This window comes from Vipera ursinii (genome assembly GCF_947247035.1).
Source record: "Vipera ursinii genome assembly, chromosome: 1".
In the NCBI taxonomy this organism is placed as follows: domain Eukaryota; kingdom Metazoa; phylum Chordata; class Lepidosauria; order Squamata; family Viperidae; genus Vipera; species Vipera ursinii.
The window spans coordinates 317,652,085-318,155,174 of record NC_139512.1 but is presented as its reverse complement, the minus strand read 5'-3'; the positions used below and the strand labels follow the sequence as shown (position 1 = coordinate 318,155,174).

The 503,090-nt window shown below is 40.2% G+C and overlaps 6 protein-coding genes across 20 annotated transcripts; 3 read left to right on the top strand and 3 right to left on the bottom strand.

Moving 5' to 3' along the window:
* Positions 1-31,919: 31,919 nt before the first annotated feature.
* Positions 31,920-33,491, bottom strand: LOC310632062 (transmembrane protein 121-like; the record flags this gene model as incomplete). The annotated part of the gene is made up of 1 exon (XM_083348950.1): positions 31,920-33,491. The coding sequence occupies one exon, from the start codon at positions 33,489-33,491 to the stop codon at positions 32,544-32,546; it is 948 nt and encodes a 315-aa protein (XP_083205076.1). The 3' UTR covers positions 31,920-32,543.
* Positions 33,492-68,606: 35,115 nt separating this feature from the next.
* On the top strand, positions 68,607-359,149 carry LOC310646835 (phosphofurin acidic cluster sorting protein 2-like). Of its 3 annotated transcripts, none has more exons than XR_014493775.1 (25): positions 68,607-68,856; positions 186,030-186,117; positions 201,662-201,751; positions 202,350-202,475; positions 202,661-202,823; positions 203,563-203,654; positions 204,571-204,651; positions 206,122-206,181; positions 209,683-209,834; positions 212,983-213,076; positions 213,589-213,660; positions 215,908-216,035; positions 216,549-216,681; positions 216,914-217,018; positions 217,504-217,610; positions 217,962-218,116; positions 218,498-218,608; positions 218,734-218,836; positions 224,072-224,114; positions 224,559-224,601; positions 226,963-227,104; positions 229,268-229,491; positions 230,015-230,128; positions 230,483-231,677; positions 359,138-359,149. XR_014493775.1 is itself a non-coding variant. In XM_083373584.1 (25 exons), the coding sequence occupies exons 1-25, from the start codon at positions 68,651-68,653 to the stop codon at positions 230,596-230,598; spliced, it is 2,646 nt and encodes an 881-aa protein (XP_083229710.1). In that variant the 5' UTR covers positions 68,607-68,650; the 3' UTR covers positions 230,599-232,638. The 3 variants fall into 3 exon arrangements, 2 of the variants coding, with proteins under 2 accessions (XP_083229710.1, XP_083229709.1); XM_083373584.1 differs by lacking the exon at positions 359,138-359,149 and having other exon boundaries at positions 229,268-229,304; positions 229,407-229,491; positions 230,483-232,638; XM_083373583.1 differs by lacking the exon at positions 359,138-359,149 and having other exon boundaries at positions 230,483-232,638.
* On the bottom strand, positions 221,671-263,547 carry CUL7 (cullin 7). 2 transcript variants are annotated; one of them, XM_083373476.1, is made up of 28 exons: positions 263,314-263,547; positions 262,401-263,006; positions 260,521-260,675; positions 259,429-259,932; positions 258,948-259,083; positions 255,314-255,498; positions 254,325-254,703; positions 252,352-252,577; positions 251,291-251,396; positions 250,312-250,539; positions 249,688-249,778; positions 249,410-249,611; positions 248,789-248,894; positions 245,210-245,305; positions 244,902-245,077; positions 244,471-244,604; positions 244,193-244,369; positions 243,811-243,926; positions 242,288-242,470; positions 240,504-240,661; positions 239,606-239,837; positions 239,139-239,310; positions 238,308-238,453; positions 237,360-237,468; positions 236,937-237,133; positions 235,564-235,712; positions 225,293-225,368; positions 221,671-221,722 (listed from the first exon to the last, which is right to left on the bottom strand). In XM_083373476.1, exons 1-28 carry the CDS (start codon positions 263,486-263,488, stop codon positions 221,714-221,716), a joined length of 5,229 nt encoding a protein of 1,742 aa, XP_083229602.1. In that variant the 5' UTR covers positions 263,489-263,547; the 3' UTR covers positions 221,671-221,713. The 2 variants fall into 2 exon arrangements, with proteins under 2 accessions (XP_083229602.1, XP_083229601.1); XM_083373475.1 differs by lacking the exons at positions 221,671-221,722; positions 225,293-225,368 and having other exon boundaries at positions 234,959-235,712; positions 249,410-249,581.
* On the bottom strand, positions 275,006-294,755 carry MRPL2 (mitochondrial ribosomal protein L2). 2 transcript variants are annotated; one of them, XM_083352069.1, is made up of 8 exons: positions 294,734-294,755; positions 292,867-292,958; positions 291,647-291,812; positions 288,107-288,248; positions 287,295-287,410; positions 283,829-283,939; positions 283,052-283,125; positions 275,006-275,706 (listed from the first exon to the last, which is right to left on the bottom strand). In XM_083352069.1, the coding sequence occupies exons 2-8, from the start codon at positions 292,933-292,935 to the stop codon at positions 275,494-275,496; spliced, it is 891 nt and encodes a 296-aa protein (XP_083208195.1). In that variant the 5' UTR covers positions 292,936-292,958; positions 294,734-294,755; the 3' UTR covers positions 275,006-275,493. The 2 variants fall into 2 exon arrangements, with proteins under 2 accessions (XP_083208195.1, XP_083208194.1); XM_083352068.1 differs by lacking the exon at positions 294,734-294,755 and adding an exon at positions 293,858-293,960 and having other exon boundaries at positions 275,007-275,706.
* On the top strand, positions 295,212-358,661 carry KLC4 (kinesin light chain 4). Of its 6 annotated transcripts, none has more exons than XM_083348829.1 (17): positions 295,217-295,393; positions 324,031-324,126; positions 325,351-325,615; positions 326,224-326,454; positions 326,741-326,819; positions 327,028-327,253; positions 327,492-327,579; positions 328,360-328,461; positions 328,750-328,923; positions 329,042-329,141; positions 329,603-329,655; positions 335,433-335,500; positions 336,715-336,823; positions 339,104-339,235; positions 355,592-355,716; positions 356,490-356,547; positions 357,845-358,661. In XM_083348829.1, exons 3-17 carry the CDS (start codon positions 325,367-325,369, stop codon positions 357,920-357,922), a joined length of 1,872 nt encoding a protein of 623 aa, XP_083204955.1. In that variant the 5' UTR covers positions 295,217-295,393; positions 324,031-324,126; positions 325,351-325,366; the 3' UTR covers positions 357,923-358,661. The 6 variants fall into 6 exon arrangements, with proteins under 6 accessions (XP_083204956.1, XP_083204955.1, XP_083204951.1 ...); XM_083348825.1 differs by having other exon boundaries at positions 339,104-339,262; XM_083348826.1 differs by lacking the exon at positions 295,217-295,393 and adding an exon at positions 296,601-296,618 and having other exon boundaries at positions 339,104-339,262.
* An 8,847-nt stretch (positions 359,150-367,996) lies between the features above and the next one.
* Positions 367,997-478,534, top strand: PTK7 (protein tyrosine kinase 7 (inactive)). Of its 6 annotated transcripts, none has more exons than XM_083373526.1 (25): positions 367,997-368,018; positions 374,982-375,142; positions 383,497-383,582; positions 384,744-384,885; positions 385,020-385,203; positions 391,370-391,422; positions 448,438-448,731; positions 451,228-451,330; positions 452,337-452,527; positions 453,152-453,302; positions 453,714-453,844; positions 454,090-454,359; positions 455,077-455,210; positions 456,914-457,049; positions 457,611-457,730; positions 458,123-458,272; positions 459,434-459,584; positions 462,705-462,832; positions 463,531-463,734; positions 466,474-466,629; positions 469,138-469,370; positions 470,361-470,441; positions 473,037-473,188; positions 473,282-473,460; positions 475,976-478,534. In XM_083373526.1, the coding sequence occupies exons 2-25, from the start codon at positions 374,998-375,000 to the stop codon at positions 476,134-476,136; spliced, it is 3,735 nt and encodes a 1,244-aa protein (XP_083229652.1). In that variant the 5' UTR covers positions 367,997-368,018; positions 374,982-374,997; the 3' UTR covers positions 476,137-478,534. The 6 variants fall into 6 exon arrangements, with proteins under 6 accessions (XP_083229652.1, XP_083229656.1, XP_083229655.1 ...); XM_083373530.1 differs by having other exon boundaries at positions 367,998-368,018; positions 374,982-375,129; XM_083373529.1 differs by lacking the exon at positions 367,997-368,018 and adding an exon at positions 368,109-368,593 and having other exon boundaries at positions 374,982-375,129.
* The last annotated feature ends 24,556 nt before the right edge of the window (positions 478,535-503,090 follow it).

Genomic DNA, 503,090 nt, shown 5'->3' with positions numbered 1-503,090 from the left:
CTCATGAAAATGAATGACCCAGATATAGCTAAGAAAGTTTATTCAGTGAAAAACATATGTGATTAAAGCAACCATTGGGAACTATAAAAAGCAATGAGAACCTTTGTGCACCAGGAAAAGAGGTAGTTAGGAAAAGAGGGATGAACTAAACCTGGTGCATGTGGCAAGCAAAAAGGAAGCAGTAGTGCAGTAAATTAAATGTAGAGATTCAAACCTGGTTCCATTCTATCTGGGTGCTAAGAAAATCGTTAATAATTTACTCTTTTTTTCTTCCACGTTTGTCAATGACTTTTGAATGGATGCAATTTCAGTCTCTTAAAGGCTTCAAATTGACATTTAAGCAGCCAATAATCTGGAAAGGAGGCAAGTCTTTCTCCATTTGTTACAAAAAGCAACTTCGTAAGTCCTCTGCAAATTGATTTACTTCTTATTTCAAATATTTATTAGTCACTTTACAGATAATAGCTCTCAGGATACCATTCAATTTTTATTAAACAAAACCTGTGGAAATCAAAATACCTTAAAAATCAAAGAAAACAAAAAACAGCAAAGAAAAAAGTTTAAAAATCTTAAAAATCAGAGTTATTTTAAAAAGCATTCATATTTCTCTGAAAAGTACCTTTCAAGCCACATTTCAGTGTTGTTTCTTCTATTATGTCCAAATCCTCCTTGAGTGCTTGAAGAATATGTTAACATATGTTAACATTTAATTTCCCTGGATTTGAACAACTTCCCAGACGTTGCAAGAGGCCTGGTTTTATTCTTTTAACAAAGACAGTCCATTTCTCCCAGATCATTACCAGATTCAAGGTGCTGGTAATGACCTACAAAGCCCTTCATGGCATGGGTCCGGAATACCTCAGGGAGCACCTGCGGCCGGCATCAACTTCCCTCCGCCCAGTGCGCTCCCGCAGAGAGGGCCTCCTCAGGGTGCCACCGGTCAAAGAATGTCGACTGGTGGCCCCCAGGGGGAGGGCGTTCTCTGTGGGCGCGCCAGATTTATGGAACCATCTTCCGGTTGAGCTCCAGATGGCGCCCAACCTTCGCTCCTTCCGGCGCGATCTAAAGACCTACCTGTTCGAACAAGCCAGCCTGGCCTGATGGGTGATGGGTTTGGGTTTTATTGTTTTTTATGTATTTTAACTTATTGTTATAGTTTTGGGGCATCTTGTTTTAACTTTTGTATTCTTGTTTTTTAACATGTATTGCCCTTGTTCACCGCCCTGAGTCCTTCGGGAGAAGGGCGGTATACAAATAAAATTATTATTATTATTATTATTATTATTATTATTATTATTATTATTATTATTATTATTATTATTATTATTATTATTATTATTATTATTATGACCATCCCTCATATAGTTTTGGTGGTTTTATCCATTCTCTAGGGAGCACAAGTGAAAATACCACTAGATCTTTTTCTTCTGTCCGTTGTCTATGTTTCTAAATAATGAAAATATTTTCCTGTGTAAATTAACAGTATGAATTTACAATATAAATAGGAATACTAAAGAAGGGAGAAACAAAACTCCTTTGTGTGAAGGCAAATCATTGGATATCTGGCTCAAATATTTACAAGTGTCCCATTTTATATATTGTAATGGGGTCCATCTGAGGTACTCCGTCAGATTCCCTGTTATTCCTGGGTCACAGGTTGGGAATTATTGCTTTGGGTCCATTGGGCTATAACTTATATCAACTGTGTACAGCAGCAGTTCTGGTTGGAAATGATAGATGTTACAGGGGAACATCCCTACAAGACACCAACCTTTAGGGAGGTTGTGATGGTCCTTGCTTCAGTGAATTTTTACATTTCAGATGAGGGTTGAGGCCCAATGTCTTGGATTACATTGAATGAGCTTTGGGTGAAGCAACTTTAGAAACAAAAGATTTCTGACTAGGTCTAATATTTATCTGGAAAGTTTATGGGGTAAAGGGCAGAGTAAAGCCTATTGAGATTATTGGAGGGTAATCTTAGATGTATGTGGGATTGCAGCTTAAACTATATCCTTTATCTCTTTTCAGAATTTACATGACTGGCTATCTTGTATACTGATCCTAGGCAGCTCATAACAATGAATAAAAACAAGGATAAAAGCAAAACCTCCCTTCCTGCAGGCACCAGACCAAAAGACCTCACAGCTGAATCCCCACCCTAGCCACCCAATGTCTGGGGAACAGCCAGTTTGTTCATGGTCTTCCAAAAGAGCAATAAAGTAGGGATCCTTCAGATTATAGGGACTGCAAAGTTATCCTTTTTTAATAGATAGGACTTCATTGCTGCGGGCAAAGACTTACGTACAGTATTAGCCCCATCCATGCATGTACTAACATACCTCATTTTGGCCAACTAGTAAGATGAAAACAGGAATTGTCTTAACACCTAGAATGTCACAGTACAGTTTTCTTCAACCTGGTGCCCTCCAAATATGTAAGCATATAAAGTTCAGAATTCCTAAGCCAGCCTGGTCATTTTCTGGGAGGTGGGAATTCTGGTACTCCCATTACCTTAAGGTGTGCCAAACTGGGGAAAAGCTGAACTATATACTATGCATCAGTTAGAAAAAATATCTGCTTATTTTTTTCTTAGCTGGAAAAGAAGGTTATTTAAGATTTTAGTCCCAAGAATATAGAGGGCACCAGCTTGGAAATTTCAAGTTCGCTGGCAGAATGTACACTTGCAAAGCTATATAGGCATGTACTTTGTCAGAACTGCATAATTATTGTGGCTTGAGGGTCATGCCATGCTTTGTATACTATATCAAGATCATACTCTAAAAATGGTTAGCCTAGGGCCCTTGGAGGAAAATTTTGAGGAATTTAAGCAATAAAATGAATGCTATAAAACACTCAACTAAACCATTTAAACCCACTGAAAAAACACAAATTAGTGCCTGACTTCACTGGCTCCTAGTCTGGAGACCAGGAAAGGAATAAATGCAAACTATACATTTTACTGTATAAAATAAAAGTGCAAGAGATTTAGCTTGTGATGCTAGAATATACATTTGTGGCCATTAGGATGAGGAACAGGAAGCTATATTTCCATCTGGAAGAGAACTATTTATTTGGTTAAATTCCCAGTCGCATTGACTGAATTTTGTCTATATACAGTATGTGTCTGCTTGGTTATAGTTATACAGAAATGAAAAAATCCTTAAATTGTCAAAAGTCTGCAGTCATATTCCCAAGTTTCAAATTAAGAAGTCTTATTAAAATTAGAAGAACATAGAAATAACAGAAGACAGCATACAAAGAAACTAGAGAAGACCAACCTGTCTCCATCTCTCAACCTTCTTTTTTAACTGAAAGAAAATTATCAAAGTGGCAAACTAAAAGGAAGAGCAATTCTTGACCACTCCATTTTGGGATGTGTTTGTAGCTCTTCCTTTAAGTTTGTTCATCAAAAACACTAATCCCCGGCTTCCGATTTGTACGTGCGGTGCCGGCGGATGTGCGGGAAGGACGCTCTTCCCGCCATCCGGTCTTTCTTCCTTGGAGGACCCTGAAAAGGGTCGAAAGTCGCCCAGGAGGGAGTACCACCGTGAGGAGGCCCTCTCTGTGATTGCAGAAGGGTGGCAGCCCTCCATTTGATTCGGAGCAGCTCCTGTGGCCCGAAGAAGAAGAGATTGGCCATCAACATGGCTGATCTTTAAGCCATTCCCTGCCAAAAGCCAAAATTACCATCAAGCACAACAAAGCAATCTGGAGGATTTGGGTGAGATCTTACCTTTCTTATTTCCCTAATTACTTTCCTGTGGGACTCTTTTGGAAATCTCCTCCCCCTCTCTTTTTTTTTAATCCCATTTATATCCCGCCCTTCTCCGAAGACTCAGGGTGGCTTACAATCTAAACCACAAATCAATGTGCTTAGCAATAGCCTTCATTCTATGTATATGCCTGCTTATTAGGGCTTTCGGGGGCCCCCAAGTGGCATTATTACAAAGTCAGCTTATTGCCCCCAACAATCTGGGTCCTCATTTTACCTACCTCGGAAGGATGGAAGGCTTAGTCAACCTTGAGCCTGGTGGGATGCGAACCTGCACTAATTGCAGGCAGCTGGTCTTGAAACATTGGCGACCGCTTACTTGGGGAACAAAAATTTTAAAGCCTCAAAAGAAATCAAATGACTAAGCTAAATAATTAAGCAACCTTATTTGTACTTTTGAAATTTTTGGGCCACTAAAAAGTTCTTATTTCTGCAGGGACCTACTACCCTATTTACTGCGTAAGCTGTGAAAGAAGGGGAAAAGAAAAAATGGATTAATTGGATAAAAGCCTCATATTAGTCTGGAAAAAGATTTTACATGTTATTTTACATGCTATTGAGGACATCTTGTGGAGAAATCTGGTATAGCAAGTAAACCTTTTCTTTATTGTGAGAGCTGGCTGTAACACAGATTTGTCCTTGACATTATCTTTAAAGATAAGAATTGGGAACACCTGGCACCGAAAACAACCTTTAGGAATAGTGGAGGTGGACATTCACTGACTCTTATCAAAATAGCCGCCACTAAAGACCTATCTTGAAGCTAAAACTCAAATACTTTGGCCACCTAATGAGAAGGAAGAACTCACTGGAGAAGAGCCTAATGCTGGGAAAGATTGAGGGCAATAGAAGAAGGGAACGACAGAGAATGAGGTGGCTGGATGGAGTCACTGAAGCAGTAGGTGTGAGCTTAAATGGACTCCAGAAGATGGTAGAGGACAGGAAGGCCTGGAGGAACGTTGTCCATAGGGTCGCGATGAGTCGGACACGACTTCTCAGCTAACAACAACAAAAGACCTATCTGTAAACATCAAAGAAATAGAGGAATATATTCCACCACTTGACTTATACTTGAAACAATCCTGGCAATAACTGAACAAATGAAAGCCAAACTGAAAGACAAATCTGACAGCATAAACTCACCAAATGAGACTCTGACTTCAACTGATGAATTGACAACCCAAAAACTAACAGAAGAGGAGGAAATCAACAACAAAATAGGGGACTCTAAAGAACCACAAGTACAATCTACTCAGAGCCTTGATGCCCAAACTTTGATTTTAACTATAAAACCTACAATTCAACAAACAACACAAGCTGAAGAAAGCAATACTAAGATGGAGGATGCCAAAGGCCTCCAAATACAGTACATTAAGAATCTAACCAACCAAACAATAACTATAACACCGGACATGACCTCTTACCTAAGCCAGATGGGAGTGGAAGAAGAAGAAGACCAGACTGAATTAATGACAATACTACCCCAAACATGGAGATTTGATTTATTAGAGCGACAATTCAATGACTATAAAGGGGTTGCTCTCTTTGAAAAATTGACAACCGGATGGTCTCCCTGGATTCATACAATGTGTGTAGGAAGAAAGGGAGACACATTTGAGAAGTTAAAAGGCAATGATACAGAAGCCTGCCTGGCACAAAAAGAAAGCTACCGTAGTTTCCGGCGTATAAGACTACTTTTTAACCCATGAAAATCTTCTCAAAAGTCAGGGGTCGTCTTATACGCCGGGTGCTGAAAATTTAGGGACTGGGCTGGCTGGAAAACCTGGAGCGGATCTCCCATTTAGTCTGCGCAGGGAAAGCGGGACCAATTGGAGAAGAAGCTGCAGTCTGTGACTTTTTACAGGCTGGGGTCTGGGCGTCTTTCTTTCTAAAGTTGAAGAGCAGCTGTAGTATATCCCAACTTGAAAGGCAGGTGGGGAAGGCAGCAGCCAGAGCAGCAGCTTAGCTCTAAGGACACATTTGACTCAGGAACTGGGCGGGCTGGCTGGAAAACCTGGAGCGGATCTCCCATTTGGTCTTTTTTTTTTAATCCCATTTATATCCTGCCCTTCTCCGAAGACTCAGGGTGGCTTACAATTTAAAGCACAAATCAATGTGCTTAGCAATAGCCTTCATTCTGTGTATATGCCTGTTTATTAGGGCTTTCACACACACCCCAAGCAGCATTATTACAAAGTCAGCTTATTGCCCCCAACAATCTGGGTCCTCATTTTACCTACCTTGGAAGGATGGAAAGCTGAGTCAACCTTGAGCCTGGTGGGGTGCGAACCTGCATTAATTGCAGGCAGCTGGTTTTACGTAAGGCTCTGCGCAGGGAAAGCTTTAGAGTGAATTAGGAAAAGTGAAAAAGTGAATTAGGAAAATAGGGAACGGTTGCTGGAATTGGGTATGTGTAGTTTAACGAAGAGAAGGGTGAGGGGTGACATGATAGCAGTGATCCAATATCTCAGGGGCTGCCACAAAGCAGAGGGAGCCAAGCTATTCTCCAAAGCACCTGAAAGCAGGACAAGAAGCAATGGATGGAAACTAGTCAAGGAGAGAAGCAACCTAGAACTAAGGAGAAACTTCCTGACAGTTAGAACAATTAACCAGTGGAACAACCTGCCTCCAGAAGTGGTGAATGCTCCAACACTGGAAGTTTTTAAAAAGAGACTGGACAGCCATTTGTCTGAAATGGTATAGGGTTTCCTGCCTTAGCAGGGGGTTGGACTAGATGACCTCCAAGGTCCCCTCCAACTTCTTCTTCTTCTTCTTCTTCTTCTTCTTCTTATTATTATTATTATTATTATTATTATTATTATTATTGTTGTTGTTGTTGTTATTATTATTATTATTATTATTATTATTATTGTTATTATAGTTTAATCCACTTGCACTGTTTTATGTTTACATGTTTGATGACAAACAGCCTTATGTTTATAAGTGACAGTTTTAGTATAGCCCAAACCCTATAATTTAACAGAAAATGTAGGGGGTCGTCTTATACGCCCAGTCGTTTTATACGCCGGAATATACGGTAGTTAGATTTTAAAAATGGGTTTTTTCTTAACGTTGGAATTTGTAATAATATAGCTTAAAATCTCTTTTAATGGGCCAAGGGGAACTGTTAAAAGATATAAACTGATTTTGTATTTAGGACCTAGATTTCTAAGGGAATGAAAATTAGCTACTAGAACATAACTTTGTATTATATTATAGAACTTATAGAATGACACAACAAAAGATAATTTGTTAATCATTGATGAACTACAAAGATGACAAATAGAATATGCTTTTGAAATAAAACATGAATGCACTTAAATGAACAATGTATGTATTTCAGATATGATAATTACTATATAGTAAAATAGGGGAAATGTGGGTTACCCGAAAATTAAAGTTTTTTAGCTCTAATTGACTGTGTTACAACCAGAAATGTATTAATTTGATTTTGATATTGTGACTAAGGGAATTGGAGAGGGAATTTTTGTTGACGTACCCTGAGCTATGTACAAAAAGATTTTGTTATTGGACTTTTGACTATCCAATCACCACATTGCTTCATAAATATTTGGATGTAAAATTAGAAAATTAATAAAACTTGTTTTTTTTAAAAAAAAACACTAATCCCCCAAACCCTGCCCACATACCATCACCATATCAATTCCCCATCCCCTGCAGGCCTACCCTTGGTCTAAATAATTAATACAATTTTGAATCTTAAAGGATCCTAGCTAGATGGCAGCACACACCCATCCTTGCTTGATCTTCAAAAACTGAATGTGGCAAGTCCTCTTCAGTACCTGGATGGGAGCCACCAAAAATACCAAGGCTATAGGCTAGATTGTGAAGTCAAAAATCATCCTGGAAGAAAATAATGACAAACAAATTTTAAGAAGCTGCACAAACATTCCTTGAAGTCATCAGAAGTTGAAGTCAACTTAAAGGGAGTCTTTATGTTATACGAGTAGTCCTTGACTTACAACAGTTTGTTTAGTGAGCATTCAATGTTATACAAGCACTGAAAAAAGTGATTTATGACCGTTTTTCAAAGTTATGACCTTTGCAGCATCCCTATGATCATGTAATCAAAATGTGGATGCTTTGGACTTGATTCATATTTATGACAGTGGCAATGTCCTGGAGTCATGTGATCCCCTTTTATGACCTTCTGACAAAGTCAATGGGGAAACCAGATTCACTTAACAACTGGGTTACTAACGTATCAGCTGCAGTGATTCACTTAACAACTGTGGCAAGAAAGGTCGTAAGCTGGGGCAAAACTCACTTAACAAATGTCTCATTTAACAACAGAAATTTGGAGCTCAGTTGTGGTCATAAATAGAGGACTGCCTGTATTAAATGAAGCATTTGTATTTAAATAATAGACAATCTTTTATAAGGGGAAAATATTCTGTTCATAAAATTAAGGGATAGGGTTGAATGAAGACTTGGATTCTTCAGCCACATCACCCATATAGCTTGTATACGGAATACCTCTTGAGGCGGAATTTTGACATTTAAAACATAGCAGGATCAGAACCTACACAAAACCTTTCAGGGAAGTGGGTCATTGTGGTTCCTAGCAGTCCAGGAAAGGTAGCTATAAGAAGTGCAAACTCTGATGTCTTATTACACATTGACCCTGGGATATGTGAAGTTCTGCCTGTATTTATGGAAGATAGATGACAGACAATATATTTTGTAAGGGGAAATCTAGGCCATTATGCCAGTTATATTAGATAAAAGAGAGGGATTTTATACTCCAATATTTCTCATTTGAATGTTTTTTTTTCTTCACCCCCACTTCTAATTTCCGGCTTTCCTATAAGAAGCATGGCAAAGTTACTGAAAAGGTTTTTCCTCATAATGGTAATTCATATGGAACATAAAAATTAGAGAATATTTTTCAGAATCTGTGTGCCCTCAAGGTTTGTGAAACAACTGTTGGAAATCCCAGGCAGCATGGGCAATGGCTAAAACATTCTGGGTTTTTTATGGTGTCCAGGTAAATTTGTTCTGTTGTGTGGGACTCTGTTCCCCAGCAATCGAACACTGTAGTGTGAATTTTTCCTGCCTGAAGGTCTTGACTCCAGGCAGCAAGCTTGTCTATGTGCATTGCTTCATATTATCCCTCTTGAAGTATATCTCCTTGTATCCTTTGTGCCTGCCAAAATACAGTGGCCCTACTGTCTCTCAAGTTGATATTAAATGTGCATTATTCTCATTTTACACCCCACCCCCCACCCCCCGTTTCTATATTTTTGAGCCTGGGGTCAGACCATTGTGTCATAGCTGTCAGAACTTTTCAGCTTATGCTCCATTTTCTTTCAGCACTTGGTGATGCTCAAATTGTACGATTTTACTTAAAAACAAACATGTTTTTAGATTAAATGCTTACATAACCCTGGCTTCTGAAACATTTACTAAAGCAGCTCTTGCTGGGAGATGCATAATACTGCTCTGAAATAATGCGACCACACTGCTTGGCTTTAGTTTTGCTCTGCTACCAGATAATTCACTGAAATAGTTCATTCTTCCTCACATGTTCCTTCTCCATGTGCAGAAAGGTTCTTTGCATACTCTTAAGATAAGATTTCCCAACCTTGGCCACTTTAAGGTGTGTGGACTTCAATTCCAAGAATTCCCAAGCCAGTATGCCTGCCCTTAAAGATGAAGTGGTTCTACTCTGCCTAGAAGTAGAACCACTGCCACTTGCCTAACATTTTGTGCTCTGTCTACGAGTTCCCCTGTGGGACTGTGTCTTATCTTTGTTACTGAGTCAGTTTGACATTCCAACAAGCCACAATCAGCTTTCATCATTGCCTGATCATCTGCCTGATCCAAGGATTCACCATGGGACTTTCCTTTATGTAGGATACCAAAAGCCACCCTTAATGCCTGATTAGAAAGAATTTATAAACACTGACTCTCTGATCCTTGAACTAGGTCAGGGGTAGGCAACCTTGGCTCTTTTATGACTCATGGACTTCAACTTGCAGAATTCCTGAGCCAGCTATGCTGGCTCAGGAATTCTGGGAGTTGAAGTCCATGAGTCATAAAAGAGCTGAGGTTGCCTACCCCTGAACTAGGTCAACCTTGGGATTCAACCCACAAAGTAGGCTGTAGAGGAAACAGAATCCCAAGACCAGTCAGTCTAAAGGCTAATTGTGTCTCCAATAAATCCCAAGTACTAGGGCTTTATGGGCTGTACCCACTGTTCTGTGATAAGAGATAAGGTCCCTCAGATTATACTTATGCTGCAGAAAGAATATGAACAAGACTCCTAAATGTGCCACCATCTTTCAAGAAAAAGGGAACAATCTTAGTGCAACTAGGAGCCAAAAAATCAGCTTCCTCAATGCCTATTAGGTGGATAGCAGACAGCCTGTGATGGAGGATTTTGTTTTTGTTTTTAATTACATTGCTAGCTGTGGTGATTATGTTACCCAGGCAAAGAGTGCATTCCCTGCTTTGAAACCTCTGGTGGTTCTGCTGACAAGCAAACTGTCAACTCTACAAATGAGCATGGCTGGCAGCCATTTTACTTCTCATTCTAAGTTGCCACATAGAACAGAGGGGGGGGAGGTTGCCCAGGTGCTTCATTAGTCAAAATCTTTTGTCCCATGGGAACCAAGGTTATCGGCTGCTCCTGAGACTAGGGACTGGGAGTTGCATAAAAAGCCCGCCAAATAATCATATTGGGGAATGTAGCTGCTTGCATTGTTTTAGGGGTGGGACATTTAACTTTGTATTGGGAAATTGTTACTTGTGTATTCAGACTTGGTTTCACTCTTGACTGTGCCAATACTTTGTAACTAATAAACATGTTCTTTGAGGAATTTGCAAGCCTTATTGTTCTGCTTTATTCATCTCTGTCTGTCAGAACCATGACACAAACATTACACAGCAGCAGCAAAATGGAGCAGGCAAAACAGATCTTTTTAGCATGACAAGTGAAGTCACAGAGCAAGATGACTTTGAGGCCAAAAAGGCTAAGGCACCTGACCTCCTCAAATTTGTGGTTTGCCAGCTAATACCAACTTCCTTCTACCTTTTCTATGTAAGCTCCCATTGCTGCATATCATCACCTGTGTGCTTTAGCCCCCACTTCAAAGCCAAGCAAAAATAATTGGGGTCAATCAGGAAACCAAGCAAAGGAACACCCAATTGGAACCACTGCAGCCATTACTGGAGATCTATTCTAACAGCTCCTGGAATATATCAAAAAGCACAGAAATACAATACACTTACCTAATGTGTGACTTTTCAGAGTTTCTTGCTGTGAATGTGTAGGATCCCATATCTGCTAAATGGGTGCATGTTTACTTCTTTCATATTGTCTATCATCTCTCTCACCATCATCATCTATTTAATTTAATGTGTAGTTTGATTGTGCTCCCTTGTCAATTCTGCAAACTCTTTAAGGTCCTGCTTTGCACTTAGGACAGATGTAATGCAAATTATACTAGGTGATCTGGTTTGGTTTGATATCATGGTTGAAAAACATAACAGCATCTGGTGGCAGATGTAGAAATGCCTTCTGAAAAAACCATGGTCGCATTATTTGAACAATCAATAATTATACGGTTTCAAATCTGGTTGTAGATTTCCCACATTATTCTATCTTTACAGAAAAATGTTGCTCTACCATAGACCTTGCAAATGCTAACAAGCTAAGATGGAGCAACAATTATGTAGGGATTTGTTCTGAATATACATGATGTAAGCAGGTCTGGTTGGGACACTACCTGAGAATCACATGCCCACCATCAAGTTATCTCAGTGATTTTCAAAACTTGACAATTTAAAAATATGTGGATTTAAAACTCCAAAAAGTTCCCAGTCAGCCTGCTGATTGGGGATTTCTGAGGGTTGAAGTTCATGCATCTTAATATTACTATTTGAAAAACAGTTATACTGTTGAAGAAAGACCAGTGGAATGTACCAATTATGGTAAAAATGGAGGAGCGGATGATATAGAAAAGGCTCAGTAAAATGATAATATTGAAGGCATCCCATCTTCTTTAGAGGCCTTAAAAAGAAACAAGCAATCGTCTGTCAGTTCTACCTAGAAGCTTTTTTCTTTTAATGCCAGAATCTTCTCAGACTAGGTGCTTTTGTCTTGCTGCAAGGCATTTTTTTTACCCAAAGGCTAGTCTTCCTTCAGCTGCAAATGTAACAGCTGGGGTGATTAATAAAGAGCAATTTCAATAACTAACCAAACAGCTATTTTGTGCGCACATGATACGCACAGGGAGAAAGAGACTCCCGCACTGCAAACTGCAGCAAACGGTTTACTGCTGCTTTTTTTCTGCCCTTCCCAGCAACTTGGCAACAATTGTGCGGCTAGGCTGGTCCAGAGAATAGTGATTGACAGGGCTGTGATTAGTGGGGATGGGATTCCTCACTGGCTAATCAGCTTTCTCATTTCTTTGTCAGAGTTTAATGACTAGCTGCCTTGGGAAGGCGGATACCATGCTTTGCATTCTGCTCAGGAGCTGGGAGTAGCATGGAAAGGGTTTGGGGGTTGCTAATTGGCAAGATGAATGAGTCTCACGTGGCTGGGCCCTTTGCACCTGTTGCTCAGCCTTTTCTGTGCTAGTCTTGAGCAGCAATGGCAACTAATGAAAAGGAATTATCCCATAAATCAATCATTTGTGCTACTGTGGCCTCAATCTTGAGGCAGGTCAGATCCTGTTAGAAGATAGGAATCTCCATCCTTTGGGAATAGATGACTATATTTTTAAAAAACCGTTTAGCCTGCAGGCAATGGGATGCCTATGGAAACCCACTGGGAGGTTGTGATTCAAGAATTTTGAAGTAAGAAAAAGGATTTGCAGGCCATTTTTCAAATGCGGTTTGTCAAATATTTATAAGTCTCCCCTCAGCTTGAAAGGCAATTGAAGGTACAGGTTATATTAAACCACAGCTACAGATTCATTCTCAACCAACTGAAATCTACTTACAAGGTTGAATGTGGTTCACAAAAATGCAGGGATATTACTCAGGTACTCAGTGCATGATTGCAAGCTGAAATGTGCAAAACAGTTTCCATTGAAAAATGTGCTGGCACAGTTGTCAAAGTTCTAAACGGTTGCAATTATGTGGTGGGTCCTTCACACACTGAAGATATAAAAGTCACCCTCCTGTGCTACATTGCAGTCCAAAACATGTCCATGTAAACCCATAAAGAGTAGGGTTTCAACCAGGAATGTGACTCGCATATGATTGGGTTTTAGTCAAGATATTTTAGGGATGGAGCATATTTCTATTTGGCAATTAAAGAAGGGTACTAGCTTTAAAATAGACACCCACACCCACACACAGACATTTAATTCTTGCCTTCTCCAGGTATCGCTGAGAAAGAATATTTCTGAACCCCTGTAGTCATTGTAGATGGGATGAGTTAAATGGGCCACTAATGTGCTGAACCGAGCAATGCTCATGCTTCAAAAGGCAATTTTTAATATAGATAAATTGACATGAATTTACTATTTTCCTATCTTGGTTTCAAATAATGATTGGAAAATCTGAAAAGTAGAATGTAAGCTAATTAATAGGCAAATAATGCCTCTTTCTCCCCTCACTTGTCCTGTGATAAATATGTTGGTTCTCACCCAGAACAATCAGAGAACTTGGATACACAACTTCCTTGGGCCAGTTAGCCCTTGATTCAGATCTTCTTAGACTAGGTTAAAGAACTGGAAGAGCCTCATAAAGAATTGTAGAAGTTAATTGCAGACTATATTGTTACTGCGCTGAGTGATTTTTCTCTTTTGTCACCATAAAATGACAATTTGGTGGCAACCTTTAGAAAGGGGCTGGCACCCAAATTTTTGTAACTGCTTAGAGTTCTGCACTCCTTCTTTGGACAAATTACCTTTATACATACTTGAAATCAAGCCAGGGTTCTAGTTTCAGAGCTTGCTTGTCCCATTTTCCTTTTAAGGCTAGTAAAAATTATAATTTTCTACAGGCAGACTTGATAAAGGTAAAGGTAAAGGTTCCCCCGCACATGTGTGCTAGTCGTTTCCAACTCTAGGGGCCGGTGCTCATCTCCGTTTCAAAGCCGAAGAGCCAGCGCTTGTCCGAGGACGTATCCGTGGTCATGTGGCCGGCATGACTGGACACCAAAGGCGCACGGAACGCTGTTACCTTCCCACCGGAGTGGTCCCTATTTTTATACTTGCATTTTTACGTCCTTTCGAACTGCTAGGTTGGCAGAAGCTGGGATGAGTAACAGGCACTCACTCTGCTACACGGCACTCGGGATTCAACCTGCCAAACTGCCGACCTTCTGATCGACAAACTCAGCATCCTAACCCAATGAGCCACCGCGTCCCTTTTGAGCCACCGCTTCCCTTTGCAGACTTGATGGCTGATAGCTAATGGGGCAGTCTTGAATCATGGACATGATGGTGGTGGTGGAGATATTCCACTTGATCACTATTAAGAGCCAGGGTGGCACAGTGCTTAGAATACAGTACTACAGGTTACTTTTGCTGACTCCAGGCTGCCAGCAGTTTGGCAGTTTGATTCTCACCAGCTCAAGGTTGACTCAGCCTTCCATCCTTCCAAGGTCAGTAAAATGAGGACCCAGATTGTTGGGGGCAATATGGTGACTCTGTAAACCACTTAGAGAGGGCTGTAAAGCACTGTGAAGCAGTATATAAGTCTAAGTACCATTGCTATTAAATCCAGAAATTCAACATGCAGATATTTAGAGAACCATTAGTTAAAATTGATTATATCTCAACATGAGCTGAAGTTCATTTTTCCTTAACCACAGCACCTCACTCCTCAGCACCCTGACATAAAGTGATGGAGAGTTGCAGCCAACATCTCTAAGGGACACCAAATTGGAAACAATTGCTCCAAGCTATGGGACTTTTGCAGCAAAAAAGAGCAAACTTCCCAGGAGATGCCAGAAGCTACTAAAGCCACTTATATAAAAACATTCTTACCTGGGCAACTGTGCCCACAGAGAATGTTCTATGGAGTCTAGTTGGTATTGGGCATCAGAAATTTAAATACAGGGAAATTTTACTGTTTTGGGGCTAGAAATAACTGTTGTTTGCAAGCTCCCTGATCCACAAGCTGCTTGGACTGTTTTCTAGTGTAAGCCACCCCACCCATCCCAGAGATAAGCAGTAATGCTGTTGCATTTGAAGCAGATGAGAAAAACTCATCAGTTGGTTATCCATTCCTTGGTGTGTCCTCTGGGCCGGAGCTGGAATACTTAAGGATTGCTAACCCCTTCCCAAATCTTTCATTCTTTAGCTATGGAGATGAATTAATATTGTTTAAACCCATCCAACATTTGGATTGAAAGTGGGATCCTCCTGGTGATTGTTTTGGCATGAGATGTACATGCAGCAGAAGCTCTAGAGAGAAATTCATTGGCAGTGGATGGCAGCAAGAAGACTTAATCCACTCAGAGCAGTAGATGACTGATTTGGTAACAAGATTAAAGGATAGGAATGACATTTGCCTGGCAGCTTTGAATCAACTCAACAAGAACAAAAGATTTCAAATAAACACTGGCATTAAAGCAAGAAATACAGAAGCATCTAAGAAGGCTGCACTCTTCATATTGCTGCTCAACAATTTCCTCTCTGGATGCAATTGACATTTCTGAACCAACAAAATCTAGCTCCTGCTTCTCCTCAACAGCCTGAGATATGAATTAGCAGAAAAATCTAGGACTTAATGTGTTCCTGGAGGTGGGAAGGAGGTAATAATAATAATAATAATAATAATAATAATAATAATAATAATAATAATAATAATAATAAGAAGAAGAAGAAGAAGAAGAAGAAGAAGAAGAAGAAGAAGAAGAAGAAGAAGAAGAAGAAGAAGAAGAAGAAGTAGTTGGAAGGGACCTTGGAGGTCATCTAGTCCAACCCCCTGCTAAGGCAGGAAACCCTATACCATTTCAGACAAATGGCTGTCCAGTCTCTTCTTAAAAACTTCCAGTGTTGGAGCATTCACCACTTCTGGAGGCAGGTTGTTCCACTGATTAATTGTTCTAACTGTCAGGAAATTTCTCCTTAGTTCTAGGTTGCTTCTCTCCTTGACTAGTTTCTATCCATTGCTTCTTGTCCTGCTCTCAGGTGCTCTGGAGAACAGCCTGGCTCCCTCTTCTTTGTGGCAGCCCCTGAGATATTGTATCACTGCTATCATGTCTCCCCTCGTCCTTCTCTTCATTAAACTAGACATACCCAATTCCAGCAACCGTTCCTCGTATGTTTTAGCCTCCAGACCTCTAATCATCTTTGTTGCTCTTCTCTGCACTCTTTCTAGAGTCTCAACATCTTTTTTACATCGTGGTGACCAAAACTGGATGCTGTATTCCAAGTGTGGCCTTACTTGATTATTCAATCATTTGGAAGGGAGTTGGATGCATCCTTGTAATCAATCCAAGCTACACTTAAGTTGACTTTCCTTCTTTTGCAGTTTTCCAAAATTGTCTTTTCAATTAGGAGCTGATTTTTTTGTCCCTCTGCTGTTTAAGCAGTTCCGTTTCTGCTCATATGGAAAAAGCTTGTTTACAACTAGATGCTGTTGGACTGCATCAGCTTCCACACACGAGCTAGTAATCTGAAAGTTAATGGAAGCAGGTAATTGGCCTATAGTTGCCTGGTGCTTCTCCTTTTGTTGGATCTTTAGTTTTTAGTTAGGTTTTGATAGATGTGTAGATCTTCAATTTCATCCTCCTTGCAGAATGTTATTAAACTGCTTGGCAATAAGTGGATGCAGACCAGTTGGACTGTGTTGTAGACTGGAGATAGATGATGTCCGATTCTTCCTCCTCTATTGAGAGAGGGCTGTTCCATGAAAAGGCCATCTACGTTTGAAAGAGGAGTGAAAGAGGCCATCTGTATCAAAATTGAATAGCCCTCTCCCAACAGAGGGGGAGGGATATGACATCATCTATCTCCAGTCTACAACAGGGCTTTTCAATCTCTTCACAGATTGTACCACTTTTAGGACATGACAATATTCAAGTACCACCAGTGCTTAGCAAGGTGTCAAAAACTTGATGACTTAAAAAAAAGGGGGGGGATTTGGGGCTTTATTGGTTAGATTCATTTATTGTTATAGAAATGGCTAGTTTATAATATTATGGAAAAGTAAAAAGTTGAGGTTCAATGTTAATACTTCCTTCCTACTGCAACAGTGGAACTCAGAAGTCAATGCCTTTTCTTTTTCCCTTCCTCCCCTCACTTCTCCCTTTTTCTCTCACCCTTCGCTCTCAACCCCCCCTCACCCTTTGCTAGCAAAAGCCTCTAGCTTGGTCTCATTCAATCACACGTTACTCGCAAAAGCTTCTCTCCTGCTCCATTCACTCACACATTGCTCACAAAAGCCCCTTGCTTGCTCTTTCACTCACCCTTCACTTGCAAAGGCCTCTCGCTCGCTCTCTCCTCAGCGCTTTGGGAACAACAGCCTCTCCTCTCCTCTCTCTTTCTCCATGTTTTTTTTTCTCTCCTGCCAAAACCTGCTCCTTTTATAGCTTCTCCTCCCTCTGCCTCCTCCTCCTCCTTTTCTCTTCTGGGTGTGCCAGAAGCTCTAATCAGCATGCAGCTGTGCGTGGAGATCCTGAGGCTTCTGCCAAGCCCTGCAGCTCCAGCTGATCTCCTCCAGGTCTGTGTGGCGCCGCTTTAGCTGGTTCCCTCCCCCACTACCCTTGGCTAGGGGTCACGTACCACCTGCCAGGTGCTAAACTACCACCAGTGGTATGCGTACCACCCATTGAAAAGCCCTAGTCTACAACACAGTCCTTTCAACAGTTCCAAGAAGGCTTCACACCCATTTGCACTACTCAGGTGACCCTGAAGATACAGATAAGCTTCTAGGTAGCCCTAATGACTCTCTAAAAGAATGCAAATGAACAGCTGTCTGCAAGGAGTATAAATATTTCCATTCCCCACCATCCAGTCAGAGCTGAAGAAGCTTCTTGGATGAGAAGTGAAACATCTTCAAAGTAAAAACCTGGAAGTCCAGTTGCTTCTTGAAAAAGCATCTTTGGGATAATTAGGACCTGGATGACTGACAATCTCCATAGACAACTTTTCTTAAAGTAGATGTGCAGCTGCTGGCCCCAGCTGCTCTGGCAACTGTCCTGAATCCTGTGGCCTACTTACTATCAGATGTCCAGTGTGATCCTTGTTGACTTGGGCAATAACTGATCCAAGAGGTTTCCAAAATTATGTCTCACCACATTGTTTACGATAAAGACATTCTTCATCTGGCTCCTTTGATGAGACCTGTCCAGTATGATTAAACCTTTGGCATAGCTCTCATCTTCCCCAGAGCAGATGCGCCCCACAACCTCATCTAAGTAATACTGCACTAGGGTATGGTGATTATGATGATCTGCAAGCTTATCTCCAGTCAGCAAGTCAAAAAAATGTGGGGATAACTGGGAGATACAGTGCAATGCAGGAGTGTCAGAACAGAAATTAACTCAATAATCTTTAAAACACTGTAAAGTTGGGTAGCATTATTTAAGTCAATGCCATTGTTTTGGAAAATATCTTAAGAACAGTTACAATGCCAAAAAGAATTATGTGCCTTTCAGACCAGTAAGTATACTTTAGGGTGCACATTAGTTCAGCTGAGAGCAGTTAACCTTTCTGGTCTAATTGTGGCTCAGTGGGTTAGGACGCTGAGCTTGTCGATCAGAAGGTCGGCAGTTTGGCGGGTCGAATCCCGAGTGCCGCGTAACAGAGTGAGCGCCTGTTACTCGTCCCAGCTTCTGCCAACCTAGCAGTTCGAAAGCACGTAAAAAATGCAAGTAGGAAAATAGGGACCGCTACGGTGGGAAGGTAACAGCGTTCCGTGCGCCTTTGGCGTCCAGTCATGCCGGCCACATGACCACGGAGACGTCCTCGGACAAGCGCTTTGAAACGGAGATGAGCACCAGCCCCTAGAGTCGGAAACGACTAGCACACATGTGCGGGGGAACCTTTACCTTTACCTTTAAGTACAAGTGGCTCAGAAGTACTTGACAGTAACACATTTGTGGTAGCTGATACTACTTTAAAAGTTCTGCCTGTGCAGGAGTTAAGTATTCTGTGCTGGCCAGAAAGAAACGTACCTTGCAGTTATCCATATAGATGCACATGGGATCTCATAAATAGCTCTGTCTTTGATCTAATAATTCTCACCATCCACTTTTCACCATCTTATTGGCACAGTGAAGACTTTACTTATAAGGAGTTGTCTTCTAGTTATCTTCTAAAAATGAGAAAAAGATTTGGCTTGCACGAACAAGGAATTGTAGAGCTGCAGTCACATATCCATCTCTTATTTTTGTAGATGTGCATATTCTCTCAGAGTATAACACAAGCCATTGAAATTATCTGGCAGATGTTCTTCTAGATTGTAACTGCCTGAGGTTCTGCTGATGTCTGTCTTAGCACCTTATTTGAACATACCCTGAAGAAGATCTATCTTATTCCTTGCAGCCCTGTTGGGAATTTGTCTTTTTAAAGTGATATTGTCACACAGGTTCCACTCCCTCTTTTAGGAAAGTAGGAAAGTAGCCATTCAGATTTACACACACACCCCTCACAAGAGAAGGATACTCTGATTACAGCATTTGGAATTGAGCTTTGATTGGACATATGTGTGTGCAGCTGACAGATTTAACTAGTGAATTTCCCTCTCATTTGTGATGCTGCTTTGTCAACACTAAGCTTTTCTGTTTATTTCTAATATGAAATATAGGCTCTGTTTTTCCTACTGTAAACACATTTCTGTGCCACAAAAGATGGGGGGGAATGGTGGATCTCAATACTGTAGAGTTTAAGTATGTCCTTTCTGGTGCCATTTGTTTAAAGTAGGATCATCAGTCCTTGGTTTCATTTACCCCCTATCCTTCCCATGCAGAGCCCAAACATCTGGATCTCCCAACCAGGGAACCATCAACTCCAATCTTCCTTAGCTTCCCAATTCCAGTACTTCCCTTGGGTCTTGATTTTAAGCTCATTCATCACTCAAAGGTACCAAGTCTACTCCACTGTCTAGAAGGCAGGCCAGGACTCTGCAGAGCCAAAAGGAGCGCCAGAGGCTGTCCTGGGCTGGAGGAACCTGGACTGCATTGGAGTGATCTGTCACCGTGTTTCTGTACAGCCAGTCATTAAAGAAAACTGGTAGCATCAAGCGTCTGCAGTAATTTACTACTGTGCATTAACCCTGGCCATACAAGGGAGAGGCTGCTCCATAAATTGTTTTGCCTGTCAGCTGACTCGTGTCTGCAGGCAGCTCTTTGCCCTGTTCTCTGGAAGGGAGCCAGCAGCGGCTGTACAGCAGTTGATTTCACAGGGATCCCTTTTTGTGCCAATACAACAGGGAGTGGCAAAAGTCTCCTAGGAAGAAGACACAGTATGCAGAATACAGTACATTCTGGGGTAGACCACCAGTGCCATCCTAATACATTCTTTTAGGATCTACATGCCTAGATAGTTAGAATCTCAAACCAGAGACTACTGCTCAACCATTCACAAATTGCCTGCTGTCAAACATCACACTTCACCTTTCATTCCTGTTTACTCTAAATGTCATCCGTCTTCTACTGATTTTCAAAGCCAAGTGCATGTTTTGTTCATTTGATTGATGTCATCCTCCTCCCTGAAAACATCCCTACCACGGTTTATGTAGTGAACATCCAAATATCGCTCAGCTGCTGCAGTGTGAAATGGTCAATTGACAGCTTCTCATGCTCCTGCATTTATAAGCCTGCGTTTTACACGGCAGCGTACAGGAACTGAGGTCCAGCTTCCAGTGCCTCACTTAGAAGTTTCAGATCCTGCAAAAGCGTTAAGATCACTGATAAATGGAAACTGGCCGGCGAAAAGAAGCAAGGCCTCTTTAAGGAAAAGAAGAGTCAGGATCAGAAAAAGGAAAGAAGGCGAGGTTGTCAGAATACAAGTGAATTTGAGGGCTAATCCACATGGAGCCCCATTTCCATCTGTCCTGATTGCCATCGTTCACTCCCTAGAGACTAAAATGAACACTGTGAAATTTGAGCGCGCCACGAACAAGGAGTATACTGTATATCGGAGGTGGTGACCCTTTGAGAGCTGTATGCAACGAAATTTCATTTTGATGTATGCCGACTGGTGTACATTCAAGGTGACAATAAAGTTATCATCATAATAATATTTGAAAATATTAAAATATGAATTGAGGCAATTCTGAAAAGGTGAAGAAGGTTGATAATAATAATTTAAAAACCCACAGAATTTACCTTGAATAAGAGACAGTATGATTGTGAGGCAGGATTTCTTAGCAGGGTAGGAATACTCTCTTTCCTTTCTTTTACACATTCTCTCTGCCATCCCTTTCCCCTTTTCTCCCTTTTCTCTTCCTCCCCACCCAGTAGGTTACTGCAAGCAGGACAAGCCATGATTGCCAGAAGTCCGAACAGATTGTTGCAGAGGACTTTTGAAGTTAGGCCAAGGAATCTGTGAAATTAGGCCAACAGCTCCAGGAGTTCTGTTGCTATAGGCTGCACAGACCACAAAAACGTGTGTATATGTGTTGTATACACAGCAGAAGTTGAAGGGAGAAACAAATACGAGCCATCTGTGCATCTCATGAAAGTGGATGTGCTTTCATTCTGTGATTGTCAAGGATGGAAGCAAAACCCTGACTCCTGGAATTTGCAGCTAGAATTGAAGCCTAACTATGTAATTTCCTACCACCACCATCAAGAAACCCTGGAAATTGAAATTCAGTGAGGCAAGCAAGAAATACTATCAGAAAGCAACAATTAATCCAGTATTAAAAGTGTGTGGTTAGAGTGTAAATGAACTCCAAATCTTTGTGCAGGGGCAAGCCTTCAAGCTGTGCCTTTTTTTCTTATAAAAAAAATCAGTCTGTTCACTGAGGCATTGAATCATTCAATTATCTTTCAATAAAATGGACAAATGATGCCACTTTGTAATACAAAAAGAAACAGGTTTTACAATTTAATTAACAAACGCCTCCACATTCAGATATTAGACATATTTAATGCTTTCATTCTTTGTCAGAGTTAGCATCAAATAACCTTTTCCCTCCAGATCAGCAACTGTGCCCTTATCTTGTCCAGCAATTTATCTTTTAAAAATCCCTATATCCATTACTCAGTGCTTTTTTTGTAAAAGAAAAAGGTGCCGGAACTCCCACATGTCATACAACCCGCCCTGCCTACCCTACAAGGTTCCATCCAAAAAAGGTGCCGGAACTCCGTTCTGAGTGTTCTATGAGAAAAAAAGCCCTGCCATTACTGAAGCTATAGTTAATGAATTTGTCCATTAAAGCTTGCAGCTCTTTATAGGAGATATTGCCTCTTCTTGGAGAGTCAGGAAATCAAGTGGTGGATAGATATTCCAAGATAGTCAAAGATAGCCCTTCGATTAGGAAGCTGTTAGTATTTGTTATGTCTCATTTTTCTAACTTGGACTTTACTTTGTACATTTCTGCAACAGGTTGCCATTTAAAATAATGTGAGAATTTGTATAGATGCTTTCAATGGATGCAATTTTGCAAGCCATTTTCAATTATTTTTGTAAATTCTTATTCATATATTTTTCACAAACTTCCTTCTGACAGTTTTAAAATTATCAGTGCAAATCAAATTAATTTCTTCCTGTCCTTGCTTTTGTTGTTCTTAAATAATATTTCACATAACTAATGGGAGTTAGGCATCCAATACCTGAAAGGTTATTGTAAAATAAAATATTTTAGAACTTGCACTTAGGAACCCACCGTTAATTATCTCCTTTCCAGATTCATCCACGAGCTTTTTATGTTAGTTTTGTGTGTATACACACACACATACATACTTATGCACTCACAGACACACACATACACACAGAGTTGCTAAGTGTGTTTGGAGAGAGCTTCAGTCCCAATAAGCATTGTAAACTGGGTTGGATAAGGAAGAGTTCCATCATGAATAGCCTCAAGTCCATCACACTTTGTAATAGGAAAAGGGAGCAGAAAATAAAATATTGGCTTCTGTGCAGCTCTTGCAAGCACATGATGAGGAAACTGTGAAACAGTCGGTCTCTTAAACAAAGAAGTGTTTCTAAACTGACAAATGGATGTGCCTACACTGAGCTTTCATAATGAAAACAAGCATTCTCCGGGCCATTCTGTCTCCTGCTGTGTTCTAGGAGAACCCAATTCTTCTTTCCCAATGCAAGTATTAGCGAGAGGGGCTGAGCAATCAGAAATTCACTCAGAGATGTCAGTTTACACCAAAGGATATTTCTTTGAGAGTAGGTCTCATGCTTCTATTTTCACCATGTAATTTCCAAGCCAACCCCCTGATTGAATCTATGACCCTTGGCATAACAGATGGCAGATTCGCTTTCTTGCCAGTCTTGAGAAAAATTCAAGTGCTTTGCTGTGTTTTGCAGAATGGTGCCATTGGAGTTTAGGCTTAACAACATCTGACCTTGGGACTTGCAACAGTATGTGGGAAACACCTTGGGAGACCGAGCAGAGACACTGCCAAGTGAATGGTCAGATAACAGACAGCAACTGGACAGTAGGTGGGGCAAGAGACCCTTTTTTCAGGCTGTAAAGGAGGCATAGGGGCAGAATCGTACTTTCATACTTGCAAAATTCTGTCAATGTAGTTTTAAAATAAAGTAGAACTAGCTCATGTATACACTTGTTGGTGGATGCAGCTTGATCCATAGCTCTATTGAAAAAGGCTTAAATTTAAGCTATCTATATTCACTTCACTTCAGCTGCCTGACACTAGTTTAAAGAAATATTACTTGACTTTATTGGGATGAAACATGAGGAGCTACACATCTCTGAATGCAAAGTTTTATTAAAAGGTTGGTGGAATGCTGGCAAGACACATCAGTTTGGATGATCTGTGCAGTGTATGCCTCCCAGCATACACAAAGGACAGCACAGCAGGAGGCTGATAGTGCAGATCAGCAGAGGGGTTGGACAGCTCAGGGCGTTAACTGCTCACTCAGGATAAGCCTAATGAGTTAAGCTGTTGACAGCCCCAGGCAAGGTCAGCCTGGTGGGAAGCCAGGATCTACACCCATTGTCACCTGCACTGGCAGGAGGCCCAGGTTTGAACTGATTGGATGCCATCCACCTGGGCAGGTACAAATAGAAGCCAGGCTCCCCTGTTTCCCCAGTTTGTTCTGTTCAGTATAAACTCATCTTTACCCCAGCTCTGTGTCCGTCTCTATGTGAAGCATGCGACTTTACAATCTGGATGGGATTTGGCAACTTCCTCTTACATTGCTGGTTTGACTAATTAATGCAGGAAGACAGTGAAGACTTGCCTGTAACCTTTGTTGGCTTCAGTGCATTGCTTCTCAGTGGCATCTGCTCACACAGCTAGCAACAGTAATTCAAAATGCAGCCAGTGAATGAAGAGGAGTTCAGATGACAGCATCCCTGACCAGCACAGGATAGTGTTTTTACAATGACAGTTCCTAGAGGTTTATATTCCAGCCACAGAAATGTACACCTTAATTGCCTCATAGCATGATTTCACTTGTCTCCACACATTGGGCTTATCCAGTATCACCTATCTGCATTTTAGTTGTAATATTACATCTCCAGAGTGAGCTGCTTCTCAGTGGCATGCTATCCAGTGCAGCTGTCCACATCCTGGTATTTTTCACATCTGCCACAATTGCCGATAAATTCTGGTGATTGTAGCCCTTTGATCCACGTTGGAGAAGAGTTTGCAGTAGTGACCAGAGTCAGTTCTAGGCCTCTTACTGTCCCCGGCATCTGTATCTTTTTGTGTGCCTCTTCTTAATTTACCTTTAATGCAGTGTGATCCTTAGCTAGCAAGGGAGGATTGAAAAAGGGCATCTGTATAAGAACTGAAATAGAATAGTTGGGGAAACAGGGACTGGAGCAGCCTGTTATGGGGTTCTGTTGAAAAGCTTGGGGTTTGTTTGTTTTTTTGTAAAAGATGGAGGTGAAACTAGTAAAGAAGCAGCTTTTTGGTTCTTTGTCTTGACTACTATTGGTGTCAATAGAAGAGAATATCTGTACCTCAGAGGTGCACTGTTGAGTCTTTGCCGCTGAGCGTGGTTATTTGTCTGCAGACATTTCATTACCCAACTAGATAATGTCATCAGTGCCCTGTGCATGAGTTATTTAGTTGATAATGAAATGTCTGCAAGCAAACCCTCAAACTCCAAGAACACAAGGACTCAATGGTACAGGTATTCCTTTAAAGTTTGCTCCTTGCAAACTGAAACCAGGGGTGTTAAGAGTTTCAGTAGGGTAGGGAGGTCAACCTTTCCTGGCAGCTGATAAGTCTTTAACATCTGGGTCTTAAGTGGGCAGAATAATAATGGGAGATATTTTGTCTATTTTGAGGGGGCACTTTGGGAGAGGTCGAACATATTAAACCTATTTTAAGATTTACAATGGATTCTTGGATAGAAATCATGGTGATAAATTTTCACAAATCTGGAGAAAGGGATTTCAGAAGCCCCCAAATATTTAATAGCCACTTGAGGAGAAGTCTGGATCCTTAGGTTACCAACTTTCGCAGTTTATCATTGAGATCTGTGTGCAAGATTTTCTGACACTGATTAACAAATGTCAGTAACACAACATACACACACCCAAACATCAATGGCACGTGCTCTGGACAAACACAGGTCAGAGAGCTCTGCAAAGTATTGCTGGTGAGAGAATGACTTCTTGACCAATGGAAATGATATATTGCCCTTTGAGCATAGAGGCAATTTGAGGAGCGGAGAGCTGAAACTCCCTCCCAATCCTCCAGAGGGCTGCAGGAGGCCCAGTGGTATCACTAGAAGGGAGAAGGATAATTTTCTGGGCCCCTCTGGTAGGAGAGGGATTCAAGATGGCAGCTATATGGGAACATGAGGGTTTCTTTGAGAGAAGCCAATATGCATGCTGTACTCTGGACTTGTCACGCTGAGATAAACAGGGTGACACAAGTTAGACTTGGGAGCAGAAAGAGACTGAAGAGCAAACCAATAAAAAGAATTATTTCCAGTGAGTGCTCTTAAAATGTTTTGAAAGGAATTGCTACCTTCCGTGTGGGAGATGGGTAGTTTTAAAAATTTGATAAATAAATAAATGTCTTTTTATAATATACACGAGATACATTTAGTATTGGAAAAAAATCATTGACTGAAATGTAAATGTTATACCAGAGGGAAGAGAAGTTAATTTGCATGAATGTTGATTCATGTTTGTGTGTTTACCAGACCAATGAACAGTTAAGCTCTAGCAGCTGTTCACTAAATAGAGCCAATGACAATAAGTTCTAGCTAAAAGTAGACAACTGGATGTCCTCCAGAGGTTTTGGACTTCAGTTCCCATTGACCACAGCAGCAAACAAGAGAGCTGTAGTTTCTGGAGACACCTCGGTTGTCCGGCCATCCCCCCAGCCTTACATTAACTACTAAGATGAGATGACTGGAATGAGTCATATGTAGTTCTATGGAGCATATATTGCATCAAGTGGATATCATTAAGGAATTCTTCTGGAGTCCTAGGAACCTCTGAGTTATACTCTTAGTGTTAACTGCAAAAGGAGAAAGGGGTATGTTAAAGATTAGATTTAGGTTCATTGGCACTAGTTACTGGAAGCAATCCATAAAATTTGGGACTACCTGTCAAATAAAAAGAAATACGAATCTGCATCAATCACTCTATTTTGTTTATTAAATTTACAGTAAACATCCACAGACTAAGCTTATGCAATAGGCTAAGCTAATTGAACCCAGCCTGCAATCCCAATATTATTAGTAGTCCATGAGGATATGTCAGGGGTCCCTGGTGCAGGTGCCAAAATAAAAAACCCAGACTTGTAAGATTGCTAAGTGTGACAAAATTCTGTCACATTCAAATGGAGATGCCAATATTTCATGAGTCTGACAATCTTCTGAGATCTTAGCCATTAAACATTTATAATGCAATTTCTCAGGTTGGAAATTTATACAGTACTTGTATGAATTGTAAAATGCTACATTGTTATGACAAAAGAAGAAAGATTGAGATTAAACAGTTGCAGCAGATATGAACATTTAGTATATCCATGGTCCAACGAGCAGATATTCCAATCATGGTGGAACACCTGCATTTGGGAGCATCTGTCTTTGTTCCCAATCTAAAAAAGAACCTGGCAAACAGGAAATGGGCCTGCAAGAGGTTTTACCTAAGATATGGAGACCCTGTCTCTCATGGCGGAGACCACTGGAAACAATGACACTAACATGACTTTCCCAATCTTCCAAATTAACTAGGAGATATTATTTATTAACATTATATCATTAGCCATTATAACATTAGCCATATGTCATGCTGATTGGAGATAGTGGGATCTGAAAGATATCAAAATAGAGAAATCTGGACCAAAGTTCTGGTTTTGATAAAAATCCACATTTTACTTTCACAAGCTATATTTGACACCCTTCAGAAATCACCCAAAAAGAGTATCTTACTCAAAAAATATGGAAGAACAATTGCCTTAGGAAAAGTAATGTTTTAATATTCAAATGCATTTTCTCAAAATGGGTGTTTCTTGCACAAAAGGGGCCAAAGTACAAGATTCACTTTTCTTTGCAATTGACTCTTACATCCAATAGAAGTCCAATATAAATAGGCAGTGTGCAGCAATAAGTTTTTCATGATCAGGATTTACTAATTCCTCAAAGGCATGAGTCATAAACGCAAAACCATTTTTTTGGTGTGATGTTATGATATCTAACTCAAAAAAAAAAAAACACTGAGGATACTTGCCATTTTCTTAATTACTTTGTTTCCAAAGACCTTGATAGTTTTCTCAAGCTTTCAGGATTAACTTCACAGCAAGGGTTCCAACACGATCCCAAGATTCTTTGCACTCTTACAGTATTTAATTACTCATAACAGAGGTGACCAAGTTCCTGGTTGGGAAAAAATGGATTGTCTTGTAATTCCTCTCTCTTTTTGTGTGTGTGTCTGTGTGTGCGTGTGAAAGAGAGAGGGGGGAAAGGGAGAGGGAGGGAGTTAGAGAGAGGTTGGACATGTGTATGTGAGCCTGGGAAGGAAACCCTGGGGCAGGCTGATGGGCAGAGGGTGATATGGCAGAAATCTGAAATGCGTCAAACTTGGGGACACTGGGCCTGCTGCTGGAAAGCAGTACCATTGTCTAGTCCTTGGTGTCTACCCTCAGAGCCTGATAACTGGATCTTGGTGACCCTTGTTGCTTGGTCTCCCATTGCATCTGTCTGGCCACTTCAATCTTGAAGGGTTGGTATTGGGTTATTTTGATTAAACAATGTCATCCAACATGCCATCTCTGTAGCAGCACCTGCCCTCTGCAACTAGGCTCCCCCTGAGACATGGATGTTCCCCACTCTGCTGTTGTTCAGAAGAGTTGTGAAGATCTGGCTTTTTATCCAGGCTTTTTACCCAGAATGGGACCCTTAGTCTACTTCATTCTGAGTGGTCTGTTTTTCTTAAAATTTTATCAATGTAATTGTGATTTCTTTTGATTGTGAGCCATCCAGCATTGTCAGGCAGATGAACGTTTCATAAATACCTTGACACCTGTTAAGACACTACCTTGACATGGTTAATTATGGTTTTCAACTTTTTTTTTATCTCATGGCATACATCTTACAGGTGGGACATACAGCTGATGAAACAACTGAATACCTGTGGACCTTTTGTGGAACAAAAATGTCTTGTGGCACACTAGTTGACAACTGCTGCTCTAGAAAATTACTAGATGGCAGCAAAGTTTAGTCTCTATTGCAAATTAATAGCTCCATAATCCAGATGATAAATTTACTTTTCACTCTTTTTACTTTACCCATTTTTAAGATGTTACTATTTTTCTTTCTTTCCAATGTAATTTAATTAAAGGCATAAATAATAAAGTTACAATTTATAATATGAATCCAAAAAATGAGGAGAAGAACACTGCAGATTTTGGCTGGCCAGTCCAAAATTTCCTTTGAAGGAAATTTTGTGTGTGGAGACACAAAAAAACTTAATGGAAAAACCTAACAGTTTGGTTTTCATAAGCTAGATCTCCTAGATGCAGTTTTCTAATTAAGTGTTCATTTGTACCTAGGTGTTTACTAAAAACACCAACTTTTTCTCCTGGAGAATATACATATAGTCACTGAATTTTCTTTTTATTTATAATTTCTGGTTTTGGCATGCGACACTGAAAATTGTTCCAAACCAATTAAAAAACTGAGTAAAGATTTGTAATTATAAAGAAAGAGAATGAGCTGTATTCCAGTTAATTAAACTTCTGACTACAAATCCTAAGAGATACATATGTGGGAGTAAATGCCACTGACCCCAGTGGGAGTTTCTTAAGACTAAGCTGCAAGTCACAGAGGGTGTTTCTGAACAGAAAGCCTCTTAGCAGCAGCAAAGTAAGTTTCTCGTGTCTAACTGTAAGCTGCACACGATTTTATAAAAAGTCTGCTGGACTTTTTCTTGAAGAGGAAGGGCTAGACTGCACTAATACTTCCACTGAAGAAATCAAGAAGGATAGATGGTCCTTTAGTTTGCTCTCTCTCTTTATTTAATCCACCTATATTGCAGGTTGACCTTCTAAAATGGTAGCAGTGGAAATACGTGTCCAAATGTTACCTTACAAAAAAAAATCAAGTATCTTTCAATGCTCTCTCCCTTTCTTTTGGCTTAAATGAACAAAAAATAAAGATAATTAGTCCCCTCTTACTTCTTAGTCCAGGGGTTCCTAAAATGTAGGTACTAGAGGGCACCCCTTCCTGGACATTCATGAGATATTTGAGGGGAACTGCATTTGCACCACTCTATCTGGACAAAGGCGGCCTTCATTGGTCTGCTGGTGCTGAGTAGATTGCAGCTGTCTTTCAATGGCGCTTGCACAATGTCTGTCAAATGATACCCCTGATCCTGGAGTGTATTTTAACCATGATTCAGTTTTAGGTCTTAAAGGCTGGCTTGCACACACACCAAAAAGGAGCCTGTCAGAGTAATATTCAGGAGGGCAGATAATAATTAGATAATTCATGATTTTAGAGGAATATAGTGCTATAAAGTTGGAGACCCTATGCCTTACCCCAAATGTTTTTTTCAATGCTTTAATTTAACTTCTCTTGTGGTATATTTAAATCCAGGTAATTAACAACCAACACTGTTCATGTTCTCGCTTTATTTAAGGAAGAGAAAGGTTCTTCCCCAGAGCAGGAAACAGCTGTTGTTCTCAGTCTTTTCTCAGCTTTGTATTATAAAAACAAAAGCAGCTTGACAACTTTAATTTCTGCAGAAAGCCCTCATTTGGCAGAAAGTACACATATCCGAAGGGCTACACAAGTTTTCTGGCAGTCTATTAGTGAGGGAGAGAAATAGTGTGGGGAGAGCTTGGAAGAAGATAAAGATGTGCCCCAGAGAACAGGACAACTCATCATGGTCAACCCGGCGTGGCCATCTTGCCATGGCCTTCTCACCACAGGACAACTTGCTGCAGCCAACATACTGCGGGACAATTCATTGTGGGACAATTCAATGTGGGATAACTCAACATGATAAATATCCGCCACTGTTTCTTCGATATCATTGCCACTGACAAAAATGGAAATAATGTAGAAAAACAGTGGCAGATAACATTTATCACATTGAGTTATCACATGTGGATTGTCCCGTGGTGAGTTGTTCCGCAATGAGTTGGCCATTGTGAGTTGTCTGACAGAGAGTTGGTTGTGGCAAAATGGCCTCAGCAAGGTGGCTGTGCTGGCTTAGTCATGGCAAAATGGCCATGGCGAGTTGGACAGGGTGAGATGGCTGCAGTGAGATGATTGTGGCGAGTTGTCCTAGGCACCACAGAGAAGACGTGAACTCTTTGAGTTTGGACCTGCCTGCTTATCACTGCCGCACTTCCCCCCAGCATGTGACGGGGCCACCACAGAGCATTCTTCCGGGTGTTTAAAGGTTAAAGGTAAAGGTTCCCCCCGCACATGCGTGCTAGTCGTTTCCGACTCTAGGGGCCGGTGCTCATCTCCGTTTCAAAGCCGAAGAGCCAGCGCTTGTCTGAGGACGTCTCCGTGGTCATGTGGCTGGCATGACTAGACGCCAAAGGCACACAAAATGCTGTTACCTTCCCACTGTAGTGATCCCTATTTTTCTACTTGCATTTTTACGTGCTTTCGAACTGCTAGGTTGGCAGAAGCTGGGACGAGTAACAGGCGCTCACTCTGTTACGCGGCACCTGGGATTCGACCCGCCAAACTGCCAACCTTCTGATCAACAAGCTCAGCGTCCTAACCCACTGAGCCACCGCGTCCCTGTTTAGACCTTTGTAAAACAAAAGTTGTCACTAATGGACAAGGTGAGTTCTTAAATCTTTGTGGAACGGTCATTTGAGTGAAGACAGCTCACCTGGTAGACAAGGGAGGAAGGTGCTATCTGTCAACATTCTCTCCTATTGCACAATTAAAAGAATTCCTGGCCTGGAGGCAGGTAGGAAGTTATTAGTAGTCTATAATGGAGAATAAGGCCCGTTATGGATTTTTGTTTTAGTTAATCTATAAAACCCTAAATATTCAGAGAATCTGTCTTGTATGTAAAATTCTATAGGAGCCTGATACAACACAAAAATGAGAAGGTCTGTCATCCACTTCCCCATGGATGCAATAAAGCTGAATACTCTTACATCTGGAAAAGGAGATCACCCTAAAGATTTTATGTTTATTCTTCCTGTCTGACACATCTAAACTCTAGAGCTGTCTCTGCACAATTACCGTCAGGGTGACAATATTGCTTGACAAGTATTGCTGCACCTGCAGCTCCATGATCCAGTAAGAAAATATTTTCAATGCCAATCGCAACAAATTTTCAATGTATACTGTAGTTTGAAACTGTATGTTAGGTGGATTTTAAGAGGAGATTTAACAACATGGGACCTAAGAAACGAAGTGGGTAGTGTTTTGTGTCTTTCTCTCCTCTTGGTTTCCTGCAATTACTTGTAACCTTCTTATCCTTCAAGACAATATCAAGCATAAACATTAACCTGATCACTGAAAGATGTTGCAAGGCACCTGCACAGGGAAATGGGACAAACCTTCAAGCTTGGTCTTCATTTTATTGAAAGAGAAAAATATCTATGAAAAGAAGCATGGGAAAAGGATCATAAGCCAGCATGTTTCCACAGGAAAGAGAACATGGCCCTGGAACCACTACATACCTGAGCATCCCACCCCCAGAAAATTAAATAGGCAGGCGGGCACAGATGCCGAGTCTTTCAACCATCCCAAAAAGGAAGGTCACATTTCAAACGTTATGTGCCCTGTAGGTGAAAAGATACTTTCCTCATATTCACAGATGTATTCTATGCAACAGAGTTGGCCACATGCCCAAACAGCTTTCATTACAGAATGATTGACTATAGGAAAGGCACAGGAGGGAATTAATAACTTGCTGCTGACTCCTGTCCACTGGCAGATTATTGATTCAGTGGTTCATACTTTCCCAGAGATCTGCCCATCAGTTTCTTGCTAGCTTGCTCCTTGGCAGTAGGGCTGGGTTTTGTTTTGGATCATTCCTGAAATGACCTTATTTCAACTGAGGTCATTGTTAGCAGTACATCTGTGTAAGGAAGGAAGGGGTGGGAGCACTCACTGATAAACTTTCAAGGTGGACCAGCACTGGCTTGGTGGGGCCTGATACATTTGGTTCCTCTTTGCTTTTGATCTTAATGATCGTAGACGTAAGATGTTCCTTGCCACAAGGCATGTGGATGCACAGCATGTCATGTATTTCCCTGGGCCAATTCCTCAGGGCAGGGAGTCTGGTTCTGGGGCTTTAGTAGATGCATGACAGGCTGTGGTTGGGAAGAAACATTATGTTGTGGGTCTACTGTGCCATGTCCTGCTGCTGTGTGATACAAATGTTTCTTGTACTGCACAAACATGCAGACCTTAAGAACAATGGCCAGCACGTTCTTCCCCATGAAGATACCAGAGACACGAATGTCCCGGAAGAATAACATATTACTTCCCCTGATGAAGATTGTGGTGATATTGATTGTAAGCATGCTCAGAATTGGGTACAGCATCATGCGGTGCGGCACAATGCTGATTCCTTGCATACTAATTTCACACAGCGAGACACAAGGCAGAATCAAGAGGAGGATGTAGCAGTAGAAGAACATCAGGCCTTCGGCCCAGATAGGTAACCCTTTCTTCTGAGGCTCCCAGAGATTGGCCTGAATGTCCAGCACATCCAGCATGTCGACAATGACCCAGAAGAGACGATTGCGAAGATCCTCCTTTTTCTTGAACGTCCTGACGTACTCCATATGCTCTGTAGCCACCAAAAGCACATAGAGGGCTGGGATGCAGATTGACAGCAGAAGGGTCAATGCTTTGCGGGCCATGAGGTCCAAACTTTTCCTGTCAGCCTTATAGTTCTGATAAATGAAGTAGACTTTGATTTCCAGCACGAAGACATACAGGAACCAAAGGATCATGGCATAGCCTCGCTTAGCAGTCCTCACTTCAGCCCCAACCCAAACAGCGACATACCTGAGCACCACCAGGAAGCAGATGTCTCCAACTGAGATCATGATGCAAATAGCCAATTTCCTCGAACCCTGGTTCTGTTCCACCAGATAAGCATCCATCAGCACCATGCTGCTCATGATGAGTGTAGTGGATAGGCAGACATGGGGTTTGTTAATAGGAGGGGGAGGAACCATTCTGAAACACACAGTACACGTATTATTAGTCCAACAGAATTTCTGTGCAGCCATGGCCCTTCTCTATGCTCATTGTTAGCACTATGTACTCTACAGCTTCAGCATGTGTGGGGTGTCGATTAACTGTATCACTTCATCTAATATCCCTATAGTTGAATAACACACCTTAATATGTGTTCATTTCCCAAAGAAACTGTATAGATATAACATTCAAGCAATAGAAACTGAACATGGACCTTTAATTCAAGGTTTAATGCATGTAGTAAACACACACTCTATGCCAAACTTTCACATATGAACATAGTAGTATTGTGCTTTCAGTACTTAGAAAATATTTATTGTAAGCTTCTTTTTCCCTCTGTGCAATATGGGAAAAATATGGATATCACTGATTTTCCTTCTATCACTGTATTCCCAAAGGCGTCCCATCCATCTGGACAAACTTTGGGAATTCCATGGGGAGAAGCTATCAGTGAAAATGGTCTGATCCCTTTTCTAGCCACCATATAAATTTGAATTTTACTGAGAGATCACTCTCTTCAGTAAAGCCTTGATCGTGATCCAAACCTTTGATTTTAATAAAAACATGTTCTAGTGATGGATGGATCCCTGATTGAGATTACATTTTATGGAGATGTTTTTCAGAATCAATGACGTCCAATTCTCAAGTTGCTAGCACAAATTGTTAATTCTACTGTGGCCTCAGAAACGTGCTTTACAGAACAGATAGTGAATAAAATTCAAGTTCTTATGTTACATGTGCCACCAAATTCAGTTTATTGGCCCTCATTCACACCCTGTCAAGACACACAGATCTTGTAAACCCTCCCCTTGCTTTCTCCAAATGGGTGCAGCGAGAGCAGACAAGATACACACCCCCAGTCAACAGCTGGGAAATAACTAGGGACAAATCCAAATCTGTTTCAACCAAACACTAAGGCAAATCAGGTTCTTTGGAATATACAGAGACCTGGTGAATTTAAAGAAATAGCAAAACTTTACTGGTTACAAGGTACACTCACTCTTTCTCACACTTACATACAACTCATTCATGCTTACCTACATCCTTTTCAACTACGGTAGGCTGCCAGGCATTAGCTAAGAGGGATGGAAACTGCCAAGTTTGATTCCAAAATAATTCTCAAGGAGTCGGTGGGCTTGTGGACCTCTTTTTGTCTCCAAGGATTCTTGCTTTATTGACTAGCTGGAATGGGATGGGGACCCCGTTTCATGTGTTCAGGAACAGCTTCCTTTGTCTGGTTCAGGTGACATTTTTTTTCCTTTGTTCTCTTAACAATTTGATTCCTTCTTATTTACTCCTGTAATGGACCTTGTAGTCAAGATTCCTGGCTTTTTTGTCCTCTCTGCTTACATGCCTGTTTCCTTTTTACAGGTAGTCCTCAACTTACAACAGCTCACTTAACAGTAGTTCAAAGTTACGACTGCCTTATGATCCATCCTCAGAGTTAAGACCATCACACAACCCCTATGGGATTGCAGCTTGGACACTTGGCAACCAGTTTGCATTTACAAGAATTGCAGCATCTGGCAGTCATATGATCATAATTAGCAACCTTCCCAGTCAATTTCTGACCAGGAAAGTCAATTGGGGAAGCTGTGTTTGCTTAATGACCATGGTAAAAATGGTTGTAAAATCAGGTCCAGTCACATGAGTGACTCAGTTACTGACCACATCACTTAGCAACGAAAATTCTGGTCTTAATTATGGTCATGAATCAAAGGCTACCTGTAGTTGTGGCAGCTTCTGACTAATCCCACACATTTCTACTATCGTGTGTGTGAGCACTGTATCCAAATATTGGAAAGAGATTGAAAATGAATTAAAGGCCAGGAAGAAGCCCAACAGGTCTAAACTAGATCAAGCTCAAGAACAGTCTTTCCTAACCAACTGTCCTGCAAAAGGCCTGGGTTAGGTCTTCCAGAATTCCCAGATAGGTTACATGCCCAACATGCAGCTGAGCCATTTCCTTGTTCTTTCTTACTATAGAATGTGCGGTCCTGATTCAGACCGGGTCTATAGTAGGTGCTAAAAATCTTTCCTCTCCTGTACATTTCATTTCCAAAATTCTGGAAAGAACCTCCTGAACCGTGGTGGCTCAGTGGTTAGAATGCAGTATTACAGGCTAACTCTGTTCACACACCAGACCATTGATCCTGACCGGCTCAAGTTGACTCAGCCTTCCATCATCCTTCTGAGGTCGGTAAAATGAGGACCACAGTGTTGGGAGCAATATGCTGACTCTGTAAACCACTTAGAGAGGGCTGTAAAAGCACTGGGAAGTGGTATATAAGTTTAAGTTTGTTCAGTAAATATATCCCTAGGACCACACAGGCAGTATCTGCTTTTCCTGGCCCTCTACCACTCACATGTTTATTGATTTCATATGCTATTGGCAAAGCTGGAACAATTAGGCTAATGCTAAATTAATTTTCAAAAGGCTTACAAGCTTTTGCTGCTTTGAGAGATTCTTGTCAAAGTAACATCAGTAGGAAGAGGGAAAAGCTGAGGCCGTATCATAATGATGATCACCAGAGCAGGGAATGAGACCCACTGAATGAAAAACAGGGGGGATGAAAAAGACCAGGAATTTTGAAATAAAAATGGAACAGAAATGCAGATTTAAAAACAAGGATATCAGATAGCACAGCTTGCAGGATCTTCTATGACCTTGGGTGGCCCTGAGTTTTTCTTCCAATGCAATTGACAAGAAACTGGAAACCCATTATCCTACTTATATCCAACCCACCCTCTGTCCAAGCCGTTCTGCTGATGAGACTCATTACTTACATTCAGAACACTTGTCTTTCTGTCATTTTGCTTTCTTGTTACGGAGAATTCAGCTAATTGTAATACCACACAAAGCTCTAAACTGCACAAACTCTATATAGGCACCCATTTTAGGCCTCAAACCCAAGAATAACACATGGTGGAGTTTTTTATTGTTTCTACACCTACAGACAGAATCTTGCCAGACTATCTGCTCTACTATCTGAACCTACCATATACTCTGAAAACTATTAGGGAGGGATTGTCTTGAACATCTTTCTCCCAACATAAAATATCCAGATTGAGTTGTCTCTTATTCCTCTGGAAGGCACTCCCTTCCTCCTGGGAATCTAGCCTACTTCACTCCATCACACCCCACCTGTTCCTACATGTAATTATTTGCTGGCTAAGATCTAGTAAAGATGCTCTCTTAAGGCTGCTGCATCGGGAATGGGACAACTTGCCACAGCCAACTTGTTGTGGCCAATTCGTCACAGCCAACTCACCACGGCCAACTTGCCGCAGGACAACTTGCCACAGCCAACTTGCCATGGGACAACTCACTGTGGAACAATTTAACAATTCTATTTAATTACTTAAAATAAAGAATTATTTTATTTTTTGTCGATTACCTTTCATTCTGTCCCTTCTTTTGCATCCTTTCTTTAACGATTCTATTCCACCATTTCTTTGTTATTAGTGTAACTTTTGCCTAGCAACGAGTTGTCCTGTGGTGAGTTGGCCGTGGCAAGGTGTCCTGCAGCAAGTTGGCCATGCTAAGTTGGCCAAGGCGAGTTGGCTATGGAGAATTATCATAGACGCGCTGCATCTGCTGGAAATTTGCAGTGTGATGACTCAAATGGAAATGCTCAGAACACAGATGCTCTGGTCATGGAACCCCTCCTTGTTCCATTAGAGTTGGCCACAATACTTTTAATCTTCTGGTTAAACTAATGTCTGGTACTCCTATCTCTCATCCAAGAGTTTTTGAAAGCAATTGAAGATACCTAACATGCTTTTTAGTTTTTTTTCCTTTTAATTATTTTAAACTATTATCATTTAAGAACAATGTTTCTTTTAAGAATCTGTACCCTGTTTATGGATTGTAATGCTACTTAAGTGTAACGTTATTTAAACTTAAACTGAATTAAATTAAATTCAGTACACTTAAATTATTCCTCTCTGTTTAATCGTTTTCTCCTCCTGTCACCTTCAGAATTATATTACTTTTGGAGGAACTCCAGAGCCAGCCCTAGAGATGGGAACGGGCATTGCTCACCTCCAGTGAAAAGAAGAGCGCTCATTCATTCTAATTTAGAGATGGTTGGATTGGGGCTGTGGTGTGATCTGTTTGGCCATTAGACAGCTGCTTTTTAGGCTGAACAGCATCACATTTTAAGCAACATCACTCCATCTCCTTACTGTGAAGTGATTTAGAGTTTGAAGCACATGCCTTGTGCATACTTCCCTACAATTCTAAATTGACATCTTGACTCTATTAGCTCAGTGATACAATATAATTAGATTTGTATAGCTCAATAACGGATAATAATAATAATTTACTGGAATCCATTAATCAGTGTATGAGGACATGAATGGTAAATCAGTAAATACTGGATAAAAATGAATGATCCAACCAGCATTCAGCACTTTTAATAAATCCTGTTTATTTTAAAGGAAAAGATTTATAAGTGTTTCACTGACTAGATTCCATCTACATATAAATAATATATGACAGTAAAAACTGAGGTTGCTGTATCTCTTCTCTAAACAGTTACACAGAGAGACAATTTTAGTGTATATACACATATTATATTAGTATTGTCTTGTGAACATTTTTGCAAAAGGCAAGTTACTCTAGGAAATGTTAGTGCATTCTATTTATACAGTGATTTATGAGTAATTCAAATACCCTTTATTTTATTGTACAAAAAAAAACAGATATTCAGAGTTTCTAATAGATATGTATATATATTGTTCAAAACCAGAACAAAACTGAACCATTTAAATGAAGAACAAAGAAGGCAAAGAAACATTGTAGATATGTTCTGCTTCCCCTAAGGTTAGTTTTGGCTTGGAATGTTTTGTGAATGGAATCAATTACGTTTATAGCTCAGTGTGATATATGAACCCAGCTAATTATGGATTCCTGTGACTTAGTCAGGAAATCAGTTAAGTATGACTTAGGGTTAGGGTTCACAACCTGAGATCTGGGAATTGCATTTCCAACATAGGGAAAGTATGCAGAGATTGCCAAGCATGTTTAGTGTGATGTGTTAAGCCTTGCTTAAGGATATCCTGTGATTTTTTTCCCCAGTAGTTTAGATTAAAAGTCAGTCTCATGCAGTGCAATTTACATATGGTTGGGGAGTTGATTTCCCAGGGGAGATAAGGAATTTTATGTCTGAGTATATAGGCTGAGCCTATTGATTACTAAAGTAGTGCAAGCTCTCAGGACTCATAGTTAGCAATTGGGTTACGGTCTTTGAAGGCAGAATTGAGGATTTGCTCAGTATTGCACTTCAGGAGGTTACTCATGGGATTCAAAACTGCAGATGTGGGAAACTGTGAGAACTACCCAAAAAGAAGAAGAAGAGAAAAAAAACAAGAAAAAAAGCAGCTGAGACTACAGACAATGAAGACAGCCAAGCACATACAAACAGAACTAAGATTGAAGCTGCTAGTAAGCCTGACTGGGGAGGGAAAATGCCAGCAGATAAGCCGGTGAAGAAAGACACGCTTACAATGTGATGCTTTTCTTCCAGGTTTCTGTGCAAGAAAAACGCATGCAAATATGAATATAAATTTTCTTTTCCTAGTCTGCCCACTGATCCTTCCTATGATTAATCCTCGCTGCTGTTTATATAAATCTATGGAGAAAGTTGCCAGAAGCCACAAGTAAAAGCATGAATTTATGCTTCTTTCATGTGTAACTGGTTTTTAAGAGCAACTTGTTAGGCAATACTGTATCACAACATTAAGTAGGAAGTAGTGAAATACTGTCGCAGGCCTTGACCTTATGTAGTTGAACTAATACACTTCTCTAGCTCAGAGACAGGCCCAGGTTAATTAGCTGTAAAGGAAAAATGTAGACTAACATTGCCCCATGTATTTACAAACAGGTTAAGACGGTTTGGAACTGGAATAGAAGCTAGATACTACTAATATTATCCCACAAAAAAGAGCAGTGCTTCACACAGTTGCAGCTGCCCTTTTGCCTTTCTTAAACCCCCTTGGCAGACCTCACTGCTCCGTAGTCTGCTCTACTGGTTGAGTATCTAGGACCAGTTTAGGATTATGTGAAAGAGAATCATTTATTTGGAAGCAATAAGCACCTAAGAAAGTAAAAGAAGCAGAAAAATGTATCATTACACACACACACACACACACACACACACAGAGAGAGAGAGAGAGAGAGAGAGAGAGAGAGAGAGAGAGAGAGAGAGAGAGAGAGAGAGAGAAAGAAAGAGAGAGAGAGATTTTGCTAGGTTGTACAGCATCCACCCACGCTCTGGAAGGACACTCTCATTTACCCTAAAAAGTAAATCCTCTTCTCTGGCTTCACAAAGGCTACTTTAGCACAGGATTCAACACAATGAGGTATATTATAAGCTACAAAACAAGACTTTTGCTTTTTAAAAAAAAATTGACTTCCTTTGATTTAGAAGGAAGTGGCAGCAGAAATCAATTTAAACTTTGGAACCATAATTTATGCCAAGATGGAAAAGAGGCCATGTTAAAAAAGATTGGTCTGAGGCATTAGTCTAGAGAACTCCAGAAGCTCCACAGGTAGTACTTTAATAGGATGAAGACTTTTGATCAAAAACAAGGGACATAATGTTTATAGGTGTCTTAAATCTAATGGCAGACTGTCTGGATTCCATTAAACCAGAGCCAAGAGAAAATTAAGTATCCGACAAAGAAAGATGGGTCCAAGATATAGTATCATCATTTGGCAAAGGCAATACCACTTTTTTCATGTAAAATAATGTTTCTATATCTATGGGTCAAATCCATTGTTCATAATCATTAGATTAATAACATTGGGATTACAAACCCATGCTTATTATACACCACCCAAAGTCATTTTTGTGAGCTAGGCATATAAATTTTGTAGATAAACAAATAAATACATAATATATTGCATGGAATTAAGAATGTGTGTAATATGAATGTAGAACAGCCACTGTAAAAATATTTCTCCCAAAATGTCAGCAGTTCTCTCTTGTCACTGGTAACTTTGAAGCTGCTGAATATAAGCAGCTTCATCGAGTCCATTTCATGGTATATCTAGTTTCTGGATTTATTAAACTAGTTTCTAATTTATTAAAGCAGCATCATTAAAATATGTGTAGCCAGTAAGTAGATTTTTTTCCTTATTTTTAAGCATTTCTTTCCTACACTTAGGCTGGAATATAGGCTTTCATAGTCCACCTGATGGTAAATCTAGTTTCTGGATTTATTAAACTAGTTGTTAATGTATTAAGCAACATGATTAAGAAATGTGCAGCCAGTACGCAGGGTTTCCCCCCCCCTTATTTTTAAGCATTTTTATCAAAAAGTCTTCTTTTGACTATGGTCACCCAACATGCAAAACCATAGTTTGCCTTAACACAATTTATTAAATGAATCATAACTGGTTGAGTCCACAGAACTCAAATTATAAATCACAATTTACAAATGATTATGTCTGGGTTAAACGAACACAACTGCAGAAGAAAAAATCACCCAGAACCTGGGCTGAACATTACATCACTACAGGGATCAATATTTAGAGCCAAATTTCCACCCTCCCATGTGAATGACACACTTGATCAAGTGCCAATCCATGCAGTGAGATCTACTACTAAGCAATATGCTAAGCATAAAAATAAAAATGCCTGGCAGTTTTTCCCTGGCAGGCTACAAATTATTCATTTTAACCTTTAAAGCCCATCAACAATTTAGGACTTGATCTTCTGAGGGATCCCATATTTCAAAATGAACTTGCCTGGGTGTTAGGTGCAGGGGGTCTCACTTTATGAGGTCTGTTTGTTGGGCATATAGGAGAAGAATTTCTTCTATATGGCTCACATCCATGGACATCTGGAAGGGACAAGGGAAAAGTGATATCATACATGGCATAATGGAACTGATATAAATGTTGTCAACATGATATCATGATTGGTACAACTCTTGAGAAAAAGGAAGTAAGTCTTTCTTCTTCAGCTATGCCTTTGTAATCTGAGTTAGCTTTCATACCGGGTTAATTATTTCAATGACATTTTAACTCTAGTTATGTTTTGTGTTGTTAGCTGTCTTGATTGCTCCTTGGGCAGAAAGACAGACTATAATTAAAATAAATCTCTATACACATATTAGTCTAGCTTAACTCACAGGAAACAGAGATGCTTCACAGGACAGGCCTTAAGGCAATGTACTACTTCCTCCTTCAGCTGTATGTCTTATAATTTCATCAAACTAATCAAGGCTTATCAGCTTTCTCTCATCTGATGACTGCCCAGAATTTCCATGCAGGTTGCCCGTCTACCTTCTACCCAACAGAGTAGAAACAAGTTACACTCGCTAGTTCTTATAACCCCATACATATGCTTAATTGTAAACTGGATGGCAAAACTTCAGCCACAGAATGGGATCCACTAAAAAGATTCCAGTGTTGCTTATCCTGAAACATGTCAATAATACTCTAAACAAAGTAAGCACTTCCTCATCTTTTTCAATTTTTTATGTCTTAGGTGCAGTTGAAGGACTTAATTTAGAGCTTTTTTAATTGAGTACATTAGCTGCCAAAAAGGCAATGTTGCAAGCAAAGGACAAATAGTCCATTTTTTCATATAGATCTCACTTCTTCTTTCAGCAGCATGTGCACAACACTCTGTCTGTCTCTCCTCAGTTTTCCATCTAGCAAAACTCATTCATGTCTTTTGTTGAGGCTGAGCTTACCCTTCATATGAATTATGGCTGTCCAGTCTACCTGCTAAGCATGGATCACCTTTTGTTGTTCAATCCTAACTTGAGATTTTGGAGGTTTGGTGGAGCATTTGTGAAAGAGTATAGAAAAAAGGGGAGTATCAGCCTCAGTTTTGCACATGGCAGAGAAACTGTTATCTGTCTATCTGCAGCAGAAAAAAAAGTTAAACAGGTTGGCTGATTTTTGGGTCATGTGCAGAAAGAAGAGGATTGCTGCATTTTTTCACAAGGGGCTTCCTGGCTACAATAAATGGAATTTATAATGTAGCACATCTGGAAAGTGACAGTTTGAGAAAAGTTCTTTACACAACCTATCTTTTTGTGCACTCCGTATTAACCATATTGAGTTTGCATGTGTGAGAGATGCCTATCTACATAGAAATATTATAATTAATGCTTTTCAGGAGTAAAAGATTATGATACAGAAAGTCTCTGCCTGGTTCTTTCATGCTTTCTTATTTTATCCTGGAGAGATGTAAGCTAGACGGCGGAATCAATCTGGCTAGGGAAAGGATATAGAAGGAAAATAGAAGGAAAAAGGCACTTAGCCCCATCCAGATCCTTCTTCCCTGGCAGAGTTGCTGTCTGTTAAATCAATTTTGGTGAAATATCTTATCAATTACAGTTAGACCATAAACATTTTAGTGAATATATTGTATATTGAATAATAATGCTGATTGTCAGTATTCACATGAGAATTTCGGCAATCTCAGGATAATTTTGTCACTCCTTGGAGTCTCTGCAAGCATATAATCATATTTTCCCCACCTCTGGGACACATACAACTACATCTCAGCGATTGCCAACATTCAGAAGAGGTTTTTTTTTCTGTAGGGCAGAACAGGATCGTAAAGCTTCATGAGCAAATGTCACGTTTTCTTAAGGTTCACACTTTCACCCTAACATATTCAGCCACCCGTTCACTGCAGCATCAATTTGTTCTTTGGCTGTTTTCCAAAGAAATCCAAGAGCAAAACCAAAACCAAGGCTGGTTTAACGAAGGATTATTTTAGACAATAATAACCATAATTAATAGTAGTAGCAGTAGTTCAGTATTACCTAGTGCTGGTCTTGAAAGCCCCGGGACTTTTCTCCGGCTGACAACCGGGGGATGGTTTAGTAGTGCCGAAAGACGGAGGGATCTTGAAGCGATCCAGTCAGTTCATCAACTGAGTTAGGAGGACAAGAGCGAGATCCCCGGCAAAGAGCGAGGCCGTCCTTCGCAGCCAATGAATGCTCAGCAAGTTCTGCGCGTGGATTTCAGGCTGGTGAACAGCTCCCAGTCCTGGAGGGGCAGCCGCACCGACGACCGTCCTGCCTTCCACGCCCGGAGCTGCTCAGGCTGACTCTTGCAAGGGAGCCCCCCACACACACACGCACCCCCGCTTGCTAATCGCTACGGTCAGATCCGAATTCTCCCTCCGCACCGCCTCCACCCGCCCTCCGCGTCCCGACCGCCTCGCTCTTCGAGGACCCCCCCACGCCGGTTCCTTCCCGCCGCTCCAGGGGGCTCCCTTCCGGCTGTTGGAGCCTACTGTAGACCGACGCCGGGAGCGCTCCGCGCCGCTCGGTTGGCCGCTTCTTCCCCGCAGATGCCTCCTCTCCGGCAGAGGTGACGTGCAGCCGTTGGCCCGTAGCCCAGCAGCACCGTCCCTCGCAAGGCCACCCGGGCAAGCAAGCCTCTCCTCCTTCCCGCGGGAAGCGAAGGTCGAGAGCGGTTTTTTGCTTTTTTTTTGTTTTTGCAAGCGGCGGTGGCCCACGGGTTTTGCAGTCCCTCCACCCACGAGCGCGGAGCGTTAGGGCAGGGGGCGGGGCTGAGAACTGGGGAAAAAGCGGCACCCGCACACAAACCTACACACACACACACACACACACGCACGCACGCACAAACGCACACCCGCAAAAGTCCTCGAGGTGCCCGAGAAAAGCAGGACTTGGACTCCGCACGGCTGCCCTCCCGCCCGGCCTCCGCCCTTCTCTGGCTCTTGGCCGCCTCGGATCGAGAGCGGGAAAGCGCTCCCCCGACCGGGGCTGGGGTGGGGTGGGGGATCCAGCCGCCCGAGCTGCGGCCGGGGGCGGGAGCTCCTTGCCCCTGGCTGGGCAGCGGGCGGCGGCGCTTTTCTGCAGTCTGGCAAGCGCCCGGCTCGGCTCGGCTGGGAGCGCCGCTGCGATCAAGCGCGCCTCTGCTGAGCTGAGCGAAGCAGTGAATGAAAGTGAGTAAGTCAGGCGGCAGGTTGGCAGCATGGCCGCTCCCTCCAGAGAGCCAGGCGGACGGAGGCAGGCGAGGAGGGAGGAAGGAGCGGACAGCCGAGGGGCAAATGGAGTGTTTGTCTTATTGGAGAGTCTTACCGGAGGAGGTGGAGGAGGAGGAGGCTACGCCGGGACGGTCCCGAGGGATGTGCCGGTGCTTGGTGTTGTGCAAAACAACCCTTCTTTGTTAAATTCCAGATGTTTAATTCCAGACGAGGGCAGCCATCTATGTATATAAATGCGCGTCCGCCCCGGTGCGCTCTTGCTCAAACCGCCTTCCTTCTCATCCCAGAAAGTGCTCCGCATCCCTCAGTCTTCTCCTATGTAAATGCTTCGCCGGCAAAAGCCAGAAAATACGCAGATCAAAGGATGTGCTTGGCTTAATTCCGAAGCTGCTAAATTTTGAGAGAAACATATCTGTAGGCCTTGTATAATTGTCCTCCTTCATGAGCACGTAAGGACCCCCCCCACACACACACACACAAATATAAGCATGTGAAATTTCACTAGCTATAGTTAATATACTTTAAAACTCTTTTCTGCCTTCAAAATTGTTTTAGAAACAGAGATAAAAAAAAAACCCCACTCCGTAACAAGCAAGCTTTTGAGAAAGCTCCAAATTTCCACGATTGGCATTGCAGTCTTTTAACAGCTCTGTTGAGGAGAAAAAGGTGAATGAATGCAGACAGAGAGATAATGCCAAGAAATAGGATTTAATCATTGCTTTCTGATATTGGCTACTGGCGGTTAAGCACTTAGTGACTCTGTGCCCCTAAGAAAAATATCACATCACTAATCCTTTAAGAAAATATTTTTTTCAAAATAAAGATTTAAAAAAACCTTTATTTACCTTTCACACACACACACACACACATATATATATGTATGAAACAAGTATTTCTCTCAGAAAAGCATATAAATATGATATAAAGAAATAGTTTGTATTGTATTATTTTGTATTGTATTATTTTATATTTTAAAATTGAAATACTGCTTCTGTGGAATTTTTGACAAGGGATATAAAAGAAGTAATATGGTATTTTTTTTGGAAAAACAGTGATCTTGCCATTGCTGCTCAAGAATGACAGGTTTATAGGTATCCTATCATCTATCTAGTTCAAATTTAGCTACTATTAAAAGGGAGAAGGTGGAATCCTTTCTATTAATGAGATAGCGTCATCAGTTTCCAAGATAAGCATGAATAGATTCAGCAATACAGTTTGAAAATTGCACTAATCATGGTTGTTAAGCAAGCCACTATTGACTATATTTGTTTATTGTATTCAGCCAAAACTAACCACAATGATGACTTACAGAAATATAGCTAGTTATTTAAATATCAAATTACAAGTATGGGAATATGAACTATTCTATATAAACTCCCTCAAAAGTGATTAGATCCTGGTTGCATAATATAAACATTTTTAGGTTGTTTGTGCATAACAACCATTTGCTCACAATTCAAAATCTATTCTTTGATGTTATCAGATACAGCGACAATAATAGGGTGTTATCTTTAAGCTTGTGCTGTTCATGCTTATTTGTGTGTGTGTGTAAAATTACGCCTGAAATTCCTTCTCAGAATAGCTATTGAAGTGACATCTTCAAATTGCCCTCTAGCTTCCCTGTTCCTGCATGTTATTAAAATTCAGGATTAACTCCAACTAGTGAAATTTATGTCTTATCTAGCTGAAAAGTGACTGCTAATCGTAAACTGTGGCTTCACCTGTTTCTACTATCAGCTTAAGACTAAAGAAACATGGAAATGAGAGATCCTATAGTATCACTAAAAGTCGACACTGAGTTGGTCCATAATCATCATTTCTGCTTGCATATCACTCTTGCATGTGTATCTTGCTATTTGCTTCTCAGTTAGGGAAGGTGACTCTTCTGGGACAGCTTGCAATCCAAATGGATTGCATATGGGCTGTATATGGCTACAAATTTTTCTTTTTAAGTACAGAAAGAGGAAAGTGTCCAAAAATAAAATTGGTAGTGGATTTCAGGTTTCAGGGACCAGATTTCACAAAATTTGGGAATGAACATTGACATTCTAGAATCAGGAGATTGAATATAGTGGATGGCTACAGTCCAATAATTCATTGGAAGTTTTACCAAGGCCACTGTGAAAAGGCAAACGATATAATGAAGTGTTAGAAGACATGATGGAAGCAGTAGGGCAGATAGAGAATAAATTTACTAGTTTGCTTCCTGGTAAATGGATATTTTTGACTGGCCATGTCCTCTAGGATAGCAGTTTTTAAGAGTCCTGTGACATGCTTTTCAGATTCCACAAGTACCCATTGGCCCCTAATAGATTGGTTATTCCTGACATCCGGCATGCAGCTCAGCACGCTGGCTCTAACCCAATATTTCCCTACCCACATTCTCTGAGAAGCTGTGCAAGAGAGCTATTCTGTCATTTATCAGAACATGATAAAATTTCCTGTGTAATGACAGAGTTGTGGGCTGGAGATACCATGTGTCTCCTCCTGGCCAGTACATTTAATGCTAGCAGGGGTGTCAAACTGCCGGCCTGCAGACAGGTTGCATCATGCAGAGGCCGCGCCCACCCCAGTTCCGGCAATGCGAAAAAAGTTGCGATACGTCACGACACATCATGTGACATGGCGAGTTTGACATCTGTGCTATATAGTATTCAGAAAACCTGGGTGAGGTCTAATTTCTAATATAAGTTGCACCAAAGCTGCATTTCAAGGCCATCTATATATACTGCTCAAAAAAATAAAGGGAACACTTAACACAATGTACTGTATTTAATAGTAGGATGTCTTATCTTGTGTTCCCTTTATTTTTTTGAGCAGTATATTTATTCTTCTAACACAGTACAGGTTAGATAAACATCATCACCCTGGCATATCAAAATAATGAAATTATAAATAGTACTAAATATACTAAAGACTCTAGAAAGGGTACAGAGAAGAGCAACAAAGATGATTGGAGGACTGGAGGCTAAAACATATAGGGAACAGTTGCTGGAATTGCGTATGTCTAGTTTAATGAAGAGAAGGGTGAGGGGTGACATGATAGCAGTGTTCCAATATCTCAGGGGTTGCCACAAAGAAGAGGGAGTCAAGCTATTCTCCAAAGCACCTGAAAGCAGGACAAGAAGCAACGGATGGAAACTAGTCAAGGAGAGAAGCAACCTAGAACTAAGGAGAAACTTCCTGACAGTTAGAACAACTAACCAGTGGAACAACCTGCCTCCAGAAGTGGTGAATGCTCCAACACTGGACGTGTTTAAGAAGAGACTGGACAGCCATTTGCCTGAAATGGTATAGGGTTTCCTGCCTGAGCAGGGGGTTGGACTAGATGACCTCCAAGGTCCCTTTCAACTTATTATTATTATTATCTAAGGAAATGTAAGCTCTTATGGTAACATGGATGCTGGGCAGGGGGCTTTGAAAAGGGAGAATCAAAGGAAATTCTTATATGTCTTCTAAATCTGCATGAAGATAATAGCCTGATTTAATATTTGCTGAGGATAACTGTAAGGCGGGAATAAACACCTTTGGACACATTTTCCTTCTGCCCAGTTATTCTCTGTAAATGTCCTTCCAGCCATTGCCTTCATTTCTGGGCTGGGTCTAGCATTACACAGCAGACACAACCTTTACCAGTTACAAAGATGGAGCTGTGTGCATTACCTAAATGAGGCTGCCAGCTGGCCTTAAAATACGCTTTCCTGATGCTGCTCCTTAGCTGTTCATCTAAGATGTAATGGAACAAGAGAAAGGAGACAACATCCTTTATTTCAGTCCCTCTAAATCTTGGGTTGCCAAGAAGGTCACACACAAAAAAAACCTTCAGTGCTGAGAAAACACTTTCCTCTGCAGCCTTTTTGCTTGGCCTGGGCCTTGAAGCAGGCCTACCTTTATGATAAGGTTCATTTGGGAATGTGCATTTTTTTATTAGTGGTCCCATAAAATTCTGCTAAGATTTGGGCCTAGACCAGATCAGTTCCAGAAGGTATGAGCCACCTCTCATATCCATCTCTCCTAATAGGACACAGCAAAGGTGTTAAATACAAGGAGTGCCAAGCGATCATAATGGCCCATATTTAGGACACTGCAACCTCATGCTGGAAAGGCAATTAAGTATAAATAGTGTAAAGGAGCTAAATAGTGTAGAGGAGCTGATATCTGATCAAGGAGGTTGCATGCTGATACTAAGTATAATCCAAAAAACCTTTCCTGGCAAGTCACACAGCTTTCCCTAGACAATACGAGCCTATGCCATGCAGAACAGGACCAGCACCTGAGTCAGCAAATCTAAATAATTCAAATCAGAATTTAAGCGACTGATTTCAAATAGTTAGAAACATCTCTCTTATATGCTTTTCCCCCCAAACCATCTTATTACATCTTGAAGACCAATTGATTTATTTTCTCAGAAGCATTTGGAAACATATGTATATGGCATATTTTGTGGGTGGCTGTATTCTCATAGCATATATTGTCTATGTTTTTGTATCCATTTGAGTTGCAACAGCCTGATGCAGTTATATTTCTGTAAATTACTTTAAAAGTTAGTGATGCATAAAGTAACTGGCAATTTGGCTGCCCTTTAATGACACCTGAAAATTGCTAACGGGAAGCAGGCAGTATCAGTATTGTACAATAGATGATGATAAGGCTAACCCTGTTCTTAATATTAGGAGATGATTCTCTTTGTCATGTCCCCATCCAAATGCAGGCAGTGCTTGTCATAGATTAATAGACAGCCTCAACCAAAGTGGCCACTGGGTGTCACTGAATCTCTACAGACAGGCTGCAGAACTGGGTGTACATGTGTGCAGGAAACTGCAAGTCCTGAAATTCACTCCTTGCCTGGCTTGTGCCCCCATCTGAAAAACTCCCCAAGGAATAGTCATCCATGGACGTCTCCATGACTTCTGGCCTTTCTTTCAAATCTTTACCATGCTATTTTGATAACAAGAATGTTTCTGCTGAGAGAGGAAAAAGAAAAGAGAAGATTGTTGTTCACTTCAACATCTTATCTTATTTGAACATAATCTAATTTATAAAGCTTTCCAGTAAATAAAATGTCATTACTGACATTTGGGAGAGACTGAAAATCCAGGAGTCTTTGCTGACATGCATTATTTTATTTGCTGGAGAAAAATATGGCTCAGAGAGGCTAAGGAAAATATATAACCAGCTCAATTGATTCTTGCTATTTGAGCTGTTGCAATTTTATGAATCAAACATGCACTTTCTCTACTGCTATTTCTATTTTATATACTGCAAGAGCTGTGGAATTCTGATAATCTTTTATTCATACAACTGAAAAAAACTGCCCAAATATTGGTGGTAAAACTGTAGAAAACGTTTCTATTATCTTTAATAGCTGTACAGGAGAGAGAATCTTAAACAAAAAAGCATTATTTTTTCTCCACAGTGCTATACGTTAGCAAGCTATCCAATGCATTGTTAGTTATTTCTTACATATTTCAAGAATTGCATAGTCTGTCTTTCTAGAACATCAAATGTATTGTTCAAGCAATCCATTGAAAGTGGATTTCCCCATGAATTCATTTATTTTGTCCTAAGATTAAAGGGCAGTCATACAAGCGCAATAACATAACACAAAGGAAGCTTTTGGGGAACATATCACGTATGGTGAAGATAGAAGAGAATTTAGACTAGAGATCCCTAGAGGCTCAAGAGGATTAGCTGAGCCCTATAATCCCTCACCTTGCAGGATCAATTTCTGAAAGAATCACAACGTGAGCTAAGATAATTGTATTATTTTGACTTTGTCATTTGGGCCCATGCTTCCTTTCAATTTTAAACTCAGAATATTGGCAAAAGGCAGTACTATATATAATAAAGATAACATCAGGTCAGAGATGGGTAAAAGTCTGGTTGTGGGAGAGATTTTTCCCAGAACAATGCACTGAATTCAATATGTTTATTCTAAGCTATTGGACTTAATATTTCAATTCTAAGTAGGACTGAATCTGGAAACAACCTGATATTGCAAGGATCTGATGATCTTTTGATAATCTACTATTACCTTCCTGAAATGAAATTTAAGCATCTATAGGCCATAACCAATGCAATTATACTGACAAGAAATTTAGGAGGTGGTCCAGCACACTGGGGGAGAATTACGTTAGAACTGGGTAGATTTTGTGATACAGAACAGAACAGAACAGCAGAGTTGGAAGGGACCTTGGAGGTCTTCTAATCCAACCCCCTGTTCAGGCAGGAAACTCTATACCATTTCAGACAAATCCTTGTCCAATTTCTTTAAAACTTCCAGTGTCGGAGCACCCATAACTTATGGAGACAAGTTGTTCCTCTGATAGGTTGATCCCTCTCTTCCTTGTGGCAGTCCCTTAGATCTTAGAAGACTGCTATCATGTCACCCCTAGTCCTTCTTTTCATTAAACTAGACATACCCAGTTCCACCAACCGTTGTTTATATGTTTTAGCCTCTAGTCCCCTGATTGTGTTTATTGCTTTTCTCTGCAAAAACATAAGCTTTTGACATAAATCTCAGACATTACTGATCTCTTAAGATAATGGGAAGCATTCATTTTTATGCTTACAATCCAGATTTTTTCCATTGACTTGAACTACTATTATTATATGATTTTCATTGTTCTACGTAAATTAAACGTAGCTCCAATATTGTGAAGGTTCTCAGACTATCCTTAGTTGGAAAGCTTTCCACTGACTATTGCAGTTCAATAGAGAATAATAGATGTTCCATGAAGGTCTAGATAAGGGCCCCTTTGCCATGGATATCCAGACAATCTCTAATGTTGATTAGACAAATACAATAAGATACTTCTAGCCTTCGGTCCCTGATGAGAAATAGAGATACCTGCTTAGTAATATAACCCAGCGTTTTGCAACTCCAGCAAGTTTAAAATACCGGTATGTGAATTTCAATTCCTAGAATTCCACATGCTCCCTGGGGAATCCTGGGAGTTGAAGTCCACATATTTTCAAGTTCTGATGTTGAGAAAAACTGATGTAACCAATAAAGCATTCCTTTCTAGAGGCAGAAAATGAAGTTATTTCTAATGCTAAGATTAGTGCTTTGGGAGTTCCTTGCCTCGACATATTTTGGGGTGACACATAGAATGGGAACTCTTTATGGACCCATATGCTTCCTCATTTAGAAACAATTTATTTCAGAAAAGACCTGCTTGAACAAATATAATTTCTCATCAGATATGAAAGAACGTGAAAGAGGGGACTGAGAAATTAAACCATATAAAGAATGTCTTTTATGTCAATAAAATATTGACAAATCTGGCAAAAGTCCTGAGCATATAGGATATCTAATATTAAAATAATCGTTATGAGGCCCTGTTTGGAACAAATACTAGAGTCTCAGCTGGTAGTTAGAAAGAACAGGACTATTTTTCTAAGGCACTGTCCTTCAGGAATTCTCTCTCAAGGGAAATCAGGCCAGACATGTCCTTGGGCAGTATGAGATGGCTGCCTCACACAAGGGACACTGGGGTGGGTGGGTGGAGAGGAGGCAGAATCAGGCCATCCTTGGATGTTCCTATTGAATTTTCTTCTGAGGCCCATCTGCTCTCTTGGAGGATTGAGGATCAAGCTCTGCGCCATCTAAGCAAGGCTGCTGCCCTCAGGTCGTGGCCAATTCCTCATCTGGAAGTAAAATTAAGATGGCAGACTGAACAGCTCTGTACTTAGAAAGGGTGGGGAGGTTTCTTGAGGTAATCCTAAATAAATCCTATACGACCTATTTTTTCCACATCTTCATAAGGATACAGTAGTTGAAATTTACACAAAAAATAAATAGGGAAACATTTAGGCTACTTGGATGAATTGTTCCAAACTATTTTGAAAACTGTTGCTACACTGCTTTGTATCCATTAATCATTTCTGGTTGGAATTAATAACTTTAACTGTTAGTGCTTGCATGCCACAAAAGTCCCTTATAAACACTTTCCTTTTTTTTTACTCCCCATCGGCTGCTACTTTTTCCTTCTGCTATCATTCTTCCATCCTCGGGATGTATTTGAGGGTGAAATCTTTCTGGCCATTTGTGGCATTAACTCCCTCATGAAGGAATTTTAAAAAAAAATGCAGCTTACATACACCAGGGCTTTTCAACCTTTTCACCCATTCTACCACTTTTATTTTTATTTATTTTATTTTTATTTTATTACATTTGTATACCACCCTTTCCCTGAGGACTCAGGGCGGGTTACAGGGAATTAAAAATCAAAACATACAAAAGTTAAAAACCAGTTAAAAAATATTAAATTCACCCTGTACACTTAAAAACCCCAGTTAAAATTTTCTCCTCAGCCTGGGCCCGGGAGCTCAAAGGATATGGCAACATCCGAGTACCACCAGTTGCCTAGCAAGGTGTCAAAAACTTGATGACCCCACAAAAAAGGAAAAAAGTGATGAGGTACAGGTAGTCCTTGACTTGCAACAGTTCGCTTTGTGACTGTTCGAAGTTACAATGGCACTGAAAAAAGTGCCCCCCAAACCACCCCCGAGCAAGACACCTGCCTGCCCACCCGGAGGCGCTCTTCCTCCTGTCCGAGGTTTTCACTGTTGTGAGCATTTCTGTTGAGGATTGGCAGCGGGGGTTGGGGGGGGTGTTTGGTTTTTATTTCCCCCCCCCTCTTCTGGGTGGTTGCAGCAGGTTTTGGTCACTTCACATGACCCTGGGACATTGTGACCGTCATAAATATGAATCAGTTGCCAAAGATCTGAATGTAAATCACAAGAGCCTGGAGATGCTGCAACATTCCAGCTGATCGGTGCTTCTTCTGGGCTCAGAAGTGCCAGGATCAGTGCCGAGCTCCAGCTGGAGCCTGGCGCTGATCCTGGTGCTTCCACTGAGCCCTGACAGCCCTGCAGCTCCAGCCGTCTCTCGCTCAGGCTTGTGCGATGCTGCCACTGGTTCAGCTCATTCCCCTCCCCCGCTACCACTTTTCTAGGATGTTTGTGTATCACCTGCCAGATGCCAATGTACCACAGGTGGTACCTGTACCACTGGTTGAAAAACCCTGACAAACACGAATGCTTACACCAAAATTCCAAATCTTTAAATAAATAGGTTAATAATATGGAAGCAGTTTGGCTCTGGTTTTTGCTTGATCCCCCCCCCCCCAATTTCTCAGTTTAGCCAAAAGTCCTGAAATTTTCTGGTGAAACAGAACCACAGTATGATTTATTGTAGTGCTAACAACTATGACAAGGTTAACTTCTGTGCTGGTTTAGTCTCCTATCTATGTTCTTTTATTAGTTTCAAGCACCTGTTTTTCTTTCTTTTTATAGTTCTAATTTTTTTACATTTGGACTTGGACTAGACAGCTTTTCAAAAAGGGCACTCTTCTGTAGTCTACCTCCTTCTATATAAGTTGGAACTACAACTCTCAGAACTCCTTTCTGCCACATTGGCTGGAAATTCTACTACATTAGAAGAAAACTATATTGGGGAAGGCTAAAATAGGATACCTTAAAATAAAATAGGGAACTGTCCTCTGAAAGCCCTTCAAATTGAGGACTCTCAAATAGGACACACAGCCACCCTAGTTAGATGTAGCTATAATATACAAATGAGTAGGCAAAAACACATGGACATTTAAGCATGCTGGAGTGCACTGCCTGGTGTTTCACACTGGTGAGACTTATTCTGAATGATTTCCAATCTGTGTTTAATAGTAACATATGGAGAGGCTTGCTGGCTTACACCAAGTAGTTTGTCAGTGTTCTGTATTTTATTTTGGCCAATCACAGTCAGAATACAGAAGCTATCATTCCAACTACAGCTAGTCCTCAACTTAACGACCAAAATTTCTGTTGTTAAGTGAGACATTTGTTAAGTGAGTTTTGCCCCATTTTATGATCTTTCTTGCCATCGGTGTTAAGTGAATCACTGCAGTTATTAAGTTTGTAACGTTGTTAAGTGAATCAGACTTCCCTGTTGACTTTGCTTGTCAGAAGTTTGCAAAAGGTGATCACATGATCCTGGGACAGTGCAACGGTCATGAATATGAGTCAGTTGCCAAGCACCTGAATTTTGATAATGGGGATGCTACAGCGGTTGTAAATGATAAAATGGTCATAAGTCACTTTTTTCAGTGCCTTTGTAAAGTTGAACAGTCACTAAATGAATGGTTGTAAGTCAAGGACTACCTGTACTGAGATTCCGAGGCAGATAGCTCAGTAAGAAGCTATTAAGTAACCTGTAGTCACCTAGGACAGAATAATACAGGTAGTCCTTGACTTACGACCCTTCATTTAGTAACTGTTCAAAGTTACAATGGCACTAAAAAAAGTGACTTATGATTAGACAGACCTTGCACTTAAGACCTTCCCAGCATCCTCATGGTCAGATGATCAAAATTTTGGTGCTTGACAACCAGCATGATTGCAGCATCTTGCAGTCATATGATCACCATTTGTGACCCTGCTAGCTGACTTCCGACAAACAAAGTCAATGGGGGTAAACTGGATTCGCTTAACAACCGTGTGACTCACTTAATAACTGCAGTGATTTGCTTAACTATTGTGGCAAAAAGGTCCTAAAATATGGCATGACTTACTTAACAACTACCTTGCTTAGCAATGGAAATTCTGGTCCCAATTGTGGTCATAAAACAAGGACCACCTGAATATCTTTAATCCCTCCCCTATATGAATCATGTAAAATATTCATTTTTGTTAAATGCATGACAATTCATGCCGAAAATACAACAGCACATTATACCAGAAGCTAACATTTATTGATTTGTATGGAAGGCTTGTTTTTATGATTTCTTCTTTCAACTGGCCAAAGACTGAATTGACAAGTGTAAAGTCATTTACCTGTATATTAATGAATTTGAAAACAAAGCCACTACTCAATAACAAATTCAATCTCTAAGGTAGAGCAGTTATTTCCCTTCTTGGCTGTACGGAGGGGAAGTCCCTAAAGAATTAATTAGAGTTCCCCTTCTGTGCATCATAATATGCCAGATGTTAATTGCTATTGGAAATTCAGGACCTTATCTGATACAGAGGTTCAGCTGCTCTGCTCTTTTTCAGCTGTCAGAACAGATTATTTGTAATAAGAATCTGCATTTGTTCCCTGGTTAACTGAGCTTTTTTCATTACTTATTTCAAAATTTGTATGTGCAAAAACACATATGTACAATACATATGAAACAATATAAATGTTGTTAATATGTGTTGGTACCTTTATCTTAATGTGTTTTAGAGGTATGGCTGCTATGTAGATTTTAATAGCAAGGAGAAATTCATGAAATGTGTCTTGTTGAGGTGATGGGAGCTATCCCAATCAGCTTTTAAAAGGATTGATGTAATTATGAAAAATCTTGATTTTCTCCTAGTTTTCCTCTGCAGAATCAAACATCAAGGAGAAATAATGAGAAGCTTAGTATATTATAGACAATCCATGACCCTTTGGGTGATTGTTTCAGATGTATTTCCCTACCTAACAGAGTGACCACAGGCAGGCAAAAAATCACTGGAAACAGAAACTTCTGACTTCCCGCTGGCTTCTCCACTGACTTTCCTTGTAGGAAGCCAGCAGGGAGATTGGAAATGATGATCCAGTGACCGTGGGTGGTTTTGGCAGCATGGCGGTATTATAGCACAGCAGCACTGAAGTGTCACAACTTTGTCAAATTTCTATCTGATGGAAATCATGGGTCCTCGATTTTGTATGCATTGTATAAACCCATTTGAGATACATTGATTCAAAAATTGTTGCCTGTGATGAACTGTTTCACCCAACTGAAGGTTACAGACAATCAGAGTTTTAGTAGTATATAGATTTCTAAAATATTGATTTGATATTCAGCTATAAGTCCTTCACTTAGGTTTCAGCTGAAGATTTGATGGTATTTTGACTTTTGTTGCTTTGGAGAGAATTCCTGGAAAAGTAGCAAGTCCACTAACTTTGCATGTACCTTTTTGGATTCACAAAGCTCTCTATATTCCCTTGCTTTTCCTAGGATTTAAACTACGAGCTGGCTCCAAATTGTTTGTTTGATACTCTTTTATAGCTGGAAGGTGCCAAACTGAACAGACATGATTGTTTATTGGTATCTCATTACAGAGAATGGACAGGGATTCTCAACTAAAGGAAAATTATCATTTTATTGTTAAATTCTTACAAGACCAGTTTTTACAACAATCTGACCAAAATCACAGCAAGTATGCCTACCTTATAGGAGACATATGCACATAATGTAGAAAACAATTTGATAGTGCACAAAATGAGGGGAAAAACATATATTATAAGCAGTGCCAAGGGAAACTATTCCAAAGGAAAATGAGGTTATCTAATTAATTGGTTGGTTAATTGGTAGGACTCTACATTTGCTGTTTTTAAAAGTAAGGAGTATTGGAAGCATTTTGAAATATTTTTTTATAATCATTGCATTAAAGCATAAAGCATCACTGCAAAAATAAATATATTAAAATAAGTGTCATTTTCTGTGTAATAATTGGATTACAGTATGTGTGGGGTTGAATTTGCCAACAAACTTAAATCTTCAACAACCTTTCTGCCTTTTCAGCAAATTATTGATGTATGATGTACATAGATTCTATAGGTCACAGAATCTGCTCCTTATTTCATGATAATTGCTTGTTGAACAAGTGCCTGAATACTGGCCTCCAAAGCACTGATCAGCTCTCCTCTAATGCAGTTTAGAAATTATTCCTGTTTAAAGTTTGTATGGGCAATTTGCTATAGGTGCAATATTCCTGCAGTAAGCAAGTATCCTTTTATTGAATTACAACTGATAAGGTAGTTTCATATTTTCAAAAGCTTGCTGCAAGCAATTACTATATGGTAGATCATGCTAGATTTCAGAATGAAAGAACTACCTCTACATTCCACGTCAACTACAGAATCACTGCATGCATAGAAACATTAGCTTAGCAAAGTCTGCAGCAGAAAAAGGAGATCAAGATAAAAACAATACAAAACTCACCAACTTATAAAATCTGGGGGATTTCTGACGGAATCAGATTCAGAATAGAGCTGGAAGGGAGCTTTAAGGTCTTCAAATCCAACCCTCTGCTCAAGCAAGAGACCCTATATTATTTCAGACAAGTGACTTTGCAGTCTTTCTTAAAAACCTCCAGTGATGAAGCACCCCTAACGTCTGACAGCAAGCCATTGCACTGGTTAATTGTCCTCACTATTAGGAAATTTCTCCTTAATTCCAGGTTGCTTTTCTCCTTGATTAGTTTCCATCCATTATTTCTTGTCTTGCCTTCTGGTACTTTGAAAAATAAGTTGACCTCATCCTCTTTGTGGCAGGCTCTCAAATACTGGTATACTGCTATCATGTCCCCCCTTGTTCTTCTTTTCTCTAGACTAGCCAAACCCAAATCCTGTAATTGTTCTTCATATGTTTTTGTCTTCAGGCCTTTAATCATCTTAGTTGCTCTTCTTTGCACTTTTTCCAAAGTCTCAACATCTTTTTTTTTTGGAATGTGGTGACCAAAACTGGATGCAGTATTCCAGGTGTGGCCTTACTAAGGCTTTATAAAACAGTACTAATACTTCAAGTGATTTTGATTCTATGCTCTGTTTATACAACCAAGGATTGTATTAGCTTTTTTGGATGCTGCCGCACACTGTTGGCTCATATTTAAATGATCATCCACTAGGACTCCAAGGTCCCTCTCACAGTTACTGTTTTTCACCTAAATCTGTATTTGTACTTTAGGGTTTTTTTTGCCTATATGTAAAACCTTGCTTTTCTCCACATTAAATTTCATTTTTTGGATAGGGCCCATTGTTCAAATCTGTCAAAATCTTTTTGGGTCCTGAGCTTGTCTTCTGGGGTGTTAGCTATTCCTGCCAGCTTAGTGTCATTTGCAAATTTGATGAATTCCCCTTCTATTCCCTCATCTAAGTTATTGATGAAGATATTGAAGAGTACTGGGCCTAAGACAGAAACTTGTGGTACCCCACTTCTTACTTCTCTCCGTGTAGATGTAGTACCATTAAGATGACTCATTATGGTTTGTCAGCCAGTTACAAATTCATCTGATGGTCATATTGTCTATCCCACATTTTTCTAGTTTAGCAAGAAGTAGGTTGTGGTCCACTTTGTTGAATGCCGTGCTGAAGGCTAAGTCTACTATGCCCACAGCATTTTGCTGGTTTACTAATGTAGTCACTTTGTCAAAGAATGAAATAAGATTGGTTTGGCATGATCTATTTTTAACAAACCCATGCTGGCTTTTAGTTATAATTTTATTTGTTTCTAGATATTCACAGATCTGGTTTTTTTATTATCTTTTCCAGTATCTTCCCAGGTATTGATGTTAGGCTGATTGGTCTGTAGTTGTCTAGGTCTTTTTTTCTCTTTCTTTTTTGAAGATTGGAACCACATCAGCTCTTTTCCAATCCTCAGGTAATTTCTTGGTGTTCCAGGATTTTTGAAAAATATGGTACAATGGTTCTGAGATAACATCTGCCAGTTCCTTCAGAACTCTGGAATGTAATTCATCAGGTCCCATGACTTATATTTGTCAAGATCAGATAGGTGTTCTCTAACCATTTTCTTGCTTATTGTAATTTTTATTTCTAGTCTGTCTTTTACAGTTATGTTTTTGGTAGGTTGGGCTATAGTTTCTTTTTGCATGAAGACTGATGCAAAAAATGGTTTAAGCAGTTCTGATTTCTGTCTGCTGCCTGTTACTTGCTTGCCATCTTCTTTCTTAAGTGGACCTACTTTTTCCTTAACTTTTTTCTTGTGTTGCAAGTCTCTGTTCATTCTGAGCCTTTGCTTTCCTGACTTCATTTTTGCAGATTCAGGCTATCTGCTGATACTTTGCCTTAGTTATGTGTCCCTCTTTCCATTTTTTGTACTTGTCCTTTTTGTCTTTCTGTTTATCAGAGAGAACTTTGTGCAACCATGCTGGTTTCTTCTTGGATTGTTGTTCTTGTTTTTCTTTTTTAATGATATTGTGCTGGACTGGGCTTTTATGATCATATTTTTCAAAGTTGCCCACGCTTCTTGAATTGTTTTCCCTTTTAGGATTTTCATCCATGGAATTTTTCTTAGACTCTCTCTGAGTTTCTTAAAATCAGTTCTTTTGAAGTTTAAGACACTGGCTGGATTATGTTATATTGCTTATGTTTGCGTTATAATGAATTCCAATATGACATGGTCACTCAAAGTTCTGGCAACTTCAATTTCCTCTATCACTTCTCTATTAGTAAGAATTAGGTCCAGCATAGCTTTTCCTCTAGTTCCCTCTTCTAATGTTTGGATGACAAAGTTGTCAGCTAGGTTGATTAGGAATCTGTTTGATCTCCCATTTGCTTCAGAGTTTGTCTCCCAGTTGATATCAGAGTAGTTAAACACTCCAATTACTATTGTGATATGTTTCCTAGATACATTTGTTAATTGTTTAGCAATGTCATTCTTTTTTCCTTTTATATTGATCTATATGGATTCTAGGTTTTCATTCTTGGTTTTGTGGATTTCTGTAGAGATGTAGTTATCTTTTATATATAATGCAACTCCACTTCCTCTTTTGTTAAGTCTCTGCCTTTTGAATAGTTTGTATCTTTCCATTAGTACATTCCAGTCATGAGTTTCATCCCACCATGTTTCACTATTGGCAACAACTGTATATCCTATTTACCTTCATGTACTAGTACTTCAGGTTCACCTTGTTTGTTCCCTAAACTTTGAGCATTTGTGTATAGGCATTGGAGTCTTTTATGTGTCTTGGGCACATTTCTTATATCTCCTACTTTGTATTTGGGTTTTCCATCCTTTCCATCACTCTCTACTTAATCATGTTTTTCCTTTTTTTCTTCTACTTTTTATTTACTCCCTACCTCCCTATATGATTGGTTATCTAGTGGTTTTTGCTTGGAATCAAGTTCTAAAGGTCTTGAAGATTGCTCCCCTCCTCAATTTTAGTTTAAAGCCCTTTTCATAAGATGAGCCAGTTGTTTTCCAAATATATTTTTCCAGTTCTTGTGAGGTTCACTCCCATCCCTTGCCAGTAGCCCTTCATATAGGTAATGCAGGCCATGGTCTAGGAAACCTTTTTCTCTTGACGACACCAGTTTTTAAGTCAGTAGTTCATTTCTAAAATCCTTTGCTCCCTCATTGGATGTTGGCCTTTTGTTAGAAGTATAGATGAAAACACTACCTGAGCTCCTAATTCTTTATCTTTCTTCCCTAGCTGTTCATAATCTCTTGTTATTGTTTTTAGATTCATTGTTGTATCATTGGTCCCCACGTGTAGGAGAAGAAAGGAACAGTAATCCATGTGATTCATTATTTTAGTAAGGTTCTCAGTTACATCTTTGATTTTTGTTCCAGAGAACACAACATAACTCCCTAGATTGACTGTTCAGTCTGCAGACTATAGTTGTTTTGAGGGAGTTTCTGGCTGCTATTACTGATGATCTCATTGAGGTGTTAATGTCACTGCAGAATGTTGAGGCAAGATGCTAGTTGTTTTTGATTCCTATGGACTATATAGATTTTCTATACAAAAATCTATCCCTAATCTTTCTTTCAAGTCTCCTAATGGTGCACTTATCATCATTGTAACTGAATCCACCCACCTTGCTGCTGGTTTTCCTTCTCTTCTCTTTTGAGGCAAGATGCCATCACATCTAATTGTCACCAGTACTCCCTGCTACATTTTAAGAATTAATAAGGTATCTACTTCTAAAAATGCCTCTCCAGGAACCAAAGGTTTTTGGCTGATACAAGTATCCCCTTTTGAGCATGGGAGCAAATAAATAGTAAAAGATACTTTGCTTTAACTTCATGTATTGAGTTTAACAGTGGCAAATTCATTAAAAGTAGCAAGGCTCTTTTAAAAGAGGTGATATATATATATATATATATATATATATATATATATATATATATATATATATATATATATAATTTGTTTAAATTACTAACAAAGAATTTAGGGAGGCTGAAATGCATTTCGGACTCATTAGTCCTCATCAGTCAGTCATACCCTTCTGAGATTCGAACCTGGGCTGCTTTGCACGTTAGGCAGTGTTTTTACTTCTTGAGCCACAGGTTCTGTCTCGCTAAAGAAGTAAAAACACTGCCTAACGTGCAAAGCAGCCCAGGTTCGAATCTCAGAAGGGTATGACTGACTGATGAGGACTGTTGTTGTTGTTAGTTGCGAAGTCGTGTCCGACCCATCGCGACCCTATGGACAATGTTCCTCCAGGCTTTCCTGTCCTCTACCATCTTCTGGAGTCCATTTAAACTCATGCCTACTGCTTCAGTGACTCCATCCAGCCACCTCATTCTCTGTCGTCCCCTTCTTCTATTGCCCTCAATCTTTCCCAGCATTAGGCTCTTCTCCAGTGAGTCCTTCCTCCTCATTAGGTGGCCAAAGTATTTGAGTTTTAGCTTCAGGATCTGGCCTTCTAAAGAGCAGTCAGGGTTGATCTCCTCTAGGACTGACCGGTTTGATCGCCTTGCAGTCCAAGGGACTCGCAGGAGTCTTCTCCAGCACCAGAGTTCAAAGGCCTCAATTCTTTTGCGCTCAGCCTTTCTTATGGTCCAACTTTCACTGCCATACATTGCAACTGGGAAGACCATAGCCTTGACTATACGCACTTTTGTTGACAGGGTGATGTCTCTGCTTTTTAGTGTGCTGTCTAGATTTGCCATGGCTTTCCTCCCGAGGAGCAAGCGTCTTTTAATTTCTTGACTACAGTCCCCATCTGCAGTGATCTTGGAGCCCAGGAAAATAAAATCTGTCACTACCTCCATTTCTTCCCCATCTATTTGCCAGGAATTGAGAGGGCCGGATGCCATGATCTTGGTTTTCTTAATGTTTAGTTTCAACCCAACTTTTGCACTCTCCATCTTCACTCGCAACAAGAGACTCTTCAGTTCCTCTTCACTTTCTGCCATTAGAGTGGTATCATCTGCATATCTTAGGTTGTTGATATTTCTTCCGGCAATCTTAATTCCAACTTTTGATTCATCTAGCCCTGCCTTTCTCATGATGTGTTCTGCATATAAGTTAAATAGGCAAGGCGACAGTATACAGCCTTGCCGGACTCCTTTCCCAATTTGGAACCAATCAGTGGTTCCGTGTCCAGTTCTCACTGTTGCTTCTTGGCCCGCATATAGGTTTCTCAAGAGACAAATAAGATGTTCTGGTACTCCCATCTCTTTAAGAACTTGCCACAGTTTGTTATGATCCACACAATCAAAGGCTTTAGCATAGTCAATGAAGCAGAAGTAGATGTTTTTCTGGAACTCTCTAGCTTTCTCCATGATCCAGCGTATGTTGGCTATTTGATCTCTAGTTCCTCTGCCTCTTCGAAATCCTGCCTGTACTTCTGGTAGTTCTGGTAGATGAGGACTAATGAGTCCGAAATGCATTTCAGCCTCCCTAAATTCTTTGTTAGTAATTTAAACAAATATATGAACTGTCCGGTGTGACTACAGCCTGTTCGATGGCCTTTGAGATAAGGCTGAAAACAGGAAATAAAGATTTGCCCCATGTTTGGGGCCTAGCAAGGTATTCTAAGAGTTAACATATGACATATATATATATATATATATATATATATATATATATATATATATGTATATATATGTATATATATGTATGTATGTATGTATGTATGTATGTATATGTAGATCTTTGGTCATTCGGGTTTTTCCCCGCATAGAATTGGAGGTATCAGGGCAACGTTTCGACGAAATCTCATCCGTCATCCTCAGGCTTCAGCTTCGTTCTTCTGGGAGAAGTGTATGTATATATACATACACTTAGCAAAATGTACCAAAAATAAAGCTAGAAGAAAGGCATACATAATAGTGCTGCATATTTTTGCCTGAATCTTCCACTTAAAAGGTGTAGTGTAATACTTAAAAATGAGGAAAAAATCAGTTTATATCAAAGACTCTACTTCTGTGTTTTTGATAATTCTTCCCATATGTTTTGTTCTAATTATCACTTTGTTTTCCCAGCAGTCCAAATAATTATTTTTAGTTTAGCATCCTTTTTTTCATTCTGCAGCAAACTTTTTTAAAAAACATATTGGCATTTGATGATATGTATTTATACATTACTGGAGTAAAACAGTTTTCAGAAGTGTGACTAATGATGGTATTTACAGTAGTCAGAATCTGTACAATTTTTAGCAGCCAATGAGTAATACTTTGGATATTGATTAACCTGGATATTGATTAAAAGATGGCTTTGAAATTTATTAGTAAATCAGAAAGCAGAAACCTTTTTGGGGGTGGGGGTTAATGGAAAAAGACTTGGGGAAAAAATTGTAACTTTGATCCTATATATGTTGACGGCAGCAAGACTACTGTATGCACAAAAATGGAAGGATATTTCGATCCCCACTATGGATGAATGGCTACAGAATCTGATGGAGTTGGCAGAATTGACTGTTTTGATTAAAGAAAAGAATACAAGTACCTTCGTTTCTATATGGAGACAGCTTCTGGACTTTGTGCTTGAGGTGGAAAAGAATGAAACTTTGATTTTGGATTTCACTGATTAGATTGATTTGTTATTACAGAAATGGCTTGTTTTTACTATTGTGAAAAAGTAAAAAGTTGAGGCTCGAAGTTAATGCTTTATTTTGCTGCACTAGGGGAAGTCAGAAGTCAATCTCTTTTTTTTCTTTTCCCTCCCTTTCCCTCCCTTTCTTCTCCCTTTTTCCTCCCCACTGTGTCCTACTATTACCTTTGTATTTTGTATTTTACTTTACATCTTAATAAAATGTTAAATAAAATAAAATAAAGCCAACCAAGAAAAAAGATTTATTAGTTAAAGTTTTAAAGTTCTTTTGCTAGATCTTTTTTGTTAAGCATCTCAATAAGTAATATCCACTACATTTCTGATATGCGTTGTAATGTACAGTGAAATACATATGCACACATATTGTGCTGTGTTGTACAGAACCACTTCCTTTTCATTAGATGACTGTGTTAAAAAGGTAAAGGTTCCCCCGCACATGCGTGCTAGTTGTTTCCGACTCTAGGGGCCGGTGCTCATCTCCGTTTCAAAGCCGAAGAGCCAGCGTTTGTCTGAGGACGTCTCCGTGGTCATGTGGCCAGCACGACTAGACGCCAAAGGCGCACGGAACGTTGTTACCTTCCCACCGTAGTGGTCCCTATTTTTCTGCTTGCATTTTTACGTGCTTTCGAACTGCTAGGTTGGCAGAAGCTGGGACGAGTAACAGGCGCTCACTCTGTTACGCGGCACTCGGGATTCGACCCACCAAACTGCCGACCTTCTGATCGACAAGCTCAGCGTCCTAACCCACTGAGCCACCGCGTCCCTTAGATGACTGTGTTAGCATACTGTATTTGATGAGCATGTACCCATGGCTATCTTTATCCAGGTATCTCAATGTTTGTGGCATTGTGGAACTCACTGAACCATAAAACATAAAATTATTTCATGTGGATTGAATTTCATAGAATATGCCAGGTTAAAAGTGTGGCTGACTAGTTTGTGGTTCAGCAGGGCACGCACACACAATATAAGGGGATTAAAAATTGACTGGTGGATATTGACTGAACTACTGGGCCTTGAAGATTAGGGGTTTTATTTTCATCACATGCATGTTTTGCAGGTTGGGATGCAGGAAAGAACCATGGTCATACATGTTTTTCTCCAAATCCACTGCTTGGGAAGCAAAGATACAGTGCCAGATGATGGATAATTCAGATTGAATGGAAGAGCTGAACAACTTTGGATGTACTAATATTGTTTGTTATTATTCCTATGCCTTCAAATCAGTCTCGACTCCTAGCAATAACATGACAACGCTATACTACAACAACAACATTTGGCAACGTTTGCAGGATTAATTTGTTATTGTTTCTTCCTAGGCTGAAAGAGTGTGATTTGCTGAAAGTCATCCAGCTGGTTTTGTGTCTCCAGTCTCCTGGTTTCTAGGGCAATATTTTTAATAACTACACCAAATTGACTAATAATGGAGATAGATCATGCAGCTAGTTCAAACCCTTTAGGACCACTAGTAGCTGAGGTTGCAATGCAAGGGTAAAAAAGTCCAAAAATGCAGAGCCTCATGGGGAACATGGAATATAAGAAACATGAACATGGAAAAACTCAGTGTAGCTAAAGATGAATCAACTACATATTAACAGCTCAGGCACCACTGAAATGAAAGGGAATTAATTTGATACTTTCAATCAGAAGAACATACTATTTGCTACTCAGAACATGAAAAAAGAATGTTATTTTCATAGACAGAAAGAATATAGCAAAAGTACTTGGCTATAATGTAGTCGGTGATCAAATAACATCTATTAGACTTTTTGATATAATATGGAGAAAAACTCTAACAGGCTTTCAGGATTATTGTCAGACCTTTAAAGTAGTCAGGGTCAAGCATGGCAGGGATTCCTTCACATATAGTGAAATTCTCTAAAATATGGATATCAACATCCAAGATACCTTAGAAAATAATCCCTACTTACAAGAACCTTTAATATTAGTATATGAAAGCACTCCAGCTATTACCATGTTTGAGGCTAAAGAGATTGATGGACTATCTATACTATACCAAATCTATACTGGACTATCTATTTTCTATTATCTATTTTATCTATCTATTTTCTATTATCTATTCTATAGAAATATGGCAAGCAACAGAAGAAGAATCAGTGAAGTTTCTTTCTAACTATATACTATACCATCAAAGGAGAATAATACACAAGAGCCAATAGACTGGAAGAGGTCAATTTACATACCGAAGAAAGAAGACTTAACACAATATTCCTAATTTCATGCACTAATAAAATAATGCTTAGGCTCATCCAACCATGACCAGAGCCCTATAAGTCAATATGTGGTTCACTGATTAGAGAAAGGCTTTCAGTTATGTCAACCATGTGAAGCTATGGGATATCCTTAGAAAGACGGGAATCCTGGAACATCTCACAGTCCTCATATAAAACTTAATCATGAAGCAACAGTCCAGACAGAATGTTTTACAGATGGAACATAAATAAAAAATAGATAAATTATATCATAAAAATAGTGGAAATATTGAGATACAGAAGGAACATTTTATCAAACATGCTGGTCAATCAAAAACCTCCAAACCCTTGAAAGAAAAAAAATATTAAAAAAATAATGTTTAAATAAAATCCTTGATTTCTACTAGGAATTGTTCCTACAAGAAGAAATCAATAAGAACATTTTTAAAAGATATATACTGATGGTGATGAGGAAAAAATTGGTGCAATATTTTGCTGGCAATATCAATATCTGACAATATTAGACTAGGAAACCACACTTGGGGTACATGTAGCAACAGCAAAATTAATTATGCATTCAGAACATAAACTAGACTAAATTTAAACAAGAATAACTCCCTTATGCATATCATATGTCACATAACAATCCTAACTAGGTTATTGGGTATGTAGTTTTTAATTGACCACAATTAGCAAAAGTTTCAATGTTTATGAAATTATTGAAACAATCACCAGTTTGCTACAATAGGATATTTAAAATTGCATGGTATGCCAATATTGTTTACTGATTATTCCCTTTTTATTTTTTTTTATTTTTCTTTCTTTTTTTAAACCCACCCCACATTTTTTTTCTATTGCATGATTACATGCATGTAGTGCAAATAGTGGGAATATCAATATTAAACTTTAATATAATATAATATAATATATTAATATAATACAGTTTTATGGAAATTTCAAGTTCTTTCCTCAGATAACATAATGATCTTAGTTCTAGTCATTTAATTAATTAATTTATGATACTTGTAAATCTTTTGTTTCTTTACTTTTTATTTAATTATTTTCTTTATGCATAATGTCTCCTTTTTATTTACCTATTTATTCTGGTCCTTTAAATAGTTTAATAAATATATTATAACCAAAAAACCCCACAATAATACTGGGGAAGATGGAAGGAATAAGAAAAAAAGAGAATGCCTAACAGCAAGATGGATGGATTCAGTTACATGAGCGATGGGTGCAGGGCTAGAAGACCTGGAAGACCATGTTGGAACAGACTGTGTAGAAGAAAATCTATGTAGTCACTAAGAATTAAGACCTACTTGATGGCAGTTAACAAAAATACCATTTAAAGATAAAAATATATATATGACCAGCTATCCACACTTATACTGGAAATAAACCTGGGTTTAGCTTACTGTGCATAGGAATGCTTAAACGAAGCTTTTCTCTATACTGGTGGTAGAGTTAAGGGATCTGGGCAATAAAAAACTGGATGACCAGAAGATGGTAGCAAAAGAGAGAGATTTTTGCAGCCCACAGTCAGCATTCTGGGAGTTGAAATCCTCCCATCTTAAGGCAGCTGAGGTTGAGACACAGTGCTTGGATAACCTTCACTGGTACTGGGCCTGCTTTCATTTACCCATTCCCTGGCATTCCCGGAAAGTGTAGAGACCTGCTAAACTACAGAGCCCTAGATTTTATCTGCAGGACCAGCTCCATGTGCTCCGTTGGATACGTGCGGGGTGTGCATGTTTGTCAGCCATTTCTTTAACATTGGGGGATTTTCCTTCACATCTTTGGAGATATGAGCAAATTTTGGTCCAGCCGCAGCTCAATAGCCCTTCCCCTGTACAATTTGTGATCAAGGTTGTTCTGGCCATAGTACCATATTACTTCAGCGTTTGTTTATTGGAAAAAATCCCACAAGCCACAACAATACTATTTTTTTAAAAAAAAAAAATCTAGACAACACAGTCACAACAGAGACAGAAACATGAAGAATGCTTTTATTAGGAGTCTCTTTCTTTATTGGGTAAACTACTTGTCACTCAAGTTCTTTCCAATCCTTAAAGTCTGTTTCCCCTCCGTATTTAAACTCTTCTTTCCCAAGGCCACGCCTCGTCAAGCCTTCCCCTTTTCAAAGCCTGCCCCTCGTGCCAGAATTGGCTGACGCTGTGGAAACAGTTTCTCCCCTCCACGCTGGTTGGTCTACCGGCACGGCAAGGTTGGCCTCCGTCATTCTCGATTGGCTGCCTCGTTGGAGGCTCCGCCCCGTTCGCGCTGTGAGGGAGGGGATCGGGGCTGGGCCGAGGGTCCCGGCCGCCCACCTACCTTCCCTCCCACCGCACCCAGTTTAGGTTCCAGGGTAGCGGCGCGATGGCGGCGGCGGCGGCGGCGGCGACGACAGCGGGCTCGCTGGGGTCCGGGTCAGGCCCCGGGGGGGCGGCCAGTAATGCTTTCCCCCCGATGAGCACTTGCGCGGCGGCATCGGGGGTCTCTGGGGGGCTCGGGCCGGTCCCGGTGCCCATGAACCTCTTCGCCACCTGGGAAATCGATCGCTCAGCGCCCAGCTGCGTGCCCAGGTAAGATGGGCGGGATCCGGCGGGGGGTCCTCGCTTCATGATGAAAGGGTGTAGAGTGCGGGGTCCGGAAAGGGGACGGATGCAGAGGAGAACCCGGGCCGTGGAGGGCTTCACGGGGGGATGACCATGCTACGGAGGCGTGGCGCGGTGCGGCGCTGACATAACGGGGTGCTGGAAAGCGGGTGGAGGGAAATGGGGAGAGCATCGTCTTGGATCTCCGTGGGATAGGTGGGAAGCCTCGATGCAGATGTGGATCGGGTGGGGTGGATTTTAGATGTGAACTCCGGGGGCCCACCTCCGGGGCTTTCTCTTTAAAACACACACACACACACACACACACACACAGACACACAGACACACACAGATACACACTCAAACCCATGCATCGCTGGAAAAAGAACATGCGTGTTGTACCTGCCCAATGGAACGCTGAAGCTTCATTCTGATTTTTTGAGGTTCTTCAGGAAGTTTGGGTATGGATGGGTTTCTGTCTAGGAAGACAGCACCCGGGTTTGTTACCGCCTTCTCTAGAGCTTAGCATCTTTTATACATGCTAGACTCCTCCATCTATAGATAATGGGAAGTGCAGTATAACATACCTGGGAAGAACACCATGTGGGAACTCTAGGTGGGAAGTGAATAGTTTGGGTATTTTTAATCGGTTGTTTTGTCTTGAAGAGAGTTCATGGATTCCTGCCTTGGATTCCAATGAATGTGAGAGAATCCTGACTCTAAATAGACTGAGTGGTGATATTTGACCCAAAATTATTCCAAAGACAAAACAACAGTGTGGCTGAGCAGTTGGGCTTTGTGATAGTCCATTGGATGTTGGCTTATAATTCTCAACTCTTTTTCAGAGCAGTTGTCCAAAAAAGCTGGTAGCAGATAGGGTTAAGGGTTAGTTAGGTTATAAAAACCTTCACTTGAATAGAGAGGCATTTTGAAAATTTCTTTTATATTCAGTATTAACCTTTAATTCCATTCCATTGTTTCCTTATGATTCCCTAATAATCCACTGCTTTAAATTGACTTTTTCTAACTTTTATGCAAGACTACAGTATTAGATATTCTTGTCCAAGAAACACATGCTGCTAATAAACATCAATGTAACTTATGTAGAGTGGGGGGAGATGATATCACTGATGATATTGGTGACTTACCTCCCACCTCCTTGTGCCTCCTTATTGATATGAAGAAAGCCCTGATGTCAATAAAGTTGGCTGCTCACAAGAGAAAATATTTTCATAAATGTTAATTGATTATTCAGTTTGCCAGAAAGAGAAAACATGACATCTATATGTTGGCTTTTTCCAAAGTGGTTTCTGCAGAATGAGGTTTTCCTGAGCATGTTTTAAGGTAAAACACTTTAGACACACCTAAGCCTGCATTAGGGAACAAGGTTGCTTGGCCATTTGCTTGAGAGACAATAACTGTTGTGACTGTTCTAAGATCATCATTCGGATGATTAGCATTATTTGATGATATTAAAGCATACCTACAAGTCTGCTTGAGCTATCCAAAGCTGTACTATATTTGTTGTAAGAGGGTCACAAACTGGATAGAGGAAGCAGCCTGTATACATCTGTTAGAAATGTGGAATCCCTTGTTTCTCTTGGATTGGTATATATAAGTTGGCTATCTTTAATGATACACAGAATAATTTTTTCTTCTTCCATATTGTTTGGTATTAACTAGAAACCTTTTTGGAGGAAACAAGTGACAAAGAATGTTTTGTATGATAATAACAAACTAATTTGCTGAGATGGAGATGGGTGGGAAAGGACCAAGTGGGTAAACAAGTGCTCATGTAAATGCAAAAGAGGGTAGGCTACTAAGGCAAGCTGCTGCTGAAAGGGTTTGTGTATCCATGGGCTCTGTGTCATTCCATGGCAACTGATGGCAACTGTCTCTAAGCAAAAAAAAAATCATGACTTGGAATCCTGCTTGTAATAGCCAAATGAATTGTTATACCCTTGACTTGCTTTTCAGCCAGTGTGTCCTGTTCTGCAGTTTTCTTTTTTTACAAAGGAAATAGATACTTTTTCTTTTTTTATTAATATGTTGTTTGCTATGTTACTGTCTTTGTTAAGAGAATTAGAGTCATGAAAAGTAGAAACCCCCCCCCCAAGAAGATAACCGTGTAAAGCTTAGTTATTCAACACTGTTACAGTTTCTTTAAACTTCTCAAGCTTCTGGGAAGGATGTGAGGGCCTTCATGTAGATCAGACATGTCAAACTCGTGGCGTCACATGATGTCGCGCAACGTATCGGCACAGTTTTGCCATTGCTGGCAATGGGGTGGGTGTGGCTTCCGGATGACGCAACTGGGCCGTGGGCTGGGAGTTTGACACCCCTGATGTAGATTAATTTAATACAGTTTTGGACAGGCAATTTATTTACATGAATGTACTTTAATTTAACACAGTTTTGGACAGGCAATTTGTTTATATGAATGTACTTTATAAATATTTGAATGTTATTTGATCTTGATGTTTATAATTTATGCTTTCATTAAGGGACCTGGAGATTATGTGCTTGAACTGCATTGTTGTAGTTTCAGTGAGTGGTCTATGCTTGGTGAAATGGCTGTCCCCATTTCTACATTAGTTGGCCTGTTTGGCAGATAAACACGTGTCACAACATAAATCTGTATGTTTATTGTCTTGCCCCATTTTTTTGTGGGGGGGACTATAGGAGACTTCCCTAAACTGGTATCCTCCAAATATATCCGGATCACAGGAAACCTAGATATTAGCAGAGAGGGAAGGCAAGCCTGAGAACTGGGTCTGCTTTTGCAGAAGATTGAAGACATTGTTTACCACTAAGCTGATGAATAAGCAGCTGACCTCTTACAATGTGTCCTCTTTCTTGTTGTTTTTGAAAGATACAATGATAAGTTGCTTGGAATTGTACATGGGAATAGATTCCTTTTTATTGTGGTTGATAAATGAGTCTTTTCTTGTTTTGTTGAGCCTTTCTGTCCAATCTTTTGTGATCAAATTATATTAGTTTGTTTTGTTTTATCAGGTGCTATTTCAGTGCTTAAATTAACACAAACTGTGATGTTTGAAATACCCATATATTGGAGCACTTCAGGTTGCTTAGAAACAGGAGAGAAAGAAGATCAAGAAAGAGTAGGGAGTGTCATTTTTTTTCCAGAGAAGGCAGTATTTCCTGCAGTCCAAGTCAAAGCCAATATTAAGTGGCCTGTTGAGATGATCCAAACACCATGGAGGAAGACATCTTTATCCATCCTTGCATAACATGAAAGCATTTCCTTCCACCTTTTCTTTAGTTTCCCCATTTCCTCCTCTCTAAAACTGCTAAGCTTGTAAGCCGCCCTGAGTCTTCGGAGAAGGGCAGGATATAAATGGAATTTTTTTTTAAAAAAAGCTCAGGATTGGAATCATTGTTTAAACCAGGGGTCTTCAAACTTGGCTCTTTTATGACTCGTGGACTTCAACTCCCAGAATTCCTCAGCCAGCTGGCTGAGGAATTCTGGGAATTGAAGTCCACGAGTCATAAAAGGGCCAAGTTTGAAGACCCCTGGTTTAAACTTTTGCAGACAAATTCAGAAGAGGAAAGAGTTATATTGAGAATGAAAATGGAGAGAATACAGATGTAGCCAGAAATCCTCTTTATATTGTGGGATGCATAAGTATGTAGACCAGGGGTGTCAAACTCGCAATGTCACGTGATGTGTATCCCGACTTTTTCCATTGCCGGCAATGGGGTGTGCGCGTTTTTGCCATGACGCATCTGGCCTGCAGGTCGGCAGTTTGACACCCCTGATGTGGGCTAATAAAAATTTGGGAACATGAAGTAAGAGAACTTTTGGGGAAGGATCTATCGTTTTGAGGTTGTCCACAAAGTATGTGACACTATTAATCCAGACTGGCATTATATAGTGCTGTAATTTCCCAGAGTCTTGCTATTCAATCCTTCATCTGAACAGTTTAGAGACTCTCCTTTTATTAAACATGGGCATTTTCTTGTTGCTATGGAATGATGCAGAATTATGGATGGATGGAGCTGGTTATTTGTGATCTATGTGAGCTTTTTATGTCTTCTTTTGTTAGCCCTGTTCCTGTATTAATCTGTGTTTTTTTTTAAAAAAAACTTCTGACAGTTCAAAGACATAAAGCTGAGAACTACAACACATCATTTGGAGAAATGTTGAATTGTTAGGATAATTGTGTTCTATGCATAGTTAGGAATGTGTGGGTTACGTTAATATGCTTTCAAAATGAGGACCTAATTAAATTCAATTTTTCATCTGTAGCTCATATGATACATAGCTGCTCAAAAAGATCATTGGGTGTAAAATAATATTTAATCACTATTACTAGCGAAGGTTCCAAAATATTACGCTAAAGTTTTTTTATAGATAGATGAGCAAGTGCTGAAATTCCAAACTATTTTTTAGCTTAATAAAGAAAGCAATATATATTGTTTGTAGGGATGAGAATAAGTTTGTTCAGCTTTCACTTTAACATAAAAGTTATCCAATCTGTATATCTCCAACCAATGTGTAAGCTATAGCACAATTATCCTTCACTTTTTAGCATATTTCTGCATTTCATGGTACACTTTTCCAGGATAAAAAGTGCAGCAAATCCTCATGGTAAAAGTACCACACATTTGCAAAAGCTATATAAAAATATAATTATTAACAGATATTAGAAAAATTGCATGGGGAAATACTTTATATTATCGTAAATGTGTAAAAACTACAATTTTGTGACCACCAAAGCTAAGGTAATGTTTGAAAAGCATGACTTAATGAATGAAAAGAAAGAAAAGGGATATGTTCTGAGTCTATGAAAATAAGAAAAGGATTAATAGATCTGTGTTCAGATAGTCTGAGTGGAGTTGGTGAATTTATGAAAGGAAGTCAAGATGTATATTTAATTATGAATGAAAAAACTGAAATATATGTTAGAGAGTAAGCATTGATAGATAAATATCTATGAAGATTCTCAGTCATCCAGCTCACAGTTATTTCAAAGGTGCTTTTTCACGAGGCAACTGGACTCTCTTGCTTTCTTGCATTTTGCTTCTCATCCAAGAAGAACTGAATAAGCTTCTTGGATGAGAAGTGATGAGAAGTGCAGCGTCTTCAAAGAAAAACAAGAAAGTCAAGTTGCCTCTTGAAAAAGCACCTTTGGGACATTGATGGATAACCTAAGTTATCTATGCATATGAACCTTGGAAACCAAAAGTGTGTGTTAGCTGCATGTTATGCTAAGGCGAATACTATAATGGAAAAAATAGAGAAGATTCTTTGGGAAAAGCAACCAATATTTTGAGCAAATGGTAGGGGACATGAATAGATGGCTGATAATAAGACAGGAATTGTACAAGGAAAGTGATTGAGCTCTATGAAGACCCAAAAATTGAGAACGAACATTGATGAATATCTGCTTAGAAAAAGGATTCTCTCTTTCAAATATATGGTTTAAACATAGACCTATTAATATGTGCACATGTCAAAGGAATGAATATAAATCCAAATGCATGAATGATTTGATGGTTTAATTATGATAAATTAGAGAATTAGTGAGGAAGCTATACAATATAAAAGCAAGAGTTATTCAGAATGTGAGGCACATTATTTCTTAGTGTCAAGAGTGGATTTTGGGAAAAATGGACATGAAAAAAAGTCAAAAAAATGCCTGGAAAAGGAAAATAATTATGTAGTAGTGTCACAGAGTGTGTTGAGTTATGCTAATTGGAAATATATAAAAGGATGCTTCATGGAGTGATGAAAAAGGCATACAGTTATTGCTGAAGAAAAGATAAAAAAAATAATTGTTGCTTAATATGTGGACAAAACATAGCTTCAAAGAATATAGTCAAAGCAAGGAATAGTTAAGATTAAAACAGGCAGAGAAAACATTAATTTTGATGGAAACAAAAATTGCTTTATGGAAAAAATATTTATTTTGAATGGAAATACTGATTTTGTGGAAACAAAATTGACTGGATAAACAAGGACTCTTGCAGAATGAGTGGAAGCACGAATAAAGATGAATATATAATTTTGGATGAAATTGAAGTGAAGGAATGCTGGAAGGAGTATTGTAGAGATCTGTATTGGAATATTAGTGATATTTCAAAAAGAAGAATTGAAATGAATGCCATGAAGATACTGATTAAAATGCTATGAAAATGGTAATGCTACAGGTGCATGTGGCTTAATTGAATAAATACTAAAACAAGGGTATAGTTTTCCTATAGGGTAGCCATGAAATTTGTTCCATGTGTGAAAACATTGAATCTGTTGAAGTTGAAGAATGCTATTATTATTCCCTGTACAAACTGAAAAGCAGCAATAATGAATGCAATAATTACAGTGGGGTTAGTTTCTTAAGTATGCCTGGGAAGGTGTTCGGCAGGATTCTTGTGGAAAGAGTGTAACAAACGAAATTGGAGAAAACAGTAATTTATTTTTGTTCTTCATATCATTAAGACATCTGTAAGTATAATACATGAGAGTTGGATACATCCAGAGAAATATTAAAGTTAAATGCCATAAGGATGAAATACTTATGTGTCTGTGGTAAAACATGATGTAGTGTTCAGAATGAATGGATGCTGAATTAATGCAAACAGAATGAGAATTGAGAGCGTTATGCTGAATGCACATGATGAAATCCTCAGAATAGACAGGCAGCCATAAATGAAGCAGTGTATGGACATGGTGAAAGAAAAAAAGTACTTTGTCAATACAGAAATGTTGAGGTACAGCGAAAAGTGTATTAAACTAGTTTTAACTATTTTTAAAAAATATTGTGCCTTTGATTTTTTAAAATTAGTATTTCGCCCAGAGTCATTGAGAGCTGAGTGACATACAAGTTTAATTATTATTTATTATTCTTTCTCTGTACTATGCATATTGCTTACCCCAAAAAGGAATGCAATGATACATATTTCAGATTATAGTTCTCATTAGTTTTGATAGAATCTTCTCTTGATTTTCAACACTGAATTGTTTTCTGGTGGCAACAGGTAAGAGAGGTATATCTCCGTCCTGAAGAAGTTTTTTTAAAATAATTATTTTTGTAAAATATGAGCCGCCATGTGATTATAATTGTTTTTCTGATTTTTCTTTGAATCTGGTGCCTTTTTTTTGCTGCTATAACATTCTTGACCTAGATCAGGGGTGTCAAACTCAATTTCATTGAGGGCCGCATCAGCATTGCGATTGCCCTTAGGGGGCCAGGTGGGTATGGCCTGGGTGGGCGTGGCCTACTGGGTGGGCGTGGCTAGAGTGCGTATGGCCTACTGGGTGGGCAGCTCTACATCGTTGGCATCAAGGGTGCCTATGGGGGCCTGGGCAGGAGTGGCACAGATCTGAGGGTCTCTGGCAGAAGGAGGGTCTCTGGGCCAGGGCCAAGGCAGTGGGGGCCGTTCCCTCACTCTTTCCAGGATGGCTTCGCGGGCCACGTGAAACCACTTCGCGGGCCGGATCTGGCCCCCGGGCCTTGTGTTTGACATGTCTGACCTAGATTCAAGTTCAGATAATGTTGCAGATCCTTTGTTTGTAAGCTCTCTTATGATATTTTTAAAAATATAACTCATTCCAAGCTCTGCCTGAGAATAAATCTTGGAGAGCATAAATATTAAGCTCACCTGAACTTCTTAAATATAGAAAGAAGAAAGGCATTTGACCAGAATTTAGCACTGTTTATAGAAAAATAATTCCCATTGCCAAATACTGTTTGGCCCTTATCCGAATGCTTATGTCACTGTTGCCAATTAATGGAGAGAACGTTCAGATGAACTCATTGTAATATTTGATATATTGCAATTTACTGTGTTTTGTTGACTGAGTTCACATGGTGTACTAGACTACAGTGTAGCTTTCATGTTTTTACATGATTGGTCATTAAATAAACTTGCTTTTTAGGGAAGTAATCATACTTTGTTTAAACTTTGATTTGGTGCACAGTACCTAATCCTTTTGTGATCTTCTGGCTTATTCTGCTTTGCTTTTAATATTCTGCCAAAGATGCTGAGGAATTCCAGAATTTCAAAATAAGATCATCTAAACAAAAGAAGGGTAACAAACTAGGAATTGGCAAGGGATCCTTGAACACTTTTGCTTGCCTACAAAACCAACTTAGGGAGGTTTCTAATTTGTTCAAGATGTTCTGATTAAACAAGCCATGCTTAATGTGTTGCTCGGGAAGGAATCAACTGACTTTAATTCATCAACGTTGTTGCGAAACCTTGGCATTTGTCTTTCAAGATCATTCATATGCCTTAAATTAAATGCATCTGATTTTTTCTCAAATAGTTATCTGTGAAGGAAAGGATCAATTTAGCAGCTTACATTTGCTAAGAATATAAGGGGGAAAAAACTATTGAAAATGAAATAATGTGAATTGCAAATGGCTGGTGACATCTTAGGGCAAAGCTTGGATGCCTTTGAAGATTAAGGCAATTATTTAATGCTGCTTGGAAAAGGCTGTTTACCTGGTGAATCTAACTCCTTTTTGTAATGTTTAAGCAGAGCTTCTCCCCCTGCTGCAGCATTTGCTTCCTTTTATTATTCTTTGTTGCTGTTTCTGCTGGAAAGAGGGAGTTAAATGCATGTATTGGTTTACTTGTATGTTTCTGCTGGGTTTTTTTTTTTTTTTGGCTTGAGGCTTCTGGCAGAGAAAAAGTTGCACATGTGGCCCTTACAGTAAGGTAAAGGTAAAGGTTCCCCTGCACATGCGTGCTAGTCGTTTCCAACTCTAGGGGCCGGTGCTCATCTCCGTTTAAAAGCCGAAGAGCCAGCGCTTGTCCGAGGACGTCTCCGTGGTCATGTGGCCGTCATGACTAGACGCCAAAGGCGCACGGAACGCTGTTACCTTCCCACCGTAGTGGTCCCTATTTTTCTACTTGCATTTTTTATGTGCTTTCAAACTGCTAGGTTGGCAGAAGCTGGGACGAGTAACAGGCGCTCACTCTGTTACGCGGCGCTTGGGATTCGACCCGCCAAACTGCCGACCATCTGATCGACAAGCTCAGCGTCCTAACCCACTGAGCCACCTTACAGTACAGGTATTCATATTACTTGAGGGAGGAGGAATTTTCCAGGGCTATTTTCCTCTGTCATTGACAACCAAAATGGACAAATTAAGAAAGCTGCACAGGATTTTTGTCTCCCTGTGTTTTTCTCCCCTTGTACTCCCCCTTTATTTGGGGAGATTTCCTAAATTCTGGGTTCTCTTCTTTCTAGGTAAAAATAATAGTACAGTTGAGTAGTATTATTGGCTGCTATATCAGTTTCACATCCTCTAAATTGCGGTGAAGCTCTCTGCCTGCTCCTCCCCCCATATCCCTTTTTCAGTTCCTATTTCTGGTATTTATTGTTTTTAGTCCTTAATTTTCTTCTCATCTTGTCCAGATTATGAGGAGTGAGTATTAAAGTAAGTATCTGGTGACAGGGAAACTTACTTCAGTTTTAAAGCTTGTTAAAATCCAGTGGTTTTACCTAGGACCACACATTAACACAGGGGTGTCAAACTGCCAGCTCACGGGCCAGATGCATCACGCAGAAGCCATGCCCACCCCATTGCTGACAATGGCAAAACTGTCCTGATACGTTGCATGATGTCACATGATGTCACAAGTTTGACATGTCTGCATGAACATGTCAGGTTTGGATCAGTGATTGATGGATGGATTAAGTATAAATAATATTCAGAGGCAGAGGACTATTAAAAATCTATTGTATTTTAGTTAACTGTCATACTCCATGAGCTGGCACACCCTATATTGAAGAAAATTCATAGGCTAAGAAATATAATTGGTCTTTTTGGAAAATTACGATTCCCATATTTTGTATGGTCATTTTCCAGATGGAGTATCATTAAACATACTGAGGAATGGATATAAGGAACAGCACTGTGATATCTTTCCTTACACCAAAGGATATTATCCTTAATTTCAGGAATTAATCAAAGAACATGAATGCTAGTGTGGTTGTGAACTACTGTAGAGTGGTTGACTTAGATACAATTTTCAATCTTTGGGTAACCCAAAATATTTGCAGCATTATTTTGAAGGGGAAAGGGGGGATTTCATCCTGAGGTTTTTAGAAGTTATTTTTAAAATATTTTAAAATCCACTTGATCTGAGGTTGTCAAAAAAAAATATTGTTGGGAAAGGCAGTTGGAGAAATGCCATCTTTCTCAGACACACTTGTATTCCTCCGTTCTTTTCTCCTCTCCCCCTGCCCTCTCTCATTCAAAGTAGTATGCATGGTAGTTGTAAGTAGATTAGGTTGAGACATTTGTAGAGACGAATCGAACTCTCACTAGACACAAAACTCAACACTCTTAAAAAACTGTGAGATACAGTATTTTAGTACAGAAAGTTATGTCGCAAAAATAAATATTTCAGAAATTAGGAAGTAAAATTGTAAGGATGTACTGTGTCCATAAGCAGAAAGTTCTGCTGACTGTGATGTTAAAAAGCAGAAATTGTCTCTGGTTCCTATTGGGTGGGAGGGAATGTTGGGTGGGAGGGAATGTTGAGGATCAAGCTATCTCATTTAAAAGATGAGGGGGATTACATTAACATGACTTCATTGTTTCATTGAGCTCTATTCTTGTTAAAGACATTAAAAACTTTGTATTCAGAAATGGGCACAAAGGAAGAAGGGAGGGTGGATGCTAGGAAATTATGAATCAGTGTGATTTTTGGTTTTTATCATATGAAACCTCTTCTGTAGAATCCCTCCGGCTTTTTAAAAAATGGACTAAAATTTTGTCTAGCCTTATTCTTTCTATGTCCTTCATCCTGTCTAAGAAGTGCCCATCCAACAAAACTTTCCAGTCTTCCAGGTTAACCTACAAGACTCCAATCTTTTGGGGCCAGTCAACAAATTTGGAGTTTTGGGAAACAACCGAGAGCCATCGCAAAGTGATGCCATGGGATAATGCTAACTTACAAAATAGCATGGTACCTGCAGCAAAATTGCAAAATACCCAATACTCATTTCATGGAAAATCAAGTTAGTAATAGTAGAAAGCATATAATTACTCTGAACAAAGATCCTGAACAAAGAGCAGAACTGGAATCAGATCCAAAACAGAAAGAATGCCTTTGAATCAACATTTCTCTTGCTTATATAAGCAGGGTTGTTGTTGTTTTTTTGCTACACTCTGCGGCACAAAACACTCATGTTAGTTATTTTTTTCCTCCAGAACTGCCATCTTTCTGAACGCTCCCTTCATATCTCCCCCATCCTTTTAAACCAGACATGTCAAACACCAGGCCCGGGGGGCCGGATCCGGCCCGCAAAGTGGTTTCATGCGGCCCGCAAAGCCATCCTGGAAACAGTGAGGGAAGGGCCCCCACTGCCTTGGTCCTGGCCCAGAGACCCTCCTTCTGCCAGAGACCCTCAGATCTGTACCACTCCTGCCCAGGCCCCCATAGGCACCCTTGATGCGAATGATGTAGAGCTGGCCATGCCCACCCAGTAGGCCATACACACTCTAGCCACGCCCACCCAGTAGGGCACACCCACCCTGGCCACACCCACCCGGCCCCTTGAGGGCAACCGCAATGCTGATGCGGCCCTCAATGAAATTGAGTTTGACACCCCTATTTTAAACTATCTTACATAGATCAGGTATTTTAATATTGTCTTCAGCAAAACTGTCCTGGTGCGTATGAAAAAGAACCCTATAAATCTTTTTACTAAGCTAATCAAAAGAAACAAAAAAGAAGCTGACAACTACCATATGCAAGCTTGGTGGTATGTGGAGTTATTTACAGAGAAGTGTTACATTTTAAAGAAAGAATAATGGTTCGGTAAAAAAGTTTGGAAAAATAAATACAAAATGTATCTTCAGTCTAAAGTATGTACCCCATTAGAGCAGGGGTGTCAAACTCAATTTCATTGAGGGCCGCATCAGCATTGCGGTTGCCCTCGGGGCCGGGTGGGTATGGCCAGGGTGGGTGTGGCCTACTGGGTGAGCGTGACTAGAGTGTGTATGGCCTACTGGGTGGGCATGGCCAGCTCTACATCATTCGCATCAAGGGTGCCTATGGGGGCCCGGGCAGGAGTGGGACAGGTCTGAGGGTCTCTGGCAGAAGGAGGGTCTCTGAGCCAGGGCCAAGGCAGTGAGGGCCATTCCCTCACTGTTTCCAGGATGGCTTCGCGGGCCACATGAAACCACTTTGCGGGCTGGATCCGGCCCCCGGGCCTTGTGTTTGACATGTCTGCATTAGAGGATTTACTATTAGAAGAGATGTGTATTTGAAACAACATTTTTTTCTCTTCATTGAATCATATAGCACCAGAAGATCTGAGAATTTGTTCTTGTTCTCTTTTTTCTTCTTCATTCTTCCTCCTCCTCTTCCTCCCCCCCCCCCCCGCAAGTGCAGGGTCCTCTTTTTTTCAGATCAACTAATTGTTGATCCATTGGTTGCAACAAAATTAACTGTCCAGCTTGTCAGCTGAGCCTGATGTCATGGATTGAGGAAAAGTGATTGGCCCAAGTCACCCAGATAAGGCTGGACTAGAGCTTATAGTCTCCTGGTTTCTAGCCTGGTGCCTTAGCCAGTAGACCAAACTGGCTCTTGATCTTTACAATCTGAAAATATTCAAAAGAGCAAGGATTTCACTCCTATTTTGTGTTTTTATTTGTGTAGTGGTAGTTCTTAAGCAAGGGACGCAGTGGCTCAGTGGGTTAGGACGCTGAGCTTGTCGATCAGAAGGTCGGCAGTTTGGCGGGTCGAATCCCGAGTGCCACGTAACAGAGTGAGTGCCTGTTACTCGTCCCAGCTTCTGCCAACCTAGCAGTTCGAAAGCACGTAAAAATGCAAGTAGAAAAATAGGGACCACTACGTTGGGAAGGTAACAGCGTTCTGTGCGCCTTTGGCATCTAGTCATGCCGGCCACATGACCACGGAGACGTCCTCGGACAAGCACTGGCTCTTCGGCTTTGAAATGGAGATGAGCACTGGCCCCTAGAGTCTGAAACGACTAGCATGCATGTGTGGGGGAACCTTTACCTTTACCTATAGTTCTTAAGCTTGTGGGATTGTAAAAGTAAGTTAAAATATGTATTTAGAGTTATTTTACTCCAGCTTTAGGATTTGAAACAAAAGTCCTGGCCTCCCTGGGAGATGTTTTTCATGAGAAGGGAGAAGTACGTGTTTGTTGATTCTCTTAGACCAGGGGTGTCAAACTGGTGGCCTGCGAGCCGGAGGTGTCTTGCACAGGCCACGTCCACCCCTGCTCCGCAAAGGCAAAAAACATTGCGATACATTGCGATAATGTCACGTGATGTGATCAGGTTTGACACCCGTGCCTTAGACCTGTTCAGTAGCTTTCAGTATCATCTGTCAAGGTATTCTTCTGGACCAGTTGTTTGAGTGGGAAGTGAAGAACACAGGTTCATTTAATTTACTGCTTTCATAGGAGGGTGGTGGAAGACGATAACTTCTGCATCGTGGTAGTTGTGTCATAGAATTCCTCAAGATTCATTCTTTTCCATGCTATTTAATATCTGCACGAAACTGTAGTGAGAGAATCATATAGGGACATGTGCTGAGTAATCAACAATATGAGGATGAAATTCAGTTTTATCCATTCTTTTCATTAAATGAAGCAATGGATATCCAAGACTTGAATACATTAGGGTTGCAAATTGAAGAAAAAAATGAAATTGTCCAGATAAATAGTATAATTGAAGAACTACACTTATTTTGAAAGACCTGGAATGTTGTTTAGATATACATCTGTGTCCATCACTGTCATAGGAGACATGAAGCCTTGGTGATTAAGAGTGTATTTTTATCAGCTTGATATCCTAGCAGCAACAGAATATCAGTATATTTCAGAGTATGGATAACTAGACTGATATAGCCTGTTGTAAGTGCTTTAGCAAGTTCTCAATTGCACTACTGCAATCCTTTCATTTGTGGCTACCATACGATATAGTGTAGAAATCAGTTCAGAAGGGAATTGTGAGATTGCCATTATGATAAAATGACCAGTTTGGTTTCTGATTTGATGCTGCTTTTAAATCCATTATCAAGGATTGCTTTTCCACTTATGAACCTTCCCAGACTTTTCTGTCTTCTTCAGATTCTCTTCTCAGAGTGCTTCCCCAAGTGAAATGAAGTGAATGATTTAAAAAGATGTTGGATTTTTTAGTGGTGAGGACCATTTATTAATGTCCTCCACAAAGGAGGCGTATTGTGATTCAACTTTAGGCTGAGACATTTCTCATCTGCTAAGGATTTCTATAATTTTATACCAGGTTTGATTGCAGATGGGATAATAGAGTTTATATATTGTATGTCTTTATATGTTTGTGATGTATGTAATAGCATAGAATTGTTTTCATGAGGGGGATTAAAATGTTTTTAGTAAACTTGTAATTCTCTCAGGGTCATTCAGGTGAAGACAGGAGGAAGCTATTTTCTTATGCATATTACTAAAGTATTAGGTTCATATTTTGCTTTATGCTGTTTTTTGGTGAAGTTTTTGGCCAAATTCATATATAATGTTAAGTCATAAATTATTATTTACATACCACAATAGCAAGTTCATACAACATTTCTAACTAAATAAAAATCATAATATGGCTTAATGTAATGTGAGATCTCTGCTAATGAATATTGGATTATGCACTGTAGCTATGAATATTTTCAAATGTTTCCTTGGCAGCCCAATTTGAATTTGATTCAAGTACCTTTTCACAGCATGTAGGTATTAACACATTATAAAACATTGTTTTGCAAAGACAATTGCTTTTATAGTGTAAAATTTGCCAATAATTCAAAATTAGAATGTTAGCAAATGCAAGGGAGTTCCGTTATAAATCTTAATGGGTTTCTCAGAGTCCTTGTGAACTCAGCTTCTTGCTCACATTGCAGTGTAATCGACAGTTATATATACTTGAATGTGGAATCTGGTTTTGCTAATGGTTTTATCACTTCCCTCAAACTTATTCGCCTTTTTCCCCCCTGGAAAATACATGCATATTTTTAATAATTCATAATCTTAACAATTAGTTTTGGTAATATCTACTTTTTATAATCGCTGATTACATGGGAGGAAGAACCTTTTAAATAACTTAAGGGAGAACAGCCAGTTTATTTTTTTTTTTTGACAGCTAATTTCTCCTTCAAAGTCACAGCTTAGTTTCCTCCAAAGATGCAGCTAGTTCTCACTTTCATTCTGAAGGAGAAAAGTGCATTTGTCTTCAATATGCATAGCTTTAATGTGGCATGAGCCCTTCCAAATTAGTCATGCTCCTCTTCATTTTTTTGCCTCCATCTTCACTTCGAAGAGAAGAAGAAAGCCTCATCCGCTTTTATGCTTGTCCAAATGCTAGATTTTACATTTGTTCCGTCGGACTTCATTTTTTGTGCATGTTGCTTTAAAAGGCAGTGCAGTTCATCCCTGGAGGCCCTGATGAACTGGGAGTTGCCCTGTTGGAAAAGGTCAGTTATCTCATCCATTCCAGGACTGCACAGGGTGTGTATTTGTGAACTAATCATTGTATTTCAGTCATTAAATGTAAGAAGCCTTCGGTTACAAATACAAGTTGTCAAAAAGAGCAGCTTGTCGAATTTTTACTGTGCTTGTAGTTTGAAAGGGCCCTTGCTCTCGCACAGCTGAGTGGGATGAACATCTGTGGGGATTTTTCTCCAACCTTAGTAGACTGACTCAGCCTGGAGAAAATTCTAAACATTCCCAGCCCTTTTTCTGCAGGCAGACAGACTGATTCTCCCATGCTGCAATTCTTTTGTCTTTTTAATGGAAAGCTTAGTTTATTTAATTTTATTTTAAAGCAGAAATGGACAAGTTTATATAATCTTGGACCACATAAAGCTCATGTCGTGTTTAGTTTAGTGTGTGAATAGTTTAAACATTCAGCACAAATGGTAATATTTTTCTCCCCATTTCAGGCTGGTGGATCTCTGGAAGGATGTGATTCTAGCCCCAGTTGTTCTTTACCTCCACCAGCTAAATTACTTCCTGAACCACAGGCAGCATACTTTAAATACCAGCTGCTGAGGAGACCTATTGTCTTCTTGTTCCTATTTATGAGCTTCCCAAATACTATGTGTGGTAAAGAATTCTGGACCAAGTGAGTGTTTGGCTTGATCCCAAAGGAGATCTGATGTTTATTCTGAAAGACACAAAGTACAGATGAAGCCAACATAATTTAATATGCACTTACATTTATTCTGCTATTCAACTTGAAAAACTCTCAAAGTAGCTCTATAGATTAATAAGCATGAACCACCGGACACACAGACTTCCAGTACTCAACACAAGAGGAAAAAGAAGTAGGAAAATGAAACTTGAAGACAAATATTTAATTTTAAGGTTACTATAACTGGCTGAGATATAGAAATTGTCCACAGTCCTGAAACAGGCCCCTGAAAAATAACTTGGCAACCCAGCCTGCCTAAAAACTTGAGATAGAGTTTTTGGCTTTAGAATCATAGAGATTTCAGTTCTTCACCCCTGAGCCTAACTGTCTGCTTTAGGGATGAAAATTAAAGCATACATCTTTAACTGTTTTTTAAAATAGTAAGAAAAAGGAAAAAAAGATGCAGAACACAAAAATACATATATGATAATATATAATTGTACTAGAAATGAATACACACACGTACACATCCATACATACTTGCAAAATGTTTGCATTAAAATTATAGAATTGAAACTGTTTAATGACATTAAGAAAACCAAGATCATGGCATCCGGCCCTCTCAATTCCTGGCAAATAGATGGGGAAGAAATGGAGGTAGTGACAGATTTTATTTTCCTGGGCTCCAAGATCACCGCAGATGGGGACTGCAGCCAAGAAATTAAAAGACGCTTGCTCCTGGGGAGGAAAGCCATGGCAAATCTAGACAGCACACTAAAAAGCAGAGACATCACCCTGTCAACAAAAATATGTATAGTCAAGGCCTTCCCAGTTGCAATGTATGGCTGTGAAAGTTGGACCATAAGAAAGGCTGAGCGCCAAAGAATTGAGGCCTTTGAACTATGGTGCTGGAGAAGACTCCTGCGAGTCCCTTGGACTGCAAGGCGATCAAACCGGTCAGTCGTAGAGGAGATCAACCCTGACTGCTCTTTAGAAGGCCAGATCCTGAAGCTAAAACTCAAATACTTTGGCCACCTAATGAGAAGGAAGGACTCACTGGAGAAGAGCCTAATGCTGGGAAAGGTTAAGGGCAAGAGAAGAAAGGGAAGACAGAGAATGAGGTGGCTGGATGGAGCCACTGAAGCAGTAGGCGTGAGCCTAAATGGACTCCAGAAGATGGTAGAGGACAGGAAGGCCTGGAGGAACGTTGTCCATGGGGTCGCGGTAGGTCAGAAACGACTTCGCAACTAACAACAACAATGACATGTACTTTATATTTTGTTTTTTCTGTTGTACTTTTTGCTTAAAGAACTTGTTATTTTTTATTATGTATGTATTTTTGTATTCTTGAGTTTCCCCCCCCCTTTTTGTGAAAATTAAAGCATGCCTGCCAGACATTTGTCTCCCCTTCAGTTGCATACATCCAGTGAAGGAGAGCATTGAATTAAGTATTGGACTCTTACATTTCATTTTGTTATCTTCAGCCTATTTTCTAACCTGTTAATATCACTGTTTTATGTCAGGTATAAATTAGATATATTTTACTTTCTCTTCATTGTTAATTGAAATGTTGAAGACTGCCGGCAAGGCTTAATGTTTGTCACCCCTCATTGGATACCTCCCTTCAGTTTGATGAAGATCTATGATGAGCACTCCATTGATAAGTACAGTTTTTGAGCCTGCTGTCAGGCGTCAGAAACCAGGAACCAGGATAGAGTTCAAAAGCAGTACAAATTTGCTCCATGCGACCTATACATAAGAATCTGATCTACTAACAATCAGGGCAAATTAGCTCCAGATAAGAGTCAACAGACTTCAAGGGGGATTGGACTTAGGTCTCTTTCTGGAGCATAGGGACTCCAGACTGGCATTGCATTTACGTTTTACGTTTTACGTTTTACGTTTTATTTAATTTATATACCGCCCTTCTCCCTGGGGACTCAGGGCGGTTCACAGGGCATATAAATAAAAATACAATACTATACAAAAGTTAAAACAAAGATTAAATCAATGCCCAATTAAAAAACAATAATACAATCTAAAATGACAATTTAAAACCCAGCTCCCCCATCAGGCCAGACCGGCCAATTCAAACAAATGGGTCTTCAGACCACGATGGAAAGTTCGGAGGTCCGATGCCGTCCGGAGCTCCACCGGCAGTTGGTTCCACAAAGCCGGGGCACCCACAGAGAAGGCTCTCCCCCTGGGGGCCGCCAGTCGGCATTCCCTGACCGGAGGCACCCTGAGGAGGCCCTCTCTGTGGGAACGCACAGGGCGGAGGGGAGTTGAAGCCGGCAGCAGGTGGTCCCCGAGGTACCCCGGACCCATGCCATGTAGGGACTTAAAGATCATAACCAAGACCTTGAACCTCACCCGGAAGACAACTGGTAACCAATGCAGCTCGCGGAGCAAAGGTGTAACATGGGAGTACCGGGAAACTCCCAAGACAACTCTCGCGGCCGCATTCTGTACCAGTTGGAGCCTCCGATTGGTCTTCAAGGGATGCCCCATGTAGAGAGCATTACAGTAGTCAAGGCGAGAGGTCACGAGCGCATGAGTGACCGTGCACAGGGCATCCCGGTCCAGATAGGGCCGCAACTGGCGCACCAGGCGAACCTGGGCAAAAGCCCCCCTAGTCACGGCCACTACATGATCTTCTAGGGTAAGCCGTGAATCTAGGAGGACTCCCAAGTTGCGAGCCCTATCCACGGGGGGTAAGAGCTCACCCCCCATAGAAAGAGATGGAACATTTTGAATGTCCCGGGATGCCGGAATGCACAGCCACTCAGTCTTGTCAGGGTTGAGCTGAAGTCTGTTCCTCCCCATCCAGACCCGAACCGCCTCCAGGCAACGGGACATCACAGCGAGGGCATCACTGGGGTGGTTTGAGGTCGAAAAGAAAAGTTGGGTATCATCGGCATATTGATGATACCCAACTCCAAAACCACGAATGATCTCACCCAGCGGTTTCATGTAGATGTTGAACAGGAGAGGCGAGAGAACCGACCCCTGAGGAACTCCACAAACGAGAGACCTAGGGGCCGATCTCTGCCCCCTTGCCAACACCGACTGCGAACGTCCCAGGAGATAGGAGGAGAACCACCGAAGAACCGTGCCTCCCACTCCCAATCCCCTGAGACGCCGCAGCAAGATACCATGGTCGATGGTATCGAAAGCCGCCGAGAGGTCTAATAGGACTAGGACAGAGGAATATCCCCTGTCCCGAGCCCTCCAGAGATCATTCACCAGAGCGACCAATGCCGTCTCCGTGCTGTACCCGGGCCTGAAACCCGATTGGTAGGGGTCCAGATAATCCGCTTCATCCAGGACCAGAGGGAGCTGATGCGCCACCACACTCTCAACAACCTTCGCAAGAAAGCGAAGGTTGGAGACTGGACGAAAGTTGTTCAATACAGCTGGGTCCAAGGCAGGCTTCTTGAGGAGAGGTCTCACCACCGCCTCCTTCAAGACGGTGGGGAAATAACCCTCACTCAAAGAAGCAGATATAACCGCCTGGAGCCAGCCTCGTGTCCTCTCCCTAGCTGCATAAACCAGCCAGGAAGGGCACGGATCCAACAAACATGTGGAGGAGCTCAGCCTCCCCATAATCCTGTCCACTTCATCAGGGGTCACAGAATCAAACTCTTCCCAGATAACATTGACAAGACCGTCCGTGTCCTGATCGCCTGACTCTGCCCAGCTGGAGTCCAAACCGGTCCGAATCCGAGCGATTTTATCCGACAGATGTTGACTAAATTCCTCGGCACGACCCTGCAAGGGATCCTCCCTCACCTCCTGATTAAGAAGTGAGCGAGTCACCCTAAACAGGGCGGCCGGGCGATTATCTGCGGACGCAATGAGGGTAGAGAAGTAATTACACCTCGCCACCCTCATCGCTGCGAGATAAGACCTAATATAGGTTCTTAACCGCAACCGGTCGGGTTCGGATCGGCTCGACCTCCAACAGCTCTCTAGGCCCCGTTTCCGACGCTTCATCTCCCGGAGCTCCGCGGAGAACCATGGAGCTCGCTGGGATCTGCGCCGGGTCAGGGGCCGCAAGGGTACAACCCGGTCAAGTGCCTCAGTGGCTGCCCTGTCCCAGGTTTCCACTAAGGCATCCGCCGAGCTGTGAGCAATGGAGGCAGGTGGGGACCACAGCGCCGCTTGGAATCTATCAGGATCCATTAAGCGTCTGGGGCGGTACCATCTAATTGGTTCCGTATCCCCACGGCGGGGGGTGGCAAAACGGAAGACCATCCGCAGGAGATGATGATCGGTCCATGACAGGGGCATAATAAATGGAGAGCCCCCACCAAGATCATCCAACCACCGTCTAGATAAAAAAATCAGGTCAAGAGTGTGGCCTCCCTCATGAGTTGGTTCAGAAATTACTTGCGTCAGGTCCATGGCCGTCATGGAAGCCATGAACTCCCGAGCTAGCTCAGATGAGCCTCCCAGGGATGGTAGATTGAAGTCTCCCAAAACTATAAGTTTGGGAAACTCAACCACCAACCCTGAGAGGATATCAAGCAGCTCGGGCAGGGCTGCCGCTGTACGACTAGGCGAAATGTACGTCAGCAGCAAACCCAACTGCGCCCCAGAACCAAATCTCACAAAGAGAGACTCACACCCGACTATCTGAGAAACGGTGGTCTCCCGCGGACATAAGGTCTCCCTAATAATAACCGCCATTCCCCCACCCCTACCTTGAGCTCTTGGCCGGTGCAGCACCCGGAAGCCTGGTGGGCAGAGGTCAACCAAAGGGACCCCACCCTCTGGGCCCAACCAGGTCTCCGTGATGCAGGCCAGGTCCGCATGCTCACCCTCAACTAAATCCCTAACGAGGGGAGCTTTGTTAACCACGGACCTGGCATTCAGATACACCAGCCGGAGCTCAGGAGGCTGCACATCCTCGCTCCTGGAACCTCGGGGAAGAAGCAGAGGGTCGGAGCGCCTCACCGCTTGCAGGTAGCGGAGATGGCCCTCCCGGTAGCGATACGGCCCCCTGTCTATCCGCCTGCTGCCATTCCCCGTCGTGGGAATTGGTAATCCCACGACCCGTTCGTGAGCTCCGGAGACAGCGACACCCCGTTCTCCCGCCGCGTGGTCAGACCCAAGTCCGGCCTGAACCATGGTTGATTGGCCACCCCCCAAGGCCAGACAACCCTTATCACCCACCCCCCTCCCTAACCCTATAAAAAATCTAGATAAAAAAATGATCAGAGGCCTTCTGTTAACTTTATATTGACGGCCCCTGCCCCTGCCTGGCCATCTCTCAGGGTCCCAAAACTCGGGCCCGTCATCGAGGTTGAAAGTGTTTAAAGAGGCGGGTCGCACCCAGGAGAGGGGGGCTCCCCTGAGGGCATACAAATCCGTGCTAGTATATTTCCGCATAAGTCTAGCAAGTCCAGGAAAGGCGTCCCATTAGTGGGAGGATCGAAGCATAAAGACAGATATCTTGGTCCCCACCCAACTTCACTGCCACTCAGTTGGGTGCCCCCAGAGACAGGCCACCCCCCGCCCTCTCACGACGGGTTGCAACTCTGTTCCTGGAGGTGGGCCAGATATCCTCTGGGTAGGCAACCCCATAGAGCTCTCACCTCCATGGGGTCGCAGATGGAAAAAGTCAAGCCACTCTCCCACCGTGGCCGATACCCAGTTATGTCCCAAAATCCAAGGGGAGAGGGGGAAGGTAGGCAGACAAGATGATAAGTATATATGTCCATATGTCCGAGACAAAAAGGGCAAGCAGGCCAGGGTAGTGAAGATGGTCCAAATCGCGAACATCGCTGCAAAAGCAGTCCAAAGGCGGTGGGGGAACCACGTCATCCTAGTACCATTATGATGATCCGCGGTCATCTTCTCCGCCACTGAATGGACTGAAGACGCCGTCGCCGCCAAGATGACTAACAGTCGCCCTTTCCACCGTCGAACGGCCCAAGGGCGACATTGCCGCTAAAGAGCAGCCCAAGGCGAGATAGGACAACGTGGAAATCCCACCGCTGGCGAGAGGGCCAAAAGCCGAAAAAGTGCGAAGGGCCAAAAGCCGAAAAAGCCTGTATCTGTATGTGATATGCTACATAATTGTCATGTTCTCCAGCCCACATTTAATTATCTTGACAATTACAATGTCACAAATAATTTGGTCCATGTGTTATAGAAATCAAGATATATTATGTGTATATCATTTCTATAGTCTGTTAAATAAGTTGTCCAATCAAAAACTAAGATCAGGTTAGTCTGACAAGACTTGTTCTTGTCAAATACATGCTATTTTCTGGTAATCTTGGCATTTTTTCAGAGTTTGATTACTGCATAATCTGCTGCGGAGTGTTTCTAAGTATTGATTTCAGACTGAGTATTCTATAGTGCTGTAGGGCTTCTTTCCCCCCCTTTTAGAAGATGAAGGATATGGCTTGTCTTCCTCTAGTCATTGGGCATTTAATCGGTTCTCAAAGATTTCTAGGAGATGATAAGTTTACTCAAACCATTAGGTAGTGTCTTCAAGATAGTAGGATGCAGTTTGTGTGGCCCTGGAGATTGAAACTTGTTCAAAGTAATTAAATCTTCCCTTACTGCTTGTTAATGTCAGCCCCAAGCTTCATTCCCCCCCTTTGTTTTACATTATTCTGTTCTTCACAACTGTATATATTATTGGAGAAGACTGAGATGAAATGGGAATTAAATTTGCTGTTACAATTGTGTTTTGCATTTGAGCAGCTGGTACATAGCCTCCTTTCATCTTTTATACATATCTGAAGAAGCCCCTTTTTTTTTCTTCTTGTCATGCTAAGCACATTGATTTGTGCTTTAAATTGTAAGCCGCCCTGAGTCTTCGGAGAAGGGCGGGATATAAATGGGATTAAAATAAAATAAATAAATAAAAATTCTGCAGCACTGTGAGTTTTAACATTTCTGATGTTCCCTCTACAGTTCTGGAGGTATATACATACACGCGTGCATGCACACATGCACGTGTGCGCGGGCATCCCACACACTTTTGTGGTAACTCTTTTTTATGGTCTATATGTGAATTTGTTTTCCTACTTTTCTTTTCTTTTCTCAGTAGGTTGTTGGCAATCATGCTTTTAGTTTTTTTCATTTTTTTAGGTACTGTAACCCAGCCTGAGCTCCTTTGCTCATTAGCTTCTCCTGCCTCCATTAGTGGTGTCCTACTTATTGCTCTGAGGATACTAACATCTTTTGAAGCATAAGATTCATATTTGACTCCACTGATCTTTTCCTGAGCATTACGTAAACACTTTCTCCTAGTTTATTTTTTTACTATTTCCATTTTATCTACTAAGTCTTCTCTGGTAGACTGTATTAAGTTAAAGATAAATTATTTTCTGGTGCCTTTCTTCATTCTCTGATGGATAAAAGCATCGGCAAAGCAAATCAGAAATTCCCTGAGAAAACCATGTTTTTCAGAGTTTATTTCATAAATATTGGGTCAGTTAAAGTCTGCATTATTATTATTACAAGCATTGTTTGGTTTTGGAAGGCTTCATATACGGTATCTACCAAGAAGAGAAGGATGAGGGGTGATATTTTTCAATATCTCAGGGGTTGCCACAAAGAAGAGGGAGTCAAGCTATTCTCCAAAGCACCTGAAGGGAGGACAAGAAGCAATGGGTGGAAACTAACCAAAGAGAGAAGCAACCTAGAACTAAGGAGAAATTTCCTGACAGTTAGAACAGTTAGTCAGTGGAACAACCTGCCTCCAGAAGCTGTGAATACTCCAACACTGGAAGTTTTTAAGAAGAGACTGGACAGCGAGTTGTCTGAAATGGTACAGGGTTTCCTGCCTGAACAGCGGGTTGGACTAGATGACCTCCAAGATTGCTTCAACTTGTTGTTGTTGCTGTTGTTGTTGCTGTTGTTGTTGTTATTATTATTATTATTATGTTGGTAATTTTCTATGGCAGCCCATATCCTGTGAAACCGTGGGAGCAGCTCTGTTTTATAATTTTGCTAATTTAAGATATTGCTATATGTTATTTTTCCCCTGTACTTTATCAAATGTTTGATTCTGTTTTCTGGGAATGCAATAGAAATGCAGCAATAGAAAAATGTATTAAATAAAATTAGGGTGTCGACTAAGGCCACAATTTTTCATTGTGTGATTACACAGGCTACATAATAGTAACTCACCTCCTTCCTCACGTAATGAAGAAATATTGGCTACACCATGTATTCCTTTGGGGCCTGCGATTATTTTAGTTTATCAAGTTGTGGGGGCCTACTTTAGGGTGTTCATTTCCAACCTCTATCGATCATGATTGGAGGACTCCCATGTTATACAAATGGTCCATCACTGAGATAACTCAGAACTGCCAAAACATTGTTGGAATTTACTTTCTTCTTACCAATCCGGACATTGCAAATAAAAGGAAAGAGACTACTAGAGATGAAATTAGCACTACCTCCTGAGGAGGTGGTTTTCTTGTTCTTCCTTATAGGGCAACCATATCCTAGTGCACAGCACTGGCAATTATTGATGCATTAATACGGTATTTTATGTTAACTCTGTGAAAAATGACAGGAAAAAAGAAATTTCAAGTGTTAACTTTAAAAATTAAGTTGTAATCATAAAAGTAACTGGCAGAATTGATTGATAATCTGATCTGAGCCCCATGCAATAAACTTGGGTTGTAAAAATTCCTAAATGTCTACATGTTTGCTTTAGAATGAGGAAAGAAAAGACGAACCCTATCTTTAATTATAGACTTGCTATCACACCACCTGTAAAAATACATTACAGCCTTAATTAAAGGCTGTAAAATTTAAATTCTTAGAGTTAGGGATTTCCAGGAGTGGAACTGTGAGGAAATGAGAGAAAACATTGTGAAAGCTACTATTCCTTGGAAGTACTTCAATAGTGATGATTGTAAAGTGCTTGGTGGTTTAATTTAGTAATAAATAAATTATAGGATTCATGAATCTAGGCAAGAAAGCCTGTCCTTAATAGTAGAATTGCTAAGCAAATTATAGGTTAAATACTGAGTTTTTCAATACTGCTCGTTTAGTGAATATAGAAATGCTAAAAAATGCAAGTACATTTTTGATTAGTGAAATTCAGCTTATGCCTTGAGATGTGACTAATTCATAAGTTATATTTGGTATACTGTTTTTCTGGTTGATTGTGTCTTTTTATATGCGTTATTTTCTTTTTATTTATAAGTCAGAGTCATCAAAGAGTTGAGTGACTTCAAAATTTAATAGGTAAAGAAAAATAGGAATACAATATTCTAGTTCAGGATTTGTCTAGATGGGGCAGCTCTTGAAAATCATCTGAAACCTTTGATGTATGTAGCATGCAGCAGTCCAGATAACTAGGGGTATGCCCAGATTAACCTATGTAACACCATAAGAGATTGTATTAACTGTCTGTCTATGTCTAGATACAATTCAGGTGCCAGTTGTCTTCATTAAAGCCATACTTGATTCAGGGCCTGGATATTTTTGAAACTATCTGCTCTGGGATTAGTCTGCCTATTCCAATAAGAGCTGAGATCTGCTAATGATCTCTTCTCTAAAGAAGTGCCATTGACTGGGGCCCCATAGCAGAGCCTTCTCGTGATAGCACCCCTTCCATGAAGCAAGCCTTGATATCCAAACTACTCTATTTCCTGGAGCTTCTGAAGAGCTTTCAAGGTATGACGCTTCAGGAAATCATTTGAAGACAATGAGAATTAATGGGTCACATTTAGGGAATATTTTATGATTAGATCATTATGGTGCTGTTGGTCTCACAGCTGTTGGGAACTAAGCAGTATATAAGCCATAGTAAATAAAAAATAAATTAGGATGTATTTTTATTATTGCAATCTGGGGATGAAACATTTGGGGATGGTTGCCTTCCTTTATGGTCAGTTTTTGAGCATTTCAGAAGCATGCTAGTTGTTGACAGTAACATGCAAGGTTAAATCAACAGTCCTGTACTCATTATCTCCAGTTTATGTACCTACCCTTGTCCAAGGAAGATAACTAAGATAACCTGGTGCCTTCCAGATATTTTGGATATCAGCTCTCAGTGAAAACATCTTAGTCCCAGAAAGCATGGCCAATGACATTAGCTTATGGGAATTGACTCCATAATAGCCTGTTTTGTTTCCTTGTATTAAAAAACAGTAATTTAGTAGAAGACGAAGATAAGGTAGCTGCATGCAGATTCTTTTTGTATTGTTCATAATCATAATCATAATAGTAAAGTTGGAAGGGACCTTGGTGGTCGTCTACTCCAACCCCCTGCTCAGGCAGGAAACCCTATACCATTTCAGAGAAATGGTTGTCCAGTCTCTTCTTAAAAAACCTCCAGCATTCACAGCTTCTGGAGGCAGGTTGTTCCACTGATTAATTGTTCTAACTGTCAGGAAATTTCTCCTTAGTTCTAGGTTGCTTCTCTCCTTGATTAGTTTCCATCCATTGCTTCTTGTCCTGCCTTTGGGTGCTTTGGAGAGTAGCTTTGGAGAGTAGCCTTTGGGTGCTTTGGAGAGTAGCTTTGGAGAGTAGCCTTTGGGTGCTTTGGAGAGTAGCTTCTTTATGGTAGCTCCTGAGATATTGGAACACTGCTATCATGTCACCCCTAGTCCTTCTCTTCATTAAACTAGACATTCCCAATTCCAGCAGCCGTTCCTTATATGTTTTAACCTCCAGTCCCCTAATCATCTTTGTTGCTCTTCTCTGTACTCTTTCCAGAGTCTCAACATCTTTTTTATATCGTGGTGACCAAAACTGGATGCAGTATTCCAAGTGTGGCCTTACCAAGGCATTGTAAAGTGGTATTAATACTTCATGTGATCTTTATTCTATTCCTCTGTTAATGCAGCCTAGCACTGTGTTGGCTTTTTTGGCAGCTGCAGCACACTGCTGGCTCATATTGAAGTGATTGTCTACTAGGACTCCGAGATCCCTCTCACAGTTGCTACTATTGAGCAAGGTACCCCCTATACTATACCTGTACATTTGGTTTTTCCTGCCTAAATGTAGAACCTTACTTTTTTCACAATTGAATTTCATTTTGTTAGATAGTGCCCAGTGTTCAAGTCTGTCCAGATCCTCCTGTATCTTAAGCCTGTCTTCTGGAGTGTTGGCTATTCGTGCCAACTTGGTGTCGTCTGCAAATTTGATGAGTTCCCCATCTATCCCTTTGTCCAAATTGTTGATGAAGATGTTGAAGAGCACTGGGCCCAGAACAGAGCCCTGGGGCACCCCACTACATACTTCCCTCCATGTAGATGTGGTTCCATTGAGGACCACATGCTGAGCACGGCCAGTCAGCCAACTACGAATCCATCTGGTGGTGATGCTGTCTAACCCACATTTTTCTATCTTATCAAGTAGTAGGTTGTGATCTACTTTATCAAATGCCTTACTGAAGCCCAAGTAAATTATATCCACAGCATTTCTCTGGTCCACTAATTTTGTCACTTGGTCAAAGATTGCAATAAGATTTGTCTGGCATGATCTGTTTTTGACAAACCCATGTTGGCTTTTAGTAATGATTTTGTTTGCCTCTAGATGCTCACTGATTCGTTGTTTGATTCTTTTTTCCAGAATCTTCCCAGGTATTAAGGTCAGGCTGATAGGTCTGTAATTTCCTGGATCCATTGTTTTCCCTTTTTTGAAGATGGGAACTACATCAGCTCTTTTCCAGTCCTCTGGTAGTTCCCCAGTGCTCCAGGATGTTTGAAAGATATAGTTCAGTGGTTCTGAGATCACATCCGCCAGTTCCTTGAGAACCTTGGGGTGTAATCCATCTGGTCCTGGTGATTTGAACTCGTCTAGGCTGGACAGGTGCTCACTTACCATTTTCTTGCCTGTCTTAACTTGTGTTTTTATTGTTTTTTATGGCACTATTTTTGATAGGTTGGAGTGTTTTTTCCCTTTGTGTAAAGACAGATGCAAAAAATGAGTTGAAGAGTTCTGCTTTCTCTCTGTTGCTTACCACCTTCTTGCCACTTTCACCCACTAATGGACCAATCATTTCCTTCACTTTTTTCTTGTTTTTTACATGTTGAAAGAAGCTGTTTTTGTTATTTTTGACTTTGGTCGCAAGTGTTAGTTCATTTTGAGGCTTAGCTTTCCTCACTTCATCTTTGCAGGCTCGGGCTATTTGCTGATATTCTGACTTAGTTATGTGCCCCTCTTTCCACTTTCTATACTTGCCTTTTTTATCTTTCAATTTATCAGAGAGTTCTTTATGCAGCCATGCTGGTTTCTTTTGAGAGCTGTTATTTTTCCTCTTCGTTGGTATTGTGCTAGACTGGGCTTTTATTATCTCATTTTTCAAAATTTCCCAAGCTTCTTGAGTTGTTTTCCCCAAGTTTATTGAAATTAGCTCTCTTAAAGTCCAAGACTCTAGTTTGACTGTATTCTATTGCTTGTGCTTCCATAATGTTGACAAAATAGGTCAGTTGTGACCTTTCAAATATTGATAAAACACACAAGCAGCAAATTTGGCCAATGATCTGTCCTTTGGTCATAGAATGGATGTATCATCTTAGTTTCTTATGATTTACAGCCATACCCCTAGATCCGTGGTGGCGAACCTATGGCATGGGTGCCACAGATGGCACACAGAGCCCTCTCTGTGGGCACGTGTGCCGTTGCCCCAGTCCTAGGCCTTCAGCTGGGTTTTATAAAACCTTTTCGCTTTAGGCCTCCGCTGAGTGCAAAAAAAAAGAAAAAAGGTTCAATCAATTTCAACTTCTCACAGGAAAAAAAGTTCTCGCAAAGTTGGAATTGATTGATTGAACTTTTTAGTACCACCCAGTCTACCATTACCACTGCAGCCACACCCACCCAATGGGCCACACCCACCCAATGGGCCACACCCCCTGGCACCCAACGATACATAAGGTCTCTAAAAGGTTCGCCACCACTGCCCTAGATTATAGTGCTGAAATTTGGGCCATTTTGGGGGAGAGAGTTCTAGTGGATTTTTATGGATAGGAAAGGTAGCAGTTTGACTTCCAGAATCCTCTTATTCTCATGCCTGCCCTTTAATGATCTTTTAAAGAATGGGGGCTCAAAAGTGGTCGTCGAGGGCTACCTGTACTTAACTCCAGATAAAAAAAGTTGCAGCTACTGTAGACTTTCTCATCATTTTATTTGCTTTTAAATTAACATTATCAGGCTGCCAGTCTGTTTCCAGACTTAAATCAGAGGTTAGTGATGAATGTCTTTGACTCAGAGTATACTACTTTTACCTGCCCAGGCATTTTGGTTATCTTATGAAGCCATCCTCTTAGTACCCTTTCCATCCTTAGTACCCTTTCCGTAGACATGTGTGCTTAATTATGGAGCTTTATTTATGACATCCTTTCTCCAGCGAGGTTTTTCTAGTACCTTGTGATGTTGTTAAGACATCCTTCCTCCTCCATCATTTTTATGGTAGTATTTATGTTTTTATTCTTGCCTGTACTACTTATACATCTATTCATTGTTTATCATTATTACCTTTACTATTGCTTCTGAATGTTTTTAAAAGCTTTATAATATACTTAGGGAATTATGGCTGCTGAGTGCATTAGAAATACTGCTGCTGCTAATATACTTGTAAGAACATGTCTTGGATGCTTTCAAAAAATGACCACCACAGCTGTCACAACACATTTATTTACCATAGGCATACATGCTCAGAAATACCCACTGGGATCTTACTACATTTTAAAATTATTTGCATTCAGTTTTCTTCTAATGTTAAATGAAGCTCAGTATTATTGTACAAATCCAAAGAAGATATAAGCACGAATATGGAAATAATATTAGTGCCAGAAGAAATAGATCTTATCTGCAGGGTCCACATTTTTAGTTCTAGTTCATAATTTAAACAGGGTTTTACAATTATGGTGCAACTGTTTAATGCAAATATTGCCTATCTAGCTATTGTGTGACTAAGATAGGCCACTTTTTTGGTGCGCTTGACATCAAAAAATGTTAAGCGCACCAAAAAATTAGCCTACATCTTAGTCACCCAACTGTGGCCTTTAATCTCACAACTGAGAGAGGATGACCCAGAAGGGGTAGAGGTAGCAGGCCAAATTGGGAAGAAATGGACCGTAGACAGGGCTTTTTTTCTCATAGAACGCTCAGAACGGAGTTCCGGCACCTTTTTTGGATGGAACCTTGTAGGGTAGGCAAGGCGGGTTGTATGACATGTGTGAGTTCCGGCACCTTTTTCTTTTACAAAAAAAGCACTGACCGTAGATGAAATGTTCTCTGTGTTCCTCTTCAAGGTTGAGGTTTGATGGGTATACTTTACCCTTTTTCCCTAGCAAATTCTAGGAACTAGGGAAGAGTATTACTACTTTTTCTACCTAAAAACAGTGGGAAACTGTCAGTGATCTTTGGAAGCGAAATTAGACAGTGTAGTTAGAGAGACTTCCAGGGGTTTAAAAAACAGTTATGGGGGAAGGTGGATTTGTGGGCTCCATGCTGTCCATGTAGGTCCTGGTGAAGAAGCTACCAAAGGCTGGTTTAAAACTAATTATTGAGAATCAACAGGTTTTTGGAATTCTTTTTGTAGTTGGAAGACAGATGTGTAGTTAAGGCTGATTCCTAGCAAGCTACTGATTACAGAAAGTCAGTTTCATTGATTACCTTAATTATAGATGAAACTGTGAGCAGCCCTTCATCATATTTGCATAACATTTTCTGTTATAAGAATCTTCCCTCATCGTATTCCACATTATTTTTCTGGATGAGTGTTTCTGATGGTTTTTTTAAATATATTGCAGCAGAAAATGGTTCAGATGTTTTTAAAGAATGATTTTAAGGATAAACATTTTTCCCTAGTTTTATATGTAAAATATTGTATTTATATGGGTAATGTCTAAATTATATACTTGGAGTTAGAAAAAAATTAATTGAGGTGAATCTGTTGCTAGATTACAAGCAAAGAGAAGGATTCCAGTCTAATTATGTCTTCCATTTGTCTTGACGAAAGTTCCTAGTGAAATGGTACTTAGGCAGAAATTCAGAAAGTGAGGAAAGATGTACTTATTAAATAGTTTTCTTTTGTAAACTGTGAAAACAGAGTTGTCTTTTGAAATTGTTTATAAGTAAATTTTTCATGTTACCAATCTAGACTGCTATCAGGCACAAATGCAAGAAACAAATCTGTAGCTTTTTGATTGCCCTAACTAGGGAAGAAAATGCCAGAAGCTTTTGAGGACTGTACTGTATGTCAGCTACTTAATGATAATGATCCATCTGACTATATATCGTTTTGCCCCAAAGTTTATATATCATTGTTTAATGAAGTGTACTGGGAATATTAAATATTTGAATTCATAGTGGAACTGTTTAGTGCTCATTCATACATAGTCATAGGGGTTAGAATATATATATGATAGGAGATGTTATGTGACTGACTTGCCCAATTTGGAGAGACCTTTTTCATGGTTTTCAATCTAAATAATGTGTTGTCTTCATAATAAAATTTCTTTTGAACAAGGTTTCTGGGTAAGGACGTATGGCAGGTTAGACATCCTTACAAGCATCTCCATAAGCATAAATAGCACTGCAGCGAAGCTCAATGTTCAGACAAGTTCTGATTGCTGAAATTTTCTATGGAAATGGAGAAATTGGGAGATCATCTAATTGTACCCTGATAGCTGCTTCTCCCCCTTCATGGATTACTGCCTTGTCGTGGCGAAGGGGCTTGCGTAATTCAATGAAGCTATGAGCTATGCCGCGCAGGGCCACCCAAGACGGAAAGGTCATAGCAGAGAGTTCTGACAAAACGTGATCCACTGGAGAAGGAAATGGCAACCCACTCCAGTATCTTTGCCATGAAAACCCTATGGACAGTACCAAAAGGCAAAACGATATGACGCTGGAAGATGAGCCCCTCAGGTCGGAAGGCGTCCAATATGCTACTGGGGAAGAGCAGAGGGCTAGTACTAGTAGCGCCAGAAAGAATGAAGCGACTGGGCCAAAGCCGAAGGGACGCTCAGCTGTGGATATGTCTGGTGGTGAAAGGAAAGTCAGATGCTGTAAAGATTCTTTCTCCATAGGAACCTGGAATGTAAGATCCATGAATCAAGGAAAGCTGGACGTGGTCAAACAAGAGATGACAAGACTAGACATCGACATCTTAGGTATCAGCGAACTAAAATGGACAGGAATGGGTGAATTTAATTCAGATAACCATCAGGTATACTACTGCGAGCAAGAATCCCTCAGAAGAAATGGAGTAGCCTTCATAGTCAATAAAAAAGTAGGAAAAGCAATACTGGGATACAACCCTCAAAATGACAGAATGATCTCAGTTCAAATCCAAGGCAAACCATTCAATATCACAGTAGTCCAAGTCTATGCCCCAACCACCAGTGCTGAAGAGGATGAAATTGACCGGTTCTATGAAGCCCTACAGCACCTTATAGAACTAACACCCAAAAATGATGTCCTTATCATCATGGGAGATTGGAATGCTAAAGTAGGAAGCCAAAAGATAACTGGAATAACAGGCAAGTTTGGCCTTGGAGTACAAAATGAAGCAGGGCACAGGCTGATAGAATTTTGTCAAGAGAATACGATGGTCATAGCAAACACTCTTTTCCAACAACCCAAGAGACGGCTTTACACATGGACATCACCAGACGGTCAACACAGAAATCAGATTGACTATATGCTCTGCAGCCAAAGATGGAGAAGCTCTATACAGTCAGTAAAAACAAGACCAGGAGCTGACTGTGGCTCAGACCATGAGCTTCTTGTTGCAAAGTTTAGGCTTAAATTAAAGAAAGTAGGGAAAAGCGCTAGGCCAGTCAGGTATGAATTAAATCATATCCCTGTTGAATATACAGTAGAGGTGACAAATAGATTTAAGGAATTAGATCTGATAGACAGAGTGCCTGAAGAACTATGGACAGAGGTTCGCAACATTGTACAACAGGTAGCAACCAAAACCATCCCAAAGAAAAAGAAATGCAAGAAAGCAAAATGGCTGTCTGAGGAAGCTTTGCAAATAGCTGAGGAAAGGAGGGAAGCAAAAGGCAAGGGAGAAAAAGAAAGATATGCCCAATTAAATGCAGAATTCCAAAGAATAGCTAGAAGAGATAAGAATGCCTTCTTAAATGAACAATGCAAAGAAATAGAAGAAAACAATAGAATAGGGAGGACCAGAGATCTTTTCAAGAAAATTGGAGAGATGAAGGGAACGTTTCATGCAAAAATGGGCATGATAAAGGACCAAAATGGCAGGGACCTAACAGAGGCAGAAGAGATTAAGAAGAGGTGGCAAAATTACACAGAAGAACTATACAAGAATGAGCTTAACGTCCCTGATAATCACAATGAGGTGGTCACTGACCTCGAGCCAGACATCCTAGAATGTGAAGTGAAGTGGGCCTTAGAAAAGCTGAGCAACAACAAAGCTAGTGGAGGTGACAGTATACCAGCTGAGCTATTCAAAATCTTAAAAGACGATGCAGTAAAAGTGCTACACTCAATTTGCCAGCAAATTTGGAAAACTCAACAGTGGCCACAGGATTGGAAAAGATCAGTTTACATTCCAATTCCAAAGAAAGGCAGTGCCAAAGAATGTTCAAACTATCGCACCATTGCACTCATTTCACATGCTAGAAAAGTTATGCTTAAAATCCTACAAGCTAGACTCCAGCAGTATGTGGATCGAGAACTACCAGAAGTACAGGGAGGATTTCGAAGAGGCAGAGGAACTAGAGATCAAATTGCTAACATACGCTGGATCATGGAGAAAGCTAGAGAGTTCCAGAAAAACATCTACTTCTGCTTCATTGACTATGCTAAAGCCTTTGATTGTGTGGATCATAACAAACTGTGGCAAGTCCTTAAAGAGATGGGCATACCAGACCATCTTATTTGTCTCTTGAGAAACCTATATGTGGGCCAAGAAGCAACAGTGAGAACTGGACACGGAACCACTGATTGGTTCAAAATTGGGAAAGGAGTCCGGCAAGGCTGTATACTGTCGCCTTGCCTATTTAACTTATATGCAGAGCACATCATGAGAAAGGTAGGGTTAGAGGAATCAAAAGTTGGAATTAAGATTGCTGGAAGAAACATCAACAACCTAAGATATGCAGATGATACCACTCTAATGGCAGAAAGTGAAGAGGAATTAAAGAGCCTCTTGTTGCGAGTGAAGAAGGAGAGTGCAAAACTTGGGTTGAAACTAAACATTAAGAAAACCAAGATCATGGCATCTGGCCCTCTCAATTCCTGGCAAATAGATGGGGAAGAAATGGAGGTAGTGACAGATTTTATTTTCCTGGGCTCCAAGATCACTGCAGATGGGGACTGTAGCCAAGAAATTAAAAGACGCTTGCTCCTGGGGAGGAAAGCCATGGCAAATCTAGACAGCACACTAAAAAGCAGAGACATCACCCTGTCAACAAAAGTGCGTATAGTCAAGGCTATGGTCTTCCCAGTTGCAATGTATGGCAGTGAAAGCTGGACCATACGAAAGGCTGAGCGCCAAAGAATTGAGGCCTTTGAACTATGGTGCTGGAGAAGACTCCTGCGAGTCCCTTGGACTGCAAGGCGATCAAACCGGTCAGTCCTAGAGGAGATCAACCCTGACTGCTCTTTAGAAGACCAGATCCTGAAGCTAAAACTCAAATACTTTGGCCACCTAATGAGAAGGAAGGACTCACTGGAGAAGAGCCTAATGCTGGGAAAGATTGAGAGCAATAGAAGAAGGGGACGACAGAGAATGAGGTGGCTGGATGGAGTCACTGAAGCAGTAGGCGTGAGCTTAAATGGACTCCAGAATATGGTAGAGGACAGGAAGGCCTGGAGGAACATTGTCCATAGGGTCGCGATGGGTCGGACACGACTTCGCAACTAACAACAAAGCTGCTTCTCACAAGGAGACTACAGAAAGCAAGTTATTTGTGGTTAATTGTGAATTGAGCAGCTTGGAAGCTAAGGAAATAACACCTCACTCAAAACCTACTGTGTAGCTTTTATGGACACATGATGTGCAAACCCCCATTTCTTAAATACTTTTGTATATAAGTAATGTACAACTTAAGGAAAATTTTCCAAATGGTAGGAAAGAACAAACACACGGTGAGTCACCCTTTCGGAATTAAGAAAAGGAAAAAAACTGTCTTAAAAGATTTTGACTTAAAAGCAAAAAGCTTAACAAGATTGAGATATATGAAAGTTTGAAATGGAGACGGGACATTGATTTTAGAAAACAGAATATTCTCCCCCCCACCTTTTGTGTGTGTGTGTGTGTGTGTGTGTGTGTGTGTGTGTATTGTTGTTGTTAGTTGCAAAGTCATGTCTGACCCATCGCGACCCCATGGACAATGTTCCTCCAGGCCTTCTTGTCCTCTACCATCTTATGGAGTCCATTTAGGCTCCCGTCTACTGCTTCAGTGGCTCCATCCAGCCACCTCATTCTCTGTCGTCCCCTTCTTCTATTGCCCTCAATCTTTCCCAGCATTAGGGTCTTCTTCAGTGAGTCCTTCCTTCTCATTAGATGGCCAAAGTATTTGAGTTTTAGCTTCAGGATCTGGCCTTCTAAAGAGCAGTCAGGGTTGATCTCCTCTAGGACTGACCGGTTTGATCGCCTTGCAGTCCAAGGGACTCGCAGGAGTCTTCTCCAGCACCATAGTTCAAAGGCCTCAATTCTTTGGCGCTCAGCCTTTCTTATGGTCCAACTTTCACAGCCATACATTGCAACTGGGAAGACCATGGCCTTGACTATACGCACTTTTGTAGGCAGGGTGATGTCTCTGCTTTTTAGTGTGCTGTCTAGATTTGCCATGGCTTTCCTCCCCAGGAGCAAGCGTCTTTTAATTTCTTGGCTGCAGTCCCCATCTGCGGTGATCTTGGAGCCCAGGAAAATAAAATCTGTCACTACCTCCATTTTTTCCCATCTATTTGCCAGGAATTGAGAGGGCCGGATGCCATGATCTTAGTTTTCGTAATGTTAAGTTTCAACCCAACTTTTGCACTTTCCTTCACCCGCAACAAGAGGCTCTTTAGTTCCTCTTCACTTTCTGCCATTAGAGTGGTATCATCTGCATATCTTAGGTTGTTGATATTTCTCCCGGCAATCTTAATTCCATCTTTTGATTCATCTAGCCCTGCCTTTCTCATGATGTGCTCTGCGTATAAGTTAAATAGCCAGGGCGACAGTACACAGCCTTGCCAGACTCCCAATTTTGAACCAATCAGTGGTTCCATGTCCAGTTCTCACTATTGTTTTTTGACCCACATATAGGTTTCTCAAGAGACAAATAAGATGGTCTGGTACTCCCATCTCTTTAAGAACTTGCCACAGTTTGTTATGATCCACACAATCAAAGGCTTTAGCATAGTCAATGAAGCAGAAGTAGATGTTTTTCTGGAACTCCCTAGCTTTCTCCATGATGCAGCATATGTTGGCAATTTGATCTCTAGTTCCTCTGCCTCTTCGAAATCCTGCCTGTACTTCTGGTAGTTCTCAATCCACATACTGCTGGAGTCTAGTTTGTAGGATTTTAAGCATAACTTTACTAGCATGTGAAATGAGTGCAATGGTGTGATAGTTTGAACATTCTTTGGCACTGCCTTTCTTTGGAATTGGAATGTAAACTGATCTTTTCCAATCCTGTGGCCACTGTTGTGTTTTCCAAATTTGCTGACAAATTGAGCGTAGCACTTTTACTGCATCATCTTTTAAAATTTTGAATAGCTCAGCTGGAATACTGTCACCTCCAGTAGCTTTGTTGTTGCTCAGTTTTCCTAAGGCCTACTTCACTTCACATTCTAGGATGTCAGTGACCACCTCATCATGGTTATCAGGGACATTAAGCTCATTCTTCTATAGTTCTTCTGTGTAATTTTTAAAAAAAATCCCATTTATATCCCGCCCTTCTCCGAAGACTCAGAGCGGCTTACAATCTAAAACACAAATCAATGTGCTTAGCAATAGCCTTCATTCTATGTATATGCCTGCTTATTAGGGCTTTCGCCCCCCCCCCAAGCGGCATTATTACAAAGTCAGCTTATTGCCCCCAACAATCTGGGTCCTCATTTTACCTACCTCAGAAGGATGGAAGGCTGAGTCAACCTTGAGCTTGGTGGGACTCGAACCTGCACTAATTGCAGGCAGCTGGTGTTACTTAAGGCGGCATTTTGCCACCTCTTCTTAATTTCTTCTGCTTCTGTTAGGTCCCTGCCATTTTGGTCCTTTATTATGCCCATTTTTGCATGAAACGGTCCCTTCACCTCTCCAATTTTCTTGAAGAGATCTCTAGTCCTCCCTATTCTATTGTTTTCTTCTATTTCTTTGCACTGTTCATTTAAGAAGGCATTCTTATCTCTTCTAGCTATTCTCTGGAATTCTGTATTCAATTGGGTGTATCTTTCTTTTTCTCCCTTGCCATGGGTTGCCATTTCCTTCTCCAGTGGATCACGTTTTGTCAGAACTCTCTGCTATGACCTATCCGTCTTGGGTGGCCCTTCGCCACGACAAGGCTGTAATCCATGAAGGGGATATATATGGAGACACACACACACACACACACACACACACACACACACAGAGTGTGCTATAGTGAGCTATAGATAGCTAATTAGGACTAAAGTCTTAGAGAGAAAAATGCAAAATGAGGAAAAAAGAATTGCCTTTTATTTTTATTTTAGCCCTAGTAATTGACATACTTTGACTTTATCATAATGTCAACTATAAGAAAAGTAGCAAAAATAGAAGGAAGGAGAACAATTTACAGATAATGGGCATTACACCAGATTTATTACAGAAAATATTTGAGGAACTTTGTAAGAAGATGACTGCAATAATTGCCAAGAGTCTGAATGCTTTTAAAAAGGAAATGGTAGACTTCCGGTGGCGATGCGACGCCGAAGACAGCCATTTTCAGGCTGCCCACTCCGCAGCTGTGTTTTTCCATCGTAAACAGCGCCGATCAGCTGTTTAGATGGATTTGAAGCCCCCTCCTCAGGAGAAGAGGAGGGGGTGAGGCCCCAGGTAGGGGTTGAGCTCTCCGGGGCCGCCTGAGCTGAGAGCTTGGGCGGCTGAAGGATGAGCCCCCCCGAAGCCTGGGTTGCTCCGAGCTGCGCAGCGCCTCTGCTCTGGGATTATTGGAGCAGAGCCAGGCGTTAGCAACCACCCCTGCCAAAAGGAAATACTTTTGATTATCAAGATGCAGGCAGAGCGGTACAGGAGGTCAAGGTGAAGTGGACTCTTTATTTTTACTCTCTAGCTCAATGGATTTTATAGCTTTAAAGTGAAAGTGCGTAATAAGTGAAAGTGGGGGAAGATGGCGGCTAAAACTTCTAAAGCTCTTCGGAATGCGGGGTCTTCCCTGGTGCAAGAGACCTCATTGCAAGCTTTGCTTCCTCCTGCATCTCCCCTGGTATTGACGCTTAAGGATTTACAAGACGCTGTTGGAAAGCATGCACAATTGATGTCTGATATGATGGATGAAAAGTTGAAAAAGCTGGAAGAGAAAATGGAGGAGAAATTGGAGAAATTGGAGAAGAAGATGGAAGAGAAGCTGAGAGCAATGAGGGTGGACATCTTGTCTATGGTTGAATCCGTAGCTGAATGTGTGCTACAGCTGGAGATAAAAGTGGAGGATCTCAGTCAAAAGAACTCTATATTAGAAGCAAAGGTATTAGAAAATGAAAATATAAGGGATAAAATGGACGAAGAATTGAGCCTTGTTCAGTATAATCAGATGCAGTATGCTATTAGAATTAGAGGTTTAAAGGAGAATGGTAAAGAAGATTTAAAGCAGCTGATTTCTGAGGCTCTGGAAGGGGTACTGGGCCAGCCAGCATCTGAAATTGAGGGAAATATGGACAAAATTTTTCGTGTAAATTCATGGATTGCAAGACAGAGGAAGTTACCCAGAGATGTGGTGGTCTATTTTACAAAGAGAGTAATTAGAGATGAAGTCATTCAAGCTGCTTATGATACTAATTTGGTAGTGGCCGAGCAAGAAGTTTTGGTTTTAAAAGAGATCCCTCCGAAGATCCTAAGGAGAAGGAAAGATTTTGCATTTCTAGTACAGGAACTTAAGAAACGTGATATTAAGTTTAGATGGGAGATTCCAGTTGGATTGGTGGCGACGCACGAAGGTAAAAGACATTGTTTGGTTACTGTGGCTCAGGCACGTGATTTTTATAGTAATGTGTTAAAAGCAACCCCCCTATCATTTTTGGAAGCTGCAAAAGGATACGGAGTGGGAAAGCTTCAAGATGTTGCATATAGACAGACAGAGGACAATGGTGTTGGAGGGGATCAAGTCACAGTCTCATCGGTTGCTGCAGGAGGCCAGAAGATGACGCGTGCCGCCCTAAGAAGAGCGAGACGAGAGCAAGAGCAAGACCAGCACAAAGCTATGGAATTTTCAAAGTGTGCTTACAGTGAAGATGTGGGAGGAGAGCGGTCTAAAGAAGTTTTGGGGGTCATGACAGAGGTGCTCCAAAAGTTTTGGGGCATTAAGATTGCTGATTAAATTTTAAGATTAGAATGTCAATGGAGTAAAATTATTATAGAGGAGAAAGAAAGTTTTTTTTTAAATATTTTACATAATTTAAGATTGATGTTATTTGCTTGCTAGAAAAGTATATTAGGGTTATGGACTTAAAGTATGTGTTGAACTAAGAATGGGTATGTAAGCTCTTAATTAACAACAAGTTGTCTTAGAGATTGCTTAAATCTTTTTTTATATGCTCTTTTTATTTGAACTTTTATTTGAACGTAAGGATGATTTGGAACTGCGAGACATTTGGTGTGATACATGCAAGAACTATTTTTGATCATAGTTTAGTTGGTCGGAGATTATTAAGATTAACAGAGATAGGCGCTTTTGGCGTGTAACTGAGAATTTGTTTGGAAATTAGAGAAAGGTGGGAGAATGTAAATAGCAGGTGAAAGTTTTTTTTTTCTTTTCTTTTCTTTTTTTTTTGAAATTAATATGAATAAGGACTGGGATTAAGAAAACTTATTTTGAGTAAAGCTCTTTTTCTGTTTTCTTCTTTTTCTTTTCTACTTTATTTGTAATATTAATATTGTTTGTATTCATTTTATATGAGCTAGAGAGAGATAGAATTTATAGTTTATTGTTGATAACATAGGGGTGTTTATGTTTGTTTTTCGATTTTATGCCCTGTATTTAGCTCTGGGAAGTCGGGGGGGGGGGAGGAGGGAGTGGGGGAGAGGGATAGGGAGGGTTGGATAGGGGTGGGGGAGGGGGGGATTAAAGTCAAAATGTATTGTAAAACTTTTTAAATAAAAAAAAGGAAATGGTAGAAGGATTTACAGGGATAAAACAGTATATGAAAAAAGAAGTTAAGAAAATCAAAAATCTGTAGGACAGTTGGCTGGAGATGTAAAACAAATTAATGACAAAATGAACGTTTTGTAAAATAAGCCAGAAGTTATAAATACAGAAAGGAGAAAGATTTGGATAACTTGGCATTACTGGAACTGAGAGGAAAAAGATTTTTGTTTAAGGTTTAGAGCAATTCCAGAAGACTGGGGGAAGATATCAGAGAAAAAATTGTTAAATCGCTGCCTAACTTTTTCTATTTGGATGAAGTTGACACAAAGATCAATAATGATGAGGTTTATAAGTACAATACACAATTTACAAAACTAAGAAATGTTCCAAGAGATGTCCCTTTATTAGGAAGAAGGTTAGATGTCAAGTTTTTCAGCAGGATTTTAATATTACATTGAGGATTGATAATATAGATGTAATGTTACTTAAAAAAATTCAAATTAGAATACTGCATTAGAGAAAGGAATATTTCTTTCTGACAGACCTAAACAGAAGATGGTTCTATTTAGATGGGATATGTTGGAATGGGTTATTTTTACTTTTAAATGGCAGAAGTTTAAACTGAACTCTGTGAAGCAAGGAAGATATTTCCTGGGAAAATTCAAATAAGAATTGGAGAAAATGCAAATGGAAGTGACAATGAGACATGTGATTAAACAAATTCCATAACAGATACAATGGGATACTGAAGATGCTACCACATTGGGCACTTTAGAATACCAGTTTTTTAAAATCTTGGTCTAATTATGGATTATAAATGCTTAACATGGGATATAAATAAAGTAAATACTCCTCAAAAAAAAACATTGTTGGAAAAAGCTAAAACAAGATGTGATTTGCTTAAAAGAAACACATATTAAGAAAAATATAAAATATTTGAGTAAAAAAAATGTGGGTGAATAATTTATTTCAGCAGGATCAAAAAAAGAAATGGAATTTTTGTATATAAATTGTCAACTATATCCATAATTTATATTGACCAATGACTATGGCAGATAAGTTGGGATGGAAATAATTCTACAAGGATTAGAATATTAACACTGATATTGGGAATTTATCCCCCAAATGAAGATAAAACAGCATTTTATAAAAGACTTATGGATAAACTATTGGATTTTTTTGTATGAAAATTGGGGATTTCTGGGAGATTGGAATAAGATGGTTTCACCACAAAAATATAGAATCTCTAAGAAAAAATATTAAATAATAATAGTATCAAATTAAAATATTTATTTGACACAAGATAAACTACCAAAGTTTTTTTAATTAGTATACAAATTGGAGCTTTGTGATGTGTGAAGATATAAAAATGGTAATTCAAAAGAATATGCTTATTTTTTTTAAAAAAAAAGATTTTTTTTTCAAAAATAGATTTTGCATCTCTAAGATTTTGGTTACTCATACTCATAAAAAGGAATATTACCAATGACTTTCTCAGAGCACAATCCATTGATTTTAACTTTTAAAGGGAAAAATGGCTCTTTTAAATGGAGGTTGAATGAGATGAGATTGAAGGAAACAATTGTGGAGGACTGGAAAAAGAAATTAAAAGGTTTTTTAAAAAATAATCTTCAATAAAGACAGAAGAAAGAATGGTTTTGGATGCAAGCAAAGCTTTTATGAGCTTTTACATTTTGTACAATGTAACAGTGAATTTAAAAAGAAAAGGCAAAGAAACTACAATTAATTTTGGATGAGATTAAAAAAAGGAAGAAGTGTATTACATCTTCATAATAATATTGATAAATTATACCTGCCCCACAGAAATGGAGGCAGAAGTTTACTTCAGGTCAAACAAATTGTTGAAGAAAATCATGCATTGTCTGATTATATAAAAGATGGCCAAGAACAAGCGTTGATGCAAGTTAAAAATTGGAATTTACTGAATATACGGGAAACAAAGCATAAATATCAAAACAGTATAATAAAAACATGAACAGAATGCTGACAAGGAAAAATATTACATGGTCAATTTCAACAAAAGATCAAGGGGAAAGTGGATAAAGATAAAATGGCAATGACTTACAACTAAAATATTAAAAAAAGATTGTTTTAGGTTTTGCAAGGCCAAAATAGAAAAATCATCAAATAATTCAAAGTGCAGATTATGCAAAGAAGCAAAAGAAACAGTAGATTAGTTTATGCAAGAAGATTGCATAAAGTGGTTATAATCAAAGACACAACCCAGTTGCCAAAATGATTCACTAGAATATCTGTAAAAATTATCATGTGCCATTAATGAACATAGGGAACACAGAGTTGAAAAAGTAGTAAAAATTGAGCAGGTTAAAATATTACAGGATTTTCAAATACAAAATGATTAAATCTTATAACATACCAGATTTAACTGTGGTTGAAAAGAAGAAAGTGTGGATAATTGATATGGAAATACTAAGGGTAGAATAGTAGAAAAAATTGGACAAGAAAAAGCATGGAAATCTGAAAATTGAACTTGAAAAATAATGGCATAAACTGGATACAGTAGTCCCATCTGGTTATAAGCAAACAAAAAAAATTTGGATGGCATTTAAAAAATGTGAGCATTGACACAGTTTCCATCTATCAGTTTGAAAAGGCCACACTGCTTGGATTACCACATATATTACGCCAATATGTTATGACATTGAAGGTTCTTGGGAAAAACCTTGATGCGTGTGAAAGCCAAAACCAACTTAAAGGAGTGGCAACTATACTTTTTTTCTGAACATATAATAATAAATATTTGTTTATGATGGTAGTTGTAGACCAACCTATCTGAAAGATAGTAATCATAATCATAATCGTAAAGTTGGAAGGGATCTTGGAGGTCATCTAGTCTAACCCCCTGCTCAGGCAGGAAACCCTATACCAGGGGTGTCAAACTCAATTTCATTGAGGGCCACATCAGCATTGTAGTTGCCCTCGGGGGGCCGGGTGGGTATGGCCAGGGTGGGCATGGCCTACTGGGTGAGCGTGGCTGGAGTGCATATGGCCTACTGGGTGGGCATGGCCAGCTCTACATCATTGGCCTGTACACCGCCCTGAGTCCTTCAGGAGAAGGGCGGTATAGAAATTGAATTAATAAATAAATAAATAAATTGGCATCAAGGGTGCCTATGGGGGCCTGGGCAGGAGTGGGACAGATCTGAGGGTCTCTGGCAGAAGGAGGGTCTCTGGGCCAGGGCCAAGGCAGCGGGAGCCGTTCCCTCACTGTTTCCAGGATGGCTTTGGGGGCCACATGAAACCACTTCACTGGCCGGATCCAGCCCCCGGGCCTTGTGTTTGACATGTCTGCCCTATACCATTTCAGACAAATGGCTGTCCAGTCTCTTCTTAAAAACTTCCAGTGTTGGAGCATTCACAGCTTCTGGAGGCAGGTTGTTCCACTGGTTAATTGTTCTAACTGTCAGGAGGTTTCTCCTTAGTTCTAGGTTGCTTCTCTCCTTGATTAGTTTCCATCCGTTGCTTCTTGTCCTGCCTTTGGGCGCTTTGGAGAATAGCTTGACTTCTTCTTCTTTGTGGCAGCCCCTGAGATATTGGAACACTGCTATCATGCCACCCCTCACCCTTCTCTTCATTAAACTAGACATACCCAATTCCAGCAGCCGTTCCCTATATCTTTTAGCCTCCAGTTGCTCTTCTCTGTACTCTTTCCAGAGTCTCAATATCTTTTTTACGTCGTGGTGACCAAAACTAGATGCAGTATTCCAAGTGTGGCCTTACCAAGGCATTGTAACGTGGTATTAGTAGGTTAGAGCAAGTTAGTGTAAGGAAAATAACAAAGGTGGGATACAAATTAGTAAACAATTTCAAACATTGATGACGGTTTGAAGGGAAATAAAGGTACCATAGGTTAACAAATAGTGTGCTATACAAAATAAATAGGAAAAGATTAACAGAGTTGGTAAGAAGAGAAATCTTATTTATTTTTGATTAACTATTTAACGTGCCATCACTTTTTGGATGGATTTTTTTTTAGTAAGAGACTCTTATTTTTCTTGTTCTATTTAAAAAGTAAATAACCAGAATATGGACATATTGTAACTATTTTGTGATAAGCATTTTAACATATTTTTAGAGGAATTTCTAAAAACAAAACAGAATACTGAGAAACAGCTGTTGTCGCCCCAGAAGCCTTGCTCTTCTTTCAAGATAACTGTAAAGTGGTACAGAGAATTTCAAACATTTGTGCTTCTTGGTCATGTGTTAGCTCATTGGCACATTTTGCTTTGCATATGGAAACAGCGGATGAGTTATTTAGCAAATGGTGCCTCATCACAGCAGGTTAGCCCTCCAAGCTGGCTAACATCACTCTAGGCCGCCCCCATGCAATTGACTATACTGGGGAAAGGGCAAGTTACCTATTGAGTCATGCAAATCTCTGCCAAATAATCAATTTTGCTGAATTTTCCTTTGAAAAGTAAAACCTATGAGGGCATGAGATTTAAAAATAGATAAAGGAGCTGAATGTTAACCTTGTAGGTTTGTGAAAATGAATAATGAATAGCACAGACTGGAGAATGGAGAACTTTAGCCACCACTATCCCCAAAACGTGGAGAGTCCACTTTTCTTCAGAAACAGTTTCTTAGAAAAGCTTTCAATAAAAACATACAGAGACACCAGTCCTTGGGGGGAAAAAAGCTAAGTGTAATCTTTCTCGTGATTGCCAGCCTGCAGTTAGTTCTAATTGGAATCTGCAAGTAATATGCAAATACCTTGGGTTTAAAAGTTTGATGTTCTTAGGGATTTCTCTTTTGGATTCCTGATTGTTTTTAAAAATATGCATTTGTGCTTATGTATATCTTCAGTTGCTGATGTAGAAAGACAAAATTATATCATAATTTTCCTTAGGACAGGGGTGTCAAACTCGCAATGTTACGTGGCGTGATGTATCGCGACTCTTTTGCCATTGCCGGCAATGGGGTGGGTGCGGTTTCGCTATGATGCTTTTGGCCCACGGGCCGACAGTTTGACACCCCTGCCTTAGGAAGTTTTAAGCTGCTTCACATCACTCACAGTAGCTTTTATTCTGAATTAAATGCACATTTTACTTTTAGCATCTGCACTAAACTATTGGTTTAGTGTTGAGTCTCAAGGGAAAATATAATGGAGCATGTTTTTAATTCAGGTGTGGGCAGACTTGAGGTTCCTGCACTATAAGTTTCACTAGCATTCCAAAATATGCTGGCTGGTCCCAAGGAATTTTATTATGTCTCAATGGGGCAGGTCAGTTGTACCACTTAGCATTTTAAAGTGTAAAAAAGGTATCTCTGCAGAAAGGCTTTGCTCAGGAATTTGGTTTTTATTTAAATATTAAGCTTTCAACAATTGTAGTACATTTCCACATCGATTTTCTTTATTTCGCTACCCCAACATTTTCTTTGTTTAGTTACTCAGAGATGTAACTTTTAGAAATTAAGAACATCATCCTACCCTTGAATCCCGTCCTTCCTTTAGCTCACCTTTGCTCCAAGTAAATCTAAAAAAAAATGAAATTAATTTTTATTGAAGAAATTTTTACAGAATAAAAAATACACATTTTAAAAAGAAAAAGTAAAGAAAAGCAGTAAGAAAATAAAGAGAAGAGACAGAAAATAAAAAGAAGAAAATTTTTACAAAGGAGTAGCTTCTGATCTTCTTTACTGCAGTCATAAATGCATTTATATTTTGCTCTCTCTTTAAGGTTACCTCATGGATCCCTTCTTTCCATATTCTAACCTTTCTAATAATCAATAAATCTGCTTATTTAATCTATAAATCGGCTGATTTATCCCATAAATTATAAATTTATTTTTTTCTGTTTTCAGCAGAAAGTGAATAAAGGGCTTCCAATGACTAACTAATGTAATTATTGCCTTTTCCCTAACCAAACAAGTCAATTTTGCCATCTCTGCAGATTCTGAAATCTTTACCAATTATTCTTCCATTCTGCGTATTTCAGAATCTTCCCATCTTCATACGCATAATAATCTCATTGTAGTTACCATGTACAAAAACAGTCTTCCATAAGTCTTTTTTAAATGTCTGTCCCTTAGTCCCAGCAAGAGTAGATAAAAGTATTTCATGCTGAAAATATTTTGTTTCCTGAAGGATAGCCACCATGCTTATAGTAAGCAAAAAGAGAATGGCGGTATCTTAAAAACTATTATACCCTAAGCCATCATGGATGGGAATCTGTCGGTATCTATAGCCACTCTTCTTAAAAACATCAATGGGAGTCTCCAACATGAAATTGCTGAATAAAGCTTATCAGGGTACTAGTGCTATTGCTTATGGCCTAATAATTCAAGGCCATGGGGTTTCATCACACTACAGACTTTAAATAGTTTTGACAGCATTTTATACCATCACATTATCATTTTTGCCTTCTGCATTCTGTCTGTTGATCAATATTGTTTTCCATTATTCCATTCCATTTTAGCAATGGTGACTGTGTGAATTTGGCAACATTGAAACTGCCTATTTTGTGGGATTGAATCAAGATGCCAATCCAGTGCCCAAAGTAGTGTTGTTCCAGGTTTTATTCAGTACAAGATTGGCATAGATATTTGGATTTAGTTTATTCTTTAGGCCATAGCAAAAAAAAGCAATTTGTGTCATACATAAAGATTAGAAAATTTATTATGGAATAAACTTTCTTGTACTTTTGAGATTCAGTTATCTAATTGGTTTTCTACCATATATTGATGTAGGAGAACCTGATTAAGCAATAAGGTTAAACAGCAACTGAATGTATGAAATACAATCTTGTGACAATTCTGTGCAATATTTCAAATTAACAGTGTGACTACAACATTAGTAATAGATGATTATATATTATTGATGTACTTGGAGCTTTTAGACACTGCCCAGTAATAAAATTCTTCTTGTTTGCAGTAATACAATATTAGCATACAAATTAAAGCTATAAAATCAAATATAAAATGTAACAGAAAGCTTGGCAGCTGAATAAAAGCAATATTGTCAGATTGTTAATACTGCAAGAAATAAGCAGAATTTAAATATTTCTAAGAATCTGAATGGGAATATATACTTCAAAAATGTTGGAATATTTTGGGCCCAAAACATTCAGGAAGTTATCACAATGGACACGTGGGAAAAGATTTGGGTGAGGAACGTAAAATTTACTCAAGCTCAAAATCTAAGAGAGAACTTTTATAAAATGTTTTATAGATAGCATTTAGATCCTAAAAAGCTTGCAAGTATGTATCCGAATTATCAGCCTAAATGTTGGAGGTGCGGTGATGAAGATGCAACATATTTTCACATTTGGTGGACATGTAAGAAGGTTAAGGCCTTTTGGATAAAAGTTTGGTGGAATATGCAGAAGATTTTTAAACAGAGGATAAAGTTTTGTCCGCAATTTTTTTTGTTGGGAATAATTGCAGACGCTACAGTTGTGGACACCAAATTGATGTTGAACTTAATTACGGCAGCAAGACTTTTGATAGGCCAATATTGGAAGAAAGAGGAACTGCCGACTATAGAAGAGTGGACTTTAAAGGTTTCCGACCTGGCAGAGATGGCGAAGATTTCGGCCTATCTGAAAGACCATTCGCAAGAACGCTATATTATGGAATGGAGAAAATGGATTGAGTTTATCCAGAACAAGTATAGGGTTAAGAAGTTTTATGTAGCATTTGAATAAGTCTTCTTTCGTTTTTTTTTTCTTTTCTTATTTTAGTTTCTTTTTATACATATTCAATATTACTAAGGTTTGTTTATCCTATATAAGCTAGAGAGTGATGGATTTTAGAGTTTATAGTTTGTTAGTATATGATTGTTTATGATTGCTTATTATATATATACCTTGTATTTAGCTCTGGGAAGTCGGGGGGGGAGGGGGGGAGGTAGGGGGGGAGGAGGGAGGGGGAAGGGGGGATTTTTAAAGGAAAATTGTATTTTAAAACTTTTCAATAAAAAAAATGTTGGAATATTTTTAGAGCCTAGTATACAAATACATCTTCTCTGATGCCAAGTGAATTGTGCACTGATTCTCAAACAGTGATTCATGGACTACTACTAGAGATCCAAAGGGGTCCACCAGGTGGCTTACCCTGCATTCATCAAAGTCTACATTTGAAAATAGTTGTTTGCTGGGGCTATTTTAGCTCAGACCTACAGTAGCTTACATTGACATGCTTTCCATTTGCATTGTTGAATAAACTTCCATGACAGGTGGGAGAATAGGTAAAATTCTCTGTTTCAAACCATTCATTGGTCCATACCTTAGGGATGTATCTGACATGTACCGCTGGAAAGTTTTGGAGATTTCTGAAGTTTTCAAAAACATAACATTCAGAAAGATTGCCTTGCAGTTATATATGGAGCTAGGCAAGGAAGAGGTGTCTAGTGTTCATCTTTGGGTTCATCTGAGGCAAATCTTCAGACTGTAGCTCCAAAAATCAATCAGAAGCTCATGAATACCTTCCTCTGATATAATGTATAGCTGCATTTCTTAAATTTGGGGGCCATACTTTGATATTTGCAATTCACTGTTGCTTCTACTTCATGATAGTGGTCAGCATTCGTGCTCATTCTGATTTGCAAGAGTTATGACAAACTGAGATGGTTGCTGACAAGGAAATAATTTAACACAGAGTATGAGAGGGGATGTGAAAGGCCTGTTACATTTGTTTGATTTTCCAGAGGCACTTTTTACAAGCTGATATTTACTCTTTTAAATTTTCTTGCAAGTGATAAAGTTGCTGCATAGTCAAGGCAATAATGCATAGTGGATGGGTCTGTTTCTTTCCGGGCTTTGTTGGAGTTTACTTTTTACTCTTGAATAGTATAAGGATTAAAAATAACAACCCAAAACTTCTGGTGCCAAGGATAAACAGTAACTTTGTGCAATGAAACCTGCTCAGTGAACAACAGCAGAGCTCATCTAATCAGCTGATTCAAATACCTTGGCAGTTTGAGACCCAAGTGCTGTGAGATGGAGTGAACTACCATCACTTGTCCCAGCTCCTGCCAACCTAGTATTTTGAAAGCATGCAAATGCAAGTAAATGAATGGGTACTGCAGATAAGCAAGTGGGAAAGTAACAGTGTTCTCTGTTTTGCTGGATGCTCTGTGTTGCAGTGTAATGTCATGCCGGCCATATGACCAAGGAGACATCTCCAGACAACACTGACTCTTTGGCTTAAAAGTCAGTCATAACTAGTGGGATTAAACCCACGGGGACACTTTTTTTTTACCTTACTAGATTCAACAGGAGGGGCATATTATGGGTCCCTTTGGTTAAAGAACATGATCCATAGCACCTGCCATTGGAACATGTTAACAGCCCCCCCCCAGCTTCTGATCCTGGATTTGCCACAGGGCATGGAAGTTGGGAGATTAGATGGCCCACTGAGATCTGTGCCTTTTCAGTGGCTGCACCTGCCCTATGGAAGAGCATCCCTCTGGAGATTTAGATGGTCCACCCTTTAGCATTTTGTAAGTCAGTGTCAACCTGCTTGTTTCTGTCTACTGTTTTGTTAGGTTCATCCTTGGTGACAATATTGAATTGTTATGTTTTGCTCATGTTGTTTTTTATTGCTTTAATGTATTGTTGGTTACCATTTACAAGCTCCAACTTACAAGATTGGTGGCCAATAAAGGTGGAAGGACTCAAACAGTGACAATAAGTACACTACTGGAAGACCTGGAAAAAACAGGTTGGGGAAACAAATCTGCATTGTTAGTTCCAATAGAAAAGAATATGTGTAGCTTAAGATTTAGCTATGAAGTCCTTGGTGCTCTCAGAGCTTGATTTTTTGCCTGCAGACAAACTAGTTAACATCTATAGTATTCCTTTTGTAGTTTAGTAGTTCTTGGGGGGGAGTAATTACAACTAAGGGGGCAATTTGGGCATATTCTGGGAGTAATGGAACTATTTTGTGAGTTAAAGATTCAACTTGGAACTGCTGTGCTAAGATGTTTGTGTAAAACAACAGAGTCTGGTGGGGGTTACAGGGGTAATGATTTTTTTTTGGGGAGGGTGAAGCACTCCAACAAATCAGCCATCAACAGGCACATAGAGATAAACAATATTTACATAGCATTCAATAAAGAGAATAAAAAAATAAAAGGAAGAAAAAAAACAGAAGTAAGCACATCCTCACCAGCATGCAACACCCAAATAAACAGGGATTAACAACAGGATTAACACCAAACACTCAAGCAGTAAACAGTACCCTAATCAAGAAACCACCAACATCAAGCAGTAGACAACACCCTAATCAAGGAACTGCCAAACAGAAAACAACCCTCCAACAATACTGAACAGGGCAAGTTACTCTATATAAACAGAGACTAATTGCCACTCCCTTCCATCTTTGAAGATGTTACCTAATGTCCTAATTGGATAACAAAATGTTTGTAAGCAAACTACCAAGTCTTTGGTACTTAGTCAGCATCAAGGACTTCACTGATATCTTCAGTTCTCTGAATGTATTGGACTTCAAACCGCATTTTCCCTTACCAAAATATTAGAGTTGGGAAAGCTATTTGACAGTATAGGCCCAGTTTAATAAGGCCTACATACCTTTTACAATCTGAGCTTATCTGGTTAGTCTTACCAGGTTAAACCTATGAGTCAAATAATTTGTTTGCTTTGTACATATTAGCTTACATTATTGAAATCACTTCCTTAGATATAGCTAGGTAAGCCTAAGCCAAATAGAATCAATGTGACCAAGACTTTTGCATTTGCAAAAGCTCATAAAATTATACTTGGGCCCAGTCCTTTGATTAGATTTCTAAATTGTTACCATCATGCTTGACCTGCAAATGGTGCCATTTGTGCAACAAAGAGAGCAGATTTGGTAGAAGAACAATGGATTTTTAGAATCTACATTAATGTCAAAGAAGCTTCGAAACAGCTGAAAGTACACTAGTAAGGGGATGGTAGAAGCAAATGGGAAGAGGAATGAAATGTGTACTGCAGTATTTTTTTTAAATAGGCAAGTTTAAGATGGTAAGATGCTGCCTGGCGAATTCTGAGAGTTGAGGTCCACACATCAAAGTTGCCATGTTTGAAAAAACAGTGATATAGTGGGAAAGAGGGGTATATATAATTGATTGAATTCTATTGTTTACATTCCATACATATGTACATATAGAGAGAGGCAGCCATAGATTCACGAAGTTAAAATAAGATACTAGTTTTTTCCAGCCATTCCATCCTTAGTTTGTCAAAAAGATAAAATCTGACTTTATGGATGTCATTTCTTTGATTAAATCCAGCATTTTTATTTTTCTATATTTATATATATATTTGGGCAATTGAGTTAGTGAGCTCAGTCTTGGTACAACATTTTTATTGAACACTTGCTATATTGAACCTGCTGGGTTCTATTTTCTTCAGTTTTACTCTTTGCTTTCTTCCTTGGCCAAATAACTTTCCAAGTCAGTGCATTTGAATCATCAAGTAATTCTTCCTCTGTTTTTGTATATATATTGTTTGGAATGAGGAAGAGAATTTGAAGTATTTTTGGAAGAACGCTCAACCCATTTATATTCATTAAACAGCATCCATCCTTCTCCTTCAGTTTTTTTTTCCATTTCTGGTTTGTCAATATTCAGCATTTCTCCTAAAAGCTTTATCATCCGTTTGATCAGCTCTTCTTCCTTATCCTCATATATGTTCTGATATCTTGACATTTTTTCAATTTCTGGTGTTATCGCTGCATCTTCTAGTTTTTCATTTGTCTGTTAATTCCTTCCTTTAGGTCTTCCATCTTTGGATCCATTTCTTCTAGTTTTCCTTCTGTTTTGGTGACTAGTTCTTTCTTTGTAGTCATTGTCTGAATTTGTAAGTTTAGATTAGAAAATTGTTATTTTATCTCATTTGCGTTAGTTTTCGTCTCATCATTATCTCTTGGGTTGATTTCAACACAGAAAGAATTTCTTTCTGAGCTTCATTAACATTTTCTTGTTGGTATATCAAGCTGGGGGCTTCAGAGACAAGTGTTAAAGATTTTTTTTTAACCATTTAAGGCTAAATATGGAACACCCATTTTGTTTTTGTATGTAGTCTTTATAGTCCAATAGGGTCCCCAACACAGCTAAGCAACCAAGAGTTTTTTTCCCTTTTCCCAGATGCAGTCTGCAAAAGTGAAAGTTTCCAGGAACAAGAAGTCTGGGCTTCAAGCCAAGTTTCTTTAAGCATATTAAATTGTAGTGCCGTGATTCGCCACTAAATGTCATTGACACTGTCTTCCAGCTTTCCAAATCCAAGCCTATTTTACAGACTTTCAAATATCTTTTCTAAGAAAGAGTCTCAAATGTACTTTTAGTCAACAGCTACTGACTGGCCACACGAATGTAGCCAGTCTTTCCCCCGCCGGTTTGGAGGGCTTCCTTGAATCCAGCAGAAGGGCTGCTGCCCCTCTGCAATCAACGAGGATCCCCTCCGTCACCTCTCCGGGGCGACTTTTGATGCTTTTTAGGGTCCCCAGCGGGGCAAAATTGAACGTAGAAGATGGAGCCTGCATCCATCACGCCGCGATGCCTAAGCAGAAGTCTCTGCTCAGGTCTTTCTTTTCAACACTTACTCTGCTTTTCATCAGTGAATGTAATGACTGTAAGAAGCTTCCTCCTTTTCAATACATAGCTAATTATTTCAGCAGAAAAAGCAGATGCCATGAGTTCCATTGTGCCATGATGTGCTCTATACAATATCTGGGGATTTTGTGTGAATGCTGAGAGATACTAATGAGATTGGGACAGAATGTTTGACCTTTCTAACACAGTCAGCAGTACCTTGCCTTCCAGGGTGGACTGCATTTAATGGGAAACAGGAACATGTGATTCCTTTTTTATGTTCAATACTTAAACTGCCTGGAATTTGCTTTGTAAAAAGCAGTTGCTCGGCAACTGTGACTGTGCATAAAGGGTACCTTACCTGGGGAATCAAAATATCTACGCTATATGGCTTAAAACAGTCCAAGCAATGAGAAGCAAGATTATTTAAAGATCAGTTATGCTGAGATAGAAAATGATTGCAGAGAGAATCTGTTGAAGTTGATTGGCTACTTTGGAGCACCAACAACTTAAACTATGATGTAATCTTGCAGTCAGTCCTCTGCTTGTTAAGGAAAAAGTTTCTCCAACAATACTAATCACACATCTATTATGTTAAATAAAAGTGCACATGAAAAAAGCAGGAAGAGTGGTGGGGAGAACCGAAGAAACATTTCTAGGCCTGCAAACTCCAGCCTGCTGTAACGTTAGCTGCAGGTATGAGCAGCATTTGGAGGAGCCACTCTTCACTTCTAAATAGAGAATCCATGTGGTCTCTTCCTTAGGCAAGCAGGATCCTTGGAGATCTTTCCTGCTGACAGTCTCCGCAGTCATGTAGTGCCCTGAACAGGATGCCCCAGTTTGTGTGTAAACATTAGATATACCGGTATACCCTTTGAGCCTTTCAACCTTTCAGAAGCTAGGAGTTGAATTGCAAAGTTGGAAGATTGGCAAACTGATCAAGGGCACCTTGGTGTGAAAACTGGGTAGAATAGCTTTCTTCCCTCCCCGCCACCCCCCCAGATCCCTCCTACAATTTTGGCAAGAGATGTGGATGGGTGGATGGATCAGAATTTGGGAGAGGCTGGAGAAGTGAGTGGAATGCTGATGAAGCTTACACTGATTTTCCAAACCACGTGCATGCATCTGCTCCTGACACAGCAAAATGAAAGGCTTAAAACACTGAATGTCTAAGCTCTATTTCCTTTTAGTCTTGTTCTGTGCTGAGACCAATTTATTCTCCTCCCCCCCTTTCTACCACATGACACTCTCACCAAGGAATCTTGCGTAACTTTGGATTCTTTATTCTGGTATTTTGTTCTGCTTCTCCTTTATTTTGGCTATTTTAAACTGTTTTCTCTGTGTCAGTGATATTTTTATGGATAAGCAGTGTGTTATTTTGATCAGTGCCAGCAAAATTACTTCAGCCTACATAACTGGTCTGGTAACCTTTCTTCACCTTGGAAAGGGTAAGAACAGCTTTGCCAAAAAAAAAAAAAAAAGGACGGGGAGTTTCTTTCATCTGTGGACTGTTGACCAGGATGGATGCTCAGTTACTTGATAAATATATGCATACTATTTTAATGCACCTGCAGAATCTGTAGCTATAATTATCTGTACATTTATAATAACCTATTTGGAAAGGTAGTTCTGTGTAGCTGTGCAAAATGAATTTTTTGCTATCCCAAAAGCTGGAGAAAAACAAACGAAACAGTGCCTCGGATGAGCTTCTGAAATGCGATTTAGGGTTGAGGGCAGCATTTAATCAATCACTCTTGGCAGCTTTCCTTCTCCTACACAAGGACTTTCTTTACTTCCTTCCTTCCTCAGTGAAATAGAGGAGGAAACTCAGTTGTCCTGTTGTTGTTAGTTGCGAAGTGTGTCCGACCCATTGCGACCCCATGGACAACGTTCCTCCAGGCCTTCCTGTCCTCTACCATCTTCTGAAGTCCACTTAGGCTCACACCTACTGTATTGTATGTAATTATCAATACTGTCAAAATAAGAAACGCGTGTCAGCTCCCTTTGACAGCTGACAGCCGCACACGCGGTCTCCGTTGACAGCTCCACACACGGCTACAGTTGACAGCTGAGTTTGACAGCTGCACACATGGTCCGTGCAGATTGGAAGGAGCCGAAATGGCGGGAAGTGTTCTAAGACAGGGATTGGCTAGCCCCCGCTGGCATCCCTATATAAGGGGAGATTGTCCCCTACTTGTTCGTTCCTGTGAGGCAAAATAAAAACAGTTGTTGTGTTAAGCCAGCTGTCGTCCTTCTTACCGGGAACCCGCCGCGAACACTACACCTACTGCTTCAGTGGCTCCATCCAGCCACCTCATTCTCTGTCGTCCCCTTCTTCTTTTGCCCTCAATCTTTCCCAGCATTAGGCTCTTCTCCAGTGAGTCCTTCCTTCTCATTAGGTGGCCAAAGTTGTCCTTCCCCTTCCTAATTAATTTTTGAAAGAAAAAAATGGATTTTTTCCTCTAAATCTCTTCCGGGTAACATCTTCTTTATTTTCTGGCTCTTGCTCAAGGCTGTCAGTGAATTCATGCAAAAAGTTACTTAGGTTTAAATCACCTTGATTTAAGGTAAGTGGATGGTTGCCAGGCAAGACAAGAAGGAACAGCTATGCTCAGATGATTGAGGAGATATAAGAGAGGTGCCATACCTTTTATGACCAAATACTGAGAAACAGAGAATGCTTTTTGGTGGAGATGGAAAATAGGAGAGCATGTGATTGGAAAAGGTGAAGAAAACTTGCTAAGAAGTTCTGCTGCTTTGAATCTGCCAATGAGGAGAATAAGGCAGAAGGAGAGACGAGATGCCACACAAAGGCTACCTGAGAGACTCTAGAAACATCAGAAATAAAGCACATTGAATTCCTTCTGGTGAAGTAAGTGGCAGAAACTGAGATAGTTTCCATGGATCAAAAGAGTAAACTCTAGCCGTAGAGTAGCCCTCTTTTGGATAACATAAAACTGTGTTGTGTATGTGTTCACAGTTTACAATTACTTCCCATTCATGATGTTATACCAACTGTTTGTTTAGTGCCTTTGAGTCAATGTTGATTCCCAGTGACTGCTTAGACAGGTCAGTTTTCTTGGCAAGATTTGGGGAGTGGTGTGCCATTGCCCTTTTCCTACGGCAGAGACAGTGTGACTGGCCCAAAGTCACTGAGCTGGATATGTGCCTAAGGCAGAACTTGAACTCACAATCTCCAGGTTTCTGGCTTGATGCCTTATCCATTACACCAAACTGGCTCATACTGGGACAATACAAAACAACAAATGATACCAGCTCCTCTTAGAAAATGCTAGAGCTTCACTTATCTAGTTTTAAAAAAAATTCTTTTATAGCTGCAGCACTACACCTTGGCATATAATTCAGTGTTATATTCATTCACAAGTGCCATTCAGAAATTGCATTGTCAGATATCGGTGAGGAGCAATGATATCTCTTGTTTCAGAGGCAAGGCCCATAGTGTATACTATGTTCATTGTTTTGCTTCCTGACATAGTTTACTTACTAGTACCTCAGTAGCCTATTATAATCGATTTACGAAAGGTTAAAGGTAAAATCGGGACGCGGTGGTGGCTCAGTGGGTTAGGACGCTGAGCTTGTCGATCAGAAGGTCGGCAGTTTGGCGGGTCGAATCCCGAGTGCTGCGTAACAGAGTGAGCGCCTGTTACTCATCCCAGCTTCTGCCAACCTAGCAGTTCGAAAGCACGGAAAAAATGCAAGTAGAAAAATAGGGACCACTACGGTGGGAAGGTAACAGCGTTCCGTGAGCCTTTGGCGTCTAGTCATGCTGGCCACATGACCACGGAGACGTCCTCGGACAAGCGCTGGCTCTTCGGCTTTGAAACGGAGATGAGCAACAGCCCCTAGAGTCGGAAACGACTAGCACGCATGTGCGGGGGAACCTTTACCTTTACCTTAAAGGTAAAATCAGTCAGATTCAAGTTAGATGCTATAATTATTAAGTTTATGGGAATGCCATTTGAATAGAATTTACAGTTCTTTGGTTATGATTAGTTACTCAGCAATCATTCAAAGTTATAATGACACTGAACAAGTGGTATTTAACAGCCGTTCCTTGAGCTTGGATCATTGCAGCATCCCTGCAGTCACATGATTGTGATTTGGGTGCTTGGTAACCAGCTTGCACTTATGATGGTTGCAAGATTTAAGGTGCTGGACCGTCTGCTGCCGGGAACGACTTCCCATCGCCCAGTGCGCTCACACAGAGAGGGCCTCCTCAGGGTGCCGTCGGCTAGACAATGTCGGCTGGCGACCCCCAGGGGGAGGGCCTTCTCTGTGGGAGCGCCAGCCCTGTGGAACCAACTCCCCCTTGAGCTCCGGATGGCCCCGGATCTCCGGTCCTTTTGCCGCGGCCTTAAAACTTTCCTTTTTCATCAGGCTGACCTGGACTGACGACAGGGTTTTTTAAAATGTTTTTTAATTTTTAATTGTTTAGTTTAACTTATTTATTGGGGCTGTTTATTTAATTTCTTTTAACTTTTGTATTGTTGTTTTTATTGTTGTTAGCCGCCCTGAGTCCTTCGGGAGATAGGGTGGCATATAAGTCCCAGAAATAAATAAATAAATAATAAATAAAGGTCCTGAATTCATGTAATTGCCATTTGTAACCTATAAGCAAAGTAATGAGGAAGCTGGCAGGAATGGCCACAGGTCACTCCTGCAAATCACTCCTACTGCTTTTTCTTCCAAGAAGCCCCACTTGTCTTGATTTTGCTAATCTAGTTAAGTTTTGTAGCATTTCTATTGGTGAAATCATCGTCTCTTTTGTCTAAGGCAATGCAAAATGTTTTAGAATGGTCCTATCAAGGAATGAATCTAAAGGTTAGGTAAATATTGTGCCCATACACACTTAAGGTACCTGCAAATTCCTCTCTTGGGGCTTATCAAGATTATGTTCACTGGACTTGAATTGTCTTCTTGGGTTCTTTTTTTTTTTTTAAAGATGATTATGTAGAGAGGGAAAGGAAAACTAACATGCTATTGTGCAGCCCAATGGTTTCTGACACCCTCTTTATAAAGATACATCTGGGGCCCATATAAATCCTGCAAATATTCTTAAAATATATTAAGATATATTTTAAGCAAATGGCTTCAGCCAGAGGAGCTTGAGTAGATGAGGAAAGGACTGTCCTTATTGATTTGTCTTCCAATAAATGGGTAGTTTGTGATTTGGCAGTTGACCCTATGGCAACTTTTTTGTGAGAGTGTCTAAAATATATTTTCAACATTTCAGTTGCACCCCCAATTCCTCTCAAATCGTCTTTTCTTTCAAAGGGTCAGACGAGTATAAATTTATTGTAGTGTAACTGGCAGTAACTCCTAGAACTTTCCCATTCCTACCACAGCATTTTTCCAGAGAGTTTATCTGATTTCTTTTTAGCTAAAGTTTTTCAATAATTGTATGCTGAGATTTTCTGCATTCAGTGCTGTTGCTAACCAAAGATTAGCTAACTGTTCAGCCAACAATTGTTTTGTTTGGTATGCAGGTTTTGGAATTTGATTGCAGTGTTGCTTTTGGCCTGCAAATGAAAAACATACTATCTTCATCTTCATTCAGATTTTATTCAAAATAAAGAATACATAGGGGCATCTTAAGACATTATACGATTTTTTTTAAGGATGTAGAGCTTGCTGGTGAACCACTTGGAATAATGCTGCCTTCCTACCTGTGACCCACTGGTAAAAACGATTAGGGTTTTATGAGTTAGGGTTTTGGAGGATTAATTATTTAGTTATTTTTATGTGCAGTACACTGAAAGCTGGACCGTAAATGCAGAAGAGATTATTTCTATCTTTTAGAACACGGGGGTCAAACTCGCTGCATCATGTGATGGTTTGTGAGGTGTTGCGACTTTTTTTGCATTGCCGGAGCTGGGGTGGGTGCGACCTCTATGATGCATCCGGCCTGCAGGCCAGCAGTTTGACACCCCTGTTTTAGAACATAGTGAATTTCTGTATGAACAGTAATTATGTAGATATGCAATATATTATTTCAGCCATGCTGAGAAATGATTCGGAACATGTACAGATATTCCCATTTGATCATTATTATGCATAACATAAATGTTTATATGTTTTTAAAGCATTTTTATGTCATCCTTGCCCTATGAATCCTGATTGCCCTTAGATGCCATAGATCTGATAACTAGAGCAACTACACCTAGTTGTACAAAAAATAAAGTAAAAATGAATCTTCCTGCATGTATTCTGAAATCGATTTTAGATGAGTTGGTTTTTGAAAAATAAGTGAAAAAAATCATACTGTTTCCATATCAACTGGCCTAGCTGCCTATCTCAAGTCTTCCACAATTAGAAGAAAATTATTCCCAACTCAGGGCACAATTATTTGTTCTACATACCAAATATTTTGCAGCCATTTTTTAAATTTGAGAATCCATTATACTACCTTCAGCATGTTTAAAACGTGTTTTGTATTAACATGTAGAAAATGTTTTTTTGTGTCCATGTCTGTCTGTAGCATGAGACTCTGCCTTTTCACTTATGCTGGTGTGAATTTTAATGGGAAATTATGAATAGGCACGGAAACAAACAAAGGGATCACATAAGGAATAAATCAAGAGCTCTCACCTGAGTCACAAATGACCAGGTTCAAATTATCATATTTTGGGTACATTATACTAAGACTCAGCTCCCTTGAAAAATCCTTAATGCTAGGGACGGTGGAAGGGATTGAAGAAGACGATGACCAGCAGCAGGGCAGATAGACCAGTTATATTGGTGATGGACTACACCATTAGAAATCCTGAAAGACCAGGCTGAGGATGGATCATTTTAAAAAAAAGTGTCTGGTTGCTAAGAATCAACGCCAACTTGAAGGTATAATCAAAATGCACCAAATGGAAAAGTAATTGAGTAACAGTGTTGGAGAGTTTCCTGCCATCACAAATGTCTATTGACATGGTACTGTTTAGAAATTTGAAGAGATGCTGATTATTGCCTGCTAAAGTGCGTATAGTCAAGCAGCCCATGGTTTTCCCAGTTGCAATGTATGGCTGTGAAAGTTGGACCATAATAAAGGCTGAGCGCCAAAGAATTGAGGCCTTTGAACTATGGTGCTGGAGAAGATTCCTGCGAGTCCCTTGGACTGCAAGGCGTTCAAATTGGTCAGTCGTAGAGGAGATCAACCCTGACTGCTGTTTAGATGGCTAGATCCTGAAGTTGAAACTCAAATACTGTGGCCACCTAATGAGAAGGAAGGACTCAATGGAGAAGAGCCTAATGCTGGGAAAGATTGAGGGCAATAGAAGAAGGGGATGATAGAGAATGAGGTGGCTGGATGGAGTCACTGAAGCAGTAGGCGTGAGCCTAAATGGACTCCAGAAGATGGTAGAGGACAGGAAGGCCTGGAGAAACATTGTCCATGGGGTTGCGATGGGTCGGACACGACTTCGCAACTAACAACAACAACAAAGGCCTGAAACACATATATACCCAATGTAGAATTGTGACTATAGAATACTCTTCTAGGGCAACTGAGTGACTATTACATTGGTTTAGGTCAGGGGTAGGCAACCTCGGCTCTTTTATGACTCATGGACTTCAACTCCCAGATTTCCTGAGCCAGCTGGCTCAGGAAATCTGGGAGTTGAAGTCCATGAGTCATAAAAGAGCCGAGGTTGCCTACCCCTGGTTTACGTATATGTTGGCCTTACAAGTATTTTTTTACAGACAGTTAGATTGTGATTTAGTTTTTCTCTACAGCTTCTTGACTGTTTTGTAAAATACAGATATTGAGGAATTTTATCTTTTACTAGGGCCATGATTATTAAAAGTTGTGGGTAGATTGGAAAAATCTTAAGCAGTGGTGTCTCTGAACTTGAAGTTTGGAACATGAAATGGGTATAATCTCCTGAAGTCTTTGTACATCTTTCTTCTCCTCCAGACTTCCTACTTCCCTCTGCCGCCAAGCAGGAAATGCTATATTATTCTAGCCACACTGATTGAAAAATACATCACTAGTGTATTTGTATCTTTCTATGAACTGAGATCACATACTGCAGACCTCTTTCAGTTGCTTTTGTCCTCTGAGGTAAAAATTCTCCCCCCATCTCTGTACTGGTAAACCCATCTCAATGACTTACATAGGGGAATCCTGAATTTGCCCTATAACTTGTAGGCCAGTGGTCGCGAACCTTTTAGAGACCGAGTGCTCAAACTGCAACCCAAAACTCACTTATGTATTGTTGGGTGCCAGGTAGGCGTGGCCCACTGGGTGGGCATGGCTACAGTGGTCACGTCAGACTGGGTGGGCATGGCCAGGGTGGGCGTGGCCACCTCGATGTTGCTTCTGGGGAGGGATGCCTGTGGGGGCTGGGCAGGGTTGGAGGAGATCCAGGGGGTGTCTGGCGGGTTGGGTGGTGGGCAGGAGACTCTTCCTGCAGGCTGAGCTGAGGCAAGGGAGGGGGCAGGGCGGGGGTTAGGGTTAGGCCGCTGCTGCTTTTCCCCCAGGCAGAGCACCCCGCCGCTGCTCGCACCCAGTGGTGAAGGTGGAGTTTGGGAGGCAGCGGCAGGGCATAGTCCAGGTGTGACCCAGCAGTAGCAGCAAAGCTCATCCTCCCCACTCAAGTGGGCACCAGTGGCTCCTTGGCTCCAACCGAATTGAAGAAAGTGGAGGCGCGGCAGTGGGATTGCTCTCACGGTGGGCGCACACGAGCAAGCAATGTACCCAGCTCTTATTGTTTGAGAGCAATCCCGCTGCTGCACCTCCACTTTCAACTTGGATGGAGCCGAGGTACCCAAGCCGCATCACTGCATGCCTCCCCCTCCCCCCTGTGCCTCGGGGTAGCGCCACCAGCAACTTGCTCAGGTCCATTAAACTGCCACCATTGAGGAGAAAAGTGGTGAGGTTTTGTGCCAGCTGGCTGGCCAGGCAAGGAGTAGATGCTGGCTGGCTGGCTGGGGAGGGGGAATTATGGCTGCTTGGGGGGGGGGAAATCTGCCAAGCCTCAGGGCAGTGGCATTGGCAGCTCCCCCCACCCGGTCCATTTCCCTGGTTCTGTTACCAGTGGTAGCTCCCTCAGCAAGTGCCCCATGGCCCTCACCAACAAGTTTTCATTGCACAAGCTTCCTGGAGCTGAGGAGAAGTGCAGTTACTATACCACCATGCAGGTCTGGTGGGCAGCATTACTTTCTGCTCCCAAGGCACGGGGGAGGGGGATTTTCGCTGCCAGACTCTTTAACTTCTTAAAAGTTTACTTGATGCAGAATGCATATCCTTCCCTTTCTGCATCAAGTTAAACAGTCTGGTAGCAAAATCCAATGGGGAAAAAATCCCAGTCTCATGCACGAGGAATCTGCACCACCTGCCTCCCCCTCCCCCCCCGTGCCTCAGGTCGGTGCCACCAGCAGCTCACACAGGTCCATTAGCAATTAGCAACTAGCAAGACGGAGCTGTCTGACATCATGGGAAGGTAACTGGAATTCAAGTTGGGCAGGATCCGCACATCCCACAGAAAGAACTCATCCTGGGAGGCAGCATTCAGAACTTTAAGCACTGTCATGTGCTTCCTGGATATGTTCAGCTGCTGTCACTTCAGCTCTGGCGGGGACAGCACAGTCTACATGGTGTTCACTTGCGCCTTGAAGGCTCCCTGCTCTTCGTGGAAGATCTGGGAAGGGGCCTGATCCTGCAAGTTGCTGAGATAGCCACACTCCTGGACCTTGCCTCTCTCTTGGTCACAACGATTTTGGCTTTGACGGAGCTGGGGGGCAGCCTGTCCAGAGAAATGGTCAGCGGAAAGATGACTTCGTCGTTGGACATGATAGGCTCCTCAGGGGGGACAGCCACTGCAGTCATTCCCGGGGTGCCGTGGCTGTGGGTCAGGAGCTCCCGGCACTTCCATTGGTGGCTGCATCTCCGGCTCCAGCTGTGCCCTCCTTTGCTGCTTCACCAAGGAGGGCCTCATCTCCAATGCTGTTGCTGCCGCCAGCTGGGTGACGCTGGCCAGGGCTGAGAGCGAGTCTGCCAGTTGCCCCCAGGGCAGCTGCAAAGTGCTGCTGGCTCCTGAGCAACACCACAGGACCAGCAGGAAGTGAGCCATCTCACCCAGATAGAGATGGTGCCTCTGGGGCAAGGCCCGGTACTGGCCAGGCTCCCCCAGGAGCACTTAATGGGCCAGGAAGGGCACAGCCAGGAAATACATGAATTAGTCGCACTGGGACTCCATGCCGGCTGGTGGGCTGGACGGTGAGCGAGCTCCCAGCCAGGTCTCAAGAGGCGGCTGCTCCTGCTGCGCTGGTGGCAATGGCTGCTGGCGGGGCGCGTGGTGGCGGGACCGGGACGGCACGGCATGAGCAGCTGAGGTCCCCCTGGTTGGGTGGGTGCGGAAGGAGAGGAGCACAAGGCAAGGCACATGAGAGGCAGATTCGGGCTGGGATCCACAGGTCCATTAGGCTGCTCCTGCCACCCGGACGCCTGGTCCACCCAGCACAAAGGAGGCAAAATGGCCAGCTAGCAAACCCCGTGGAGGTGGTAGAGCATGCCCATACCCAGCAAGCCAAAGGCCACCCTGAGCAGGGCAAGCTGGATTCCTATTGGTGCTATGGCCCCCCAGTCCCAGCCAGGATTGAATGCCTCTCCCCCCGGGTCTCTGCAGGGCCTGGGTGGCCATGAATGATGGGCATCCGGCTTTCCCCACTTGGGGTGGCATTTTGCCTGCTGGGTGTGGGCTTGCACCTCTACGCGGGGCATGCTAACTGGCTACCTTGCCTCCTTTGTGCTGGGTGGGGTTGCTGCTCTGAGTGGCGGCAGCCTAATGGACCTGTGTGAGCTGCTGGCAGCAGCAGCTGCACGCGTGCCCACAGAAATGGCTCTGCGTGCTGCCTGTGGCATACGTGCCATAGGTTCGCCACTACGGTGCTAGGCTTTTGATCTGCAGAGCTGCAGGAACTGAAATAGAAATTTATATTATTGTCATTGTTGTGAATGTTTACTTTGTATTTTACTGTTTTGAAATGTATTTTAAAGTAATTATATTTAATACTATGGTAGTAGAAAAATTATATAGCAAAAATGGCACATTTTCTAAAACATTTGTGTATGTGGTTTGGGGTGGAAAGAGGGGTAGGCTTGCTTGCATATAGTGCACCCCTGTTTGAAATAAACCTGAGTTTCTTAATTCAACATGAAGGCACCTCCGGCAGCTGTTTCATGTTTCTGTTCACTGAAATCTCAGATGATTTTCAATGGTAATCCTTAGTGTTATTGGGCCAAACACACTGCATAGTTTTTCCATATTTTCCCCTCAACAGATGTTCTCTGCTAAGGGGGTAGGGAAAGAGGAAGAATTGGTATGAAAGCACCGGATTGTTCGAAATGAAAGTTGATACCAAGCCTGGACAACCTGTAAAATTCCACGAATGGGATAGAATAATAAAGGCTTACCTGGAAATCTCTAGAATGTTTGCATACATGCTCATGTGTTGGTAATGAAATAGATTTAGTAATAACAGTTGTTGTGACTGAGAGCCTGAAGACATATTCAATAATTTTGAGACATGTTTATGTGGTTTGGCCTATTCAGCTACACTGCATATTTCAGATTACATTATATCTCTACAATCATGTGAAAAAGTAAATATACCCTGTTGAAAATGTTGATGTTTTCAGCATATTGATATTTGATATTCGTCTCAACAATATTAATGGAGAAAAGGGATATGATAAACATCATGCACCACTTACATTTTGTAGTCCTTTGTGTAATTTAAATATATAAATGCAAATTTTGCATGTGGAAAAAATAAGTACAGTCTTACATTTATCACTACCTCAGATTCCTAAAATTAGAATCAGGTGCACCAGAACAGGTATAAATGATTAGAACATCATTAGAGAGGTTCAGGGAAAAATCTATTTTATTGAAACCTCAGGCATTTAGTTTGATTTGTTTTTTGTTGTCGAAGTGTGCGATATTACCATCTTCAGAAAGAGGGCTTCCGAAAGAAAGCTATCAATAACTATGAGTCTGAAAGGGATTTGAAAACAGTCATTCCACTGTTTAGAAGTTTTCAAACAACTGCCAAATTGCTCAGACCAGGCCATTCTAGCACGTTCAGCCCAAGAGCAGAATGCAAGATGTTGAAAGAAGTCTCTACGAATCTCAGAATTCCATCATGATACCTACAGGTAGCTCCAGTGGTGGGATTCAGCCAGTTCTCGCCTGCTAAGCAGAACCGGTAGCTAAATTTTGTTGAGTTTGGAGAACTGGCTGAATACACACTGCTTCCAGAAGTCCATTTTAGGCTTCGGAGGCCTGGAGGAGGCCTCCCAGGCCTAGAAGGGCCTGCCGGAAATGCGTGGATGCCACTTCCAGAAGTCAAGTTCTAGGCCTCGAAGGCTTGGAGGAGGCCGCCCAGGCCTAGAAGGTCCCGCTGGAAGTGCGTGGATGCCACTTCCAGAAGTCTATTCTAGGCCTTGGAGGCCCAGACCTGCATCCATGCAGAGAACCGGTTGTACTGGTATTTGAATCCCACCACTGGGTAGCTCTCACTACTATTGATATCATGTTATATGGGTTAACCATTAGAAAGAAGCTGCACAAATTAGATCTACGTGGCAGGTTACCAGGAAAAAAAAATCTGCTGTGCAAAACAAAAGTCAGGACATGATTAACATTTGCTCATGAATATCTAGGCAAAGACCACGGGTTCTGGAACAGTTTGTTCTGGGCAAACAAGGCAAATGTAGAATTATGGTCACAGTACCAGAAGCCATGTTGGGCCAAAACTCAAGACTACATTTTACCAGAAGAACCTGATACCAACTGTAAAGCAGAGTGGTGGAAATGTCATCTTTTGGGACTGTTTTGCTGAATCGGGGTCTGGGCAGTTTATCATCATAGAACCCACTTTGAATTCTTCATTGTACCAGAAAGTTCTTGAGGAAATTGTGAACCAACTGTTGGAAGATTGAAGCTCAGTTTAAAGTGGACATTGCAGCAGATTCTGGAATAGCCAAGTCAAAGATCAGATCTAAATCACATTGAGATGGTGTAGGGTAGTTTGAAATGGATTGTACATGCAAGAAACCCCTCAAACTTCACACAGCTGGAAAAAAATTCTGCACGGAGGCATAGGGAAAAATTCCTCCCAATTGCTCTTAGAGGCTTGTAGACAGTTATAAGAAACACTTACTTGTCGGCCACAAGGGACAATACCAGTTATTAGAGCCAAAGGGGTACTTACTTTTTCCACAGAAGGAAATAACATCATTTATTACGTTTTTGTTGAATAAATGACTGTAAAGACAATTTTAGGGGTTTTTTTATTCAGCTTTTTCCATTCAGTTGTATTCTGTTTGAACAAAATAAAATACTGGGGTGTACTTACATGACTGTATTTGGGAAAAGTTAGCTTGTTACACTTGCTGTATCTCTTGCTGAATTCAATAAAATACAGCTATGTTCCTTACCCAATTATTACTACCTGTAACAGTTCCTCAAGATTGAACTATGGCCTGTGGTTGACATGTTTTTTCCTTTTACTACATTTGTTACAATTACTTCAATGGAATTTTACTTGAATCTATTCTACCTGTTGTTTATTCCCTAGGTAACTTTGTGTGTACAATTATTTTTTGTTGACTGAATTTTATTTTAATGATTCTGCTTTGTAAAATCTGAGGAGGCTACTTCACATACTTTTTCTTTTTTCTTTTCCTGTTCCTTTGACTAATAGAGGAAGCATAATTGTTTTTCCCCCCCTATATCTGTTCTCTCCTTAGTTTTGGACCACGACAAGATACTGATGTCTTTTCCATTTCATAATCTTTTATTATGTTTCATCCAACATAACTTAGGTGTCCTAAAAGTGCTTTTTCATGAGCTGAAGACGCTTCTTGAATGAGAAGTGAAATGTCTTCAAATAAAAAACAAGAAAGTCCAGTTGCCTCGTGAAAAAGCACTTTTGGGATAACTATGACCTGGATGACTGAAAATCTGCATAGACATATGCCGATTTGTAGAGGTTTGGAATATTACCATCTTCCGTGGATATGTTAGTGCAGGGTTATGCGAATTGTAGTCTAGTGCAATTTGTAGATCCATATTGAGAAAGGATGCATTAGATCAGGGGTGTCAAACTGCCGGCCCGCGGGCTGGACCCATCACAACGAAACCACGCCCACCCCATTGCCGGCAATGGGGAAAAAGCTCCGATACGTCGCGTGACGTCACATGACGTCACGTGTTTGACATGTCTGCATTAAGATGGTCACTTGTTCAGTCTTTCTCATTTAATTCATCCTGATTTTATGGAAATATCTCTATATAATAGAAACCTTCATTTACAGACTATTTATAATCAAGTATTTATTAGATCACGATCTAGCTGAGTAGCCATTATATACATGCAAAACCCAGAATACATTGGCCCCATTTCATAAAATTCTGTAGTGAAGCAGTAGTGAAGCAGGTACTTTAGTGCCACATAGTTACTGTTATTTTGGGCTTGTGCATAAATTTAATCTGTGCCATGTTTTGTTAATGCATACTGTTCAAGGAAGTTTGGTTGTAACTCCTTGGTGCTGCTTGATTGCAAACAATATTTGATAGGAAACCTGAGGTTCACTTGTATGTGTAGAAAGGACATTTCTTAGCAAGTGCTTGCTAAGCTTTTCTGAAGAGTTAGAACTACAAACGCCCTGTAGTATTGATGTCCTTTCATTCTTGCAGAACCATATGGATGGTTTTAATTTGTTTGAAAATTAATATATAACAGTTGTAATATATAACTCTTAGGGTCATCTGAGGTTATATTCTGTATTTGTTATTTGGTCTACTACTCTCAGTAGAAAGCTGAAGGCTGAGGTTTTGTGCAATATTTTATAAAGTACATAATTTATTTATTGTCATGTTTTGCTACTGGTGAAGTGCCAGCCCAGGTGACATAGAAGTTTCCCTTACCCAAGAAATGACTGCAGATAAAGAATTAAGCCATCTCTTGGCTGAGTTAGCATACTACGATCATTATAATTCTCTGGGTTAGAAAAGGAGAGTTTTTTGTATTAAATGTTCTCAACTGATATTTATTGACTTGTCTGTCTGCGATGGTTTTTTTAATGTATTGTTTTATGTTGGTTTCTTGAACTACTGACACTAATCTGCTACTAATGTTAACTGCAGGGCAAACAAAAAGTGAACTTGACAATGGAGAGCTGCTCTTTGACAAGAGTTGTTGCACTAATTTGCAGGAGGCCATGCTGAACACAAGTGTGAGCCATTGCAGTGTTGGTGTATTCTGTCAACTAGAAATAACCACAGAGGCAGCAGCTTTTTACCCAAACTCTGACAGGAGCACATGTTTCAGTGAGAGAAAGAGTGGTGACAGATGTCAAAAGATTGCAGTGGAGGTATTTGTTTTCTGGGGCTCTGGTGTGATTCCATGAAGAAATGATAGTATATTGAGAGGGCAAACGTGCCATAAACTATAGCATCTTGAGATGGAATGCTGCTTTTACCCAGTCATTCTAGCATAATAGAATAGTGTCTTTTAGACAGTTTCTGAGAATCATAAATCACCTGAATTGTTAGAAATGTGTCTTCTTATGGAGTAGCATTCTGTTTTCTTGATATATCTTGGACATGCTCCTATATTGCCTACTTGCCGCATTTTAAAACAACAGGGATAATAGAATTGAAAAAAGATCTATTGTTCTTTGCCTTAGATCAGGGGTGTCAAACTCACAACATCACGTGATGTATTGCGATGTATTGCGACTTTTTTTTTCCATTGCTGGCAGTGAGGTGGGCACAGTTTCAGCATGATGCATCCGGCCCGTGGGCCAGCAGTTTGACACCCCTGTTTTAGGTCCTGGAGATTCACTGCTATATTAGGTAATGTTGAACTATGTGGATTGTTATTTTCTTTTGGAATCTCTCTTGTCATATTCAAATTTTGGGAAGTCTCCTGTATCTTTTTGGTGTTCATATTAAATATTACAGCCACCTGAGTTATTTTCTAACACTTTATAATATAACAGTAGCATTGCTGAAAGGGCCCCAAATCCTTTCATCTCAGGGCAGGTTATAAATTACTGAAATAATACATATATACATATTGTCACGGGGAACAGTTCCTTTTGGAGATGTCAGATTTAAAGATATCTGTCCAGAGTCTGTTTCTGAAGTCCTGTCTGAAAAACTTTAAAACTGAATTCTCCATGTTTAGATATGATATAAAGCCCTAAATGGCATGGGTCCGGGTTACTTACGGGAGCATCTGCTGCCGGCATCAACTTCCCTTCGTCCAGTGTGCTCCCACAGAGAGGGCCTCCTTAGGGTGCCATTGGTCAAAGAGTGTCGACTGGTGGCCCCCAGGGGGAGGGCATTCTCTGTGGGTGCGCCAGACCTTTGGAACCGTTTACTGGTGGAGCTCCGGATGGCTCCCGACCTCCGCTCCTTCCGACGTGACCTAAAAACATATTTATTTGAACAAGCCGGCCTGGTCTGATGGGTTTAGGGGTATTTTAACATTTTGTATTAATTTATTTAATTGGGCTATTGTATTTAATATTTCTTTTAATTTTTATATATTGTATTTTATTGTATTGCCTTGTACACCGCCCTGAGTCCTTCGGGAGAAGGGCGGTATAAAAATTAAATTATTATTATTATTATTATTATTATTATTATTATTATTATTATTATTATTATTATTATTATTATTATTATTATTATCCCTAGGGATATGGCGTGGCATTTTGCATAGCAATGTATGCTCTTGCTTCTGCCTTCTAAAATCAGTCTGGCTTGTTTAGCAGTTCTCTCTGCTTTTGGATACAATTCCAAGTGCTAGTATTGACTTACAAAAAATGTAAGTGGATTATAGTCAGGGTGCTATAAGGATAATCTCCTCCCATTAGTTTACTGAGTATCCTAAGATGATCTTTAACTGCCCCCATTTTCAAAAGTGAGACAGAGGCTTACTTCTTGGTGATAGCTCCACAATGTAAAAATAATTATCCTAATTCTTGTATCCATTCTTTCTTGTTTCTAAAATCACTGTATTTGAAAGAGCTCTTAATAACTAGAAGCTAAAATAAAAATTAAAAAACTAGTAAATAAAGCTAAAATTGTTGCATTTGGAAAAAAAATTAATAAGAGATGCCTGAGGTTCTGTTACAAATTTTGGGATTTAGCCGTGTGTCTTTATGTGCACGAAAGGAAGAAATGAAGAAAGAAGATATTTTTGTAAGCTTTTTAAAAGTTTGCAATACAATGATTCTTTTGGATTTATAAACAGATTATAGATTAACAGCACTGAAATCTTTCCTGATTTGGAGTTATCACACAATCTCAGCTGTTTTTAAAATGATGGTTACTACTGTCAGGTGTATTTCAATTTGCCAATGCCTGAAACATCAGAATGAAATTGATTCATTTAATCTTTCACTGTGTTGAGCTTTCCCATGTTCATGTCTGAACATTTCACGTTCCTGCTATAATTCTGTCTTTACAGCTCCAGATGTTCTTTTCCTGTACTGTAACAACCGCAATTGACTGTCCTGAAATCTTTAATCTAGCTACGTCATAAACACCATTCGTGTTCTGAAAGATCTTCTGCTCTTCCTTAGCAGCATATTAAGTGCCGCCCATTGAGGGGCCCATCATTTGGCATTATATCATCAATCACTTTATATTGTGTACCCATGTGGTTTTCCTGGTAAAATGTAGAAGTGATTTAACATTGCCGCCTTCTATACAATATCAGTTGCTGTTGTCACTAAAGCAACCATTTGCCTTAGCATCTTCTGTGGTGTTAGTGTTCTTCATGCTTTACTTTAGCTGATTAGCTCAGGGGTCGGCAACCTCGGCTCTTTTATGACTCGTGGACTATGCTGGCTCAGGAATTCTGGGAGTTGAAGTCCACGAGTCATAAAAGAGCCGAGGTTGCCGACCCCTGGATTAGCTGAATAACTTTTATACCTGGAGTGACCCTGCTGAGAAAACTGCTTTTAGATTTCATCTCCAAACTGGAATAAAAATGAAATTTTGACTTTGGGCTTTGCTGATTAGTACTTAACTAAATATATAAAAGTAAAAAATTGAGACTGTAATTCTGTTTTGCATGTTACTGCATTTAAAAAAAGTTGGAAGTTGATTTTTTTTCTCCCTTCCGTGTTACCCTACATTTTTCTTTCCTCTTTCTTTTCCTTTCGCATTTCTCTATTGCCTTGTATTTTGTATTTTAATCTCAACAAAATTTATATAATAAAAAGGAGGGAAAGCTGGCTAATAGCTCTGTCTAGGGTCTCAATAATGGTACAAAATCTTTGAACACAAAATCACTATGATATAGATCTATAAATGATAGATGTGTGAAATAAGGTTTTGAATTGCTTATGTATGGTTACATACTGTAATATTGTATAGTATTTTGTTTTGAACAATGGTTTAGGAATAAAGATCTGGATATTCTGGTAGGCAATTTAATGTATCTCATTATTTAGCTGTATATTTCTTGTCACGAGAAAGAGGTAGGAAGAAAATACCTTGCTTTTGTACCTTTATTGACCTTTGCTGGAATCTTCCAAGTGAGTCAACAGGAATCTGCTAAATCTATAATGGCCAGGTTTTTTCTTTCCTCGTTTTGAAAGGGCAAGAAAATGATGAAAACCCAAATAAGCTGTTCTGTGCAGTGGAATTGTTCAAATTAGAGAGAAAGTTAATAGGCATGAGTGTTTAACGCAAGAATGGCATCAAGTTGACAAATTGGGAGCATTTTCTACAATCTGCCATTAACGCAAGAGCAAAGAAACATTAAGTAAAATTAGGAGTTAGTGGATCCCAAGTGAAACAGTAAGACTACACAGTGCCTTCATTAGCGATTTTATTTTTGTGATGAGTTGACACTGATATCAAAGGCTTAATTAGAAAGTCTACGTAGACATTTCAGTTAATGCAAATATGTTTTGGAACTCTATATGTAAGATATCTATAAGATAAAATATAAGAACATTAATCCTGAATTGGGAAGACAACCCTCCTTTCAAATATTTTTCAAAGCTTTACTCGATGTATTAGAACCAGTCATCAGAAAATCTTATTACCGTCACTGTCCAGAATAGGACCAATCTTCATTTCAGTGTCTAATCTCCCTCACAGATTGGTCATGGAAGGAAATAATACAAATATTGAATGTAAAATTACAGGTAGTCCTTGATTTACAACCATTCATTTAGTGACCAAAGTTACAACGGCATCAAAAAAGAACTTGTGATAGGTCCTTTTGATTGTCGCAGCATTCCCACGGTCATGTGATTGATCAAAGTTCAGGTGTCAATGGTGCTAACATTGGATGTTCTTGCTTTGACAACAGATGAAAATGCAGCCATTTTCCTCTATTGCTTTTAAAGTTAGTTGATGCCGGGAGGGGGAATGTGGATGAGAGCCCAGCTAGTCATAACAATAATAACTCAGCCATGGGAACCCAAGGTCATTGGGCCCAGAGTTGATAGAGTTTTGGCAGGCTGGAGAGCTGGGGAGAAAGCCCAGGCTTCAAGCTAATTGGGGAATGTGATTTATGACTGTTTATTGGACGAGGGAATTTTGCTTTGCTACTTTGTACCCAGGGGAGGGGAATTTAGTTTTTGGTTTCAACTATGGAGTGCTGAAGAAAAGATTCTTTAAGGTAAACAATGCCTCAAAGTTCTTTTGAAGAGTTTCATCTGTCGGAACCATGACACTATGTATTTATGGCAATTGTAATGTTTCAGCCACATGATTGCTATTTGCAATTTTCCCAGCCCGCTTTCAATATGTAAAGTAATGGGGGAAGCTGGATTCGCTTAACAACTGCATGGTTCACTTAACAACTCCAGTGATTCACTTAAAAACTGTGACAAAACAGATAAAATTAAGTTTGACTTTAACAATTGCTTTGCTTAGAAACAGAAATTCTGGTCCCAATTGTGATTGTAAGTCAAGGACTACCTGTAAGTATTTGTCAGATTCATACTGTTCTTTCTAATGCTTTCACCTTAGGGGCCTTATTCTACAGTTTACATAGAATCATAGGGCTGGAATGGGCCTTTGGAGGTCTTTCTAGTCCAACCCCCTGCCCAAGGCAGGAATCCTTATAGCAGGCATGTCAAATTTGCGACGTCACATGATGTCGCACAATGTATCATGACTTTTCCCCCATTGCCAGCAATGGGGTGGGCACAGTTTCAGTATTATGCATCCAGCCTGCCTTCTAACATCCTGGACAAATGGTTTTCCAATCTTTTCTTGAAAATCTCTAGCGATAAAGTACCCACAACTCTGGGAGGCAAGCTGTTCCACTGGTTAATCATTCTCACTGTCAGGAAATTCCCTCATATTTCCAGGTTGGATCGCCCTCTAACAAGCTTTCACCCATTGCTTCTTGTTACTTCTAAGTAGTTCTATGGATTATTATAAAACAACCTTTATAAGTATAAGAAGCATCATAAACGTGACTTTATTTGAAGTGTTTGCTTTCTGCTAAAGCAGTTTCAGATACTCAAGAGCTTCCATACAGATCAGATACCTGTTTTCACAAATCTTAACAGGAAGCAACAACACACACATATCCAGTTTTTTTCTTCCAACAAGCTTGCTTTATTTTATGAAGGTTTTTAAGAAGAAATTTGTCCAGAATATTTATGCTCTACTGTTTGGGCAAAGGGTTGGACTAGAAGACCTCTAAAGTCCTTTCCAACTGTGTTATTTTGTTGTTATAATATATCCTGCAATCTATTAACATTTAATTTTTTTACAAGTCATGGAAAGGGAAAAGGATAAGGTACAATATCAAAACTGTGAAAAGCAACATGAAAATAATTACTTTTGGCTACATAAAAGAATAGTCAATAATGCAGATATGTAATAAAATGAGGATCACTGTTGAGAACTGCAAACTATTAAAAGAGAACATGAATTGTTCAAAAGTTTGGCAAATTCTGTGAGATGGAAGTCTTCTGCAAAAAATAGAACTTTCCCTTGCTTACAGATTTTCTGAGTCCTGAGAAGGATCATTCCCTTCTCCTAACTCAGGAGTGTCATACTGCCGGCCCGCAGGCCAGACGCGTCATCTGGAAGCCGCGCTCACCCCATTGCCGGCAATGGCAAAACCATCCCAATACGTCGCGCGACATCACATGACGTTGTGAGTTTAACATGTCTACCCTAACTGGTGGGCTGATTGTATATTTCAAAAGAGAAATGTCTTGCAAAAATCTATAGGATACAAATTCCGTAACAGAACCCCTAGGTTCTATAGCAGGCCATCTCACAGTTAAATGCAACTCTACTTAAGATTTTTATGTGGTATCCCTGCTCTTATTTCTTTGAGATTTGTTTGGATACAAGGAATCCTGGCTTTGTCTGGCCGTCTGTTTCCCTGGATAGATTCAACTAAATTGGAAAAAGATTAATATAGTATCCCGTTGATAGACGGGTGGAGTTGTTTCTAATTGGAGAGTTGCAGCCATAACAGTCTCAGTTCATTATTGTGTATAAATAATACTATGACTAATTTAACAGTGACATTTAATTCCTTCTTCACACTGTCTGGTGATATAACACAGGGCTTTTCAACCAGTGGTACGGGTACCACCTGTGGTACATTGGCACGTGGCAGGTGGTATGCGACCATCCTAGAAAAGTGGTAGCGGGGGAGGGGAATGAGCTGAACCAGTGGCAGCACCGCACAAGCCTGAGTGAGAGACGGCTGGAGCTGCAGGGCTGTCAGGGCTCAGCAGAAGCAGTAGGATCGGTGCTTCTTCGGGGCTGTCAGGGCTCAGAGGAAGCACCAGGATCAGCGCCAGGCTACAGCTGGAGCTCAGCGCTGATCCTGGCGCTTCTGCTGAGCCCAGAAGAAGCGCCGATCAGCTGGAATGTTGCAGTATCCCCAGGGTCTTGTGATTTACATTCAGATGCGTGGCACCTGATTCATATTTATGACGGTCACAGTGTCCCAGGGTCATGTGAAGTGACCAAAACCTGCTGCAACCACCCAGCAGAGGGGGGGAAATAAAAACCAAACACCCTCACCCCACTCCCCACTGCCAATCCTCAACAGAAATGTTCACAACAATGAAAACCTCGGACAGGAGGAAGAGCGCCACCAGGCAGGCAGGTGTCTTGCTCGGCTGTGGCTTGGGGGGCACTTTTCCAGTGCCATTGTAACTTCGAACAGTCACTAAGCGAACTGTTGTAAGTCGAGGACTACCTGTACTTCATCACCTTTTTCCTTTCCTTTTTTTTTTTTTGGTCATTGAAGTTTTTGACACCTTGCTAGGCGACTGGTGGTACTCGGATGTTGCCATATCCTAAAAATGGTACAATGGGTGAAAAGGTTGAAAAGCTCTGATATAACAGAGCTTACCAGCCTTTTGGGCCTAGATGACATATATGGAATTTTGAGAACATAGTTGGGAATCTACATGTCACAGACAGCGTGCGTGTGCGTGTGTGACTCTTTCCAAAATGGCAGCCTCATATAACTTAAAACTTGTTTAATAGAAGACAAACTTCTGAGGTTGCTCCTTGCTACCCATTTCAACATTCCAGATCTCATTTCCTCCTCTAAACCTATTATTGGCTTTTGGCTTTTCTCTGGCAGGAGGGCACATTTCTAAACAGTATGTTATCCAGCATTCATCTAATTTTTTTATGTTCTGAGAATACCTACAGTTCTGCAGGTTTTGCAGCATGTTCACTTACTTTTTTTAATTAAAGGATTGTATTAAAAATTAAAACAAGAGGAGGCAGGGAGCATGCAGATGCCAAGGGTAGAATTTGCAAGTGTGTTGGTGATCAGTTGCACCACATTGGCAACTTCAGCCATATAAAATGACTCCAGGCTATGGTTTAGATTGGGCACTAGGGACCAGGATTAACAAAAAAACAACACCCTGGTTTTACTGCAGGCCTACTTGCAATTGTTATTCAGAGTCTTGGGTTTTAATTATAAACTTTTGAAATCTGCAGTTCCACTTCTGATCTCATGCTGTTTTTTGAAATTGCTATTGTGTATTCTTTACTTACTATGTGACATTTATTAATTGCTGATAATATTTGTAGGAGCTGTGCATGAAAATTGAATTTAGCCAGTATTTTACAGATAGTTATCTATACAGAAATGGGACGCGGTGGCTCAGTGGGTTAGGACGCTGAGCTTGTCGATTGGAAGATCGGCAGTTTGGCAGGTTGAATCCCGAGTGCCGCGTAGCAGAGTGAGCGCCTGTTACTCGTCCCAGCTTCTGCCAACCTAGCAGTTCGAAAGCACGTAAAAATGCAAGTAGAAAAATAGGGACCACTGCGGTGGGAAGGTAACAGTGTTCCGTGCGCCTTTGGCGTCTAGTCATGCCGGCCACATGACCACGGAGACGTCCTCGGACAAGCGCTGGCTCTTCGGCTTTGAAACGGAGATGAGCACCGGCCCCTAGAGTCTGAAACGACTAGCATGCATGTGCGGGGGAACCTTTACCTTTACCTTATCTATACAGATATACAGGTAGTTCTCAACTTACAACCACAATTGAACCCAAGATTTCTGTGGCTAAGTGAGACAGTTGTTAAGTGAATTTTGCCCCACTTTACTACCTTTCTTGCCACAGTTAAGTGAATCACTGTAGTTGTTATGTTAAGTGAATCTGGTGCCCCATTGACTTTTCCTGTCAGTATGTCACAAAAGGTTATCCCATGATCCCGGGACATTGCAACTGTCATAAATATGAACCAATTGCCAAGCATCTGAATTTTGGTCATGTGATCATGAGGATGCTGCAATAGGTTTTATGTGTTGTAATCCAAAGAAAAACCATTTTTTACTCAATTCTACCTATATAAACCAATCAACCTACATTAAATTTAAATGATTCATTTTGGGCTTTCCCTCCTAGAGTGGTCTCCTCACTGCCATCAAGAACTATTCAATCACAGAAATAATCCATTGGGGGTTTCAAATAATGCAATTGATTTATTTAATTGTATTATGTTCTTATATGCATGTAAATAGTAAAATATTAAGTACAAAAAATATTAGAGTGGCTAGGAAGACCATGCTGGATTCTTCTGAAACTCTGGTTCTCCAGGTAGGGATCCACCAATTCATCATGGTTATTGTAGCAAACCTCACAGAAGAGGGCAAAAGAAGATGTGCTGCGTAACTATTTTTATATAATATCCAGCTGCTGGAAAGGTAACACACAGTTGTTCTCCTTGAGCTTTTCTGAGAGTGATTGGCTGAGAAATTCTTTAGAAGTTTGCTAGACATAGAGAGCCCCAACTCATCGTTTCTGTACTCTAGTCTTAAGGGAAATTACTCTTAAGTGTCAACTGTTCTCTGAAGTGGTTTGCCCAGAAATCTTTGAAAGAGTTACCCTGTTCTTTCCTTTTTCTAGAATAGAATAGAGCTGGAAGGGACCTTGGAGGTCTTCTAGTCCAGCCCCCTGCTCAAGCAGGAGGATCTGTACCATCTCAGACATGTGACTGTCTAGCCCAGGGGTACGCAACCTCGGCTCTTTTATGACTCATGGACTTCAACTCCCAGAATTCCTGAGTCAGCAGACTCAGGAATTCTGGAAGTTGAAGTCCATGAGTCATAAAAGAGCCGAGGTTGCCTACCCCTGGTCTAGCCTCTTCTTTAAAATCTCCAGTGATGGAGCGTCCACGATTTCTGGAGGCAAGCAGTTCCACTAGTTAATTGTCCTCACTGTCAGGAAGTTGGCTATATGAGTGCTCTGCCTTGGCTATTCATAGATGCTTGTCTTCTCTAACATGAAATATTGTATCTAAAGTCTTTGGTTGAGTGATTAGGAAAGAATTATGAAACAAAAAAAAGGTACAGTCTTCAATTCCCGAACCCTGGATTAATGATGCACTTTATGAATGGATAATGAAGCTGTATAAATGTAATGAGACTAGGGATCTAACACAAAATCCTCTGAAACTGCATCAAATCCAGTGTCACTATTTGGGATGGGGATAGATAATATAACAGACAGTTAATCCACAGGAAAAACATACTTGATTTCGAAGGCCACGCCTTTAATATTTGGGGGGCTTTAAAGGCTGTAAAAAGAGTGCTGGGGACATCATTAGGTAACCAGAACAGGTGAAATCCAAATTTTGCAGAAGCTGAATTCACCTATTTTCCTTTTGCCCTACATGGGAAAATCAGCCTAATTTTGAGAAAGTTGTGGGCTTTCTCAAGTGAAAATCTGTCTTGAGCTTTTCCATCTGCTTTAATGGATGTAAAATACAACACTAATCATATACTTCAGTTTATCTGTGGGCAGTGAATACTGTTTATTCTATTGTTTAGAGGTGAATGCTTTTTCTGACTTTTGAGATGAATAAAAGCAATTTACAAAGCAGCTCTGAATCGGTTACTGTGCACTGCTACCCATTCTCTTTGATAACTATACCCATCATTTCAAGCCTTCATAATGGTGCTTTGCAACTTGAATGAACAAGCCTTTTAAAACATCCAAATCTAACCAGAGCAGTAGTATGTACATAGCTTAGAAGCCTTTGTCTGTTCTGAATAAACAGCTATCTCAGTGTTTTGGGGTTTTTTCCTATCACAAAAAATTCAAAGAAGTTCCATTTGAAATACATGACTTCTCTTAAACCTGATGATGATTTTGTTCTGCTCACTATGTTAAATAATAAAATCTGCCATTTCCTTTGGGTCTGGGGTCAAGAGACTATAAGTATGGCCTCTGAATATAATATTCCTGGGGGTTGTCCACATATTTACATGCCTATAAATCTCTTTTTAAAAATTCTAAGTTCATTTATGCGCAGACATGCTGTGTAGCTTAAAGTCTCACTGTGGTTAAGCGAATACAAGAGACAGGATTTAACAATTGGCCTCTTTCTTATTGCCTGTTGTAATTTCATTAATGATTATACTTGCTTCACATTTGTTCTGGTGCTAAAGACAATCTGTGAATCAGAATATTATATCCTTGGGCTGTCCTAATGGTACATTTTACATTTTAAAATGTTACTTGTTTTTAAGGGACTGTTCCAACTACTACTTTCTTTAATTCTATTTTTAGTTGATGCTAGAAACATCCAGTGGAAAATGGTCAAAGCCTATATGGTTCTGTATTTATACATTGGGCATTCATGGGGGAGCTGCAAACAACCTACTTCAGTATTTCTGTTTTTATTCCTAACCAGTATTGAGCTGTGTAGGCTCTTCTCCCAGTAGAGGTAGACTATAGGGAAGCTTATTAGAATTCACATGGTGTCGTTTTCTTTTGGCAAAGTAGGTCAGAGAAATAGTCTGCCTGTCAGGAAAACTGGCTAGTGGGGGTGGATTTGATGAAGGTTAGAGCACAGTCAACATATATACTGTCCATTTGTTTGTGAAAGTCACAGATGCTTTAAATACGAATGGCGAGAGCAGGGGGATAAGGTCTACACATTGATACATATTTTCTATCTAGACTTCCCACTTTTGTTCCCTGAGAAGCATGTTGTAGCATGATAATTTTGTTTGATTAGTCGATCAGTTGGTATAATTTAATTTTTACTATCAGCAGCTCTCTAAGGAAAAACACCCTGCTTCCTTAGATTGTGGGAACTCAGTCTGTAAGTGACAGAATGGAAAACAAATGCTGTACCATGGAGCAATTGCTCTTCTTCAAATTAGAATATGTGGACCTGGGTTGTGTATGTCTTTGAAAGCGGCTCTTTTTCCTTTTATAGCATTTTGAAGTATAAGTACAAAAGTTTTAATAGGAAACCTATGGTCCTCTCAAAATTGATGGACTGGAATTCCCATTAATCATTAAATGTAAATCACGATGTTTGTGGCTTTTGATGATAGTTGTACTCCAATAGCATCTGGAGTACTAAAGGTTCTGTAATTCTGATTTACGAATATTCTGAAATAATGTTCTGTGAATATTCTATTTTTTTTTGCCCATCCTTTTATAATAATTTCCACAAAATATTAGAGTATGTGTTTATAGCTTTCAAATCCTTGAGAAACTAATAAACATTTAATTGTGCCAAAGGTAATTATATGGGGTCAAGAAGGAACTGATAGGAATAAAACTCAGTGAGCTGCAGCAAATCTAATTTTCAGACACTACAAGGTTCCAGTAACTCTTAGAGATTAAGTGCAGCTCCCTTGCGACTTGACTGCTGGTTTGAGGAAAGGAACTGCAAACAGTTTGTATTATATATACCATGATTCTGAAATAATGTCCAGTTGCTTTCCTTAGCATCCGCTGGATTGATTTTAGGACCTATTCAAACTTACCTGGCTTTCATTTTTGAAATAGCTCCAGTTTTATGCCAAAGAACATTTTAACAACCTTCTCCCATGCTGTGCAGACATGGCCTTTTGTATTAAATCCATCTTTCAAATAATAAGCAAAAACATCAAGAGATCATAGTGTCCATATTAAAGAAAAGTAGACTGTTAAATATTCAATTTTTGGGTAGTGTATAATAACTTTTGGGCTATCTGAACAAACGTATATTACTTTATCTACTGCATCTGAGTAAAGACATTGGCATGTGAATACATCTATCTGTCTTTCTTTTATGATCATGGAATCTTCCCTGTCAGCTAAGTATATTTTCCTTTCATGCAGGAAAAATATTTATTGGGTGCTTGAATTTATGCTAATGAAAAATATACATCTCTAGGAGAAAATCATAATTAGTTTATATTATTATTTATATATTTGTACTTTGATATGAAGGGCCATATATATCAGAGGACATTGTGCTTCTGATTTTTTAACAAAAATTTATCTTCTAACGCATTGTGCATAGAGAAATAGAAAAATACCAAAATATAAAAAACCCTGGATAATATTGTGTAGTGGTTAAGGTACTAGCCTAGAAACCAGGAGATTTATGACTTCTAAGCCCATTTTATGAATGAAAGCCAGCTGGGTGACTTTGAGCCTGTCACTCTCTTTCAGCTCAATTCACCTTACAGAGTTGTTGCTGTGAGGAAAAGAGAGGAGGAAGGAATATTTTGTACGTTTGCTGCTTTGGCCTATTTATAAAGTAGTAAAGGTGGGATAAAAAATGTAAAAAAAAATATACATGAAAAACTACAAAAATATAGCTAGCCATCTTAAAAAAAAACAAAAACAAAAGGGGGAAACTATGTCACATTTCAATCAAATGTCAGATTTCTGAATCTACCTTAGGAAAAAAAAATGATACTGCAGTATAGCATTACAAAATATAAAATTCTATGCCAGAGAACAAAATATATATTGAGGCATTTTTGAATTAGTAGATAAAATTGCCTTTTCAAAACCAAAATTAAGTTGTACATCTTTTGAATTCAATTCTTAATATCAGGAATATTATTTTTTTCAATTTCTGAAAAGAATTATCTTGGCAACACCGCCAAGCCATAGCAACCATAACTCATTTGGATTGTCTAAAGCACGGGTGTCAAACTTGATCGCGTCACGCAACATATTGTGACATATTGCAACATTTTTGCCTTTACAGAGCCAGGGTGGGCATGGCTTGCGTGTGATGCATCCAACCTGCAGGCCAGTTTGACACCTCTGGTCTAAAGCAGGGCTTTTCAACCAGTGGTACAGGTACCACCTGGCAGGTGGTACGCGACCATCCTAAAAATGTGGTAGCGGGGGAGGGGAATGAGCTGAACCAGTGGCAGCACTGTACAAGCCTGATCAAGTACAAGCCTGACCAAGTACAACCTGTACAAGCCTGACCAAGTCTGGAGCTGCAGGGCTGTCAGGGCTCAGTGGAAGTGCCAGGATCAGCACCAGGCTCCAGCTGGAGTTCGGCACTGATCCTGGCACTTCTGAGCCCAGAAGAAGCGCCGATCAGCTGGAATGTTGCAGCATCTCCAGGGTCTTATGATTTACATTCAGATGTTTGGCAACTGATTCATATTTATGACAGTCACAGTGTCCCAGGGTCATGCGAAGTGACCAAAACCTGCTGCAACCACCCAGCAGATGGGGGAAGTAAAAACCGAACACCCACCACCACCACCACCCCTGCTGCCAATCCTCAACAGAAATGCTCACAACAATGAAAACCTCAGATAGGAGGGCCGCCAGGTGGCCAGGCAGGTGTCTTGCTCAGCTGTGGCTTGGGGGGCACTTTTTTTAGTGCCATTGTAACTTCGAACAGTTACTAAGTGAACTGTTGTAAGTTCAGGACTACCTGTACTTCATCACTTTTTTCCTTTTTTTTTTTGGTCATCAAGTTTTTGACACTTTGCTAGGTGATGACTGGTGGTACTCGGATGTTGCCATATCCTTTTCACAATGGGTGAAAAGGTTGAAAAGACCTGGTCTAAAGGATAAGCTATGCTAGGATATCTAATTATTTCTAACCTTGGCTTTAAAACTGGTAATAGAGACATCTGTCTACAATAACAAAATGACAGAGAATACTTACAACCTGAAACAACTGGGGCGATGACCTAAACTAGTGTTTCTCAAACTTGGCAACCTTAAGATGTGTGAACTTCAACTTCCAGAATTCCCTGCAAGTCATGCTTGTTGGGGTATTCTGGGAGATGGTCCATATGTCTTAAAGTTGTCAGGTTTGAGAAACACTGATCTAAATGCATTTGAAAACTAATCCTGCCTAGGTAGCCTACATCAGCAGATTTTGGTATCAGCCTTGGCTGGAGATCCTGATGCCTGGGATGGTATAAATACTACTACAATATATAACTACTGCTGTGATTAATTATACATTTTTATTGAAATCATATGTTTCATGTTTTCCTACATATTTATATTATGACTAGAACTGTTGCTATCACACACTGCTTGGGATTGGGTTCATGTAACTCATGTGAGTCTCATTAAAAACCCTCATATATGAATCTTATATCCATATATAATAGCCTTAGAATCAGCAGGCACATTGGTCGAAATGTGGTTGAAGAAAAGAATTTGGAGTGGTGAGATTTAAATTTGCAACTTTCCCCCTACTGTGCAACTGATTAGGAAATTGGTGATCTGATCCTGTAATTTTCTCATTTTAAATTACTAGTTGACTGTATTGTTTTTCTTTGTACTCAAGTTGTTTTTTCAGAAGGCAAGAAAAATTCCTGGTCTACAGGATTTCCCTTCATATTTAGTTTCCAATTGGGGAAAGACAAAGGAAGTCTAAGGAAACTGCTTCTTAAGAGCCTTTCAAAAAAAAAATTTGAGGTTGTGACTCCCAACCGCCAGCTTTCTTTCTTTATAATCTTTCTCTGAGGGCAAAGCTTAGGGAAGGAGCTTTCACTGGGGACTTGTATATGCGTTAATGGGAAGACCTGATGGAAAAGCTTAGGGAAGGAGCTTTCACTGTGGCCTTTTGTATGCCTTAATGGTAAGACCTGTTGGAAATTTTCCATCATTCTACGAGGGCAAACCTCGATTCCTGTAAGATTTGGCCCATTTTGTTGGATAAATTGTCCATGGTCAAGAATGTACTGCTTGCTTTCCTGCAGAAATGTGAAAGGAAATATATCTTTTACCTTCTATTTGAGCAATACAGTAGGTTGCATTTGAAGATCCCCATGGGCTTAATGGATAACAGTTGACAACACTGTGGCAAAACACAAAGTATTCCTGAGATATCTGTAGATTAGAGAAGCAGGAGTTCAGAGATTATGAGATTAATTTAAAATCAAATGCAATGCTATATCATTGGAGAATATTTGACCTGGTTTCCCGGAGGAATTGACTGCCTCTCTTATTTTCCTTTTATAAAGCAACCATAGCTTTCACGAATTTCTCTATGTTGTTTGTGTGATGATCAATATCATTAATGTTAATTAAGAGTCACGCTTTGAAACTCAGCCTCCGAATAACGCTTGGTTATCCTTCTTCATTGCTATTTTGAAGGGGATCCAGGAATTTCGTTTTTGATTTTCAGCATTAATGTTTTCTTTTTAGTTTTGTTTTAATTTTATTTGTTAAAATAGTGAAATACAAGAGAAAAGTCCACCTTAAAAAGTTAATACATAGTGAAGGAAAAAAAAACCTTGAATATGTTATAGTGACTAAATGAATTAAATATGTAGCTCCCCCGGGGAAAAAAAATGAAATAGAAAATGCCTACCTAGAACTAATTCATCTTATCATGAAATAAAAGCCAAATAGCAACATACAATAGTGTGCCATTTTTTCATTTTTAAAACATACTTTTCAAAAATAAACAATAAAGCCTTACCCTAGGTCAGGGGTGTCAAACTGCCGGCCCATGGGCCGGACACGTCATCGGGAAGCCACGCCTACCCCATTGCCAGCAATGATAAAAAGCTCCGATACATTGTGCAACGTCATGTGTCATTGCGAGTTTGGCATGTCTGTCCTAGGTCATTCCTTAAATCAAAATAAATAAATTAAAATCAGAAAAATGACTTTGTTTCCAGTTATGTATGCCTAAGAAAACCAGGCTTTATTCCTTCAAATGTGTAACTGATACTTTCATTTCTCATTTTAATACCTTATACCTTATGGTTTTTCTTAAGAGCTGCATCTCTGGAATAAACTAAAATTCCTGATGTCTCAGAGGCTGCTAAAGTATCCAGGCCATTCTGTTTAATATATGTTTCACACCCTATTGGAATGCTTGAGTTAAACATAGCTCAAGTATTCCAGTAGGGGTTTATTTTAGTTGAGGTTTTTAAAAGTGGGAAAACTTAACCATCTTATTATTTTTAGCAATAAAGTTAGTTCTCCCATTTTAGAAAGCAGCAACAATATATAGCTGGGGATGATATATTGTTGAAAACCACCCAGTTGGAATTCAGAACTCCAGATCTAGTGCTTTACCTATGATACACACTGTATGTCTCTGATAATGTAACTATTTAAAACCAGGAACCAGAATCTGGATTTGTAACTTCATCAAGACATTTAAAAGTGTACAAGTCATTATTACTTGGAGTCAAATGTCAGAATTTTTGGATATACTTCCTGGGAGACAGAATTTTTATCCTGTTTTTTTTTCTGCTGCAGAATAACTTTCCTGTTCCTTGAGATATTAACAATTTTTATTAATCCCTCAAATTCTAATGGAGGGTCTCCTGACTAGGTATTCACTCCCCTCTCTCCTGAAATGTCAGATAAGCTTAAACATGGTTTTCCTTCAAATATGATTCTTTCTTCAATTGTCCTAGACAGTTGGCTTCTACTAGTGTAGGTTGGAATCACAATTTTATGAGATTAAGTAGCATTTCATTTTACCTTGCTAGTGGTACAGGAATCGCTCAGGAGATGATTAATCTACATCAGTAGGGCTTAAAAGGAAGGGTTTAAAAGTGAATTTTGTTTTGCTCTGTAGCTAATGTCTGTAATGAAACCATAGCTGAGAGGGTCAAAGCAGGACTGAGCTGATGAAAAAGATTATCATTCTTGATGAATAGCCAGGATTGTGGGTGCACACACCCAAAATGCACAATTGCTTGTAAAGAATCCATTGTAATTGCTTGTAAAGAAAGCAGCCTCTGTCTATTTTCAAACTTTTGCTGGCTATGAAATGGTGGGTTGTAGTGCCCATTTGAGTGGGGGGGGGGCAGAAATATGGATTGGTGCTTTATTTTGTTTTTTCAAGGCATGAAATCAATCCCATTTGATTTTCTAATTGTGGAAATCGTATATGAAGTTCTTTTTTCTTGATTTCTGATTTGCTTGTTAGTTGAGGCAGTATTTCAATAGCAGAAGCAAGACTAGTGAATTCTGGATTCAGCCATAAGGCTTCAAGAGGAAGACTTTGATTTGGAAATCACCTCATGGTGGTAACTTCTCCACTCCAGCTTTTATTTTTAGGCAAATCTGTGTTGTCATTGGTAGATAAGACAAAGGTGATACACTAGTCATCCTCTATTTATTTAATTGGTAGATTTATACCCTACATTTTTAAGATAGCATGCTTTAATCCCTATTTTGTCCTTATGTCCCTTCTGCAATTTAAGTTTAATATAGAAGTGGTATTTCTCCAAGAGAAAAACACCATTATTCAATGGTATAGCTCATGTATTGCATGCAAAAGATGCCAGGTAAATGCTAAATGTAGTTGTAGCTGAGAATGTCTGTTTAGGGAAAGCAGTTATTAGGCTGTGAACTATCAATAACTGTCATCTGACTTAATCAAAATCATATGTTGATTTCATCTGTTGTCCAGCAGACTTTGCTGTGGTTTGAACTTGATATCCTCAGTCTCGAACCTAACATCTCAACCAATAAGCCTATGGGTTTGCCAGACTAGAATTCTGGGAGTTTAAATGCATTTGGTGGACACCTAAATTGGTAAAGAAAAGAGTTTCTTGGGTGTTTCCTTCTGGTAACAAAGTTAATGAGAATAAGATGCTAAGTTGCATATATTGGAGTGAGACCAATATATGCATCAACGCAAGCTTCCATGAGCAGTATTCAGAATAAAATTGAAAATCTTAAGGCACCACATGGCTCTTTTGTTCTGAAAAAAGAATTGGTGGTGGGGTTGGGGGTTTTCTTATAAAAAAACACAAGTATTTTCTAAACTAGTATGGCTGTTTCTGCCTTGCTGTCAAGCTGAACTGTAAGATCTTCTGGGTTGTTATTTTCCTATGGTGATCACTGGTTGGTGCAACCCATGTGTTTTACATGAATGCAGTGTGCATGATGCATGAAAAAGCAGTGGGACTTTGACAATCCACTCACATCCACCATTTTGAAGTCAGTGACCATTACCACAGATGCTCCTGTTTGTTATTTCCATGGTTTCAATAGTTGGAACTGACAACTGCATAAGAATACTGTATCTGTCAATTTCAATGCAAAGTTTGACAAGTCCAAACTTTTTATTCTAACCAGGTTTCAGCTAAAGCTATAACACCATCGTTGTCTCCTTTATCTTGTTTATCTTGTTCATTTCCTGTTCTCTGAGTGTTGTTATATAGACAGTGATGACTGTGAATTTTACAAGGCAATATTTTTTCTGATTTTTCCCCATGTGCTGTATAGATTAAGAGGCTACGTTATAATAACAACCCCATATTCTTCTTTTGTGCAGAATGTTTTATTTGAGGTGCTTCTGGGCTTTTGTCTCCAGTTCCCCATAAGATTCGATTTAAACTACTACTGATTGAATTTGCCATGAATTAATAAAACCCATTTTTACCTGTCCTTATGAAGGGCTACCCATTGTGTGGTATGTAGTAGTCCATTATCCAGATAACTGATCATGGTGCCAGAAACAATATTTCCTTCCTTCCTTCCTTCCTTCCTTCCTTCCTTCCTTCCTTCCTTCCTTCCTTCCTTCCTTCCTTCCTTCCTCCCTCCCTCCCTCCCTCCCTCCCTCCCTCCCTCCCTCCTTCCTTCCTTCCTCCCTCCCTCCCCCCTCCCTCCCTCCCTCCCTCCTTTCTTTCTTTCTTTCTTTCTTTCTTTCTTTCTTTCTTTCTTTCTTTCTTTCTTTCTTTCTTTCTTTCTTTCTTCCCTCCCTCCCTCCCTCCCTCCCTCCTTCCCTTCCTCCCTCCCTCCCTCCCTCCCTCCCTCCCTCCCTTCCTGTTGTATGGCCAATCCATCTCAAATCCATGACTCTGGGCAGCTAATAATGATAAGCTATAGAAGCATTTTAAAAAGAGAATAAAACAAAGCACTCTGAAAAGGCAGCTGGGGTAAAAACAGATCCACCAATCACAAATTAAGAGAACCAGTGTATGGGCTCAGTCCCATCTCCTGACCCTTTTTCGTATCAGCATCATCAGTTATACTTTTAGCATTCTTTTCCTTTTTTTTTTAGTTCTCTCCCATGCATTGCAAGGTTGAATGAAAACACCACTTGAGCTTCTGGTGTTTTGAATTTGATTCTGCAAATCACACTTGGAATTAAGCTTTTTTTAAAAAATCGTCCTATAACATTTTTCACCTTTGAAATTTCTCATTCATAGGCTAGGAGCAAACAAGTTTGAGTTCCAAAGGGCATAATTTTTTTTTAAAAAAAAAAACATTCTTCGATACAGTTGACATTCTCCCAGAGCTATATTTTGAACTATTCTTCATTAAATCCATTTGCTTTTACGTGATTTTACATGGATAGCAGGACTGTAGCTCCGTGCGTTGTTTTGTCCTTATTATTTCTCTGCTTGCTGATAGGCTTCCTAGCCCACTCTACTTCAATTAGCCTTCTGCTGCCCTCCTCCTTCCCCTACAGCACAGGTCTGCAACCCGTGGCTCCGGAGCCGCATGCGGCTCTTTCAGCTGTCTCCTGCGGCTCCCAGTCCTCTGCCATGTGCAGTCAAAAAAAAAAAAAAAAAAACCTGGGACTAAAAACCAATCAATTCAAATATGCAGGGTAGGTGCATATCTCACCTTGGCTCCACTCTTCAGTCAAACCCTGTTCTGCGCATGTGCGCATGTACGCGCATGCGCACACATTTTTTTGCGGCTCCCAGTTTTTCCTTTTGTGAGGGAACCGGTTCCGAGTGGCTCTTTCACTGTTTCAGGTTGCTGACCCCTGCCCTACAGCTTGCTGACTAGTGAGGCTCATTAATATATTCAAGAGTGTTTAAATGTTAGCTTTTGTTACCTTCTAACTATGAAAAGCATGGGGTTGGGCTTATACCCTGCAGCTCAGTTGGATGGTTGTTTGGCTATAAAATGTCTCTGCGAATAGAGTGAAATGAAGATTTTGGATGAGCTTTTAGAACCTAAAAGTTGTATCGGTATAAACAAATACCTTTAGTTCAACATTTGAGATGTTAAGGTTTCCTTAGGGCAGGGGTGGGCAACTATGGCCCCTTTGTGATCTGTTGACTTCAACTCCCAGACTTCCATTTCCAACTCCCATGTTGGCTCAGGAATTCTGGGAGTTGAAGTCCATGGGTTGTAAAGGGGGGCCATAGTTGCCCACCCCTGCCTTTAAGATCATCCCTCTTTCTTGCTCCCCTAGAACATTGATCCTCTGGAACATTTTCCTTGCACCTTCCCTAATTCTTACCAGGCCCAATGTAAGCAGCTTCCTTTGCCTAGCAAAGGAGGCAAAGGTTTCTTGTTTCTTTTTTAAATTTATGGAGAGTGAAAGCAGCTCTATTAGAATTGCTTCCTCAGTGACACTGGTGGCATTATAGAAACAGCAGAATCCCCTTGTGTTTAATACCAGTGTTTTCTTCTAATGCTCTAGATCAGCGTTTCCCAACTTTAGGAACTTGAAGATGCGTGGACTTCAACTCCCAGAATTCCCCAGCCAGCATAGCTGGCTGGGGAATTCTGGGAGTTGAAGTCCACGCATCTTCAAGTTCCTAAGGTTGGGAAACGCTGATCTAGATCAGGGGTGTCAAACTGCCAGCCCATGGGCCAGATGCATCATCCAGAAGCTGCGCCCACCCCATTGCTGGCAGTGGCGAAAAGGCTCCAATATGTTGCATGACGTCACGTGACGTTGCGAGTTTGACATGTCTGCTCTAGATAAGCGCACAAGTAGAGAATAATGAGAAATAAACTTTGTCCTTGAGCACTCAGGTATGAAAAATGGTCAACTTGGGCTTCTGACCAGAAAGGCCTGTGTTCAGTGTGTGCATGTGTGTGTGTGCGTGTGTGTGTGTGTTTGGTAGGTCAAGCTATGACACAAAGTGGTTCCATTAGACTTGGTAAAAGCTGAATCAGCTCCGAGTGCTTATTAGATATGATCATGAAGGCTGCTTAACCAGCAGTCATTTGTATCACTTCAATTCAAAGTTGCTCCCAGTAGGGAGGCTGCCATCTTTAATTTCTGCAAGGGTTCTAGCTAAAACACATTTTCTCCCTGAAGATAATTACCTTGGCTCATGTGGGGACATGACCAAACTTGATGACATGAAATGCTTCTGAAAAGTGAAGCTGTAAGACCTTTATAATAAATAATTTAATTTCTCCCAGTGGACAATATAGAATATTGGCTTTAACACTGATTGTCTTTGCTGCATCTGTACTACCTTTGTAGACTAGTTGGCGCCTTAAGTCCCTCGTGAATTCTGTCATCTTGGACAAAAATTCTCCTTGCCTGAAAATGTTTTTTTTAAGCCAGGAAGCTGGAATATAAAAAAACAATATAATAAATTTGATTAAGGGTAGAAGTTTGTTTGGTTTGCATATGACTAAAAATTAATATTAATATTTTCTAAGTTCAAAGCAAAATATAGTGATCTTTTTTGATCTTTAAATTTGGAGATGCAATCTCCAATCAGATAATATATAAACATTCATAATAATAATAGTAATAATTTATTAAATATGTACACAGGTTGATCCCAGTGACTGTCTATGAAGTGTATATTGGAGGAAATGACTTTGGAAAAATAGTACACAATAAAAAAGCCTACAAATCTTCATGAATAAAATGTATATGAAATTAGATTTTTAATCTTAATCTCTTATAGCAAGGTGAAAGAAATATAATGAAAATTATTGCATTTCTTTCTTGCTTTATCCTTGTCTTCATGTCTTTCCCTTTCCTCTGCTTGCTTTGCATACATTCTTTATATTTATGTCCCGCTAATTTTAGAAAGGCAGTTTAGTAGGATTATTCAGTCAGTTATTTAAAGATGAATGATTTCAGTCATATCTATATAAACCATGTTTTGATATGTTTTTAATTTTTTAAAAAAATCTTTCTCATATGATAATACCTTGAACATTATATGAAAGGAAAATATGAATTTTACATATGAATTAATGTATACATTCTTGCTAGTATTTGATTAGTAATTTTCCTCAATATTGAGGAATATCAATATTCTTCAATATCAATTTTCAAGTGCAATCAAGGCCAACATTGTACATAAGTATTTATTTCAGGTTGGTTCCATTGGGTTCAGTAGGATAGTTTCTCAGTTATCAGTCTTAGGATCAGTTTGTGGATGTGAACATAGTCAAATCATTGTGATTACTTTTAAAAAAGCTCATTAGATTATAAGATTAGGAACAATGATTTTCCACAAGTGATTAAATGAGTTTGATCTGTTCTGTCCTTTGTAGCATAGAGTGATTACAAAAAGGCATTTAATTCCCTGCCACATGATTGCATAATCAAATATCTAGAAATAACAGGAGTTGGTAGAAACATCAGAAGCTTTGTGCAAAAATCAATGGAAGGCATAGTTGCTGGACAGTAGTGATAGACAAGAGAGTTACTATGAAAAGAGGAATTTTCAACAAGACTCACTTCCACCGTTACTGTTTGTCATTGTATTGGTTCCTGTATCAATAATACTGAATAACCTAGCCATGGCTCTCAAACATCAAAAACATCTACCAGATTATCCCACCTCCTTTACACAGATATCTAAAGCTGTATGGAAAAACACCATCTGATATAGAATCATTGCTGGACATGCCCAAGATATTGCAGTGGAGTTGGACTGGACAGATGTACTAAAGGAATCAAGATGCCTTATAGAAATAACATCAAGACTCTGGAAAAAGGCGATTACTAAAAATACCTAGGCATCCTTCAAGCTGACAACATCAAGCACACTGAAGTAAGAAGAAGGCTAGAAGTGAATACATCAAGAGACTGAAGAAGATCTCAAAGTCCAAATTCAGTGAAGGGAATACCATCAAGGCAATTAAACCCTGGGCAATTCCAGTCATTAGATACACAGCTGGAATAATGGACTGGACTCAAGTAGAACTAAGGCCCTGGATAGGAACAAATGCACGGGTATAGTATAGGTGATACCTTGCTCAATAGTAGTAACTGTGAGAGGGATCTCCGAGTCCTAATGGACAATCACTTAAATATGAGCCAGCAGTGTGCTGCAGCTGCCAAAAAAGCCAACACAATGCTAGGCTGCATTAATACAGTAGAGGGATAGAATCAAGATCACGTTAAGTGTTAATACCACTTTAAAATGCCTTGGTAAGGCCACACTTGGAATACTGCATCCAATTTTGGTCACCACAATGTAAAAAGGATGTTGAGACTCTGGAAAGAGTACAGAGAAGAGCAACAAAGATGATCAGGGGATTGGAGGCTAAAACATATAAGGAGCAGTTGCTGGAATTGGGTATGCCTAATTTAATTAAGAGAAGGACGAGGGGTGACATGATAGCAGTGTTCCAATATCTCAAGGGTTGCCACAAAGAAGAGGGAGTCAAGCTATTCTCCAAAGCACCTGAAGGTAGGACAAGAAGCAATGGATGGAAACTAACCAAAGAGAGAAGCAACCTAGAACTAAGGAGAAATTTTCTGACAGTGAGTACAATTAATCAGTGGAACAGCCCACCTCCAGAAACTGTGAATGCTCCAACACTGGAAGTTTTTAAGAAGAGACTGGACAGCCATTTGTCTGAAATGGTATAGAGTTTCCTGCCTGAGCAGGGGGTTGGACTAGATGACCTCCAAGGTCCCTTCCATTATCATCATCATCATCATTATTCATTAAACATGAACCTCAGTCAACTGAATATTCAAAATGACTGGCGCTGATGGTTGACACAGTTGCTGCCAGCATTGTAGGTATCAACCAGGTACCTCCTTAAAATGTAAGATGTTCCAAGTAGCGCAGTTGTTGTTATTATTATTATTATTATTATTATTATTATTATTATTATTATTATTATTGTTGTTGTTGTTGTTGTTGTTGTTGTTGTTATTTGACTCTAGGAGGCTTACAGCATAATAAACGTTAAAAAATCATCAGGTATAAAATGACAGAACAAACAAAATAAAATCATCAACACAAGATGGAGAAGGGGGGAACTGATTATAGAGGGGCAGGAGAGGTGGGATTAGCTTGTAATTAATCGATCACCTCCAGTGTGAAACTCTCTCATTGGGACCCCAAGCCATCTGGCAGAGCCAGGTTTTAAGACTCTTACAAAAAAGTCAGGAAGGTGGAAGCCAATCTCATCTCGGGGGAAGATGTTCCAAGGACCAAAGAAGGCTCTTCTCCTAATCCTGCCAGCGCAAATTCCTTGATCAACAAGATCTGCAGTATGGCCTCTCTCTCGATAAAGAGTCTAGATAGTGGACATGGCAGTACCTGGAGACAGCAGAATAGAAGAGAAAGAACTGGAAAAAAATACCAAAATGCAAATGCAAAGACCTGCAAATGGAAATAAGAATAAATAGAAATAGAAATAGAATGACTGTGGCAAAGGAAAGCAAAGGTAGTACCAATAATAATAAGCACCTTGGGTGCAATCCCAAAAGAGCTTATTTTGGGATATGTTTATTATGCCACTTGAATACCATAGGCACTGTCAAAATCACCATCAATCAATTGCAAAAAGCAGCTTTACTCGGAACAGCTTCCATCCTGCGATGTTTCGATTCCTTTTACATCATCAAACTTCCACATCTTTCTATCCCAGGTCCTTGGAAGGGACTTGATAGGTGAATAAAAATGCCAAATCCAGTCTGAACATCTGGCTGACTGTGCGACAAATCATAATAATTATTTGGTGCTTTGTCAAATGAAGCCATATATCATTAACTCTCTCCAGTCTCAATAACAGATAGCTTCTCTACCACACTAATAATTGACTGGACATTTTTGTTGGGCTTTAAGTTGATATTTTGTATTATCACAAATGTACAGTTGTTATTGCTGTTATCAGAAAAAAAAGCTTACAACTTATGTAAAGCAAGAAATCTTTACAATAGTCAATACTATTCGATACACTCCTTTGTAAATTTTAGTTTAATTGTGTATGAATTTAGCTTTCTTTTTATTCCCGTGTCTTTGGAAATGAGTAATTTTATTACCAGTTGCCAAGCTTGCCTAGCATTTTACAGGAATCAGTTCAAAGTTCAAAGTTTATCCTTCATAAAAAATATATCCCAGAATGGGTATTGCAACAATAATGCTACAGGATAGCATTAAATGTCAGGGGCACTAAATTGTTTTTAAATCCCCAAAGTGCTGGTACTGCATCTTGCTTTTCTTAAAGAACGCTAATCCATTTTATAATGCCATCAAGAGAACACTGATAAAACAATGTATTTCATCTCAGGGTGGGATGACAAATTGAGCTGCACTTCACTTCAGATGCAAAGTGTGGCAGACTTATATTATTAGTAGTAAATTAAATTTTGTCTGTTTTTTTTTCCCAACCAGCCTATGTCATAATCAACCAGGCTTTGTTCTGGCCCAGTCGTCTAATGCAAATCCCTTGAACTAAAGAGCCATCTATTTTACTGTGTTGGCATTTTTGGAAACATTTCCAGGCCATTTTAGACAAGTGTCAATCTTTCTGGATACAAATGCAACTAAGGGACACATGGCTGCTGGGATTCCATTATTATTCAAGTATTTCTCTACGATTGCCACATGGCTCTATTTATAGAAGCAATGTGCATTCTCTAGACTTGGATACAAATGAAGCCAAATATGATTTACGAGGGAAATAATATAAATGTAAGAAAAGGAAAACATGATCTTAAACTGAATTCTTTGGTATCTAATATCAAGAGTTTGTCAGGCTTCTTATTATTTGCCAGCCATAAAATTAATTTTAAAGCACATTTGTCTACGTAGGTCTAGGTGTGTTCTGATTCTTTTTATCTTCCACCTATTCTTTGTGTAAAAATAATCGGTGAAGATATATTTATTTATTTATTTATTTTATTAATGGGATTTATATCCCGCTCTATCTCCCGAAGGACTCAGGGCGGCTAACAACAAAACATATAATAAGTACAGAATTATTATTATTACATATTAATGGAGTTTGAAGTACTTTATTATTCATCCTCTTCTGTAATTATTCAAAAACATCCATTTTTATACATAAATATTTTTATTAACCTGGAGCTGACCAAGTATTGAATTTATCTTCATGATAGCTACATTATTTTTATAGTTCTCCAGTACTCCCAGGGGCATGAATGTGTATTATTTATAAAATCGTTATACTGTAAAAAAATACTGCACCAGCAGCATAAATGCTACAATGATTCTTTGATTCCCAGAATCAAGAAACACATACCTGCAGTTTTGTCTGCAATCATTTTCAATATAGGTTATTTATTGATTACATTTATATGCCATGCATCTCACCATCAGATGAATCTAACCCTATTTTATAAACAGTTTATAAACAATTTGAGAGTGAATAACTGTTAGAGAAAAATACATTGGCTTGGTTTGCTCATAAAGGGAGGCAATGTGAAGACCAAAACATATAGCAGTATTTCAAGAGTGGATGAATCAAATGGAACAACCCAAAAATAAAGGGTTGTATGGAATTAAGGAAATTCGCAAAAAAAAGAAGAGCTCAACAGTTTGAAGAACATAAGGCAATTCAAACTCAGTGTATGGAAATGATAAAAGCAATGACGGTTTGCAAGGACAAAAAGGTACAGTGAATTGTGTTGGTGTATTCTGGGTTTAGTTGATTTCCTTTTCCCTCATTTCCTAACATTAATTACTTTTGCTCCATCTTGTCACTCATATTGTGCACTTTGCATAACCCTCTTCACTCCCAAAAGGAATAATGTGAAGGATATCCATGGTTGGATCATAGTCTGAATGGCTATGATTGGCAAGGCAGGAATTAATAATCCAAAAGTTAGAGGGGCCTTTATATAAAAGCTGCCACCCAAGGGCGTCAAGAGACTGGCCAGGTATTCGTTCAATAACATAGCAATTCATTCATTAATTCATTGATTAATTCAATTTGTATAGCCACCAATCTGACATACATGACTCTGGAGGACTCACATAAAAGTTAAAAACACAAAATACAAATAGAGCTACAAATAAATAACTAAACCAATAACACAAAAACCATTGAAACACATTAAAATATTTTTTAAAAAAACATACAAACTATAAAAACATCGTCAGGAGAGTGCAATCCATCTTATAAACAGTGTGACCATTTTGCAATTTCCACACCACCCCAGATCCCAGGCCAGATGGCAAAGCCAGGTCTTCCGGGCCTTCCAGAAGGTCAGTAGATTTGTGGCCAACCTTACCTCAGTGGGGATGTTGTTCCAAAGGGCAGAAAAGGCTCTCCTGCTCTCAGATGGCGCTCCTTAGTGGATGGGACCTGGAATATGCCCCTCCTGCTGGTCCTGCTGGGAAGGATAGATGTAACCAGGGAAAAGTGTTCCTTAAAATAACCCAAGCTCATGCTGTAAACGGTTTTGTAAATCGTTATTAGCACTTTAAGAATGTCCATTAAATCAGCATGGAAAGAAAAAAGCCTGGAGTTTCAGCTGTGAAGCCAGGTTGTGACAGTTATACCACAGTGGACAGTCAAATTAATGTTTAAAGCTTCATTCTTGTTTGCAGTATAGTCTAACCCAGGGGTAGGCAACCTCGGCTCTTTTATGACTCATGGACTTCAACTCCCAGAATTCCTGAGCCAGCTTGGCTGGCTCAGGAATTCTGGGAGTTGAAGTCCATGAGTCATAAAAGAGCCGAGGTTGCCTACCCCTGGTCTAACCGAATCATGCCTAAGAGTTAAGTCTAACCAAAAGTGAATTAAGTGTTTAGTATCTAGAGAATTGAGATTGATGGTTGAATTCTGGTATAAAACCTGAAAGTGGTATTTCTCCCTCCCCCCCATCTTTTTTTCATCTTCAAGTTGAGAAGCCAAAGATATGTGTCAGTTCTTTTCTATTTGCATGATGCAGACGAGGTCACTAGTTATGAAGTCAGTACCATTTTACTATTTCAGTTATATCTTTTTCACTGTGGTGTATTCTGAAGGTTTTTTTTTTAAAAAAAGTGCAGTCTGCTTCTTAACTTAGCTATTGTTCCTGCTTATCACATTCCATTTATGTTTTGTTACACCAAATCAATCTTTCATGAAAGAATTTTTTAGTAGCTGAACAATATTTCCTGTGCTGCTTGGATACTGTTTTTTAAAGCACTATCTGTACAAATTTGTTACCAAACAACACAAACCACAATTTTGTTTACTTTCTTCCCGGAACCGTGAAAGAGGCAAATGCTACAGATTTATAAAATTATGTACTCTTAGGATAGAGAAGAATCATGTGTGCTTCCTCTTTTAGTATTAGAACAAGAGGTCACCCAAATAAATTGATTGGCAGGGCACAAAATGCATATTTAATTGATGGAACCCTCCGCTATAGTCATTGAAATTATTAATGATCTGAATGTTTTTTTAACAGACAAATTAATGGATGTCTGGCAGTAAACTGGCAGCTTATTGGAAGCTTATTTGTCATGGATGGCTTTATTCAACATGGAAGCAACCAGTTGTTTTGGATTCAGGCCCATTTTCTCTTAACTATTTGAAGATGTGGCCTGATGGATTTGTATGTCTCAGTATCAAGAAAGACCTCTAGGATGGGGAAATGTGTTTTAGTGTTGACCCAGCATTAGGATCTTGTGTTTCTAGGAAGATAAACCTCACAATCACAGATGATTAATATTACATCTACACTCCTTAACTTATTCAGTAAAAAAATATATGTTGCTTCTGGATCAATGCATCCAGTATCCAAATTGTGCAGCAGTTTACGACAAGGGTCTGACTTGATAACTATATTCATTAATTAATGAATGAAGTAAGGAATTTTAATATAATGATAATAATTGTAAATCCATTATTTATTGATTGGTATTATTTTCTTTATGTCTCCTTTTTCTTTTAGATAGCTACTTATTCTGCTCGTTAAATGTTTTAACCAATAAATTATTTTTTTAAAAATATGAAGAGTTCCACTGCTGAAAGTTAATGTTTTAAAAGCTTGTTATCTTTTATATACAGGGAGTGCAGAATTATTAGGCAAATGAGTATTTTGACCACATCATCCTCTTTATGCATGTTGTCTTACTCCAAGCTGTATAGGCTCGAAAGCCTACTACCAATTAAGCATATTAGGTGATGTGCATCTCTGTAATGAGAAGGGGTGTGGTCTAATGACATCAACACCCTGTATCAGGTGTGCATAATTATTAGGCAACTTCCTTTCCTTTGGCAAAATGGGTCAAAAGAAGGACTTGACAGGCTCAGAAAAGTCAAAAATAGTGAGATATCTTGCAAAGGGATGCAGCACTCTTAAAATTGCAAAGCTTCTGAAGCATGATCATCGAACAATCAAGCGTTTCATTCAAAATAGTCAACAGGGTCGCAAGAAGCGTGTGGAGAAACCAAGGCGCAAAATAACTGCCCATGAACTGAGAAAAGTCAAGCGTGCAGCTGCCAAGATGCCACTTGCCACCAGTTTGGCCATATTTCAGAGCTGCAACATCACTGGAGTGCCCAAAAGCACAAGGTGTGCAATACTCAGAGACATGGCCAAGGTAAGAAAGGCTGAAAGACGACCACCACTGAACAAGACACACAAGCTGAAACGTCAAGACTGGGCCAAGAAATATCTCAAGACTGATTTTTCTAAGGTTTTATGGACTGATGAAATGAGAGTGAGTCTTGATGGGCCAGATGGATGGGCCCGTGGCTGGATTGGTAAAGGGCAGAGAGCTCCAGTCCTACTCAGACGCCAGCAAGGTGGAGGTGGAGTACTGGTTTGGGCTGGTATCATCAAAGATGAGCTTGTGGGGCCTTTTCGGGTTGAGGATGGAGTCAAGCTCAACTCCCAGTCCTACTGCCAGTTTCTGGAAGACACCTTCTTCAAGCAGTGGTATAGGAAGAAGTCTGCATCCTTCAAGAAAAACATGATTTTCATGCAGGACAATGCTCCATCACACGCGTCCAAGTACTCCACAGCGTGGCTGGCAAGAAAGGGTATAAAAGAAGGAAATCTAATGACATGGCCTCCTTGTTCACCTGATCTGAACCCCATTGAGAACCTGTGGTCCATCATCAAATGTGAGATTTACAAGGAGGGAAAACAGTACACCTCTCTGAACAGTGTCTGGGAGGCTGTGGTTGCTGCTGCACGCAATGTTGATGGTGAACAGATCAAAACACTGACAGAATCCATGGATGGCAGGCTTTTGAGTGTCCTTGCAAAGAAAGGTGGCTATATTGGTCACTGATTTGTTTTTGTTATGTTTTTGAATGTCAGAAATGTATATTTGTGAATGTTGAGATGTTATATTGGTTTCACTGGTAAAAATAAATAATTGAAATGGGTATATATTTGTTTTTTGTTAAGTTGCCTAATAATTATGCACAGTAATAGTCACCTGCACACACAGATATCCCCCTAAAATAGCTATAACTAAAAACAAACTAAAAACTACTTCCAAAAATATTCAGCTTTGATATTAATGAGTTTTTTGGGTTCATTGAGAACATGGTTGTTGTTCAATAATGAAATTAATCCTCAAAAATACAACTTGCCTAATAATTCTGCACTCCCTGTATAAATGTTATCATCATTTGAATCCTGTTAAACCTCAAATGCACAGTTAACTCTCTAAATGGTGTAAATATTGTGTTCTGCGCTACTAACTTAAGTGTTTTGATATTTCTGGTACATTCCAGTACTGATTAATATGTAATTTAAAAAGCTGGCAATAAAATTAACATGAATTAGAATTTATAGATTCATTGCCTTGTTTAAAAACAGGTAAGCATGCCTGATAACCATTTATTTTCTGAATATTGTACAAAACAATATAAAACAATTTGATATATGCGTGCTACCAAAGAAAATCTGCTTTAACTGTGTGATTTTTTTCATGCAATATAATATTGATCATTATTGTTTTTATTCAGTTTGTACTGTGATAGATTTCACCGATAAATTGTACTCTTTTAAACTTGTCTGAAGAGATAGATTGAGTAGATTATGGAAAATCCAGGTTCTAATATTTTCCATTCTCTTTTTAAAAGCTGCACTTGGTAGAACAGGGGTTCTCTGGTGAAGCTTAATAATGATGCAAAAGGACAGTTAAAAAGAACTGTACATAGAATATATGTTAACTATGTGATTTCATTTTCTTATTACAATATGTAGTAAAGGCCATCCACTCAGCTACTTTAAAAGTGTTGAGAAAAATTGGCCATCCACTCAGCTACTTTAAAAGTGTTGAGAAAAATTTACAAAAAATAATACTTAACACTATTAATGGCCTCTTGTCATGTATTGTTGCTAAGGAACATGAATAGAGAGCTATTGTGCTTTTATGTTCTACTTATGGCTTTCCTGGAGGCCTGTGTAGGACACTAATATAGTCTTGCTCTGATCTAGCAGAGTATCACATAATCTCATTTTAGAAGAACAGAAAAAAAATTATGTTACCTTTTTAATAAAAATCGCCAAGTATCAGGATTCATAATTGTGTTAACAATTTAACTGTCAAGTTCTTATTCCATGTTTCTAAAAAAAGGCCTTGCATTAGGAATTATTTCACATGAATTCTGTTTTTTTATTAGTCCTTCAATGCAGTTTGGAGCACTAAATTAATTCTAAATGTTTTTTGTTGCTTCATTTTTAATATAGGATTGTGGCTAGAAACTTGATTTTTAGGGAACTGTCATAGAGGGGAGAGATAGGCTAAACCTTTTTCTTCGGGGGGGCTTTCTGCAACAGGAGAGTAGGAAAAAGAATTCTTTCAGGCAGATGTATAAGAGGAAAGAAGGAATACAAACGAGAAGTTGCATTTTTGCATTGGTGTATAAAATACTCTTGAAATACTTTCAAGAATGTAGAAGAGAAAAAAGAAAAAGAAAAGCTTGAGAATGTTGGGAGGAGAAAGCAAGAGAGAGAATCTATGGCTCTCCAGATGTTCTTGGACTTTGGCTGCAAATAACTAGTTAATCTACCCAGGAGTCAGAGAGAGTATAATATAAATACATTCAGTTGGCTACTGGTTACTGTCGCTCTATTCCATATTGATTCATATTAAATATACTTTTAGAGAACTAATTTTAACTAACTAATTTTATTAACTTGGTCTTCTTAATGCTGTGAGGAGTTCTGGCAATAAGGGAACGAGTAATATCCAGGCACTGAAGTGCACTTTTGTTTGTATCATTTCCTATCAAAACACTAATATGCTTATACAACTCTTATTTGTTTCTTGGCTACAAGAATCTTTAGCGTATTTTTAGTTTAAAAATTCTCCTGTGTTGAATAGATCATCACCATATTAAAAAAAACAACAATGAAGGTTAGGAGCTGCCATGCTTCCATCTCCTGATTTTCCACACCAGTGTTGGCTTGTATTTTTATTTCAAGTTAGAGAAGTCCAATTTTAATTATTCTTGTCTGGGCAGATGTTCCCTCTCTTGAAGCCTTTCTGTAACCAGATGACATTATGTTCAAATTAAATAAAAAATATAATTGTCAGTCTTAACTCTCTAATTACTTAGCATGTTAGTTTTCAGATTGCTTTCTGGGGAACTCTTTAAGTTTCTTTGCAGCTTATCAGAATTCCTGAAAACCAGTAATAGCAAACAGTTCCAAAGAGCTTATTTATTGCTGTTGACGCACCGCCCATGTTCCAGCCAGAGCAGAACACTGGATTTTGTTCCATGCAGGGGCACATTTTCTCAGAGAGAGGGAGGGATTGCAAATGAGAAACGAGACCCAAAGGAATCTCTATGCTTATGAATCTACCGTAATCGTGTGCAATTGAACATGACTTCCAGATCCTCTGCATTGCACAGAGATTTGGTGACAGATTTGACATACCTCAGCAGAAAACTCCAGTGTTGAAAATAAAGGTTAGAAGTTACTTGAACAAGTTGCGTTCATCAGGTTCCTGCTCTAAGCCTTGCATTATTTTCCCCCTAGCCTGTTTTATCTGTAATGTGTCTAAGGGACACTCTAAATCAGAGATGTGTATTTACAGTTTATCACATCTCATTTGATATTTGAACTGTATATAGCCCTTTCTCCATTTAAGAACATCTGAACAGCCCAAGAGGTTTAGATCAAAGTTATCTTTTACTCAGTATTCGTTTCTCACAATATTGAGTAGCATTATAAATCCATATAATGGTTTTTAGGGCAATAGTCCTGACTAATAACTAATTTTCAAAGGTATACCCTACCATATGCCCATTGCTAATTTTTAACCTGAATTTCTCCACTACCAATTTCCACTGAGCACTGAATGCTTCTGATTGGTGTAAGAGCTAGAGCGAACACATCTATTGCATTTAATTTTATCCAGCATCGCCTTTCATATAAAGGAAAAATTGTGCACACTTTCTGGTAATACAAATATATTTGGTACATTTTACAAGTTGGGAAAAGCACAGGTTTCAGTACAACAGTGTATTATAATTCATGTATTAATTTTGAGTGCTGACTTAAGTTTATGTTGTAGTTGTTGTGATTGAAAGGAAAAATAATATGCAATCTCTAAATAGGCCTCAGGGACATATTGGGAATAATGCCAGGCAAATGCAGAGAGAAGATGAGGGGGAGTATTCAATTATTTAATATTCTGCTTCATGGACTTTCCAAAGATATGTTGGTGAGATAACTAAAGTATATGTTTATTTTGATATTGTAGGGTGCTCATGTCATTAAAGTTTGTGGCTTTAAGCTACACCCCATAAAGAATCTGAAACTCTTTTTCAGGGATAGGGTAAATGTGAGATATTATATACTCAGTTTCTGAGTTCGTTTTTGTAATTTTGGCACTCACTCCAGCCATTCAGGGTGATTGCTGTTCTCTCTCTCTCTCTCTCTCTCTCTCTCTCTCTCTCTCTCTCTCTCTCTCTCTCTCTCTCTCTCTCTCTCTCTCTCTCTCCCTCTCTCTCTCCCTCTCCCTCTCCCTCTCCCTCTCCCTCTCCCTCTCCCTCTCCCTCTCCCTCTCTCTCTCTCTCTCTCTCTCTCTGTGTGTCTGTGTGTCTGTGTGTCTCTCTGTGTGTGTGTCTTCTGGTCTTTGGAAAGTCAAATGCAGAATAACTTGGAAGAGGGAGGAATGTGGAAGCCAATGATGAAGAGGGTCTGAAGAGCAGGGCTGCAATCTTGGAGTCAGGCAGAGCCATTCAGTTCTTGGAAATGCCCAGACAAGCTGACATATGGCTCTAAGGAAATGTAACTGGAGCCATCACTGCCTCAGTCGAACTTTAGGGATGCTTAGAAGCTTAGCTGGTTTCTTTTGTGAGCCTATTTTAAACCTTTCGGTTATTTCCACTAAGGGGAATTCAGGCTGCTGGTGAGAAAGCCGGATGGACTGATTACTTAGGAGATTTTTGTCTTGTGGTTTCGTTTTCTTGCTTGCTTGCTTTCAGGATGGCTAGTCCTGGGAGTACTGCCAGGAAATCTGCTGGTTCCTTAGAATTTAGGTACTTCTAGTATTCTGGAAGTACTTAGCTTGGATTGCAGGAAGCGGGTGTTCTGCACAGTCACAATTAGGGCTATAGTATAGCAGTAAAGAAGGGTGGGGAGAGAGGGCAGAACCTTGGATGCCAGATTCTGTTTAGCTCTATTTAGCAGTCACTTAGGAATGTATTTTTTCACTCTTCCAGGATCTGCTAGACTTTATAGAATTTGTTGCCTTTTTTCCAGATTTTATATTGGTTTACTAGTTATATAACCTGTCTCTTATCAGTAAAAGTGTTTTTGAGAGGGATAGGGCAGTGAAAGACACAGAACACCTCATGCACAGATTTTGAGAAGTGCTGATTCTATTGACTGACAATTCTTTTCTGCCAATTCTTTTCTTCTGTAAGATAGGAAATGGCTAAAGGCAGGAACCTGGTGCCACCTAGAGGACATGTAAGCTATCAAAATGGGGTTGATACTTATTGGAGCTAAACAAAGCCTTGGGGTGATGGAGCCATGGTAGTAGTTAGATCAATGTTTCTCAATTTAGCAACTTTAAGATGTGTAAATTCAGCTCTCAGAATTCCCTAGCTAGCATGCTGGTGGCAGAATTCTAGGTGCTGAAGTCCACACATTTTAAGATTGCAAAGGTTGAGAAACCCTGGATTAGATTGTCACCTGATGGCCACTGGGTATGTTGGGTGGTAGTGGAAACTATCTGGATTAGAGTAAATAGTATCTGAATTAGATGTTCAAATTTGTCACATTTTTATTTTGTCAATAACAGGTCAGTTTCCAACTTAGATTTTCATTATTCAGATTTTATATTTGTACTACCGCATTTCCATATTAATATGCAAAATTTCTTCTTGAAGGTGCATCAGAAATTATGATACGATGTATCGATAATTTGTCTGTGAGATAGGCAGCTATATAAGGAGACTAAATAAATAATAGTTGTAATACCTGTACTACCTCCAGAATCAAAAGTAGCTTGCTTTAAACATTAATTGCTAAGCAACAACACTGAAGGAAGGTTATCACTTTAAATGTCCTGCTAATTTTTTTCAAGAGTTCAAGATGTCTCCCTTCATTTTGTCTTCACAACAACAATCCTACCTAGTATGTAGAGCTGAGAGAAAATAAATCAACCCAAAGTTACCCAACGAGTTTCTGTTTCTGAGGGTGGATTTGAACCTGGAACTCCCCTAACCTAGATCAACATTTTCACTACTACCCCATATTGGTCTCCTAACTCTTCTGAGTGCATTTCATTGATCAGCCTTTGGCGTGTTTTGTAATACAATTTTTGTGCAAAATGTTTTCCTTAGTATGCATTTTATGATCTTTCTCTAAAATGTTAAGTGAGATGGATCAGTGGCCTAAGTCAGGTTCTTATATTTGATGTCAGTTAGAGAAATTTGCATTAAAATACATTCCAGTGCATTTTTTCTTTATTTTACTCTGATATAGATCTACGTTGCATGAAGAATACTGGCAGTAAGGGTTTATAATAATAACATGTTGCTGGGTAGATCTTTAGAGGTTTAAAGGGTGCTAAAAGTATTATGGCATATATTTTTATAGATTCATTTGATCCATAATACCGACAATACCACTAACGTGTCTGCAGTGGGTTCCTGCAGTCCTCACATATCTTGCTAAGTCCAACATTTTTTTTAATCCCATTTAAAAAAAGGCGGCTTACAATCTAAGAAGCACAAATCAATGTGCTTAGCAATAGCCTTCATTCTATGTATATGCCTGCTTATTAGGGCTTTCGCCCCCCCCCCCCAGCAGCATTTTTACAAAGTCAGCTTATTGCCCCCAACAATCTGGGTCCTCATTTTACCTACCTTGGAAGGATGGAAGGCTGAGTCAACCTTGAGCCTGGTAGGACGCGAACCTGCACTAATTACAGGCAGCTGGTGTTACTTAAGGAGGCATTAGCCCACTACTCCACCAAGGCTCTTATTATTTATTTACTCTTGGCATAGCAAGTTGTATGAATGTAACTAATTGTGACCGATTTAAATCATACTTATACAAACCATTGTTTAATGCGATATGCAAACCCATCTTAAGTGTTCTGTAACATGCTATAACATTCAAGCATGAATAGGAATTCTCTATTATCAATACAATATTATGCAACAGATAACTGTGAATACGTATAGCTAGAATGATTATGTCTGTTTGGATTTTATGCATCTCCTAGCATCTCTATATATTAGGATTTATCAAAGAAATCTTCTAAAAACAGTTTTGATTAGCAACTCTGTGTTAATTGTATATTAAAATGGGTGAAAATGTTTTTATTAATTACTTAATTAATTAATTAATTAATTAATTATTGGGACTTATATGTCGCCCTATCTCCTGAAGGACTCAGGGTAGCTAACAACAATAAAATACAATAATACAGAAGTTAAAAGAAAATTAAATTAATGGCCCCTGTAGAATAAATTTAAATTTAAAATTAAAATAAGTTAAAAATTAAAAACATAATTAAAATCCCTGTCAGTCCAGGTCAGCCTGATGGAAAAGAAGTGTTTTGAGGCCGCGGCGAAAGGACCGGAGATCTGGGGCCATCTGAAGCTCAGGGGGGAGCTGGTTCCATTGGGGTTGGCGCTCCCACAGAGAAGGCCCTCCCCCTGGGGGTCGCCAGCCGACATTGTCTAGCCGATGGTGCCCTGAGGAGGCCCTCTCTGTGTGAGCGCACTGGGCGATGGGAAGTCGTTCCCGGCAGCAGATGGTACTGCAAGTATCCCGGTCCTAACCCATGTAGGGCTTTAAAGGTAAGTACCAGCACCTTAAATCTCACCCGGAGGACAACCGGTAACCAATGCAGCTCACGCAGGAGGGGTGTAATACGGGAGTATCGGCGTGCTCCCATCACTACCCGTGCGGCCGCATTCTGCACCAGCTGAAACCTCTGGGTGGTCTTCAAGGGCAGCCCCATGTAGAGAGCATTGCAATAATCTATACGGGAGGTAACGAGTCCAGAACAGGGCACAACTGTTGTACCAGGTGAACCTGGGCAAATGCCCCCCTAGCCACGACTCCAATATGATCTTCAAAACTGAGTCGTGAATCCAGGAGGACGCCTAGATTGTGTGCCCTATCAACGGGAGGTAACATCTCCCATAACCAAAGATGGAACATCTTGGACTAAACGAGATGCCGGTACGTAAAGCCACTCAGTCTTGGCCGGGTTGAGCCGGAGCCTGTTCTTCCCCATCCAAATCCGTACCGCTTCCAGGCAACGGGACATCACATTGAGAGCATCACTGGGTTGGTTCGGGGTGGAGATGAAAAGCTGGGTATCATCAGCATATTGATGATACCTCACCCCGAAGCCACGGATGATCTCACCCAGCGGCTTCATATAGATGTTGAACAGGAGAGGCGAGAGTACCGACCCCTGAGGCACCCCACAAAAAATGGGCCTAGGGGTTGACCTCTGCCCCCCTGCCAACACTGTCTGCAAACGGCCCGAGAGGTAGGAGGAGAACCACTGTAAAACGGTGCCTCCCACTCCCAACCCCTCAAGACTTTGCAGCAAGATACCGTGGTCGATGGTATCAAAAGCTGCTGAGAGATCTAATAGGACCAGGCCAGAGGAATAAACCCCTATCTCGGGCCCGCCAGAGATCATCCACCAGGGCGACCAATGCCGTCTCCCATGCTATACCCAGGCGTGAAACCCGATTGGTACGGATCCAGATACTCAGTTTTCCTCCAGGACCAAAGGGAGCTGCCGTGCCACCACACTCTCAACAACCTTTGCAAGAAAGCGAAGGTTGGAGACAGGACGAAAAGTTATTTAAAATAGCTGGATTCCAGGGCAGGTTTTCTTGAGGAGGGGCCTTACCACCGCCTGTTTCAAGGTGGCAGGGAAGCACCCCTCACTCAGTGAAGCATTGATAACTGCTCGGAGCCAGCCTTGTGTAACCTCCTGAGCCGCATAAACCAGCCAGGAGGGACACGGGTCCAACAGACATGTGGCAGCACTTAATTTCCCCATGATCCTGTCTACTTCATCCAGAGTCACAGGGTCAAACTCTTCCCAAATGTTCTCGGCCAAACCCATCGCTTTCCCCTCGTCAGATACTGCCCAGTCAGAGTCCAGCCCAGCCCGAATCTGAGCAGTTTTGTCCACCAGATATAGATATAGTTACCCCTCAAAAAAGAGAAAGTAACCCAGTATGTAAGCTGTTGAACTGCATTTTCCGAGCTTCACTGCTGAAATTAAAATTTGCTTCCCCTGACAATTGGATGAATAAAAAGCAAAATGCTACTGGCTTATTATGATATGAATGTAGTGAGCCAGCTTTTAAAATTTTGATTTAAATAACTTCAATAAATTATGTTAAGTGGAGACATTAAGAGAAGTTGGCCCATATTTTATTGCATTCCAGTCAGACTTAACAAAACAAAATATGTGCAAAAGTTGCTCATGGGTATATAAGAACAAATAGATGAAATCTATTACAATAATTTTATGCTGAGCATCTGAAAAAAATTAACCCATTGAAGAAATACAATTTTGAAATAGCTACATATTTATATAATATATAATTATATAAGGTATCTTAGTGCTTTATCTAGTGGATGATACTAATATCATTAATATGTATAACCAACTCTTCTTGTTTTTAATGTATAGCTTTTGCTGCTGCACTTTTATTTTATTTTATTTAAGTTTTTATTGATTTTTAATACAATTCAACTGTGCTTATTCAACAAACGTGTTGTCTCAGTTTACTTAGTACTAATTACATTCCTAATCCCTAGTACATTTCTCCAACCATTGATAAAATAAGTCCCAAGTTTGAAAATATTCTGTTTCTTCTTTTTCTTTCAACCTCAGAGTAAGTCTGTCAATTTCTTCATAGTCTAGTATTTTTTTATTATTTCTTCCTCTGATGGTATTTCTTTGTTTTTCCAATATTGTGCGAATATTATCCTTGCTGCTGTTATCACATGCAAAATCATATATACACTTTGTTTATCAAACCTTTCTGGTAATATACCAGATAAAAAAAAGTTCAGATTTAAAATCTACATGTTTTCCCAACATCTTTTCTAGACAAGTATGTATTTTTGTCCAATATCTCTTTGCTTTTACACATGTCCACCACACATGATAATAAGTACCTGGTTTATAATTACATTTCCAACATTTATCTGACATATTTTTAAACATTTTTGCTAATCTTGCTGGTGGCAAGTGCCATCTATAAAACATTTTGTATAGATTTTTTTTGTAAGAGGTTGACATTGTCAGTTTATAATTTCTTTCCCACAGGCTTTGCAATTTCTCTAAATCTATATTGTATCCAAAGTTCTTTGCCTGTGTTATCATTATTTCTTTTACTTGTTCATCTTCCATTTTCAAATTTAACAAAAAAAATACATTTTCTTAATTAGTTTTTCATCAGTAATATCTGATCAAACAGAATCTGCTCTTTATAAAATCCATACACTTTAACATCTTTATTATATCTCACTTGCATTTGTAAATGTGACCACCATGATAGATTAATACCCTGATTTTCCATCTCTTGTATAGATTTTAATTTCCCTTCAGAATTCAGAATATTTTTATATAAAGATAAAGCTCCCCTCATCTGTGATTTGATCGAGGAGGAAGACGCAGACCTGGCATGCATCACGGAAACTTGGTTGGGCTCGGAGGGAGGGGTCCCTCTGATTGATTTATGCCCTTCAGGTTTCCGTGTGCTGCATCAGCCTCGGGCTCACGGTAGGGGCGGTGGGATGGCAGTCGTTATTAGGGAGGCCCTTTGTCCGCGGGAGGCCACTGCCCCTCAGATAGGCGGATGTGAGTCCATCCTTTTAAGGTGGGGCCCTGGTGGTCAGTTGGGCCTGTTGCTCATGTACCTCTCCCAGCTGCGTGGCAACGGCTCTGCCCGGGCTACTCGACGCTCTCTCGGGATTGGCAATTGAGTTTCCCAGACTCTTGATTCTGGGAGATTTTAACCTGCCTTCCCTGGGTGGTGCGTCGGGGGTGGCCTGAGAGTTCATGGCTTCCATGATGGCCATGGACCTGACCCAGATTATTCAGGGTCTGACTCACGAGGGGGGAAACACGCCCGACCTTATTTTCATCTCTGGGCAGTGGCTTAATGGTCTGGGTGGGGTTACTCCAACATCTCAACCCTTTTCATGGACAGACCATTATCTCCTGCGGCTGGGCCTCCGTCATGCCACCTCCCACTGCAGGGAGGCGGAACCGACCAGGTGGTTCCGTCCCAGGTGCCTGATGGACCCAGATAGGTTCCAGACGGCGCTTGGATTGATTCCTACCTCCCTTTCCCACAGCGCAGTCGAGACCTTAGTTGATGCCTGGCAACGGGCTGCTTCGGAGGCTCTCGACCGCGTTGTGCCTTTGCGGCCTCTGACCCAGCGCAGATCCTGGCTCGCTCCTTGGTTCTCTGTGGACCTGTGGCAAATGAAGCGCCGGAGAAGGGGCCTAGAGAGCATTTGGAGATCCAGTCGGTTCAAGTTTGACCGAACACATTTAAGATCCTTTTCTAGATCTTATCTTGTGGCAATGGAGAGGGCAAAGCGTGCTTACTTTGCCACCCTCATTGCCTCCGCAGATAACTGCCCGGCCGCCCTGTTTAGGGTGACCCGCTCCCTTTTAAATCAGGGGACGGGAGAGGACCCCTTGCAGGGATGGGCCAAGGAATTTAGTGAGTATCTGGTGGATAAAATCGCTCAGATTCGGGCTGGTCTGGACTCTGACTGGGCAGTATCTGACGAGGGGGAAGCGATGGGTTTGGCCGATAATATTTGGGAAGAGTTTGATCCTGTGACCCTGGATGAAGTGGACAGGATCATGGGGAAATTAAGTGCCGCCACATGTTTATTGGACCCGTGTCCCTCCTGGCTGGTTTATGCGGCTCGGGAGGTTACACGAGGCTGGCTCCTGGCAGTTATTAATGCTTCCTTGAGTGAGGGGTGCTTCCCTGCCGCCTTGAAAGAGGCGGTGGTAAGGCCCCTCCTCAAGAAACCTGCCCTGGATCCAGCTATTTTAAATAACTTTCGTCCTGTCTCCAACCTTCGCTTTCTTGCGAAGGTTGTTGAGAGCGTGGTGGCACGGCAGCTCCCTTTGGTCCTGGAGGAAACTGATTATCTGGACCCATACCAATCGGGTTTCAGGCCAGGGTACAGCACGGAGACGGCATTGGTCGCGCTTGTGGATGATATCTGGCGGGCCCGAGATAGGGATTATTCCTCTGTTCTGGTCCTATTAGACCTCTCGGCGGCTTTTGATACCATTGACCATGGTATCTTGCTGCGACGTCTTGAGGGGTTGGGAGTGGGAGGCACCGTTTTACAGTGGTTCTCCTCCTACCTCTCGGGCCGTTCGCAGACGGTGTTGGCAGGAGGGCAGAGATCAACCCCTAGGCCCCTTAGTTGTGGGGTGCCTCAGGGGTCAGTACTCTCACCCCTCCTGTTTAACATCTATATGAAGCCTCTGGGTGAGATCATCCATGGTTTCGCGGTGAGGTATCATCAATATGCTGATGATACCCAGGTTTTCATCTCCACCCCAAACCAACCCAGCGATGCCCTCGATGTGATGTCCCATTGCCTGGAAGCGGTACGGATTTGGATGGGGAAGAACAGGCTCCGGCTCAACCCGGCCAAGACTGAGTGGCTTTACGTACCGGCATCTCATTTAGTCCAAGAGGTTCCATCTTTGGTTATGGGAGGAGAGGTGTTACCTCCCGTTGATAGGGCACACAATTTAGGCATCCTCCTGGATTCACGACTCAGTTTTGAAGATCAAATAGGAGTTGTGGCCAGGGGGGGCGTTCGCCTGGTGCGCCAGTTGCGCCCCTATCTGGACCGGGATGCCCTACGTACGGTCACTCACGTACTCGTTACCTCCCGTATAGATTACTGCAATGCTCTCTACATGGGGCTGCCCTTGAAGACCACCCGGAGGCTCCAGCTGGTGCAGAATGCGGCCGCGCGGGTAGTGATGGAAGCATCCCGATACTCCCATATTACACCCCTCCTGCGTGAACTGCATTGGTTACCGGTTGTCCTCCAGGTGAGATTTAAGGTGCTGGTACTTACCTTTAAAGCCCTACATAGCCTAGGCCTGGAATATTTGCAGGACCATCTGCTGCCGGGAACGACTTCCCATCGCCCAGTGCGCTCACACAGAGAGGGCCTCCTCAGGGTGCCATCGGCTAGACAATGTTGGCTGGCGACCCCCAGGGGGAGGGCCTTCTCTGTGGGAGCGCCAGCCCTGTGGAACCAACTCCCCCTTGAGCTCCGAATGGCCCCGGATCTCCGGTCCTTTCACCGCGGCCTTAAAACATTCCTTTTTTATCAGGCTGACCTGGACTGACGACAGGGATTTTTAAAATGTTTTTTAATTTTTAATTTATTAATTTTAATTTATTTTATTGGGGCTGTTAATTTAATTCTTTTTAACTTTTGTATTGCTGTATTTTATTGTTGTTAGCCGCCCTGAGACCTTCGGGAGATAGGGCGGCATATAAGTCCCATAAATAAATAAATAAATAAATATGTCCATATTTTCTCAAGACTGACTAGATTTGGATGTATGAATGGTTCTATTGTAGAAAGCCATCCTGGACTTTTCAAATATATTTTACATTTTATTTTTTCCCATGTTAATAATAATGCATTTCTAATGTAGTGGTTTTGAAAATATTTATGAATTTTATTTTTTCCCATACCATAAGAAAGCATGCCAACCAAGTTGTAAGTCATGTCCCTCCAAATACAACACTCTTTTATTTCTGATGGTTATCCATTCTTTTAATTTAATTTAATTTAATTTAATTTAATTTAATTTAATTTAATTTAATAACATTTATATACCGCCCTTCTCCCTGAGGACTCAGGGCGGTTCACAGGGCAGAATAAAATACCAAATACAAACATTAAAAAGAGATTAAACAGTTGCCCTAGTTAAAACAATAGGAGTACAATTCTAAAAACCCCAAGATAAAATTAAGAGACCAAAAATAAAACAACCCCACCGATCCCCATCAGGCTAGGCCAGCTTGTACAAACAAAAATGTCTTGAGATTGCGACGAAAGGAGCGAAGATCGGGCGCCATCCGGAGCTCTACCGGTAGCTGATTCCACAGCTCCGGAGCGCCCACAGAGAAGGATCTCCCCCTGGGGGCCACCAATCGACATTCTCTGATCGGTGGCACCCTGAGGAGGCCCTCTCTGTGGGAACGCACAGGGTGCAGGGAACTTGATGCCGGCAGCAGATGTTCCCTAAGGTACTCCGGCCCCATGCCATGGAGGGCTTTAAACACCGTTACCAGTACCTTGAATCTCACCCGGAAGACAACTGGTAACCAATGCAGCTCACGGAGCAGAGGTGTAACGTGGGAGTATCGGGAGACTCCCAACACAACTCTCGCGGCTGCATTCTGTACCAGTTGGAGCTTCCGGGTGGTCCTCAAGGGCAGCCCCATGTAGAGAGCGTTGCAGTAGTCCAGACGAGAGGACACGAGCGCATGAGTGACCGTGCACAAATCATCCCGGCTAAGATAGGGCCGCAACTGGCGCACCAGGCGAACCTGGGCGAAGGCCCCCCTAGTCACAGCTCCTATATGGTCTTCCAAAGTGAGCCGTGAATCTAGGAGGACTCCCAAGTTGCGAGCCCTATCTACGGGGGGTAATAGTTCACCCCCCATAGCCAGAGGTGGAATGTCCGAATAGACCCGGGATGAAGGTATGCAAAGCCACTCAGTCTTGTCGGGGTTGAGTTGAAGTCTGTTCCTCCCCATCCAGACCCGAACCGCCTCCAGGCAACGGGACATCACGTTGAGGGCATCACTGGGGTGGTTTGGGGTCGAAAAGAAAAGTTGGGTATCATCATTTTACCCATGTTAGCACTGATGCTTGATAATATAAAACCCACTCTGACAAACCAAAACCTTCGTTTCCCTTAGCTTCTTGTAATATTTTCAGTTTAATTCTAGTTTTCTTTCCTTGCCAAATAAATTTTTGAATTTGGGAATTTAAATCTTCAAAAAATTTCTCTAGTTTTATACATATTGTTTGGAATAAAAACAGTATTTTTGGTAATATATTCATTTTAACTGTAGCAATTCTTCCTAACATCGACAGTTGCAGATGTTTCCATTTTTCCAAATCAAGTTTTATTTGGTTTAGTAGTTTTATGTAGTTATCTTTGCTGCTGCAGTTTTAAATGATGTACATTTCTGTTTTAGGTTCATTGCATTTTTATTTAAATGTGGTTTTTTTGTAAATTTTCCCTTGAACAGAATTTTCTTATGAGCCAATATAAAAATATTGTAATAGAAATGCTATAGAAGATGTTTCTGAGGAATTATCAATGACATGCTTTAATTATAGAAATGGGGTATTAGCTTTTCTACTTCCTGCGATGCCTTTAGTTAGGGGAAATGCATGCTAATAGCTAATGAGTTAAATTGTCCTGGGCTGAATAAAAATAACATATTGATCCAACAAAAAGATATTTTCGTGGGCTTCTCTCTTTCTTCCCTATAGATATCAAGCAGTGGAAAAGGAGCTGGGAGAGTCTTGGGAAGTGATATGTGCAGATGTGTTTGTGTACATTTAGATAACTGTAAATATTGTGACTTCATAGGTAATCAAATTTTCTCTTTAGGGATGTTGCTAGCATCAGGGCTAATTTATTGTGGTGAGTTGGAGATCAGTTAAATTTAATATTCTGTGACAAAGGTATGATGTATGTAAAATAATTTGCTACTGTGTCTCAGCAGATATATATCCTAATTAATGTTTGAGGGGAGATCCCTATTTGCAGATCATACAAGGAATCATAAGAACACCTGCAGCAATTTCTGTAGCACTGAAGACAGTACATAGATATTATATAATGTAAGGCTACCCTTCAGGTTGAGCTCAAGACCTGGTAACTATATGCATGTTTTAGAAGGTATCTAGAGCAGTGTGTGTGTGTGTGTGTGTTTACTTTCTAGTCTGCATCCCTGAAGGTACTAGACATCCCCATCAAATCATTAACCAGGGCTAAAACTGCTTTGCTTCAGAAATTAGCTGTGGTTCAACTAGATGTTGCCACCTGCTTGGTTTTTTTTATCTAGAAGGTGAATGTTTGAAAAATTGTAAATGCATAGAATATGTTGCTGTAGAAAGCCATCTTTAGCAATGAGCCTGCTGAATTCTTGGAATGCTTCAATGGCCAAAATCCTCTAAACCAGGGCTTTTCAACCAGTGGTACGGGTACCACCTGTGGTACATTGGCACCTGGCAGGTGGTACGTGACCATCCTAGAAAAGTAGAGGGAAAGGGGAATGAGCTGAACCGCTGGCAGCACCGCACAAGCCTGAGCGAGAGATAGCTGGAGCTGCAGGGCTGTCAGGGCTCAGCAGAAGCGTCAGGATCAGCAACTGATTCATATTTATGATGGTCACAGTGTCCCAGGGTCATGTGAAGTGACCAAAACCTGCTGCAACCACTCAGCAGAGGGCGGGGGGGGGGAAATAAAAACCAAACACTCCCTAACCCCACCCCCACTGCCAATCCGCAACAGAAATGCTCACAACAATGACAACCTCGGACAGGAGGAAGAGCGCCGCCGGGCAGCAGGCAGGTGTCTTGGGCGGCACTTTTTTCAGTGCCATTGTAACTTCAAACAGTCACTAAGCGAACTCTTGTAAGTTGAGGACTACCTGTACTTCATCACTTTTCCCTTTTTTTGTCATCAAGTTTTTGACACCTTGCTAGGTGACAGGTGGTACTTGGATGTTGCCATATCCTAAAAGTGGTACAATGGGTGAAAAGGTTGAAAGGCTCTGCTCTAAATAATCAAAAGCGTATTAAGTGACTATTCCATCAAGGAGGTTCTAGGAATGAAGTTTTGTTTTCCTTGAAAATTTAGTATGGAAGACCAGATGTTTTTGCTAAATGGTTGCCATTCTGCTGCATAATTAGCCAGCAGGAGAAAACTTTTACTTCCCATTTTTCACATTCTGGGCAGAAGGACACTGTAGCCTTCTTATACGAACAACATCATGATGCAGTTGACTAGTAATGAAAAAATCATCTGAGAACATCTACAGAGTAGAATCAAGCCCAAGCTGCTCGGTTCTAGTATTTAACACCTCAGTCCAAATATGTCCTGGTGGCAGGCCTTGTCAATGCTGACAGTTTGGGGAGACACAAAGGATAAAGAATCCCATATAATCCATAGCAGTACCCCCAGATCCTCCTCAGCAAAGTGTAGGACTGCTTGAAGTAGTTTGCATTCTAAAAACTTGCATGCCTTTTTGGTCAGCTTTTATACCTGCGTAGATAGCTAGCTTTTTTATGATATACTGTACAGTATCTGTCTCTCTCACATACTCCAGCAGCCTCTTTTTAATAGCAGAAAGATGGTAGAAGATTCACAAAGCCACTACAGGAAAATAGTTAATATATGTACTGCCACTGCAACTGGAAAAAATTGATTCAAGGCTGACCCAAATTTTGTACAAAGGTTTGCATGTCGGGAGCTTTATGAATGATGCATACTGCATATGTTTAGAAATGTTTCTGCTGGGCTTGTGAAGGGAGAAAAATAGCAGACTGTACATTCCTTTCTGAGGTCTGCATATAAATCTTTTTGATGAATTATCAGTTGTGTATGATCCTTTTTCTGGGAAAAAAAATCACTTCATAAACTTTGGTCTAAAAGTAAAATGGTATTTGTAGATATTTATATTTATATTTATTAGATTTTTATACCGCCCTTCTCCCGAAGGACTCAGGGCGGTGTACAGGGCAATAAATATTAAAATACAAAGTAGAAAAGTTAAAAAAACAATTAAATAATTCTGCCCAATATATACAATAATTAAAACCATATTAAAACCCAACCCCAAAACCCATCAGACCAGGCCGGCTTGGTCAAATAAATAGGTTTTTAGATCACGCCAGAAGGAGTGAAGGTCGGGGGCCATCCGGAGCTCAACCGGCAAGCAGTTTCACAGATGAAAAAGGTGCTCCATTTTTGTTCCCAAAACAATGATGCTGAAGGAATTTCTTGGAAATAACTATTGTAACCAACTGAATTTGTGGAATTACTTCTGGTATTTGACTGGGTGAGGGTTGGAACCTCATAAAAACATTGTAATGTCTCATTCCTGACTTTATGCAGTGTGGGTGGATCAGGAGAGAACTGGGCCACAAGGAAATGTTTTGTTAATAAAAAAAAACTACAAAACGTTGTAACCAGAATTTTTTACTAGACTGCTTAGAGAATTGGATGTGTTTTCCTGCTGACTGCAAAGGAGCGGAAATGGTCGTCTTCATGGCATGTGGAATGCAAGATTGCAGCCTTTTAGAACACTAATATTAATAGTAAAAAAGCTTCTTCCAACCCCTGTTAATGTCACATAAAACAGACAGACTGATTCATGTTCCTTCCTCCCCATTTCTCTGCTTAGAATTCCTGGTTGAATGAGGAGTAATGGCTGTTTAAACACCAGGCTGGACTCAGTACTAGTAAAGTGATTCAGAAACAAGGCTGGGGGGACCAAATGGGAAGTAATAGGATCCACTGAGTAGGATGATTTGAGTGTTCAGAGATTTAACTCAATCTCATGTATTTACTGTATCTGCTGTTGCACAACTTACACTTTATTTAAGTATTATTTGGGCGTTATTTACTATCTAAGTAGTAAATAAGCAAGGGAAAAATTCCTTTGGGTTACATTCAGGGCAAGATACTGCAATAATTCTAAGGAAAGTTCCCTAATCATTGAAGTGTCTCTGAAGAGAGCTGGCACTGGTTTCCTTTTGGGCAGGGATTTCTCCTCTGTGTGCTTTGCAACTTCCTGTCATAGCATAATCTTCTTAATCCCGCTTGAGCTCTATTAATTTCCCTCCTTTCCTCTTTTTCTGATCCTCTTTCTCTCTGCTGCATGAATTCAGGAGTTCCTGAGCTAGAGGAGCAACTCAGGCCCCGCCGTGGTCCGCAATATCCCAGGCTACCTCCGTAGCATCTTGTATCATGCAGCAGGGTCCCTGGGATGGTGGTGCCTGAATGTATCCCATTCTCTCTGTCTTACAGACTGTGCAGCCTTCGCCTGAAAAAGCTGACGGTGCTGCGGGAACTAGACAAGGAGCTTAGCTCTGTGCTCATTGCTGTGAAGATCCAGGTAAGCTGCTGATCTTCTGTACTGTATTCACCTATCTTTAGGAAGGCCTACTCAGAGATGCTTTACTTCAGTGTACCGTTTTTATGATCTCATTATTGTCACACGTTTGCCTTTTCCACAAACTGCCGTTGTCCCGGGAGAGAGGGACCACCTTTACTGTCTCCGAAAAGCTTCTTGTTCTTTAGAAGAGAGCCATTTGATGCGTAGGAATGTATATTGCTGCATAATAGTAGCATTACACAGGAATAAGACGACATTTATAAACAAGAATGTTCACATCAGATTATAAACTTGCCAAGAGTTTTTACATAATTGCTAAATATATGTGAAAAAGATCTCAGTAAAATCCATGTGTTGTTGTCCTAAATATGAATCTGGAGAAGCAAGAGAAGGAGAAAAGCCCAAGGCCCTTTCCTCATGAGTAATGATCAACCATTCCTAGTAAAGATATGATTTAGGTCACATATTGTATTAGATCATGCTTTCTAACCATGGTTTACTGAAATAACTCTAATTAGTCACATTCTAACATTATACTTTGCCTTTATGTAGTTTGTTTAATTAGAGGTGATCCAGTTTTCTTTCTCAGGCTTCTAACAAATAAGACTAATTATTAAATAAAATATAAACAGGCACATCTGTGTAAACGATATCTGGTTCTGAACTTAGGCTAGGATTCTCCATTCTCACCTCCGTTCTCAGACTACACAAATACCAGCACATTATAGATAGTTTCAAGGAACAACTGGACCAAACCATAATCTCAGAACACACAAAAATGCTAACTACCATCAAGACTAAATCTCTAAGACAAGTTGAAAAGTAGAAAAGAAATACAATATAGACAATGTTAATCAGTTAGAAGTTTTTGCAGCCTTAGAAGCAACATTTAAAACCACAGAGCTTCCCAAGACCCAACAAAATATAAAATGGACGATCATACCCCAGACCAAAACAACATAGAATAAGAACCAATACAAAGCAGCTCTCAAAAAACTGAAGGAGAAACAAACCAGCACCTTACTCTCAGCAGACAAAGGCCAAACCACAGCTGTTGTGGACAGAACACAATACATTCAAAAAGCCAAATAATGACTGAAGGACATCCTAGTAAATGCCAACCCAGTACAGAAACTAGACAATCTGATCAAGAGAACCCATAACTAACCTTGAAAGGTCAAATCACAAAAGAAGAATAATGGCGAGTGATAAGCAATGTTCCTATCCCCCACTTGCTTTTGTGAATATTCAAAAATACACACACACGACATATTTCTTCATCCCACTGTGTCGTTATCAGAGACCCCAACATACAACAGAGCCAAAGAGCACACGGAAAAGTTTGGAAATGTCACAGGGGAACAAATATTCTATCAACTCTTCATTACAGTGCCTCCAGAAAATCAGAGACCTACATCCGAAGATCGATGGTAACAGTACTACCCAACACACCCAACCTAATCAGATATACTAAGATCAAAATACCCAGAAGACATGATGAAAATTCCTTAATCTCACAACACATGTACAGACTCAACCATAGTTTCACCCATGAACTGAGCATCCTAGACCAAGCTAAAGTAAAAAAAAAACTAGGGAATGCTTGGATGATTGGTATTCAGACAAATCAGCCATCAGTAGACAAATTGAGATAAACCACGTTTATATACTATTTAAAAGAGACAACAAAAAGCTAAGAAGGAAATAAAGACCAGAACACATCCTTTCCAGCAGCCACCAGCCAGATAAGCAGGAATTAACACTAGACAGTCAAGCAGAAAACAATACTTTAATCAAGGAATCATCAAAAAGAAAATCATGCCCCCACCAACACTGGCAAGCAAGCTACTGTACATAAACAGTGAGTAAACCCCACACCCACTAGTAATTATGATATTCTCTAACTGAATCATGAAATGTCTGTAAGCAAATACCTAAGTTCAGAGCACCAAGGACTCCATAGTTCAACCGTGATTTACCAATATTTCTTCCACTGGGATTGTCCATTCTGAAATGCAATCTATATGGTTTTCTTGCTGGACCATAAGAATTGAACTTGTCTTTCTGATAACAACTCCAAAATACAGTCACTCTCTTTTGTACTTGCCTCAATAGTATATTAGGGAACCATTACATTGTAAAGATTTTGTCCCATAAATTAAATTGCTGATGATTTTAAATAAAACATTTACCAATTACATGGGAACTTTCAAAAATATTGTCAGGGGCATCCAAAAATTCAGGATTCTATAGTATCCAAATATGCATTTTTCTTTCCTCTGAGAATAATAACATTCTAAGTATTAAAAAAAACCTTGATGCACATTAAAATAATGGTTGAATACAGTTGTGCCACTAAACACCGCATTCCTACCGGTAGTAGTGCATTAGGAGTCTTTGATAGCTTTAAACACAATGGAATAAAAAGAATACTATGGTAATATATCCTTTTTGTAAAAGGCTTTTAATTATAACATGGCCCCAGATCACCGGTCCTTTCGTCATAACCTCAAGACATACCTTTTCCAACAGGCCGACCTGGACTGATGATAAGGGTTTTTAATTATGTTTTTAATGTTTTTATTGGTTTTAGTGGGCCTTTGTGATAGTTTAATAAAAAAAATTAATATTTGTATTTTGTATTTTATTGTTGTTAGCCTCCCTGAGTCCTTCGGGAGATAAGGCGGCATATAAGTCCCATAATAAATAAATAAATAAATTTCTAACTGTGACTATAAAAAAACTGGAACTATTGCATTTAAAATTTAATTGCATGAATGAGCAAATTTTGCTAAAAATGCATGCACCATACAAAAAGCCATCATTGGTTGCCATGTGCTATTGAGTGTTTACAGCAGTGGTTCCCAATCTTTTTTGTACCCCGCACCCGTAGAACGCTTCTGATATATTCTTGCAGCCCTTACAAAAGTTTGAAATAACGGGAATGAATTATGCATATACACTATAATTTTGAAAACCCAAGTTTTCGTACCCCCTGGAATATTGTCTCGCATCCCTGGTTGGGAACCTCTGGTTTATAGTGAGGGGAAAAAGTGTTTGATCCCCTGCTGATTTTGTACGTTTGCCCACTGACAAAGAAACAATCAGTCTATAATTTTAATGGTAGGTTTATTTTAACAGTGAGAGACAGCATAACAACACACCCCCACAAAAAAAGTACATTTCAAAAATGTTATAAATTGATTTGCATTTTAATGACTGAAATAAGTATTTGATCCCCTATCGATCAGCAAGATTTCTGGCTCCCAGGTGTCTTTTATATAGGTAACGACCTAAGATTAGGAGCACTTTCTTAAAGGGAGTGTTCCTAATCTCAGCTTGTTACCTGTATAAAAGATACCTGTTCACAGAACCAATCAATCAATCAGATTCCAAACTCTCCACCATGGCCAAGACCAAAGAGCTGTCCAAGAATGTCAGGGAGAAGATTGTAAACCTACACAAGGCTGGAATGGGCTACAAGACTATCATCAAGCAACTTGGTGAGAAGGTGACAACAGTTGGTGCGATTATTCGCGAATGAAAGAAACACAAAATAATTGTCAATCACCCTCGGTCTGGGGCTCCATGCAAGATCTCACCTCATGGAGTTTTAATGATCATGAGAACGGTGAGGAATCAGCCCAGAACTACATGGTAGGATCTTGTCAATGATCTCAAGGCAGCTGGGACCATAGTCACCAAGAGAACAATTGGTAACACATTACACTGTGAAGGACTGAAATCCTGCAGTGCCCACAAGGTCCCCCTGTTCAAGAAAGCACATGTACAGGCCCATCAGAAGTTTGCCAATGAACATTTGAATGATTCAGAGGAGAACTGGGTGAAAGTGTTGTGGTCAGATGAGACCAAAATCAAGCTCTTTGGCATCAACTCAACTCGCCATGTTTGGAGGAGGAGGAATGCTCCCTGTGACCCCCAAGAACACCATCCCCACTGTCAAACATGGATATGGAAACATTATGCTTTGGGGGTGTTTTTTTGCTAAGGGGACAGGACAATTTCACCGCATCAAAGGGACGATGGACGGGGCCATGTACCATCAAATCTTGGGTGAGAACCTCCTTCCCTCAGGTAGGGCATTGAAAATGGGTCGTGGATGAGTATTCCAGCTTGGCAATGACCCAAAACACAGGCCAAAGCAACAAAGGAGTGGCTCAAGAAGAAGCGCATTAACGTCCTGGAGTAGTCTAGCCGATCTCCAAACCTTAATCCCATAAAAAATCTGTGGAGGGAGCTGAAGGTTCGAGCTACCAAATGTCAGCCCTGAAACCTTAATGACTTGGAGAGCATCTTCAGAGAGGATTGGGAGAAAATCCCTCCTGAGATGTGTGCAAACTGGTGGCCAACTACAAGAAACATCTGACCTCTGTGACTGCCAACAAGACTTTTGCCACCAAGTACTAAGTTGTGTTTTGTGAAGGGGTCAAATACTTATTTCACTCATTAAAATGTAAATCAATTTATAACTTTTTTGAAATGCGTTTTTCTGGATTTTTTGTTGTTTTTATTCTGTCTCTCACTGTTAAAATAAACCTACCATTAAAATTATAGACCAATCATTTCTTTGTCAGTACAAAATCAGCAGGGGATCAAATACTTTTCCTCCTCACTGTAGTTGTTGTCAATATATGAATTGCAGAGTGACTTGAACATCTAACTCATTTGTTTAACAAGTTAACTTCTTGGCTATTATTTGTAGAAAATTATTAGCAGGGCATGGATTTGTCTATAACTGAAGAGCGTTGGGGTAAGGAGTGATGGATTTCATAAAGGGCCTTTCCAGTCTAAAAATTTGTACTGAGAATGGAGGATAGAATTTACTGGTTCCCATGGATAATGATGTATACATATTTTAAATGTCTTTAAAAATCAGAGTAATATTTTGCTTTGGAAAACAATTTTCCTTATACCAGATCAGGCATTTAAAGCATTTGTTTCACTGTGGCTCTCTGGGTTCCCTTGTGGAGAAATATTCAGAAGACAACCTAGAGAGGTATTGCCCTTCCTGTGCCCTGTTCAGCTGTTGGAAAAGCTGCTGATGCCACCAAAAGCAGGCTGGGGAAGAGGCAGAGAGCTTTGCATTCTCTCTAGGCAGCCATTAGGATTTAAATCCGGGATTAAGAATTGAAGCTACTGTTTTTAAAGTTGCTTTTTGAAAGCGTATCAGGGGTAATCTACGCAGTGCAAGATAGACAACATGCAAGATGCACTGAACTATAGCCCATGTGTTTCTCCTAACTTGATGGACAAATATGGTGCCATTCCCTGAGATTCTTTATTATAGTATAGATTCTTGGGAAGCTTTACTTACAGGTAGTCTTCGACTTACAACCATTCATTTAGTGACCACTCGAGATTATAACTGCACTGAAAAAGTGACTTATGAACAGTTCTCATAAGAGAGGGAGGGAGGGAGAGGGGGGGCTTAATTGATGCTAAGAATGAGAAATGGTATTTAAACAATAGGAAGACGGAACCTGCAAATATACTACTTTAATTGTGCAGACCAGAAATGTTTAAATCAAAGGGCAGTCTATTATCTACCACATTAAATTTTGAGATTTTATTTCAGAACAAATCAGCTAATCTCTGAAGTAACTGTTGTAGCTGTGTATTTCTTCGCTTCCATTAACATAGAACGTCCCCCCCCCCATATCCCATTACAACAACTGGGGAAAAAGCCAATGTGACATGTAGCCTTATATGGCTTGGATTCTTGTTTTTTCAAACAAGCAATGGCTTTCTTGTGAAACTCGGAAGGCTCTCATTTTGTTTTGTTTTCATCCCTGGAGTCTGATTTTTCAGTAGTTAAAACCAGGTTTTTATGTGAGTTGCTTATAGCGTTTGCATCATATAGTGCAACAGTTTTGGTGTTGGGTTTACAGCAATCCTTCCAAACCTAAGTTTGGAAGAGGGCAAACTTTAGAGGGCAATATTTTTGCCCTATGAGTTTTATCCAGATGTTTCTGGACTCCAGGGATGAAAAGAAAGCAAAACGAGAGCTTTTTGAATTTCACAATTGATTTTCCAATGAAAGTAATGTAAAATTATATTTTTATTGGTTTCTTAGTCTGGTCTACTTTATAGGGCTGACATTCATTATTTTACGATGATCCTCAGGATTCTGTCTTATTGTGTAAGCTGAAACATATGCTCAAACTACTTGAGGAGATTATTAGGGGCTTTGAAGAGAGAGGTCATCAGTATGTTGATGACACCTAACTCAAACCTCAAGTAAGTGATTAGTATCCTTGAAACTTAAGCTTAATAACAGAAAAATATTCCAATGGTAAGAACCATACAGCAACATGGCAGTTTGCTCAGGAATTGATGGTAAGGAGTTACTTGATAACGGATTCCTGCAATGGACAAAAGATTTAACTAGATCACGGGTGTCAAATTCGCCATGTCACATGATGTCTCATGATGTATCGTGACTTTGTTTGCATTGCTGGAGCTGAGGTGGGCTTGGCCTCCGTATGATGCAACTGCTCTGTGGGCGGGCACTTTGACACCCCTGAACTAGATGATCTCCATGTATCCTTCCAATCCTTGCATTCTGTGATTCTAAGAAAAAGTTAATAATTACAATAATTTATTAAATTTAACAACGGTATTCCGCACTTGGTTACAGTCCATCCCAACTGCTGCAGTATGCCTTATGTGTGATTGTATTTGAAAAGTATCCAGAAATTGTAATTGGCCAGATTGCTGACAAGTGCAAGGAATAGAAACCATTAAAGCCTACGGTATATTGAAATCTCTGCTTACTAACAGTTGCCTTTCAGCCACAGTTTAAGAAGCTGGTGTTGATCTAAACACCAAACAGCTTAAAATCACCTGTCTGTGGGAATACCTCTCTTGCTGTTTGGTTACTTGGATCACTAGGAGAGGCCTTCTTAATTCAAAGATTTAAAGATGCCCCATTGCCAGAAGCTTGACTATGGAATATATAAGAAAAGATTGCCTTCTGTGTAGCACCAATTATGATGTGTGCCCTAAGGATATACATTTAGCTCCCCCTTTCTCAGTAACGAGGAATTATTTCTTATATAGTAATTATAAGATTTTTTTTATGTTGGTTTTTATTTTAAGTGGAACAAATTCATTATGTTTTATAAGCTTGCATTTTAAGCTTTTGAAATATTGAAATAAAGAGAAAGGCAGGATATACATTCAATAAAACAGGAAGGGAAGAAGGAATTCAGCTTTCTTGCATGAGGGGAAATAGCAAAAGAAGATAGCAGAAGCCAAGACTAGTCCAAGCACATTTACCGTTTCCACAGCAAACAACGCTTCCTGACATGAGTAATTATAGAGGCCTTAGAATAAAAACAATTGTTAATTTAATTTGTGGGAGATTTAGGTGTTATAACCAGCTGTTAAAAGGATGAGATAACACTCAGGAAATAAAGGAAGAACTTAAAAAAGGAGGGGGGTGGCAGGAAATTAACATGAGCTCCTTTGCTCAAAAAGGAGTATCTAGTTCATGTTGAGAAACCTGAGATAGCCCATGTTATGTAACAGGACTCATGCAAAAACAGATATTCCAAATGCCAATTAACCCAATCAGATCAGATATATAATGTTGCACGCTGCAAAGCATCATGTACGGTATACATTTCTTACAAACCAGCAAGTATTTATCATAGCTCTGAAAATAACCTAAAATATTTCTGTAACCCTTGATAATGCTTTTTAACATCTTTGGTGGTTTGCAGTGAGGTTTTTTTTTTAGGTTTATAGCAAATCTGTCCTTTACTTCTAAAAGCTAAAACAAAAAAGAATCACTTCTGGGAAGCATTGGCTTTGATTCTAACATAATTAAAACTATGTTATGGATGCTATAAATACATTGCTTTTGAATTTTTATTTGAAGCATGTTTTAAGCTATGAATTTGCAGATTTGACTTTTGATAAGATCATTGTTTGTAGTTAGGTCTGTATCGTTTAATATGTGTATATTATTTGATGTAATGGTTAAGGCATCAGGCTAGAAACTTAAGAGACCAGTGGTGGGATTCAAATATGTGAACAAGCTACTGGTTCTGCCGAACTGGTGCAAATTGGCTGAGACTGCAAGAGGCCATGAGTTCTACTTACTCCTGCCTTAGGCATAGCCAGCTGAATGACCTTGAGCCAGTCACTTTCTTGCAGTCCTAAGAAGGAGGCAATGGTAAACTACACCTGAAAAAAAAAGTTATGTTGAGAAGCTTTTAACTATGAAAAATCAAGAAACCGCCAAAAATGAAAGATAGGTTGGCATTTGACTCACTCCCTAACAGAAATTTTAACAGAACTGTAAACTTCATGGGAATTTTTTTTTATAGTGAAGATTTTCTCCTGAAAGCACACTAAATATTTTGGCAAGGTATTTCAGCCTTTCTGCTGATGTTTGGCAAGGCCAAATTAATGCTTATATATGGTATTTATACATTCACAGACTGGTCTTTTTGAATAATTAGATGTGTCTTTCCTATGATTAATGGAAGCTCCCAAATAGTTCTCTTTATATAGTTAGATTGGTTGTCACCTTTCTGTTTTTTTTTCCCTTTCTGGTCCAGCGTTGCTGAAGTCGGTTACAAAGTGATGCTTCAGAATGTTTGCATTTTGCAGTATTTGGGTTTTTTTTTTTTATTCCTCTTGCCAATGATCTGCTGTTTTTTCTGCCAAAGCTGATTCTCTGGCAGTGCTGCCCCCTGGATTTGTATGGGAGCCCTTAGGAATGACCCAAGATGACTTTTGGACTGCTTCCCTCTGGGAGCAGTCAGAAAGTAATTGAGCAAATCCATCCTCCTGTCAATAGTTCTGTTTTGTAAGCAAGCCTAGGTTTTAACTTTCATCTGAATTTATTGTTTTACTCTGCTTGACCACCTAGTTCAGGGGTAGGCAACCTCGGCTCTTTTATGACTCATGGACTTCAACTCCCAGAATTCCTGAGCCAGCTTGGCTGGCTCAGGAATTCTGGGAGTTGAAGTCCATGAGTCATAAAAGAGCCGAGGTTGCCTACCCCTGACCTAGTTGAATGCTAATTTATTTCAACCCCCTGTTGGACTCTAGCTGTTTTTTTTCCCTTATTCTTTCCCTTTGATTTATGTAATTGTTTTGAATAACCCTCCTTCTCATGTTTCCTGTTTTTGGATGGTGAAGTGCTTTCATTTAATTTATATTATTATTATTATTATTGGACTCTCACCACAGGATTTTTTTGTATTTTTTGTATTTGCAAAATATTGATTTCTTTTGTTTATTTCTTTTCGATTTTTATTGTAATCCTGGATTGAAGTATCCAGAAAATATTTTTCCTGTTTCCTTCTGCTTCAGTGTTCTATCTTCCCCAATGAAGTCTGACAGAGTAACGGCGTACCAGATTACAGACAAAGGTGGTTGAATTCTAAGAAAAGACTTGTTGATAACATGCGGCTTTTAGCTGAAAGCGTTTTTTTTAAAAAAGTTTGATGGGGTGATAATGGCCATGGAAAATATGTAGAGGCATGTAGTTTTGGATAAGTTAGATAGTTAAGGTTTTGAAACCTTAACCTGCTGCTGGGCTTCAGTGGCGGCAAAAGCGACCGGGGATGGTGGTCCGGTCCCACCGCCCATCTGGGAAGTCCCTCCAGCCCTGATCCCTGGGAAAGACTGGAATTGGTGGCTATTTTCTCTTCCTCCCCTGCTCCCTGCGGAGGGAAGCAAAAGAAACCTGCTGAAAATGACAAGGGACTGAGCAGGGTCGAGCAGGGTAGGGATTGAAGACAAGGGGCAGAGTTTTCCATTCCCCAGTGCCCCTCCCTCTTGTTCCTCCAGCCGCTATCGCAATATTGCCTGAGGGATCAGGAGGAGTTGATCCCAAACGAGGCATCTGAGCGGGGCAGGGGGTGGGGACACATCAAATGTGTCAATAAAGGCAGAAGACGTCGCTCATTAACACAGCTAAGTCGTCCATCCATGCTTAAACACACACACACACCCCAGCATTTAGGACAGGGGTGTTCAAACTTGGCCCTTTTATGACTTGTGGACTTCAACTCCCAGAATTCCTCAGCCAGGCCCACTGGCTGAGGAATTCTGGGAGTTGAAGTCCACAAGTCATAAAAGGGCCAGGTTTGAAGACCCCTGATTTAGGAGCTGGAAGAGAATCCAGTCTAGCCGCAAATGGGGGAGTTTTACAGTACTCATCCAATCTAGCCTGCCTGCTGCCTTGCCACTGCCTCTTACGAAGGAGCGCAAGTAGTCGGCTCCGCTCCCCCAGCCACGACTCCTGCTAAACCATTTTTAAACAAAACCAGTGCAAGAAGCGCTTCTGCCAGGCACATTTACCTAAACTTGCCTGTTGTCACTCCAAAAAACTTGTCAATTACAAGAACCTGAAAGAACCTTTCAGGGAGATTTTAAAATGGGGGTGAGGCCATTCGCAGCAAGGACGCAAATCTGCTTCGGCTGCGGCTAGTTGTTTCCCGACTTACTGGCTGGGCAAGTGGCGGCCGAAGCAGCCCTGCCAGCACTACCTTAACTGGGGCTTATCTTGGGGACAGGGCTTATATAATGAGCATCCTGAAAAATCATGCTAGGGCTTATTTTCCGGTTGGGTCTTATTTTTGGGGAAACACGACAGGTCAATAATTTGCAAATTTAAAAATTTGGGGGCCTGTTTCACAAGGGATAGGAACCAATATTATAGTAATGTATTAAGTAGTATTCAGTTAGGGGCTACAACTATATGCATTGTTTTATTTCTTTTCAATGCACTTTTTTAATGTCTTGATTTTTTGTATTTTTTGTTCGTTTTTAATTTTTAATTGTTTTTTGGGAGATTTGTGTTTTAACTTTCTTTTGAATAAAATTAAAAGTAGAAAAAAAGAACGTTGCATTTTCCTTGTTAAGAACAAGTACTTCACTGAAAACCAACACATGATGAAATGTCTATGTTTGCATAACTGTCTGAGGCATGGACAAATTAGTAAAATATTTTTGGGGATTATAATGGTTTTAATCTTTTTGTTATAGATCAAATCATGTAATATTTTTAAAAACCATTATCTAACTTATTCTGGCATGAATTATACCAGGTGTTTTATTAATCCAGATTGTGATCTTAATATTTTGATGTATAGTATTGCAGGAAATTGCATACATTTTCAGAATAAAATTGAGAGAAGGAACCAAATATTGAGAATTGAGAAACTGAAGCATAGATAGTATCTTACTGAATATAGTTCTCTCTCTCCCTCCCTTCCTCCCTCCCTCTTTGTGTTTGTGTGTGTGTGTTTCTATGCGCATGTGCGCGCGCATGTTTTGTCACATTAAGAGGATAAATAATCCATATTTATAATGACAGTCAGCAAGTTATTTTTTACTTTTATCAGTGCTAAATCTGGGGTGATAAATTGCTTTCTGAATTCTTCTTCTCTGCAGGTGTCAGGATAAAAATAAAAGTAATCATTTATCAAGACTCCTAGATCTGTGACAAGTATGTTAGAAGCTTATTGCTACCAAAACATAATGGGACCCTTCAGTTAGATTAATGCCCATTTTCTTCCTGAAATACAGTGCAGTCAACATAAAGAAAACCAAATATTCTTTACATTATTTTTTTCTAAAAGCTGTTTGCAAATATCAGCTTTCACTAGTGTAACTGCTCACATAATGTCAGTCTCCCAATTACTGGCAAAATCTCCAGCAAGAACTTGGTTCAGTGGCCCCTGTCTATATGTTTGTCATTTCCTGCATCTTACTATGATTAGTTTAATGGTTGCTTACTCAACCACTCCAGCCAGGAAGGCTTAAGTTGTTCCTTTCTTAGAAACAAGTAGTTTTCTACCTTATTTGTTGCAGAGGGGAGTGATTTTTTTAAGGTCAAAGAATACCCTCCATGAGATTCGGGGAACAGAAATTGACAGTAAGAAAAAAAACCTCTTTCCCTCCTTCATAAATTCCTTTTTGGAGAATGTATGTAAGTTGGCACTAAAGGAAACTGCAGTCAGCAAAGGTCAGAATTTAAAATAGACTTCAATCTGCAAAATATTACGACATAAATAATGGTAAATTATTTAAAATAACACAACAGTCACCTTTTTCCCTGTCAAAGGAATCTATAATTGACTAAGTCAAGAAGGAATAGAGTTTCATAATTAGTGGGCCTTTTTTAGTGGCAAAGTAACTAAGACATTTCATTTGTATAACAGAATGGCAATAATAATTCTTAAAAATGAAGATCAAAGGATTCATATTCAGAAATGCACATCATCAAACCTATGTCTTCAAGAGGCTGAATTTTATAGTAAATGTCCACACACCACAAGTTAAGGGTTATCAAGATATCAAGTAGTCACATATCCTTCTCATCACTGCTTGGAAGCAGTCTTTGAAATAGCTTATCGGTCTTCCATATGCAAATGGAGAGCTGAGATAGAAGAATGGTTGATTGTGTGAGACTGCTCAGCAGCTTTTTAATAGATTGACTTGACTTTTAAAAATCCTTTCTGGATCTTGATCTAACACTTCAGCCAGACATTTACTGTTATTTACAAGATATGCAGTCATTCACTAGTGTAGGCCGTGTAGCAACATATCTTTCTTTAAGCACTTGCTTGCTTGCCACCCACACACACACACTTTTCATTCATGATTTCTGGCAAGCTGTTTTTTCTGTTTATCTGGTTCATTTACGTCTGTTAGTTCATTTCAGCCCATCCCAAATTAGTCTTGAAGTGAACATCCATTGTTTTTCCTTTTTTCCTTTTTGGCTTAGCTTTTATCTGGATTATACAGAATGTATATCAGAGGGATGCTGCTCATACCATAATTTAAGACCTATATTTCTGCTTTCACACAACGCTCCAGGCTATCAGCTGTGTGTTGTGCAGGCTCCAAATATTCTGAATATACATCTTGGCCTCAGGCTACAGAGATTATGCTAGCTGCATGTAGCCCAAGTCTCCAAAGCTCCCCTTTGAGGAGAGGAAATATTTTATCATTTTAAAAATCCAAATTTCAGAAAGAGAATGAGAGATGATAGGCATCTACAGAAAAGGACAAGTTTAGAACCAAGGCTGAAGAGAACAGTTTCAGAAATTACTGTATACGACTAAAATCCTCAGAGATCATCTGGACAAGGGATCTGGGAATAATTGAGATAGAGGACATTACTTCGGAAAGGATAAATATAAAGGTTTAGCTGGTAATGTTTTATAAGAGTTAATTTTACTTTGGAATATATGCAGTTATTTAAGCTTTATGATATCTGATATATCTTGTCCTGGATATTAATGCAACTTGGTATCTCTTTGCAATAAAGTTGCTTTATATTATTAGAAGATCTATCAGCTTTTATCTTATCTTCTCTATTGCAGTTTTCTGTGAGAGATTTCTTTAAGTTGCTAACTGGTTTTAATAGCACTTTACTCTTATCTCCTTGCCACTGAATGTTTTTACTTAATGCTGAACAGGGATTTTTGCATCTTCTCCTTTTTTAAAATATAGTAATTTCAATTATCATTTGTTAGATGGAGCTGTATTAACACTATAAAAACCAGGAGGCAGCATTGTAGAATTTATTTCATTTGTATCATCTTTTGTTCTTTTGTACTTGCCAGTAAGGCCATGGACTGTGGGATTCTTATCTCTTCTCATGTGCCAAGACTGGGGAAAGCATGCTAGGATTCTCCAGGAGGCTATGTGGAAGCAGCAATATCGTGGGGGGGGAGGGGAGGGAGGGGCTGTCCTTGGTGATCACTGAGATTGTTTTCTTGCAGACCTTTCATTACCCAAGCTATGTGACGTTATCAGTGACTAGAAAACAACCAACCTCAACGAGCACAAAGGACCTCTCATCAACCATGAGCTACAAATATTCTCCTTTATTGGCAGCAATATCTGTCAAGCAATAGCATGGGTGTGTAAACCCAGGAGATTTTGATAGAGAAGGGTTGAGACCTCTAGTATTTCTACCATACAATAGTAGTTATCGAGATTTTTGCAAACTGGGCTTCATCGTTTTAGATTGCTGTTGTATTCATATGTATATTTCTACATGTAAGAAACCTTCCGGAGACAAATTTTATATTATAGGGATCAGGTCTAATTAGATTTTCAGAGTCCAAGTGCACAACTGGCATTTTCTTAAAAGTTTATATAACAATTTAATTATGCCAAAACTACAGTACAGTAGTGCATTGTTGCAACCACCACTTCTTACCAATTTGGGGCTTGCTTTGCTGTGTCATGTGCTCTATATTGGGGCAAAAACCTACTATGTGTGCAGTTTCCCACATCTTTTGTGCTGAATTAGTACTCTCCATGTGCTATGCTGTGTGCTTTATCTGAATATGTTGTTCTAATTCAAAGTGAGCCAAAGCAGTACTAGGATTTTTTGGCAATCAGAAAAAATATATGCTTAGGAGGTGTTAAGGAGAAGATGACATCTCTTTGAGAGAGGACTGCATGGAGTATATCTGGATGGTTGCCCAGAATATTTGAGGTGAAGATTATTCTTCTAGGTTCTTTTAAAGATAGTGAAATGGTTCTTGGGAGCATTTTGTCAGCCAAAGTAGTAGGGTAGTCTATAAGTACCAGGCAAACTTCCCTTTCCCTCTCATGGTCCCCTCTAACTTCCAGATTAAGAGCACAGTTAAAGGATGGCATCAAGAGGCATGAATATATGAATACTGTACCGTAGATTCTATCATTACTACTGGTGAGGGAATGATAGAAGTCGGAGTCCAACAACTTGTAGAGAGCCACACGTTCTCTATCCTTTTTTACGATGTGTTTCTGTGCATCAGCGTCAGAATGTACATGGCAATGGAGGATGAGGAAGATTGGGAACCATGATTATAGGTTAAAAAAATCACATAATAATATTAATAGGGAAAGTAGTTGATCATTAATCTTCACTATTGATCATCACTAGTGATCATTAATATTAATGGAAAGTAGGTGGCAGCAATTATAAAACCAAATAATGTAAAACAATTATAGTCTCTATTCATAAAGCAGTCTTAATAATGTAAACATTATGTCAATAGAAAGCTAATTAATTCCTGAAGTGGAATAAAGGGGAAAGAGGAGGGGAACTGGGGTGTAGGCTGGAGATGGCGTCTGAGAACAGCAAGTTGGGTGAGAAAAACCTAAGCACAGAAATAAGGAAACAAGACTGTGGTTCTCTATTAGGAAAGGAAGCTTCTGAAAAAGAGACAGGAATTAAGGACTTCTAAGCCATGCTTGTGATTTATTGTTTAATTCTCCACCTCCAATTGTTAGCAAGCTACTTACCCTCCCTAGCTTGCTTTTCTGTGAACCGGTCTATTTGTGAGTAATTGCAGCTCCCAATAAGAAACCTGTTAGATTTTATATGTAGTGCATGTTGAATGGGTTGATATGTGTGTGATATGTGTGTGTGTGTATAAAATATAAACAGAGATTTAGAGATAACTGATCTATCTACTGACATGTATGTATATGTGTATTAAATTGGTAACTAAATAAGGTAATGATGCAATGATTGTTCCTGGACTTGTTACAGGGCTCAAAAAGAGTCTTGAGATCCAATGAATATGTTTTACCACCTGGAGGCTTGATGGAGACTGATCTGGAGTTAACATTTTCACTGCAGGTAACTTTAACTTTCTTGGGCAGAAATAAAGAATTGTGTCTCAGTAAAAAGTTTGTCTATTTTGAACAGAATGTATTTAATAATAGCATTTCAAGTAACAACAATAACAATAATAATAACAATATAGTTGGAAGGTACCATGGAGGTCATCTAGTCCAACCCCCTGCTCAGGAAGGAAAACCGGACCTATACCAATGGCTGTCCAGTCTCTTCTTAAAAACTTCCTAGGTTGCTTCTCTCCTTGATTAGTTTTCATCCATTGCTTCTTGTCCTGCCTTCAGGTGCTTATGAATTGTTTACCTTCTATTTGTAGCATATGATAGGTATTCTTAAAGCATAGTCCTTGGTATATTTATTCTGAAATAAGCCCACAGTGTTCAAAGGATCTTATTTTCATAATTAGTTTGTTCTGAGCATAGCCTAAGGCTATTTTCCAATCACATTTGTGTTCTGGTTATAAAATGAAGCATAAACGAAGGAATATGGAGGCTGCTTGAGAGATCCGGTGTATTCCTTCTTTACATCTCTGTGAATGTTTTCACCAGAAGCACTTTGAAAATGGTCTTTCATGTGAATACTTTCCCTTCTTTCTTTACAGTATCCACATTTCCTGAAAAGAGATGGTAACAAGCTCCAGATCATGCTGCAGCGCAGAAAGAGGTACAAGAATCGAACTATTCTGGGCTACAAGACTCTGGCAGTCGGCATCATTAACATGGCTGAGGTAAATGAAACTGCAGAAAGATTGTAATATAGCTGTGCAGGAACTGATGGAGAAGAAGAGATGCTTATTTAAAGTGTAGGTTTAGGATCAGAACATTATCCTGGCTGTCTTGTACCTTTTTCAAGAGAAGCATGGAATGGTAACAGTCTGTGCTAGAGGCTTTTTGTGCTGTATCTTCTACTCAGGTCATGCAGCACCCAACAGATGGAGGGCAACTTTTGGGCCTTCATAGCAACATCAAGGATGTGAGCATCCGGGTGGCTGAAATCAGCATCTACTCACTTTCTAGTCAGCCTATTGATCATGAAGATGGAAATGTTCCCTCTGGTCCCAAAATCAAAGCATCTGGTAAGGTTTTGTTTATAAAGCTTCACCCTGCAGGGTTTAGTTGAAGTGGTTCTCTTTTGCCTCAAATCCTTTGGTCAGGTCTGATTACATTGTTATTTCATCCTGAAGTATTTGCTGCTTCTTCTGTTAATCCACAATAATGTTAGTGATCCTTAGAGAGCCAAACACTACACTGAAAAACTAATAATGTGTAGACTGTATCTCAGATAAAATAAGAACTGTAGAACAGACATTTCAAATGTAGCCCAATTCCACATCTAAAATTGTTTGCTAGAAATGGCTTCCAAATGAAATTAAACTGTAGATCACATTTACTTTTTAGATATGGAGTTATTCTAGACCTCGAGGCCTAATCCCACAGATTAATTCACCATTCACCCATACAGGAGATCAGAGATCTTTTCCATTAAAGAGCATATAAAATCCTTAACAGCTATTATATGTAATGTTAAATATAATGTTAGTTCAGTATGTTTTGAAAAAATGTATGGTTAAAGACGTTTCATAAAAATAACTCAGGTTATAATGGGATTACAACTTTCAAAAATTGTTCCCTTCTGAGATGAACTGGCATTATGTTCTGTTGGGCTTTGTCACTCTTTTCATGAACCTTGCAGTTACATCCTGCCATCAGCTTGTAGCCTTCCATCAGAAAATCTATTGCCTTATTGCTGTGTTTTCTTCCATTCTTCTGTATCAGTTCGTGAGTGGCCACGGTAACCATCTTTTTCCATTTTAGACCGCTCTCCAGATATTGATAACTACTCTGAAGAAGAAGATGACAGCTTTTCCTCTGAGCAGGAAGCCAGTGATGATGCAGTACAGGGCCAGGTACTTATCTACCTGTTTGCCTTTCTACTACCTTTCCTGTAAGGCGTGAGTTCAAAAGCTGGGTATTTTTCAAGTGTGGTTGAATTACAAAAGGCTCAATCCATGAAGATGGTAAGGCTTGGTCAACAATATTGATTATCCACTCTTACTAAAAGAGATTAAGAGAGGGTAGATCTTTTTTGAAGCACCCTTTCAGCTGTCAAGGAAGGAGTATATTTTAGCGTTAAGTACCAAGTACCAATTGCTACTGTGTTTCCTCCCACTTCAACAGCTAATCTGTACTCAGTTTATAGAAGGGCTTAAGGGAGGGGGGGAGAGGGTGAGGGAGAGAGAGAGAAGTGGGGGGAAGGAGAGGGAGAGAATACAGTTGATTAGTAGATGATAAGGTAAGAGAGAGCCCCAACTGAGAATTGAGATGCAATGGATTTTTGTCCTACAATTCAAACAGAGGCATGTAATAAGTGATTACATTTTTTTCTCTCCTTCACTTACCAGAAATAGCAGGGTTTTTTAACTGTGGATGGATGCTTGTGGGAGAGATGAGAGCTATTAAGAGAGAAAAACAGGGTTCTAGCAACAGGAGTGAATTTATTGAGATATTTATCAGAGAACAACCAATATTTCATTTCATTTCATTTTATTACATTTGTATACCGCCCTTCTCCCGAATATATATCTGGAATGATACTGTTATAATAGTTTTAATGAATCATACACATTCCTTTGACCCAGAATAAACTGACTTTTAAAACATACCTTCTAAGAACATCCCCATCTCAACTTTTTACTCATTGATAATCAGCCACGTAATCTCTGTTGGTTGCTCTCTAAAACTCTCTAATACATATCCAAGGAATCACGCTCCCCTCCCCAATCAGATGGTTGCCACAGTGTATTGCCCTCTCTTTCTATTTAGGATTTATATGACGAAGACGATGAAATGAGGAAGCCAAAGAAAGCCAGGCGGAAAATGATCCGAACTACATCAATGACCCGAGTAAAGTCATCCTTTTTTTTTTCTTCTGGGGCTGCATTTCTGTGGATTTTAGCTGGGATCATGAATAAGGGCACTCCAAAATAAACCATAATTGCAAGTCCCACTTCACTTTTCCTCTTTCTTCCCACAAGGGAATCTAGGTGCCATCCATAAATGAATTCAGACAGAGAGAACATTTCATGTAGTCTTCCATCAGCATAGATTGCGGAGTTAGATGTGTTATAGACTTCTTTCTGGATTCGGATTCTTTTTTTTTTTTAAGAATATAGTGATGTTTTCTGGTTTTTGACATGAAAGCTAGTTATATGTCCTTAGGACAGTGATGGCGAACCTTTTAGAGATCAAGTGCCTAAACTGCAACCCAAAACCCACTTATGGATCGTCGGGTGCCGGGTGGGCTTGGCCCATTGGGTGGGTGTGGCCCATTGGATGGGACTAAAAAGTTCAATCAATCAATTCCAACTTTGCGAGATCTTTTTTTTTTCCCCCGCGAGTAGTTGAAATTGATTGATTGATTGAACCTTTTTTTTTTGCACACGGCGGTGGAGGCCTAAAGCGAAAAGGTTTTATAAAACCTAGCTGAAGGCCTAGGACTTTGGCGATGGTGCGCATGCCCACAGAGAGGGCTCTGCGTGCCACCTGTGGCACGCGTGCCACAGGCTCGCCACCACTGCCTTAGGATAGCCACATGCATTTCATCCGGTATTACTTAATAGAAGGCGGGGTTGATTTGTTTCATAATACAGGATAAGAAATAATGGATCTAAATTATGATTTCAGTTGGACATCAGGAAAAATGTCTTAATGGTAAGAGCTATTTAACATGGGAATAGACTGCCTCCAAAAGTGGTAGACTTCAACATTTATGTTAGATGGTAATTTGTCAGGGAAGTAGTTATTGTCAATTCCTATAAAGGATAGAGGTTGGACTAGATGATGAAGGATCCTTCCAACTCTTCAGTTCTGTGATTCCATGAATATTTGCTATATTATAACGTGCATAAGAGCAGTAACTTCTAGATAGGAAGCTGTTGGGATGAAAAGGCTGTAGCTGAGAGGGCATCCACATTCAGCAGATGGGAGCAACAGCTGGAATTCCCCCCTTCCGGCACAGTGACTCCAACTATTGGTCTCTCCTTTTTCATCTTAAGTTCGGCTACTGCTGCTCCTGATTAAATCCATAATTAGGCAAATGAAGGGAGGATGCTGACCATCTCTGCCTCTAGAAAGGGAGAAGCTGCACTGATGCTGCTATTCCCAAGGGATTGCTCATCCTTTCCCTTTGGAAGTTTGGGTCTGGGCTGCTGATAGGTCATTTTGATTCTGTATTTGGGCAATGTTTTAGTTCTGCTGCGGAGAAAATGGCAAGATGGGCCAATTAAAGAATGTGTGGTAGTCCAGGGAGGTAGCAAAAAAAGACTCTGTGCCTATTGCTGAATCTGTTTCCTTTCAACTTCTTTTATATTTTAGCAACCAAACTTCAAGCAGAAATTTGTTGCCTTGCTGAAGAGGTTTAAAGTGACAGATGAGGTAAGGAAATTGGTTTCAGATAGATGCAGAGGCAGATTATTTTCCCTCTTCACTCAATATTTTTTGAACATTTTTACTGAATATTTTAAAAGGAGGAAAAGTCATAAACGAAAGAAGAGGGGAAGGAAAAGCACAACGCAAATAAATAAGAGATTTACATGCATTATAAGATTAATTAAATCGTACTTGATCTTAGCCAGAAGGCTGTGAAGTGAATATTAGTGTCAGTGATGAGCACAATATGAAATATAACTTAAAGTAAAAAAATTATAGTCTAATCCATTACTTAAATGTTAACATTTATGCTAAGAGAAACCCAAATTTTGGATGGAGCACAAACCTGGAAGTAGAATCTAAAAAAAAATGCTTTCCATCTTATATTCAATTCTGTGGCAGATTCATTATTTCCAAGTTTGAGGTTTTTTATTTATTTATTAAATTTCTATACCACCCATCTCACTGAGTGACTCTAGATAAGTTACATCATAAATGTAAAAGGTTATTTTAGACTGACATACCACTACAACATAATTTGTTATCCTACTGAATGAATTGCATATCTGCCTCAGAGCAGAACATTGACTATCTGAGCAGTGGTTAGCATGGACAAAGCTAGTTTGATATACTTTGTAGAAATATAGTTTAGTCATATTTAGTAGACATGACCGTGCAATTTCTTGTAGGTATCTACTGCAGAAACTCTAACTGGCACTCTTGTGACCAAGGTGCGTGTGTGGCCATACCAGGAATGCAGTAGAATCCCACCAAAGAGATCCTTGTATTTGCACGCTCTAATTCAATGTGCTTTCAAATGCAGCAACAAGAGCAGTAGACTGGGAGAAGCCTGTGGCCTTCAGATGCTGCAGGCTGCAACTCCCGTCTTTGATCATGCTGCCTGGTGCTATTACAAGTTGGAATCTGATCAGTTCTGGAGGGGCCACAGATTTCTCCATTCCTTTCTGAATGTACTGTAAAGATTTTTCAGTGCGGTAGTTTCTACTTCATTCTTCATGCACAAGAGGATTGAGCCTCCTCCCGTTACTTCCACTTGTGTTTTTTTCTCCCAGGTTAATAATTTTTTACTGTCTTCATTTAGCATTCACAGCTTGCCGCAATAGTAATAGGTATCAGTGCCATCAACATGCTCTTTTAATGCCTTCTCCTGTAGACCTCCCCCCGCAAATTTGGGTGTGAACCACCCAATAGCCAAAGTGCTACTCCTTATTATATTATTTATTATCCTTTCTGTTTGGTTCCTGTGCTGGCCTCAGGTCATCAAAACCTGAAAGATTTGATTGACTAATATTGCTGACCGCATTTCATTGTTTCATAACAGCTGGCAGCACTGGGTATGAGTTACAACCCAGGAAAGGGAAAGCTTGTAGCTCCTTTGATCCCTGAGCATTAGGAGACACACTTCGTGTACACTATATACGCTATCTCAGGATGGTAGAAAGACATTCTCCCAGAATTATTTGGTTATTGGTGATTCTGTAATTGGGCTTTAATTTGTCGATTGGAAGGTCGGCAGTTTGGCGGGTCGAATCCCGAGTGCCGCGTAACAGAGTGAGCGCCTGTTACTCGTCCCAGCTTCTGCCCACCTAGCAGTTCGAAAGCACATAAAAATGCAAGTAGAAAAATAGGGACCACTACAGTGGGAAGGTAACAGCGTTCCGTGCGCCTTTGGCATCTAGTCATGCTGGCCACATGACCACGGAGACGTCCTTGGACAAGCGCTGGCTCTTCGGCTATGAAACGGAGATGAGCACCGGCCCCTAGAGTCGGAAACGACTAGCACGCATGTGCGGGGGAACCTTTACCTTTACCTTTAACGCTGCAGAGCCTAAAGCAAATCCTTTGCTTTGGTTATCAAGATAAAACTTTGATCCCATTGAACTTAATTTCCAAGTTTTTCAGGAGGAGGGAGCATTCCTTTCCCCCAACTTGATGGCCTGGATTAGGCTTCTGCATGCAATCACTCATTCTCTCTGTGTGTCTCTAGTTTGTAAATACTTCCACGGTGGAGTGTTTGGCAGAGGTGTTGAGCTGGGTAGCCTTGGGGAGGCTTCTTCAGGATCAGAGATGTTTTATTTTGCAGGATAAAGGCTTGTGCTTAACCTCTGTGGGACTGATCAGTAACATTTTCAAAATATAGAGAACGTTAAAGACATTTCTAAGATTAATACACTTAGGGTACAAACTATTTCTTCCTTTTTCTTTCAGAGCCTCTATAGAGCTGTAGTTATGTTAGACTTTTTCAGCAAAACCAACAAAAAATTCTGTGGCACTTTTTAAGATTTTCTCATGAGCTTTTATAAATCATAGTCCACTACATCAGTTGCTCTGCAGAGGCCTGTTCCCATTTCTGTTGTAATTTCCCAAATGTATATATATAAAAAAAGTCTATCCCTTCATAAGTGACTTGTTGTAGCCTCTGAATGATCAAGAAACTAAGTTGTGGTTGTGGCCCACGGTCTTTTAAAAATTGTCCATTCCTGCTTTATGATTATTAATTTGAGTCCAAGTTTTCTCTCTCTCTCTCTCTCTCTCTCTCTCTCTCTCTCATCTCTTTACTATTGTACCCTCAAGTCACACAGGATAATAGAATCATTACATAACCATAAATTCAGGAAGTGTCCAGAAATAACCATTTGTAATGAAGCTGTGTTTGATCCTCTTCATCTGTTAAAAGAGGCACTAATCAGGTAGTACAATTGGTAGAAGAGTTCTTATGATATGGTTTTCCATATTGAGAATTGGGGTAAGATTGAGTTTCATTGGCTTCTGTCACAATTGCCCTTCCTCAGAAACATAAACATATAACATCATAAAGCCCAAAGATGCAATATTATTGCCCTTCCTAATACTATACAGATTCTATTCAGATTTGTGTGGTGTTTGTAACCTATTTTATGAGTTAAAAGTTCTTCTTCAAACAAAAGAATAAGCCTCTGAATGGCATTAACTGTTAGTCTTTGGTTGACAATATAGACCTCTGCTGGTGTTGTTTTTACTGGTCTTTGCTTACTTAATTTCATTCTTAGGAGTGCTTAAATTTATTTTCTTTTTGTAATAAAAAGTAATATGCTGTTTTTTCTCCATGTGTTTCGGAGACACATCAAAGCTACAATGCTGTTATAAAAACCAATTTTAAAAAATGACTTCATAGCAGTCAATTTCAGTGGTTCATATATATGTAGTTCTATTTACCCTAGTGCAGGGGTCGGCAACCTCGGCTCTTTTATGACTCGTGGACTTCAACTCCCAGAATTCCTGAGCCAGCTATGCTGGCTCAGGAATTCTGGGAGTTGAAGTCCACGAGTCATAAAAGAGCCGAGGTTGCCGACCCCTGCCCTAGTGCATCAGCAAGGAGAATTTTAAATTTTGGTATGTTTTTTACATGTAATAAATATAAAAAGTAAATATGAGCTAACTGATAAAATTAGGTACTTTATGTTGCTGTATCATTTTTTTTTCTCCACCTTGGTTTGGGATCTACAGGTTTTGGATTCTGACCCAGTGGATCAGGCCCAAGAAGTGGAGGAAGACCTGGGTCTGCTGTATGACAGCCTTGAGGAATGCAACAATAGTGACAGCGGCCCTGAGATTGAAGATAATGAAAGTGTTCATAGCACTCCTAAACCAACTTTGAGGTAAGAACTCAGATGAAAAGCCACTGAGACTGGCTTGATGAATTGTGACAGGAAACATTTGTCCTGCAAAGATTTCCTTTGGATTTCAGTCTCTCAACATTCCCTCCAAAATGCAAATAACTCCATACTCAGCCAGGAATCCTTTGCATGTCTACTCCAGACCAGGCCCCAGTGAGTTCACTGAGACTCAGTCCCAGAGAGCTGTATTTGGGGTGGCAGCCCTAACTTTCCTTCCCCCTCATGCAGCTGGGCTGATTATTTGCAAGACACAGTTTCTGCATTTGTGATTCATTTGCTGGGAAAGGGGAGACTTCAGATCATAAAGTAATTTGGTGATAGATGGGAATAGCTTGATTCGGACCATAAATGTGACAGGCTAATAAAGAGCCCTGCGTAAGCCACAACAGACCAGCAGGGATTGATGAAGTAGCCAAGTTCCTCTGTGGCAGTTATGCTGAGTCTGCTTTACAAATGATGGGCAAAACAGAGAGAGAATGGTGATGAATTTCGTATTTTGGTATTTGCCTGAGGAAATGATGGACTATCTCTTTTAGTGTTTTCACCTGGTTTTTCTTTCATGAGGACAGGCTTCCAATTTTATTAATCTTTAGGAGGATTTAGCGGTAATCTGAGTGATAGAATAGATCTCTAGTTAATCTGTATCTCTTCGTTCTCCAAATCTCACTATTGGGAAAAGCTCAGTGGACAACCAGAGCATAGATGGAATTGAATGTTGTCTTACTGAAAAGGATAAGCAGACGTTTCTGATCTGGTGTTTTACAGTTGGGTGCAGCTGTAGCTTCTATGATTGAGAGTTGTAGCACACTCAGAGGAACAATGTTCAATTTTTATTTTTACTGGCTGGCTGGTATAAAAAACTTTTGAGGAATATCTGACTGGTTGCTTACAAAGTAGGAAACAGGGGTATTACTTTCTTGGAGCTTCTCCAGCGGTGCCGTGCCTGTTTCTCCCAAGGTAGCAAATATTTTAGAAATGGTTCCCCTCATTCCTGAAGGTCATATCTGCACAACCTCCCATACCTTTGTTTCATTAATAGTGGATAAATAGCTAGGGATGTTCTTATCTGTATCATATTTGAGGCATAGATAACGGAGGTGCATAATGCACATCTCAAATGTCCAGGAAAACGGCCTTGCAAATTAATCCACAAAGAGAGGTTGTATTTGACCTGCAAGTTTGAAAATGTTCTCCAGTTCATCAGTGACCTGAGAAAAGGGGGAGAGTGTCTCCTTCTTTTTCCACTGAGAAAAATTCTCTTATCTATTCAGCGCAGATACTGATACAGTGATGCCTTTTTATAAACCCCTGGATTGGGCTTTTTGGTATTTGAGATGACACTTTTAAGACAATATCCTTGAAATTAGTTCCACCAGAGATCTATTTGCTCAGATGTTTCCATCTTTGAAGAACTGTCAGTTTGATCTGAGTGAGTTACTGTTAGATGGTTAGAAGCATATGGGAATTGCCAGTTGATGGGACTTCTCCTTAGAGCAGACATGTCAAACACAAGGCCCCGGGGCTGGATCCGGCCCGCAAAGTGGTTTCATGCAGCCCACGAAGCCATCCTGGAAACAGTGAGGGAACGGCCCCCACTGCCTTGGCCCTGGCCCAGAGACCCTCCTTCTGCCAGAGACCCTCAGATCTGTCCCACTCCTGCCCAGGCCCCCATAGGCACCCTTGATGCGAACGATATAGAGCTGGCCACGCCCACCCAATAGGCCATATGCACTCTAGCCACGCCCACCCAGTAGGCCACGCCCACCCTGGCCATACCCACCCGGCCCCTTGAGGGCAACCGCAGTGCTGATGCGGCCCTCAATGAAATTGAGTTTGACACCCCTGCCTTAGAGTATAAAGCATTAGCTTTCTTTTGTTTTACACTAAGATCAGTCTCTCAGTAGAGCTTGCTTTGAGGTTATGGGCCTTTGCGGGTATTCCCTGGCATATGCATGGTATTGTAAAGGAGTTATGGGGATATACATGCATAAAACATGCACATCGCAAGTATGTTTACCTATCAGCATTTATTTTTATTTATTATCACATTTTGGAACTGCCATCTCCCTCACAGAGAGACTTGGCAGTTTACAGTAAACTATTAAAAAATAGAAACAATATATAAAGGTTAAAATGTAAAATGAGATAGGTTCCTTGCAAAAGTCTTCGTATGTATAATGTGAAATCTGGAAAAAAAATCTTAGCTTGTTTGGGTGATTCCATCTTGTGTAGGCAGTACCTGTGTTCACCAGATACTTTAAACTGCTCCTTTTCAGATATTGGAAATGCAATATCTTTACAAAGAATCACGTACTCTTGAGTTCTTGCAAATAGATTTGAGTAAACATCCATATCTCCCAACTCTTTCTTCCGATAGAAATAATGCGACTCAATCTTACCTAAACCCAGCAGTATCTTTAATGCTGTGCAATAGCCCTCAGGAGCTAGACCCATCTGCTATGTAGATCTTATCCTTTAGTTGTGCTGTTGGTGCATATTTGTTACAAAATAAAATTGAAAGTTTGAGCCAAAGCAGACTTACTTAGTTTCTCTTCCTATGATTTCTGAGTTAACTTTCAGTTTTGCATTTTATCTTTTTCCCCCCAGTCATTTCAAACCTAACCTGAACAATAGCTGTCCTCTTTCTTCTGCAGATTCAGTTACTTGAAGAGAGAATCTAGTTAGTTGGGGAGAATATACTTGTTCTAGCTGGAAGTAGAAGTGCTTTGCTCTATTGTATTTCCTTCTCTGTTGAAAGTGACACTTTAAAACCCCTTTGCTTACAAGGATCATCCCTCCCTCCCTTCCAACTGTCTTTTTGTGTTGCTGAAAGACTAGGGCAGGGGTAGGCAACCTCGGCTCTTTTGTGACTCATGGACTTCAACTCCCAGAATTCCTGAGTCAGCATAGCTGACTCAGGAATTCTGGGAGTTGAAGTCCATGAGTCATAAAAGAGCCAAGGTTGCCTACCCCTGGACTAGGGCTTTGGTGATGGGTTTGCTTGTGGTGCTCCATGGGGATAGAGAACGGGGTGGAATTCAAGCTTGGGTAATGGTGACTTCACTTCTCCCTCATTTCTCTTTCTGTCTGTCTGTCTGTCTCTCTGTCTGTCTGTCTGTTTCTTCTGCAGGCGCTTCTTTGAGGGCGTCTCTCACTCTGGTTCCCAGACTGAGATCAGCAGTCTGCACAGCCAAAAAGGGCAGGAGCGAGAGTCGGGCAGCCCTGTGAGTTGTTATTCCTTCCTTCCTTTCCTTCCTTCCTTCCTTCCTTCCTTCCTTCCTTCCTTCCTTCCTTCCTTCCTTCCTTCCTTCCTTCCTTCCTTCCTTCCCCCGACTTTCTGGTTTGCCCATCTGTGCTTTAATAACAATTCCCACTACATGCATTTGCTTTTCCTTCTTCTGTCTTTCCTTAATGAGCTTCTTTTTTCCAATTTAGAAGAAGTAGGATAGGAGCAAGCCAACCAAACTTACTGAGCTGGGCCCCCTGGGTTCCTGCAGTGACCAAATGAAAGGGAGGGTGGCTATTTTCCTCTACAACCTCTTCTGTGGCCCATGGGTCTGTTTCCAATATTCTGGACAATGAGAAAGCACAGTGTGTTTTGACGTGTGCCTGTTCTTCCTATGTCTGGAATACCTCTGCTTCTGCTCCTAAGATTTCATGGATGCAAAGTTGTCACTACTCATCCATTTTCTTCTTCCCTCCCCCATGCCTGCTTGCTCTCTGCCCACTCTCCCAGGGAGAAGCAGAGAAGTGGAAAGTGGGTATCCCACGCACCCAAGATGAGGCTGCTGTGGAAAATGCAGCTATGGTGAGTCCTCTCCTTTCCTGGCTGTTTTACGAAGTTTTTGCCACCCCATCTGATCTGGGAGTTTATCCAAATGAGCAAATGGTTTTCTTCATGTTGCTCATCTGATCCCTAGTTGTCAGTGGCCATCAGTCTGACACTTATTCTGGGCAAATGATAGGTATTCCACTGGGAACAGAACAGTCTTTGGGTCCAGATTTCCAAATACTGTACATTTGAGTGTTCCTAAGCTAAAACAAACTTTCCATCTCTCCTGCTGCAGGGATTTTGGGATGGTTGGCCCCTGCTATGCAGATGTGCCCAACCTTTGCTGCTTACTCATGGGACCCTGCCACACCGGGTCATACAGCAGCAGGGTGTTTGTGTTGTTTTTTGCTTTGACCCATCAGAAACTCATTAGCTCACAATAAAGAGACGCTTACTCTGGGTGATTGTTTTTCATGAATAACCCTTCTCCAAACAAAGGAGAATTTTTTAGAGCAGTATAAACTTTATCTTTCATAAACTAAGCATTTGTAAGTGGTTGGTCTGAGCATCTTCCTGCTTCAGTCCGTTCTAATGTCCCTGTGAGCAGCAGCTTTAGAGGTGGTGGGAGAAAATGACTCACGGAGCCCTTGAGATACATTGGCAATCTCTGGGGAGATTCTAGCATTAATCTTTCTGTATCCGTGCTAGATATATACTAGCATTATGCACTAGTCATCCACTCTGTGTATTCTGGCTACTACTCCCCAATACTAATTTACATGAAGAAAAGTACCCTGTGCTTTCTTCTACTCTTATCTACATCCACAGTCTCTGTGGGTACTGAAACATTTAGAGCTCTTGCTGGTATTTCTATATACTGGAGCAGTGGTGGATGGAATGAAGGGAATTTAGGAAACACAATGGTTGTACATAGCTCTGTTTGATTGATACATTCTGCTGGCCATTTCAGTTGTTGATTCATCCCACCACCTCATTGCATAGTGGAATCACATATTCTTTATTTGTACAGGTAGTCCTTGACTTATGACCATTTGCTTAATGATGGTTTGAATTAATGATGGTTTTGGCAAGGGTGCTGTGCAGCCTGTAAAGCACTTCTGACCATTGCAAAATATTGCATTACCACCCTACAGTCTCGTGATCACGATCTGGCTTCTGGGTAACCAGTTTGCACTTTGCCGTTTGCAGTCTTCTCTGCTGGCTTCCCCAGAAAGTCAGTGCAGAGATGCTTGCAAGCCTGCCAAGAGGACTCTTTCTCATCTCTGAGGGTTGGCTGAAAGAGCTCCCTGCCAAAGGATTTCATCTCCATGTCTACTTGGATTGTTGAAATCCACATCCAAATCCAAAGGGAGACCCTAATGAAATCAAAGCAGACAAGGAGCTGCAATCCTTTGGCAGGGAGCTCTTTCAGCCAGCACCCAGGGATGAAGGGGACTGAAATCCAAGTAGGGATTTCAGCTCTGAGCAGAGAGGCAACGTGGTAAGGTAAGGAGCACCGGGTGCCTCAGAGTGGAGAAAGCCTTGAGAGACCTGGTACAGGTCACATGTGAGTGTCTCTCTGCTGAGGGGCTGAAAATCCTGCTTGGATTTTGGCAGGGAGATTTTCAGTTCCTGAGCAGAGAGATACTGAACATGCACCCTGCACCAAGTCTCCCAAGGTCTCCCCCGTCCCCTGAGGCACCCTACGTGCCTTACATGGGATTCCCCTGTTTAATGATCTCTGAGAGTGCTTAACGACCTCATTCAGGAATGCCAGAATTGTGGTCATTGAGTGAAGCAGTCATGTGACATCTCACTTAACAACTGCTTTGCTCAACAACTAAGATTCTGGTTACAATTGTGGTTGTAAGTCAAGGACCACCTGCAGCTTTGCAGGCACAGTCGAGGATTTTCTCCCCACCTTCTAGAATCATGTAAATTAAATTGGGCTCTTTTTTAAAACTATGGAACAACTCATAATTCAACCTTCCTGTTAGCATTCTTTCTGCTTTTGTCTGTTTGACTGGGATGAACTATAGAGATGGCCGTAATGATGTAGCAGTGGGGGTAGAAATGTGCATTAGTGAATTGAGGTGTAGGAAGAGGTTGAAGAAAAAGCATGCAGGGTGGGGCAGAGGCATGCCAATAAAGCCATTCCATTTGACGTTCTTCTGGGGCTCCAAAACAAAACACATCCACAAACAGACTTTCCAATGCTTTCTGTGCATCGTCATTTCTTTGGTTATTGGGCATATTGGAAATATAATAACCACATGATCTCAGGAGCTGGAGGCAAACGATTCCTGTCCAGGAGGAGCAGCTGAGACGGTATTGAAGGAGAGCAGCATGGACAGGCTTGCCCAACTGAGCAATGTAAGCAAGCCGGAGTTCCCAGCCACTGTTTCCCCCAGGTAAGAAAGGCCCCATCTGTAATGGGCAGCTGATCTTGCATAGGTAGCGGCTGTGTTGGCCATGCAGAGGTCCTTCCATCTTGGGGCCAATATTCAGGTAGAAATCCTAAGTCTGCTGTGGCTCAGGCATGGATTCTTGGCCTAAGATTTCTTCAGGTATTTGAATTCTTCAAAAACCTAAGATGTTTGCCCAGATACCCTTTCAACCCCAAACTGGCATAGCATAATAAATACTCAAATCATAGGTGATGGTACACTTGGTTGATTTTTATAGACTTTGACAAACAATATTGTTTTACAATGTCCAGTTAATCCCTGTTGCTAGGGTGCACTTCTTAGCCTCCCTGCCCCTCTTCAGTCTCTTATGTTTGGGTCTCAATAGCTATTGATGACTTAGAAGCTCTGGCCACTGATGGCTTTTGCTCAGTAGCACAGCAGAGACTTTCTTTGGGCATCTGAGGCCTGCCTATCCTCCCCCAACCTGTGCTGATAAACCTGCTGTTTGTCTTTCAGCAAAGCTGAGAACAAGCAGCTTTGGCGACCTCGCAGTATGTCTGTCAAGGATAGACAAAACTCCAAGAGCCACAGTGACCGAACCGGTAGCCTGGACAGTGAGGGCTCCCCAGATTCCCGGCAGAACAGCCAGGTTAGGCTGGGGTGCTGGGGGTGATGCTGTTTGTGGGGTGAGAAAGCCTCTTTCCTGGCACGGAGGGGAGGGGGGAAGAGAAATGCCTTAAATGGGGCGTGGAGAAAGAAAACCAAAGTAGTAGAGACATTTGGAACTTTCCCAAGACAGCCAAAGTCTCTCCTACCTTTATGGTCTTTCCTGATGCAGGGATTGGAACTATCCTGAACATGGCTTTCCTTTGCTGCTGCAGGTGCCCCGGAAATCTGTGTATGATCAGCTCAACCAGATCCTGGTCTCCGACGAGCAGCTGCCTGAGAGCATCATCCTGGTGAACATCTCAGAGTGGCAAGGCCAGGTGAGGAAGCCCTGAAGGCAGCTGATTGCACCAGGGTTGCGTTTAACTAACCCCCCTGCTCTGCTTGTGAAAAGCAGTTCATGATTTTACAGAGTGGATTGGCCAAAAAAAGGGGGAAAAACATTTATAACAATTAAATGTACATTAAAACAATTAAATTTACAGAGGAGTATGCCAGATCAGATGTATAAATAACTCTGCAAATTAATGAATTGTATGGTATCAAATGAGCGTAAAGCAATGTAATAATCCAAACATGCTGAACATTCACATAAATTCAATATGACCTGTTTTGGCATAATTTTGCTCTGAAAAGCATCATACCAGATTTGCATATTAAATCCCAAATAAGTCCTTCTTGTAGCCTGTTAGCTCAGGAATAGATCTCAAACTACAGAGTCAAGAATAGGAGAACTTTGAGACCAAAGATGCTGCACGTCTGTTTTAGCTGCTTTTCTTGTATGTTTCTTGTTTTATATTGGCAGTACCTGTGTGATCAGCTCCAAGAACACAAGCAACCCATGGTCTCCACCTGCTCCATGGCAGATGTCCAGGCTGCCTTCAACACAATTGTTTCTCGCATTCAGAGATAGTGAGTATAGTCAGCCAAGGCCATGGTGAACAGATTCTGACTGGTTTCCCAAGTTAACCATGTGCCTGAGAACTTTGGTACTTGGTTATGTAGACCATGAAGCCACCCTGGTTGTAGCTTCAGAGATGGGAATTCCTTCTTATTTGGTCCAGCTTTCCACAGCCCGTTGCTTTCCTAGGCATTGATGCACAGCTTCCCATTATCTAAAAGACTGTTGGCTAGTTAGGAAGGCTAGGACCGTCTAACGGAGGGTAAAGCAGTGGGGAGTGTTGGCAATAAATAACGGGGCTTTGGTGTTGCTCTCCTCGATCTGTAGCCTTCGAACTTCTCAGAATTTCTCTTCCTCCGCAGCTGTAACTGTAATTCCCACATGCCTCCTCCAGTGAAAGTGGCTGTGGCAGGGGATCAGAGCTATCTGAGCATCGTCCTGCGCTTTTTTGTGGAGCAACTAGCCAGCAAGACTCCTGATTGGCTGAACTACCTCCGTTTTCTTGTGGTGCCCTTGGGTAAGAGTCTTGCCCGCTGGCGCCAGTTCTGAAAAGCTAAACCAGGGGAGCCTTCCTTCCTTTTTTGTTAGCATGCCAAAGCAGCTATGCCAACCAGGAAAAGAAAACATGGGCTAGAGAAATATGGAGGTGAGGCAATTTGCTATTCCTGTATGTTTGCTTAGACCAGGGGTAGGCAACCTCGGCTCTTTTATGACTCATGGACTTCAACTCCCAGAATTCCTGAGTCAGCAGGAAGTCCATGAGTCATAAAAGAGCCGAGGTTGCCTACCCCTGGCTTAGACCTTTGGCTCAACTTTGTAAGGAGAGGATAAGGGAATTATCTTGTTTATATCCTCCACCCTTTCTTCCCTTTGTTTAAATGCTCTGTATCCTTCCCAGGCTCTCACCCCTTGGCCAAATACCTTGGTTCAGTTGATAATAGATACAGCACCCTGTTTCTGGATGCGGCCTGGAGAGAGCTCTTTAGCAGAGTTGACGCCCCTAGTTCAGGTAAGAGCTGGAATTAATTGGCTGTAGCAACAAAGATATCTGGGATATCTGTTCTAAGAAGCTGTTTGCCTCACTGGTGCTCTATTATGTGCCCCCTCCAATCCCCTCTCTCCATCTCTTTCCAGATACTGTGGACATCCCTGGCCGGGTTGCTCAGTTCATTACAGGTGCCAATGTATCTCACCAGCTACCCATTTCAGAGGCCATGTTGACCTACAAACAGAAGAGGTAGGACAACTTGCAGTCTTCCTTCCTTTCACCTCTCCTTCCTTTCACTCTCTTTAAGGCTTCACTAAGTAACAGCGGTGTTAGGGATGCGGTGGCTCAGTGGGTTAGGACGCTGAGCTTGTCGATCAGAAGGTCAGCAGTTTGGTGGGTCGAATCCCGAGTGCCGCGTAACAGAGTGAGCACCTGTTACTCGTCCCAGCTTCTGCCAATCTATCAGTTCGAAAGCACGTAAAAATGCAAGTAGAAAAATAGGGAGCACTATGGTGGGAAGGTAACAGCGTTCCGTGCGCCTTTGGCGTCTAGACATGCCGGTCACATGACCATGGAGACAAGCGCTGGCTCTTTGGCTTTGAAACGGAGATGAGCACCAGCCCCTAGAGTCAGAAACGACTAGCACGCATGTGCGGGGGAATCTCTACCTCTACTTCTAAGTAGCAGAATTACTTATCTGAACCCATCTAACATGGAGCCCATCTCTTTTGGTGCATGGCTGCATCCCCATATTTCTTGGTGTGTGGGAGGGTGCTATGCTGGGCTGGGCAGTGAGGCCTGATAAGAGGAGGGAAACTGTTGTTCATTTTCTGCATTTTGAGATAGGACACACACAAAACATACTGTAGTGAATACTCTAAAGTAGGCCTTAGGAGTTAAAAACAGAACAATCTCTGTGATGCTTCCAAACCAGAAAAAAAACCCTCTATTTGCCTGTGCGTGACACAGCTCTATCTACTTGACATCATTGCTCGTACCCATTATGACCTGATATCTCCCCCACCCCCCAAAAAACCCAAATCATCCTTCTGGGAGCACCAGGCAGTTGTCGCTTCTACTTTACATGATCTCTTTTCCATGTGTTTCCAGGGAACGTGACCAGGTTTTGCTGGTTGATCCTCATATCGCTCTTAAAAGCACAGGGCAGCAGGGAGAAAGCAGAATAGATAAGCAGTTTTTTTTTCTGCATTTGCCCCAGAATAAAGGCTGGTCTGAATAGTCATTTTGGGAATTGCAAGTGCTGTTTCTCTCCTTCCTCCCCCCACGGTCCAGGTGTATATGGGGTACATCAGGCCCCGCTCTTCTCTGCTTTTCCCTGCAGCCAAGAGGGACTGGCAGACAGTATGCACAGCTGGCTTGCTGCACTCAGTAGGGGAGTTTCTGGGCAGGTCGAAAAAGGACTCTGTTTTTTGCCGGAACATTCCTGGGCTGAGGGAAGCTCCGCCCTCCCCAAGCAGACTTGTTATTGAATTGGAGGCATAGCGATATTTTCATTTCTATGAGGTTTATTTCACAGCTGTTTTAAACACTATTAAAAAGAAAGTTGCGTGTCTCAGAGCAAAGCGCCAGCCTTCAAAATCATCTTTATTACCAGGGATGCATTCAGCTTCCACATAGACCCCACATATGTTTTCACAGACTAGCCATACAGGCCTTTATTTTAGATTTGCCCAGCAAAAAAGGCAGATGGTGTCTTGGAGGCTAGAAAGGGTAGCGGCGGGGCAACCTCACCAGTTTGCTTCCTGGTGAAGTGATGTTTTCTGTCTGACAGATTCTCTGCAACAAGTTTTCCCTCAAATAACCCACCAGTCTGCAGATGCTGAGGATACCAGCTCTAAATTAACCTCTGCTGATTTGCCCTGACGAGCAATTCTGTGCTAAAGCCCCACTGATGGGACAGCTTCTGCCAGGAAATGAAACTTTTCCAGTGGCTCTGTGAGAGGATGGGGAGAAGGGCGGGGCAGGGCTGTAGGTCATAAAGAACTGACTTAAGTTATCTGGACACATGACAGTTGTGACGATGTGGCTTTCTGCCCCCATTGCCATGTACAGGACTTGTCTTCTGGTATTGCTTTCTGGGCATTTGAAGTGGTGGCTTCTGCCCAGAACCTGGACTGCATGTAGGTGATGCGTCTTCAGCTAGCTTGCCACCCACACCGGCTGCAACATAACACGCACATGCATTCCCCAAAATGACTGCATTGCTTGCTGTTGTCTAAATAGATCTGTAAATGCCGGTATTAAAAATGGGCTTGGAATTGAGCAAGTTCTTTGCATTGCAGAATCTGCAGTTACTGTGAAGGAGGAAGCCTGCGGGCTAAAAGTGGCCTCCGAACCTCTTTTTGGGGGACTCTTGGGAGATCCCAAAAATGTGTCGTTGAAACTTAGCAATGAGCTGTCAGTTTATACAATATAATTTCTTATTTTGGAAAGCAAAAGAGGTGCTTTAAGCTTCTAGTAGACTTGAATCCACCTATTTTACTTTAAAAAATAAAAATAAAAAAGGTTATTAAAATTCTCTCTGATGCTGTTACTGTACGTCCCCTGTGGCTTTAACTGTCAAAGATGGGAGAAAAAGATGGTGCTGTGTAACTCACTACTCAGATAACTGAAGGCAAAGAAATTAAACTACGGGTAGGAGGGCAAGGCCTACATATGTATTTTTAAAAAATTCTCCATTATTAAAGTACACCGGCATTCAAGTCAAAAGTTAAAATGATGAAATGTTGGCATTTTCTAATACTAAGAGGAGCCTAAAGAGCTTTGAATAAATTGTTCCTACCTCTTTCCCCCCCAAAACTTTCTAAAAAACCAGAATAGAGTCTTGCCAATACCCCAAAACACATAGTAGATGGAGAGAACCTGTCTTTGGCCTTAGTATACCATTCGTACATATGTATTTCTTCTGGTAGTTCTTTGACAACCATTCCTGTGAGAGTGCATGTATTCTGTTAATAAATCTCACCTCATAATGCAGAGCCATAGGGAAACAAGGGGTGTGGCATTGGAAGCGCATTCAGAACCCAGCCAACATCCCAGTTGAGCAGAGAAGGCTCTAGCATCTCTATGGTCAATTGTTTGCGGTGCATGGAGTTCCAGGTCACTTCAGATACCCTGTTGTTGCGAGGAAAAATAATTTAAAATAATTTAATAGCAGTGGCAATGATTTGCAGTTTTTCCATGCTTGGTATCTGAATGGAGAGGACATGAGCATTCATACCAAATGAAGATGGCTAGATCTGTGAGAGCAGCAACACTACAGTTAGGCAAAATGATTAGAGAAGGTCAGTAGTGGAAGTTGACATGTCCATCTCTGGTTGTGGTCTCTGCCAGGGAGGAGATCCATTGTGGATGACAAAAAAGGCCTCTTTTGAGCAGTAAATGCATATTTTTAAAAAGCCATTCTGTTTAATTCAGTGGTAGTAATAGGTTTATTCGATGGAACAGTATGTTTTAAGGGGGTTGGCAGTGAAGACTGCTGCTAGTTTGGTACCCTCACTCTTGTTCCCCAGCAAACTTCCCCCACCCCCTTGCTCTTTCTTTTTCTCTTTTTCTCATTCTCTATTTCTCTGTCTCTCTGTTTCATTTGAATTCTGCCAGCTTTTTCATTCTCTTTGCCTTACGATGGTGGCTTAGAACAACTTATCCAAAGAGAACTTTTTTTTAAAAATCCCATTTATATCCTGCCCTTCTCCGAAGACCCAGGGCGGCTTACAATCTAAGAAGCACACATCAATGTGCTTAGCAATAGCCTTCATTCTATGTATATGCCTGCTTATTAGGGCTTTTGCTCCCCCCAGCGGCATTTTTACAAAGTCAGCTTATTGCCCCCAACAATCTGGGTCCTCATTTTACCTACCTCGGAAGGATGGAAGGCTGAGTCAACCTTGAGCCTGGTGGGATGCGAACCTGCACTAATTGCAGGCAGCTGGTGTTACTTAAGGAGGCATTGGCTTCTGGGCCTCCGGGTTGCTGTCTGGGAAAAGGCAGGCAAATGGGCAGGGGGGCAGGGCAGGTGGTCTACCCAGGCTGATAATAATAATAATAATAATAATAATAATAATAATAATAATAATAATAATAATAATAATAATAATAATAATAATAATAAAGTTGGAAGGGACCTTGGAGGTCATCTAGTCCAACCCCCTGCTAAGGCAGGAAACCCTATACCATTTCAGGCAAATGGCTGTCCAGTCTCTTCTTAAAAACTTCCAGTGTTGGAGCTTTTACCACTTCTGGAGGCAGGTTGTTCCACTGGTTAATTGTTCTAACTGTCAGGAAATTCCTCCTTAGTTCTAGGTTGCTTCTCTCCTTGACTAGTTTCCATCGCTTCTTGTCCTGCTTATGTCCAAGCCTCCCCCAAATGTGGAGTCATTGCTGGCACCACTGTTTTGTAGGACAGCTCTCTCTTTCTTTGAGACAGCTGTGCCATAAATACTGCCAAGTACAGTAACCATGCTAGGTGGGAAGTGGTTCAAAACATTTGAAATGTCGCTGTTCCTCTTCGTGGGATTTGAGCTGTCTTCTGCCGAAAGCTAACCAGGAACCACCTCAGAAGGGTGGCCTTGGGAAGAAATGTCATGTTCTCTAATCACTAATTCAAGGGTCACCAGGAGTTGCAGTGGGTTTCTTCTCTCCCTTCCCCGGTTGAGTACAATGTAACATTGATGGCTCAGCCTTGCCGAGTGAGACGGGCACGGTGTGTTGTCTACCAGCGCCAGAGTCTTAACTGCTTGTATTCCAAGTAGTGCTTATGCCTGTCCCTCTTCTTGGTTTTTGGCATTCAAGGAAAAGAAGCCTCTATTTTGATTTTTATATCAGGTATTGGACTGTGGCTTGCTGCAGTGTTGCCTTTCTCTCCTGTGTCCGTCCGTCTCATCTCTTTGTCTAGGAACAGAATGAGTGCTTCCCCTGCCTGTCTTGCCTGAGGCCAGGCTGCTGGCTGTCCCTGGTTGCATGTGAGACCTCCCGCCTGTGGAAGTCACAGAGAAGGAAGCTGGCCTGTCTTCCTTCCTCTCGAGTCTCTTCTGCATTTGTCCCTTTGCCTTCCCATCTTTCCTGCGCACTGTGATCCTGTGCTCAGCATTGGGGTTGCGCGGGGGGAAGTTTGCTATGCTGTGTGAAAGTGAGGGAACCGTCCCGCTTCCTTCCACCTTCCCGAGAAAGAGACACCATTGCTTGCCTCTGCGATAGCTGCTTGTTTATTACATCAGGCTTTTGCTGGGGTTGCCTGGCCAAATCCTGGAATCTGTCCATTTCTCCCAAAGCTGCCCTTTCTGCTTGTGTCCAACGGCACTGCAAGGGGAGGGGGCAGAGCTATTTGACAGTGGTTGGTAACGTGACCAGCAAAGGATGATGGGAGGCAAAGCTTTGGGTGAGCTCCACTTCACAGGTGGCCTTTGCAGGTGGAGGACTCTGCAGGGACTTGCCATTGTAATTACGTCTGTTCCATTTTTACAGCCCAGATGAGGATTCCTGTCAGAAATTTGTGCCGTTTGTTGGGGTAAGTGCGTTGGAGTGCATCAACCAGTAATTAATTGCTAGAGCAGAGTTTTCCAAGCCTTGTGAACTTTAAAATGTGTGGACTTCAACTTCCAGAATTCCCCAGCCATTTTCTTTGCTTCTTGAGATGCCTACAGAAGAAATTGAATGTGTATGCATTGCATGAAGGGGTCTTGTTGCAAGTTGGTTTTTTGGTGTGAAGCTCTGGGCAGGCCCATCCGGGATATTTGCAGTGTGTGCCCAAAAAGTCAAGATGGCAGTCATGGTGGTGCAATGAAATCTCCACCCATGATGCACATAAAAATCAGGCAGCTTCTGTGACTTTTTGAACTCCACACTGCGGACCTCCTTCCTGCCCCCCCCCCCAGTGCGCCAGGTCTATCAGGGTGGTAGAATATTGCCTGTTACAATTTCTTGATTTTGAGCATTTTTTCCTCCCACACAGGTGGTGAAAGTGGGACTTGTGGAGCAGTCCTTCAGCACTTCAGGTGAGAGATGGGCACAGGTGGCGATAAGAATTGGGTCCTTCAGGCGGCGGTCATGCTCTGTTTTCACTCCTGCCTTGTATCCTGCAGACCAGGGCAAATTTGGGGTAATTATGGGGCAGAGATGCTATGGCAACTTGCCTCATTTATAACCTCTCCTGGTTTTGCACATCACTGAGGCCCAGGCTTTTGAGAACGACAAAAACAGGAGAGGCAAAATGAATCAATGCCTGGTCATACTTCAACAGAATCAGGGCAGTTCTCTCATTTGACTGCACTGAAATTTGGGAAGCTCCTCTTTAAACCCACTTGTCCTTTTCAATCTTTTTCTGATGCCATTAGGGTTTCAAATTGAGGAGAGTTAGGACCTTTTCCCCTCTGTCCTCACATTCTGTCATTCTCACTCCTCAACCACCATCCATTTAGCTGGGGAGTCTGGAGAGGAGTTGTTATGGCTACATCCATTGTTTCATTTGGTTTTTGGATCTGCTGAAAGCTGCAGTCACGTTCAGGTGAATGTGATTACATCTCTCTTTCATTTCTAAACCCATCATATACCATTGAGGAGAGACAAGGAGATTGGGGGAGAAACATGTAGAGAATAGGTTGGTGTTCCTCTGCCTTATTTTTGGTTTTGCTGTCAATTGTTTTATCAGATTGTTTTTACTGAAAATTGTTTTATTATTTTGTATACCTCTCTGAGGTCCGTTGAGATGAAGCGCTTGTTTTGCCAAGTGTCAGGGTTGACCAGGCAATTGGTTCCTTTGGGTCTAGAGACAAGAAGCATACCAATGAATAAAATTAAGCCTTATTATTAACTTAAGCAAACAAATGTAAAAGCATAACATAAAAAGCATATACCATATACCAACAAGATGATACCCAAATGTCTTACAAGCTATTAGGAGTTCCCTTAATGACAGCAGACATCTCCCAAGGTCTGCTCAATTTCCCCAGGACCCAGTGCTAGGCTCTGTGCAGAAGCTTCCAGCTTAAAGGCCAGTATTAGGTTTTCATTAAAATTTGGCGCCATAACTTCATGGCTCTGCTTTAAGGTCATGACACCGCAAGATCTAATTTTAAACAGATGGCACATGACTCTGGGGTGGGCAGTGAAAGTCTGAAACTTTCCCAGATAAGAAAAGCTTTGCAGCTATGTGAAGACCCCTCCTCTCCCCTCCTTTATTCGGCAGGAATGTAACACAAATAGGTTAGCTCAGCATGAGCTGTAAACTTTTCAAGTTTTCTTAATATGAAGGAGGAATCAAAATATGTCACTCAACTCCTCAAAATAGTGTGGTATTCCACATTGCCACTACAGAGAGATGACAGTGGTTCTGTTGTTTTAAAAGAGTTTGTTCTGTGTAAAATGTCGATCAAGAGAAGAGGTGCTATACTACTAGAGAAAAAGTGCTGTTTTGGCATTTGTCTTTGAGAAAACTCAAAAGGGCAAAAGTGTGTATTATTACTGAGTAAAATTAAATATCTCTCCCTGCATTCTCCCTCCCTTCTTTCTGATAAAGGAATAGGAATCAAATAATAACGGTAGTTCTTGTGGCTCTAGGGCAGAGGCGCAGCCAATTTATTTGTGCACCACATTTTTTACCAAGAGATTGTTCAAATATAAATGTCACTATATCAAATGTGTCCAATTACATGAATTCAATTACAGTTCATTTGGAAAATACCAAGTTTAATTAAGCATAAAATAAATCATGTACATTACTCATGTCTAATAATAATCGCATATTCACTAGTTCATATCTAAATAGACCAAATAGAAAAAGTCTGAAAAACGAAGCACAGAAAGTGGAAGAACTTCGGGTTGTTGTTTTTTTTCCCAACCAGGAAGAGATTCATTGAAATCCCATATCCTAAAACCACAGAAGAGGCTTATCTTGGATTTTCCCTTCAATCTAGCTAGGCAGGAGAGCATCAGGAATCTCAAGATGCAATGCTGTTTTGGTTCCAGATGTGGGGGAAAAGCAAACACATGCCAACAGCATGCCGTGGTGTTTTATTTATCTATTTATTTATTTTTGCTGAATTGTCTGGGAACATACCACATACTGTTGTAAAACTGTTTTTCAAACCACAGTGGCTGGGTTGACACAATGGACTAAGCTGAAATCACATTGTGATGTAGCTTGTGTGCAAATCCAGCTGGTGCCTCTATCCTTTCCTTGTTCCTTCCATAGCAGCTACCTTGGTAGGTTTGGTAGGGCAATGCATATGGAAACAACCTAGCTCTGATAGCACATAGAAATCTCATTTGCTCCTCATTCCAGACAGCCAGGTTTTCCCCCCAAGTGCTCTGGGCAAAACAAGAGATATAATCAGGTGCTTTCCCACAATTTTTCCTAGTTGACTCCGATGATGCTACCATCTGCTCCACCTCACTGCTGAGCTCATCATCTCCATCTGGCGGAGGGATCCCTTACACCAAGGAAGCTGTAGGGACCCCTCCGCCCTCTCCCTCCGTCAGCAGTGGGCTCTCAGGAACTGGGTAAGCCCCTTTCAATTTACTTACGGGCGTTTTGTGATGCTATTCACTGGGTAGAGTCCTCTAGTTTAGCATTTTTAGCTTAGCATAATTTCTTTGGCTAGCAGGCGGCACCAGGACTTGTGCAGCTTTACAGGGTTGACACTCCAAAACTGGAATCAGAAACTGATTTTGGACCAGAATCCAATTTTGGTGAGGGCATAAAGAGATGTTAGCCTTTACAATGCCTAAAGCACCATTTCTCTCCTTAATTTTGGGGGGGAGCACCCCTCACCCAGAAAAAATGAAAAAAATAAAATAAATAAAGACAGAGGAGAAGAGCAACTTCAACTCCACCACTCTTAAGGAAGCTCAAGAGATTGCCAAAGTATATCAGCCCACGTTTTGCCCTCCTGGGTTAATTCAGTTCTGCCAAGAAGATTGAATGATTTCAAGGAGACATGACAGAAACAAATGAGCAAAAATATGTAAAGGTAATCCCCGAGTTATGACAGTTCACTTACTGTTAAAGGTTATGACCTAACTCTCCCCCCCCCAAAGTACTTATAACACAGTCCCAAAATTACGAATGTTGCAGCACCACGGCAGTTGTTCACACTTATGAATGACCACAGAGGCTCTGCAACATTCGCCCTGCCTATTCCCCTCCCCCAGGTCTCTACAGGCACTAGGCCTCTGGCTACCCACCTTGCGAAGATCCAGGGAGCCTTCCATTTCTTGGTCTGTTCAGTGCTTCAGGCCATTGGTGCGTTTGCAGAGAATGGAGGCCTAAAGTACCACAAGATCAGTATTGTGAGATTTTGCGCCACGGATCTCGCCTGATCTCTCAGTACTTTAGGCCTCTGTTCTCTGCAAATGGAGACCTGGATGAGATCTGCTTTGCAAATGGAGGGAAGGCCTGAAACACCAAAGCCTTCCTTCCATTTGCAAAGCCTTTTGCCGTATTTACAAAAAGCCTTTGCCACCAAGAACGGAGGCTGGGAGGGGAACACGGTTCCCTCCAGGCCTCCTTTCTTGTCAGCAAAGGCCTCCTCAAGCATTTGCTGACAACAGTGGAGGCCGGGATGGCCGCGTGCATCCCTCCGGGCCTCGTTTCTTGTGAGCAAAGGCCTCTGCCGTTGAGAACGGAGGCCTGGAGGAATGCATGCTCCCCTCTGGAGTTCCCTTTTCATTGACAAAATGCTTGAGAAGACCTTTGCTGATGAGAAAGGAGGCCCAGAGGGATGTATGCACCTCTCAGGGCTCTGTTTTTGTCAGCAAAGGCCTTTGCTGATGAGAATGGAGGTCCGGAGGAATACACACTCCCTTCCGGGGCTTCATTTTCATTGGCAAAGTGCTTGAGGAGTCTTTTGCCGATGAAAAAGGAGGCCTGGCGGGATGCAGGCACCTCTCCAGGCCTCTGTTTTTGCCAGCAAAGTGCTTGAGGAGGCCTTTGCCCATGAGAACGGAGGCCCAGAGGGATGTGCACGCCTCTCTGGGCCTCCATTTTTGTCAGCAAAGTGCTTGAATCAGGGAAGGCCTTGGGTGGTCTGAAGCAGGTGGCCTGTTCCATCACTAGGCCCCCATGGCCTTCCCCATCCTGAAATACCTCATGTGCACTTAACAACCCGTGCATCCGATTAGCGGTCAAGTTATGCAATTCACTCCTACGAATCCTCAAGTTATGAATATAATTGGCAGGCTCCACTACATTCATTAACTTGAGGACTACCTGTATTTATTCATTCAGTTTATTCTTACTGTAGAAATGCTGGAGGTATTGCCAGAATGCTTTGTTTGGGGATCATAACCGTATTGGCACAGGGAATGTGTGGTTCTATGAGAAAAGAAAATCTATCAAGAAAATTCAACTATTGAATGGCTGGAGACCATTAAAGGAATGAGATAATATCAAAGACTGGTTACAGTGACCTTGAGCTATAAAACAACTTGATAAATAAGAGGGCAAGTCATTATATTTATAAACGTACATGAATAGCAGAACTTTTACTCAGAGAAAAAATGCTGTCCAGTAAAAAGCAAAAGCAAACATTAACAGCACACCAGAATTCAGCTAAGTAACAGCATGTTGATCTCTTCTTCTCTTATAGTCTGGAGTGGTACAATGCCATCTACTGCTGAGGGCATAACTTAATTCAGATGGTTTTTCTTTTTCTCTTCTTTCAGGAATTTGAGCCCAGGTGTGGAGGTGATGGGACTGCAGGTAGACTACTGGACAGCTCAGGGGCCAGAGAAGAGAAAAGAGGCTGAGAAGCGGGAAATAGGCATCAAGAACACCCTGAAAAGCAACTTCCGCTCTCTGCAGGTCAGCCGCATCCCTAGTCCAGGAGAGCTCACCCCACCTAACACCATGGCCATGACTGTGGTCACCAAGGAGAAAAACAAAAAAGGTAACCCATCATCTAGCAGGGGTGTCAAACTCAATTTCATTGAGGGCCGCATCAGCATTGCGGTTGCCCTCATGGGGCCTGGTGGGTGTGGCCTGGGTGGGAGTGGCCTACTGGGTAGGCATGGCCAGCACTACATCGTTCGCATCAAGGGTGCCTATGGGGGCCTGGGCAGGAGTGGGACAGATCTGAGGGTCTCTGGCAGAAGGAGGGTCTCTGGGCCAGGGCCAAGGCAGTGGAGGCCGTTCCCTCACTGTTTTCAGGATGGCTTCGGGGGCCACATGAAACCGCTTCGCGGGCCGGATCCGGTCCCCGGGCCTTGTGTTTGACATGTCTGATCTAAGGAGTTTTTTTATTCAGGTTTTCTCACTTGGTTTGCCTGTAGTCATCCTGAGTGGCCTACGGTATAATGTTAACATAATTAATAAAAACTCCTTGTGGTTTGACGTGGAATCTGGAATTCGCTACTTTGCCCATAACTGTAGTTTGGATTTAGCTCTGTTGAGCCGTGATCTTTTCTTGGCAGTGATGTTCCTGAGTAAGAAACCTAAGGAGAAGGATTTGGAACCCAAGAGTCAAGTGATCGAAGGGATTACCCGCCTGATTTGCACAGCCAAGCATCAAAACACCATGTTGCGTGGTAAGTGGATTAGCTCAAAGGTTTCCAGGTTGGGACCTATCATGGCAGAGTTCTCCTCCTGCTTGATAAGGACAGAGTACAGTCTTCATATGGATCTGCCAAGTCTACACTTGCTTTCCTCAATCTGGTGACCTCCAAATGGGTTCCAGTCTCCATGTATCTGAAGGGATATCAGTTTGAGGAACATACTTCACAAAAAAAGCTAGGGTTAAATTTCTTCACCAGCACAATCATGCAGTTTGTTTATATAATATGGCTCTTTTCTCCCTTCACACATGCCCCAGAGCTTGACCTAGATATTTATCCTGCCTTTACCGTTCCTAGAATGGTAATGTTCTGTCATCTTTCTTACAGTTTGTATCGATGGTGTGGAGTGGAATGATGTGAAGTTTTTCCAGCTGGCTGCACAGTGGCCAACACACGTCAAACATTTTCCGATTGGTATCTTTGGCTACTCAAAGAATGTGTGATATGAAACAAGCAGGATAGAAGAATCCGGGCTCTGCCAGATAGACCAGAGGAGGACCATCCGCTTCCTTTGCTTCCGAAGACTGACTGCCCACACAGAGCCGACTCTGGCAAGGGCTCTACTTGCTCCATTTGTTCTGTGCAGGGAGCATCCCTATTTGCTTTATGTCTCACCCATGAGTTTTTTAGTTTAACATGAACTTGGGTTGTAGGAAAGGGAAGGAAGCAGATGCACACACATACAAAAAAAAAAAAACCAAGGGAGAAACGGCTTTTCAACACAGACTCTTGAGACTAGAATACCAGGCCTGTCTTCTCTGTTCATGTGACATCGGGAATGAAAGAGGCTGAGCAGGGTTGAATAGCTTCCCAAGTTGCTTGAGGAAGACGGGACAGAGTTCCTTTCCATGCCTTGTCTAGCTGGCTTGGGCAATAAATGGGAAGGCAGGTCCTCTTTTAACTTGCTGCTACCTTGTAAATCTCTAATGGGGAAAAAATGTGTGTTAACACCCTTTTCCTAGAACTGCTTAGCCAGGCTTGCCCAGAACATTCTGGACCAGTTGACCTCTGCTCACAAGTGCCACCTGGCAGTCCTTTCTTAGAATTCACCGAGGGCTCCTGCATCTTGGCATCTTGTAGTTTCTTTTTTAACATGAAGCCACTTTCCCCTGTCTCTCCTCTTATTTGGAGTGGAGCTGGCATCGTTTGACTTCTCACACAGTTGTGTAGAGCAGAGTATCTAACACAAGTATAAGGGGATGACAACTGAGACCAACATGATTTCTGGATCTGCTCCAGAGGCTGCTTGAGAGGTATATGAGCCATTTTGTGTTATCCTTACCTTGCTCAAACTTTTCTTGAGGAAGCAGCTAGAGGAACCGTTTCCTCCATTCATGAGCTGTGAGCACAACCGAAGGAGATGGCACATAACTGGACTTCAGCAAGGAGAGAAAATGGTCCAGGCTGTGCCATAAACCAGCAGGCAGGAGTACTCTTTTCCAGCAAAGGGAAGAATCATAGAATAGATTCTGAATGAACACTCTCTCAATAAAATAGAGGGGGGGGGAATCTTTCCTAAGCAGTATTGGGGAGGGGAAGGTGGAATGGGGCAGGTAGGCTTAAGCAATCCTTCAGCCTAAGAAAATGTAACTCGAGGGATGGGATTAGGCCATTTTCTCCCCAGAAGTATTTTAGCTATGCGTAAATATTGCATATTTGTTTTCTTTGCCTGTACCACACTGCTGTGCCCTGCTGTATAGGTAAGGTCAAGTACTAATATCTAAAGCTCATGGAAGTGGTGGGGCAAGCTGGGCCCCTCCCACCTCTGCTCAGATGAAGAAAAAGGTGCTCTCATGTGATGGAACCGGCTTCTGAATCAGTACACTCCATTTATTGCCAGCAAGAGTGCTCCCTTCCTCCTTTCCCCAGATCAGCACTTTGCCTGGACAGGTCTCAGGGTAGTTACTACATCCACAAGTTGTATCCAGTTCCACCTTTGCTGTGTTGTAATAGATCTGTGGCACTGACAGACTGATTGAAACTGGCGACTATGAGATCCACTGGCAAGTTCAGGTGCAATGATGTGCCGGGTGGGGGGGAGGGGATAGTCATAGACCTTTAAAATTGCTTAAATTGATCAGGAGGGATTGAACAAACAAATACAGTGTCAGAAGGCAGCTACTAGTGCCTCCTTTCCTTCCCTAGGTGGATTCACAAATGTCCCCATTCATTCTCTTATCCCTAAATCATGCAGGCTCCAAAGGCCAGGACCGCTGCCTTCCTGGAGCTTGTGTCACTAGAACTGCCAAACCAACGTCCCCTGCCTTGAAAGTGTGTCCTACCGAACTTAAGAGACCTAAACTGTGGTATTGCGCCTGCCTGGCGAATGCAGCTGCTCGTGGTTAGGAGAGCAGGGATGGTGGGTAAATCCCATTTTTTACAAGATTCTATTTTTGTTAATGTAAGGTTGCTTTCTGGATTAATTTTAATAAATTAATGCTGGTACCATTGTGACTGATAGCATCAGCTTGATTTTATTCTGTTTGGAATTGCATCTTGTTGTTCTTTGTGATTTAGGGGTGCAAATGACTTCACAAATTAAGGGGTCTTTAGTTTTGAATTTGCCTGAATACTTGAGGCTTTCCACCCTGAAATGCAGTCTAAAAAGTATGAAGAATTTAAGAAACAGACATGAAATGGGAAGGAGGGGGGGTCAACCTAAAGAAAACACCACCATCTGGCAGCTTTAGGTATTTTGTGTACAGTTAAGCAACTCTATATCCATCTACTGTGCTTATGTAGGCATCCCTTCTCATTGGGAATACAACAAAAATATGGCCTGCTCTTCTAGCAGCTTCTGACAGAAGCTTATTGACCCCATTATATCTCCTTGTCTGCTTGTTTATGAATCAGAATGACATACTTTTTTAAGGGCATTTAGTCTTGAACTATATGCCAAGATATTGGCAAGATCAGAATAAGAATTGCACTTGTTATATACAATCAATGTAGCTGCTTCTCATGTTTTAATGAATATTCTCTACCTTTAAAATTGCAATTCAACAGCAGTTTTTGAATGGGCTCTTTAAGAGCTAAAGCAAAGCTTTTTTATGAAGTGGACTCAGACTTACATACCGTTGTGGATCTATAAAACCATCCGGCCTCATTGGGAGTCAGGCAGCACATAACTTCCATGGATAATAATAATCTTAAGTTTTGCACAATAGTGAAAAGTGTAACAAAATTATTGCATCAATAGTGGACAATTCGTGGCTATGGGGTTGTATACAGTCCTTAGCCTCCTTTCATAATTGCACTGTCCTCAAACTGTTGGGAATAGCAGTCTTGTCTCTCTGGGCAGGGAAGAGAGGAAGAGAGAGAGAAAGGGCGTAGCAGGATATTCCAATCTGCTTTTGATTGTACCTGCCTGCATAGGTTTCAGTTCTATTGCCAAATGAATGCAGTTCTCCATGGAGAAAAACACAGCCTATTCCTGCTATCACTATAATTTTGATGTAAAAAATTCGAAGATAATAAAACACATATCTGCTATTTAAATTTCACCCCTTGCACAGAATACAATTTGTGTGGCAAGGGAAGTAGGAACCGTTTTGAAGGAAAGCTGACAGTATTTTTTAAAATCAAATTCTGGAGGATTTTGCACTTCAAATAAAGGCAAATATTGGATATTGTTGCAGGATCCAATCTGGGTTGGTCACCGAGACCAGAGGTTTATATAGTCTTTTACACTAAATCATCATACTCTCCAATTCAATCACTTGTAGTCCCTTTCTGGTTTCCTCTTAAGTCTGATCCTATTCTGTGGTGGAACTGCATATTGCTAAAAACTCTTCGCAAAGGAAGGAAAAGTGTGTCAGGAAAAGTACAACTGAGTAGGAACATATGAAATGAAAAAGGTCTGTTGCTGCACAAGAATTAATCATATCTGAGCAGCTGAAAGTTACTTTTCACAAATGTTAAATATTTACAGTTCTACCATTTAAAGAATTCTCTTTCCATTCTGTGATCGTGGAAAATGGGAATATGGGAATATGGCAAAAGGCTCCTTGGAACATACGAAGCAAAGCAGATCCTATTTGTTGTTTTTAATTTACTGAAGTTGGAAGTGAGCTGTTGGGCTTGTGAGCAAGAATCACTAGCTTATGTTAAATCATGGACAACTGGCTGTAATTCAAAAAGCCGCATTTTGTATATTGCCAAATTTGTCTTTATTTGGAATTTGTTAATTGATGCACTTCCAAGATTTTAGATAACATAGAAAGGAATTGAAGTGGAAGGCAGCTGCACTAGGTTACTAGGTAGCTCAAAACGTAAACCATGGAAATGTCAGCATCAGAAATATTGTTGAGCAGAAACTTCCATCTCTCATGTTTACATCTCAAGCAATCTACCACTGTAGGGAGAAAAAGATAAAGGGCTCCCAACCAATTAGTTCTCATAGTGAAATAAGCAACTACTTGCTCATAATGTGCAAAATGCAAGTAAGTAAATCATCTGAAGTTTTATGCTGCAAATAAAATAATAAAAATAAAAAATGAAATAATTTTCTTAATTTCAAGGTTAAGTAAACGGAACAGGTACCTGATTTTTTTACTTTGATCTAAAGCTTCCTTTCATCCAATCTTTATCAACTATTATTAGGCAGGGATGCAAGGGTCTACATAAGAAACCCAGGAGATAACAGAAATGCTAAAACCATATTCTTTACCAAGGACTAAAGAGTGTTTTTTCTAGATAAATGAACATGAATTACAAAAAAACCACACTCCTTGTTGTAAGGTAGACAACTGTAAATAAATAGAAAAAGTCCACTGTCTTAAGACAAAAGGCATGCATCAAGCGGAAGATGAATATAAGGATATTATATGAGGATCATATAGCAAAATGGGGTTTCATTACATCCTGTGGCAACACGATAGTCTGGAAATAGCAGTTGCACATGGTGGGGGTGCAGAATGGTTTGAACTGTCTGGCTTTAGAATTGAGCCACCTTGCTCAAGATATACAGAAAAAAGCTGTTGAATTATGGCTCAGGTCACGTCCCCCAACTGTGATTAGGCAGTGGAAGAACAATTCTTTTCAGGAAGAAGAAAAAAACTATTACTGGAAAACTGCTCTGTGCATCACATGGTCAGTTCTTCCCAGCTTGTAATGTTGGAGCATTCTGTTCTACTTGTAGAAAAACCAGTAGAAAGGGGGGAAAAACCACAAGAAACTCCCTATTGCCATACTAACCAGAAACTAGTGCTTTTACAAACAGCTTTTAGACTTACCTTCCTAGCTTGTTACACACACATACCAAGAGCCAATTTTATCTAAATGTAGAAAACGTCTGTTTCTTCTCCATACAAGGCATACTGGGCACTTTTTTGATTTGCACAGTCTGAAATACTACTTGAGGCTGATTCTTTGGCAGTACTGGGCTTGGAATATCTACACATACATACTGTAAAAGTTGTGGAAAGTTTTCCTGGCGCTGGACAGAACCCTGATTTAACAAATACAATATACAGGACAGGACATCAGCACTGCTGCAGACGTTTCCCAAGAAGTCTGAAGGTGAGGCACATCTCTGTTTGTGGCAGGCCTCAATTACCTGGGAGAGGCAAAAAGAATGAATGGAATTACAGGTAATCCTTGGGTTATGACGACTTGTTTAGCGACATTCAAAGTTATGATGGTTCTAGGGCATGAACCGGTGCAACTTAGGACAGATCACAAACTGCAGCCATTGCAATGTGCCCTTGGCCATGTGATTGTGAATTACAGTAGGTGCTTGGCAAGCAGGTCACAATTACAACAGTTGCAGCATCCTACGGTCATGTGATCTGCCATTTCCAACTCTCCCTGCTGGCTTCCCACAAGCAAAGTTGAGGTAAAAGCTAGCAGGAGGTTGCAAGTTGCTCTCGCCAGTCTTTTGCCTTCCCACCAGCAATTCATAGTACCTGTTGTGATTCAGGATGAGCCTGTGGGTTCGGCAGTTGGGTCAGACGATTCAGAGGAGGAGGAGGAGGAGGCGGGGTTTGGAGAGCCTGCAGAGGACAGTTCTGAGGCTTCACAGACCTCTCAGCCAGGCCCCTCCCATCTGGTTACTACGCAGACCCAGCTGTGTAAGCCTGACAGCGTGGATGAAGATGACCCACAGCTGGCCCTGTTCAAGGACGCCCGACGCAGGAGGCAGTCAATCAGGAGTAAACAGAGGAAGGCAATGGGGCACCTCGGAAGGAGGCAAAGAGAAGCCACACCTTGAACTGTTTAAAAGGGGAATGTGTGGGAGGGCTGGTTTGGTGAAGGCAAACGTTTGAATAGCTCCTGTTTTAGTGGTCCGTATTTTGTTTTGCTCAGTTTGCTCTGTTTTGGATCTGTTTTGTGTAAATAAATTTGGCAGGCCTACTTCCAGCCTTTTGCCTTTTGTACAGGGGTTGTCCCTGCCTTTTCTGCAGGGCCGGTAGTAGGCTGGAACAGAACAGTACCTACCCTTGGCACATGCCCGGCCTCCTACAGCATCCACCCAGGCTCTTCAGGGCCCTACCTGAAGCAACCTGCACACGGCACATACTCTTCTGCCAGCAGCTCTCACCCTCTTGCCTGGGATTCCTGCCTCTTTCTATGTTGTGATCACATGAGGTCCTCGGTCAACAGCCGGCATGAGTCTGGGGTTACATTGGCACCAGAACTGCCGGCACTGCCATCACTAAGCAATGTCATGTGACACGGCACTTAACAGCCACATCACGTTAGCAATGCAAATTCCAATCTCAGTTGCCGGTTATAGTGTTTCGTTGGGTTACCAGCTGAGCTGAATTCTTGCCATCCATACCTTGAACACCAGGCTGTCAATATGTATCTCTTTCTCCTCCTTCAGGATCTGGTTGAGGAGGCAGCAGATGAAGTTCTTTTTTCTCTCCAAAGCCTGGCATATTTTTTCTTCCGCATTCAGGTACATCGGTTTGGGTAAGAGGCACAGGCGCTGATCAGACACGTGACCCAGTGCCTCCTCATTCAGTCTTAAAATACCTGGCAAAGAAGACTCAGCATTAGAAGGGCAGAAATGTGGGCCTTTCTGAATTCAGCCGCCTCTGTCACACCTAGCCAGAAAGCTCTCTTGTTTCATAACTGAAGCTGGTAAACCAAGTGCTCCATGGGAGCAGCCCAAAGTCAAGATTTCCACCCAACTTGCTAGAGTTAATCTTCCAAAAGGACAAAATCCTCACTCTCTTGCAGAATATTCCTCCCCACTTACTCTGTCTCTGGGTGAGGATCCCATTCTCTTTTATCAAGGGTTTCAGTGCATGACCTAGGAGGACAGGGGAGAGACCTGTGACTTCTAATAGGGTCTCCACAGAAACTTCCTGAAACCAATAGAAGGAAAAAATAGTTGAGTATGCAGAACGAGATAGGAGAATGCTGTGACATGCAGTCTTTAAACCCATTCTGAGAGAGATTGTAAGTGCAATGAAATTCCCACTTCCAAGACTGATTAGTGCAGTAAAGAGGAAAAGATCCTGGGAAAAGGATTCCCAACACAGCACACACAGACTCAATTCAACCTTACCAAGATTTCAAAAAAAATAAATATCCAATCCAGATTAACACTTTTAAACCTCAAACTGCAGATCATGCCGAGATTGTTACGATTGTAGAACATTTCAGGATTCTTAACTGTCTCAGAATAGACAAGCTCTAATTAAAATTGGTTTTGTGAATCTATAAACATTTTCAATTAATTTGGGGAGCAGCTATAAAATAAGACAGAAGCCTGAATCAAGCAAACCATCTGGCTGAATACAAGTTACTTCTCACCATTAGGGACAGAATTTCCTTCACTTATAAAAAGGAGAAATTACATTTATCTGCGTAATACAGAAATTGCCTCAAATTGGAGTACATCCAGAATCAATTTACAATTGTAACCTTTGTGTGTGTAACTCTTGGTGATTGCTTGCACTAGTAGTCCATGCAGTTTTCTTGGCAACATTTGGTTTGCCATTGCCTTCTTCCTACAGCTGAGAGACTGGCCCAAGGTCACCCAGGTGGTTTCAACCTAAGATAGTAATTAGCTTATGTATTTGCAATTTATTTCTATACTCATACTGTGGTGCACAAATTTCTACTAGGATTGGGAAAAGCTGCATAAAACATTTTTCACACACACGCAAAATGAGAAATTAGAGGGAACATTGGCTAGGACCTGAGCACTGTTGAAACACAGAAGAATGTACATTTGCAGGGTGGACACCTGCAGGATGCAGCCTTGGTAATCCAGCTCTGCATGGCCCAACCAAGTCCATTCTAAGTGTGGTGGCTTTGTATGCGCCAACCCAAAGCAGCTCTGACCTGCAAGAGATGGAAAGATCAGTGATCAAGAAACACCAGCAAGATTGCCAGTATCAATCTCCTGCATCCTGAAATGGCTCATCAAGAATAGAAGCCTAACTGTTGTAATCTTTCATCTCAATATTACATTTAAATAGTTTCATAATGGCTGGGCAATTTCATCCACATTTGCAGCTTTCAGGTAATCAAAGAACTAGTTCAGGAGTCCCCAACCTTTTGACTCAACTGGAACATTCGGAATGTTACAAACATTCTCACAACATGAAAAATAAACCACTAAATTGCCAGCCATCCTCCATTTGATCTTCTAAGAATAGCAGACTTATAGTACATGGCTTATTATATTGTATGAGCTAGAGATATAGATTGAAATAAAGGTGTACATGATGTACAAACTTCCATTTTTCTTTAATTAAGAACCTTTTTCAAAAAGAGAGATGAGAGTACAGAATTCAGCAGATTCTAGGCCATTCCCTGCCCTTCATATTAACTGGATATCATAATGCTGGTCCTGGATCCAGACAGAATTAAATCTGATGTTTGCTGGGATCTCTAAAAATCTGTCCCAACTCTGTCATTTCTCTATCATCTTTGGGTAAGATAGTGATTTGCTCGCTATCAATTAAGCTGGAAAGAAATAGAAGGGACCCAACAAAATTTGGACTAGGGGCAGTGCCATACTCACTCTGGATGCAGAAGTCTGCAAACTTGCTCAGGTGCTGACTGAGGGACGAGGGGAAAAACCTGATAGGGTCTTTCAGGTAGCACAGTGGAGGGATGGTCCAGCAGAAGGGGGACAATAGCAATACCTTCACCTCTGCCTCTTCTTCCTGTAAGAATGACGTCTCCTGCATCATCTGGGAGCAAAACATATCTAGTATCAGGTTTATGGCTTCTGAAGGACAGCAGAATATTCTAGAAATTAACAACTGGGCAAAAAGATGTGAGGGGGAAAAAACGCCTTGACTTTGGAGACTTTAGCCCACGGGTGTCAAACTCGCGACGTCACATGACGTGTTGCGACGTATCGCGACTTTTTTCCCGTTGCTGGCAATGGGGTGGGCACGTTTTTGGTGTGACGCATCTGGCCCGCCAGCCGGCAGTTTGACACCCCTGCTTTAGCCCTAGAAGAAGCATTCCTATCCAGCTTACCTCTCCCTCTCCCTCTTCTTTCAGTCTTCCTTGCTGATCAGCTTCCAGGAAATGTTTGTCAAGCTGCTGGAGCTGAAAAAGGTGAAAGTCCTGCTGCTGCTGCTCCAGCTCACTCAAGTTCTTCAGCATCTGCTGAGGGTAGCGGCTGGGGAAGCAGAGTCCAATTTGCTCTACCACAGCAGACTCCAGCCACGTATTGCCCAGAGACAGAAGACGTTCTCCTAGATAGTATCTGAACAGATGAGGAAATTTGGGTGAAATAAAAAACAGAGCTCTCCCATCAGCCTACACTCATTCCCATACCTCCACTGACACCCTGCTTCTGAGATATAAAAGGTAAAGGTTCCCCCGCACATGCGTGCTAGTCGTTTCCAACTCTAGGGGCCGGTGCTCATCTCCGTTTCAAAGCCGAAGAGCCAGCGCTTGTCCGAGGACGTCTCCGTGGTCATGTGGCCGGCATGACTAGATGCCAAAGGCGCACGGAACGCTGTTACCTTCCCACCATAGTGGTCCCTATTTTTCTACTTGCATTTTTATGTGCTTTCGAACTGCTAGGTTGGCAGAAGCTGGGACGAGTAACAGGCGCTCACTCTGTTACGCGGCACTCGGGATTCAACCCGCCAAACTGTCGACCTTCTGATTGACAAGCTCAGCGTCCTAACCCACTGAGCCACCACGTCCCTTTGAGATATAGGCCTATCTAATTATGCAAGAATCAGACTGACCCATGCCCTCCAGCCCCGTTATCCCTCAGAACAAAATCTAGCACCACACTTGAATTTTTGAGGATGGTTTCATGCCGACTAAAGTACTTAACCACTACTGCCCAAGAACTTGCAGCTTGAGATCAGTCTACTTTATTTGCAGGTGCAGCAAACTCTCCTTTCCTTTCCCTCACCGATAGAAATGTTCAAAAATGTTGGCCAATTCCAATTCTGCCAGGAAACTGATGGGCTCAAGGCTCTGTTGCAGATGCTGCACCTTCTCTATGTTAGTTGAGTCTGTCCAGCTGTCTCGAATCCATAGGTCAATGTACTGGGCAAACTTCTCACACACCTGAAGTCATAGAAAAGGAAGTGCCAGGTGTCGGTCGCTATGTGTTGTAGTTGTTAAACAAGTCACACATGACCCAATTTTACAACAATTTTTATCACAGTCATTAAGCAAATCATATGATTGTTAAGTGAATCGTGCGGTTGTTAAGCAATTCTGGCTTGCCCAATTGACTTTACTATTGGAAGCAGACTGGGAAGATAGCAAATTGTGATCATTTGACTGCAAGATGCTGAAACTATCATAAATGTGAAGTTGCCAAGTGCCCAAATTGTGATCATGTGACCACGGGGCTGGTGCAAAAGATGAGTTGTAGGTGACTTTTCCCAAGGCAGACCTAACTTTGTACCATCATTAAATAAACAGTCATAAGTCGAGAACTACCATAGTTTCCTTTGTGTCACATTAAAAGTTACAATTTAATTATGACAAGAAAAGCATCACCTGTATCATTTCATTTGTATGCAAGTATTAGTCAAACCAATCTAGAAAAACATCAAGGAGAAGCATTTTGCCACACAGTTCTTAAAAGCAGCCTCTGACAGCTAATTTTACAGAATGTACCCTACATTTGGGATACTCTGATATCTTATGTCAATGTAACTCAAAGCAAGGAAGACCTATAAAATGTGGTTTGTTAAAAGTACAAAAAAAGTTTGATTCTTAAATAGGCAGGTTCTGAAAAATCACAGCAAGTTGTTAAGGAAGACAGTGAACAGATATTGGGATGTCATTTTCCCTATATAAAATTGTTTCAGAAAAAAATTAAACTGATAAATATTTTTATATAAGAATTTGAGAGAAAATGGTGTTACCTCAAGCTATCTATTCGTAAAGGTTTGTCAAGCATGAGGTATGAACAGTTAATTCATTATGAGATTGGGAAGACTGTAAAATAGAAAGTTTTCTGAAGCTCCCTTGCTTTCCTAAATGAGCAGCTCAACTACTTCTTATTCGTGCGTGATTCAGAGTTACAGTAAATAATTTATATTCCTTATTAAAAAAGAACACTAGTTATATACGAGCATGGTACATTCAAAAGAAACTTTATACATTTCAGGGATTATTTTTCCTGTTTTAACTTATAATAGAATTCTGTTTCAGTCAATCATGCTGTCTCACAGTATATTTTAAAGGTAAGCAGTTGTGTTTAAGGTGACGGAGATACATAGGTGTTCAAGAAGGTTTGACAGTATATTTAAAATCCAAAATATACCCTGTAATTTTTTTCAGGGAGCAGATCTGGCCGTGAGCCTCAGGTTCCCTACCTCCATTCTATGAAGACATCTTAGTTCCCAACCATCCATCCCTTACTTGGTGGAGCAGTGGGCTAATGCCTCCTTAAGTAACACCAGCTGCCTGCAATTAGTGCAGGTTCGAGTCCCACCAGGCTCAAGGTTGACTCAGCCTTCCATCCTTCCGAGGTAGGTAAAATGAGGACCCAGATTGTTGGGGGCAATTAAGCTGACTTTGTAATAATGCCGCTTGGGGTGTGTGTGAAAGCCCTAATAAGCAGGCATATACATAGAATGAAGGCTACTGCTAAGCTTGTAAGCCGCCCTGAGTCTTCAGAGAAGGGCGGGATATAAATGGAATAAAAATAAAAAATAAAAATAAAAAAATACTCACACGGATAGCTGACAAGAAAGGCAGCTGCACCAAGCCTTCAGAAAAGCCATTGCTCAAGGCCAACGAGAAGGACATCTTCTGCCCAAACAACTCCTCCATGGCAGTACGGAGGTGCTGGTAGATGCTACAGTATCGCTCCACAAAGTCGGGGGCCTGCCAAGACGACTTCAAGAACTGTTTCACCTGGAACCGAAACATATGTAGTATTTTAAAATCGTAACCTTTCTATCCAGTTCAGTGGGACCAAACTCAAAGTACCCTTTGCAGTGCCAAATCTTTTTTTTCATGCAAGACTGATTTTTTTTACAGCTGACTGATATTTTGGAATGTTTTGCCAACATGTCTAATTTTCTATCTTTCCATAACCCCAAAGACCTAAGTAATGCACTGGGTTTTCATTTCACAATAAAAATGGACAACAGAGCCTATAGCAGACAGAGACTTTTCCTCTGAGAATTTGGTGTCCAACCAGCCTTTCTTGAAGTCTCTGGATCCTGATGTAAAGTCCTCCTAAGAACGCCTTCCCTTTCAACAGCTCACACATACACATGCACTATAAATAAACATGAAATATACATCAATTGCTTGACTGTATAGATAATGTCAGTGCAAAGCCCAGTTTGCATCAGTAGATGCAAAAGCCCTGTACCATATCACCCTTCTTGATGCATAGAGTCACACTCTATGAGACCACACTTGATAAGACCACACATGGAATACTGCGTTCAGTTTTGGTCGCCACAATCTAAAAAAGATATTGAGACTTTAGAAAGAGTGCAGGGAAGAGCAGCAAAGATAATTAAAGCAGCCTTGGTGGAGCAGTGGGCTAATGCCTCCTTAAGTAGCACCAGCTGCCTGCAATTAGTGCAGGTTCGAGTCCCACCAGGCTCAAGGTTGACTCAGCCTTCCATCCTTCCGAGGTAGGTAAAATGAGGACCCAGATTGTTGGGGGCAATAAGCTGACTTTGTAATAATGCCGCTTGGGGTGTGTGTGAAAGCCCTAATAAGCAGGCATATACATAGAATGAAGGCTACTGCTAAGCTTGTAAGCCGCCCTGAGTCTTTGGAGAAGGGCGGGATATAAATGGAATTTAAAAAAATAATAATTAGGGGACTGGAGACTAAAATGTATAAAGAATGGTTGCAGGAATTGGGTATGTCTAGTTTAATTAAAAGAAGGACTAGGGGTGACATGCCAAAAGAAGAGGGAGTCAAGCTATTCTCCAAAACACCTGAAGGTAGGACAAGAAGCAATGGATGGAAACTTATCAAGGAGAGAAGCAACCTAGAATTAAGGAGAAATTTCCTGACAGATCAATTAATCAGTGGAACAACCTGCCTCCAGAACTTGTGAATGCTCCAACATTGAAAGTTTTTAAGAAGAGATTGGACAACCATATGTCTGAAATGCTTTAAGGCTTCCTGCCTGAGCAGGGGGTTGGACCAGAAGGCCTCCAAGGTCCCTTCCAACTATTATTCTGTTCTGTTCTTGTTGCTGAACATCATCTTTCAGCTACTCTTACCTGTTGTTGCACAACATCTTTCCAGCACTGTGTGATGCCTGTCAAACTGGTGGATTTTTTCATTGTGGCCTTTAGAGTTCCTGATCTCAACTCCTTATTCTTGGCATTCTTCCTATCTGCAAAGGGAAATTTATACAGCATTTAGGAAGGCTTCTGGGATAGAGAAGCAATAGACAGCCAAGTAACACTCTCCAATTTTCTGTGTCCTTTAAAGTTTTCCTCTGATCAAGAATGACTTGCTACTCCTCCATCCCACCACAGTCCTTCTGTAATGACCATACAACATATTCATGGAATTCCCATCACTATTATCCCTCTCTTAGCTTTGTGAGGATCATCTGCCCATTTTATACTTTTATTTGTCCCATGGAAGAGGACTCACTGCATTGAAGAGGAGACTTCAGCTCTTCAGGCTCGGGGCCATTGGGATCCCTATGTACCAGCATATGGCTCAGACGCCGAACACGAGAATTAAAGGTAATATTCTGGCTTGTGGCTGCCGCCAGGTTTTCCAAGTATTGGCTTAGGAGCCAAGACATGGGGCTGGTACCATTGGGACCTTGAAATCCAGAAAGAAAAAAAAGAGAACAATCCACAACATTGCCGAGAAAGAGGAAGAGCAAAGGCTGCCAAGACTTGTGATTGGAGAGGAGCCCATACCTGGAGAAGTGATTCTCTGCACCAAGGGAGTGATCAGAGCTTCCCAACAGGTCTTGCCTAGAACCTGGGCAGCCTCATCATCAGGAAGGAAATGAGTGGCAAATAGTTCCTCATGGCACAAGGCACTGTTCAACCTGCATTCGGAAAGGGGTGCAGACTGAGCTTTTTATTTTGGGGGGGGGAAACAAGAATGAGTACATATAGATTCAGTATAGCAAGTAAATGGGTATGATAGGGAGGACAGGAGTTTGGACAATATGATGGATATTAATAAACAGGATAAGGAGAGGAAAAGATATCCCGAGAATAGTGATGCTCTCCCACTAAGCAGTTGTGATCTAGGAAAGTGCTCTGAGACAGAGTCTTTGCTGACTCCCAGGCCAGCTCCCCACCTCCAAAGGACAAAAGACTTCCATTAGGAAAGGCCTGACCTGTTAAAAAGTTGCAGCAACTGTATCTGATCTGCTGAAATTTCTTGGCACCAAGTGTGTGCTTTGGTAACATAGAAGAGGTGCGTGCGCTGGCACAGCTGCTCCCTGAAGATGGGCCAGAAAGTGGGCTTGGGGCCCATTACTTCGATGCCACGCACACGCGTATCAATGCCACCCTGTGGATAACATACGGTACTGTTCTAAGTCAGACTTCCAACCTGGCATACTCCACGTGCATCATGTCTGCTTCCTTCTCAACTAGAGAGTTGCTCTTCCTGTAGGAACAGAAGGAAAGCACATCTGCCTACCTGCTGGCAACGCTTAATCTTGATCTGTATGATAGGCCAGAAGTGGGTCATGTTCTCCAATAGGATCACTCTGGTAGATAAAGGCGGGACATTTACCTTTGTGGAGAAAAAAAAAAGGATGTCAACTGTGTTAATGAAACTTTGATGATGATATGGTGAAAATTCCTGTTCTTCAGATAGAAAAAAAAAGAGCATGAATCCAATTCCTGACTGAAATGGTATGAACAAAATGTCCATTCACAAAAGCCCTTAACAAACAGGCCTTTCAGAGTAAAAAAACAAGTCAGTTTCTATGACAGAAATTTGAAGAGACCACAAAAATCTGAGGTTGTAGAATGATATGGCATCAGGTGCATTTCTACAAACACAACATTCTGAACATGTCCCAATGTATCTGAACACCCCCAATAGGCTGGTTAAATAAAAAATCAAGGCCATAGAAATGCAAGCTGACTGATCATCAATAAGCAGAATGCTTTCTGTATAGAATTTTAAAGCATCTATATAAATTGTATTTAAATGAATTACATATGAAGTTAAATGAGCAGTGAGGTAGGCATGTTTATTGAAGACAACAAATTATTTTATTGGAAGGAATGGAATTCCAAACTCCATTCTCTTCAAACTTAGAATACAGGTTTTAAAATAGTAAATGTGATTCCTTGTGTCAGACTTCACACTAGGACACAGCAGTGAATCCCAGCTCTTCAAACACAACTCTTAGTCAATGGTTGGTTTATTTTGGTAGAAGATTCTCTGACTGGATTTGATTAAAGAAAAATCTATCCTACAGACTGGAATAAACATTATATACAACATGATTTGCCTTCTGTGGTGCAAGGAAATCAGAGTTTATCTATACAAAAGTGGTTTTTATTTTGAAAAGGCAACTGGATTGATTTTTCTGAGGGGAAAATGATGACCTGGATGACTGAGAATCTTCATAGCTTATCTATATGATTGTGCTCCAGAGTTTAAACTGTAGATGCTTTCCTTGCCCTCAGAAATTAAAGGATATTTGATTGTGGTAGAGCTGGACTTGGGAGACAGCCGAACTGTTTTAAAGACTGATTCTCTGTACCTGGAAATAGTTGGTACTTGCTTTCTCTCATCTTAGCCCTTACATGGTGGGAACAACTGTAGAATGATGGCTGAATATTCTAGACTTGTATAACTACCAATGATATCTGAGTGGTTAATATCCAAAAATGGCATCATGAAATAGAGTGAGCAGTTTAATGCCAACATCAATTCAGCACACATAAAAGCAAATCTTTTGTGCTGGAAATAATTAAAACTATGACTGCCAATATATGTCTCCATATAAATACAGGGACGCGGTGACTCAGTGGGTTAGGACACTGAGCTTGTCGATCAGAAGGTCGGCAGTTTGGTGGGTCGAATCCCGAGTGCCGCATAACAGAGTAAGCGCCTGTTACTCGTCCCAGCTTCTGCCAACCTAGCAGTTCGAAAGCACGTAAAAATGCAAGTAGAAAAATAGGGACCACTACGGTGGGAAGGTAACAGTGTTCCATGCACCTTTGGCGTCTAGTCATGCCGGCCACATGACCACGGAGAAGTCCTCGGACAAGCGCTGGCTCTTCGGCTTTGAAATGGAGATGAGCACCGGCCCCTAGAGTTGGAAATGACTAGCACGCATGTGCGGGGGAACCTTTACCTTTACTTTACCATAAATACACCCTCTAACTACCCTTAAAAACTGGTCTGATTGTATCCCTCCAAAGAGTGTAACACACAAAGAATTAACTAAAATGATAAATGGACTAGGAAGGAAGGGGACAACTTATAAAAAAATAGTAGGTTAAGGACAAAAATGGAGACAACAAACACTATGTATACTCAAATTCAGGATCTTCATTATAAATGATTCAGGACAGATAACAGGAAGGGTTTACATAAGAAATTGCTACTGCACATGATTTTGAAGAGGAATTAGGCAAATCTACAGAGGATAAAGCTATCCACAGTTGCCATTAACAAAGGCAGTGGCAATTTGCTTTTTCACCAGTTGCTGGGAAACATGAACTGAAAGATGCTGGGCTTTCACATCCTGTTTGTTGGCTTTCTCCTGGCAGCCAGTTGGCCATTTGGGACAAGGTAAGTCTATGTCTGATCCAAAGGGACTCTGTTCACACATCCTGCTAATCTCTCAGGGTGTATTTAAAACAACTAAATAGATTCATTATTATTTTTTGCCATTAAGCCTCACTGCCAAAACCAAGGTTCTTTTCCATAAACAACATTGAATAACTCACAGTAATTACTAACTTGAAGAGAAAAAACAAGCTGCCCCATGCAAACCAGCTTTGGGGGGGGGTATGGATGTCCACCTGGAGAAAATAGCAGGAGCCTTTCTCACAGCTTTTTCTGTTCTCCACATACAGAGATAGAGAAATCAACATTTTATACTTGAATAGCCAGAAGAAAATGTATTCTCACTTCACTTACATATATATGTTCTCTTTGCTTCTCTTTCCTCTGGGAAACTTGTATTTCAGGTGAGTTGATACTTTAATAATAGTTTGTTGACCAGGCCTTAATGAATGAATGTACACATTGCATAAAGAATAAATCATGGTTGCCATACTATCTGGAGTTATATAAAAACCAAGGCAAACCTAAGTGAATCATACTGGAGCACAGTATCACAAATGAAGACAGCGCAAGTGTTATAAGTGGTTACACAAGTCTGGTAGTCATTTTGGGGGTTTTAGCATTTTTTAAAAAAATACTAGCTGTGGTCATGAGACAAAGACACTACAAATCTTTTATCTACCCAGGCAATGGTCCTCCATCATCTGCTATTTGTTCCTGTTAAATGGCTGGTAGGTTAGTCCAAGACTGGGAAGATACAGTTTCAGATCTCTGCATTATCTTTAATGGCTGACTTCTGACAAATCATTACTAGTAATTTACACTGTTACAGAGTTATACCTTCCATCTTGGACATTTAGATGCCTGAACACAATTCTGGTGGCGCACAATTTAAGACAAACAACAATATACAAAATGTTTTAAATAAAGTATTCCAAAAAACATCAACCATCCAGACAACACACTCTAAATCCAAAAGCTCATCTAACAAAGTTTTGGTTCTACTCAGGACGCAGAAGAACCACCAGGGTTTTAAAGCGTTTTGGAACACCATGAGAATGGGAGTCACATGAATCTCTGAGAGGATCTCATTCCAGAGCACAGATGCCATGAGAGAGATGGCTTATGCCCTGGGTCCCAATAAATGACATTGTTTAGTTGAAAGTATCTATAGCAGCCAATTCTGCTAGCTCTTACCAGGTAGGTAGAAGTCATGAAGAGATTGGCTGTCCCTCAGAGACTCAGGATATAAAATGATATAATGATAATACAAGCTATATGGGATATCAATGTAATGAATGAGTGACTGAATCAGGGACTTTCTGCAAACATCATGCAAAACTATAGTCTTTCTCCTGAAAAGTATTCCACATAGTGGAATCCTTTCAAGGCTGGCTGAAGAGCTTTGTGCTCTTCCCTCTGGTTGTTGAAGTGTAGGTAATTGAGGAAGTACATAGGACTGACCATATTGAGCTTGGTGTTGATGCTGGAAGTGCTCTCTCCTGCCATAACTATAATCCGGGCTGGCATGTAACTCGAATCCTCGCTGGCCACCAATAGTGACATCTGCCTGTACAAGCCAAGAATAATAGTTTCAGAGTAAGAACCAAGCCCCAACTGAAAAGCCCATCTTTCTCACAATGTAAAGACATACCTTTCTTATTCTATGTGAGCTACCCATTTGCCCAGGTCTGGCTGAACAAGAAAATCATAATTCCATTTGGCATCTGAGCCATCATGATATTTTTGTCTATCCAGGACGTATTAGATATTTCAGTAAGAAAACAATATCTTATTTTTGTGTAATCTTTCCTCTTTTAAGGGACATTATTTCTTCTTCTTCTTCTTCTTCTTCTTCTTCTTCTTCTTCTTCTTCTTCTTCTTCTTCTTCTTCTTCTTCTTCTTCATCATCATCATCATCATCATTATTATTATTATTATTATTATTATTATTATTATTATTATTATTATTATTGAAATGATTTATTATTATGCCCATAAGTTACAGTTCAGGGTCAGAAAAAAACTCTTTGCCCCAAATTTCCTTGTTTTAAAGCCTTCTTCCTGGTTCATGCAAACACTCACTGGATTATGACACCATGATGCATGTAAACATTGATGTAGTGGGAGCCAGTGGTGCCATTTGACTCCCAGTAGGTTTTGACATTTCCATCCACTAATTTGTTGGCCTGTTGAGAATTGGAGGAGACTTCTACTCTCTCCCAACATTTGTCTTCCTTTACTTCAGTGCTGCAGCCTATGTACAAAAGAAAATATTGGAAGAAATCTAGGTGGGACAGAAGCTAGAAGAACTTCTGAAGGAATGAATTATCTAAAAACTCCAACACTAACAATATGCTCACCATGACAAAGATAATGCAGAAATACATCAAAAAGTGGAACTCTGATAGGCTGATGGCTATGCCTGTGTTCTTCTATCTCATTTAGAATCATCTGTAAAGTATGTTAGAGAGGAGACAAAAGAAAAAAAAAGCCAAGGTATAGAGTTGGCCAAACATCACAGAGTTACATTGGAAAAAAGCAAAGCTTTTTTTGTCATAGAATGCCCAGAACAAAGTTCCGGCACCTTTTTTGGATGGAACCTTGTAGGATAGGCAAGGCAGGTTGTATGACATGTATGAGTTCCGGCACCTTTTTTTTTTTTAGAAAAAAAGCACCTGGAAAAAGGAATCCCATATTTAGGCTTAGAGGCGATTCTTTCTGAAATATTGGACTTTCAGAAATATTGGACTTCACATCCCTTCATTCCCAGCCAGCACTGTCAACGACTGCACTGTATAAGAGCAGTAATCTGACTTATGTGAAAAGTTGGATTAGGGTTTCTGAAGGCCTGTGAGATTGCTTTAAATTTCCCTTGGATAGAGGTAAATCTGAACACCATGTTACCAAGAAGCTATGATCCTCAGCCTGCTCCCCGAAGTTAGACATAGAAGAAAAGATTCTTTTCCAAAGAAGAAAAGATTCACCTGGATGCAGCCAGCCAGGATGCTGGCTGTCATCTTCTGATAGAGGCTAGCTGGCTTCTCACAGTTATTCATGAGGTCCCTCAGTTCTGTCACTAGAGAGAGGCTGGAGCTGTGTTTCTCCAAGACTTTGCTCAAGGCTTCCTTGATGCCAGAAGAGCACATTACAACTGCACAGTCTTTGTTGTCAAAGGCCAGACGGTGCAAGAATTTAATGAACTCTTGAACAATCTGCAAACACAAAGCATGAATAGTTTAGTCCCTAAAGGTTTTCTATATGGCTTTAGTGCCTCTTTCCCCAACTCATTCTTAGGAATTGAATGCATTTGCTGTACAATAAATCTTAGGTCCATTGTTCCTCAGAAAAGAAATCCTTTAAGCAAAGGTAAGAAACCTGTGGCTTAGCATAAGTTGCCCATTTTCAATGACCAGCAAGCATTAAGGGAGCTTTAGTTCAAGATATTACAAGCTCCAGACATCTGTTCTAAAGAGCAATTCATTAAAAGGAGATTTTAAGGAATCAAGGCAGTAGAATTTCGAATAATATATTTTTCTGCATTTTCTAAAAATACATTTACACATCTTATCTGACTTCTACATTTCATTTAACTAAATAATTTTCTCTCATTTTTTTTTAACAATTGCCAGAACTGGCAACTATAAAACTTAACAAAAACCCATTTAAAATATAAAAGCAAAAAACATACTACAGGAGCAAAACAGAAGCAGAGAAGCAACTTCAGCAATAAATATAATAAAAGCAAACAAAGAGTACTAGTTTTCAGCATATTAAAAAAAAATCACTGTTTGCAAAAGATTGGAACAAAGACCAAAAAATAATAATATGCAAGATGCATTTCACCTCTTCTTTGGTGAAAAAGACATACGTATAAATGCTTGGAATCACAAGCAGGTAATGGTCTATCAGACCACACCATAAATGTGGATTCTGGTTGGTACTCCTAGATTTCTACTGTCTCACCTCTTGATCATTTATGTGGCTGTTAATGGAAGACAAGCAAGGCTCAATGCATTTATGCCAGGGTACTACATCCTTCCATGAACTATCCAAACACTTGTTCAAAAGCCTGGATCAAAAAAGAAAAGTCGCTTCTTTCAGAAAAAGCACTTTGAAAATACATATTAAAACAAAAGCGACTAATTCTCATACTAATCACCTTGTAATCTAACTGAAAAGTGCAAGTAGTCTTGTAGCCACCAAAAAGCATTTTTCTGTCTCCAGAAGTTTTAACTTTTTTTATATTCACATTGCATGTGGACATTTTTGCCTTACTCTTCAGAACTGCAGAAGGTGGGAAAAGCAAAATTCAGGCAAATTTTACATTGTTTGGATGGGCTTGTTTCCCCACCACCACCACCCCTTTTGTTCATTTCCAGATTGTTCCAAAAGATTAATTTCCTTTATTCATGTTCTAAAATGGTTTGCATTTTGTAAAAGACATCCTTACCATATTTGCATGATGGAAGCAGCATTAATCTTTCCTGATAAATATAGGAAAGAATTTGATTACTCCTTCTGTAGATTCAAATTGTAGCCTAAATCAGAGTACTGCCGGTTCATTTGGAAAACCCTCATGATACATTAATTTACCAAGTAACATAATTCTAAATGTGCTCACCAGCAAATGAACATATCTCATCTCCTAACAATCCTAATACGGTAGGTCCAGTCCTCAATTTCAATCAGCCTAGCCAAAGGTGTGGGAGTTGTAGTCCAACATCTGCAAGGCATCAAATCACCCCCCTTTCTGAAGAAAACTGTCAGGGTGAGAATACTGGACTAGATGGAATTTAAGATACCTTGTACTGAAAAGAGAGGTACCTGTGTTGCTATAATTGTACTACAGTACAATTGTTAGATTACAACTTCCATAATCTTTTACCATTGGCTATACTGGTTGACTTAATTAAATCCAATAGCCGGAAGTCCGTTTATTGTTCACTTCATCTCTAGGAATTCCAAATAGGAACGTATACACTTAAAACACATACATTACTACTACTGAGACATAGTAGCCTTACCTTAACATTCCCAGTTGTATCTCTTTTTCAGATTCCTGCTGTGTCAAGTCTTTCTGAATCAGCACATTTACCAGAAACTCATGACTAGTTTCCTCAAAAATGGTACCTTTGTCAGAGAGGCAGCATTGGAGCACCACTGCCATCTCCTTCCAAACACTGTTTGTCTGCAGACTACTCAGTAGTTTTGTGATGTTAATGTCATGAAGATTAAAGAACGCTGCAGAGTCTGTTTGGGGAGGTAAAACATTGGGAGTACATAACTGAAATGCTTCCTGGTTCTGCAGATGATCCTGCAGCTCTCCCCCACACCAAACAGGGAGTATGTTACTCTGAACAGGGCCTCTGAGCAACTACTGGTTTAATTAATAATAGCAGGGGAATTTCGCCCCCGCCCCTTATTTCCATGATATAGGTCCACATATGGGCTTTCACTCATGTTTGGTTGGATTCACTCTTTGTCTTTCTTCACAGATACTCTAGGCATCACTTCTTGCACTTCATCTTCTGGAGCTCCTTGAAGAACCAAGGAATTGGTGCAGAGAGAGAGGCTGCATAGAAGCAATCCATACCAGATCCTGTCACCTGCCTATTCCAGGCTGCAATTAAAGCTTCAGATGAACTGTCTGACACAATTTCAGGGAAAACCCAAAGCTCCCTCTGGAACCTAAATCAGACACATAGAATGGGCCAATCTAACAAGAACTACCTCCCTGCATAGATGGTTGGTGCCAGTAAGCCAAAGAGCAACCACAGTGATATGTCCATGGCAACGAACTGAGGTAATTTCTTCCAACATCACAGTACACTGCAATTGTCCTGACACAAAAACTAGGTTTAACATGTAACCTACAGTGTGCAGTGGACTCTCTATTATTTAAGACAATATTATTACTGATCTTCTAACAGATATAAATACTGTTACCGTCTTGAAGTACTCAAATATTATTTACAGCAAGACAGTTTGTATTTTGAAGTAATAGCAATTCTTATTACATAATTATAACAATACTTCCTCATTTACTTCACCAACCTATTGCTTTACCTACAATGGAATACCATCCATGTTTGTTTTGTCTGCCACTTTGAGTTTTTTATATTGTTCCTTGTTTTAAAATGTTTTAAATAATTTGTAAACCATCCCTAATTGCTAAGACTTGGGGGGCTATACATTTAATCTGTTATTGCTGTTATTAGTGGAGTCTCTAAAATTGTGATCTGGAACAGCACAGGGGGAATGCCAATATAGTTAAGGCCACCTTCCTTATTTTTACTATATTCCATGCCCCATATGACTCTCTAATGGTCATAGAACGGAGGGGAGGTCTCAAGAAAGCGTGAAACACCATTATAACTGGGCTTCGTAACTGGCTAAATCAGATATGCCAGACAATTTGTGAAGTGGGAAACTCAGCCCCAGTACAGAATTTGCTTGACTGCTCATAACATTTTCTCAAAATTTGAAATGTGCTTTAAAATAATTGTTGCAAATTTTCAGTCTGCTCTAATACTATGCAAACCCTACAGGAAACAAACTGAAGTTTATTTAGGATCTCTTTAACTCCATAAATCTAATAATGATGAATCTGAAGTAGGATATAAATTTTTATTGATTTATTTTATTTATTAAATATGTTTGTTAACCATCTTACCACAAGGTGACTCTGATATCAATTATTGTTATTTTTTGTCACTTGTAGTCAATAATGTGGAGCAAAAGAGGGAGGCACAGAATATTGTACATGAATACAAAACATGTTTTATTGGCTGCTAATAGCCATGAGTCTTGATATATCAAATCAAGTTCTAATAGCAAACTTGGCTATAAAATGGAAACTTATATGTTGAATCACTTCATTTTCAAATTCAAAGCATAGATACAGTATATTACAGAGAGAGAGTTAGGAATTCACAATGCAACTAAGTTCTGTAGTTCCTCTAATCAATTAATATGTCTGATACTGCCTGGCCCTTACCTTTGACTTTCTCATCCAATGTGTCTGGGAAAGAGAGCTCTTCTATTTTGAGAAATTTGTTTATCAGTCGTCTGTCACTTTCCTTCACTGCAAATGGAGTTGGAGAAGACACTCTATCAGGCAGTGTATCTTCTTTTGTTTTTTTTGACTTCATGGCTTCAGAAAGGTCATCATCATAATTTGCAGAGAGCATTTCAACATTTGTGCAGTTGTGCTCTGTACCTCCTTTGGTAAAGAAATATTTGAAATAGACATGGGAGTTCTGCAGTTCAATTTGTGTGGTGCCCTGACAATGCTTGTTCAGGAGCTGCAGTATTTCCTGAGCCAGTTCTACTGAAACACACATCTGAATCAGATCCTCTTCATTTAGTCTTGATAGCTTGAAATGCAGAGAGAATAAAAGCAGAGTTCCTATTGCAGTTTATTACCAGTTACCTAGAACCACACGAAAAGCCCACAAAATCAGAAGATTAGGCGAGTTCACTAATCCAGCTTGGAAATTTGGCCCTTCAGTCTAGAGCACCAAAGTTATCTATGATTTGCTAATTTGGATGACTGTTAGGGGTAGACAACCTAATATTACCAGCAAGCAACTTGTCAACCTTTGGACTGATGCATTGTTCACATAACAGCTTTGAAGGTAATCTGAAAACTGGATCTTTAGAAAATTCAAAACTGTATGCAAATAATTTGGAGCTGGTGTCTTAAATTAGCTTCACTGACTCTGGATCTATCCACATAGATCCAGTTTGTTTGGGGGTTTATCTCAAATATTAAAGATTTAGGGCCCAGTATCTATCTTTCTGATTACAGAATGTAACCCAAGGCATACATAAATACTTTTCAGATATGTTGCTACTGACGTTGTAATACAATTGCTTTTTTGCAACAATGCAGCCTAGAGTGTATGAGTCCTCACATAAAATTAAGCAACTAGGAATTAGCTTGAAATCCCTTTCTGATTGGATTGATTTTTCTTGGTTCTTTACCTTCTGATTCTGCTGGATAAAATGAACAACTTCGTGATGTTTATGGAATTCAAGCTTGTTAATGAAGAAAAGTAGCTCCCACCATTCAGCTTGACTTAGAGTCCCACAGTCCTTAGTCAAATGATCCGTAAGGCATGGTAAAGAATATAATTCTTTGAGCGGTTGGCAATATCTCGGCTGGTTAACTGGAAATAAACAAAAATGGCTATATGGTTTCTTGAGACACTCAAATGGTGCCATCAAAACAGAAATCTCATAATAGGACTTTCTGCTACATGTTAATAGGCAACTTAATTCTATAGCTATTGCAACTTAAATTCATACATGCCTACTTAAAAGTAATCTTCATTATACTCAATCTGATTTATTCCTACATATGTATATGTAGATATTTCTACATAGGTATGTAGGCATTCCTACATATTATCCTATTATTGTACAATTAAAGTAGCAGCTAAGAAAATAATGAAAAATGAGAAACCAACATAAATAATTAGTAAATATATTCATATTTTAATAATCAATTACATAAATGAATTCAGCTGGGCATACCTCATCCATATCCTGATTACAAAAACATACAAATAGTAAATATATCAAATATATACATCCTAAACAGATTAAAAAGTAAATATACATGTTATGTACTGGGTTCATTGCTTAATGACTAAGATGAGGCGAGTGGGTTCAGAAAAGATCATTGTTTATTGCTTGCAGGATCTGAACTGAGGAACAGGGCTGCGAATGCAGCAATTTATACCCTGGCCTCTAGGCAGCGGCCAATAGGTTTAAAGCAACCTATTGCCGCCCTAGAGGCAGCCAATGGCGGCGCTGGAGACGGGTTGTCTGAGGAGCTGGGAGCCGTTAGCCAGCTTCCCTGCTCAAGCAACCTCCCAGCAATTACCCACGTGGTGTTCCCTTAACAAAACAAGCCCAATACATTACAATATAGAAAAACAATACATTGTTAAATAAGTTGAGACTGAACTTTACCAATATAAGGTAATCTCATTGAAGTTAATAACTAAGTCTAAACTACTCCCCAAAGTTAATAATATTGTGCTGTTAAGTTTCTCATCAATATTAAATTAACTTTACTGTGTTAGCTCAAACAAAGAAAATACATTTTCTCATCTCAGCAGGGAATGGAGGCTGGGAAGATCATCTATTTCCTCACAGCTTCAGGTAAAAGTGTGGCATTCTTGGGGGAAAAGGGAAAACCAGAAAGAAAGGAATTTTTTTTTTCTTTTTTTGCTTCAGAAAGCCTGATGTTTTGGGATGAAACAGATAAATACTCTAGCCTAAATGTCTAGCTTTAGAATTTTAATTTATGACATAGTTATTGGTGCTATGTTAAGACACATTGTTTTTAATCTTTATATATAACATAGAAAATTCTGTTTAAAAGCTTCTGTTTTGCTGTTATTCATTTATTTTAAATTTGGTCTGTTTCCCAAGGAAAGGCTGAAATCTCATTATGCACCTCCAAGAAAGATGCCCAGATATCTGTGATAGGAAAATTGTTCCATTTTTAACAACTACTTTTTACTTGCCCAAATGCAGAATGTTAAAGCCTTATTTTTCTCACACAGGTGTGTGAATGCCAGGCAAAATTTCCCCTGAAAAATCGGAGGAAGCAATAGAAAGAAGCTGCTGTGCCAAAACAGAAAGTGGGGCCAGGAAAGGACAATCTAGCACATCAGTCTAAATAATTTGAGTTAGCAGTATTGCATTCATACTACAGGTAGACCTTCCTTAACGACCAGTCACTTAGCAACCATTCAAAATTACAACAAAGCTGACTCCATCTTGAAGTTATGGCTGCTGCAGGATTTCTGCAATTATTTGCTCTTATGACTGATCACAGGAATGCTGCAGTGGACCCCCACCTCTCTTCCTCCCATCCTGCCTCACTGGGTAGGCCTTGGTCCTGTACCCCACACTCCCATCACCCATCACACACTTACCTTTTGAAGATCTCAGGACCCTACAATGGGGAAGGAGGGAAGGCTACTTGTCCCTGGATCATGCAGTTGCCTCCCAGAAGCAGATGCCATTCCATGCAGTTGCGCTGAAATGGTGGTTGCTTCCAGGAGGCCACTCTGTGGCCCAGGATGTACTGCCCCTTTTTGCTTCGTTTACATGGTCTGCATAGTGCTAAAGAAAGCTCCAGAGTTCCAGAGATCTTCAAATAATAAGTGCATGATGGGTGATGGAGGTGGTGGAGGGTCCAGGCCATGCAGGGTCCCAGTGGTGTGAAAAAAGCCTGGGGGACTTGAGGGGGGGAAAAGCAGGTCCAAGGGCTGTGGGGACCCCGAGGGACAGAAAAGAGACCATAGGATGTGGGGGGAGGGGCTTAGGGAGCCCAGGACATGTGGGCCTAGGCCTGTACTAGATCTTGCAGAGCCTTTCCCCATCCCTAAAGAACCCTAAAGAACAATCTGCACATATGTTTAATGATTGCATCAGGGAGAGCAAGGGTGGGGGGTTGTTAAGCAAGGGTCTCGCTTAACAGCTGTCACACAACCCTAATAGGTTAAGTCCTAGATCAATGACCACCTGTATAGATTGCTTGGACTTAAATACCTAAGTCTCTTCAGAGTTGAAAACAGCATTGAATCTAAGTTTTAAGTAATTTGAATTAAATCCTCCCTGATTTAATTATATTATTATTGTTGTTGTTGTTGTTGTTAATATTATTGAACAACTACTCTAGGCAGCTATAGAATGATACTATAGATTCCAGGGTTGTTTTCCGTAACATTTTAGTACATCTGCCCAGAAATCAAAACTATATGAACTGCTTCGTCTTTACTTCCTCTTTTACTGGTTCTGGTGTTGAGGGATATATAAACTGCATCAATTGTAAACTGTATCTAAGTGCCACATGCAATCAGGGAGGAAAGAACCTACAGTTTAGGCACAATTTGAAAGCTAATTATATCCCTTAATCATATGCCCTAATAAGCAGGCATATACATAGAATGAAGGCTACTGCTAAGCTTGTAAGCCGCCCTGAGTCTTCGGAGAAGGGCGGGATATAAATGGAATTAAAATAAAATAAAATAAATATCACATCACAAGCAGCATCTCTCCATATCTGATTCTTCTATCAGATATCTGAACGCCATCCAGTTACAACAGTTCTGAATGCCTTGAGATTTGTGAGAGGAGGTTTGCTGAAGGGTCAAGACTGACTGTGACCAAATTTTAGCTTCTTCCTCACCTTCAATATATTGACTTGTGAACTTCACCTGCTCAGAAATAGGCAAAAGAAGTACAGGGACCTAGGAAGCTGATCTAATTCATACTGTTTACTTGAACTGGAAGAAGCTCTTCAGGACTTAAGATACAGAAAATTCTGCCCTATCATCTGTAACACGCTCCCTTTTTAATTTGCACATATATACTGCACTAATATGCAGAACACATATTCTATCATTAAACCATGATTCCTCCCAATAATGGGAGACTGACAATAAACATTATTTCAGCATTTTATCTGCTTGAACAGCAAAGTAAGCACTGAGAAAACTGAAATCGGTCTACAGGCTTGGCATAAACAACAAAACTGAAGCTCATAAGCAATTAGCAATTTAGTGAAAGGGTATCTAAGAGCCCAGCAGAATCTTACCTGTGTTTTGTCTCAGAAGCTCTCTAAGAGTTGATACCTTTTCCTGGGCTTTTTGCTCTGCATTTCTCGATGAACCAACAATCTCGATCATGTGCCAATGAACCCAGTATGTACGGCCCAGAGACTCCCAATAAACCTGGAAAATTATAGAGCTATAAAATGCCATGAATCTGGAAATTACCACATTGTTTTCAGGGTGCTTACAGATTGCTTTCTTTACGATCTGGTCTAGAATCATAAACTCCACAACACAAAAAAATTCTTTCCCTATAAACAAGGGCTAATATGACATAGTGCCTTACAAAACAATTATCAAACAAGCTACAAGCTTTCTTTGAATATAGATGCACTTCTTATGCCAATCTAGGAAACACAATAGTTTGAGAAACTCAATAGGATTCCTAAAAATCAATTTTTCGTATCACTTCTTCAATATCATTTCATCACTAGGATGTCCCTACCCTCCCACAGACTGTAGTACCTGCACAGGCGGTGTGCCATTATTGCTCTGAAGAAACTCGCCCTCATCTCCTGCACTGACATTCTCATAATTCTCCAGCATACGCACATGCATGCCACGCACCAACTTCTCTCGCAAATATTCCACGTAGTTCTCACGACTAGGAAAGGCTGAATGCAACTTGAAAGCGCTGAGTTCTTTCTGGGGCACCTCTGCAGCTGATGGGATGGTGACGCGGGGTGGAATTTGGGGTTGGAAGATTGACTGACATCGTTTCTTTTGTCTGAGTGAGCAAAGCTCTTGATTCTGATTCCATCCCATAACCTGGATTAACTCTGCAATGAAGTGGGCCATAGCCATGCTGAAGTCAAATTCACATTGCGTTCTCTTTTTTCTCTTTGAATCTGCACTGGAGGGCATGCAATGTTCCTGTTCATCTTCCCACTCTGTGATGTTGAGTTTGTCCATGAGAGAGGTAGCACACAGATAACGCTTTACTAGAGAAAACAGCAGTTTCCCTGGAATCTGAAACAAGAAGATCATGTCCATTGCCAATAATTCTGCTACTGCCTCAAAGCAGCATAGCTTACAGCTCACCCCATAAAAACTTTCACCTTTTAATATGTATCTGACATATTCTTCAGTTCTAGTAGCTTGCCAATCAAATGTCATCATGGCTTGTACAGTCTTTTTATCCCTCCATTTATTAATTTTACTCACTATAATTTAGGGAGGACATATAGGGGATAGGGTACTAGAAGGAGAACAGTTCAGGGTTTCCCTAACTGTAGCTATTTGACATCAACCAGATGCTAGCAGCAAAAGTAAGTGTCAGCCATTTATTTTCATCAGATACCAGTCATTATAGGTAATGACAAATGCAGGTGATAAAATTGTGTCATTTCTTTATGCAAAACTCATTTAGTTAACCACATTAAGCTTGCCAACTGAAAGGCAAGATAAGTACAGCTTCTATATTTATCACCAGCTGCTGAAGATTACATTCTCTTTACAACTGACTGGGAATTCTTTATAATTCAGGTTTTAAATTGAAAATGCCTCATCAGTAAAGAGGGCCACACTCCTTTGCCAAAACCTTTTGTCAATTAGTACCTGAGGAAGAGGAATCCCTTCAAAAGATATATAATGCTCTTCGGAGGATGTTGTTTCTGCAAACAGCTCAAGAAGGGTATAGCGACTATCAAAGTCCATTTGTTGTTCAATACCATCTTGCTGGCTCAGGGACAGGAGAACATAGGCTCTGCTTCCTAAAAACAAAAAAAAAACTTTATATGTTCTTTCCTTACTTGTTCTCCAACAGTCTTAAAAATCTAATCCCATAACAGGGTGGAAGCAACTTTTTTTAGCTCACAAAGAGCTATGAACAAAGCCTCATAGTATAAACAAATTTAAACAGAATGACCTGCAAGTTAGGACAGAATAACAAAATAATAAAGTTGGAAGGGACCTTGGAAGTCTTCTAGTCCAAGCCCCTGCTCAAGCAGGAGATCTCATACCATTTGAGACAAATGGTTATCCAATCTCTTCTTAAAAACCTCCAGTGTTGGAGCACCCACAACTTCTGAAGGCAAGTCATTCCATTGATGAATTGTTCTGTCAAAATTCTCCTTATTTCTACGGTAGCTTGGTTTTCTCTTTGATTAGTTTCCATCCATTGCTTCTTGTTCTGCCTTCAGGTGCTTTGTAGAATAACCCCATAGATATTGGAACATTGCTATCAAGCCACCCATAGCCCTTCCTTTTATTAATCTAGATATACCCAATTCCTGCAACCGTTCTGCATACTTTTTAGCCTCCAGCCCCCTAATCATCTTTATTCTTCTTCTCTGCACTCTTTCTAGAGTCTCAACGTCTTTTTTATATTATGAAAACCAAAACTGAATGCAATATTCCAAGTGTGATCTTACCAAGGCATTATAAAGTGATACTAACACTTCACAAGATCTTGATTCTGTCCCTCTGTTAATGCAGTCTAGGATTGTGTTGGCTTTTTTGGCAGCTGAAGCACACTGCTGGCTCACATTTAAGTGATTGTCCACTCAGACTCCAAGATCCCACTGATACCATTGGGATTATAAATCAGCACTTCAATAACTGGCATGTCTTTATCAGCATAGAGTTTTAGTAATTTTGTTTAAGCAATGGAGACACTTTTATTCACCCCTTCTATAGATTCAAGAAGCTGTCAGGGTCAATGCTGTTGATTCTTTGGGAAGATGCTTCTGATCAATTTGGCTGCACAGAGAGTTGGTAATCTCATACCCAAACTATTAGTGCTCAGTGTAGAGTTCTCATGCCCCAGTAGAACAGCAGCTCACCTTGTATAAAAAAATATTTACAGGGACATGAGAATTCTAAAAAGTCTCCCCCTCCTTATTTTCCTCAGGAGTCCAATCATTACAAGCACCAGTTTGGAATTTAGAAACCTGCCCAAACATAAAAATAATCTGCAACCATGGCATTCCATCAAAACAAAAGGGTACAATTTACTGAATGATTTTAAAAAGACTCCCCATTTATGAGAAAATTTATAACGTTTATCAACTTATACTTGTAATACATTTATAACAAGAGTGCTTTACTTGCTCTGAACCAGTTTTTTTAAATTAAAACTAGTTAACATTTGTAGAATGTTAATCTGAATTGACTACCAGCTTCATTTTATGAATACGTCATTAACTGAAAACTTTGATGTATGTTCATCACTATAAACTATAAATTAAATTTTAATAGACAAGAGTTACTCAAAACTTGCCCCAATGGCTTAATCACCACTCTGAAGCATTTATCAATATCTAATCAGTTAAGATTTCTAATTCTATTAAGGGTAGGATTGGAGGTCTATTCAAATCAGTACGATTAATGGGTTAGAACTAACTTTCTGTATACAGTATTTCTGTATATCTAAATACTTGTTAATACCTTAGGCAGGAATTTTATATTAGTTGTGGGCATCTCCCAAGATGTCATACCTGCATCATGACAAGCCAAAGCTCTCAGCATCTTCCCAGCACTACAACGGATATGCTTCTCCTCATTACACAGCATCTTCATCAGAAGAGTAAGGGCCCCAGTCTCCTTGAACATGGTCAACAATGAGCCAATGCTGGCATAGGCACTGAGTATATGGATGGTATTCAGTATGGATGACTGTGGAACAGGGGTGCTTGTTAGTTGCCAGGAAGCTCGCTGCACCAGGTTCCTGACGTCAGCTTTCATTTCTGCAAGAGAGGCTTCATCTAAAGTGTCTTCAGGAGGGAATAAATTAGATACATTCTGTTCCACCACTTGTTCCTTGGGCTTCCTCTTGCCTAGCAATGTTGGACAGTTGGCATATATATCCTCTGCCGACATCCACATCAAGATTGTCTGTTTTTTGCCTTCAGCTGAAGGGGCTTCAACACTGTTTTCTTTACCATTATCTAAGCAAAGTATGTTCCAGCGGATCAAGTACTCAGTACAGCCATTGTGACCACAGCGTTGCCGAATTAACTCCTCAGGACAGGCTTGATGTTTGGGTCCAAGATGCACCAGCACATCCCCATTTTGCCTTTTAATCCTCATGGCAGGGAATGTATCTGCTGGTGTGATAAAAGGCAGGTTATGTCATGAAGGAAAACCAAAAAGACTTTCAGTCTAAGAGCCCTGAGAATTAAAATGCAGGAACCCCTGCTTTGGGATAACTATAGATTGCTATAAGAAAACTTACCCAGCAAAGGGAAAGTTCATCAAGAAATTATTTCTATTGGAATTAAAGTACACTTTTCAATTAGGTCAATAGGCACAGCAACCTAGGGCCAATATTCTTTTTAATCATAAAGACTAAAATGTATAAATTTTACTTATTCGATGCTTTTCAGTAAATAACAGGCAAGATATACATACAATTTGAACAAACCAATGGTATAGTGTGGACTTCTGGTTTTGCATTGCGGTATGACAGATGCAGGAAGGCAGGGTTCTGCCTTCCGTGCCCGATTTCGCCCTGCTGGGCACCATGAAAAGGGCCTAAAGTCACCTCGAAGAGGCGATGAAGAAGGAGGGGTGCCTTGTAGATCATGGAGAGATGGCAGTCATTTCGTTTGATCCAAGGAAAGACCTCTAAACCGGCAGGGGAAAGACTAGCCACACCTCTATGGTTGGCCATTAGCTGCTGATAACCGAAGAACAAAAGTTTTGATTAGCACATCGTAAACAGCATGTTTGGAACTGGGTGAGAACACTGATCCTTTCTTTACTATTTTACAACTGAATTTCCTGGGAAAGGCTCCCAAGAAGCTAAAAACCTCCGGATGTGAACGGAAGCTGTGTTTTAATTTTTTTATGGGGGACAGAAATAACAATATTAAAGTGAAAGTTATACAAAGCTATAGTTTTAATAAATTTAAGGACTGAGATAATTGTTAAGATTTCCTCTTTGGGGAAAAAATCATTGAGATGAAATATAAGAAAAATAAGAAAACCCTTTGTTTTAAGAGTGGGAAATGGACTTTGTATGACATCTAGTGGTGGATTTGAGTATAGCACTATAACTAGCCCTTTGGCTGCTTGGTGACTTTCAACTGAAGAGAGAACAGCTGGCAATAAAGGAAAATACTTTGGCATATTTATCATCCTGACCTTCTTGGACTATAAATACCTATTGAGCTTGGACTTTTCATCTCAAGAGCTAGTGGAAGAGAAAGAAAAATCTGACTTTTGAATATGTTTGGCTGCGGGGAGGTTGAACATTTTGAACACTGGAAGCATTGTGGATTACAACCTTGCCTGACTGATAATTTTCAGGATACTTGAGACAAAGGATTACTATAAAATACTGCCATTAGGACTAGATTATAAAGGCTACATATAAAGACTAGAAAACTAGAGGAAACTTTATTCCACTCTTACTGAGATTGGTGACTCTAGAAGATTTCTAGGAATAATGCCTCAAGAAAAAACAAATACCTTTCAGAAGGAAATATTCTCCAGCTAATTCATCAAACAATTGTTGCACACAAAGAGGACATAAAAAGAAATCATAATGAGACTAAAAATAACCTAGATGATATAAATGACCAAATCTCCAAATTGAAGCTACAACTGGAAAGTTCCCAGATAACGACTACAAAGTATGAACAAACATACCAAAAACCAGAGGATTAAGCAGAAGAAATGGACCTAGAGATGGAAGAGATAGAAGAAAGGAAATATGAACTGCCATATACAAATAAAATACTGCAAGACCTACCTATAACAATGAAAATACAAATGACCCTGTAAAGTTTCACACTTAGCCTCACAATTGCCCCAGCATTACTCAGGAATTTAAAAGAGCCAAAAGAAACTCCTGAGCCGAGGTTTCAGCAAGCAACTTTTATTTTGATCAAAATAGAGTTGGGTGGCCACATCTCTCTTCGTGGCTGGTAGAGAGATGAAGGCAACAACCAGGAAAGATGTCTTCCATCTTTTATACCTTTCCAGAACAAAGAGATCTGGTCTTGGTACTAGGAACCAAAAGGTACAGAAAAATAATTCCTAGATGATGACTCATACACAACAACCCAGGCTCCACCATAACTCCTTTTCCCCCTCCCCTTACCATGCTCTTTTCATGTAAGCAATCACCTGTACCCAAAGCATGAAACATTTGTTTTTATATAACTAATTTCCCAATATAAAGCACCTACAAAGCTGCTTGCACATAAACAAAGATTACAAAGTATCACTACTAATATCAATATTACTAACATCAACCTTAAGCATAATAAAATCCCTTCAACCCCTTACTCCTTTCTCCAAAATACACTTGATGACAAGGAAGAAGATTCTAGAAAATGGAGCAGAATGGGCAAGGGAAATGTTTAGGAAATGTGGATGGGCAGAGTTCCTCCCCTCCCCCCCAAAAAATACTCTACCTAAATTGTCTTTCTCATGCCAAGCAGCTTTCACAAAAATAGAAATTTTGGGGGCAATGTAATTGCCTTGGCCTGGAAAGCTACTTGGGCAAAGAAAGAAAGCAAGAGTTAGATTTAAAAAACAGAGGATTTGATCCATCAGAGGGGGCTCTATCTGTTTAATATACCTGCTTGAATATACCGTAACTAAAAGAATGGATGACCCTTAGATATAACTAGATTTTTATAATGGAAGATATGATTTAGAATTAAAATAGCAATTTTTTTGTTCTTTTGATATGGAAAATTTGAAAATAAGAGGAGGGTTGGTATGAATAAAATTTTTTAGCTATATAAATGTAATATTGAAAAAATCATAAATGACAAATACTTTAAATATTGATGAGAAATCAAACTTTAATAAAAAACATGAAAAACAGGATATTGACTTATGAATTGATATTATTTGTATAACCTTAGTAGAATATGATGATGTCTATATCTAATTTTGTATACATCAATAGTACCAAGAATTGTAATTGTCTAATGAGGGGGAAATGGAAAAAATATGGGGAAGGAGGATCAAGGAAAAAATACTGAATTGTGCAGTACTGAATAGATTTATATTGAAGAAGTTAATGTTAAATATATAAACCCAGACATGTTGTTTATTAAGCTCTAAAGATTGTTATTTTTAAAATTTTAATAAATCTTATTTAAAAAATCAAGCCAATGGTATAGTGTGAATGGTAAAATTTAATAACTTTGATGAGATACAAGAGACATTCAACAAGCTAATAAACATATCATTTACTATTTACAAATACAAGAGTCTAAAAACTTCCTGTTCAGAACACATTTTTGACCATCTTCCTCCATTCTGCTATGGGTCCCCCACTCATCGCAGAGCATTCTGCAGTTGTTGCAAGGTGCTGTCCAACCTACTGGCAATCAAGATCCAGATATGGATGATATACAAGCCTGAAATAATATTACAGTAGTGCCACTTTTAAAGTTGTTTAAAACAGATGACATAAAAGGAGGCATAAAAATAAGGTAAAAGCTTGTTCTCTAACCAAAGAGAAGACTTTGGCAGAAAACAGCTTTCTTTACTCTAGATGAGATTCTTTTTTATAGTACAACATTTATTATAAAGAAATTGTGCATCTAAATACAAAAATAGCAGGCTAAAAGAATGGATATACATAACCAAAAAAGGGCACCTTCAATATTACTAACTGTAGCTCTGGTAGGTTTAAAGGACTGTATAAATTCTTTTATCTTTATAAAATCAGATCTGTAAAAATTATGAAGTGCAGTAAGATGAAAAATAGACACTGGATATTTTTTTCTAAGATCCAACAATGCTTATTTGATACTATTTATATACTCCCTATATATATATATATATATAAAATTTTAACCAGGACAGTGTCTGAATATTTATGAGCACTTCACATTATCTGACAGATAATGCAAAACACAGTTTGGTGCCTTTCCCAGTTTAGTTCTGTCCAGGCTTGTGGGACTTCTGCTTCCATCGTCCATACCGGGATATGTTACAGAGAACACCACAAAGTCTAGTCCCAAGACAGGTTCTAGGAAAGAAGCATGAAAATGTTTCCTGAGCGGTGGCCATATTTATCTGTGCAGCATTAACGTGTTTTTACTTTAAGCCAGCGTTTCCCAACCTTAGGAACTTGAAGATGCGTGGACTTCAACTCCCAGAATTCCCCAGCCAGCTATGCTGGCTGGGGAATTCTGGGAGTTGAAGTCCACGCATCTTCAAGTTCCTAAGGTTGGGAAACGCTGCTTTAGGCTAAAATAATGTTGCAGCTGCAGCTGCAGGCGGAGGAGGTGGTCGGATTGCCTGGTCTGATGGAAAGTGTGCATACGGTAGTTCCGAGTATCCAAGCGCCAGTTTTTCACACATGAGGTGTGAATATAAGGGGGAAGGGGGGGGGGAAGGACCGCTATTGCTCGCCCTGTTTCCTCTTGATTTATTCCACTGCCCCCTTTAATGACTTGTGGCCTTCAACTGAGAGCTCAGGAATTCTGGGAGTTGAAGTCCACAAGTCATAAAGGGGGCCATAGCTCCTCACCTCTGCTCGAGGCGCCAGCCGCCTCGCGCCCCAGGTGCTCGCAGAATTGCGCACCGGCTCGAGTCTACCGGCAACAGAGAAAGGCAAGTCCGGGAGGCGGAGCTTAGAGGCGCGTCCTGCCTTGGAATGAACAAGGGAAGCTTCGGGATTCTCTTCCACCGGAAACGGGAGGCATCCGTGCAGTAGCAGGGCCTGAAAGTCTCGAGCTTCAGCCTACCTTATACGCAGCTCTAAAGTACTGTAGTAGTAGAAACAGCAAATCATCGGCAAACCTGACTTAGCAACTTCCATTTATTTATCTTGCCCAGTAGCTGTCTCATCCGCTTGTTCTGCGCATGTTGCTTATTATTAAAATAGATACGGGTCCTCCGATAGGACATAATTATGCTGTAATCGCTTTTCAAAGGGGGCGCTTAAACCCAGGTTCTTGGAAAGAGACCAAAGGGAGCTTAGTGCCGAATTCTTCTTTAGGAACGAGCCACAAATACTTTCTGGGAGTGTAAAATCAGGTGTTTTTTTCCCCGTTATGCATCGTCCTTTATTTCTTTTTAAGGTTACTAATATGCGTTTGAGCAGGAACTCCTGCTAACTGATGTGCTAGTCAGTGTAATGATGTTAATTCACTTTTATCAAAGCACCAACAAGCAAGAGAAGAAACAATGAATGGAAACTAATCAAGGAGAGAAGCAACCTAGAATTAAGGAGAAATTTCCCAACGGTGAGAACAATTAACCAGTGAAATGCCTTGCTTCCAGACGTTTTGAGTGCCCATCACTGGAACCTTTTAAGAAGAGATTAGACAGCCACTTGTCTGAAATGGTATAGGTCAGGATCTCCTGCTTCAGCAGGGGGTTGGACTAGATAACCTCCAAGATCCCTTCCAACTCTGTTAATCTATGCTCTAAAATGGACAGTGTGCTCAGCACCCACCCCAACAGCAGGCAAGGTAACCACATTTTATTTTAGAAAAAGTGTTAGTAATTCTTTAATGGAGCTTTTAAAAACAAACTAAAGCATTAAAGCTGACAAATAGAAAATAACTTTGAATATATGAATCCTGAGAGGTAGTTGTGGCATCAAAGTTAATCCAATTTTTATCACATTAGGTTTTGTGAATCATAGTTCATTGTACCAGACACATGCCATGAGCATAGTCCTGAAAGGACTATACAGTTGCAAGAAAAAGTATGTGAACCCTTTGGGATTACGTGGAGTTTTGCATGAATTGGCCATAAAATGCGCTCTAAACGTCATGTAAGTCACAACAATAGAAAAACACAATCTGCTTAAAATAATACTACACAAACATTAGCTGTTGTCATGTTTTAATTGAACCTAAGATGGAAACATTCACAGTGCAGGGTGGAAAAAGTATGTGAACCTTTGGACTTAATAACTGGTTGACCCTCCTTTGGCAGCAATAACCTCAACCAAACGTTTCCTGTAGTTGCAGATCAGACCTGCACAACGATCTGGAGTAATTTTGGACCACTCCTCTTCACAAAACTGTTTCAGTGTAGCAATATTCTTGGGATGTCTGGTGTGAATCGCTCTCTTAAGGTCATGCCACAGCATTTCAATCGGGTTGAGGTCAGGACTCTGACTGGGCCACTCCAGAAGGCGTATTCTGTTCTGTTGAAGCCATTGTTTTGTTGAATTACTTGTATGCTTTGGGTCATTGTCTGTTGCATCACCCATCCTCTCCGGAGCTTCAGTTGGCGGACAGATGGTCGTACGTTTTCCTGCGAAATGTCCTGATAAACTCTGTAATTCATTTTCCCATCAATGACAACAATCCGTCCAGGCCCTGAGGCAGCAAAGCAGTCCCAAACCATGATGCTCCCTCCGCCATGTTTTACAGTGGGGATGAGGTTTTGATGTTGGTGTGCTGTGCCTTTTTTTCTCAACACATAGTGTTGTGTGTTTTTCCCAAACAACTCAATTTTGGTTTCATCTGTCCACAGTATATTTTGCCAGTAGTGCTGTGGAACATCCAGGTGCTCTTTTGCAAACTTCAAATGTGCTGCAATATGTTTTTTGGACAGCAATGGCTTCCTCCGTGGTGTCCTCCCATGTACTCCATTCTTGTTTAATGTTTTCCTTATTGTAGATGTGTGAACAAAAATGTTAGCATGTGCCAGAGATTTCTGTAGGTCTTCAGCTGACACTCTAGGATTCTTCTTTACCTCATTAAGCTTTATGCACTGTGCTCTTGCAGTCATTTTTACAGGACGACCACGCCTAGGGAGAGTAGCAACAGTGCTAAACTTTCTCTATTTGTAGACAGTCTGTCTTACTGTGGACACAAGAACATCAAGGCTTTGGAGATACTTTTGTAACCCTTTCCAGCTTCATGCAAGTCAACAATTCTTGATCATAGATCTTCTGAGAGCTCTTTTCTTCAAGGCATGATTCACATCAGACAGTGCTTCTTGAGACCAGTAAACCCAAAACAGGCATGTGTTTTTAAAGGCCAGGACAGCTGTCAGCAACACATCCAATATCATCACACTGATTGGAGTCAAGGTTGGCTCACTCCTGGCTCCAATTAGCTGTTGGAGAAGTCAGGCTAGGGCAGGGGTCGGCAACCGGAAAAAGGCAAAGAGCCACTCAGAACCGGTTCCGTCACAAACACAAAAAAGTGGGAGCCGCAAAATGTGCACGCGCGTGCATGCACGCACGCGCATGCGCAAAACAAGGCAAAACGTGCACCAGCCCTGCCCCCATCCACCTCCAGTATGGATGGCTCTGCCAAAAGAAAAGCAGCCGAAGCAAGCCTCCCATTGAGAGAATGGGGCAGCGGAGGCTTGCAAAAGGCGGATCCAGCCTCTGCCAGCAGACACGCTTGCAGCTTGCAGAATGGCGGATCGAGCCTCTGCTGGCGGCAGAGGCTTGCAGAGCGCGGATCCAGCCTCTGCCGCCGGCAGAGGCTGGATCCGCCGTTTTGCAAGCCACCGCCGCCCCATTCTCTCAATGGGAGACTTGCTTCGGCTGCTTTTCTTTTGGCAGAGCCATCCATACTGGAGGTGGATGGGGGTAGGGCTGGTCCCGTGACAGCCAGTCGGGCAAGCAACGCGAAGAGCGGCAGGGCTTTATTTTTGCACCGTGGAGCTCCCCCTCCCCCCAAACTCCCCCTCCCTCCCACTTCCCAGAGCTGAATACAGGGTATTAACCGGCGGCGGAGGCTTGCAGAACGGCAGATCGAGCCTCTGCCGGCGGAGTTTGGAGTTGGGTAAGGAAGCGCAAAATTCAGGAAGGAAAGCGGGGCGGCGGGCGAACGGGAGACCTGCCGACGTTTGGGGAGGTTTGGGGAGGTGCACGCCGGGGAAAAGGCTGGGAGAGGAGGGGGTCCGGGCTGGGGGGGAGGCAGAAGCGAGGGATCAGGACTCCTCCCGCTTGGCTGCTGCCGCCGCCGCCACCACTCCTACGGCCGCTCCTACGCTTCACTCCTACGGTGAAGCGGGCTGTCGGGAAAGACATTCAGGAGGGTCATCCTGGAGAGGAGAGGGAGCGGGAGAAGGAGGAGGAGGAGGTGATCGACTCGCCCGACCCAGTCCGGGCCGGCCAGCCCCGTAACATCCGAGCTTGCACCGCGGGCGGAGAGGCAGGAAGCCAAGAGGAAGAAGACCGCCAGGAAGCTGCCTCTGCAGCCGCCGCCTCCTCCTCCTCCTCCTCCGCCGCCGCCTCTGTCTCTGCCGCTGCTAGGAAGGCTGCCGGTGCTGCGGCCGCCTCTGCCACTGCCTCCTCCGCCACCAGGGCCCGACCGGAGGTGTCGCCGCTGGAGGAGGAGGAGGCGGCAATGTCTTTCCCGACAACCCGCTTCACCCCGCTTGGTTTTGCAACTTGAAAAAGGACGCCTCGCTTGGGGGAGGGAAGGAGGCAAAGGCTCCGGCCGGGCGGCACAGAAACGCTTCCTGAGCCGTGCCGGAGACCGCCGAGAAGGCTTGAAAGCTTGCTGGAATCCCATAGCCCTCTCCCGGGGAATCACCCCGAATCCGAGGCGGGGAGAGGGAAAACGCGGGAGCGGGGAAGGCGAGGCGGAGGGAAGGAAGGCAGGAAGGAGGGCAGGTGGGGGGGGGCAGGGCAGGTGAGAGAAGCAGAAAGCAACCAGCCGAGAGAGCAGGTGGCGGCGGCCGTAGGAGTGGTGGCGGCGGCGGCAGCAGCCAAGCGGGAGGAGTCCTGATCCCTCGCTTCTGCTTCCCCCCCAGCCCGGGAAGCCTCCTTCTCCCCCACCCCATCCCTCCCCCCCAGCCCGGACCCCCTCCTCTCCCAGCCTTTTCCCCGGCGTGCACCTCCCCAAACCTCCCCAAACGTCGGCAGGTCTCCCGTTCGCCCGCCGCCCCGCTTTCCTTCCTGAATTTTGCGCTTCCTTACCCAACTCCAAACTTTCTCTAGCGCCCCTGTGCTTTAGGAGGGGGAACCAAAGGCGGAGCCGTTTCTCTCTCTCCCCCCCCCGCTTTTGCCGCTCCCCCACCCAACCAGTATCCCGCTTCTCCTTCCTCGGCAGCTTTGCAGATGGGCCACACACACACACACACACACACACACACAAAAGCACAGAGAGTTCCCCTTCCCCTTGTACAGGAATGAAAGGCCCCCCGAAGGAAGCCCAGCCTCTTCACCGCACCGATCCGCTGAGGAGGAAAAAAGCTTATTTCTATTGCCACGTGCAAACTAAATTAAAACAACTTGGGAAGCTCGCCTGTGGGCTGCATTTAGAAGGATTTGGGGGCTTTTGTGATTTGCTTCGCCTACAAGTGCCTTAACCACGACTAGCCCATGGCTCCAATTTAACAAATTCCCCAAACAACGCAATTCCTTGCAGCGATGCGGACAAGAGGGAAAGGAAGCCCAGCGGCCGGACCGCGCTCCCGCCCTGCCTCCCCAAGGGCTCGTGCGCGTCCTAATGGCTTGCGCGCGGCCTCTCGCAAGGTTGCTGCCCCTCGTGAGCCCGCTGGCTCCGTCTCTCTCTCTCTCTTCCTTCCTCCCTCCCTCGGTCTCCCCATCCCCCTTTTCCGGCTCAGCCCCACTTCACAAGGAGACCAAAACGGGGACATCATGGCAGAGCGGAGGAGACACAGGAAGCGGATCCAGGTACCGGGCTGGCTTATCTCCTCCCTCTTTTCGCAACCGCTCTGCGGGATGACTTTCCCTTTTCCTTCTGGCTCACCCCCCCGCCGGGTCACCCTTCCCTCCTCCCCCTCCGCCTCCTCCGAGGCCGCCGCTAGTAAGCATCTCTCCTACCGTTTCTGCAGCTTTTCCGTCGCCCCCACCGCCGCTCCCCCTTCCCCGCGGAGCCGGCCGCATCCAGCGCCTTCTTCCTCTGGAGGGGAAATCGTGGCCCCTCCAGTTCCCGCTTCTTTGGGCCAAGCGCCGCCTTGAAGGTTTGGAGAGCTGCGCGCGCACCTCCACCCGTTCGGAGAGGTGCGCGCGCACCAGGCGACTGGGAGCCGCAGGAGACGGCTCAAAGAGCCGCGGGTTGCCGACCCGTGGGCTAGGGGTTCACATACTTTTTCCACCCTGCCCTGTGAATGTTTCCATCTTATTTTCAATTAAAACATGACAACAGCTAATGTTTGTGTAGTATTATTTTAAGCAGACTATGTTTTTCTATTGTTGTGACTTACATGACATTTAGAGCGCATTTTATGGCCAATTCATGCAAAACTCCACATAATCCCAAAGGGTTCACATACTTTTTCTTGCAACTGTATATGCAGCTGTTGTGAGGAAGTCAATAGTAAAAGGACTTAAAAAGAGATTTGATAGTATTAGCAACCATTAAGAAAGCAGTCTATGTAGGTAATTTTCCCTTCATGTCATACTCTATTCCTGCTGATTTTGTGGACACATCTATGGAAGTGAGTTGCAACTGCCATTTTCTAGATCAGGGGTGTCAAACTCAATTTCATTGAGGGCCGCATCAGCGTTGCGGTTTCCCTCAGGGGGCCGGGTGGGTGTGGCCTACTAGGTGGGCATGGCCTACTGGGTGGGCGTGGCTAAAATGCGTATAGCCTACTGGGTGGGCATGGCCAGCTCTACATCATTCGCATCAAGGGTGCCTATAGGGGCCTGGGCAGGAGTGGGACAGATCTGAGGGTCTCTGGCAGGAGGAGGGTCTCTGGGCCAGGGCCAAGGCAGTGGGGGCCGTTCCCTCACTGTTTCCAGGATGGCTTCGCGGGCCGCATGAAACCACTTTGCGGGCCGGTTTTGGCCCCCGGGCCTTGTGTTTGACATGTCTGTTCTAGATGCTTTTCAACATTCCAGTCTAGACCTGATATTCCCTGGTGGTTTTGTGTCAAGCACAAGCCAGATCTAACCCTGCTTATTTTTTAAATCAGCCACTATCATCTGGGTACTGCCACCTGGCTGTATTAAAACATAATTTGCTGTAATTATTGAAATATTTAAATTTTGCACCCGATTTTCAAAAGCTTCAAAAACTTGCAAAACACTAATTCAGCCAATACATTGTTGCAAACACAAGATAGGAATACATAGGTATTGAGACAACTCTTATGCATGTAAGATTTGAAACCAGGCTGTTCTAGAATGATGGGAAGCTGCTTGCAGAAGATGGGGCTTGTAGTTTAACACTTCTGGAGGGGACCATTTTCAGGAAACTGTTCTACACTGTATTGTAGTATATCAATGTGTTGTGACAATGTCACTGCTGATTAAACAATACAATGTTGGGTAATACTGTAGAAATACAGAAAGCCAGCTGGCAATCCAAAAGTACTCTAGAAAAAGTATCCTCCATTGCTCCTATTCCACAGGTGGGCTCTGATGAGCTCACCCATTAATGGTAGCAAACAATACACAGCAGAATCTAACATTTTAAATTTCCAACAATGCTCTGGGACAGCTTTTCTCAACCAAATGTCCTTCTGTCTAGCTGGATTACAACTACGAGGACACACTGGCTGGAAAAATTGGATATCCATTCAGTTAGTCATTGACAGTTGGGCATACAAATTTAAAATGCTGGCTCATATACAGTAAGTTCATTATTTTAATTCTTAATTTACAAAATGAGATATAACGGTGTCTACCTTTCTTATTTTCTGTTCTGAAAATGCTACCACATAATTCTAGTTTAAAGGAAACTATTGATTAGGATCAGTTTGCTGAAAAGTTGTAGTAGGAAGCATTATTTCAGAAACACTAAGTCCACTAGCTAAGTAGGGAGAGTTATTGCTTATATGTTGCAGGAGTTGGGTATGCCTAGTAGTTTAATAACAAAGACTAGAGGTGACATAGCAGTGTTCCAATATCTAAGAGGTTGCCACAAAGAAGAGGGAATCAAGCTGTTCTCCAGAGCACAGAACAAGAAGCAACCATCCTAGAACTAAGGAGAAATTTCCTGACAGTTAAATTAATCAGTGGTATGACTTGCCTCCAGAAGTTGTGGGTCAGGGGTCTTCAAACTTGGCCCTTTTATGACTTGTGGACTTCAACTCCCAGAATTCCTCAGCCAGGCACGCTGGCTTAGGAATTCTAAGAGTTGAAGTCCACAAGTCCACAAGTCATAAAAGGGCCAAGTTTGAAGATCCCTCTTGTGGGTGCTAATGGAGATTTTGAAGAAGAGATTGGACAATCATTGTCTAAAATGGTATAAGGGTTTCCTGCTTGAGCAGGGGGATGGACTAGAAGACCTCCAAGGTCCCTTCCAACTTTATTATTTTGTTTTGTTATTCTATATAAAATATACTTGGTGTTATGTCTGTATTCAAATTATTGACAGTTATTTTCTTTGTGAGTTTGACAATGTATAGCCAGTTTAATGAGATAATACAAAAAACCATAAACAATTTTTTTTTCTAAAATGGACTATAAAACAAGGGAAATCAGTTCTATATTACAACATTCAGAAACTTTTTTTGTGTAGTAGTAGAGTTAAATTGTTTCTCAACAACTCACTAATTCTATATAAGGCTGGACTGTAACTGTATCAGCTTCATACCAAATAAGCTGTTTTCTCAAGAAATTTCGCTAATAGCAAAAAGAAAAGAAAAACAGCAGCTTTGCCAAGTTTGCAGGTGGAGATACACTTTATTTAACAGAATTCTAAAGAACTACTAATGTCAGCCCTGTGCAGCTGGCACTGGCAGGTTCACATAACTTTTTATCGCTGGGAGGGGCCTGATCTTGCGTCCAGCCCATCCCCCTTTCCGCTGCCATAAACCACTGTTTGGTCGCTTTCCTAGCCACCGGTTCCGACCAGCTTTCCCAAGATTTCGTTGGTTGTGTTCAACATTGGAAACTCTTCCCACTGTAGCCATGCATGTTTCCAATACCTGTAAGAAAAAGCGGAATATTCCAGATATTTGTAGGCACCAGACACAATTATTCTATTCTTTGTGCTTTCAATAGCTTTTAAATGTTTAGGTTCATGGGAGAGAAAGTGAGGAAGACTGCATTGAGGACCACTCCAGCTGTACTATCCACTTCTAACCCATCCTCCCTGTGAGAAGAAACCTGGTAACTTGTTTATATAGCCAGAGCTTATCCGAGGACGTCTCCGTGGTCATGTGGCCGGCATGACTAGATGCCAAAGGCGCACGGAACGCTGTTACCTTCCCACCGTAGTGGTCCTTATTTTTCTACTTGCATTTTTACATGCTTTCGAACTGCTAGGTTGGCAGAAGCTGGGATGAGTAACAGGCACTCACTGTTACGCGGCACTCGGGATTCGACCCGCCAAACTGCCGACCTTCTGATCGACAAGCTCGGTGTCCTAACCCACTGACCCACTGTGTCCCTACACACACACACACACACACACACACACACATATCATATATACATACACATACACACACACACACACACACACACACACACACACACACACACATATTCCTTGATAAGATTAAAAATGCGAATCCCAGGCATGTTAAAATTAACAAACAAACGAATACTGGGATGGAATTTAAAAAACAGAGTTTTTATTGCCAAAAAATCAAGCTTTCGTTGGCTAACTGCCAACTGTCGTCAGGATGGAGATGCTGGGGTGGGGAGATTGCATTTATACTGTTGGTGTCTGCACTCTGCTCATGGAGTGCGTCACCAATCTGTTTGTTGAGGTCTGCCGTATTTCTTTGAGTTGTCGCGCATCCGTTTTGGGGGGATGTATTTGTCTCTGTTGTTAAAAGTGAATTGCTGATAGTTCCATGTGTTGTAGCCATAGCTCTGGTCATTGCCCGTGTTCTCATGCCAGGGGTCTTAAATGGTTGTTGCTCTTCTTCTCTGTGTTCAACATTGCAGGGTGGTTGTGTGTTGGTGCAATCTTGGATTTGATACAATGAGGTACTTTGTGAATGCTTGCGCTGTTTATATAATATAAACATATATATTTTTGGATTGCTAACAAAGAATTGGATTGCTAACAAATGGAGACTGATATAGCTATTTCAAACTTATTTGTTCTCATCAGTCAGCCACACCCTTCTGAGATTCGAACCTGGGCTGACTGCACATTAGGCAGTTGTTTTAACCTCTAGGCCACAGGCTCTTTCTCGTTTTGTCAGCTGCATCGGGGAGGGAAGAGGCAGGGGAGATATGTCTTGAGTATTTTGAACACCTTGCCAGCCCAAATACGGGTCAAATCTTTTTGCCTGTATCAGCCCAAACTCAGGCCGTCCACAGGTGGTAGTCACAACTGCGAGCTATTAGAAGACAAGAACTTTCACAGGTGTGGGCACACATGGCTACACATAACCACGTTTTTAATCTAACAGGGACTGAGGCAATTGCCAGTGACAACACTGAAAGCGGCTGCTTGTTTAAGGAAGCTTGGTTTTCAAACCACTCCTCTATCAACCGGCACACAGACCTCCCCCCTGCATACCAGGCACTAAGGAATTGGGAAGAGGAATGACGTGCGCAATATGAAGGCAAACGGCGCAAGCGTTCACAGAGCGCCTCATTGTATTAAAATCAAGATTGCACCAACACACAACCACCCTGCAATATAGAATACAGGGAAGAAGAGCAACAACCATTTAGGACCTCTGGTATGAGAACATGGGCAATTTTATTTATTTTTATTTTTATTGCATTTATATCCCGCCCTTCTCCGAAGACTCAGGGCAGCTTACAAGCTTAGCAGTAGCCTTCATTCCATGTATATGCCTGCTTATTAGGGCTTTCACACACACCCCAAGCGGCATTATTACAAAGTCAGCTTAATTGCCCCCAACAATCTGGGTCCTGACTAGAGCTATGGCTACAACACATGGAACTATCAGCAATTCACTTTTGACAACAGATACCCAGAGACAACTACATCCCCCCAAAACGGATGCGTGACAACTCAATATGGCCGACCTCAACAAACAGATCGGTGACGCGCTCCATGAGCAGAGTGCAGACACCAACAGTATAAATGCAATCTCCCTACCCAAGCGTTTCCATCCTGACGACGTTGGCAGTTAGCCAACGAAAACTTGATCTTTTAGCAATAAAAACTGTTTTAGTTTTTCTTATTGCATCCCAGTGTTCATTTAGTTTGTTAATTTTAATATGCCTGGGATTCACATTCTTAATCTTAGCAAGGAAAATATATATACTGTATATATGTGTGTGTGTGTGTATACACACACTGTATATATATATATATATATATATATATATATATATATATATATATATATATATATATATATATATATATATATATATATATACACACATATATATACATATATATACATATATATATATATACATATATATATATCCCCTTCATGGATTACTGCCTTGTCGTGGCGAAGGGGCTTGCGTAATTCAATGAAGCTATGAGCTATGCCGTGCAGGGCCACCCAAGACGGACAGGTCATAGCTGAGAGTTCTGACAAAACGTGATCCACTGGAGAAGGAAATGGCAACCCACTCCAGTATCTTTGCCATGAAAACCCTATGGACAGTACCAAAAGGCAAAACGATATGATGCTGGAAGATGAGCCCCTCAGGTCGGAAGGCGTCCAATATGCTACTGGGGAAGAGCAGAGGGCTAGTACTAGTAGCGCCAGAAAGAATGAAGCGACTGGGCCAAAGCCGAAAGGACGCTCAGCTGTGGATGTGTCTGGTGGTGAAAGGAAAGTCCGATGATGTAAAGATTTTTTCTCCATAGGAACCTGGAATGTAAGATCCATGAATCAAGGAAAGCTGTACGTGGTCAAACAAGAGATGTCAAGACTGAACATCGACATCTTAGGTATTAGCGAACTAAAATGGACAGGAATGGGTGAATTTAATTCAGATGACCATCAGGTATACTACTGCGGGCAAGAATCCCTCAGAAGAAATGGAGTAGCCTTCATAGTCAATAAAAGAGTAGGAAAATCAATACTGGGATACAATCCTCAAAATGACAGAATGATCTCAGTTCGAATCCAAGGGAAACCATTCAATATCACAGTAGTCCAAGTCTATGCCCCAACCACCAGTGCTGAAGAGGATGAAATTGACCGGTTCTATGAAGCCCTACAGCACCTTATAGAAGTAACACCAAAAAATGATGTCCTTATCATCATGGGGGATTGGAATGCTAAAGTAGGAAGCCAAAAGATAACTGGAATAACAGGCAAGTTTGGCCTTGGAGTACAAAATGAAGCAGGGCACAGGCTGATAGAATTTTGTCAAGAGAATACAATGGTCATAGCAAACACTCTTTTCCAACAACCCAAGAGACGGCTCTACACATGGACATCACCAGACGGTCAACACAGAAATCAGATTGACTATATGCTCTGCAGCCAAAGATGGAGAAGCTCTATACAGTCGGTAAAAACAAGACCAGGAGCTGACTGTGGCTCAGACCATGAGCTTCTCCTTGCAAAGTTTAGGCTTAAACTGAAGAAAGTAGGGAAAAGCACTAGGCCACTCAGGTATGAATTAAATCATATCCCTGTTGAATATACAGTAGAGGTGACAAATAGATTTAAGGAATTAGATCTGATAGACAGAGTGCCTGAAGAACTATGGACAGAGGTTCGCGACATTGTACAACAGGTAGCAACCAAAACCATCCCAAAGAAAAAGAAATGCAAGAAAGCAAAATGGCTGTCTAAGGAAGCTTTGCAAATAGCTGAGGAAAGGAGGAAAGCGAAAGGCAAGGGAGAAAAACATAGATATGCCCAATTGAATGCAGAATTCCAGAGAATAGCTAGAAGAGATAAGAATGCCTTCTTAAATGAACAGTGCAAAGAAATAGAAGAAAACAATAGAATAGGGAGGACCAGAGATCTTTTCAAGAAAATTGAAGAGATGAAGGGAACATTCCATGCAAAAATGGGCATGATAAAGGACCAAAATGGCAGGGACCTAACAGAGGCAGAAGAGATTAAGAAGAGGTGGCAAAATTACACAGAAGAACTATACAAGAATGAGCTTAACGTCCCTGATAATCACAATGAGGTGGTCACTGACCTCGAGCCAGACATCCTAGAATGTGAAGTGAAGTGGGCCTTAGAAAAGCTGAGCAACAACAAAGCTAGTGGAGGTGACAGTATTCCAGCTGAGCTATTCAAAATCTTAAAAGACAGTGCAGTAAAAGTGCTACACTCAATTTGCCAGCAAATTTGGAAAACTCAACAGTGGCCACAGGATTGGAAAAGATCAGTTTACATTCCAATTCCAAAGAAAGGCAGTGCCAAAGAATGTTCAAACTATCGCACCATTGCACTCATTTCTCATGCTAGTAAAGTCATGCTTAAAATCCTACAAGCTAGACTTCAGCAGTATGTAGATCGAGAACTACCAGAAGTACAGGCAGGATTTCAAAGAGGCAGAGGAACTAGAGATCAAATTGCCAACATACGCTGGATCATGGAGAAAGCTAGGGAGTTCCAGAAAAACATCTACTTCTGCTTCATTGACTATGCTAAAGCCTTTGATTGTGTGGATCATAACAAACTGTGGCAAGTTCTTAAAGAGATGGGAGTACCAGACCATCTTATTTGTCTCTTGAGAAACCTATATGCGGGTCAAGAAGCAACAGTGAGAACTGGACACGGAACCACTGATTGGTTCAAAATTGGGAAAGGAGTCCGGCAAGGCTGTATACTGTCGCCCTGCCTATTTAACTTATATGAAGAGCACATCATGAGAAAGGCAGGGCTAGATGAATCAAAAGTTGGAATTAAGATTGCCGGAAGAAATATCAACAACCTAAGATATGCAGATGATACCACTCTAATGGCAGAAAGTGAAGAAGAACTAAAGAGCCTCTTGTTGCGGGTGAAGAAGGAGAGTGCAAAAGTTGGGTTGAAACTTAACATTAAGAAAACCAAGATCATGGCATCTGGCCCTCTCAATTCCTGGCAAATAGATGGGGAAGAAATGGAGGTAGTGACAGATTTTGTTTTCCTGGGCTCCAAGATCACTGCAGATGGGGACTGTAGCCAAGAAATTAAAAGACGCTTGCTCCTGGGAAGGAAAGCCATGGCAAATCTAGACAGCACACTAAAACGCAGAGACATCACCCTGTCGACAAAAGTGCGTATAGTCAAGGCTATGGTCTTCCCAGTTGCAATGTATGGCAGTGAAAGTTGGACCATAAGAAAGGCTGAGCGCCAAAGAATTGAGGCCTTTGAACTGTGGTGCTGGAGAAGACTCCTGCGAGTGCCTTGGACTGCAAGGCGATCAAACCGGTCAGTCCTAGAGGAGATCAATCCTGACTGCTCTTTAGATGGCCAGATCCTGAAGCTAAAACTCAAATACTTTGGCCACCTAATGAGAAAGAAGGATTCACTGGAGAAGAGCCTAATGCTGGAAAGATCGAGGGCAATAGAAGAAGGGGACGACAGAGAATGAGGTGGCTGGATGGAGTCACTGAAGCAGTAGGCGTGAGCTTAAATGGACTCCAGAAGATGGTGGAAGACAGGAAGGCCTGGAGGAACGTTGTCCATAGGGTCGCGATGAGTCGGACACGACTTCGCAGCTAACAACAACAACTATATATATATATATATATATATATATATATATATATATATATATATATATATATATATATATATATATATATATATATATATATATATATTATATATATGTATATGTAAATTACTAACAAAGAATTAAAGGGAAACTGAGATGCATTTCTGACTCCTTAGTCGTCCTCAGTCAGCTATACCCTTCTGAGATTCGAACCTGGGCTGATTGCATACAAGGCAGTGTTATTTGCCTCTAAGCCACAAGGTCCCTCTCGCTCTGTTAGCTTTTTTCTGCAAGGGAAGATATGTTTCAAATGTTAACTATTTAGATTACCTTGCTAGGCCCCAAACATGGGGCAAATCTTTATTTCCTGTTTTCAGCCTATCTTGAAGGCTATCAAACACGCAGTAGTCAACTGGACAATTTATATATTTGTGTAAATTACTAACAAAGAATTAAAGGGAAACTGAGATGCATTTCTGACTCCTTAGTTGTCCTCAGTCAGCTATACCCTTCTGAGATTCGAACCTGGGCTGATTGCATACAAGGCAGTGTTATTTGCCTCTAAGCCACAAGGTCCCTCTCGCTCTGTTAGCTTTTTTCTGCAAGGGAAGATATGTTTCAAATGTTAACTATTTAGATTACCTTGCTAGGCCCCAAACATGGGGCAAATCTTTATTTCCTGTTTTCAGCCTATCTTGAAGGCTATCAAACAGGCAGTAGTCACACCTGTATGCAATCAGCCTGTATGCAATCAGCCCAGGTTCGAATCTCAGAAGGGTATAGCTGACTGAGGACGACTAAGGAGTCAGAAATGCATCTCAGTTTCCCTTTAATTCTTTGTTAGTAATTTACACAAATATATGAATTGTCCGTGACTACTGCCTGTTTGATAGCCTTCAACATAGGCTGAAAACAGGAAATAAAGATTTGCCCCATGTTTGGGGCCTAGCAAGGTAATCTAAATAGTTAACATTTGAAATATATATATATATATATATATATATATATATATATATATATATATATATATATATTACACACACGTTCACACACACACACACATGTGATTCAAGCAACACTGCAGGATAACCCAAGCGCCCCCCCAATCACTTTTATTATTTATTTATTATTTAAATGTATATACCGCCCTATTCCCATAGGACTCAGGGCGGTTTACAGGGAAAATTAAAATACATAGCATACAAAATTAAAATCAGTTAAAACTATTAATTAAATTACAGTCCCTGAAGTTAAACTAAATCCCAATTAAATTAAATTAAAACCCCTCAGTCTGGGCCAAACAGCTCGAAGAACCAGGTTTTCAAGTCCCGGCGAAATGAGCGAAGGTCGGGGGCAGTCCTGAGTTCCGTGGGAAGTTGGTTCCATAGGGCCGGCGCGCCCACAGAGAACGCCCTTCCCCTGGGAATAATCCGCCGGCATTCCTTAACTGGTGGTACCCTGAGAAGGCCCTCCCTGTGGGAGTGCACAGGACGATGGGAGTTGATGCCGGCAGCAGGTGTTCCCTTAGATACTTTTCTAAATGTGTTGGAATGTCAGGCCAAAAGAGGCACTGTTTGCAGGGAAGCACTGATGAAAAAAGCAAAATAGATGATGCTGTTCCCCATCAAGACAATTCTAGGTGTCAAAAGAGCCTAGCTTTTTATCTTCACTAATATTCCCAAACTCTAAAGGGCTTACCTGTATTTGCCTCTTGGAAGGCAACTGTATAATGGCTGTTCCATTCATTTTCCTCAGTAATACCCCACAGGTTCCTAAAAAAGAAATTATCAGCCAGACTGCAATGTTCTGACTAAACACCACACTGAAGACCAGCAGAGAAATCACCAGACTACTTTTTTTTTCCAACCTATTCCAATAGAAACAAAAATCCGGGATCTGCTATAGGCCAGTTTTGCCTGATGTGATATCCTAAAGCTGCATTGGCAGCCATCATACAAAATTAGTATCAGGCACCAACCGCTTAGCATTTGAGGCTGGAGTCATTACTTAAACTCTTGTAGTCAGTCCATTGTGTTGAATAGGAATACATTTGGATGATAGTCTGAAACTAGACTGAGCGTAGCATCAAATTAATACTCTTGCTGTATGCATTGAACATCTATTAAACATAACTTCATTTCCAGCATTATCATTGGCATAGATTTACAATCTGAAACACATTCTGAAGATCATGTTCTACAATACCTAATGCTGAATATATTTCACCCTCTATTTAATTAACATAATTAGAATGACTAGCATGAGTGCTGAATGTAACTTGGTGACTGTAAACATTCCACATTAACTGAATAAAATGATTTAGGAAGGGTCATGCCTATCTACTGTCAAGGGTTTCTCCTATCTCATTCTGGAATGTGTGGTTTTTATCACTTTTTTATTAGGCATCTAAGCCATGAGTTAATGAGACTTGCTTCAATCCTTTCAAACTGCTTCTGGTTTCTACCGGATCCTGACCTGCTGCTCGGATATACTGTGCTCCTTTCCCAGGATGACTCTCCAAGTTATTTATGAGGGTTCCAAGTGGTAGAGCTCCAACTGGATAGGCATCCCCATCGTTAGCAGAAACTGAAAGACAAAAAAAATAAGAACATTGAATATAGTAGTAGTAGTAGTAGTAGTAGTAGTAGTAATAAAACAACTGCAGCACCACTTGAACACCATTGGCATTGACAAAATCCCCATTAGTCAATTGCAAAAGGCGACCTTACTAGGAACTGCTTCCATCCTAGTGTGGCCTTACCAAGGCATTGTAAATTTATATTAACACTTCACGTGATCTTGATTCTACCCCTCTGTTAATGCAGCCTAGAACTGTGCTGGCTTTTTGGGCAGCTGCAGCACACTGCTGGCTCATATTTAAGTGATTGTCCAGTAGGACTCCGAGATCCCTTTTACAGTTACTAATAATGAGCAAGGTACCACCTATACTATACCTGTGCATTTGGTTTTTCTTGCCTAAATGTAGAATCTTACTTTTTTCACCATTGAATTTCATTTTGTTAGATAGCGCCCAGTGTTCGAGTCTGTCCAGATCCTGCTTTATCTTAAACCTGTCTTCTGGAGTGTTGGCTATTCCTGCCAGCTTGATGTCATCTGCAAATTTGATGAGTTCCCCATCTATCCCCTCATCCAAATCGTTGATGAAGATGTTGAAGAGCACTGGGCCCAGAACAGAGCCCTGGGGCATCCCACTACATACTTCATTCCATGTATATGCAGAACATAACAAATAAATGGGACAGGCTAGAAAAAAGTAGTGTACCAGGGAAAAATAAATAAAATATCTGCAATGAAATATTGAGAGGAAGAAATGAACTTAGCTCACGTGCAGGAGCTAAATAGCAGAAGGGCAGAAGAGGGAGCAAGGAGATGCATCCAAATATGTATCCATTCGTGCACACTTTTAAGGAAAGATGCTTAAACAACAGGATCGCTTAATTTTTTTAAAAAAAGTCACGATACTTCTCAAATATTTTTTGATTTGGTTTACAAATCTGAGTTTGGTTTTTATGTGCAGACATTTCATTATTTAACTAGGTAACATCATCAGTGCAAGTGAGTGTAAGTTTGTTCTCTGTTTATATACAGTTCTGGTGGGGATATAGTTTTCTCCCAGAACACAGAAAGATCCTGACAACCACTATCAAGACTACATCTCTTAAGAGAAGTTGACAAAAGGAAAACAAAACTCCAAACCAAATTGGTCAAGCTAAACTCCAGAAGCAAAGAGATATCTAAGTGGGTAACTAACACATCCAGCCACCCATTATCCTCCAGAAATATCTCAACTATAACATAGAGCAGGGGTGTCAAACTGCCAGCCCACGGCCGGATGCAACATCCAGAAGCCGCACCCACCCCGTTGCCGGCAATGGCAAAACAGTCCAAATACGTCTCACGATGTCACGTGATGTTGCGAGTTTGACATGTCTGACATAGAGGATGTCAATCAGTTAGAATTCTTTGCAGTCTGGGAAGCAGCATTTAAAACCACAGGACTTGCCACAGAGACCCAAGAAAACATTTAGCACTGATGATGTTATCTAGTTTGATAATGAAACATCTGCAAGAAAATAACCGAGGTCAGAAAGCCGCAAGAACTCCACAGTTCAACTCTGAGCTACAAATATTCTCTTCTGAGTAAGAAAACATGGCAGACATCATACTACAGACCAGAAGAAAACAGAATCAGAACCAACTCAAAGCAGCACTTTGAGGCAGGACAGAGCAGTACTCAAAAACCTAAAGAATGACCTAAACTATTATCTTCTCAACAGGCAAAGGCCATACCAGAGTTATCATGGATACTTATAGAAAGCTAAAGAACTACTGGAGGACAAATAAACCTACATCCCATAAACACCAATTAAATCCAGAAACTGGAATTTAAATTAAATTCCAATTAAATCCAGAAACTGGATAACCAGATCAAGAGAACCCTTAACAACCTAACCAAGAAATGTCAAATCCCAAAAGAACAGTGGCAGGATATTCCAGAATGATATTCCAGTTTGCTTTTTTGCCTGGGGCCCGTAGGCGCTGCTCACCATAAGAAGACCTCATCTTACCACCATCCCTCTTTTTGGTTCTGCTTTTTTGCATATTTTAGAATTTTAATGTGCATAATTTAAAATTATTTTTATTTATCTTTTTATCATTTGTAAGCTCTCCAGAGTTGCCTTATGGGCGCATATAAATTTAATAAATAAATTACACAATCCCAATATATCACCTTCATTCATAGATCCAGAACTAGCCAAAGAATCCATTACAGCAGTATTACACAACACCCTGGCCTAGCCAAATACAATAATGCTGAAATACCCAGATTCGTGGATCTCATCAACCTTTGCCTCACAACGTATTTTCAGTTTGATAGATAAATATACCAACAACTCTCAGGAAATCCAGTAGGATCCCCATTCTCAAAATTCATAGCAGAGACTATAATGTAGCATTTAGAAACTACAGCACTCTCGTACACAAAACCAAAAGTATGGATCTAATATTTAGGCAATACTTTGCCATAATAAAAAAGGAACACCCAGAGAACATACATGAGATAATCAACAACATCTTCAAAGGAATATAATGATAAAGAAAACAACAGCACACAATCTTTCCTGGATATGCTCATCAGCAGAGGAAATGATAGCAAATTAGAAATTCAAGTCTATCAAACACTATTCACATTAATGCTCCATTACCAATGTAGTAACCCACCCTCTCGTAAGAGGTGCTGTGTAAGAACATTATTCAGACAAGGGCAAACACACTACAGCAACCCAGACCACCAGAAGTTGGAAATAGATAACCTATACAAATAACTATACAACATCTTCAAAAAAGTGCAAAACCATGAAAGTTTTATCAAAAAGTGCCTGAACACACAACCTAATAAGGCACAACCAACACAAACTATGAAAAGGATAACACTTTAAACATGTCAGAAACTACAAAAAGACTGTTACAACTACATGGCATCACTGTAGCGCACAACCCTAAGTTACACACACACACACACACACACACACACACACACAGATTCTATTAGTCTACAACAGGGGTCTTCAAACTTGGCCCTTTTATGACTTGTGGACTTCAATTCCCAGAAATCCTCAGCCAGGCACCCTGGCTGAGGAATTCTGGGAGTTGAAGTCCACAAGTCATAAAAGGGCCAAGTTTGAAGACCCCTGGTCTACAACATCATCCTTAGAAAAGTAGACTACAGCCAATCCTTCAATATTAATAAAAATCAGCTTGCAATGTGATGTCAAAATTCTTCTTTGCTTAGCTTTAGTTTACCATATAAGATAATCATAAATTGGGAGTATCTTAACAACATTTTAGAGGAAGTAATATATTTTGAAACCTTGCCATTCACATCTTTAGTAGCTTAAGTAGCATTTCAAATATTTACCTGCCATCCTTTCTATTTTTCCTGAAGTTTTGATAATGTCACCAGCCACCATATTTTCAGTTGCAATGATCCAGCGTTTCCGCTTCTCTCCAGCTACTAGAGCTATATGACCTGTTCTTCATAGGGAATGGGAAAAAAATCAATAAAAGGTGAACAGTTTAGTGTATTAGCTTTACTCAGAATAAAAAGTAAACCAGCTGGGCAAGAAAGATGTCAAAACATTTTTTGTACAACTGTTCAGAGATAAAAATCTATCAGCATTATGAGCTAATCAAGCAGATTGCTTGCTTCTCAGTGAGATGTTGGAGGGAGAGCTGCAACCCAATCCCAGTTACATCAAGACTTTTGATTTCCATTCCTAAAGATATTCCTAAAAATAGCATCTTGATATGAACCATGGAATAACCTATTTAGACAACAAAGTGAAAAATCGCTTCTTGATGTGAACCAGTGGTCTTTCTCTGTTTTTAAAACTACACATCTTCCACCAGCTATTATTTCCTAATGCTTTATTTCATTAGTTTTTCTACAGTAGTTTGTGTTCCTTACAGTGATCAGTTATTTTTCCAAATGTTACTTAACAAACTCAATCTTGATAGTGTTCTTTTCAGGGGATTATCTTTTCTCCAGGGCTTTTCCATGCTAATAGTTCTGAATATTGTATTTTTAAGACTATCAAGTTGCTCTGAATCTACAGATACTTCCTTTATGTTTGGTTGTTGCTGTCAAGCAATAGTATTTACAAAACTAAAATGAAACTGAAACTCAACAAACCTTCAATCTGCTTGTCAACTCAATTGACTATTACTTACCTACATGGATCATATCGGACCAAAAGCACTTTTTCCTCAAATGGACTTGGCTGTGCTGCATCTGGATAACGCAGTCTTTGGAAATCAATCATACGGTAGCATTGTTTATTTCCTCCTCCAATTCCATGCACGCGGATACGACCTTATGGTGGAAACAGCACTTTTTAACCATCATGTATTGCACTGAAACACTATATTCCAGCTGCAAGATTTCTTTTTATAATGATAAAAATTTCAAAAGTGTATGAAATCACTGAGCTCTCATAAGATATTCAAGCAAGAATATAACAATTTCACAAAATTTGGCAATTTTACAAGAAATTTTTGGAAAACCTATAGATGGCATTCCATGAAGATTTCTGGAAATCATGTTGCCAATCTCTGTTATATCAAATAAATGATTAAAATGATTAAAAATTAATCTCAGAAAAATCTCTAGCAACCCTACTTTTATTATAAATTACAGAGACTAAAGATAAAGCCCAAAATGTCTATTGTTTTATGTTGGAAAAAATATGCTTGCTTTTGAATTTTTGTTAATCTGGAGAAAAAGATAAAACAAAAAGCTCAAAATATTATTTGGTATTACCTTTCCTACAAGGCATAATTTTAAAAGTTTTATATCTGTTCCTTGCTTATCAATGAGCTTGGTTAGCAACCATTTGCAAATACGAGAGTTATAAACAATTCACTTTCTGACCAGTGTTCACATTTACATCAAATTTCATGCACCTGACAACAATGCACATCAGAATGAGAGTAATGCTGGCACAATATTAACTGAATGAGACAACAGCAATCAGTAATCTTCACAGCATCGTCTCTCTGTCACATGTCCATGCTCAACAATCAAATCATTGGAAGGAAGGTCAGTCACTAACCGGGTTGGGTACACATAAAGATCAAATATAAAAATCATAAAATATAATTATATTCATTTATATAATCAACATGTGACTCAGGGCAAAGTACATAAATAATATGCTTCTGGGTTCAATTCAAAGTGCTGGTGATGACCTCTACAGCCCTTCATGGAATGGGGCCAGTTATTTCAGGGATTACCTCTCCCTGCTTACAACTATCCATTCCATCAATTCTGGCAAGGGAGGCATGCTCAGGTCCTATTTAATAGGGAATGCAATCTGGCCAGCCCAGGAAGAAAACTCTTCCTTCATGGCACTCACCCTTTAGAACATCATTCCCCCAGATTGCCCTGACACTACCAGCCTTTCATAAGCCCTTGAAGATATGGCTTTCTCACTGGGCTTTAAGATCCATGTGTGCAGCAGAGCCTGTACAGTACTTGAGTGTTGATTACTGTTTTTATACCTTAGCCTTAATTGTGTTCTATGGGGTTGTTATAGCATATATCCTTTTCATATTGCATTTCTTTTTTATATTTAATTGTTGTAAGCCATGTAGAGACATCTGAGATGGACAGCTCCTTTAATTAAAATAAATAAAATTATAAATTCAATTAAAAACCTATCTATTGTTAAAGACTATTTTTGCTTTGCCAGATAGATAACAGTTTTCATGTGGCTGAATATTATTTGATCAGCTGAATCATCTTCTATTTTATATAGTTCTTTTATTATAAAGTGATAGTTAACTATAAACTGTCCTCATTAGTATGCTTTAGAAGTATGAAATCTAAATCTTCAAATAAATGAACATGAATGCTCACAGAACATAGAATACTGTAGTACAGGGCTTTTCAACCAGTGGTACGGATACCACCTGTGGTACATTGGCACCTGGCAGGTGGTACGTGACCATCCTAGAAAAGTGGTAGCAGGGGAGGGGAATGAGCTGAACCGGTGGCAGCACCGCACAAGCCTGAGTGAGAGATGGCTGGAGCTGCAGGGCTGTCAGGGCTCAGCAAAAGCGCCAGGTTCAGTGCTTCTTCGGAGCTGTCAAGGCTCAGTGGAAGCGCCAGGATCAGTGCCAGGCTCCAACTGGAGCTCGGTGCTGATCTTGGCGCTTCTGAGCCCAGAAGAAGCGCCGATCAGCTGGAATGTTGCAGCATCTCCAGGATCTTGTGATTTACATTCAGATGCTTGGCAACTGATTCATAAATATGATGGTCACAGTGTCCCAGGGTCATGTGAAGTGACCAAAACCTGCTGCAATCACCCAGCAGACAGGGAATAAAAACCAAACTCCCCCCATCTCACCCCTGCTGCCAATCCTCAACAGAAATGTTCACAACAATGAAAACCTCAGACAGGAGGAAGAGCGCCGCCAGGCAGGCAGGTGTCTTGCTCGGCTGTGGCTTGGGGGGCACTCTTTTCAGTGCCATTGTAACTTCGAACAGTCACCAAGCAAACTGTTGTAAGTCGAGGACTACCTGTACTTCATCACTTTTTTCCTTTTTTTGGTCAAGTTTTTGACACCTTGCTAGGCAACTGGTGGTACTTCGATGTTACCATATCCTAAAAGTGGTACAGTGGGTGAAAAGGTGCCCCTGCTGTAGTATATGAACTCTAAACATACCATTTTGTGAATGCCGTGGCACTACACACAACCTCTCTCGCAAACATGGATTTTAAGCCATCAAGAACATTATCCCTCATGTTCACACAGCACACCTTGCCACTTGTTTTTGTAACTCACTCATAATATATACCTGCAAATCAATGGCACAGCCATACAAATATGACTCCATAGTATGACAGAACTGACAGAATTAAATCAGAATGAACTATCTACCTAATGAGATCAATAGACAAATCAATAGAACTGGATCAATTCTCATGGAGGATTTATTAAAAAACCAATCTCCCCAGGAATTCCATTGGCTGTTATCTAGAGTTCACAGGTACATACATTATTAATAAGCTATAACCAATATTTGACAATGAGTGTATTTTGTCAGACATTGGATGACAGATCCATACATACAGATAACCACCCAACCTGCAGCAGATTCTCAACGGAACAAGAAATAGCATAGCAATGAGACAAACAAGAAACAAGACCCTGCAACAAATCAAGATATCTATTTTTCCTCCATATTTACACCACCAGCATTATCATAAATCCCATCAACTTCACATACATGTTAAGAGACCCCCCTTCATGTAATTTTCTTCTAAAGTAATATATACCATTATTTGCAGTGCTCTTCTGAATTCATTGTAGGACCAAACAAGCAATGCTTTGCACAAAATAATACTCAAGACATCAAGAATTAAAATAGGAACAAAGTAATACTTGAGCATTTCAAACTTCTAGACATTCCATTCTAGATATCAAAGTGCTCATTTTGGACACAAGAAATTTCACCAGTGCAATCAAGCAAAAGATTATTGAATTTTCAAGACATCTGAAAATGTTTCAAAAACACAATGGATTTTTAACACATTATAATCATTAATTGACACAATACTTGTTCCAATGTAACTGGCATCAGCATAACCATCCAACCGGTAACTTTTGCCCGCTTCTCCTTTCCCTCCTCCCAGTTTAAATTCTACAACAATCTGACACTCCTTTGCATCTGATGAAGTGAAAAAAACCTACAGGGACAGAACATACCTGTGTGATCTCGACCTCCTGTCTTTGTTGTGGGAATGGGCTTAATGGTATACTTTGTCCTGCATTTCCACAGAGGATCTCTAGCTAACACAGAGGTAGAAGTACTGATTTCACGGGATGCACCAAATTGGCTAATAAGATAAAGAGCACGGAAAGATGCAGGGATCTAGTAAAGGCAAGCAAAGCAAACAGGATATTATGAATGGTAAATTTTTAACTACAGGGGCATAACTGAATATAACATGAACCAAAAGTTTTCATCTTTGTTGTATAATGTTTTAGAAAATATACGTTGAAATACAGCGACAGTTTAGCAGCAAAGTTCTAAAACATTTTTCTATTATATGTTAAATATGAAGCCATTTTTGCAGATTTCCTGCAAAACAAAGCTGCTTCCTCTAAAATTCACAGCATGTAATAAGAATATCCAAAACTAAAAATGTTACAATCAAAATAGATAAAGGTAAAGGTAAAGGTTCCCCCGCACATGCATTCTAGTCGTTTCCAACTCTAGGGGCTGGTGCTCATTTCCGTTTCAAAGCCGAAGAGCCAGCGCTTGTCCGAGGACGTCTCCGTGGTCATGTGGCCGGCATGACTAAATGCCAAAGGCGCACAGAACACTTTTACCTTCCCACCATAGTGGTCCCTATTTTTCTACTTGCATTTTTACGTGCTTTCGAACTGCTAGGTTGGCAGACGAGTAACAGGCGCTCACTCTGTTACGCGGCACTCGGGATTCGACCCGCCAAACTGCCGACCTTCTGATCGACAAGCTCAGTGTCCTAACCCACTGAGCCACCGCGTCCCTCAAAATAGATACCTGATTATTAAAACCAAATAAAATTAAGATGTTCACCCTACTTAAGTGTTTAAATCAGGAGCACTTATTTTACATTGAAGGAGGAAAGGCATCTGCAAATGTTTGGAAATATTAACACACATGTAAACGAAGACCGTGTCTTGAAAATTAAAGCTTAGTTCAGGCCTTTATATGGCAGGAAAAATAATTAAGATGGTGTAAAATCTACTAAGTAATTCTACTCAGAGAGAATAAAAGCAAAATAATCCCATTTTTTATCTTATCAGTTTATATAGCTGCCTTGAGCTCATATGTGAGTGATGTTAGAGATATTTGCTTGGAGGAAGAGCACTAGTACAAGAAGATCCAGAGTCCTGTATGATTTATAATCCATATGGCCAAAACAGCAAAGTAAATATACCTGTGGAAAATGAGGACTTGAAGACAGCAGCAGGGAACCAAAGGGGCGGATCAAGTTTGATATTGCCATTAGGAATAACTACTTGTTCTCTGCTGCAGACAGAAATAAGACAATGTACATTAGAGTTAATACATACATCTTAACCCTTTCGTTCATAAGCAAATCTACATCTTCAATTCCTTCCATATATTCATGATCTTCACACAATCAGACTACTTTTATTCAGCTCTATCAGTCTTCCCCCTTTCTCTTAGTTTGATATAGAACACATAGGTAGCTGGAACTAACAGCCCGGATTGTTAATGAATGCATTCATAAAGAATTGCATTATTAGTGCATAAGCAGGGGAAATATATTTTATATTTGTAATATTTCTGTTTGACAGATTGCTGTACAGGACAATTGCAGAGGATAAACTCATTGCACCCTAAAAGGCAGATTTGAAATAATAGGTTATCCTTAAATAATTTTTATTTATTTTATTTTTTATTTTATTTTAATTCCATTTATATCCCGCCCTTCTCCGAAGACTCAGGGCAGCTTACAAGCTTAGCAGTAGCCTTCATTCAATGTATATGCCTGCTTTTTAGGGCTTTCACACATCCCCCCCAAGCGGCATTATTACAAAGTCAGCTTAATTGCCCCCAACAATCTGGGTCCTCATTTTACCTACCTCGGAAGGATGGAAGGCTGAGTCAACCTTTTGTAGATGATAGCGGTTATATCTGCAAAAAATACATTTCGCTGCCATCTTTCTCATTTTATTTAGCTGAAGTCAGGAGGCACGGTTTCTGTTTATAGTCATAGATCATTGACTCCACTGACTTTGTATTAATTTCGCCCTCTCCGCTAAAATCACGCACAGAATGAGTTGAGAGGATATTTTTATAACTTTAAAATATTATAGAGCAATCCTCTTTTTGGATGCAGAAGGAATATTCCGGTAATAATATTTTCCTTTGGAGCAATGAAGTTTTCCGCCTGCACTTACCCAGAATCGCACTTCAGAGCGCAGCCATATCGCGTCTCGTTCTGTCCTCCCCAATCGGGAGCATGCGCACCCTGACCCGGAAAAACCGCTATGAAGAAGCGGAAAGCTTAGACCAGCGTTTTCCAACCTTAGGAACTTGAAGATGCGTGGACTTCAACTCCCAGAATTCCCCAGCCAGCATAGCTGGCTGGGGAATTCTGGGAGTTGAAGTCCACGCATCTTCAAGTTCCTAAGGTTGGAAAACGCTGGCTTAGACTACCCAGCTGGTTTTCGTGTAAGACTTTATAGACGCGATCTGGCTTTCACAAGCTTGGTCCCCAGATGTGGCTGGGCTGCAATTTTTATCGTCCCGGCCAGGTTGATCTTTTAGCGAACTACCCAGAACTATTCGGTTTATTAAACCTTATTTGCCTGGATGTGTACCATAAAGGATTTTGGTTTTGTTCTCCGGCGTAGAATTCCTCTGCCTGTTTGGCGGACAGAATTTTCGGAAATGAAGTTTCCGATCTCCTACATCGGAAACAGCCTCGCTTTAATTTGTTACAATTAAAAGACAACGTCACGCATTCGACAGATTCTCCTTGGCAGATAGTCGTTTGACAATAAGATCCTTAGTCGAGGCTAGATTTTATTGCAGTCGCACTGGCTCCTTTGGCAGTAAAGTTCATGCCCCCCCGCCCGCAAAAGCAGCCAATTCTTTTTTTCCCCTGAATCAACTTTAAGGGCAGGAGCAGGGCACTACCTAAGGTAGGTTGCAAAAGTCCTCGCAATCGTTAAGATAGCGGTAAACCTTATTTACAAGTTCTAACGCTTTACTACACTCTACGAACGGTATGGAGTTTTGCAGCCCGGAGCCAGTAATTGGACTCACAAGACCTCGTTACCAGCCTTGAGAAAAGACGGGTTCAAAGTCTATCCATGTGGTCGCTACGGGTTGATGGCACATAATCAATCAACCAAAGTCTAGCTCAGTGTTTTTCAACATTGGCAATTTTATAATGTGCGTATGTTCCAAGTTGCCAAAGTTCAAAAATCACTAAAATAGGTCATTACATCACGTAACGTTCGACGCCCTCTCCCCTCCTCTCCAACCTTAAAGGGAAAAAAAAATCAGTTATCCAGATGCATTTCGGGACACGACCCGCTAGGGCAGGGGTAGGCAACCTCGGCTCTTTTATGACTCATGGACTTCAACTCCCAGAATTCCTGAGCCAGCCAAGCCAGCCAAGCTGGCTCAGGAATTCTGGGAGTTGAAGTCCATGAGTCATAAAAGAGCCGAGGTTGCCTACCCCTGCTCTAGGGAGAGGCGGCCATATTGGACTTAAAGGGGCTGCGGCAAAATGGGGTGGAGCCAAAGTGGGAACTGTTTTCTTCTTTCAGAAGAGGCTGGAGCGGCTCGGAGAGACCGGGAGTCTATTAAGCGCATGCGTGCTTTCTCCTCCTCCTCCTCCTCCTCCTCCTCCATCCTCTGATTCTTCTTAAGAGACCCGAAGGAGGCCCAGGTAGGAGCTTCTCTCCTACAGAGGCGGGGACGTGGTGAGTTATCCTCGTGGGAAGCGCCCATCTTGGCCCGAGAAGCAGCTAGCCTGACAGCCGATCACAACGTCGGTTAGAGAGGTGGCGGTGGTGGGGCTCCAGAGTCCCGTCCCCCCCGGGGAGAGGCGGGTGACACTTTCTGGAGAGAGAAAAGCTACAGAAGTGGCTGAAAAATAGCGGTTTTGCATAGGCGTTTGTATATAATTTTTTTACACTGGCGTCTCAATTGCTTTATGGAAGTAAATACTATTTCAGCGAGCGGACGAACCCATCTGCATTTGAAAAGCCGCCTCTTCGTTCTTACAGGGGAATTAGGGAGGACCCTGAATTTTTGCCCTAGCAGCTGCAGTTGGATGCTGTGGGGAAGCCGGGCGTACATTTAGCCTGGAGGCACATCATTAGACATGGAGACATCCTGTCTCAAATCCTGCCTTTTCTACGCACCACCATCACCACCCACATGCGCACAATCCCTGTGGCCGACTCCTTATTTTGTGGTTCAGTTGTCATTGTGTTCCCTTCTGGAAGGGTGTGTCTCTGCACTGCTGGCACAGCAAAAGGCAGGTGCTGCTCCTTTGCTGACAGCGCTTGCCTAATTTGTGAGAGGAGGAGCTGAGCGGGGCCAGGGCTGTCTCCTCCACTCCCCCACCTGTCTAAGAAAGCGATTCAAAACCGCTGCTCCTAGGGTAGGTTTTTGGATTCCTTTGGGGATGTTGGATAAGGGTGATGTAGCTTTTAAGATCACAGTCCTTTATCCTCTTGGAATATTATTAGTCTGAGCTGTACTAGTGAATCGGTTTAGAATCAGTCTGCTCCGTTATTATTATTATTTTTTTTTGCAATATTTCCCACCAAATTTGCACTGTAAAAGTTGAAGTCTTTAGATTAGAACCAGGGATAAAATGATGAGTTGGAGATCATTATTCTGGAAGCAATAACTACATGTTCTTGTTTAGGTGTTTTCCTTCCCTGATTCTCTTCTTGCAAGAGAACCCTTTAATTTCTATATTTTCTATAACTGCAATGCGTTAAAGTGAATCCTATGATCTAATGTTTTATAACTGTTACAATTTTACATTTCCTTTATATAAAGTTGCCAGGGCTATGTGATCTTTTGTATTGACTTCTGTTACAGTTCACCCATTAATCATTCAGATGGCTGAAGTTTTGATCTTTGAAACCAGTTTTGGGAGGAGCAGGCATGCTTAATTGCAAGGTTCATTGTGTATGTGGCATTTTCTATATATAATCATGATGCTATTGCATTTGTGTAGCTGTGGGCTGTGCCATCCTGCAGTATGGAAATTTAATGGATTCTTCTATGCTAAAACTTTAGGCATCCCTTTAAAAATAATTATTTTCAGTTGTAATCATGTCCAGAATTAGATATATGTAGTTTATATTACATGTGATGAAAGTTTTCATCTTTTGAAAGTCTTTTTTTAATGAAATACTAAAACAAACGATACTTCTGTTTGATCTTAAGTATAACTTTTTGTTACATTTAACAGAAGATGGAAGTGGTGATTATCAGTTTTGCCATCTAAGCAAGAGTTGTCTCCCAACTCCAGCTGGCTTCTGGTACATTTATTATTTATTAAAATTGTTTGCTGCCCATGTCACCACAAAGTAATTACTATGATTCTTTTTTCTGTATAGGTTCTATATTGATACCATGGTATTATTTCCTGCCCTTCCAGAAATTGACTTTCAAATATATTGGTCTACAGTTCCAATAGCGTACATGTAATAATGGAAATGAAACAATAGTAATTAGAAACCAGTATTATTAGAGAGCAGCAAGGAAGTACTTTAATGCATCATACTTTTTCTGAAAATAATATTGAGCTAGAAAGGATAAAGAGATGAACTTGAATACATATACTTAGAGGATAAAATATAAATGATATATTTATATTTGAAGAAAGAAAGATATAAATTAGATTACTTAAGCATTACTCTACCTATTTTGGCTTGCTTCAAAGGAAAGAAAGAAATAAAATTTGATTTTTAAAATAAACAATAGTATTGCAAAACATTGATTATTACTAAGGTTGCAGTCCTTAGCATACCAGTTAGTAGCATGAATGGTTATAATTTCAAAAATATTTTTAAATGCCAATTTTAATGTTTTGTTAAACAACTTGTTAAAAATGGATATAGCTTATCATGAATATAACTTCTAATTATAATCTGTTTGGCTTGCTAATACTGAAATAATAAGTTAACCAATATGGTAATTGATTTCTTCCTGAAAGTGAGAACGCAAAGACAGTAAGGAGAGAATTTGAAGTAATTAAAAATAATACAATTATAATCTTATAACCTTTATTGGCATTTTATTACAAAAAATATTTTAAAGAGTAAAACAAACTGGATCTGGTTTAACTCCTAATGACAAATATTAGTGTGTACCCCCTAAAAACATAATGTATGTCTCTGAATACTGAAGAATACATTCTTAGATTATACCTAACAAAAAGGTGGTTTGACTAGTAATTATGATTATAAAATCTTTTAAACTAGTGATTGTGATTTAATAATTACAATTTTTTTACTTATTCAAAAGTAAATCCAGAAATGGACTTACTTTAGTGCTTTCTGCTAAGAGGATAAATATAGGCTTACAGCCACAGTAAATTATAGCAGTCCCATGAATTGGCAGTCCTTATGAAATAAAGCAAATTCAATGGGACAGTAACTCTAATCCCATGAAATAGTTCTATAAAATATATTTGCTAAATATTAATATGCCTAGGAAGACACAAAAATAAATATAAGTAACTTGTTTGTAAAATACAAATAACTTATTAAAATTAATTGAAATATGAGGCTGAGGACTTAGGCTCTATAATTGCAACCTAAAATAAAACAGTAGACATTTAGATAATTTCTACCCAGCTCCTCAGATCAGAGGAAACAAACCCTAAGTTTCAAAGGGTTGCTTGTATTTACAACTATAGCCCATCCAATTGTATCTTTCCAACAGCATACTCTTTTAAAATAAATATCAGTAACAGCATACCTGAATTTCAGTCTCTTCTTTTCTGTCAAAGCATTTGTGCAGTAGCAAAGCTTGTGATCATTTAAAAATAATAATAGTTATGGCTTCTATTGAACATGTATAAGGTGTTTTTTTATTAATAGAATTTGTGAGCCAAAATTACTGCAGGTTTCACTATTGCGTGTAATTAATTTCCAGCATTTTACAAGACAGAGGAAACACAAAAGCAAGGGAACATTCTAAAGATGCAAGGTAGTAGAAAAAGCAATATAAAATGAATTTTTTTAAAAAAAAATTATTTTCAAGGTGATGAAATATAGTCTAGCTGGCATAATTCTGATAAACCATCTGTTATATTAAAACTTCAAGCCTAACAGATGTGGGGGTTAAAATGAGGTTAGAAGGAAGAATGTATTGAAATTGGAACTTAAGCACAGTCAAGGTTATCAGGAGATTGAGTAGGCTATAGTTTGTTTGTTTTTTAAAGAAATTTTATTGGTTTTCCAGTTTAAGATACGTATATTTAGAAAGCATCATGGTGACTGGGTAATCATAGATTCAGTAACAGAGTTTTTAGTACATAATTCAGGTTACATTATCAAAACATCCTTCTCTAATTCCCTTAACATTTAATACAACATGTTTAATAAATTTCTAGGAATAGCATGGTCATTTAAAAGATTTGTCAATCCAATTTCAATAAAGTATATCCATATCCTGTTATTAAATTTTGCCTAATTTTGATTTTAATTAAAGTATTCAAATTTAGCCTTTAACATCCCAGATAATATTCACAACCCAAATTTCCCTTATTTCATTACATCAAAAACTGTAACATCTAAAATACGCACAGTAGCTAAGTAGCTAAGCTCTACCTGATAAACATTGTCTATTTCACATCCTGATACATCTCACACTACTGATAGGACAGTCTATATTTTATCAATCTACATCTACTTATACATAACCAAATTCTGTTTTAAGTTTTAGTTAATTCTTAATTCTTAATTAAGATATTCAAACATCTTTTAACATCAAACATAGGATCCATAAGCCAAATTTCCATTATGTCAGTATACAAATTATAGTGTCTAAAATAAACCTAGTAGATACATAAACTTATTCTAGTTCTATCTCATAAACATTTTCTATTTTAGATCCTGATAGATCACAGATTACTGAAGGAGTGACCTTTGATGGTTCTCTAAGAACTTATTTTTTAAATCTAACTCTAGCTTTCTTTTTTTGCCAATCAGGTTTCCATACCAAAGCTTTTAGATTGTCAAATAGGTCTCCCTTTGCTCCAATACATATTATTTGAATCAAAGGAGGTCATCTAACCATCAATAATCCACAGAAGCTAAATCATTTATAATCATTATATTATTGCCCTGTTAATTCCAATCTCTGTATTTGCTCTCATGTCTTATCTTCGATCTGGTCTGGATTCTTCTTCCATCTGGGTTCATCTGCTTTAAGTAGAAAGTCTTATCCAGTTTTGTAGTTAGTGGTTGGCTATCCAGGCTTTCAACAAGCTGTCTCTGTTGATCTTCTGCGTCCTCTATGTTAGCATCACTATCTTGCACGTGGTATACTTCTGGAGTTGTAGGCTCTTTAGATGAAGTCAAGACTTGAGTATTACATTTTCCCATAGTTTGTTGTTGGTCCTTAGGGTTCTCTGTCTTAATGATAGTTCCTTGTACTTTTGAAGTTGTGGGTTCTTTGAATGGAGTGAAATTTTGAATATTAGCTTTTTCAATATCTTGTTTTTCTTCCCTATATTCCTCTATCTCAACAGTAATTCTGAATTGTAAGTTCTTTAGTTGAAGTCTGGGTTTCACTTTGTGGTTTGGAGCTGGCACTTAGATTTTTCAGTCTGGAGATAAGTATCTCAATGACTTCGTGGATTGTTTCAAGTATGAGCTTATAGTCAAGTGAGGTTTGTGGCTGATCAATCTCCATTTTGAAATAATTATAAATAGTCCTTAGTGGAGGCTAATTTTTAAACAAAAGTCAGTAAATCTTCACCTCCACAAATCTTAAAAGCTAAATTCACCTCCAGCTGTTTCAGGTTTTTATCTTTAGCTCCAGAGTATAAACAAGTTTATTTGCCAATAATATACACTTGCTGTATCGGGCTTGGCCACAAGATGTCCCCAGAGTACTTAAAAATCCTTTTTAGACAGAGTAAATTTTATCAATTTTGGTCCTTTTACATATTTCTTTTTCTTTTTTCTCCCTTTTTTTAGTCAAATAGAATATTTTATTTTATTTTATTTATTTTTATTACATTTATATCCCGCCCTTCTCCGAAGACTCAGGGCGGCTTACAAGCTTAGCAGTAGCCTTCATTCTATGTATATGCCTGCTTGTTAGGGCTTTCACACACACCCCCAAGCGGCATTATTACAAAGTCAGCTTATTGTCCCCAACAATCTGGGTCCTCATAGCCAATTTCTGTGAGGATATGAATTTTGGGTCATCAAAAATAGAAAGGAAGTAAGTCCAATTAATTGATATTATTTTGTTGAAGGTTTTTTTTTTCTCATGTAGTCAGATGCCACCATTAAGGAGGGTGGGGAAAAAATCCCTTCCCCCTCTCCTTGCAAGGGGAAACAGATTCAAGAAGCTTTTAACAGGAAAAGGCAGACAGTTGGAACAAAGAGAAGGCAGGTCTCACCCAGTTTCTCCGCTATGCTTTCAAGTGCTTGCTTGTGAGTTTGGCTTCGGCAGGAAACGGCTAGAATATAGGCCATGTGAATGGCTGATCCTTTCTTAGTTCGGAGAGCTGCTCCAAACTGCTCCACCGTTGACCGGAGAGTCCTCTCCCCCGCTCATCGCCCCTCCAGGGCGACTTTCAACCCCTTTACAGGGGTCCCCTGGTGAAAGAAATCCAAACGTTGTGAGGAACGATTCCCTCACACGTCTGGCCGTGCCGCAATCCAGAACCAGAAGCTGAGTAGGCTATAGTTTTATTAGAGAAGCTGAAATGAAGGCAGGCAAGGGAATATGGTCACGCACATCAGAACCATCAGAAAATAATCATGACCCATAGATTGGGAATTTCTAATAGTAGGGAGAAATGTGATTTATACTTAATCATAGATTTTTAAGAAATTGAAACACAAATCCTTGCTCATGGCTTATAAGTAAATTTAGTTGTCATAAAAAAAGAGAAAAACATAGAGTATTCTATGAATTGTAGCAAACGACTAAGATAGAACCATGGTGTTCATTCTTATTTCACATATAATACCTGTTTGGGCTATAGTAAAGATCCAGTTTGGTGTGATTAAGGCATCAAGCTAGAAACCAGAAGACTGTAAATTGTAGTCCCCCTTGGGCACAAAGCCAGCTAGGTGACCTCAATTCAGTCACTTTCTCTTGGTCCTAGGAAGGGAGGCAATGTGGCAAACCACTTTTGAAAAACCTTGTTACAGAAATAGCAAGGACCTCTTCAAGCAGTCTGCAAGAATTGGACATAATTGAACAGAGAGAGAAAAAAATACTGTTCTTCAGTATTGACAAGATAATGTACTGTATTATATTTTAGGAGAAGGAACAAAACAAACTATTGATGCTGTCTTCTATCTAGAACAGACATGTCAAAATCACATGACATCGCATTTCGGGACAATTTTGCCATTGCCGGCAATGGGGTGGGTACGGCTTCCACATGATGTGTCCAGCCCGTGGGCCAGCAATTTGACACCCCTGATGTAGAATATGTCACCCAAGGAGCTGTCTCATCATTTTTTCCATAACTTCCTGTTCTCCAGATGATCTGTGGACAATTGCCTGAGCAGCTATAAAGCTATTGACTTTGGCATCTATCATACAGATTTCAGAACTGAAGTTACTAAAAATGTGTTTCTTCAGCTGCCTATGTTGGAACCATGGCATTGAATAAATTGGAGTAGGGAGTGAAATACCAAACGTTGCAGATGATACTGACTTACAGTGGCCAAGGAAACTTCAAACTACTCTGTAAATAGTTAATAGAATGCCAAAAAGCTAGAATTAGACTGAAAATGCTACAAGAAACAAAAGAAAGTGGAGGATTTGGACTGCCAGACTGGACGTTATACTACCAAGCAACTATTTTAACATGGCTTAAAGAATGGATAATGCTTAGAGATAAAAGACTATTATACCTAGAGGGGCATGACCTACAAATTGGTTGGCATGCCTTTCTGTGGTAGAATAAAATACATAGATACTTTCAAAACCACTTTATAAGAAATGTACTTCTTTCAGAATGGGAAAAAATAAAAGCAAAAATTTATATTAAGGTATCTAGATGGCTTTCAACAATGGAAGCTTTTGCTTACCCAAATTTAATTAATTACAACAAAGTTGTGACTTATAAAGATATTTTGGACAATGAAAGAAAGTTGAAAAACAGACAAGATTTACAAGAACAAGTTATTGATCTATTATGGTGGCCATATCTGCAAATTCAAACAAGATACAAAAAAAGATGTTAAAACGACTTCCGGGTGGCAAGGCTCCGTCGGTGGCAGTCATTTTTGACCATCAGCCCCGCTGTTCCGTTTAAACCGCAAAAACAGCGCCGATCAGCTGTTTTGCGGTTTGGGAATCCCCCCTTTGGGAGAAGAGGGGGGGTGAGTATTCAGGTAGAGCTCCCCTAGACCCCCAGAACTTAATCTGGGGGTTGAAGGGTGAGAGCTCCCTCGGAGCCTGAATTAACTCTGGACTTGGGACTCTTCTGTTTCAAGGCTTTGAAACAGAACAGGACGCTGCAACCATCCCTGCTTTCAACATTGTACTTTGGATTACTTGGACGCAGGCAGAGCTGAGCGGGAGAATACAGAAACAGCAAGTATATGATCTTTGACTCTGGTTTAACTTAAAAGAAGGGGAGGAAGATGGCGCCGAATAACTTCTGAGAGAAAGCGTGAAGTACAAAAGAATAAGGAAAATAAAATAAAAGCAAGGGGGAAGATAGCGGATTTTTAAAAGTTGTAAAAGACTTTGTTTAAAATATTTGAAGTTGGCTTAAAGGTGATTTAAGAGACTTGGCTATTTGACAGTGAAGCAGCAAATTAGTGCGGAAAAGTGAAAGTGAGAAACGAAAGTTAATTGGGTGTTAAAATGGCTTCCAAACCACCTAGATTTTCCATCTCTAAAAGTACAGGGGCATCACCAGTTCAACAATCTGGACTTCAATCACTGATGCCACCCCCTGCAGCATCTGCACCCACATTAACATTGAAAGATTTACAAGATGCTCTAAAACTTCAATCTGAGCAAATCTCTGAGCAAGTGGCAGAGCTTATTAATGAGAAAAAAGAAATACGAGAGGATATTTTGCTGGCATTTCAGGGACTGACAGTCTGTATTGAGAATCTGGATGATCGTGTGGAAGACGTTAATCAAAATAATTTGATATTGGAAGCTAAAGTCAGTGAAGCTGAGAATAAAATGGAAAAAAATCAATGATGAGATGGTGATGATATAGGGACATGAAGTTTGCTTTGAGGATTAGAGGTCTGAAAGAAAATCCACAAGAAAATTTGGAAGAAACAGTGGCAAAAGCTGTGGTGCCTATTTTGGGTTGGCGAGTTGAAGATGGTGCAGAGCCTTGGTGGAGCAGTGGGCTAATGCCTCCTTAAGTAACACCAGCTGCCTGCAATTAGTACAGGTTCGTATTCCACCAGGCTCAAGGTTGACTCAGCCTTCCATCCTTCCGAGGTAGGTAAAATGAGGACCCAGACTGTTGGGGGTAATAAGCTGACTTTGTAATAATGCCGCTTGGTGGGGAAAGCCCTAATAAGCAGGCTTATACATAGAATGAAGGCTATTGCTAAGCACATTGGTTTGTGCTTAAATTGTAAGCCGCCCTGAGTCTTCGGAGAAGGGCGGGATATAAATGGGATTAAAAATAAAATTAAAAAAGATGTTATATTGGAAATAGATAAAATATTTCGTGTCAACTCTTGGATTGCTAGGCAAAGAAAATTGCCAAGGGATGTGGTTGTTTATTTTACAAAGAGAACGGTCAGAAATGCGATTATTCAAGCTTTTTATAACAACAGATTTAAAGTGGCTGATCAAGAGGTTTTAATTCTGAAAGAAATTCCACCAAAAATTTTAAGAAGAAGGAAAGAATTTGTTTTTCTGGCAGATGAATTTAAAAAATGACAGATTCAGTTTAGATGGGAGATACCAACCAGGATAGTGGTGAATTATGTTGGTACAAGGTATCGTCTTAATACAGTTCTTAAGGCACAAGACTTTTATTGTAATATACTGAAGGCAGGCTCACCATCATCCCCAGAAATTAAAAGGAGAGAGGAAAAAGAAGTGCGACAGACACAGTTGGAAGGTACACAGCAAGATGAAGAAATCACCTCGCTGATTTCAAAAGAAGTACAGCAAACTTTGGAAATTGCGCAGCCCTTGGTCCCATTAGAGGATCCAAGGGCTCAAAGAGTGACACGAGCTGCGACTAGACGCAAGGAACAACAACAACAATAACAGAAACAATATTCTACAATTACAACTCAAGAATCTACTAATACAGAAGCAGTGGGAGGAGCGAGACCAAAGAAGCAGATGTTTGTGAATCTGCAAGACACGCTCCGAAAGCTTCAAGTCGTAAAAGATGGCGACAAAGTTTCTGACATGGAATGTTAATGGTTTAAATTCACCGCAAAAGAGAAAGAAAATATTTCAGTACCTGAAACAATTTAAAAATGATATTATATGCTTGCAGGAAACACATATTCGTGTAGCTGATCAAAAATATTTGATAAACTCTAGATTGGCTATACAGTTTATTGCATCTGCTTCAGAAAAGAAAAATGGTGTAGTCATTTATGTGAAGAAGAATCTGACAGCCAATCTAATTGAAGCAGATAAACAAGGGAGATACGTTATAATTGAACTTAATAGAAGGAAAGAAAATACTTTTAATTGGACTATATGCACCTAACCAACAGCAAGGAGAATTTTATAAACTTCTACATAACAAAATAATTCAATGGGATTATAAATCGTGTGTTTTAATGGGAGACTGGAATGGAGTGCTGGATACACAAAAAGATAAAAAAGGACCTTTTAAAAGTACTCCAAATCACGCTAGATTGCCTAAATCCTTTTTTGACATGACAGACGATTTGGAACAGAGATGTTTGGAGAGAACGAAACATGGAGATTTTACTTTTTTTCTGATAGATATCAATCCTTTTCCAGGATTGATTTTGTATTAATTACTAATGATTTTTTTTCTAGGGTTAAGAAGATCAAGATATGTCCAAGAACCTTATCAGACCACAGTCCAGTATGGATGGAATTGGACAAGGGGAAGGGAGATAGGATATCTTGAAGGTTAAATAAAAATTTGTTTAAATATGAAGAAAATTTGGAAGAATATTAAAAATGAGAGAATTTTTGTTATAAATATGCATAAGGGTACACCCATTGAAGTGGTTTGGGATGCAAGTAAAGCTTATATGAGAGGACTGTTAATATATTTGAATAATAAATGTAGACGTAGATTGGAATATAAGCGTAAAGAATTAGAGGAGGAAATAAAGATGAAAGAGAAGGCTTTTATTTTGGATTCATCTAATAAAAGGCTGAAAGAAGCAATTAATTTGCTAAGAGGGCAGTTTGATATGCTGATGGCAGATCAGGTGGCAACCAATTTGTGATATGTCAAACATAATACTTTTTATAATGCTAATAAGCCAGGTAGATGGTTAGCTTATCTGTTAAGGAAAAAACAAACATCACGTAACATAGATAAGATAGAACATAAGGGTAAAGATGTGTTTCAGCAAAATCAATTATTTTTGTTAGGAATAATAGAAGCAAATTATGAGAAAGATTGTATTTATTTAATTTTACATGTACTAACTGCAGCAAGAATTGTATTTGCCCAACATTGGAAAAATGAAAATTTACCAACTGAAGAAGTATTAATTAAGAAAATTTTAGAGTGTGCAGAAATGGACAGATTGATTTTAAAGATAAAAGAGAAAGAAGATAGTGTATTTTAGAACATGGGATAATTTCTATCAATGGCTAGAAACATGAGTTAGAGAAAAAAGAATGTGGTATGTAACGTTGAATAGATATTAGTAAGAAGAAGACTATTGAGCGATTAATTAACATATTGTTTATGATAACTATTTGTTGTTAAACACACGAACCCAGATATTATGCTGTTTGCTAAATATTGAGAATGTTATTTGGAAAAGCCCCAACCCTAATTCTAATCCGAACCCAAGTCCCAATCCCAATCCTACCTCATTCCTAACCCTATATAAAAACTAATAAAATTTATACAAAAAATAGTTAATAGAATGCCAAATATGATACTATTGATTTGTGATTCACTGAAAACTTAAGTTTTGTTACTTCACTAGCAAAAAAGACCATGAATATTGGAAATAATAATGATAGTTTCAGGTAACTGCTTTGGCCACATTACCCACATAGCATTAATGAGTAAAACTGAATTTTAATCACCATTGAATCTACACAGCTGAAGTGACAGTGTTATACATCAGAGTTTTTGTTTCACTACATTATTGTATCATTTGAACCTTGCCCTATTATAAATGGTTGAATTTTAGCAAACTACAGCTTTTCATAATGTAGATGCCAGTGTACAGTCCTCAAACAGCATACTTCAGCACATAAAGAAGGCATTAAGTTGGAGGAGACTGGTCTTGGGAGTTTAAGTTCTTTAAAGTCCAGCTTCATTATAGGAACCAGTCTGCTAGTTAAGTTGGTGCACAAGCACAAAGCGGTTGGACTGCTATAAATTCATGTTTCCAAAAGCTCAAGGGTCAACCTTCCCAAGGAGCTTTGGAGAGTTGCTATAGAAAGGACAAAATGAGATTGAATAAGAGATCTTACAATAGGAAATGGGTGGGGGAGGATGGACCAGTGGGAAAATCTCCTGCTTTCTCAAGGTTTCAGTTAGCTTAAATTAATAGTTAACTGATTTGGAAAAAGTGAATTTATACTCATTGTCTTTGTACAGAAGATTCTTATTTGAGAGGAGAGCAAGAGGCGTGATTAATGCTTTAATTTGCAAGGCAAGCACATGGATTGAATTGTCTCCCCAGTGTTTTCCCTTTAGATAGATTTCTTTTGATCTGAGAATTCCTGTCATAACCCAAAAGCTGCCTATATAAAGGATGACTGATAGCTGTTTCACTGAATGCTAGCAGTGTTTCGAGATGTTCAGATTGCTGTATCTAGTATGATTGACAACTTAATTAGGTTATATTTCCATTTGCTGCTGCTGGCCATCCACCAGCAGCATGGCCTTGCAGTAGTAACAGATCCATAGGCAGGTGGTAGGATAATTTCCTCATGAGTCTTATTCAGCAGCATCACCCTACTCCACTCCCACTGCTGATGTAATTAGACGTGGCTTCCAGGTAATTTCTGTTCTTCCTAGTTCTTTGTACTTCATGTGCCTATGCCAAACTTCAGCAGTTGGTTTGTCTTTTAGAATTTATATAGTGAGTCTCTGGAACTTCTCTGGTCTATTATTTAACTAGCCTGGAGGAGAAACAGGCAGTTTAAATTAGACGTACATAAGTATAGGTCCTAAGTGCAGCTAAATCACTGCTCCCCTTTCGTGTGATACTGGCGGTTGCAAATTGCTGCAGGGTGCTGTGAATGGATCATTGTGCAGTAATCTTGTGGTGTGTCTTGACTTTTCATTTTTCTGAATTGCATACTTGAGCATATCTTTGTTTATCTGAATAACATTTTCTCAGATTACTATTACAGCTGTTTTCCCAGTAGTATAACTACTTCACAGCCAAAGGATTGTAGTATTTCTCATGTTTTATTAGGAATTGTTGATGCAGGTTGACATGGTGCTGACAGCATATGGGTGCTTATTCCTGCCTAACAACAGAGCTACTATTGTTCTGTGCAGATTAGAGGCATTTCCAAGCTTGTGGAGATCTGTATGGTCAGCATGAATAAGGTATGTGTGGCAAATGGGCAACATAAATAAAAACAAAATATTCCCTTTGTGCTTCTGAGAGATTTCCCAGACTTATTGGAGCAGTCTCTCCTCTTCTGTACTTGTCTGGCAAGATTTAGCAGAGAACTTGGGGGTTTTTCATGCATAAAAACGTCTTCAGATTGCCTGCCTACTCTAATGTTAGGCTATCTGAGTGTTCCATACCTGGCGGGGGAATTCTGGGCATTGAGGTTCTCACATCTTAAAGCTTATTTCTTTTTTTCCATCCAGTATGGCAACTGAGTTTGTAAGAGGGAAGGGAGGAAAATAAATGCTTGTTCTATGGGGAGCACCATGTTGCTTGGTTGAGGAGCAGATGTTTCCACATGTTATCTCTCTAGCTCTCCAGAGCATCATTTGGGCTTTTGAAAGTGCAAATGGCCTGGAATTATACCATACTACATACTTGAGGCACTTAGCATATGAAAGCCTAGCTCAATGTACTAGTACAGTATACAAAATTTGAGAGTAATAGACATACTGTAATTTATCATTGCATCTGATCTTGCATACATTCAAGGCATTAGACAGGATACGTCAAAATGTAGGGACCTTAAGTATTTGACAAAGTCGCGTTCCTATCAAGAGCATATTTTGTGGGGATTCCTTATCTGTGCAGTACAGAAAACATCCTATTCCCCTTAAAGGCAATACAGGGAGTGCAGAATTATTAGGCAAGTTGTATTTTTGAGGATTAATTTTATTATTGAACAACAACCATGTTCTCAATGAACCCAAAAAACTCATTAATATCAAAGCTGAATATTTTTGGAAGTAGTTTTTAGTTTGTTTTTAGTTATAGCTATTTTAGGGGGATATCTGTGTGTGCAGGTGACTATTACTGTGCATAATTATTAGGCAACTAAACAAAAAACAAATATATACCCATTTCAATTATTTATTTTTACCAGTGAAACCAATATAACATCTCAACATTCACAAATATACATTTCTGACATTCAAAAACATAACAAAAACAAATCAGTGACCAATATAGCCACCTTTCTTTGCAAGGACACTCAAAAGCCTGCCATCCATGGATTCTGTCAGTGTTTTGATCTGTTCACCATCAACATTGCGTGCAGCAGCAACCACAGCCTCCCAGACACTGTTCAGAGAGGTGTACTGTTTTCCCTCCTTGTAAATCTCACATTTGATGATGGACCACAGGTTCTCAATGGGGTCCAGATCAGGTGAACAAGGAGGCCATGTCATTATATTTCCTTCTTTTATACCCTTTCTTGCCAGCCACGCTGTGGAGTACTTGGACGCGTGTGATGGAGCATTGTCCTGCATGAAAATCATGTTTTTCTTGAAGGATGCAGACTTCTTCCTGTACCACTGCTTGAAGAAGGTGTCTTCCAGAAACTGGCAGTAGGACTGGGAGTTGAGCTTGACTCCATCCTCAACCCGAAAAGGCCCCACAAGCTCATCTTTGATGATACCAGCCCAAACCAGTACTCCACCTCCACCTTGCTGGCGTCTGAGTCGGACTGGAGCTCTCTGCCCTTTACCAATCCAGCCACGGGCCCATCCATCTGGCCCATCAAGACTCACTCTCATTTCATCAGTCCATAAAACCTTAGAAAAATCAGTCTTGAGATATTTCTTGGCCCAGTCTTGACATTTCAGCTTGTGTGTCTTGTTCAGTGGTGGTCGTCTTTCAGCCTTTCTTACCTTGGCCATGTCTCTGAGTATTGCACACCTTGTGCTTTTGGGCACTCCAGTGATGTTGCAGCTCTGAAATATGGCCAAACTGGTGGCAAGTGGCATCTTGGCAGCTGCACGCTTGACTTTTCTCAGTTCATGGGCAGTTATTTTGCGCCTTGGTTTCTCCACACGCTTCTTGCGACCCTGTTGACTATTTTGAATGAAACGCTTGATTGTTCGATGATCACGCTTCAGAAGCTTTGCAATTTTAAGAGTGCTGCATCCCTCTGCAAGATATCTCACTATTTTTGACTTTTCTGAGCCTGTCAAGTCCTTCTTTTGACCCATTTTGCCAAAGGAAAGGAAGTTGCCTAATAATTATGCACACCTGATACAGGGTGTTGATGTCATTAGACCACACCCCTTCTCATTACAGAGATGCACATCACCTAATATGCTTAATTGGTAGTAGGCTTTCGAGCCTATACAGCTTGGAGTAAGACAACATGCATAAAGAGGATGATGTGGTCAAAATACTCATTTGCCTAATAATTCTGCACTCCCTGTATATGGATCAGGAGTTTTCAAACTTTTTTAAGCTGCAGAACCTGTTAGTTTAAAAAATACTTGATTACACAAAGTTCCATTGATAGAAAATGAGTTATGTTTGAACATTTTTTTTTGCCCGTACACTCACAGACCCCCATCAAGTTCTCCCAGCTTTTTCCTAGGATTCCACAAAAAACTGTTTGAAAAATCATGATACAGAGCATAGAAATAAGTCAGGACAATTAAAGGCAAGAGATATTGTTCTTTAACTTTTAACATTTCTTTTTAAGTATCACATCAACATCCAAATATTATTTTCTTATTTTACCCTTTATCTTGACATATTGAGTATTATTTCATATATTTGTTTTACAACTTTCATTCGTTTTAGATGAACACTTCAAACTATTTATTTTGTAATGATTACTCAGTATTGTAATGAAACCACGTTCTTTCGGAAACCATTAATCCTATCTTTTCTTGTTTTACCATATACATCTATTCCCACATCATAACCCACATTTACATTTCCTCTGGCATACCCAAAGCTTTCACTTACATTTTTCTTTTTGACAAAAATACAATTCTTGCAATAGAATGAATGCCACACATTATCCTTTCTACTAACATTTGCATATCTTAAAATTTCTACATTTTCCCATCTTTGGTGAACATTTGTTGCAGTGTAAAAATTCATGTATTTGCTCTAGGATTTTGCCACTAAATGTATAATTTACAACCATTCACTGCATTTTCCCTGTCTAATAATATAGTATATCGTAGATAAATGAGTTCTGCTTCAGTGGGCAACAGGGACATGAAAGGAGCCCTCAACAGGGCATATCCAAGGCAACGGTGATGTCACCGGTCAGTCCTTTCAACCCAGAAGCACTTCAGTGCTCCCAACATGACTACAGTAATAGTATTTGGGATCTCAGCCAACAAAACAGCATATAAAAGTGTATGTGTATCTGTGTTCCCAAACAGCCCAACTGTAAGGTTACCACATTTCTTATAGATTTTTTATATATACACATTATAGAATAGAATAGAGCTGGAAGGGAGCTTGGAGGTCTTCTAGTCCAGCCCCCTGCTCAAACAGGAGAACCTATATTATCTCAGACAAGTGGCTGTATAGGTTCTTAAAAATCTCCAGTGATGGAACACCCACAATTTCTGGAGGCAAGCTGTTCCACTGGTTAATTGTCCTCACTGTCAGGAAGTTTCTCCTTAATTCCAGGTTGCTTCTCTCTTTGGTCAGTTTCCAACCATTGTTTCTTGTCCTGCCCTCTATTGCTTTGGTGAATAACATGACACCCTCTTCTTTGTGGCAGCCCCTCAAGTACTGGAATACTACTATCTTGTCTCCCCTATTTCTTCTTTTCTTTAGGCTAGCAGCCAAACCCAAGTCCCGCAGCCATTCTCCGTATGTTTTAGTCTTCAGGCCTTTGATCATCTTAGTTGCTCTTCTCTGAATTTTTTCCAAACTCTTGACATCATTTTTGTGATATGGTGACCAAAATTGGCTGCAGTATTCCAGGCGTGCTCTTACTAGGGTTTTATAAAGCTGTACTTTGTACTTTATAAAGCTGTATTTTGCGTGATCTTGATTCTGTGCCTCTGTTTATACAACCCAGGATTGTATTAGCTTTTTTGGCTGCTGCCACACACTGTTGGCTCATAGCCAAGTGATCATCCACTAGGACTTCAAGGTCCCTCTCACAGTTACTGTTTTTGAGCCAGGTCTCACCCAATCTGTACTTATATAAATAAGAACATCATACATTCTTTATTTTGCTCCCTGCTTAGTGTTGAAACAGTTGTAAGAAAAGATAATTATTACTGACTGGAAACCCATGCGGACTTTTTTGCATAAAACAGAAAAAATGATATTACAATTTATGGTTTTAATACCGGTAATTAGGATTATTGAAAGAACATGAGTCATTAAAGAGGTAAATTTACCATTGTTCTTATAATTGCTGCAAAGAAAATTGGATTTTTTCTTTGATACTAATAGTTAAAAGGTTTATTTCAATTTCATGGCAACATATTCCTTTTATTTCCATACAAATCTCTAAAATATTTCTCTTTTTTACTTCTTTCAATTTAATCCCAATTATTTTCAACACTTTTAATTCTATTCATTCTGCTGACGACTGACTCCTCACGAAGTCTTTTTTACCTTTCCAATTTTTTTAAAAAAAAATCTATCAGAATCACCCTATGTTTTCTTTAAAATAGGGAGACTTAAATGTTTATTGCCCCTTTTGACCTACGTTCTTTCCAACTATTTTTTTTCACAATATACACATCCAGTATCATTCTTTTATCCTCTTTTTCCCCCCAGAAATTATTTTCTTATGGAGTTCTTGGTTCGTTCTGAGCTTGGTTGTTTGCTTGCAGACATTTCTTTACCTGAATATGTAACATAATCAATGCTATTGATGTGGAGTTTGCTTTCTATTTATATATATAGTAGTTTGCTCTGGCGATATTGATGAACTGTGGTTTTCTCCTTGGTAGTTCTTGTTTTATGCTTGATTGTTTGTCTGGTGTTAATTGCAGTTATGTGGGTGTAGGCTGCTGGAGGACATATGTGCTGGTCTCTTTTATTTCTTTCTTAGCTTTTTGTTGTCTCTTTAGAATGGGGTGTAAATTTGGTTTGTTTCTATGTGTCTTATTAATAGCTGATTTGTCTGCCGAGCTTCCAGGACTTCCCTAGCATTTTTGGATTTGACTTGGTCCAGGATGCTCATGGTTTCCCAGTTGAGACTGGTTGAGTCTGTTCATGTGTTGTGAGATTAAAGAGGTTTCATTGTGTCCTTTGCCTGCCAAGAGTTCACTCTGTCTATCCTACATAGTAGCTGTGACCATTATGTCCTTAAGTGTTCCTTTTCATACCTTGCATTAACCTAATTCCACAAGCTTCTTCGGCGCTCTGTAACTTAATTCTTTATATCAGTGTTTAAATACTTCCACATACTCAGAGCCACTTTTCATTTATTCTATGAAGTGTTTATTTTCTCTTATTTTCACATAGAAGATTCATACAAGAATCTTTCTACCAACACACTCCTTTTCTTCCATTTCTTTTGTTTACTTTCATGTCCATAGCTTAAAATTAAACAAAGAAATAAGTAAATAAATACATATGCATACATATATATATATATATGAAAAAGAGAAGGTGCAGAAAAGACTAGAGTTAAAGGGGGGAAAAGAACAAATAGTTGAAGTGACTTTCATCCTTCTTTACATAATTAAAAGCAAGCTCATTATTCCGTCTTCCTCTTTAACATTGCAATAATCACTTCAGCCCTTTAATATTTTTTCAATCATCAAATCCAAAAATCACCATTTCACTTTTTTCATTCAAAGCAAAAAGTCCAGTTTCTAGTCTTTTATAAAAGTATTATAGTTTTGTCTCTGACCAGGCAGGTCAACTTTGCCATCTTTCAAAGTTCTGCCATTTTTGCAATCCATTCCTCCATTGTGGCTATTTCAGTATTTCTCCATCTTTGTGCAGCTTTGCTGCAGTTACCGCATATAAAACCAATCTTCCATAATCTTTTTCTAATTGACTATCCATAAATATTTATAAAAAGTTCTGGTTTTATCTCAATATCTTCTAAATGCTTTCTATTATCATATGTATTTGTTTCCTTTCTTTTTTCTTTTTTGCTTTTCAGAAGTCCACCATGCATGGTAAAATGCTTTCATAGACACAGTCCTATTAGAAATCAAAGAATACCAAAGTTGAAAGGAACCTTGGAGGTCTTCTAAATAACTCGATGCTCAAGCAGGAGAAACTATAATACAATTTCAGACAAATGGTTGTCCAATCTCTTCTTAAAAACCTCCAGTGTTGGAGCACCCACAACTTCTGGGGGCTAGTGATTCAGGATATTAGAGGAATACTAAACAATCAGTGACTCATTGGATCATTCTTTCAGAAATATTTCCTTACCTAAACAGAGAAAATTATGATCAGGTGAGCAAAAATGGAGAGTGGAAGCAACTTCTCACTTTTTGCCAGCTTCCCATTGACTTTGCTTCTTAGAAATTGGCAGGGAGCATCAGAAATCACAATCACATGACTGCGGATAACCACAGCAATGTTGCAGCAGCCACAATTTTCTAAATACAACTGTTGTGAAGGTCCTGGAAATGTCAATTATATGGGAGTATTGGGTCCTGGATTTGTATACATTCTTTAAATTAACAGATTGGAGGTACTTGAATTTAAAATTGTTTATGTTGTGATGCACTATTTGGATTAATTGAGGATGACAGATAGATAGGAGGGTTTTAGTAATGTATAGATAGCTTTGACCAGCTTGTATTTATGTGCTACATTAGCTTTCCTTTTTACTTTGCTATCAGGTCACGTTTAAATTTTAACATCCCTTAATGTAACCTCCTGCAGTTCAGCCTGCAGTAGCTAGAGAAAGCCAAAATGCATTAGCAGTTGGGTGTGGTTGGAACTAAGCCATCTTTGGTATGAGAGCGCAGAGTTAATATTTACCCAGCAGTAAAGTAAAAGCCTCATGTTTCCACTCAATTCATATAACCAACAAACAAGGCTGCCTTATACTTGGATGTTATAGTAACCTACCCGCTACATGGAGCAAAGTCTATCTCTGCCTTCAACTTCTTAAAGCTTTAGTTGTGCCTGTATTTCATCTGGGGCCAAAATATATTAGAACCCTGCATATCACCTGAAGCTGTGTTTTTTTATGTCAGAAAGTAAGAGCAGTGGAAAACTGATGTATGTGTCTTGGTCTTGTCATGCCTTCAGATTTGAGGCTGCAGCTTCATGGATTTCTTTTTTAGTTTATGATTTTAACAAGAAAAATAAGGAAAGATAAGACCTTACTTTATAAGAAGATGGAAGATCTTCTCATGATAGACAGATATAGAACAATAACTAGAAACAGGCCTAGATTCCATTGCAATTAAAAGACATTACTGTAATATCTAGAAGACAGCAAATAATGTTCCCACAGAACCACAAGGAACTTAGCAGCGTAACTGATAAAAATAATTAAAATATCACATAAAACCAATAGTAGCACTATAGTTTAAATATGCTAGGAGTAATAGCATCTCTTCTAAACAAAGCATGACAGATTAGCAAAGTGCATAGACTCCTTCATGATTATTGCCCCATTAAGAAATTTTATGTGGTCTAGTATTCCATGAAGGGCTCAAGTTTAGATGTTTGGATGATTGATGGATTTTCTCACTGCTTAGTTGGAAGTTCAGTCCAGCATTCTTCAAACTAAAAGGAAATGTGCAATATCCAGGGATGACATTTACTGCCCTCATTGCTGATCATTGTCCTGTCTTTACTGCCTTTGTTTCAAGTCACTGTAGTCACCTTTCTTCCCCCCCCCCCTTACATTTAAAGAGCACCTGTCATTTCAGATCCATCATGGCAGTGCCTGTTAGCAGGTATCCACTCACCTGCTGCCCGCCATGTCCCTCACCTTGTGCCACTGCTGCATCACCAGGTGTTCCATTAAAGTGAATGGGACTGTCGGTGAGTCAACAGCTGGTCAGAGGAGGAGCCGCTGCGGGACAGAGATGACAGTTGCTCTTTAAAAATTATGATTTAAATTGAATTGATTTAAATCAAGCCTTTTTACTAGTGATTTAAATCATGATAATTCCCCAGCATCTAGTAGACAAACTGGGCCTTTTAGGCTTAAACACTCCTTTGTGCAACTGGATTCTTGATTTTCTTACTAACAGGCCCCAATATGTGTGAGCTAGAAAAAAAATTTCTAACACCATTTTCTTGAGCACAGATTCTCCTCAGAGCTGCATCCTAAGTCTGCTGCTGTTCACTCTGTTGACCCATGACTGTTGTGCTAGGTTTGCCACCAAACATATTGTGAAGTTCACAGATGATACAAGAGTAGTGGGCCTTATTCATGATGATAATGAGGGTGCTTACTGCAAGGAGGTTGAGGTTTTGGTGAACTGGTGTAAGGAAAACAGCCTAGCTTTAAATACTGGAAAAACCAAAGAGATCATTGTCGATTTCAGAAAAGGCAGGCACAGCCACACTTCTCTGTGCATTAATAATTCACCTGTGGAGATGGTTGTTCTGTCCCAGCCTACGTACCTCCTTGTTACTTCACAAGGCAACCTCTAATTTAGCATTAGAGTGGATAAATAAACCCCTTTTATTGAAGTTACAGACCTTGTCAACAAACAGAACAGAGCATGAGCCAAAACAGGAAATAACTCACTGGTAAAATAAACAGACCATCATCTTTTGACACAGAAGTTCTTTGCAAACTGTTGCCTCCAGCAACCAGTCCTGCCCACACATTCTCTTTTTGTTATGCAGCCTACAAGGCATGGCTTCTCACTGCTTTCTCCTTCTCCCCTGGAGTTGACCCATTGCTACCCTCTGACTTACTTGTGTGACTTATCTAGGTTTACATGCCTCTCTGGTCTTTCAGCTATGCTGCCTCCGAGTTTGACTCATCCTCCCAGCACAGCTGGCTTTCAGCTTGACCATGAGTGGAGGGGCCAGGTTCTTCCTCACTTTGTAAGTCTTGTAACTCATCCAAGCCTCTCTCTGACTCTGATGGCTCCCCAGGCCCCTCCTCCTTCTCCTCTGATTCCCCGGACTCAGCTTCCGGGATCACAGGCTGGCACGGAATCACAACAATGGTTACCAACATCAAATTTCTGGGTGTGCAGTTAACAAGTAGGCTGGCTTGGTCACTCAATAGTGAAACACTGGTGAAGCGGGCACAGCAGTGCCTGCATTTTCTGCGTCGCATGAGAAAAGCACATCTTCCTTCCCCTATCCTTCCCACTTTCTACAGGGGGACAATTGAGAGCATCCTGTCATATAGCATCACAGTCTGGTTTAGAAACATCACTTTGTAGGTAATGACCTACAAAGCCCTACATGGCATGGGTCTGGATTACCTACGGCGTCAACTTCCCTCTGTCCAGTGCGCTCCCACAGAGAGGGCCTCCTCAGGGTGCCTCCGATCAGAGAATGTCGACTGGTGGCCCCCCGGGGGAGGGTGTTCTCTGTGGGCACGCCAGACCTGTGGAACCGCTTGTCAGTTGAGCTCCGGATGGCCCCCGACCTTCGCTCCTTCTGGCGGGATCTAAAAACCTATTTATTTGAGCAAGCCGGCCTGGTCTGATGGGTTTGGGGGTTGGGTTTTAATATGGTTTTAACTATTGTATATATTGGGCATAATTATTTAATTGTTTTTTAACTTTTGTACTTTGTATTTTAATATTTATTGCCCTGTACACCGCCCTGAGTCCTTCGGGAGAAGGGCGGTATAAAAATCTAATAAATATAATATAATATAATACTGCTTCAGACAGGAAGGCAGTGCAGAGAGTGGTGAGGATGGCTGAAAAGATTATTGGCAGTTCCCTACCTTCCATCCAGGACATAGAACATAAGTGTTGCTTGAGCAGGGTCCATAAGATTATCTGGGACACTACACATCCTCTTCACGACCTGTTTTCCTTGTTACCTTCTGGGAGGAGGCTCTGTGGTATCCAAAGCAGAACATTCAGATTCAGTCACAGTTTTGTTCCATACAGTATTAACCTTGTGAACTCTAAACCTTCCTCCTTCTGTTATATATTCAAGATAGACAGTGATTAATATTTATATGTTACTTATATGTAAGAGTGTAGATCTATACATATGATGCATATAATATGCTTAAATTTGTGTTATGTATCTGTACACTTTGAGACCAAGCAATTAAAAATTCATTTTTAATGTGTACCATTGTGCCCACAGTAAAAAATGACAATAAATGTTATTTATCTATCTATCTATCTATCTATCTATCTATCTATCTATCTATCTATCTATCTATCTTTTGTTTTAACCTAGCCTTAAATCGGAGATGCCAAACTTGTTGGAAAACCCATAGTAGAGAAAGTTATATCAAAAAATGCTTCTTGTACAAACATTTACTTGTACAAACATTTGGATAGATCTTTAAGCAACAGGTAGAAAGCAGAACTATTTAACTTGTTTTTTGCATCTGTCTTTACACAAAGGGAAAAAACAGTCCAACCTACCAAAACCAGTGCCATAAAAAACAGAATAGAAACGCAAGTTAAGATAGGCAAGAAAATGGTAAGTGAGCACCTGTCCAGTCTAGATGAGTTCAGATCACCAGGACCAGATGGATTACACCCCAAAGTTCTCAAGGAACTGGCAGACGTGATCTCAGAACCACTGAACTATATTTTTCAAAGATCCTGGAGCACTGGGGAACTACCAGAGGACTGGAAGAGAGCTGATATAGTTCCCATCTTCAAAAAAGGGGAAAAAATAGATCCAGGAAACTACAGACCTATCAGCCTGACCTCAATACCTGGGAAGATTCTGGAAAAGATAATCAAACAACAAATCAGCGAACACCTTGATGCAAACAAAGTCATCACTAAAAGTCAACATGGGTTTGTCAAAAACAGATCATGCCAGACAAATCTTATTGCATTCTTTGACCAAGTGACAAAATTAGTGGACCAGAGGAATGCTGTAGATATAATTTACTTGGACTTCAGTAAGGCATTTGATAAAATAGATCACAACGTACTACTTGATAAGATAGAAAAATGTGGGTTAGATAGCATCACCACCAGATGGATTCATAGCTAGCTGACAGGCCATACTCAGCGTGTGGTCCTCAGTGGAACCGCATCTACATGGAAGGAAGTGTGTAGTGGGGTGCCCCAGGGCTCTGTTCTGGGCCCAGTGCTCTTCAACATCTTCATTAATGATTTGGATGAGGGGATAGATGGTGAACTCATCAAATTTGCAGACAACACCAAGCTGGCAGGAGTAGCCAATACTCCAGAAGATAGGCTTAAAATACAGGAGGATCTGGACAGACTCGAACACTGGGCGCTATCTAACAAAATGAAATTCAATGGTGAAAAAAGCAAGGTTCTACAGGCAGGAAAAATCAAATGCACAGGTATAGCATAGGTGGTACGTTGCTCAATAGTAACTGTGAGAAGGACCTTGGAGTCCTAGTAGACAATCACTTCAATATGAGCCAGCAATGTGCTGCAGCTGCCAAAAAAAGCCAACACAGTGCTAGGCTGCATTAACAGAGGGATAGAATCAAGATCACGTGAAGTACTAATACCACTTTACAATGCCTTGGCAAGGCCACACCTAGAATACTGCATCCAGTTTTGGTCACCACGATATAAAAAAGATGTTGAGACTCTAGAAAGGGTACAGAGAAGAGCAACAAAGATGATTGGGGAACTGGAGGCTAAAACATATAGGGAATGGTTGCTGGAATTGGGTATGTGTAGTTTAACGAAGAGAAGGGTGGGGGTGACATAATAGCAGTGTTCCAATATCTCAGGGGCTGCCACCAAGAAGAGGGAGTCAAGCTATTCTCCAAAGCACCTGAAAGCACGACAAGGAGCAATGGATGGAAACTAGTCAAGGAGAGAAGCAACCTAGAACTAAGGAGAAACTTCCTGACAGTTAGAACAATTAACCAGTGGAACAACCTGCCTCCAGAAGTGGTGAATGCTCCAACACTGGAAGTTTTTAAGAAGAGACTGGACAGCCATTTGCCTGAAATGGTATAGGGTTTCCTGACTGAGGTGGGGTTGGACTAGATGACCTCCAAGGTCCCTTACAACAACAACAATTTAATTTAATTTAATTTAATTTAATTTTAATTTAATTTAATTTAATAATATTTCTATACTGCCCTTCTCCCGAAGGACTCAGGGCGGTGAACAGGGCAAGAATAAAAATACAGGATTACAAAAGTTAAAAAATTGATTAAATACATGCCCATATACTAAAAATACATCTTAAAACCCCAATAAAATGACAATAACAAACCCCCCCCCCCAGTCCCCTCATCAGGCCAGGCCAGCTTGTTCAAAAAACAACAAATTATTATTATTATTATTATTATTATTATTATTATTATTATTATTATTATTATTATTATTTAGGAAGAGAATCTTATATTCTCCAGCATGATAGATGGAGAATCCACAAATGGGTTAACTCTGTCTTCATGCCCAATCAGACTAAGTCAGTCAAACTTGCCACGCCTCTCCTGGGCCAGGACACCTCCCAGTCACGACTTAGTCTGTGCCCAGAATAGGCATAATTTTGGCTCCCAGAATCTTGCTGAGTCATCTCTTCTGAGTAATTGAGCAGGCCTACAACAAACAGCATCTATGACTCCACTTGGAAGAGTTTCTGTAGTTGGTGTGCAAAGAACCAGTTAGATCTTTCGGCTATTACTAGCCCGAAGATCTTGGACTATTTATTGGAGGGGCTTAACAAGGGTTTGGCGCTCAATACCATCCGCCAACAAGTAGCAGTTTTCTCCACCGTATTTACATGGGGCAATTCAGAGGCATTGGCTCAACATCCTATGGTACACTCCTTTCTCAAAGGAGCGACCAACACCAAACCTCCAGTGGTTCACCGGTGTCCCTCTTGGGATTTGTCATGGGTCTTGCAGGCCCTTTCCTCCATTTGAATCTATCAGGACCTGTACTCTGCAGTTCTTGACAATTAAGGTGGCCTTCTTGATAGCCGTCACGTCGGCTAGACGCATTTCTGAATTGGCAGCTCTCTCTGTTTTTCATGCTGACAGGGTGGTCGTTCGATTGGATCCCTCCTTTAATCCTAAGGTCAATACCTTGTTTCATAGAGCGCAGGAAGTCATTTTGCCGGATTTTTGTCCTCATCCATCTCATGGCTTGGAACGGCAGTGGCACACTCTGGACGTCTGTAAGGCTTTATGCCACTATATTAAGTGGACAGCGTCTTTTCGCAAGTCGGAAGCCCTCTTTGTTTCCTTTCAACCCTCTACTATGGGCCAGAAGGTTTCTGCCTCCACTATAGGCAGATGGATCAGGGCTTGTATTGCAGGGATGTACCAATCTCATTCCCTGTCAGTTCCCAGGCGTATCACTGCTCACTCTACTCTTAGTGCTGCAACTTCTGCGGCTTGGGCGACACAGGCGTCCATTGAGGACATTTGTAGGGCGGCAACATGGTCCTCGCCTTCCCTTTTCGTGAGGCATTATAAACTGGATAGGTTTGCCTCCGCAGACGGCTCATTTGCCTGGAGAGTGCTGCAACAGGTAGTGCCACAGGGTGAGACACAGGCCCAGACTGATTCCCTCTCATATTGACAGGGCAGCTTTGGTATGTCCCATTTGTGGATTCTCCATCTATCATGCTGGAGAAGGGGCATTGTCTTACCTGAACGCCTTTTCTCAGCATGATGATGGAGAATCCACACACACCCCTTAGTGTCTGTCAGGTCCTGTGTCGGGTATGGGAGCCAACACGTCGGACTGTTGTCATTTGCTTCACCTTTGTCATGATTGGGAGGTGTCCTGGCCCAGGAGAGGCGTGGCAAGTTTGACTGACTTAGTCTGATTGGGCAGGAAGACAGAGTTAACCCATTCGTGGATTCTCCATCATCATGCTGAGAAAAGGTGTTCAGGTTAGACAACGCCCCTTTCTTCTTCTTTTGTATATCTTCATTTTGCAGCATTCAGGTTTTTTTCCTATCATTTTTTGATCATCCTACCTTCTTTTGCAAAGTTTCTTGCTCCAGACACTTTTATTGCCTTTTCTAAGGCAGATCCAAAAGTTACAAAAAATTGGAAACTTTTCCAGATTACCAGATCTTATGAGAACTGATGGTAAATAAGTGTTAGGAGGGGAAGTAGAAAAAGTGGACATGTTGATGTCTGTGTATAGTATTTAAAGCAAAATGTAAGCACAGGTTGCAGACATTTTGCAGACATTCATATGAGGTTCTACTAGAATAGTTTCAGCTTGCTTTTAGGAGCCTCCCAAGAAATGCTAGGTAGAAGAGAAAATTGTACAATGGCTGATTTCTTATTTTTTAGAATATCAAGTGGAAATATAGTGCCCATGGATTGGAATTAGACCAAACATTTGTACTTTTATTTTTTTACTGTTTCCTACCCAAATGGAACAATGAAAATAAGTTATGCAAAGGGTGTCAGGCCTCTGCCCATCTGGCTGCTCATCAGCAGGAAACTCTCAAACCTGGACAGAATGGGACCACATCTGGTGTGACAGGAGAAAGCAGCAAAAGAAAGTTCGAGTTTGAAATTAAGCTGGAGCCAATCAGAGTCTGAGGAGAAAAAAAAATCTGAAAATAATCCCCAAAGCATCCCTATGGAAGAGGCATTTTTGCAGCAGCATGCAAAGCTTTGACTGCTTCATTCTTAAACATAATGTGGCCCAGAATAGACAGAGCTTGCCTTAAAGGATTGGAGAGGTTTCTAGAAGCCATGCTTTGCCTACCTTGTTCAGAATTTCTGATTTATTGTAGAGGTAGTCAGCTTCTAAAGGTCATCACAAAACAACACCCAGCATAATTTTCAGTTCCAAGACTAGGCTGCATATAGGCTCCCTTAAGTATTCTTGGAAAATAAAACATGGTGGGTGAGTAACATCCAGTGATGTGTTTGATTCTGAAAAAGAAATATAAAGTAAGCTGGGGTGTTAAAAAGCATTTTGCAGGAAGAGCAGCCAAATGGGATATTGAGAAGTAAAACCTCAGCAGTTTGCCTTCTGGCAGATGTATTTTTGTGGATTATCCATGACCACTCTGGTATGCATTTTGGGAATGCACAAATCCCTCCCCCATCAGTCCAATGACAGCTAATTTAGAAAAGTGCCATATCCTCAAACTGCAAATCTATCCACAGTAGCCAAACTAAGATTGTGTGTCACTGTTCTAAAATAACAAATTCAGCTGTTAATTTGAATGTTGCTCTGTGTGGTATATGGACGATTCCCAGAGAACTTACAGTAGCATCCATTGGCTGTGTCAGTGCAGCACTCTGAACCTGGAACCACCAGGCTAACAAATTATGGTTACTGTGTTCCTATAACAGGCTGTTTCTAAACAAATGAATCATACGAAGGCTTAACGTGCTTGCTTAGTTTTTAATTACATTTTAACGTAGTTGGGTTGGTTGTATGAATCCCATCAGTATTCCTCTTTCACCAAAGAAGAGGATTTTCTTTTCTTTCCTCACAATGTCGTGCAGGTTGATTTTCATGAGCAGACACACAGAGAAATACGCTTGCTTCTTTCTTCTAGAATTGCTCTGGCCTTCTTCTGAGCAGCCGGCAACTGTGCTAAGGGGGCTCCAGTTATCCTTATAGTGGGTTGGGTTTGTTGTTGTTGAGGGGGATTTTCTGTTGGTCCCTCCCGCGAGGGGGCGGTGGCTGTTGCCTAGCAAAGAACCCAGAATACACAGAGGTGGGACTACCGGAGAACAAAGGCAGATCTGCTGATATCTTCCTCTTTCTTCTCCTATTCTCTCCCTTACTGGTCCGGCTGCCTCCAGTTATAAGCTTGGCTTGCTGCCAACAGGTCATGTGGCCCAAGTTGTCCCCTTTGTATCTGCAGCAACAGGACAGACTGCTCCAACCGCTTTTATGAGGTAAGTTCCATGTAGGTGCTTTGTTGTGTTGGAGTGGTCTTTTTCTTTGAGGTGTAGATGAATCAGTCAGCCTGGATAGTTTGACCTGGATAGTTGTTATGCGGTTTTTCACTGAACCAGGCAATGGCTTGGCTTGGCAGAGGAAAAGAAATCTGATTTGTTTGTGATTTGAGTAACAACGAATAGAAGGCTTGGTGAGACTGAGCAACACTTTCCCACAACACTGCAGTGTCTCTAATCCTCTCCTTTGAATCTTCATTTGCAAACTTTATTTGCACAGCTAGATAAAATTCATATGTTGTATTGCGTGGTTGTGAAAGTTTACCAGCTTTTATTTGTTGAATGGTATGCTTCCGGCTTGTTTTCCTTGCGCCACTCTTCTTCCAGCCTGCATTAGATTTCAGGTATATATAAATAAGAGTTAAATATGCTCTCACGTGGATAATAATTTTTAAAAACCCTTTATTTTGTAGTAATAGCAATTATGTTTTTCAGTGATGTTCATAAAGATGCATGCTAATGACAGAGTCTAAATTGGAAGTAGGGTCATTTTATTTTTAAGCATGTTGAACAATTAACTATCATAAATCCTAACACTAAACCTTTACTTCCAAATCTCTCCCTCTTCAATGAATAATATTCCTGCTTCTTTTTGGCTGTGGTATAAGGATCAAGACCACCACCACCACTACTACTACTACTCTTTCTCCCTTTTCTTCTCTAAATTGTACTTCTGTTTACTTAACCTCAGAAAATTTTTCTAATGTAGACATTGCAAACAAAAAGAAAAACATTTCCTGTACTTTCTGTTACTTTACTGGAAACATTCATTCCTGTTTGTTCATTCTGGATCTCTAATCATTGGGAAGAAAGTCTAATTCCTTATAGTTTCTCCTATGTTTTTAAATGACAGTTAAATCAGCCTTCTGGATTCCTGGGGTTATGGGGGCGGTGAGAGAATGTCAGTTTTGATGTAACTGCCATCTTTACCTCCATCTGCTCTTCCCAGTAACATGCTGTGCACCATATTGCCATTTTTACAAGGAAGTGCAGTCTTCAGGTATGGTAGGAATTTCCCTTCTTTCCACTTTTCAAATGAAAAGATTAAATGGAAATAAGATCTTTATTCATAATACCACTTTGTTGGTTTCATCGTTCAGAATCTATTGTCTAGGTAACCTGTGGTCTTTACTAATCCCTTTGTTTTTTTCTTCCTAAATGGAGGTAATACTGAAAGATTATGTCCACTATGGTGTACCCCAGGGAGGAGAAAATGGACAAACTAAGCCAAGAAGAGATTATCTCCAACACCAAGCTGGTGATGCAAGGGCTAGAGGCCCTTAAAAATGAGCATAACTCAATCTTGCACAGCCTACTGGAGACTATCAAATGTCTGAAGAAGGATGAAGAAGCCAACTTAGTACATGAGAAAGCCAACCTGCTGCGCAAGTCAGTGGAGATGATTGAGCTGGGACTTGGAGAAGCTCAGGTGAGCTACAGTTTGTACATGAATCAAAAACAGCAACCAAATACAGACAATCAAACATAGGGATTCAAACATACTGTCTAGAACAGGCATGCGTACTAAGTAAACATGGTTATTTCCATACCTTTTGTTTATGAAGTGCAGAATAGTCAACCTACCAGGCACAGAACACATTGGTAAGTACTGTATTTTCTGAATGCTGGTTTGTAGTTTTATGATTGGATGGATGGGATTGAAACTGAATAGGTGTATGGATAGAATTGAAACTTGTATATACAAAGCTGATAAGAATGAGATGAAGTATCCAATTATATTTGTTGTTCCTTTTCCTCCTTTCTGGCAACATTGTCGTCTCTTTTTCCAAACCAAAAAAAAGTAAAATGGAACAGGCGTCTAAGATAGTTTATGTTACACAACACTGGGTTATGGTCCAAACACATTATTTTGCAGTGTTTAAAAACCGATTCTTTGTACAATTTTACTTTTGCCCTGTTCCAAGGCCATAAGAAATACTCTCACTATTTTTCCTACAAATCTTGGAATTCTGTTTGGTGATATGTATGTTTTCTTTTCCTCAAGAAGGATATTTCACCTTTTTTCTCTTGAACCAGGTCATGATGGCACTGTCAAACCACTTGAATGCTGTGGAATCCGAAAAGCAGAAATTGCGGGCCCAGGTACGCAGGCTATGCCAGGAGAACCAGTGGCTACGAGATGAACTAGCAAACACTCAGCAGAAGTTGCAGCGCAGTGAGCAAACTGTGGCACAGCTTGAAGAAGAAAAGAAACATTTGGAATTCATGAACCAGTTGAAGAAATATGATGAAGATGTATCCCCATCGGTGAGCATCTATAGGATAGAGCATCTGTGCTTACTGGAGGTTTCTGCATTCAAAATAAGCTAGTAATAGCTTTCTCAGAGTTCCTAATAAAACTTCTTTGAGTTTGCCTCTACTGGGTATGACAGGCACAGGTTTACCTACCCTTGAAATTATTATCTTGAATTATCTTCCAGGGGAAAAAAAGAATATTTTATCATTTGCATCAACGTTGGGCATAAAAACCTTGCAGTACTAGTGCATAATGATCTCTCTCTACCCCTTTCTCTTTCTTATATTAACATTTCAGGAAGAGAAGGAAGGTGATTCTACAAAGGATTCTTTGGATGACTTGTTTCCAAATGAGGAAGAGGATCAGGGACAAGGATGTAAGTTTCATTCTTTCACTCTTTCTATGGGGAGAGCAGACACAAATACTCTTATGAACTGCTTTTGAACTTGACTCCCTCCATATATTCCATTTGGTTGAAAAATTAAGGATACAAAGAATTGACCATTCTTATTTGTATAAATAAACCATAATATAGCATTGCATGCTGTGCTTCTTTATTTATTGGATGGGATATGTATTTGCAGTACCTCATCAACACAGCAGTGCTGTAGCAGCTGCTCAGCAAGGTGGTTATGAGATCCCAGCACGCTTGCGTACACTACACAATCTGGTGATTCAGTATGCATCACAGGGACGCTACGAGGTGGCTGTGCCTCTTTGCAAGCAGGCCTTGGAGGACTTGGAGAAGACTTCAGGACACGATCACCCTGATGTGGCCACCATGCTCAACATCTTGGCCTTGGTATATAGGTGAGGAATAGAGAGGTAGAAGGTACTTGCTTTTTGTGGAGATGGAACAGCATCTCAGGAACAGAAATGGAAGAGGGAGCATGAGGGAGGTCAGTGTAGTCAACCTGTATTGTGGCAACCTCTATTAAGATGGGATGTTATGTCTGTGCAATGTAATCTCCCTATGTTTGTGTCATGTTTATATAAATTGTTGTCCCTCTACTTTTAAACAGTATCTGCATCTAACATTTTGTTGCAGGGATCAAAATAAATATAAAGAAGCAGCTCACCTGTTAAATGATGCATTGTCTATTAGAGAGAAAACTCTTGGTAAAGATCATCCCGCAGTAAGTGGCTATTATTTCTTTCACGTCAAGAAGGATCCGAATATATAGAAATTGAAACGTAATTGTGTCATTGCCTGGTCAAGTCTTCTGATTCCCAGGCTAATCCATATTTTAGCCATGGTAACTGAAGATGATCAGAATAATACATCTGGAGGGCACTAGATTGAAGAAAGCTGCTTCTGCACATAGATACACACACAGATAAAATAAACCTAATAAATAAACCACAAGGAGGGGAATCTGGCCATCCACTAATGGAGTATATATGCCTATAAGAAGCATTAATGAAGATGCACAGTATTAAGAAAGAACAGAGGACAAATGAAGAAATATCTTTGGCTTTTCACTGAGATGGAGCAAGCTGAATCAAAAGTCTACCTGTCTACACCTTTGTTTCCTAAACTGTAAGGCAGCATTGGGCAAATAGCTTGATAAGGAAATCCAAGCATGTGATTACAGTAGTGGCATTTGGGCCCAAATTTATAATTGTTTTATATTTAAAATATCAATACATATGTTGCTTTACAAATTGTTGGCAAAAAATATGTGGCTGAATAGAGCAACATGATTTCTTGAAATAGTATCCTGCTGAGAAATGGTGACACAATTAGGGCTCTGTTTCAGATATCCAGTTACTGTTAATGCTATCAGCTATAATAAATTGGCTCTCTAAGGAGTATCACTTTTTATGTCCAATATTTGTGTGTGTGTATGTGTGTGTGTGTGTGTGTTTTCATTCTTCCTTAGTTTTTGTGCAATTGTTTCCACATCTCTGTGCAGGTTGCTGCAACCCTAAATAATCTAGCCGTTCTGTATGGCAAAAGAGGGAAATACAAGGAGGCAGAACCATTATGCAAGCGTGCACTGGAAATCCGGGAAAAGGTATTTTTGTCTTTCAGAAGCTTGAAGGAGGAAGGTTTTTAGGCTATGGGAGCGAGCGTATACAACAACTTTCACTGCTGGCGATTCCTACAATAGATGCCTGTTTCAGAAAAGAAATATATTTTTGATGAATTGTACCCATAATGAGTCTAATATGAATATAATATGAAGCGATGTATACAAAATTCAAGTTTCTAATCGTATTTGTGATGCAGTTGTCCCAGGAAAAGAAAAGTTTTGCAGAATTCCCAGAATTTTATAAACTATTCTGATCTGCTTCATTTTCAGGTTCTAGGCAAAGATCACCCAGATGTGGCCAAACAGTTAAATAACTTGGCTTTACTATGCCAGAATCAGGGCAAGTATGAAGAAGTAGAATATTACTATCGCCGAGCACTGGAGATCTACGAATCCCGCCTAGGGCCTGATGATCCAAATGTTGCTAAAACAAAGAACAATCTGGTGGGTCTGTTTCTTGATGTGAGAACAATGGAGGCAAATGATTATCTGAGATGAGGCGTGACTGGCTATGGCATGTGTTTTTGCTACTTTTATAACAATATCCCTTGTACTCTACCAGGCCTCCTGCTACCTGAAACAAGCCAAATACAAGGATGCCGAGACCCTGTACAAGGAAATTCTCACCCGTGCCCATGTGAAGGAATTTGGCACAGTTGATGGTATGTACATCAAAGAAGAAGGGGGCAACATGTGCAAAGAGACCAAGTCTTGGAGATCGAAACCCTTGAATGTTAATTGTGAAGGTTTCTCAAACATTCCATAATTGTTAGGATTAGATGTATGTAGGAAAGAGAACTTCTTGGGAGAGAGTATTCATAAGTAAAGGAACTACTGATCTGTCTTGTTTTTTGTACATGGAAATAGCACTCTGGATATGATCAAGAGCCTATTTTTCTTTTGGACACATTTTGATAAGTAAAATGATACACAATCTGTAAAGATTTTTAATTAGCGGCAAAGTACACTGTCTAATCTCTTGTGGTTTGCTTATCAAGTCTTTGCTTATTTGTTTACAAACAAGGGGAAAGGGAACTAAAAGCCAGTATACCGGAGCTTCCTCTGACAATACCATTAGGAGGCGTACAGAGACCTTTCCCATCTTCTTATCTTTTCTCTACAGATGAACACAAGCCTATATGGATGCATGCAGAAGAAAGGGAGAAAATGAGCAAGGTGAGGATGAGAGCAGTGCTCTCACAGGCATTGCAGTGCCAACCTAAACCATCAAGTAGCTGAAGGAACTCCTGAATGACAGTTGGGAATAATTTTAGATGAGAAAAAAATTAACTGAAAAGGAGGACACAATCTTATAGTAAAATGATGTATAGTGTAGAGAGAGAGATAAAAACCTTCTCTCAAAACACATAAGAGCCCAGGGTTATGCATTTAAGCTGAATAGGTACAAGACAGATAAAAATAATCACTTCTTCCTATTGTAACCCAGTTCTAGTGGGACAGTAGAACTTTCTCTTCTAAATTGGGTCACATGTATGCCTTTTGTCAGCTTTAGTTGATATGCCAACTGCATCCCTTCCTGGGGAAAAACTAGCTCGGCAATCAAATTGATCTATGAAAGAATTCACCAAGATACCATATTAGCCTCGTGTCAGAAGCGTTGCTCAGACTGTCAGCTTAATTCCAAGTGAAACGTGAAATGCCGGTTGTTTCTAGACCTTTTATCACCTTTATCACTTGGGTCTAGGGCCAGTGAGAACGCTTTTTTTCTATAGGATTCCCCATCCTTCAAGAAATCATCAGTTGTCAAATTGTGTGTTTGATGGTTAAATATGTGGATTCCAGGTCTTTGAAATGCACTGCCTGATGAGTAGAAGAATATGTCATTTTTGCTTTTCTTTGAAAAAGGTCTCAAACATATATTTTTTTTCAAATGTAAAAATGTATATTTAATAAATATAAGATAAGAGTGTTATAAAGTAGAGTATAGGTAATCTGCAAAGGTTGTACAAATTCATAGAGAACGTAACCATTAATATTAATAGATATCAGTTATTTTCAGGATCAGGGCCAATAGGCCTCAGAACCAGTTCTTGGTAAGCAAAAGTACAAAGAAGGTGTTCTTCTTTCCCTTTAAATGAAGGTATTCTCGTAGGCATGAAATTGTGGGAACTAGATACTGTGCTGTGCAAACCTTTGATCTGAATGAAGACAGTTTTTCCTATGTTTTTCAAGGTTCTGTGATGTGAACTGGAAGTGTTTGTCCTATTCTTCCCATGTCTTGCATATTTTCTCTTTGTTGTAGTGGATTCCTTAGGACATACTGGAAAATGGACGATGGAGGGATTTCAGCAGGTTCTGGGCCACAGACATTTCAGAACCAGAATGATAAAGCTTGCTGTTTTGAAGGGCCATATGTAAACTTTTTAGATTTAGAAAATTTAATTATTAATAGTTCCCAAGATTGGGAGGAGAGAAAGTTAGGTTGAAAAGCCTCTGCATACTGTTGTTGTTGTTAGTTGCAAAGTCATGTCTGACCCATCGCGACTCCATGGACAACATTCCTCCAGGCCTCTCTGCATACTAGAGCTACACAAATCCAAAGTCCTTGGCTTTGAGCTTCTGCACCTCACTCTTGGGAAATCTGTACAATATATGGTCCATTACTATGAATAGAATAGAAATTTGGTAAACTTCTGGGACATTTTGAACTAAAGTGCTGAATACATCATAGCAGTTTGCAAGGATGGCTTCGTTCTCTGTTTTGTCTTGTGAAAGCTAGTGGAATTTTCATTTTATTAATCTAAGCTAGTGATTGATAACTGCTTCGAGCAGTAGAGAAAAATAGATTATCTATTTCCTGGATTTTAGTACTTTATAGTACTTAGTTTCCCAAATCATTGCAATGATTGCTATGCAGAATTAGCACTGTTTATCTTATTGCTATCTGTCTTTCTGCACAATGCCTTTGTGTGAAATAGGTGGTTTAAAAGGGGTGAAAAGGACTACATATGAATGTGCACGCATGTACTAAGTGGTACTAGTTTAAATATGTCAGCTGTTCTTGATTTCTGCCTATCAGTGCATTGTTACTTAAGTCATTGGTTGCATTTGTTAACTTGGACACATCCCATCTACTGACTTGGATACAAAAGCTGACTGTACCCATAGGATCATGCTGAGAAGTCTCTGAAATTAAGAACTCTTCGTGAAAGACTGTTAGTTTTTTATTGGTTTTCCCTGAATTTTGAGTGGAAAAAGATCTGACTCTTCATCTCTGGCATGCGTGAGGATTTTCCTGATACCAAAAAAAATGACACCATTAAATCAGAAACCTTCTGAATTCAAGGGATTGGTTTGGACTCCTTTGATTGTGTTGTGTGATTTTATGTATTTGTCATTTTGTAGTAGCAAGCATCAATTTACCTTCTAATCATTTTAATGTCAGGTACTTTTGTTTCTACCAAACTTTTATGTCATAGTTTTCAAAGTAATGGGAAAAGATGCCTACATGAAACATGATATTGACACCTTCTTCCTGAATACAGCTAATGGGATTTGCAATGATATGTCATCCAAAAAGCAAATTGGATAATTTGATAAGGAGAGGAAAAGGCAAGGCAGCTGTTATGAGTGCAAAAATTGTATAAACAGCAGACTCACTGATCATCAAAAGTGAATTTAGGTTCTCATTTGTTGCTTAGTAAAATGCCAAATGAATCAATCTTTGGGAAGAATGTAACAGATGAAAATATTTAGCAAATAAATAAATCAGATTTATGATTTTCAACTATTTATCTTGCTAGAAAATATTTCTGAGAAATATTTAGGCAAACCTAGACAAGGAAACACAGTTTAATATCCACCCATTTGTCTATGTAAATCAGTACCCTGGTGTGATGCAAACAATAAACATTCCACCTAATAAGTTTTTCTTTAACAGCTAAGTTATATCACTTTTTCTTAAACACAGAAGTGAGCCAGAGCAATTCAGCAGGACAACACAAAAGATATTTCCAAGCAGTGGAAAGAAATTAGATTATATGTTGTTACTGGAATAATAGAGTACTATTTTAGTAATGTATTTATTCATTTTCCATTGTCTTGAATGTCTTCTCCCACTAGATTACCTGATTTTTTGTTTGTTTGTTTCATGTTATTAAAGGGCATAAAAACCATTTTACTAGAGCATTGCTTTTGTCACAATCTATGTAGCCTAATAATGTCATAAATACGATGCTGTCCCAAACAGAACTAAATTCTATCTTACACATGGAATTTATTTCCACATAAGTGTGAAAGAATTGGATTTCTTTTCATTTCATTCCCGATGGGAAATTTGGGGATTGTAAAAATAGAATGAGGATAGCTAGTTACCATTCCTGTTGGGATGTTACATAAATAAACCTTGTGGGTTTTTCAAATTACATTTTATTAAGCTTTTTTTAAGAGGAAAAAAGAGAAAAAGAGTAAATAAACATGTAGTGAATAAACAGAATTTACAAGTATTGTAGTATTAGGTTATCTTTTTCAAAATGTCATTTATTGGTTTTAAATAACTGAATATATTGTTTGGAAAATAAAGTCATTTTATAATCCAACAATGTATCAACAGCAGTGGTCAGCACAGTGTACATCATAAAACTGATAATCAAAATTACAATAAACTTTTTCTAAGGCTACTGAAGATCTGTTCTAGGAACTTAAGTGTTAGAATTTGAAATTTCAGATAGGGCACACGTCCATCTACAGCAGGGGTGTCAAACTGCTGGCACGCGGGCTGGACGCTTCATCTGGAAGCCACGCCCACCCTATTGCCGGCAATGGCAAAACAGTCCCGATACGTCTCACGACTGATCTATAGAATTATACTTAGAGCAGTTTCCAATTTGAGGGAAATTTACAGAAATATTTTTAAAATTACAAAGATAATTTGGACATTATTGTCAAGTATTCAGTGTAAATTTACTGTAGTTTTTCCCACTGGAATTCCCATTGTTATATGTGAATTACTGTATCTAGATTATGCATTCATTTAATCATACAGTCTTTAATTTGCTCCAGTTCTAAGTCATACATAAAAAAAACCTTTTTTGGAAATAGCTGTAATCATTACATTTATAATCTTGGAAGATTGTTGGTATTGTGAAGCCACTGAGATGGAGAACAGAAATCAGCTGAGGAGAAAAATTACCTGTATTGCAAAAATATATGGGTGTCAGCTCCTTGCTCTCTCTCTGCAATGTTCTGACCTTGTGTTCCAAGTCAGCAATGAATAAGGCTGTGTATTGTTGATAACCATAGTTCTTTTTTCCTCAAATTCCTATCCTGGAAATGTCCTAATAGCACATATCAAGCTGCAAATATATTTTGGTATCCTATGCAGAAATATATAGATGCTGATCTGTCTTTGCCACTATACTGCTTGGCCTACACAGGAGTGGCTGAAAATCAAGTTACTTTAAGTGGGAAAGATGCGAGAACTTACTTGAATTGTGTGTATATAAAAATATTAATATATTTTACATCAAAATAAAATATTTGATTTTGCCTGTCCTGAAGATTCAGAAAGCAGCAAAGTCAAACAAGTTAATTGCAGGCTTTAAATGTGAATAAAACATGACACAATAAAGATAAATTCTACTCTTCATTAAATATTTTTTGTCCTATCAAGTGGGAGGACATATTATGAACTACTTGGATTCTGTTCCTGTTGGGCTTGTAACAGGATTCAAAAATGGAATCTGAAATCTAGGCTTTCTGGCAAAACCTGATTACATTTTCATAATACGTGCATGTCAGAATACATATATTACATAACTTCCAAATCCAGTCCCTAGGAACTCCATACAGGACATCCTGAATACCTGTAGTCAATAACCGAGCTAGATAGAACTATATGGCAACTACCTGTGTTTCTAACCTATCTGCCCAATACATTTGATATTTCAGTGTTACTCTTAATAGGCTTAGAACCTTCTAGTTATTAGGGAAGCGCCTTGCCTGAGGGAATTTTAAAAATCAAAGTTGTATGCTATGGAATTGATGACTGAGCTGGAGTCCTTTCAGAAAAAGCTAACGGTACAAAAAAATTCAGTCATAATTTCAGCGGAAAGTTGTGTGACAGGATTCTTATGCCCAGAGTTCACACTTATATGAAGCTGTGTCTTTAGCCTACAATCCCACAAGTTTCTTGACAAACTGGGTGTATGGGCAGAAAATATTCTCATCAAACATTTTATATACATTTAATAAATGTTTTATATGAAGAAGCTGAGAGAACTATCTTTAAGTATCAATTTATGTCACACAGTTTACTAATTTAAGGAGGGGGACTTTTGCTAGGCCATATCTCTCAAATGCACTCCTATAATACATGAGCTTAATGATCAAATTCTTTGCCATACCTATTTTTAACTCTGGAAGTCTGTTTTCATCATTGGAATTTTGCTACAAATCAATATTTGTACCTCAGGAAATTTGGAGGAAATTTAAATCCTGCCATACTGACCTCTGAAAAATGGAGAATGCTTTTATACCATTAGGCATTAAGATGCCAAGGAGCTCTTGCTGTGGACACTAAGTATATCAGGAAGATGTTCCTTATCTACTTGGTCAAGTCATACTTTTTTCTTCTCAGGTCAGGATGGAGCCCATCCTTGGGTCATATTTATACTATCATGCTTGTATGAGTCTATTGACATGATCCCCAACCTGATTTCTTTCATATGTATCAGATCTCAGTTCCCATAATTGCCGCCCATGCTGGCTTTGGATTATGAAAGGTGAAGTCTAGCACAGCAGAAGGCTCTAGAAAAGCAAAGACTACTCCTTATAGCTGGAAAGTTAGAGGATCCTATATTGCTACCAAGTGTTAAATAAGTGCATTATTGTTTATTTTTCCCATGCATGCACAAAGAGAGACAGAAACACTCGCTCTTGACTTTTGATGTTTGTTCTGAGAAATCTTTCCCTGTTGCCAAATTCTCTTCCAGAGTAAACATGGAGAAAACATCCCTTATGCAGAGTATGGTGGCTGGTACAAGGCCTGCAAGGTCAGCAGGTAAGGCGTGGTATTTGCTTATGTTTCTAAACCTTTTATGTTATTCTATTTCTGGTTGTACAGGTTACAGAGTCCTTTTGTGAGTTCCACATTTGTTCACCAAAGCAATGTGCAAAGGTGACAAGAAATGTGAAGGTGGGGAAAAATATAGGTGCATGAGGATGGGAATGCTATATATGATTTGTCTGCAAATGCTTGGAGGGGAGAACGACAAAGGGTGCCCAGGAAAGCTGCTTTATAGAGCAGCCTTTGTCCTCACCACAGTCCTTCTCCCTCCCCTTTCAGGTGCTGCCTGTAATCCTGATACAGAGGGGGGGAGAGAGATGAACTGCTTTGTAAGGCCATTTGAATCAGAGAATACTGGGTTCAAAAGGAGTACAACCCCCACCCCACCCCTTAGGACGGACTGCATGCATGTCTACTTCATTCTACTTCATGTCATGCTCCCCTATATTCTATTGACTAGTCATATCAGGGGTTTTTTTTAAATATAGGACTGTTGCTCTCTTATCTATTAAAAAAATAAAAAATAAATCATTTGAGATGGGGCTCCTTCCAACTTTCTCCTATACACACCTTCTGTGACCTGCCAACAGATCAGACCGTTTGGGGTTTTGTTCATTTTAAAGTCCTGTGACCAAAAATTAAACTATGACAGCTCTGCTCTATGAATGCCACATGCCTAGTACCTCTTGCAGCCTAAGCTGAAATGAATGAAGAGCGCAGTGGCCAATACCTAAGCAATGGGGCAGGGTGCCCACAGTAATCTTAGGTAGCCAGTGGGAACTCAATAGATCCCATCCAGACCACTTCATGAAGCCTATTGGTGAGCTCCCCACAGTAGGGTGGGGTGTGTGTAGAGTTGTATCATGCCCCTTAAATACAGTTATCATGGTAATTCTTAATTTTTGCAAACCTCAACCTCACATCTTGTTTCCACAGAAAAGTGATTACCTGGGATTGTGCATCAGTTGCAAGGGCGGCTATATGGGTGCAGGAAAAGATACGGCTGTTGTAGTATCCTCACTACATATAGGCTCACATGCATTCTGTATTACATTTTGTCTTCAATGAAAATAATATAATTGTAGGAGCTCTATGGACTGGTATATTCATTCATCAAAGATAACTTGGGCTTTAGTAATCAAGTTACTCCAAAGGTAAAAGAATGATTGTTAATTTCAGTTTTGCACTTTTTCTTGAATGCTCCTCAGCCCCACAGTGAATACCACTCTGCGGAACCTGGGTGCATTATACAAGCGCCAGGGTAAACTGGAGGCTGCAGAAACTTTGGAAGAATGTGCACTACGTTCCAGGAGACAGGTAAGGCCAACTGTGTCCCAGAAAACATTCTGGCATTATGCAAAGTGGAGAACAGGTAGTCTTCCAAGTAAAAGTTATTTTATCCTCAACTTAAATTCCAAAGAAAAGAAAAGTTGTGTTTATATGTATAATCTTGAAACAAACGTGGAAATTAGATTAGCCTTAATTGTAGCCACCTTTTAGAGCAGTTGAAAACCATTTTTCCAAGGATCATTTGGGGCTTGGTGCCTGCTTTTCTGGATTTTTCTGATATTTCTTTTGTGAATGAAAAAAAATATGAATCTTAGATATTTTATTTGTTTGTATTCTTGTGAAATGTGTTGTGGGAATCCAGCAGGGAGGGAGGGAGGGAGGGAGGGAGGGAGGGAGGGAGGGAGGGAAGGAAGGAAGGAAGGAAGGAAGGAAGGAAGGAAGGATAATTCAGATTTGAATGGTATCTTGAAAGCATTTTTAAAAATTAAAGCCTTGGTGGAGCAGTGGGCTAATGCCTCTTTAAGTAACACCAGCTGCCTGCAATTAGTGCAGGTTCGCATCCCACCAGGCTCAAGGCTGACTCAGCCTTCCATCCTTCCGAGGTAGGTAAAATGAGGACCCAGATTGTTGGGGGCAATTAAGCTGACTTTGTAATAATGCCGCTTGGGGTGTGTGTGAAAGCCCTAATAAGCAGGCATATACATAGAATGAAGGCTACTGCTAAGCTTGTAAGCCGCCCTGAGTCTTCGGAGAAGGGCGGGATATAAATGGAATTAAAAAAAAATTAAAAAAATCCTGAAGTGCTGATGAAATTGTCACTGTAAAAAGGTATTAGAGATTTCCTTGATAATGACAGCAATGGTATAGTTAAATGTAGTTAGTGTGATTTTCTTTTTCCTGGAAAGTTGCAACTGCTTAACTTTGTGCAGTTCTTCTCTTTAGTCAGCAAAAATCACAGAGCATAGACAAGAGTTGTCTGCTCAATTTTGTTGTTGTTTTGTTTTTTGACTGGTCTGAAAGAAACTAGCTGGCAAAGATATAGCCTGCTAACTAGTTTACACTAACATTAACAGAAGCCTTCTTTCTCTCCAAACTTTAAGCAATTTATAATAAATAAGAATAAAAAGTAAAACAAGAATAGCATAAAACACCACAAAATAGGGAATCTTCTAACTCTCATAAGCCTACAAACTGCAGGAACAATTAAGAACTTCAGAATAAAACTCTTAAGATCCTTAGCTCCAAATGCCCAGCAAAATAAGACATCTCTCTAGTGGAAATGGTATGAAGAGTCTCGTTGATGCTGTAATGTTATTCTGCTGCAGCTGGTTAGATACTATGCTTCTTGATGGTCATTTCTATATTTCCAGGATATCAGCTAACCTCAATAGATTCCAAGGGGGATTTTCTGAAATGGAATTCTTAATGTGAAAAAAACAGTATTTTCCATTTTTATTTTTTTCAAAGCAAACTCTAATTGTTTAAAGCAAATTTCTACACACTGAAGTAATTACCGCAATTTCCACACATTAAATTCCTCAATGGATTAAATAGGCTTAGTAAGCACAGATATGTACAAGCTTCACATATAGTCCAAAACTGCCCTTTTTCTTTTTGCTTCATTTTTTTTCTCTACATAGGAAAAGAAACCTCAGTTAACCCACAATTACCTGCTAATAACTTCCAAAACAAGCCAGGAATCAACTTAACTTTAAACCATATTTTTCAGTATCCCTTTTTTAGAAGCTATTATTATTTCTCAGTTTTGAATATAACAGTAAGTAATGACAACTACAGCTTCTAGTTCACTATCTTTAAAAAGCAAATGTTGAAGCAAGATTCAAGCAGCTGTACGCAAGTGCATATAACCTGGATGTACTTTAATCTTTCGTTGTTAAATCGGGATTTAATTCAGCAACAATACTAGCCTTTCTTTTGCTGCAGAATGTTCAATAATCCACAATGAACTTTCTCTCTTTTTTATTTCCATTCAGTCATGTCCAGTTCTCAGTGACTGACTCTACAAGTCCCTGTAGTTTTCTTGGCAAAGTTTTTTTTTTAGAAATAGTTTGCCACTGCCTCCTCCCTCACACTAAGAGAAAGTGACTAGCCATAGTCACCCAGCTGGTTTGTGTCCAAGGCAAAACTAGAACTCACCATCTTCTGATTCCTAGCCTTATGCCTTAACCATTATACCAAATTGGCCTCTCTTTGTTCTCTTGGAACTCTGAAAAAGTCGTCTTTGTCTTCTTGCCAAAACCATGTCCAGCGTATTACTGCTTTCTTATTATTGTTTTTCCCTTTCAGGGTATTGACCCCATTAACCAGACTAAAGTGGTGGAAATTCTCAAAGAGGGCAATGGCTCTGAGAGGAGGAGGAGCCGAGACAGCCTGGGGGGCAGCATCAAATACGAGAATACCACAGATGGTAATGAGGAAGTGAGTATGGGCGTGGAGTGGAATGGGGTAAGTACAAGTCCACCATCAAGAGCCACCTAATCCAGCCAAGAGAGACAGGGGGCAGTAACTCCCTGAATTCTGTGCTTCTTTGCTGCCCCCTGGCATCTCAGGGAGCTGATAGTCTGTCGTGGCATGCCCATCTTCATTCATTCTTCTGCATGATCTCTGCCCATTCCTCTTATTGCCACTTAGGTAGCATCAGGAAAAATCCTGCCTAGTTTTCTCTGTGGTTTTTTTCCCCCGCAATCATTGAGAATTGCTGAGTATGTAGAAGAAGTTGATGACAACGAAAGAACAAAAAGCAACTAATCTTAGGCACTTTGATCTTCTGTACTGTGGTTTCATAGTAGGGAATGGGGAGGGAAAGTGGAAGAAATGATAGAGATAACTTTACTGTCAGAGAAAGTACTTACAGTTTGGCCTGGATTACAGATAGAGCGATACTTTAAGAAACTGGTGCAGGGGTAGGGACAGCAGTGTTTGTAGATGTGTGTATGAATGGTTGAAAGGGTGGAATGAACAGGTCAAACTTTTATTTTTTTTCTAAATAGCAAAAGGCTACCCATATCTTATTCATACACTCATTGATACATAGGCTATACACATGGAGAAACACTTCTGCATTTGTTACAAGAGAACACATGTCACTCTCCTCTATCCTTTTTTGCTGCCCTTTCTAGGGTCATGATTAGCTTGTTTCACTAGAGCAAAATGTTGCAAAACTGAGTAAGGAAGACCAGGCAGCTGGCTCAGAATATATCACAAAATGTTTTCAATCCCTGAAAAATAGTTGTCTCACTTCCAGTGTCACAACATTACATCCAGTTCATAAATGATAACGCCAGATTTTGATTAAAAAAAATCAATCTATATAAAACTAGTTTTTTTTAACGAAAAACATAACTAAATTTGTTTACTATTTTTCTCTCCCCCAAAATCTGTTCTGTCCTTTAAATCCAGAGATCGATATTTTGATTAACATTTTGGAACCAAAAAACTGAGTTGGGAGGAAAAAGTAGGCATGTACCATGTGTTACCACCTTTGATATATCTGTTTTGTCTAAGCTTTATTTTAAAATAGATTGAGCAGCAAATAATTTGGTTTCAATTAATGGTTGGGGGGGCGGGTATGGACTATTCATTATTTCTGTGCTTTGATCATACTAACACTTGCTTGATTGCTCTTTAACTCTTCACACTCTACTCTACTGATCCCTTATCTGCATGTGCTTCTCCATTCCCCATCTATCATAAACAAATTGCCATGACAGCCAATCAGCATCTCGGTGTCTTGTAGTCTTGATTGTGGATTGTACCTAGAAGGAATACATTAAAAAAAACGTACTTGAAAGAAAACCTGAGCCTCCTAGAATTATGCAAAATAGCAATACATGACATTTGAAGGGTACTTTCCAATTAGAATTAAAACCTATATGATATACAATATCCAACTGAATAAATCACTTTCAGTTTTTCCCTTATTCTAGGATCTTGGAAAAAACATTTTAAATGCAGGTATATAATACTTTCTTCTTTTATTCAGTTTTCTGACAAATAGTGTGAGGAAAAGGATAAATTCTAAATATGATAAATAAAATAAATAGAAAGTACATGACAATAACATAAGTACTTGTGAGGCCATAGCTATTAGTACTTATCTTCAAAGAACCAGAATTTTATTTGTCCCACAATATACAAAATATACAATTTGTATATAATATATGCATTAACAGTTTTGAACCCCTCTCTTCCTTAAATGTTACATTCCTTGAATCTTTGATAAGTGTCCCTTATCTGCCTTAATTAGTGTCATTCATCTTAGTTATTCTGTGCTTTAATAAAGAAGGATTATCTGCATCCATCTTCTATAGTTTGCTTTTTCCAGGATTTAGGGTGGACTAAATGAAAAAAGCAAGTAATTTCAGATCATAATTCCCTTTTTACTTGCAACGGTTGTAGTATCCATACTACATCCCCTGTTCTTGGTCACTTTATTTGATGCAGAGGCAAATAAACTGGATTCTTGTTCCAGGAATCCTCCTCCACTTGAAAGCATATTGTTTAGATTAAGTCTTATAGGATGCCAGCGCTATGGATTGGATATGCTAGAACATTTGTCAAATAGAAAGGTGGCAGCATCTTATGAAAGTTCTCTATGCTACATTATGGCCTACAACATCTAAAAAGAAAATATAATAATAGTAATAGTAATAATAGTAATAATAATAATAATAATAATAATAATAATAATAATAATAATAATAATAATAATAAATAATAATAATAATAATCCCATGTCAACCATTAGTGCCAGTCAATTTTAATGTTCAGTTGACTGAGATTCATGTTTAATGAATAAGTTTTATAATAATAATAATAAAGTTGGGAGGGACCAACTCCCTGTCTTAGGCAGAAAACCCTATACCATTTTAGACAAATGGTTGTCCAGTCTCTTTTTAAAAACTTCCAGTGTTGGAGCATTCACAACTTCTGGTGGCAGGTTATTTATTCCACTTATTGTTTTAACTGTCAGGAAGTTTCTCCTTAGTTCTAGGTTGCTTCTCTCCTTGACTAGTTTCCATCCGTTGCTTCTTGTCCTGCTTTCGGGCGCTTTGGAGGATAGCTTGACTCCCTCTTCTTTGTGGCAACCCCTGAGATATTGGAACACTGCTTTCATGTCCCCGCTCGTCCTTCTCTTCATTAAACTAGACATACCCAATTCCAGCAACCGTTCCTTATATGTTTTAGCCTCCAGTCCCCTAATCTTCTTTGTTGCTCTTCTCTGTACTCTTTCTAGAGTCTCAACATCTTTTTTACATCGTGGTGACCAAAACTGAATGCAGTATTCCAAGTGTGACCTTACCAAGGCATTGTAAAGTGGTATTAACACTTCACATGATCTTGATTCTATCCCTCTGTTAATGCAGCCTAGCACTGTGTTGGCCTTTTTGGTAGCTGCAGCACACTGCTGGCTCATATTGAAGTGTTTATCCACTAGGAGTCCGAGATCACTCTCACAGTTATACTGTTGAGCAAGGTACTACCTATACGGTACCTGTGCATTTGGTTTTTCTTGCCTAAACGTAGAACCTTACTTCTTTCACCATCGAATTTCATTTTGTTAGATAGTGCCCAATGTTCAAGTCTGTCCAGATCCTTCTCTATCTTAAGTCTATCTTCTGGAGTGTTGGCTATTCCTACCAGCTTGGTGTCATCTATCCCCTCATCCAAATCATTGATGAAGATGTGGAAGAGCACTGGGCCCAAAACAGAGCCCTGGGGCACCCCACTGCACACTTCACTTCACGTAGATGCAGTTCCATTGAGGACCACATGCTGAGTATGGCCGGTCAGCCAGCTACAAATTCATCTGGTGGTGAGGCTGTCTAACCCACATTTTTCTATCTTATCAAGTAGTAGGTTGTGGTCTACCTTATCAAATGCCTTACTGAAGTCCAAGTAAATTATATCTACAGCACTCCTCTGGTCCACTAATTTTTTCACCTTGTCAAAGAATGCAATAAGATTTGTCTGGCATGATCTGTTTTTGACAAATCCATGTTGGCTTTTGGTTATGACTTTGTTTGCTTCTAGGTGTTCACTGATTCGTTGCTCGATTATCTTTTCTTATCCATACAATACATAAACATGACCTTAAACTGTCCTCAGACTGTCCCAAGTCTTCAAGAAGAATTTTAAAAGTTCCTTCTATGTTTTTGCCATATATCTGCTTTTAATCCAATTATATTCAAACCGTGTTTAGAAAACCTGGTTTGTTTGTTAGTTTGTTTGAAAACTTACCAAGATTTTTCACAGAGATGCAAAAACTGCCCTAAAGACATCTGTCATGCTTTCCAGTAACCCCTAAAAAGTAATCACAGTTTTAACTGGAATGCCAAAATGCTAAGTTCCCATAGCACTGCCCAGTAAATTGAGTATTTCCCAGAATGTTCAGCATCAGAAGTTATAATGTAGACATGAGTCAGAGTAGAAAAACAGCTTTCTATCATTACAGCTCAGTACAATTTTCATTATAGGAATTCTTAAACCCTGACTTAATTTTCCCATAAGTCTGTGATATTTAAAGTATAAAGACATTAGTTTGAACCTCAGGCTGTAGGTTTGAATGTAATCTTTATTTCTCACTTGTTTGTCCTGTCTCTTCCTTGTACAGTTAGATCTACACTCATGAAGCTCTTATATTGGCATCTTAATTCTCTTTTCCTAGCTGCTTTAAATTTCATTGACGTTCTCAGATTTAAAAAATCCCCAGGTAAAACTATTGAATCCTACCAACCCTTGCCTACATTTTCCAACAGCCTCAGGAGATGATTTTAATGCATGAAAGTGTAGGTCCCAACTCCCAATGTATTCAATAAAATATTCTTAGATAGCTGAAATCTGGAACCAGATAGCTATGAGCTAGTAAAACAATATAATAACAATTTAATATTATCCATTTCATGTATGCAAAAAGCTCCTCTTGTCCTACTCTGACAGCTTACCCCACATGAAAGTTCCTATTATGCTTAATTAAGTTGCCATTTGCCAAGAAGCAAAGTATTATTTACTACTGCCAGTTTACCATCTCCAGCTTCATTCTGTTAATGAATACTTGTTATTCATTTTTCCCTGTTTTGCTTTGTTTGGGATGCTCTTTCAGGAAGAAGAAAGCAAGTCTCACAACCTACAAATTGGCCCACTGTGGCTAGGATAAAGGTTCTATTTGTATTGCTAAAGTTATCTGCTAAGTTTATACAGTTTATGTATAAATATATACATAAAAATAAGCAGAATGTCAAGGAGGGAAAGAAATACATTCTGTGATCTTAACCATTAAACCTATTAAACATTTATGTTAATAAACAGCTTTTCATGCGCTGCATTATCCCAATTTTCATGTATGCTTGAATTAAAATGTTAGCAAACAGTGGTTTCTCAGGACTTTGGATTGGAACTGCAACAGTGGGAAATAATTGTCTCCCAATAACTGTTCTGGAAGATTATTTTTACTTAGGAAATAGTTCCAAAGGAAAAATGTTAATTAACATTCTTCTCCTGTGCTGTATTTTCATTTTGAATATGGGAACCCACCCAACTCATATTTCACTAGCATTTTAAGGTGACCTCAATGTGGGTTGTACTATTTTTGAGAACTAACTTAAGGCATATTCTACACATGCATCAAGACTATGTAGGTTGCTGGTGTAAAGGGATCTTCTTTTCATTCCTCTGCATGGTTTTTCTCCTCCTCCTGGCATTTGAAAGTCTAATTCTACCATTTTGGGTAGAATTTTTGTTGTCTGAAACAGCATCATGCTTTTTCATAATGCTGCTTGTGTAGAGTATACCTGGGTTTCTTGACTACAATTTTTTCCTATGCCAAATTATCCATTTTAGTTGCTGAGATTATGAAGATGGGTTCTTTTTTGAGAAATACATTTTATCCTTTTATTATTTGCCACTAATTTTCTTTCTTTTCTACCTGCTCCACACCATATTAGATTGGTTGAAGGGACCAGGGAATAAATGAGCCTTCCCTTACATGGCCATGCTGTGCACTGGACCTTGTAATTAAATAGGTCTAATTCTTTCCCCAAAATTGTGCTGGTCAAGTAGTGGTGTTTCTACCCAAAAGCATGACTAAGCAAAGTTTGTATTTTGAAATTTTCAAAGCATTTTTCACATTAGCTAAAGGGATTTGTAAATCCTCTGTTAAGATCTCCTATACGACTTTCTACCCTGCCATAATTCTTTGACCTCCTTGTCTTTACTGTTAACATATAGCTCTATTCCCTTGCTGTCACTCTTCAGGATACTATGCGTCCTCACCATGGCCTTGTACATTGTGTCTTTCTCCTCTCTGTGCACTAGGCTTAAATGCCTCCTGAGGCTTGTCCCCCCTCCCTTCCAACACAATCACCTGGATGCTTGTGCAGCTTCTTTCGACTTTCTCTTCCAAATCATTCCCCTCCTTCCACTGTTCCTGCTTTCCTCGGCAAGGACTCCACACCTGTCCCCAACCAACCTTCCATCCAAAGTGAGCACCAAGGAACACAGCAGAGGAACACTGGCTGCACACGGCTCTACTACAGCAACAATCAGCAAGAGAACAGGAAGAAACTCTACAAGGTTACCTCTCCCCACTTCCTTTGTCTGCCAGAACAGGACTTTTCCAGGATTCCCTGTGGCTTCCTTTGTTCTCTTTCCTGTACCTTAACCAGTGGGGAAGAGGTTGATGTTTGAGAATGACTTGTTCCTTACTCTGGTGACACTACGTCCGCAATTGCCCATCTTCCTATTCCTTGCATTCCCATTTTGCTGCCTTCATTTGAACAATATGCCCCTTCCTGATCTTTCATGCTGCTTCCCTTTTCTTTCTCTTGCTTCCATGGCATAAAGGACAGAATTTAGAGATAGAAACAAACAGCCTAATATCTTTCCCTCAACTCCCATCTTTAAATTGTACACCAGGATAAATGGGCTGAATAAGTCATGCTCTTAACTGATGGCAAAATGTTTTGAATGCCCACTGCTGCTCTTGTACGAGCCTGGTTTCCACCTTAAGCAGCATTTAAGTCCAGAGATCCATAAAGAAAGATAGAGAAACAGCTCATCTGTATCCTCTAGTATCGGAGGCCCTTTAGCTTCAGGATGTAAAAGGATTAGAGACAAAAGCTTGAGTTGTGCCTTCTCTCTAAAGTCTTGCTTTTACAGAAATGAAAATAGGCATTAGAAACAACAGCAGAAGGTGGCATTCAGAGAGCTAATGCTAAGTCTTTGACTGATTAATCCCAGTTTGCACTTGCTTTGCCTGTTACACTTCAGAATGCTAGCATTTCACAAGAAAATGCTTCTCTAATATCACAACCTTGGGAATATTTTTCTCCCACAGTTCCTCGCTCATAGAAGGAGTAGTAATTGCTGAAAAAAGATGGCCAGACCGCCGCTTTTTCCTTACCATCCTGCCCACAGAGCAAGAGGGGTGGGATAGTTGATGGAGTTTCATCTCCAAATTTATTGTCATTAATGTAAAGTTTTAACAATGCATTTGCATGTGTGGTCCCAGCCAAATGCCACAAAGCAAGCACATAGAAGATTGGTGTGTTAAATGGTAATGTGGCACTATAGCTGCTGCTTATTTAGAAGCATGTCAAGTGAGCAGAAAAGAAAGTAGGAATTTGCACGCCCTGTAAGAGAATGAAGCAAGGAGTCTTGCATGCAAGAACAAGGAGCAGAGACAATAGAAGGCAGAAGTTTTAAAGTGGGAATAAGTTGGCCCATTGAGGTTGAGCTCTGGAGGAATTTCACAGGAGGAGGAAAGGTTCTAGTAGAAATGGATTTTTCAGTAGACAATGCCTTCCTGTTTGCATTTTCTTAAAAATAAATTCAACTACATTTAATCCTGTTTCCTCCCACATGCCTAGGATTACCACCCTGGTAGAAGTTGTCTTTGAAAAGATGAGCATGTTGCCATATAGTGAGTTGAGATAGGGGTACTGGGCAGGAAAAAAAAAAGGCTGATTCCCTCAGGAATTAGGCTACAATATTTTTATAGGGTGGGAATCTGACTCCAACATTCAGACAGGATACACTGACCTAAAATGATTGAGAAAGGGAGAAAAAACTGATTATATTCCAATTCGAACAAAGCAGTAACATGGTCTATATAGCAAAATAGGAAAGCAAATCTGAAGCTATATTGAGAGAAGCCTTCTCTTTCACCCAGAGAAAACTAGATGTTAAGATTTTTAGGCTAGGAATCTAGTTTCTAAGATAGTTTATTATTTACATTAGTGCTAAATATGTGGTGGGTTTTTTTTTCATTTCAAAGGATAGCCTGATGCTTTAATCCATCTCCAGGGCAAGCATATCTGAGAGAAAACTTTTTTTCAGCCTATCTGCTGATCATAGTTTTAGGCTGTGTGCATGTGATAGGGGAGGGGGTTAATGTAGGTTAATACCTTTGTGAATATAGCTGGTTTCTAAAAGTAAGAAAATATTAGCCAAGTTTACAAATTAGGCTAGGCATTAGATAAGACAGTTTTTGAAGCTATGAGTGGAACTGAATAATAAAAGTATGGCATGATTATTTTGTATGGCTTTTTGAAGTACCCATGCCTGCCTCCTGCTAAAGGAGCAACAAACCAGATCATTAATTCAATCAACCCAGGAGGGTTGTACTCAGGTGGAGTTTTGCCACAGGGCAATTTGGAAAAAAAATTATGTAGCTCCTTTTGGAAGTCTTGTGCAGCTGTGTGGTAAACCTTTGCTTTTGGCTATGTGCTTCAGGAAAGGATGTTCAAGTGTACCTGAATCAGGGCAGCTTCTGTCTTACTCCTGTGGTTGAGGTGGGCAATATTTGTGAACTGTTGCTAAAAATCCTCTCCTACTTTCACTGACTGTTGTGACTCTGCCTTGCCCAAGGTGGTGTCTGATGTTCCAATGAAGAAGCCCCTGGAGGTGAACCCACATGCTGTTCTTGCATCTTCCTCATAAAATGCAACCAGCTCTCATTCTGTGTTGCAATGGGCTATCTACAAGTCTTTTTATCGCACTGTCTTGGGGGTGTGTGTGAAATTCTGTGTTCTACTCTCTGTCTTTGAGACCTACACGGTACTTTCCTTGTCGCTGTGTACTCATTTACCTCTGATTAAAGGCAGAAGGACCTGAACCTTTGCTTCCTTGTGCCTCTTTTCCATACACTTTTTTTTTTAAAAAAAAGAAAACAATTTATTTTCATAAAACACAAATATTTACATTACTATACACCACAAATAATCTGGCTGTTTTCCTTTTTTGCTCATTAGAGAGATCAGAAAACAGGTGTGCATGTGTGCTTGCATTGAAAATATGAGTGCTTTGTACGGCAATGGCACAGAGAGATGAACCTCCCTTAGAAGAAAGTCATTACTTATATAGAGTAGTCTGGAATTTAATAACTGTAAAACTGTAAGGAAAAACAGAAATTTTTAAAAGATGTGTTTTTTTAAAGTTGTATCTTGTGTAGGATGTTTTTAGGGTGTGAGATTCTACTCTTGTAGGAGAAAATGTTGCTGAACAGAACTTCAAGAGACAATAACACAAATCACGTCCCCTTTTCTACATATCCATCTTGTCCAGATACTTAGGTAATCTGTGATTCTGCTTGCTGCGTTTTATGGGAGTTTATATCCAATACATTTGGAGAGTATCAGATTCAGGAAGTTGATTATATTGTATCCCAAACTTATAGAACTTTTTGTTCTGCTTCTTTCCACAGCAAACAAAATCCACCTAATCTTTATAATTAAGAGATCTGTATGTAAAAGACAGACACATCTTTTTCTTGCAAAATGTCTGATTTCTTCTAAAATGTAAAATGCAGTTTTCTATAAACCTGAAATGTGTTACTGTCAAGTTAAATACAACTGGTGGAAAACTAGAGCAAGTAGATGAAGTTTTACACTTTGTTATAATTGTTATTAAAAATGGGACAATAAGTGGAGAAATTTTAAGACATGTGAATACATTTAAGTAGGTAATGTGTAGTCTGTTGCAAGGAATGAAAGTTTGCTGAAAAAAGCAAAAACAATTGCAAATAACAATATGTTCTGCCCACTTCATTATGTGGAAGTGAATTAGCTATTAGGAGAAACCTATGAGTTGAATATAGTGGAGACAGCTTTACAACATGGGTGCTGTAAAACAAGAAAAGCTTCAGTCTGAATGCTGAATGAAAGTGGATTCACTTTCTCAACAGTGAGTAACCCGTATGAAAGTAGTATGTTGAGATGGTTCAGTCGTTCACGTGGATAATGAGTACTGAGTTACAAACGAAATATATGAAGGGAGTGAACCAAGAGAAAGGAGTAGTCCAAGGAATTAGTGATTGTATGGAGTTGATATAAGTGCCACCCAACTCCAGAATGATTCTGAGATCCTGAAAAAGAAGGAGATGAGAATTTTAATGAATAAAAGGCAGTACAGGAATTGGTATATTAATATGATGGAAGAAGGATAGTTTGCAGAGATAGAACAGTATGGAAAAGCATTGTAGATACTGTTTCTATAAAGTTTGAATTGTGTCTCATTTTTTAATGTTTTTCCCTTTGGCATCCTATTTCTTAACTCCTTTTTTGCACTCTACACAATACAAGTAGTCCTCAAGTTATGACCACAATTGAGCCCAACATTTCTGTTGCTAAGTGAGACATTTGTTAAGTCTATTTTGCCCTATTTTATGACCTTTCTTGCCACAGTTGTTAAGTGAATCACTGCAGTTGTTAAGTTAGTCATAGGGTTGTTAAGTAAATCTGGTTTCCCCATTAACTTTGCTTGTCAGAAGTTTGCAAAAGATGATCACATGACCCTGGGACTTTGCATGTCTTAAACATGAGTCACTTGCCAAGCATTTGAATTACAATCATGGGACCATGAGGATGCTGCAATAGTCGTAAATGTGAAAAACTGTCATAAGTCACTTTTTCCAGTGCTGTTGTAACCTTGAATGGTCATTAAACAAACTGTTGTAAGTCAAGAACTATCTTTATTGCTTACTCTAAAAGGAATAGTGTGAAATTTCAAGCAATCACCTAATTGTAGGAGAAGAATTTTAAGCATTCATCTAATGGTATCAAGCAAGGAGAGGAGTTTATCATGCATTTGCAATCACTTAAAACGAGCCTTCTTTGGTGTGATTGCTTCATGGAATATACTATTATAAACACCAACATATTTGGCAATTTTGATTGAGGATTTGGGATATGTAGTAACACATCTGAAGAATACTAAGTTGGGAAGGTTGTCCTTGACCTATTTTGTGTGAACCACCACTTTTAATTTGCCAGTGTGCTTCTACATCTTATTTTAGGAATATAATAGCTATATAACAACAGGTTGCCTTTGCCTTTACTTCCACAATCACTTTAGGCCACAAGTCACTGCACTTCTATCAGAGTTGCTAAAAGTATTCAAAAACACAATTGTATTTTTATCAAGGAATACACATATATAAGGTCACATATATAATCTTTGTGTAATGATTAGTGTTGGAAACAAGCAGACAAGATCAAAACACAGACTGTTTCCTTCACAGTCTTATCTCAAAACAATTAAGTTGCCTGTGAAAACTGCACTTAGGTTAATTTTATTAAGAGAGTGGGCAAGGCTTCAGAAGTGTCTTATTCTGAATAAAGCATTTGTCCCATGCAGTAAAGCATCTCACTTTTTCCTTAAGAGTACTACTTGCCAAAATGTTTATGTCTAGATATGTACAAACTGTACGGTCATTCTGATATATTAAGAACACCATCTATTTCAACTGCGGAGGATGAAATCAGTCCAAATAAAAATGAATCCTTTTTTTGTCCTACAACAAATGCCCCTTTTCATTATGTGTTCTGTTGAATAAGTCTTGGAGTACAATTTTTTTCGAGGGGTTCAAGGCAGTTTTTGATTCCTGGTGACTACATGGGTTTTCAGCAGTGGTTTGCCATTGTGTCCTTCCTAGGACACAGAGGTCATCCAGTTGGCTTTGTGCCTAAGGCAGACTTAGAACTCACAATCTCCTGGTACCTAGCCTGATGCCTTAACCACTATACCAAACTGGCTTTCTATATTTGTATGCATACTGGCAGCAAAATGAAAAAAAAAAATCCATGACAGGTAAAACAGTAAAGATAGTCTAAAAATGAACCTTGATTTACAGGGATCATATGAACACATTGTTATGTAGAAATGATTTTCTTAGCATCTTTTTTCCCCTCTATGATGCCCCTTTGCAGCCCAAACAAAGGAGAACATTTAGAAAACAGTATTTTGACACCTAGAGTCATTACTCAGACTATATCCCGTAAGGTTACTGCTCATCTCTGTAGAACATTTCCCCAATTATTGTAAAATGCCTATTCCAACCCAATATTTTCAGAAGAAAAGGATTTTCACAACTCCAATTTTTGTTTCATATGTCTGCGTAATGGAATATAAAAATGTAAAATATATCCTACCCTTCAAAGCAGAACCACTAATATTTTTAAAAGATGCATAGTTGATGTGACATACTGAACCTGCTCTAAAATGTGGAAATTTATTTGTCCAATTTATACAGCTACCCATTGCACAAAATACATGGCTCTGGATGGCGTACAAAAAAATATTTGAATTCTTCCAATACAATAGAGCCTTGGTGGAGCAGTGGGCTAATGCCTCCTTAAGTAACACCAGCTGCCTGCAATTAGTGCAGGTTCGCATCCCACCAGGCTCAAGGTTGACTCAGCCTTCCATCCTTCCGAGGTAGGTAAAATGAGGACCCAGATTGTTGGGGGCAATTAAGTTGACTTTGTAATAATGCCGCCTGGGGGCCCCCGAAAGCCCTAATAATAAGCAGGCATATACATAGAATGAAGGCTATTGCTAAGCACATTGATTTGTGCTTTAAATTGTAAGCCGCCCTGAGTCTTCGGAGAAGGGCAGGATATAAATGGGATTAAAAAAAATTGTTCAGGAATAAAGACCTCATCTAAACCACAAACATGTAGCTTAGCTTATGATATAACTAATTAGTCATATAGCCAGGTCTTTGCTTCACCAAAGTATCAACATTTAGCCAGGAATAGTTATTTTGTATTGAATGCATTAGGTAGCAAATGTGTCTTACTGTATAAACTGGATGGAGTATCTATAAAAATCTATTCTTCATGTAAACACCTCTCCAAGCACAAACTATAATTCTGCACAACTGATATTTGTTAAGTGGCATGTACTGCAAAAATTCAAGTAACAGGATGCATTTTTACATGAAACAACAGATTAAATAGATCCCACTGTCACTGTGAATTTCATGGCTACGTTTATACACTGCGAAACCTTGGTTGGCTGAATAAACCATGGACTTAGGACTAGGCTCACATATTTAGACATATGTGAGCCTAGCCAATGGCATCTCTCTTAGGAGCTTCTAATTTGAATGGGTAACTGCATAAACTCGTATAAACCTATTCACAGCTGCTGTTGCTGTAATTCCAACAAGATCCAATGTGAGTCAGGCAACTAGGATCCATCGGTAGATTCCTACCAGAACAGTAGCCATTTGTAATTTGGTGCTTTCCCCATATTCTAGACTATTAGAATAATTATATGTTGGAACAGTGTATTAAATTGAAAAGATTCAAGTCTTCTGGGCAATAATCACCACATGAAAGTCAGTCTGGTCTAATGGTTAAAGCATTAAAGCACACCGGCAGTGTACAGCACCACCCAAAACAGCTAATACAACCCTGGGTTGTATAAACAAGCATGTAATCAAGATCACGCAAAGTATTAATAACACTTTATAAAACCCTAGTAAGACCACACCTGGAATACTGCAACCACTTTTGGTCACCATACTACAAAAAAGATGTTGAGACCTTGGGAAAAGTTCAAAGAGTAACTAAGATGATCAAAAGCCTGGGGACTAAAACATATGAAGAACAGCTGCAGGATTTGGGTTTGGCTAGTCTAAAGAAAAGAAACGGGTGACATGATAGCAGTATTTGAAGGGCTGCCACAAAGAAGAGGGGGGTCAAATTATTTTCCAGGGCACCAGAGGGCAGGAGAAGAAACAATGGTTGGAAACTAATCAGAGAGGCAATCTGGAATTAAGGAGAACCTTCCTAACAGTGAGGACAATTAACCAGTGGAACAGCTTGCCTTCAGAAATTGTGAGTGCTCCATTACTGAAGGATTTTAAGCAGAGACTAGACCACGGGTAGGCAACCTCGGCTCTTTTATGACTCATGGACTTCAACTCCCAGAATTCTTGAGTCAGTTGCTGACTCAGGAATTCTGGGAGTTGAAGTCCATGAGTCATAAAAGAGCCGAGGTTGCCTACCCCTGGACTAGACAGTCACTTATCTGAAATGGTATAGGTTCTCCTGCTTGAGCAGGGGGCTGTACTAGAATACCTCCAAGATACCTTCCAAATTCTATTTCTATTTCTTTTCTTAGTGCTAGTCCTAGTCCATTCGGATAGAAAGCAGGAAACTGAGCTCTAGTCCTGCCTGAAGCATGAAAGCCACCTGGATGACTTTGGACCAGTGTCTCTCTGCCTCTCTCACCCCAACTCATCTTGCAAAGTTGTTGTGGCGAAAAGGGGAGAAGGAAGGAGTATTAGTTGTTTTACCACCTTGATTTACTAATAAATATAGCAACAATGGGATTTTAAAAACTCTTATAGATTATTATTGATGCCCCATCATCCCCGGGGAAGGCCTGCTGGAGTCCAAATGGCCTTCACATTGAAATTGCCCCCAGCTCCTTGCATGTATTAACTCTTGCATAGTATACTGCTGAGTACACACTGGTCACAGGGAATCACTGGCCTTTTAGCCGTTGAACTACAACTCTCAGCATTCCTTGATTCATACCATAGTATGACATGGGTTTGAGTTCTAGAATCTAAAAACAAAAGATTATGTGAAACCAGTGATCTCTTACATTAACCTATAACAGTTCTCCAAAGTTTCAGCCAATGATCATGAATTTGTTTTTTCAGCATTGAGAACAGAGTTTTAAAAGGTTAACTGTAAAAGAATAGTGGCCTAAGTATCTCCAGCTCATAGCCTTCTGTGTAACTAAGACAAACACCAAGAACAGGACTGATGTGGCATGTTTACTTTTTAAAAATCGAAAGAGAGAAATCTGTTTTAGAAGCATTTCCCTTCCTCTGGTATTCTGGAAGGAGATAGTGTATATACAGAAGAATCTCTTCATCCTGAGCAAAGGATTTTATTTTGAGAAGACTTACTATTTTCACTTCAGGATGTGGCAGTTGTGGTCTGATTTAGCTTAATAAGGGTGCAATATTAGGATTAAAGAAGATAAGTTATCTTCATAACACAGAAGACTGTCTTATGGGTACGCAGCATTTTGAATGCATGTGTCCTTTGTATTTGTGTTTTCACAAATATGTCTGCCATAAATATCTAAGAAAAGCTAGCAAGTGAGTGTGCTCCCCTTCTCTCTTATCCTGTCCTCCATGCTTCTTATCGCACAGTTTATATTTCATTTTTGTCTGGAGTGGAATCATGCATACTGATTTTTTACTGTCCTGAAAAGAATGACCTGTATGTGTTCAGAGGCAGTCTTGGAAATAAAGTTGAAGCTGAAAGCCTATGTTTTGCATCTTTTAACTCTTAATTTTAATTAAAAATCAAATGGGACCAGGAACCTCATAGACACCAAGAAGAAATCCATATACTGTACATATTGGTATTCACAGAAATGAGATGGCCTATTCTTGACGCGAGGTGTAAGGAATCTCTTGGGAAAGAATAGAAACTTCATCTTCTCTCAGTTGGAAATCTAATTAGTACATCTAAAAATCTTAGAATACTTCCTGTCTTTTTCACTACAAGATATATGTTCAACCTTCATGAAGCCACAGAGAAAAAAGACAAACAAAATGTATAGTAAATGATACAGAAAAATAATATAAAAATATAGTATATGATGTAGAAAAGTAATATAAAGCGAAAACTCTTGGAACTGACAAAATCTAATTTGGCATCCTATTTCTTAACATTCCTGGTTCGCTATACTAAGTAAGATTTAGGCATGAACCCAATGGTTTCCTCCTAATGTTACCCAATGAGAGCAATATGCAACTTAATGTCTCATAGCAGCCTTATTCTCTGGTAAATCCCATTGAAAACCACTTAAGATAGCATACTGTTTTTGTATGAAGTGTTGAAATATTTTGTATCAGCAATTAGATGCCAGCAAAACAAAACAAAAAACTAATAATTGAACTAGAGATGCAGTGTTGTTGTTTTTTAATAACTTGGAGCAGATAAGAACTTTCCCAGATTTTTTTTTTAAAATTAAGTAGTTGTGACTAATGAAAAGATCACAGAGACCCAAATTAGATCTGTGATTTCAGTTTAAATTTGCTGGCTGTAGCATCTCACTAGGAATCTGGATGAATGGTATTATTTCAGGTTATTGGAAGAAATCACATTTTAAAAAAATCTAATCTTCAAAAGGAAGAAAACAATTCCAACACAAAGCAGGAGAAAAACAGGATTGCACGCTTTCTCCATTGGTTTTGAGTGGAGGGATTTTTTTTATGGGGGAAGTGCATTTCCTACTTACAATACCTGGTATAATTGTGCTTTACAGTATATAAACTAATTTAGAGTTTAATGAAACTGAGATGTATACCTGTATTTGTTTCTTTAAAATGCTTTCTTTAAAAAAAAACAACTAAATTTTCAGAATATTGCCGTTACTACAGTCTAACCTGGAATTCTATATTCTGGAATACCAAGACTTAATCCACTATATCTCTTGTCATGTTTTTATCTTCCTTTCCAGGATGGTACTGGTGCTCTTCAACGCACTGGTTCACTTGGAAAGATTCGAGATGTGTTAAGAAGAAGCAGTGAAATTCTGGTCAAGAAACTTCAAGGGAATGGCCCATTAGAGCCACGTAGTACAAAGTAGGAGGCACTTCTTGGGCTCATATATAGTTGTTGCCTGTCAGACCTGCCCCTTTGCTTAACATAAGACTGCATAACTCATTGATCATCTTTAATTGGCAATAAAAACAATTTTAGTTTCTACTTAATGTATTTGTGAGACACATAATCTAACCATTCTGGATGGCCTGCATCATAATAGATGGTAGGCCGACTGCAGTGCTTTAACTTTTATGCTGTACTAGAACGTTTTAAGCAGGGACACATTTCTGAGACTTCATAATGTGTCCTTGCTTAAAAACATGACATGATGAGACTATGAACCATGTAGTCTAATGATTTTTTACAATGGGGATAGTATTCTGTAGGAAATGGCATCACCATTCTTAGTTCTCATTTGCCATTGTTTAAGGTATCTTTTCCATTCTTATATTCCTTTGATGAATTAAATTACAATACTTTCACCATCACGATTATCCCAGCATGTCTATTGAGAAGAACATATTTGTCTTAAGTCTTTTCTGATAAGATGATGCTAGCTTCTAAATCCCCATATATTCATTCATTTCAAGGATTAATAAAGATACAATTCCAAATTTTTATTGATAGAATCAAGAAATGAATTTTCAGCTTTAGACATGTATTCTTGAATATTGCCTTCTGGTTTTTTCCCCCCCTTAACTAAAACAGACGTTTTAGTTTTGAGTTTTTGCTTATTTAATATTAATCTGGATCAAAGCAAAAGTAAATCTGGAGACAGCGCAGTAAAAATAGATTTCTTTCTCCCTACTTAGCATGAAACGAGCTGTTTCATTAAACTACCTGAATAAGTCCAGTGAGGATACTTTCCAGGTAAGAGCATCATTTGCCTTATTCCCAAAATAGTAATAACAATGAATACTTTTTGCATTACTGTCCTGCTAACCCCAGAATGAGAAGGAATAGGGAAGAAAATGAATATCCAAGGGAGATATGTTCAGTTAGGGGTTGGATGTGGTTTTTAGTCATGAACATTTCTTCGTAATATTTGGTTTGATGCTCCCCTTTTCCAGATACAATCACAAAATGAGTGAAATTGTGGACAAGTTTCTAAGTGATTGTTTCTGAGATGATAATCATACTGGTAATAGCTTGAAAAACTGCCACCCTTCTCCTCAAAAGAGCTATTGTATTCTGGATTATGCAAGGATATGGCATAACGCTAGAGGAATATGTAAAATAAAACATAGGGAATGAAGTATGCATACATAAGACAGGGAAGGAGGAGAAAGGAACTTGTCTCAAATATTCATATCTTTTGTTCAAATCTTTTCAAATCCTTTCTGGCTTATTGCAACATGGTTTATATGGGGCTGCTGTTGAAGATCATTCAGAAATGTTGTGGAACAGTTTTGAGTACGCTTCATGCAGGTATACCCCTGCTGTTTCATTCCAGTGCCATTCAGGTTGCCGATTATCATTTTTAAAGCCCTGAATGATACAGGACCAAATTATTTGCAAGACCGTCTCCCACTAGAGGAGCTGTGCTCCAGGTGCTGTCCCTTAAATGTTGACATGTAGGGGGATCTAGGCCAGGGGTAGGCAACCTTGGCTCTTTTATGACTTGTGGACTTCAACTCCCAGAATTCCTGAGCTATGCTGGCTCAGGAATTCTGAGAGTTCCATGAGTCATAAAAGAGCCAAGGTTGCCTACCCCTGATCTAGGCAATGCACCTTCTTTATAGCCTGTCCTTTGGAACGCCCTCTCCTGAGATCTAGCAGACCTCCTACTCTCCCAACTTTCTGAAAAACCCTAAGACTTGGTTTTTCTCAAAATGTGTGAGGTTAGACCTGGAAACATTCCTTGTGGATATGTGGGCACTGGAAGGTTTTAGGGTTTTTCTCTACCATTTTTTATTGTTTTTTACTGTTGACAACCACCTAGGATTATGTTTTGTAAGATGAGTGATGATTTGGGATGATATAACATTTAATTGTGGAGGCAAAGGTTTTTTTTCCTTTACCATCTTTCTGAAATCCAGGATTTACAGTCTAATATAATATTTGATGGATATAAATGTGAACATTAGATCATTTTTAATGCACACTGGGAGACAGACTTGTGTAGATTGGCAGATTCAAATTCATAAAAAGAGGATTTGTTTTTCAGGCTTCTCAACATCTTCGAGCTGAGAGTAGAGGCTTCAGTGCAAGTAGTGTGGATCTTTCCTCTCACACCTCTAGCTGAGTCTACCCATGTTGCCATCTCAAATATTACCCGCTTCTCTTATTATTTGGATATTTCAGTTGCAACCTCTTCACAAGTCACCAGCTCTCACCATGGATGGTACTAACCAATGTGGAGCCACTGCCAGATGAGATAAGGAAACTCTCTTTAGTGATTTGTCATGGACTTTGCACCCTGGCTGAATGCACTTTCCAAGTTGTGTTTTGATGATTGCACAGAATGTGCTCCAAGAGCTCTTACATGAAGTATTGGCTCTCTGAAGTGCAAAGACATAGCTCTCCCTTAAGAAGAGCTACATTTCCACTACACAGTACTGCTGGGAGAAGTACATCTCCAGCTGGATTCTCATGCTGACTTATTCCTTCAGTGCCTACCTCTAGGCTTGACTTTGATAGGATTTAGTTGAATTTATTCTTGCACTCTAACAACCCTTCGTCCTGCAGCCTTTTATGATGAATACCTTTCCAGTTTTCTTGAACTTATGAAGCAGGCAGAAGTTGACTAGTTCAGTTTTGTGGGAAATTATTGTATATAAGGGATAAAGTCGAAGTATGAAGAGGCATGTAGATTCTACAGAGGCTAAATATATGTTCACTTTCCTTTCTACAAGCCTTGTCTGCATCTTGACTCATTAGCAGTGTCTGTCTTCAAATGAACGGTAGTACAAAGCAATGGACATATATTACCCTTGATTTACTTCTGATTGTTGTTGTTTTAATTTAATAAAATGATCACAAGAAACAAACTTGCCGAATGTTTTCAGTTCATTTCATTTGTCTTGGATTTCTATCTTCACTGAATAACAGTTACGACAATACAAAAGAGAAAGAGCAGTACTGAGTACACAAAAACTGTCATAATTTTTGCAGAGAAAAGTGGGGGCACATTACTACAGTATTTTCTTAAGGAGAAGAGCAAGAATAAACATCTGTACTGTTGAACACAAGTCATAATTATATCTATATGAGAGGGTGACACTTGGACAGTCACTCTCTCAGTGCAACCCACCTCATAGGAATGTTGTGGGGAAAACAGGATGCAAGATTGTGAGGCATGTTTACTGCCTTGATTTTACCAAAACACGTATTTAAAAGGTGAAATACAAATTAATAACAACCCATCTGGCTGACTGTGACCAACCGTAATAATGACTGCATTGACAAAAATTTCATCTGCCCATTATAAAAGGCTACCCTGTGTATGTATTACACCAAGACAGTACTGGGGAAGAACTTGATGCAAATGAAAGCCAATATCAGCTAAAAGATATGATTTCATATTTTTGCATATATTAATGATGATGATGATCTGAAACTTTATGGAAAATCAGAAACAGAAATCCAATCATTGACAAATACCGTAAGAATTTTGAGCACAGATATAGCAATGAAATTTATTGTAGAAAGACATGCTACGGTAATAATAAGTCATGGTAAAATCATGAATTGTAATAGAATTTAAATGCCAAATTGCCAAACCATCAGGAGCCATCATGTTAAAGCCTACAAGTATTTGGGCATTTTACAATTGGATAAAAGCAACGATAAACAAGTTAAAATGTGATTGGTAAACAATACATCCAAAGAGTGAGAAAATTGCTAAAGTTAAAATTGAACAGTGAAAACACTATTAATGCCATTAATACCTGGGTCATACCTGTGATATGATACCTTGCTGGAATTATTAACTAGACACAAGCTGAGCTGGACAATTTGGACTGAAATCAAGAAAGCTAATGACTATTCAGTGTACATTATATCCTCGCAGTGATATTGATAGATTATACCTGTAGAAATAGAAGCAGAGGTTTGCTTCAAGTCACTTCACTTCATACATACTTCTTTCTTCAAAAACTTGTACCAGTATTTTTATTTTCTTATTTGCCATATACAAGTCGATGTTGTGGTCCTGTAGATCCAAACTTAAATCTGACAATTCTTGGAGAGCGTCACACATCAATCCTAGGTCCAATAAAAATTCTGTAGATGTTATTTTTCTTTTCAAGCCATCATAAGTGCATTTATCATTTTTATCTCTTGTAGGATCATGCATTGCTTGTACAAAATGATACACAAGGGATTCAAAATTATTCCATACAGCCAAAACTACACAAACTAGATGACACCCATCGGGTACTTAAAATTCTTCCAATTTTCAGCAGCTCAGTCCCCAGTAATTCTGCACATGAATGCAACTCTCTGCTATTCTTTGGTGAAGCATGGTATATGACATGCAGTTTATCAATAAATGATTGGAATCTATTTATTCCTGAAGTTTCCTTGGCAGCATCACCTACTGATAATTCTAGTCTGTGATTAGCACAATGCCAAACTATAATAGAAGGAAAACGTTCTGACAGCAATTTTTTCACTCCACTTTTACATCCCATCATCATAGCGGCGCCATCGCATGCCAGAGAAATCAAATATTTTTTCAAATAATCTTCTGTCATCCCATAAGAGTAAAGACATTGGAGTAAGGAATCAAATATTCCTTCTACTGTTACTTTTTCAAGTTCTACCAAGTCCAAAAACAAATTTACTGAATTCATTTCCATACCTTCGATACAGCATCGAACAAATACTATGAGGGTAGTTTTTTTGCTTATTGTGGTTGATTCATCAATTATCAATGAAATTTTATTATTGGATCAAACAATTTCTTTAACCACAGTTTTCCTCATTTCTTCACTTATATGATTAACAATATATAATCTTAAAAGGCTTGCCATTGTGATAGAAAATTGCTACCACTGCTCCAGGGTTTGGCTAACTTAAATATGCATAGCATAATTAGATTTATTATTGCTGCTAAAGCTATGGATTACAGATTCACATTTCCCATGGATTGTCTTCTGTCCATGGGAGGAAAGGTTGGTAAATTCTAAATTTCATAATTTTAGTTATTCCTTTGTGGCAGGGTATATAAGAACAAGCTGCAAAGGTCTTTAAAACATGTTTCTCACATATTTATATTTTTGAATCATAAATATTAAATCTTTTTTCTTTCCAATGATCCAAACTAATGCTTTAGAAATATAATTTCCAGTTTTAGCTACAGTAAACAAGCAAATTACACTAAAGCTAAATTTAACATTACTTGTTAAAGATATTTACTATATTTCAGAATTAGTATTCTTTCAGTCACAATCTTATTCCTATTCAGTTTGGCTGATTTTAAAATGTGATGTAAAATCATAAGCACATAAAAAGAAAACAGAAGAAACAGCTGCAAATTAACTCAACAGTTCTATGCTTAGCAACAGGGCTTTTTTTCTCATAGAACGCTCAGAACGGAGTTCCGGCACCTTTTTTGGATGGAACCTTGTAGGGTAGGTAAGGTGGATTGTATGACATGTGTGAGTTCCGGCACCTTTTTCTTTTACAAAAAAAGCACTGCTTAGCAACATTTCCATTTAATCAAAGTCCTTGCTCTTTCCAAATCTATTTCAGGGTTTACTTTCTATATACACAAACAATGGAAAATAAGTTTCTGGGCTGGTTCAAATTTTTTACACATTCCAAAAATTTCAGGTAATGTATCTGTTCCATATAAATATAAAAGCATGATAGGTTCTGTATTTGTACAATGGCCGATTATCTCAGTGTGCAGAAACGTGGATAACTACAAACAGAAGTTGCAAGCCCTCTCCTTGATTTCAGAGTCATCCTGGTGAGATAGTCAGCATATAAATTTAATAAATAACATTTTTTTCCAAATGCCCCTATCAGGAATTGAATTTGAATGAAGTTTCAGAAAAGCAAATGTTCTATGCTGGTGGTACGAAGCTCCCAAAGATCTAGCATGGGATAAATGAATTCTTCCTAATAAAAATAACTTCCAGCCTTTTTCTAATCATCATTTCTTCCCTATAGCAATTTGAAAAGTAAAACAAAGTGAAACAAACCACTACTCTCTCCATGCAGGGAAAATTTCCTTGAGTTATACTTGGATATCCTATTTGCAAATAATATCTAACTTACGTAGTTGAGATGGTGTAGTTGGGGAGCAGCTATCTATTTTCTGTCTGCCTTTGCTGCAACTTGCCTGTGCAACATTTGCCTGCCGGGTCTTTTGGCAAGCTCAGCAGCAATTCCTATTGGCTTCCAAAAGCTAATAGCATAGCTGACTCAGGAATTCTGGGAGTAGAAGTCCATGAGTCATAAAAGAGCAAAGCCTGCAATAGGCTTAAGCCAATAGCAGCACAGCTTGTGCAAAAGCTTTTTTTTTTGCAAAAAAAAGGTGCCGGAATGCCGTTCTGAGCGTTCAATGAGGAAAAAAAGCCCTGATTATACAAGAGATTGAGATAGAAACCAATATATGGGCAGACCATAATCCGATAAAGATGACTTGAAGAGGAGCTAAGAAAAAACTAAGATGGTCTCTGAATCAATCTTTACTGAAAGAGAAAGAATTTATACAAATAGCAAGAAAGGAAATGGAATTTTTCTTTAAAATAAAAAAGAGGAGACATCGATTCAAAATGTGTGAAATACAGCTAAAGCATACTTTAGAGCAGACATGTCAAACATGACATTGTGCGACGTATCGGAACTTTTCCCCCATTGCCGGCAATGGGGTGGCCGCAGTTTCGTCGTGACGCGTCCGGCCTGCGGGCCAGCAGTTTGACACCCCTGCTTTAGAGGTTTGGCTATAGCTTACATGGTGAAAAAGAATAAAGAAAAAATGCAACAACAAATGAAGTTAAAGGAGGAATTTACAAAATTGGAATTGGAATTACAAAGAGATCCACAAAAGAAAACTCTTAAAAAGCAAAAGTAAATAATAAAAGACAATTTAACATAGCAGAGGCTGAAAAAATGGCCCAACGAATTAAAAGGGCAAAACAAAACTAAATACTATCAAGCACTAACATGGATATAAGAATGGATAACCCTTAGACATAAAAGATTACTATACCTAGAAGGGCATGACCTACAACTTGGATGGCATGCCTTCCTATGGTTATGGGAAGAATAAAATACATAGATACTTTCAAAACCACTATATAAGAAACACACTTCTTTTAGAATGGGAAAAGAACTAGTGGGATCATTAAATTGCTCTGGGACTTTAGAATTCAAACAGACAAGAACCTGCCATATTAATACCCTGGACTTAACAATTGTCGATAAGAAAGACAAAATTGGCATTGGACACCATTGGCATTGACAAATTCACCATCAGTCAATTGCAAAAGGCGACATTAGTAGGAACTGCTTCCATCCTGCAACGATATCTGTAATAAGTAATATCTGTAATACCATCAAACATCCACATCTGCCTATCGCAGGTCTTTGGTAAGGACTCAATAGGTAGACAAAAATGTCAAATCCAGTCTGAACATCTGGCTGTCTGTACAAATAATAATAATAATAATAATAATAATAATAATAATAATAATAATAATAATAATAATAATAATAATGTTGGAAGGGACCTTGGAGAACATCTAATCCAACCCTCTGCTCAGGAAGGAAACCCTACCATTTCAAACAAATGGCTGTCCAGTCTTTTCTTAAAAACTTCCAGCGTTGGAGCATTCACAGCTTCTGGAGGCAGGTTGTTCCACTGACTAATCATTCTAGCTGTCAGGAAATTTCTTCATAGTTCCAGGTTGCTTCTCTTTGATTAGTTTCCATCCATTGCTTCTTGTCCTGCCTTCAGGTGATTTGGAGAATAGCTTGACTCCCTCTTCTTTGTGGCAACCCCTGAGATATTGGAACACTGCTATCATGTCACCCGTCTTTCTCTTCATTAAACTAGACATACCCAATTCCAGCAACCGTTCCTTGTATGTTTTAGCCTTCAGTCCCCTAATCATCTTTGTTGCTCTTCTCTGTACTCTTTCTACAGTCTCATCATCCTTTTTTACATCATGGTGACCAAAACTGGATGCAGTATTCTAAGTGTGGCCTTACCAAGTAATTGTAAAGTGGTATTAACACTTCACGTGATCTTGATTCTATCCCTCTATTAATGCAGTAAGACTTGTCTGACATGATCTGTTTTTGACAAACCCATGTTGGCTTTTAGTAATGACTTTGTTTGCCTCTAGGTGTTCGCTGATTTATTGTTTGATTATCTTTTCCACAATCTTCCCAGGTATTGAGGTCAGGCTGATAGGTCTGTAATTTCCTGGATCCATTTTTCCCCCTTTTTTGAAGATGGGAACCACATCAGCTCTTTTCCAGTCCTCCTGTGTTCCCCAGTGCTCCAGGATCTTTGAAAGATATATTCAGTTGTTCTGAGATCACATCTGCCAGTTCCTTGAGAACCTTGGGGTGTAATACATCTGATCCTGGTGATTTGAAGTTGTCTAAGGTGTTCAGGTGCTCACTTATGATTTTCTTGTCTATCTTAACTTGTGTTTCTAATCTCTTTACGGTACTGTTTTTAATAGGTTGGGCTGTTTCTTCCCTTTGTGTAAAGACGGATGCAAGAGTTAAATAGTTCTGCTTTCTCCCTGTTGCTTGTCACCTTCTTGCCACTTTTTCCCACTAATGGACCAATCATTTCCTTGACTTTCTTCTTGTTTTTTACATGTTGAAAGAAGCTTGTTGTTATTTTTGACTTTTGTCGCAAGCCTTAAGTTAATTTTGAGCCTTAGCTTTCCTCACTTCATCTTTGCAGGCTCAGGCTATTTGCTGATATTCTGCCTTAGTTATGTGCCCCTCTTTCCACTTGTTATACTTGTCCTTTTTGTCTTTCAATTTATCAGAGTTCTTTATGCAGCCATGATGGTTTCTTTTGAGAGCTGTTATTTTTCTTCTTTGTTGGTATTGTGCTAGACTGAGCTTTTATTATCTCACTTTCAAAATTTCCCAAGCTTCTTGAGTTGTTTTCCCCTTGAGGATTCTCATCCATGGAATCCTTCCCAAGCTCTAAGTTTATTGAAATTAGCTCTCTTGAAGTCTAAGGCTCTAGTTTGACTGTGTTCTATTGCTTGTGCTTGCATAATGTTGAATTCCAATATTACATGGTCACTTCCCCCCCAAGGTTCCTGTGGCTTCAACACCTTCTATCATTTCATCCCTGTTAGTGAGAATTAGGTCCAATATGGCTAATCTCCTAGTTCCCTTCTCTACTTTTTAGGAGACAAAGTTGTCTACTAGGTTTGTCAGGAATCTGTTTGATCTTCCACTTGGTGCAGGGTTTGTCTCCTAGTTGATGTCAGGGTAATTAAAGTCCCCCATTACTATTATGATGTGCTTCCTATGGCAATGTCATTTTTTCCCCTTTTATATTGACCCAAATGCATTCAAGATTGACCCAAATGCATGTAGATTTTAAGCCAGAATTATTTCTGTTAGCTATAATTTCAGGAAATTATGAGAAAGAATGTGCATATTTAATGTTACATGTATTAACGGCAGCGACAATTGTATTTGTTCAACATTGGAAAGATTAAGAAGGTACCAGCGGAGGAAGAGATAATTAGGAAAATTTTGGACAGTGCAGAAATGGACAGACGTACATTGAAAATGAAGGAGAGAGAAGATTCAGAATACTTTAGAACAGGGGTGTCAAACTGCTGGCCTGCAGGTCAGAGGTGTCAATTGGAAGCCGTACCCACCCCATTGCCGGCAATGGCAAAACTGTCCCAATATGTTGTGCAGTGTCATGAGACGTCGCGAGTTTGACATGTCTGCTTTAGAACATGGGATACATTTTATCAATGGCTAGAAAAACAAAGTAGAGAGAAAGGAGTTTAACATGTATTTGTAAGCTAAATCAGACAACACATTGCTGATAAAATATTAAGAATTTGTGATTATAAAAAAATAAAATATGGTTATAAAAAAAGAAGAAACAGTAGTCACATACTCAGCTAGTGCAAAAAGATTGCACAAACTGATTATGAACAATGACATCACTATTGCTGAAATGATTCACCAATACATTTATAAAAATTACCTGCCAGTAATGAACAATTAGGAAGACAGAGTTGAAAAAGTGGTCCAAAATTAGCAGATTAAAATACTGTGGAATTTCCAAATACAAACTGATTAAGTCATGGCACATAACACACCAGATTTAACTGTGGTTGAAAAGAAGAAAGTGTGTATAATTGATGTGGCAATACCAAGGGATAATAGAATAGATAGAAGACAAAGAATTGGACAAGATCACAAAGTATCAAGCATCTGAAAATCATAGCTGAAAGTCAATGACATAAACCAGCTGTAGCGATCTTAATAGTTATTGGCTCACTGGGTGCCATATCAGAAGAACTTGGACAGCACTTAGAAAATCTGTGCTGACAAATTTTTCATCTGTCAGTTACAAAAGGACATGCTCCTTGGATCCACACATATACTATGTTGATATATTACAACATCCTAGGTTCTTGGGAAGAACTTAATGCTATGAAGGCTAACACTAGTTAAAGAACTTGCAGCTGTGATTTCACACTGTTGTATATATAAAAATAATAATGCTCACCCTAGCTTATATAAATCATAAAAATGTAAATGATTAGTAAGTGGCAGCAATGAGTTAGGGTTTTCTCTATCACTTTGTGCCATCTGGCAGTTAACTGAATTTTTGCAATCCAGGCATAGGTTAAATTCGTTAACCAATTTTAAAATGTTGTCATGATTCATTGTTAGTTTTATAAGGAGACTAATGCAAATTACAGTAATGGTTTGGGCCAGAACTTTGGGTCTTGCTTACTGCCAAACAATACTACTGTGTGCAGTTACAGTATTGAGACAGGTCTTGCTTTGCAGTATTTTGCTGAGTTGTGGTAAGAAAAGTCCCTACAACCAAAAGTGAGGTTAGGCATTACTGTTTTAACAATTAGATGCTGATCAGGTGTTATCAACTGATTTTTTTTAATCTAGTTACAATACAATAGAAAACATGGAAAGCACCGCTATCTAAGCAATTAACATTTTTGTACGATATGGGTAAAGTTTTGGCAGCCAGTGTCCTTTTATGGACAACAGATCCATTTGATTTAACTAGAAAGAGTACAGAGAAGAGCAACAAAGATGATTGGGGAACTGGAGGCTAAAACATATAGGGAACGGTTGCTGGAATTGGGTATGTCTAGTCTAATGAAGAGAAGGACGAGGGGGACATGATAGCAGTGTTCCAATATCTCAGGGGCTGCCACAAAGAAGAGGGAGCCAAGCTATTCTCCAAAGCACCTGAAAGCAGGACAAGAAGCAATGGATGGAAACTAGTCAAGGAGAGAAGCAACCTAGAACTAAGGAGAAACTTCCTGACAGTTAGAACAATTAATCAGTGGAACAACCTGCCTCCAGAAGCTGTGAATGCTCCAACACTGGAAGTTTTTAAGAAGAGACTGGCCAGCCATTTGTCTGAAATGGTATAGGGTTTCCTGCCTGAGCAGGGGGTTGGACTAGATGACCTCCAAGGTCCCTTCCAAATTATTATTATTATTATTATTATTATTATTATTATTATTATTATTATTATTATTATTATTTATTAATTAATTATTATTGTTGTTGTTGTTGTATCGAAAAGCACCCTCTGGTAATTATATGAGATTATCCATTAAAAAACAACAACACATTAGTCTTCGTTTCCCCTGAACTTTCCAGTTTAGATTGTATGCTTACTTGAAAACACTGTATTGTAATCCCAAAGAAATCTAGAACATTTCGCGTTCCAGCAATTCCTTAAATTCTTCGTCGGTTTGGATTCAAGAAACTAAAACGGCTGCCCTTCTGGTCGACTCTGCCTATTGCTCCAGCTCGCCGCTGCAATGGGAAGCTGCGGTCAGAACCACGACTAGCCAGCCCAGGGGTCGGCAACCTCGGCTCTTTTATGACTCGTGGACTTCAACTCCCAGAATTCCTGAGCCAGCATAGCTGGCTCAGGAATTCTGGGAGTTGAAGTCCACGAGTCATAAAAGAGCCGAGGTTGCCGACCCCTGAGCTAGCCCCACCTGCCGAAACTAGAAGAACCGGCGGAAGGCCCGAACTTCAATCTACCCGGGGGTGACGTCATCCCTTTCGAGCCTCTTCTCTTTGGTCTTCCGCCCCTTTCCCCCCCCCCTCTCCCCCACCCGCCTGAGCAGGCGGAATCCATTCCGGGTCGGAAAAGGTACCGGAAGTGCCAGGTAACCCTCTCTTCCTCCTCCTCCTCCTCCTCCTCTCTCTAGTCTACCCCCAATAGCAGAGTGCGGACCCCGTCCCCTCTCCCCTTTGGCGCTGGGCGCGCTCCCTCTCTGGGCGGAGCCGGGGCGGGGCCTGATGTCAGGTTTCCCCTCCCTGGTCGGTCGTAACCCTCGTCCTGGGTAGGATTCCCAGAGCGCCCGACTTACAGGTCGCCCGAGGCGCCTTTTTAGGGAACTCGGCTTTTCCTCGGGTCTGCCTGGGTATCTCGCCGTGCCCGCGCCTGGCTCTGTCCTCTTTGGGCCGACCGGTGTTTCGCCAAGTTTTCCCCCTCCTTTGCCCCGTGATTAAAGTTGCTTGTGCCTCTGCCCTTCCAGCCCCGCTTGTCAGAGTAGACTCCGTCTTGTCACCTTGGTCGACAAGGCTTAAAAGGAGAGCTTTACCGAAAACCTCCCTTTTCTGCGCAAGCCGACAGGAGCAAATTCACCAGGCGCAGCTTCCCCGTTACTCAGTCTGCTAGCCCCCCTTACCCTGTTGAAACTGCCTGTTACGCAGGAGATAGCTAATTAGAAGGAAAAAGGTAATTTTTTTAATCTTGCACGATGTCGCCGTAGTATTCCCAAATGTCAATGAGATAGATTCATTATTCAATAAAGGGAGTCTAGGTTCCTACAATTTAAGATTTCACCCACCCTCTTACTTGAAATAGAAATCTAGGTTTCAGGGAACATTAAAAATGTGGTTTTTTTGTTTTTTTTAAATGAACAGTATACCAGAAAGTTTGCAGCTTAGTTATAGCATTTAGCTATGTCTGACCCCTCCGATCTAAAATGTATAAATAGCAGGAGGAAATTATTATTATTATTATTATTATTATTATTATTATTATTATTATTATTATTATTATTATTATTTAGTTTAGTTTAGTTTAGTTTTATTATATTTGTATACCGCCCTTCTCCCGAAGGACTCAGGGCGGTGAACAGGGCACATATAAAAAATACAGAATACAAAAATTAAAAAGAATTAAATAATAGCCCAGCTAAAACAATCGATAACAATATAAGAAATCCCCATTAAAACCCCAACATATCCCCATCAGGCCAGGCCGGCTTGTTCAAATAGATGGGTCTTCAGACCGCGTCGGAAGGAGCGAAGGTCAGGTGCCATCCGGAGCTCGACCGGCAGCTGATTCCATAAAGCCGGAGCGCCCACAGAGAAGGCCCTCCCCCTGGGGGCCACCAGCCTGCATTCTCTGACCGGAGGCACCCTGAGGAGGCCCTCTCTGTGGGAACGCACAGGGCGGAGGGAAGTTGACGCCGGCAGCAGGTGATTTCTATACCGCCCTATACCCGAAGGACTCAGGGCAGTTTACAGGGCAAAGTTAAAAACAGTTAAAACAGTACAAAAGTTAGAATACAGTTAAAATTAAAATAGAATTAAATAACGTTAGCCCAAATTTAAAATTTAATTTAAAATTTAAAAATTTAAAACCCCTCAGTCCAGGCCAGCTAAATCAAACAACCAGGTTTTTAGGTTCCGGCAAAACGAACGAAGGTCAGGGGCAGTCCAGAGTTCCACAGGCAGGTCGTTCCACAGGGCAGGCGTGCCCACAGATACTGACCGGCGGCACCCTAAGGAGGCCCTCCCTGTGGGAGCGCACAGGACGATGGGAGATTGATGCTGGCAGCAGGTGCTCCCTAAGATAACCTGGACCCATGCCATTTAGGGCTTTATAGGTCATCACCAGCACCTTGAATCTCACCCGGAGGCAACCAGAAGCCAATGCAGCTCGCGGAGGAGAGGTGTTACATGGGAGTGTCGGGAAACTCCCATCACAACTCGCGCAGCCGCATTCTGCACCAGCTGAAGCCTCCAAGTGGTCTGTTGTGATTCAGGGTCAGCCTGTGGGTTCGGCAGTTGGGTCGGATGACTCAGACGAGGGGGAGGAGGGGGGTGTTGAAGAACTTGCTGATGATGGCTTTGAGGCTCCGCAGAGCCCCCAGCCAGGCCCCTCCCACCTGGTGGAGACGCAGCTGTGTGAGCCTAACAGCGTGGATGAAGATGACCCACAGCTGGCCCTGTTCAAGGACACCCGAGGCAGGAGGCAGTCAATTAGGAGTAGACAGAGGAAGTCAATGGGGCTCCTCGGAAGGAGGCACAGAAGCCACGCCCTGAACTCTTTATAAAGGGAATGTGTGGGGAGGGCTGGTTTGCTGAAAGCAACCGCTCAGATAGTGTTTCAAAGCTCCTTTATCTTGGTTCGTGTCTTGTTTGTTTTTGTAGGAAATAATTTGGCAGACGTCATTCCAGCCTCTTGCCATTTATAAAGGGGTTGCCTTTTCTGCAGGGCCGGTAGCAGGCTGGTACAGAACATGGTCCTCAAGGGCAGCCCCATGTAGAGAGCATTGCAGTAGTCTATCCGGGAGGTCACGAGCGCATGAGTGACTGTGCGTAGGGCATCTCGGTCCAGATAGGGCCGCAACTGGCGCACCAGGCAAACCTGGGCAAAAGCCCCCCTGGTCACGGCTCCTATATGATCTTCCAAAGTGAGCCATGAATCCAGGAGGAAGCCCAAGTTGCGAGCCCTATCAACGGGGGGTAACACCTCATCCCCCATAATTAAAGATGGACAAAACTGGTTCATCGGAGATTCCGGTATGCACAGCCACTCAAATGCTACCAATTGAATAAAACACGCCCACTGCAATATTCTAAGGGGCACATAAAAAAGAACTGTAAAAGGCAAATTGATAGTTGGTAGTAATTATAATTAAAAATTCATGGATGAATTTTTAATTATAATTATAAATATTTTATTATAAAGGAGAATAACCATATATAACAATGAAATCTATTTCACCGTTAGAATTTTTGAAGGTCTTCCCAATTTTCCAAAATATTTTGTTTATGGAAAATATTTTGAAACAATTCATTTGGAAATTATCTTAATCACAAAATGTTTATCCATTCTTTAGGATAGGAAGTAAAGTAACATTAAATAGGAAATTTTAGAAGAAGGTTCTTCATACATCTTTGCTGAAGTTAAACCTATAAACATTTATTTGACATGAATTAGCAATAAATTGTTTCCCAAAGGAAGTGAATAGCAGGATAGTAGCAATTATACATGTGCTTTAATAATTCTGAGTTTAAAATAATGTACAATATTTAGTACTCAGGATGAGTAAATACAACTTCAGAATCAAACAACTTTGCTCTAATAATTATTTATATGGCACAACAGTTTATCATAGGTATTGCTTTCATGTTTTGCTCAATTTGCCAGACAAATCTACTGACATTTGTGTGGCAAGAGTTAGTTGGACTAGATCCAACTAAAAGTTTTATTCCTAACCAATTCATGTATACTGCTGGTTTATGTATTGACAGATTATATTTCCAATCTGTATGCATTTTATGCACTTATTTATAAAACATATACTATACAGATACATACACAGATACATACATGCATGCATTCAGCTATATAGAAGTTTTGGTTTTAGATTAAAAACCATTACAGAATTTGCAAGTGCTATATGAAGTTATTGTATATATTGAATATTTAAGGTAGATATTTATTTTCTCATTATGTACACATGTAAAATATTCTAAAACAGTTAAGACTGTAATTCAGGGCATGCTTAGATAGGAAGTTGAGGAACTGAAATTCAGAAACATGCTTAAGATTAGTGTGTTCAGTATTCAGTATACAGTATATTGTAGGTGTTTCAACATTACTAGAAAGAGTATAGATGTATCAGTAAATAAGTTATTTGTTCATATTTATTTTTTATTTTTTATTTTAATTCCATTTATATCCCACCCTTCTCCAAAGACTCAGGGCGGCTTACAAGCTTAAATTAGCCCACTGCTCCACCAAGGCTCTTGGTTATTATATATTTGTGTGTTTCCCTCTTATGAAATGAAAAATAAAAACAAATGTTACTGGTTCTTTTATGTACACCCAGGTTAGTGGTCTCTAAAACCCCAGAGGGCCAACACAAGCACATTTGGCCTTGAGGCAACATACCCACAAGTACTCAAAGGCTAGTACTCACTGTTTATATACCACTCTTTCCTAATTCTACTATAGTTCCTGTTCCTCTACTACAGGTAGCCCTCAACTTATAACCATTCATTTAAAAATTACACCAGCACTGAAAAAAGTGACTTAGGACCGTTTTGCAAACTTATGACCCTTGCAGCATCCTCACGGTTACATGATGAAAATTCAGATGCTTGGCAACTAGAACTATTTATAATGGTTTCAATGTCCCAGGGTTAATTTATCATCTTTTGTGACCTAACAAAAGATTCACTTAATCACCGTGTTACTAACTTAACAACTGCAGTGATTCACTTAACAACTGTTGCAAGAAAGGTTGTGAAATGGGGAAAAATTCACTTAACTGTCTAGCTTTGCAATGGAAATTTTGGACTAGTTGTGGTCATAAGTCAAGAATTACCTGTACTACTCTTTGTGAGTCCTACTTCTGGAGAACACTCACTCTTCTGTTTGCCTTAGACTGTTTCAGGCTGTTTTGGTTTCCCACAGGAACATAAACCACCATCCCTAGTTCCCTCTCTGCTCAGCTTTTATATTCACCAGTTGTTGGGGTGGATAGACAGAGGTCTTAAAGGGACAGGGCACCAGCAGCCCAGGATGCTGACCCTTTTGCAGGCAGCCTGTATTTGCACATTCATCTTCACTTATTTCTATATAAATGTCCATACATGCAGTACAAGTAAAAGGTCAAACAATATTGCTTCAAAATAAATGTGGGAAATAAACTATTTTCAGATATTTTTATTTTTTTGTTTTAGTTATCAATTTAAAATATATAATAGGAATTACATTGCAATCCCTTTTAGAAGATACATTAATTAGATGTGATATTCATATGTAATAGCCATAACATTACTCACCAGGTAGATACTGTCAAATGTTTGTCTGTTTAAGAAATGCAGATTGAGAGACTGAATTATAGATGGAATTATTTTCTGTACTGTAGTTTCCTGGCTATTATTGCAGTTAATACTTTTGCACCCACAGTAACAGAAGAAAGTACAAAGTCTCCAGCTTGTGCATCTTGTGAGATTTTTCTGAGGCTTTAATATTACTGTAATATAAAGCCTCATTAAATAATAAATGGAAATGGAAAGATTAAATAATTATACATTTCTAACAATATGGGTGCCAATAAATCAGTAAAAGTTCTATGACTATGGTGGAATATAAGCCAGAATCACAAAAGGGAGGGGCTCTTTCCCAGAAAGCACAAAGAAGTTGGAATCTTTGGTATGCAGAATGAGCAAGGCAAGACTCCCTCTAGCTAGCTGCTCACAGTGTGTATGTGGTAGTTATGCAGATAAATGCCTGCTTAGTCTGGCAAGATTTCTGTCTATAGATGAGCAACAATAAAGAAACTTCTTGGAAGTAACTCCTTGTATTGTTCTTGGTTCGTTGGGCCTGACTGTGCCATTCAACTAGTTTCATAGACTGCAATGTCTCTGTCATGTCAGTGATTTTTTAATGTGATATCAGAAGATTGATAATTTGGTTATAGGAGTGCTTGGTTAGCTGAGTATAAAAATCATAAAAATGAGATTAACAGATTCTATCTTAGTAAATAACTGTCCATCATTGGCCTGAATTCTGTGTGTGTTTCAGATGATAACCCAATTACTTTTTAGCTTTCATTACTGATTTCCAATATTTTCTGATTAACATTTTTCGAAGTATTCAAATTATTCTGAGTGTTGAAGCTCCAATTTAGGCTTTGCTGCTATAAATGCTTGATGTGATTCATTAGTGGTGTTAATAAAAGTGGATCTTTAACCGTCTTCTGTAACTGTATGAAATTACACTCTTTGAGTTTCTCTTTTGCTGAAGCAAAAGCAATTATAGAATTCATAATGGTTATCTTAAATGCATTCCAGAGAGTTAATGTATTAGTAGAGCCCTGAGTTATTTCAAAGAATAGATGTCCTTCTTAATATATTTCACAAAAAGAAAATCTCTTTAGAGAGAAATATTCAAATATATAATGCCATCTACAATTGGCCATGGTGGCCCAGTGGTTAGAATGCAGTATTGCAGGCTAAATCTGCTGACTATGTCATCTCCAACAGTGGCTGTCCATCCTCTGTTTGTTTATACAACTTCAGTTGAACAGGGCTTACTGTTATAATTTTTTCCTATATCCAACCAAACTTTAAGTCACTGTTTCTTGTTCTGGCTTCTGAACCAACTAATTCAACAACTTGAGCAATTTGCCCAGTGCCCCAACCATTTCATATCAGTGATTGATCGGCTATCTATCTATCTATCTAACTATCTATCTATCTATCTATCTATCTATCTATCTTTATTAGCTGTCCAATTCTAAATGATTCTGAGTTCATACAAAACTGGAAAATCCGTAAAAACATATAAAACAATAAACAGTCCAGCCTAAGACAGTCTTATAAAAAAACATTAATAAAACAGGGCCCACAGAAATATGATGATATATTGATACATGAACCTTCAGAATTTTGAAATTATCATCAAAGGTCTATGCAAATTAGATAATATATTTTTGTCTCAAATCATTTATAAATATATTGTACAACATGGGACCTAGAAAAAGGAGGCGGCACACATTATCTTTTGTTTATTTTGGGTTTAGATTTAACCAAATGATTGAGTAGAAAGCTTTCTTGGTTTCCTAAGATTTGAAAGCATTCATTTAGCCTATGCACCTTAGCTTTCCTACTATTTGACATTTGTACTAGTTACTCTTTTATTTTTTTAAAAGTGTTTCTGTATTGATCTCCATGTTCCAATACCTTTATAGCACAAATCTCACAAGCAAGGACGAGGTTGCCCTCCAAACTGTGTTTTGTCTATAAATGATATGAAACCATTGTTTTGCTATCATGAGCAATCCAGAGAATATAATTTGTAATTTTTTTTGCAGAAGCTGAGGTGTTAATATGGCTCGTATTACCCTTGAAGAACTAAATGAAATGGATGATGAGATCCAGGATGAAGAACAAGAACAAGATGAAACAGCACAAAATAGGCAGTTTTCTCTGTGGGAAACAGTAGCCAACACTCATCAAGTGGTACTTCCTCAAGGCAAAAAATTGAATCTTTATTTGCTGCATATTGATATACTGCACTTGCAAAGTGGAGAGACGGTAGAAAATTTTCACCTACAGGGCAAAGTCAATTTGTATAAAAGAATTGATATTGATTTAAATTTATTTATTTGCAGTGTTTTAATCTCAGTTTTGTTGTGATTCAGGGTCAGCCTGTGGGTTCGGCAGTTGGGTCGGATGATTCAGAGGAGGAGGAGGGGGGTGTTGGAGAACTTGCTGAGGATAGTATTGAGGCTCCGCAGAGCCCTCAGCCAGGTCCCTCTCATCTGGTTACGACGCAGACCCAGCTGTGTGAGCCTGACAGCGTGGATGAAGATGACCCACAGCTGGCCCTGTTCAAGGACGCCCGAGGCAGGAGGCAGTCAAGCAGGAGTAAACAGAGGAAGGCAATGGGGCACCTCGGAAGGAGGCAGAGAGAAGCCACGCCCTGAACTGTTTAAAAGGGGAATGTGTGGGAGGGCTGGTTTGCTGAAGGCAACCGTTTGAATAGCTCCTGTTTCATGGTTCGTGTTTTGTTTTGCTCTGTTTACTTTTGTGTCCATAAATTTGGCAGGCTTAGTTCCAGCCTCTTGCCTTCTTGTAAAGGGGTTGTCCCTGCTTTTTCTGCAGGGCCGGTAGTAGGCTGGTACAGAACAAGTTTCTACTAAAAGATACCCAGAATTAATAAAAATAGTAAATAACACAATTAAAATCTATTCATTTAAAGGAGTATTTCTCACCCTTGATAACTTTAAGAAGCATGGACTTTAAAATGATGGCTGGGAAGTTCTTGGATTTGAAGTTCACACATCTTAAAGTTGCTAAGGTGAGAAACACTGATTTAAACTCATGATCAATAATGTATAATTTAAGACAGTGGTTCTCAACCTTTTCTTCACCATGGACCCCCTTAAAATGCCTTTTGTGACCGCAGACCATGGCCAGAGACCACTAAAACCTAAGATTTAAATTATAACATTTCTTCAAGCCTTTGCGGATCCCTGTGATGACTAAGCACTTCCCCCACCTACAGACCACAAGTTGAGAACCACTGATTTAAAGCAATAATAGAAAACTTTGAGAATCAATTACAAAAATAGACTGGGGAAAAACCAAGTAATGACATTAAACTTGAAAAGACAAACATTGGGTGTTAAGGAAATCCACAAAATAGGAATAACCCATGTAAAGTCCCACTTCCTTGTTAATACTGAGGAAGTGAGGAAATAGAAAGTGTAGAAAAAATAGAAAAATAGAAAAGAAATAATATAAATATAATAAAGAGAAGAAATATATAAAGAAATTAATTCCCCTTCATTACAATAAGTATTAAACAATTTTAGTAACTTACCACCTCTTATACAACAAATGATCTCTTCTTACCATAAATATATCAATAATTAAATCCTTAAAGTCTCATCATTTGGTTCTGGTCACCAAAAGTCCATTAAGGGTAAACAAAAATAACAACATATCTATTTTAACCTTGATCAAATCAATCAACTTTATATTCTTTCTTTTAACTATGTTGATCTTTAGTCCCTTCTAAGAATATCTAGAACTTTATTTTTTTTCTTTACCTCTTCTCATAAAATTCTTCCAAACCTTAAAAACAATCCTAACCCTAACAAAGCTTTACAATTTTTTGTAAATCCAATATAGGAAAATTATTCAGATCATTCTTTTGGTTTGTTTTTTGTATACATTTTAATTATTATCAGCTAGTTTCTTTTGTATATCTAGTGCAGCATTATTTTTCTTGACATTCTTGTAGCCTGCCATTTTTAAATCCACATTAGTCTTAAACATCTTCCATCTTTTAAACAAGGTATATCTATAGAGGCAGACACTTAAAATTAACTTAACTGTTGTTCAAAATATCCTTCAGTATGTCCAGTTAGATATGTTAAAATATTTTTCTCCATTTTGTATTAGTCAAATTTAAATGTTCTTATCCTTTCATTCTAATCTTTAGTTCCTTCTGGTTTCCTCTAATGCCTAGTCTGCAGTTTCAATCTATTTTTTTTTAGAAAATTTAAAACAAAATATTTCCCATGGGATTAATTAAATAATTGCAAAATCTTATTTCAAATTCATCTGGATCCTTGGTCCATTTATAACTTACTAGAATCAAAGTTTTAATCAACCTTTTGCTATTTATTTCAAAATATTTTTGAAGTACTTAACATTTATATTTAAAACTTGTTTTGTAAGGATTGAAGGAAATTCAGTGCCGTAAAACTTGTTAATCCAAAAATTCCTAATAGTGGAAAAACATTAACAATTTCTGAAAGTGATGACAAAAAGGAATACTGTAATGAATCTACTGACCCATAAAGGCACCAACCACAGTTTGAGCAAAAAAAGTAGCTATTCCCTTGTCTCCCAGACTTTTAAACCTGCTACAGACTATTGTATTGCAGTCTCCTTGCAAGGAGCAGACGTATGGAGCACTTGTGGGTGATCTTAAGTCCTCTCCTTGTCTGGAGAGGAATTATGAAGAGCCGGTCTGCTCACCAGCTCTTTATTCCACTGCATTCATCATCTTCGCTTTTAGTGGAGGTGCTTCAGTTCACTGTCTTTATCCCAGAAATCCCGTAGTGTTCCCTCCATCTTTCAGGTGAACCATTATTTATTGTTGTGTTACCTATTAAAAATATGTCAGTTTTCCAGGGCTTCTGGTTCCAGATTGCGGCAATGGCAGACATGCAGGGCGATCGCTCCTCCCGCTGTCTGGTTTTCTCTTGCCGGGGGACCCCTGGAAGGGGTTGAAAGTCGTCTTGCAGGGGTGACAAGCGGGGAAGAGGACCTTCCAATTGATTGCGGAAGGGCAGAAGCCCTTCCATTTGATCCGGAGCAGCTCTTCGGACTGACAGAGAAAAGATCGGCCATTTACATGGCCCATCATTAATGCCATTTCCAGCTGAGGCCAAACTTACAACTAAGCACTTGAAAGCACCGCGGAGAAACTGGGTGAGATCCACCTTCTTTTTACCCCAAGTATTTTTTCCTGCAAAAGCTCTTTGAAATTGCTTCCCCTTGTGCGGAGAGAGGGAAGGGAACATTCTTTTCCCACCCTCTAAGATGGCAGCGGCTGCCTACATTGGGGAGATAAAGTCCTGAAAAAATATAATTAAGTAATTGGACTTATATGTTTCTTAGATCTGGCAACCCAAAAGGTTCTTACTTTCATGGGAACTGGTTATTTTAACTATTTGAAAACAAAAACGAAAACGAAAAGAACCTAAACTGGATAAAACTCCAGCCTTTCTGAAAAGGATTTAAAATGCCACCGGGGACATCTTGTGGTGAAGCCTAGTATAGCAAGTGAATATCCCTGGTAAAGAGACCTATTTACAACTTGGATTTGTCCTTGGTATTATCTAAAGATAAAAAACTGCAGCTGGCAGCTGAAACTGACTCTTAAGAACTGTGGAGGTGAACATTCACTGACTCTTGTCTAAAAAATTAGCCTCCACTATTTCAGAAATGGAGGGGCACCAGCAACAAACTTTGCTTGACTATAAACTTATACTTGAAAAAATCCCAGACTGAAAGATAAAGGCACCAGCTTGAATCTACAAACTGAAATCCAGACTCCAACTAAAGAATTTACAACCCAGGAAACAACAGAAGCTGAATAAATCAATACCAAGACAGAGGACTTTAAGGAACAACAACAATATATTGAAAATTTTGACAACCAAATCCTGATTGTAACCAAAGAACCTACACCCCAAAAAGTAGCAGAAGTGGAACAAAGTAATATCAAAACAGAGGACGCTAAAGATCAATAAGGACGGCACATTGAAAACCTAGATAACCAATCAATGATTATAAAATTGGACATGACCTTTTACCTAAACCAGAAGAAACTTGAGGAAGAAGAAGACCAGACCAAATTGAAGATAAAAACATTGGAACAAACACCGAGACCTGAACTACCAGGGCAACAACCTAATGATTACAAATGGACCAGTTCTTTCGAAAAATTGATGACTAGACGGTCTCCTTTGATTCAAATAACATGTGCCAGAATGAAAGGAGACCTACTTGATAACTTAAAAACATTGGTATGGAAACCTGGTTGGCAGAAAAAAGAAAGCTAGAGTTAGGTTTAAAAAAATAGGGCCTTCTGACTCACTAAGAGAGATCCTAAAATCTCAACTAATGGGCTAAAGGGAGACCTGGAGATGAAGGGAAATATGTGTGTGTGTGTGCGTGTGTGTGTGTGTGCGTGTGTGTGTGTGTAATAATGGACTAACTGGCTTATTATAGATGATGGATTTGAGACAATAAAGGTTACTCTATTAGTAAGCTGTGAGGTACTAGGATGAGAAATAGAAAATGTTTATGAAATAAAATAAGAATATATTTAAGTAAGTAATATGTGTATTTTAGATATCATAACTTTTGTCTAGTCTAGTGAATTAAAGGAAACTTGGGTTACCAGAAATTTAAATATTATGGATGTTAAAAGTTAAAATTGGATTACTGTAATTAGAAATTAAGAATTAGGTAAAACTTTAAAAACCGGATATGGGTATATATAAGCATGTTAATGGGAAATAGAGAAGGAATTTTTGAACAATGTAACATGAGATATATACTAAAAAGCTGTTACTGAACTATTGATTACCCAGTCACCACGTTGCTTTCTAAATACTTGGATATTAAATTGGAAAATTAATAAAATTTGTTAGATAATAAAAAAGAATATGTCAGTTTTCCCAATGAAGGCAGTTGGTAGAAGTGTAATGAAGACTTTAATAGACACAGGTAGTCTTTGTGACTGGCAGTTGTATTATCTGCATTTCTGCATATTTGTGGTTAAAATACCACACCTCAATATCTGCAGTAATGAGTTTTGTATATCTGCATTTTTTTGCTCTGGAGTTCCAGAGAGAATGCCATTATGCATATACGTAAAGGATGCATTGAACTTCCATCCACATAACTTTCCCAGATATCTGCCACCTATCTTTCCAGAACCCATCAGCCCTAATCTTGCCACACATCCTCCAATCTTCATATTGTCTTCCAGTTATTAAGTTCCTATGCTGCCCATCTCACCTAAGTAACCATTATATGGGTGTCCTCTTCTTGCATATGTTTTTGGAAATGTTTATATCAAAATGAGCAAGTGGATAGTACTAAAGTGGACTACAGGGATAATCTCGATGAAGGAATGGAACAACAGTTAAGGGAAAGTAAACAGCTATTCAATCCTGGGAAAGGAAAAGGATATTCAAAATAACTTGAGGAAAAACAATATTTTTGATTTGGAAATTATGTTAATTCTGTTTGGTATAAGGCAGGGGTAGGCAACCTTGGCTTTTTTATGACTCGTGCACTTCAACTCCCAGAATTCTTGAGCCAGCCATGCTGGCTCATGAATTCTGGGAGTTGAAGTCCACTAGTCATAAAAGAGCCAAGGTTGCCTATCCCTGGTATAAGGAAATAAAGAGGGATATTCTGGCAGGCTTTTATTATAATCTATAAGAGTGAAGTACAGTAGCATTCCTGAAATCCTTGCTTTGTTTCCTGATCTGGCCTCCCTTGAAGGGCTGATGAACAGACTGCTGAAGAAAGTGGCAAAAGTTCTCACAATCTGCTGGGCTTGAATGAAAAAGTAAAGCTGCTAGTCATGTTGCTTGTAGAGACATCCATTGAGCACCATTACAGTATCAATGAGTTTATTGTCAACTGCATAAAGAAAAGCCAACATCCGTGCAAGTGTTGTATTGAGGACATCTCAAGGTGTCATTGTATGGGATCCCTAAATATGGAAAAGATCCTTAAAGTGTTGGTACAGAACCAAGCCCAGAAGAAGATTCTATTGAGTAGATCAGTAATCTGGAAGAAAATGCTACAGCTTTATAGGCAGTTTGCAGCAGGAGATGCTGAATGTGGTCAGTGCCCAGCAAGGCCTGATTTCAAAGACTTAGGCAGCACTATGTCTTCTGCAATATCAAACTAATAGGAGAAGTAGCATTGGTGAATCACAAAATAGCAGAGAAATATCCAGCAGAGTTCTAACAAAGTATGAAGGGTAAAGACATAAGCCGATACGAAATTGATGAGACTGACCATTCTGGAAATGGATGGAAGGAATCAGGAATATTCTGGGCTTCAAGACAGTCAAGTGTCACTTTTCTCCTGAGATGTGGCAATGCTGCAGGGAACTATCATGTTATCAAAGCCATGCTTCTTAGAACTCTCATGCTGTGAAAAAGAAGAACCAGTTCCCCATTTCTGGAGAACCGATCCTCTGCTTTTCTCTAACTCGTTATGTTGCATTCTACATTGTGTGATATTTTGCCTCTCAGAATCTGGTCTTCAGCGTCCTGATGTTGTTCAGCTACACTGCTGGTCATTCTGAGACAATGTAATTGATACACCCATATCTTAAAATCACTCTTTTGCCATCCAGCACCACCTTCTTAACTTATGGACCAAGGTCTGATAGCAACACCTTCAAGATGATGCAGGAACTTATGGAAGTGAGTCGAAGCTTTAAGAAATGTTAAATATATACAGTTCACCAATGTTCCATGACTATTGGACCCCTTCCCCTAAATGTTTAAAAAGGATGAATGACAGATCTTTTTTGTCTTAGTGCTTAAGAATTTGAGGACTGACTATATGATCCTGTTTTGTTATGACTATCTTCTGGTTTCAAGTTTGAAGATTAAAAAAATGTGTTCTCTGTCGATTTTAAAGTATATTGTAAAAATTAGAAGAACTCAGTACTTCATTTTTTTGTTGACTTAATTATATATTAATACAATATTGTCTTTATTTTTTCCTCTTTCATGTTAATTATACATATTTTTCCTGTCAACAAAAGTGTGTATAGTCAAGGCTATGGTCTTCCCAGTTGCAATGTATGGCAGTGAAAGTTGGACCATAAAAAAGGCTGAGCGCCAAAGAATTGAGGCCTTTGAACTCTGGTGCTGGAGAAGACTCCTGCGAGTCCCTTGGACTGCAAGGCGATCAAACCGGTCAGTCCTAGAGGAGATTAACCCTGACTGCTCTTTAGAAGGCCAGATCCTGAAGCTAAAACTCAAATACTTTGGCCACCAAATGAGGACTCACTGGAGAAGAGCCTAATGCTGGGAAAGATTGAGGGCAATAGAAGAAGGGGACGACAGAGAATGAATGGCTGGATGGAGCCACTGAAGTAGTAGGCGTGAGCTTAAATGGACTCTAGAAGATGGTAGAGGACAGGAAGGCCTGGAGGAACGTTGTCCATAGGGTCGCGATGGGTCGGACACGACTTCGCAACTAACAACAATAACAATACATATTTTTAATTATATTACCACAAATTTTTGTTTCTTAATCTCACTATAGTCTATGAAATAATTAAATCAATTTCTATTCATCAGCAAATGCTGGAGGAACTCTACTTTGCAACTGCATTGTAGGTAGTCATCTATTCATCTACTGTAATTGTTTCCTGAATAACTGATAAATTGCAATGGATCCCTAACCTTGCATGCATTGTTGGTGGAGAGGATTGGAAGACTTCAAATCACAAAATGTGGAGGAATTCCCTCAATTCTACTAGGAGCAGCTGATATAGGAAGAATTGGAAGAGATCTTTTCCTTCAAAGCAAGTTGCTGTCTGACATTTTGCAACTGGGGCATGTCTTGGTGGCAGAGTGCTTGAACTTCATTCCCTGCAGAGCACATCAATTCAAAAGACAAATGCAGGCTGGTTTGCAACACCATTATGACTAAGTCGGCTACTTTGAAATGGTAATTGTAGCAGCACAGCAGTGGAGTCATCATCAGAAAACATCATTGGTACTAAATGTCTTATACAGTATTCTTATTTACCTGTACAGTATTTTACAAGCACTAAACACCGTATACACTAAAAATTACTACTACTACTTTACTATTAGTATTCTTTAACTACTTTGAAGAAGGAAAGATGGATTTTTGTTGCTGCAGACCAAAGACCAAGAGAAATAGTGCTGTGAACTCTACAATGGAATAAAGGAACTCCAGTGTTTCTTTGTCTTGACTTTTGTGTTGTCACTCCAGTACTCAGGTAAAGAAGAATTTACAATATGAGATAGACAAAGTCCAGCTTGCTTATTTCTACTCTGCCAGACAGTTTTAGCAATTTCTCTCTCTCTAGAACCTAGCATTAACCCCCACCCACCCCAATTCCCACAGACTCAAAGTCTCAACCACTTTATTATGCATGGTTGGAGGCTGGAACACACAAATATGAATTAATGAAAAGCATTTTAAGTAGAAGGTTATTTAGAAATGCAGTTGTGTACAAATGTTTTTGTCCTTAAAGTTAATTTTTCCCAATTAACTCTGTTCCAATAGACATGGCAGGTCCAATAGCACAGATGACCCACCATAACCATGTGCGAGAACCTGTGCCCTACACTGTTTTATCACAGCATGAGAAGGTAAGCAATCATATTAATGTAAATATTTATTGCCTAACAGGCGTAGACTACTGTTTCTGAATAACGTAATATATGAATATATCTGATTGTCATATTTTTTGATAGATTGAGGAAGAATTGTAGCATAAAATCATAAAATGTTACTGGTTTCCTTAAGTGTCCATGATTTCACCCAAACTATACTTCTAGTCATCATTAAGTTTCTACCAAATTTATCTTTTGGATGTGATATTGAGGATACAGCCTATTATATTTCTACTCAAAACTAAATTTCGCCATCTGCAGTAAAACAGTAGAGAACTACAGTCTACTGTAAATAGTCTGCCATGCAAATTATTCCAGAGTAAGACAGCCTAATAATTTTCAGAATTCAAATCCTGTCAGGCTGCTTGACCATTTGGAAAGATTTACTATATTAGGGTCGTAGCCCAAAGGATGATGGGTAGGAGTTGCATTATACTCTTTCCCATGAATCTGCTTTTTTTACTGTTTACTATTTCAGTTTTAATGATGGCAATGTTCTTAAAACAGTTATACCTGTAGCTTGTGTTAACTTTGCTTCAGTTTGCTTATATTAAGAACACATGGTGCCTTTTGGGATTCCTCTGGACCAAATGAGTAGTATAGATTGTTACTAACCATGTCTTCCTCAGAAACATACCGGTACGTCTTTTTAAAAGGGACTATTGAAAAACAAAAGATAAGCTATTTCTACTTTTAGATGCTTTGCAATTTCAGCTTAAAGTGATAAAAATTAAAATGAATTATTAGGAAAAGCCCATACGTCAGAAACTTGACAGGTATATTTTACATTTAATATGCACAATAAAATGGATAAACACATATATACAAACACGTGCACACAAACATGCACAAGAAGATTTTACTTAAAACATTTACATCAGTAATACCGGTGTGCATTGGAATATTAACATTACATATAGTTAAATATTTCCCCAAATTTGTATTTATTTTTTTAAAAATGTGAAAAAGTAGCTTTTATTCACATACCAACATTTCAAAAAAAATTATATAATTTGTAAAGATGTCAAATTTGACTCAATTAATGTAATTATCTAGATTTAAAAACTCATAAACTTTGTTACACTGTTGCTATTTCTTCCCCTGGCAGTAAAATCAGTTCTTTCCTTCTTGGTTCAGTGTGAAGAAACAGCATATGAGGAACGTCTATACCCTGCTGGGAAATGGGCATGCATCACCAAAGGAGAACTCAAGTATGAGCAGAGCATCTCATTGAGTTTCATGAAACTTATAAGATACATCTGCAAAGAGAATTCCCTAGGTATGTACAGACAAATGTCATGGGGAGATGTAGAAGTTTACATGACCAGGATTAATGGGGTTTGGAAAAACAAGGAATGGATTTCCTTAGGTTTACCTTTCATAACTGGTATTTTTACCTATATCTTTATCCAGGCCAGCACCTGGGGATGACAGTACCTGTGATTAATGAGATCCATCTGAATAAGGAGGGTACTGATTTGGTCCAAGAAGTTATCACTGCTTATTATCTTCCTCAGGAATTTCAGGTTAATCCTCCTCTCCCCATGGATCCAGAAATCCAAATCCTAGAAAGATCACCACTTCAGGTTATCACCAGGTGAGTCCTGGTGGACTTGGCTATGCTTTAGATGCAAACAGCCTTTTAAGTAGAGTAGGAATCGACTTCCTTTTCATTCTAAGTAGGGAAAAGAGTATGCATGCCTGGGAAAATAGTTTCTAAGTAAAGGAAAATATGCCTTTGGTTATGTAATGGAAAAAGGAAAGGATCTGGTGGCGAAATTGACTCTTTGTTAGGCCAGTTTTTCTCATATTTTAAAAAAGATTAGGAACCTTGCATCGACTGATGGATAGGTAGATGGGTAGGTGAATGGTGGATAGATGGGAAGAAAACCAGATGATAAAAACAATATATTTATGTAATTATTTTGTTGTTAACTTTCTATAAAGGGAGTTTTATGGGCCAGCTACTGCGGAGACAATCCTGCGAGAGATTCACTTTCTTTGGGAGTTATTGGGCTCAACAGATAATGTGCTCCGTGAAACATACTTGGTGGCTGCATATCAGAACCCTAGTATACCCAATCGTCGCAATGAGATATGGTTTATCCGGAGAACAGATTGAAAGCAGCATGGATTTCTGACAAGATTTGTAATCCAGTGAATCCAATTTAGATGGCAGTTCTAAGCCTGAAGGAGATGAATGCACTTCCCAATTTACTCTAGAACTGACCTGATGACCCATTTCTTTTCCCTGAGGGCATTAAGAAGTTGCGTTCCCTCCTTAGGGAAATAGGGAAAAACAAGAACATGGAAAAGTAGTATGGTTTTCTAATGTTCCTGGAGGGAACTGGCAGTGGAAGAATCTATGGATATCTGCTTCATTGACTTTGAAATTTGTCCATGCACAGTTGAGTTAAAATCCATAAGAAATTGCAACTGTTCAGCAGTCCCATCTGGTATTTCAAATGTTCCGAATTCATCTAGAAATGAATTTGGAGTGGCAGTCTGTAGCTGGATGGGGCATAGGTCATAGTTTTACGTACAGTACTTACTTAGAGAATTTAATTTCTGGGCAAGAGGCTATCTCTTTTAGCCATGTATAAGATACTTCTAATCACCTTTGTTCCAGCTTGACATGGAATAATTTCAGACTTTCCGAAGTGGGTTGATTTGAATATATCCTAGAAAGCCCTTCCCAGGAACAATGTCCCCTAAAGGGAAGATCTGAGAATTGGAGATCAGAGAAATCCTCTTCTGTTTTCTTAAGAGTGGTATAACACCTGTTCTGTGACTTATCCACCAACTGGAGTTGTATCCATAGATGCTTCCAGGTTGCTGATTACCGCTTTCATTTTTCCCTCCTTTATAGACTTTTTTTCTATTAATAAAAGTAAATGGAAGCTACAGCGGAAAAATATAGGACACTTATCAATGAAAAATTTGATTATAGGGACCCTGAACTCCTTTTTATTTTCTTAATGAACAAGGTAACTATAAAATGAAGGCCATATCTAAAAGCAGCCCATCGTTTTGCAGGCCCTATAGCAAGGTATTTATTGAGTGAACCATATGTTTAAGTTGTCTGCATTGTTGCATTGCACTACATCATGCTACATTGGTTGATTTCATGGCCGAGAAAGTTGCTGTCTTCTCTGAAGGAGGATAATAGCACAGAGCAATTGTGAAATAAAATCTAGCTCAAACCTCTCTGATGCTTCTTATTGAGTTACATGGCATCTGATTTTACTTATTAGATTTTTATTTCACCTTTATAAGTAACTCAAGACAGTGAACATACATAATACACCTTCTTCCTCCTCTTTCTCCCATTACAACAACCCTATGAGGTGGGTTGGTCTAAGAGAGCGTGACTGGCTCAAAATCACCGAATCAGTTTTCATGCCTAAGGCAGGGCTAGGCCTTAACTACTACACCAAACTGGCTCTAATTTTGATGATGGCTTAACATTATTTTTTGAAAGTCCAGAAATAGTTGTTATATAAAGAACAAATGAAGCATGTTTGTTTGAAATCGGAACACTGATTTTACACTGTGACTATCTTCTCTTCTTAAATGGCTATATTTCTGAAAATTTCTAAATCACCTAGAATATCTCTTGACTTCTTACATATCTCCAGTGGAAATGAAATGAGATCTAACTAGATATAGTGGAACTCTTTCTGTCATCAAGGGTGATAAAATGTGCTGTATGTTCTATTCATCTACCAGCAGAATCAGTATACAGTAGCCACTGAACTGTGTAACTTCCCACTCCATAAACCCTCAAATTCAATTTTTTGTACTTCAGTCGATGGTAAATGATCATGTTTTATATTTTTAGAAACTATAACTGGTTTTCACAGTTGCAGAAATTAGTACATATTCTATCACTTTCATTCAATTAGATCTAGCACTGTGCAGCTATAATTCAGCAATATCTAAAATTCTTCAGTGATAAAGTATCATGTGCTTTTATCTGGCTATGGTATAATATGGATTTAATAAACCCTTTGATCATTTTGCTATTTATAGCAAAACAGCAAAGTTTTATTTTTAAAATAAAGTTTAATTTTTTTTTAGAAATGCAGTATTGAAAAATGCTGCAGAGGTACTAAATTCTCAGGGGCCTTTCAGAGACTGATCAGGCACTTCAGAGAAAATGCATTTGTTTAAATGATGAATAATCAAAGATCTAACAGGAGCAGAAAAGGAGACAGTAAAAACATGCATTTTGCAAATACAGAAGGGAATAGCAAGATACATTGGGATTATACTGAAAGCAACAATGTATACAGAATGCAGAAAAGAAATTCTTTTGCTACATTAGCAAATAGTAAAGATACTTAGCAGAAACAATGAAATAATCTGAGAATTATCTGTTTTTGGTGAGTAAACTATATGGATTACTTCAAGATTTTTAGGTCTATGGTTTTAGATAGATGTTAATGGACGAATTATTTTGGTGTATATGATACACTAAACCAGTGATGGCGAACCTATGACGTGTGTCAAATGCCACATTTTGGGTTATATACCAGCATTCACCAACACCCAACAACAACTGTTCTTGAAAGCATGCCCCATTTTCATGCCATTTTTGGAAGCTGCAGAGGATACACAAGAATGGGGTGTGCTCTCATACAGCCTCCAGAAGTTGTGTGAGAGGGCCGTGCTCTTGCATGGCCTCTGGAGCCTCTGAAAATCACATGGGAACAGCATGCTTTCCACACAGTGTCTGAAGATAAGTGGCACACAGCATAACCTAGGGACTGCTGAGCCACAGGTGAATTTGCACCATTCGCCAAGGCTTGTGCGTCTGGTGGTGGCACTTGGGCTGAAGTCGAGGCCTCAGTGCTGCTACCAAGTGCCACTGTTTAGGGTGGCCTAACTGATGAGATAGAAAATGGTTTCTCTTGTTTGGCGGAGCCAGCGGAATCAAGTTAGGCATTTTCCAAAGTGCCAGGCCCCAAAGATTTGCCATTACTGAACTAAACTATAAGCTAATTACACAGATTCAGTTTGCAAAAGATACTAAGCTAAAGTGTAGCTGATTGATTGGGGGTTCATTGTTTCATGGAAACAGCGTATATGGGACTCTGCAGAAAACATGTTCATGTCACCATTTTGAGGTCAGGAATTAGGAGTAAAAAAATGCAGTTAAGCATAACTACATATTCAATGGAAGATAGGATAATATTGTAGAGTGTAGGATTAAAACATCTGAAATAAATCCACTTCATGTTATAACACAAAACATTCCAAAATGTGTCTCATTACTCTGAATTAGTGAACAGTCCTCTGGCTCTAGGTCATTTGTCTCTCTCTTCTCACTGGCTGCAATCCTAAATTCTTGGAGACTGACTAGATAAATCCCTGAAGTTTCTTGGCAAGGGAAGAAATGGTTTGTATCTTTCTAAAGCCCATTAACTGGAATTATTTTTTAAATGATTGAATTGTGTATCCTTTATTTTCACTGGAGCTATTGATTTCCACAATCATTGATGGTTTCATAGCACAGAGCAGTAAATCTTGGAAATAAGAGTGATATACTGTATAATAGGCATTTAACCCTCTATGACTGGCTATATACTTAAGAAAATTTTAACAGGCTCCTAGAAAACTCAATGTCTTCATCTATCCATCTGGGGGGGGGAGGGAAAAACTCAGGAAAAAGAAACTTCAGCTTACAAAGTGCCCTTATTTCCTGTTTACATTTTATAAGAGCTAATTAAGGAGAGTGTAAAATTGTTCTTTATTATGTGAAAGAGAAGTAAAGGGATTCATCAGTAATTTCCAAGTTTTCAACATACTAGTGTGAAATTCTAAATTGTAGTGTTCTGGAAGGAGGAGGAATCAAGACTTTGGCTTGTGAACCACTGACTTTAATTTCACCCTTTCACTGCACTCATACCTATTTTCAACATAGCATTACAGTGGAAGATAGAAGCAAAAATATTATCGATGGTTTCTTTTTCCCAAAACAGTATCCTAAGAGAACAAATAACGATCACCCATTACATTAAAATGTTGGAACGAACATCATAGTTTTTGCAAGAAATTTTTACTTTCACAGTGAATTATTTCTCTCTTGAGTGACAAAAATTAAACCATTGTAAGTAGCAAATTGCATTAAATTACCTGGCCTAGAGAAGAGAATGCTCATATAGAATTAGTCATCTGGCTTAGTGTATGAAATTATTCCAATCCATGGCAGATGCATATGAGGACAAAACTAATATTGAGTAAAAATTAATTTATAGAACTTAAGAAATATAGAGTTGACCAAAGTGCCTTTGAAATTCTGAACATCAACTTTAAACAGATTTTACTTCCCATTATTATCAAATACAATAGTATGGGCAGGATAGCCATGGCTGAAGATTGCTGCAGTTATAGCTCGCCTGAAGAATTTGAATAGCAGAAACTGCCTTAGATCAGTCCTTCAAATTATGTTCCATGGAACCATAAGGTTTTGATGCAGCTGAGTGAAAGACTAAGGCAGACATGTCAAACACAAGGCCCGGGGGCCGGATGCGGCCCGCGAAGTGGTTTCATGTGGCCTGCAAAGCCATCCTGGAAACAGTGAGGGAACGGCCCCCACTGCCTTGGCCCTGGCCCAGAGACTCTCCTTCTGCCAGAGACCCTCAGATCTGTCCCACTCCTGCCCAGGCCCCCATAGGCACCCTTGATGCCAAAGATGTAGAGCTGGCCACGCCCACCCAGTAGGCCATACGCACTCTAGCCACACCCACCCAGTAGGCCACGCCCACCCTGGCCATACCCACCCAGCCCCCTGAGGGCAACTGCAATGCTGATGCGGCCCTCAATGAAATTGAGTTTGACACCCCTGGACTAAGGGAAAACCCAAAGGTGCTTTTTCCAAAAGGCAACTGGATTTTCTTGGGGTTTTGTTTGAAAAAGTTTTGTTTCTCATCCAAGAAGCTTCTTCAGTTCTTGAAGAAACTGAAGAAGTTTCTTGGATGAGGAGAAAAACATTTTCAAACAAAAAACCAAGGAAGTCCAGTTGCCTTTTAGAAATAGCACCTTTGGGGCAACCATAACCTGAAAGATTGAGAATTTCCATAGATGCCAAGGACAAACAAAAGTACATTCCCTCATAGCCATTTTTTTTGTTAGTACAGCTCTTGATGATGGTTTCTAGGAATGGTTTTCCATTAACAAGTTCCATGGGCTGAAAAAAAATGAAAGCTTCTGCTTTAAGCCACCTATACAACCTATACAATTTTGCAAGAAAGGCCTTTACATCAGTTGCTCTGAGATCAAAAGCCTGTTTTTTATACAGGAGTCAAAATGTTTCATTGTTGAATATTTGACTTTTTAAATATTACCTTACAGCTAGTAGTGATCTGGAATGATATTCCACTACTTCCCCTCCACTAACAGTATCCATTCCACTGAAAGATTTCCCCCCCCCCACAAACAGTGAATCTAACTTTTCCAGTTTGACAAAGATAGAAAAAGATTAAATAAACAGACACTAATTTATTGGATAATCATATTATTTGTTTATAGTATAGCAAATCTAAAATAATGACACATAGTACTAATTGTTTCTTTCCAACAGGGAATGATAATCCTTAGATTGGAACATTAAAATAAACAGCTATATGCTAGTTCTGTTGTTAAGTATTACCATGAGATATATATTTAATAAACGAATAAGTAGATTTCTGTTCATATGCACTTTATAACAGAAAAAGAAATATTACAAATTTGTAAGCACATGACCCTTTATTCTGCAGTTTTCCAAAGCAGCATGTGAATTCCCTGATTAACAAAGGCCATTTACTACATGGTAAGTATTTTGTGAAAACATGAGCAAGGGTTATAATCTTTATTGCCTCTTCCCTTAGTTGCAAGCCTGTAAAGGAAATAGGGTTGTCACCAGCCCTGCTGTTCTCAGCTTGAGATAAAAAGAAATGAAATAGGATACAGAACCCTTTGATGTTCTGGGCCAAGTGATCATAGGGAAAACCTTTGGGGGCCTGGAGAGTTAGCAGTCTCTTGTTAAGTGTCCTTGGAGTAGGAGAGTGCAATGTCATGTAGCAGGCTAAACAATCCACCATACAGGTATGGCATTAATGTTGTATATAGTGTTTTAAACAATTGACTTTTAGACAATAACCAGATGTCTTGATTAAATTGTAGTTTTTTTAATAAATCTAATGGCCACAATCCCACATTTGGATAATCAGTAAACCAACTCTGTGGGGTAAGATAGCACAAATTAATTGGATATTCTGGCATAGCATGTCATAAGAACACTATTTATAAATTGGCCCACTAACAGTGATACTTTACTAATTTTGAATTTTTAGCACGTACATATTTGGAATTCTTGTTATAAAAGAATGAAACTATGAATTAGAAAAACTGTTAATAGTGCTAATAGCATTACTTATCAGATGATTGAGAGGAAATTAAAATGATTTTATTACTTCCTCAAGGGTTTGTGGTTTCCTTCTCCAAGGGACCTGCTTTCCTTAATTCCTGCTATAAAAGCTAGACCTAAAGTCTGTTTTTTTTCAGATAGTGGTTACACATGGGCAGTTATTTTTCTCAAGTAGCTAGTTCCATGTGAATAGATCCTAATACCAATCAGAAGTCATAGCAGTTTTTATCCTTTTTTCTCCTTGAAATTAAAAAAAATACAGAAGTTGGAAAAATTATAGGTAAGTTAAAATTGAAGTTGGGTTTGGACTCTGTAAAATTAATAGATGGCATGATTCCATAATGAAGCTTAATCCAGGACACACACACACAATTACGGGTATGTTTTTCACAGCATTATTCCTAAGGATGTTAATATTATTCTATTTAAACCACTGAATAAACAAAATATAACTTGTTTGCATTACTTTGATGCACAACAATTCTCACATTATTTATTTACATTCCTTTAGTTTGGAACTTCCCATCAAGAGCAATCATGTAGATTATAGCTACATAAATGTACAATTTTTAATCCCTCCGTAAAAAAAAATGTTCTGTAATAAACCCAAATTAGAGCTGCCAAGAGGTGAAACCTCATTAACTTTAACACTTGGGGTCCTCCTCAAAAGAAGTGTATTTCCCTGCAACATTTATGCACTACAGTATCCTTGAAATTAATTCTATCCTTATTTACAGTATTTGAAAAGATTGCCCTACATTTATGAAAGTAATAGAATGATATCACTAAGAAAGAGCTGAAACACTAACTTGTAATTTAATCAAATAAGAACAAATCTACAGTTTTAATCAGTCATATAAAAACCCATTACTAAATTTTCAACATCCATTATATTTCTCAGTACTTGTGGCATATTAAAAATTAAGTCTTGTAGTATTGAAACACATAATTTTCTAATGACAATTACACTGAATGTGTAGTCACATATACTAACCCAATTTAATCATGGTTTTTGAATAAACTGCAAAAGACTGGGTCACGTTAACCCCAAACCAGATAAACCACATTATGTTTAAGCTTGATGTATGATCCAGCACCCATTGAATGAGACTGAATGAGACTGCTAAATTTGAAATGAACAGAAATAAGGCTGTTTTTTTTAATCCCATTTATATCCCGCCCTTCTCCGAACTCAGGGCGGCTTACAATCTAAGAAGCACAAACCAATGTGCTTAGCAATAGCCTTCATTCTATGTATATGCCTGCTTATTAGGGCTTTCGCCCCCCCCCCCAGCGGCATTTTTACAAAGTCAGCTTATTGCCCCCAACAATCTGGGTCCTGAATAAATGGGAAGAGACAGAGGATAACATTTAGAAGGCAGCTTTATGCATGTTTCATGAGGAACAAATTATCTGGAAAAGGCAACGAAGAATTTTATGGCAGTTTAAAAAATAACACATTTATTAAGGCACAAAAGTTTGCAGGTTCAGTTTCCCATTCATCAACTCGCAGCTCTCCCTAGAAGACCACATAGGAGCTGTGACCAAGGGGGCCTTCTCCCGGGTTCGACTAGTTCGCCAACTACGGCCTTATCTGGACCTGGATTCCTTACGTACAGTCACCCATGCCCTTGTGACCTCTCGCCTAGACTATTGTAACGCTCTCTACATGGGGCTGCCCTTGAGATCCACTCGGAAGCTTCAACTGGTGCAAAGTGCAGCGGCACGGACACTCTTGGGAGCCTCCCGATACTCCCATATCACACCTCTCCTCCGTGCGCTGCACTGGCTTCCGGTTGCCTTCCGTGTGAAGTTCAAGGTGCTAACAATGACATACAAAGCCCTACATGGCATGGGTCCGGACTACCTACGGGAGCACCTTCTGCCAATGTCAGCACCCCACCGTCCTGTGCGCTCCCACAGAGAGGGCCTCCTCAGGGTGCCACCGCTCAAGGAATGTCGGCTGGTGGCCCCCAGGGGGAGGGCATTCTCAGTGGGTGCGCCAGCCCTCTGGAACAGCTTACCAACCGAAATCCGGATGGCCCCCGACCTCCGTACCTTCCGACGCGACTTAAAAACTTTCCTGTTCCAGCAGTCCGGCCTGGCATGATAGCGTTAATTGGGGTCCCAGTTTGTTTTCACTATTGTTTTTATTATTTTTATTGTTCATCTGTATACCTTCCTTCCTCTGTACACCGCCCCGAGTCCCTCGGGAGAAGGGCGGTTTATAAAAACTAATAAATAAATAAATAAAATAAATAAACTGCATGGAGTAGAATCTTGAAAGATGAAGTGTTGCAAGTATACCTACATTCATAATTGTATACCTCTATTATGTGCCCAGAATTGCTTGCAGTTCTTTGATTATGTATCATCATGTCAGCAAAGACTTAGTAACCACAGTAAGACTTTTCTCCATGAGGATCTGTCCCCACCATGGTCCTTCAGGTCATTCCATGGTGCTCCCATTGCCACTGTAATTAAAAGTCCATTCCCTTTGCAGCTGGTTGTTCTTTCTTTCCACCTTTTTTCCAGCATTGGAACCTTCTCCAGAGACCTAGGTTTTAACATCATGTGTCCACAACAAGAACCTAGTCACCTGGAGTGACCATTTTGGGTTGACTGGTTCAGCGATATATTTTTTTCCCCCTTCGCTATCCAGGAATTCTCAGAAATCTTTTCCAAGTTTAAAAGCGTCAATACTGTATCCTCTTCAAATCTCTGTAAATCGATCATTCAATGGGGAGCGGTGGCGGGAGGCGGCTACAGCTGCTAGAAATAGACAATAGGATTAGGGTGAAAATGAACAGGAGAAAATATAGACGGGAGTCTAAACATATTGCAAGTAATTCTAAGTAAAACTATCGGATTGCAACATTAAATGTAGTTAACTAGTATTAACCAAGTCGAAGCATATATTTTCGGGAGTGTCTCTAGGACAGGGGTCTTTCAAACTTGGCCCTTTGATGACTTGTGGACTTCAACTCCCAGAATTCCTCAGCCAGCAAAGCTGGCTGAGGAATTCTGGGAGTTGAAGTCCACAAGTCATCAAAGGGCCAAGTTTGAAGACCCCTGCTTTAGGACATTCCGGGGAACCTTTCCTTTGAAATAATAATAATAATAATAATAATAAAAAACCTCGCCTCGGTCTCTCATCTTAAGAGCCCACCAAGTCCAGTCAGTAGAGGTCGCCCGCCAACCGGACAGGTAATTGGAGAGGAGAGGAGAGGAGAAATAAGTCGGGGCTGGTGGTCGGCAATTAGGTTCTGGCCTGCCTTTGCCGGAGCGGGATCCTCCTGCCCGGAAGCTCCACCTTGTCCCGGGTGTGCGAGGGGAGGGGAGGGGAGGGGAGGGGCCGGGGCTGGCTTTGGCGGCTGGGCTGGCCTGGGCTAAGAGGTTTCTGGAGCTTTTTCTGAACAGCATGGAGTGAAAGCGGGTGCCAAGGCCGGAGTTGGCCGGGCACAGCCGAAAAGACAATCAAACCGGTGCAGCGTTGACCGCGGAGATGGCGAGGGGAGTCCTGCTGCTGCTGCTGCTTGGTAAGTGCGAGGCGAAAAAAGCATTAAGTGGCCCTCTGACTCCTCGCCTCTTGTTCTTGTGCCTGCTCGGCCGGCCAGTGAGGTCTGCCTTGCCGCTCCAAACCGGGCGTCCCGCGCCGGCGTTCTTTTCCTTCGAGTTTCTTTGGGCTGGGGAGGACGGGAAGCCCCATTTTCCGCTTTTGTCTGGATTGGGGAGTGGGGAGCGAGCAGGGTTTTGGAGAGAACGAAAAAAAAAAAGTCGGTCCTCGCTCGCCCTGCCTCTTGAGCGGCGTGGATGCACTTTCTTCCAGGCGCTGAAACGCGCTCGGGTGGACCCCCCAGTCCGGCGAGGCGCGAGGGAGCTTGGGTGGCTCTTTGGGGCTTTATTGGAAAGTAGGAACTCTGCTGCTGGGGTGTGTTTTTTGGTGTGTGTGTGTGTGTGTGTGTGTGTGTGTGTTTAAAAAAAACGCGTTAGCACGATTACGACTAACCACCCCCCTTTCAAGGGGATCCTTTGTGTCCTCCGGAGATGTTGGAGGGAGCTGGGAAGTGGATGCCGGGAGCCAGTGTCTCTCTTTCCCGCTCTCTCTCCCCGCAGCCATTTGGTGCCCAGACCCAATCGAGCCCCCTCTCCGTCCGTAAGCGATTTCTTTCCCTCGCTCGCCTCCGCCGCTGCCACAACAGTTAGCGTCTCCCCCTTTTCTCCTCCCCGGTTTGGTCGTTAGACCAGGCCCAGCAATTGCTCGGTGCCATTCAGACTGAACAGCGGGATCTTTCTCAAGCTGGCAGGCAACGTTTCTTCTGGTTCACTCTAACGTGCTGGTTTGAAACGGCTCCAAGGAGGGCGAGAAAGGGGCGGCTGGAGGAATGAGAAAAATACATGCCAGTGCCTTTCTTCTGCTCCGTTGGTATCTTCGGAGAAATTTTAAGATCCCATTCTTGATTCTGATAATGAATCTTCTCAGTTCCGAATGGTCCTGAGAAATAATTGCAAGGTTAAATAAAGTCGTGTTTATTGCTGGGCAATCCTATATATGTGCCCTTTCCTAAACAATTTTGCGTTAAAATTGCAGCTGCAATTGGAGACATCTTCCTTAGTAAGAGTTCTCAGGATTCCAAACATTTGCCTGTGTCTTCTTCTGAACCACTGCCATCGATAAGCTTCTAAAGCAGTTGTAACAACTTTCAGATGATAGATGCTGAATTTGAGACTATACCCTAGAATTTAAATTAACATAGTTCCATATATGGTGGGGTCAGGTTATCAGAGAAATGTGGCTATTGTTGTTTAAACCTGTGGAGAGGAGAGGAGGGGAGATTTCTTTAATTCACCCTCCGGTAATAACACCCATTGATTAATTAGAAGTGCCAAATAGTTTTGTTATATTACATTTGGTTAGTAATACATGTATATAGGAATGAAAATATTGGCACATCTGTGATCTAGTGTTGATAGAAGATTGTGAATTTGAATATGAGTGAAATTTGTGAATGTTATTCACGTAGACAGGATATATCATGCCAGAATAATAGCTGGCATGTTATGTATCTGAAATGCCTTTGCTCTGTGCAGTTTCTCCATTATTAAGAATCCAAGGAAGGCCTTGCAGCAGTTTTGATCTTGGAGATGATAATCTTAACTGAGAGTTGCTTCAGATGTTAGAGAATTATCTAGTACAGTACTTAAGCCATACAGAGTGCAAAATAAGGCACACGTACTCTTAATATTGGGGGTTTTTTTGTCCTCCAAGGAGCAATAAAACTTTATAATAATAAATTGTGCTGTTGAGGTTAGAAATTTGCACTGCTGGTATACTTGTCAAAATGTTGAATTCTAGTAATCAAGATTATTTTTAATTCTTTATCAATGAAGAATGCTTTTCACCAGTATATACAAAATAATAGTAGTATACAAAATAATAGTAGCACAGTTGTATTGAATGCTTAATATTCTCCTCAAGTTTCACATCATAATATATTTGATTTCAATATGAAATGTGTACTCACTGATACAGTGGAAGAAACTGTGAAATTTAAACTGATATTGATATTTTTTGGTGAGTCATGTGTTCTATTTAAACATTTTAAATTTTTCATCAGTAGATGATTTGGATTTTAGAAAGAATTCACCTTAATAAATAATCTTATTGAGAGCAAATAGAACTATTTTGTGGATTGAAAAAGGAACGCATTATCAATCATAAACTGGATTCATGCGTTCTTTTTCAGCTATGGCTTGTTTTTAACCATGTTCTGGTACGTCTCAGTTGACTTGAGTTTTCATACTTTGGTCAAGTGTGGTGTATGGAATGAACTGCAGTTAGGACCAAAAGCTATAAGCCATAAAATGATAAACCATTACAAACTATAGCAGCCAGCTTCTCACTCTTTGCTGTGCCCAAGTTACAGCATTATCTCATTGAACATCCTGTCCCAGAAAAATTTTAATAATCCTAAAATTTTAAATGTTGGTTTTAAGTTTTTGATGTAAATGTAAATTTTTAAATTTTGCTTACTAATTTCTACATCTGTCAATTTTTGCTTCTGAAATGAAACAAATATTTAAATCTTGGCTTTAATTTATAGTGGATATTTGTGAGAAAAGCAAATTCTGCTTCCTTATATTGAATTGATAAATTTATTTATAAGGTCAGCTAACAACTAATTAATTTTAATAATACATTAGTGATTTTGAGTAGTTTAGAGTGATATTTACGATACTTTAGAAATATTCTTTTCCCCTTCAGAGATTACTATTTATTTTACAGTATCTCAGTTCAGAACTGCAACTTCCATAACATCATGTTTCTTCCTTGCCTGTCATATCGTATCTGGTACGCAATTAGTTTTGGAATATTATTCCAAATACATTGCTAAACTGTAGGCAGTGTTATGATTACAACAACCCACTTCTCCTTAATTCAGAGAATTAGATGAAGTTAAATATCCTCTTGCAGTTGTTTTGGTTGAGGAAATATATTGTATTTTTTAAAAAATGTCCTTCTCTCAGTATGTAACATGTTTGATAAAAGTTATTGGCTATCAAGTGAGCAATAAGAATATTTGATTTCAGATTATTTAACAAAACTATTTTAAAGTATGACAAAGATAATATACAAGAATGTATATTAAAAGACTAATGCTTAATTTGTGCAAAGAACATTAAAACAGATTGGAATCAGAAGAAGGTTTGTAGAACTTAGTCCTGTTGAAACCAAGTGTCATAGATCCCAGTGGAAACTAAACAAAATCCAGGGATCTGATGGATTAAACTGCTGATTTTATTGAGTAGAGGAGATCATCTACACTACAGCATGTCTGAAACTAATTAAATGCATGCCTATAGAACAAGTCTCCCTGCAGAGTGAATTTCATCCATCAAGCATGCAGAATATTTGTATATGAAAGTGCTAATTAGTGTCTCCATGCTTTAGGACTTAGTATTTATATTTCCAGCAAATACTGATAATGCACCATGGAGCTGAACACATGATATTTCTAAAGTACTTAAATATTAAGCTATTCCTCAAAAGAGATGCCAAGGGCAAGTAAGTACAAGAATAACCCACGAAAGAAGGCAAGAAATGCATGAAAATGAAGCTGGTATGATTAATTTAAATTATAGGGCAGCAGCGTGGGCATGCTGGATGGAATGGCAGAAACCTTTGAAGTAAGGTAGCTGTTACTATGAAAGCAGCCTTTGTGCTACCTTTTCACTAGAAGCAATATCTATAGGGTGGTGTATGCAAACCTAATGTGCCTAGTCTGGCATGTTGCATTTTGTTCTGCAACATTATTATAATAAATGTGTATTTATTTATAAATACATTCAAAGACAGGGCTTTCTAGAGGTCTTTTAGACTGAGTGAAATGAATGGTCACCTATGTATCAATAGTATTGGAGATTTGGTTTTCATTTTGTTCATAGTGTAGATTTTTACTTAAGTACAAGTAAATAAAATTAAGGAAATGGATCCTCATTTTTAAACAATCTATGTTTATATCTGCTTTATATGCTAATGCTAGAGCTGTTTATAATTTACTATAATTCTATAAAGTCTATAATAATTTTGACAACAGTAATAGTCATGGAAGTTGAATTAATGAAGGAATGTTGACTGTCACTAATGACATTGATGAAGTTAAAGTTCATGTACTTTTCCCCTTAATTTTAATTAAATATTATTACATGAAACTACTAATACCAGTGTGCTTTGGATTAGTTATCTAATGATCACTAGAACTAATTGCTAAAGAAGTCCTATATGTTTTGATCAAAGACTATATTATAAGTTGAGGAAAATCTAATCCTCTCCTCTTCACAAAATTAAAACAAAATATGGGTGGTTGCACAGTCAGCAAGATATTTAAGCTGGATTTGGTCTTTTGTCCACCTATCAAGTCATTCCCAAGACCCTGGAATAGGCAGGTGTTTTTTGATGTGCTAAAGGTACAGCAGGATATAATCTGTTCCAAGTAAAACTGCTTTTTGCAATTGACTGGTAATAATCAATGCTGATGCTGTTTAAGTGGAACTCCAGATATTTTGGAATTGCACCCAAGGTGCCTATTATTATTGGTACTGTCTTTGCTTTCTTTTGCCACAGTCATTCTACTTCTATTTGCAGGTCTTCATATTTTATAATTTTCTGCAGTTTCTTTTATTCTAATCTCTTCAGGTATTGCAATGTTGCAATGCAGACTATTTTGTCTCTCAACTGTCATGTCTGGGCTGTTGTTTAACAGATGCTTCTGTGTTTGAATTCTAAAGTTCTAGAGCACTTTAGCTTTTTCATTTTCTATTGTCTATTTTGTGGTCCTATCAGTTCTTGATTTCAATGAAATGGTAGTTCTTGCAGATATGATTTATGATGATGATGATTGTATTTTATGATTATGATCATGATTTATCACTTGTTACTTGTATGTAAACTGAAAGCTTATGCACCAGAGACAAATTGTCCAATCATACATGGCCAATAAAGAATTCTAAATAATTCTATTACAGTGCATCATTGTTGCTGCTTTCTCATGTCCTTGTTTGTAATCAGTTTGTGTGATCTTTTTGCAGCATCTAACTAGGTGGTCCAATTTTTTTTCTTCAACTTCTTCACAAAGGTGGTATATTTGCTACCTGTTGTCTTCTCAATTCTGGCTTTGTGTATGTTTGTTCTTAAGGCTTGGTCTTGTGCAGCCAGAATTAGCCCCTCTATCTCTTTGTTCAGTTTTCCTGCTGTTAGCCATTGCCAAATCTTGTTGCTATCTACTTTGCTTGCTAATTTTTTTGTTTGTGTACTACTGGTGATGTCTCTTTTTCTATTCTTCATTTGGTCTTTCTTGTAGGCTAGATGGTCTCTCCAGTACCCAGTATTCCTTCATGGTGTACTAGCTTCAGTGCATCTTCTTCACTGTCCTTCAAATATTCTTCCAATAGCCTTTTTTCTCTTTCAACTGTCTGCTGTACTTGCAGCACTCCAAGCCCCTTATGTGTGGCTTGCTGAAGAAAAAAGTATAATGTCATAAAGCAGAGGTCCCCAACCTTTTGGGCACTAGGCATTAGTTCCGTGGAGAGATTTTTCTGTGGACTGGAGAGTGCATGGTTTTGTGTGCTGCCTGCATCCTGCAGATGCGGCTTTGCTTGTTTGTGCGGCCCGGTTGCATGGACCTGGGGTTGGGGACCCCTGTCATAAAGGATATTTTTCTGTTGTTGTTTTTTAAAATTCCATTTATATCCCGCCCTTCTCCGAAGACTCAGGGCGGCTTACAAATAAATGGTGTTTATAGGTCTACTTGTAAATTATTTAGGTAACACTTCTTGCTATTTCTTTGACTCATCTATAAACCATACATAGCCCAAAATGTGAATGTATATTTTTGTTTTCCATGGGTCAAAAGAAAAACACTGTATACTGATTCTTGCTTTTGTAAGACTTATCAAACAATGCTTAAATTAAATATTTGATGTGCTTTCAGTCAAAAAGAAATTTCAGCATAAGACCAAAAGTAAAATCTGTTCTTTTTTTTTCATTCTGTGACTCATATCGGATTCCACAATATATAGTTCCTAGTCTAAAATCAGTTTTGGCATGTACTGTAAATTGTATGATAGTTTTCCATAAAAATTCTTACTACTGAATGACAATATTGTGAACATATTTTTTTTCTTAAAGAGGAAAAAAAGCTATTCCCTTTAAATCCCAGGGACTCCTTCATTATTGACTTCAGTTCCATCCACTCCACAGTCTTCTGGCTTAAATAATCAAAGTATTCTTGGCTTTAAAAGGTAGCACATCTTCTAGGTTAAAGGAGCAACATCAGAAAGATAATTTTCACAATAAATATTTTATGTTTTTAAGAACGTATACATCTTAACACAGAATTGTTTCCTTTTAGGACATACTTGTAAATACAGAAAAGGTAAAGGTAAAGGTTCCCCTGCACATGCGTGCTAGTCGTTTTCGACTCTAGGGGCCGGTGCTCATCTCCGTTTCAAAGCCGAAGAGCCAGCGCTTGTCCGAGGACGTCTCCGTGGTCATGTGGCCGGCATGACTAGACGCCAAAGGCGCACGGAACGCTGTTACCTTCCCACCGTAGTGGTCCCTATTTTTCTACTTGCATTTTTATGTGCTTTCGAACTGCTAGGTGGGCAGAAGCTGGGACGAGTAACAGGCGCTCACTCTGTTACGCGGCACTCGGGATTTGATCCACCAAACTGCCGACCTTCTGATCGACAAGCTCAGTGTCCTAACCCACTGAGCCATCGCGTCCCTGTAAATACAGAAGCATCCCCCAAATTCAATACTGTAGATATTTTTCATTGGGGAGCACAACATTTTTATGAATTACAAAACAAAAATCCATGTTAGTATCAGTGTTCTTCTGTTTATCAGGGCTTCAGGTGTGGGTGTGTCAAGTGAGGGTCTTGTGATGGTTCTTGTGATGGGTAGGTTATATCAGGTCAGGGTCATTGGGAGGTGAACTGATAGGGGAGCCTACATGGGTTGGTTGAGAGTAGGTGCTGTTTCTGGTTGGCTGTGCAGTTGATTTGGATTCTGAGGGGTTCGTAGGCTGGTTGTAGATCGATGTGTCTGTTGATGGAATTGCTTGTGGAGTGCCAGATTTTGATGAACTCACGAATGTGGCAAGTGGTGTTTGACTGCCAGCCGATGTTCATATATCCTGATTTTTAATTGACGTGATGTTTGTCCCACATAGAATTGGTTGTAATGATTACAGTTGATTTTGTAGATTACATTTCTTTCATCCTTCTGAATCTTGTCTTTGGTTCTGGATAATTCCTGGCAGAGTGTGGCTTTGGGTTTGTGGGCTATCCCTATTCCTAGGGGTTGGAGAATTCTGACTGTCATTTCCAACACCCCTTTTGTGTATGATAGGGTTAGGTTTTGCGTGGTGGTTGGCTGTGTGGTGTGTTGTAGTTTGGGTGCTGTGTGTCGGAATATGAAGTTTTTGGGATAGCCGTTACGGAGAAAGACAAGCAGCCGTTTCTCTTCTGCTTTTCTTAATTAAGAAAGTCCAGGATAGAACAATAAATGTGTAATCTCTCAGTTTACCATCCTCCTGTTGAGTACAGAATATCTGGAGATGACTAGTTACACGTGTTGGGTCAGACAGATACAACTACAGTAAGATTCATGGCTAATATGTAACCCTATGTTTATTGTAATGAATTTAGTGCTTTTATATTTTCTTTCTTATATGTATTTGTGGACACATCTGTTACCATTCATTATAAATGCTTGCTTAGAAGATGCTAGAGAGGAAAGCAGCTGCATATATAAAGAAGAATTGGCTGTAGAATACTACTATAATGACTTGTTTGGAATGTGTCAGTAGCCATCTGTGTACTGTAGAGCTTTGGAGGGATAAAAAGAAGGAATGGTTGTCAGTTTCCTAGTACGGCATAACTCTTCCCTCCTGATTTCTAGTAGAATACCAAGGGTTGATGATATGTTTAGATGTAGTAAAAGGATAATAGAGAACAGAGGCTAAGGAACTAAACATCAAGCCCATATTAACTTTCTTGCTGTTGGAACTTTTAAGAACTATACCAGACGGAAAGAAATTAGTGCCATGTGATAGATTATTTGCTGCTGTCTTGATGTCCACTTCCTGTGTTCAGTACTTTTAATGGACTCTGTGCTCAATTAGTTTATGTATTAATAGTTCATAAACAATAGCATTATATTGTTGCTGGGTTTCACAGGTAGGAAATATCAATGTGATAATGACCTTAAAAAGTTGTAATGCATTATTGAAATACATTTATGTTTTAAAATATTAATATGTTTATTGTGATGTATTTTAGTGGTAGCTATTTTTTGTTTGCTGCATTTTCATTTAAAAGGAAAAGCACCAAACAAGTCAAACCAATAATAGGCATTTTACTTAAGTAAAAGCTAAGAAGACTTCTATAACAGAAAGGTAAGATTCAGAAGAAGAAAAAAAGAAATGAGGAAAGGGGAGGGTGAATTTAATGTAATCTTATTATTCAAGCATGGAATCACACATTAGTTCAATTATGTGCTAATCCAACTAGTGATGAATTGGAAGTGTCTGTAATTCAAGTTTCTCAAGATGGCCACCATTTAACTCTTTTCTTTTTCTGCTTTCTCATCAATAAAAGTATGGTGAATACAGTAACCCCAACTTTGCTTGGTCTCACTTGTTTCTAGTTAGGGTTAGGCTATTCATTTAATAGCACACTGGGGAGCTTGGGAGCAGGCCGAAGTCTCCTGAGCCTGGGTGGCTGGGGGAGCAGGCCAAGGCTTCTTAGGCCATGGCCCTTCATGCACACTGCACTGCTGCCTCAAACTTGCACACGGCCTCCACCAGGATTCTTAGGGCCTCCTTCAACTCCCTGAGACACCCCATACCCTCTTACCTGGAACTCAGTCTGCTTAATGACCCACAAGATTGCTCAATGACCACAACTAAGAGCATTGGATTGCAGTCACTGAGAGAAGCACTCATGAGATGTCTTGCTTAATGACTGCTTCATTCAATGATAGAGATTCTGGTCCCGATTGTAGTTAGAAGTTGAGGACTACCTGTATGGCAATGCTTTCTGATGCATGGTAAATAAGAGATGCAGATGACAGAGATTTTATGTCTGATAAATTCAGGCAGTCCTGGGAGAGCAGCAGTGCCTTTTAATGGGAATTGAAGAATTCATTAATGCAAAGTTATGCAAATAGATACCTGTAGAAAATAATACATGTAGTTCTTGGTTGACCAGTGGAGTCCTTCATGCTCTCTGAGCTTGGTTATTTCTTTGCAGACATTTCTTTATCCAACTAGATAACATTAGTGCTAATGAATGTGAGGTTTGCACCCTGTTTATATACAGCAGCTTGCCCTGCCATTGTTGGTTGGAGTTGCCATTTTCTCCTTGGCCTTGATTAGGGTATTGTATTATGCTTGATTGTTTGGTATTAATCCCTGCTTATCTGAATGTTAGTTGCTGGAGAACATGTGTTCTGGTCTTCTTGTTTCCTTTGAGTAGGCTTTTTTTATTAGAGCACTCTTTTCTCTCTCTCTTTCTGTCTGTCACACACACGCAAACAAACAAACACACACACACCACATACCCATATCCATTTAAAAGTATTTGGTCACAATATTTCATTTGAAGCTAGTTAAATGCATTCTTGTGTTAATTGGCCGGTTTCTCTGTATTTAGAAAGGTTCAGTTGCTAAAGTTCAGCCCCTGTATATTGCTAAACTTACTAAAATATTCAAGGTATGAAAACAGTAGTCTGATTTTTTTTTTAAAAAAAGACGGTACTTCTTAATCTAGGAATTCTCTTTCATATTTTCCTTTAGCATTATTGTTAATTAGTTACTAACATCTATCTAACATCTATCTTAAATACTTAAATTGGTGTAGCTACTGGGTGTATGTACCATATGCATATAATGTCAGAGTGTATTACTTGCCATATCAAGTTTAAATGTTCTTGATCTCGGCTTCTGGTTTGCGCGCATGGCGCTTTCGGACGTGCAGGAAGAGCTCTCTCTTTGCCGTCTAATCCTCCTTCATTGGAGGACCCTGAAAAGGATCAAAAGTCGCCCTGGAGGGGCGACCACCGCAAGGAGGCCCTCATTGTGATCGTGGAAGGGTGGCAGCCCTCCGCTTTAATCCAGAGCAGCTCCTTTGGCCAGAAGAAGAAGAGGATCATTTAGCCGCTCTCTGCCGAAAGCCAAAAGCACCATCTAGCACAGGCACGTCAAACTCGCGATGTCACGTGACGTCGTGCGACGTATCGGAACTTTTTCCCATTGCCAAAAATGGGATGGGCACGATTTCTTTGTGATGCTTCGGCCCGTGGGCTGGCAGTTTGACACCCCTGATCTAGCACAACGAAGCAATCTGGGGGACCTGGGTGAGACCTTATCTTTCTTATCCCCCCTAGCTGCCTTCCTGTGGGACTTTTCTGAAAATTTCTTTTTCCCCCCCTTTTTTTGTTGAAAAAATGGCATTTGTATACTTGGGGAATAACATTTTAAGCCTTAAAGCATCGAAGAAAAAAACAACAACTGATTACGCAAAGAAATTAAGCAATCTTATTTCTACTTATTAAAAAGCTCCTATTTTGGGTGGGGATCTACTACCCTATTTTCTGTTTAAGATGTGAATTAAGGAAAAAAGAACGGACTAATTATTTAAAAGCTTTATATTAATTTGGAAAAAAAAGAACTTCACAACTCATTCTATATGCTATTGATGACATCTTGTGGCTAAACATGGAATAGCAAGTAAACTTTTTGCCTATTGTGAGAGCTGACTGAATAATAGAGCTGTCCTTGACACTATCTTCAAAGATAAGTGTGGGAACACCTGGCACTGAAAACAACTTCTAGGAACGTTGGAGGTGGAAAATTATTGACTCCTATTAAAATAGCCTCCATGGAAGACTTAGCTGCAAACACCAACGAAATGGATGACTATATCCCACCATTTAATTGCAAACTGATATTGGACACAATCTTGGCAATAACTGAGCAAATTAAAGCCAAACTGCATGATAAACCTGACAACTCAAAGCCACCAAATCAAACTTTGACCTTAAATGATGAACTGACAATCCAAAAACAAATAGAAGAAATGGAAACTAACATCAAAGTAGGAGACTTCAAAGAGCAACAAATGCAGTCTACAGTGAACCTTGAAGTCCAAACTCTAACTTCAACTACAAAACTTACAACTCAAAAAACAACACCCGAAGAAAGCAACATTAAGAGCGAAGATATCAAAGGCCTTCAAATACAGTACATTGAGGATTCAGCTAATCAAATGATAACATTAGCTATTACTTTCTACCTAAGCCAGATGGAAATGGAAGAAGAAAAAGTCCAGAATGAATTAATGACAATTATATTACATCAGACATCAAAAACTGAGCTGTTAAAGCAATATTTCAATGACTATAAAGGGGACACCTGCTTTGCAAAACTGTCATTTGGATGGTCTCCTTGGATTCAAATAAGAAGTGGAGGAAGAAAGGGAGACACATTTAAGAATTTAAAGGCACTAAAATGGAAGCCTGATTGGCACAAAAGGAAGGCGAGAGTTAGATTTAAAAAATTAGATTTGTCTCTTTTTGGGGATTTGTAAGGACAGAGCTTAAAAAATCTCTCTTGATGGACTAAGGGGAATCTTTAAAAAAAATATATAAACTGATTTTATATTTAGGTTTTAGATCTTTAAAGGAAAACAAAATTAAGCTTCTAGAAGATAATTTTGAACTATACTATAGAATCTAGAATTTTATAACAAAAGATAAGGTAAAGGTAAAGGTTCCCCGCACATGCGTGCTAGTCGTTTCCGACTCTAGGGGCCGGTGCTCATCTCCGTTTCAAAGCCGAAGAGCCAGCGCTTGTCCGAGGACATCTCCGTGGTCATGTGGCCGGCATGACTAGACACCAAAGGCGCACGGAACGCTGTTAGCTTCCCACCATAGTGGTCCCTATTTTTCTACTTGCATTTTTACGTGCTTTCGAACTGCTAGGTTGGCAGAAGCTGGGACGAGTAACAGGCGCTCACTCTGTTACGCGGCACTCGGGATTCAACCCCCCAAACTGCCGACCTTCTGATCGACAAGTTCAGCGTCCTAACCCACTGAGCTACCGCGTCCCAGCAGTGATAGTAAGTTGATAGAAAGATAGTATTTTAATAATTGTTGATGGTTAAGACAAAAAATATTTTTCTAATAATTGGTGATTTGTTAAGATGAAAACTAGACTTTACTGGTAAAACATAAGAATGTTTTGTAATGAACAATGTAAGTTTTGTAGACAAGAGAATTATTCTTTATTGAAATAGGGAATTGTGGGTTACCCAAAAATTAAGCTTTCTTTTCTATATTATAGCCTATATATTCTATAGGCTACTCTAGAGTATTTTATTCCAATTAGGTAAAACTTAAAAACAGGATATTGATATGTATTAGTGAAAATATATTGAAAATTCTGTTAATTGACTAGGTCACCACTAGAAATGTATTAACTTGATTATTTTAACTATGTGATAACTAAGGGAATCAGAGAGGGAATCCTTGTTGATGCAACCTGAACTATTTACAAACAACTTGTTATTTGTTTGATTACCCAACCACCATATTGCTTCACAAATACATGTATATGTAAATATTAAAAAATCAATAAAACTTGTATAAAAAAATAAATGTTCTTGATCTCTAGCTCTTCCGAAGACAGTGATATTTTTGTATGATGCCTCATTGCTAATTTGAAGAATAAAGTTAGGACTGTTATTTCACATGATCCTTCTTTATTTTATATTCCACCCTTTTGTGGGAAATGAAAATTGTAAATTAAATATAATGTTTCTTTTTACAGAAAACCAGATTTGCTAATGTATGACTATCAGTTGCAGAGTGATTTGTTTTATTCCAAGCAATTTCAGAGTCTTTTGAAAATAATTATTAAACCTGTATACTACTCAACTCTCAACAGCTCTTTGTCTGTCATAACAAACAAAGAGATTACAATAAAGTCAATAAGATAAAAGCTGGCAAGCACAATGAAGCAAGGAGTTTCACTCCCCCGTGCCATAGACCTGGGTGAAAAGGCAAAAATTCTGGTAGCAACAGAGTGGGGACTGTCGGGGTCTGGAATGGTAACTTTGTTTAAGAGGGCAGGCATCGCTACATAGAAGGCATGTTTCTGAGGTCCTACGAGAGGACATTGTTTGATCCAAGGAACCCAGAGTGCACCAACCTTGCAGGATCAAATTGGCCGGGCTGATATTATGGGAGACAAGTGGTCCCTCATGCCATGTAGGGCTTTAACAACCAGCACCTTGAATCACACCCATTAGTTAATCAGACTAATTAATGTTTGATTATGTATTAATTTGCAGAACTTTTAAAAATACTTATAACAATAGACTTCATTTTTTAAGGTTTTAGAAGCTATAAGTGGTTATAGAAGTCCTCCCACTGCCTTATTAAGCAGAACCAATCACTTATGATAATTCTGCAAAGTGGCATAAATGTTTATTTATTTGTTTTATTTATTTTATTTTAATTCCATTTATATCCCGCCCTTCTCCGAAGACTCAGGGCGGCTTACAAGCTTAGCAGTAGCCTTCATTCTATGTATATGCCTGCTTATTAGGGCTTTCACACACACCCCAAGCGACATTATTACAAAGTCAGCTTATTGCCCCCAACAATCTGGGTCCTCATTTTACCTACCTCGGAAGGATGGAAGGCTGAGTCAACCTTGAGCCTGGTGGGATGCGAACCTGCACTAATTGCAGGCAGCTGGTGTTACTTTAAGGAGGCATTAGCCCACTGCTCCACCAAGGCTCTTTTTAATTAGTGCTGTTGTCCTCGCTTTCAGCTAAAAACCAGAACTATACTATACTTAAAGAGATTAATGTTTTGTATCCCATTATCTCATAGCTCTCTCATGCTTTTTTTCTTTACTTCATAGCCCTTACTTTCATCACATGTAGCACTCCCACCTTATCGCAATATTTGAATAGTTTCTGAATAGGACTATTTAGTTTATTAAAGAAATCTTAAAAGTACGGCTATATTTTATCACATTACTGGATCAGGCTACTGAAATATTTATATAGACATGGTCTGGTTTATGAATGCATGTGGATCTTCTATTGGTTGTTGGGCTGTTAAAAATTCAAGTAATTGTGGAACATAGGGCAGAGTTGGCATGCATATGTGGAGGCTATGCTACCTATGGCTCCAGAGGTTGATTTGAGGATTCCAGAAATTTCAGTTGATGTGGGAAAGCCAGAAAGACCCACCAGAACTGTGCATGCAGCTAGACAGACAGAAATGCTGGAATGGCAGAACCCATTTTCTGAAAAATCTGATTTTGGGGTCCTTCTTTTTGGGGCGGTCTTAGGGAAATGCCTAATTTGCCCACAGTATAATACACCACTGTTTGTGCATTGTACATAGCAAATGAAAACTTAATTAAAGATGATTCACAGATTTGCTCAAAACAGCAAATGTTCCAGTATTTCCATATTTTGGTTAGGCTGCTATGCTCACTATATGATTATTTTGGTTCCAACTAAAATTCCATTTTGTTTCAAAGTATTTTCTTGGAGTATACCGTAATTGAAAAATGCTCTTAGTTGAAAATGTTTTTACAGCAAATCAGATTTTGTTATAGAAATGTGGACCTGTTTAAAATGGGGCAGTAGGTATAATGAAGTTTAGTATAACTTGAACAATAACTGCTTATAAAGGGAACTTGTCTGATATATTGAATGAATTTCCTGTTACTAAGCTGGCTTGCCATTCTGATTCTCAAGATGAAAGGCCAAGGTTATCAGGTACAGGCTGGCTTAAGTAAACAACCTACTTCATAACTAGTGAGTAAATATTTCCAATTCTTTAAATACTTGACATTGACACTGGAATACTATACAAACTATTTCATTTTGAGACTTGAAGTATGAGTTTCATGTGCATAAAATACTAAAACTATTAATTTAGTTATAGAATGTCCTCTTACAGATATATTCTGTAAGAAAGCTGATTTTTTTAGAGACATTCCACTGGATATATGTGTAAGTATATGCATACTTGGGAGAAAACCTTTTGAATTTTGGGGTCTGATTTTCCAGTCAGAATTCCTAGGACTAAATCATAAGTATGTGATAGAGTTATGTTTTCTTTTTAAATAAATGTTTAATTCAAATATTTCAATCTTCAGTATTACAAATAAAATATCATGTGCATATCGGCATCTCGGGTTAACCAAGTTATTCCACCTCTAACGATGGGGAGTGAGGTGTTACCCCCCGTTGATAGGGCTCGCAATTTGGGTGTCCTCCTGGATTCACGGCTCAATTTTGAAGATCACATAGGAGCCGTGACCAGGGGGGCTTTTGCACAGGTTCGCCTGGTGCGCCAGTTGCGTCCCTATCTGGACCGAGACTCCCTACGCACAGTTACTCATGCACTTGTGACCTCCCGTTTGGACTACTGTAACACTCTCTACATGGGGCTGCCCTTGAAGACCACTCGGAGGCTTCAACTGGTGCAGAATGCGGCCGCGCGAGTTCTAATGGGGGTCTCCCGATACTCCCATGTAACACCTCTACTCCGCGAGCTGCATTGGCTTCCGGTTGCCCTCCGGGTGAAATTCAAGGTGCTGGTTATCACCTATAAAGCCCTACATGGCCTGGGTCCGGGGTATTTGAGGGAACACCTGCTGCCGGCATCAAACGCCCTTCGCCCAGTGCGCTCCCACAGGGAGGGTCTGCTCAGGGTCCCGCCGGTAAGAGATTGCCGGCGGGTGACACCCAGGGATAGGGCCTTCTCAGTGGGGGCGCCTGCCCTCTGGAACCAGCTGCCAGTGGAGCTGAGGACTGCTCCGACCTCCGATCATTCCGCCGGGGCCTGAAGACCTGGCTCTTTGAGCTCTCAGGCCCAGGCTGAGAAGACATTCATTTTAATTGGGGTTTTAATAGTACAGGGTTGATTTAATATTTTTTAAATTGGGTTTTAACTTTTGTATGGTTGATTTTTAACTCCCTGTAAACCGCCCTGAGTCCTCAGGGAAAGGGCGGTATATAAATGCAATAAAATAAATAAATAAATAAATAAATGTATTTTGGGGGGAAACATAGACAAATGTGTGTCTGTGCAACCTGATTTGTTTATTTGTTCAGTTTCTGTAGCTGCTCATCTAAAACAAGTGACTGCGCAGTGAACAATACCTAATCTATTGAAAGGAGGGTATATTGGTCTTTCCTACCTCCTCAGCAAGTTTTCTTGATCCAGCTTCACTCTAAGACAGACATGTCAAACACAAGGCCCAGGGGCCGGATCCGGCCCGCGAAGTGGTTTCATGTGGCCCGCGAAGCCATCCTGGAAACAGTGAGGGAAGGGCCCCCACTGCCTTGGCCCTGGCCCAGAGACCCTCCTTCTGCCAGAGACCCTCAGATCTGTCCCACTCCTGCCCGGGCCCCCATAGGCACCCTTGATGCGAACGATGTAGAGCTGGCCACGCCCACCCAGTAGGCCACACACACACTAGCCACGCCCACCCAGTAGGCCACGCCCACCCGGCCCCCTGAGGGCAACCGCAATGCTGATGCGGCCCTCAATGAAATTGAGTTTGACACCCCTGCTCTAAGATGAGAGGAAGAAGGCAGTAGAAAAAAGACTAAATGCAAATTTATTTGTTTCACTATAACTTGTAATAATCAGAATAAAAGTATAAACATATATACAAAATCATATTAAAGCTAAAATACCTTTTTTGTTGATCACACATAAATCCCCAAGTTACACATTTACAAAATTACTAAAACATAATTATACTAAACCTAATTACAGGTAATTCTTGACTTTGATGGCAATTGGCATTGGAATTTCTACCACTAAGCAATGTGGTTGTAAAGCACAGCTACATTGCTTAGCAACAGCAATCCCTGCAGTTCTGATTGCCATCATTAACTGAATCTCATGGTTGTTAGGTGAGGCAACTTCCTGCTAGCTTCCCATAATCAAAGTCAGTGGGGAAGCTGACAGGAAGTTGCAGGACTCAGCTCGCAGGCCAGAAAGTGGCTAGGAGGGGGATGAGTGTCAGTGGCAATGGGATGACCAGGAAGGGTGCATGAGAGGAATTGTGTGGCTCAGGAAAGGTGGCTTGGGTTGGGGAGGGTACACAAGAAGTGACTAATGGGACAAGAGTTTGGGAAAAGTGCCACATAGGTTGAGAAGTTGGTGCACAAGAAGCACTGTGCAGGTTAGGCATGGTGCGCAAGAGATGCCACGCAGCATGGGGAAGGTGTGCAAGTGGTACCATGCAAGTTAGGGTGGGAGTGCACAAAAGGATGTGTGCAGCATGGGAAGGTACACAAGCATGCAGGAGAGGCACTGCATGGTCAGGAATGATGTGCAAGGGAGATGCACGAGTGACTGGTGTCAGTGCAGAGGGGCTAGGGAGTGTGCGTGGAAGAAGACTTACTGCAGCAACATGTGCTCTTCCCCGCAGATTTCCCCTTTACTTTCTGGAGAAATTGGCATGGAAAATTGTAAATTGCAAGGTTTGAACTGTCAATCTTACAATCGTGGGCTGCTTGGCAACTTGTCATAATTATAAACAGGTTGCCAAGTACCCAGATCTTGATCATGTGACCATAGAGGTGCTGAGACTGGTCATAACCACCATTCAGTGTTGTAACTTTGAATGATCATTGAATGGCTATACGTTGAAGACTACATAAAATTAAACAAGTTTTTGCAGAATATTAATTTGATAATGAGAGATTACCTCAATGCTGTTGCCAGGAAAAAACAAGGATCATGCTTAACTGAAGGGAGCATTTCTTAGTCTAAAACAATTGGAAGTTACCATCTGCTTATTCCTAGTCAGGAACATATTTCTCAGTCATTATCAGCTAGAAATTGAGCTGTAACCCAAGTACAATTGAATACATTGTTTTATAAATATTAAATAAAGTATGCTATGATTATAGGGACGCGGTGGCTCAGTGGGTTAGGACGCTGAGCTTGTCGATCAGAAGGTCGGCAGTTTGGCGGGTCGAATCCCGAGTGCCGCATAACAGTGAGTGCCTGTTACTTGTCCCAGCTTCTGCCAACCTAGCAGTTCGAAAGCACGTAAAAAATGCAAGTAGAAAAATAGGGACCACTACGGTGGGAAGGTAACAGCGTTCCGTGCGCCTTTGGCATCTAGTCATGCCGGCCACATGACCACGGAGACGTCCTCGGACAAGCGCTGGCTCTTCGGCTTTGAAACAGAGATGAGCACCGGCCCCTAGAGTTGGAAACGACTAGCACACATGTGCGTGGAAACCTTTACCTTTACTTATGCTATGATTATTAAGTAGATTTTTCAATTTGAATTAAAATCCCTATTCCAGGTAGCTGTGAGGTTCTTTGCTTAATGTTGCCTCAATAAACTCAGTGGCTGTTAGATTATGAATACATTTTTGTAGTGTTGTTTAATAAGAAACATTTACAAATATGGAGAATACTTCTTCAAAATGATTTTAATTCAAGAATCTTATGTTCTTGTTCTTAGACTCAATCGTATGGTGGCTTTTAGTCATTTCTTTTCGACAAATTTTTCAAGGTGAAATCTGTAAAAAATTATTATGTTTGTTGTCTATGCTATGCAAGTAAACTACTAAAATTGAGTATAGTATACATTTCAAAGTATCTCAGTGGGTTAGGACGCTGAGCTTGTCAATCAGAAGGTTGGCAGTTTGGCGGGTCGAATCCCAAGTGCTGTGTAGCAGAGTGAGCGCCTGTTACTCGTCCCAGCTTCTGCCAACCTAGCAGTTCGAAAAATGCAAAAATGCAAGTAGAAAAATAGGGACCACTGTGGTAGGAAGGTAACAGCGTTCCGTGAGCCTTTGGCGTCTAGTCATGCCGGCCACATGACCACGGAGACGTCCTCGGACAAGCGCTGGCTCTTCGGCTTTGAAACGGAGATGAGCACCGGCCCCTAGAGTTGGAAACGACTAGCACACATGTGCGGGGGAACCTTTTCCTTTACCTTTAAGAAATTCTATCTTACACAGAATATTAATGAAACAATTCCATGTTGCCTAAGTTAAATGTTGGGATTAGAGCAAATTACCTTATATTCACATAAAGCAGATTCCCTTATTTTCTTCAGTAGGAATATGCCTCTCAGTTGCTATTTGCTCAAGCTGGATTTATTGACTGTTTCATTGACGCATTACCTGCCAGTAGAAAAGGTTGAAAGGGAGTATTTCCCTGTTCTCAAATTCATTGTGAGTAATGCCTTTTTCTTCATACCATGGGAACCTGGGTGTATGTTTTAGTAACAACTTTGTACTTCAAAAAACAGGGCAATTAAAAAAAGTGATTTAGAATGCATCAGAATATTTTTTCACAGAGAAGTGGCTCTGCATGCAAATATGTGCAGAGATAGCTGGAAGCAGCTTCCAGAGCTACAGCTAGAATCTAGAAGTAATAATATCTCCTTTAATAATTCAAAATATTTTATACATACTTGGTATAGATTGTTCCAAAGTATCTTTTTCAAAGGAGTTATACAAATCCTCTTTCCAACAAAGAAACTAAACTTGTTTTATCAAAATTGATCCATTTCTCAGCTCTAAGACACTTTATTCCTTCCCTAAGAAGTCTGGACTGGTAGATATTGTGCAGGTAAGCAAGTACTTGATTAATTAAATGAATAGAATAGAATAGAATAGAATAGAATAGAATAGAAGAATAGAATAGAATAGAATAGAAGAATAGAATAGAATAGAATAGAAACTGTATTGTTACTTTAAATGCACACTAATCAGCATAAATTAAAATGAAATTTCATTGCATTCACCATATGCATATACCCACATACACACACACACACATGAATGTATACATATACATGGTGGGGGGGAAAAGAATACTGTGAATTTACAAGACTGATGGCATAAGGAACAAATCTGTTACAGAATCTAGTAGTTCTGCTATAAATACTGTGAAACCTTCTCCCAGAGGGGAGCAACAGAAACAGACCATGAAGTGGGTGTGTAACAATGCTTTGAGGTCTAAGACATAGCACTTATAAACAGTATTCTGAATAACGGGAAGTGAGCTTCCTATAATCTTGTCAGCTGTCCTTACCATTCTCTGTATGGACCTTCTATTTGAGGCTCTGCTGTCACCAAACCAAACAGTGATGCAGTTTGTTAAAACACTTTCTGTAAAAAGTGGCTAGGACAGAAGGAGAAAGATGTGCTTACCTCATCTGACGCAAGAAATGCTGGTTTGCATGCTTCACTAAAGATAACGTATAAAGATACCAAGTCAGATTGTTACTTATCTGCACCCTCAAGTACTTAATACTGTTGGACCACCTCCACAGCTGCAGCCTTGATACAAAGTGGAGTATGACTATGGTAGCTGTTTCTAAAATCCACAATGATCTCCTTTGTTTTATTAACATTCAAAACCAGGTTATTTTTATTTTACCAATCCACTAAAGCCTTCACCTCCTCCCTACAGGAATCTTCATTATCATCTTGGATAAGACCCACCACTGCCATGTCATTCTCATACTTCACAATATGATTTGTAGCAATGTATAAGACATCAGTGCAGAATCTTTATTGAGAAGAAATAGTGATAGCTTTTATTTCTACCGGGGTTAGTAATTTATCTGTCTTTGGTGCTCTCACAGCTTAGTTTTTTCTTGCAGGTGTTTCATTACCCAAGTAGATAATATCATAAGTGCTAGAAGGGAGTAGAGCTTTCTATCATTTTATATAGTACAGATAGTCCTTGACTTACAACAATTCATTTAGCAATAGCAGTAGCACTTAGACTTATATACCACTTCACAGTGCTTTACAGGCCTCTAAGCGGTTTACAGAGTCAGCCTATTGCCCCCAACAATCTGGGTCCTCGTTTTATCGACCTCAGAAGGATGGAAGGCTGAGTCAACCCTGAGCTGGTGACATTTGAACTGCTGGCAGTCGACAGTCTGCAGAATTAGCCTGCAATATTGCACTCTAACTACTGTGCCACCACAGTTCTTTAATGACATGTAAAATTACAGCGACACTGAAAAAATGACTTATGACCACTTTTCACACTTACGACTGTTGCAGCATTCCCATTGTCACATGATCAAAATTCAGACGCTTGGCAACTGACTCAAATTTATGACGGTTGTAGTGTCTCGGGGTCATGTGATCATCTTTTGTGATATTCTGACAAGCAAAGTCAATGGGGAAGCCAGATTCACTTACTATCTTAACAACTGCAGTGGCAAGAAAAGTCAGAAAGTGGGGTAAAGCTCACTTAACAAATGTCTCACTTAGCAACAAAACTCTTGGACTCAATTGTACATCAAGGACTACCTATAGTAGCTTACCCTGTCAATGTTGGTGTTTACCTCTATACTGAAGGCTGGTAATATCAACATTCACTCCATGACTCAGTGATGCAAAGAAACGGATGAAATAGATTCAGTAAATATAAATGTTTTCTCAAAGGAATGTCAAATATATGCCTGCTGCAGATTACATTTTTGCACAGGCCAGATTATTGTATTTATATTTTTGAGGTACTCTGCATAGCAGTTGTTCTGAAAGCAAAAAATATTTATATAAGCAAAAAGGGGAAACGCTAGGAGAAACTTTATAACAGATCAGTGCTAAGAGTTTCTGTGCTAAGCAAGGAATTGGACTCAGTGGAACTGAATGGCCAGGTTTCAGTAAATATGTTAACATACAATGAAGCAAACACTAGAAATTAATAAAAATCAACAAGTGTAATTATATCAACAAAATGAAACAAAATATAGCAGTTACATAAAATCATATGCTGCTACCTATTGAAACATTTACAGATTCTATTTCATCAGTATTAATTTGATCAATAAAAGATTATATTATTAAAATAATAGAAGCATAAAAGGCCTGAAATACATTTTAAGAATCTTTGTGCTAAAGCGTTCTGATGTATGTGCTAAGTGGACATCTCCTGAAAGAACATTCCACAGTTGTGGAGCTGCTAGATTAAAGTTCTCTCTGTTAACAATGTTAATATGTAGGCATGTGCTTTGATGTTTTGCTGTAAAAAATATGTTCTCACTAGCCAGTGTAAGAAAGATTGTGTGGAGAAATGGTTCATAGAAACTATGCTAGATTAGAATAGAAGCTGCCCAGAGTTATCTTGAGATAAGATAAGCAGCCTATAAATTTTATAAATAATTTGTCATGATTCCGATTAAAGAGACACATCAAAGAGCATTGCATGATTATTTATTCTAAAAAGTCTATAATGAGCAGAATGGAGCATCGGCACTCATGGATGGATGCCAAAATCTGAATTCTCCTCCCCTTGACATATCATATCCTACAGAATCTCCCTCCCTTAATTACACGTCATGAATCACATTCACCAATTAGCTTAACACACAAAGTTTCACTTCTTTCCCTTGAAGCGCACTATTTCTTATCTTCTTAAAACGGCTGGGTTGAATCCCTCCCGCGCTTTAGTGATTCAAAGCCAAACAGTTAAAGCAAAAGGCTGCCTCTTATATTGTCAGTGCAAAGACATGCCAGTGTTTGCAGCATTGACATAATTACATTTATTTATTTTATAAAATTATAAATTTTATAAATTTATTTATAAACAAATTTTATATATAATCTGATAAATTTATGCATAAAAGGGGAAAGCAAAGAATTCACATACAGAATTTAAGTTATATAAATCCATGTTATTTCAACATCCTTTATAAATATAATTATAGAAAGGCATGAAAAAATACAAATACAAATTTAAAAGATTATAAATTAGAGAATACCAATTTTAAAAAATAAGGGGTAAAATGCATGCAGATAGCCAATTAATGTAAAAATATCATTACTGATATGTCCATAATTAAAATTTTATAATACTTTGAGAATTTTCATATCTATTTTTAAATGTATCTATGAAACGTAAGAGGGTATTTTGTTAGCATAGTTGAAGTCCTAAAAGAAGAAAAGGAAGAAAAAATATAGAGGATAATAAATTACACTGTAAATCATATGTAGAGTCCATGTCAGAATATCAACTCTGAAAGCCAAGTTTGAATGTGGCACAATTCCTTATATAAAGTTACAGTCTAAAAATAAGTTTCCAAATAGAACTGAATTTTACTTCAGATGTGATTTTCAAATATGAAGTTATTCTGGACATCAAAGTGCACTCCCACAATTTAGTTAGCCATTCTTCCATATACTTCACTTGAATTGACTCTTTCCTCCTAATTGCCTGATGTTATTGTTGGCCATTTTCTCTTGCAAATATACATTATGTTCTTCAGTTGATTGATTTTTTATTTTTAAACAAATTTTCAGAAAATGCTTAGATATTTTTTACTATGCAAATGGTTTTAATATGTTTGGGTGCAAGGGGTAAGAAAAGAAGCAGTATTTGAAGTAGAATTATATGATGAATAATGCATTAATGTGGCCAAACCTCTCAGTTCTTCTGAAGTTGATCACCATTTTTGTGGCTTTTAATGCAGGCTAACTTGCATATTTATATTATCCAATGCATACCTAAACTCTTTTCTGTTCCCTTTAGCTATGTGTTTATAAATAGCTGATCAACCACATTGCATCAGCCATGTTTTGTGCACCCTGGCTCCTCTGATCTTTCAGTGACTTTTGATACCATTGATAATGGTATACTTTTGGATCTATTTAGGGAGATGGGAGTGGAGAGGAACTATTTTGTGGTGGTTCTCCTCTTTCTTCCAGAGTTAGTTCCAGTAGGGGGAAAGAGGTCTGGCCATAGGTCTCTTTTATGTGTGGTGCTTCAGGGGTTAGCTATTTTTCTATTCCTATTTTAACATTTGCAAGAAAGTGCTGCACAATGTTATTCATTGGCACGAGTGAAATATCAATATGCTGATGATTTTCAGTTATGTATTTCCACTATTTCCATGACAAGTGATGCCATCAAGATGCTCGCTCAATCCCTGGAGGCTGTGAGGGTATGAATGGGAAAAATTAGGCTGTAAGTCAGCCTTGGCAAGTAGCCTTGGGTTTTAAAACCTTGGATCTGAAGATTTGTTACTGTTAACTCTTGATGGAGAAGCACTCCCTTGAGGGGATTTGGTGCCCAGTTTGGAAGTCTTTTTGGACTCAAAAGTTTCTACTTGAACAGCAGATTGCATCCATGGCTAGTGAGTGTTTTGCACAAATGAATCTTGTGCTCATGGAAATTCTGCTCATGATTAGACTACTGGAACTGGCTGACCTTCAAAAGTTTTCAGAAGCTTCAGCTGGTCCAGAATGCAGTGATATAGATAGTTCTGGATACACTGAGAGACCTAGTATGTTTCCAAGTGCAATGGAAGGTACTAAATATCACTTTTCAAGCCTTGCCTATCACAAATTATTTGTGGGATTGCCTTTCCCCAAGGGTCCTACCATCTCATCAAATCCAATAGGATGTATATGCTTTGATGGCCTACTTTTAAATAATACCATTTTGTACGATCCAGAAGATGTGTCTTCTCTGTCACGGTGCATGTTCTGTTTTCTTGATAGACATGATTAGGCAATAAATTACATTGAAAAGCTAAAATTTAATTGAGATTGGCACTAATAATAGATTCTTGTAAGTCTGATTGTGCTATATCTCCTCCTTAGTGAAGGAAGGCAGTAATTGCCTAAGCTGCTTCTAAATACTTTTCTGCTTCTCTGGATTAAAAAAAAAGATCTTCTTTTGCCTAGGATAGTTCTTGCATATTTCTCTAGTGATGGAGCACTGAGAACTCCAGGAAGCAAGCTATTCCACTGATTAATCATTCTCATTGTCAGAAAATTTCTTCTTTTAGGTTGGATCTCAGTTTAACAAGCTTCTATTCATTACTTCTTGTCTTGCCCTTTGGTGCTTTGGAGAATAAATCAATCTCCTCTTCTCTGTGTTAATTCTCAAGTATTGGAAGACAGTTATCATGTCCCCCCTAAACTTTCTCTTTGATAGGCTAAACATACCTTGCTCCCTCAATTGTTCATCATATAATTTAGCTTACGGACCCTTTATCATCTTTGTTTGACTTATTTTTTGTCAAAGTCATCTTCCTTACTTTCTACACCAATAGAACAACCTCCTCCTTGAGATCTTGAAGCCACCTGACCCTTCCGGCTTTCTGGAAAACTATGAAGGCCTAGCTGTTCCTCCAGGTGCTGGGCCAGGATGTTTCCTGAGCCCAAATATTGATGGGTTGTGAGGTTGTTACAATGCTGATTAAGTCTTGGTGTGTAACATACCAGATTTAACTGTTGTTGGGGGAAAAAAGGAGTGTGGATAATTGATACGGCAATACCAAGAGATAGTAGAATAGTAGAATAGATTGGAGAAGATTACAAAGTATTAAGATCTGAAAATCAAAGTTGAAAGATTATGGCATAAACTGGACGTGATAGTCCCAGTGGTTATCAGTATACTGGATGCCATACCAAAAAAAACTTGGACACCACTTAGAAAATCTGCATATTTACAAAATTTCCACCTGTCAATTACAAAAGGCCGCACTACTTGGATCCGCACATATACTATGCCAATGCATTATGATGTCCTATGTTCTTGGGACAAACTAGATGCATATGAAGGCCAAACCAACCAAAGGACTGGCAGCTGTGATTTCACATTATTGTGTATTTAATATTAATTTAACTAGGGAAAAAGAACCTGGTAAGTGTCAAGAGAGATGTTCATAAATTCACTGCTGTTTCTGGGTGGCATGTTGGAATCTTATAATTGCTGTGGCAAATGTGACTGCTATATAACTTGCAAAAATATTGCTTATGAATTTTGGCAGTTCACTGCCTTTTACACTAAGCCTTCTTAGAGTGTTGTATGACCAGAGTACTCTGAGCTGCTTTTAAGGAATGACAAATTGCAAATGTAAATAGAACAAAATGTAAACAGTACAGAACAAAGTTGTTTATCTTTGTTAAGAAACATTTCTCTTTACGAACTGCAAGCCTAAATGTTGGAGGTGTGGTTGTGAGGACGCAACGTATTTTCATATATGGTGGACTTGTAAAAAGGTTAAAGCTTTTTGGATTAAAATTTGGCGGAATATGCAAAAGATATTTAAGAAAAGGATAAAGTTTTCTCCGCAATTGTTTTTATTGGGTATTATTACAGATACTACTGCTATAGATATTAAGTTGATGTTGAATTTAATTACGGCAGCGAGACTTTTAGTAGCGCAATATTGGAAGAAGGAAGAACTGCCGACTATAGAAGAGTGGACTTTAAAAGTTTCTAACTTGGCGGAAATGGCGAAGATTTCAGCGTATTTGAAAGACCAATCACAACAGAGATATATTGTGGAATGGAGGAGATGGATTGATTATATCCAAAACAAATATGGGACTAAAAAGTTTCATTTAGCATTTGAATAAGTAGTGGATCTATATGATGTATAATTAGTTTGTAGTTATTTTATTATTATTTTGACGGAGAGTTAAAGTGCGATAGAATTTAATGTTTTATTGTTGTTAGCGTATTTTAGATTATGTTTATTTGTATTTTTATACCCTGTATTTAGCTCTGGAAAGTCGGGGGAGGGGAGGGGAGGGGAGGGAGGGGTTGGGGAGAGGGGGGGAGGAGGGGTTTTTTGTATTCAAAAATGTATTTTAAAACTTCAATAAAAAATAGAAAGAAACATTTCTCTTTATTATATAGTGTTCTTCTCTCTGAAATTCAAAAGCAAATTAATGCTAGGTTTTTAAGTGCATTGTCATCATCTGGTTTATTGAAAATATTGCATTACCTTGATATAACTGGTTTTCCTAATAATGTGTTCTAAATGAATCCTTCCATCTATTTTTTTTGTTTAAAACAAATAGGATTGATTTTATAATATGGTAGAGCCATTCCTGGCATTCAATTCAGTTTTCCATTTATAAGATTTCTAAAATGAGAGACCTAAATAAATGAAGGAAAATGTATACAAAAAAGATCTTAAATGACTATAACTAGCCCAGAAGAATGCACCACATTCCTTACTTTGATTCGTTTTTTAATGTAGTGATTTTTATTTAATGAGAACTTTTAAGAGTGGAAAAATCTGATGTAAGGCAAGGAAGATATCAAAAACATGGTTTTTATTGCTAATCAATGCATTACTGCTAAGCTTGTAAGCTACCCTGAGTCTTCGGAGAAGGGCGGGATATAAATGGAATTAAAAATAAAAAAATTAAAACATGGAAAAAGGTAGAAACTTGGACAAAAGCCAACCATTGGAAGTTTCTTCTGGTCTCTATATTATCCTTTAATATTGGGGTGGGGGTGGGGGGGAAGGGAAGCCTGGTTGAAGAAATGAGAAAAGGTAATGTTTATAATCCAGAATATATTGTTTTCAATACTGGAAAAATCATTATGCAGACATTTCTAAAATAATAATATTTTAATTTAGATAACAGGAAGAAAATTTCTGAAGAGCTCAGCCAAACCAGAGGCCATGTTAAAAAAAATCCAGCAATAATTGGCCTTAATACAAATATCCTTGTATACCTGATAGAATCATATTGTGTTCCCTCAAACCCAGAATACAAATGGGACATCTGCCAGTCAAATCTTTGATATTTTTTTTAAATTATCCTGCTTTTATTATTTTTATAAATAATTCAAGGTGTGAGTACACACAATACCCCTTCCTCCTCCTCTTTTCCCCACAACAACTTTGTGAAGTGAGTTGGTATGCGAGAGAGTAACTGGCCCAAGACACCCAGACAGCTTTCATGCCTAAGGCAGGACTAGAACTCACAGTCTCCTGGTTTCATCTTCTGCCTGGGTAGATTGGACAGATTGTATTAATAATATAAGTAATTTCTTTTGGTGCAAATGTCACCCTCCAGCTTGAATTTTTTGAGCAAGGATTCATAGTAAACAGATGTATGCATGAAAGGCTGCTTCCAGAGACAATAAACAAATACATTAAATGCATGCAAGAAAACCTAAGCCGTCAACAAATTGCAGATATGCTTAACTCTGGCAATTCTTAAGTAAAACTTTAAAGTCTGTTTTTAAAAAATGTGTATATATTTTGTATTTTCAATACAAATACTGAAAACAGTAATAAAATTAAGGTTATAGTTAAACATAATTAAGACATATCAATAAAAAACTGTTGTTTCACTTAAAAACCAGAGCCAGGCTCATTTTAAAAAATCTTTGTCTACCAGCAGAAGAACACCCAAAAAGTAATTAGGCTGTTTTCCTGTCACAAATGAGCCCTAAAAAGAAGGCTTTCCTTCTGGGGTTCTGCTTTGCATTCCTGCAGTTGATCTCTAGCCTACAGGGGAGTTGGTGGGGGGGGGGGGAAGAGAAACTTGAAATAGGGATTGGAAAAAACATCCATGCACAAATAGGGAACAGCTGATTGGATTTGTGTCTCAGTTGTTTGGGACCATGCGTGGAATGAAACTGGGTTGTGTTGTTTTAGGCCTAGACCTTAAGGAGCATGTCCTAGACCAGGGGTGTCAAACTGCCAGCCCGTGGGCCAGATGCGTCATGCGGAAACCACGCCCACCCCATTGCTGGCAATGGCAAAATCATCCCAATATGTTGCACGACGTCATGTGATGTCACGAGTTTGACATGTCTGTCCTAGACAGAAGAGATTTAGAGGTAAGGGGAGAACAGGAAAAAGCCTAGCACAATAAGCTGTGATGGCTTAGAGGAAACAGGAGAAGAAGGCAGGTGCTGAGAAGATGTGGGGTGGGGAGATGGCAGGCCAGTGATTGGAATATACATCACTAGAAACTGCTGAGGAAAAAAGGGAAGAGAGTGACATGCACCAGCCTTTCCCTCTTTGTCCTGTAAAATCAGGGACACTTCCATATTTTGCTTTGTTCAAACCCAAAAGAACCAAAATATTACAGGTTTTCTGATTTAAAATGGCGAGCAGAACTTCAAGAATGCAGTGGTTCTGGATTCAACACAAAATATATTTTGCACATACCCCTATGGGAGTATAGTCCTGATACAAATGAAATTACATATATTTGTTTCTAAACTTGTGGTAAAAATTCTTAGTTTCCCCCAAATCCATTCCCCTTATTTGTTGTTGAAAATCTGTCACTAGGAGTAAGTCCAGAAATTTGCTTGAATGAAGCAAACTTCTAGTATTGATAAAACAGGAAAATGTAGAAATAAAAGTAAAAAGTGGATATACTTAAATGTGATTGTTTAATCTATTAATCTATTTTTGGTACTTTCTCTTAAATGTCTATAATCTATTCTAGGATAAAATGGGGGTGATTGTTGGTGGTTTTAAGCCTGTGCTTAAAACAATAAATTGCTGCAACAGCTGCATTGCCAGGAGATTCTTTGAAGTGATTTCTCTGAAAAGGTATGCAGCATAAAGGATTTTAAAAGTCCTTGAAAATCCCTAAACAGGAAGAAAGAATGCTGAAAGAACAAATCCTCTGAAATATCTAAGACAAAAGTTCTGTCTTCTTTTAACAACTCAGGTCCACAAACCAGTTTGAAGAGAAGCATAAGAACACTTACCCTGTCTGCATTGTGATGGAATAATAAACAATAGAGCTCACATGCTGAGTAGGGGGTGGACAGTTGATTCTTATGGATGCTTTTGTAATGATTGCATCATTTTTCCCAGATGAATACTTTATACTTCAATTCCAGTAGCAGTATATCATTTGAAAAACTCTAGCAGTGGAGAAGAGACTCACTGGAGAAGAGCCTAATGCTGGGAAAGATTGAGGGCAATAGAAGAAGGGACCGACAGAGAAATGAGGTGGCTGGATGGAGTAACTGAAGCAGTAGGCGTGAGCTTAAATGGACTCCAGAAGATGGTAGAGGACAGGAAGGCCTGGAGGAATGTTATCCATGGGGTTGCGATGGGTCGGACATGACTTCGCAGCTAACAACAACAATAAGCAGTGGTTTAATAACTCCAGATGGCTTATATCTTCCTCACAGACCTCCTTATCCACTCAAAGTATAGTGGATACCTCTAAGTATTTCTACTCTTGTGTCTACAACATTTTGTTTTAAATAAGTCTGAACAGGATCCCAGTTTTTTTTAAAAAAGTGAAATAACTGTCAGATTCCAGAACGATCATTTTAACAGGAATTAAAAATGGGCATTTTTCCCCCAAAGTGAAATGTTTCTTTTGACAATTTAAAAAGACATCTTTTGTACTACAGTATTTCCCAAATTCTTTTACTATAGCTGCAAATTCTTCAAGAGAGCTGCTGTAGAATGTATGGAATATGTTCAAAATATCTCATTTTAAATGGTTAAAGAAGTCATTTTGGCCAAAGACACACTGGAATCAAAACTCTTCTGTTTTAGTGCAGGCTGAAGGTACTCTGTGAGAGAGTGTTTCACAAAGTGGGAGGCTATCACTGTTAACCCTTCAAGGTAGGCTAGGTCATGAAACACCACCACAAAGTCTATTGGTACTCTGTTGGTGTAGGCTACAGTAACAGAATCTTGAAAACCTGGCAGTTTCCCCTATCCCCTTGTATCTCCCCTCCCAATCAAGGCAGAGCAATGTTGAGCTGCTTTCTCATTCCCTCCTCTTTCTCATACTCAACTGATGTTTATTGAACTGCTCTTGCATTCCTTCTTCAAGATTATCATCATACCTCTCTGCAAGTAAAAGTGGTAAGCCTTTTCTCCTACAGAAAAGGGTTACCGTCGGTACCCCATCCCCTGTATTTTGAAAGAAGAGATTTTCAGCAAGCTGGGTGACTGAATTAGATGAGCAGATCTGGTTTTGGCAAAGTGTTGCCTGATATGTCCCAGTGCTGTGACATTTAGAATTCTAAAAGTAGTTACCAACACTAGAAAAAAGCAGCACTATCCCATTTCCATATAGTTGACAAAAAGCTGCATGGACATGAAGACTCCTGGAAGATCAGGAAGATAGTATTCTGTCCTTGGAATGAGATTCCCCCTGAAATTTCAATAGCTTCCGCCTATATTTCCAAGGGCCTTAACGACCTGGCTCTTTTGCTAGGTCTTTGAAGAGAATGACTTCTTTGAAGAGAATGACTGATGCCCCTTCCTTCCTTCCTTCCTTCCTTCCTTCCTTCCTTCCTTCCTTCCTTCCTTCCTTCCTTCCTTCCTTCCTTTCTTTCTTTCTTTCTTTCTTTCTTTCTTTCTTTCTTTCTCAAGGTTATTTTTCTATCTTTATATTTGTGAGGATGGTGGTGATATTCCTATTTGTTTTTAAATGTTTTAATGATTGTAAGCCACCCAGGACCACTGAGAGTCAGGTGGCATATTATTGTTGTTGTTGCTGTTGTTTTATACAGTTAGTTTGGATTAATAGACATGTGAACCTGATCAATATATGAATATCTCTGCCACATTTTTAAAAATACATACAGTATTTTGAATGCTTCTGATGGACTTGATCTCTTATCATTCTTTTTCTCCAGACTTTCCTTTCTAAGCCATTTTATTTTTATTTTTTGTTTTTGCAGCTGTCATAACACTATTCTTTTATCCTACCTTTCTTAACTACAGTATTTCAGATTATTCTTTAGTGCTGAATATTCAATCTTTAACAAGGATTTCTGGTTGCTTCAGTTATCTTTAACTAAGTAGTTCAGTCAATTGCTGTTAGAAACTTTCATCAAATCAATAAATAGGTATGATATAATTAGGTTCAATAAATGGTTTTAAAACTAAACAGGTCACAATTAGGTTGTCATGTTAGAGTAAATCCAATCTGTAAGGACTTGTTCTCAAGAAACATGGATTTGATGCAAAATCAGTGCATGCGTTCCAGGTCACAAAAGATTATAGGATTGCTGTATTTAGATTTTTCCAAAATTCGGTGGTTTATTTTCCCATATTAATATGGGAATGTGGGTCTTCCACAGCCTGGTAGTCTCCAGATCTATAAGAATACAGTTTCCAGAAATTCCTGACAACATTCTTGTGGAATTTTGTATGTAATTCAATCTATCTGGACAGCTTCAGATTAAACAGGGCTTATACAAGTTTCCAAAATGGGAAATAATGTATTTATATATTAAACTTAATACATATTTAATGCATATAAAAGGAGACATTTCTAATAGAGTAAGATCTCCATATGATTGCCTAGCACAGGGTGTCAAACTCAATTTCATTGAGGGCTGCATCAGCATTGCGGTTGCCCTCAGGGGGCCGCCACCCGGCGTGGCCTGGGTCGGCATGGCCTACTGGGTGGGCGTGGCTAGAGTGTGTATTGCGTACTGGGTGGGCGTGGCCAGCTCTACATCGTTCACATCAAGGGTGCCTATGGGGGCCTGGGCAGGAGTGGGACAGATCTGAGGGTCTCTGGCAGAAGGAGGGTCTCTGGGCCAGGGCCAAGGCAGTGGGGGCCGTTCCCTCACTGTTTCCAGGATGGCTTCGCGGGCCACATGAAACCAGTTCGCAGGCCGGATCCGGCCCCCGGGCCTTGTGTTTGACATGTCTGGCCTAGCAGAATAGCTATTTCTAGTTGACAATAAAGATTATAGATACTCAACATGTAACACTTCATGTGTTACATACTTTTTTTATTGTGCTACGACAACTGTATTATAGAATACATTCTATAGATTTGTAGTTTGTATGATGGTTTGTAGAGTCTGACCAAATTTGCAAGTATTCCAACTCATTCTGACCAAGGCAAATCATCCTAAAACAGTTCAAATAATTATTGTTTATTTGGGACCACAGACTTCTCTGAACTCCTGCTTGAAACATCATGCCATCTACAAAAGCTGCAACATTAATGAGATGCTTCTTCAATCCAACGGTTTCAGTGTTTCCAATTATAGCTCATAGTTTCCACTTTGCTTTCAGCAGCAGTTTAACAAATTCTGCTGCTGCTGCTGCTTTATGGAGATAATTCTATAATACGTTTTCAGACTATTAGTTTGGAGTACTGTATCAGAATTTTGTAAAGAATAATTCTAGTTGATATTTGTCTTTCTGTAGAGTTAAATTTCTCCTCACAAAATCTCTGAAACTCAGATAAGGATAGAATAAAATCTCCCGATATTTCTAGTTTTAGCTTGAAGCTTACAATGGGCCCCTGTCCCCCCCCATCTCCTCCCCCCCATCATTGTCTTTAACAATTTTAGAACTCTGTTCTTATGCTTGCTACAGTTCTTTATATGTGACTGGAAAGCACAGAATTAATGTGTATTGCAAATGAAAGCTTTGTTCACCTCCCCCCCTCCTCAGTATTTACAGATTTAGAGAAGACAGCTGCTGTCTGTCTTTAACAATAGAAAGGGATTCATATGAAGATGAAATTATCAAACCTGTGAGATTTGGAGAAAGCCTATTTTAGTGAGCTTTGCTAATTATCGATCAAGGGAGTAAGACAGGAAGGCCACAGCTGCATACTATTCAGAGGTTAATATCCATTTGAAGAGCTTTCTTTGGTAGAATCCGTCCTATGTCTCTCAGGGTTATTTACGGTATCTTGACCAGTAACAGCTTTCCAAATCGTGGAGATTATTTCCAGGACTGTACTTTTGCTGCATAAAACTGTAGTCAACATGGACCATTTTTATAACTTGAGGCATATGCTGTTACCAGTATTCCCACTGCTTTTTTATTTGCTTTTAATTTTAGTCCGGACAGGGACCTAGTGGATCAAAACACACCTGGGAATAATGTTGCTTGCTTATTGAAATGCTTAAATCAGAGTAACGGTAATTTTTCTATTAGCTCTTTTATTGAAGTGTATCTCAGAATAACAGGAAAAAAAATAGATGTAACATGTTATTGTACAGCTGGAAATCATAGACTACAGATAGTTCTTGACTTACAACCATTCGTTTAGTGACTGTTCAAAGTTACAATGGCACTGAAAAAAGTGACTTATGACTTTTTAACACTTAACAGCCATTGCAGCATCCCCATGGTTACGTAATCAAAATTCAGATGCTTGGCAACTGGTTCATATTTATGACGATTGTAGGTCCTGTGTTGCGACCTTCTGACAAGCAAGTCAGAAGCCAGATTCATTTAACAACTATGGCAAGAAAGGTCGTAAAATGGAGCAAAATTCATTTAACAAATGTCTCAGCAACATAAATTTTGGGGTCAGTTGTGGTTGTGAGTCAAAGTCTACCTATATTAGATTTTACTTCCAATAATTTTAATCAGAAAAATGATTTAAAATATATCCTGCCACTATTAAGAATGAAGCAGGCTTTTCTAACAGGCTTTTTCTGTTAGTTGCAAGAATCCAAATTTTCCTCTTTTTTTAAAGGCCAAAACATGGAAATGAAGAGCAAAATCCTTTATAATGAAAGAGCAGCCACATTTTTCAAGTTGTAGATCCTGCTATTATATGAAGGTGTTTTCTGTCAGTCAAACATACTTCTATTACAAACTGGAAAATATTTGAAAATTGGGATTTGTGAGAAAAGTAAAGAGAATAAATATTGACCAGAAAGTTGTTTCAGGAAATATGTGCTGGGATTGCTTGCGTAAAGCTGGATGTTGGATATATAAAAAACTAAAAATAAATTATAGGAAGTTCTAAGACCTTGTGAAACATAATTTAAATGTAAATTCATATAATGTGACATTGCTGTACGCATTAGAGATTTTGTTCCACATCTTCATTATATATCCAAATATACATTTAACTTCCATTGCTTGTCCTCTATACTGAATATAAAAAAAACTGTCTCTCATAGTAGTAGACTGAGATACATAAAGTACCCTGATATTAAGGGGATGATTAAAGAAAGAGTGTTCATCTTCAAAGTTAATTTGCCATTAATCAGCTCCAGTTCTAAGATGTACCATTCTAATTTAATTTCTGCTTGATTAGCAGAAGCACATGAAAGTGTTCCCTGTACAATATTCTTAGGGATAGTTCTGTCTTTACTAAGTGACTTCTGAGCTTTTCCAGGGTTTTGCTCTTTGTGCCACTGGCAAATGGGTCTCACTGCCACTTAGGATTATTTGTATGATAGCATCAAAGAATTCATAAATAATATTACAGTTGTTAGAAAATTGGAATGTTATGAAGATCTGAACCATTTTCAAATTGTACTGGTAATCAATTACCATTTGAAATTTTTGAAAAAGAATGTAGTATTTCCTTCATAAATATTTGCCCAAGCAAATTATCTAGTGAATATTAAGGTGGTTAATATTCCCCGGGCCGCCGGAGAGCCTTGGAGGCGGAAGGGCCGGATGCGGGCGTCTGCGGCTCTTCCCCGGCCCGCTGGAAGGCCCCGGTGGCTGCTGGGACGTCCCGGCGGCCGCACTCTTCCCCGGGCCGCCGGAGAGCCTCGGAAACGGAAGGGCTGGTTGTGGGCGTCGGCGGCTGGTCACGAGGCCTGTCGCGGGCGTCTGCTGGCCCACTGGTGAGTCATCCCAGGGCCTCACCGGGTGTCGGGCCTGCCGGGCCCAACACCTTGTTTTTATAATGAACATACCTGCAATTAGTTTTTATGATCTTAATATCAGGTTAACACTAGTATTGTCTCTCAACCTTCATGTTGGGGGGGTGAGGTGTTACCCCCCGTTGATAGGGCTCGCAACCTGGGCGTCCTCCTGGACTCACGGCTCAATTTTGAAGACCACATAGGAGCCGTGACCAGGGGGGCTTTTGCACAGGTTCGCCTGGTGCGCCAGTTGCGTCCCTATCTGGACCGAGACGCCCTACGCACAGTTACTCATGCACTTGTTACCTCCCGTTTGGACTACTGTAACGCTCTCTACATGGGGCTGCCCTTGAAGACCACTCGGAGGCTTCAACTGGTGCAGAATGCGGCCGCGCGAGTTGTAATGGGGGTCTCCCGATACTCCCATGTAACACCTCTACTCCGCGAGCTGCATTGGCTTCCGGTTGCCCTCCGGGTGAAATTCAAGGTGCTGGTTATTACCTATAAAGCCCTACATGGCCTGGGTCCGGGCTAATTGAGGGAACACCTGCTGCCGGTATCAAACGCCCTTCGCCCAGTGCGCTCCCACAGGGAGGGTCTGCTCAGGGTGCCGCCGGTGAGAGATTGCCGGCGGGTGACACCCAGGGATAGGGCCTTCTCAGTGGGAGCGCCTGCCCTCTGGAACCAGCTGCCGGTGGAGCTGAGGACTGCCTCCGATCATTCCGCCGGGGCCTGAAGACCTGGCTCTTTGAGCTCTCAGGCCCAGGCTGAGGAGAAATTTTTAACTGGGGTTTTAAGTATGCAGGGTCAATTTAATATTTTTTAATTTGGTTTTTTAACTTTTGTATGGTGGATTTTTTAATTCCCTGTAAACCGCCCTGAGTCCTCAGGGAATAGGGCGGTATATAAATGTAACTAACTAAATAAATAAATAAATAAATGTATTTTGAACAGTTAGGATAATGTTTAATAATAGTATCATCCTGCTATTGGAAATAGTATGTGGTATAGTTTTCTTGTTATATTTTGGAAATTAATTAACAATTGTTAATATGACTATCAATACAGGTAGTCCTCAACTTATGACCACAATTGAGAGCAAAATTTCTGTTGTTAAGTGAGAAATCTGTTAAGTGAGTTTTGCCCCATTTTACAACCTTTCTTGCCACAGTTGTTAAGTGAATCTGGCTTCCCATTGACTTTGCTTGTCAGAAGTCGCAAAAGGTGATCACATGACCTTGAAACACAGCAACCGTCATAAATATGAACCAGTTGCCAAGCATCTGAATTTTGATTACTTGATCATAGGGATGCTGCAAAAGTTGTAACTGAAAAACGTTCATAAGTCATATTTTTCATTTGTATTTTATTAATAATCAAAACTTTGGTCTTTTCAGCAAGTTCTGTATAAATAGAAGCTACAGTTAAAAGTTTAAACATTTCAAAGGTACATGGAAGTGTAGACTAAACATATTAACAAAAATGAAGAGGAATAATATTATTTCAAATTGTATGTGGGGGGGTTGGCATAGTTTTCAATAAGACTGAATGTTTTCTTATCTCTGCAATATATGGAGGCAAATTATTTATTTCTGCTTGCTGATTATGAAACAATAGTATTATAAATTATTTAACTATGAAATATTCCAGTGTACTCCAGAACTTTAAAGGAAAAAATGCAGCCAGATATCTTGGAAGCCCGCTGTTAAAAAGTACTGATGTTGACTAATTCAAGCCAATATATAAATTCAGTCTCTGATTCACCCTGTTTCATTTTGGGCCATGTTCCCACGTCTGAATGCTGCAGAGGTGATAATAATTTCAACTATTTGAAATTAGGGCATCTCTCCTATACTGCTTTTAGTAGTAACTTTTCTTTTGTTCTCTTCTGTTAATTACGAACATCTGTGGTGAAAAATAAAGATCTAAATTATACGTATAGTGTGCACGCTTGTACTAAAGAGAGAAGACAACTGTAGTTTATAATTGCATGATGTTTGTGTAACACAGTGCCATAGTAAGGGGAAAAAGCAGCACTGCGTCTCATCAACTCTGGGACCTGTTACTTTATAACATCTGTCCAAGGTATAAGCAACATCTGAAATATGTTCTTTTTGGACTAATTTTTATTGATTATGTAAAGCAAGAGCTATTTCTCCTCTTGGTTTTATCATGTAAAGTTAGTATTGGATCTTGAATGTACAAGAAAGAAGAAATATTTGCAAACCCACATGAAGTCTTCGTATTCTAAGTTAAATTAGTATTTAATTCTGAATTTGCAAAATGTTTTAAAAATCACTTAACTCCTTGTCAGTTGTCTCATGCATTTATTTATTTCCCACTTTATGGTTTTTACAAATGGAAGCTTAGTGCAACAGTAATACATTTATTTGTCAATTAATTCTTCTGTTTATGTTTGGCAGTCCCCCACCCCCCAAGAAGCATTAGAGATAAGGTTGATCACTGCAGAGACAACAAGGAGCCCTAGTGGATTGTTTTGTGGGAATAGTTACATTCTTCAACTATGTCTGTTAGGAAGTTGCTGAGACAAAAATAATACAATTGCTTCAAGATGTGGTCATAGCAAAAATGAGCTTTACTGCCTTGGTCTCCGTTTCTGTCCTGAAACAGATTAACCAGTTAGGCTTCCTAATAGGTTGTAAGATACTGCACCATCAGCCAAAACTGAGAAACTCCTTTAACAGTGATGTAAAAAGAAAAATCTTCATCAGGGTCTAGTCCAGGGGTCAGCAACCTGAAACAGTGAAAGAGCCACTCAGAATCGGTTCCCTCACAAAAGGAAAAAATGGGAGCCGCAAAAAATGTGTGCACATGTGCGTACATGCGCGCATGCGCAGAACAGGGTTTGACTGAAGAATGGAGCCAACGCGAGATATGCACCTACCCTGCATATTTGAATTCATTGTTTGAACTTTTTTAGTCCTACTTTTTTTTTTTTTTGGACTGCACATGACAGAGGACTGGGAGCCGCAGGAGATGGCTGAAAGAGCCGCATGCTGCTCCAGAGCCGCGGGTTGAAGACCTGTGGTCTAGTCCAAACTGGGAATAAACAAAATGGAAACTGCTTTAGAAAGACATTTGTAGTTTATTGAAGAACAAAGCCATACAGAAGCATGACTCTGAAAGCTGACCACATGTTGCTGGTTGTTTCTTGTTCCTGTTTGAGGCTTTGCATTTCCTGTGTCATGTACTTTGACCTAAGTCTGAGTGTGCCCTTTTGGTATTGGTGGGTTAATCCTATTAAGTCCCCAAAGGTCATGTCTTTTAGAATTTTGGTGGGGTATGTAGATTTTAGAGTTCTTTGTCTTCCTAATCTCATAGCTTCTAGGTTTCTGACCCCTATCTTCCTGAATGGATTATTACATTTGCATTTCTAAAAGCTGGTTTCTTCTGAGTTTTCTGACTGGGGGGGGGAGGAAGAAGTTTCTGCCTTTTTAAAGGTCTTCTCCATTATTCCTTTGGAGAAATATATATTCTGCCTTTTTAATATTTCCCAAAATATTTCTTTCTCTGGATTCTTCCCACAGTGATTTTAAGGAATTTGAAAGAACCTTATTTTCAGATTGAGGCATCTTCCTCCAGAAAAGCATAGAGGTGGCCTTGAAGAAAATATGCCACAGCTTTTAGGAAAATATGATCTTAGCCTGGAATGAACTAGAAAGGCATGAGAAAGAAGCCCAAATTTCTCTCACCTTGACTCTCTTTAATATAATACGTTTAATAAACCAAATGGAGGAGGAAAGGAAATGCTTCAGTCTTTCACAATTCTGCCACACTAACCTATATAGACTATTTTAGAGATTGGGTATTTCTTGTGGTGACTTGGTCTACATTGAAGGACAGCCTGATGCTCTTGTCATGTATTGAAATATAATCACTGTTCACCCAGCCCCCATCAACAAGGACTTAAGACTGTTGGACCTGATGAGGAATTCTTATTACAATATAGCTAGAGAATAGAAGTTTTGGTAAGACTGATCTAAGATTCAGGGATTAAGAGAGACTGATGCATGAAACAAATTGAATTTGAATCCTAGCAAGGCAAAGTGGTTATTTGTCCAGAAACTATTTTGGGGGTAACACTGGCTCTGGACAGAATCACATTCCCCTGATGTAGGCCTGTCTTTAATAGTTTGCTTGGATTTACAATTTCTAGCTGAGTAGCAGCTAGTCACATCCAGGAAGCCTTTTTCAGCTTTGGCTGATGCAATCCTTTTTGATTGAGAGGTCCTGGTAACACATATGCTTTAATTATCTTCAAATTGGATTATTGGTTCTTGTATAGTTTACTATATTCACTATACTTGTAACTACCTTAAAAAATTATCTGAAAACTTCAGTTAGTGTAGGACATGATAGCCTGCATGTTGCTAAGTGATAGAAATACCAAAGTAACACTGTATTGTGGGTGCAGTGTTGGTTCCCAGTGTTTCTGAATAGAATTCCGAATGTTGGTTTTGATTTGTGAAGTCATATAAGTTTGGGGTCTATATTACTTGTGGCATCTTCCAAATGGAATCTGCCTTCTTTGCAGGGAAGGAATGCTTCAAGTCCCTCTCCTTTGGATATAAAAGTGATGTATGCCCAAAAGTAGACTTTTTTTCTGTGGTTGCCTGGCATTTTGGAACACTGTAGTCCAAAAGTCTGGATGGCCTCCAGTTAGATGCGAAGCATTAGTACTGCTTTATAAAACCCTAGTAAGATTGCACCTGGAATACTGCAACCAATTTTGGCCAACATACTACAAAACAGACTTGGGATTGGCTAATCTAAAGAAAAGAAGAAATAGGGGTGACATGCTAGCTGCATTCCAATACTTGAGGGGCTACCACAAAGAAGAGGGGGTCACGTTATTCTCTAAAGCTCCAGAGGGTTAGGAAACAATGGTTGGAAACTGACCAAAGAGAGAAGTAACCTGGAATTAAGGAGAAACTTCCTAACAATGAGGACAATTAACCAATGGAGCAGAAATCAGCCTTCAGAAATCGTGGGTGCTCCATCACTGGAGATTTTCAAGAAGAGACCATACCCGGGGTAGGCTACCTTGGCTCTTTTATGACTCGTGGACTTCAACTCCCAGAATTCCTGAGCCAGCTGACTCAGAAAGTCTGGGAGTTGAAGTCCACGAGTCATAAAAGAGCCAAGGTTGTCTACCCCTGGACTAGACAGTCACTTATCTGAAATGGTATAGGTTCTCCTGCTTGAGCAGGGGGCTGGACTAGAAGATCTCCAAGGTTCCTTCCATATTCTATTCTATTCTATTCTATTCTATTCTATTCTATTCTATTCTATTCTATTCTATTCTATTCTATTCTATTCTATTCCATTCCATTCCATTCCATTCCATTCCATTCCATTCCAGATAATTAATCACTTGTAAAATAATATGTCCAATTTATGAAAATTGTAACTCCCTCATCTGCATGTTACAATTATTCTCTCAGATACAAATGGGTTTTTTTTGTCAATTAGATATATATTTCCCTTGCTTCTAGCAAAAAAGAGCAAGCCAAGGCAAAAAAGCATAAGATGAGGTAAGTGAAGGGGAAGGAAAGAGAAGAACAATGCTGGATGAAAATGAGGAGGAAAGAGGAAACAGTGAATGAGAAATAAAAGAGGTATTGTCTAGAGGTTCCTTTTTCCAAAGAAAAACAAATGGCTGCAGCATCCCTGATGTTCTAGCATCTTGTTTTTCTCTGAATAAAAGGAGCTCTTCCATAATTCAGAGACAAATCCTAATTTTGATTAAAATTGTTGGTTTTATATTAGGGAGAAATTTATGCTGTCATTTAGAAAGTATGTAAGATGAGAAATTCTGGTGTATTGAAAAATTAGGTTCATGAAGATAGTTTGGTATGGCTAGGTGAATTTCCCTGATGGATATATAATAACGTAATAATCATCTCAAGGCTAAAAGGGGTTTTGTATGTGTGCCAAAATCAGTTTCAGTGCCACATAGATAGCTAGAAACTTTATGCCTGAGTAAAACACCTGGATGCAGGCATGCCCGCCTTATAACTGAACATTTATAAAAGTCAGAAATGTTAAGCAATAGATATTAGATTGTTGAACAATCCTGGAGTTGTTTTTGTATGCTGTGGACTAGACACGCTATGTCCAGCAGCAGGATGAAGCAGAACATTAGAAAAAGACCTAGTGGTCCATTGAATCTGGCCTCTGAGTCTTCTTTAATTTAATTTAATGTTTCATTTAATTTTTTTTTGGGATGATGGGCATGTTTATCCCAAACATGCTTAAACTCAGTTACTGATGACTGACCCACTACTTCTGCTGGAAGTTTGGTTCCAAGCTTCACTATTCTTTCTGTGAAGTACCGGTAATATTTTCTAAGGACCTTCCAGAGAGAACTGTTGGGCAGCTGGTGGAAAAGGCTGCAAATTTTGGAGGACAGAACAGACATCAGTGAGAGTAACTTGACAAAGGTGGCAGAATACAAGAAAACCAGACTATGCTTGATCTGTTCTGAAGGAAGCTGTATTAATCTGGGAGGGAGCAAAATAAAAAAGAGACTCTACAATGTTCTATTTGGAATGGTCTGAATAGGAATGTATATATTCATAGCTTGTCCCAAAGCTGCTTTTCCAAGAGGCAACTAGACTTTGTTTTTCCTTAAAGATGTTTTGCTCCTCATCCAAGAAGCTTCTTCAGTTCTCTATAGAACTTCAATTTTCTTCAGAACTGAAAAAGCTTCTTGAATAAAAAGCAAAATGTCTTCAAGGAAAAACAAAGTCCAGTTGCCTTTTGAAAAAGCATCTTTGGGACAATCATGACCTGGATGACTGAGAATCTTCATAGACGTATTCACAGCTTGTTAAGCCAAGCCCACTTTAACTATTTGAAATACATAAAGAATTATTTACCTAAAAGTACCGTAACAATAAATACGGTACTCAAATTTAGTGGAGAATAATGTGCAAGTTTGTGGAATTTTGCTGCCACTGTTTCCCATCCAATAACTGGGTGCTTTCAGGCATTGCTTTCTTCAAATGGGATATCTTCTTCATGTTTTCTGTTTATTCTGATGGCCAACATACATTTCTAAATGCAGCCAACAAAACTTGCTATCTGAACGTACCAATCATTCAAAATAGTATGGTAACCTTCCTAGGCTGGTAATATTAATGAACGTGTTCGTTCTCATGACACTTCGGAAGGGTTTTTCTCCAAATTGGCTGGCACTATTGCTTTTGACCTTCCAAAGATCCCTCAAGATCTGATTATACCAACAAGCCTGGGGACCCCAGGGGACTCCTGAACTAGTGAGGCGGCTCTGTTATTATAAGCGTTCCTTTGCCCATTATTTCTTTCTTAGCTGTATTTTTATAGTTTTAATGATTATTTTGATTGTAATAATTGCTATTTATTAATTATTAGCTTTGTTGTATGCCACCCAGTCACTTGATTTGTGAGATGGGTGGCTATATATGTCATGGTCCAGGTTCAGGACACTGGATTTGTCTGCTTCCTCTCTTAGCTATTTTAGGAAGTTCCTATTTAACGATTTAACTCATTTTTTGCATATGTCTTTACACAAAGGGAAAAAACAGTACAATCTACCAAAAACAGTGCCATAAAAAACAGAATAGAAACGCAAGTTAAGATAGGCAAGAAAATGGTAAGTGAGCACCTGTCCAGCCTAGACGAGTTCAAATCACCAGGACCAGATGGATTATACCCCAAGGTCCTCAAGGAACTGGCAGATGTGATCTCAGAACCACTGAACTATATTTTTCAAAGATCCTGGAGCACTGGGGAACTACCAGAGGACTGGAAGAGAGCTGATGTAGTTCCCATCTTCAAAAAAGGGGAAAAAACAGATCCAGGAAACTACAGACCTATCAGCCTGACCTCAATACCTGGGAAGATTCTGGAAAAGATAATCAAACAACAAATCAGCAAACACCTTGATGCAAACAAAGTTATCACTAAAAGTCAACATGGGTTTGTCAAAAACAGATCATGCCAGACAAATCTTATTGCATTCTTTGACCAAGTGACAAAATTAGTGGACCAGAGGAATGCTGTAGATATAATTTACTTGGACTTCAGTAAGGCATTTGACAAAGTAGATCACAACGTACTACTTGATAAAATAGAAAAATGTGGGTTAGATAGCATCACCACCAGATGGATTCGTAGCTGGCTGACAGGCCGTACTCAGCATGTGGTCCTCAATGGAACTGCATCTACATGGAAGGAAGTGTGTAGTGGGGTGCCCCAGGGCTCTGTTCTGGGCCCAGTGCTCTTCAACATCTTCAACAATTTGGATGAGGGGATAGATGGGAACTCATCAAATTTGCAGATGACGCCAAGCTGGCAGGAATAGCCAATACTCCAGAAGATAGGCTTAAGATACAGGAGGATCTGGACAGACCTGAACACTAGGCGCTATCTATCAAAATGAAATTCAATGGTGAAAAAAGTAAGGTTCTGCATTTACGCAGGAAAAATCAAATGCACAGGTATAGTATTTATTTATTTATTTATTTATTAATGGGACTTATATCCCGCCCTATCTCCCGAAGGACTCAGGGCGGCTAACAACAATAACATATAACAGAAATTAAGATAAAATTAAAATTAAAATTAAAGACATCTGTGCAATAAATTAAAATTAAAAATTAAAAATAAATTAAAATTGTAAACATAATTAAAATGCCTGTCAGTCCAGGTCAGCCAGGTGGAAAAGGAGTGTTTTGAGGCCGCGGCGAAAGGACCGGAGATCTTGGGTCATCCGAAGCTCAGGGGGGAGCTGATTCCATAGGACTGGCGCTCCCACAGAGAAGGCCCTTCCCCTGGGGTTCGCCAGCCGACATTGTCTAGCCGACGGTACCTTGAGGAGGCCTTCTCTGTGTGCTCAATAGTAGTAACTGTGAGAGGGATTTTGGAGTCCTAGTGGACAATCACTTAAATATGAGCCAGCAGTGTGCTGCATCTGCCAAAAAAGCCAACACAGTGCTAGGCTGCATTAACAGAGGGATAGAATCAAGATCACGTGAAGTACTAATACCACTTTACAATGCCTTGGAAAGGCCGCACCTGGAATACTGCATCCACTTTTGGTCACCACGATGTAAAAAAGATGTTGAGACTAGAAAGAGTACAGAGAAGAGCAACAAAGATGATTAGGGGACTGGATGCTAAAACATATAAGGAACAGTTGCTGGAATTGGGTTATGTGTAGTTAAACGAATAGAAGGACGAGGGGTGACATGATAGCAGTATTCCAATATCTCAGGGGCTGCCACAAAGAAGAGGGAGTCAAGCTATTCTCCAAAGCACCTGAAAGCAGGACAAGAAGCAACGGATGGAAACTAGTCAAGGAGAGAAGTAACCTAGAACTAAGGAGAAACTTCCTGACAGAACAATTAACCAGTGGAACAACCTGCCTCCAGAAGTGTTGAATGCTCCAACACTGGAAGTTTTTACGAAGAGACTGGACAGCCATTTGTCTGAAATGGTTTAGGGTTTCCAGCCTGAGCAGGAGGTTGGACTAGATGACTACTACTACTACTACTACTACTACTACTACTACTTCCTATTATTATTATTATTATTATTATTATTATTATTATTATTATTATTATTATTATTATTATTTTTCTGATTGTTAAAATCTAGTACCTCGGTACATACTAAGGATATGCAGTACTTGGAATTTAAAGGTAAAAAGTGTTTCAGGGTGTATTAGGGTCTTCGTTTAGCATTTTCTGCAATTCATAATTGAGTTATGATAACTGATAAATGGTAGCTGTCTTCTAGTGCTTGAATGTTTGTCACAGAAGGCACCAGAAGGCAGACAAGAAGAAATGGATGGAAGCTTGTTAAAGAGAGACCCAACCTAGAAATAAGGAAAAAATATCTGGGATTGGTTACAGTATAGTATGTTTCATGACCATCTAGCTCAGGGGTGTCAAACCGCTGGCCCGCAGGCTGGATGCATCATGGTGAAACCACGCCCACCCCATTGCTGGCAATGGAAAAAAAATCTGTGATAAGTCGAGACGTGTCACATGACATTGCGAGTTTGACACCCCTGATCTAGTTTGTTTTCTTCCAAAATATCATGAGATTGAAATTTTTTTAATATAAATTAGTGATTTTCCACCTTAAAGGAAACTCTTCTCATATTACCAAATCTGGCAAGGATATGTTCTTGCATAAAAATCAGATTATGAAGATAAAGTTCAGAACTGTAGAGTTTTGCTCTTGTTTGAAGTTGAAAGTATCCCAGCATTTTTTCTGCAGTCTTGGAAACTGCTCAATTACCTCTGAACTTCTTGTTAAGAAATTTCCAAGAAACTGTTGAGGGATTCTGATGTTCTCTGGACATAATTTTGGTACAGTACTCCTATAGTAAGAAATATATCCTTTGATCTAATCACTGCTGTTTCTTATAAGATTAAGTTAAATATATGATTCCATGATGTTCTACTGGCCAGAGAAAGACATACGAGAACTTGTTTTTCTTTCGAATTTCATAGTTTTGAACTTTATATTTTTAAATCTAGTTAATGATTTTCCATTTGAATTTAATTAAAATGCATGTTTTATTTCCATTTTTGAGATTGAATATGTATGTAAGACTTCCTTGATATTTTTCTTTGAATGCAAAAACTGATCACAGTGTTTTAAAATTTAAATCACATGTTAATGGCATGTGGTTTGGAAAATCTAGCAAAAGAATATTTATTTCAAAATTTGGGCTTCCTCTTAAGAAATAATACATTCATTAAAAGGAGCTGAAAAGATACAACTTGGAGGAAATACAGTTTCTTGGCTGAAATAACGTTTGTACATCTTGATGTGCAAAGCAACATTTATTGCAGTGCCATTGGCTAGTTGTCCCCCATTATTTTTAATTCTTTATTAAATTAGATGGCAAACATTTGCTACATTAAAATTAGTATGGAAATTGATATGCTGCATTGCTGATTTCACATGTGTATCTTAATATAGGAACATGTGTTTCCCTTTGCTGCTTAGCCTTGAGATGCTTAAACATCCTTTGTTGTTCAGGCAGCAGCTGCAATGAATTGATGGATAAACAGGGCATCATTGTAAGCCATTACTATGGGGGAAGAACAGTTGATGATGGAAAGTGCCTCTGGCATTCTTTTGCAACCACTATAAGAAAATAAGATATGTCTATAGGTTGGGAAAAATTAAACATAAGAAACATTGAATGACAGTCTGTGAATTTGAGTTTGTGAAAGGTGCTTTAAATACATTATATATTATGATATACATTGTGTTTATTTCACCATAAAGTCTATAATAGGGTTGTCAGTTATTCAATACAGTGAGTGGTACCTTAGTACATAAGTGCTTTGAAACTCATCGAATTTGGTACTCAGTGCATTTTGACATGAAAATTTTGTTCCGGTACTCATTGTTTGTTTGATACTCAACACACAAGATAGAACTTGTCAATGTCAGCTACCTTGTGACTCACTACATTATTCCTTATGGGGAAAAATGTTTGGTACTCATCATTTTTGGTCCTGAAACTAATGAATTAATGATGAGTACCAAGATACCACTATATATTTGAAGGCTGTAAGCTGGCCAGGGCAAAAATAACACCTTCTTCTCTCTCTCTCTCTCTCTCTCTCTCTCTCTCTCTCTCTCTCTCTCTCTCTCTCTCTCTCTCTCTCTCTCTCTCTCTCTCTCTCTCTCTCTCTCCTCTTTCTCCATCCCTCCCTTTTCACCAAAATACCTAATTATGAACAGTACTCATACATTTATGCTGTAACACACAGCAATACTTTCATTCTCCAAAATAGTTTTAAATCAGCTATGCAATTATCTTCAGCCCTACTGTTCCAAAGGTGCTTTTTCCAAAAGGCAACTAGACTGTTTTTTAAAAAAAACTTCCTGCTTCTCACCCAAGAAACTTCTTCAGTTTACTTCTTTAGAACTGAAGAAGCTTCTTGGATGAGAAGCAAAACGTTTTCAAAGAAAACACCAAGAAAGTTCAGTTGCCTTTTGGAGAAAGCACCTTTGAGATAACCATGACCTGGATGATTGAGAATCTCTATAGACATTCAGCCTTACTGATACTAAAATGCTAGGAGCTGGCAATGAATATTGCAGCTACCCAAAGTCATGATAGTTTGAGGCAGCCTATAAACTCCGTAAATCCCATTAATAAATATTGAACCAGCAAGTGTTTCCTTTAGCCAGTGAATAGGAGATTGTAAAAATCTCCATGCTGACTCTCAAAAGACAGTTCTCTTCCTTTATCTGCCGCCTTCTTTAAAACTGCAATAATGGCATGACATCTTAGTTTTGCAACCAGGTGCAGGCATTAGTGAAGAGTTTTTCTATGAAGTAAGGAGGGCAATGCTTTGCTGGAGCCCAAAGAAAAGAAGTTTGCATTTAAATGGCAGTAGGCAGAGTGGGGCAAATGGCCCAGGATCCCAAATTGTGAGAGGTTTTGCCATTTTTGAGTTCTATCACACCTGAACCAGAAGAAAATGTGGCTCGGTTTCTCAAAGTACCGTAGTCCACTTTATGAGAACACGAAATGTGCTGATCTGGATTGGAGTGCAGATTTGATATAGGAGAGGCCCTATTTGAAAATGCTATGGTTATCATCTGATTCATACACTGATTTATCTATGTCTTGGGGAGAAAGAGGCTCATAGACATTAAATGTATATATCCATTTCTGAAACAAAGAAATCAGACAGCTGCAAGTTACAAGACTGATTGCTTGGCAGTTTCTAGAATTAAAATGGAGAGGAGGAAAAGAGTTAATTGCTGATCTTCACCAGCTGTTATGAAGATCTGCATACTCAGCATTTGTGGCTCTGACTGAATACTTTAAATTGCTTTCACACACTTCCCCTCTTTTCTGTGTTTAGAATTACAGATCCTTTAGTATTCACAGATGAGCTTGCTAACAACAAACAGAACCATTTGCTGTAACAAGCCATGGAACTTTAGCAGTAGAGCATGAATCCTAGACGTTATATTTTTGTCTTTAAAAACCGAATGATTTACACACATGCCTCTTAGCATCTGTCTCCTATCTGACTGATCTTCAGATTCCAAGCTGCTTTGACCCTGTTCCACATGAGCGCTCACTCCTGGGGACTAAATTAGATGAAGAGCCACAACTGTTGAATTGCCCTTTGTTTCCCTTTCTATAGCCAGTGTGTAATCTGAGGAGTATAAAAAGTTCAATTATTTGTAGATCCTGGCTCATGAGTATTAGTAGTGAATTCCCCTAGTCCAGGGGTAGGCAACCTCGGCTCTTTTATGACTCATGGACTTCAATTCCCAGAATTCCTGAGTCAGCTGACTCAGGAATTCTGGGAGTTGAAGTCCATGAGTCATAAAAGAGCTGAGGTTGCCTACCCCTGCCCTTGTCCATTCTAGCTAGATGCACCTGAAACAATTTACACATAGAAATGAGTAAGCATGGAGTTTCATGATCCTGTTGATCTCTTTATCTGTAGCCTGACCAAGAAATGGCACCTAGGATGCTTATTGAGATGCAAGTTATGCAGCTGCTGCTTCCTGCCATTCGTTGTCATTGATCTTTTTACTGTCTCTCTTCTAGCTAAGGTCACCACTCATTGATACAAGTGGAAACACACCTGAATCTATTTTGTTGATGCCAGGGGAGTGCTAATGGAATTAATAAATTTTATTTCATTCACTGACATGATTGACAGTAGTTTATTGCTGAGTTACTTGATAGTTTAAACATGGATAATTATCCACTTTTCAGATCAGGAGGGAATCTGTATTGCATAAGAATGGAAACTTTGGTTTTTGTTTATAAGGTAAGAAAGCTGGCCTTCTGTGAGCTGTTGAAAATGTGGTTCTTCCATCAGGCCTTGGGTCAGGACATTTCTGTCCCCTTTCCCTAGAGCAGGAGTGTCAAACTTGCAACATCATGTGACGTGTCATGGTGTGACGTATCGCAACTTTTTTTCCATTGCCGGCAATGAGGTGGGCGTGATTTCAGCTTGATGCATCTGACCCACAGGCCGGCAGTTTGACACCCCTGCCCTGGAGAGATTGGAGAGGAAGGGATTACAAGAGAGTAAGCAGGCATACAGTGGGGAATTTGCATAGTGCACTTGGCTGCAAGCACCACTGCATTACTTTTAATGTGTATTCCATATTGTGTGCCTATTTACTCTCTTTTAATCCCTTCTCCACTTTCTGTGCTCAGCAAAGGAAAAAAAAACAGGTCAGGTACTGGAAAATGTGTGCTGATTATAACTGCAATTACATGACTGAGGGATGCTGTGAAAGTTGAAAATGAGGGCATTTATTTACTACTAAATTTTCATCACCTTCAACTGGGTGAAACGGTGCATCAGAGGGCAGCTATTTTTTATTTTTCAGCATTTGTACAATGGTCACTAAACAAGGCAGTCTGTAAGCAAGGATTATGATCACTGAGTTTAGAGTCCTGTGATTATACAACTTCCTTGCTGTGTTTATTTACTACCTTGTTTTACCTTTGGAAAACTTTATTTCTGTTAGCCCTAGAGTTAGAATCATTCTTCTGCTGCATCATACAAACAAGAGGGCTCTCTAAATTTTTCAGCAAGCAAAATACAAGCCAGAGTTGCCATTCTTCTGGTTTCCAGATTTTTCAATGATTGTTGTTCTTTTTCTTAGACATCTTTAAATGATTGAAGCCTATGTAAGTGTTTCAGAGTGCAACAAATGTATCCCCCTAATTTCTAAATTTTAAATCTCATTTGTTTTGCATTCTGATTTTGGTATTGACATGTGCAATGATACTTGGCCAAAATTTCTCCCCAAACACAAAATTTTTCCTGTCTTGTACACAGTGAAGTTCTAAAATAAGTTTTTTGTAAAATAAATAGCACTATAATGAATACATACTATTTGATCACATCAGACAGTTTCAAACTTGCATTTTCCAGATGAGCATCCCGCTAAGCGTTCAGTTTGTATATGTAATGGAACATAAACACATTTGATTTATTTGTAAGCATTGTGTATGTGTGTGTGTATCCATATATGTATATGTCCATGGAGGTAAATACTAAATTAAAATTAGAAGTATACATTTGTCAATCTACATTAGATTCCAACTAATTTAGGATATCAGATTTCTTTTACTTTTTTCTGGAATACTCTGCTGTTGAGTAAAAGCAACTCTGTCTCTTCTTTCCTTTTGCAAACTTCTTGCAAAAGAGAGGAAATGCAATTGTCTTTTGCTGTGTAGGTTTATCTGAATAAGCCCTTGAAGTCTCTTTGTATATGTCAGATGTGAGTAATGGAGATAGTAATGTGTAAATGTTTAATCTACCAAGCATAAGAAAATGATCCAACCCAGCTCGGATGCCTTAGCCTTATAACCCTAGCTGTGTAAAGGAGCCTCCTACTGAGTATGGCATTTGTTAATATTGGTGCCCTGGAGACCATAAGCATTTTACTTATTGTATATTGTTTTATTGTTAAAATAAAACTCTTCTTTGTGTAACAAATTGTTCCATTTTAAATATATAACTTTGAATGGAATGTATGAGTGTCATGTTATACCAATATACTGTACATCTCCTAGGAAATTAATGTACATACCCTGTACTGCAGAACATTATCCCTGTAGTATCCTTCTAGATTGTTGTCATGTTTGGGAGTTGATTGCTGGGTGTGAGGTGAGTACTGTGTTCTCCTTTCTCAATAGACAGTGCTAATCAGTGAGGGGCCAAGGACCCAGATTCTTCCCCTTTTTGTTTAACATCTACATGAAACTGTTGGGTGGTTCACTGATTCGTAATTCAGTATTATCAATATGCAAATCATACCCAGTTGTACCTCTAAATCCCAGGCTGGCTAATTGATGTCATCGGTACCCTGGAAAGCTGTATGGGCCTGGATGGGAAGGAACAGACTTAGATTCAATCTTGCCAAGCCTGAATCGCTATGGGTTTTTATACCCCTTTTATAACCCTAATCCTTTTATACCTCTGATGGGGTTGTACTTCCCAGTCTGGAGATCCTTCAGACTCGAAGAGCAGTGGCAGCTATGGCCAAGAGGGCATTTGTATATCTTCATTTGGAGTTCTAGTTGTAGTCATTCTTGGATCAAGAAGCCTTCCAGACAATCACACATGCCCTAGTCACCTCATTGTTGGACTGTTAACAATGCTGTATGTGGATCTGTCCTTGCAGATCTGTCAGAAACCACTGCTGGCCCAGAACATACTAGTGCAGGCAATGTTGGACATGTCTCATCATGCCACTTGATAACACTGCTCCGCGAGCCACAGTAGTTGCCAGTAAGCTTCCACGTATAATTGTAAGATGCTGGTTATCATCTATAAATTTCTCCATGGTATAGGACAGGGGTAGGCAACGTTGGCTCTTTTATGACTTGTGGACTTCAACTCTCAGAATTCCTGAGACAGCATGGCTGGTTCAGGAATTCTGGGTATTCAAGTCCACAAGTCATAAAGAGCCAACGTTGCCTACCCTTGGTATAGGATCAGATTATTTGTCACATAATCTATCTGGTAATGACCTACAAAGCCCTTCATGGCATGGGTACGGAATACCTCAGGGAGCACTTGCGGCCGGCATCAACTTCCCTCTGCCCAGTGTGCTCCCACAGAGAGGGCCTCCTCAGGGTGCCACCGGTCAAAGAATGTCGACTGGTGGCCCCTAGGGGGAGGGCGTTCTCTGTGGGCGCGCTGGATTTATGGAACCATCTTCCGGTTGAGCTCTGGATGGCGCCCGACCTTCGCTCCTTCCGGCGCGACCTAAAGACTTACCTGTTCGAACAAGCCGGCCTGGCCTGATGGGTGATGGGTTTGGGTTTTTATTGCTTTTTATGTATTTTAACTTATTGTTATAGTTCTTGGGCATCTTGTTTAATCTTTTTTAATTTTTGTATTCTTGTCTTTTAACATGTATTGCCCTGTTCACCGCCCTGAGTCCTTCGGGAGAAGGGCGGTATACAAATAAAATTATTTTATTATTATTATTATTATTATTATTATTATTATTATTATTATTATTATTATTATTATTATTATTATTATTATTATTATCTTCCATAGTTTCTGCCTGTCCAGTAAGGTGAGATTTAAGTTAGTGTGCTTCAGATTCTCTCAGTTAAAAAATGTACTCTATGCCTGTTGTGATACCTTCGCTCTAGATATCCATAGTGTTCCCACTTTGACAAAGTTTCAGAAGTCCTTAAGAACCTGGCTGTACACCCAGACCTTGTAGTAGGGTGTTTTTAGAACCTTGATTGATTGGCTGATATGTGCTTTATCCAGATAATAGATTCTTTTCATTTGTTTTTATTTTAAGTATACGCCTCCCAGAGTTGTTCTGAAACCAAGCAGCTTCTAAATAAACAAACAAAGGTTTGTATTAAATTAGTTATTTAGTTAATTAGATGGTAATATTTTTTTTGCTCATTTCAGCTGTTGGGGCCCAAGCAAAGATATCCTTCACTAAAGAGCCATATTCTCAGGATGCCTTGCATGGTCGTGGTGCCATTTTGCGCTGTGAAGTGAAAGACCCTAGAGACATTGAATTTGAGTGGTTACAGAATGGGGAACCTATTCAGGACACTGAACGGCGTTTCAAGGAAGGGAGCAACCTTCAGTTTGCATCTATTGATCGTCAGCAAGATGGCGGGAACTTCCAATGTGTTGCCAGGAATGTAGTTACTGGAGAAGAAGCTCGGACAACAAATGCATCTTTCAATATAAAATGTGAGCATCATCTTTGTTACTAACATATTCTGATGTTCCGTCCATCTGTCAAAATGGAGAGAAAAGGGAAGATATACCACAAATGTGTTCTTTAAATAAGACAACTTGACTTCTGCTGCAAATGCACTCGTGCATCAGGAAGCATTGGTTAATATCATAACTCTCTAGTATCTGCATATGAAAAATATTGGTTTGGGTGGACAGCTCAAATTTTTTTGTGGTAAAACTTGAAAGGAGCATTGTTCATTAAGAATATAGTCTATTTACCATTTCATAGTCAATGTCTACTCAGTGCTAATGCAGTTAATGAAAACAATTCTAGTAGTAAAGTACAAATATAAGGTTTGATACATGTCAGATGTTACTAAATTATATGGCTTAATTTAATGGCACCATTTGCATGACTGTAATTAATATATAATTCAAAGAAACAAAAGGATGGAACCCATAAAGTAAAAGCAGAAATTGCACGAAAATATATAAAATATTCATGGACAGAACCACTCAAAGAAATGTATTTATTATTTATTTTATTTGTTAGATTTTTATTCCACTTTTATTACTTTACAGGTAACTCAGGTAACTCAAGGTGGCAAACATACATAATAACCCTTCTTCCTTCAGTTTTCCTCAAATATCAGCCCTCTGAGGTGGGCTGGGCTGAGAGAAAGTAACTGGCCGAACATTAGCCAGCCAGCCAGCTTTTATGCCTCAGAACTCAGTCTCTGGGTTTTTAGACCAGTACCTTAACTGCCACACCAAACTGTCTCAGATCTGTTTTCTTCTGCTAACATTGAAACTGCATTTTCTCTCAAACTAGTTCAAATGTTGACTAATAATAGTGTAACATTTGTGTAAGAATAAAGGACTTCCCATTTTTGGGCCTGGAATCCTTTTTTTCTGTGGGTTGTGCCAAAAAGTGTTTTCTTTATTGTTTAGTTTAGTTTAGTTTTATTTGATTTCTATACCGCCCTTCTCCCTAGGGACTCAGGGCGGTTCAAAGGGCATATATAAATAACGATACAAAAGTTAAAAAGAAATTAAACCAGTGCCCAGTTAAAAAACAATAATAATATTGTGCACTGCCAATTATAACTGTGTATCTAGTTGCAAACCAACATACAAAATATTTTGAATAATATGATACGGTACATGTTCAGATACGTGCCTTAAGTTAGTTTGGAGCTGGAGTTCTTTCATGTATATTACAGATCTACTTAAGGCTTTTACATAATATTCATTGTTATATTAACGAATTAAATTCAAAAACATTTTTAACTTACAGCTAGCGAAGGAAAAATTGGAGAAACTGTTCTTGTTCCTCGAGTCAGTAAAAGCTGTTATAAAATAATGTATCCTCTATTTTGGTCTGGTCCAGAATTTGCTCAGAAGATGCATATTAAAGTAACCTTGTGGAGGATTGAAATTTTTTTTAATTCAATCAGTGTCTGGATGCTGCCTGACAGGTTTTAGTTACTGAAGGAATGTGTGCCATAGATAAAATATATAAATGTCATGATGTCCCACTGCAGAACTTTCTCAATAACAGGCAGCTATTTAAAATACTGTTGCATCTTTTAGATTCTAAGATAATGGTGTACGGCTTTATTTTCAATAATGCAGAGGACCTGAAAACCAAGAACCTAACTTGGGCTGAGTCAGCTCTTTGAGTCAGATCACTGTTACATCTACTGTTAATTCCATTCTTTGTTTAGGGTGAGCCAAGCTAAAAAAGAATCATGGGAGATTTTCAAAGAGCCAGACATAAGCAAATGAGTCAGTTCTGCATCTTGGCTGTCAGTTGGGTTTAGTACTCCCAGGTGTAAATCCTCTATCTGGTATAGTTAACCTTAGTCTTTCTTTACTCTTTCCTTCCCAGCCCCTTAATTCTTAATTCTTTTGAATCGTAAGGAATATGGCAACCTATTTCATGGTTAGCTGTGTTTTTGAACTGTCATCCCATTGATTATATGTTAGCTTTCACCTGTTATTTCTGTTTCATGTTGTAACAGGAGAAAGTCAGCTGTGGGGATGTTCTAGGACTTAGGTGATTATTGCCCCAAAAGAGGAATGACGACAACTGCCGAATATATTTATAAATATAGGCATTGCGAACAGATCCTAAAACTCAATCCATTTCTCACTATATTAATCACATAGTATATGGTTAATTCCTTTTCTGTTATCATGATGGTTTTCTGTTTGCAAATGGTAAACAGAAAGGATTACATTTTATCTGTTTCCTTCTCTGTAAGGATATCTTTAATAGTTACATAAATACCTTTTTTATGGTTCCAAGTAAACTCACAAGTATGTAAGCAAGAGCGGTACAAGTTATAGCAAAACAAATAATTCACTTAATTTTGCTTTCTCAGTGCCAGGCATGTGCAGTCATGCCAAGGTGAAAACAATTTTTCCAGGGTGACTGATGAGTTCCAAAGTATACAAAAGGGCTGTGGTCTCAAATTGACTAATTTTTACTGTATTTTTTAAAAGGGATTGAAACAGGAAAAGTTATCTTGAAGAATCCTGTCAGAGTGGAGGATATACAAAGTTCTTCTCCAGTAACGTTGCATTGTCATATCGATGGACACCCACGGTTAGTCCCTATTTTGAAGAATTCATGCTTATTTTGAGTAACTTTCCCTCCATTCTTTAATGTAACTTGTCTCTTCTATTAAAATATTAAATGAATTTGAGTTGCTTATGCTCTGGTTACCTCCCATATCTCCTGCAACACACTTGAAGAGTATTCAGAAGCTACAACTGGTACACAATACTGCGGCATGAACAGTTTTGAAGGCCTCGCGGATGGGCACATGTAACACCACTGCTAGTGGTGCCAGTTTGCTTCCTGGTCCAATTCAAGATGTTGTTTATCACTTTAAAGCCCATTATGGCATGGATCCAGGTATCTGAGGAACAGACTCGCCCAATGGGATTGTCCCCTCTCGTTCACTCCAGCAGAAGAGGGCTACTTTGGGTTATGTCTGCCAAATAACTTTGGCAGGATCCAGAGGAAGATGCTTTTCTGCTGTACCCTTCCCCCCAAAATAGTCTCCTGTCGGAGGTGAGCTCGGCCTCCATCCTCCTGGTCTGCAGGAAGAGCCTTAAAACCTGGCTCTGCTGACTAGCCTGATGCCCTAGCAGCAATGCTATGGGAGGCTAAAGATCCACATTCCCATGTCACCTATTTTCTTGGTTTTTAATCTTTAATCATTTTTATTTTTTTATATTTTTATCTTGTTAGCATTTTATAAACTACTCACTTGTTGCAACAGTGAAATGGGCTGCATATAAATTTAATTAAATAATTACATACTTAGAAGAGTTGATTAGCACAATCCTGAACATGAAAAAGAAGGCAGTAGCACTGCTGACGCCTGAATGCTCTTTGTTAATGTGAAGATGATACAGGTTGGGAATACATAAGTTATTCTTTAACACAATGTTTTCTAAATGTTTTGTTCTAATACTTATGAATTTTCATTAAAATACCCACATCCACATCAAAGATTTTGGTACAAAGAGGTTGTGCATTTATTAGTTGTTTGCTAAGTAATTACTTTTTTCATGATTCTGAGTGTTTATACTATGTTTCATAGCCCAACAAGTCAGTGGTTCCGAGATGGTACCCAAATTGTAGACGATCGCACAAATTACTCAGTCAATAATAAGGAGCGGACATTGACCTTCAAGAGTGCCAGCCCAGATGATAATGGCATTTATTACTGTTGTGCTCGAAATGCTGTGGGCACTGTATGCAGCAGAAACAACTTCACCCTCAGTATTATAGGTAATTGTCATTTGTGCTGTTACAAATGTCTAATCTTGAGAAGATCTCAAGTGTTTTTGTGCTGAATATGGTTCATGTTGGCAATCTGTTGATTCAAGCAGGTTCTGCCTGTTTTATTTGGGGCCATTCTCTTCAGTTCAGTCTCTGTTCTATTACTCCTCAGCCCCTTTTTGGCTACAAGAAAGGCTGGAGTTCCAACTTGTACAGCTCAATTTTTCTCATTTTTAAATGATTTAGAAAGCTTGATACCACAAAACTGATCAGTTTCTTTCTGGATTAATCATGTAGTTAAAACTAATTGAAAGAACCCTTGTAATTCTGTAGCTTCTGTGGTTGCGAATCCCCTTCCCAATGGCTGCTACTCACGGGGAAGCCTTATTGTATATTAAAGTTGTATAGACAGTGGCATTAACACAAATCTGTTGCTGTTGCATTGTAAGGGCATGCTGTGGGAGCAAGAAGATTAAGAGTGGCTTGGTTTTTTGCTGGCTTTGGTGTGGGAGGGGAACATGGCAAAATAGCCATGTAAATGTGCTTTTCTTTACATTGGAAGGGAAAATGTTGATTTGAAAGAGACAATCCAGATGATGAATTGATTTATTTTATTCCTTTTCCCTGTCAAAGATGAAAGTTTCCCTCACCCAGTGATTGTTCCTGAGAACCAAATTGTCAATAAAAATGAGGAGGCTATGTTCCATTGCAAGTTCCAGGCTGTGCCACCACCCACTCAAGAATGGCTATTTGAGGATGACTCCCCAATTCAAAATCGGAGCAGGTAACTAGCTGATGTAAAAGACTATTGGGATAGAAGATCACATGGCAGGTATATTTTCCTGATATAAAAATGAATTGCTATTATTGTTTGGTACTGATCAATAATCTGTCATGCTGCTCTTTGTTACTATGGGCAAGACTTTCAGGACTGGCTCAACAGTGGAGCTTTCAATCACATTACATTTGGCAGAAAGATGAATCTGCTGGTGGCCAGAGTGGTTTCCAGTTCTTAAAAATTACTCAACATTGCCTATTTATCTCTTTATCACCAGTCACTTGTCTATAGTAGTAAATACTCTGGTGAAGATTGTCAGAATAGTGAATAGCACTACTTTATGGAGGCATCCATCATTGCTGTAAGCATCTTTGCATTGTATCAGCTCCATACATTTTTCTCCCTGTTCTTTCAAAGGACCATCATATTTTCCAATGGCTCTTTACTAGTAACTCAGGTGAAACCACGCAGTGTTGGAGTCTATAAATGTGTTGGCCGTGGACAGAAAGGAAAACCTGTAATCCTGGAGGCAACTCTACAACTAGCAGGTATGAGCTTGTATCTCACAAAAATTTTGTAGAGTTTGATTCGTTTTGGGCTGAAGGTTCTTAATTTTACCATAATTTCAGGGTAGAAAGAGTTAGCTACCCAGAAATTTGAGTATCACAAAAATGATAAATGGTTGGATATTGTCCTTTTCAGATATGTCCTTAAGGCTTATCCTAACACATTTTGCCCAAATCAGGTATCAACATTACTGGATTCTAAGATGTACATTATGTTTTTTCCCCAGAAATTGAAGATTTCTCTCAAGCGTTTGACCCCAAAATTGTCATAGCCAATAAAGAACAACGTGTAACCTGTGTGGCTCCTCATGGGATCCCTGAACCTCATATCTGGTGGGAGAAAAACAATGTTCGTATCCCCATTACTGGGAGAGTTCATCAAGAAGCAGGGGACCTTGTCTTCACCACTATTGTAGAAAAGGATACTGGAATATATACTTGCCATGCAGTGAACAAGGCTGGAGAAAAAAAACAAGATCTTTCCATTACAGTAGCAAGTAAGCTGATTCCATTATGAATATATTAAGACAACAGAACAGACATGTCAAACACAAGGCCCGGGGGCCGGATCCGGCCCGCGAAGTGGTTTCATGCGGCCTGCGAAGCCATCTTGGAAACAGTGAGGGAACGGCCCCCACTGCCTTGGCCCTGGCCCAGAGACCCTCCTTCTGCCAGAGACCCTCAGATCTGTCCCACTCCTGCCCAGGCCCCCATAGGCACCCTTGATGCAAACGATGTAGAGCTGGCCACGCCCACCCAGTAGGCCATACACACTCTAGCCACACCCACCCAGTAGGCCACGCCCACCCTGGCCATACCCACCCGGCCCCCTGAGGGCAACCGCAATGCTGATGCGGCCCTCAATGAAATTGAGTTTGACACCCCTGCAACAGAAGATGCAGTGAATTTTCAATATTCTTTGAGATGGGTTGCTAGTTAAAGAGAAGAACATTTCACTCTAAAACATTTGAAGAGAACTTGGTAACATGGGATGACATGGCCTGGTTCTCAAAGCTAAATGAACCTGGTGCTGCAAATTAGATTTATGGTCTTTATCATTCTGTCAATTTGGCTTTGGACTTTTTTCAAGAAACAAATGAAAGGATCTCTTCAGCAGGTCCGTATAGGATGGCATATGACGCATACCACAATCTTCTATTATTAAGTCAATTCTAATTAGTAATCATCTTTTTTTTCCTGCTATCTCTTTCCAGCAAAGCCAGAATGGGTGGAAAAGCCCAAGGACAGTCAGCTAGAGGAGAGTAAACCAGGATACCTTCATTGTCTCAGTAAAGCCTCTCTGAAGCCCACCGTCAACTGGTTTCGTAATGGCATCCCTATTTCAGAGGTAAATTATCAAAGGATCTTTTACTATCTGGTGGAACAAATTGCCTAGTCATTTTTCTGCTATATTTCTTCTTGTTATAGTTCAAGGCACGTCAGGCTTCCTGTCCTACTAACATAGTTCTCTTAGATCCCTCCATTATACTGAGAGTATGACTTTTCTTTCTATACTGTATGTTAAATTCTCTTGATTTAACATTATATTTCTATATTTTGACATTGAGCTATGCTTTCCTCTAAATCATAAGGAACCCTGGTGGTGCAGTAGTTAGAAGGCAGTACTGCAGGCTAATTCTGCCCACAACCTGGAGTTTGATCCTAGTGGGTTCAAAGTTGACTCAGTCTCCCATTCTTTTGATGTTATTAAAATGGGGACCCAGATTTTGGGGGGCAATATGCTGACATTGTAAACTTCCCAGTGTGCTATAAAGCACTATGGAGTGGTATATAAATCCAAATACTATTGCTAATCTGGTGTCCTATTAACTTTCACATGGAAAAATGATAATATGCCTCTTCCTGATCTTTTGCAATTGTAGTTTTCTCAAAATACCCAGGGAAGGTGTGCAAACTGAGCCTTGTTTCAAGGAAATTATTTAAAGGAGAGTTACGATAGTAGATAGGGCTTCTGTGAATACACTTGTCCAGTTGTAACTGTTCTTTGGAGCATGTTCCCATCCAAAGAGCCTTTCATCCTGATTGGCTGGTGCTTTCCCAAGACAGAAAGTCCTTTGCTGCTGAAGTCGATGGAGAACAAATGACGAGAGTTGCTCCTGATTTTCTCTTGTTTTTTTCCTTGCTCAGATAAAATGCATAGAGAATTCTGGGAAAATACAACAGATTATATACATGAAACATATCACAGCATGTATGGATATATCTAGGACTGTATTTAGGTTAAGATGCATTCAGGTGTATCAAATATGTTGTTGTTTGGGAAAGGGTATATGTGTACCCACAAGAAAGCCAAGCCCACATACATATTTTGTTGTTACTGACCAAAAAAAAATTCACTAGTGATGTTGCCCCATTCAGTTTCTATTTTCTCTCACATACACACACGCATATTCATTTAAACAAGTGTGTGGTCTTGCAGTTAACAGTGGAATATGTCCTGTGGTTTTATAGATCAGATTCCACTGGCTTAATCCCATTATGCAATAAAAACTTTTTCATAAAACTGTAACAAAAGGGAGATGAACTTAAGTATCTGACACAGTGCTTCAAAAGCATTCATTGGAAGTCTCCATTTTAATCCTTTTTCTTTGTATAAGATAAATCTGAAAATGGAGTCTTGCAGACAAGAACCAACCAGAACCTAATTGCAGAGGGGAAAGAGTGCTGGGTAGGAACCAGATACTTATGAAGGCACTTTTTAACATTGTGTTTCAGGTCAAAAAGCTGTAGACAAGATTAATATTAATTTATTTGTAAAGCAGTATTTCAAGTTTTCTATGTTACACCTTTTGTGTGCTAAAATAAGAATTTGATTTTGAGAGTGGGAGGAGTAGTCTTTTAATTATTTAAATTTTGCATTCTCCTTTGTGAGATGTGTGAACGCTGTTTTAAAACAACAATCGGCTTCCGTCTCCTACCCAGTAGAAACTATCTGAGCATACAGCTTGCACAAAAGCACTTTGTGTTGTTCTTGATGTAGGAGCTCAGTGTAATCATGCTTTATGTCTTTACAATTTTCATGATGGGCAGGATTCCCGCTTTGAAATTGCTGAGAATGGGACGTTGCGTATTAACAGTGTGGAAGTGTATGATGGGACAATATTCAAGTGTGTAAGCAGCACTCCGGCAGGAAGTATTGAAGAACAAGTCCGCGTACATGTTCTGGGTATGTGCTAATATTAAGGCCTTTGCTTATTGCATGTGAGATTATATCTGTGTCTATTTGTTAGTTTAACCCCAAACCATGTAACATGGAAACATATGCAGTATATAAGTATAAAATACAAAATATCAAAAGACAAGCAAGCACCATAACAGAGCCGCCAAAAGGGAACCCTTCCCAACTGGCCCCTTGTGGTTGGGGGAAAAGCCAGCTCTTCACGACTTTCCTAAAGACAGTCAGAGTTGGAGCCTGTCATATATTGGAAGCGGGGGGGGGGGGAGAAGATCGTTTCAGAGAATGAGGGCAACCACAGAAAAGGCACACTTCCAAAATCCAATAAGATGACAAGATTTAAAAGAAGGAACCTGGAGCATGACTCTTACGCTTGGCTCTTATATTCCTGATGCTGCCTTAAAATTGAGAGTCTGTAGACCTTGAAACGTCTCTCGGCCATACTCGCATCTCTGCAATCCATGAAAACAAGGCTTTCTTGAAGAAAATTTAGGAATGTATTATTTGGATGCTTGTCTTTTTAAGCCTCTGACAAATGCAATTTCATTTCAGAAAAGCTGAAGTTTACTCCTCCTCCTCAACCCCTGCAGTGTGTTGAATTTGATAAAGAAGTCACTATTTCCTGCTCAGCTACAGGGCGAGAAAAACCTGCAATCCACTGGATTAAAACCGGTACAATCTAAACATTGAAGATTATGGGTGGGGCTGCAAGTTACACAATTTTTGCTTTTTGCAATAGATTTCATTACAAGAAGCATCTTTAACTTCTCTTTTGGAAAGAAATCCAATTGAATTGTCTTTTAGATTTGCCTTTAGTCTTTATTAATGTAGTTTTGAAACAAAATACTTCCCGCATCTATTCTGTAAAATAAAATTCCCCAGCATACCTCTCTGCAGCCTGGTATTCTGTTGATTGGGAATTGGTGAGTTGTAATCCAAACTATCTGGGTGACACTGAATTAAGCACGATGAATCTGTTCCAAGTCCTTGCTTCTTATTTAGTGCACTCTGTTACTTATGATTTAGTTTTGAATTTTTATTTTTTATTTTTTGCTCCTGGCCAGATGGGAGAAATCTGCCAGCTTGGGTCAGTAACAATTCTGGAAACCTGCACTTTCATAAAGTGACACGAAGTGATGCTGGAAACTATACTTGTATTGCTTCTAATGGTCCACAAGGGGAGATCAGAGCAACAATTCAACTTACAGTGGCAGGTAAACATTGGGTGACAGAACTCTTATGTATTGCTAGCATGATTAGCAGTATGAGTGACCTGTTTAATTCTCTACAGGTCTCTGTAGGGTCTTCAATCCATTTATTTCTTTTTATATTATAGGTAGTCCTCAACTTACAACCATTCGCTTAGTGACCATTCAAAGTTACAACAGCACTGACAAAAGTGATTTATGAAGTTTTTGACACTAATGACCCTTGCAGCATCCTCATGGTCACATAATCAAAATTCGGATACTTGGCAACTGCTTCATATTTATGATGGCTGCAGTGTCCCAAGGTCATACGATCACCTTTTGCTGCCTTCTGACAAGCAAAGTCAATGGGAAGGCCAGATTCACTTAACCATGTTACTAACTTAACAACCACAGTGATTCACTTAACAGCTGTGGCAAGCAAGGTCATAAAATGGGGCAAAAGTTCACTTAACTGTCTCGCTTAGCAACAGAAATTTTGGGCTCAATTGTGGTCGTAAATTGAGGACTACCTGTACAATAAAGCAGCGACCCCAAATCTTTTAGGCACCAGGGATTGGTTCTGCGGAGAGAGGTTTTTTCCCGTGGACTGGAGGGGGCGTGGTTTTGCGTGCAGCCTTCATACCATAGATGGGGCTTCGCTTGTTTGCGTGACTCAGTTGCTGGCCTTTCCCAGACCGGTGCCACTCTATGGACCGGGGTGGGGGGTGGGGGACCCCTGCCATAAAGCATACAAGTATATGCTCACTCTGTAAATGAAATGTTCCTATCTCTAAATGCTAAGAGAAGACTTATATGACTGTTAAGGCATCTTAGCTATAATAATAATAATAATAATAATAATAATAATAATAATAATAATAATAATAATAATAATAATAATAATAATAATAATAATAATAAAATGATGATAAGGAGGAGGAGAAGTAGTAGTAATAGTAGTAGTAGGAGCAGGAGGAGGAGGAGGAGGAGGAGGAAGGAATGTATGGGATGAAGAGCATCTTTGTGAGCCTTGATGATAAAATGTAGGAAAATGGTTTTCTCTTCTGCTCATCATAACCACTACTATCTGTTAATATAGTAAGTGTAACAGTCTCTGCTAGCTTGATGTTTGAGCAAGGTACCAAAAAACACCAGTGTGTGAATGGTTTCCTTTTCTTCTTTTAGTATTTATAAGCTTTAAATTGAGGCCAGATGACACAACCGTATATCCAGGACACACAGCCATGTTTCAGTGTCAAGCTGAGGGTGACCCATTGCCACAAATCCAGTGGAAAGGAAAGGATAAGATTTTGGATCATGATGAATTTTCACCCAGGTATGGCTCTTTTTTCTCTCCCTTTGGCTGATTAGCTTACTTAAGATGTTAAATGAATAAATAAGTGTCTGAGAGAAAGTATGTGTATACACCACATACACGCATTAAATCAGGATACTGTAGTTGAAAACTATAGACTTATTTTTGGAGCCAGGCTCAATTGTCAGTGTTCTAAAGGTTATAGCATTTACTTTTGCTCAGGAGAAGCTTCATACTTGTATTTCAAACACACATTTTCAGCATATACTTGCAAAGAGTTGGAGAGGTCTACAACAAGCACAGGCTGAAAGAAACAGTTTCAAATATAAATTTATTTTCAAACTTAAATCTGTAGCACTTTTTTCTGATTTCTTTTGCATATTATTTTTGTCAGAAAATATGTGGAAATATGGAGCAATGTGTATAGATTGCAGACTAGGATGTATGAGGAAAAGGAGGACTATTATTACAATCCCATGGTATCTCAGTCAGTATCATGGATAACCATCAGAGATGACCATTGTCAGCCGTTAAGTCCAGGTAGCCATAATTTTAGGAAAAATGGGAGGGGCAGCTTGGAATATCTGAATTTTCTATGGGGGTTATTGTAAAATTTTGAGAAGTAAGATTATACTACTGTACAAGTTTGTTATCCATTATATATTAATAATAATAATAATAATAATAATTTTATTTATATACCGCCCTTCTCCTGAAGGACTCAGGGCGGTGAACAGGGCAAGCATAAAAAATACAAAGTTACAAAAGTTAAAAAGAATTAAATATATGCCCACTAAAAACAGAACGTACAAATATTAAAATAACAATAAAAAACCCCGCCCATCCCCCATCAGGCCATAATATGTATAATATATACATATTATATATGTATGTGTTTGTTAATACAGCACTCCCCATGTTTAGAACAAGTTCCATTCTCTAACTCTGTCTTTAACCCAAATTTGTAGTTAGGTTGGAACTTATACTTACAAACATGATGCCTGTTATTAAAAATGGCTCCCTCAGTTCCTAAAAGCTGCCCAACTGCTGCAACCATGTGTTTTTAATATATAGCCAATGTTCATTGGTTTTCAGAAGTTCCTGAAAGCGGTTCACAGCTTCAGCACTTTGTCAGCTTGAGGAAGAAAAATGCCATCCACCATATTTTGTAATAGGTACCATATCTAGGGGTTTCCTTAAGTCGGACAGGTCCTTAACCTGTGGACTGCCTGAACCCACAATACGGCTACATAATTGGAGTCTAAAAATTCCAGCTTTCACATTGTTCTTTAGATATTTTTACTTGAAAAAATGTAGACGGTGGCTAGAGAAATGATGTTGTTCAGTGGAAAAATAGAACGAGTGATGTAAACTATACATAAATATTTGAATTAATGGAATATATACAAGTGGCAGAAATACATGCATAAACATGTGTATAGCAACCTGCAATATCCTTCAAACTCATGCAGTTGTAGCAGCCAGTATGAAATGCAAGTTCTATAAATAAGACCTCATAAAGAGGGCAAAAAAGAATGTATTTCAGGAAGAGAAGTTAAGCAGCAACCATAAGAGCACACAAGAAAACCACATTGTCATTGCTAGAGTGTCTTCTCCTTTTCCTATCTTTATTAAGTTTAAGTTTATTGAATTTATATACCGCCCTTTTCCCGTAGGACTCAGGGCGGTTTACAAAGTATTTAAAAACATCAATACAATACAAGAGTTAAAAACAGTTAAAATAATTAAATTTGATCCCTGAGGGGGAAAAAAAAAACTCTCAGCCTAGGCCGGAAAGCTCAAAGAACTGCTGTGCTTTTAAGGAGGCTCTTTTCACCTTCAGGCCTTTTACATCTCCTGCCTGCAGTTCCTTTTCCACCTCATGTTTTGTGAAAAAAGTTCTCTCTCTAGCTTGGGGCAAAACCCTCCTCAGAAACTCACACAATAGATGAGCAATTAATTGCTCTGTCTCATTGCTGTCTCATGTATGGAGCCATAGCCAGTATTTACAGTTGATCACATATTAGGCAGATGCTTCTTGAAAATGCCTCTGCATCATGGATGTGTTGACACAGAAAAAAAATAACACAAGTGCCTCACATGTCTTATGCTTTTCAACCCTAAAGTTCAACCTCTGTTGCTCCAAAAAAATCTCTGGTGGTTGAAGTTTTGTGCCTTAAACTTTGGAGGCCACATAACATTTAAATGGTAACCATTCTGCAAAATAGGTCACATTTGTGTGAATGTTTGGAGATTGGAATTTATAGAATAGATTAGATCCATTGTTTGAACACAGAGCTGGAACTCAAGATTTTAAGCTACATGTTGAGAGAGAAGAATTAGAAATGTAGAAATAATTTCGTTTTCAAGCTGATGAGGCTTCTTTTAGAAAATCTTAAGACTTTCACTGCAGGTAGTCCTTGATTTATGACCAACCTTGACCTAAAATTTATGTTGCTAAGTGAGACAGTTGTTAAGTGAGTTTTGCCCCATTTTATGACCTTTTTGCCACAGTTGTTATGTGAATCACTTCACTTGTTAAATTAGTAACACATTTGTTAAGTGAATCTGATTTACCCATTGCCTTTACTTGTCAGAAGATCACGAAAGATGATAAACGGACCCCAGGACACTGCAACCGTCATAAATATGAGTCATTTGCCAAGCATCTGAATTTTGATCATGGGACCATGGGGATACTACAATGGCTATAAGTGTGAACAATGGTCATGTCACTTTTTTCAGTGCCATTGTAACTTTGAATGATCACTAAATGAACTGTTGTAAGATGAGAACTACTTGTATTCTGTGAATGTCGTATAGTCATATCCTTTGGAAGTCTTGATAAGAAAAGCAGAGAAGGTTTACTGGATTGTTTTTCTTTTTTACTCTGAAACACAAGAAACCACTGCAGTTACGCTCTTGGTTAGCATTGCATTCTTCTTTTAAGTCTGTTTTTGAAAGAATTGCCATTTATCAGAAAATGTAATTGGCTGCTGCATTTTGGTTTCAAAAAAGAATGATTGTTGGCAGGATGGCATATTTGGAATAGATGGGCTTGCCTGACGCAGATCAACTAAAGACAATAGTTTAATTGCATGAGCTTTCCCTACCCTTTGCTTGCTTTTATATTTTTTGCAGGATTCAAATTATGACCAATGGCTCTCTAATAATATATGATGTCACCACTGCGGATTCTGGCAAGTATACCTGCATTGCTGGCAATAGTTGCAACATCAAGCACCACGAAGCCTTTCTGCATGTAGTTGGTAAGGATTATAAGTTTGATGGTGATTAGGCTATAGTGTTTAGAATGCAAGAAGGTGACTCTTCTGTCAAAAATTCAGAATCTCCCAAGTAAAGTTTCTCAGCTCTTCTAGAAATGAGTCAGAATTTCTGTACCTACCTATTGTGGTTTTAGCACAGTACCATTACTGATTGTGGAAGGAGTCCAGATTATTATACTAGACAAGCTGAAATTTAATTACACCTAACCGTTTTCCCAATTATTCAAAAATAAGAAGCTTCCACAGTTTATTCCATGTTTATATACATATAGTTGAGAGATTTGATGGAGAGACATTTGCTGAGCTCTTTTTTATACATTATAATTCCGACGCGATCTGAAAACGCATTTATTTGAACAAGCCGGCTTGACCTGATGGGGGGTGGGTTGGGTTTTTTATTGTTCTTAATATTTGTATTTATATTTGTATTTATTGTTTTTTACCTTGGGCATTATGTTTAATTCCTTTTAACTTTTGTATTTTTTGTATTTTATACATTTGCCCTGTTCACCGCCCTGAGTCCTTCGGGAGAAGGGCGGTATATAAATAAAAATAAATAAAAATAAATTAAAAAAAATAAAAATAAGACAAAAACACGTCTGGTTGTATTGCGTTATATACTTAATCAGCACATATAATTCGATGGCACATCTCATGTGAGGTTGGCATCTTATTTCCAGATTTACCAGTTACCAATCCAGAGGACATACCCAACAACCACACCCCTTATAAAATGATCCAGACCATAGGGCTATCTGTGGGTGCTGCAGTGGCGTATATAATAATCGTCTTGGGCCTCATGTTCTACTGCAAGAAGAGGAGGAAAGCAAAGAGACTGAAGAAGCAGCCGGAAGGGGAAGAACCAGAGATGGAATGTCTGAATGGTAAGCTACAGGATCTTTTTCATACCTTGAACAGAATGGAGGAGGGGTTTTTTTTTAAATTCAGCTTAGGTTTCAGGGATAAACGCTGAATTAATTAGTTGGTGGGGGGTGTTTATTATGAAGATAAGGATTCAAATAGATCAAGTATTTGATCAAGTTCTGTAGGTTAAACTAACATATTGCAGGGTCGGAGAAAATGTTGGAGGTTTTTTAAAAAAAAACTTGGAAATTCAAAACAGAACGTTAGATGGAAGCTGATGACAGAGGATAAGGGGTATCCTAAACTCATGTGATTCTCAGTTCATCCCAGGGATACTTTATATGATTTTTTAGAAACAGATGAAAAAGAGTTTGGGTGAGTTTATAGACCTACTAATTTGTAGTAGATGCATCAGCCACAGATTTCCCGTGTTTGATTTTGAAAGTAACTGGTTTCCAGAGACTGCTTTTGTAAATTGTTCTTCTCAGGAGACACACAATATTCAGAATAAATTTAAAATAGCTTTAAATTGTTTTATTTGCAAGGCTGGGCACAATTTAAAGTACATAATATTGATGGGGGGAGGGCCCCCTTATCCTTAAATTATCCTTCAGTTTGGAAAGCACCTGGCTAGACCGTAAGTTCTAGTCCCATCTTAACCATGAAAGTTGGCTGGATGACCGTGGACCAGTCATTCTCTTTCTCTTCCCCCCCCACCTCATGGGGAGGGGTATTGTGGGGAAAATAGGAGAAGAGATGAGTGCTGTGTTTGCCACTCTTTCTGTTATTTATTAAAATAATAAAAGCAGAATAAATAAAATAATATTGCTATGCAGACGGAAGATTAGCTGTTTTTTTATACTCCACCAGTCTTCAATATATTTTAGATGTTCCTGCAGTCTTTCTTGTAAAAGGCTAATTTAAGTCATTGGCCCTCTGAGATTCTAAGGGATGTCCAGAATATTCTATTAGTTCACCATTGGTAACTGCAGTAACTACCTACCAGCACCTCTGCTATTAGAAATCATGCCAAACCAATCTTACTTCATTCTTTGATAAAAATGACTAAATTAGTAGACCATCGAAATGCTGTGGACATAGTATACTTAGATTTCAGTAAGGCATTTGACAAAGTTGACTACAGCCTGCTGCTTAATAAGCTAGAAAAGGTGGGATAGACAACAACACCATCATATGGATCTGTAGCTGGCTGACAAACCGTACTCAGTGAGTAGTCCTCAATGATATTAATCCACATGGAGAGAAGTAAGCAGTGGGGTACCAATGGGTGAGGAAACAATAGTTGGAAACTGACCAAAGAGAGAAGCAACTTGGAATTAAGGAGAAACTTCCTAACAGTGAGGACAATTAACTAGTGGAACAGCCTGCCTCCAGAAATCGTGGGTGCTCCATCACTGGAAGTTTTTAAGAAGAGACTTGTCTGAAATGGTATAGGATGGTTCTCCTGCTCGAGCAGAGGGCTGAACTAGAAGACCTCCAAGGTCCCTTTCCCTATTCTATTCTATTCTATTCTATTCTATTCTATTCTATTCTATTAATTCTGACCTGACTATTGAAAATTTATGAAACAGCCACAAGAGGTCTCTAGCAGGCAAAACAAGTGGTAAACAATACCAGAGTTCAAAGACACACTTAATGGGCATCCTAAATTACATGTTTAGATGGCCCTCTAGTGACCAGAGTTAACAGATGTTAAGAATGATAGTTTTGCAATAAATTCTTACCTACTTGCTCCAAAATTATTTAGACAATTTCTAGTATAACGATAATTTTCTCCTAGGTTTGTTGCGTCTTTTTTTTTATTACACTTTAAGCCAAATTCTAAAAAGTAGCTATATCACCCAAACCAGATTTACAAACCTTGACATGCGACCATTTTTAGCAACCATTTGAAATTAGGACAGCACTGGAAAAAATAACTTACAGCCATTGCAGCATCCGCATAGGCACATAAATATGATCCCAGCTTGGCAAATGTCTGGCATTTACTACAGTTACAGCACTCCAAGTCATGTAATTGCTATTTGTAATTTTTCCCAGCCGGCTTCCAACAAGAAAAGTCAACGGGGAAGCAGGCAGGGAAGGTCACAAAACATAACCATGTGATGTCTGACTTAACAACTGCATTGATTCACTTAAGGACTGCAGCAGAAAAGGTTATAAAAATGAGTGCAGACAGACATGTATTGCCTTGCTTAACAATTGCAGCAAAATAAAGTTGAATGCAGTCACGTGATGCCTTGATTAATAATAAATTTTATGATTCTAAATGTGGTATGTTGAGGATACCCGTGTGGTGTTTATAAAGATTAAGAAACATATCAACGAATCAAGATGAACTTTTGTGGATGACATCAGAGATGTGAAATGAACTAAAGTAGTGGCTATTTCCACTGGTGGTACCAAAGTTGGTGGTAGATGTGGATTAAAGAATGAAGCAGTGGGGTAGGCCACCTGGTGCCTCTAGGTACCAATGTACTTACCTCCCTCCCCCCCACACGTTTCTTGCTCCCTGTTAGACTTCCTGTTCTATCTGACCTCTAGCACAATTATTTATAGGAATGTTTTAGGACAAAGATCAGGTTTCTCTGAAATCTGTCTTAGCTTTTAATGCACTAAATTTTACAATCAATACTTTGTTTCAGGAGGATCATTAGCATGGAGCTTTTAAATTCCAAACATATGACACATCCTGTGAAGACTTTGGCTTAACATTAAAAAAAAACCTTTTCTTTCAGGGGGCACTTTGCTGCAAAATGGACAGACTACTGCTGAGATCCAAGAAGAGGTGGCTCTGACAAATATTGGCAGCAGCTCTGCAGGCAACAAGAGACACAGTAGTATTGATAAAATGCACTTCTCTCGGTCTAGCCTGCAGACAATCACTCCTCTGGGTATGCTGTATAGCAGTCATTCTACATCGTATTTGCTTGCAGTACACATTCTGACCTCTTCATCTGTTCCCAGCAATGTCCTGTGATCTTAATTGAGATCTTTCTGTGTGGATTTTCCCCCACTTCCCTAATTTTTATGTCCTTTCCATCATTAGTTTTGTAACGCTCTTTTTGTCTACCTTACTTCTATACTTTTCTCAAATTATTTAAATGTACATGCAAATGAAACATTGTTCTGAATAAAAAGGCCTTGCTTCATTAAATTATGCGTAGATATATCATGCACATAATCCTGCATGGACATGCTTTCCTATATAAGACAAATGGGAAAATGCCTTCTGTTGTGCTTGCTGTCAGAAGTATTTCAATTTAAACTAAAAATCTCTAGTTACTTCAGAGTTGTTTTACGAATTACTTAATACCACAACAGACATTTTCATTTTGCATTCTTCAGGCAGCTTTAGGAAAGTGTCTTTGCCTTGTTAGCAGTTAGGTATTGAGTTGTCTAAACGGAGCTTAATCCCTAAATTTCCATGAGACCAAAGAGGATAGACAAAAAATACCAAACAGAGAAGTGATCAGTAGTAATTGAAGTTGTACTTATTAGATCTGGTTACATGCTGGTTTATAATTAAGCATAAGAACTGGGAGTTATGTCAAATATACCATGGAAGAGGTGGCTTCTAAGAAGGAAATTAAAGATGTATAATGGGTGGTACCACTCATATATTGGAAGATGCTGTTTCAAACAAAAGGAGAACAGGCAGAAGGCAGCCAAGTTTTTTGGCAGTTTTATTTCTTGCTGAAATTAGGCTTAACATGTAAGTGTTGGTCTTTAAATACCGTCTCACCCTCCACCCCAAATTCCCAGCCCTTGTTGGGTAGCATTGATTCCTTCTATCTCAAATTCAAATCAGTCTTCTTCTACTTCAGTAATTGCAGCCAAATACTGTTTAATAGTTTGCTATATTTTTTTCTTCAAACATCTATATATTTTCCATTTGGAAACATTTCAAATACAGCTGTCCATTTAGTCACTACTTTATATCAATATTTTATCTTCTTATTTCTGCCTTGTATTCATTATTAGATGGCAGAGACATTTTAACAATTTAGATAGTCATTGTAATTGGACTCTAATTTTTGAAAGCATAATTATTTCTTATGTATTACTCTTCCTTATACATTACATTACTACATATTAACTAGATATATTAAACTGTATTTTAGTCTCTGTTCTATTCTGTTCTCCTAAAGAATCATTTAATTACCTTATATAAATTGCCCTACTATTAATTTTTTATGCCCCAAATTTTTAAACTTACAATTTTATCTGATATTCCTCAACTTAACAATGGCAATTGGGACCAAAATTCCCCTCACTAAACAGTAGGGTCATAAAACGTAATTGCATGGCTTAAATGCCACAGTCATTAGGCAAGGTAACTTCTGGGGGCTTCCCAAAATGGTGAGTCAGTAAAGAAGCTGAAGAAGTTGCAAATTCCAGGCTCGCAGGCAGGTAACACCTGCTTCTGAGTATGGGAGGGAGCAAGGGGATAGGTGGAGATCTGTGAAGAATCAGAGAGCATACAGGAGAGGTGTTGAGTGGGTTGGGAAGACTAGTGGAGACTGCAGGAGAAGCACTGTGTGGGTCAGAATGGGGATGAGAGTGTGCTGGGCACAGGAAGATGCCTAAGTTCCATAAGGGTCAGGGAGAGGGTGTGGGGTGCTCAAGTGACCATCAAGGGAGACCACAGAGTGGCTTGGGGAGGGTGCACCGGTGGGAGAGACCCACCTCAGCGACTGGCCACTCCCTTTCTGGAATAGCTGGCACAGAAGGTTGGAAATAGCATCCATGTGATCATGGGGTGCTTTGCATCTGTTCATAATTGCAAATGAGATGCCAACTACTAGATTGCTATCACATGACCACAGAGGTGCAGGGATGGTCGTAATCACCAATCATTCAATGCTGTCATAACTTCAAACAGTTATTGAATCAATTGAGATCTGTATGGTTATATGATTTTATAGCTCATTTTATTCTAGTCAGTTTCAGTGACTAGAGCTGCATTGATGTTCAGCCACCTAAATGTCATTTCTTTTGTTTTGCTGGTCAGTAAGTGAAATCAGATGACTGACTGATTGACCAACATTTCTATTCCCTTGAGTAATCCCCAGACACAACTATAGCCGTCAGAAACCAAAAACAATTTAAGAGGCTGCACTTCTCCTAAAGCATCAAATGTATGACCAACGGGTTCTCCTAGGTCCATTTTTGTCCATTTAGAAACAAATATCTTCATGTTGTTAAAAACAATGATCCAATGGATAAATGGGGGGGGGCGGGAGAAGTAGGTGTCTGCATTATATTCTCTCATTCAACTCTGAAGTTTTCTTTTCAACTCATGGCCTCAAACTTTTCAACTATATTTTCAACAAATCTATATTGTGCTGTATTCTGTGTGTACTATAGAGATGATTAGCAAGCTGTTCCCTTTTTTTTAGGGAAAGGTGAATTTGGAGATGTTTTCCTGGCTAAGGCAAAAGGCATTGAGGACAATGACACTGAAGTGCTTGTTTTAGTCAAGAGTCTTCAGTCAAGGGACGAACAGCTACAGCTGGCCTTCAGGCAAGAATCTGAGATGTTTGGCAAACTGAACCACAGCAACGTGGTGCGATTGCTTGGCCTATGCCGGGAAGCAGAGCCTCACTATATGATCTTGGAATATGTAGATCTGGTAAGAAATTTAATCAAATATTCAGTTGCTGTATACGTGGGATTTTTGTTTATTTTTTTAATAATAAGTATTCAAGGTTGAAGCTGTATACTTTATTTACTGTTAAGAGAAGAGCTGTTGATTGAAATAAGTACAATAATGGATGCAGAGCTCTTGAGTAAACCTGTGTTTTGCTATGGCTAATGAACTGATTATGCTTTTTAAAATTTACTTTGGAGGCAAAGGCCAGTGGTTTATATGGTAATTCCACTCCTTTAGTTGGAGGCTGAAGAAGCTGGTTACTGGAAGGGGACTTCCATATTGAATATTTATTTATTTCTCGGTTTCAGTTAATTCACTCAGGCAATTTATAGCAAAAACATAAAAACATTCAAGATAAGAAACAGTAAAACATCTATAGTAACACAACTCAAACAAATACAACATTCAAATATCCCTGGTAGGCTTAGAAACACAATACTTTAAAATTTAAGACATGAACCAGTAACAAAATCATGATGGTATCCATTCTGTAGGGAAAAGCTCTATGGAATAGCTCCATATTTAATTGTTTTCTGAATCTTGGATGGAGTGGGATGGTTTGGTAGGGAAAGCTGGATGTCTCTATGGCCCTATTTCAGAAAGAAGCATTTATACCCAGAAGTCTCCAAACCAGGGTCCTTGGTCACAAGTACAGTTTTTTAATTATGAATGCTGGCCTGTTCCCCCATCCTCAGCCCTGGCTTCAAAATTGTTGAACCCAAAATCTGTGAGGATCAGATCTCTAATAGGGCAACATTGCCTTCACCCAACTGGGTCTTGAGAATGCGTGCTGACTCTTGCCTGTTGATCCACTACTGAATACTGTGTGAACATGGTGTTACTGCAGATAATCCTGGTATTTATTATCAGCATCTTAAAACTGCTTTATGTGATCAGAATTGGTCTGGTTTCTTTTTGTCTTGGTATACTTTTGAATAATTTTGAAGAGCTTGATTTCCTTTCTGCTAGGGAGATCTGAAGCAGTTCCTGAGGATTTCCAGAACTAAAGATGAGAACCTCAAGCCCCAGCCCATTAGCACAAAACAGAAGGTAAAATGGTACAATTGGAAAGTTAATAGTGTCTGAATCTAAAGAAGGCTGTAATTGTAGAGAAAGGAGTGAGTTAATTTGTAAGAGTCAATAATTATATCATCCAATTTGGTATAACATTTAGGCTGCTGTGCGAGTGCCTTATCTTCCAATGTTGTTGTTAGGTTATTTAAAAACAGGCCTGCATGTTGAATTTTTATACAGAAAGTTGTTTACAGCTAGATTTTGGCTAATTGTAGAGCACAAATAGACAATTTGCAAGCCATTGTGGGTCTTGATCTTTTCTACAACCATCTATTAGTGACCTAAGATGTATTTATTTGTTTGTTTACTTAAAAGATGTGTATGGCCTCCCACCTAAAATCACAGCTCTGGAAAGCTCACTCACTAATGAAATTACAAACCATAAAACCATAAACATAAAAAATAAAACCCCAAAAATTCCACCTGCTGCTCACATGAACTTCGTGCGTGAGTGCAAGCACCATCCACTCTTATGCAAAGCTCCATTCACACGAATGGAGCTATGTGCGCGTGTGTGCATCTAGCACTCACATGCCACGTCTGCACTGAGCCGCCAAGCTGGAAGGGTTGGGTACCACTGCTGTAGATGGCAGCATTTTAGGGAAGGACTGGGACTGCACCTACTTTAGCCAAACTAGTGGGAGAGGCAAATACTTTAATGGAGAAGCAATCCTGCAAATAGCCCGGTCCAATGTTATGTTAGGCTTTAAAGGTGCTTAAGATGCTTAAGCAAGCATCTTGTGCTACAGTGGTGTAATGTGGTCAAATTTAGAGACACCCAACGCTGCACATGCTGCTGCATTCCAAATCAGTTGTCGCTTCTGAATAGTTCTTCAAGGGCAGACCCACATTCAGCATATGGCAGTAGTCCAAACAGGAAATCACTATGACATGAGTGACCATCAACAAGGTCTCCCAGTCCAGGAAAAGGTAGGGCTTTATAGGACACTAGACTAGACATGTTTCAGATATATTTCTTTACCTAACAAATAAACAGAATGACCACAGATGTAGGGGAGGAACTGGCCAAATCAAGAGAGGAGTCAAATGGGGACTTCATCTAGAATCCCTACATGAGTTCAAGGGGGCAAAGTTGAGACCCCTCCCTTGAATGCCGTTGAACCTTATGTAGTCTCACTCAGGTGCAAACTTTTAGTCTGAGAAGATTCCTGCTTAGAGACTTGAGCAATAAAACAGCTAATTAAACTCTTCAAATGTGGGTCTTATCTGCACCTCACAACAGGTAGGCAAAGAAGCAGTGGGAGTGGGAATGACTTCCAACTTCCTGCCCGCTTCCCCATTGACTTTTCCCTTTGAGAATTGGCAAGGGCATCAGAAATCATGGTCATGAGATTACCGCTGACTGTGGTGGCTTAGCAGTGTTGCAGTGGCTACAACATTGCCAATACAACTGGTGTGAAAATCCTTGAAATTTCAGATCCACTGAAGTAAAGAGTCCTAGATTCTGAACACACCTTTTAAGTTAGCCATTTGAGGTACATTGGCTCAAAAAATGTTCCTCTATGGTGCAGCATTTCACCCAATTGAAAGTTAGAAACAGACAGGAGAGTTTTAGTATTACATAGATTACCAGTATCTTGAATTGAACCTGGAAACACTGATAACCAATGCAACTTGGAGACCAGAGGTGTAATATGTGCTGATCAAGGAGCAGACATAACTGTCCACACCACTGGATTTTGCATTAGCTATAGCATCTGGATTCTTCTCAAGAGCAGCTTCATGTAGTGTGTGTTACAGTAGTCCATTTGGGAGATAACTAGAACATGAGTGACCAAGAATAGAGCCTCCCAGTCTAAGAATGGGCACAACTAGTACACAATGCAAAGTTGTGAAAAGTCTCCTGGCTGTGGCTACCACCTGGAGATGAATCCAGAAGGACACCCAGATTGCACATTTAATTATATTTTAATTACTTTAATTGTAATCATGTAATACAATTACAATTACAGTTTTCCTTATTTTCATTTGTAGGACAAATGTATTTAAAATAAAATAAAATAAAAATTTGTATGCATCGTCTGGAGTATTCACTTGAATAGATTTGTTTTAGTTCTAAAATACCAATCTGCGGAGATAGGGGATATTAAAAGAAATGAGAGTCTGCGATTAATATTTCATTGATGTGTGTGCTTTTTAAATTGGCCCAAAGTCTGGAGGGGCATCTTATATGTGGCCTGGAGCAACACAAGATTTGGGGAAATGTTGGGCTGCATATATAAAACTAGCCTGTTCTTGGTTTAAACTTCCTGTTTTTAAAACTTTGTTGAACCTAATGTATTACAGTTTTGTTTCCTGCCTCTAAATGGTGAAAAACTGTGCCACCAGTGATACTGGTCAGAGGAGGCTCCAGGGACTGCAAAGAAGGGACTTGGGGGATACTTACAGCACTAGGGTATTCAATCCTCTTCAAAGAAATTTTGCAGGATAGGAAATGACAACTGATATTACCTGTCTGTCCTTTATTCTTCCTCTTCCAGGCCAGTTCAGAGAATACTTAGCTTCACATGGGATGCTTACTTATGATTTTATGTATGTGGTGTTTTTCAGTTATCTTTCTGCTGCCAAGTGGCACTGGGGATGGAACATCTCTCCAATAGCAGGTTTGTTCACAAAGACTTGGCGGCTCGGAACTGCCTGGTCAGTGCGCAACGGCAGGTGAAGGTGACAAAACTAAGTCTCAGCAAGGATGTTTACAACAGGTAAGATTGCTTAGATTTCTTAGCGGATGCTCCAAAGGCCATGTTTAGAAAATCTGGACAGAACTGATTTATCCTTTGCTTCTGCATGTTCAGCGAATACTATCACTACCACCAAGCCTGGATTCCACTTCGTTGGATGCCCCCTGAAGCTGTCTTGGAGGATGAATTCTCTACAAAATCGGATGTGTGGTCCTTTGGGGTCATCATGTGGGAAATATTTACATTGGGGGAATTGCCACATTCATCATTGGTGAATGAAGAAGTGTTAGCAGGTATATGAACCCTTATCAAGTTTTTCCTTATCTAGTGAAATGTATGTAGACTGGAGTAACACTGGACGGTTGTAAAACAGCTTCTTTACTAAATGGCTAGCCTACTATAAAAGAAGTAAAGGAATGCTGGAAGGAGATGCTCAGTCTGGTGTTCCACTTGGTTTCAGATGATGATTGAAGCTGCAACATTAAGTTAGAACATAGACTAATGGAGTTGGAAGGGACCTTGGAAGTCTTCTAGTCCAACCCCCTGCTGTTGATTGAGTTATTAATAAAATTGCTTGAAATCAATCAGATGCATTTGATTAACTGATTTTCCAGTTCTTATTGTTAATATAAATCTATATTATTAAAGCTCAGTACTATAACTGGGAGAAACTGGGCACCACGGGGCAACAATTTTTGAACCAAGTTACTTCAAATGAGCTAACTTACAGAATGCGTCCAAAATCTGAGACCCATGACTCCTGTGGAATTGAAATTTGGCAAATTTTTATAATTTTTTTATGATGTAAAAATCATAATAAAACATTGTATGACTTTATGCAAAATGTCACAAAGCATTTCATGTGGTAAATTCCTGATGTTTGACTGCCATACAGTTCAACAAGGGCTATTTTCAGAGCAAATACATGCTTGAATATCTCCCTGAATTTTAAGAACTTTTCCAGGGAAGGCAGTATATTAGAAGCTCTGCCATTGTTGAAGGCCTTAAGGAATCTGGCAAGGAAATATCTTTAAAATAATGACCCAGTGGATCATAGGTTGTGCAGTATGTATTAAAAACTGCAAATAAGAAAAGAAAAAAAGATATCCTGTGAGGTGCAAGCATGGTCTGAAGTCGTATTCCTTGCTGAATATGGGAAAAGAGCAGAGCCTTCTCTTAGATCAGAGGTACCCAATCTTTTGGGCACCAGGCACCAGTGCCGTGGAGAAAGATTTTTCCGTGGACCAGAGCGGGTGTGGTTTTGAATACTGCCTGCATCTCAAGGATGGAGCTTTGCTTGTTTCTTTGGCCACTTGCCAGCATGCTGTGGACCGGTGCCAGTCCACAGACCAGGGGTTGGGGACCCCTGTCTTAGTTGATTTCTATTTCAACGTTGCTTACATCTTACATTAAAAAGAGTGCCCATTTCTTTTCTCACATATACATTTGATTAGAGTAATAGCCCTCATAATTAAGCTTACAACCTATGCTTCTAATGAGGTATTATTAGCATACGTTCAAGTCCAAACTTTATTTTTACAAGTTGTTTTTATAAAGTAATAATCTTATTTTTTTTATGAAATAGGAGTTTCTTTGATGATAAGTATTGTTGCCTATATCACATGATACATTTTGGAAGGTTTACAAAAAATAAGACAGCCAGAAGAAAAAAGGTGAACTGCTCTAAGCCTCATGAGTTTCTCACAGAACTACAGTTGGTTAAACAAATCTGTGAAAGCTTTATCTTACCGTCAAAGCAAGCAAGTAATAATATCCATACTGAATTATTTGTATTTTATAACATGTGCAACCTATTTATAGGTTGGATGATAACTTGACAACCAATGCAAAATGTAACATCTCCTTATCAGTGAGAACTGTTTCCCAGAGGTGAATAGCAGTACCTCTCTGTGGAAGAGTAGGGATTTTTCCTATGGTTGGAAGAACTGAAGTCAGACCCAGCTTGGAAAAAGACTGATGTGTAACTATGCATATTATTTATCCTAGCTCAGACATGTCAAACACAAGGCCCAGGGGCCAGATCAGGCCCGCGAAGTGGTTTCATGTGGCCCGTGAAGCCATCCTGGAAACAGTGAGGGAACGGCCCCCACTGCCTTGGCCCCGGCCCAGAGACCCTCCTTCTGCCAGAGACCCCCAGATCTATCCCACTCCTGCCCAGGCCCCCCTAGGCACCCTTGATGCGAACGATGTAGAGCTGGCCATGCCCACCCAGTAGGCCATACGCACTCTAGCCACACCCACCCAGTAGGCCACGCCCACCCTGGCCATACCCACCCAGCCCCTTGAGGGCAACCGCAATGCTGATACGGCCCTCAATGAAATTGAGTTTGACACCCCTGACTAGCTCTTGCTCCTGGTAAAGGAAACATGTTCAGCTTACTAAACTTTACCGGACAGTTGTTTTACTGTTGTACTTTATTTAAATAAAGAGATTTTATTACAATTTCTTCAATACAGTTTCAACCAGGACAGAAAAAGGGGAAAGATGACCGGGATGGAATTGGAAGAGAGAATTGGCTAAAATATAGTATTGTTCCTCTTATCATTTTAACTTGACAGACCTTCCAGCACACACAGAAGATCCGTTATGTGGAAGATGGAGATTTTAAAAATAAAAAAATATCACAAAATTATTAGATTTATCAAAAAATAATCTAAGCTGCTGCTTGAAGGCAAATAATTAAGGAACTGTACTGTTCCTGAAAAGTTCACACTACACACTTCCTAGAAAAACCTGGGACGGCAGTCTTTCCTTTCTTATCCTGTGCTTTCTTTTTCTCTGTTTAGGTTTACAGTCTGGGAAAATGAAGCTTCCCCATCCAGAGGGTTGTCCCTCCAGATGTTACAAGTTGATGCAGCGCTGTTGGGCTCCGAGCCCAAAGGACCGCCCATCTTTCAGTGAGATTGCTAACATGCTTGGAGAAAGCCCATTGGAAAGCAAGGCCTGAGTAGGAAATGCCCACCCTATTCAGAGGTTGGATTGGACTGAAATCTCATTTTGGCATCTTGACTGTTACAGATTCTCAATGGGACCTAACAGAACCAAAAGGGACCAGGAACTTTTACGCTAGTGGATGAAGGCTGTGGATGTTTTCTTGATCTGAGATGTCTTCACCAGGCTCTGTTCTCTGTGCCTGGCCAGGTTGCATTCCTCCAGGGTCTACCTCTGACTTCCACAGGACTAGCTAAAAACATCTTAGAAATAAATGAAGGGAATGCTGGCAACTACCATCTTAGATATTTTCACAAGGAAAGCCTGTAACAAGTTTTTGGGACTTCTCCGTCTTGGCACATTTAACCTTTTATTTAGTTTTCAAATCCTTTCGTGGAAAAGCACAGACGGGTTCCTTCTGGGAAAGGGTTTTATAATTTTGGGGGTGGGGGTGGGGAAGGGCACATGCAAAGAATCATGCTGCTCAGTCCTTAATATTTTTTGGCAGGAGGCATTCAGATGGCAACAGGGAAACTAAAGTTGATAACGCCTGTTGTCGCTTTTATATTTTTTTGCAGTCTCTGACTGGATTTATCTTGTGAAGCAACCAAAAGTAGTGCTATGCACAATAGCAGCCCCATCCCAAGCTCACCTAATTTTTGATCCTTCAATGGTTTCTCACTTGACTGGAATCAGAAAGGCCTGGACTGCAATTATTTTCATCTTGAAGAGATCCAGTGACTTTTCCTTGATCGTATCCCTGCAAAGGATCTAAGGAGAACCCTTCTTAAGACAAGGAGGAACCTGCATATTTATTGAACGATGCTTTATTTCTGCACCTGGTACTGTCAGTCTGTCAGGCCTTCTGCCCGCCTCCTTACATACCCAGAAAAAAGCAACAAACACTTAAGTGCCTGGCATATGAAGGAGACTTTCAGTAGCTTTCCTGATTATCTAATGCCGCTTTTTATATGATTCTTTTGGGGCAATGTTTGTTTTTCTTACTTTTTTAAAAAAAATGTTGACACTTTGCAGCCTAAGTAATTCTTTTATATGCATATATATATATATTATATATATTACTGGAATTGCAGCCTAGAGACAATTTAGCTTCAGTTTGCTTGAGCAGAGGAGTAGAACAGCCAAGAGGGTTTTTTTTATAAAAATAAAATAAAATAAAGTACACTGCTTACAATAAAGAATCCCTCTCAAACAAAATTAAAATAAATTGCAATCTGTGTTTCTTTTCTTTTATTTCTCTAGATGAATAAAACCATCTTGGAAGGATTGTGGGATAAAAGCAACAAATGCTAGCATATTAAGGTTATAATGTAATTTTTATTCATATTTTTTTGAAATGCTTTTAATCACTGAATTTATCTCATGTTTTTCCATTGTCTGGGTTGATTCATGACTAATGCTATGTCATTATTTCATATTCAATAGAAAACAACCCAAACTCATGGCTGAGCAATACTTGTGAACTGAGCAGTTATTTCTAAACTGTTGTATTTGGACCATGGCATTCTTGAGATGTAGTATCTGAGTTTCTTCATATAGCATATTCTTCCAATCCTGATTTTATTATTTAATAAAATATCTTCCAATCAAAGGAGAAAAGGCTAATTCCATAACAGCTCTTTTCCAATACATCACCATGATTAGTCTAACAAACTCAGACTGCTTTTGTTTGATTTTAAGAAATCAAAAAAGTCAGTGTTTGCTTTGTATTTAATAACTTGGGAGATGTGCATACAGCACTGAATACTGTATTGCATGTATCTCAACCTTGGCAACCTGAACACAGGTGGACTTCATCTCCCAGAATCCCTCAGTCAGCCTTGAAGGCTGGGAATTCTGGAAGTCTGCCCATTTTCAACTTGCCAAGATTGAAAAGCACTGGTGTATTGCATAAAAATCATGTTATGGAATTAATACTTGTGTGGTATAAAAATTGGAAGCAAGTTCAGGTGAGACAACCAAACTCCTATACTTTTTTGTGAAAATTGTGAATTTTGATAAACCTATGATAAGGCCAACTCACATGCAAAATTACTTTAGCCATTGTCTCTTACTGAAGCATAATATCTATACAGTGACCATATTTTTATGGAAAGAATAAAGGACAAACCTGAAAAAAAATAAATCTGAAAAAAGTTCCTAAGATTTAAAAATGTTTATGTTTATAACTTTGCTTTACAAAGGAAAGTTCTAAAGCAAAATGAAGAAAAAACTTTCGAAAACATGTATTCTAATAAAAATATGTAAAGTCAAATAGTAAATATGTAAATTTATTTTTAAAAGATAATTCAGTTTCACATAAGGTGAATGACTAAGCATTAAGTGGTACCATTTGCATGGTAAAAGTTAAATGACCAAAATAAAGGATAAAAGTGAGTTTTTGAAAAAAATTGAAGGACAGCTTTCTGAAATAAAACATTGTCCTTTATAGTAAAGGATGTATGGTCACTGTAAATATCTTGGTATTACCAAATAAGACCAGAGAAGCACACCAATACTGTACACTCAATGTCCATTGGGAAAAAAAAGAAATGGCTGTTGGAAGGCCTTTGTTAAACAGATTCCTTCAGCTCTTAGTAATCCCTGTCTAAATACAGGTGTAGGATTGTGGTCTTGCATGGACTTTTCAAGAACCTAATCTTAAGATTGCAGCCCTTCAGAATCTTATGTACAAAAGCTCAATTCTCTGTCTTCTGTTTTTCAGCCATGACAGCCATTTCCAGGTTTCTTTTACCATATTATTTTTTTCTCGTGTTGCTGTTATTTCGCTATTCTATTCTCACTTAGTCTAGCATGGTTGCCTTTTTTTGAAGAAACACACAGATATGGTGAAAAATGATCTGCTGTGAATGACTAAAAACTCTTCTCTCCAAGTAGAATAATAGGACTGAAAAACTCCAAATCAATTAAGCCCAACTCTGTCAGTTGCCAAAAATCACATTAAATTCAACATCCTATTTAAACAAATTCAGTGAGAAGGAATTTGTCATCTGTTTCAATGATCAAACTATTTTTGCCACAGGAATTTTTTACAATAATCTTACTGCTGCCTGTTTCTCACATCTGTTAATTGGTGAACAAAATTAGAAATCTTTAAAAAAAATACATTGATAGATTGTTTGCTGGAATAAGTTTTCTACAAACAAAAACAGTAAATTTGTCTCACAGGTATGACACATTCAAAGAAAATGCCATCAAAATTTGTTTGGGTATTTGATTGCTATATATAAAATAGAATAATATGAAGCAGAACAGAAATATACTCAGATTCACATTTTAAAATAAAGCTTAACTTTTTTCCCTTTTCTCTTGAAATGCAAAATTCCTCTGCTTGTTATTCCATGTTTTACTCAGGCCACCTTTTGCCTTTTTAAAATTTAACAGTCACTTACGTGCTCTCAAGATGTAGTGTATATTGGGATGTATTGACTTTATTCACCACTTGAGAGTACCTTGCTTATCTATACAAGTTCTGTCAATTATATGAATTCTATGATGTTCAAAATACTGGTTGATTATTTGACAGTGCCAATCAAAGACCAGACTTATTTCTCACATTGCTAACTTCAAAGCACCACTGTTGCGGTACATATTCTAAGAAAGCTAGAGATCATTGCTTCATCCACTGGCCCTCATTCAGAAGCCCAAATCTTACTTGCAATATTGCATACAGAGAGTCCTCAATTTACAACCATCATTCAGCAACCATTTAAAATTGCAGTGGTGCTGAACAAAGAGTATTATGACCTGTGTCCAAAGTTAGTCATTACAGCTCTCCTATGGTGATGTGATCAAAGATCGGTTGCTTGGACGCCTTCCCACACTTACAACCACAGGCACTGTAGCTACCACATCCCCTTATCTCCCCCATCCCCTATCGATGCCCTTCTGGCTATTCTACACAGTGGCACTTGTCAGCAGCAGCCTCAGAGCTCGACCTGAAGTAGAAGCCCAGGGCCTTTAGCAGTGTCAGTCAGCTGCCACTGCCACCAGGCATTGACCTCAGCTACAGTGTCACCACTGTTACTAAGAAATGCCACCTCATACTGCAGCCAGATACTTCACCACCATTCTGCCCAGTCTCAGTTGGCACCACAGCCCTGCATAGTTTAGGTCCTGCCATGCATTGCTCACCTTCAGCTGTTTTTCTGGTAGCTGCTGACAGGCCCACATAACCTATTTGAGGCAACTTCTCCCTGCATCAGGCCTTCTCACCAAGGCTGCTTCATGCTATTCACCAAGCTGGCATCCAATTCTTGCAATAGTTCAGAAGCCTCATCCCACATATTGCACACACCATTTTTTCTCTAAGTCATGTGATGTGGGGAATGAGGTTTCCAAAATATGAGAACGGGTTTCTGCTATCCTCTATGCCAGCATCCTGTTCTCATGAGTCTTTGGAATTTCTGCAAGGGCTCTATTGGCATCAAGTATACTAACTGAAGGGACGCGGTGGCTCAGTGGGTTAGGATGCTGAGCTTGTCGATCAGAAGGTCGGCAGTTTGGCGGGTCAAATCCCGAGTGCCGCGTAACAGAGTGAGCGCCTGTTACTCGTCCCAGCTTCTGCCAACCTAGCAGTTCGAAAGCACGTAAAAATGCAAGTAGAAAAATAGGGACCACTACGGTGGGAAGGTAACAGCGTTCCGTGTGCCTTTGGCGTCTAGTCATGCCGGCCACATGACCACGGACACATCCTCGGACAAGCGCTGGCTCTTCGGCTTTGAAACAGAGATGAGCACCGGCCCCTAGAGTTGGAAACGACTAGCACGCATGTGCAGGGGAACCTTGATAATTGATCTCTAGGGTCAACTGTAGCTAGCTATCCATGATCTAATGCCTCATATCAGCTGCTGTGCCCTGTATAGGGGGAGGGGCAAATAGAAATTCCAGGTCCAGATATCAGCTGCACATCATTTTTATTCCAGGTCTTCTTGAATCTGTAATGTAATGTATAATTGAAAAATCTCAACTTGTGACAGCAGCTTCCTCTTTGTTGAAAGATTGCGTGGCAGCTGTTTCTCAGTGTAAATGCAGATCTTCTTTCTATCCATAGTTCCCTCATACATTTCACATATCCCCTCTCATTAGGTCTACATTCCATCAGTTCTGGGTTTTCTTTTCTATGTAGCCCGTAGCCCATTTATCATCAGATTGTTTGGATTCCTCAGCATCTGGTGCGGAATTTGTTAATCCAGATGATGTGTGAATTGTCATTCTCCTAGTTGAGGCAGGCAAGTGAAGCATAAGGTAAAGGCAGGTGAAACATTTGGGTAAAGACCTTCCTGATAAGGGAGGTGCCATTCAGGATTCAAATCCCAGTCTCATGTCAAAAGGTGGCACTCTAACCACTATGCTACCCAGCCACTGAACATATATTTCTAAAATGGGCACCAGTGCTGCCAGTGATATATTCTGGGCAAACCCTTATACAGACTAGACAACGGATGATCCGTTGTGTCATCATTTCAGAATTTTTTTTCCTACCAGATGCTTCAATGCTTTCAACAATGACAAAACTTCAAATGTAGTATTTATTGCCTTCACGGAAACGTAGGGATACATTCAGAGATGAATCACTTGCTAACTGAGATCTGCCTTTAGATATCTGATGTAATGATGGATTTGCCTTTGAACAATGACAGAAGGATTCCCTCAGTTCCTCATTGGAAGAACCTCTTTGGCTCCAAAGGATGCATTTGGAAGTTGTATTGTCTGATGTTCTTTCTGAACTTGTTTCTAATAGGTTCATCATTGCTGCATAAGTGAAGAGTTCATTAGGTAGAGGTTGCAAATTGCCAGTCATGACCCTTCCCTTTGTACAGCAGAAATTGACTTGTTTCTCCAGAGAATAGGAACACATGACAGTAAGGGCAGACTTTGGCCACGGTACCAACTTCAGAACTGTTACATTGTGGAAGTTGTGCATTTTGTCTCACTCTTTTTCTGTAGAGGTTTTGTTGCTTAATGCAGCTATTGTTGTGATGAGGAACTCTCACAGTAATTAGGATTTGCCACATATTCTCGAGTTGATCTTCCCTTTCCTCTTCCATCTTTCTTTGACTCATTCTGGCATCTTGATTCTTAATCTATGAACCTCACAACCTTGACAAACCTTCTTTAAAGTTCTGACCCTCAGACTTTTTCTGACTACTCTTCTGCTCAGTTTTGAACTAAAACTCTTTAAGGCAAACCTGTTAAAAGTTTTGGGAAAACTTGTCTTTCTACTGCAGGTGTGTGTTTATACACTTGTTTATTTACTTGCTTACTTGACAGATGTTAGCTAGTTAGCTAGACAGCTGGATAGATAGGTACAAGAGAAAGGGAGAGATAACAGATAGATTAGCTGTTATCAGTGTTAAAGTACTGCAGGGATGTCTGAGTTTAAATTACTACTTGGTCACCAAGTTCAGTGGATCCAGTCTTTTAATTTCTCTTTCTTCTTTCTTTGTATTTTCTGTGCAATGCTATTGCAAAGAAGTTTCCCATTTTTCTGCACACATCCTAAAGCTCACCTCTGGGAATCTGTGAAGATATTGAATTAGAAATGCATTTTTATAATCAAACCATATGATTGTCAAGGTGTGTCGGGGACTAATCTAATTGTGTAATTCAGATATTATTTTGAATTATGGGATAGGGATTTCAGGGGAAGGCATGAACAGAGTCACCTAACCTGCATTCTCTCTAAGCTGCAAAGAAGCTAGGCGTTTTATCCGCAAACATTTACATTTACAATCCAACCAGATGAGTGTAATACACCATAAATGGAAAAAAATAGGAGGGGATGAGATACACAAGAGCAGAAGGTGCCTGAAGGCAAGGAGTAACTTTGTGAAGGTTTCAAAACTGTTTTGCAAATTAATTGAACAGCAGTACTTACCAACTGCTTTGCTTGCCTGGACTGTCAGCCAGTTTAACCTGAGGCAGATTTCCTTCCTAACTTGAACTGCAGTAATTAAGAGTTTGTCTGTGGTAGCTAAAACAAACAACTTCAACTGACTCCTAATATGTGACAGAACTATTTTATTGTGTAGCTCTACGACAAGAGAAGAAAGGAAGGGGTCTCAGTGCATAACCAGAAACTTTCAATAACAGGCTGACTGCAGAATCCCCAAGCTTTTTTTTTAAAAAAAAACTTAATCCTATTATATACTTCTAATTAATTTGAATCCCCCATCTTTGAGAAGAATAGAGCTTACACCAAGTGGGAGACAATCCAATTTGAGCTGATGATGACAGGAGCAAAATCTTCCCCAGAAGCCCATTCTCCTTGCTAAAATTGGTGGGCCAGCAGCAGTATTTCAGCTGCTCTGAAGATTCTGCATGGTTGACGCTCTCAAGTAGACACTCTTCATTCTGTCCACTGCCCTCTTCTAAGCAAATGGGATGAAAAGCAATCGCTCCCTGTCTCCTCCTGCCATCAAAGACTGATGCAAAGAGGCCAGCCCTCATTACAGCTAAAGCCTTTTCAGCCTTCAACATTTGAGGGTTTAGGGTGGGGTTCATTCATGAACTATTTCCTTTTGAACACGTCAATTTCAGTCATTGAGCATAAAATGTATCTGGTATTAGTAAATCTAATGAAACAGAGTAAGGCAAGGATTTGCCTTATTTTAGGGCAATGAATTATTAAACTGACATAGATGAATTCTGTCATGTAATATGCACCCTGTGAAGTACTTCTTTTTGTCTATCTTGAACCAACTGTATAAACACCACTGGCAAAACACTATAGGACACGGGCCGGCAACCTGTGGCTCCGGAGCCGCAGGCGGCTCTTTCAGCCGTCTCCTGCGGCTCCCAGTCCTCTGCCATGTGCAGTCCCAAAAACAAAAGTGGGACTAAAAAAGTTCAACCAATCAATTCAAACTTCTCATGGGGAAAAAAAACTTGTGAAGCTTGAATTGATTGGTTGAAGTTCTTTGGTTTGTGGGACTTCCCACAAGCTGTTTGTCAGACTGCCCACAAACCTCTTTTCTTCCTCAGACTGCACATGGCGGCAGCGGAGGAAGAGACAGGAGGACTGCTGGAAAGGTGAGTGGGTCGGTCAGATGAGGCGTTCCGGGGAGGGGGAGTTCTGTGTGTGTGTACGCGTGTGCCTCCTGTTGTGACTCAGGGCCAGCCTGTGGGTCCGACAGCCGGGTCCGATGTATCGGAGGACTCAGATGTGGGGGAGGAGGGAAACGAACCGGCTGATGATGATTTGGAGACTTTGCAGAGTCCTCAGCCGGGAACCTCTTCTCAGCTGTGTGAGCCCGAGAGTGCGGAGGATGATGACCCACAGCTGGCCCTGTTCAAGGACGCCCGACGCAGGAGGCAGACGAGCAGGGACAAACAAAGAAAGGCTATGGGACTCCTCGGGAGGAGGCACAGGGAGACCACGCCCTGAGCTCTCTATAAAAGAAGTGTTTGGGGAGGGGCTGGTTGCTGAAAGCAACTTTTCCGTTTGAGAAGTCAAGCTCTTGTATTCTTGTAACAGTGTAATTAAAACTTGGCAGAAGCCTTTTGGTCTTGGACGCTTTCCAGACTCTTCTTTTGATTAGGGGTGCGAGAAGAGGGCTGGTTCAGAACACCTCCAAAACTGTTCATTGCCAAGGTTTCTTCCCAGTGTGGAGGGTCCACTAGCAAGAAGGGGTTTAGCAGCTTAGTTGGTCAGCCCACAAGCTTTCTCTTACCAGATGAGGATGAGGAAAGACACAATCCCCTTTCCCGATCTGTACCCTCCCTAATACCCATTGGGCACCACTCTGTTAGAAGGAAAGAAACCCAAAGCCACCCCTTTTATGTTCGTCCTTCCAAGCAGGGAACCTTTTGGGGGAGGAAAGGATGAAGTAAACACACTCCTCCCCCAACCTTTCCTTGCAGGAGAAACTAAGACTGATCAGCCGCATTTATTAGGAAGCAGCCCATCTATTCTGGAGAGCCAGCAGGGCCCCTGCTTCGCTTTTCCTACATCAGCAGGGCTGGCACTCCCTTAGCCTGGAAAAAGAAGAGTAAAAAACTCAAAAAGATGGTTCTTGCTAGCGGCTGGGAGCTGTGAAGGTTGGTGACTCGGGAGAAACGGCCGGGGGAAGGTGGTGTCCGAAGAAAGGGATAAAAGGAAAGCTTTTATCTCGCTCTCTCATTCACTCACACATTCCTCGCAAAAACTTCTCTTGCTCTCATTCACTCACATTTTGCTCTAAAAAGCCTCTTTCACACTCTCATTCACTCACACTTTGCTCGAAAATGCTTCTCTCTCGCTCTCATTCACTCACCAACTCGAAAGACCAGCCACGGCGCCTCAACTGACTTCCATGGGGATGTTTGGCAATGAAGGGGCCGATTAAAACTGCTCCTGCTAGTGCTGCTACTGCTAACTTTTTCACTTGCTGCTTGGTTCCAGTGAAACTGGAGAATCCCCAGATGCCACTGCTGGGGGTGGAGGAGGCTGCCCGGGTTCGGCCGTAGCGGAAGCCAACGACAGTAGCGGTGGAGGCGGCGAGAGAGACGCTGGAGGTCTGCCGCATCTCAGCCTCCGCCTCCCCCGCAGAAACAAATCCCTGTGCCAGCCCTCATGACAGCAGCGAGCCCCAAGGACCGAGCAATTGCTCCACTGGCGGCAGCTGCTGTTGGGGTGACCTAGTGCACTCGCCGAGACGCTGGAGCCTCTTTGGCGGCAGGAGTAGCAACGCCTGCCTGCCGGGCGGAAGAAACAGGAAGGTTGGCGGCGGCAGCGGCTGCTGCTGTTGAAGCAGCTTAGTGCCCTTGCACAGATACTGGAGGTGCTCCAGGCTCGGCGGAGCCGCCGTGCTCCATGGCAGGAGTAGCAACGCCTGCCTGCCGGGAGGAAGAAACAGGAAGGCGGCAGCGGCATGGCGCCCAGCAGGAAGTACTTGGCAAGTGGGCATGGGTGATGCACTGGCAGCTCCCGCCCCTCCAAGTACCAGGCGGTGCTGCCCAGATACACCGCTGCTCCTGCCGCCAAAGCCGCGGAGCACAGTGGCTCCACCGGGCCTGGAGCACCTCCAGGATCTCTGCAAGGGCACTAAGCTGCTTCAACAGTAGCAGCCACTGCCGCCGCCAATCTACCTGTTTCTCCCGGCAGGCAAGCGTTGCTACCCTTCCGCCAAAGCCATGCAGGGGCTGCAACTTCCCCGGGCGAGGCAGCAGTGGTGTGTTTGGAGAAGGGGAGCCCAAGGAAGTTGCAGCAGACAAAAAAAGGGCCAGACGGCCCTGCTGCGAAAGAGTGGGGTGGAAAGAGTTGGGCAAGATGGCAGTGGTGTGTTTGGAGGAGGGGAGCCCGAGGAACTTGCAGCAGATGGAAAAAGGGCCGGACGGCCCTGCTGCGAAAGAGTGGGGTGGAAAGAAAGTCGGGCGAGACAGCAGCAGTGTGTTTGGAGGAGGGGAGCCAAAGGCAGCAGCTCCACCAGCCTCTGCCACCCCTTTCCACTTCGTTCAGGCCAGGCAGCAGAGGAAAGGCAGCGGCAGAGGCTGGTGAAGCTTCTGCCTTCGCCTCCTCTTCCTTCGGGCCAGGCAGTGGAGAAAAGAGGGAGGCGGAGGCTAGTGTAGCTGCTGCCTTCACCTCCTCTTCCTTCAGGCCAAAGATGGCGAGCACAGCGGCTATCATGCCGGCCTGGAGCACCTCCAGCATCTCTCAGTGAGCGCACACTAGGCCACCCCAACAGCAGCAGCTGCCGGCGGAGCGATTGCTCAGCCCTTGGGGCCCACTGCTGCCATGGGGGCCGGCCCGGGAATTTGTTTCTGTGGGGGAGGCGGAGGCTGATGGAGATGCGGCAGACCTCCAGTGTGTCTCTCACCGCCGCCTCCACTGCTACTGTCAGCTTCTGCTACGGCTGAACCCAGGCAGCCTCCTCCACCCCCAGCAGTGGCATCCGGGGGTTCTCCGGTTTCATCAGAACCAAGCAGCAAGTGGAAAATTTAGCAGTAGCAGCACTACTGGGAACGGTTTCAATCGGCCCCTTCATTGCCAAGCGTCCCCATGGAAGTCAATGGAGGTGCCGCAACTGGCCTTTCGAGTGAATGAGAGCGAGAGAGAAGCTTTTCCAAATAAAATGTGAGTGAATGAGAGCGGAGGGGGCAGGGCAGCTGCATGTCTCGCCTTGGCTCCACTCTTCAGTCAAACCCTGTTCTGCATATGTTCGCATGCATGTGCATGCGCACACATTTTTTGCGGCTCCCAGGTTCCTTTTGTGAGGGAACCTGTTCTGAACCAGCCCTCTTCTCGCACCCCTAATCAAAAGAAGAGTCTGGAAAGCGTCCAAGACCAAAAGGCTTCTGCCAAGTTTTAATTACACTGTTACAAGAATACAAGAGCTTGACTTCTCAAACGGAAAAGTTGCTTTCAGCAACCAGCCCCTCCCCAAACACTTCTTTTATAGAGAGCTCAGGGCGTGGTCTCCCTGTGCCTCCTCCCGAGGAGTCCCATAGCCTTTCTTTGTTTGTCCCTGCTCGTCTGCCTCCTGCGTCGGGCGTCCTTGAACAGGGCCAGCTGTGGGTCATCATCCTCCGCACTCTCGGGCTCACACAGCTGAGAAGAGGTTCCCGGCTGAGGACTCTGCAAAGTCTCCAAATCATCATCAGCCGGTTCGTTTCCCTCCTCCCCCACATCTGAGTCCTCCGATACATCGGACCCGGCGGTCGGACCCACAGGCTGGCCCTGAGTCACAACACTATCCCGCACCGCAGGGCCCTTCCCCCGGGTCTGCCGATCCGGATGCAGTCGGGATGGGAACTGTTCGTGAAACGCAGTCACCAACGCAGGGGCATGAACGGCGGTCGCGTCTTCCCATGTGAAGTCCTCCGGCCCGTACCCTTTCCACTCGATCAGGTACTGGAAGCGACCTTTCAGCCAGCGGGAATCCCTGATGCTGGCGACCTCGTACTCGGGGGTGCTGTCGCCATCACGAGGTCCTGATGGGGGAGGTTCCGCTTGGCGAAGTGGACAAGCCGGTTGTTCGGGGACCAACAAGGACCGATGGAAGACGGGGTGCACGCGCAGGGAACGTGGCAGAGTTAAACGATAGGCGACCGGGTTGATGACGGCCTCGACTGGGAACGGTCCAAGGTAACGGTGGTCCAGCTTCCTCGCCGGCCGAGTGGATGGTAGGTTCCTGGTGGACAGCCAGACCCGATCCCCCACCGATAATGGAGGCGTATCCCTTCTCGACCGATCGGCGAACCTCTTGTAGTCGGCCTTGGCCTTCTCCAGCTGCCGTCGCACCAACCGATGGATCGCCTGTAACTCCGCCATGAATTCGTTCGCTGCCGGCTCCGGTGAGTCCACGGGAGAAAGGGGGAAAAACCGAGGGTGATAACCCACATTGGCCAAGAACGGTGTCATCTGCGTGGAGGTGTGCTGCGAGTTGTTAAAGGCAAACTCGGCTATGGCCAAATAGTCCACCCAATTGTCCTGCTGCAGGTTAACGTAGCAGCGCAGATACTGCTCCAAAATGCCGATGACCTTCTCGGTACCCCCGTCGGTCTGAGGATGATGCGCGGACGAGAGGCAAACCTTAATGTCCAACGCCCGCATCAACTCCTGCCAGAAGCGGGCTGTAAACTGGGCCCCCCTATCGGAGACGACTCTATCGGGAAGGCCGTGCAGCCGGAACACCTGTTGGATGAACATGCGACTAGTGGCGCGAGCTGACGGTAAGCCGCGACAGGGGATGAAGTGCGCCATCTTGGTCAACATGTCCACCACCACAAACACTGTCGTGAAGCCGGAGGATGGGGGTAGATCCGTCAGAAAGTCCATGGACACAGCCCCCCAGGGTCTCTTGGGCGTTGGCAAAGGCTGCAGTAAACCAGGCGGGGCCCCTGTCGCTGACTTGGCCTGCCTGCATGGGACGCAGGAGGTGACATAAGACTGGACATCGTGTCGGACTCGGGGCCACCAGAATGTACGGGAGACCAGGTTCAGAGTCTTGAACAGGCCAAAATGCCCCGCAGCCGGGTTATCATGACATTGGCTGAGGACGAGTCCCCTGAGTGGCCCTCCTGGAACATAGAGCCGGTCACGATAATACAGGAGTCCATCCGTGACCGACCAAGGCGAATCTGGCCCCACCTCTTCCTTCCGCTGAGCCACCCACGCCTCCTGCTGCTGCGCCTCCCGGATCCGAGCCCGTATATCCACCGGCTCCCGCACCGCAGCAAAAGACTCGACGGGGATCACGGTCCTGGGCGGAAGCTTGTCTTCCACTCGGGTGTACTCGGGCTTCCTGGACAGAGCATCCGCTCTCTGGTTGTGCCCGCTTGGTATGTACCGCACCCGGAAGTCAAACCTCGCAAAGAAGAGGGACCACCGGATCTGGCGTTGGTTCAAATTCCGAGCGGTCTGCAGGCTTTCCAGATTCTTGTGGTCCGTCCGGACCTCGATTTGATGCCGCGCCCCCTCCAGATGATGCCTCCAAGCCTCGAACGCCGCCTTGATGGCCAGCAGCTCCTTCTCCCAGATGGTATAGTTGCGCTCCGAGGGATTCAATTTCCGTGAGTGATACGCGCAAGGGAAAAGGGTACCGTTGGGCGTCGCTGCCTGGAGTAACACGGCCCCAATGGCAATGTCGGAGGCGTCCGCCTCCACGACAAACGGCCGTTGCGGGTCAGGATGCTTCAAGATGGGCTCCTTCATGAAGGCGTCCTTCAAAGCTTGGAACGCCTGTTGTTCGGGGGCGTTCCACTGGAACCGAGTCTTCTTCTGCAGGAGCCGGGTGAGGGGGGCTGTCAAGGCAGCAAAGCCAGGGATGAATGTCCGATAGTAGTTGGCAAATCCAAGAAGTCGCTGAATATCCTTCACGCGACGCGGGGGTTGCCAACTCTGCAACGACTCAACTTTACTCGGTTCCATGGCGATGCCCTCAGGAGAAATGCGGTGACCCAAGAAATCAATGGTCACCTGGTAGAACTGGCACTTCTCCAACTTGGCAAACAGCCGATGTTTCCGGAGGCGCTGCAGGACCTGACGGAGATGCTGATGATGCGCTTCACGCGACGGGGAGTAAATCAGGATGTCGTCCAGGTAAATCACAACAAACTGGTCCAACAGATCCCGAAAGATGTCATTCATAAAATGCTGAAACACAGCGGGGGCGTTGGTCAGGCCAAACGGCATCACCGTGTACTCGAAATGTCCATAGCGAGTACCAAACGCCGTCTTCCACTCATCACCCGGCCGAACCCTGACGAGGTTGTAAGCTCCACGCAGGTCCAGTTTCGTGAAGATCTTAGCCTCCCGGAGTCGGTCCAAGAGCTCGGGGATGAGGGGCAGCGGGTAGCGGTTACGCACCGTGATAGCGTTGAGTTTCCGGTAGTCACAGCAAAGCCGTAACTCGCCCGACTTCTTTTTGACGAAGAGCACGGGCGCAGACACTGGCGAGGACGAGGGCCGGATGAAACCACGAGCCAAGTTCTTCGTCAGGAAGTCCCGCAATGCAGCCAATTCGGGCTCCGACATGGAGTACAAACGCCCCACTGGGAGAGGCGCATCAGGGACTAGGTCAATGGAGCAGTCGTAGGGCCTGTGCGGGGGTAATTGGTCCGCCTCTGACTCGCTGAACACGTCAGCAAAGTCGGACAGTTCGGGAGGCAAGGAAACCCCTGGGGAACCCTCCACCTGGCCGGCACAGATATGGCGGGTGTGGTCCACGCACTGCAAACTTGGGAAGGTGACCAAGTTCTGAGACCAATAGATCTGTGGATCATGCGCCCGGAGCCACGCCAGTCCCAAGACCACGGGGAAGTGCAGATCCGAAGTGACGTAGAACTGAATGGCCTCCACATGGGTACTGATGGCCATACACACGGGTTGCGTGGCGGCCGTGATAGGCCCGGACAGGAGCACTCGACCATCGATGGTCTCCACAAGCATGGGCGGATCCACTGGACACTGGGGAACAGCCCATTTGGCCACAAAGGCCGAATCCATAAAGTTAGTGGTAGCCCCAGAGTCAATTAAGGCATGGACCGGAATCCCCTCTGGCTTGCCAGGAAGGATCAGTCGTGCCTCCAAAATCAAATGCCGTGGAGGTTCACAGGCACCGTCGGAACAACGTCGCTCGGTGTGGATGTTGTGGGTCGCCCGATCTTTCACACCGTCTAGATCGGGCTCGGGCCGTTTCCCGATAGCAAAGCAGGGGACTTTCTCGGGGCAGGCTTGGTCACTGACGCCCGCTGACGCTTCTTCGGGCAAGAAGCAGCCAAATGTCCAGGGTCCCCACAGTAAAAACACAACCCCTCCGATCGTCGTCTGTCCATTTCCGTCACCGATAGACGGGACCTGGCGGCACCCAGCTCCATTGGCTCCTCCCTCTGGACTGGGGGCTCACGCACAACAGGGGCGGCAGGGGTCTGTGGGGTGGCACGGCGACTCTTACGCTGCTGCAGCCGGGCATCGATCCGCAGACAAAGATGGATCAGCCCATTCAGGTCTGAGGGAATGTCCACGCGGGCCAGCTCATCCAACATCTCCTCTGACAAGCCATCCTGAAAGGCATCCACGAGCGCAGCCTCATTCCAGGCGGAATCCTGGCTAAGCAGCCGGAAATCGCTGATATAGGCCTGTAGAGGGCGCTGACCCTGCCTCAAAGCTTTCAGGCGTCGGGTGGCCGTCTGCGCCTTAATCGGGTCCTCGTACATGAGGCGCATATGGTCACAAAACCCCCCAAAGTTATCCAACAAAGGGCTAGGCTGTGCCAACAGAGGCGTGCCCCAACGAGCTGCATCTCCCGACAGAAGGCTCAATACGAATCCCACCTTATCTCGGTCAGTGGGGAAATCAGCTGCTCTCACGCTGATATAAAGCTGGCATTGTCCCAGGAAGGCAGGAAACAGTTCTGGTTTACCAGCAAATTTATCCGGCATAGCTATCTGACATTTCCTCCTGGGTGGGGGGGCAGCATGTACCTGAGCCTGCAGTTGTGCCACCTGAGTGGCCAGCAAGGTGAGTTGCTGGTTGAGCTGGGCATTCTCGGCAAGAAGCTGCTCCATCGTAGTATTAAGGGGTGGGTGGCTGAAAGCAAACTGTTCTGAACCAGCCCTCTTCTCGCACCCCTAATCAAAAGAAGAGTCTGGAAAGCGTCCAAGACCAAAAGGCTTCTGCCAAGTTTTAATTACACTGTTACAAGAATACAAGAGCTTGACTTCTCAAACGGAAAAGTTGCTTTCAGCAACCAGCCCCTCCCCAAACACTTCTTTTATAGAGAGCTCAGGGCGTGGTCTCCCTGTGCCTCCTCCCGAGGAGTCCCATAGCCTTTCTTTGTTTGTCCCTGCTCGTCTGCCTCCTGCGTCGGGCGTCCTTGAACAGGGCCAGCTGTGGGTCATCATCCTCCGCACTCTCGGGCTCACACAGCTGAGAAGAGGTTCCCGGCTGAGGACTCTGCAAAGTCTCCAAATCATCATCAGCCGGTTCGTTTCCCTCCTCCCCCACATCTGAGTCCTCCGATACATCGGACCCGGCGGTCGGACCCACAGGCTGGCCCTGAGTCACAACACTATCCCGCACCGCAGGGCCCTTCCCCCGGGTCTGCCGATCCGGATGCGGTCGGGATGGGAACTGTTCGTGAAACGCAGTCACCAACGCAGGGGCATGAACGGCGGTCGCGTCTTCCCATGTGAAGTCCTCCGGCCCGTACCCTTTCCACTCGATCAGGTACTGGAAGCGACCTTTCAGCCAGCGGGAATCCCTGATGCTGGCGACCTCGTACTCGGGGGTGCTGTCGCCATCACGAGGTCCTGATGGGGGAGGTTCCGCTTGGCGAAGTGGACAAGCCGGTTGTTCGGGGACCAACAAGGACCGATGGAAGACGGGGTGCACGCGCAGGGAACGTGGCAGAGTTAAACGATAGGCGACCGGGTTGATGACGGCCTCGACTGGGAACGGTCCAAGGTAACGGTGGTCCAGCTTCCTCGCCGGCCGAGTGGATGGTAGGTTCCTGGTGGACAGCCAGACCCGATCCCCCACCGATAATGGAGGCGTATCCCTTCTCGACCGATCGGCGAACCTCTTGTAGTCGGCCTTGGCCTTCTCCAGCTGCCGTCGCACCAACCGATGGATCGCCTGTAACTCCGCCATGAATTCGTTCGCTGCCGGCTCCGGTGAGTCCACGGGAGAAAGGGGGAAAAACCGAGGGTGATAACCCACATTGGCCAAGAACGGTGTCATCTGCGTGGAGGTGTGCTGCGAGTTGTTAAAGGCAAACTCGGCTATGGCCAAATAGTCCACCCAATTGTCCTGCTGCAGGTTAACGTAGCAGCGCAGATACTGCTCCAAAATGCCGATGACCTTCTCGGTACCCCCGTCGGTCTGAGGATGATGCGCGGACGAGAGGCAAACCTTAATGTCCAACGCCCGCATCAACTCCTGCCAGAAGCGGGCTGTAAACTGGGCCCCCCTATCGGAGACGACTCTATCGGGAAGGCCGTGCAGCCGGAACACCTGTTGGATGAACATGCGACTAGTGGCGCGAGCTGACGGTAAGCCGCGACAGGGGATGAAGTGCGCCATCTTGGTCAACATGTCCACCACCACAAACACTGTCGTGAAGCCGGAGGATGGGGGTAGATCCGTCAGAAAGTCCATGGACACAGCCCCCCAGGGTCTCTTGGGCGTTGGCAAAGGCTGCAGTAAACCAGGCGGGGCCCCTGTCGCTGACTTGGCCTGCCTGCATGGGACGCAGGAGGTGACATAAGACTGGACATCGTGTCGGACTCGGGGCCACCAGAATGTACGGGAGACCAGGTTCAGAGTCTTGAACAGGCCAAAATGCCCCGCAGCCGGGTTATCATGACATTGGCTGAGGACGAGTCCCCTGAGTGGCCCTCCTGGAACATAGAGCCGGTCACGATAATACAGGAGTCCATCCGTGACCGACCAAGGCGAATCTGGCCCCACCTCTTCCTTCCGCTGAGCCACCCACGCCTCCTGCTGCTGCGCCTCCCGGATCCGAGCCCGTATATCCACCGGCTCCCGCACCGCAGCAAAAGACTCGACGGGGATCACGGTCCTGGGCGGAAGCTTGTCTTCCACTCGGGTGTACTCGGGCTTCCTGGACAGAGCATCCGCTCTCTGGTTGTGCCCGCTTGGTATGTACCACACCCGGAAGTCAAACCTCGCAAAGAAGAGGGACCACCGGATCTGGCGTTGGTTCAAATTCCGAGCGGTCTGCAGGCTTTCCAGATTCTTGTGGTCCGTCCGGACCTCGATTTGATGCCGCGCCCCCTCCAGATGATGCCTCCAAGCCTCGAACGCCGCCTTGATGGCCAGCAGCTCCTTCTCCCAGATGGTATAGTTGCGCTCCGAGGGATTCAATTTCCGTGAGTGATACGCGCAAGGGAAAAGGGTACCGTTGGGCGTCGCTGCCTGGAGTAACACGGCCCCAATGGCAATGTCGGAGGCGTCCGCCTCCACGACAAACGGCCGTTGCGGGTCAGGATGCTTCAAGATGGGCTCCTTCATGAAGGCGTCCTTCAAAGCTTGGAACGCCTGTTGTTCGGGGGCGTTCCACTGGAACCGAGTCTTCTTCTGCAGGAGCCGGGTGAGGGGGGCTGTCAAGGCAGCAAAGCCAGGGATGAATGTCCGATAGTAGTTGGCAAATCCAAGAAGTCGCTGAATATCCTTCACGCGACGCGGGGGTTGCCAACTCTGCAACGACTCAACTTTACTCGGTTCCATGGCGATGCCCTCAGGAGAAATGCGGTGACCCAAGAAATCAATGGTCACCTGGTAGAACTGGCACTTCTCCAACTTGGCAAACAGCCGATGTTTCCGGAGGCGCTGCAGGACCTGACGGAGATGCTGATGATGCGCTTCACGCGACGGGGAGTAAATCAGGATGTCGTCCAGGTAAATCACAACAAACTGGTCCAACAGATCCCGAAAGATGTCATTCATAAAATGCTGAAACACAGCGGGGGCGTTGGTCAGGCCAAACGGCATCACCGTGTACTCGAAATGTCCATAGCGAGTACCAAACGCCGTCTTCCACTCATCACCCGGCCGAACCCTGACGAGGTTGTAAGCTCCACGCAGGTCCAGTTTCGTGAAGATCTTAGCCTCCCGGAGTCGGTCCAAGAGCTCGGGGATGAGGGGCAGCGGGTAGCGGTTACGCACCGTGATAGCGTTGAGTTTCCGGTAGTCACAGCAAAGCCGTAACTCGCCCGACTTCTTTTTGACGAAGAGCACGGGCGCAGACACTGGCGAGGACGAGGGCCGGATGAAACCACGAGCCAAGTTCTTCGTCAGGAAGTCCCGCAATGCAGCCAATTCGGGCTCCGACATGGAGTACAAACGCCCCACTGGGAGAGGCGCATCAGGGACTAGGTCAATGGAGCAGTCGTAGGGCCTGTGCGGGGGTAATTGGTCCGCCTCTGACTCGCTGAACACGTCAGCAAAGTCGGACAGTTCGGGAGGCAAGGAAACCCCTGGGGAACCCTCCACCTGGCCGGCACAGATATGGCGGGTGTGGTCCACGCACTGCAAACTTGGGAAGGTGACCAAGTTCTGAGACCAATAGATCTGTGGATCATGCGCCCGGAGCCACGCCAGTCCCAAGACCACGGGGAAGTGCAGATCCGAAGTGACGTAGAACTGAATGGCCTCCACATGGGTACTGATGGCCATACACACGGGTTGCGTGGCGGCCGTGATAGGCCCGGACAGGAGCACTCGACCATCGATGGTCTCCACAAGCATGGGCGGATCCACTGGACACTGGGGAACAGCCCATTTGGCCACAAAGGCCGAATCCATAAAGTTAGTGGTAGCCCCAGAGTCAATTAAGGCATGGACCGGAATCCCCTCTGGCTTGCCAGGAAGGATCAGTCGTGCCTCCAAAATCAAATGCCGTGGAGGTTCACAGGCACCGTCGGAACAACGTCGCTCGGTGTGGATGTTGTGGGTCGCCCGATCTTTCACACCGTCTAGATCGGGCTCGGGCCGTTTCCCGATAGCAAAGCAGGGGACTTTCTTGGGGCAGGCTTGGTCACTGACGCCCGCTGACGCTTCTTCGGGCAAGAAGCAGCCAAATGTCCAGGGTCCCCACAGTAAAAACACAACCCCTCCGATCGTCGTCTGTCCATTTCCGTCACCGATAGACGGGACCTGGCGGCACCCAGCTCCATTGGCTCCTCCCTCTGGACTGGGGGCTCACGCACAACAGGGGCGGCAGGGGTCTGTGGGGTGGCACGGCGACTCTTACGCTGCTGCAGCCGGGCATCGATCCGCAGACAAAGATGGATCAGCCCATTCAGGTCTGAGGGAATGTCCACGCGGGCCAGCTCATCCAACATCTCCTCTGACAAGCCATCCTGAAAGGCATCCACGAGCGCAGCCTCATTCCAGGCGGAATCCTGGCTAAGCAGCCGGAAATCGCTGATATAGGCCTGTAGAGGGCGCTGACCCTGCCTCAAAGCTTTCAGGCGTCGGGTGGCCGTCTGCGCCTTAATCGGGTCCTCGTACATGAGGCGCATATGGTCACAAAACCCCCCAAAGTTATCCAACAAAGGGCTAGGCTGTGCCAACAGAGGCGTGCCCCAACGAGCTGCATCTCCCGACAGAAGGCTCAATACGAATCCCACCTTATCTCGGTCAGTGGGGAAATCAGCTGCTCTCACGCTGATATAAAGCTGGCATTGTCCCAGGAAGGCAGGAAACAGTTCTGGTTTACCAGCAAATTTATCCGGCATAGCTATCTGACATTTCCTCCTGGGTGGGGGGGCAGCATGTACCTGAGCCTGCAGTTGTGCCACCTGAGTGGCCAGCAAGGTGAGTTGCTGGTTGAGCTGGGCATTCTCGGCAAGAAGCTGCTCCATCGTAGTATTAAGGGGTGGGTGGCTGAAAGCAAACTGTTCTGAACCAGCCCTCTTCTCGCACCCCTAATCAAAAGAAGAGTCTGGAAAGCGTCCAAGACCAAAAGGCTTCTGCCAAGTTTTAATTACACTGTTACAAGAATACAAGAGCTTGACTTCTCAAACGGAAAAGTTGCTTTCAGCAACCAGCCCCTCCCCAAACACTTCTTTTATAGAGAGCTCAGGGCGTGGTCTCCCTGTGCCTCCTCCCGAGGAGTCCCATAGCCTTTCTTTGTTTGTCCCTGCTCGTCTGCCTCCTGCGTCGGGCGTCCTTGAACAGGGCCAGCTGTGGGTCATCATCCTCCGCACTCTCGGGCTCACACAGCTGAGAAGAGGTTCCCGGCTGAGGACTCTGCAAAGTCTCCAAATCATCATCAGCCGGTTCGTTTCCCTCCTCCCCCACATCTGAGTCCTCCGATACATCGGACCCGGCTGTCGGACCCACAGGCTGGCCCTGAGTCACAACAGAACCATTTCCAAGTGGCTCTTTCACTGTTTCAGGTTGCCGATCCCTGCTATAGGATGAAGGTCAGTATAGGAGTGATTTGATTTGCAATAATCTCTTTTGGATTGAAGAAATGGAACATTGCTCAGGCATATATTATTAACTGGTGGTGTTAAATGCTGGAATTATTTTACATATATTATATATATATATAATAATTCCAGCATTTAACACCACCAGTTAATAATATATGCCTGAGCAATGTATGGAATTATCTGGGGAGGGCAACATAAAAGGTAAAATGTAAAAATATACTAGGAATATTTTTTCAAATACTGGGGCCCTTATGAAATTATAAATGTCTAAATAGGGAAATACATAAACTTGTAGTGCCTTAGTCTTGAGGTAGCCTTATTTCTGACATCTCATAAGATTTCAGGGCTTTTGTCTAGAATTCTGTAAGATTTCACCACCCTTGAGTAAAATCAGTTGAACGTATGAGATTTAGCAATTCTATATATGAGTTTTTGGTCATAAAATCAAACATTACTGAGTTTAGGGATCTTTCAAATTCAAAATGCAACAGTAATATGGATACTATGAACATGATGCCCATCATTTTGCCTCCACTAAAAAAACCACCAAAATTGTATGAAATTAAAGCCAACAGGGAAAACACTAGTACCCCAAACATAAAAGTTATTGAAGTAAAACACTTTTCCATCAGCAATATAAAGATTTTAATGGAGACATTAAAAGGCCCTTTCTCCAGCAGCAACATCTAATTTCTTTTTGAATGGAGTGAGAGAGAGCCTCTAAAAATGCTGTCTGAGCAGTCGTACACAGAAGGAGGCTAACTGGTTAAAACTTTATGATGGTCAATAATCAGTTAATCAAATACACTCCAGTTGCATGAGCAAGAAACCAAGAACAAATCCTTAGTGGTTAAATATGGTTTATACAAGAAATGATACATAAATTTCACGTTTAATCATGTTAATGGAGAAGGATTTTAAATGCAGTGATTTATCTGATGGCATAGTCTCTGTGCTAATAAAAGAACATAGTACTTGTGTTTTTTCTTGGAAACCGCTTCTGGACTTTGTGCTTCAGGTGGAAAAAAATGATATTATGATTTTGGGCTTTACAACTTAGACTGATTTGCCAATACAGAAATGGCTAGTGCATACTACTATAGAAATGTAAAAAGTTGAGATTTGATTTTAATGTCTGATTTTATTGCAACAAAGAGTCGGTAGCTTTCATATTATTTTCAGAATAAAATATTGTAGCACATTTCCTTTTAAAACTGCTATGAGAAGATATAAAATCATAGTAATGAAAATGCTCTAATTTAAAAAGAACTATTTTTTTCCAGTTCAGATTTTTAATTTCAACTTTTCTATTACCGATTTGATTTAGATAGTTCTGTATATCATGGTCAGTCAAGCCAAGTCAGTCAGGCTTCATTATGACTTTTCCTTCTGAGAACGTAGCAATAAACAAGAATGATGGGTCAATACCAGCAGAACTGAGTTTCCACTTAAGGCCTGTTCCTATAATGAAATAAATTTAATATCAAGGGAAATGAACTTTGGAAGATGAGCTCTTAGTCTACGTCAGTAGTTACAGAGTCAAACAGTTTCACTTACATTCAACTCTATTTTGCATAGTTCCACTTTTTGATCATGGGAAGAATTGAAGCATCTATCAGCCTGGCTAACTACAAAATCCCCTTCCCTCCCAGTTTTCTTAAGGTAAAGGTAAAGGTTCCCCCGCACATGCGTGCTAGTCATTTCCAACTCTAGGGGCCGGTGCTCATCTCCGTTTCAAAGCTGAAGAGCCAGCGCTTGTCCGAGGACGTCTCCGTGGTCATGTGGCCGGCATGACTAGACGCCAAAGGTGCACGGAACGCTGTTACCTTCCCACCGTAGTGGTCCCTATTTTTCTACTTGCATTTTTACGTGCTTTTGACTGCTAGGTTGGCAGAAGCTGGGACGAGTAACAGGCGCTCACTTTGTTACACGGCACTCGGGATTTGACCCGCCAAACTGCCGACCTTCTGATCGACAAGCTCAGCGTCCTAACCCACTGAGCCACCATGTCCCAGTTTTCTTAGGACTGCTTTAATAGAGCTGGAGCTGTCAGAGTCCCTGTAGCCTCTTGTGTAACTGTTGAGGATGACTCTATGCTCAAAATGGTTTAAGAGCTGCTGGAACAAAATGACCAACAAGTTTTTGAATAGCAAATGAGCACCTCTGAGGAAACTTTTATGTGCTCCTTGTGAGTCCACATTTTACCAGTATTATATTTTAAAATGCTGACTTCTCTAGTCTTGTGATAATTTAAACACAGCCTCATTTTTTGTCTTCCCTTCCCTTTAGCAAAAGTCATAAGTTTTGATGTTCTGGTAATTTATTCATCCCCAAAGAGAGTTAAGTAGCTGCAGTTTTTTTAAAGACCAATAGGAGTTTGGGAAAATATGCCTCCATCAGCCATATACAGTAGGACCAGAAAATAAATTTGAACTTCTTGAAAATAATGTAACAGGCTATGTCACTAGGGAATTTATATTGGGAATAAACAGGAGGCATGTTAGGAAGCAACCTTTCTTGACTTCTTGTTAAAAAATGTGATATGAATGCCAGTGATAGATGCATGTAACTCAACTTCAAAACTTGATGCTATGGCTTTAATATAAGATGGGCCAGCTCACTAAATAGAAAACAAATTTATGTAGCTCTTTAACTTTGAGATTTACAGAATTGTCTATGATTTCCTCCCTCCTTCTTTTCTTGACATCCTTTCACCTAGTAAATTCAGATAATTTTTAATATGAGGAACTCCATAGGTAATACATACATATTCTGAATTGTGTCATCAAACTGAAGATGATGGTGTTTTGGAAACAATTTTTCCACCTATATTTAATGACAGAAAGGATGCTACAAGACAACGATAATAAGATAGGATAGGTTTTGTAACCTTAATATTATTTATGATAAACTGTTAATAAAGTGGAAACTGAACAAACACAGCCAACCTTAAAAAAGATACAGTATATGATAGAAAGACTAATGATTCATCTATATGACAAAGTCAATTATTTGCAATCTTGTTACCCAAGAATGATAAAGAATCAGGAATCTGGTAGCTCCTTTTCTGAGTAATATTTTTTATTATATTCTTCATCAGATGCATCACCATGAACTGCAGATCAGAAAAGCTTATGCTTAAAAAATTGCCTAGTTAGAAAAGGGGCTACGAGACTCTGCCTGTTTTTTTACTACATAACTGAGCCTGGAAATTAAGATCATAAGTTGTGACAGTTATAAAATGGGTCACCACAGGACCAGGCCTTGGTGACCTTGGGCTAATCATTCTCTCTCAGCCCAATCTACCTCTCAAGAGTTGTTATGGGGAAAACAGGAAGAGCAAGGAGTATTAGTTATGTTTGCTGCCTTAAGTTATTTGTAAAAATAATAAAGATGAGATTACAAAATAATATTGCATTTTATTTTTTTAAAAAATATTTTATTGGTTTTTAACAATAACAATCTCCAGTGCCTGGTGTACAGTGTGTTGTCTTGGTTTATATATTTGAAAAAAGGCAATAATAATTAACAGTCAATAACGATTGAATTTGATAATTCCATAATTAGACTTTGATATAACAATAAAAACGGAGTGGACTATAGAATTCCCAGGATAATCATCAGAGTTTGGGAGACAAAAAGTATATATCCTACCTATTCTATCTTCTGTATTCCCAACAATGTTTGTAAAAACACAGGAATTGCCGGGTAAGCGGAATATATCAACTTGGAAAGCTATACTGCAAAAGAAGAAGGCTAGAGACAGATTCAAAAGATTTGACTTGCCCTACCAGATGGAGTATTACATGAGCAAACTCTTGTTTGAATATGGTTAAAAAAATAGAGAGCTTTGAACATAAAGGGGCCCTATAACAAGAGGAGCAAGAGATTTAAGTAATATAGTATGTTTTACAATATATGAAATGTAAAAATATTGGGATGGTGTCATTTTTAAAAATATAAGTGAAATATAAACTGATCAAAAAGGATGTTATACTCAGATACTACAAGATAGATAAGAAGTTCAGTATTTTTATAACGCATGAAATATGAAAATATTGGGATGGTGTATCTAAATGAAAAAATTTGGATATTTAAATGACTAACATTGAGAAAATCATGACTGATAAGAATGGATTGAATATAAAGGGGAAATTAAGCTTAAAAATCGCGAAAATAGGATGCATGGTGAATTAATGAGATGATGGTTATAAGAATAATATAAACTAATAAAAATGTTATACATAGATCTTATCATTATCTGTACAAATATGAAACAATATCTATATTTAATCATTTATATATTGAAAAAATTAAGAATTATATTTGTTTATGGTTGAAGAAGAAGAATACAAATGGGAGAAGGGAAGATCAAAGAACTATATTATTAATTAATATTGCATTTTATTGATGAGTTAATGCTCAAGGTGCTTCAGAAGTGCAGGGAGTTGTGTTGATCCATTTCTCTTTGTGGGTTCACTTGCATGATATATCTTGCAAAAATATTCAGCTGCAGAGCCCAGAGAAGCACTGCATTACACTGTGCATTACACTGCACTTTGAGGTTTCAAAATCACTATTTTTATTTTGACATATTTACCTATAATTAATTGAACCTGGTTTATGGAATTAACCTAATTGTAGGTATTTACACACTACTATCAACCAAAGCACGTTAGACTTTTAGGGCAATTTTGGTTTTCTATATCACACAGACTATGTCATTTGAAAGCTGAAACAGCTGCCATCTTGTATTCCTTTAATCTGGATGCTGTATTTTAGGGTTATAAACCACATTATTCACATAAACATGATTTGTATTACCTATTATAATTTGAAGGACACAGTACGTCTGAATATTAAATGAATTTGCAGTAGTGGAAAAAAGTAAAAATGGCACATATGCTAACTACAAGTGCTTTAGTCTTCCAGTAGAGAGTATAATGCTCAAATGATTAAGTCAACCACCAGACATAAAATAGTGAGTTGCATAAAAGCAAATTGTGATAAGTGTGCTAGATTTGGGCTAGGAAGATCTGAGTTCACATCCATGAAAAAGCATCATGTTCATCTATCAGCTTCAGGCCATTCATTTACTGCCGGGGTGTCAAACTCCTGGCCTGCGGGCCGGATGCATCATCTGGAAGCCACACCCACCCCATTGCCGGCAATGGCAAAACTGTCACGTGATGTCACGTGATGTCGCGAGTTTCACATGTCTGACTTACCATGATTGTAATGAATGTAAAATAATTTACTGAACTTTTCTGCCACTTAAGGAAAAAGAGTCCTTTTAGACCAGTGTTTCTCAAGATGTATGGACTTAAGCTCCCAGAATTCCCCAGACATGCATAGCTGGTGAATTCTGGGAGCTGAAACCCACACATCTTGAAGTTGCTAAGGTTGAGAAACACTGCTCTAGACTTTCCTGTCAACCAGGTCTTTTGCACTGGTCATAACTGACCAGTGCAAAAGTGCAAAAGTAATAACTTACTTTAGGACAGTGGTGGGATTCAAATCTGTGAACAACCGGTACTCTGTGGATGCCGCTTCCAGAAGTCC

Bases quoted from the DNA above. Each gene is read 5' to 3' on its own strand.
- LOC310646835 (XM_083373583.1), top strand. From the start codon at position 68,651: ATGGCGGCGGCGGCGGCGGCGGCGACGACAGCGGGCTCGCTGGGGTCC. The intron at 201,752-202,349 runs GTAACTTTAACT...CTTTCTTTACAG, and splicing joins AGTTAACATTTTCACTGCAG to TATCCACATTTCCTGAAAAG. The intron at 224,602-226,962 runs GTGAGAGATGGG...AATTTTTCCTAG, and splicing joins GCAGTCCTTCAGCACTTCAG to TTGACTCCGATGATGCTACC.
- CUL7 (XM_083373475.1), bottom strand. From the start codon at position 263,488: ATGATCTACAAGGCACCCCTCCTTCTTCATCGCCTCTTCGAGGTGACT. The intron at 245,078-245,209 runs GTAGGCAGATGT...TGTTATCCACAG, and splicing joins AGATTAAGCGTTGCCAGCAG to GGTGGCATTGATACGCGTGT. The intron at 237,469-238,307 runs GTCCTAGCCAAT...TATTGGTTTCAG, and splicing joins TGTGTTTCAACAGTGCTCAG to GAAGTTTCTGTGGAGACCCT.
- MRPL2 (XM_083352069.1), bottom strand. From the start codon at position 292,935: ATGGCAATATCAAACTTGATCCGCCCCTTTGGTTCCCTGCTGCTGTCT. The intron at 291,813-292,866 runs GTATATTTACTT...TGCCTTTACTAG, and splicing joins CAAGTCCTCATTTTCCACAG to ATCCCTGCATCTTTCCGTGC. The intron at 275,707-283,051 runs GTAAGCCCTTTA...TTTTTCTTACAG, and splicing joins CTTCCAAGAGGCAAATACAG to GTATTGGAAACATGCATGGC.
- KLC4 (XM_083348827.1), top strand. From the start codon at position 325,367: ATGTCCACTATGGTGTACCCCAGGGAGGAGAAAATGGACAAACTAAGC. The intron at 327,580-328,359 runs GTAAGTGGCTAT...ATCTCTGTGCAG, and splicing joins TTGGTAAAGATCATCCCGCA to GTTGCTGCAACCCTAAATAA. The intron at 328,462-328,749 runs GTATTTTTGTCT...CTTCATTTTCAG, and splicing joins CACTGGAAATCCGGGAAAAG to GTTCTAGGCAAAGATCACCC.
- PTK7 (XM_083373526.1), top strand. From the start codon at position 374,998: ATGGCTCGTATTACCCTTGAAGAACTAAATGAAATGGATGATGAGATC. The intron at 385,204-391,369 runs GTGAGTCCTGGT...TTTATTCTGCAG, and splicing joins CCACTTCAGGTTATCACCAG to TTTTCCAAAGCAGCATGTGA. The intron at 459,585-462,704 runs GTATGGCTCTTT...TATTTTTTGCAG, and splicing joins CATGATGAATTTTCACCCAG to GATTCAAATTATGACCAATG.